Below are 549174 nucleotides of genomic sequence, written 5' to 3'. Positions count from 1 at the left end.
GTGCCAGAGTGGCTCAGTCGGCTAAGCATCCAACTTTGGCTTAGGTCATGATCTCACAGTTCATGAGTTCGCGCCCCGGATAGGGCTCTGTGCTGACAGCACAGAGCCTGGAGCCCGCTTCGGATTCTGTGTCCTGCTCCACCCACCTGCTCCTCCCCCGCTCATACTGTCTGTCTGTCTGTCTGTCTCTCTCAAAAATAAATAAACATCGGGGCACCTGGGTGGCTCAGTCGGTTGGGCGTCCGACTTCGGCTCAGGTCCTGATCTCGCGGTCCGTGAGTTCGAGCCCGCGTCGGGCTCGAGCCTGGGATCTGCTTCGGATTCTGTGTCTCCCTCTCTCTGACCCTCCCCCGCTCATGCTCTATCTCTCTCTCTCTCTCTCAAAAATAAACGTTTAAAATAAATAAATAAATAAATAAACAAACAAACCGAAAGAAAGAAAGAAAGAAAGAAAGAAAGAAAGAAAGAAGGAAAGAAAAGGAAAGCTCCAAACGGGGGTGGTCTTGGGGATGCCCAACACCTTTCCTGTAATCTTCAGATTCCATTCAAGTTTGCCAAATGTCCGGTGTTCTTTGTAGCATGACAATCCAGGCCAAACTCATGCTCAGTGGCTTCTAGCTGTCGTGTCTCTGTGGCCTCCTCCCACCCGGCACCGTCCCTCTGGCTCTTTTGTGCTTCCGTGAGCTTTACAGGCTTGAACCCGGTTTTGCTTGATAGAATGTCCATCAGTTTGGTTTTGTCTGATGTTTCCTTCTCGGTTCAGATGAAGCGTCTTTGGCAAGAAAATCGCAGAAGTGACTTTTGGTCCTCGTCGTGTCCCATCAGGTGGTGCATAGCTTCAATTTGTCTTATTATTGAGTTTTTTGTTTTTAATTTGAGAGAGAGAGAGCGTGCATGAGCAGGGGGAAGGGCGGGGGGGGGGGGAGAGAAAGAGAGAGAGAGAGAGTGAGCCCAAGCAGGTTCCACACTCAGCCCCCAGCACAACAAAGGGCTCGATCCCATGACCTTAGGATTGTGATCTGAGCCAAAATCAAGCTTTGGATGCTCAACTGACTGAGCCACTCAGGTGCCCCTCTTTTCTCTTTCTCCATAGTGTTTTGTGGGTAGCTTTAAAAATGCCCAAGGGTGGGGCACCTGGGTGGCTCAGTCGGTTAAGCGCCGACTCTTGACTTGCGCTAAGGTCACCATCTGTCAATTTGTGAGATCGAGCCCCACCTCGGGCTCTGCGCTGACAGTTCGGAGCCTCCGTGGGATTCTCTCTCTCCCTCTCTCTCTGGCCGTCCCCAGCTCACGCACACTCACGCGCGAGCACACACTCTCTCCCTCTCTCAAAATAGATAAAAAACATTTAACAAAAGATGGAAGGGAACATTTTTTTTAATACACAGGGGGAGCCTCGGTGGCTCAGTCGGTTCAGTGTTGGGTCAGACTCTTACAGTTAGTGAGTTCGAGTCCTACTTGGGGCTCGTTGCTGACAGTGCAGAGCCTGCTTGGGCTTCTCTCTCTCTCTCTCTCTCTCTGCCCCTCCCCTGCTCATTTTCTATCTCTCTCTCTCAACAAACAAACAAAAACAAACAGATAATTAAAAGGCCCATGTGCAACCTTGGCCCTTGGCTGGCATCTGGAATCTTGGAATCTGAATTCATGGGCCCTGAATTGTGTGAACGATATGGTTCATGCTAGTTTCCTTCTGGGATTTTGCTACATGCTAGGAATCAGGTACACGCTATGTTCACTATAAGCCAATTGTTTGCACCGATAGTCTAGCCACAGTAAACCACCCTTAAAGGTTAGGGCATGGTTAGGGCAAAAGCCGAATTTCCAGATGCCAGTCAGGGACCAACCTTGAGCGCGGGACCTTCTAAAGACAGAAGACGCCGGGTGTCTGGGTGGCTCAGTCGGTTAAACGTCCGACTTCAGCTCAGGCCGTGATCTCGCCGTCTGTGGGTTCGAGCCCCGCGTGGGGCTCTGTGCTGACAGCTCGGAGCCTGGAGCCCGCTTCGGATTCTGTGTCTCCCTCTCTCTCTCTGCACCTCCCCCGCTCATACGCTGTCTCTCTTTCTCTTTCTCTCTCAAAAAGAAACATTAAAAAAAATTTTTTTTAATAAATAAATAAAAACCACCCAGTTTCCCTTGGAGCCAAGCGTGGCCACGTGACTAAGTTCCAGCCAACAGGGTATAAAGGAAAGGAATGTGTGGAACTTCTCTGAAATGGGACTTCGAGGTGGAGGGAAGCATGGTCTTTCCATCTCCTCTGCAGTATTCTTTTCCTTTTCTTTAATGTTTATTTTTGTTTGAGAGAGAGAGAGAGAGAGAGAGAGAGAGAGGGTACAAGCAGGAGAGGGACCGAGAGGGAGAGAAACACAGAATCTGAAGCAGGCTCCAAGCTGTCAGCACAGAGCCGGACAGGGGGGGCTCGAACCCACAAACCGTGAGATCATGACCTGAGCCGAAGTCAGATGCTTAACCGACGGAGCCACCCAGGCGCCCCGCCTCTTCAGCATTCCTGCTTCCTGGAAGGTGGATGTGACGTGATGGCTGGCACCACACACCATGGGCCATGAGGACAAGAGCCACATCCTAAGGTCGGCAGAATGAGAAGCCCGAAACAGCCGACCCTCATGCCCCACCTGCCCAGCCTACAACAGAATTTTCCCGAAGAGAGAAATAAACTTCTATCTTGTTTCCATTATTATGATTTTGAGTCTCTATGACACCGGCCACATTTTCAGAGAATCCCAATCTTCACAGAGAATGTCATTTTTTTCATGAACCTTTCGAAGCTTGCCTTTTTTTCACTCAACATTACATTCGGTACACATAGCCGAATCGGTTTACGTATATCTATTTTTTTTTTTTTTTTGGTATAGTTCCCTCAGGGGTCATTGCCAAAACATAGCAAATTTTCCACTGTAACCTTGTTGTTGTTGTTGTTGTTAGTTAGTAATCTCTACACCCAACGTGGGGCTCGAACTTACAGCCTTGAGATCAAGAGTCGCACGCTCCACCGACTGAGCCAGCCAAGCGCCCCTTAACCATTCTTTTTTTTTTTTTAATTTTTTTCAATGTTTTTTATTTATTTTTGGGACAGAGACAGAGCATGAATGGGGGAGGGGCAGAGAGAGAGGGAGACACAGAATCGGAAACAGGCTCCAGGCTCCGAGCCATCAGCCCAGAGCCTGACGCGGGGCTCGAACTCACGGACCGCGAGATCGTGACCTGGCTGAAGTTGGACGCTTAACCGACTGCGCCCCCCAGGCGCCCCCCCCCCCTTAACCATTCTTAAGTGTTAAGATTCAAGGGCATGAACCGCACTTACAACGTGGTAGAACTTCCAGCATCCATTTCCAGAACTTCGTCATCACCCCAAACATTTTAATTAATTAATTAATGAATTAATTAATTAATGTACCCATTAAATACTAACTCTCCATTCCCCCTCCTCCCAGCCCCTCTACTCTACTCTCTGTCTCTATACATTTGCCTACAGGCACCTCGTTTAAGTGGAATCTTACAATAGTTGTCCTTCTGTGTCTGGTCTGATTCATTCACCTTAACTCCTGTATGACATAGTATCTGTCTCCTTGCTGAGGTCACCCCTGTCATCCTTTCATTAAGTCTCATCATTTATTCCCAAATGAGCTCCAACATCTTTTCTTGGCCTTTGGCCCGTGCATCTTACTTTTCTGTTGTATAAGAGAATGGAACCTTTTCTACGAATTACATTCTCTCATCGGTCATTGCTTTTATTTTCCGGGCGCTATTTTTTTTTTTCTTTTTTCTTTTTTTTTTTTTTTTTTTGCCTGTTGATCTTACATCCAGCAGACTTGCTAAAATTTCCTCTTGGTTCTTTACAGGAAATGTCTCTAATTAGCTTGGGTATTTGTCACAGGCAGACTCCTTATATCAGGTTTACGATTCCATTTTATCTCTAGTTGGTCATGAAGGTTTTCTTATAAAAGAGTGTTGAATTCCATCCAATGTTTTTTCGTCTATAATTCGTTGTTGTTTTTAAGTGGGCTCCATGTCCAACATGGGGCTTGAACTCATGACCCTGAGATCAAGAGTTGGATGGTCTACAGACTAAGCCAGCCAGGGACCCCTGTAATTTATTAATATGGTGTATTACATTAAGAAATATTATTTTAAATTCTTTTTAAAATTATTTTTTAAAATGTTTATATATTTATTTTGAGAGAGAGAGTATACAAGTGAGAGCAGGGCAGGAGCAGAGAGGGCAGGGGGGAGAGAATCCCAAGTAGGTTCCATGCTGTCAGCACAGAGCTCGACCCGGGGCTCGATCCCATGAACCGTGAGGTCATGAGCTGAGCCGAAATTGAGAATCGGATGCTTAACTGACTGAGCCACCCAGGCACCCCAATTTTCTTTTGCATTTTTCCTGTAGAATTGTCATAGGTACAAAGGTGGAGTGGAAGCTCTAATATGCGGCTCAGACCCCCCTCTTCAGGGTGGAGGCATTCTTTCTACCGGCTGCCAAGAACGTCGGCGGCTGACAGCTGAGCATCTGGACAGCAAGTGAACCATCTTGCTCAAGCTTATGCTTCTTTCTGAGGGGCAGCTCACATTCTATGTCTGGTCCATAGGAGGTGCAAAAGCCTGCTTCGATGCCTCAGTTAGGGACAACCCAGAAGGCCATCCCAGTTCTAGATTCCCCATAGGCTGGACTGGGGCCCTTGTTGCAAACTTATCAGCTTCTCCCAGCGCCCTGACGCTTCCCTTCCCCACACGGGTGTCCCAGAGAGCGCCCCCCACTAGCCACCTGCTCGTTCTGCAGACCCCCAACTCAGAGTCTGTCTCCTGGGAAACCCTACATGTCAACGACTGTGCGTATGTATGTGTTTACTTTTTTTTTTTATGTTTATTTTTGAGAGAGAGACAGAGTTGGTGGGGGGTGGGGGGTGGGGGCAGAGAGAAAAGGAGACACAGAATCCCCAGCAGGCTGTCAGTCCAGAACCTGGCTGGGGGCTCGAACTCGCTGACCGCAAGATCATGACGCTTCACCGACTGAGCCACCCGGGCGCCCCTGAACTTTTTTTTTTTTTTTGAAGTTTATTTATTTTAGGTAATCTCTACACCCGACGTGGGGCTTGAACTTACAACCCACGACCCCGAGATCAAGAGTTGAGACGTGCTCTCCCAACTGAGCCAGCGAGGCGCCCCTGCTTTTGAACTTTATGGAAATGTAAGGATACAGCACGTATCCTTCTATGACCTGCTTCTTTCATTCGACATTGGTAAGATTCACCCGTTTTGATCCAGATAGCGATTGTTTGTTAATTTCATCCATCAAGTGAAGAAACAACAGTGCGAGCGCCTCTTCCACCCTTAACGGACATGCGCAACATCGCCAGTGTGGGGACAACCACTCGTTGCCACCGTGACCGTTCTCATACACGCCTCGGGGTTCCCAGGTGCGCGTGTCTCTAAGACAGTGTTTCTCAACCTTGGCACTACTGACCTTTATGCCGAGACAATCCTCGGTTTGGGGATCGTAGACGGCTGGGCAGCGTCCCTGGCCTCTAGCCGCTAGCTGCCAGTAGCATTCCTTCCCCTGAGTTGTGACAACCGCAAATGTCTCTAGATACCCCCAAATGTCCCCTGAGGGGCAAAATCACCCCAGTTGAGAACCACTGCCCTAAGCAAAGCACTTAATTTTTTTAAATATGTTTTTTAATGTTTATTTATTTTTGAGAGAAAGAGGGGGTGCAGGGCAGAGAGAGGGAGACACAGAATCTGAAGCGGGCTCCGGGTTCCGAGCTGTCTGCACAGAACCCCACGCGGGGCTCGAACTCACAAGCCGGGAGATCATGAACTGAGCCAAAGCCTGATGCTTAACCGACTGAGCCGCCCAGACACCCCAAAGCACTTGATTTCTCACAGCTTCCTCCTCTGCATAATGGCTCCAATAACAGTATCTACCTGTTAATACTGTATCTACACTGTTTTCTCTATGTACCTATATAACGTATCATATTAAGTTGTGCGTTAACATGTGTGATGTGCTTAGAACAAGGCCCTGCCCAGAGGGACAACCGACAGATTACTGCTATAATATTATTATTGTTCCTAAAGTAGAGGCACGTTCTTAGTGCTAAGAAGCCACCGTAACTCCTCTCGGGCAGCTCCAATCGGCTCCCCTCCCCAAGCCTGTTTCCTCGCGTGCAAAATGTTCCGCCTTCTTGTGCAGCCCTAGAGAATCCCGGAGAAAATGGGGGACGAGGCTGGGCTCTCGATTGGCTTTATGGGGTTCTGGAGCCAGGCCCCTCTGTCCGCCACACGGGTCGTTAAAATATTGCAACACTTTGCACGGGTTGGTGAATATCCACTGCGGAGTGCCCTCCTCTCCTTTGCTCCTCCTCGGCACCACCTCGTCGCCCCGTAATCCACCAAAGGGGCACACGGGGCGCTTCTAAAACCCAGCTGGAGTGCCCAGCCTGGGTCAGTAATGACTGGGCGCTGCCCGACCCTGACATTAGTAAAGATCGCAGATGCTGCCCCTCGCCCCACTGTGGCAGGTGTGTTACTGGCCCACCATCCCCCCTTCCCGGCTAACAACCCTGATCTTTCTGTCAGTAGAGCAACGGGCCAGCCTCAGGAGACGACCTAGTGTCTGCCGGCCACGGCTCACCTGTCCTCCTCGGCTGGATGCTTGCTCTTGCCAAGTCCTGTGCCAAAAAGGTGGCCATGTGACCAGTTCTGAGCGCGGGAGCGCTGCTGGGTGACCTTGACTTCCCACTTCTTCCTGCCTCTGTGTGGTTACGATACGTGCAGCTGAGGCTGTCGTCTTGGAGGATAAAAGCCAATGTGCTAAAGATGATGGAGGGGACAGAGAAACAGCGAGGCTTCTCCATGACATAATTTGGCTGTGGACCGCCCCCCTGGGGCTGGTGGGGACTCATGGCCCATCACAGGGCCGTTCCCGGATGCAGCAGGGATCATACTCCCCCATGTGTCATTTCTACGGTGCCACAGATCCGAGGCATCTTGTGCAGGAGTCGGAGTAAGAAAGGTGCCCGGCCTCCTGCAGCCTACTCACCCCTGCCCCATACCCACACAGCCCTGCTGCCCAGCAGTGCGTGTCCCTGCCACGTGCCCACACTGGCTCAGCGGCCTTGCCCTTGAAATCTTCCCTGAGGGCATCATCGTGCCCAGAGGGATCCTCAGAAGTCTCAGCATCCACTTCCTGCCTCCCCCTGGTCTCCCCAGCCATCCCCACCTCCCCCCTCCAGTCACCCCAGCCTAGGCTCCCTGACTTTTCCAGAGCAGTAATTAGCCCAAGCTAAATCTTAAAGAGGTAAAACCCAGGAGCACCTGGATGGCTCAGCCGGTTAAGTGCCCAACTTCAGATCAGGTCATGATCTCAAGGTTCATGGGACCGAGCCCCACGTTGAGCTCTTGCGCTGACAGGGAGGGGCCTGCTTGAGATTCTTTCTCTCTTCGCTCTCTTTCACTCAAAATAAATAAACTTAAAAAGAAAAAAGACACTGTGCCTTGAAGTTCCTAGCACACGCCCAGAAAAAACTGCTGTTGGGCCCCCGCTCTTCCCCTGTCCCCCACCTCTTCCCCAGGCCACCTTCAGGAAAAGGCCCCTGTGTTCAACAGCCACTCGGATCCAAGACCTTGGCCTTCTCTCTCTCTCTCCTCCTTGGACTTCTCTCTCTCCCCTTCTCCCACACCGCATCCAACTCAAAGGCAGTTTCTTGCCTTCGAGAGGTACGCAGAATCCGCCCTACTTCTGGGGCCGTGGGTTCTGGGTCGGGCAGGATCACCTCTCACCTTGGTTCTGACTCATGTAGCTCCTCCAAGGCAGGACCCAGGCAACTCCCCCCTCCCTCCACTTCCCCACCACAAGGCTGGTCAATTCCAGGCTAGTTGCACCCTCCCGGGGTGCCATTGTGGTGAGAGCTGATTCATCCCGGGGACAATCTCCAGATCCCTGATCTTTCATCCCCAAGGGAACCTCCGGGACCGCCCCGTTCACGACCCCCTCTTCAGCCTGGCCCCGACAGAACCAGACAGAGGAGCGTGAGGGATGCCTTCAACACACTGGAGGTCGTTTAACTGTCTCCAGGCCTCATGGCCAGGCCTGGCGGCGAGCCTGGAGACCGGGGAAAGGACGTGGCAAGGAGCTGGCCGGAGACAGAGCAGCTGACGCCGATCCAGCTGTGAGCAAGCCGGTAGTGCCGGGGACTCACTCGCCGTGATTTCACTTACTGTGAAATGGACATGTATGAGGTCATGGTACACCCTGAGCTGAGATGCAAAACTTTATAGCCCAAGAGCCCCTTTGTTATGGTAACTATTTAAAGAGGGCTCGGTTGTTTGGGGGATGTTTTTCTGTTGCCTTTTTTTTTTTTTTTTCCCCATAACTAGAAAATCAGAGCTCCATTCCAGCCCCAAACCTCTGGCCAAGACTTAACCTCACCTTGCCAATAAAATTTTCCTTACGAGTGTCTTTTAATGCTCAGTTGTAAGCCAGGCTTATAATTAAAAAGAGAAAGCTGGGGCGCCCGGCTGGCTCAGAGGTAGAGCACCTGACTCTTGATCTCAGGGTCCTGAGTTCAAGCCCCAGGTTGGGAGGAGATCCTACTTAAACAATAAATTAATTCATAAAGGGAGAAAGTCACTCGAGCCCACAGAATTAATACTTGTGTGTTACGGTTAAGAATCATCCGGGAGACTTGGCATTTAAAGTATTTGTAATGCTTAAGAGAAGTTGGCATAAGCAAAAACTGTGACAAATTTATCCTGTAGATGTAAGCCTTCCAACATAAAGTGCATAATTGAGTAATCCATTATTTCAGACTTGTAATTTTTCACTGAAACGTGAAAGAGAATTTTTCTAGGTGAGTAAACGGTACTGGAATGTTGAAAAGATCCTGATATTCTTATAATTTATTACGAGAGTTAAGTCCCTGGGAAGGTTTTGTTTCTTAGGCGCTTCTGTTGAGCGTCCAAAGAAAATTGAATGGTTTAAGTTTGTGAAAGCAGAACACTTAAGGGAAATTAATTAAGATTCTAAATGGGATATGAAGCCGTTGAAACTGGAACTGGTTGAACATTAATCAAACACGTCCCCGAAAAGTAACTGTTGAAATTTACTAGATTTCTAAATAGAATAATACTCGGAAGTAATATTCGAATAATATTCGAAGTGTCGAAGGTTAAGGAAGATGATGTTTTTTATTGGTAATTTTAACACGTTGAAGATTAAGTGAAAACAGTTATCAGTCTTTTCCACGGACGAACGTCTCCCCCAATGACACCAGAACGCTCACACGGACGCTGTGTCCTCTGTGGCCGTCTAGAAGCCATCTGCCTCCCCAGGATGAGTTGCTGGGAGACACCCTGAGCCGGGGCACCATGTTCCTGACCACGGAAAATATACGATAGTGTCTGTTGTTTTAAGTCACTAAGTTGGGGGTGGGGGGAGTAGGGTAGTTTGTTACACAGCAGTAGCTAACCAACTAACACAATAGTAACAGACTTTGATTAGGCATAAGACACCCCCCCCCCAAAAAAAAAGAAACCCTACATTTCCCACATTCCTTTGCAGCCAGGCAGGGTCATGTGGAGTGTGGTAGTGATGATCACACAGCAGAGACCAACGCCTAAAAGGAACCGAGGTCCCCGGCTGATTTCACGGAGCAAGGCCATTTTATCAGCGTGGGAAGAAATAGGGAGAGCAAAATAAACTTCTAATTTGGGTCCCTGTGAGAACAGCTAAATCTCAGCTTTTCCGAAACCCAAAAAGATTATGTAATAATCTGTTCATCCATCTCCTAATCAACAACCTCTTTTTTTTTTTTATTTAGCCTCATTCTGATGGATGATAAAACCAAGATCTTATAAATTGGTTTACCTAGTACATACCTTTGGTTCCCCCCCCAAAACATATTATAATTGTTAATAAATATATATATTCTCTCATATAAATCATAGGACACACCATCGCTAGAGCACAGGGGGACCAAGGATCAGAAGCTGGCTCTGTGCTGACAGCACAGAGCCCAATGTGGGGCTGGAACCCACAAACCGTGAGCTCATGACCTGAGCCGAAACCAAGAGTCGGACGCTTCAATGACTGAGCCACCCAGGCACCCCCAGATTCGTACATTTCTTTTCACATTCCCTTCTCCTGGGCCAGCAGGGCCTCTGGCTCCCAGCCTCAACTGGTCACCGTGATGAAAGCTACTGGCTGCCTTTCTTTCTACGCCTGAATCTTCAAAGGAGATCCCGGTTACAGACACTCGATATTTGGCCAGATGGCCTGAGAGAAAACGATGCACGGTGTTCCCCCGGAAGTGTGATTTGCGCAGGCAGGCCCCGAGCCCATGGTGTTCAGGGAGTCCCCGCGGGGCGCAGGCACCAACGGGTCACCCCAGGGTCTTAGTCGTCTGCTTCAGCAGCGCCTCTCTGGCTGGGAAGGCCAACTTCACAAAGTGACGTCGGGGGGAGTTCGTGGAGACTCAACAGCTCCACGAACCGATTTACAGGATTCAACGCATACAAAGTCTCAGGAAACTTCTGTCCTGGGAAGGGGGCACCTGAGGGTGATCGTGGTTCTCCTGCTTCTAGACCGCTCAGCCCAGGATGGCAGGTGCGGGCTCCCGGGTCGGATCCGGCTTCTCCCCTTCTGGAGTTGTCTGGGCCTGTACCTTCAGGACAGCAGGGGAACCTTCCTCAGAGGTTGCTAGGGGCCTTACATGTACCGGGGCGCCTGGGGGGGCTCAGTCGGTTTGCATCCGACTTTTTTTTTTTTAATCTTTATTTATTTTTGAGAGAGACAGAGACAGAATGCGAGTGGGTTAGGGGCAGAGAGAGAGGGAGACACAGAATCGGAAGCAGGCTCCAGGCTCTGAGCTGTCAGCACAGAGCCCAACGCGGGACTCGAACTCACGAGCTGTGAGATCATGACCTGAGCCGAAGTTGGAGGCTCAACCGACTGAGCCACCCAGGCGCCCCTATTTGCATCCGACTCTTGATTTCGGCCTCCGGTTGTGATGTCATGGTTCGTGAGTTCGAGCCCCGCGTTAGGCTCTGTGCTGGCAGCCTGGAGACTCCTTGGGATTCTCTGTCTCCCTCTCTCTCTCTCTCTCTCTCTGCCCCTCCCCCATTCTCTCACTCTCAAAATAAATAAATAAATATTAGAAAAAAGAAGCCACATACATAGGGCTCTTAGCCCAGCAGCTGGCACCTAAGATTTCAGAACCCACGGTTCTGTGTCATAACTGATTGTGTCATAACTATTACAGATGATTGTGTCATAACTATTAGGGCCCAGACTACTCTATAAAGAACCACAGCCTGTGGTAGGCGGAATAATGGGCCCCAAGTCATCCAGGTCCTAATCCCCGGAACTTGTAAATGTTTATTTGCCAAATTACTGAGAAGTCCCTTATATGCCAAAAGGGACTTTACAGGGTCTGGGAGGAGGAGATTCTTCTAGATCATCCAGGCGGGCCCTGAGTGAAATCACGTGTGTCCTTATCAGGGGGTTAGAGGGGGATGAAGGGACCCGAGGCTGGAGCGCTGGGGCCACAAGCCAGGAGTGCCGGCCCACCTCCGAAAGAAGCCGGGAAAGGCAGAGAACAGAAGCTCCCCGAGAGCCTCCGGAAGGAATGCAGGCACAAACACCTGGACTCCAGCCCAGAGAAACAGATTTTGGACTTCTGACCTCCAGAACCATGGGGGAATACATATGGGTCCTTTTAAACCACTAAGTTTGGGGCGCCTGGTCAGCTCAGTCGGTTCAGGGTCTGACTTTGGCTCAGGTCATGGTCTCGAGGTCCGATCCGTGGGTTCCAGCCCCATGTGGGGCTCCGTGCTGACAGCCCCGAGCCTGGAGCCTGCTTCGGATTCTGGGTTTCCCCCTCTCTCTCTCTCTGCGCCCCCCCCCCCCACTCACACTGTGTCTCTGTCTGTCTCAGAAATACCAAACCCAAAACATTAAACCACTAAGTGTGTGGCGATTTGTTATAGCGGCCATAGACGATCCGGTAGAGACCACGCGGGGAGATTTGTGTGGCACCGAGGGAGGGAGGGAGGGAGCACCCCACGCGCTACTCTGCTCCCCCCACGCCCTCCACCCACCGCTGTCTACCCGCGACACTGACCTTAGTGCCAACGCTCCTACCTGGGAAGAAGCGCACCCTGGACGGTGCATGCCCTGGGAATATTTTCTCAGTGCTCACGCCACGTGTATGACGAGGGACAGAGCTGAGGGCAAAACGCAGGCTGGCACCCCCCCCGCCCCCAGCGGGGATCTGTGTGACATTCCTCGGACACTCCTGGCTCCCGAGAGCACAGGAAAGGGGCTTAAGTGCTTGCCACGGTGATGTGGGAAACTAAGGCGAATGAAAAATGACTTCCTTTACTGCCCACAGCCCATTGACAAGTCCTTGAAACTGGCGGAGTGACCTCTAGGAGCTCAGCTGCCCCATGCTGACACTTTGCCGGGGGCGAAAGGGAATCTTGGCTTCAGGGTATCCTGACCCCCCAGGCTCCTCTAAGTTCCTTTAACATAGAAAAATTCCTTTGGAAACTTCCTTTATCTCCACTCCCCCGAGATACATGCTGGCAATCATACTCCAAGCTTATGGCCCCCGCATATACATCTGAAGGGTCCCACGACTGAGGTTCTACTAAATAGTAATATGGCGTTTCCCTAGCAACAGCTAGCCCTTCAAGGTCCCGGCAACCTTGCTCCCCAAATACCTTCGAGACTCACGCTATCCCTGACCCCCTCCCAACCTGAAGGTATGTAATCAGTTACCCGTCTGGACCCCAGTGCAACTCTTCCTGCCCGTCCTTTGTCCCCGTGCTTTGATAGAATCACCTTTTTGCACCTAAGACGTCTTCAAGAATTCTTTCTTGGCCGTCGGCTCCGGACCCCACCGTCACCCCAAAACCCCATCGTGCGTACCTTCAGATCTGTGGGCGCCCCTCCGCCTGTAGCCCGTATCTACTGACTGTCCACACCAGTTCCTATTATAGCTGTATTCTCGTGCCCTCCGTTCCCCGAAATGGGCTTCTCAGGTAGGGGACGAGAGTTTTCCTTGACCCTCTTAGGGTCCCTGGCAGGGTCTGAGATTAAACTGACGAAGACGGATTAACAGAAGGGGACACGCGTTCAGTTTTATGTGCCATGGGAACCCTCATAAGACAAGGAGGCCCCCAAGAAACAGGCTGGTGCCTTTGTACGCTAGATTTGACGAAGGGAGGGCAGTCGTGGAGGGATGTGGTAGGTCAAGGACTCGGAGGTAACTGGTAACCGGGGCAGACTTAGCAAGGCCTGTTGGTTAGGGTTCTTCCTGTCCTCAGAGAAGTGACATAGATGCTCCTTTCTTCTGGGTACAGGGACAGCAGCTGTCACATGTTGTTTTTGTTTTTTGGGGGGGGGAGGCAGAGAAGGCAAGAGAGAGAGAGAAAGAGAGAGAGAGAAGCAGGGCTTATGCTCACCCCAAAGCGGGTCTCGAACTCACGAACCATGAGATCAAGACCTGAGCAGAAGTCAGATGCTTAACTGACCGAGCCACCCAGGCGCCCTCACGTGGGGGTTTTATGAGCTGTTTCGGGCAAAAAGGGCAAAGGGGGAGGACGTCAGAGTGACCTTCCTGCCTGCCATTGTCTCAGACTCCTTCAGCTTAAACCATTCCATCTGCCAAGGTGCCACATTTTGGGGTAGCATGTCCTGAACCCCATCATCTGCCAACTTCCTGTTTCGTTCAGAAGATCTTCCTCTCTCTGAAATGTGTTTACATTGAACTCCCCGCCCCGCAAATCTGCACACTGTCACCTGTGCAGATGTGTTGCTGATTTATTAGCTGGTCCCTTAACTCTGCCATCACTAAGACAAGAGCGGCCAGCTGTTTGTTCGTTTGTTTGTTTTCATTTGAGTCCAAGTTAGTTAACGTATAGTGTAATGATGTTTGCGGGAATAGAATTTAGTGATTCATCACTGACATAGAACACCCAGTGCACATCCCAGCAAGTGTCCTCCTTAGTGTTCCCTCACCTGTTTAGCCCATCCCCCCACCCAACACCCCGCCAGCAGCCATCAGTTTGTTCTCTGTATTTAAGAATCTCGTACGGTTTGTCTTCCTCTCTGTTTTTATATTATTTTTGCTTCCCTTCCCTTATGTTCACACGTAAAGAAGCCGGACCCAGAGGAACAAATATCACATGATGCTACTTACATGAACTGTCTAGAATAGGCAAATTCATAGGGGTTGCCAGGGACCGTGGGGAGGAGGGAATGGGGAATTATCGATTAATGGGTATGGAGTTTTCGTGTGAAGTGATGAAAAATTTAAGAAAATGGAATAGTGATGGTTGGGAGGCATGATGAACACAGCTAATGCCTCTGCGTCCTGCACTTAAAAAAGACTAAACAGGGGCGCCTGGGTGGCGCAGTCGGTTGAGCATCCGACTTCAGCCAGGTCACGATCTCACGGTCTGTGAGTTCGAGCCCCGCGTCGGGCTCTGGGCTGATGGCTCAGAGCCTGGAGCCTGTTTCCGATTCTGTGTCTCCCTCTCTCTCTGCCCCTCCCCTGTTCATGCTCTGTCTCTCTCTGTCCCAAAAATAAATAAACGTTGAAAAAAAAAAATTAAAAAAAAAAAAAAAAAGACTAAACAGGGGCACCTGGGTGGCTCAGTCGGTTGAGCATCCGACTTCGGCTCAGGTCATGATCTTGCAGCTTGTGGGTTTGAGCCCCGCGTCAGGCTCTGTGCTGATGGCTCAGAGCCTGGAGCCTGCTTCGGATTCTGTGTCTCCCTCTCTCTCTGCCCCTAACCCACTCACATTCTGTCTCTGTCTCTCTCAAAAGATAAATAAACATTAAAAAAAAAAAAAAAAAAAGACTAAACAGGGATGCCTGCGTGGCTCAGTAGGTTAAGCGACCCGCTCATGATTTTGGCTCAGGTCACAATCTCATGGTTTCGTGGGTTCAAGCCCCGAGTCGGGCTCTGCACGCTGACCGTGCACAGAACCTGCTTGGGATTCTCTCCCTCTCTCTGTGCCCCTCCCCTGCTCGTGCGCGCACGCGTTCTCTCTTTCTCTCAAAACAAATGAACTTTAAAAACAGGGGGGCTACACTGGCAGAACTTGTGTTATGTATTTTTTACCACAATGAAGAAGTTGGGGGTTTCATTAAGCCACCCGGTGAAAGGCTTTGGGTTTAACTGGATAGAAACAAACAGGTCTTGCTGGGGCGCCTGGGGTGGCTCAGTCGGTTGAGCGTCCGACTTCGGCTCAGGTCATGATCTCTCGCTTCGTGGGTTCGAGCCTGTGCTGACAGCTCAGAGCCTGGAGCCTGCTTGGGATTCTGTGTCTCCTTCTCTCTCTGCCTCTCCCCTGCTCATGCTTCCTCTCTCTCTCTCTCTCTCTCTCTCTCAAAATAAATATTAGAAAGAAAGAAAGAGCAAAGAGCAGAGTAGGCCCACCAGCCTGTGCTATGTGCGAGGTGCTCTCGACACTAAGAGGAGGCATGACCTGGACGGTAAACAAAACCCATCTGCTTGTTCAGAGCCAAACCCGAGGACAGTCCCTGAGCAACGACCACGTTGCTCCCCTCCGCTGCCCCCCGCCCCCCCCCCCCCGCCTCTCCCCTCCTCCCGCCCTATTCTCATCACTGATCCTGAATCACTGGCCACCCACCTGCCCCCAGAACCTCGGCAGCTCTGAGGCAGTAACCCTGCCTCTTCTCCTTGAGTGAATAAAATCGAACTCCCAGAGGAAAGAAGAATACAAATTGGAGCGACAATAACAAAGAAACCAATGTAAACGCGTGGCGTCAGCGCACTCGCGACACGTGTCAGCACAAGAAATTGGTTTCGTAATCGCCGTAAGATCACGCAACCAGTTTGTCTGTTGAGGTCTTTACGACATTTGCAAGCGTCTCCTATTAGATTGGCGAACAGTTTAAGTGATTGCATCGGGAAGGGGTGTTTGGTTAGGGAAATCTGGATGAGAGGAGTAACTGTTGAATGATTTTTTTCCCCCCAAGAGCAAAGATTAGTTAGTATTCGTGTCTGGACACAAGCCCTGCGGATGTTAGAGAATCTAGAAGCACAGAAACACGGGAGGGCCTGGGTGGTTCAGTGGTTAAATGTCCAACTCTTTTTTTTTACATTTTTTTAAATGTTATTTATTTTTGAGAGAGAGAGAAAGAGAGAGCAGGGGAAGAGGCAGAGAGAGAGGGAGACACAGAATCCGAAACAGACTCCAGGCTCCGAGCTGTCGGCACAGAGCTGGACTCCGGGCTCAAACTCACGAACTGTGAGATCATGACCTGAGGCGAAGGCAGAGGCTTAACCAACTGAGCCACCCAGGCGCCGCATAAATGTTCAACCTTTGATCTCGAGCTCAGGTCTTGATCTCAGGGTCAAGAGTTTAGGCCCTGGGCCCAGCATGAAGTCTACTTTAAAAAAAGAACAAAAAATTGGGGCGCCTGGGTGGCTCGGTCGGTTAAGCGTCCGACTTCAGCCGGGGTCACGATCTCACGGTCTGTGAGTTCGAGCCCCGCATCAGGCTCTGGGCTGATGGCTCAGAGCCTGGAGCCTGCTTCCGATTCTGTGTCTCCCTCTCCCTCTGCCCCTCCCCCGTTCATGCTCTTTCTCTGTCTCAAAAATAAACGTTAAAAAAAAAAAAATTAAAAAAAAAAAAGAACAAAAACAAAAAATGGCTGCTCACATGCATTACTGGTCAGGAATGGGTAATTTTGCAGCAGCTAACAATATTTTATGCACATACTGTAAGTATCACTTTTTTTAATTGAGATATAATTCACATAGCAAAAAAAAATGTCATCATCTAAAAGTGTATGACTCAGGGCACTTGGGTGGCTCAGTCAGTTGAGCATCGGACTCTTGATCTCAGCTTGGGTCACAATCCCAGGGTTGTGGGATCAAGCCCCGCGTCAGGCTCTGTGCTGAGTATGGAGCCTGCTTAAAATTCTCTCTCTCTCCCTCTGTCCCTCTACCCTGCTCTCTCTCTCTCTCTCTCTCTCAATAAAAAAAGGAAGAAAGAAAGAAAAAGAATAAAAGGGGATGACCTACTGGTTTCTAGTACCCTGACCACGTTGGGTAATTACCAACACCAGTTCCGGAACATTCTATCACCTCATGCTCGCCAATCCCCCAGCCCCTGGCAACCACTAATCTACTTTCTGTGTCCATGAATTTGCCTCTTCTGGTCATTCCACATAAAAAGAATCGATACAACACGTGGTGTTTTGCGTCTGGCCCCTTTCACTTGCCATGTGCTTTCAAGGTTCATCCATGTTGTAGCATGGATCGGTACTGCCTTCCCTGTTACGGGCGAATAATCCACTCCGATGATTCCACCGTGTGGCTCCCCCACATTATACTTCTTCATTCTGCCAGGACGTTGTGGCAACGTTATGGACGTTATGGACGTGGCGGTTGTTTCCACCTTGGGCCATTATGAACGGAGGTTTTCCACTCTCTTCAGTATATACCTAGGAGGAGAATTGCAGGTCACATGGCAATTCTGCGTTCAACTTTTTGAGGGACTACCAGACTGTTCTTCAAAGCATCCCCACCATTTTACATTCCCACCAGCCTGATTAGCGTATGAGGGTTTCCGTTTCTCCACAACCTCAGCAACTCTGCTATTGGGCCTTTAAAAACGTTTTTTAATGTTTATTTATTTTTGAGAGAGAGAGAGAGAGAGAGAGAGAGTGAGTAGGGGAGGGGCAGAGAGAGGGAGACACAGAATCCAGAGCAGGTCCCAGGCTCCGAGCTATTAGCACAGAGCCCGATGCGGGGATTGAAGTCTCGAACTGGGAGATCATGACCTGAGCCGAAGTCAGACACTTAACTGGCTGAACCACCCAGGCGCCCCTGGAAATGTTCTATTTCTTGACTTGGGTGGTTGGTTACACGGGGCTCGAACTCACGAATCATGAGTCATGACCTGAGCTGAAGTCAGATGCTTAACTGACTGAGCCACCCAGGCCCCCCTATTTGTGCCTTTTAAAAATTATAGCCTTGGGGCACTGAGTGGCTCAGTTGGTTGAGGGTCTGACTTCGGCTCAGGTCATGATCTCACAGCTCGTGTGAGTTCCAGCCCCACATGGGGCTCTCTGCTGTCAGCCCAGAGCCTGCTTCAGATTCTCTGTCTCCCTCTCCTTCTCTCTCTCTGCCCCTCCCCTGCTCTCGAACACACACACACTCTCTCTTTCAAAAATCAAAAAATAAATAAAATAAAATGAATAAGGCCACCCGTGTGGCTTAGTCTGTGAAGCATCCGACCTTGGCTCACATAATGATCTTGCGGTTGGTGAGTTCGAGCCCCGCGTCAGGCTCTGTGCTGACGGCTCAGAGCCTGGAGCCTGTTTGGGATTCTGTGTCTCCCTCTCTCTGTCCCTCCCCCGCTCACGCTCTGTCCCTGTCTCTCTCTCTCTCTCTCAAAATTAAATAAAACATTAAAAAACATTAATAAACAAATAAAATACAAATTATAACCATGCACATACCTCTTGATCTGGCGGTTCTATTTCTAGAAATGTATACTGTTTGATATAGTAGAATTGATCATAAAGATATTGGATGGCACACACTGGGTTTGGTAGCATTGTTTGTAATAATGAAATATTGGAAACGCCCTATATTTCTGTCAATAAGGGACAAGAGAAAAATATCAGGTACATCCATACAATGGAGATCTATGTGGCTGTTACCAAAAACAAAAAAAGGATGCTCTCTACACGGTGATATTGAAAGACCACGAAACTGTTCAATGATAAATGCAAAGTGTCGGAGTATATGGTATGTTGTTGTTTGTTTACAGGGTGTGTATATGAAATTCCTTGCATATGTATAGAAAAAAATCTCTGCATGAGAATCTCAGAATCCAGGGGAAAACTGGGGGTAGCTGAGGGCAGTGGCAGAAGAGAAATTAGCACTGGAAACCTCTTTAATACATTTAAAATTTTATACAACGCAAATATATCATCCTGATCAAAACGAATACAACGAGAAGCTTAAAAACACTGGAGCTGAACGAAACCTACTCGCAGGCCTGATGCCCCCAGAGCTGCCCGTCTGTGACTCCCACCTTGTCCATTTCGACCCTCACCCACAAGGGAACTGACCACACGGTGAGACCACGAAGTGACGCCCTCGGATCACTCAGTAATCAGATGCTTAACACACCCTCATTTGTATAAAGTAAGTGCATAAAAAGGGAAATCAACCGACAATGGCGATGGGCTTGGGCTTGAAAGCTGTATTCATTTCCCGCAGCCTCTGCAAGAAATCGCCAATAGCTTTAGTGGCTTAAAACTAGGAAATTTCTTCTTGTACATTTCCGGGGGTTGGAAGTCCGACACCACTTTCACCGGGCTAAAGTCAAGGCGTTGGCAGGGCTGGTCCCTTCCGGAGGCACTGGGTGGAGAGCCGTGTCCTTGCCTTTTCCAGCTTCTTGAGGCCACCTTCACTCCTGGGCTTTACTCCCAGCCAGGTAACCCAGGGCCACCTCCCCATCTCAGGATCCTCAGCTCAATCACATCTGCAAAATCCCTTGTGCCTGGAAGGTGACGTTCACAAGTCCCAAGGACTAGGGCATGATTAGGTCTTTAGGGGGTCATTATTCGGCCCCACAGACACCATCCACACACGACAGATCCTAACACATTCCTGGTAGGCAGATCAGGTAGAGGCTTGGGGACATGAATGGCGTGAGGAGGTCACTGCATTCAGGAAAGGGCTGCAGGGGAGAGGGAGCCCGGCGCCACCAGGGTAATAGGGAGCAGACGAGAGTGAGAAAACGTAGCTAAGACAGGCTCAGATGACAGTCTGTCCATGCGTTCTGTACCCCGTCTTGCCCCCTTCTACCCGACTACTGACATTCACATGCAGGGAAATCAGAACCAGAGGGCGGTTCCCCAAAGAGGTCCAGCTCTCTGACAGCCCGAGATGCTAACTAGGGGGGGTGCTGGCTTCTGAAAAAAGCCGGTCCTATTCTGGTGCTCGTGGAGGGTGGGAGGGGCAACCAGAAGTGGGGCTCCTGGCCTCTCGCCCCCACACGTGGGGCCCACACGCAGACACAAAGCTTCCATTCATGTTCCAACTCAGGGCAGAGGCCTGGAGGGAAACGGGCCAGCATTTATAGCAGGAAACCCCCCCCCCCCCATCACCTACAGACACGGGCCTTGTCCCTCTTCTGAGATTGACAAGGAACAAGCAAGCCTCACCAGACAGGATCCAGTCAGGGGGCACACACCGTGTTCAGGTGATGTCTCTCTGGTGTCTTTTTTGGTTTGTCATGTTGACTTTTTTGAAACGTACGCACCAGTTACCTGGTATATATTCCCCGTTTTCCATGTCTGGTTGTTTCCTTGTTATTAAACGCAGGGTTAACTTTTTTTTTTTTTTTTCCACAAGAATTCTGCATGGATAATTTTGTGTGCTTTCTTTTTTTTTTCTTTTAAGTTTATTTGTTTATTTTGGGGGGGGGGCGCTCAAACAGGGGAGGGGCAGAGAGAGAGAGAGAGGGAGAGAAAGAATCCCAAGCAGTCTCTGAGCTGTCAGTGCAGTGCCTGACAAAGGCCTGGAACCCACAAACCGTGAGATCATGACCTGAGCCAAAATCAAGAGTGGAAAGCTTAAGTGACTGAGCCCCCCAGGAGCCCCAATTTTGTGTACTTCCTATATGCCACATCAAGAGATACTTGATGTCGGGGCGCCTGGGGGGCTCAGTCGGTTAAGCGTCTGACTTCGGCTCAGGTCATGATCTCGACTTTGGCTCAGGTCGTGATCTAGAGGTTCATGAGTTCGAGCTCCTCGTCGGGCTCTGTGCTGACGGCTCAGAGCCTGGAGCCTGCTTCGGATTCTGTGTCTCCCTCTCTCTCTGCCCCTCCCTGCTCATGCTCTGTCTCTCTCTCTTTCTCAAAAATAAATAAGCATTTAAAAAATGAAAAACCAGGGGCGCCTGGGTGGCACAGTCGGTTAAGCGTCCGACTTCAGCCAGGTCACGATCTCGCGGTCCGTGAGTTCAAGCCCCGCATCGGGCTCTGGGCTGATGGCTCAGAGCCTGGAGCCTGTTTCCGATTCTGTGTCTCCCTCTCTCTCTGCCCCTCCCCCGTTCATGCTCTGTCTCTCTCTGTCCCAAAAATAAATAAATGTTGAAAAAAAAAAAAATTTAAAAAATGAAAACCCAAAAAGAGATACTTGATGTCTTACTGTCCCACTGCTGCAGATTTGTTTGATCATTTGGTTGAGGGTGGGTAGGTACGTTTTCCCCCTTTGTAGTGCATAAGTCATCTGTTGGGTAATAATTCTGGACTGTTCTGCAACATTTTACCAATGATTTTTAGCATCCTTTGATGATCCAATTATTTTACTGGGGACCCTCTGTGTTTTTTCTAATTTATCTGTAATAAACCGCATTCTTTGTTGAAATAAACTGTCCAGTGCCTGTGAACTTGCATAATCTATGTAGTCTGTACCTGGTTCACAGTAGGTGCTTAATAATGGTATCCATGTGAAAACTCACCACCACAATCTCTTATGCACAAACGAACCTTCTTCAGGAATTGGGCCCCCAAACTCTTCAAGCAGGAAGACGTGACTAAACTGACATCAGGTTATTTACAACTTCTATTCCACTTAACGCTTTGAAACAGAAGTATCACGTGATGTGGAGCACCCACCAGTCCCTGCCGGGAATACCGCAGAACACCGGATATGGTATAATCATTAAAAAAAAAAAAAAGTCCGGACTCCAACCATAGCCTAAGCCCTTTAAGTAAGGGACCGTGTGTGGATCGATACTAAAAATGTTTGAGTACAGTAGAAATGCTTGGTGAGGCGGTTGGTACAATAAGAGGTCACATTTATTGAGCGCTACACGCGCAGGATCCGCGCCATCCTCACGATGGCGCTGTGGTGCCTCGCTGAGGCTTCTAGCAGAGGGGCCTGGGGAACCCAAGCTCCAACCCTTGCCTGTTATGTGACCCCCAAACAAGGGACTTGCAACGCGTGCATAGACCACCTAACTCTGGGCCTCAGTTTCTCACGAGGGGCGTCTTTGGGGTCATGCATATAAAGCTTTTAGCACAGTGCTTGCTGTGAGCGAGCTCTGGGGGAACTGGGACCAGCAATGGTTTGCTAGCGGGAGGAAGGCCTGGCGTTCCGAAGTCTGGCTCTAGGATGTCTCAGGTCAGTCATTTGAGGTCCCTTGGGCGATCTAGGGCGATCGGAAGGAAAGTGACCGCCCAGGAGGTCAAGAGAGAAATGGGTCGTGGTCCCATCCTTGCTGCTACTGAACCTCGGATATTTCAGTGGTTTTCAGGGAAGGGGGCAGGTTTCCAAAGTGGGGGCACGCGGGCTGTCGTTGCCGCAGAGAAGTACGCGTGGCAGAGAGGTCCTCCTCAAGCACAAGCCGGGCTTCTGAGACTCTACGCTGGGGACGCAGTGTAAATGCGAGAGAATCCCTGGGGATAGGAACTTGATCCAATGTTTCAAAACCAGGCCCAGGGTCGGAGTCACAGCTAAGCCATTTACAGCACTGGCCAGATGGCGGGAGAGACGTTTTGAATGGCGGAGGCGGCTGTAGGCAAGGAGGCCGGAACGAGGAGGCAACAAGATTTGGGGGGGAGGAAGCAGCTGGAACCATTCCCGCGGCGGAGGCTCTTGGGGAGGTGGACCTCGCTGGGAGGAGGTGGCTGGGGGGGTGGGGGGGGGACCGGGACCCGGTATCAGATCGCCGGGCGCTTGGCAGCAGGGACGCGCGTGGTGTGGGGAGGGGGGGGGGGGGACGGGGAGTGTAAGCTCTCCAAGGGGCGGGCCCCCGGGTCCCCGAGCGCGGGGGCTGCGCGTCCTCCCCGCCCCGCCAGGCGGCAGCTGGGCCCTCCCCCGGCGCCTGCAGCCTCCCGGATCCCGCCCCTGCCTCGCTCCCGCCCGCCGCAGCCGCCCGCCCGCGGATCCCGGAGCCGCCGGCCCCCGCAGAGGACCGACTGCCCAGACTGCGGGTCCCGGGGCTCCCTGGGCGGGGCCGATCCCAGGGAGCCCCCCTGACTGCCTCCCAGAGCAGGGTGGGGAAAGGGATCTTAGCCCGCCGCCGCCTCCGAGCGGGCCGCCAGGTGAGCGTCGGGACAGGTAGGGACGCAGGTCGGGACGGGTGTCCCGTCCCCACTCGCCCCGGGGGCGCCCGGGGAAGGACTAACGCCCCCAGGCCCTCGCGGGAGGGGCGGGTCCCCCCGGAGTCCTTGTTCCCCAGCGCCCCTTCTCCTGCCCTGCCCGGGTCCTAGGCTGTCCCAGCCAGCTTCCGCCCCTTTAAGTCCAGAGTCGCACGGACAAACGTTTGAAAGCCCCAGGTCGTGCGGAAAGGGCTTAAAACGGGTCCTCTGACGCCCACGCCTTCCACCCGGCTGCTCCCGGGCAGAGGCCACGGTGGAAGAAACTCCCCCTCCCCCCAAAACGTACCCGACCAACACGTGTACTCCGCCGCCGGCGAGAGGCCAGACCCCTTTTACCAGCTCTGGTTTCTTCTGTTTCTTCTGGCTGGCAGCCCCTTCGCCAAATCGGTGAATCAGAAGGCTCAGAGCCCCGTTTCTCGATTTAGCAACTTGGGCACAGTTTGTTTTTAGCTGCGGCCGCTCCTCCCGATTTAAATTTTGTTCTTCTAAGTTAACTTTTGCAGCGTTCAGTAATATTTCTTAACGCTCCATATCTTGTTCTTTCAGTCTGGATCCTTCAAGTTTAGAGAGCATCTGTTAACTAGCAATTTTGAAAGGCTGCAATATTAGGCACCTACTTTTAAAGTAAATACTTTTTTAAAGTGCCCCAGTACCACCCAAGAACAAAAGACAAATGAGGCAGACGAAGCTTTGCAGCAAAAACAGCCCCTTAAGCAACAGACCCCGGCCCCACGGCCAGTTAAAATTATTTGTTAATTAATCGCTCATTGCTCGCAGTTTCCCTATTGGCTGCTTTCATAACGTCAAAAAAAGTGTTTTAAACGTCTTTCTTGTTCTATCAAATATTGATAGGATCTGTTTGACTCCCCATTTTGTGAGGCCTGGCTGATGAATCTATTTTAATATATATTTTTTTCTTTTAATTTTAGAGAGAGCGCGAGCAGGGGAGGAGAGGGTCAGAGGGAGAGAGACAGAATCTTAAGCAGCCTCCGGGCTTACATAGGGCCCTGGGATCCTGACCTGAGCCGAAATCAAGAGTCCAGGGTTCAACCACCCAGGCGCTCCTTCTTTAATAATATTTTGTAAGTTTATTTATTTATTTGAGAGAGAGAGAGCGCGCGCGCGCGCGCGCGCACACACACACACAAACGCACGCGCGCAAGTGGGGGAGGGGCAGAGAGAGGGAGAGAGAACCCCAAACAGGCTCTGCACTGTCAGCGCAGAGCCCCATGCAGGGCTCAATTTCACCATCAGTGAAATCATGACCTGAGCCAATACCAAGAGTCCAGTGCTCAACCCACTGAGCCACCCACGCGCCCCAATATTTTTTAATAAAGTTTTTGTATTTATTTAAATACGAATTTTTTTCATCCAATCAAGTTATAGATGTGATTCACAAATCAAATAGAAATGAGTCTGCCTTTTTATTTCCTATATATATAAAAGCAATATCTTTAAGAGCACGGAAAGGGGGAAGCAGTGTTTGATCTTTTTTATTTTATTTGGGGGGGGGCATTTTATCTTTTACTTTTTAAAATATTTTTTAAGTTTATTAATTTATTTTGAGAGAGAGAGCGAGCAGGGGAGGGGCAGAGAGAGAGGGATAGAGAGAATCCCAAGCAGGCTCTGCCCCATTAGCATGGAGCCCAATGTGGGGCTCAAACCCACAAACCACGAGATTGTGACCTGAGCTGAGACCAAGAGTCAGGTTCAAAGCCCGGCTCTGCGGCTTTTGTGTCAGGTGACCTTGGGTCCGTGGCTCCCCTTCTCCAAGGCTCAGTTTTCCCAGCTGAAAAATCGGCACCTCCCTCCTGGAGCTGTTCGTGAGGCTTCTGTGAGATTCGATAAAGCCCTTGCCACGTGCCGAGAGCAGTTACTCTGCGGTTAACCGTAGCTGGTAGTTTATGAAGGCCTTTTCTTTCTTTTTTTATTTTCTTGTTTCTTTTTTTAAATGTTTATTTTTGAGAGAGTGTGAGCAGGGGAGGGGCAGAGAGAGAGAGCTGGGGACAGAGGATACGAAGCAGGCTCAGCTCTATTAGAGCAGAGCCCGATGCGGGGCTGGAACTCACCACCCGTGAGATCGTGACCAATGCGTGACATACTCACGGGGATAGTCAAATCTCACACCAGTGTGACTCAGCCCTGCCACCAAATGGGTCTGGGAAAGACTTCCGGTTTTCCAGGCTTTTGGATTTGGGGACTGGGGAGAGGAGATGGGGACCTGCACGTTTCTCATTTTATGGAGAGGAAAATCCACTCAGAGAGGGAAGCCCGTTCCCCCAAGGTCATGAACAAGAGTTTGGGGTGGGGCTGGCCCAGGAGTGACTGACCATATAGAACCTGCGACACTCACCTTCCCCACAATGCCACTTTCTCTGCGGGCTGTCACCAGCAATTTCCGAAAGCAATGTCCCTTACTAGCCTGGTGATGCCTCCTCGCCCAGAAATATCACTGCTGCCTCCTGGGAATGAGATGATGCACAGAAAGAATTTTCCAGAGTGCCTTACCCAAAGAAAGCACTTGGCAAGTGTGAATTATAATTTGCGCAAAGATGCAGTGAGACTGTTTCCTTCCTGGGTTCAATAACATCAGTGGTGTTTATTGATAGCATTCATATTTTTTAAATGGTGAATTATAACATCCATACAGAGAAGTATATAAAACAGATGAACAGTTTAACAAATAATTGTAAAATATGGAACCAGGGCCCAGGTCAGCAGCAAGAACATCGTCAGCCCCCAGAAGCTTCCCTGTGGGCACCTTGTTAATAGCTCTCTCCCTCCCCACAGGGGAAACCAGCGCCCTGACTTTTACGATACTCACGTTCCTATTTTGCTCTTTTTATTTTTTTTGGTTTTTTTATGTTTATTTTTTTTTATTTTTGAGAGAGAGAGACACACACAGAATCCGAAGCAGGCTCCAGGCTCTGAGCTGTCAGCACACAGCCCGACGCGGGGCTTGAACTCGCGAACCGTGCGATCGTGACCTGAGCCGAAGCCGGACGCTCAACCGGCGGAGCCACCCAGGCGCCCCTATTTTGTTCTTCTTTATATGGTTTTAGTACCCACGTGTGGATATTAACGACACTTTATTAGTTTAGCCTGTTTGCGAACTTTCTAAGAGTAGCACCACGGGTGGGAGTATATAGTTTATCATCCAAGCAGGAAACTTTAGAAGTAGTGGAGGTCTGGAATTACCCGAATTACCCTGGGGACCATATGTGTCGTAGACCAGGGCTGCCCCGCGCAATTCAAGCTGCCCGGGTGTCCCAGGACTCAACGTTCTAGGTGCCTTGCCGCCGTTCTGTGACCACCTTAATTTATTCCTACATCCTCCAGTGGATGGATGGGTCATTTCCAGACCGGAGCTGTTAGAGACAATTGTGTCATGAACATTCTAGTGTGTGTTTCCCGGCTCTGGGGTCAAATGGCTGGGTCCTGGGGCAGGCACACATTTTCAACTTCAGTAAAAAATGCCCATCTAGGGCGCCTAGGTGGCTCAGCCGGTTGAGCGTCCTACTCTTGATTTCGGCTCGGGTCATGATCTCGAGGTTTGTGAGTTCGAACTCCACCATCGGGCTCTGCGCTGACAGTGTGGAGTCTGCTTTAGGGGCACCTTCGAGGTTCAGTTGGTTTTGGCTCAGGTGGGGTTGAGCCCTGTGGCAGGCGGAGCCTGCTTGGGATTCTCTCTTCCTCTCTCTCTGCCCCTCCCCTGCTCTCCCTTGCGCGCTCTCTCTCAAAATAAATAAATATTGAAAAAAAACTCATAAAAAAATAATTGTACTTTTTAAAGATTATTCGCTATTGACCTTTGTAACTTCAAATGTTATGCTTCACTTCTTTTTCTGATTCTGGCAACTTTTGAGTCCCGTGACGTGAAGCAGGTGAGCCAAGCATCTTGGTTTCCCCTCCTCCCGCCTTGGTTTCCCATCTTTTGTTACTTGTACATTTATTTTCACAGTGTCAAGGTTGATAACATCTACAGTCTGTTCTGTTACCATATTTAAGTCTTAGATGCTTTCACTGTAGAGTTTCCAGGGTTTTCCTGACAGCTTCAGTGAGGTGTAATTTACATACCATAAAAGTCAGCCCTCTAAAGTGTGCAGTTCAGTGATTTTGTAGTGAATTTACAGAGTCGTGCAGCTATCACCAGTTTTAGAGCATTTCTGTCACCTCCAAAATATCCCCCGTGCCTATTTGTGGTCACTTCCCCGCTCCCCAGCCCCGCCCCAGGCAACGACTAATCTTTCTGTAACTTTAGATATGTCCTTTGGGGACATTTCATGTAAATATATCATACAGTATGTGGGGTTTGTGTGTGTGTGTGTGTGTGTGTGTGTGTCTGGCTTTTTTCACTTAGCATGCTGTTTGGAGGTTCATTCATATTGTAGTGTGTACCCATTCTTGGTTCTTCGTGCTGCCGATCAGTGTGCCGTTGTGCGGATAGACCACGTTTCGTTTATCCATTAACCAGCGGACGGACGTTCGGATCGTTTCCAAATAGATAATGTTGCTGTGAACGTTTGCAATCAAGCCTGTGCGTGGACACGTGTTTTTATGTCTCGTGGGCAGGTAGCCTCGTGATAGAATTGCTGTGTTTCGTGGAAAGTTTATGCTGAGCTGTTTTTGTTAATGTTCACCTTTCAAAGAAACTGCCTGTTTTCCCAAGTGGCTGTCCCATTTCACGTTCCCATCAGCAACATGCGGGGGTTCCAGTTTCTCCGGGTACTGGCCAATCTTTTGAACAGTAGCCATTCCGGTGGGCCTGACATGGTGTCTCATCGTGATTTTAATTTGGAGTTCCTTAATGACTAATGATGTTGAGCATCTTTTCATGTGCTCGTTAGTCATACACATATCGTCTTTGGTGAAATGTCTCCTCAAATTTTGTGTCTATTTTTAAAGTGGTTTGTTTGTCATACTGTTGAATTTTAAGTGTTCTTTATATATTCTGGATACGAGTCCTTTATCAGATACATGATTTGCAGACATATTCTGCCAATCTATAGCTTGTCTTTTTCATTTTCTCACTGGTGTCTTTTAAGTGCAAAAGTTTTACATTTTGAAGATGTTTAATTCATCCATTTTTTCCTTATACGAATCACACGTTTGGTGTCTTATCTACGAAGTCTTTGCTTGACCCAAGATCATTAGAGTTTTCTCCTATTTTCTTCTAAAAATTTTTGTGGTTGTAACTCTTACATTCAGGTGTATGGTTTATGTTGAGTTGATACTTGTGCGTGGTATGAGGTAAAGGCCTAAACTCATCTTTTTGCATGTAGATTTCCCATCACCGTTTGTTGAGAAGACAGCCTTTATGCTAAGAGACCAGATCTTAAATGTTCTCACCACAAAAAAGAAACGATAATTAAGTGACATGATTGGAGGTGCTAGCTAATGCTAAAGTGGTAATCATCTTGCAATACATAAATGTATCAAATCAACACATACACCTTAAATTTACACAATGTTATATGTGAGGTGTATATATATATTTACATGTATATACTCAGATATATATACATATACATACATGTGTGTACATATATATATATATATTTTTTTTTTTTTTTAAGAAGAATGTCCCTATTTTAGTGAGAATGTCTCTAGCCTCCAGGTCAAATTGATTCTTTTTTCTTGCATATTGTCAAATTGACATAACATGGATACAGTTGGTGTATATATTTGGACCACGATTTTCTTAAGCAGTTTTTTGTTTTTCCTGCAGTTTGTCAGAGCTTTAATTTTTCCCTTTTTTTCTGAGTTGTTTTTTTTTTTAAGTGTATTTACTTATTCTGAGAGAGACAGAGGTAGTGCAAACAAGGGAGGGGCAGACAGAGAGGGAGACAGAAAATCCCAAGCCGACTCTGCACTGCCCGTGCAGGGCCCAATGCAGGGCTCGAACCCATGAAACCACGAGATCGTAACCTGAGCCAAAACCAAGAGTCAGATGCTCAACAGACTGAGCCACCCAGGAGTCTCTAGGATTTTATATTTTTTCCCAACGTTTATTTATTTTTGGGACAGAGAGAGACAGAGCATGAACGGGGGAGGGGCAGAGAGAGAGGGAGACACAGAATCGGAAACAGGCTCCAGGCTCTGAGCCATCAGCCCAGAGCCTGACGCGGGGCTCGAACTCACCGACCGCGAGATCGTGACCTGGCTGAAGTCGGACGCTTAACCGACTGCGCCACCCAGGCGCCCCAGGATTTTATATTTTTAAGTTTTTCTAAGCGATCTCTGCAAAAGAACGTGGAGCTCAAACTCAAAACCATGAGATCAAGTCACATGCTCCACTGACTCAGCCAGCCGGGTGCCCCTTTAATTTTTCCCTTTTGAGAGAGGTATTTTCTGGGTTCTAACTCATCCAATCTACTTTTGGGGAATTTTTTTTCTTCTAGAAAACATTCTTCCTTTTATAATATCCTGTTCTTACTGTGTTTTGAGTATCTTCTCTAATCTAAACGTACCCAGGGCAAATGTACCAATTTGCAGGGCCCAATGCAAAATGCGTGTATGGGCCCCTTGTTTAGAAAGGATTGAGAATTTCGGGGGCGCCTGGGTGGCTCAGTTGGTTAAGCGTCTGACTCCTGGTTTCGGCTCAGGTCATGATCTCGCAGTTCGAGGGTTCGAGTCCCGCACTGGGCTCTGTGCTGACGGCATGGAGTCTGCTTGGGATTCTGTCTCCCTGTCTCTCTGCCCCTCCCCCACTTGCGCTCTGTCTCTCAAAAAGAAATAAACATTAAAAAAAAATTTTTTTTAATCAAAGTAACTGGTATGATGGGGCCGGCTCAGTCGGTAGAGCACATGCCTCTTGATCTCGGGGTCATGAATTCGAGCCCCACGTTGGGTGTAGAGATTACTTAAAAATAAAATCTTAAAAAATAAGTAACTGTTTTGAAATTTGGGGCTGTTATAAATATAGTCCTGCTTTCCCACTGGCTTCTTAGTCTAGTTGAAGGGATGACTGAGAACTGTGTTTGGGGACAGCACTTGGTGTTAGGAGGGAGAAGCCAGTCTTTGCTGGGAGTGAGCTCCCAGAGGCTTCATGCAGTTTCTTTATTTCTTTTTTTAACGTTTATTTATTTTCGAGGGAGAGGGAGAGACAGAGCGTGAGCAGGGGAGGGACACGCAGAGAGAAAGAGAGGGAGACAATCTGAAACAGGCTCCAGGCTCCAAGCTGTCAGCACAGCACCCGATGCGGGGCTCGAACTCACGAGCTGTGAGATCATGACCTGAGCCGAAGTCGGAGGCTTAACCACTCAACCGACTGAGCCACTCAGGCGCCCGGAGAGATCTGTTAAAGTAGAAATGAGCAGTCGCCACTGAGGTCTCTCCAGCACATCCAGTCTGCCAATCGTCACGTATCTGAATAAGGCCTTTCCAGACCATTCCGTCCAACCGAGCTGGCTTAGAACAGAAGAACCACCTTGCTGACATTAGAATGGTGAAAAATAGGAGCGCCTGGGTGGCTCAGTTAAGCGTCCGACTCTTGGTTTTAGCTCAGGTTGTGATTGATGGGGTTTTGGGGGTATGGGTGGTGGTCGTGGGCTCCGGCCAAGAAAGAATTCTTGAAGACGTCTTTGGTGCAAAAAGGTGATTTTATTTATTTTTTTTTTTTAATTTTTTTTTTCAACGTTTATTTTATTATTTTTGGGACAGAGAGAGACAGAGCATCAACCGGGGAGGGGCAGAGAGAGAGGGAGACACAGAATCGGAAACAGGCTCCAGGCTCCGAGCCGTCAGCCCAGAGCCCGACGCGGGGCTCGAACTCGCGGACCGCGAGATCGTGACCTGGCTGAAGTCAGACGCTTAACCGACTGCGCCACCCAGGCGCCCCCAAAAAGGCGATTTTATGAAAGCCCGGGGACAAGATCCGTGGGCGGGAAGAGCTGCCTTCATGCAGTTTCTTTAGAGAACAGTCCTCCAGTATGGTTTTGTTTTTCCCGTGAATGAATGTTGGGCAGCCGGAGGCCTGTGTGGCGAAGCACGTGGGGAGCAGGAGAGCGAGTGGGGAGCCCATAGGCGCAGTCATTGCGAAGATGGGCGACCTCTGTCCTCCCTGTGCTCTCTCACTCTCCACCTGCACACCTACCCCAGCCTGGCCCCCCTCGACCCCTGGCTCTGGGTCCAAAGCCTCTTGAGGTTAGGGTTAGCCTCCTTGAGGCTCCATTGTGCCCACTTTGAGTTTGACCCTGGCCCCTACACTTGGATCTGCTTTCTGTCTTTCTGGAAAATAGTGGCATTCCTTTTTTGTGGACGGGCTTCCTCCTGTTTGCTTTGCGTTTGCATTTCTTTGCCGTCCACAGAGAGGACGCCCTTTGAGAGGGAGATCAGGCTGCCCAGATTCCAACCCCCGGTCCACGTCTGACTGCTGTGTGACCTTTGGGGAGTCATTTTGCCTCTCCGGGCCTCAGTTTCCTCCTGGTGTGATCAACTGGGATAATACAGAAGTCACAAATGGCCACACCCATTCAGTTCCTGGGTCTGCAGATCTGTCTGTTATCTGGCCCATATGGTGCCTTAATTTTTTTCTAATGCATTGCTAACCTTTAAAAATTGGGTGACTTCACATGGAAACTGGGGTTTCCAGTTTCTTTTGAACAAACTGGAAGATGTGGCCAAAGCAGGCCAACCTTCCTATTTGGCGGTGAAGGAGCCAGAGTACAGATTGGCACAGACTTCAGGCTGGCTGTACCTTCTGGTTTGCCAATCCCCACCACTCCCTGTTTCCTCCTACCCAGCGGCCTCGTTTAAGATACTGCCCATCTCAGGGGCGCCTGGGTGGCTCCGTCGGTTGAGCGTCCGGCTTCGGCTCAGGTCATGATCTCACGGTTTGTGAGTTCGAGCCCCGCGTCGGGCTGTGTGCTCACAGCTCGGAGCCTGGAGCCTGTTTCAGATTCTGTGTCTCCCTCTCTCTCTGCTCCTCCCCTGCTCATGCGCGCGCGCTCTCTCTCTCTCTCTCTCTCAAAAATAAGTAAACATTAAAGAAAAATTTTTTAAAAAGGATACTGCCCGTCTGGGAGTTAAGTGTCCTATTCTTGGTTTCAGCTCAGGAAGAGATCTCCCAGTTTGTGAGTTCGAGCCCCACTTTGGCTTTGTGCTCATGGGGCAGAACCTGTTTGGGATTCTCTCTCTCTCCGTCTCCCTTTCTCTCTGCCCCTCCCTCGCTCCCTGTCCCTCAAACTAAATAAACTTTAAAAAAAAGAAAAGGATACTGCCTGTCTGTTGGAGGCATTTGAACTTGGTTTTCCTGGGATACCGTTTCCAGGGCATCGAGCACAGGATCAGGCACAGAGGACTGTTACTGTTAAGAGGCCAGCCAGGGGCAGCAGTGTGGGTGGGGGCCCAAACCCAGCCCTTGCTCTCATTGCCAGGCCAGGCTACCCCAGGGTTGGATTCACCCAGGAGGGATGGCTTTTTTTTAAAGCTTTATTTATTATTATTTTTTTTAGTATTTTTAAAGTTTATTTATTTATTTTGAGAGAGAGAGAGAGCACATGTTGGGGAGGGGCAGAGAGAGAGGAAGAGAGAGAGAATCCCAAGCAGACTCTGCAATATCAGTGCAGAACCCAATGGGGGACTTGAACCCATGAACCTCGAGATCATGACCTGAGCCAAAGTCGGCCACTTGTGAGCCAAGATTTTCTTTTTCTTTTCTTTTCTTTTTTTTTTAAGTTATCCCTTCCAGGGGTGCCTGGGTGGCTTGGTCAGTTGAGCATCTGACTTTGGCTCAGATCATGGTCTTGAGGTTTGTGAGTTCAAGCCCCACATCAGGCTCTGTGCTCACAGCTCAGAGCCTGGAGCCTGCTTCGGATTCTGTGTCTTCCTCTCTCTCTGCTCCTCCCCTGCTCACACTCTGTCTGTCTGTCTCTCTCTCTCTCTCAAAAATAAACAAACATAAAAACATTTTTTTTAAATAAATAAATAAAAATAAAAGGCATTCCTTCGGGGTGCCTGGGTGGCTCAATCAGTTGGGTGTCCAATCGGCTCAGGTCATGATCTCACGGTTTGTGGCTTTGAGCCCCATGTCTGGCTCTGTGCTGACAGCTTGGAGCCTGGAGCCTGCTTCGGATTCTGTGTCTCCTTCTCTCTCTGCCCCTCCCCTGCTCACACTCTATTTCTCTCAAAAATAAATAAGCATTAAAAAAAATGTTTTTTTTTAAATAAAAAGGCATCATTTCTGGACGGCTCAGTTGGTTAAGCATCTGACTTTGGTTCAGGTCATGATCTCACAGTTCGTGGGTTTGAGCCCCACTTCCGGCTCTGTGCTGACAGCTTGGAGCCTGGAGCCTGCTTCAGATTCCGTGTCTCCTTCTCTCTCTGTCCCTCCCCCACTTGCTCTCTCTCTCTCAAAAATAAACACTAAAACAATCTTTTTTTGAAATCAACCCAAAGACTGCTAAAAGCCAGCACAGGCCCTGATTATCAGCAGCTCATCTGACTTCTTGAAAGGGAAGCCACATCAAATCTTTGAACCTGCATGTAATTCTTAAGAGCAAAGAATTCTGATCTCGGCTTATTGAGAAACAACATCAGCGCTATGGTTCAAGAGCAAAGACTTAAAATTAATAAGGGAAGATGTCAGGTAGAGGAAACTCCCCCGAGGGCACGACAAACAAGCCATTCTGTCAAAAATTAAAAAGACAATTGACAACACCTGGTCCTGGCAACTGGAACTGGCCTGAGAACACATCGTTGAAGGGACTGAGAACGGCCCGTTGTTGCCAAGAAAACCTATTGGGTGTTTTCTTGTCAAGTGAAATATACACTTACTGTATGATCCCAGAATGTCCCTCCTAGGTATTTACTCATGAAAAATGAACATGTATGTCCATACAAACACTCGTACCTGAATGTTCATTGCAGCTTTATTCATAACAGCCCCAAACGGGAAAGAGCCCGATGTCCCATCATGGTGAGTGGATAAACAGATTGTGGTTTATCTGCTCCATGGAATACTCCTCAGCGATAAAAAGGATCCAAGTACCGATTGACGCATGCAACAACGTGGGCGGATCACAGAGAAGTTACCCTGAAGGAAAGCAGACACAGGGGAACATACTGTATGTATCAGCCAGAGTCCAATCGGGAGACAGAAACCAGGCAGTAAATTGAAGGGAGAACGTTTAATAGACAGAATTATTAATTATAGCAGGGAAAATAGCTACTAAGAAATGAAGAGAATGCTAAAGAATATAGAAATAGCAGAGATCAGGAGCAGTACCACCTCTGTGATCCAAGACTGAAAGCTTGAGGGCGCCTGGGTGGCGCAGTGGGTTAAGCGTCTGGCTTCTGCTCCGGTCATGGTCTGGCGGTCCACAAGTTGGAGCCCCGCATCAGGCTCTCTGCTGCCAGCACGGAGCCGGCCTCAGATCTTCTCGCTCAGTCCTCCCCCACTTGCACGCTCTCTCTCAAAAATAAACATTAAAAAAAAAAAAAGACTGAGAGCTTGAGAAAGATGACAGTCCCAGACCCTGATCTCATTTGAGAACTCTTGGAGGAGGCTCACAAAGGGCATAGGGGCCGCCCCCCCCCCCCCCCCCCCCCGCCCCGGCCCCGGTTGTGCTGCACCTTGAACTTGATGGAAAGGCCCCGCTCTGGAACTTGCCAGAAGTCTGTCCAGCGGGATGCTGGGGAATGCAGTTCGCAAGGAAGTGGGGCGCTCGAGGCAATTGGAAACCGCCTGAGGGGGGGCGCCAGGGGACGGCGCTGGCCGCGGGGTGCTGGCAGGCACGGGAGAAGCTTGCACGCTGCAGGTGCCTGAGAAGCTGCCCTGGGGCGACGAAGCTGGAAGAAAAAAAAAAAAAAAAAAAAAAAAAAAAAGCCTTCTTCCTGTCGTGTTCCTCTGGCGCCCTCTACTGGGGAAATTCAACCTGTCAGCCGGCACAGAAAAGTTTAAATGGCCAAACTCGAGTTTGGCCAAGGGGAACTATGAGGCAGTATATGCCTCTGTGGATTCGCCTTGGGGAGAGGGTACACAGGGGAGGGGAGTGGGCACATGTGAAGCTCCCTGCCCCCTCTGAGCTCTGCCAACTCCCCACAGCACCCGCGCTGAACGGGTATGTTATATGATTCCATTTGTATGGGATTCTAGGAAAGAATGTTAAGCATCTGATCATAAGGTCATGATCTCATGGTTCGTGGGCTCGAGCCCTGCTTGGGGTGAGCCCCGCTTCTCTCTCTCTCTCTCCTCTCTCTCTCTCTCTCTCTCTCTCTCTCTCTCTCTGCCCCTCAGTCACTAGTGCCCTCTCTCTCCCTCTCACAATAATGCTAAAATGCTAAAATTTTAGCCTGGGTGGCTCATCGGTTGAGCGCCTGACTCTTGACTTCAGCTCGGGTCATGATCTCGCAGTTTGTGGGTTCGAGCCCCAGGTCAGGCTCCAAGCTGGTGATGTGGAACCTGCTTGGGATTCTGTCTCCCTCTCTTTCTGCTCCTCCCCTACTTGCTCTCCATCTCTCTCAAAATAAATAAAAATTGAAAAAATTAAATAATCTTTAAAAATGATGCTAAAATTAATAAAGGTAAAATCAATACAAATTCAGTAATAAAATTAATGAAGGACAAACATCCTATAAAATGAAGACCACTTAATGAATCATGAGCCTTGAAAATGAAATTCTAGGAGCTCCCGGGTGGCTTAGTCAGTTAAATGTCCAACTTCGGCTCAGGTCATGATCTCACAGTTCTTGAGTTCGAGCCCCACATCGGGCTCTGTGTTATCAGCACAGAGCCCCGTTCGGATCCTCTGTCCACCTCCCTCTCTCTGCACCCCCCCCCCTCACCGGTGCGCGCGCTTTCTCTTTCTCTCTCTCTCTCTCTCTCAAAAATAAACATTTAGGAAAAAGAAAGAAAGAAAATGAAATTGTATTATTTGGCCTTTGGCAAAAGTAGGCTCTAGCTGGAGAGACCGTATGGAGATAGACAAGAGCCTGCCAAGCCCCAGCTGTTCGAGTCTCCCCATCCCAGGCGCCAGGCAGGGGACTGAATAAGCCCTCAGATGACCCAGCCGCACCCCTGCCGGATGACAACTGCACTCCAGCCCCCGAGAACTGCCGACCTGCGCCCAGGCAACTCCCAGAGCCAGAAAAAAAAAATCATAAAATAATGGTTATTGTGAGTGGATTCCAGCAAACAAACCATGTCAATGGTGTCATCACTGAGTCATGGAGGAATTTTGGGGCAATATTTTCCAGTCACTATAAAAAGGCCACTGGCCCCACACAATTTGAGGAACTGCTGAGGAGAGAGATAAGCGAGCTTACTCGTTTCCAGGGACGCCTTCGCTTTAAATAGTCCCATATTTTGTTTGGCAAGTCCGGGGAGAGCTTCTCTGACATCTTTTTGTCCCTTTCCGTGGACTACCATCTCGGCTTATTGTTAGTGTTTCTCCTAAACCTTTTACAGAAAGGACTCAAGCTGTACAGCCTGATGAATATTTAACACACACATATAGCCAGGCCTCGGGTCAGGAAACGGAAACAAAATCCTTTCTAAATCCTTTCTAAATGAGTACATCTCTGCCTGGTTAGAATTTCTTTTTAATATATATGTATTTTGGGGGCGCCTGAGTGGCTCAGTCAGTTGAGCGTCTGACTTCGGCTCAGGTCATGATCTCACGGTTCGTGAGTTCGAGCCCCGCGTCGGGCTCTGTGCTGACAGCTCGGAGCCTGGAGTCTGCTTCGGATTCTGTGTCTCATTCTCTCTCTGCCCTTACCCCGCTTGTGCTCTCTCTCTGCGTCTCAAAAAATAAAAAATGTAAAAAAAAAAGAAAAAAGCATATATGTATTTTTAAGTTTATTTATTTATTTTGAGAAAGAACGCACAAGCAGGTGAGGGGCAGAGAGAAGGAGACACAGAATTCTGCGCCATCGGCACAGAGCCCGATGCGGGGCTCGAACTCATGAGCCCTGAGATCAGGACCTGTGCTGACATCAAGAGTCGGATGCTCAACCGACTGAGCCACCCAGGTGCCCCTGCCCAGTTAGAATTTTTAATGCTGCCTGAAATTCTCTTAGCAGAGATTTTTTTTTCTTAAGATTTTATTTTCAGGTAATCTCTACACCCAACGCGGGGCTCAAACTCACAACCTCGGGATCAGGAGTCGCAGGCTCCACCGAAGGAGCCAGCCAGGCACCCCAATGGCAGAGAATTTGTTGTTGCTGTTCAGCACATGTGGTCACCATGAAGTGGGCCATCGTGTCATCGACCGCAATCTCAAGGTGCAAACGACTCCGGATGGTTAAATAAAATGAAATAAAGGTATCACACCAACAAAAATACCTATCGTCAGAATAGCTAAAACGTGGAAGCGGCCCATGTCCAACAGCCGATGAATGGATCAGCAAAATGGAATATTAAGCAGCTTAAAAAGGAAGGGAATTCTGGGACGCCTGGGTGGCTCAGTCGGTTAAGCATCCAACTCTTGATTTTGGCTCAGGTCATGATCTCAGGGTCGTGGGATCAAGCCTCGAGTCGGGCTCCACTCGAGGCATGGAGCCTGCGGGAGACTCTCTCTGCCCCTGCCCCACTCTCTCATCAATTTTTTTTTAAAAAGGAAAGGAATTCTGATTTATGCTACAACACGAGTGAACCTTGAGGATATTACGCTAAGGGAACAGGCCAATCACAAACCGGTGCTGTATGATTATTCCTCTTACGTGAGTTACTTAGAGTGGTCGAAATCATACAGACGAAAAGGACAGTGGTTAGCCGGGGCAAGAGGGAAGGGGGTGGTGGGGAATTACTGTTTTACAAGGTGAAAAGACTTTTCGAGATGGATGGCAGGGATGGTGACACGTTAATATATTTAATATCACTGAATTGTACACTTAAAAAGGGTTATGATGCTAAACTTTATGTTACATGGGTTTTACCACCAAACAGAAAACAATGGAGAAAAAGAATTAGCCCCGTAAACAGGCAACAAATATAAATAAAGTAGGTTTCTGAATTAAAAAATAATAATGCGCTAGTAGTCAGTACTTAAACACAGCATTGTTCAAAAACAAAAAATCAAGGGCGCCTGGGTGGCTCAGCCGGTTAAGGGTCGACTCTTGATTTTGTGAGTTCAAGCCCCGCATTGGGCTCTGCGCTGTCTGCAGGCTGACAGCCTGCTTGGCATTCTCCCCCTCTCTCTGCCCCTTCCCTGCTTGTCCTGCCTCTGTGTCTCCCAGCATAAATCAGTAAACTTAAAACAAAAAATCAAAGAGACCAAAAACACATGCTATTCCCGAATTACGTTTCCTAGGCTCAAAGGAGATAAATACGTTTCATGGGCAAGGAAGTGGGTAGTCGGGATTGGAACCCAGATTGGTCTGTGTCTGCACTCAGGGTGCCCGCTGTTTCTTACCGGGCGGGGGCTCTTTTGGCTTTTGGGGCAGGACAGTTCTTTGTGGAAGGTACCCATCCCACACAGTGCAGGTCACTGAGCCTTGTCCCATTTAGTTAGTGCTGCATAACAGACTACTCAAAACATAGTGACCTAAAACGATAACCTTTATTTCATGGCTCTGGGGGTTGGCTGGGCTCAGCCAAGCTGTTCTTAGAGGCTCACACGCAGTGCCGTCTGACAGTGACTGGGGTTGGGTCACCTGAAGGCTTATTCGCCCCTGTGTCTAGCCCCCGGGACGTGACTCAAACAGCTGGGGCTCCCCAGACTTTTCTCCGCCTGAACTCACGGGGTCTCTCCAGTGCGATGACTTCAGGGCAGCCAGACTTAAGCAATGACTCAGGCAGGGGTGTCCTGGAGCCGGCTTGTGAGAGCAAGACTGTGGGCAGCTCTCCAGCCCCACAGTTCGGGGACTTCATGTTGGTAGCTTGCGATGAGCGGCGGCAGGTGCATTTACCCAGACGTCAGTAAATGCTATGGACCCAGACTCTTTTTCTCCTCCTTGTTAACCATTTAGCCCGCGCACCCACTGGAGTCAGGGCTCCCAAGGCACCTGTCCCAAGAGAGCCAGGCAGTGACCTGTATCTTTTACGACCCCGCCTTGGAAATCCCTTAGCGATGTCACATCTGTGGTGCTCTGAAAGTTGAAGCAGTCACAGAGGTCTGCCCGTGTCAAGGGGAGGGGTGTGGACTCTCAATGGAGGGCAGTCGAGTCCCAGAAAAGCATGTGATGTAGTATATGTTACTATAGCCATCGTGGTCTGCAGAGCGTCTCGGGTTCTGGAAACTGCCTTCCAGTAGCATCCCCTGGTCGCTGTGCCGGCCAGTAAAATAACCACACCCCTCCCCCCCCCAACATACGCAGCCCCAAAGACTGACAGCAGGGCATTGTGCCTTACGTGTCCCAAACTGGCTCAGCCAGTAGTTGGCATTCAGCCGTGTGGACATCATGGCCATAAGGCTCCTTATGGCCCTTTAAGCAATTTGTTTTGTTTTTAAATGTTTATTTATTTAGTTTTGAGAGAGAGAGTGCGCGCGCGCGCGCGCACACACACACGGGGGAGGCACATGGGGGAGGGGCAGAGAGCGAGGGAGTCACAGAATCCAAAGCAGGTTCCAGGCTCTGAGCTGTCAGCACAGAGTTGGGCACAGGGCTCGAACCCACAAACTGTGAGATCATGACCTGAGCCAAAGTCGGACGCTTAACCGACTGAGCCATCCAGGCGCCCCCCACTCCGCCCCCCCCCAGACAAGCATTTTGTATACTCAGGGCTCGTAAGGTACATCACTTGAAGGTCCTTGCTCCTTGGCAAAGTCTGCCTGCACTCATCTTGTGAGGAGGCCACCCCAGCTCCAGAGATCCCTTGTTCGCCAATGTCCAGCACATTCTTTTTTTTTTTTTTTTTTTTTGATCAGCACATTCTTAAGGAGAACCAAGCCAGGAAACCACACTCTGATGAGTTTCACGTCCATGACAGGCAAATTGGTAAGCTTGGTATTAAATTGTTGCTAATTATTAATGCAACTAAGAACCACTTGGGGAAAAGCACACCCTGTCTCTTGAAGCCTGTCTTATAACCCATCACCGAATCAGGGTGAAGGGGGGGGTATCAGGACCCATGTGGGTGGATCACTAGCCCGACGCAGGCTTCTTAACAAAACCTTAATCAACTTATTTAAAAATAATAACAGCTGTCACGAGTTGAGCACCTCCCGACGTTAGACAACATAACAACATAACAAGCATTAGATCATTGGAGCCTGTTAACCCGGGGCAACCTCCTGTGATCGGTTTGCCCATTACACAAGATGATGGGATTCGGTGAGATGACCCAGCTTAAATGCGCGGCACAGTCGCTTAATAAAGGCCCAATAAATGTCACCAGATGAAAAAAATCATAGCTAAATGGCTATTCGTCATTCTTTTATGATGGGTAATAATAATAGCAACTAACATAATTTGGCATTCAATATTAATTTAATGTCACTCATTTCTGAGACACCAGCGGTTTTTAAGTGCTTTACAAACATGAACCCGTTTCGTCTTTACAACAATCCCTTGCAGTAGGTACTGTTACCATCCTCGTTCTCAGAGAAGGAAACGGCACTAAGAGGTTGAGTGATGTGACCTCGGTCACATAACCACCTAGCGGCAGAGCCAGAACTTGAACCCAGGCTGGCCAGGATCCAGCCACAAGGTGTTCATCGCTAGGCAGTTCTGCCCCGATGGAGAAAATGCAATGAGTTTCTCAGTAGGTCTTGAGCCCCATCACTGAGTTCTTGCTAAATAAAGGTGTTTCACCTGGCCATGCCTCAGTTTCCTCATCTGTGGAGTGGGTTTCTGATGTGACGATTCATTTGTTCATTCCATGAACATCTGTTCATTGAACACTTACTATGTGTCAGGCACTGGTGTGGACGGGGTGGTGTGTAATATACAAAAGAAACAATAACTCTTCCCCATGGTGATTATAATGCAGTTAGGGAGACAGGCAATAAGCAAAGTAAAGTAGATTATATATGCTTGTGTGTGTGGTGTGTTAAGAGGTGATAGGAGCTTTAGGACAAAGGAAGGGGGAGTAGGTGGTGGTCAGGAGGCCCTGAAATTGTAAACAAGGCGGCCAAGGATGGTCTCGTGGAGAAGTTGACATTTGAGCAAAGACTTGAAGTCTGGAGGTGAGCCTAGAAATCCTCTGGATCCGGGTGGCAGGAACAGCCCATGCGAAGGGCCTGGGGTGTGGGGGCTGGTGTCGCTGGGCAGAGGGGGTAAGGGGGAGATGAGGGCAAGGAGGTGATGGGGGCAGACTGTGTGGGAGCTTGTGGGCCACAGTGAGGACTCTGCCTTTATTCTGAGCGAGGTGGAGCCCGAGGGGGGGGGGGGGCGGGCCCTGAGCAGGACAGGGACAGGACCTGACTCAGGTGCTCACCCCGACCCGGCTACTAGTGAGGAACAGACACCTGGGGAAAGAAGCAGGGAGACAGTGATGAGCCAGGTGGGAGGTGTACGAATGGGCAAGATCCCCAAGGGAGTGAGTGGTGATGGAGGATACAGGAGGTTCAAATACCAGTCCCTGACGTTGCCAGATCAGAGGGAGGATGGACAGTCAAGGAGACTCAGCAGGAGCCACCAGGCAAACTTGGAGGGGTCCAGAGGTTGTGGGGCTTGGAGCCAAGTGAAGAGGGAATAACCCTCGGTGGCAAGTGCTGCTCAACAGGTCCAGCAAGGTGAGGACTGAACTCTGACTTTGATTTAGCACCGAGGGGGTCAATGGTGACCTTGGCATGTGGCGGGGGGGGGGGGGGGGGGGGGGGTGGGGGGTGGGGGGGGGGGTGAAGCCTGATGAGACAAGATTTAAGAGAGAACAGAAGTAGAAAATATGGAGGCAGAGACTGGAGACAGCTTGTTTGAGAAGTTTTACCATAAAGAGGAGCAAAGAGGGGTGCCTGGGTGATTCAGTCGGTTAAGCATCCTACTTCAGCTCAGGTCATGATCTCACGGTCCGTGGGTTCGAGGCCCACGTCGGGCTTTGTGCTGATGGCTCGGAGCCCGGAGCCTGCTTCGGATTCTGTGTCTCCTTCTCTCTCTCTGCCCCTCCCCTGCTCATGCTCTGTCTCTCTCTCTGTCTCTCAAAAATAAATAAGTGTTAAAAAAAATTTTTTTAAAGAAAAACATTTAAAAATTAAATTTAAAAGAGAGAGAGAGAGAGGAGCAAAGAAATGGGGCCAGAGCTGAAAGGGGAGGTGAAGTGAAGAGAGGGTTTGTTTTCAGACGAGAGGGATGACTGTGTGGACTGCTGAGAATGATCCAGCGCGAAGGGGGAATCCAAGGCGCGGCAGAGAGTGAGGAGAACTTGAGACTGAGGCCTGGAGTGAGCGGGGAGGGGTGGGAGCAGGCCGAGCCGGGGGCTGGGGGCGGGGGCTGACGTTTGCAGGGCAATCAGAGGGGAAAGCACAGAGGCCACGGGGCAGGGAGCTGGTAGATTGGGTGATGGGTACCTGTGAAAGTTCACTTCTCATTGCTTGTATTTTTTCTGCAAAATAAGAAAGCAAGGGGAAAGTGAAGAGGTGGAAGGCAGGGTGTGATAAGCTAGGCTAGCGCTGGGGGAGAAGGTGCGAAATAGTTATGTATAGAGAGGAGGAGCCTGTGGATAAGAGAAATGGCCTCTGCTTGCCGGGCTGGGCTGGGCTGGCCCGTGTGGGTCAAGTTCACAACCTTGAAGTGAGACCAGCCAGTGGAGTTGTGTGTTCTTTGGCGACCTTAAAGTGGGTAGGCAGGGGGCTGATCGAACCAAGGTCACGTGTCGGAGGAAGCCGGAGGCCAGGATGTATGCAAAGAATGTTTTTAAAGAGTATCTGAGCAGTTTAAACTGGATAAGGAAGACACGAGGACTTGAGGGGGTGAGGGGCAGTGAAAAGGAGGTAGACACAAAGGATGAGGGAATCACAGTGGGCTGGAAGGGGCCCTGGAAGGAAAGAGCTGGAGAGAGAAAGGGTGATGGTTGGCAAGGAGATTGAGGTCTTGAAGAATCTGTGGTTATTGAGACAAGGTCTAGGTGTGACCATAGAAGGGAGGGGCTGAGAAGAGAGCAGGTCAGAGAACAGAGAGGCCGGTGGCCCAGGATCCAGGATCATGTACCTGGATGTGGAAATGACCAGGGATGTTGAGAAGAGCAGCGTGAGTGGCAGTGAGCCTGAAGCTAAAGTCATGAAGTGAGGAGTGATCTGGGTCAGCAGATGGTGCACAAGGCGGCCTAATGAACCGCCTATTCTGATGACACAGGAATCATAGCTGGGGAGTTTGAGGGGGGGATAGGAGAATGGTCTGGAAGTAGCACCAAGGAGCAAGATTCACCCATTTGGAAGGGCCACAGGAGAGCTGAGTTTTGGTGAGAGCAAGATGACAAGAATGTTCAGCGAAGAGAGCGGGGAAATGGGTTTTGCTGACGACAGTTCAGAAGTGTCAAAGGCCCAAGGAGTTGGGAGCCGGCTGGGCGATGGGGGTGGAGATGGTTTCCTCCTCGGTGGGTTTGTGTGTGTGTTCGTGGTCATACACGTAAACTGACTAGCCTGACTCGAGTGCACCGGCCAGACATGGAAGCCGTGGTGAGCGGTAGTGGGGGTCATGGTAGACCAGGGGTATTTTGCTTGAGGGGGAAAGGTGGGAAACCGATCGCCCCAGAGCCAATGAACGGTCAGGAAATAGGTACCCGGTTTTCACGGCCCTAGCAGCCCCTGGTCCTCCACCGGAGCTGGTGGGGTCATGGTCAAGCTGCAGGGACCTTGCGTCCTGGGAGAGATGAAGGGAGGCCAAATTGCCCTGACCTGCTGACCCCTCTCAACCCGCAGGATTCCGGCGGCCTGAGATGGGCGCCCGGCCTTCGCGGCGGCGGCTGCCCGCGGACCAGCCCGTAGCCTTGGACGCGCTGCCCCCGGAGCTGCTCGTGCAGGTGCTGAGCCACGTGCCGCCGCGCGCATTAGTGACGCGCTGCCGCGCAGTGTGCCGCGCCTGGCGCGACGTGGTGGACGGGCCCACCGTGTGGCTGCTGCAGCTAGCCCGCGACCGCAGCGCCGAGGGCCGCGCACTCTACGCTGTGGCCCAGCGTTGCCCGCCCAACAACGAGGACGAGGAGTTCCCGCTCTGCGCCCTGGCGCGTTACTGCCTGCGCGCACCCCTCGGCCGCAACCTCATCTTCAACTCCTGCGGAGAGCGTGCGTGCCGGGGGCGGGGCCAGGGGCGGGGCCGGGGAGACAGGAGTGTTGTGTGGGGTGGAGGAGCCGGGCGAGGATTAGTGTAGTGGACGTGGTCAGGATAATGAGGCAGGGCGGGGCCGGGCAGGCAGCCAGGGGGCGTGGCCGAGGGAAGAGGAGACTGGGAAACTGGCCGGGGGCGGGGGAAAGAGATGGACTGGGGCGGGGGGGAGGGGGCAGGTGCTGTGGGCAGTGAAGGGAGACGAACTGGATGGGCGAGAAAGCTGGAGGAGCCAAGAGTCGGGCCCCGGCAGGAATGACACGTGCTCGGACTGTAGATACAGTGGGCGGGGTTAAGGGGGGAGGAGCCGGGGAGGACTCGGGGAAAGCCAATTGGGTGGCTGGCGGGGGCGGAGCTTGCATGGAAATATGAAGCCGCATTGAGAGCCTGTGGGGAGGGGGAACTGAGCGAGTGGGCGGGCCCAAGGCAGGGGGAGCCAGGAGGCTGCTGTAAGAGGGGATGGGACCTTGCTGGCAAGAGCCCGCAGTTAGGGAGAAGCCCAAGTGGGTAAATGAAGTAGATGAAGGGAGACAGAACTGGAGGCGGGGCCGAGTGGGGCTGAGGACGAGTTGAGTGGAAGGGCAGGGCTGAATGTCGCGGTGGTAGGGTGGGAACAGGAATGCCCGCGTCTGGGAGGCGGGGCCAGAGTGGAAGAAACCGGGGGCGGAGCGCAGGAGAGAGGAGTCGATGGGCGGGGCAAGCTGAGCTGTGGCGGGCGGTCGGCTGGGCGAGCGGCAGGTGAATTCCTCGACTTCAAGGTTGTTGTATCCCACAGAGGGCTTCAGAGGCTGGGAGGTGGAGCACGGCGGGAATGGCTGGGCCGTGGAAAAGAACCTAATACTGGTGCCGGGGGCTCCTTCCCAGACCTGCTTCGTGACTTCTTTCCAGTGAGTGGCCCCTGATCCCTGGGGCAAGGGCCTTGAGTTGGGAAGGGGACCCTACCTACATCCTCTCTTTCCCTCATTGATTTACTCAGTCAAATATTTGTTGAGGGCCTGCCAGTACCAGGCCCTGTTTTATATGCCAGAGAGATACCAGGAAAATTCAGAAATGCAGCGGGGGAGACATTAAATACATAAAACAGTGAAATAATAATGACAACAAAACGACAAACATTTACATATAACTCTTTGAATCCTGGCAACAGCCCTGTGACACAGATAGTATGATTATGTCCACTTTATAACAGGCACAAAACGTAGCCAACATCTAGTAAATGGCGGAGCTGAGATCTGGGCCCAGGTGGTCTGGCGCCAGAGCTTCTGATGGTGATAAGTTCTATGAAGACATCAGAACAGTTGACTGGTTGATTCTCTCTATTCTCCTACCTCTTACCCATTTTCCTTGTTCCCTCCCCCCATATTCAACCATTCTCATGTGGCATCATCCAGCTCGCTAGTAGTTGCCAGTATATTGGGCATGAAGTGATGTCTCATTGACGTTTTAATTTGCATGTTTTGATTTACTAATAATTAAGCATCTCTCCAAGTGCTTGTTAGCCTTTTGGAATCCCTCTTTTGGAAATTGCCCATTCATCTTTTCTATTAGGGTTGATGTCTTATTCTTGTTATACGAGAATTCCTCGTATATTTTAGCCCCTTGTCCGTCCTGGCCATCTACTATCTGTATCAACTGTGTCCCTGGTGTTCTTGGTTGTTATTTTCACATATCAAATGCATCGCTTGTTTGCTTTAGAATGTGTTTTTGAAATTTTGGGTAAAAAAAACCAGTCCCTACCCAACAGTATTCTCTCATAGTCTCTTCTAGTAGCCTCATAGCTTTATCTTTCACATTCAGATCTTTAATCCACCTTTGAATACGGCGTGCCGCTTCTATCACTAACGAAGTTGCCAAATATACCTAGGTCTGTCCCCGAGCACTCTGTTCTCTTCCACTACGCTATTTCTATTATGACGGCATGTTCAAATTAGGGGGGGACTGTTTACAGAGGGGTAGGCAGACCACAGGGGAGACTGCGTGAACCTTAGGCTAGTAACAGTGAGGGAAGGGGCATTACCAGCCCTGGGCCTGACAAAGGTAAGGGGAGGACGCAGCTCCTAAAGAGAAGGCTGTGAGGAGAGGGTCCCATGGAGCTGTATCCTTTCATGAAGAGACGTAGCAGTCCCACGGTGATCCATTGGGAGGGAGCCAGGAGGCCACATAACCTGATTTTACTCTCCTCTCTCCCTTCCCTCCTGCTAGACCTTCCCATCTGGGACCCAACAGGAAGGGGAGAGTAAGGGAGACCAGTCCACACAGGCAGTATACCCTCAGACTTGGGCCTCCGCACTTTAGGAGACTCCAGGATTGCCTGCTCAATGTTGAGCATCCATTTGTACTGCTGTCGCAGTCCCCACAAATGTTAGGGACATACAGGTCAGCCTGTATCCGGAGCCTAGAGCCTGGTGGAGAATAGTGGAGGGGATGTGAGAGGCCAACGGGATTGCCCAGCCCATCATATATCTTGTCTAGTAGAGCAAACCCCAAGGGAGGCTTCTTGGAGGAGGTGATTTCTGGGCTGTGACTTTCTGCCTCATCCCTTCACCATCTCCTCTTTCCAGATGGTGCTTCAAGAGGCAGCTTGTGGACTTGGTGATGGAGGGGGTGTGGCAGGAGCTGCTGGACAGCGCCCAGATCGAGATCTGTGTGGCCGACTGGTGAGGAAAGAATGGCAACCTGCCCCAAGCGTCACCCATGGTGGCAGCAGTCGCGCAGAAGGGGTTCACCTGGGCCCCCATCAACCCCCCGGGCTGGCCACTGCTACTGTGCTCCTGGAGTGAGGCTGAGGGGGGGGGAAGTGATGCTCTCACAGTTGCAGAGGCAGGAAGGGGCAGGGTTTTGATGAGCCCAGAACCCCACTTTGCACTCTTCCCTGTCCCCCGTCAGCAGGCCCCAGGGTTGTTGACATGGGGGCCATTGGCTGGTGCCCCATCTCACCCACTCCTCCCTCATCGCCCACACTCAGTATGGACCCGAAGGGCTTGTGGACACCCAAGGCCCCAGGAAGGTTTGGAGCACTGTGCCCTGAGAACTGAGACTCAGGGGGGCAGAGTTGGGATGGAGGCAGTGGTTCCAGAGCACTCGGGCTCTTTCTTCAAGCTCTCACTCCTCCATCAAAGTCTGGTTTCTTCCCTGGGGCTCTGGCTCCTCCCCAGAAATACCCAGGCTTCTCCTCCCCTGGGGGCGGTGGTTCCTCCCAGACACACACACACACACACACACACACACACACACACCACAAAGCCTCTAGAATCCACCCCAGGGGCACCCAGGCTCTTCCCCGCAAATTCCCAGGACTTGATCTCTCCATGTGCAGGGTGGGTGTGTGCGACCCTCACCCAAGTGCAGGGAGGCTTAGTCCTCAGCCTCCCTCTCCCCGCCCCAGAGACCGGGTGGGTGGCAGGGACATCAAGGCTCACCACGACCTGGCAGGTGGGGTGCCCGCGAGAACTGTGGCTGCATCTACCGGCTCCGGGTCCGCCTCCTGGACGTGTACGAACACGAAGTGGTCAAGTTCTCGGCCTCCCCCAACCCGGTCCTTCAGTGGACTGAGAGAGGCTGCCGACAGGTGGGTCCAGACTGCCTTGTGCCAGGCACAAGAGACCACATCTTGTAGGAGTGCAGTTATATGAAATGTCCAGAATAAGCAAATCCCTACAGAGAGAAAGCAGACAGACCAGCGATCGCCAAGGCTAGGGGAAGGGAGGGATTGGAAGTGACAGCTAACGGATATGAGGCTTCTTTCTGGGCTGATGGAAATGTTCCAGAATTAGAGAGTGGTGATAGTTACATAACATTGTGAATATAGGTAAAAGCCACTAAATTGTGCAGTTTAAATGGTGCATTTTGTTAGGTGAATATTATCTCCGTAAAAAAGTTTTGCAAAGGATAAGAAGCGCCAGAAGCCAAAGTTCTTCCGTGGCCCACAAGGCCCCACGTGATCTGCCCCTTACCTCGCTGACCCATCTCCTGTTCTCTCGTTTGCTCCAGATACACTTCTACCCCAGGGCCTTTGCACTGACCGTTCCTCTGTTCCAAACACTCTTTGTCTCTGTCCTAATCCCCGCATGGCTCTCTCCCCTCCTTCGGGTTTCTGCCCTAGTGTTGCCTTAGTGATGCCTTTGCTCACTCACTTTACAACCCCACCCTCCTGCCTACCTTACCCTCTGCCTCTTACCCCCAGCTGTCTTCAGGGTCTGAGTCCCCGACTAGACTGTCAGGTTCACCAGGTTGTTCTTCGCTGCTGTAGCCCCAGCACCTAGAGCAGGGCCTGGTACCTACTTGATCCTTGGGGAGTGCCTGTTGAGGTGGAGGAAGACAGGGCCCCACAGCTCCTCAACCTCCCGCTCTCCTTCCCCATACAGGTGTCTCATGTCTTCACCAACTTTGGCAAGGGCATCCGGTACGTGTCTTTCGAGCAGTATGGGAGGGACACGCGTTCCTGGGTAGGGCACTACGGCGCCCTCGTGACCCACTCCAGTGTGAGGGTCAGGGTCCGCCTGTCCTAGCCGACCAGCCTGAGCCAGCCTTCCAGAGTGTACTGCCGTCTGCCAGACGTCATCAGTCAAAGACAGCTTTGCAGTCGGGAGCCGGATGCCTGTGGACAGTGAGGGTCCCGTGTGGCCCATTCCTGGCACACCTCCAGTGAACCCCACTTGCTGCTGCTTCAGCACGGTATCACACATGCTGTGCAAGAAACCAGGGACCTAGGGCGTCTGGGTGGCTCAGTAGGTTGAGTGTCTGCCTCTCGGTCTCAGCTCAAGACGTGACCTCGTGGTTTGTGAGATCGAGCCCTGTGTCGGGTTCCGCGCGGACAGTGCAGAGCCTGCTTGGGATTCTCTCTCCCTCTCTCTGCCCTCCCCTCGCTCATGCTCTCTCTCTCAAAATAAATGAAGAAACAAAAAGAAACCAGAGATCCAACAAGACTGCTCACAGCTTTCTGGGATAGAGGGTGGGGAGTCAGGGGGTAATCAGAGAGGTTTCCTTTGCAAATTATTTGCGTAGATACGTGGACATCAGTTGGTAGCCGGGGTCAAAAAACAGGCCAAACCAGGATTTCTAATCGTAGGGAAAGCTGCTGACCGTCTGGGGTAAGCCAATCGCTGGCAGGGAGTTGGGAGTCAGGGTGGTCTGTCCTTGAGGTGACCAACAGGGACATCAAAAGGAACCCTTTCTGTAGTTTTGGGAGTGTCTGGGGTTCAGCTGTGGGGCCCTGGGCAACCTCTGTGGGCACCACCCATCGGCACCTGCCCTTTGGACCAGGCTGGTGCCACTCCTTTCAGAATTCCTGTGTCCCTGCGGGTCCCCAAACCACGTGCCCCACCCCGCCTCCTACCTCAGGCGCAGCTCTCCTCCTGCGGGGCAACATACCGCTGGAGCCAGCATGCCACAAGGGAAAGCGCTCCTGCCAGCCTCCCCTCGTGTCTCCTGCCACCTCCCCGGCTGGGCACAGCCAACACACTGGCTCCATAAAATTGGTGCGAAACGTGAAGTGATGGGGGACCGTTGTCTGTAGTCAATGCCCCGTCTGCCCCCAGCCCTGATCCTAAGAGGCCTTGTGGGATATTGCCAGCCGTGAGAACTTCAGGAGGTATGCTAAGTTCCATGCAGGCTCTGTTCTTTTAGTCCAGGAGGAAACAGGCTCAGAGCTTACATGACCTGCCCAAGGTCACCTGGGCAGTAAGCAGGGAAGGCAGGACTTGCGCAGAGCCGTGAGAAGGACGACTCCCAAATCTTAAAGTCGAACACGGTCAAGCGCGTGATCAGGTGAGGTCAGTATCACTCCCGGTGCCATTTCCTGAGGGAGGAAACTGAGGCCCAGCGAGGGAACAGCGGGAAGTCACAGAACAAGGAGGGAGAGGCAGGATTCGGATCCAGGTGGGTGTGGAGTCTGAAAATAACCTAGGAGAGCAGCTCCCGTGTGGGCAGCAGCGCATCCCGACCGATCCTTTCAATGCCCCTTCCACAGATGGGGAAGCTCGAGGGCCGGGCTCTCTTTGCACAGATCCTGGGCCTGCGGGGAAGGGAACAGGGTGGACCCAGCGCTGCCTACCAGCAGCTTAAAGTAGGGGGGCATGTGTTATGCACTTAGAGCATTGAATTTATACCAAGAAGGGGGATATGTGAGTGGAGCTATTTTCTGGAGGAAATCGAGGCCCACGGGGGATGTCACAGGCTAATACCACGCAGAGGGTAAATACCGTGCAGGAGGGTTCACATCACAACCATGGGGGTAGGGGCGTTTATTGCCATTCCTCCCCAGCAGATGGCAGCACAGAGCCAGGGCCTTATCCCAACAGAAGAGGCCCCCCGGAGCCACCGCTCTACAGGGAAGGCAAGGGTGTGGCCAGGGGGTGCCTCTTCCCAATTCACACCCAGAACCCCCACAGGCAAGCAGCGTTCCAGACGGAAGAGGCGAGGCCAGGATTTGAATCACGGACCAGGTGCTTCCAGGGCTGGGATAGCTTCCCAAGGACCCCACAGGCACCGGGAGCGGAAGGTTCTCGTTCTGGGGGAAGCCCCGGCCGCCGGCGGCCCTGGCGGTCACTTCTTCTTCTGCACGTGGCCACAGTCGTACTTGCCGCGCACGATGGTGAGCTTCACGCCGGGCAGGTCCTGGGTGCGGCCGCCCTTCACGAGCACGACGTGGTGCTCCTGCAGGCTGTGGCCCTCTCCGGGGATGAAGCACACGGCCTCTCGGCCGGTGCTGAGCCGCACGCGGCAGCATTTGCGATTGGCCGAGTTGGGTTTCTTGGGCTTCCGGATGAACGTGCGCAGAACCACGCCCTTCAGCTGCGGCCGGCCCTCCGTGGGGCCCGGAGGGGCAGGCGGCCGCTTCGGAAGCCCCCGGCGGTGCATCTGGTTCAGGGTGGCCATGGGGCGGGCGGCCCCGAGCTGCGGGACCAGGGCTAGGCCTGGAGACACACAACCGGGAGGGCGGAGGGAGGTTATCATCCCAATGAAGGCAACGCATAAGACTTCTAGGCCCTGTTGCGAGCACTTTACAAGGACGGATTTGTTTACGTCCAGAGGTGGTTGCTAATATTAGCAATAACGTCTACTGAGCAACCGCCACAGGTCAGGTTCTATCTTAAACGTTTAACGTGAATTAACTCATTTCATTCGCAAGGAAGATACTGACTTTAATGCTGCTTAAAAACAGTAACAAACACAAACAGACTCAGGGGCGCCTGGGTGGCTCAGTCGGTGGGGTGTCCGACTTCAGCTCAGGTCATGATCTCGTGGGTTGATGGGTTGGAGCCCTGAGTCGGGCTCTGGAGCCTGGAGCCTGCTTCGGATTCGGTGTCTCCCTCTCTCTCTCTGCCCTTCCCCTGCTCATGCTCTGTCTCTCTCTCAAAAATAAATGATTAAAAAAAAAAAAAAAAAAAAGCAAACAGATTCACACCATGTCATGTACTGTTCTATGCATCGTACCTATATTAACTTGTGCCCGCCCCACAGCAACCCAATGGGATGTTTCCGGGAGGTGTCCCTCCTCCTCCCTGGCACACTCATTTCACACACAAACTTTATGCTCCCTCCACATCCAGGGAAGGCCCTGGCTCATGTTCTGTGTCTCACATTACAGCAGAATCCTCAGAGGGGCTGAGACGTTCCTAGGAGTCTCTTCCTAGTGGCGTGCCCTTGAGTAAGACTGCCGCTCAGTGGCCTCACTGTATCACAAACACCATGATCGAATCTCCCTCCTGAGTATGGTGTGTAAAGGCTGCCACGAGGGACGCATATCGAGTCAGCTTGGGAGAACGAATATTGCTAAAATGTCGATACTACCCAAAGCAATCTACATATTCGATGCAATCCCTATCGAAATAACACCAGCATTCTTCACAGAGCTAGAACAATCTTAAAATTTTCTTTGTATTATTATTATTTTTTTAATGTTTATTTATTTTTGAGAGAGACACAGTGAGAGCAGGGGAGGGGCAGAGCGAGAGGGAGACACAGAATCCGAAGCAGGCTCCAGGCTCTGAGCTGTCAGCACAGAGCCCCACACGGGACTCGAACTCAGAAGGGGGAGATCATGACCTGAGCCGGTTGGACGCTTAACAGACTGAGCCATCCAGGCACCCCAAACGATCTTAAAATTTGTATGGACCCACAAAAGACCCCGAATAGCCAAAGTAATGTTGAAAAAGAAAACCAAAGCAGGAGGCATCACAGTCCCGGACTTCAAGCTGTATTACAAAGCTGTAATCATCAAGACAGTATGGTACTGGCACAAAAACAGACACTTAGATCAATGGAACAGACTAGAGAACCCAGAAATGGACCCACAAACGGATGGCCAACTAGTCTTTGACAAAGCAGGAAAGAATATCCAATGGAAAAAAGACAGTCTCTTCAGGAAATGGTGCTGGGAAAACTGGACAGCGACATACAGAAGAATGAACCTGGACCACTTTCTTAGACCATACACGAAAATAAATTCAAAATGGGTGAAAGACCTAAACGTATGAAAGGAACCATCAAAATCCTAGAGGAGAAAACAGGCAACAACCTCTTTGACCTTGGTCACAGCAACTTCTTACTTGACATGTCTCCAGTGGTCAGGGACACAAAAGCAAAAATGAACTATTGGGACTTCATCAAGATAAGAAGCTTCTGCACAGCGAAGGAAACAATCAGCAAAACTAAAAGGCAACCGACAGAATGGGAGAAGATATTTGCAAATGACACATCAGATGAAGGGTTAGTATCCAAAATCTATAAAGAACTTATCAAACTCAACACCCAAAAGACAATACAGTGAAGAAATGGGCAAAAATCATGAATAGACACTTCTCCAAAGAAGACATCCGGATGGCCAACAGATACAATGAGAGGATAGATGCTCATCATCAGGGAATGCAAATTGGTGCAGCCACTCTGGAAAACAGTATGGAGGTTCCTCAAAAAATTAAAAATAGAACTACCCTATGACCCAATAATTGCACTACTAGGTGTTTATGCAAAGGATACATAAACGCTGATTCGAAGGGGCATATGCCCCCCAATGTTTATAGCAGCGCTATCGACAATAGCCAAAGTATGGAAAGAGCCCAAATGTCCATCGACGGATGAATGGATAAAGAAGGGGCACCTGAGTGGCTCTGTCGGTTAAGTGTCCAACTTCAGCTCAGGTCATGATCCCTTGGTTTTTGAGTTAGAGCCCCATGTCGGGCTCTGTGCTGACTGACCGCTCAGAATCTGGAGCCTGCTTCAGATTCGGTGTCTCCCCGCCACCGCCACCCCCCCCCCCCCGGTCATGCTCTCTCAAAAATAAACATTAAAGAAAAATTTTTTAAAAAGATGTGGTATATACACATACACACAACGGAATATTACTCAGCGATCAAAAAGAACGGAATCTTGCCATGTGCAACAACATAGATGGAACTAGAGTGTATTATGCTAAGCAAAATAAGTCAGCCACAAAAAGACAAACATCATACGCTGTCACTCATACGTGGAATTTAAGAAACAAAACATACGAAGATAGAGGAAGGGAAGCAAAACTAAGATAAAAACAGAAAGCGAGACAAACTATTAGAGACCCTTAAATACAGAGAACTCAGGACTGCTGGAGGGGGTGTAGGGTGGGGAGGATGGGCTAAATGGGGGCGAGGGGCATTAAGGAGGGCACTTGTTGGGATGAGTACTGGGTGTTATATGTAAGTAATAAAGCACTAAATTTCACTTCTGACATCATTATTACATTATATGTTAACTAACTTGGATTTAAACTTTAAAAAAATTAAAAATCAAGAATTAAAAAAAATACATATCAGCTGAATGAATGAGCCAAGCGCTTTGCTTGGCTGTCCCACCCACGGAATTTAATAAGTACCTGCTGAAGAAATCAGCAACTGACCCAAACTCCTGATGCCCCCTGACGACGCATAGTAGCCCCCAAGGCAACCACTTCCCACCTCTTGCCCCCGCAGCCCGAGCTCTGCTAAAACCCACCGTGTATCCATCCATCCCTAATTTAACCCCTGATTCCCCCGGGGCTGCGGCAGAGGCACACAAGTCCCGGCGGGGATAGCCCTTATCCTGCTGCGTCTCTGCAGCTCAAGCCCCTAACTTACCATAATTTAGGGACGTGTTGAGGCCACGGAGAAGACCGGACCAGGACATCCCACCGCCTGCAGGGTCCCTGTGTGAGGGGATACGAGCATCAGGAAGGAAAAAGTGGCCGTAGCCGGACAAGGGCCCAAATTCTCCCCACCACGCCCTCAGAGCCTTCTGATTAAATCCAAGGAATTTCCTTGACGGTCTAACTGCAACCCCACACGTTGCTGACAGAAATTCCCTCGGTAAATTTAGTTTCGCTCTGAGTGGGCACCCAACAACCTCTCCCGCTCCCCGCACACAGAAGCAGAAGGGAAACTGAGGAGAGGGCCGGGGAAACTGGTAGAATCCAATGATTTCCATCAACTTCACCGACCCTTGCAGGGTCCGCAGGCACGCTGAATCTGCCTCTTGCCCCTTCCGGAGGTCACCCCGGCAGGGATTGGCTGGTTCTGCCTCCCGTGTACGCTGAAGGGGCGGGGCACAGATGACGATTGGTCAACGACAGAGTCAATCACAGTCGATATTTCTCATCGAACTGTATTTGAGGCTCGAGAGGCGCTCACCCCATCCAGGGTCTGATTGGCAGGACGGCTGCTTTGCAATTGGTCTAAACGCGGAGGGGGCGGGACGAAGGGGGCGTGACTCCTTGTCCCCTGTCCAAGATGGCGGCGTCCATGGCGCGGCGCTTGTGGCCTTTGGTGGCTGGTCGGGGTCTTCGTTCCCGGAGAGGCTGCATCGGCAGCCATAGCCCAAAAAGAACTTTTGCCACGGAGAGACGAGACCGGAACCTCCTGTACGAGCACGCGCGCGAGGGCTACAGCGCGCTCCCTCATCTGGACATGGAACCTCTGTGCGCATGCCCGGAAGAGGCCGCGCGCGCCCTGCAGCTCCGCAAGGGGGAGCTGCGGCCCGAAGACCTGCCCGCGATCGTGAGTGCGCTTGCGCCGGCCGTCAGCTGCGGGGCGGAACGGGGCTTGCGAGATGCTGTCCAGCAGGAGGCGAAACTACTGCAGGAATTTCCGTTTCTTCCCAAGTTTAGCCAGTATGTTGTGCTTGGCACCCATAGATGTGCCAGTTATCCACGGAGTGCTAGGGCCCTACTGTGTACCCACCCACCATGCGCCTGTTCCGTAAAGCGTACTGAGTACCTGCTTTGCGCTTAGGAACTTAACTACGTGCCGATGTTCTCTGTGCTCCAGCCTCCTGCCAGGCTTCCTGAAGACCACAAAAGAAAATAGGGGAGGGGGAAGAAATTGAGGGACAGGGATGTGAATTAGACGAGGGTGGAGAGGGGGTTGCCTCTGGAGAGTAAGAACCCTGCACCTGCCCCACAGGTAGCAAGCATTTAAATAATTATTTAATTAATGGTTCTGCCGAACAGCTGCTTAGGGAGCATCTACTATGCCCCAGGCTTTGATAATGAGGTGGTGAATAATATAATACTACGTGCCAGGGAACAAGAAGCAGAGTCACCATTATTACTAGACCTTGGGAGCAACCCAAGTGCCCACCGACGGACGAATAGATAAAATGGCCTACGGTACACACAGTGGGATATGATTCAGCCTTCCAAAGGGAAGGAAATTCTGACACATGCTAGAACATGAATGAACCTTGAGGACATGACGCTAAGTGAACTAAGGCTGTCACAAAAAGACAAAAGCTGGATAATTCCATTCACGCAAGGTACCTAGAGTGGTCAAATGCACAGAGACAGGAAATAGAATGACGGTTGCCAGGGGCTGGGGAGAGGGGAACAGGGGGATAGTGTTTAATGGGTATAGCATTTCAGTTTGTGAAGATAAAGTTCTGGAGATGGATGGTGGGGATGGCCGCACAACAGTGTGAATATACTTAGTGCCATTGAACTGTACTCTTTTTTAAATTTTTTTTTTTCAACGTTTATTTATTTTTGGGACAGAGAGAGACAGAGCATGAACGGGGGAGGGGCAGAGAGAGAGGGAGACACAGAATCAGAAACAGGCTCCAGGCTCTGAGCCATCAGCCCAGAGCCCGACGCGGGGCTCGAACTCACGGACCGCGAGATCGTGACCTGGCTGAAGTCGGACGCTTAACCGACTGCGCCACCCAGGCGCCCCTGAACTGTACTCTTAAAAATGGTTGAAATGCTACACTTTATATATTTTTAAAAAATTTTTTATGTTTAGTTTTGGGAGAGAGACAGAGCATGAGCAGGGGAGGGGCAGAGAGAGCGGGAGGCACAGAATCGGAAGCAGGCTCCAGGCTCTGAGTTGTCAGCACAGAGTTCGTGGGGCTTGAACTCACTAACTGCAAAATCATGTCCTGAGCTGAAGTGGGACGCTCAACCGACTGAGCCACCCCGGCGCCCAACTTTATGTATTTTTTTAAATGTTTACGTATTTATTTTGAGAGAGAGAGAGAGAGTGAGCAGGAGAGAGGCAGAATCCCAAGCTGCCTCCGCCCTGTTAGCACAGAGCCCAGTGTAGAGCTTGAACCCACAAACTATAAGATCATGACCTGAGCTGAAACCAAGAGTCGGACACTTAACCGACTGATTCACCCAGGCGCCCCATAAAATGCTAAACTTTGTATTTTACCACAATTTCTTAAAGTGCTGGTTTAGCAGTCTTGAATTATTTATAACCCGCTAATGGATCACATCCCAAAGCTCGAAAAACACTTCTTTAGTGCATGAAATGTGAAGAGGAAAATGGCATGTGGCTTTATGGGCAATAACAAGGCATGTGAATTGTTCCTAGGGGCACTGGGGGGCTATGGGTGCCTCCAGGCAGGAGAGGGATTGTGTAAGAGCTCTGGCTGGATTGGAGGAGGTGAGCCTGAAGGCTGGGAGGATAGCACAGCGGTCCTCGTGGCAGATGACAGGATCTGGAGCAGAGAGGGGCAGGAGTCAGGGGATGGGAGCAGGACAGACGCGATGGACATTCAGGAGGCAGAAACGTCGGGACATGGAACCTGGCCACAGGGCTGGGGTGGCATCCGGCAGGAGGCTCAGGGTCCTGCGGCCGGGGATGGGAGTTTGTGGGGCTGTCCCTGGAGGAGGAGCACATTCGGGAGGGGGGTGTTTTTCCTAGAGTTACTCTTGCGCATAGTGAGTGTCCAGGGGACATCCGGGGGAGCCACCCAGTGGGCAGCAAACCACCTTATGGCCTGCTCCCCCTCCCAGTTGCCAGCCCCGGGGAGGTAGGACAGTGCTGTTTGCACCATTTTATCACAGGGAAAACTGCAGGCAGAGAGGACAGAGGGGTTTGCCCAGGGCTGCGGGCTCACAGAGGCACCTCACGGCAGTAGGTGTGCCCGTGAACCAGAGCTGAGCCTGCTTTGTTGGAGGGGACGGGTTGAGCACGGCAGCCCCATAGGACAGAGGCTGCCTCTTTCTTCTCTGAGACTCAGAGGTGAGTGCTGGCGGGGCCTCAGCTCTGTGCCCCTCAGCGCCTGGGTCCTTTCACCCTCCTGCTCCGCGTCCCTTAGGATGCTGTCCGGTTTGGCTGTGCTTCAGAGCCTGTCATCCAGTCCAAGGGGAGTGAGAGAAAGCCCAGCATGGGGGCTTGTCTTCAAGGAGGTGACCCAAGAGTCACACTCTCCCCTTCCACTCACGTCCATCGGTTGATCTTGGACACGTGAGCACAAGTAGCTGCAAAGGAGGCTGGGAAATGTGTCTTACGTTCTGGGCAGCCGTGTGCTTTACATCAGGAAGCCTAGTACAGAAGGGAACGAGGAGAGCCTGGCTGCTGGGCTCCAGGTGGCCAGCAGGGGGAGGCTCCAGCGAGAAGGGGCAGGAGACAGTGGCCCCTTCACCCCTTTCCCTCCTGTGTCCTCCCCCAGATCTCAGCATGGCAGGAGCTGAGGCAGCTGCGGGAGCAGATCCAGAGTCTGGAGGAAGAGAAGGGGGCCGTGGCTGAGGCAGTACGGGCCCTGATGGTGAGCGGCAGGGGAAGGGAGGGGGTCCTAGGTGGGTGAGGCTTCGCTATGTTGATTTGACCTCAGTTTCCCTGCTCACAGCCCAAGATGGCCGCGTAGTACCGTGTCTCTTCACATGACTGCCAGAGGCAGAAAACAGGACTTCTGTGGCTTGAGTAGTCTTGGGCTAGACAGCCAAGAGCATCTGCCTCAGGGGGCCTAAAAGAGTAGTCATAAAAATAATAGCAGCTGTTTATATAGCAATCACTGTGTGCCAGGCACTGTTCTAGATGCTTTCCTCCTCTGAACCCTCCCAACTCTGTGAGACAGGAACAATACAAACCCAATTTACAACCAGGCTCCCAAGAGGTTAGCATGTGCCTGAGCGTCGCAGCCGGAAAGTGGGCGAGGCAGGATTCGCACCCAGGCACCCGGGCTGCTTTTCGCCAGTCCGCTCGAAGGCCGACTGCAAAACTAGTTACACCTCCCAGTGACCCTCCTACGTAAGTGCCAGGCCCCAGACTACGTGCATCACGGGCAGGCAGCCAGTGACCACAACAAAATTGGTCACAGTTCGCGTTCCATGAGTGCCAACTCATCTGCTCGGGGAAGCATTTCAACAGCCCTGCTGGGGAGGTCCTGTTATCCCATTTCACAGGTGGGAATACCGAGGCTCGGAGCAGGAGAGAGATTTGCCCAAGGGACACGGAGCGGGTAGGCACCCGACATTCAGACCCCGGTCTGCCTGATTCCGCCTGCCGCTCTGGCTCGAGGAAGGTTCAGGTTCACCAGCTTTACCGCTCCTAGCCTCGATTTTCTTATCTACGAAACGGGAAGCACGCCGATGCCAACTTCACGGAGCAGGTTGTGAAGAGATAGGACCGCGTGAGAGCCGTGTGAGAGCAGGGACGGGCTCAATGAGCAGAGCTGCGGGTGTGGCTACTGTTCCGTGATCTTGCCTCCTCCCGGCTTTACTGAGAAACTGAGGCACGGAGGGGAGGAAGGTCTGTCCAGCCAGGCACCCACAGAGCAAGGAATTCCCCCCACCCCACCCGGCCCTGTTTGACCTTTCACCCCTCCTTTCTTCCCTCCTCCCCGGCCCCAGCTTTACGAACCTGATCACCCCCTCCGTCTCTCTTCTACCAGGTCAACCGGGACAACACTCAAGTGCAGCAGGTACTCCCGAGGGCCGGTGTCCTGCCCCTGGGGGGAGTGGGCAGGTGCCACGGGGGTCGTGATTCCTACCTTGTGACCGAAGACAACAAACAGGATTATTGATCCAAGTGAATCTATTGGTTCCTGAAACCTAAGAGGCTGGCTTATATCTGGTTCTAGTTCCCCCTTGGTCCCAGACCGGCTTTCTGCCCTTAGAGAAAGGGGAGGCGGGGTGGGGCCCGAAGGGGACCGCTTCCCTGATTGCTGCACCCCTGGTCCTGGGGCTCGGATCACGTGCCTGTCTTCGAGCCAATCGCTGTGGCCCAGGCGATAGAATGTTCTGGTAGGCCAGGCCTGAGTCACGGCCCCCTGGACTTGCCATGTGGTGGTGAGATGAGGTGAGGGAATTTCCCAAACAGAAATTCAGGATGTTGGGCCAAAGAGAGAGTGGGTGCCGACCACAGGGGTTGTGCCGGCAAGGCCCAAGGTCAGACTGGTTGAGGGACCCCCCCGCCCTCTCCTGGACTGACCCGGCTTGTCCCCCTGCCCAGGACCCCCAGTATCAGAGTCTGCGGGCCCACGGCCGAGAGATCCGCGAGCAGCTCATGGTCCTGTACCCCAAGGAGACTCAGCTTGAAGAGGAGTTCTACCTGCGGGCGCTGAGGCTGCCCAACCAGACCCACCCGGATGTGGTGAGCGCGGTGCTGGGTGGTGGGGGAGCCCAGGGGCCCGCCCGGGACCACCCTCCCCGTGACTCCCGCTGTGTCCCTGCAGCCCGTCGGGGACGAGAGCCAGGCCCGGGTGCTCCACGTGGTCGGAGACAAGCCAGGTGGGCCAGCCCCCAGGCCCGGAGCCGAGGCTGGGTGGTGTCCCTGGGGTGTGGGACGTGGCCGGTGCTCCCCTCCTCCTGCCTTCTGCCCTGTGTGTGTATGGCAGTCCGTCCCTGGCTCGCTTTGGCTGTTTCCCTTGGGTTTTCCTCCCTGACTCCGGTGTCTCTCTCTCTCTGGCTCTGACTCTCTGTACCCACCCACCTCTTTCTCACCTCCTCCTAACGTTCTCTTCCCTTTCCCTTTTCTCTCCTTTCCCACCTCGGCTCCGCGTCTCTCGCCATCTCTCCCTTTGCCAGTCCCGCCTCTGCCGCCCTCTCCTCTCTCTCTCTCCCTCTCTCTCTTCTCTCTCCCCTCTCCCTTTCCCTCTGTCTCCCTCGCTCCCTCTTACTGCCTCTCCCTCCCGCTGGCTCTCTCATCCTGTCTGTGTCCCTGTTCTGTGTCTCTCTCCCGACTCCTTATTCCACTGCTTCTCATCCGGATCCAGCATTCTCCTTCCAACCCCGGGGCCACCTGGAAATCGCGGAGAAACTTGACATCATCCGGCAGAAGTGAGCTCCGCCCGCTCGCGCCCCCTCCGCCCTCCCCGCCCCAGCAGCTGGCTCAGCACCAGGTGTGGAGCCGCCCGGGCCTCACCCCGCATGAATGTTTGATGCCCGGTCCCCCGCCTGGCACCTGGCCTCTGCCTCAGGGTGCTCGGGTCCCCCTCTTCCCCCACCAGCCCCGGCCCACACACACCCGCCTGTCTGCCCGTCTGTCTCCCAGGCGCCTGTCCCACGTGTCCGGCCACCGCTCCTATTATCTCCGTGGGGCTGGGGCCCTCCTGCAGCACGGCCTGGTCAACTTCACCCTCAACAAGCTCATCCAGCGGGTATGGGTCGGGATGGGAGGGCTGCCTGGAGGGGGTGACGTCGACAGTGACTCAGAGGGCCCAAGACGGGGAGGAGGGTGTTCCCTGTGCTCCAGCCATGATTTCAGAGCTTTGCGTGTATTACCGACGCATTTAATTCTTATAGCAACGTTATGAGGTAGATGCTCTTATCCCCACTTCAGGGATGGAGAAATTAAGGCCCGGAGAGGGCGTAACTAGCCCAAGATCTCACGGCTGCTGCTTGGAGCCGGCCCTAGGGCCTGTGCCTGGGACCTCACCACCTGCCGTAGTGTAAAGGAGGTGTTGCCGGAATGGGAGCGGTTGGCGGGGGCTGAAGGCATGGGCTGTTGACCGTGGCCTCAGGCCATTTCCTGAGGGCACTGGGGAGCCACAGAAAGCTCTAACTACACCACCCGCTACCCTGTGTGAGATGCAGTGAGAGGAAACCGCAAAGCACCGGCAGAGAGGGCCCCGGCGGCAGGGACACCAGGGTCCCGAAGCCAGCTCCAAGCCTACTGGCTCCAAGCCAGTTGAAGCCTCCCTCAATCTCCTCTGAGGCGGAATGGGTTTTGAAGGACAAGAGGGAGTCACTGGCCCACTCTGCAGTGTCCCTGGTCTGGTGGGGGTCCTGGCCGTGCCCTCACCCCGCCCCCTTCCCGTTCACAGGGCTTCACTCCCATGACAGTGCCAGACCTTCTCCGGGGAGCTGTGTTTGTGAGTGCCCCCCGCACCCAGCTGCGTGCCAGGCCCTGTTCCGGGGACCCCAGGGGTGAAGAACAGCCTGTCTCTCCTGCAGAGACGGCCCTGGGACTGGGTTGAGGGTGGGCAACTCCAGGTGCTTCCTGGGGAGGAGCGGGGCTTGTTCCTGCAAAAGGAGGCTGAGGTTATCTGTCCCCTGACCTCTGTGGCTTGGCCTCCTCCCCAGGAAGGCTGTGGGATGACACCAAATGCCAACCCGTCCCAAATTTACAATATCGACCCATCCCGCTTCGAAGACCTCAACCTGGCTGGGACAGCAGAGGTGGGGCTCGCTGGTAAGCACCTGCTTGGGGGCAGCAGCAGGGGTGAGGTTACCTCCAGTGTCCTCAGAGCAGGAGGGATTGTAGGGGGATAACCAGGAGCATCCTGGGGGTGACAGCTGCCTGCCTAGGATGTCTCAGTGACCCCCAGGGCCAGCCTGTACAGTTGTGTAGGTTGTTTACTGCACAACAGTACAGTGAGGATCCAGCCCCATGCCCTGACGGGAGGTCGTGTCTACCAGAGAGGACATCTTTTCTAATTGTCACAGAGATTTCCTGTGGATGGTGGTGACCCATCCTGGCTGACACATTCTGTTCCTCTCTCCTCCCAGGCTACTTCATGGACCACTCTGTGGCCTTCAGGGACCTGCCAATCAGGTGATGTCCAGTTCCTTTATTTATTTATTATTATTATTTTTTAATTATTTTTTAATGTTTATTTATTTTTGAGACAGAGAGAGACAGGGCATGAACGGGGGAGGGTCAGAGAGAGAGAGGGAGACACAGAATCCGAAACAGGCTCCAGGCTCTGAGCGGTCAGCCCAGAGCCCGATGCGGGGCTCGAACTCACGGACCGCGAGATCGTGACCTGAGCTGAAGTCGGCCGCTCAACCGACTGAGCCACCCGGGCGCCCCGATGTCCGGTTCCTTTAGATCTTGTCCCCCACTGTGACATTCCCTCTCCCCTCCCTGACTCTACCTCCCCTGCCCCCTCCCCCCGGCCCAGGATGGTTTGTTCCAGTACCTGCTACCGGGCTGAGACAGACACAGGGAAGGAGCCATGGGGACTGTATCGAGTGCATCATTTCACCAAGGTTGGTGTAGCCACGACCTGGGGAGGAGGGCTCACTCCAGTGGCCGGGGGCCTTCTGACTCCTGTGCCCGCTGCACTGCCCCAGGTGGAGATGTTTGGGGTGACAGGCCCTGGGCTGGAGCAGAGCTCACAGCTGCTGGAGGAGTTCCTGTCCCTGCAGATGGAGATCTTGACGGAGCTGGGCCTGCACTTCCGGTGCGGAGAAGGGTGGGGGTGAGGGAGGAGGGACGGGCTGGCTAGGTGCTCCCCACCTTACACGCCCTCATCACCTCCTCTCCCTCCGCCCCCTTGCCCCTTGTCAGGAATACATGCGGGATACGTATCTGTCAGTCTGTAACCTCCCGTGTGGGACCATAGGACGGTGACGGCAGCCTGAGTGGCACAGGGCGCCCCGGGGATGGGGACCCGGGCCCCTTCCCTCTCGTGGCTCCCATCCCTCGGTGTTGCCTCATCGGCACTTCACCCCAAGGGGCTCCTCACTGCCTGGGCTCGGCGGGGAGGGCGGGGGCGCCCCCTTCCCTTTCAGGCAGGACCTGGTGGGTGGCCCCACGCCCTCCCGTCCTATCCGTCACACCTGGCTTCCAGAGAGGCCGGGCGATGTGGGCTTTTCCTCTCGGTGACCCGTTACAGACCCAGGGTGCCGAGAGTGGCCACATGCCCACTCTCCTCCCCGTCCTCCCCCACCATCCGCTCCCCTTCCGCCTTCTCCACTGCCCCGTGCCTCGCCTCTGTGCCCTCGTCGCCACCAGCTCAGCCTCCTTTTTCACTTCCGTTTTCCTCTTTTTTGGCTATCTTCTCTTCCATCACCCCCCCCCCCATGCCTTCTCCCTCCTCCCCCTCCTCCTCCACCACTGCCGCCACCTCCTCTTGCCTCGCACTGACCTTCGCCACGACTTTCTCTTCCGCCGCAGCGTCCTGGACATGCCCACCCAGGAACTGGGTCTGCCCGCCTACCGCAAGTTCGATATCGAGGCCTGGATGCCGGGCCGCGGCCGCTTTGGCGAGGTGAGCCCCCGCCACGGTGGGGACGCAGTGGGGGACCGGGACCGGACCCCCCACAGGTGATCCTCTCAGCCCACCCCTCCCCGCACCCAGGTCACCAGTGCTTCCAACTGCACGGACTTCCAGAGCCGCCGGCTGCACATCATGTTCCAGAAGGAGGCCGGGGAGCTGCAGTTTGCCCACACAGTAAGCGCCCGCCCCCCCTCGCCTAGCCTCCCGAGAGCCTCCGCTCCCTGAGGCCCACACCCCCTCGGCCTCTCCGGGGCAGGAGAGGTCGTCGCGGACGCGAGCACGCCTCTCCCCCAGGTGAACGCCACAGCCTGTGCCGTCCCTCGCCTGCTCATCGCCCTCCTGGAGAGCAACCAGCGGGAGGTGAGCGGTGGAAAGATCCCACCCAGGGAGGCCGAGGGTGGAGGCCCGGGTCAGTGGCAGCATCCTGAGGCCTGCTCTGTCCCCAGGACGGCTCGGTCCTCGTGCCCCCTGCCCTCCAGCCCTACCTTGGCACCGATCGGATCACGGCCCCCACCCACGTGCCTCTCCAGTACATCGGCCCCAACCAGCCCCAGAAGCCCAGGCTCCCGGGCCGGCCCGCTTCGAGCTGAGAGCTCACCACCATCGGTCAGCAGGGCTGTTGCTGCTTCCTGGAGCTCAGGGGACCCTGGAGACCTGGGACCCGTTTTCCTAAGCCCGTCCTGACATCTGCATTCCTCACACCGGCTCCGTGCCCGGGCCCCTTTCCTACTTCCGCACTTCCTCAGAATCAGCCGGTGACCCTGTTGTCACTGGTGGTCCCAGCCTGCACCGGAAAGCAGGATGCCTGGGGATTTAAAGGTTGTAGGGATGGGGGAAGGAGAGGAAGAGGCCTCCAAGCGTCCTTCCTTCTTCCCTCCCCCAGTACTTAGCAGAAGAGTCCCCAATAAATGGTCAGAACCAAGGCCTTTGTGGATCTGTGAGCAAGGGAGATGACCCTGGCTGACCTGCGGGGGTGCTGGGCAGTTGGTCAGAGGTACTAAACCATCATAGGGTCTGTGGCCACAGGGACCATGGCCAAGAGTGTCCAGCAGCCCCCAGAGCACACGGAGGGCTACTTGGGGGCCACCTCAGGAACTGAGAGGGTGCGAGGCCTCTCCCTTGCTCTAGGACGAGGGGCACCTTGCACTGACCCCAGTTTCAACCTCACTCCCCCATCTCCACTGCAGGGGGTTGGGGGGGGTGGGGTCCAGTAGGCAGCACAAACTCCACGAAGCAGAACTCGTTCTTCCCCTCGCTGTGCCTGTCTTGGTACATGGAACTGCCTTCCCAGTTCTTCGGGCCACAGCCCTTCGGTCACTCTCTGCTCCCCTCGTGCCCACGTAGGTCAGTCCCTGGCGGCTCCTTCTCCAAACCATTACCAGAATCCGCCCTTACTCTCTTCCTCCTCGGTCCTTCCCTGGTCCCTCCCGGTCCTGTCCACTGTTTTCTCCCCATCTGGAGAGTCACGACAGCCCCTCCACCATCTCCTCGCTCCCCCGCCCCCACGCAGCCAGAGCGACCCTGCGGACACCTGTGTCTGGTCACATCCCTCCCCCGCTTGGAGCCCTCGTGTAGCTCCATCTCAGGGGAAAGGACAGAGCTGTCCCCGTGACCCACAGAGCCCCGCGTGGTCTGCCCCCTGCCTTCCGTTTCAACCTACCTCCTCTCTCTCGTGCTCTGATCTTGCTGTCCTAACTGCAGACTCATTTTTTTTTTAATTTTTATTTATTTTTGAGAGAGAGAGAGACAATGTGAGCGTGGGGGAACAGGGAGAGAGAGGGAGACACAGAATCTGAAGCAGGCTCCAGGCTCTGAGCTGTCAGCACAGAGCCCGACGTGAGGCTCAAACTCACAAACCACGAGATCATGACCTGAGCTGAAGTCAGACACTTAACTGACTGAGCCGCCCAGGCGCCCCAGTCTGCAGACTCATTCTTGACTCCGACCTTTGGGCTGGCTAGTCCCTTCTGTGGCCTACTCTTCCCCTCAGTCTTGTGTGATTGCCTCCATTTTATGACTCAGGCCTTAGCCCACATATCACCACCTCAGAGAGGACTTCCCTGGCCAGCCAAAGGAAAAGCCGCTCGCACTGTGTGATGCAGGAGTCTGCGGTCATTTCCTCCTTCCTTATAGGCGCGGAGTTGAGCGTTGTGTCTTCCCCTTCTCAAATGTCGGGTCCAAGAGGACGGGGAAGTTTGCCTGCTTGTTCACTGCTGTCACCCGGGCTTTCTGAGAGGGTGGGGCATACAGTAGGTGCTCAATAAAAGCTACTAGACTGAGGGTGCTGGGACGGGTGTAGTTCCCAGGGCCAGACACTGTCTAAATGACCTTACGCCCCCGTTATGCATTTACCCCTCACCTGTGGGGCAGGTGGCCACCCGCGCTGTCTCACAAAGCATAAAACCAATCCTAGAGAGGTCTGGCAGTTTTCCCAGGCTGCACAGCCGGCCGTGGTGGAGCTGGGATTCAGGCGGAACCCAGCCACCACCTCTGCGGAAGTAGGTTTAGGACCCCCAAATCTCCAGATGAGGAAAAGGCCAAAGAAGGGATGGAGTTGCCTGAGGTCTATCTGTGAATGGCTGCCGCTGGATTCGAACTCAGGTCGCCCTCCCCGTGCAGCCTTAAGCTCAACAGACCGTGTCTCTCGTGTCTCTCTGGGGGAAGCACCCTCCCTCCATGCTGACGCTCCGGGACCATTAGCTGGAAGAGGAGCGGGTGCGGGACGTGGGTCTCCATGAATAATTGAGGGTCTCCGGCGGGTGGCCGCCCGGCAGCTGTCACCCCAGCGCGGGCGGGGAAGGGGCGGTGATGACGTCACTTCCTCCCCCGCGGGGCCACTGGCGCGGGTTATAAGGAGCTGCCGCGCCGTCCCGCGCGGCGCCGAGCACCCTGGTCCCGACGCCCCACCATGCAGAGCCGCGGGCCCGCCTCCGTGCTGCTGTTGCTGCCGCTGCCCCTGCTTCTGGCGCTGCTGCCGGGGGCCGGTGAGTGCCAGGAACTGGAGAGGACACCTCTGCGGCCAGCTCAGGGACCAGGGACTGGGGGTGCGGGGGGCGGGAACGGTGCACCCATTGGGGTTGGACTAGAGACTTCACGGGCTGAGCTTCCAGGTAGGGACGGTGCACCTGGCAGGTAGGCTGGGGAGAGGACCGTGGATCAGCACCGAGGACAGTGCCCGCGGGGTACCGAGGGTACCAGCACCCACCTCCTTCTTCCACAGCCACCGCTGCTCCCTTGGCGCCAAGACCTTCCAAGGAAGAGGTGAGAAGTGCAGACCCCTTGCCCTGCCTCATCTTCCCCAGACCCTGGCCCTCCCTGACCGGCCTCCATGATCATCTCCCTCCCAAACTTCCCACTGCTCTCATTCCTCCCGTCTGCCCTACCCTCAACCTCCCCTCTGACCCTTCACGCCCAGCTGACCCGCTGTCTGGCAGAAGTGGTCACAGAAGTGCTGACGCTGGGCCGGGCCCAGAGAAGCCCCTGCACAGCTCTCCTCCACAAAGGTAAGGAGGGCCCAGGCCCCAGAGCCTCTCGGGGGCCCCCACCCCACCCGGGGTTCCGGCCGGGGCTGCCTGGAGGAAAGGTGGTCTCATCCCAGGGCCCCCTTGCCTGGGCTGGCACGGCACGCCCAGTGTCCCGTCCGGCCTCCAGCCCCACCCTGGGGGGTCCCTGCAGAGGTACGGGATGGGAGCAGAGAACATCCCCCAGACCTGACCCTCCTCTCCCGGTTTTGGGCAGCCCCCCTGTGGGGCCTCGGGCAGGCCCCAGAACTCCTCCAGGTCCGGTTCCCGATTCTGCTGCACAGAGAGCATCCTCTCTCTTTCCACCAGAGATGTGTGAGACAGAGCCCTACGGCTGTGTGTCCACCAAAGAGAAAGGCCTACTGGTTGGGGATTTCAAGAAGCAAGAGGCTGGGAAGATGAGGTCCAGCCAGGAAGCGAGGGATGAGGAAGAGGCAGCCGAGAGGGCCCACAAGTCTGAGGTGCGGGAACAGACCATCCGCGAGCAGCTCCATAGCCGGCTCCACCAGGAGGAGGAGGAGGAGCAGGAGCGGGAGGAGGAGGAGGAGGAGAGGAAGAAGAGGGGGCCCGTGGAACCCTTCGAAGGCCCGTGGAAGCGGCGCCCAGAGGGTGGAGGGGGGCCCCACAAGCGAGTGGCAGAGCAGGCCAGTGACGAGGAGACAGCCCAGTTTGAGGCCGAGGAGAAGGGTGTGCAGGTGCTGGGCACGGGCCACGGCCTGTGGCAGGGGGCCGAGGCGGGTGGAGGAGAAAGGCACGAGGACTCGCCGCATCACCACCGCCTCCGCCAGCCAGAAGCCGGGCCCAAGCAGGAGGAGAAGGAAGAGGCTTCCGAGAGGGAGGTGAGTGGAGGCCACGGGCAAGCGGGGTAGTCCAAACGGCCAGTGGAGTCGACTACCAAATGGGTACCAGTTGGGCCGTAAACGGCCACTGTCCACCACAAATGGACCATGGTGACCGGAACGGACACCAGGACTAGGCAGCGACATCCGAGCAAGGCCCCTGCTTGGCCAAGATGGCTTCCACACCAAGAGTACAGTAACCAAGATGGCCACCAGAATCGCGCGGAAGCGTCCGAGTTAGCCGCCACCGTAGTCAGTAACGCGCCGTCTGGCCACGTGAAAAGTGGCTGCCGTGCTCGGTTCGCTGGACCACAGGTGGACACCACTGCTGGGCCGTGGAAAGAAAGACGTCCCCATGACTGGCAGCAGCAGCCTAACCGGCCAGCACCTCACAAATGGGTCAGGGCCCCTTTACTAGCCCCACCTGCTGTCGTTGGCCGTGGCGGTCCACGCAGACTGCACCGCTGGCCACGTCGGCCAGTCTACTCTTCCACTGCGGTCACCACCGTGGTCCGTCTGGGGACCAGAGGACCGCTGCCGGCTGCCGGCATGTAAACTGACATGGCCCACATTCATGGGTGACTCCTGAGGGGGCCTGCCCTTGAAGGTGGGTGGGCTGATCAACCCGTTTCTGATCCCCCCAGGAGCATGACACGGTGCGGCTGGAGCACGTGCGAGATGAGCTAAAGAAGGCAACGGAGCTTCTCGGGGAGGAGATCAGGAGGGAGGGATGACCCCCGACCTCGCGTCCTCCTTCCTGACACACCCTATGGCTTATGACTGTTGACCCCCAAAGCTCACCTAACACCCCACTCCGTTCCCCAGCCTGAAGGAATGGGGGGACAGGTGTGCCACGCGACCAGGCCCGAGGGGCCGAGTCTGAGCTGGGTAGAGGGGCTGGGCTCCAACCGACTCGGAAACACCCGGCCACCCATGTAACCCACTCCAACCCTGCCGAGTGAATAAAGCACAAAGAAAACCGCTAAGGCTCGTGTGGCACTTGATGTTAGACAGACGGGGACCCGGGAACGGTCTCTGGTTGTCAGAACTGGGATTTTATTAAATTGGAAATCCTATTAACAATGAGGTCAGACGGGGTCATCAGGGAGAGGTTTCGAGGCTGGGGTGGGAGGTAGCCGGTTTTGGCCGCGGCCACTGTGGACCACGATGTCGTCGTATTCATCCTGGGGACAAAGGGGGCAGGCACAGGGGCTCAGGCGGCTGTCACCCCGCCTGCTGTCCAGCTGCTTCCACCCACCCCGACAGCTGGGTCTTGTCTCGAAGCCCCAGCTCGCCCAGTCATCCTTCAACTTCCCTGCTCTTAGTTTTCCACACACCACATTCAAGGTCACCTGTGTTCTCCCACCACCACTGCCTGGGCTCCGGCCCCACTGCTTTGCCAGTACTTAGGCAGCCACAGCCACTGGGGTCTCCCTCCTCCGCCCCCTCCCTCTGCCTCTATCCAGATTCCTCGCCGTCCCCCCAACATCGTCCCTGCCCAGAGTGGGGTCTCTGCCACCTGGGTTCTCCAATGCAACCTCCTCACCGGAGGTCTCTCCCCACTGCCGCCAGGGTTGGAATCAGTGCTTCCCGGAGCCTGAGTTCTCCGACTCCTGCCCTGTGAGATCACTCCCTACGCTGTCAGCCACCATTGCCAACCAGTACCATTATCAGTCACCACGATCGAGGTCTTTTCTGTAACTCTGCCCGAGTTCCACCTCTGCCCTTGCCTTCGGTTCCCCACCACCACTACCCATGTGCTCCCCACCACCCCTGCCCAGGTCTCCCCGCACAGCTGCCCGAGTTCTCGAATCACAGCAGCCCGAGGTCAGTCTCAACGTGCTGCCTAATGTCTCTTCTCCCCCTTCCCGTCTGCCCGTTTACCCTGACCCCCCCGGCTGGGCCGCCCGGTCCCGCCTCCCCACTCACGCCCTCGTCCCCGCTGTCACTGTCGCTACTGCTGCTGCAGGGGCCGGGTCTGTCGTCCTCGTCCTCGGGCTCAGCGGCTCCATGTGCACGGAGAAGGCGGGCGAGGACGGGGTTGGGCCGGAGCGTGGCACTACCCAGTGGGGTGCGGCCACCGTACATGCGGGCGGCGGGGTCGGCCCCTGCCCTCAGGAGAAGCTCCAGCACGTCGGCTGCTTGGGCCTCCACTGCCAAGTGCAGGGGGCTCCGGCCGCACGTGGGCTCCTGCGAGGCGCAACAGAGGGGTCAGGGAGGCCCTGCCCCACTCTGGGGGCCAAGTCTCCCTGCCACATCCTCTCCCCAGGGCAGCTCACCGGTTTGTTGAGGTCAGCTCCAGCCTCCCGGAGCAGCCGGACCATCTCTGCGTCTTTGTGGATGACGGCCACGTGAAGCGGGGTATGGCCTGTGGATAGGGCGACAGGTGTCGGACGATGGGACTGAGGGGCCTGGGCCTCAAATGCCAAGGTCCCAGGGGACGGCTTTGTGGCCTGAGGACACTGAGTTTGGGGTACAGCTCCTGATTTCCTGGGTATGTCAAACAGGCTTCTGCAGCCCAAATGCCTACGTCTCGGTGGTCTGGAACTTACTGGGGGTGCCAATGCCCGGCTTGTGGCATGTCTGGGGCTTATGGATGAAGAGCCTGGGGGCTTTGGACAGGAGGCCTGGATCTTGGGACCAGGAGACCGAGTCTCTGGTCTTTACTTCACAAAGGGCCTGGATCCCAAATTCCTGGGTCCCGAGTAGTTGAAGGGCCTGCGACCTTGGAAGGTGGAGTGGGCCCTAGACACGGGGTCCTGGGTGATCTCAGTCCCTTTGTGGAAGGGGCTTAGGTCCAGGCAGTCAGGCTTAGAGGTGGGGGAGCCGAGACTCAGATGCCTTTTTTCTCATGAGGCCTGGCTGAGGGCTGTCCTTGAACCCAGTGTCAATCTCTGGGAACCTGGGCCTTGAGTTCCCTCGTCCCGGGTGGGCTGAAACCTGTGGCTGGTGAGAGGGTGGGAGCTGTGCCTTCAGGCTGGGCAAGCTGGACCCAACAACTGGATCTTAGTGGCTCCAGGCCTGTGGGTGACAGGTCTGGGTCCCAAGTGGTCCGGGTTCCGAGTTCGACATGACCAAGTCTCAGTAATCTGGGGCTCGAGTGGGGACCCTTCCCAATGCCTGGGCTCCTGAAGCCTCGGTATTATTCCCCAAGGGGCTGGGTCTTGAGTCAGGAGAACCGAGCCCAGAGCCAGGAATTCTCGCTCCGCCTGGGAGCCCAAGCCCTGCCCGGTGCCTGAGAACCCCTCACCCTCATAGTTTTCAGCCTCCAGCTGCAGCTTCCAATCCTCCTCGCTCTCGTCATCTTCCTTCTCCGAGTCGGGGTCGGGGTACGAGGTGACAGGCAGGCGGTCGGCGTCAGAGGTGCGGTCGGGGCCCTGAGCGAGGTAGGTGTTGGGGGCTCCCCTGGCGCACCGGGGACGGGGCTGGAGTAGCACACGGGCGCAGGCGTGTGCCCTCATGCGACAGGCCAGGTGCAGTGCCGTGTGGCCCCCGCGCTCCGCCACACGCAACCCGGCACCCGCCGCGTACAACTTCTCCACTGTGGAGGCCTCCCCCAGGATGGCTGCCAGGTGAAGGGCTGTCTGCGGGAGCAGAGGGCAGGGATCAGGGGGTGCACGGAGAACCCAGTCCCAAGCCCTAAACTGTCCCCCGGGGGGGCTCACCTGGCCCAGGTCATTCTGCAAGTCCAGGTACTCGGTGCCAGCCGCGAAGCCTAGGAGGAAATCCAGGAAGGGCTCATGCTGATGAATCACTGCCAAGTGCAATGCCCTGAAGACAAAAACAGGGAGCAGAGCATAGAAGTCTGGAACCAACTGTCAGGAATCTAGGAGGGTCAGGTCAGTTAAGTCAGCATATTTGTTTAATCAGTGCTTTGGTTTTTAAAAATTTTTTTTAAGTTTATTTATTTACTTAGAGAGAGAGAGAGAAAAAGTGAGAGTGGGGGAAGGGCAGAGAGAGGGAGAGAGAGAGAGAATCCCAAGCAAGCTTCCGCACTGTGGGCGTGGAGCCCGATGCGGGGCTCAAACCCACGAACCGCGAGATCATGACCTGAGCTAAAGTCGGATGCTTAACCAACTGAGCCATCCAGGAGCCCCTCATCGGTGTGTATCAAGTAGGACTTCTACTGCCTCCCAAGACGAAATAACAGGGACCAGATTTCCCTCCCATCTGAATCAACCAAAAAAATCTGACAAACTATGGTATAGGAAGCAACAGTTTTCCAGATACTAGTCCTCATGCAATGAATGACCATGATCCCTAAAGAGGAAACAAAATGAGGTGAGCCCTTCAACTGATTGCCAAGTTTACCATCTTGAGAGTAGACACCGCACAGAGAGGGGCCTCGCAGATTGCATACGAGGCAAGAAGGAGGGGAGGCTGGGGAAGGCAGGCAGCTAGAGTCAGAGGACAGAGAACCCAAGAGGAGAGGGCTGAACAGGGAGAGACCCTGGGGGGTCTACAGAGGGGCCTCTCGAGTATTTGGGAGAGTGCTGATTAATGGACGGGTGTGAAGAAACCATCCAAAAAGATTAGGGAAACATGCCCATCGCTCACAGGAGACCAGGAATAATGCCTGTTCCCACCAATCAGACTAGGAAAAACCCAAGGACCTTGGGTAGAATACTCTGGAAGGCTCTTACCTCAGTTGTGGGGAATAATAAGTCCTAGATGAGGGCTGCTCAGGACCCACCCAACAAATCATGAAAGCAAAACCCCAAAGGATCAATCCGCTTACAAGTAGTTGGTTTTTTTTTTTTTAATGTTTATCTACTTTTGAGAGAGAGAGAGAAAGAGAGAGACAGACAGACAGAAGGCAAGTGAGGAAGGGGGGCAGAGAGAGAGAGGGAGACACAGAATCCCAAGCAGGCTCCAGGTTCTAAGCTATCAGTACCGAGCCCAATGTGGGGCTCAAACTCACTAACCGTGAGATCGTGACCTGAGCAGAAGTCAGACACTCAACCAACTAAGCCACCCAGATAGCCCAAACTGCTTACAAGTAGTTTAACTGCATCCCAAAACAACACTCAACAATATTTATAGGAATCCACAACTTGCTGGCCTAACAAGGTAAAATTCACAATATTTGGCATCTAATCAAAGATTACCAGGGAGGCAAATAAGCAGGAAAGCATGATCCACAATGAGAATGATCAATCCGTTGAAATTGACCCAGAAATGACCCAGATGTTGGAATTAACGAACAAAAACATTAAAAGAGTTCATTATAAGTGAATCTCAAACATTCAAAAAGTTAAGTAGAGACATGGATGATAAAAAAAAAAAAAAAGACTCAAACCAAACTCCTAGGGATAAAAACTATAGCATCTGAAATGAAAAATACACTGGATGGGATTAGTAGCAGATTAAACACGGCAGGAAAAAAAGACTAGCAAACTTGAAGACTTCACCATAAGAGCTATTCTTAATGAAACACAAGAGAACATTTTTTTTAACGTTTATTTATTTTTGAAAGAGAGAGAAAGAGACAGACTGCAAGCAGGTAGGGGCGGAGAGAGACGGAGACACAGAATCCAAAGCCGGCTCCAGGCTCTGAGCTGTTGGCACCGAGCTAGTTGCGGGGCTTGAACTCAGAAACTGCGAGATCGTGACCTGAGCCGAAGTCAGACACTGAATTTAATTTTCCAAATCCACAGATCCAAGAAGCTCAATGACTCCCAAGAACAAGAAATACGGAAAAAAAACAAAAAGACAAAAAAACAAAACAAAACAAAACTATGCAAAGGCCCAACATAAAAGTCCTGTTCAAAACCAATGATGAAAACAAAAATTTCACACGAGCCAGAGGCAAAACTACTTTAAGTACAGAAAAATAAAAATAAGGCAAGGGAACACAATGGAGCACCACTTTCAAGTATTCAAAGACAGTCAACCCAGAATTCTTTAACCCAGCGAAAACGTCTTTCAAACATGAAGACAAAATAATGACGCCGAGAAAACTCATCAGCAGCAGACCCATATCGCCAAAGCAACATTAAAGGAGATCTGTGAGCAAGAGGAAAATGACATCAGACCACAATACGAACTGACTGAGAAGAATAACGAAAACTGAAAATAGTAACTATGTGGGTAAATATGGAAGATTTTTTTTCTCTTGTTACTGTAAGGCTCTTCAGAAGGTAATTTGGAAAAATAGCTGACTGTTTAAACAAAAATACTAACAAAGTATGGGGGAGTTTAGGACACACGTGTAAGTGGAATGTATGGCAACAATAACGTTGAGGCCAGGAGGGGACAGATGGAAATATATTCTCTTCTGAGGTTCTTTCATCTTTTACCCTATGTGAAATGACATATCAGCCAAAAAAAGCAGAAGTCAGCAAACTTTTTCTATAAAGGCCAGTTAAAGATTTTAGGCTTTGTGGATCCTACCGTGTCTCTTTTCACCTACTCAGCTCTGCACTTGTGATACAAAAGCAGCCACTGGCAATATATAAATGACCCCGCATGGCTGTATTCCAACATAACTTTCTTTGTGCAGTCTGAAATGTGAATTTCACGTAACTTTCACTTGCGGCAAACTATTCTTCTTCTCTTCTGATTTTTTTCAACCATTGAAAATGTAAAAAGCATTCTTAGCTCACAGCCTTACGAAAGCAGATGGCTGGCCAGATTTTGCCTGGAGGCCACAGTTGGCCAACCATTTAAATAACAGAACAAAGGGGCGCCTGGGTGGCGCAGTCGGTTAAGCGTCCGACTTCAGCCAGGTCACGATCTCGCGGTCTGCGAGTTCGAGCCCCGCGTCAGGCTCTGGGCTGATGGCTCAGAGCCTGGAGCCTGTTTCCGATTCTGTGTCTCCCTCTCTCTCTGCCCCTCCCCCGTTCATGCTCTGTCTCTCTCTGTCCCAAAAATAAATAAACTTTGAAAAAAAAAATTAAAAAAAAAAAATAACAGAACAAAGAGAAAGTTAGTAAAGCCAGAGGGCCTGGCTGGCTCAGTCAGTAAAGCACGGTTTTGAGTTCTAGGTTGTCAGTTTGAGCCGCACGTTGGGAGTAGAGATTACTTAACAATTTTAGTCGGTTAAGCATCTGACTTCAGCTCAGGTCATGATCTCATGGCTCTTGAGTTCGAGCCCCGCGTCGGGCACTGTGCTGACAGCTCGGAGCCTGGAGCCTGCTTTGGATTCTGTATCTCCCTCTCTCTCTGCTTCTCCCCTGCTGGCACTCTCTCTGTCTCTGTCTCTCTCTCAAAAATAAATAAACATTAAAAAGTTTTTTTAAAAAAATAGAGAACACTGTACCCAACAACAGAATATCCATTCAAGTGCACACATAATGTTCTCCACCATAAAACAATTCTCAATAAGTTTAAGAGGATTCAAGTCACATAAAGTATGTTCTCAATCTACAATGGAATTAAATTGAAAAGCAATTAAAAAAAAAAAAAGAGGGAGGGGCGCCTGGGTGGCTCAGTCGGTTAAACGTCCAACTTCAGCTCAGGTCATGATCTCGTGGTCCATGAGTTCGAGCCCCGCGTCGAGCTCTGTGCTGACAGCTCAGAGCCTGGAGCCTGTTTCGGATTCTGGGTCTCTCTCTCTCTCTCTGACCCTCCCCCATTCATACTCTGTCTCTCTCTGTCTCAAAAATAAACATTAAAAAAAATTATTTAAAAAAAAAAAAAAAAAAAAGAGGGCACCTGGCTGGCTCAGTCAGAAGATCGTGTGACTCCTGATCCTGGGGTCATGAGTTCAAGCCCCGCATGGGGTGTAGAGATTACTTAAATAAATAAAACTTTTTTAAAAAATCAATTTAAAAAGGGACATTTGGAAGACCTTCCAAATACCTTGAAACTAAATAACATACTTCTAAATATTCCACTGGCCAAAGAAGGAATCAAAAGAGAAATTAGAAAGTATATTGAATTAAATGAAAATGAAAACACAGTATATCAGAATTTGTGAGACTGCTAAAGCAGTACTACGGGAAATTTATAGCATGAAACACCTATATTAGAAAAGAAAGGTCTCAAATGGAGAAGCTCAGCTGCCGCCTTAAGAACCAAAAAGAAAGAAAGAAAGAAAAAGAACAAATTAAACCCAAAGTAAGCAAAAGAAGGGCAAGAATGAAAGTCAGAACAGAGATCAATGAAATAGAAAGCAAAAATCCAATAAAGAAAATTAATGAAACCTAAGCTGGCTCTTCAAAAAGATCACTACTTCCTGAGTGCGTATTATGGGTCAAGCACTGTTCGGTCACTGAGGACAGAAGAGTGAACACAATGAACAAAAAACCCAGTACAATCCGTCACAGGGGCCTTTACAACCATTGTCTCTTCTACATGGAGTGCTCCCCCCCCCCCCCAAATAATTCACTGGTCTCATTTTCCTGCTTTATTTTTTCCCAAAGACCTTACTACCTTCAGACATACCGTTTCCCTGCCTTTCTTTTATATTGTTTTTCATTTTTCTGTCTTTCTTCCTTTCCTCTCTCTTTCGCTCATTCTCACTTTGTGTCTTTCTTTCCTTCTCTGACTCTTTCTTTCCTTCTTTCTCCTTTTTTCCCTCGGCGTTTCCTTCCTGTCTTCCTGTCAGTCCATCTGTCCTATCGATATACCCACCCTTGGAACGCAAACTCCACAAGGGTTTAAGCTTTTGTCTGTTTTCTTCACGGCTTTATCACTGCACCTAAAACAGGCCCTGGAACCTGGTAGTGTTCAATAAATATTTCACACGTGAACCCTGCTATAATGGAGCTTACGTTTTCTCTTTGAATGTAAGATTTTAAGATCAGTGCTCAGAAGGCAGAATCTTGGAGTCAAGGCCAAGTATTAATTTTGGAAATCTAAGTCCCAGGCTCATAAAGCAGGAGCTAAGGATCAAAGATCATATTTGGAGGTAGGAGGTCAGGAGGGGGCTGTCTGAACTACAGCTCTAACAAAGGTCTCAGGAATAAGGTCAGGAAGATCAATAGAGTTTTGGGATCAATGGATAGGGATGTGGAGCTCTCTATGAACCAGAGTTCAAGAAAGGAAGATCAGAAATTAAGGCGCTAAGATCAAAGTTGGACAGTAAATTGCTTTTACTGAGGTTAGGGCTTGGCGGTTAGGGATCAGAAAGTCAAGCATCACAAGTTAGATTCAGGAGTGAAAGGTTAGGAAGCCGGGTTCAGAGACTAATAAGGAATCAGACGTCGGATCCTTGGGCCCGGTTTGGCAGCCTAAGGTTCACTCACGTGTCCCCATCCTCAGTGACGTAGCCGAAGACGAGGGGCGCCCACGACAGACCCGGGCCCAGCTCGGCGCCCAGCCCCGGTCCTCCGGGGGCTGCTGCGTCCGGACCCAGAGAGCCCAGTCCACTGTCGCACCATTCGTCGGCCTCCGCAACTTTCCCCAAGCACGCGACCCCCGCCATAGCCCCCGACGCCTCAGGGGTCCCAGCGGCCGCCCGCCTATAACTAAGCTCTGCCTGAGGTCCTGGCGCTTCCGCCCTGCGGGGAATTCCCCAACACTCCCCCTGATTTATCCAATCAGAGTGAGGTAAAGAGTACGCGCCCCGCCCCCTTACCACACCATGACCAATCAGAGTATTCAGATGGACCGCGACTCTCTACCCATTCCCACATTTTCCGGGCGCCCTTTACCAACATGGCTGCCGGCGCGGAGCCCTCTGGGACTCGTAGTCCTCCTGTCCGCAAGTCTTTTTAACCTAAGAGCCGCTCCCCGGACGTTGTGTGAAAGACTGTATGCATCCGCGATGGTTGCCGGGAGTTGTAGTTCTCTGCCTGGTCTCTGCCCCTCCTTTTCCGGTGCCGTCACGGGACAGAGCAGTCGGTGACAGCACCGAGGGCCCCCGCCCCGCGCCCATGGCCGAGCCGGACCGTGAGTCGGGGGCCCCGGTGGGAGGGTCGGGCCGCGCCGGGGCCTGGCTGAGGGCTGCAGGCCCCGGGGCCCGAGAATGGGCATGGTGGGGCTGGAGGTTGGGACTGCATGGCGGAGAGTGGGATTGGGGGTACGGGAGGTCGTTGCCAAGTGATCCATCCTGCTAGATTGTTGGGTTTCTGGGTCGCGAGATTTTGAGGGTCCGTTTGCCACGTCCCCCAAGTTACTAACGATCGCTGTTTCTGGCACCTTGGTTGCTGGGGACCCTCGTTGCTAAGGATTTAGATTGCCGCAGACCCGGTTGCTAAGGGTACCTACCTGGTTGTTAGGGGGAACTGTAGGATGCTAGGGGACCCCTGGCGTCCCTCCCTATCTCTTCCCTCTAGTTCCTGCGTTCCCCCTAAACATACCATCCCCACTGAACCTCCCTTTCTAAATTCGTCTCTAGTCAGAGTATCTCTTCTTATCTCTTGTCTTCCTTTTCAAACTTCCCTCTGTTTGTAAACCTAACCCTCCCTGGATTCGCGCGCGCTCACACACACACACACACACTCACTCACTATTTCCTAACTCACTTCTCCTAAGTCCTCATCCCTGCCCTGTATGCCTTACTTTCTCCTCCCTCTCCTAAACCTTCCTGCCCCAGACTCTTTGTCCCTCACTAACCACCTCTCCTGCCAGTACTGTCCACTGTAATATCTGCTTCCCCCCCTCCGTCCCTTCCCTCCCTCTGCTCCATTTTTGCCACCACCTCCCACCCCAGTATAATTAGGTTGGTGGGTCTTCTTGCCCCGTGCCCTTCTGCTTTGAAGCCCTTCATTCCCCCTTAACTGTGCCCCGCACTGTAACCACGTCTGCTCCCCCTCCTCCCCCAGCCTCTGACCCTCTGGAGACCCAGGCAGGGAAGGTGCAGGAGGCTCAGGTGAGATTTGGGGAAGGGTGGAGGGAAGGAGAGAGATGCACTTGTTCCCGCACCCCACACTGGGGGGGAGGTGGCAGAGGGGGAGACAGTTACCCCAGGGCCCTCAGCTCACTGCCCCAGTCCCTTGCCCCAACTTCCGGTTCAGCCTCCTGGGGAATGGTGGATTCTGGGAATTGTCAGAGAGGGGTGTGCCCCCTTAACTCCAGGCCTGCCCTCCCAAACTTTTCTCTTTCCTTGCCCCCTACCCCTGTCCTTTCTGAACTTCATTTATGCTGGGCATGGAAGAGACAGGTATCCAGTTTGATCACAGAACTCACAGATCTCATGGACAAGTGACTAGAAAATGGCCCTACAGGGTGATTCTGAAAGTAGCTCAAGGAAGAGTAAACTTTGTGGGGCCACAGGGATTCCAGCCAGTCCCTTCCCAGGAGGAATCCACAGGCTGGGCTAGGAGTCAGACTGAGATACAGACACATCACAGTGAGCGAAGCGTGACTTAGAATTTTCTTAGGCAGAGTGACAAATGGCACTCCACGCAGAGGATACAGCTTGTGCAAAGACTGGGGGACACGAAGGGTGTAATGTGGTCAGCAGTCAGGTGGCTGGGAGTGGTTAGCTTGCTATATTCGAGGTTAGCATTTATGGAGTCCTTATTCCAGCCAGGTACTCTGCTCAGTGCTCTGTGTGCATCATCTCATTTCATCTTCCCAGAATCCCCGGGGGGAGCAAGGCCTATTGTGGCCATTTTACAGATGAGGAGTCCGAGGCAGAGCTGTTAAGCGACTTGTCCTCTGTCCCCCAGCTAGAAGAGCAAGGACTGGTTTGCAACCTACATCACCCGGCACGTTGCCTTCCAGACACCTCAGGGAGAGGTAGACAGGACACCTCACAGAGGCTTGAAGGCCCCACCAGCACCTCCGGCTCCCCCTTAGGCCAAGTGGCTCCCACACGCGGGGCAGGGCCCTCAAGTCCTTCCACAGAGCCTCACTGTCCGCTGCTGAAAGAATGCCCGGCCACCCACAGACGCGAGATCACTGTTCAGATGTAGGGCAGCGCCGAAGCTGGAATGCTTAAAGCCCCTGACAGATGTGGGGCAGGGCCACGCTGAGGGGGTAAAAGCCTCCTGCCAGGCCAGGGCTTCTCCCTCGCCTGGCTCCTAGGGCTCAACCACTGTCACAGCAAAAGGTTTAATGCTCAAAAGGGATCCTCAGTCCCAGAAAGAGAGATCCGAGGATGTAAATTGCAGCATTGTCTGTGACAGGCCAAAACTGGAAACAGCCCAAATGGCTGTCAGCAGACGGGTTAAATGAAGTATAGTGCGTCCTTACAATGCAACACTATGTAGCTTTTTTAAAGGAGGAGCTGGATCTATAGTATATTGTTCTGCGGAAACCGCGAGGTGCAGCATCGTACTATGGTAGGACCCATTTCTGGAAAAATAGTGAGTTTTATAGGCAGAGAAAAAAATCTAGAGCGATTGCCATCCTGCTGTTAATAGTGGTTATATTGACCCGGGGCGGGTGAGGGAACTCGAGGCAAGCGCCTCAAGTCGTACATTGTCTAATGGCCAGAGAGTTTTTGCAAAGCTTATGCAATCTTAGAAAGCGATAATAATAAAACAGAAAATGTAAATACGTTTGGAAGGGCAGTTCCTATTCAAAAAGGCTCGGAACCAGAGCAGAGAATGATGGGGGAGGGGCTGGTCGGAGGGGTTTTAAGCAGGAGAATGAGTTGGTCAGAACTGTGGTTTTTGCGAGGTCCATTGCAGGACCCAGCCCTGCGCACAGCAGGTATCCGTTCGTTCAGTGGTGGATGGTTCTGGAGCAACTGCCAGGGGCCAGACCCTGTTGTTGGTTGGTGCTGGGCATCCGGCGGTGAACACGAAAAGTCCCTGCCATCTTGGAGCTAACATCATGGCAGACTCCATACGCGGGGGTGATTGGACGGTTAGACTGGAGAAGCCAGCAAGAGGGGCCCTTGGAGCCGAGGGGGTGGTGGCCTGACACAGCCAGGCCATCACCCCGAGGGCCGTCGAGTAGATCGGAGGTGAAGGCTGAGGCTGGGAGCTCAGGGAGGAGGCCAGGACAGGGACCCCGGAGGGGGAACAGGCTGGACCCAGGTGGAGCCCTGGGCAGGGGGACACATCATGGCAGGAGGGCAGGAGAAGGAAACAAAGACTCGGGGACAGAAGCCACACTGAGCTAGGACCTAGGAGGAAGAGCAGGTTTAGGAGAGATGCTAAGGCCAGTTTGGAACACAGTGGGAAAGAGAGGGCAGGGGTCACTTCGGGGGAGGCATCCAGGAGGCTGCGGGAACCCCATATCTGGGGACAGAGAGGTAGCATCATCAATGCCCGGGCCAAGGCCATGAGGCAGCTAGCCCAGGAAAGGTGGAGAGAGGAAGTAGGGAAGGCCCAGGACAGAGCCTCGGACCCTCCATCTGGGGGTCTGATCGAGGGGAGGAGTATACAATGAGATGGATGTGTCGGAAGGTGGTGTCCGGGGCTTGGAGCAGAAGAGCCCAGGGCCCCAGGGTGAGGACCGAGGCGTTTCCACTGGCATCATTCACAGGAGAAGACTGGAGTGAGGAGGGCTGCAGGGGTGCCGGAACCCCGCCGGCTGCTGCTTGGAGCACCTCTCGTAGGTTAACCACTTCATCTCAGGTGGCCCTCCGAGGCAGTGCCCTCCGAGCTCCATTCCCGAGATACAGAGCGTCAGGCTCAGAACAGCCGAGAACGCACAGGCCGCTGCGCGCTCCTCGGGAGTAGCAGGACCAGGTTTCCAGCCCAGGCAGCCCACCCCAGAGCCCGCACGCCGGCCCCCCACCGCACCTCACTTCCTTGGGCCCACTCCCAGCCGGAGGCTTTTCCCCCAGACCCGGGTGCCACCCTCCCCTCTCCTCCCTCCCTCACCCCACTTCTGGGGCCTGCTCACCCCACCCCCACCCCTTCCAGGACTCAGATTCAGACACTGAGGGAGGAGCGGCTGGCGGAGAGGCCGAGAGTGAGTATCTTCCCGGGAACGGGGTCCCGGGGGAGCCGCCTCGGGCAGGGATCCCATTTCTGCCCCTCGCCGCCACCGAAGGTGACGTTCAAAGTATGTCATAATGGGTGCAGAGCCAGCGCCCGAGGTTCCTGGTTGCGGGAGGATGGGTGGGGGATCCCGGGGCGGGGCCCCTGAGCACCCGGACCGAACGCCCACCCTGCTGTTCTCTCTCTGCTTTTTGGCCAGTGGACTTCCTGCGGCATTTCTTCTCCCAGACGCTGGGCCTGGGCACCCAGAAGGAGCGGCTGCTGGACGAGCTGACCCTGGAAGGGGTGACCCGCTACATGCAGAGCGAGCGCTGTAAGACCCGGGCCTGCTTTGCCCCTGACTTGCTTTTGCCCCGGCCACTTGAGCCATTCGCCATTCACACCTTTTGTTGGCAAGTAACACAAGGAGCCCAACGCACATGGCTTATTACACCGGAAAGAGGGTGCCGCCCCTCTAACTAAAACCCAGCACTGAGGACTGCTGGATTCAGAGGCTTCCATGATGTCAGAAACCTTAATAACCCCGTCCGGGGTTCATGTTGAGGTAGAGGTGGCACCTGGCAGTCCCGAAGGCCAGGACTAGCCCCTCCCACCGAAGAGGGCATCTTTCTTCCAGTGGTTCGAGCAAAATGGTTCAGGCCAAAGAGCAGAGAGTGGCTCCAGTTGGGGCCACGTTGGGTCAGACTCTTATCCCAAAACCCATCTCCGTGTCTCTGATTGGCCAGACCCGGGTCACACATCCATTGCTGATCGGCCGGGCCTGTTTGATAGAATGAAGGTGATGCCAATAAAAATACCTCGTAGGGTCCTTAGGATGCCATAAATTAACAGAGATGGAAATGCCTGGAAGAGGGCCCGGAACAGAGCAAGATCCGCGGACCCTATGACAAGTATTATAGGAAGCGTGTTTCAGGGCTGGTACGTGGGTCCCTCTCTACTAGGTCACCGTGTCAGTGTCATTTATATTTCTCGCAAGTTGAGGTCACCAGAGTCTGGGAAACCGGGCCCTCGGCAGTCCTCAACTAGAACAATCGACCCTTTGAGGGTCCTGAACAGCCTTTTGTTGAGGACGTCTTCTCCCGTTTCCCTGTCCTCGGGCTGCTGCCTGCTCCCTGCTCAGGCGTCCAGGCTTCGTGCCCTGAGCCTCCCTCTCCCGAGGCAGGCCGGCCAGCCGTCTGCAGGGCTCCTCCTGGCCAGGGTGTGCCCCATAGAGAACACAGGCAATGGCCACAAAGCTTTTGTTCCTTCCGTCCTCCTGCACCTGGGTTTTAGGACAGTTGTCTATAAGGCCGCCTATGAGGGGCAACAGTAAAGGACAGCAGTTAACCGAGCCCTCACCATATGCCAGCAACCGAGCGAAGCACTTGATAGGCGTCCTGTCATTTGATCTTCACATTGTACCTGTGAGGTCATCACAAGGGTGATCTGGACAGAGCAGGAAGCAGAGGCCCAGAGAGGCCGTGACTGGCTGCAGGGTCACACAGCTGGCAAGAGGCAGTCAGGACTCGACCCCAGGCCCCCTGAATCCAGACCACGTGCTCCCTCCCGTGTGGCCCCAGCTGGCCCCAGCTGTGCCTGGCCCGAGGGCATCCCGGAGCGGAGGGCCTCGTCACCCTTGCCATCCTCTTTTGCACAGGACACGCCGGAGGTAGCCGGTTCAGGGGCCTCACACTTGTGTCTGTCCATCAGCGATGGGCAGGTGCCAGGGTACCGCGTGGCAGGGCTGTCCGCCGGCCAGCAGCTGACGAGGCGATAGGACTATTTCTGCACAGCCCCGAGTATTTTTGAAATGATTTAACTCCTACCGTGTCTTCCCGTTTTCTTTTCTTTTCTTTTTATAATTTTTTTTTTAGTTTATTTATTTATCTTGAGAGGGGGAGGAGCAGAGAGAGAGAGAGAGAGAGAGAGAGAGAATCCCAAGCAGGCTCCATGCTGTCAGCACAGAGCCCAATGCAGGGCTCGATCTCACGAACAGTGGAGATCATGACCTGAACCGAGATCAAGAGTCAGGCAATCGAGAGTCAGGCGCTCAACTGACTGAGCCGCCCAGGCCCCCCTTCCTATCTTCTTTTCTGAAAGCTGGGGAAAATGGCAGAACAAAGTGCCTACATGTGTACAAATCCTGGGTCTCACGAAGTACAATTGACTCAAAAGAATAACAGAAACACGTATATAGTGTTTGCTCAGTGCCGGGCACTGATCTAAGCTTTACATGAATGAATTCATTCTCTCGACGGCCCCGTGAAGTCAGTACTGTAAGGATGCCCATTTTATAGAGCAGGAAGCTGAAGCCCAGAGGGGAGATCTGAACTAAGACACCTCCCTCCTCACCGGTGAGCAGGAAAGAATGTGTATGATATGCTAGAAATAGATGGTCATCCAAGACTGTGTCCAAACGGTGAGGCGTGGGGGCGCCGGGGTGGCTCAGTTGGTTAAGTGTCCAACTTCGGCTCAGGTCACGATCTCACGGTTCGCGGGTTGGAGCCCCCCATCGGGCTCTGTGCAGACAGCTCAGAGCCTGGAGCCTGCTTCGGATTCTGTGTCTCCCCTGCTCTCTGCCCCTCCCCCGCTTGTGTTTTGTCTTTCTCAAAAACAAACAAACAGTTAAGGGGGAAAAAAGGTGAGGTGTGGCCAGAGGTTTTTTTTACAATAAGCCGTAGCTCTTCGCCAGGACACCTGTGCCCCCCAGCCTTCTCACTAAGATCTCGTGCGCTTTCTCTAGAACTAGTCAGAAGGAGAGACTTCCCTCCGAGTGGCCTTTTCTCGAATCTAAGTTGGCATCATTTCAACCCGTAGATTCCTTGTCCCCATGCTGGCTCTTCCTTCAGTTGACTGTGTGACCCTTGCTCTCCCTGAGCCCTGGTTTCCTCATCTGTATAATGGGCGCGTTAACTCCCCCTGCCTCGAGGTGATTGGGAAGGCCATCCATGCATCTGAAATGTTGGCCCCAGGGCCTGGCACTGAGTAAACAGTCTTGGGGGCTAGGACGTTATCATTGGGGGGCTGAGCACACTGTCACATGATGCATAAACTCCTTTCCTCCAGGTCGCAGGGTCATCTGTTTGGTGGGAGCTGGGATCTCCACGTGTAAGTGCCTCCCTTCCCCCAGTAGCCATTCCCACGTTGGGGGCCCCCCTTTCAGAGGCTGGGGGAGCCACGTCTGGGCCCTTGACAGAGGAGGATGTGGTATAGATGGGGCCGAGGTCCCTGACCCATTGCTCCCTGGCCCTCCTCCCCCAGCCGCGGGCATCCCTGACTTCCGCTCCCCATCCACGGGCCTCTACGCCAACCTGGAGAAATACCGTCTTCCCTACCCGGAGGCCATCTTTGAGATTGGCTACTTCAAGGTGTGTGTTGCCCGGGGAGGAACGTCTGTAATGGTGGGGGGAAGGGATCCCCTGACCGCAGGGCTCAGCTCACCATCAGGATTCCGGTTCTCTCTCCCACAGAAACATCCAGAGCCCTTCTTTGCTCTTGCCAAGGAACTCTACCCTGGACAGTTCAAGGTGAGCTCTCTTTTCCCTGGTGGACAGGAAAGCTTGGGGGAACAGCAAGGCATGGGAAGGCTTCCCCTGGGGCCTCTCAGACAAATGTCGCATGGGCTCTAGGCTGCCTGGGTCCAACTCCTGGTCGCTCACTTCCTGCCCTTGTGACCTTGAGCCTCAGTTTTCTCATCTGTAAAATGAAGCTGATGATAGCCTATGAAACCTCTTGGAAGGCTTACCTGAATTAACAGTACACGTAAGACCCCAGACGGGAGCCAGGCCGATTGTGTACGGATCCCAACCCTGCACCTGTGCGATCTGGCAAACTGTGCCTCAGTTTCCTCGTCTGTGAAATGGGGCTGGTGTCGGTCCGTGCCCCCCCCACCCAACACCCCCCCCCCCAGACCGACGTGTGATGGTTCCATGAGGTAAAACAGCCAGAGCGCCTAGAACAGTTCCTGGCTCATGCCGAACGTGCTGTGTCATTATCACGATGTTCCCGTTGCTCCCCCGCAGCCGACCGTCTGCCACTACTTCATCCGCCTGCTGAAGGAGAAAGGGCTGCTTCTGCGCTGCTACACGCAGGTAGGCGGTCGTGGGCGACCCTGGGAGGAGGGCTGGCCGGGTGGTCCTGGAGCCTCAGTGCCCCGCCCCCTGGCCCGCAGTGCGCCCCTTACCCCCTCTCAGTCTCGGTTTCCCCTTCTGCGAAGCAGAGGCCAGGACACCTTCACCCTTCAGGTCCGTGGTGGCGCGACAGCGAGCTCCTCTGGGAGCCATCCCGTGCGTAGTGAGACAGGACCTCACGTCTGGGGGCTGCCACGGGCACTGTAGATCTCGTGTTTGGTCAGGGGTTTCCGCACCCGGCCACGGAGTGACTCGGTCTAACCGGATCTGTGCATTATGACCGTTTTCCAACTGCTGGACACGGAGCCGTTAGGAAGGGGCACCTTTGAATAATGTGCCCTAAGGCGTTGTACGTGCCACGGGCCATGGCTCACGCGTGTCAGGTGCTTAGCCGAGGCCTCGCCCTGGGGTTCTCTGGCAAGGAAGCCTCACCTTGTTGGCTTCTGGACTAGTCAGCAAGACGTTTTGGGGGTCTCGCACCCCTAACGGTAAAAACTGTGCCTCTACCTTCGTTTTATGAATACGTGTTTTATGAGTGCCTGTGGATACGCATTGAAGTTACTCGATGTGGGGCGCCTGGGTGGCTCAGGCGGGTAAGCATCCGACTTTGGCTTAGGTCATGATCTCCCGGCTCGTGGGGTTGAGCCCTGCGTCCAGCCCTGCGTCGGGCTCGGTGCTGAGGCCTGCTTTAGATTCCGTGTCTCCCTCTCTCTCTGTCCCTCCCCGGTCTGCTTTCCCTCCGTCTCTCTCTTTCAAATATAAAGACATTAAGACAATTATTTTTAATCCATTACGTAATGTAGCAGTGATATCACGCTCTACGTGAGACCTCAGAACCCAAAATCATAAAAGAGAGAGAGAATACGTGAGCGTGAACGGGAGTCCTAATACTTCTCCCCGCACCTGGCTGCGTGGAGCCTGCAGCCCACGAGGCTGCCACCAGGGGGAGGATGAATTTTGAAGTCCAGATTTCTCAGATGGGGTCAGGCGCTCCTGCCTAGCTGCCCAGGGCTGGTGGTGGCAGCCAGGGAAGGGACAGCCGCCTCCTTCCAGGAGGACACCACCCCTCCCCCCCTGGCCCAGCAAAAACCCGACCTCTCTTCCCAGAGTCAGTTTTATCCACGGGACGTGGCTCAGACGTAATACAAAACGCTCACTCGAAGCCCAGTGCCTTCCGGGCACGATTGCCTGAAATCTGCAGCACGGCCCTCGTAGTCCTCTTCCGCCACGAGTGTTTACAGAGCGCAGGCCCCGTGCCAGGCCCTGCTGGCAGCGACATCCCCGCCCCCCCCCCCCCCCCCCCCCCAGAGCTGCTCATCTCATGTGGGGAGAGAGACACTGGGCAAGATGGATAAGGAGGACATCTTGTCAACAGGGTGTCAGGGAAGGCCTCACTGAGAAGGGGCCATTTAGACAAAGACCTGGAGGGGAGAGTGTGTTCCAGCTGAAGGGAACAGCCAGGGCAAAGGTCCCGAGGTGAGACCGTATTCGGCGTGTTCGAGACGCTGGATCTGAATGAGCAGAGAGGACGGCAGTAGAGAATGGAGGAGGCGAGCTCAGTGAGGTGACAGGGACAGACCGCGGGGGATCTGGGGGCCGCAGGAAGGACTTTGTCCTTTACGCCGCTGAGTAGGACGGTGCCGCAGGACAGGGGACGTGACCTGAGCCAGGTGTCCCTCCGGCTGCATATAGGGGACAGACCAGGGAGGAAGCTGCTGCGACGGTCCAAGCAGGAGAATATGGAGGCTGGCCCAGGGTGGGGGCCAAGGAGGGGAGAAGTGTGCGGGTTACCAATCTGTTTTGAAGGTGGAGCCCGCAGGCCGCCCTGAGCGCTCACTGCCCGGCTGTGCCTGAGGCAGAACCCCGTGAGCCCTCCCTGGGAAGCAAGCGGACTGCAGGCTGTGTGCGCGTGGAAACCGGCATAAATCCGTGCCGGGGTCCGGGGGAGGGCGCGGGCGGTTCTCCCCTACTCGCGGTATTTCGTGCACGGATTTAACTGCACCTGCCGCTCCAGAAGGGCCTATTACAGAAAACAGATAAACGTGGAGAACCATGTCCCCTCTCATGTGTCACGAAACCGTTCTTTGCCTTTCTTTCACACTTGTCACCCTCTCCGTCAACCTCAGCCGCTTTTTGAGTCACTGACCCAGTTTTCTGGAACACATTGTCTTCACTTCTTTCTGAATTGCGATGACACAGCGCTTTTGGAGCTCCGCATGACACTATTTTTATCTCAAGATACAAGGATCCGTTCAAACATGAGAACGCTCGCCCTGTTGGCTCAAGCCACTGTGAGCGCCACAGCAAGGCAGCTTCTGGTCCTTTAAATATATACGTGGCACCTACACTCCACACAGGGCTTGTACTTGGCTTTCTTTAGCTTCTTGCGTGGAAGACCCTTCCATAGCCACTTCTTTCTTTTCTCTCTTTCTTTCTCTTTTTCTTTCTTTCTTTCTTTCTTTCTTTCTCTTTCTTCCTTTCTTTTTCTTCCTTCCTTTCTTTTTCTCTGTTTCTTTCTTTCTTTCTTTCTTTCTTTCTTTCTTTCTTGCTCTTTCTTCCTTCCTTTCTTTTTCTCTCTTTCTTTCTTTCTTTCTTTCTTTCTTTCTTGCTCTTTCTTCCTTCCTTTCTTTTTCTCTGTTTCTTTCTTTCTTTCTTTCTATTTTATTTTTAAGTAATCTCTACACCCAGCGTGAGAACTCGAACTCACAACCCCGAGCTCAAGACTTGCACGCTCCACCAGCCGAGCCAGCCAGGCGCCCCAGCTTTTTCAAAGCTGCCATTGCCTTCGTGTCCATCAGGGGGGGACACGGTGTTTTGAAACAAAAAGTGAGCCAAGGTTTAAAAAGCAAGAGATTCCAGATGAAAATCCAGACTTCAGAGGCGCCTGCGTGGCTCAGTCGGTTAAGCGTCCGACTTCGGCTCGGGTCACGATCTCACGGTTCGTGGGTTCGAGCCCCGTGTCGGGCTCTACGCTGGCAGTGTGGAGCCTGCTTGGGATTCTCTCTCTCCCTCTCTCTGCCCCTCCCCTGCTCCCTCTCTCTCTCTCTCTCTCAAAAAAAAAAAAAAAAAGTCCATACGTAGGCAAACAAATAGACACATTCATATATAGTTTTCCCGTAGCCTTTGTTCTTCTGTGCCTTTTAACATCTTGGAGAGATCATTTGAATATCGGAACACACAGGTCAGCCTTGTCGTTTTCTTGTTTGTGGTTTCTCTATCAAAAGTGGCCTGAGAGAATAACGGAGGCATTTAAGTAGTTCTTTTACAGGCCCTTTATTTATTTGCGCGCACACTGCTGGCTCACGAGCGAGCGAGGCAGTAGACTGAGTCAAGTAACAAAGGGAAAACGAATGCAGGGGGAGGGGACAGGCTGCAGAGAGTCTGGGAACAGTGGCTCTTGTCTGTGCATTTGGGGAACAGGCTGATCGCTGGCAGGGAGCAGAGAGAGCGGCTGGGGCCGTCTGCCCTTGAAAGAGAATCCTTTTGGCTGCTCGCGGAGTCTCAGCTGCGGGCCGCACGTGACCGGCCGTCTCTGTGTGGCGTCTGCGGGTGTGCTGTGTCACCACCTGCCTCTACAGCATTCCTCGCGGGCAAACAAAAGCTGCTCCCAAGGGGCTGCGTGCTCGAGGCAAAATGAGAGCACATATGTCTCTGTGGAAGAGAAGAATAGCCTTGCTGGATCTGACACGGAGAATACCTGTGTCTTAAAAGAACGCAAGTTAATATGACATCTCCGAAACAGCCCCCGGCGAGAAAGCCGACTGCTAAGTAGGAAGACGGTGATGGCAAAGAACCAAATAAACCCTCCTGATTCCTTTATGTTGCTGCTTGGCCAGGCCTGCCACATACAGCTGTGCAGGTTGCGCACTGCACAAGGATGCCACATCTGAGGGGGCTCTATTTACAACGGAGGCATTGTAGGTTTGTACGTTACTTTCGACAAATTTCTGACAGGTGGCACTAACGCTGTGCGGCCCTGACGAAACAAATTTCCGGAAAGAGGTTAGGAGAGGTGTCTGAGTGTGCAGAAGAACCCCACGCGGGCTGACGGTGGCCGTGGGCCTGGGCTCACAGACAGAGGAGTTTGGGCCCCACCTTGAGTCATCTGCGACTTCCACACTTTCAGTGGCACTGTCGGGGCGGCCGGAGGAGTTTACGGGCACACCCCGCCCCTTGCGGGCTTCTCCTGGCAACGCCCCGCTCCGCCTGCTGCCCCGGAGGGATGTGTCTCCTTGCTGAGCCTCTTCCCGCTGCCTCCTCTCCCCTGCAGAACATAGACACCCTGGAGCGGGTGGCGGGGCTGGAGCCCGAGGACCTGGTGGAGGCCCACGGCACCTTCTACACGTCACACTGCACCAGCGCCCTCTGCCGACGGGAGTACACGCTAAGCTGGATGAAAGGTGAGGCGCCCCGGGCGCTCCTCGAGGGCAGGCCCCCTGCCCAGCATCCACCCACCGACGGGGCCTCCACGCCCCCCCACCCCCACCCCCGGGCACCCGTTCTGTCCTGCTCTGTGGCTCTTCTTAGCAGACAGTGGCCGCCCCCCAAGATGGGAGGGGGCAGCGGGGTTTCATCGCTCCCAGCGCCAGCTCACAACCAGGCTATAAGGGAAGCGAGCTCCGGACCGAATTCAGCCACCCGCACAGATGCGCGTTGGCACAGAGGCCCCCAGTTGGTCTGTTCTCTGCGGTCATGACACCCTCGCTCTTTGCCCTTTGAGGGGCTCTGATCTGACCGTACACGAGGGGCTCCTGGAGGCAAACGCAGCTACATTCTGCAAAGAGCAGAACCGTCTGATAGAACTTTCTGAGAGTGAGAGGAGGGAAATATTCCCGATCTGCGCTCTCCAGTATGGCAGCCAAGGTGACCACGGAACTGAATTTTTCATCTTTCTTGTCGTCTTTATGAGTTGAGACGTTGAAAGCCAGGGCCGCGACCACCACGTTGGACAGCCCTGTGCTAGAGGCACAGGACCCGATAGCCCGTGAGTCGGATTCGGGCAAGCAGATTCCATGGAGTGTGAGGCTCGGTCAGGGATGAAGGCGGAGGGCTGGCCCTAGAGGCGCAGGCTACGGGACTTGCTAAAGTCCGAGTCCCTGTTCGTGGAAGGGCAGCGTGTCAAAAAAAAAAAGGGGGGGGGGGAGGAGGCGGCAAAAAATTCGGCCAGTCCACATTTCTCGAATGCCAGTGAGAGCCTTTGCCTGACGTCCATTGTGCGGCTGAGAAGTCACGCATTTCACCCAGGGAAAGCCCTTTATGCTGGTTTCACAAAGCCCCTGGTGTCCGTGTGAGACGGGACAGCTGCAGCATTTGTAGCGGGGCCTCCGGAGTGTGGCCTTTCTGCTAAAACGCCAGCTGACCACCCCTGGGGCGACGATTCTTGAATAGCTCCGGCGCGCGTGGGGGGCGGGGGGCGACGCACGCGACCCCGTCCCGTGTCGCTGGCGGCAGCGGCCCACGCGCCGCCCGCACAATCTCCTGCTGTCAGTGCCGACATCCCTCAGAAAATGACAGGCAGTAAAACCGTGCTCTGTCAATACGTGTCGAAGGAAGGAACCAATAGTGGGACAAATCAGCTAGGGCTCTGTGGATTGCCTGTGACAGCGTGTCCCAGCGCGTCCCAGCGTCCTTAATCAATAAGCAGTAAGGAGCGTGGTTGTCATAAGGCTGGTGTGTGTGTGTGTGTGTGTGTGTGTGTGTGTGTGTGTGTGGAGGTGTCTGTCACAGAGCCAGGGGACGGGAAGCAGCTGGGCCTAAGGAAGTGTCCCCACCCCAGGGTCATCTGCATATTCCTGCCTCTCTGGCACCAGGCCTGGGACGCACTAGGCCTCTCACCCAGGAGAAAATAGGGCTCCCCTCCCAGACCCACTGGGACAGCTTTTTCGCCCAGGTGGGGATGGGCGGGCTCCTTTGCCCCTTCTGAGGACAAGTTTCTGCTCGTTCATCTGTTCTTGTGTTGATTCTTAATTCAATAGCTGTAGCCTGGTGCCCGGAGACACCCCGGGAATCCTGGGGTTGGGGGAGGTGGGGCGGCTCTCTAAGAGGGGAGCAGGGCAGACACCCCGGAGCCCCCCCAGGGCCTGGGGCGTGTTTGCTGACCACGAAGGAGGCGGGCAGGCTGCAGCCCCACACCCCGGGGCCCGGAGTGGCTCACGTCGTCCTCTCCCTTCCCCTTCCCCACGCCCAGAGAAGATCTTCTCCGAGGTGACTCCCAAGTGTGAGAAATGTCAGAGCGTGGTGAAGCCTGGTGAGACCGGCCCCCCCCCCCCCGCCCCCGCCACGAGCCCCGTCCACCCCACCCCTGGCCACCCTCTGTCCCTGACCAGTGCCCTGAATCTGCCCCCACGGAGAAGGGGTTCCGTAGCCCCTGCCCCCGCTGCCCTCGGGTCTGCCTCCTGCTCCTGCCTGTTTTCTCTCTCTCTCTGTCTCTCTGTCTCGATGTGCCTGTCTCTGCCTCCCGTTTCACCTTCTCCTTCTGTGTCTGTGTCCGTGTGTCCATCCAACTCTGCCTCAGACATCGTGTTCTTCGGTGAGAACCTCCCGGCGAGGTTCTTCTCCTGCATGCAGTCAGTAAGTGCCCCACCCCCGGCCCGCCCCACGCTCCCCGCTCCCCCGAAGCAGGGGCAGCCGGGGCCGTGCCCGGGGGCAGGTGGCTTCCCCAACTAGCTGCGGGTGGGCAAGCAGGGGGAGGCGGCGCAGCCTCAGTTGGTTGAGCCTCGGGAACCCTCACCGGCCCCCCCCTTCGTAGGACTTCCTGAAGGTGGACCTTCTCCTCATCATGGGCACCTCGCTGCAGGTGCAGCCCTTTGCATCCCTCATCGGCAAGTAGGTTGGGAGTGGGGACCGCGGGGGGACCTGTGGGGGGGGGGGAGCCGGGACAGGTCCTTACCACTCGGCTCGCCACCCCCCAGGGCACCCCTGTCTACCCCACGCCTGCTCATCAACAAGGAGAAGACCGGGCAGGTGAGTTGGCTCTTGTTGGAGCCCCCCCTCTCTCCCCTCCCCCTCCCCACCCGGGTCCCACTTTCCCTTTCGCTGCCTTCCTGGAGACCTGGGACCCCTCAGCTCAGGCCAGGGGTTCCAGAACCCGGAGGGTCAGAGGCCAGGCCACCTCGACTCGGAGATTCTACAGGCCTCGGGTCACTTGGGACTCTTCTGAACCAAGCGACAGATCCCAACTCAGAGCAACCCGAGCCAGAACAGGAGCTCTGTGCCTCCTGCAGGGAAGAGTCAGGGCGAGTTGGTCGGGAGGCGCCCCCTCCCTCTTTTGGCTCTTTTCCTGAGGTGGCCTCCCTCCCTCATCCCTGGGGAGGGCTGCTTCCTCCAACAGGCCAAACATGCCGTGTGCCAGATGCTGTCCTAAGCACTTTCCTTTTTGTATTTATTTTTATCTTTAAAAATTTTATCTTGGGGCGCCTGGGTGGCCCAGTCGGTTATGCGTCCGACTCTGGCTCAGGTCCATGATCTCACGGTTTGTGAGTTCGAGCCCTGCGTCGGGCTCTGTGCTGACAGCTCGGAGCCCGGAGTCTGCTTCGGATTCTGTGTCTCCCTCTCTCTGCCCCTCCCCTACTCACACTCTGTCTTTCTCTGTCTCTCAAAAGTCAACAAATGTAAAAACAACATTTTTTAAAAATTTTTATCTTAAGCCGGCTCCACACCCAACATGGGGCTTGAACTCATGACCCTGAGATTAAGAGTTGTGTGCTCTAGGGGCGCCTGGGTGGCTCAGTCGGTTAAGCGTCCGACTTCAGCTCAGGCCATGATCTCACGGTTCCTGGGTTTGAGCCCCACGTCCGGCTCTATGCTGACAGCTCAGAGCCTGGAGCCTGTTTCGGATTCTGTGTCTCCCTCTCTCCCTGCCGCTCCCCTGCTTGTGCTCTATCTCTCCTTCAAAAATAAATAAACATCAAAAAATAAAAAAATAAAAGACAGCTGTGTGCTCTACCGACTGAGCCAGCCAGACGCCCCTAAGTACTTTCTAAGTATTAACCCGCCGATGGTCCGGGGCTAGGAGTGGTTTGGTAGTTGCCCTACTCTACAGATAAGGAAACTGAGGTTCAGAGAGGCCAAGTCACTTGAACAAAGTCACAGAGCAGGGAACAAACTCAGGCCACCTGGATCCAGGGTCTGTGCTCTGAGCTCCTCCCCCCTCCCCCCCCCCCCCCCCCCAGACTGACCCTTTCCTGGGGATGATGATGGGCCTGGGAGGAGGCATGGACTTCGACTCCAAGAAGGCCTACCGGTGAGTCCTGGGCCTGTGAGGGTCAGGGCCAAGGTGAGAGGGAGGGTGTGAAGATACACGGACCGGGAAGAGCGGGCAGGGGCCTGGGACAAGCCTGGGAGCTCTGACTGTCCCACCCACAGGGACGTGGCCTGGCTGGGTGACTGTGACCAGGGCTGCCTGGCCCTTGCTGACCTCCTTGGATGGAAGGTAAGGAGTTGGGCCACCTCGGCCCACCCTGAGCCCAGTCCCTAGTCCCCTGCCCCGCAGGTTCTCTGACCCCAGGATGCACAGTGACCTCTGACCTCGGTGAACTTTGCCCCCCGCAGAAGGAGCTGGAGGACCTCGTCCGGAAGGAGCATGCCAGCATAGATGCCCAGCAGGCGGGGTCGGGGAGCCCTAACCCCAACCCTTCAACTTCGCCCAGGAAGTCCCCACCTCCTGCCAAGGAGGAGGCCAGAACCTCGGAGGGAGAGAAACCCCAGTGACAGCCACGTCCCCCGGGGAAGGATGCCCAGCAAATCTGGGACAGCAGAGCCCCAGCCAGCCCTGGCCCCCTCTAACTTGCGGCTCTCATCTGGGGAGCTCAGAACCTCGTCCCAGTCTCTTAACCACTTCCTCTCAAAACTGGGTTCCCAGCCCCCTGACCCTGGCAGATCTCTAACACCTCCCAGGGGCCGAGGCCTGGGCAGCCCGGCTGTAACAGCCCATGGTCTCTAACCACCCGCAGGGCCGAGGGTCAACCTCCCCTCATCTCTAACTGCTCCCCGGGCCAGGGCCGCCTCTAAACTCCTAACTATTCCGCCCCGGGCCCCAGGGCTCCCAGGGCTCCCAGGGCTCCCCATGCCCTCCACTGCTCCTCGGGGCCTGTGGCCAAGTAGGGCCAGTCCAACCTACCCTGGGAGGGCCCCTCAAACATCACTCCCACTCAGTGGGGGGAGCTGAGCCTGAAGGCCTCCCTGGTCTGTGCCTCCGACGCCCGAAGCGGGTGCCGGTCCCCTTCCCTTGGGACCCACTTCCCATGCGGGGAGGGGCAGATAATGTTGCTTATTGGAGACAAATTAAAAACGGAAACAACTAACGATCAGCTCTCCAGCCTCCCAGTTCCTTTCTGCGGGCACACGGGGAAGCAGCCGGAGGGCGGGCGGCAGGGAGACTAGAGCACCTGCAGGCTCTTACGAGAAACAGCAGAGGGTGTTGACGGGACTCCGGGGCCTGCGACAGCCCCGTGGCTCTTCCCTGTGGGCCCCCAGACGGCCAAAGTCCCTTCCTCCAAAGCCTAGTCACCTAAGGTCTGAGCCCCCAAAAGAGGGCAAGGTTGGTTTCAGATACCCCCCCCAGCCCCGCCTCTTCCCCCACCCGCTCAGCTTCCTCTCTCTGTGAGGAACACTTTCACTTCCTGCTACTCCAGGCCTCCCCTCGAAGAACAGGTAGGGGTCCCCAGGGACCGAGCAGCTGGCGATGTCACCCCCCACTGCCTCCCTTCGGTATCAGGTTGCTGCCCCCATGCTGCCCTGGCCAGCGCCACCGGCCTCCTCCCCGTCCTCCCCCTCCCCCTCCCCCTCCCCGTCCTCCTCCTCCTCCTCCACGTCTTCTCCTCTGTGGGACCCAGGCGAGCATCTGCCGCCCTGCCCCTACCCCTCCTGCCTGCTCTCCCCTGGACTGAGCACCTGCTCACTGTCTCCACCCTTCCCCAAACCCTGGGTTTCTGGTCAGCAAGCTATTTATTAACCTCCTCCTATACCACCCCAAGCAAGAATGGAAGCCCCTGAGAGCAGGGGCCCGTCCTGGCTATCACCTTCCCCCCGGGGCTGGCACCTCAGTCTGGGCCTGTACTTCTTAAGTGTTTGTTGGGTGCACAGATGAATGGCCGCAGATGTCTCACTCCTGGGACTGCCGCAGGGAAAATAGTCAAAAATGTCCATCTTGAGTCATAACCCACTGTAGCTAGGATTGTGTATTGGCTTTAAGACTTGAGGCCCAGGGGCTCCTGGGTGGCTGTCGGTGGAGCGTCCGACTTCGGCTCAGGTCGTGACCTCACGGTCCGTGAGTTTGAGCCCCGCGTCGGGCTCTGTGCTGACAGCTCAGAGCCTGGAGTCTGCTTCGGAGTCTACGTTTCCCTCTCTCTCTGCCCATTCCCCGTTCATGCTCTGTCTCTCTCTGTCTCAAAAATAAAATAAAACATTTAAAAAAAAAAAAAAAGTTGAGGCCTGATAGGGGCACCTGGCTGGCCCAGCCATAGAGCATATGACTCTTGATCTCAGGGCTGTGAGTTCAAACCCCATGTTGGCATGGAGCCCACTTAAAAAAATCTTTAAAAAAAATTTTTTTTTTTTTAAATTTTTTTTTCAACGTTTATTTATTTTTGGGACAGAGAGAGAGCATGAACGGGCGAGGGGCAGAGAGAGAGGGAGACACAGAATCGGAAACAGGCTCCAGGCTCTGAGCCATCAGCCCAGAGCCCGACGCGGGGCTCGAACTCACGGACCGCGAGATCGTGACCTGGCTGAAGTCGGACGCTTAACCGACTGCGCCACCCAGGCGCCCCAAAAAAATTTTTTTTTAAACATTTATTCATTTTTCAGAGATGGAGAGAGACAGAGCATGAGTGGGGGAGGGGCAGAGATACAGCGAGACACAGAATCCGAAGCAGGCTCCGGGCTCTGAGTTGTCAGCACAGAGCCCCATGCGGGGCTCGAACCCACGGACCATGAGATCATGACCCCAGCCGAAGTTGGACGCTTCACCGACTGAGCCACCCAGGCGCCCAGAAAAAACCTTTTTTAAAAATTAAGAGTTGAGGTCCAGTGGATAGAGGGGACAGATGTGTCACAAAGCAAAAAGCAAACAGCAAAGTGGTTACAATAAAATCTAGGCAGTGAGTATATGGATGTTCCCTGTAAAATTCTCTCCTTTTTTCTGAACGTCTGAAAACTTTCACAGTAGAATGTTGGTGGGGGCGGGAATATCCGAGAGCCCTTCTGTGGTCTGGGAAGGGAGGAAGAGAGGACGGCTGTAATACGATGGCACGTTTACAGAGTGCCTACCATGGGTGGAGCTCTTGTCCAGACACGGGGTTGTTACTCAACTGGTCCGCGTCTGTATTATGGCAGCACCGGTTGTCAAAATCTGAAGTGTTTCTGTATCACTTGGTAAATAGCTGTCGGTTTGGGTCCTCCCCTTGTCCCGTCCCCACCAGGACACACGGGCCTTCCTTCTGGGATCCCCACATCTCCCCACCAGCCAGCTGCTAAAGAACTGACACCTGGCACAGCGAGGGGCCTTGGGCCCATTCTGATCGGTCAGGGTCTCTGCTATATCGTGAATATTACCCCTGGATTGGAGCAGCCTTGAACTTTACCTTCCTCCCTGCCAGAGGCCAGACCATGGCTTGCTGGCCTCCCGCATCCTGAGGATGGCCCAGCCGGAGGACAAGGCCTCTGCAGGCCTCATCGACGGGGAGAGGTGAGAGCTGCGGGGGCTGGGGTCTCCAACTCCTGCCCCCGGATTCAGAAGGCCCTTCCAGCCATCCAATGCCCACATCCCCCATAGGACCCTAAATCTCATCTCGCCCCTGGGCTGCCCCTTGCCCCCTGCACCTTGGACCCCACCTTAGTGTCCAACTGCCCACCTCTAACCTCTGGTCTCCTGGGCCCTGCATGTCCCAGGATGGTTCCACCACAGATGAATGGAGCAGGTGAGACCCCCTTAGGGGTCCTCGGGACCCCAGAGCCACTCCTTCGCCTGCAGAGGACACGGGGGGTGTGGCAGATCCCAGAGCTGGCTACTCAGGATGCGGGAACCCTTCTTGAGCTGTGGCCACCGGGGGTGAGTACTCACAGCCGGGGACCCTCTCTGACCCTCCCCATGACACCGTGGGTCAGTCAGGACTCCGCTGCTTGCTGGTGACAAACAGCACAAACCGGGAAAACCAAAAAAGGCCACTTACTGAAAAGTAAGTGGGCTGAAAACCCCAGAAGAAAGGGAATTTCAGCAATGTCTGGATCCTGAGCATCAGACGACTTATAAAGTTCTCTTCATCCCATGTCTTGGCTTGGCTTAAAAATTTTTTTTTTAATGTTTACTTATTTCTGAGACAGAGAGACAGCATGAGTGGAGGAGGGGCAGAGAGAGCCGTCAGCCCAAAGGCTGACGCGGGGCTCGAACTCACAAACCGTGAGATCGTGACCCAAGCCGAAGTCGGTCGCTCAACCAACTGAGCCACCCAGGCGCCCCTTGGCTTTGCTTTAAACTGTGGGGAAAGCCGGCTGTTTGGGGTTTCGAGGAACAAACACTAGATCCACACAGTAGCTTAGGCAAATAGGCACTGCTCTTTGTCTCAGAAAGGCAGCTGCAGGCTCTAGTTTAGCAGCTCGGGGACATCAAGGCCAGCTTTTGCAATTCTCTTGGACTTCCTCTGTGGTTGCCCAGTGGCTGCCCCGGGTCCAAGCACGTGTGTGAGCTCCAGGCAGGAGGAAGACGAGAAAGGAAGCGCCGGTTAAAAGAAACAGGAAAACCAAAAGCCTTCACAATTGATTCAGAACATATGGAAGGGGGCCCGGGTAGCAATACATTGTTTAAAGCTCCCCTGGGAGTTATAAAACCCGAGGTGAGAAACACCACCTACGTCATTATCCATCTTCTACGGCTGGGCAGATGAGGCCCTCACAACCCTGCAGTTCTGCAAGGGACAGGGAACGGATTAGGATAAGGCAACTAGGGTCTACACAGCTTCCTTCTCGAGGGGGCTCCCTCCTTGTGGTGGCAGAGATGGCTGTCCCCAGCTCAGGGCCACATCTCACAAGCTTAGCAATCCTGGTGTGAAAAAGAGTCCTTGTGTCGAAGAGCTCCAGCAAAAACCTCGTGGAAGATTTCCATTGGCTGGGCCTGATTCACATGCCCATCTCTGAACCAATCACAGTGGTTAGAAAGCACTGTCATCCTATTGGCTAGATCAGGTCACAGACCACCCCTAGGGCTTGGACAGAGTTAGTCCCACCCACGGGCATTAAGGGAGGAAGTGGGTTTCTCTAAAGGAAATTTGGCCAGTGGAACCCAACATAAGGGAAACGGGATGCTGGGCAGGCAAAAGTAACAGACATCTGCACAAATCCTCTCCAAGATGACCTTTGCCTCCACCCCCACCCCCGAACCAGAGTTTCCTGGTCACAGGACACAACTCCAGCCAGGTCCTGGTGTTGAGGACAGGAGCTTCACCAGGAGAAGTCTGCACCTACCAGATCCAGAAGCTTCCTGGAGGTAAGGAGCCTACTCCTGAGTTTCCAGTCCACAGCAAATTTGGTGAGCTTTGCTTCCAAAATAATCTCCCAAATGCTATTTGGTGGCATAAGTGGGATGCAAGCCTAAAGACACAGGAAAAGATGGGGACTTCAAGGGGTAGAAATTTCCCTGTTTTGAAGGGCTGTTGGGGGACTGCAGAACTGAGGAAGAGAGAGTCCCAGGGAAGATGAGGCTGCCACCCTTCAACTTTTCTTCCTTGCCCTTTGTTGCCCCCAACCCTCAGGTGTTTCTCTGGAATACTCTAACCTCTGTATGCCGGACCTGCCCCATCTCCTGGCTTTCCTATCAGCCAGCAGGTACAGGTTACCCGTCAAAAGGGCTAAGGGGGATCCAACTCTAAGGCATCCCACCCACTGCAGCTCCCCATTATCTTTTCTCAGGGATGTTTTGCCCAGGACACTGCTCTTGCCCCCTCCCACTCTAAGGCCAGGAGACCAACAAACAGGTGAGAGGCCACCTTCCAGCCTCCTTGGTCCAGAAGGATGGCACTCCAGGAACCAGACTTCTGTGTTTGAGGGAGGATAGGATGGGGGTCTGAGAGAGCTGTGGGAGGCTCGACTCCTGGGCCTGAATGACAAGGGACCAGGGACGAAGCCTCAGCTCCTTCAGTAATGAGGCTGGGAATTAATTCTCCTGGTACCCTGAAGGAACCAGGGCTGGCGCCTGGGACATCTGGGACACCTCGGTTGTGCTGGCTCCCAGGTCTTGCACAGACTGGCGGCGTCCAACTCAACATCTCGGAGAAGGTGCTCCCCGTGGTGAACAAGCTGTACCTGGAGACCCACGGAGGGTGGGGTTTGGAGCAGATCACCGCAGAGACATCTCCAGGGACTGCAGAAAGACACAGTTCAGGTTAGCTGGGTGGGGCAGGGCCCTGGGCACTTGAAGGATGAGGGAGCTATTGCCGCTGTTCTGCGGGACCCGACCCTCTCCTCACATCCAGCCCCCAGGAACCCTGCCCCTCACCGGGTCTCCTGGGTCGAAGGCCCGCTCAGCCCAGAAGGATACCATCCGGGGCCAGCCCTAGCCAGCCTGGTGGAGGAGAAAGAGAAGGAGGACGAGGACGAGGACGAGGACAGCTACAAAGATGAAGAGAAAGGACCTGACGATGTTCTCACCCATCACATCCAGGCTCTGGCCAGGGCCCGGAGCAACTACGTGGGCAGGCAGTTCCAGGGCCTTCGAGCCCGCCTCACCTCAAATGCTGGAGGGCCCCACAGGCCCGGGGACCCAGCCACAGAGCTGCTTCAGGATGTGCGGCACCTCCTTACCGACCTCCAGGATCACTTGTCAAAGGACCCCGACGTCAGGGCTGTCTTTGGGAGCCGGGGGCCTGGGGTCCCCCAGAAGGAGGAGGATCTTGGTAATAAGGAGGACTGGGAGGGAATTTATGGCCAACGCCCCGACCCACTCGGGTTCTCGTTTGCCATCTCCGGGCCTTACGTGTGTGTTTCACACCCAACGGCTTTCTCTCCATCCGTGTGCACCTGTTTGCTTTTCCACTCACGTGCTTTTCCCTCCCTACGGGAACATCTCTCACATGGGCGACAGCCATACTCCACACCCAGGCTCCCTCTTGCACACGTGTTCCCACCCATGTCTACACTTGTGGGCGGCCAGAAGCCAGGGAGGGCTGGGGGGGGGGGGGGGGAGGCGGAGGGTACGGTCAAGTGGAGCGAGAGGGTGGACGTGGGTCAGCCTGGCGGCCCTTCGCTCACCGACCTCAACCCCTCACAGGCGCCGCGTTGGAGGCCGCCCTGTGCCGGGCGGTGCTGGAGCCCCTGAAGCCCGCCCTGTGGACGCGACTCCGGACGCTGCGAGCCCGGGAGCTGCGGCGACTGCGGCAGCGACAAACAGCCCTGCGGGCGGGGGCGGGGCCTGAGGGGCAGGGCCCCGCCCCCGCCCTGCGGAGCCGCATCCACGCGCGCCTGGAGCACCTCCACGCCGCCTGCGCCCCACGCCGCAAGGTGGCGCTGCTGCTGGAGGTGTGCAGTGAGGTTTACGCGGGCCTGGCTCAGGGCGAGGACCAAGGTAAAGAAGGTTTACCCGCGTCTACCCGGATGTGCGGTGGCTGGAGGATTGGGGAAGCGCGGTGGGAGGCGCCAGTGTGCACGTCGAGGGGAGAGGGTGACCCGCTCTAGCAGGGGGCGCCTACGCGGGCCTGGGGATCCGCCGAGAGGCGTTTGCCGGCCCAGCGAGGTGGAAGGGCAGCCCGCACTCGTGTTCTGGGGATCGGACGGAGGGGTCTGCATGCCCGCCGTCCACCTCGGAGCCCGTCCTGCTCCGCCAGAGCCCCTGGGGGCCGACGCCTTCCTGCCCGCGCTGACGGAAGAACTGATCTGGAGTCCGCACATTGGGGAGACGCAGCTGGACGTGGAGTTTCTTATGGAGCTCTTGGATCCGGACGAGCTGCGGGGAGAAGGTGAGCCCCCACCCCGGAACGCCGGGACCCCACAGGGGGCGCCCTGGGGCCAAACAGCCTGGCCCTGCAGCAAGGGTTAAACTGCAGGGGGACCTCGGGCCACCAAGCGTAGCCCCAGAGCTGCGCTGACCACCCCTTCCTGCCCCTAGCCGGGTACTACCTGACCACGTGGTTTGGGGCGCTGCATCACATTGCTCACTACCAGCCCGATGTGGGCCGCGCACCGCAGGGGCTCAGCTCTGAGGCCCGCGCCTCCCTGCGCCAGTGGCACAGCCGGCGAACGCTGCACAGACAGGACAGACAGGACCGCGGAGCCCAGGTGATCGCCCCTCCGGACTGCGGGTGGAGGGGACCGCTGGACCCACTGCCCTTCTGACCCAGGCTCCTGCCTCTCCCCACAGGTCCAACTGCCCTTTGAGGAGCCATGGGCAAGAGACACTGTGCCCAGAGACGGACTATGATAAGGGGTCCCACATCCTCCTGTTCCTCAGGCAAGATTCGGGAGGCGCCAGGACAGACCGATTTCTGACCCCTGTTGGTTTAGGTGCCAGGAGGCGGCGAGGTTCCCCGGAACAGACCCACCTCTGGGCCTTTGCATTGGCTACTCTATTCTCTAGTATTTATATCGCTCCGTCCCTCCGTTCCTTCAGGTCTTTAGGTGGCTGTCACCTTCTCGGGGAGGCTCTCCCAGACACCCTGTGTAAAATTGCACCTCCTCTGGCTTGACCCTTCCTGCGGCAGGCAGAATAATCCCCCCCCCCCAAGACATCCACCTCCTGATCCCCCAAATCTGTGAATATGTTACCTTACATGGTCAAAGGGACCTGGCATATGTGACCAAATGAATGATCTTGACATGGGGAGATTATTCTGGATCATCCTGGTGGACCGGTAACATCACAGGAGTCCTCTTAGGAGGGAGGCGGGAGGGTCAGAGTCAGAGAAGGAGAGGTGATTTTGTAAGCAGAGGTCAGAGTGATGTGGCCAGGAGCCAAAGACTTGTCTAGAAGCTGAAAAAGACGGGGAATGGATTCCCCCCTGGAACCTCCAGAAAGAATTCGGCCTTTGATTTAGGCCCTACGACCCGTTTTGGACTTCTGACCTTTAGAACTGCAAAATAATACATTTGTGGTTTTTTGAGCCACTACATTTGTGGTAATTTGTTACAGCAGCAACAGGAAGCTGATATACTCTCTTACCCCAATCTTTATTTTTCTTCCATAGAAATGATCACTTCCTAACATACCATAAAATGTACATATTTATTGTGTTAATTGTCCATAGGCTCCCGTCCCTTAGAACAGCACAGCACCATCCAAGAGAAATACAATGCAAGCTAGGTATGCAATTCTAAATATTCTAGTAGCTACATTACAGAAAAGTAAAAACTCAAGTGAAATTAACTTTAATAACCTATTGGATTTAACTCAGTGTATCCCAAAGGTTATCACTCGTAACATGTGATCAATATCCAAAAATTAGGGGCTCCTGGCTGGCTCAGTCAGAGGAGCGTGTGACTCTTGATCTCAGGGTCGTGGGCTCGAGCCCCACGTTAGGTGTAGAGATTACTTAAAAATTAAAATAATATATCGGGATGCCTGGGTGACTCACTCGGTTAAACGTCCAGCTTTGGCTCAGGTCATGATCTCACCGTCCATGAGTTTGAGCCCCGAGTCAGGCTCTGTGCTGACAGCTCAGAGCCTGGAGCCTGCTTCAGATTCCGTGTCTCCCTCTCTCTCTGCCCTTCCCCTGCTCACGCTCTGTCTCTCTCTAAAAAATAAACATTAAAAAAATTTTTTTGAATAAAAAAAATCTTTAAAAAAATATATCCAAAAATTATCGTGCTATTTCACATTCTTTTTGTGTGCGTGCTAAATATTCAAACTTCAGTGTGTACTTTTTTCATGTTTTTCTTTTTTTTCTCTTTTTGGTTTTTGGAGGAGAGAGAGTGTGCAAGCAGAGGGGCAGAGGGAGAGGGAAAGAGTCTCAAGCAGGTTCCACGCCCTCCCACCATAGAGTCTGAGGTGGGGTTCGATCTCACGACCATGAGGTCGTGACCTGAGCCAAAATCAAGAGTCAGATGCTTAAGTGAACCACCCAAGTACCCCTCCAGTGTGTATTTTACATTTCAGCACATCTCCGTTGGGACCAGTCACATTTTTTTATTTTTTTATTTAAAAAAAAATTTTTTTTTTCAACATTTTTATTTATTTTTGGGACAGAGAGAGACAGAGCATGAACGGGGGAGGGGCAGAGAGAGAGGGAGACACAGAATTGGAAACAGGCTCCAGGCTCTGAGCCATCAGCCCAGAGCCTGACACGGGGCTCGAACTCACGGACCTCAAGATCATGACCTGGCTGAAGTCGGACGCTCAACCGACTGCGCCACCCAGGCACCCCAAGGGACCAGTCACATTTCAAGTGCTCAATAGCCACACGGGGCTGAGAGCTACCATTTTGGACAGTGTGGCCTTAGACTGCCTTAGGGAGGCTAGGGATCTCTGTCTTGTTCACAGCTGTATTCTCCGTGCCTAGACAAATGCCTGGCACACAGTAGGTGTGCAGTAAATACAGAGTTTCTGTGGTACACTGAAAATGACTCCTCAAAAGACACCCATGTCCTAACCTCTGGAATCCATGAGTGTTACCTATTTGGAACAGGGTCTTTGCAGATTTTTTAAAAATTATTTTTAATGCTTACTTATTGTCGAGCGAGAAAGAGAGACAGAGCATGAGTGGGAGAGGGGCAGAGAGAGGGAGACACAGAATCCGAAGCAGGCTCCAGGCTCTGAGCTGTCAGCACGGAGCGGAACGCAGGGGCTCGAACTCACAGACGGTGAGATCGTGACCTGAGCCGAAGTCAGACGCTTAACTGAGCCACCCGGGTGCCCCCATGCAGATGTTTTAAGTCAAGGATCTTAAAATGGGAAGGCTATTCTGGATTGTCTGGGGGAGGGCTCCAAATGCAATCCCACGTGTCCCTGTGAAAGGCAGAGGGAGATTTGAAGACGTGGCCTTGAAGGGTGGAGGGTGGGCGGTCACAAGCCCAGGAAAGGCGTCAGCCACAGATGCCGGGAGAGGCGCCCACCTGATTCTCTCTTAGTGCCTCCAGAAGGAGTGAGGCCCTGTCAACACCTTGATTTCAATCTGGGGATACTGATTGCAGACTCCTGGGCTCCGGAATTGTAGGAAAAGAAATTTCTGTTGTCGTCAGCCACCGAGGTTGTAGTCATTTCTTACAGCAGCTGCGGGAAACTTACCAGTGACTCAGCACTTCATATAAAAGAGAAAAATTGGGGTGCCTGAGTGGCTCAGTCCATTAAGCCTCCGACTTCAGCTCAAGTCATGATCTCATGGTTTGTGGGTTCGAGCCCCAACGGTGTAGAGCCTGCTTGGGATTCTCTCTCTCTCCCTCTCTCTCTGCTCCTCCCCGACTCGTGCTTTTTCTCTCTCAAAATAAATAAATAAATTTTTTTTTAAAGAGAGAAAAAAAGGGAGTAGAATGAATATCCAGCCCAGTCCTGTTCTAGCGACAAAGGACATGCGTCTACCGATAACAGGAATTAACTAGAAAAATAGGAAAATCCCTCTCAGTCCATTTCATGAAGAGATGTATTGCCATTAACATTTTACGTGTCACATTTTGCATTTCATAATCAAAATTCTGTCATTTTAGACATCAAGTAAAAAAAAAAAAAAAAAAAAGTGCCAGGGAGGAGTTCTTTGCAATTGTTTTTAAAAGCCAGAAAGCTTAAAATGGCTACACTGGGGAGTGGGGCAGGAAGCAGGGATGGCGGGGGGGGGGGGGGGGGGGGGGGGGGGTGATGAGCTACAGGATGTGGCCTCTGATCTTACGATTCAGACACAACTCAGTGGGGTAGCTGCATCCCAAGAGACCCAAGAGATGTGAGGGGACCATCTCCTTTTTCCAGAACCTCCAGGGCAAGCAGGACACTGAGAATTGTATTGTGTTTATTTATTATGCGCTTATGTACATGTGTATATATTTCTTATCACTGTAGTAAAAATCATACAAGATTTACCCTCTAAAGTGTTTTTAGGTGTGCAGTTCCGTAGCGTTAACTGTATTCACATTGTTGTGTGACCGATTTTTATTTTATTTTATTTTTTTAATTTTTTTTTCAACATTTATTTATTTTGGGGACAGAGAGAGACAGAGCATGAACAGGGGAGGGGCAGAGAGAGAGGGAGACACAGATTCGGAAACAGGCTCTAGACTCCGAGCCATCAGCCCAGAGCCTGACGCGGGGCTCGAACTCACGGACCGCGAGATCGTGACCTGGCTGAAGTCGGACACCCAACCGACTGCGCCACCCAGGCGCCCCACGATTTTTATTTTTGAGAGAGCGAGGGAGCAGGGGAGGGGCAGAGAGAGAGAGAGGGGGGTACAAAGGATCTGAAACAGCCTCTGCACTGACAGCAGACAGCCCGATGTGGGGCTCGAACTCATGAACCGTGAGATCATGACCCGAGCGGAAGGCAGACACTTAACCAACTGAACCATCCAGGAGCCCCAGGATTTCTTTCTAAACACCAAATAATAGCGGTCTTTAAACTGGCTGGCTCAGTCGGTAGGGCACGCATGCAACTCTTGATCTCAGGGTCGAGAGTTCAAGCCCCATGTTGGGCATGGAACCAACTTAAAGAAAAAAATAAAAATAGGAGCACCTGGGTGGCCCAGTCGGTTGAGCTTCTGACTTTTTGGCTCAGGTCATGATCTCGCTGTCGGTGAGTTCGAGCCCCGCGTCGGGCTCTGTGCTGACAGCTCAGAGCCTGGAGCCTGCTTCCGATTCTGTGTCTCCCTCTCTGCCCCCCTGCTCTGTCTCAATAATAAATAAGCATTAAACTAATAATAATAATAACTAATAATAATAATACTGGCGCCTGGGTTGCTCAGTGAATCGTCCTACTTTGGCTCGGGTCATGATGTCACAGTTTGTGAGTTCGAGCCCCGCGTGGGGCTCTGTGCTGACAGCTCGGAGCCTGGAGCCTGCTTCGGATTCGGTGTCTCCCTCTCTCTCTCTCTCTCTCTGCCTCTCCCCTGCTTGTGCACACTCTCTCTTTCTCTCTCTCTCAAAAATAAAATAAAAAACATTAAAAAAAATTTGTAATAATAAAAGTTTCTTGTTCTCTTAAAATAATAATAAATATAAAGACCTAATGATAGTCCATTGTATGTATATACCACGTTTTGCTTTTCCAGTCAGCTTTCTATGGAAAATTGGGTTGTTCCCACCCTCTTGGCTATTGTGAATAATGCTGCAATGAACAAGGGGGTGCAAACATTTTTTCAAGATCCTGCTTTCATTTCTATTGGATAAATACCCAGAAGCGGAATGGCCGGATCCGATGGTAATTTTATGTCTTTTTTTTTTTTAATTATTATTTTTTTTTAACGTTTATTTCTTTTTGGGACTGAGAGACAGAGCATGAACGGGGGAGGGGCAGAGAGAGAGGGAGACACAGAATCGGAAACAGGTTCCAGGCTCCGAGCCATCAGCCCAGAGCCCGACGCGGGGCTCGAACTCACGGACCGCGAGATCGTGACCTGAGCTGAAGTCGGCCGCTTAACCGACTGTGCCACCCAGGCGCCCCATTATTTTTTAAAGGAACCTCTAAACTTTTTTCCATAGGAACCGTGCCATTTTACATTCCCACCAGCAAAGCACAAGAGGGTGGGGTTTTTTTTTTTGTTGGTGTTTTTGTTTTGTTTTGGTTTTGTTTTTTAGTGACAGAGTGCAAGCAGGGGAGAGGGGCAGAGGGAGAGAGAGAGGAGAGAAAATCCCAGGCAGCCTCCGTGCTCAGCATGGAGCCACATGCCGGGCTCGATCCCATAACCCCGGGATGACACCCTGAGCTGAAATCAAGCGTCAGACGCTCAACTGACTGAGCCACCCAGGCGTCCCCAAAACACAAGAGTTCTGATTCCTCCACATGCTTCCCAACATCTACTTTCCATGATCATTTTTGTTTCTTTTGTAGAGTAGCCATCGTAATGAGCACGAAGGGGTGTCTCATTGTAGTTCTGATTTGCATTAGTGATGTTGAGCATCTTTTCATATGTTTGCTGGCCATCCGTACATCGTCTTTGGAGAAATATCTATTCAAACCCTTTGCCTAGTTTTAAATTGGGTTATTTGGGTTTTTGTTGTTGTTGAGCTGTAGAAGTTCTTTGTATTCCGGGTGAGTATGTGTCGTGGGCCATCCCACCTTCTGGATTTGTCTGGTCCTTATTAGATGCCAGTCCCGCAGTTCAGAGAAGCGTACTCTGTGGGGGGACACTGTGTCCCTCTCAGTGCAGCCCGTCAGGGGCCCCCTGATCAGTGATGCTAACTGTGCCCGTGGAGTTAGAATATTGGGGAGTTAGGAGAATATTGGTTTGATCAAGGTGACATAGTAGCAAACCACGGATGGGGTGGTTAAAGATTCTCGAGGCTGGAAGTCCAAGATCAGGGCCTTGGCAGGTTTGGTTTCCTCTGAGGCTTCTCCCTGTGGCTTGTGGATGGCCATTTTCTCCCTTTGTCTTCACATGCACGGCTTTCCCTTTACGTGTGTCTGTGTCCTGATCTCTTCTCCTTTTTAAAACATTTACTTGTTTGTTTATTACATTGAAGTGTAGTTGATACACAATGTTACATTAGTTCCCAGTCTCTTCTTTTTTTTTTTTTTTTAAATTTTTAATGTTTATTTTTGAGAGACAGAGGGAGAGACATGAGTGGGGGGGGGGACGGAGAGAGGGAGACACAGAATCGGAAGCAGGCTCCAGGCTCCGAGCTGTCAGCACAGAGCCCGACGCGGGGCTCGAACTCACAAACTGTGACATCATGACCTGAGCCTAAGTAGGATGATTAACTGACTGAGCAACCCAGACGCCCTGTCCGTGTCTTCTTATAAGGACACCATTCATAGCGCATTACGGCCACCCGTGTGACTTCATTTTAACTTAATTAACTCTGCAGATCCTTGCTCCAAATACAGTCACATTCTGAGGAACTGAGGGTTTAGACTCCAACATATATATAGGAATTTCCTGGGCGCTTTGGTGGCTCCATCAGTTAAGCATCCGATGCTGGATCTCGGCTCAGGTCACGATCTCATGGCTTGTGAGTTGGAGCCCCGCAGCCGGCTCTGTGCTGGCGGTGCAGAGCCTGCTTGGGATTGTCTCTCTCTCTCCCTCTCTCTCTGTCCTTCCCTCACTTGTGCTCTCTCTCTCTCTCTCAAAATAAATAAACTTAAAAAATTAAAAAAAAAATACGAATGGGGGGGGCATAATTCTGCCCACAACAGGAAGTGACTGCCAGATCTCCCCCCCCCTTTGAATGATGTCACCTGTGGGTGATACTTTGAGACCCTGTGACGAACCTATCCCCAGCAGCCCTTCACCCAATGCTTTCGGTACCTCTTTTTGGTCCTTGCTGAGTCACTGGGGTATTTGTGCTGCCATATTCTATTTATGACAGATGATACTGGCTTTGCACCTCCTAGATTTAAATGACATTTCCTGCATTTCCTGCTTATTATTGTATTTTATTTATTTTTCTAAATCTTATTTTTTTTTAATTTTTTTTAACGTTTATTTATTTTTGAGACAGAGTGAGACAGAGCATGAACGGGGGAGGGTCAGAGAGAGGGAGACACAGAATCTGAAATAGGCTCCAGGCTCTGAGCTGTCAGCACGGAGACCGACGCAGGGCTTGAACTCAGAACCGCGAGATCATGATCTGAGCTGAAGTCGGCCGCTTAACTGACTGAGCCACCCAGGCGCCCCATCTAAATCTTATTTTTAAGTAACCTCCATACCCGACGTGGGGCTCAAACTCACAACCCTGAGATCAAGAGTCACGTGTTGTCCCAACTGAGCCCGCCAGGCGCCCCCTGACATTTCCCGTTTAAATAAATGTGTTGAAATCACAACAACAACAAAAAATCTGAGCTGATTTCAAGAAAATTACCCGGTAACGAAGTCCGTGGGTGATGCGTGGATACGTGGCAGCGTTTGCGAACGTGAAACACAAGTGGTGGATGTTTGGGGTACCCCTGCTGGAGGGCTGTGGAGGCACACCCCGCGACTGGTTCATTCTGGAGCTCTGGGCTTTGGGCTGGATGCCTCCTCTTGGGGTTCCACTCCCACGATGTCCCAAACCGGCCACAGCATCTCCCCCAAAACAGCTCCTCCTTCTAGTCCCCATTACAGGGGGCCCTCATGATCCCCCAGTCCCTAGACTAGAGCCCGGATCCTCATCCTGGACACCTCCCTCTCCCCCTCCCGTGCACCCCATCCTCCCCTTCCATGGCCCCCCCCATCCTGGTCTAGCCCAGCCTCCACTGTCTCCGGGCTCCTAGTCCAGAGGATCCCCTCCGATTCCCACCCACATGGCAGCCAGAAGGAAATTTTAAAAATAAATCACAGGTTCACCTCTCAAGCCAAAATTTAGGTTTGTGAGAGACACAGCTTTTTATTTTTTTAATCTTTTTATTTTTTTGATATCTAACTGGAGCCCACGTCTGACCATGGTGGGAGGAAATTTTAACCTGGGAGGAAAACGTAACTCCTTGTAATAGGCCTCCTCGCTGTTCCCCGCACCTGCCAGGCACGCACCCACCCCAGGACCTTTGCGCGGCTATCTTCTCTGCCTGGAACATCTTCCCCAGATGCGAGCCTCTGACTCTCTTGCTTCTGGCAAAGTTTTGTTGAGGGGTCACCCTGTCTGTGACTTCTCAAAAAGTATAACCTCCCTTCCTGTTTTACTTTTAATCTGATACTATATATGCATATCAGCGGTTCTCCGGCAGCAACTTGTTAAAAGCACAAATTCTAAAAATACACCCTTGCATATAAAGTCAAACGATTTTTGACAAGGATGCCCAGCTCATTTGATGGGAAAAGAACAGCCTTTTCCCATGAGAAGGTGTGAAGGAGGCCCCTTAGCTAACACCACAAAAAAAAATGAACCTAAAATGGGGGTGCCTGGGTGGCTCGGTCGGTTAAGCATCTGACTTCGGCTCAGGTCATGATCTCACGGTCTGTGAGTTCGAGTTCAAGCCCCGCATCGGGCTCTGTGCTGACAGCTCAGAGTCTGGAGCCTGTTTCAGATTCTGTGTCTCCCTCTCTCTCTGCCCCTCCCCTGTTCATGCTCTGTCTCTCTCTGTCTCAAAAATAAATAAATGTTAAAAAAAAAAAATTAAAAAAAAAATGAACCTAAAATGAACCAAAGACCTAAATGTAAGAACTCAAGCTAGAAGACCCTGAGAAGAACAAAATAGGGGGAAAGCTTCATGACAAAGGATTTGGCAATGATTTCTTGGATATGACACCAAAAGACCAGGCAACAAAAGAAAAACAAAATTGGACGACAGCAAAGTGAAAAGCGTGGGAGCCTGGCTGGCTCAGTCCGGGGAAGCACGCAGCTCCGGATCCCGGGGTGGTGAGTTCGAACCCCACGCTGGGGGTAGAGATTACTTAAAAGAAATTAAAACAAAACAAAGAATGTAATATTAGAAACATCTGTGCGTCCAAAGAAACAATCAACAGAGTGAAAAGGCAGCCCATTGTATGGGGGAAGATATTTGCAAATCACACGGGGTTAATATCCAGAATATACACAGAATCCCTAAAAGTTGGCAACAGACACTCCATTTAAGAACGGGCAAAGGACTTAAATAGATATTTTTCCAAAGAAGATACCCGAATGGCTAATAGGCACACGAGGAAATGCTGTTTCTCACCAATCTTTCGGGGGAATGCAAATCAAAATCACAATGAGCCACCGCATCACGCCCCGTTGAGGAACATCCTGTGCTCTGCCTATAGATTCTCTGGCTGCCCCAACATGATCGTGGCTAATGCTTCGTGGCTTGCAGGCCTGTTCCAGGATGTCATCAAGAGGACACGACCGCTGGTTGACCCATGATCTGGACTCAGCCAATCAGAGGCTCCTCCCTCCCATCTCCCCCCCCCCCCCCCCCCAGCCACGGAATGTACTTCTGTCCGCTGTTCCCGCAGTGGGAGCTGTTCCAAGGACGTAGCCTTGACAGAGTAAGGTGTTGTTGAGACCATGTGGATGGTATACGTGACTGAGTCCAGTTTAAGATGCTGGGTGGGTGGGTGGGGAGACCCACTCCTCTTGTGGCGCCCAAGACAAGCCTCGTAAGTGAGTTCCCTTGCTTATTAAACCTGCCACCTACCCATCTGGACTGGTCCGCCTCTTTCTTTGGTCTCCCCTTGTCCTCTGTGTACGGGGCCAGTTCGCAAACCAACAATGAACGAGGGGCGCCTGCGTGGCTCAGTCGGTCGAGCGTCCGGCTTCGGCTCAGGTCATGATCTCACGGTTTGTGAGTTTGAGCCCTGCATGGGGCTCTGTGCTGAGAGCTCGGAGCCTGGAGCCCGCTTCGGATTCTGTGTCTCCCTCTCTCTCTGCCCCTTCCCCACTCACACTCTGTGTCTCTCAAAAATAAATAAACATTAAAAAAAAAAAAAAAGACGTCATCAGTGCAGAAAGGTGGTTTTATTAAAGTACGGGGACCTGGGGGCACCTGGGTGGCTCGGTTGGTTGAGTGTTCACCTTTGGCTCTCACAGCTCCTGAGTTCAAGCCCCGGGTCGGGCTCTGTGCTGATAGCTCAGAGCCTGGAGCCTGCTTGGGATTCTATGTCTCTGTCTCTCTCTGCCCCTTCCCCACTCACGATCTCTCTCTCTTTCTCTCTCTCTCTCAAAAATAAACATTAAAAAAAAGTACAGGGACTGGACCCCTGGGCAGGAAGAGCTGCACCGGGTTTGTGACTGGTGACTGATAACATACCTTCGGGTTGGGAGGAGGTTAGGGACAGGGTATGCCTCTAAAGAATTTTGGAAGCGAGGTTTCCAGGACCTTGAGGGGGCTAGCTGTTGTTAGGAAAAGGTCATTTATCACTGTTTAATAAAACCTGAGTCATATGACCCTTCAGATGTATATCAGTGGGCCCTAAGCTTGGGACGGGGTGAGATAAGGGAAGTTTCCAAAGGAATTTTTTTATGTGTTAAAGTAGCTTTGCAGGTTTTGGGGGGGGGGGGGGGGATGGGAGGGGTACTGGGCTAAAATCGCCTTTTGCCCTTAGCAAAGTATCAACTTCATAGAGGCAGCTGAGATCCTAGAAGAAGGTCACCCTGCCTGTCTCAAGGACTTGTCAATGGACTGTAAATTGCAAGGACATTTAATTTCTTTTTCTTTTGCCTTTGTTCCCCACATCACACAGCGCACGGAGCTGCCGCAGTGGACCGGCCGCTACTCTGGGCAGTGCGCACCAGAGGCTGAAGCTTGGGTTAGAAAGTTGGAAGAGCTGAAGTTAGGAAGGCGGTTGTCCATGACTCTGCTGGCTTCGGGGCTCACAGCACGGTAGGAAAACAAAGTAATAATAAGTTGCAGACTTAGAATAAGTAGCGTGCCGCTGGGCAAAGCTAGGAGGGCGCAAGCCGCCCCAGATTAAGATCTGAGCACTTGTGCAAAGCCTGATTAGGACGCTAAGAGGCACAATCCCAGGGCGCCTGGGTGGCTCCGTCAGTTAATTGTCTGACCTCAGCTCAGGTCAGATCTCACAGTGTGCGGGTTCGAGCCCCGCATGGGGCTCTGTGCTGACAGCTCGGAGCCTGGAGCCTGCTTTGGATTCTGTGTCTCCCTCTCTCTCTGCCCTTTCCCCGCTCACGCTCTGGCTCTCTCTTTCTCTCTGTCTCAAAAATGAATAAACATTAAAAAAAAAATTTTAAGAGCTACAATCCCTGGGAAAGTGACGAGAGGAAAGGGGAGGATGTTGTGGCGCCTGACAATGAGATGGACCCCGTGCCCCATACCGTTGGAGCCTTAAAACAAAGGAAAATGGTAAATAGTGATTCCCCTAGACTGCTGATAATAGAGAAATGTGTCCCAAAACTATTAGCAATTCTTTCCCAGTCCCTTGATGATGTAAATCTTATCATGCCTTTGCCATGTAAGCACTGCCCAGAATTGCGTAAGACTGAGGGGAAAAGTGGGGGAAAAGGCTTTTTAAAACACAGTCCGCTGGGGGGTGCCTGGCTGGCTTGGTTGGTGGAGCACACGACTCTTGCTCTCTGGGTTATAGGTTCAAGCCCCACCTTGGGTGTAGAGATGATCTAAAAATAAAATCTTTAAGGGGTACGTGGGTGGCTCAGTCCGTTGAGTGACTTTGGCTCAGGTCATGATCTCATGGTTTGTGAGTTCGAGCCCTGAGTCGGGCTCTGTGCTGACAGTTCAGACCCTGGAGCCTGCTTTGGATTCTGTGTCTCCTCTCTCTGTCCCTCCCCAACTTGTGCTCTGTCTCTCTCTGTCTCTCAAAAATAAATAAATGTAAAAAAAAAATTTTTTAGGGGCGCCTGGGTGGCTCCGTCGGTTAAGTGGCCGACTTCAGCTCAGGTCATGATCTCACAGACTGTGAGTTCGAGCCCCGCGTCGGGCTCTGTGCTGACAGCTCAGAGCCTGGAGCTTGTTTCAGATTCTGTGTCTCCCTCTTTCTGACCCTCCCTCGTTCATGCTCTCTCTCTGTCTCAAAAATAAATAAACATTAAAAAAAAATTTAAAAAAAATTTTAGATAAAAATAAAATCTTGAAAAATAAATAAAATACGGGCTGCCACCGAAGCTCCCTCGCTAGTCCACAGCCTCCAGAAGATTACTCGTCAAGGGCTGAGGTTCTGGAATGGTAGACAGAATGGGGTCTCTGTCTACACTTTTATGCACATCTATAGATGTATGCTATGTAAATGTGGTTTTCCTCCCTCCACGGGTTTCCTTTTGGCCACGGGTGGTGCCAAAATTAATTTGTAAAAGAGCTCTATTTAATTGGCTTAAAGAAAAATAAGCTTCAGTATCAACGGTGTGCTTACGTAAAAGCAAAATGTAATTTTCTCTCTGCTAAAGGGACAGTTTTCTTGGACCAGTGCTCTGTTCTCGCTGGGATTATGAACGTTTTGTTTTGTTTTGTTTTGTTTTTACCTAGGTAATCTGCCTGGAAAACAGATTCCAAGTCTTATCAAAATAATCTCCGGTGCCTCTTGCTGTCTTTTTCAGGTCTTTGATGAGTTAAGAAAGCGGATTCTTCTCTATTGAAAGAACTAAGTGTTTTTACAATTATGTAACTTACTCTCATTGTCAGTCTGGTTAAATGAATAACTAAGGATCGTTTCACAGTGACCTATGATCCTCTTTAATCATGTGTTTTAGAACCTTTTGATATTTTTCACAAACTTCCCCCAAATCATATCTAAATCCAAGGCTGGTTAACCTTCAACTAACTCTGGGATTTTCCAGATGGTCCCTGGACCATCTCAAAAGGTGTGTTCTGTCTCCTTATAAAAGAGAGATATTAAACTAATTAGGATTCTTTTTATGTTTTAAATTACATGGGAGGGGCGCCTGTTTGGCTCAGTCTGTAGGGCATGTGACTCTTGACCTCAGGGTTGTGGGTGTAGAGATTACTTAAAAATAAAATCTTTAAAAAATAAAAATAAATTACATGGGAAACAGTGCAGATAGGAAGTGTTGCTAAACTCTCTTTGTATTTGTATGAAATTCCTAAAACTCTGATAGGTCCTGGTCTAGTGTTATCAGTCATAATTTTAAAATGTATGTCACAGGGTGACAGTCGGGTGGCTCAGCCGGTTAAGCATCTGACTTCGTGGGTTTGAGCCCCAAGTCGGACTCTGTGCCGACAGCTCAGAGCCTGAAGCCTGCTTTTGGCTTCTGTGTCTCCCTCTCTCTCAGCCCCTCCTCTACTCGTGTTCTGTCTCTATCTATCTCTCTCTCTTTCTCAAAAATAAATAAACATTAAAAAAACCCAGCAGATTAAATTACTAACAGGTAAAACCACCCTGGCTGGGTGAACTAAATACTCTCCCCAGGCGTTAATACATTTGAATGACCAACCAGTAGGACTTGTTGCCTCATATGCCAGACTAGACACCCCTGCTGAGACATGCGACACCACAAAGGCATGGAAGTCATGGGAAACAGCCATTGTCCCAATTCTCACTGCAGGTCGACATGCTTGGCTGCTGAGAACACCGAACCCTATCACACCGGAAAGAGGCGTCCTCCGTGTTCTCCACTGGAACTTGCGATGAGACATCCGCCGGGATGGGGAGGTTAGTTCGAATCCCTGAATGAGGGGGGATCCCCTCAATCTCCACTGGGTCCCACCAACCCGCTGCAAGCGGGACCTGTGGAAATGTGTTATCCCCGGAATGGAGCACGCCCCCTTGAGAGAAGGTGGGGGTCCTGGTCTGGCCCACCCAGCCCCCGGTCCATCTGTTCACACCTGACAGTGCTGCCTCTCCTGGCCAAACGCGTAGGGTATGTACAACCAGGTCAAGTTCCTAAAACCGCCAGCCTCCTTCTCCTCAAGGCCAGGTGGTCATGTCTTTCCACTGGTACCATTGTTTGGTGGCCATCTTTGTTCCCTCGGTTGGGCAGGAGGACGTTATTTTGTTTTTATTTTTTTAATGCCTATTTTAATTTTTTTGAGAGAGAGACGGAGCGCTAATAAGAGAGGGGCAGAGAGAGAGGGAGACACAGAATCCGAAACAGGCTCCAAGCTCTGAGCTGTCAGCCCAGAGCCTGATGTGGGGCTCGAACCCATGAGCCACGAGATCATGACCTGAGCCGATGTCGGACGCTCAACCTACTGAATCACCCAGGCGCCCCTGGTCAGGAGGACATTATAGCACACACAGAAGCCCTTACTAAAGTCACCCAGCAAATCCTGAACGATAGCCAACAAAGCCTGTCTTTACTGAACCCTAAAATCTTTCTAATGAGGAAAGCTGTCCGCCAAAACAGAATGGCCTTGGACATGATCACTGCTTGGCAAGGAGACACCTGTGTCATTTTCCAAACAGAACATTGTGTGTTCCCATCCGATAAGGCAGCTAGCACATCGTCTTTATTAAATCACATGGGGACACAGGTGAACACCTTCAGCAATCTGACCCCTGGCCTGGGAGACTTTATAAATCAGTGGGGGGTGGGGGGGTATGTGTAAGATTATAAGAGTCGGTCATGAGGGGTGGAGGATGGGGGGACGTCACACAGGACAGGACTGCTGGTTGACCCATGATCTGGACTCAGCCAATCAGAGGCTCCTCCCTCCCTCCCCCGACCACGGAATGTACCTCTGCTCACTGTTCCCACCGGAGCTGTTCCAAGGACGTAGCCTTGACAGAATAAGGCGTTGAGACCATGTGGATGGTATACGTGACTGAGTCCAGTTAAGGTCTCTGTATAAACCTGAAGATTCTGGGGGTGCCTGGGTGGCTCAGGCAGTTGCGCGGCCGACTTCAGCTCAGGTCATGATCTCGCAGCTCGTGAGTTCGAGCCCCGCGTCGGGCTCCGTGCTGACAGCTCGGAGCCTGGAGTCTGCTTCGGATTCTGTGTCTCCCTCTCTCTCTGCCCCTAACCCACTCGCAGTCTGTCTGTCTGTCTCAAAAGTAAATAAACATTAAAAAAAAAATTTTAAAGCCAACTTTAAGATTCTGGAGGGTGGGTGGGGAGACCCACTCCTCTTGTGGCGCCCAAGACAAGCCTCGTAAGTGAGTTCCCTTGCTTATTAAACCTGCCACCTACCCATCTGGAGTGGTCCGCCTCTTTCTTTGGTGTCCCCTTGTCCTCTGCGTGTAGGGGCCAGTTTGGCGAACCAACAATGCCACAACCTCAGGTGGTGAAGACCGCACGATCCCCATTCCCTTCTTACTCAGAGATAAGAGGCTTTGCCCGAGGCCAACGCAGCTAGGAAATGGCAGAGCCGGGATTCGGACCCAGGTCATCTATCTCCTGAGCACCTGTGTGCTCCGAACCTCTACACCATGTCACCTGTGCTGAGAGAGCATCTAAGTCAACCGTCGTCTCCCCCCCCCCCCTCCCCCCCCGGGGACAGGAACTTTGTGTGCCTTCTGCGCAGCTGAATTCCCAGTGCTTAGGACAGGGCGAGGCACGGAGCAGTACCCGATAGATACCCGTTAAAGGAAGGAATGAACAAATTCAGAAAGAGACTCATTTTCACCGGTTGTTGTTGATGATGGGGGGGGGGGGTGGCGGTGATGAAGAAATAAATGACATGGGGTACAATGACTTGGGGAAAATCGCTCGGCAGCTTCCTAAAAAGTTAGATGCGTAACTCCCATATACGACCCGGGCATCCACTCCTAGGGGTACACGCTGGAGAAATAAATGACAGCCGACGTTCACACAAAGACTTGTACACCAGTGTTCAAAGCACTCCTATTTGTAATGGCCCCAAACTGGAAGCAACCCCAATGTCCAACCAACAGGTGACTCAATAAACCAACTGGGGTGACTTAACCTGTTCCACGCAATGGCCTCTAGTTCCACACGCACGGATCTCAAAACAATGATGCTGGGTGGAAAAAAACAACAACAACAACAGAAAAAGCCAGACGTGGGAATACATACTACATAAATTGCATTCCAGAAGATGCAAACTAACCAATGGTGACAGAAAGCGGATCTGTCTTCGTGCGGGGCGGAGTGTGTGCGGAGGAGGGCTGTGGGTGGAGGGTTTACCGAGAGGCATGAAGACATTCGGGAACGATGGATGTGTTCATTCTCACCATCATGATCTTTTCTTTTTTATTTTTTTTTTAACATTTCATATTATTTTTTAAGAGACAGCGAGCAGGGGAGAGGCAGAGAGAGAGAGAGAGAGAGAGAGAGAACAGGGGAGGGACAGAGAGAGAGAGAGGGAGAGAGAGAGAGAATCCCAAGCAGGCTCCATGCTGTCAGCGCACAGCCAGACAGAGGACTCGATCCCGCCACTGTGAGATCACGACCCGAGCCAAAATCAAGAGATAGATGCTTAAGCAACTGAGCCACCCAGGTGCCCCTCACAGGTTTATATATAACCCAACATTCATCAACTTGTATGCTTTAAATATATGTGCTTGCTTGTGTGTCACTTATAAGTGGTGGTGGGGGGAGGGGAGTGTCACAACTGTTTAATGTAACTGAGAACTTTTCCTCTACTGGGCTGGCTTCACTCATTAGCCCCTGAGGGCACCTGAACTTTCTATCTGAAACCCAACAGACCGTGAAGCTACTTCCGCTCAGAGCCCTGAAGAGGCTTTAAAAAAAAGAAAAGAAAAGAAAAGAAAAGAAAAGAAAAGAAAAGAAAAGAGAGCTGACCTATTTCTGCTCTCGGGCCTGTCACATTTCTCTCTGGAGCCCTGGAGCCCCCAGGGGACCCATTTCTTGAATGGGGGGAAGAGAAAAAGGAGAATATGCACGGGGCGGGGGGAGGGGGGGTCCAGCAGATGGGAATATGGTTGGCTCTGCCCCCGCTCCAGGCACAGAGAAGGTGGAATGGGGGGGGTGAAGATTCAGGAGGGGGGGACGCCGTGGGAAGGTGGCTGTGGTTCTCTCGGGAAGCAAGAAGGAGGTCACTGCTGAGAGCAAGGATGAGAAAGGTCTTGCGGGGTGGAGGAGAAGTCATCTGGGAGAGTCAGGGGAACCGGGACACAGACCAACCTGCTGAGCAGCACTGTGGGTCCGCTCCAAGCGGGTGAGCATGAGTCTAAGGCAAGGCTATGGGGCGCCTGGAAGGCTCGGTCGGTTAAGCATCCGACTTCGGCTCAGGTCGTGATCTCACAGCTTGTGGGTTCGAGCCCCGCCTCGGGCTCTGTGCTGACAGCTCGGAGCCTGGAGTCCGCTTCGGATTTTGTGTCTCCCTCTCTCTCGGCCCCTCCCTCGCTCATGCTGTCTCTCTCAAAAATAAACATTCAAAAAAAAAATATGTTAAGGCAAGGCCAGTTACCACGGTTGTGTATTTTTCTCCACCCACATTCAGCCGCACAGGTGGAGCCTTAGATCTAATAAGGAATGTAGTTTCAACAGATGAATATGGTGAGGCAGAGAGGGGTGCAGAGAGTGTGTGTGAGGGGGTGATCATCATCTGTTGGTCAAGGAATTTGATCTCTGTAAAGATATGAGGGAGCTGAGGGATAGAGAAAAATTGGGAGGGTCAGCGAACTGTTGGAGTTGAGGTTTTGGAGGGAATGAACTAGAAAGACAGGCTATGATGGGCGGTGAGTGAGATGCGTGAAGCTGAAGTTCTCAGAGGCTGCGGTTACAGAGACAAGGTGTAGGGGTGCCCATGGGAGGGAGGGGCTGGGGGGGAGGACAAGGTCCCTGGGGAAGAGGAGGTCTTGGAACCAAGAGGCCAGGATGGTTCGAGGGTCACCTACCTGGGTGCGGAAATCACAGAGAATGATGAGAGGCAGCATGGAAGCCAGTGAACTGGGAGCCGAAGTCATGGAGAATTTGCATTCAACTGATGAATACAAATGTGGTACGTCCCTACAGCGGAATATTATTTGGCCACCAGAAGGGATGATGGACATCCCATAACATGGGTGAGCCTTGAGCGCAACAGGTCACGTATTTTGTGATTCCATTTATACGGCAAATCCATAGAGACAGAAAGTAGGTTCGTGGTTGCTATGGGTTGAAGGCAGGTGATTGCTAAAGGATGTGGAGTTTCTCTGGGGAGTGATCAAAAAAGTTCTGGAATTAGACAGTGGTGATCTTCGCCCAACCTCGTGCATAAAAACCACGAAGTTGTATTCTCTAAAAGAGTGGCTCTATCTCAATAAAAACGCTTTTTTTTTTCAATCTGATCTGGTTTTGTTTTTCATTCTTGATCACAACACTTTCGCTTACAACGTTAAGGTGAATCTGAAGTTTGTAATTTCTGGAAATTCTCACCTGGCTCTCGGAAAGAGTTGGGTCTACACTTTCGGTCTTCGTCAGCAGGAAGGATACCTAATGCTGCAGCTATCCGCTGGAAAGGACCTGGGTACAGAAGGGCCCCAGCACAGCCTCTGAGTCCTGCCCAAAGCACCAGAGAATCCAGAATGACACAGTTGTGCCGAAGAACTCGGCCTGATCACCTGGGATCGGGTCGCCTGGGGAAACCGCACAGGGGCTGGATGTGCACCGCTGCAGGCAGGACAGACCACTGCCTCCAGCCACCTATGCGCCGTGTCCTCTGACCAAGCGGCCACCAATGGGAACTCAAGGCACCAGCCACGTCAGGGTCAACATCAACAGGCCAGCCCCTTGTCACTCTCGTGGTTCTTTTTTCCAGGCCAGCGTCCGCATCCCCACCATGTCCCGCTGGAGGCCACACACCTGTCCCCATCACCTCTCCGAACTCACCTCCTCTCACACGCGCCACCACTGTTCTACCGGGTGACACTTCAGTTCCAACTTCAGGGCTTCTGTGTTTGCGGTTCCCCTCTGCCTGGAACGTGTCTTCCCCCAGCAATTCCGATGGCATGTGAACACGCACGCGCGCGCTCACACACACCCAACAGACTCACTTTCAACAAGATAAAGTAAACGTAGGGGCGCCTGGGTGGCTCAGTCGGTTGAGTGTCCGACTTCAGCTCCGGTCATGATCTTGCAGCTCGTGGGTTCAAACCCCGCGTCGGGCTCTGTGCTGACAGCTCGGAGCTCGGAGCCTGCTTCGGATTCTGTGTCTCCCCCTCTCTCTGCCCCCTCCCCACTCATGCTCTGTCTCTGTCTCTCAAAATTAAAGTTAAAAAAATTTTTTTTTTTGGGGCGCCTGGGTGGCGCAGTCGGTTAAGCGTCCGACTTCAGCCAGGTCACGATCTCGCCGTCCGTGAGTTCGAGCCCCGCGTCGGGCTCTGGGCTGATGGCTCAGAACCTGGAGCCTGTTTCCGATTCTGTCTCCCTCTCTCTCTGCCCCTCCCCCGTTCATGCTCTGTCTCTCTCTGTCCCAAAAATAAATAAACGTTGAAAAAAAAAATTTTTTTTTAATAAAAAAAAAAAATTTTTTTTTTTAAACTGGAGGAGGCTGCTAAGTCAGCATGGAGAGGGAAAGTCACAGCCTTGATGAGGTTTTGGGGTGATGGTGGGGGGGGGGTCCGGAGCCAACGACCAAGAAATAATTCTTAAACGCATCTTTGGTACAAAAACGTGGTTTTATTAAAGGACCCATGGGCCGAACGAGCTGCACTGGGGTTATGAAGAGTGACTGCTTATATACTAAGGAGTTGGGGGAGGTAAAGGCAAAGGGAGGCTTCCAGAAGGACTTTGCTCTGCTAAAGAGGACTCCTAAGATACCTGCAGCCTCGCTATTGTCCAGCTAAGGTTGTTTCCCTCTACTAAGGCATTAACTTTAGGACAGGACGGTACGGGGTCCCTGGAGAAACGTTCTAGTCTGTATTTGCCTCCAGTATTTGTCAATGGGCTACAGGTAATGAGGAAATTTAATTTTACCTGCCATTTCCTCCTTGCCTTCATTCCCCACATCACTATGGAGGGGTGATGCTGGGGCTTGAGGATACTGAGTCTATAGGTTTCTGGAGATTAAGCTATTGATAAGATTGCCTTCTTCTTGTAATTTACCAAGACGTTTGTAAATTGATGTCCTGTAAGACGGTGATCTCTATCAGTTAGTCGAAGGTGATCTCTATCAGTTAGTCATTTGTTTTCTTTCCTTGCCTTTGTCCTGGGACAGCCAAGAGTGCCTGAGGAATATCACACACCTCCCACCTGGGGGGAGAGGGGTGCGCTAGCTTTCCCACTGTCCTCAGCCCGCCCCTCGCTCTCTCATCATCCTCAAATGCTCGTACTGGAAAGGAAGAAAACCTTTGAATTAACGCGTTTTCCCAACAGAAGAAGTGTTGAGAGAGAACAGCAGAAGAAACCCAAAGCAAGAAGGAAATAATGTGATAATGAAGAGTCATCAATACAATACAATGTACATTCTCTCTGAGACCGCACTTCTAGGCATATACCTGAGAGACACTCGCCTCTGTGGAAAGTAACGTTTGCCCCAGGCTGGTCGTTACAGCACCGCTGGTGGTCGCCAGAAGCCTGGGAGCAAATTCAGTGGCTACTCGTTAGACCCAAGGAAAACTACCCAGACGTCAGAAAGAATGAGACCCTCTCCTTTACTGCCAGTGGGAATAGATATCGCCGTTTGGAAAACAATTTGACATTCTCCAATAATGTTGACGTCAGATGAACATGTGAGCCTGCGACACCCCCCCCCCATATGCCCTGGAAACTCTTACCCAGGTGTAGAAGACAATACTAGAAAGTGAAAGCAGCGTTTTCTTGTTCGTTTGTTTGTTTCTTCACAGGACTCCTCGCCCACCATACTTTATTTACCAAACAAATGGCCCCACCATCGAGGAAGACTATCATGCTTACAATAGCAAATACGGAGGTGGGAGTAGGGGTGGAAGGCTAGCTTTAAGACATCTGAAAAAAATCACGGCTTGGGCGAAAATACTACTTCTGGGCACCTCGTCCGTCAGAAAGGTCTCAACGTTGACACCGTCTCTCTACATTTTCTAAGTGTATCCCTGTGTAGTTTTAACAGCGCTAACAGCCCTTAACATCACTGATTTTTAGGGGCGCCTGGGTGGCTCAGTCGGTTAGGCGGCCGACTTCGGCTCAGGTCATGATCTCACGGTCCGTGAGTTCGAGCCCCGCGTCGGGCTCCAACTCACGGTCCGTGAGTTCGAGCCCCACGTCGGGCTCCGTGCTGACAGCTCGGAGCCTGGAGCCTGTTTCCGATTCTGTGTCTCCCTCTCTCTCTGACCCTCCCCCGTTCACGCCCTGTCTCTCCCTGTCTCAAAAATAAATAAACGTTAAAAAAAAATGTATTAAAAAAAGATCACTGATTTTTACCAAGGAGGTGGGTCAAGAAGCTCAGTCAGCCAAAATCAGAAAAGACTTAGGTCTTGGAGGGAGCCAAGTTCTAGGAAAATGTGTCACATTCAATCCTTGTTTTCGGTTCTTTTACTATTTATGTTAAAGCGGAAGAGACAACCAACGCAAGAAAGGGGGATCCATCCTGAATGTCCTCCTAGCGGCTAGATTATGACTTCAAAGTGGGTCGAGTTTGTGAGAAATCAACACAGTGACAAGTCAGAACCAAAAAGAAGGCCCTTCCTGGGCCATCACAGTCCCCCTACCTCATGATGGGTTGAAATTGCTTCTAGGGGAGCAGCGCTGGCTGCCAACGGCAACAGTCCTTCTCAACTTTGGTCATGGCCGACCTCTGTCCCAAATCCCACTCCGCCTTTATCTTGAAGTATCTAGGAGAGACCAAGCCTTTCTTCCCTAGAACCAAATATTGAGGAACCACCCAAACGCCCGCTATCAGTAGAATTGATAAATTGTGGTACATCATACGACGGAACGTTACATAGCACTGAATTAACTAAGACGTATTTGGGGGGTGCCTGGGTGGCTCAGTTGGTTCAGCGTCCAACTCCTGATCTCGGCTCAGGTCGTGATCCCGGGGTTGTGGGATTGAGCCCCGAACCAGGCTCTGCACTGATCGTGGAACCTGCTTAAAATTCTCTCTCTCTCCCTCTTCCCCTCTCCCCAACTCACGCTCTCTCTCTCTCTCTTTCTCTAAAACAAACAAACAAACAAACAAAGACCATCAGAGATGAGTCTCAAAAACATAATACAAACAATATGATTTCATTTTTATTAGGGCTCCAAACTGGGAAAACAAACCATAGACTGTTCCGGAGTACATAAAACCATAAACAAAAGCGAGAACACTATAGAGACAAAATTCAGGATAGCAATTATGTCTGAGTGCAGAGATGGTGGATGTGGTCGAACAGGGACATGGAGAGCACCCCAAGATGCCGCTAATGTTTTATTTGTTAAGCTGAGTGCTCACCATCTGGGTGTTTCGTTACAATTTTTAAGCAAGTCTTTGGTTCCATATAGTGTCTCATAAAACTTCTAGGAGCAAAACCAGAAAACAATGAAGCAACTCTTTATATATATGAATAGTAAATGACCTTCATAAAAAGGTTAAGCATCCGACTTCGGCTCAGGTCACCATCTCGCAGTTGGTGAGTTCGAGCCCCGCGTCGGGCTCTGTGCTGACAGCTCAGAGCCTGGAGCCTGCTTCGGATTCCGTGTCTCCCTCTCTCTCTCTCTCTCTCTCTCTGCCCCTCCCCTGCTGGCACTCTGTCTCTCTCTTTCTCTCAGAAATAAATAAACATTAAAAAATTTTTTAAAAAGGAAATTTTAACATATGAAGGAGTTTTGATTAGGTGACGATCCCTCGACTCAGAATACTTAATGTATTTTGCTCAGGACACCACTAAACAAACATGTTACCACTAAACTATCAACTACACAACATTATGCAATAAAGTGTGCTTTTTGCTGAAGTCACCCAACTTCTTCCACTTACATACCACTATCTTTTTAAAAAATTTTTTAAAAACATTTATTTTTGAGAGGTAGAGAGAGACAGAGCACAAGTGAGGGAGGGGCAGAGAGACAGGAAGCGGGCTCCAGGCTCTGAGCTGTCAGCACGGAGCCGACCCGGGGCCCAAACCCGCGAACCACGAGATCATGACCTGAGCGGAAGTCAGACGCCTACCTGACCGAACCACCCAGGCACCCCAGGTGTGTGTCAATGGTGTTTTGGGCTTGATTTGATTTCTCATTTAAATTATTGGTGAAATAATTGATTACTAGATGTAAAACCAGCATGGACTTTGGTTATACAATAAAGTGGCAATTCATTGGTAATCTCAATTATTTCAGGTATACCTTACTAACAAAAATATTAGTGGACTCAGCATAAAATTTTGTAGTACTGCCCAGCCTGTGAATTTTGTTCTGCATCTTGAGTAAATTTATGATAATGTTCTTGTGAGCTATCGACAAAATACGTGTACTTTTGTGAACTATGAACTTTCTAATTAAACTTTATTTTTTTTAATGTTTATTTATTTTTGAGAGAAACAGAGAGAGAGAGAGAGAGAGAGAGAGAGAGAGAGAGGCAGAGAATCCTAAGCAGGCTCCGAGCCGCTAGCACAGAGCCCGACGTAGGGCTCGAACTCACAACCCATGAGATCATGGCTCGAGTGGAAATCAAGTCAGACGCTTAACTGACTGAGCCACTCAGGTGCCCCCTAATGAAATTTTACATGCGATGTGATATTTACAGGAATGAGACTTTGTGTAAACTATCAAATGTCAGTATTTTATTACAATTTTATTATCAAATGTATATTATCACTAAATGAACTTTGATTTTAAAAATCAAATTAGCTTTAGTTGTATGGGATGTTTTACAAATAGACTTGTATAAAAGCTAAAAAAAAAAAAAGACATTTTGGCGGCTGAGAAAAAAGGTTACAGGCCAGGGGAACCCTCCCCCCCAGCCCCACCGCCAGCCGCAGGTGTTTGAGAGCAGGTACGCGTGTCCCCAACTATCACTGATGTGGACGACGGGTTCTGGGAGGCCATGGGACAGGTCTGCGTCAAAGGGAGAGAAAGGATTCTCTTTCCAAAAGCGGCATCTCACAGTGGAGAGAGCACCAAAAGGAGCTGGGGCCCTTGGCCGTCACTGTGAGCTCTGCAGTGGGGATGATTTAAAAAAAATTTTTTTTTTCAACATTTATTTATTTTTGCGACAGAGAGAGACAGAGCATGAATGGGGGAGGGGCAGAGAGAGAGGGAGACACAGAATCGGAAACAGGCTCCAGGCTCTGAGCCATCAGCCCAGAGCCCGATGCGGGGCTCGAACTCACGGACCGCGAGATCGTGACCTGGCTGAAGTCGGACGCTTAACCGACTGTGCCACCCAGGCGGCCCTGCAGTGGGGATGATTTTGAATCACAGGGAGATGTGACCCCTCAGCCTGTTCTGTGGGCTCTATTTTCAAACCAGATCCACAACTGGCCCACTTCAGCCCCTCCACGGCCCCACCCGGATCCCATCCACCTTCTTCTCCAGACTGTTCCACCGAACCAGCCCCCTCCCTGTCTTCCTGGCTCCTGCCGCACCTCCTGCGGTGTGTTTCCCACGCCCACACCATGCAGCCAGAGGGCTCTTGTGAAGGCCTGAGCCAGGTCAGGGTCCTCCCCTGCTGGGAAGCCTCAAGTGGCCCCACCTGAGAGTAAAAGTCAAAGTCCTCCCCAAGCCCATGGGGCCCCTCAGTCCTCTCTAGGACTGTCCCCTTCTCTCACCTCTCTGGCAACATCGCTTATCATGTCCCCCCCCCCCCCCCCCCCCCCCCGCCCATTCTACTCCAGCCACAAAGCCGATTCCTGGAACACACCAGGCACATTTTCACCTCAGGGCCTTTGCACTGTTCCCTCTGCTCGGAATGCTAATTCCCTGCTTCAGGCCTTTGCCAGAATGTTGCCTTCTTGGTGAGGCTTTCTCTTAATACCCTTTCGAGCAAACTGCCCTCATACACTCCTCATCCTCCTTCCCTGTTTTAATTTCTGAATAATAGTTATCATCATGTGATACAATGTCTTACTTAAGTATTTCACTAGAATGTAACCCCCAGGAGGGGTGCCTGGGTAGCTCAGTCAGTTGAGCCTCTGACTCTTGGTTTTGGCTCAGGTCATGATCTCGGGGAGACAGAGCCCCATGTTGGGCTCCATGTCAGCGCCTGCTTGAGATTCTCCCTCTCTCCTCTGTCTGTCTGTCCCCTTCCCCCATGTGCTCTCTCTCAAAGTAACTGACAAACGTTAAAAAGAAAAAAAAAAGAGGGGTGCCTGGGTGGCTCAGTGGGTTGAGCATCCGACTCTGGATTTCAGCTCAGGTCATGATCTCATGGTTTGTGGGTTTGAGCATCACGGCAAGCTCCACGCTGACAGTGCAGAGCCTGCTTGGGATTCTCTCTCTCCCTCTCTCTCTCTCTGCCCCTTCCTTGCTCACAGGCGCATTCTCTCTCTCAAAATAAATCAACTTAAAAACAAATAAAATTTTAGGGGCGCCTGGGTGGCGCAGTTGGTTAAGCGTCCGACTTCAGCCAGGTCACGATCTCGCGGTCCGGGAGTTCGAGCCCTGCGTCGGGCTCTGGGCTGATGGCTCAGAGCCTGGAGCCTGTTTCCGATTCTGTGTCTCCCTCTCTCTCTCTGCCCCTCCCCCGTTCATGCTCTGTCTCTCTCTGTCCCAAAAATAAATAAACGTTGAAAATAAAAAAAAAATAAAGCAAATAAAATTTTAAAAAGAATGTAATCAACAAAGCCAAACTATATAGTCAACTATAGCCAAATTATGGAAAGAGCCCAAATTTCCATCAACCGATGAACGGATAAAGAAAATGTTACACAGGGCACCTGGGTGGCTCAGTCGGTTGAGCATCTGCCTTTGGCTCAGGTCATGATCTTGCAGTTGACGAGTTTGAGCCCCGCGTTGGGCTCTGTGCTGATGGCCCGGAGCCTGGAGCCTGCCTCGGATTCTGTGTCTCCCTCTCTCTCTGCCCCTCCCCCGCTCATGCTCTGTCTCTCTCTGTCTCAAAAATAAATAAACATTAAAAAAATTAAAAAAATTAAAAAAAGAAGATGTTACACACACACAATGGAATGTTACTCAGTGATCAAAAAGAATGGAAGCTTACCATTTGCAACAACATGGCTGCGACTAGAATGTATTATGCTAAGCGAAATAAGTCAGAGAAAGACAAATATACGATTTCACTCATGTGTGGAATTTAAGAAACAAGACAGATGAACATAGGGGAAGGAAAGGAAAAATAAGAGAAAAACAGAGAGGGAGGCAAACCCGTGAGAGACTGTGAAGTACAAATAACAAACTGAAGGTTGCTGGAGGGGAGCTGGGTGGGGGATGGGCTGATGGGTGATGGGCATTAAGGAGGGCACTTGTGACGAGCACTGGGTGTTATATATAAGTGATGAATCATTAGATTCTACTTCTGAAACCATTATTACACTATACATTAACTAACTTGGATTAAAAAAAAAAAAAAGAACGTAACCCCAGGACAGAGGGAGTTTTCCGTACCTTGTAGAGCATTTTATCCCAGGTGCCCCCCAATAGTGTTGGCTCAATAAACACCCCTGGGATGAATGAATGAATGAATGACCCTAGGGTAGATTCTTAGAATGATTAAAACATACCCACTTCTAGCCCCCATAGAGCCCAGATTTAGTGAAGGGACAGAAATTAAATAACTAGACGTCCTCACATGGCAATAAGAACAAACAGGGAAAGGGGTGCTTGGGCGGCTCAGTGGGTTAAGCATCGCCTTCGGCTCAGGTCATGATCTCACAGTTTCTGAGTTCAAGCCCCGCAACTAGCTCAGTGCTGACAGCTTTGGAGCTTGGAGCCTGGAGCCTCAAGCCTGCCTCCGATTCTGTGTCTCCCTCTCTCTCTGCCCTTCCCCAGCTCACACTCTGTCTCCCAAAAATAAAAAAAAATAAACATTAAAAAAAAAAAAAAGAACAAAGAGGGAGAGATAAATGGGGAGCCATGGTATGGCTGCTAACTATGCTGGATGGTGAGGAAGTGACATTTGAGCTACGAGCTGTCTGATGAGGAGCAAAGATCGGGGAGAATATTCTAGGCAGAGAGAGGAGCCGGTGCAAAGCCAGAAATGAGCTCTGAGCATTTGATGAACAGAAGGAAAGCCACTGTTTGTGCCCCATCAAGAACAGGTGGAAAAGGGTTAGGCACGGATGGGCCTACAAGGGTCAGATTACTTCTTGTGGGTTTGTTAAGGAAGGGAGCGACTAGGTCTCCTTGTGTATGTCAACTGGTCTTTCCCTTCTCTGGGCCTCATTTTGCCTCATCTGTGAAATGGGGGTAGGCCTGAGGCCCCTCTGCCTCCAGACATTCTCACCATCCCTCAAGACCACCCTAGAAGGCAGGCGCTATTACCATTGGATCAGGAAAGAGGCCCCAAAAGGCTAAACCACTTTCCCAAGGCCACAAGAGTTGTAAGAGCAGCCTCCATATTTGGAGCTGGCGGCCCCAGAGCCTTCGCCCTTAAACTCCACTGCCTATTGCAGCCCCCATAACCACAACAGGTTCTGCAGTGCGGTGGTCGTTACTCGTCTTCAGCGGCAGGCAGAGCCCTCTATGGCCACTTACAAGCGGGGGGTCCTGGATTAGTCGCTTGCGTCCCCTGAGCTCATTTCTTCATCTGTACGGGGTGCGCCCCAACATTAACCTCAACTAACACAACACTTGGCTGACCAGGAGGAATGAGGCCTCACTGCCAAACAACGGCGTGACTTTCCGAGATGGAAAGTGTGTGTGGGGGGGTGGGGCGGGTGTTGAGGGGTTTGGGTGTTTGGGGAAAAGGGACCCGGATCCCTAACGTGTAACATGTGAGGGCTCATAAGTCTTTCCGTTCCTTTCTGGCGTTATTCCCTCCATTCAACCGCGGAGCAACTCTCGATCTCTCCCCCCACCCCCACCCCGTATTTTTTTTCCAGGCTGAAAAGAGGTCGTGGTCCCTTTAAGGCCCGCCCCTCCCTCCCCCAAAACTTCCCAGTGTCTGCTCTCTTTTCGATCCCGGACGGCCGGCCAGGCTCGCCGCCGAGCTGGTAGGGGCTGGGGGCGAGGGGTCGGGGAGGGGTGCAGGGGGATGGGTGGGAGGCGCCGCCCGCCGCCCGCCGCCGGAGCGCAAGGGGTGGGGGAGGGGCGGAGGCCGGGAGCGAGGCGGTGCAGATAACGCGGCCGCCGGGTCGCCCGCCGTGGGCGCGGGCCCGCTGGCGAGCGACCCGGAACGTGTGGCGCCGAGAACGGTTCCGCCGCGTCCCGGCCGCGCGCGACGGCGCGAGGGGCGTACGGGCCGGGCGCGGGGGCGGGGAGGGGAGGGGCCCCTCTCCCCCCTCCCCCCACCGCATTCCTCTGACGTCGGGACCTCGCGACCCCGCCCTTCAGTGGGACCCGCCCCGCCTCGCTTCCCTCGCGCGGATCACGTGTTGAAGGAGCTGCGCCGCCCCTCGGTGCGTTCGGTTTGCCTTTTCGGGTCTTCCCAGTGTGACTGGGAACTGATTTAGGTCCTCATCGGCCCGCTCGCAACTTTCTTATCTTCCCAAACCCGCAGACCCACCAGTCCTGTCTCACTCGCTTAGTGCCACTGACCCCATTTCGAACTTAGTTTCCATGAGGACTCCTGTTTCGGGAACCCTCTTTCACCCACTGGGAATGTTCCGAATCATCTTTGGGGCAGTCGCCCGTACTTCCACGACTCGATCCTCTGCAAGCGCAGCGTCTCCCACCTCCAGCAGTCAGCCCCATAACATTAGAGCCCTTAGGCGGGATCCTGGCTCAGCCTCCGGCCCTGCCCCTAAGTTCTGGCTGTTGGGCGTCGTTGGACCCTAGAGACTCTGAGAAAGGGCATTATCTTCGTGATGTCCCTACCCCGTCTCCACGGAAGGAAGACCCGCCCCCGCCAGACGAGTAGAACACCAGGACTCCCCTTTGCAGAGCGCGAAAGCGCTGTGCCGCGTGCGGGACTTGTCTCTCCCTTACCCACGCGGGACTTCCACGCAGTAAACTTCCCCAGTCTGGTTTCCCCAGACTGTGGCAAGCCAGAGAGGTCAGGGCTGTCGCGTGGAAACCACTGGCCTGAGTGGTCAGGAGTTATCACAGGGCAGGCCTGGGGTCAGGACTGGTATGGACTAGGAACGCTTTTCAGAGCGGAGACTGCTGCACGGACTACTCCTCCGGCAGGAGGGACAGTGGGCAAAGTGTTCCACATGGAAGAACCTGCACGGGCAAAGGTCAAGTGGTGCGTGGAAGGTCCTTCCCTGTGTGCAAACTGAAAGGCACTATTGTTGCTGAATTTAGAGGTGGAGCCGTGAAATGACCCCCGGGAACGTGACAGGGTCCTAAGACAATCAGCACTAGCAAATGGTTTTATACCGAAAGGGTTAAGTTTGGGTTATTGAAATTCCTCCGGCATGTAAAGGCCCGAGGTGGAGAGGAATAAGGTATAGTGGTGGGGACAGAGCTGCACTGGCAGCTGCCCCTCTGTCTAGGTCTAGCCTTCGGGCGCAACCCACAGCATGTTAATAAATACTTGGGGTACTGCAGGCCTTCGCCCGTTTAGAGGGTCGCCCCGCCTCCAGAGACGCCTGAAAGCCTGTTCGCGCCTGCGCTCTCGCTTCCGATCCTTTCCTTGACTGCGCCAAAGAGCGCCTCCCGGCCTGGGGAGGGCTTCGCCTTTTCACCCAATCAAAACCCACCGGTGGTCCTACTGTCTAGTGAGGGGACCCTTTCCACTCTTCATTGACTAATCGAGTAGAGACGAAGAAGACGGGCATCTGCAGTAGCCACTGGAGAGTGGCAAAAGGGAGGGGTTTCCTTTTCTCCTCGCCGAGTGGCGCGGGAAGGTAGTCGCTGTGACTGGAAGACTAAGAAGTTTCGGCTTGAGGGATTAGTGAGGAAGCCAATGAAAGTGGAAAGAAGGCGGCGCTGTTCGGGCGAGTGGGGAGCGCCGTTCCTATCAGGTGCTCCAAAGGAGGCCAGGCCGTGCCAGAAACCCGACCTATCAGATTGGAGTTTATTTTAAGGCGGTGGGATTGGCGAAATGACTGGCAGAAAACACTCGCCTATAAGGAGTGTTCCAGACAAACGAGGGCGGGCCGTCCTGCAGAACGGCGTGGGCTGTATCCAATAGGTGCGCAAGGCGTGCGGAGGCTTCCCCTCCCCCCTTGGCGGGACCAGTGGCTCCCCCTATCGGGTGGGGGCGGCGGGTGACAGGCGTGTCCCTCCCCCAATGAGAGGCGGGGGGAGGCGGGTTCTGCGCCGCCATGTCGCGGAGGCTGCTGCCCCGGGCGGAGAAGCGGCGTCGGCGGTTGGAGCAGAGGCAGCAGCCGGACGAGCAGCGGAGGCGGTCGGGAGCGATGGTGAAGATGGCGGCGGCGGGCGGCGGAGGCGGCGGTGGCCGCTACTACGGCGGCGGCAGTGAGGGAGGCCGAGCCCCTAAGCGGCTCAAGACGGACAACGCTGGCGACCAGCACGGAGGCGGTGGCGGCGGCGGTGGAGGAGCCGGGGCGGCGGGCGGCGGCGGCGGGGTGAGGCTAGGGTCTTAGGCTCCAGGGACGGCCGAGAAGGGAGGGAAAATTTTCCACCTTGAGGGTATTCATTTGGTGGGGGGGCCTCTGCGCACGCGCCCAGGCCCTCGCGCTGTGACGGGGTGGGGGAGGGGCAGGCGTTGGGCAAACGGCGGGGTTTGCGCGAGGACAGACGCTTGCGCGTGCGCGCTACTCTGAGCGGGGGTGTGGGAGGCGGAGGAAGTAGCTCGCGCTGCGGGAGGCGCAGTGCGCAGGCGCCGCGGGCTGGGGTGTGGGGGCCAGGCACGCGGCCGGGCCGTTTTTTTTTCCTTTATCGTTTAATTCACGGCCCTCCTGCGCAAGCGCACTTCTTGTCCTCGGGCCTCGTGGGCGGTTGTGAGGGCGGGGGTGGCACCGCGTGAGCGGGGAATGGGTGGGCGGTGGCCTTTTCCGCGCTTGGGTGGGGAATTCTGCCCGATCTCTGTTTAATCCATATAGTGTCATAGTTTGTCTCAATAGAGAAGTTGATCTTATTTGAGGCTGTTCCCCCAGAACGGAATGTGTCCCCATTTTTGTGGGCAGTGAACACCGGAAGGAAGGCTTGTGGAAGGTCTTTTTAGCCGTTTGGGAATTGAACTAACTTTGGAACGGCCACAAGTTTGCTTACAATTTCCGGGAGTTAACTGGATGCAGTTGGTTTGCTGAACTAAAATGTTCCCTGAGGGTGAGAGTGAACGTTTTTGGTCTCCTAGTCGGAAAGGACCACCATTTGTTCCTCCTGGCTCGGAGCCCATTTCCTCCTCATGAAGTCCTCTCCCGTTCAGCCATTTGCAGGGTTTTCCAGGGTTTCGTGGTGATCGGTAGCTGTGATTTACTAGTGGTTTAATCTGTGCCAGGCCCTGTTGCACACTATTAAAAAAATACCCTAACCAGATCTTTAAGAGTTCTTTCTGTGTGAGTACAGGGTGGTATTAACAATTCTGGACTTGTAAAGATGAAGTAAACTTGTTTAGATCTTGTAGCTAGTGAGCGGGGGAGGGGACAGGATTAGAATTTATGGGCAATGGAACTGCAAACCGCTGAGCTGGTAACCATCATCAGGCGGGTGTGCCTCCTGTGGTTTGTGTGGTTCATTCCTGAAATAGGATCCAATTCTGTCCCTGTTCCACGGGCTTCTGCTTGGTGGCTCTCAGACAGGAGGTTGGGCCCAGAGCCCAGCAGACACTAGAAAGTTACTTTTCTCCTGATTTCGGAAGACTGCTTTGTGTGTGTGTGTGTGTGTGTGTGTGTGTGTGTGTGTGTGTGTGGAAAGATGCTTCTTGCAAGGGAATGATCTTGGTTTTTAGCTGCTGTGGGTTCGAGTTTCTTTTCTTTCTGAAGGACCTTTCTTGTCTTTTTCTTCAGGCTGGCCTAGGCAGTATTTTCCAACACAAATTTTGGTGGGTTATTAAAGACTAGAAGCAGTCAAGACTGCCCTGGCTTTCACAGCTTCTGGGTCACAGGCTGTTTTACCATGACTGGACGTGGGGATGAGTGTGGGGAACAGTAATACTTGGCTGACTGATGTTGGCAACTTGTTTCACTGGGGGGGGTGGGGAAAGGGCAAAGAGACTGTTGGATGCAGCAGGAGTGTTCTGATTCAGATTGCAGCAGGGTGCTGTTTGAGCCCTTCTTGCAAACTGCTGTCGCCTCTCCATCCCAGCCTTTCCCAGGGTTTCCTTGATGGGTGGAAAGAGAAAAGTTCTAGGAGGAATGTAAGGTGTGGGACATGCTTTGTTCTCCATTCTGCCTTCCTCAGAAGCTGCTGCAGGAACCATAGGGATAGTAGCCACCCACTCAGGGCCTGTGCTTAGCTGGCCCCAAACCCTTTTAGGCTGATTGGTTTGTATGGCCATCCTTTGTTGTCTGCCCTGTGTGACACTTAAGTGTCTCATCTGATGAGGTCCCCAACAGCACAGAGGGCAGTGGGCCACCATCTTGTACAGCAGGAAATGAAGTGATGTTGTTTTCCTTTCTCAGGAGAACTACGATGACCCACACAAAACCCCTGCCTCCCCAGTTGTCCACATCAGGGGCCTGATCGACGGAGTGGTGGAAGCTGACCTTGTGGAGGCCTTGCAGGAATTTGGACCCATCAGGTACTCCTATCAGAGCCCCGGGGTTGGACATAAAGAAGTCACCTCCTTAGTGTCCTATGCATTCTTAATTTCTGGTTGGAAGTGAGGTGGCCGGTTTGGCCCAGGGTCCTTTGGCTATGTCCTGGGACTCCTCCACTCTTGGTTTTGGCTGTCATACTTGGGATCAGGTTTTAGCAAGTTCCATGTCTTTGTTGTTGCCTTTTTTTTTCTCCTGCCTGTAGTTTCTAGGCAGCAGTCTCGCATTCAGCGAGTAGTCACTAAGTGTATTTGTCACGCTGTAGGTGCTGGAAATAGAGTAGCAGATGAGATCGTCTTGGGCCCCTCCCAGACAGCTGCCTACCCAGAGTGGTCAGCACTGTGATAGGAAAGTCCAGGAGCCTGTAGAAGGCATGTGACTCAGTCAGGGGAGGAGGGTTCCGGAAGGAAGGCTTCTCAGAGGAGGTGGTACCATCTCTTTTGTCTGTTGTGCCACTTAGGTGCAGGGTGTGGAGGTCAGGAAACCATGATGAAGGTGTAGAGGGGTCAAGAGACAGGAGTCAGTTCACGGAAAGTGGAACGTCTTCCTCTTGCCTGTGTTCTGGGAGGACTGAAACCTGTGTTCTCTCTGCCAGCTATGTGGTAGTAATGCCTAAAAAGAGACAAGCGTTGGTGGAGTTTGAAGATGTGCTGGGGGCCTGCAACGCTGTGAACTACGCAGCCGACAACCAAATCTACATTGCTGGCCACCCAGCTTTCGTCAATTACTCTACCAGCCAGAAGATCTCCCGCCCCGGGGACTCGGACGACTCCCGGAGCGTCAACAGCGTGCTTCTCTTTACCATCCTGAACCCGATCTATTCAATTACCACGGTGCGTGCCAGCAAGCCTTGTTTTAGATGCTTCTGTGAGATCTTCCTTCTTCCCTTCCTGTCCCCTCATCTGAGCCAGATTGACCTGCCAGTGCCCTTTCATCTTGCCCGTGTGCTTTTTATAGGATGTTCTTTATACTATCTGCAATCCTTGTGGCCCCGTCCAGAGAATTGTTATTTTCCGGAAGAATGGCGTCCAGGCCATGGTGGAATATCCTTTGTTGGGGGAGGGGTGTTCTTTGAGGTGGGGGGCTCTTACAAGGCTCCGCAGCGTTCTGTCCTTTCAACCAGTGTGGAACTTCCTGAGTGCCTGCCAGATGCCTTCATGGAGTCCCCAGTCTGATGGGAGAGGTCGTTAATAAACAGTCTGCAATACAGTGTGGAAAGCTCAGGGTCAGAAGTGCGGTAGGGGTAGAAATGGGGTGACGGCAGTGACCAAGAAACCTGACAAGGTGGATCTGTTTCTGTGAGGAGGTAGGAGCTGGTGTTCAGGACAGGTACTGGTTTCTGCCAAGGTCCTCAGGTGGGCGGGAGCTTAGCCTTAGGAGGAAGCAAAAGGCCTGCCGCCTGACGGGGTGAGGGTTCACTGCAGGCGCTGGAAGAAGTCAGTAGGGCGTCTTGCGTAGTGCTCTAAAGCATGAGTCAGGGTGCAGTGGGAAGCTGCTGACAGAGCTCCGAGGCAGGAGCATCCTCTGGTTGATGTTTCAGAGGTTGTCCAGCTTTGGTCAAAGCACGTGGCACAAGTAGGAGAGGACTGGGCTAAAGAAGAAAGTGGCTAAGCCTGGGGTGGTGGCAGAGGGGGCCGGCTGCCACTCTGGGCCGGGAGTGCAGATGACAGGAACTCTGGGCAGTGGCTGCCCACCCACGCAGCCCTCCAGCTCACCTCCATGCAGGCGGCTGGTGACTGGGCAGTGAACTGATCCCAGAGCGCATCTGCAGTATGGTCTTCGGATGCTCTCTTGTCCTCCCTTTCTGGGACGACTTAAAGCCCTGCCCAGAGAGCACCCATCCCACGGTTTTCCTTAACTGTACTCACATTTGATTCTGTGCAGAGTGCCCAGCGGGCCAAAGCCTCGCTCAACGGGGCTGACATTTATTCGGGCTGTTGCACTCTGAAGATCGAATATGCAAAGGTAGGTCTGGGAAATGACTGCCCCTAGTCAAGTTCCAGAGGAGCTGGGGCCTGGCTAATTTCAAGCTGTCTCGTTCTGCAGCCTACACGCTTGAATGTGTTCAAGAACGATCAGGATACTTGGGACTACACAAACCCCAATCTCAGTGGACAAGGTAATCCTGACGGCCACTTTGTTCTAAACACACCCGCCTTGCCTTCACTTGACTAGTGCACTTCATAGACCCGGGCTCAGGGTTATGTAATGCCATTGGGCTCCCTGTGGACATGGGAGGGCCTGGGGGGGCGGTCAGTTCTTGGAAAAGACACCCCAGTGGGAGATGGTGAATGAAGGGGCCTCTGTAGCTTCTAGTTGCTGCTGGGGGCCCTTTGATGTGGCGGAGGGTGTAGAGCCAAGGCAGAGGCTCGGACGGGGTGGGGAGCAGGCCCTCACTGAGCACAGGGCATGGCGATGGCTTATAAACCATAGCGGCTCCCAGGTGGATTCTGCTGCTTCCCTTCTAGGACCCTGCTTAGGGTCACTGACTCCATTCTCACCGGGCCAGGAATGGTCCTCTTGCTCTCCACTACTGAGAGGGTCTGCTGGGGGGGGGGGGGGGGGGGAGAGGGGCGGGGAGCAGCCGGGGGAGGCGGTGAGGGCTCCTGGGCCCTCGGAGCAGAGCCTTTGAGCAAGTTGACCTTGTGGAGGTGAGACACCCCGGATTGGAGCAGGGCGGACACGCCTCACCTCACTTGTAGAGGGGACTCAGCATCTCTGCGGGGGGCCCAAATGGACAACCCCCTTCCTAGAATCTGTCAAGAATGGTCTGCCTTGGATAGGAGGGAGAGGTGGAGGATTGCCTTTGAACACCAGCCGCACCCCCTCAGCGGGACCGTCCATCTCTGTCTTGGTCTGCTACGTCGGACTAGGCCGCGGGCTGAGGGAGGAGGCTGGTCGCTGACCTCTCACAGGCTCTGGGAGGCCAGAGGCCCCCGTTCCCAGGCAGGCCCGTCTTGCTCGCCCTTGCAGCTGGGAAGCAGTGGGCAGGGTGGGCTAGACTCTTCCCCAGGACCCTCACAATGGGCGCTGTGGGCATGGCCGCCCCTCCAGAGATCAGAGGCAAATTGGTGACCGAGTGAATGTACCAGAGCGGGCAATGGCATTACATGACCGCTAACAGAAACATGGCAACCAACCATTTCTTCTCCAAGGAACACAAATAGAAGATGTGCAGACCGGCAGGGGCTAGTGGCAGGGGCCGGCTGTGCATTGGTTTCGATGCCTCTCAGCTTTGGCCGCCCCGAGGCTGGGGGTCAAACACAAGAGCTGATGAGGTGACCTGGAGTGAGGCGGTGCTTCGCCACCCCTCGGGGACCGTACTTCAGCGGCTCTGCCTCTGCACATTGCTCACCAACACACAGGGTAGAAACCACTAGCTCTTCCTGGAGAGAACAGAACATGCAGCCTCCACCACGTCCCCAGAAACAGCCGCAGACTTGAGCTCACTACATCAAGAACACCACACCGTGCTCCAAGGAACAGCTACAAGCACAGAGACAGAGGCAGACAGAGACAAAGAGAGAAAGAGACGCAACATGGCAGCAGACACTGCTTTTTTATTAAACATTAAAAAGCCAAAATCCAAGCAAACTTGAACCCGAGAATGTACACAGAAGTAGGAAACACAGAGAACAGAGCTCTCCCAGCCAGCCAGCGGCGCTCTTTTCGGAGAACGTTTCATAGACTGAAGTAGATTCCATGGGCCTCCAAGACAATAGGATCCTCTCTCCATTCCTCGCCATATGGGTTGGTTTTTGGTTTTTGCTTTTGTTTTTAAGTCCTTTGGTTTGGGGAGGGCCTTTTTTTTTTCTTTTCTGTTTTGATATTTTTATTTTTTCCGCAGTCATCGGCTGCCAACATAATCTGCACCAACCGGAGATCAGAAACCAAAAAAAAAAAAAAAAAACTTAAACCACAACAACAACAAAAAAAAAATCAAAAAAAAAAAAAAAAAAAACCAGATCTAAAACCAGACAGCCAAACAGCTCAGAGGTACACAGTTACCTGCTGGCGGGTAACCGGGCGCGCTCCCAAGGCCAAAAGCGCGGGCATAGTGGGGCCACTGGCACACTTCACAACCAGGAGACACGCACACGGAGCGCTACACAGCCAGAAGCACCGCACCACCGCACTGCAGCACACAATGTGAGGAGGTGACAACATGGAGGGACACTACCCACTTCATACACCTTTATTTTCCACTTTTCTGGTATCTTCTGAGGACAGAACATCTGTGAGCCATTTTTGATTTAATCAAAGCATTGACTTTTAAAAAACAATTCTTAAAAAAAAATTGTAGCGGATGTGTACCGTAACTTGTATTTATGACTGTAAAACCATGTGATGCAGGGTCGCAGTGTATGTTTGATGGGACGCCATCTTTCAGAACTGTGCTAACTCACTGTTGAAGCGTCCAATGGTAAGAGAAAATACAGATTTGTTTTTTGTGACAAATGGACATTGTACTCTGTACTTCTGCTGTAAGTAGCCCTTTTCCATCTTTGTAATGACTGATTGTTGAAAACAAAAACTCAGGCTGGGTGGCAGGAAAGGGCAGTTGGTCTCGAGCCGTGGGGTTTGGAGTCTGCCAGACCTGGGTTCAAATCCCGGCTCAGCCGCTAACTTGCTTTGTGACCTTGGGCCAACACGTCTCTTAACTGCTCAGTTGAAAGTTAAGTGCTCAGGTTCCTTATCTGTAAAACGGGGCTGAAATAGTACCTACCTCATAGGGTTGTTGTGAGGAATTTCAGAAGTGGTGATGTCTGTAAAGCACTTAGCACAGTGTCTGGCGCTGAAGCGTTAAATTCATGTAGCGACTATGAATCGCACCTGGGGTCTGGGGTGGATCTGCGCCATCGTCCGGGTCTGAGAATGTCGATGCCTTGTATACGACTGCTCAACTGAACTGGTTCTTATGTTGCCCTGCTCGTCCTTTCCTATGGTCCCTCTCCTTGGGTCTGATGTGACGGGGAGGGATTCGGGTGGGGGGAGGACCAGAGTTGAGGAAGAAGGGGCCCAGAGAGCTGGGTGGGCCTAGAGCCCCTAGAACCTTGGGACTTCCGGGGCCAGATTTGATCTTCTGTCTGTCCGTCCTGCCCTCCCTTGGTTGTCCGCCTGCTCTTCGCTCCTCTCCCTTCACTGGGAGTTACTTTAGAAATCTGTTGTCGGCCTCCGTGACGTGACAGCTTCCGTAGCATTCTGCAGGCTTCCCAGAGGGCCCCAGAGCTGGGCCTCCCATTTGGGCCCGGGCAGGGGAGAGAGCCCACAGGCAGGCCTCATCCTTCTCAGAGAAAGGAAACCAGCTGCTCCGTATGGGCCGAGGAAGGGAAGTCTGGGCTCCAGCCTTGAGGCTCGGGCTTCATGCCCACCCGGGATCAGGCCACAGGAAGGAGGCCCCAGCAGCTCGGGTGAGGAAGGGAGGGTTTGCCTAAGGCCTGCAGGAACCAAAGGACTTTGAGGTTAGCCCCTAGTCAGGAGGGAAGACCCCTTTTTTCCAAGTTAGGCTCTGACTGTCTTTTCTGTCCACAGGTGACCCTGGCAGCAACCCTAACAAACGCCAGAGACAGCCCCCTCTCCTGGGAGATCACCCCGCAGAATATGGTGAGGGCAGGGGGTTCCCCTCCGTGGACTCCCGTGGCTCATGTGCCCCTGCCCGCCGCCCGCCGCGCAAATTCTCACCCGTCCTCCCTCTCTTTCCTTCCCACCCCCCAGGAGGGCCCCACGGTGGGTACCACAGCCATTACCATGATGAGGGCTACGGGCCCCCCCCACCTCACTACGAAGGGAGAAGGATGGGCCCACCAGTGGGGGGTCACCGCCGGGGCCCAAGTCGCTACGGCCCCCAGTATGGGCACCCCCCACCCCCTCCCCCACCACCCGAGTATGGCCCCCACGCCGACAGCCCTGTGCTCATGGTCTATGGCTTGGATCAATCTAAGATGAACTGTGATCGGGTCTTCAATGTCTTCTGCTTGTATGGCAACGTGGAGAAGGTGAGCTCCTGTGCGGTGCGTCGTTTTCCTCCTAGACCTGGCAGGCCCGAGCCTCATGCTCTTCCCGTGGGAGAGGGAGCCTGGCTAGGGGCGAGCTGGTAAAGAGAGGGAAATCACTTAAGCAGGGGACCAGCTGCAGGCATTTTGTTTGGCCCTCACCGTGTGGGTGTTTGGTTATTTCATGCATTGGGGGTGTTAACCAGAACGTTTTAAGACAAAAGCGCTGATACTTAATACTACAAGGATGTGGTTTATACAACTTCATATGGCTAAAGATCGTCGAGTGAGGATTTTCTCCAGAAAACTTAAGATGATCTGGCAACACCGGGCCTTCCTGCCTTGCCTGTGTGACAGGTGGCCGTTCACCTCTGACCAGGTGGCCTCTTTCCTCTCTGTCAGACCCTTCTGAGTCCTGGAGGCGTCTGAGCCTGCGGCCCCTGGCCTAGCCTTAGCGGCCAAGTGCAGGTTGAGCATTCCCTTGTGTGTCTGGCACTATTAAAAGTGCTTGGCATGTAGTAACTTGCATTGCACTAGAATCCTTAATTAGACAAACAGTGGAATGAAGGCACGGAGGGTGATAACTTGCCCAGGTTCACAGGCTTTTATGTGGGAGCGGGACTCCGAGCCAGAGAACTGGGCTTTAGTGCCTCTGTTACCAGTTTTTACTGTCTTTAATGCTATCACCCACAGAGAGACTTTTTTGTTTTTAATGTATTTTTGAGAGAGCAAGCGCACACCTGAGCAGGGGACGGGGAGGGGCAGAGAAGGGGACGGACAGGAGCCAAGAGAGCCGGATGCTTTATTTTCTTGCCATGCCCCCTGGCTTTTGTTGTGCGTGTTAAGTGGTGCACGTTCCCGGGGTCACGGCCTGAGGTTAGAGAAACACGGTTGAGCTGAGCACTCACTGTGGGTCAGACCCGCTTCTCCGTTCTCTTGAAACATCACTCATGAGCGAGGAGGTGGAAGCCTCGCTCCAGAGCCAGGAGTTCTTGCTTCGAACTCGCTCCGAACGGGTGGCGCAGGGTCCCTGGAGGTCGGGCGATGGCGCTGATCACGGGTGCCGTCCTCCAGGTGAAATTCATGAAAAGCAAGCCGGGGGCCGCCATGGTGGAAATGGCTGACGGCTATGCTGTGGACCGAGCCATCACTCACCTCAATAACAACTTCATGTTCGGGCAGAAGCTGAACGTCTGGTAGGTACTTCGTCTCTTCAGGCGTGGGAATGTCGGCGAGGAACTGTGAAAGAAGGGACGTGGGAAGTGGCTGCTCTGGAAAGGGCCTGGCAGAGGAGCACAGCGAGGCTGGCTGCTTGTCCGGGCAGGAGTGGGGTGTGGTGGGAACACTCCCCAGGGTTCAGCTGAAGCAGTGGGAAAAAGTGTGTGGGCCTCGCCTCTGCTGTGGAGCGATGCCCCCTGGGGCACATGGCGTCTGCAGACTGGAACGAGGCCCCGGTGGAGGGCCTGGGGTCTGACAAAGAGCTCCCCTTCCCCGGTACAGTGTCTCCAAGCAACCAGCCATCATGCCCGGGCAGTCATATGGGCTGGAAGACGGGTCCTGCAGTTACAAAGACTTCAGCGAGTCCAGGAACAATCGGTTCTCTACTCCAGAGCAGGCAGCCAAGAACCGCATCCAGCACCCGAGCAACGTGCTACACTTCTTCAATGCCCCTCTGGAGGTGACCGAGGAGAATTTCTTCGAGGTGGGTGCTGTGGAGTTGGTCCTTCACCACAGCCATCTGAATAGGCTGTTTGTTCTAGCCTTCCAGCAAATCTCTGTGGAGCCCCTGCTCTCTGCCAGGCCCTGGGTTGGGTCCTAGGGTTGCAGCAGGGACCAGGATAGACGGGCTGAGACTGACACCAGACTTAGTTTGCATTTCTCACAAGCTAGGATGGGCGGCTTCTTTGCTGGAAAGGATTTCTCCTCCCCTGGTGATACAGAGCGGTGGTCAGAGTCCAGTCTCAAACATCCACGTTGTCAGGCCCTTCGGGGGTTAGATAACATCAGAGGGGAGGTGCCTGTGAAGGCCTAGTTTGAGGAAACCAGGGCAGTGAGGGGCGGAGGGCTGAATGGCACCGATGGACTTCAGACCTTGTTATGGCCTCAGACGTTGCTGTTCAGTTCAGCAACACAGGTGGCTGGAGACGGGAATTTTAAAAAGCAGGTTCTCCGTTGTTGGCAACGTAACAGTAATAGTTACTACTATGACGATGATAGTTAACTTTAGTAAAAACATAGTAAGAGGAGTGTGTCTAAACATGTTTTGGGTCGTGGGGCCACCTTAGAGTATGTTGTGTGATCAAAGCTTAGAAATGCTCCAGGAAAATTGTAAGTGCTCCCGGTCCCGGGCTGCTTGAATCCTGCGACGCGGTACTCCTGTTTCTGAACGTGTTTTCTATCTCTTGCAGATCTGCGATGAGCTGGGAGTGAAACGGCCATCTTCTGTGAAAGTATTCTCAGGCAAAAGTGAGTAAACGGCCCTTGCCTTTGTTCCCCACCCCTTGGTTGCGCATGGGCGGCCCCCTGCCTCCTGCTCAGGTCGGCCTAAGACCTCTGCGTTGTGACCAGGTGAGCGCAGCTCCTCAGGGCTGCTGGAATGGGAATCCAAGAGCGACGCCCTGGAGACTTTGGGCTTCCTGAATCATTACCAGATGAAAAACCCAAGTGAGTATCTGTGTGTCCTGCACCCGTTCCCTTCGTGGCCCGATGGTAGGCTGGCTTCGGGCCAGAGCCGACCTTCGTGCCACCAAGGTAGGGCCCCCAGAGATCTCTTCACCATTCGTGACACGGGCAGGGGGACCTGGTCGCCAGGAGATTAGACCGATGGTCCCCATGGGAGGACCAGGCCGGCTGTTGGCTGCCACCCACTCTGCCAGCCTGAGACTTACTCAGACTTGTCCTCTTGGGACTGGCGTTCTGTGCGTCAGAAGCTGCCAGTAAACACCCAGTAGTGTCTGTCACGGAGGCTGGCTCAGTACCCAGGAAAGGGGCTATTCTGGCCAGCAGGTAAAAGGAGTCCGCTAAGGGGCTGGGACTAGGATTCTCCATGGAATCGAAGGAAGGAGAGAGGAAAGCGCCTTCAGTATTGGGCTTGTTTTTTAAGTCTGATGTTGGGCAGTGACCAGGTAGATTCCCTGCAGTCAGTCTGCAGAAATGGAGAGATGGGCAGAAAGGGGGGGTTCTGGGTGGTTAGAGCCTCTGGAGAGGGGCCCAGACGAATCTTTCTTTTTTCTGTCTCGCAGATGGTCCGTACCCTTACACCCTGAAGTTGTGTTTCTCCACCGCTCAGCACGCCTCCTAATAGGTGCCTAGGAAGAGCCCCATCTGAGCAGGAAAACATTTCTCCTTCCTTTATGCTGTTTGTTTTGGGTTTTTTTGTTGTTTTTTTGGGTTTTTTGTTTTTGTTTTTTGTTTTTTTTTTTGCAAAAGTTCCTGTATTCCTTTTTTTAAATGCTAGGTTAGTAGGCTTAACCATAATGGAAACGCTGGAAGTCTGGAGGGGGAGGGGAAGGGGAACTGATATCTCCCAAGATTAACCTTCACTTTTTAAAAAATTACTGTACATGTGATTTTTTTTTTTTTTTTCCTGTTCATACATTTGTGCTGCCCGTGTACTCTTGGCACATTTCAATAAAATTGTTTGGAAAATACACTGCGTGCTTACTGGCATTCGAGGGTGTTCCGTATCTCTCCCACCTGGTCCTCTGCTGCCCCAGAGAGAAGCTTGGGGGTCCAGGGCCACAGCCCCAGGAGGCTGCTGGGAGGAGGCGGGTCTGTTGAGGAAACTGGGAGGGCCGGAGGTGGTCTTAATGGTCCCTGCCCAGCCCAATCTAGTTGGGAGAGTCACTTTAAAAGTAAATGTTGCTGAAATTTAAAACGTTGAGAGAGCAAACTACAAGCCTTAATCCTGCCGAGTCACCACGTGTTTTTATAAGGTTGGAAATTAAGACCTCAGATGAAGGTGAAAGTCTCCCCAATCCCTTTAACAATTTTTGGTGATTTATTTTTCCCCTTAAAAGTTCTATCTGGATGGGGGTTTTTGTTTTCAGAGCAGGAGTTGGGGAGGGGCAGAGATGGGGCAGAGGATCAGAAGCGGTCTCTGGTAACAGCAAAGAGCCCGGTTCCGGGCTTGCCACTCGAGCCGTGAGATCATGACCTGAGCCCAAGTCAGACCCTTCATGGACTGAGCTGCCCAGGCGCCCTGAGGGTTTCTTTTAACAAAATGTCCCATGCTGAACAGTGGTGTGTGTCATACCTCACAGCTTCCTCCTCTACCCCTTGCACAGTATCTCCTGGGGACAGGCCCTAATTTACCTGATTCTGAAGGTAAAATCTAATCTTTAGCTTCTGTAAGCATTGCAGTGTGAGGGGTGCTCTCCCAATCCTTGTAGAGGAACCTGTGGGGGGTGGGGCCTGGCAGGCGGTAGGGTGGGAGGAGCCTACTTGAAGGACCTTGACTCACGCTGGAGGGAAGTCTTCCTAGAAGAACAAGTGAAAAGCACAGTTAATTGTGCCTTGTCTGGCACGTGCGCTTGAAAAAGAACCCACGGGCGGTGGGCTGGCTCAGTTGGAAGTGCACGCGACCCAGTCTTAGGTTTGTAAGTTTGAGGCCCACGTTTGGTGTAGAAATTATTTAAAAATAAAATCTTAGCGGGGTGCCTGGGTGGCTCAGTCAGTTAAGCGTCCGGCTTCAGCTCAGGTCATGATCTAGCGGTGCGTGAGTTGGAGCCCCGCATCAGGCTCTATGCTGACAGCTTTCAGAACCTGGAGGCTGCTTTGGATTCTGCGTCTCCCTCTCTGTCCCTCCCCCGTTCACATTCTGTCTCTCTGTTTCTCATAAATGAATAAACATTAAACAAAATAATAAAGTCTTAGCTGGGGCACTTGGGTGGTTCATTTGGTTAAGTGTCCAACTCTTGATTTCAGTTCAGGTCATGATCTCCCAGTTTGTGGGATCGAGTCCCATTTTGGGCTCTGCCCTGACAGCACCAGGCCTGCTTGGGATTCTCTCTTCCTCTTTACCCCTGCCTTGCACGTGCGTGCGCACACACGCACGCACTCTCTCTTTCCCAGAGTAAAAAATATCTTAGGAAAAACCAGTTAGGGAGTTTTCTGTGATTTTGTTTTTTAAGTTTCTTTTGAGACCACAAGAGCTGGGATGGGGGGAGGGACAAGGGATGAGGGAGAGAGAATCCCAAGCAGGCTCCATGCTATCAGCATCGGGCTCGATCCCTTGGATCCTGTGCCAAGATCCAAAGTCTGAGGGGCACCAGGGTGGCTCAGTAGGTTGAGCAGCTGGCTTCGGCTCAGGTCATGATCTCGTGGTTTGTGAATTCAAGCCCCACGTTGGGCTCCAAGTTGGATGCTTAACTGACTTGAACTACCTAGGCGCCCCAGGGATTTACTGTGAAGTTTTTGTTTTGTTTTTGAGAGAGAAAGAGGGCACAAGTGAGTGAGGGGCAGAGAAAGAGAAAGAAGCAGGGCTCACTCAAAGCAGAGCTTGTGTTTACTTGAAGCAGGGCTCATGCTCACCTGATGCAGGGCTTGAAGACTTGAACTCACGAACCATGAGATCATGATCTGAGCTGAAGTCAGATACTTAACTGACTGAGCTGCCGAGGCACCTGCCCCCCCCCCCCCCCCCCCCGCCCCGTGAGGTTTTAAAACAGATTAACATCTGAAGTCACATGGCATTTATGGGCTAAATTGCTTCACCAGGGTGTTGCAGACAGCATCTGGAAAGGAGAAACTACAGTCTCCTTGCAGCCATAAACTTTTTTTATTTCTTTTTAATGTTTATTTTAGAGAGAGAGAGAGACAGAGCATGAGCGGGGAAGGGGCAGAGAGAAAGGGAGACACAGAATTCGAAGCAGGGTCCAGGCTCCCAAGCTGCCAGCACACAGCACAACGCTGGGCTCAAACTCACAAACCGGGAGATCATGACCTGAACCAAATTCGGCTGCTCAACCAGTTGAGCTACCTAGACGCCCCGGTTTTATTTTTAAAGAAATTATTTTAAGAACACGAACTTCAAAGCCACATTAATCCCTCTTTACTCCTAAAGCCCAGATAACCTTGAACTAGCGACTTTCCTTCCCCAAGCTCCGGTTTCCTTTGCATACAGTGAAAAATGGTGCGACCTGTTGTTGGTGTGAGAGCTCAAACAGATTACACAGACAGCCCATTGTTGGCTCGTCTGTTGTCTATCTTTTCATTCCCTTATGTGGGTTATACTCAGTACTAGACAATTTTTTTCTTTTCAGTTAACATGGTACAAGGGCATGATTACAAAGTTGCAGCGCTGCAGTTATTCTGCCATTACGTCCTTGAACATTTCAGCTGTTTCCAATTTTTCCATCAGTATAAGTCAGTCCCCTGATGAATTATCCGGCAGCAACAGGCCAGGTTCCTACTGGGGCAAAGGTCTCATTTCTAAGCTGTAATCGGCGAGCTCAGAAAACTATTTCCGGTTGCCCTTAGTAAAGATGGCGGAAATACTGGCGTCACCGCCAGTCAGGCTGCGGCATCAATGCCCTCGCCAAACATGGTGGCCTCGCGCCCGCCCCCTTGACTTCCTTCTGTCTGGTCACTCCCGACTACAACTCAGTTGCGGAGGTGGCAGAGATGGCGGTTTCTCTCAGGTTCCGAGATCTGCTGATACGGCGTGAGTCACCTCAGCCTCTGGGAGTCCCTAGCTCTGTCGTGCTGTCGTAGCCACCGTAGGGTGGGGAAGCCTGTCCCGGGTCACGGTCTGAGCGCTTTCAACACAGGGGTGCACGTGCTTCCAGCCAAAGAGCTCCCTAATTCTGCAGGCCTGTGTCTTACAATAGGGTGACTGACAGCTTGGTATTCCCAGTCTGGGGTCCCTCCTTCCCATGCTAAAGGGCCCGAAGTAGTGCAGGCACTGGGGCCACTGACAAGTGCACTCCTAATCTTCAAGTTGTTTTTGTTTTTTAAGTTTATTTATTTTGAGAGAAACAGAGAGTGAGTGGGGGTGAGGTGGCACAGCGCGGGGGGGGGGGGGGGGGGGGAGGGCAAGGAGAGAAAGAATCCTAAGCAGGCTCTGCGCTGTGAGCGCAGAGCCCAGTTTGGGGCTCAAACTCACGAATAGTGAGATCATGACCTGAGCCAAAACCAAGAGCCCAAGGCTTAGCCGACTGAGCCACCCAGGCGCCCCTGCCTTGAGGTTTCTTAGGGGCCTGTGTTCCCCAATCTGACATCACTGAGAAGTAATATGTGCCGTCTGCCCTTGATGGCTCTGTGACCCCAATCTGGGGTCATCAAAGTCTCTTCTTTCCTTTGTCTCCCCAGGCCTGATGGCTCCCACTCCTCAGGGTCTCAGCCTTAGCCTTCGCCCCATGAGCTCCAACGCACAAGAAGAGGCCCCCAAAGAAGCGCCAGACCACAGCTATGAGTCCCTTCGAGTGACCGCTGCTCAGAAACACATTCTCCACGTGCAGCTCAACCGGCCTGAGAAGAGAAATGCCATCAACAGGGCCTGCTGGAGGTAGGGCCTGCAGATCACCGAGGGAGGCCTGCCTGCAGGAGGAGGCAGGGGCTGACGGAGTGGGCAGGGGTGGGGCATGGGGGTCAGGTGACCTGAGGGCAGGGGATACGCAGCCCTTCCCTCCTTGCCCCTCCACAGAGAGATGGTGGAGTGCTTCAGCAAGATAGCGCAAGACCCTGACTGCCGGGCTGTGGTGATCTCTGGTGCAGGAAAACTGTTCACTTCAGGTACCGGGTGCTCTCCACCCCCACCCCTGCCACTGCTCCTGGAAATGGAACAATGTTTTGTTTTGTTTTTTTTAATGTTTATTTATTTTTGAGAGAGACATGCACAGGACGCAACTGGGGGAAGGGCAGAGAGAGAGGGAGACACAATCCAAAACAGGCTCCAAGCTGTCGGCACGGAGCTCAACACAGGGTTTGAACCCATGACCCGTGAGATCGTGACCTGAGCCGAAGTTGGATGCTTAACTGACTTAGCCACTCGGGTGCCCCAAACAATGCTTCTTAATTAAGGTTTTAACCAGCTTCTAACTTCCACTTTTATCTTTTTTTTTTCTCTTTAATTTAAAGCATTCAAATCTCAAAGTTAGTCCAACAGAATATGGACAGGATGATGGGCTTTGAAGTCTGATCTTGACCAAGGCCCTTAACCTCTCGGTTGTTGTTTTTTTTCATGTCACTGAAGTGTATTATAATAAGATGCTTTCATATAATTATTTAACACACACGAACTGATTTCCAATTACATGTCTGTTCGAAGTTTTATTGTGCCACGGGACTGTTCTTCAGACAGGATCATTTCCCCTGACCACATTCACTGACTCCTTTGTCATCGCTTTCTGCTTGTGAAGCCCATCCAGTGATCTTTTTTTTTTTAATTTCAGATACTGTAGTTTTCGGTTCTCAAATTTCCATTTGGTTCTTTTTTATATTTCGCCATTTCTCTACTGAAGTTGCGTATCTCGTTATTTGCCGCAAGCATGTTTTTCTTTGCACTGTTGATCATAGTTATAACCACTGTTTTAAAACTCTTTAAAGCTTACCCATTTATTTTGAGAAAGCAAGAGCAAAAGAGAACGAACAGGGGAGGGGCAGAGAGAGAGGGGGAGAGAGAGAATCCCAAGTAGGCTCCGCGTTGTCAGCACAGAGCCCGATGCGGGTCCTCGATCTCATAGACCGTGAGATCATGAGCGGAGCCAAAATCAAGGGTTGGCACTTGGCTGAGCCACCCAGGTGCCTGTTTCCCGATTCCAACATCTGGGTGACTTTGGGGTCAATCCCTGTTCATCGTCTTTTCTCTTGAACAACTGGGTCTCATTCTTCTTTTTGTTTGCATTTGGAATAAGTTTGGATTATACCCTGGATATTGGACTATGGAAGGACGTGGGAAGTTGGATGCTATCCTGGACCCGGCAGAGAGGGTGGAGGTTCCTGTGTTAGCGGCCGAGTTGGAATCAGTTTTTAAATCTCTTGCTGGGCTGCATGCATGGTTCATGGGTCAGGAAGAGATTTGGGCAGAGTTTATCCACAGAATTTGGGGCTCCCCTCTCTGGCTCTCTCTTCTTTTCTGGAATTTCCCCCCACACTTTCCAGCAGCTACGGTCACCCTGGACTCTGTTTTCTGGTTCTTCAAGCACCACTTGCAACCTCGCCGCAGTCTAGAAACTTTAACAACCCCCACCTCACTTGGTGCCAGTCCCTTCTTTTAAGTGCTAACTTCCTAGGGCGCCTGGGTGGCCCCGTCGGTTGAGCGTCCTGACTCTTGGTCTTGAACTCAGGGTCATGAGTTCAAGCCCTGCGTTGGGCTCTGCGCTGGGTGTGAAGCCTGCTTTAAAAAAAAAAAAAAAAAAAGAGGGGTGCCTGGGTGGCTCAGTCAGTTGGGCGTCTGACTTCGGCTCAGGTCATGATCTCGCGGTCCATGAGTTCGAGCCCCGCATCGGGCTCTGGGCTGACAGCTCAGAGCCTGGAACCTGTTTCAGATTCTGTGTCTCCCTCTCTCTCTGACCCTCTCCTGCGCATCCTCTGTCTCTCTCTGTCCCAAAAATAAATAAATGCTAAAAAAAAAAAAATTAAAAAAAAAAAAGAAAGAAAGAAATTAAGTGATGACGTCCTCCGTCCTCCAGAATCTGCCCCATGCTGTCGGGCAGTGGTTTATATCTTGTCCACCCACACCACGCGTGCAGTTGTCATAGGTGGGCAGGTCCGTACCATATTACGCATATATAATATATGTATATACACATATACAGGTCCGTACATATATTATATGTATTATAATATGTATATTATTATGTATATTTTTAAGAACTCGAGGGAGTGAGGGGCAGAGAGAAAGGGAGAGAGAGAGCGCGCGGAGCTGACGAAGGGGCCCGATTTCACGAAACTCAAGATCGTGACCTGAGCCAAAGTCAGACGCTTCACCGACGGAGCCACCCAGGCACTCCGAGTAGTTCGTACCTTAGAGGGGGACACCTGATCCCATGGTCTGGGGTCCTTTACTGCGAGGGGTTGGAAAAGCCAGGGTGTGCGCGTCCCGGTGGTGCAGGGAAGCCAGAAAAGCCACTGAAAGGAGGTGTCCCAAGTGCCAAGCTGGGCTTGCTCTGGGAGTCAGCATGGGTTCTGCGGAGTCGCCCAGGCTTCACAGACGTGGGCGCAGAAGCCAGCAGGTGCCGAAATGGTAACTGTGATGCCATTAGTGGGGTGTGAAGGGCCTCTGGGGCTGTCTCTCGCCTTTAATTGTTGCCATCTCTCCATCAGCTCTCAGGAGGGTGTTACCCCCATTTTGTGCAGGAGAAACCCAAGGCCCAGAGGAGGAAGTGGCCTGGCCAAGGCTGGAGGCGGGGGCGTGATCCTGTCTGTCTTCCGTGTATTCAACATGCACCAAGTTAGCCCTACCCCTCAGCCCCCAATTCTCAGGTCTCACTTATTTCAACCAGCTGTGGAGGCAGTGAAGCCCCAGAGGATTGGGGGTGTAGCCAGATGTGGGAATGGTTTTCCTGGTTTGTCAGATAGCATCGTTCAGAGGCAAAGGAACGAGAAGGATGACCCCCAGGAAGAAAAAAGTGAAGGATGATTCTGCTCAGAATCATCTCCTGGCAAGGCCTCCCTCAGAGAAAAAGCCAGAGTTTGCCCCCTGGCCGGTGAGGCCCCATACCCTCTGCCCCATAAAGCTCTCCAACCTTGGCTCTTCCCACTTTCCCCTTCACTCACTACACTACAGCGATGCTGACCGCCCCCGTGCTCCTCATACAGCCCAGGGGCATTCCTACCACAGGACCTTTGCGCTGGCCCTTCCTGACATTTGGAACTCTCTGATCCCAGCTAGCCCCATAGCTCCCTCCCTCTCCTTCCTCAGATCTTCACTCAAAAGTCACTTTGTCAATGAGAGGGTCCACGACCACCCCATTTAATACTGCAACAGCCCTCACTGCGCGCGCACACACACACACACACACACACACACACACATTCCATTCCACTTCCCTGCTGAAGTTTTCTTTTAGCACTGTCACCACCCGACAAAATGTATTTTCTTATTCGTTTGTCTTCCCCCCACTGAGGGGCAGCTCAGTGAGGGCAGGGACTGTTGTCTATACTGTTTGCTTACTGAACACCTCCTATGCCCTGGGCTCAGTTCAGGCACTGGGGATGCGGGAGTGGGCAAAAAGACAAAACTCCTCCGCTCATAGAGCTCACGTCCTGGAAAAGGAGATGGGCCCTCGAAATAAGCACATAATTCTGTGGTCACAAGAAGGCAGTGTAGGAGATGAGACAGAGAAAATGAGATAGAGGATGACGGGGCTGCTGTTTAGCCCGCGTGGCTGAGGTGGGCTTCTCTGAGGAGATGACTTTCGGGCTGTGGCCTGGACAGAATGATGGGGTCAGTCTTCTTCTTCTTCTTCTTCTTCTTTTTTTTTTTTTAAAGTGTATCTATTTATTTAGAGAGATAGAGAGCAGAGGAGGGACAGAGAGAGAGAGGGAGAGAGAGAATCCCAAGCAGGCTCTGCACAGTCAGTGTGGAGCCTGACACGGGGCTCGAATTCAACGAGCCACACGAGATCGTGCCCTGAGCTGAAACCAAGAGTCACATGCTTCACCGACGGAGCCACCCAGGCGGCCCTGGAATGGTTGGAGGCCTCTGTGCCCAAAGGAATGGGCTAGGGACAGTGTTCAGGAGGGCTGGTAAGGTCCCGGCACATACCTTGTATTTTCTTCTAAGTAAGTGGGGTGGGAGGGATGAAAAGGCCCCCCTGACATGCTCACAAGTTCTCTTGGCTGTGTGTGGGAAATGGTCGGGGCAGGGAACAGGGAGCCCAGGAGAAAGTATTTTAGCCAGAGTAGAGGTCATGGAGAAGGATTAGTGGAACAAAGGTTAGACTTGGGATCGTCTTGCAGTTGGAGCCACGAAAACTTGCTCTCTCTCTCGAGTCTTCTCTCTGAGGGACCATTCCCACCACTGACTCCTGCCAAAAGCCTGTCTCCTGTGCCATCTGGCATAATGGTGACAAGCATGACCTCTGGAGCCAGTGCATGGTCCCGGGCTTACAATTCCAGTGCCATTACTCACAAGCCAGTGTGACCTTGGGCAAGTGACTTTAATGTCCGGTGCCTCAGTTTACTCCCAGTAAAACTGGCGATGGTAATAGCCACCTCATAGGGTCGTTGTGAGGATAAAGTGAGTAACGGCCCTATCAATGTCAGCGTTTATGTATTTCACACCCCATATGCGATCCCTGGCAAAGCCATGTGTGAGCGGCTTTCTCGAAACACTGGCGGTGGTTTGGGGGTTCAAATCTGCCAAGTCTGAGTCCTGACCGCTAATTGGGGCAGTGGATGGGGAGGGAGGGTGCCTGGGGGGGGGGGGCGGGGGACTACGTGAGCCTCCTCGTGCCTCCCCACCAGGCATCGACCTCATGGACATAGCTTCGGATATCCTCCAGCCCCAAGGAGATGATGTGGCCCGCATCAGCTGGCAGCTCCGTAACCTCATCAGCAGATGCCAAGAGAGCTTCAATGTCATCGAGAAGGTGCAGGGGCAGGCAGGGCACCACCCCCAGCCCCGTCCACCTCTTCCAGGCCAGCCCTGACCACCACCCCCGTCCGTTCCCTTGCAGTGCCCTAAACCGGTGATCGCCGCCATCCACGGGGCCTGTGTTGGTGCGGGTGAGTACGCAGACACCCGCCATGCATCCGGGCACCCACGCTGGCCGGGCGCCTATTGGCTGCCGCCCTTCCGCCTCGGCCACTGACCGCCAGCCTCAGATCAGTTGCTAGCTCAACTCGGTCCAGGGGTGCGACCCCACCACCTGGGAGGAGGGGTTGGTTCCTGTGGTTGCTTAATGCCCCTGGCCTCCACCTTGCAGGCGTGGACCTCGTCACTGCTTGTGACATCCGGTACTGTGCCCAGGATGCTTTCTTCCAGGTGAAGGTGAGCCATCCTCCCCGAGCTTCTGTGTCCTCGGATCTGGCATAGAGCTGGGCAGTGAGTGGCTGGGTGGGGGCAGAGCAGTGACAGGGGAGGCTAAGGGAGCGGGGGAGAGGGAGGGAGAGAAGGGAGGGCTTCACGGAAGAGTCAAGCAGAATTGCACCTTAAAAAGTAACACTTTGACCATGAAGGAAGTCAAGGGGAGGCCATGCAGTCTACGTGGGGTTAGGAGTGAGTAAAGGTACGGGGGTGGAGATGCGGCTGGGGTTGCTGCTGGGATCAGTCCTGGAGAGGACGCAGACAGGATGGAACCTGCAGAGGCAGGAAGGGGGTCAGATGGGCAGAGTTTGAGGGCTTCCCTCTGGAGATAGACGTGGCCGACCCTAAGAAGTTGGGAGGGCAGAGGAATTGGGAAGTGGGCTGTATTCTAGGCTGAAAGAAGTTACCTGGGTGAAAGCATGTGGATGGCAATGAAATGGGGGGGGGGGGGGGGGTGGCAGTCTCTGAGGTGGGTGTGGAATGTGCCTCTACAGTAAATACGGGATTTCACTGGCACTGAGGTTACACGGTGGGGGGCAGTATCGGGCACAAACCAAGCTCTGATACGATGGCCCGCCCCAGGAGGTGGACATAGGTTTGGCAGCTGATGTGGGAACGCTGCAGCGACTGCCCAAAGTCATCGGAAACCAGAGGTGAGCGGAGCAGCCGAGGGAGGGGACCCCGGGCATCTCCCGGGCCCAGGATGAGGGCCGTCCCCTGATAGGCTTTCCCCGCTTTCTTGCAGCCTGGTCAACGAACTGGCCTTCACTTCCCGCAAGATGATGGCTGATGAGGCCCTGGGCAGTGGTCTGGTCAGGTAGGGGCCGAGGCCTGGGCTGGTTGAAGGCTCGGGCGCAACCTGGGCAGGGCTCTTTGGGTCCCCGTGTATCTTCACAGATTCCACTCTCTGGGTGGTCAGTTCTTTATTCTGGGGTCCAGTGCCCTGCTCTGATTGGTCTCTCTCACTGGGCGGTTTTCCGCTTTCCACTGTGGTTGGCCGATTCTTCATCCGTGGGAACCTTCCCAGAACCCCCACACCCCATTACGGATTCCCTTCATCCGCAGCCGGGTGTTCCCAAACAAGGAGGACATGCTTGAGGCAGCCTTCACCCTGGCGGAAGAGATTTCCACCAAGAGCCCTGTGGCAGTGCAGAGCACCAAAGTCAACCTGATCTACTCCCGCAACCATTCCGTGGCCGAGAGTCTCAACTACATGGTAAGGCTCTCCGTCCAGCCAATCACAGCCCCTCTCCAGTCCCAGAGCGACCAATCAGGGCCCCTGCAAGCAGACTTCTGCAGGCCTTGCCCTCCGATTGGTGCGCTGTCTCTTCCCTGTTTTTCATTGGCCCAACTCCATTCCCTGCCCTTGCCATTATGCTCCACCCTCTTCATCCAGGCCACCTGGAACATGAGCATGCTGCAAACCCAGGACATCGTTAAGTCTGTCCAGGCTACACTGGAGAAGAAGGACCTGAAGAGCGTGAACTTCTCCAAGCTCTGAGAGCCCCCAAGGGCCAGGCCTTGCCCCTTGTCCCACCTCATGCCATTTCCTCATCCACAGAGAAGGAGGATTAGTGAGGATCGTCGCCTCCGTGCCTTCATGCCTGATCTCCCAATTTATAGCTGGGACACTGATTTCCTCATGCCCAGGGCCTTATCTTCACCCAAACAATAAAGCTACCTAAGGAACCCGGTGTCTTTATTGCAAAGAGAGGAGAGGCAGCAAGGAGCCAAGATGCGCCTGCGCCCACGGCCCTCAGCGGTGCTGAATGTTGGGGACAGAGATTTGGCCAATGGGAATGGGAGCCACGCAGGCGATGCCCATTTAGAGCTGGCAGTGGGCAGCCCAGGGCCAATAGAAAGTCTGGCAGGGGCGGGGCAAGCAAAAGTCAGGGTCTTCTGCAGGCCTAAGGGCTACGGCTGGTCTCCCTGCCTGCTCCAGGCTCCAGAGCTCCGTTCACCCTGCCTGGCACCCACTCACTACATAGCCTAATGGGATGCGACGCTAGAGTCTGGCTAGAGTTCTGCTGACACCCAGTCTCGGGCCAACTGCCTCATTTCTTTAAGCCTCAGGTTTTCATGTCCGTAGATAAGCCCAACCTCCTGGGTTTATGTTCAGAACGAGTGCAAGAGGCCAAGGATTAATTTAATGCCTTCTATATGCCAAGTCCTGTTCTGAGCATTTATTCCCAGAGTGACTCCTTTCAAGGCTTCTATGAGGTCGATACTACTAATATCCCCATTGTACAGTTGGGCAAATCGGGAAGTTGAGGTTCAGGCCAAACTAATGCAAGACCAAACAGCCAGGAAGTGGCCAAGGCAAGATCTGAACCCAGCACCCCTGGCTCCAGAAGTCGTGATCTATGCAGTCCAGGGCCCCCCGGGTGGCTCATTCGGTTGGGCAGCCGACTTCAGCTCTCGTGGTTTGTGAGTTCGAGCCCCCGCGCCCGGCTCTGTGCTGACAGCCCGGAGCCTGCCTGGGATCTGTGTCTCCCTTTCTCTGTGCCCCTCCCCCTGCTCGTGCTCTGTCTGTCAAAAATGAGTAAATGCTAAGCAATTTTTTAATTAATTATTTAATTAATTAAAAACGATACAGTGCAGTGCGCATGGGTCCGGCATGCAGTGGGCATGCAAATGCCTTCCGCAGTTCCTAAGAGTGTCCAGGGCGTCCAGCTCCTCCCTGCTTTCACCCACTCCCATTGCCCATCTGTCACAGGTCGCGCCTGCAGCCTTGCCCTGCCCAACCCTCCTGGACTCACCCTCCCTCTGCTAACAAAGGTCTGGGCAGGCTTTTATGGGCTCTGATAAGGCCCTGTCGGGGCTGAAGTTCACTACACTTCCTCTTTGCGGAAGGGCCTGAAGGAGGGGGCTCTGACCTGAGTCAGACCTCCTGACCCAGATAGATGAACTGGGTTCTGACTGGTTACCAGTGAGGCTAGTAAGAAAAGGGACACAAGGGGGTGCCCTAGAAAAAGATGGGAGCCGGGAATGCCCGGAAGAGGGGCCCTGTGGACCCTGCCCTGCCAACCACTCCCTTATCCTCCGGTATAAGAGCCACCCCCCTCCTGCCATCTGCCACCATTCCCCACTCCTGCACCTCTTCTCACCGGACGACGACGAGCCACCAGCCCAGCCTCTCAAGATGGCCTATGTCCCTGCACCCGGCTACCAGCCCACCTACAACCCGGTGAGATAGCGGCCCAGGCCCCAACTGCAGGCCCCGGCTTAGTTTCACCCTGAACCCCACACACCAATTTCCTCTCATCCTGATTCCTCAGAGGTGCCCCCGCCCCCAACCTTGACTCTGATTTACCCGATACTGACCCTGGGGCTTGATTTACTCCCATCCTGACGCCCTGGCTCTTCATGTCCACACCTGACGCTCGGCTCTCTTCACCTTCCCGCGGACCCTTCACCCCTAGTGTCCCAATGAGAGTGCGGGGGGCTTCTCGATGAGGGGTAAAGTCTCACCAGGCCCCTTCCACAGACTCTGCCCTACAACAAGCCCATCCCGGGTGGTCTCTGCATCGGAATGTCTGTTTACATCCAAGGAGTGGCTAGCGAGCACATGAAGAGGTAAGGCACTCCCCTCCGCCAGGCTAGGCTAGGAGGGGCTGCAAACAGGGGCTTCCGCCCTAATGCAGAAGACCTTCTTCCTTCCTGCTTGGGAAGGGGAGCTCTGTGCCCCTGCACCCGATGGCCAAAGATCAGCCCTAGCCCCTGGGACGTCCAGGACTTGGTGACCAGGAGCAGGGAGCCTGGGGGCTGGGAGGCGTCAGGGAGGCTCACGGAGAGAGGCAGCCCGGCCCGGGAGCTGGGATGTTGGACTGGAATTGATGGGTGTGATAGCATGAATTCAGATCACAGGCTCTGAGCTCGGCCTGGCCAGCTCTGTCACTGGCCAACTGTGTGACCGGGGAAAGGCACCACGCCTCTCTGTGCTTTAGATTCCCGGCTGTAGAGTGGGATTGTCCTGAGGGTTCAATGCGTAAAACTGGAAAGTAAGCACGAAAATAAGTCTTAACATTTTTTTAGGGCCTTAAAATGCTGATAAAGATGGAAGCGAGCTGAAGGCATTGTTGTTTCTCGCTCGTTGGTTTTTTGGTCATTTTGTGCCCACTGTGTGCCTGGGCACTGGGGACAGAGCAGTCGACAGGGCCAAGATCTCTGCCCACATGGAGCTGACATCCTAGTAGAGAGGAGAGGTGAAAGACAAAAATCAAATCTGTAATCAAAATCAAAAATCAAAGTGGTGATAAGTGCTAAGCAGACAAACTGGGAAAGGAGTTGGGGAATGGATGTGGGGGGGAGGGACCCTGTGGCATTGTCCCTTAAAAATTTTTTTTTTCAACGTTTTTTATTTTTATTTTTGGGACAGAGAGAGACAGAGCATGAACGGGGGAGGGGCAGAGAGAGAGGGAGACACAGAATCGGAAACAGGCTCCAGGCTCCGAGCCATCAGCCCAGAGCCTGACGCGGGGCTCGAACTCACGGACCGCGAGATCGTGACCTGGCTGAAGTCTTAACCGACCGCGCCACCCAGGCGCCCCAGCATTGTCCCTTTAAATAGGGCAGCGGGGTGGGAACACTTCAAAGACCCATAGAAAAGGAGGGAGGGAGCCTGGGAGTATAGGCCGGTAGAAAGAACAGCCCTTGCAAAGGCCCTGAGGTGGGGGTGTGTGTGCGCAGTTGGAATAACTTCAGGGATGCTGGCCTGAGGGAAGGGGTGGGTCGTGTGGGTTCCTAGGTCCCCCCTGGCTGCTGGTGGGGAAAGGCCTCCAGGTCAGGGAGGGAGCAGAGAGGTTCCTAGGACAGTGCCCGGCCCTTGGAAATGCAGGAGTCCCAGTTGTAGTCTTATTTAAAGTTGGGAGGGGCTGGGGGGGGCTGTGGTCTGGTTAAGGGAAGGGAATGAGCATGGCAGTCCTCCTGGACTCCAGGGCACTACCCCCGCCCCCCTCTCTCGGGTCAGCAGTGCCCAAGTGTGCTGTCCCGTTTTGTCGTTGTCCCCCAACCCCCCTCCCGCCCCGTCCGGGAAGTGAGAACCCGGTAGGTCTGAGCGGGCTTCCAGGAGGGGAGGGTGGGTGAGCAGGCAGGTGGGGCCGGGGGAACAGCCCTTCCTGTCCCACCAGGTTCTCCGTGAACTTCGTGGCGGGGCAGCACTCGGGGTCAGATATCGCCTTCCACTTCAATCCCCGCTTCGATGGCTGGGACAAGGTGGTCTTCAACTCCATGCAAGGTGGCAAATGGGGCAGCGAGGAGAAGAAAAGGAGCATGCCCTTCCGCAAGGGCACCGCCTTTGAGCTGGTGTTCATGGTCCAGGCCGAGCACTACAAGGTCTGAGCTTGGGGGCGGGGCCTCCCTCCTCCCCGCTGCCTCCCTCTCCCTCCCTCTCCACCTTCCTTCCTCCCTCTCTTCCTCTCTTCCAGCTGTACCTCCCCCTGCTCCCCTCTCCTCCCCTTCTCCTACTTGTCCCCCTTCTCCCCCTCCTTCTCCTCCCCTCCCCCCTCTCCCCTCCCCCTTCCCACCTCACTTTTTTCTTTTCCTTCGTACCTGCCTATTAATCATTTTTTCTCTTAAACAATTTTTTTTTTCTCACGTTCCTCATTCCTATTCCTCTACTGTGGGCAGCCTTGTCATGTTTAACGTAGATCGCTTTGTTCCTCTGCATTCTTGCAAAATGCGTATCCTTGCTTTCTTCTGGAGAGCTCTGAACACACACAAGAGGAGGTGCGGGTGCAGTGACCCGCTGGTCCCCTTGGCCAGCTCCAGTGGTCGTGAGCTCCAGGCCCCCGTGTTTGCATCCTTCCCTGATGCTTCCCTCTCATCTGATTTAAAAGCAAATCCCAGACATAATTTCATTCATAAATATTTCAGTGTTTAAGAACATAGTCACGAGGCCGTTACCATAGCTCAAGCACTGACAATTCTTCCTGGGGCCCTCACATCCTGTCAGCCGTCCGGTGACCTTAAAGTGTAAATACCTTAAGGTGTGTTGTTGTTTTAAAGTTTGTTTTGAGAGAGAGAGGGAGCATGAAGGCAAGAGCTCAAGCAGAGGAGGGGCAGAGAAGGAGGGAGCGAGAGAGAATCCTGAGCAGGCTCCGCACTGTCAGCACAGAGCCCAACACAGGCCTCGAACCCACGAACTGTGAGATCATGACCTGAGTCTTGTCTGCACTTTGTTTGACTCCGCCTCCGGATAAGGCCCGCACGCTGTGACTGATTACTATGATGCAAGTATTTTTTTTAAGTTTATTTTATTTTTGAGAGAGAGAAAGAGAGAGAGAGAGAGCACGTGCTCGCCTGCCAGTGGGGGAGGACCAGAGAGAGGGAGACAGAGAATCCGAAGCAGGCTCTGAGCTGTCAGCACAGAGCCAGAGATGGGGCTCGAACCCACGAACCGAACCATGAGATCATGACCCGAGCTGAAGCTGGACGCTTTCACTGACTGAGCCACCCAGGTGCCCCTATGCAAGTATTTTTAATTTTCTTAATTTTTTAATTTTATTAAGCTTTATTTACAACAAATTTTTTATGCCTGTTTATTTTTGAGAGGGAGAGAGAAAGAGGGTGAGCGGGGGAGGGGCAGAGAGAGAGAGAGAGAGAGAGGGAGACACCGAATCCGAAGCAGGCTCCAGTCTCCGAGCTGTCAGCACAGAGTCGGACGCGGGGCTCGAACCCACAAACCGTGAGATCGTGACCTGAGCTGAAGTTGGACGCTTAACCGACGGAGCCACCTGGGTGCATCGCAAGTATTTTTTAAAATGTGTTACTGAGGGGCGCCTGGGTGGCGCAGTCGGTTGAGCGTCCGACTTCAGCCAGGTCACGATCTCACGGTCTGTGAGTTCGAGCCCCGCGTCGGGCTCTGGGCTGATGGCTCAGAGCCTGGAGCCTGTTTCCGATTCTGTGTCTCCCTCTCTCTCTGCCCCTCCCCCGTTCATGCTCTGTCTCTCTCTGTCCCAAAAATAAATAAAACGTCGTAAAATGTGTTACTGAAGTGCACCAAAGAGTGCGAGCCATGTGTACAGAGCTCGCTGGTGTTTCACAAAGACAACACACCCGTGGCACCAGCACCTAAGTCCAGAAATAAGACTCCTCCGGAGCTGGCTGTCAACGCCATGCCCCCTGCCTGGCGCCATAAATAGAACCGTGAGGACATCAAGGATGCTGAGATATGATAACAAGGCTCCACACAGGATTTCAACAACGCCTGTGACATGCCTGGCTGGGTTTTAATGTTCCCATCAATCCCAGGGTGAGCCTCCAAAGGCTCAGAGAGGTGGAATGACTTCCCCGAGGTCACACAGCCAACGCGTCAGAGCTAGACTCGGGCCCATCTCCTTTGGCGCCGAAACCAAAACTCTGACTTGATTATCTCGCGATCGATCGCTCTCCTGACCACATTCTCCATTGTCTCCCAACCACCAGTCTCTGAGCTGCCCCTTGACCCCGGCTTGACCTCCGACCTGCAGACTCCGAGATTCCTGACTCTGTGGCTATCCCAGCTCATCCCCAAGACGCGTCTCCGAGTTAAAAAGATCTCTGTTCCCTGCCTCCTGTTTCTGCTTTCCCAAGGTCATGGGGGCTGACTCTGACCTCACCCCCTGCCCTCCAGGTGGTGGTAAATGGAAATCCCTTCTATGAGTTTGGGCACCGGCTGCCCCTGCAGATGGTCACCCACCTGCAAGTGGATGGGGACCTGGAGCTTCAATCAATCAATTTCATTGGCGGCAACCCCCCGCCAAGCCAGGTGGGTGGCGTCTCCTCACTTATGTGCCTGCTTCCTTCCTTAATTCATTCCCTCACTCCTTTATTTCCCCGAGCACCTGCTCCGTGCCAGGCCCTTCGCTGGCTAAGCCACGGACTCAGAGGCAACTAAGACAATCCACTGGGAAGACATTTCCCCAAGGCAGTGTTGGCTCTAAGCGGTCAAGGCCGGGGTGGGAGACAGGAGGTTTGGGGAGTCCGAGGGGAAGGCTTCCAGGAGGAGGAGGAAGTCCGTCATCTGAGTCAAGGAGCAAAGATAAGGAGGAACAAAAGCCACGGGGAATAGTAGGTGAGTCCATGAGAAGTTGCCCAACATTGCTAGTCACCGGAGAGAAACTCACTTCAAGTCACAACAAGCTACCTCCCCCGCGCCCAACGAGAAGAGCTATCGAGGGAAAGGCACACAATACCGATTGTGGGCGAGGCTGGGGAACTGGCCTGACACTCCCCTGGAAATGACTGGGCAGCGTCTGCGAAAGCTGAGCGGAGACACACGCGATGACCTAGAAACCCCATTCCCACGTCCACAGTGAACAGACAGGCACCAAAACACCCATAGCAGCACTCGGACTCTAGACGCCAGCCATGTCCTTCAGCTGAGGGCTCTCTACTCCCCAGCCTGTACGCCCCCGTCCCCCACCTCCTCGGGGAAACTGCTCTGATGATCATCGGACCCATTTTACAGATGGGGGAACCGAGGCACAGAGACAGGAGGAAGCAGGACCAGGGAGGGCGCAAGAGTAGAATGCACCAGGCTCACCTTAACGGGGTGGAGGGTCACTGTGTCCCGAAGATCCCTAAACGTGGCAATTTCCTCTCCATTAATGAGCCACCTGGGTGCCACTCTTTGACCCCAGAGTTCTCTTGGACCGCGGTCGTGGGGCTGCCCTGGGCAGGCATCCCTGACACCCCCCGCCCCCAGGCCCTAGTTTGGGGTCTCCCTCATTGCCTGCCTTCCCCCACACATTGCCTTTGTGCCCACAGACACCCATGGGCACGCCGGCAAACCCAGTAAGTACCTGTCGATGGGTGATGGAATTCTTGTGGTTGGGGCTTGGTGGCCTGAGGAGGTCTTGGGGCAGCTGAAGGACCCCCAGCCCCCCTCACCATTTCTGCCTTCCATTCATCTGTATAGGGTCCTGGACACACCCAGCAACTGCCAAGTAACCTGCCTGTAAGTGGGAGAATTGGGTGGCCACTTGGGGTGGGGGGGGAGGGGTGGTGAGAAGTGCGAGGGGGGTCAAGGAGGCGGGCCCCCCCCAGTTGTACTAATCCAGCACCCAGAGATACACCTGCACATAGTTGGTGTGCCATAAATATTTGTCAAATATTCTAGAATAACACCTCTCCTTCCTCACCTTACAGACCATGGAGGGACCCCCAATCTTCAACCCGGTAACGTGTCCCGTGGGCGTTTAGGGCTCTGTGGTGGGCAGTTTGTGGGGAAGCCGGAGCCGACGGTGGGCAGAGGGGCTCTGAGAGGGTGGGAAATAGAGTGGGCAGAGGGTGTTGGGGCAGGAGGCGGGGAGAGGGTGGGGTTGGTGGCCAGAGTGGGGAGGGGACGGAAGTTGGGGACATTTCCTAGGAGTGGGCACCCATCTCTGAAAATTTGTCCCTGCCTCTGGCTTCTGGTCACCTGAGAGGTGACAGGACCCCATGTTCTCCTCCCACAGCCCGTGCCATTCAGGAGGATCTTGCAAGGGGGGCTTACAGCCCGAAGAACCATCATAGTCAAGGGTTTTATACCCCCTACAGGCAAGAGGTACCCAGTCTGCACTGAAGCGGGGATCCTCAGCCCGCTTCCTCCTTCAGACCCAGGAGTCTGGGCCCCGGCCCCCTCCTCCCTCGGAGAACCAGGCACTGGCCCCCGTGTGACTCCCACCTCCTTCCCTCTCTGCCTTCAGCTTTGCGATCAACTTCATCGTGGGGTCCACAGGGGACATCGCTCTGCACATTAACTCCCGTCTGACTGAGGATACCGTGGTCCGGAACAGCCACCTGAATGGTTCGTGGGGATCCGAGGAGAAGAAGATCTCCTACAACCCATTTGGTCCTGGGAAATTCTTTGATGTGAGTCGGGGGTCTCTTTCGCCCCCTTCCCTCCAGAGCCTGTGTCCTGGCCCTAGCCTCAAGCCTGCCCTCTCCCTGCAGCTGTCCATTCGCTGTGGCATAGATCGCTTCAAGGTTTACGCCAACGGCCAGCACCTCTTCGACTATTCCCATCGCTTCTCGGCCTTCCAGAACGTGGACGTCCTAGAGATCCAGGGTGATATCAACTTGTCCTATATCCAGATCTGATCTATTCCCAGAGCCATAACTCTTGGGGACACAGAGAGAAAGAGCCCACAGGACTCTCTTCTAAGCCCTTAATAAAATGTCTGAGGGTGTCTCATGCGTGTCCGTAACGTCCGTATCGCTGTTCCTTCCTTCCTTGGTTCGATCATACACTGTCCATTCAGCCACCTCATCACCTGTCCATCGATCTTCCCGTCACAATAAATCTAGGAATATTCCAGACACAGATCTTGGGCTTGAAGTGTATCAACTCATTTGCTCCTCACAAAAACACCAGGAGATAGGAACTATTATTATCGTACCTCTGGAAAAGATGAGGAAACAGGCAAATTAAAATAAAGCAGGGGCGCCCGCGTGGCTCCGTCAGCTGGGCTGAGAGCTCAGAGCCTGGAGCCTGCTTTGGATTCTGTGTCTCTCTCTCTTTCTCTCTGCCCCTCCCCTGCTCACGGTCTCTCTCTTTCTCTCAAAAAAAAAAAAAAAAAAAAAAAGTTAAATAAACATTAAAAGAAATTTTTTTTTTAATTTTTTTTTTCAACGTTTATTTATTTTGGGGACAGAGAGAGACAGAGCATGAACGGGGGAGGGGCAGAGAGAGAGGGAGACACAGAATCGGAAACAGGCTCCAGGCTCCGAGCCATCAGCCCAGAGCCCGACGCGGGGCTCGAACTCACGGACCGCGAGATCGTGACCTGGCTGAAGTCGGACGCTTAACCGACTGCTCCACCCAGGCGCCCCTAAAAGAAATTTTTAAGTAAAGCAAATTGCCCAAGGTCACACGGCACATAAATGTCAGAATGAGGATTCAAATCAATGTGGTCTGGCTACACTCTTGGTCACTATACAACCCATTTTTCCATCCGTCCATGTATCCACCTGTCCATTCATCCATCGCCACATCCATAAATCTCTCCAAACATCCATCCAAGCATATGTTCATCTATCCACCTAAATACACAGTCAAGGACGCCTGGCTGGCTCCGTCGGTGGGGCAGCAACTCTTGACCTCGAGGTTGTGAGTTCGAGCCCCACATCGGATGTAGAGATTACTTTTTTTTTAATTAAAAGAAATTCTTTTTAGAACTTTTATTTATTTACTTAGAGAGAGAGCGAGAGAGAGCAAGAGTTGTGGGGTGGTGGGGGGAGAGCAGAGGGAGGGAGAGAGAGAGAGAGAGAGAGAGAGAGAGAGACTCCCAAGCAGATTCCATGCTCAGTGTGGAGCCTGCCACAGGGCTCCATCCCACAACCCTCGCATCGTGACCCAAGAGGAAATCAAGAGTTGGACGCTCAACTGACTGAACCGCCCAGGCGCCCCAGAGATTACTTAAAAATTTTTTTTTGAAAATCTAAAACAGATAGGGCAAGATGGCGGCTTAGGAGGACGCTGGGCTCACCGCACGTCCTGCTGATCACTTAGATTCCATCTACATCTGCCTAAATAACCCAGAAAACCGCCAGAGGATTAGCAGAACGGAGTCGCCGGAGCCAAACGCAGACGAGAGGCCCACGGAAGAGGGGCCCCTCCTGAAGTGGATCACCTAAGGAGAAGCGATCTAAGCCTGCCCCTCCTGCCCCCGAGCACCTTGCCTACCCACCCCAGCTAATACGCCAGATCCCCAGCATCACAAGCCTGGCACGGTGCAAGTAGCCCAGACGAGCCACACCACCCCACAGTGAATCCCGCCCCTAGGAGAGGGGAAGAGAAGGCACACACCAGTCTGACCGTGGCCCCAGCGGTGGGCTGGGGACAGACATCAGGTCTGACTGCGGCCCCGCCCACCAACTCCAGTTATACACTACAGCACAGGGGAAGTGCCCTGCAGGTCCGCACCACTCCAGGGACTATCCAAAATGACCAAGCGGAAGAACTCCCCTCAGAAGAATCTCCAGGAAATAACAACAGCTAATGAGCTGATCAAAAAGGATTTAAATAATATAACAGAAAGTGAATTTAGAATAATAGTCATAAAATTAATCGCTGGGCTTGAAAACAGTATACAGGACAGCAGAGAATCTCTTGCTACAGAGATCAAGGGACTAAGGAACAGTCACGAGGAGCTGAAAAACGCTTTAAACGAAATGCATAACAAAATGGAAACCACCACAGCTCGGCTTGAAGAGGCAGAGGAGAGAATAGGTGAACTAGAAGATAAAGTTATGGAAAAAGAGGAAGCTGAGAAAAAGAGAGATAAAAAAATCCAGGAGTATGAGGGGAAAATTAGAGAATTAAGTGATACACTAAAAAGAAATAATATACGCATAATTGGTATCCCAGAGGAGGAAGAGAGAGGGAAAGGTGCTGAAGGGGTACTTGAAGAAATAATAGCTGAGAACTTCCCTGAACTGGGGAAGGAAAAAGGCATTGAAATCCAAGAGGCACAGAGAACTCCCTTCAGACGTAACTTGAATCGATCTTCTGCACGACATATCATAGTGAAACTGGCAAAATACAAGGATAAAGAGAAAATTCTGAAAGCAGCAAGGGGTAAACGTGCCCTCACATATAAAGGGAGACCTATAAGACTCGTGACTGATCTCTCTTTTGAAACTTGGCAGGCCAGAAAGAATTGGCACGAGATTTTCAGGGTGCTAGACAGAAAAAATATGCAGCCGAGAATCCTTTATCCAGCAAGTCTGTCATTTAGAATAGAAGGAGAGATAAAGGTCTTCCCAAACAAACAAAAACTGAAGGAATTTGTCACCACTAAACCAGCCCTACAAGAGATCCTAAGGGGGACCCTGTGAGACAAAGTCCCAGAGACATCACTACAAGCATAAAACATACAGACATCACAATGACTCTAAACCCGTATCTTTCTATAATAACACTGAATGTAAATGGATTAAATGCGCCAACCAAAAGACATAGGGTATCAGAATGGATAAAAAAACAAGACCCATCTATTTGCTGTCTACAAGAGACTCATTTTAGACCTGAGGACACCTTTAGATTGAGAGTGAGGGGATGGAGAACTATTTATCATGCGACTGGAAGCCAAAAGAAAGCTGGAGTAGCCATACTTATATCAGACAAACTAGACTTTAAATTAAAGGCTGTAACAAGAGATAAAGAAGGACATTATATAATAGTTACAGGGTCTATCCATCAGGAAGAGCTAACAATTATAAATGTCTATGCACCGAATACCGGAGCCCCCAAATATATAAAACAATTACTCATAAACATAAGCAACCTTATTGATAAGAATGTGGTAATTGCAGGGGACTTTAATACACCACTTACAGAAATGGATAGATCATCTAGACACACGGTCAATAAAGAAACAAGGGCCCTGAATGAGACATTGGATCAGATGGACTTGACAGATATATTTAGAACTCTGCATCCCAAAGCAACAGAATATACTTTCTTCTCGAGTGCACATGGAACATTCTCCAAGATAGATCATATACTGGGTCACAAAACAGCCCTTCATAAGTTTACAAGAATTGAAATTATACCATGCTTACTTTCAGACCACAATGCTATGAAGCTTGAAATCAACCACAGAAAACAGTCTGGAAAACCTCCAAAAGCATGGAGGTTAAAGAACACCCTACTAACGAATGAGTGGGTCAACCAGGCAATTAGAGAAGAAATTAAAAAATATATGGAAACAAACGAAAATGAAAATACAACAATCCAAACGCTTTGGGACGCAGCAAAGGCAGTCCTGAGAGGAAAATACATTGCAATCCAGGCCTATCTCAAGAAACAAGAAAAATCCCAAATACAAAATCTAACAGCACACCTAAAGGAACTAGAAGCAGAACAGCAAAGGCAGCCTAAGCCCAGCAGAAGAAGAGAAATAATAAAGATCAGAGCAGAAATAAACAATATAGAAACTAAAAAAACTGTAGAGCAGATCAACGAAACCAAGAGTTGGTTTTTTGAAAAAATAAACAAAATTGACAAACCTCTAGCCAGGCTTCTCAAAAAGAAAAGGGAGATGACCCAAATAGATAAAATCATGAATGAAAATGGAATTATTACAACCAATCCCTCAGAGATACAAACAATTATCAGGGAATACTATGAAAAATTATATGCCAACAAACTGGACAACCTGGAAGAAATGGACAAATTCCTGAACAACCACACTCTTCCAAAACTCAATCAGGAGGAAATAGAAAGCTTGAACAGACCCATAACCAGCGAAGAAATTGAATCGGTTATCAAAAATCTCCCAACAAATAAGAGTCCAGGACCAGATGGCTTCCCAGGGGAGTTCTACCAGACGTTTAAAGCAGAGATAATACCTATCCTTCTCAAGCTATTCCAAGAAATAGAAAGGGAAGGAAAACTTCCAGACTCATTCTATGAAGCCAGTATTACTTTGATTCCTAAACCAGACAGAGACCCAGTAAAAAAAGAGAACTACAGGCCAATATCCCTGATGAATATGGATGCAAAAATTCTCAATAAGGTACTAGCAAATCGAATTCAACGGCATATAAAAAGAATTATTCACCATGATCAAGTGGGATTCATTCCTGGGATGCACGGCTGGTTCAACATTCGCAAATCAATCAACGTGATACATCACATTAACAAAAAAAAAGAGAAGAACCATATGATCCTGTCAATCGATGCAGAAAAGGCCTTCGACAAAATCCAGCACCCTTTCTTAATAAAAACCCTTGAGAAAGTCGGGATAGAAGGAACATACTTAAAGATCATAAAAGCCATTTATGAAAAGCCCACAGCTAACATCATCCTCAACGGGGAAAAACTGAGAGCTTTTTCCCTGAGATCAGGAACACGACAAGGATGCCCACTCTCACCGCTGCTGTTTAACATAGTGCTGGAAGTTCTAGCATCAGCAATCAGACAACAAAAGGAAATCAAAGGCATCAAAATTGGCAAAGATGAAGTCAAGCTTTCGCTTTTTGCAGATGACATGATATTATACATGGAAAATCCGATAGACTCCACCAAAAGTCTGCTAGAACTGATACATGAATTCAGCAAAGTTGCAGGATACAAAATCAATGTACAGAAATCAGTTGCATTCTTATACACTAACAATGAAGCAACAGAAAGACAAATAAAGAAACTGATCCCATTCACAATTGCACCAAGAAGCATAAAATACCTAGGAATAAATCTAACCAAAGATGTAAAGGATCTGTATGCTGAAAACTATAGAAATCTTCTGAAGGAAATTGAAGAAGATTTAAAGAAATGGAAAGACATTCCCTGCTCATGGATTGGAAAAATAAATATTGTCAAAATGTCAATACTACCCAAAGCTATCTACACATTCAATGCAATCCCAATCAAAATTGCACCAGCATTCTTCTCGAAACTAGAACAAGCAATCCTAAAATTCATATGGAACCACAAAAGGCCCCGAATAGCCAAAGGAATTTTGAAGAAGAAGACCAAAGCAGGAGGCATCACAATCCCAGACTTTAGCCTCTACTACAAAGCTGTCATCATCAAGACAGCATGGTATTGGCACCAAAACAGACACATAGACCAATGGAATAGAATAGAAACCCCAGAACTAGACCCACAAACGTATGGCCAACTCATCTTTGACAAAGCAGGAAAGAACATCCAATGGAAAAAAGACAGCCTCTTTAACAAATGGTGCTGGGAGAACTGGACAGCAACATGCAGAAGGTTGAAACTAGACCACTTTCTCACACCATTCACAAAAATAAACTCAAAATGGATAAAGGACCTAAATGTGAGACAGGAAACCATCAAAACCTTAGAGGAGAAAGCAGGAAAAGACCTCTCTGACCTCAGCCGTAGCAATCTCTTACTCGACACATCCCCAAAGGCAAGGGAATTAAAAGCAAAAGTGAATTACTGGGACCTTATGAAGATAAAAAGCTTCTGCACAGCCAAGGAAACAACCAACAAAACTAAAAGGCAACCAACGGAATGGGAAAAGATATTCGCAAATGACATATCGGACAAAGGGCTAGTATCCAAAATCTATAAAGAGCTCACCAAACTCCACACCCGAAAAACAAATAACCCAGTGAAGAAATGGGCAGAAAACATGAATAGACACTTCTCTAAAGAAGACATCCGGATGGCCAACAGGCACATGAAAAGATGTTCAGCGTCGCTCCTTATCAGGGAAATACAAATCAAAACCACACTCAGGTATCACCTCACGCCAGTCAGAGTGGCCAAAATGAACAAATCCGGAGACTATAGATGCTGGAGAGGATGTGGAGAAACGGGAACCCTCTTGCACTGTTGGTGGGAATGCAAATTGGTGCAGCCGCTCTGGAAAGCAGTGTGGAGGTTCCTCAGAAAATTAAAAATAGACCTACCCTATGACCCAGCAATAGCACTGCTAGGAATTTATCCAAGGGATACAGGAGCGCTGATGCATAGGGCCACGTGTACCCCAATGTTCATAGCAGCACTCTCAACAATAGCCAAATTATGGAAAGAGCCTAAATGTCCATCAACTGATGAATGGATAAAGAAATTGTGGTTTATATACACAATGGAATATTACGTGGCAATGAGAAAAAATGAAATATGGCCTTTCGTAGCAACATGGATGGAACTGGAGAGTGTGATGCTAAGTGAAATAAGCCATACAGAGAAAGACAGATACCATATGGTTTCACTCTTATGTGGATCCTGAGAAACTTCACAGGAACCCATGGGGGAGGGGAAGGAAAAAAAAAAAAAAAGAGGTTAGAATGGGAGAGAGCCAAAGCATAAGAGACTTAAAAACTGAGAACAAACTGAGGGTTGATGGGGGGTGGGAGGGAGGAGAGGGTGGGTGATGGGTATTGAGGAGGGCACATTTTGGGATGAGCACTGGGTGTTGTATGGAAACCAATTTGTCAATAAATTTCATAAAAAAAATAAATAAATAAAAAAAAAAAAAAAAAAAAAAAAAAAAAAGAAAATCTAAAACACAAAAAAACAAATAAACATCCAACCATTTGTCCACTCACCGTCACCTAACTCTCCACCTATCCAGCCGTTTGTACATCCATTCATCACCCAACCCTTCACTCAGCCATCTGACCATCCATCCATTCAAACATCTAACCATTTATTTATTCACTCATCCGTCTGTCTGTCCATTCAGCCATCCTTACATCCAACTTGCATTCACTCATTCATCTGTTCATCCCTCCATTTGTCCGTGCAATTCTCTGCCTTCCATCACATCCATCCATCCATCCATCTATCCATCTCTCCATGCGCCATTGATCCCTCTGACTAGGCATCGATTTCTTCATTCTCTACCTATCATGTCATCCATCCATATCTTTATGATATATTCTCCTATTCATTTCCAACTATTTGTCCATTCATTTACCATTGCCTCTCTCCATCTGTCCACTAACCATCTACCATCCAGCCAATCATCCTCTTACCACCGCACCCTTGCATGGATTTAATCATTTGTTCATTTGTTTACACTTTCACTCACCCATTCATTCATTCCTTTGTCATTTCCTCACTTGTTCACATATCCGTTTATTCAGGCATTTCTCCGTGTCTATTCATTTGTTCGTTCATTCATTCATTCTGTTTATTGTCTCATTTATTCCCTTAATCTAGTTCTCAAATGTGGCTGTACATTGCAATCATCTGGGGAGATTTAATGAAAAAAAATTTTTTTAGAGAGGGGGAAGGGGCAGAGCGGGGGATGCGGGGGGGGAATAGAGGATCCAAAGCGGGCTCCTCGCTGACAGCAGGGAGCCCCATGTGGGGCTCTAACTAACCAACTAAGAGATTATGAAGTTGGATGCTTAGGGCGGCCACTACCCAAGTTGGCATGTCCCAGGGATGGCAGCGGAGGAACAAATCAGTAGCAGAGCCTGGAGGGGCTCAGCAAGAGGGATGGAAGAGCTGGAGAGGTCATGTTTGGTTTTCTATCGCTGCTGCAACATGTTTGAAGAAATATGGCTACAGACTTGCCAAAGTTCACAAAAGCCATTAATCTATAGATCCAAGAAGTTTAATGACTTGCAAATAGGATAAATACAAAGAGATCCACACCTAGACCCATTATTGTCAAACTGCTGTAAAAAACATAAAAGACAGAGAAAACCTTGAAAGCAGGAAGTGAAGAACAGCTCGTCTTGTACAGCGTTAACAGCAGTACAATTAATAGCTACCTTTTTATAGAAACAATGAAGGTCAGGGGCGCCTGGGTGGCTCAATCGGTTATGCATCTGACCTTGGTTTTGGCCCACGTCATGATCTCACAGTTCATGAGTTCGAGCCTTGCATCAGACTCTGTGCTGACAGCGCAGAGCCAGCTTCGGATCCTCCGCCTCCCTCTCTCCCTGCCCCTCCCCTGCTCTCCCTCTCTCTCTCAAAAATAAATAAGCATTAAGAAAAAAACAAAACAAAACAAAAAAAAACGCCAAAAAAAAAAAAAAACCAAAACCCAAGATCTTTGGGATCAAAGAAGATCAGAAAGGAGCTGAGCAGTTTCATGACTCAGTCAAGGCGCCAAAAGAAAAAGAAAACTATCAACAAATACTTCTATCTTCAACAAAACTGTATTTCAAAACCGAAAGCAAAATAAGAACAGTCCCAGATAAACGAAAGCTGACAATTCATTGTTAACAGAGCTGCCCTCTAGGGAATGCTAAAGGAAGTCCTTCACACTGAAAGAAACTGACATCAGACAGAAACTCAAATCCACGGGGAGAAATGGGCCCCAGAAATTAGAAGTATGTAGATAGATATTTTTTTAATGATATAAATATATGTTTTCTGTTTACTTCTTTTGATTTCTTTTAAAATACGATTGTATAAAGTGAAGGTGATAATACTAGGTTGTAGGGTACATAGCACATCTCTCTATGTTATATATATGACAATAATACCACACAAGGCGGGGGGGGGGGGATAGGGATGTACGGAGCAATGCTGCTATATTTTACTGTAATTAAATCAGTTTTGGGGCACCTGGGTGGCTCAGTGAATTAAGTGTCCGACTCTTGATTTCAGCTCAGGTCATGATCTCACGGTTTGTGAGTCTGAGCCCTGCGTGGGGCTCCATGCTGTCAACATGGAGCCAGCTTGGGATTCTCTCTCTCTCCCTCTCTCTGCCTCTTCCCTGCTCACGCTCTCTCTCTTTCTCTCTCTCAAGATAGATAAATAAACTTAAAAAAAAATCTTTAAAAGAAAAATGAAGTTGACCGTCATAAGTAAAGAGGTACATTGTAATCACTAGAGTGACCACTCAAAAACCAGCTTTCAAAAAATACTGCTAAAAAAACCAATAGAGGAATTTAAACGGTCCACTAAGAATTGTTTAACACAAAAGAAGGTAGTGACAGATTAACAGAGAGTAAAAGCAAAGAGCAAAAAAGGCAGCCGTAAAGCCAGTTGTATCAATAATTACACCAAGTGTAAATGAAATAAATACTCCTATCAAAGGGCAGAGACTGCACTAACGAATCAAAAAAGCAGCCATTAGGCAATGTGGACATGCAGGAGCCTGGCTGTGTTCCCATAAAACTTGAGTCACGGGGGCGTCTGGGTGGCTCAGTCAATTGAGACTCCGACTTCAGCTCAGGTCGTGATCTCATGGTTCGTGAGTTCAAGTCCCTCATCAGGCTCACTGCTGTCAGTGCAGAACCCGCTTCAGATCCTCTGTGTCCCTCTCTCTCTGTCCCTCCCCTGTTCATACTCTCTCTCTCAAAGATAAAACATTACAAAAAAAAAAAAAACAACCCAAAACCTTGAGTTATGGGTACTGAGACTTGAATTCCATATAATTTTTAGTGTTTTAGTGTTTTGAAATATCCTTTCTTTTATGTTTTCACCTATTTAAAAATGTAAAACCTATTCTTAGCCTGTGAGCCATACTCGATCAGGCAATGGGTGAGTTTGGCCACAGCAATAGTTTGGAAAGCTTCTTCCCGATGACTGCAACTCCACATATGTTTGAATGTAACTCCATGGAAAATCAGAGCCACACCACCTAAGTAGGCCACTCCTGGATCCTAATTTCAGAAACCGTGTAAGATCATGCAAATGTTATGGTGCTGAGTTACGGAGTAACAGAAGCCTGCTTCTGTTTCTGTGTCTCCCTCTCTCTCTGCCCCTCACCCATTAGCACTCTCTCTCTGCCTTTCAAAAAAAAAATGTTAAAAAAAATTTTTTTTAATAATAAAAAAAAGAAAGCAAGATCCAAGTATATGCTGTCTATAAAAGACACACTTTTGGGGAGCCTGGGTGGCTCAGTGGGTTGGGCGACTGACTTCAGCTCAGGTCATGATCTCTCAGTTTGTGAGTTCAAGCCCCACATTGGGCTCTGTGCTGACAGTTCAGAGCCTGGAGCCTGCTTTGGATTCTGTGTCTCCCTCTCTCCCTGCTCCTCCCCAATTGCATTCTCTCTCTCTCTCTCTCTCTCAAAAATAAACAAACATTAAAAAAGATTAAAAGAAAAGACACACTTTAGATCTAAGACACCAGTAAGTTGAATGTAAATGGATGAGAAAAGATATATCATGATAGAGTAAGAAAGACAGAATTACTCTCAGACACAATAGATGTAAAAGAAATTGTACTAGAGACAAAGAGGGACATTTTGTAGTGATAAAAGGGACAATCCATCAGATACACACACACACACGTACATATATAGTAAATACATCATATATATATATATATATATATGTATATATATATATATATCAAGTAAAAATGTATACTAACAAGAGATCCCAAAATGCATGACAAATAGACTACTGAACAGCTATTAAGTTGTAGTAACCCTCTTTTAGCAATTGATAGAACAACCAGACAGAAATTAGTAAGGATTGAGAATACACAGACACTATCAATCACTTGACCTAACAGCTAACACTCTGCTTACCAAAAGCAGGACACACACACACTATTTTCAAGCACGCTTGGAAATTCTCCAGAGCAGACCATAAAATAAGGCCATAAAGTAAGTCGTAATAAATGTATGCAAATTGAAATCATAGAAAGTATGTTCTCTGACCTTAATGGAATTATGTTGGAAGCCAACCATAAAGAGAAATTTAGGAAATCTCCAAGTATGTAGAAATTAAACACCCTTCTAGGGGCGCCTGGGTGGCTCAGTTGGTTGAGCGTCCGACTTCAGCTCGAGTCGTGATCTCACAGTTCATGAGTTTGAGCCCCCACATCAGACTCTCTGTTGTCAGCACAGAGCCCTATTTGGATCCTCTGTCCGCCTCTCTCTCTGCTCCTCCCTGCTCACTCTCTATCTCACAAAAATAATAAACATTAAATAAAAACACCCTTCCAGATGACCCATGCGTCAAAGAAGAAATCAAGAGCTGGGTCGCCTGGTGGGCTCATTCCAGAGTGTGACTCTTGATCTCGAGGTGATGAGTTTGAACCCCATGTTGGGTGTAGACATGACTTAAAAATAAAATCTTAATGGGGCGCCTGGGTGGCTCAAGTCGGTTGAGTGTCTGACTTCGGCTCAGGTCATGATCTCACCGTTCATGGGTTCAAGTCCTGTGTTGGGGTCTGTGCTGACGGCGCGGGGCCTGGAGCCTGCTTCGGATTCTGTGTCTCCTCTCTCTCTCTCCCTCCCCCACTCTTGCTCTGTCTCTCAAAAATAAATAAATGTTAAAAAATAAAAATAAAAATCTTAAAAAAAAGAAGAAATCAATAGTTAACATTTTTTTGAATCCTTACTATGTGTTAGTCACTGGGCTAACCATTCTTTCAATCCTTAAAACCACCCACTGAGGCAGAGATTTTTATTTATCTTTTTAAAAGTTTATTTATTTATTAAGATTATTTTACTATTTTTTTAATGCTTGCTTATTTTTGAGAAACAGAGACATAGCATGAGCAGGGGAGGAGCAGAGAGAGGGAGACACAGAATCAGAAGCAGGCTCCAGGCTCTGAGCTGTGCCTGACACTGGGCTTGAACTCAAGGACTCTGAGATCATGACCTGAGCCGAAGTTGAACACTCAACCAACCGAGCCACCCAGGTGCCCCAATCCTCCAACTCTTGATCTCAGTTCAGGTCAAGATCTCAGGGTTTGGGAGTTCCCGTCCGCCCCCCCCCCCCCCCCCCCCCCCCCCGCCCCCGGGGCTCCATGCTGACAGCCAGGATCCTGCTTGGGATTCTTCCCCTCTCTCTGCTCCTCCCCCACTCATGCTCTCTCTGTTTCTGTCTCTCTCTGTCTCTCTCAAAATAAATAAATAAACTTAAAAAAAATGGAGTGGACCCTTTTCTGTCTGGCATACAGAATTAAAATAATTTTTTTTCCTACCACCCATTCCAGAGTATGTTGGCAACATGTTTCCTGATCACCTTCAAATACTCTATTGTGTATTTTCCACAAACAAGAACATTCTCCTGATTGTCCACTCTAAGGCAAAGGTGAAAATCAAGAAATTAACAGGGATAGATCACTACCATATAATCCAGGGACCCCGACCACCTTTTTTTTTTTTTTAATGTTTATTTATTTTTGAGAGATAGAGCACGAACCAGGGAGGGCCAGACAGAGAGGGAGACACAGAATGGGAAGCGGGCTGCAAGCTCCAGGCTCTGAGCAGTCAGGACAGAGCTTGAGGGGGGTGGGGAAGAATTGAACTCCCTGAACCGTGAGATCATGACCTGAGCCCAAGTCAGACACTTAACTACCTGAGCCACTGAGACACCCCTCGGACCACCTTTGACAGTTATGCCAAAAACTACAATTTCTCTCCACTGCTATCTGTGGAAATTTACACCCTACCCATGTGTTATCTCTAGAAACACTTTTGTTAATTACAACTACTTGACATTGGCAAATAAAAATGAATGCTAAGTCATTCAACAATGAGCCCTGGGGAACTAGGGGAATTCAGACTTTCTCGGGTCCACCACTGCAAGAGGGGACCCTTCCTTACACCGCCCACCCAGAGAGACAGTCTCAAGGGCTCGGTATGGGGAGGGTGGTTTCCCCGGAAGGATCTCAGGGGCAGAAATGAGTCCTGAAAAGGCTCAGACCCTACGCTCTGCTTCCTGTCAGGTCAGGAACGGTCCTCTGCTTGTGAGGACTGCAAAGCCCACAGCGGCCCAGGGAAAGGGAGGTCTGTCACCTCTGGGGCGGGCTCCAAGCGTGGGACAGCCCGCCTGGGGCGTGGGTGGGGATTGTCCCGGGCTCTGGATCCTAGCCTATCATGCGACGCTGGAGCGCTGCCACCCGGCGGGGCTCCTTCCCACGGCTGAGGGAGACGGGTCCTGCAGGGTGGCGACTCAGAGAGGCCAAGACCAGAAATGCACCGACTGCGGGTGGGGGGTGACTGGGCGACTCCCTGGTTGTCAGTCGGGCAGGGCCAGGGGCACAGGTAGAAAGAAAGGTGGGAAGGGGGCTCGTGAGCGCGCAGAGACCCAGAGGAATGGTCGCGGTGCCCCCTGCCTCGCCACCGCGCCACACACACACACCCCCACTCGTCCCCACGCAGCTCCTCCGGGAGGTGCCGGTTCAGTGCGCGTCTGCCCCGGGGACACGGGCGGGAGCCTGTCCCCACTCCGCCACAGCTGGGAGGCCGGCGACGCCCCATCCGCTGCCCCGCCCACCCCGCCCAGGCCCGCGCCCCGCACCCCAGGCGGGAGAGCCGGGGTAGAGGCGAGACGAGGCGGGTAGCGGCGCGGGGAGCCCGCACAGGCCCAGGCACCGTCCCCACCATTTCGGGGTCTCAGGGACCAGACGTGCGGGGACTCGTTCGCCCGTTTGCAGACGCAGCGGCTCGGAGCTCCGATGTTCCGCAGAGGGGGCACCGAGGGGAGCTTGGGCCCGCTCCAAACCCCCATCAGCTGTCCCCACCGCACGACCGCCGGGCCGGGCCAGGCCGGGCCGCCCGGAAAAGCGGCGCTGGACACCAGCCAACGCCCACCGCCACCCGATCGCGACCCTCCGGAGGCGTCCGGCCACAGACTGCCCTCCCAGGCCGCGGGGCCCCACTCCCGCCCCGGCCGCGGCATCGCTCTGACCCTTCGTCAGCGTCTTCCCCGCTCTGAACCTGCTCTCCGCGTCCAGACGAAGGACACCCGGGCACAGACGGGGCGCACACGCGCGGGCTGAAACTTTATTTGCCCTCCCGCGCCCGGGACCCCGGACCCCGGACCCCCGACCCCCGACCCCGCCGCCCGCCCGGAGGCTCAGAAGATCTTCACCGACTGCAGCTGCAGGTCCCCGCCCACCTCCAGGAGGCGCACGCGCGCCGGCGGGATCCGGTAGCGGAAGTGGTGGTACTCCGAGTCGCCGACCACCGCCTGCGGGGCCGAGGGGGGCGGGGCGTCAGGGCCCGCGGGGCCCCGAGTCCCCGGGGGCGAGATGGGCCCCGATGGCCGTACCTCTTGTCGTGGTCCTCACCTGGGCCACCTGTCTGGCGCGGACGCGCGCTGAAGGCGGTGGCTGTTACGGCCCCGCCGGCGGCGTCCACGGCCTCCCTCCGGCCGCTCGCCCTGAACGTGGGGAAGGGCCTGGGTGCTGGACGCTGTGCAGCGACCACTCCCCGCGGACACGCGCGTCCGGGCCCAGTCGCCCAGCCATCCTGGCCCCTGCTCCGGGACACCAGGGCCCCGCTTCCCGCTAGGGGCCACCCACCCTCTGGGCGCTGGGCTCTTGCCGCCCGGCCCCTGCCACGGCCACACCCCTGCCTTCGGGCACACGTGGGGTTGCGCCAGGGGAAGAAGAAGAGGGACGGACCGAACGTGGGCCCCGCCTTGGCCGGGCCTTTGCTCCCCACCTCCACCAAGAGCCTTCCTGGCTTGCCTGGACTGCAGGCGGGGCGGGGGTCTGGGCGCCCGCGCCTGTGGGTGGCAGGGACTCACCTTGAACCCTTCTTCGGTGGCGATGAGGAGCACGTCGAAGGGCTGCCCATGCTGGAAGGGAATGCCTGAGCCGCGCTCCTCCCGGCCCCAGGTGCCCTGCTCCAGGCTGTTGAAGACCACCGTGGACTCGTCCAGCCGCGGGTTGAAATGGAGGGCAGCCTCCCCGCCCGGCCCCTCGCCGCACAGCAGGTTCACATAGAACCTGGTAGTGGGGGCAGGGAGGAGAGGATAAAGGTCACAGGCCAAGAAGCACCCTACCAAGATCAGGGACCAATGGTCAGGACTCCCCACCGCCAGGCCGTTCCAATTCATAGGCACCGGAGAACGTCCCACGCCACAGGGGGAAGGGTTGTGGGCCGGTGGCCAGGGACCCACCCTCCAGGGCGTCCAAAAGCTCCAGGGGCCCTGGACCCGCATGCACCTAGCGAGGGTCACTATGCTATGGCCCCGGGTGCCCCTCATTTCCAAAGCCTCTAACGTTTGCCGTGGAGTCACGATGCATCGTGGAGTCACGATGCATCGTGGAGTCACGATGGCCAGGGTGCTCTCTGTTCCTAGGGCATCCCCCTTGCCACAGGGCTGGGCACAGCACCACGGGCCCGCACGTGTGCAGGCACCGCAGATTCCCAGGAAGCCTGCCCTTCCCAGACCCGGAAGTCCTACGACCGACCGCTTCGGCCTCCCAGGTGCCCAGGGCACCTCCAGGTCGCGGGACTTCTTTCCAGGGTTCCTGGCATTCAGACTGGGAGCCATAGGACTCTAGATGGGAGCCCTGGGATGGCTCTGGAAGCCCCAGATCCCTAGGGAGACGTAGGGACCCCAGCTACACAGTCACGGGACAAGTAAGCGAAGACTCCAGATTCCAGAAGGTCAGCGATGGCCCGGGGAGTCTAAGACCCTGCGGGCCAAGGTGGCTCTGGTGCCCTCGTGTCTGGGCTGCAAGAAGTCCGAGCCAGCTGAGCCTGGACACCTCCCAGCCTTACCTCTGGGGCCTGGGGTCTCACCTGCCGGCCTTTTCCGGGACGACGCCGCGAATCCTCATCACGGTGCCCACCCGGATGCCCTCGGGCAGCGACATCTTGTGGGGCACGTTCTGCAGGTCAGCGGCGGGGAGTCCCAGGGAACCGGGGGCACGGACGAGAGACACACGTGGGTCGGCCCCAGGCAGAAAGCATCCGGGACCCAGATCGGCAGAATCCGTGAGAAGAAAAGGCCCAGAGACCAAGGAGAGAGAGCCAGAGCCAGACCAAGAGTGGGAGAGCCAACCACGAGGGATCAACGGAGAAAGGGAGAATCCAGAGAGGCAGATGGGAGCGTGGGGATGGGTTGGGTCCACCCGGGAGCCACAGCCCAGACCCTTGGTAGCACACCCCGGCACCCACTTTGTCCTTCCCGGCGGGACACCTCAGCCAGGCCCAGCCCCTCCCCGAGTCCGGTGCCGCCTTGGGTCCAAGCCCCCCGGGCCCCGACGCCCCCGAAGGCACTCACAGAGCTTCCCGCCATGGCTGGGATGCTGGGGCGACAGGCGTGGCGGTGGGTATGGCTGCTGGGACCTTAAGTAGAAGCAGAAGCAGGGCGTGGCGACCCCGCTGACTCACCCCCAGCCATTTCCACACCCGCCGCCCACACCTGGCACAGACCCTGGCCCTGGGGCCACCCGGCGGCCCAGCGCCTTCTTGCTGGGCCCGGGACTTCCCTCCACTCACTGAGGGTTCCCAGTCCACCTCCCGCCCCCTCCGCCCCCTCCGTTGAGCTAAGAATCCTGAAGACAGTTAAGGACGAACCGCCAAGGACAGAGGGCACCCAGGGGGCCACCATCCATCCCGGCCACGTCCCTGCCGCTTGGCACAGGGGAAAGGGTCTTTGCCCATTTTATCTTGGACATCTGGGGCCCCGAGAGGCCCACCCGGGGCTGGAAGCGGGGGCCCCTCTCTCCCAGGCTGGGACCTGCGCCTTGGGCTGAGGACGCGTCCACCGAAATTCCAGCTCACGCTCCCTCGCGTGACGGTGACCCCGGCAAGGACAACACTGTGCCCGCGGGGCTCCGGGGGGCAGGACGTGTGCCCGATGAGCCGCGTCTCCCGGGGCCTAGAGCAGCGGCTGGCACACGGTCTGGGCTCCTCAAGTGAGCCTGAAAGACGAATAAGGAAAGACACCAGCGCCTGGTCTGAGGCCCTGGGCGCCTGGCGCACACAGGACCTCCCCGAGCGCTCACCGCTAGCCGAGCGAGCGGGGAAGGGGATCACTCGCCCCCACTTCACAGACCAGGAAACCGAGGCTCAGACACGGGAGGCCGTTTGCCCGAAGGCGCACGGCCGGGCAATCCCTGGGTGAGTGTCCCCCTGCCCTTCTTCAACTCTGGCGGGTTCCGCCTTGTTTCTTCTGTCCCTGGGAATGCCCTGGTGTCTCTCCCTGGCCCTCTGGCTCGGACTCTCCCTCCCTCCCTCCCGGGTGGCCCTGTCTGCTTCTCTTCCTCAATGCCATGTCTCCTTCCTCCTCCCAGAATGGCTGCCGCTCTCCCAGCCAGGTTCGGGTGAGGGGAGGCAGAGGGGGGCCGTCCTGGGACCCAGCCGCGCCCTGACCCAGGAGCAGCGACGTGGGATCCTCCACTCAGGCCCACAGCCCAAGATTCCATAGTCCAAGATTCCAGAAGAAGAATCCAGGATGGGAAGGGTGGGGTCAGAGGGAGAATGCTGAAAGAAGGTTCTGGAAGGTAGGGAAGAGGCAGGGTGGGGCAGCCACCCTGAGCAGAACCCCCTCCCAGCAGCCCAGCAGGCCTCCTGTCCACCCCCACCACCCCCTCCCAGCCTCCACTCCTGCCCCCCACCCCCCACCCTCCAGGGGGAAGAGGCCTGGGGCAGAGACCAGAATGGAAACTCTGGGTGGAGACAACCAGACTCAGAACCTGATCTGCCACCCGACTGTCCCCCCGGGCCTCCCAGACTCTCTCCATCCCCACACCACGTGAGGCACCCCGGGGGTGGCAGGGGGCGGCGCAGTTTGGGGGCCAGGACCTCACACAGGGAGGCCGGACAGCTGCCAGGCGGGTGGGGGTGGCTGCAAGCACCCCAGTGTTCAGAGGAGAAGAGGGAGGCAGAGAGTGGGGCACCCTCTCAGCCGAGGTCCCACAGCAGGGAAGCAGCCCGGGGCTGGGCCGGGGGGGGGCCCAGGTGGGGGCAGGGCTGGTCACCAGGACTTCCGGTAGAGAGGACAGGGGCCCGAGGCCGGGGCACCCACACCCGGGAGCCGGCGTCCCGAATCGAATCGTGGGCTCCACCTGTCTCGGATCTCTGGTTCGGGGTGTCCCCCTTGGCCGCCTCCCTCTCCACGTGCTCTTGGGGCCTATTGACTCGTCCTTCCCCTGATGTCTTCTGTGGGGCTGGATGTGTCTTCACACACTGCCAACCTGCAAGTCCAAACTCGACTGTGACTTCGCTGTGGGCCCAAGTGTCAGCAGTCGATCTGTTATCAGTTGATGGCGGGCTCGTTTCTCAGAAGCCAGGCACGCGCGCGCACGTGCCGGAGCCCCATTCTCTGGTGTGGATCATCTCTGCATCGGTTCTGGAATAATATTTTCAGGAGCATTGTTTCCATTCCCAGTGAGTCGTGACCGTGCCTGTGTCTCAGTCCTCGGGCTTTTTCCTGAGCGATGCCTCGCATTCCGAAGACGCGCAGGTTGTAACAGAATGAGGGTGGGATTCGAGAAACGTCTGGACCTGAGCAACCCCTACCCCCACCGAGTTTCCCTGAGCCCCAGAGACAGCCAGCCCCCCTCCGCCCGCCCTGCCCGGGACAGCGCTGCCATTCTGGGCGTCCTGTGGCCACCGTGTCATGTGTCCCGGGAGTGGAGAGGGGTGGCCAGCAGGCTGAGTTGGCGGACCTTCGCCCTCCTGCAGGGAACAACTCCGGTGACTGAAAAGTAACCCCGTGTACCCACCGTGCTTGTGGGCATTGAAACCCCCAGGCCCTCTGCCAGGGTCAGCGTGTTGGGGACTTTGGGCCGGTTTTGTACACGGTGAACATTAACCCCGGGGGCCGCTTTGGTTTTGTTTTGTTTTGTGGAAAGATTTTGGTTTTGAAGTGATCTCCACGCCCGGCATGGGGCTGGCACTCCCCACCCAGAGATCCGGGGTCCCAAGCTTCACGGAGCCAGCCAGGCGCCCCGCCGGGCTGCTTTGCTTTTGTAAGTGAACCTTCCAAGGAGGAGAAAGACACTGCTCAAATCTGACTCTTTCTTAAGCCGTGAATCCACTGGAAACTTACACTTCTATTTCTGGATAGAATACATTTCCCCAACCCCATCAGGCGGAGGGAAGCATTTTCTGTCATGCTTGCTTCCATTGATAAACTGAGGTCGTTAAACTCTCTTACGTATTTTCAGCCACATGTGGGATTTACCGTGTTTTTTGTTTTGAATTTTATTTATTTATTTTGAGAGATGGAGAAAGAGAGAGGGAGGCATGGAGAGAAAGAGGAACACAGAGGATCCCAAGCACTGTCCGTGAGGAACTGGGTGTGGGGCTGGAACCCATGAACCTTGAGATGGTGACCTGAGCTGAAATCCAGAGTTGGGTGCTTAATCGACTCAGCCAGCCAGGTGCCCCCCACTATGTATTAAATTTGAAGTGTTTCCCATCGTCCACTCAGTTCTTCCAAGTAATAAGGGATCATTTCCAAGTAATAAGGGGTCCGTTTCCACGCCTGAGGTGGGAGTCCAGTGACCTGTTCTTTCCACCTTTCCTTCTTTCCTCCCCTCCCTCCCTTCACCTCCCCTCCCCTCCCCTCCCTTCCCTTTGCTCTCCTTCCTTGGCTGAGGGATTGGGCCATCAGGTGGGGGGACAGGTGCTGCCTCTGGGGGGGGGGGAGGGAAGGGGCAGGATAGCAGCTGGCCGAGGGGAGGGGACGCTGTTCTGCTGTCATGTCAGAGGGAGTGAGTGAGGAGGGCGCTCAGAAGGGGGTGGTCCTCAGGACCTAGGGTGGGGGTGAGGGGAGAGGGGCAGCTGGACCTTGGGAACCCAGCCCCAGCAGGGGAGTCTGTCTGTGCTGGGGAGGAAAGGGTCCCTGCGGGAGTGACTGCAGGGTGGGTTTCCACCACAGAAGGCGAGTCTCTTCTGTGACATTCAGAGGGAAGAGTTCTAGTGTGGAAAGGGGAAAATGACCATGAATCTGACTGGCGGTATTTCATGAGGGGTTTTGGAGGGTGGGGGGGGTGGGGGGTTTGCGTCTCCTTAAAATCTTTTTTATTATGTTAAAACATAAAATATGGGTGACTCAGTCGGTTGAGCGTCAGACACTTGGTTTCTGCTCAGGTCATATCTAGGGTCATGGGATCGAGCCTCGGTGCTGAGCACGGAGCCCGCTTGAGATGTTCTCTGTCTCTGCCTCTGCCCTCTCCCCTGCTTGTGCGCTCTCTCTAAAGTAAATAAAATAAACTATATACGTGTGGTGTCTAAATGGGTTGTCTCTCGATCAGATGGGGGTCCCCAAACGTGGGTGAGGATCACGTGGAAGCCAGTGGCATGGAGGTGAAAGGATTCACCTGAGGCGGAACAAAGGCGACGGAAGTTTATTGAACAGGCCCCAAGGGAGCAGTGGTCAGGACAGCAGAGGAGAGGCTGTCTGCAAGAAGGCAGTGGGCGGGGGGCGTATTTAAATTTTTTTTTTTCAACGTTTATTTATTTTTGGGACAGAGAGAGACAGAGCATGAACGGGGGAGGGGCAGAGAGAGAGGGAGACACAGAATCGGAAACAGGCTCCAGGCTCTGAGCCATCAGCCCAGAGCCCGACGCGGGGCTCGAACTCCCGGACCGCGAGATCGTGACCTGGCTGAAGTCGGACGCTTAACCGACTGCGCCACCCAGGCGCCCCTGGGGGGCGTATTTAAAGCGAGAAGGTGAGGAGGTGTGGGGAACATGTGAATTTTCCCTTTTCTTAATTAAAAAAATTGTTTTATGTTTATATTTTGAGAGAGAGAGAGAGAGAGAGAGAGAGAACACGCGCGTGCTTGCACATTAGCACGGAGGGGCAGAGAGAGAGGGAGACACAGAATCCCAAGCAGGCTCCAGGCTCTGAGCTGCCAGCACAGAGCCCTATGCAGGGCTCGAACCCACAAACGAACGGTGAGATCATGACCTGAGCCCAAACCAAGAGTCGGGCGCTGAACCCCCTCCCGCCCATGCCGGGCGCCCCACCATGTTAACCATTTTTCCCGTGTCCAGTTCAGTGGCACAAAATACATACACACTGTTGTGTAGCCGTCCCCACCATCCGTCTCCAGACCTCTCTTCATCTTGCAAACCTGTAACTGGACCCGCTAAACACTAACTGCCCGGCTCCCCGGCCCCCGCCCCCACTCCACCCCCCCTCCTACTTTGTGTCTCTATGAATTTGACCAGGGGCCAGGTAGGAATGCAGCCTTTGCCCGTCTGTGACTGGTGAGTATTCTACACCCAAAGCGAAAGAAATACGGATGTAGAAACGTGTTTGTTGAAGGGTGCGAAACGTGCCACCCCAAATATGCCCTTTTTGCATAAGGATTATTTTGAACTAATAGCCCTCGCGAAACAGCGGAAGGAGGGCTTTCTACCCTCCCATTTGCTGCCTGAAAACAGGAGATAAAAACTCTCACGTGACAGATACCTACCCTGTGCCAGTGGGAGAGCGACATTCTCATCCTAAGTTGAGACCCAGAGAATTCGATGCAAACAGGCCCTGTGAAAGTGATTCCAAGCGTCCCGCATAACGGCTGGGTTACTTCTCCACAGTTGCCTCTGTGCTTCAACTTAAAATAAAAGCACGTGCGCTCAGCCATCCCCTCGAGGCTTCATTTCCTGCTGAGGGCTCTAGGGTGACGTAAAACTTAGGTAACCCGTCCGCCTGATACATCAGTTCAAGTCTCGGGCCCAGCCGGAACACCCCTTGGAGGGCAGAGGTCCCGTGTCGCCTCCCCTCCGATGGATAGATACGTGTCTGCGTTCATACATCCCCGACCTTGTCCCCCTGACAAGGCGTGGGAGCGGAGCCCGTGCCCAGATCTTGGTTCCTAAGGACTGCACCTTTCTCTGCGAAAGAAATGTATAGAAAAGGCTGTCTCCAAGGCTCAAATGGGAAGGCATGAGGCGTGCCAGGGATGAAGTTTTGGGGTGACGGGGGGCTCGTGGGGTCCCGAGCCGACAGCCAAGAAAGAATTCTCGGAGAGGTCTTTGGTGCAAAAAGGTGATTTTATTAAACCACAGGGACAGGACCCGTGGGCCGCTGCAGATGTGGGGGGGGGGGGTGACTGTTTTACGGGGTGGGGGGCGGGTAGATAAAGTCAAGAGAGTTTCCAAAGAGGCTTTCACATGCTTACAGTCTTACTGGAGGCCTACCTATTGTCAGTCTAAGGCTGTTTTTCCCTCTAGCAAAGCATTAACATTAAGACAGTAGGAAGTTCAGGGTCCCCTGGGTGGCTCAGTTGGTTAAGCAGCCAGGCTCAAGTCGTGATCTCCGTTCGTGAGTTCAAGCCCTGCGATGGGCTCTATGCTGACAGCTTAGGGCCTGGAGCCTGCTTTGGATTCTGTGTCTTCCTCCCCCATTCCCCCCCGCCTCAAAAATAAACATTAAAAAAACAAAAAAGGACTGTAAGGAGTTCCTGGACTTTAGGCAGGATGGGATTGCCTGTTTCTTATAAACTGGTGGAGACTCTTCCCAGTTTAGCCATTTGTTTGTCCTTTCCTGTTTTTGGGTAGTGGAGAGTGTGCAAGGAATATCACACATATCCCCCCCCCCCCCGGGGTGGGGGGTGCTGTTAACCGGTACCTTGCCCTCAGCTTGCCCCACACCCCCTCATCGCCTGGAACAGCTTCCTGGGTGGGGAAAGGAGGAAGCGTTCACAGCACTGGGGCTCCTTGGACAGCCCCATGAGTCCATGGGCCCATACGGACGTGGTCTTACTCTGTCGGGGCTGCTATAACAAAAATCCCACCCACCGGCGGCTTACAAGCATCAGGAATTTATTTCTCGTGGTTCTGGAGGCTGGGAAGTCCACGATCACGGCGCCAGCATACCGGGTGTCTGGTGTGAACCTGATTCCTGGTTCATAGATGGATCCTTCTTGCTCTGTCCTCACATGGCTGCAGGGACAAAGGAGCTCTCTGGGGTCCCTTTAGAAGAACACCAACCCCTACTCACCAGGGCTCGGCCTTCGTGACCTCATGTTCTCCCAAAGGCCCCATCTCCAAATGCCATTCCCCTGGGGACGCGGTTTCACCAAGGGAATCTGGGGGCCACAAACATTCAGTCTATAGCCGATGCGCGGGAGGAAACGATAGAACTGATCAAAGTTTGCTGAAGAACGTGAGCTTTGCAAAATTTCCAGGCGCCTCCCACAGAACGCTTACTGAAGACAAAGGACAAATGGGTAACTTTACGGTGGGGAGGGGAAGCCGGGGAGGTTCCGCTAGTCACGTGATCCAAGACCACTCACCAGCCATGGGACACTAGAGGGGCCAGGCAGCTGGAGGAGGCAGGCGCTGTCGCTTCTGTGGCTCTTCAGCCAACAGTGCCTAACCTGTAGCTGGCCATGAGGGGACATCCGCCTCCAAGCTTCTCAAGTGTCAAGGTCTTGAAACACAAAGGAAGACTGAGGAGCCATTTCAAACTGAAGGCCAAGGTGGGGCGCCTGGGTGGCGCAGTTGGTTAAGCGTCCGACTTCAGCCAGGTCACGATCTCGCGGTCGGTACGTGAGTTCGAGCCCCGCGTCAGGCTCTGGGCTGATGGCTCGGAGCCTGGAGCCTGTTTCCGATTCTGTGTCTCCCTCTCTCTCTGCCCCTCCCCCGTTCATGCTCTGTCTCTCTCTGTCCCAAAAATAAATAAACGTTGAAAAAAAACTGAAGGCCAAGGAAACCAAGAAAGCCTGACGCCAAATCAAAGCCACATTCTGATTTCTCCTCTCCCACCCACCCCCCACCCTGGTCCTGAGGACCACCCTCTCCAAGCACCCTCCTCACCCATTCCCTCTGACACCATAGTGGAATCGCACCCCCTCATCCCACTAGGGCCACCCAGATCCCCACCCACAAGAAGCAGTGCGGTCCCACCTGAAAGACTCTAACAGCCAATCCTTCAGGTAGGCAAAGGGAGAGGAAGGGAGGCAGGGAAGGGGAAGAGAGGAAGGGAGGGGAGGAGAGGAGAGAGGGGAGGAGAGGAGTGGAGGGAAAGAGAGGGAAAGGGGGAGGAGGGGAAGGGAGGGGAATGGAAATGAGGAGAGTGGCCAGAGGGGATGGAGGGAAGGGAAGGAAAGGGGAGGGGAGGGGAGGAGAGAAAAAGGTAGGGGAGGGAGGGGGGGAGGAGAAGGAAAGTGGGGGAAGAGAGGAGGGGAAGGTAGGGAGAGAAGGAAGGAGGGAGGGAGGGAAGAGGCAAAGGTGGAAGAGGAGGGAGCAAGTCCCTGCACTGCTAAATCCGGTGTGAAGTGAAAAATTACTTATGGCTTAGAAAATTTATGGACAATGGAAAAACTTAAAACGTAACACAAGCTAAAGTCCCACATGCGGCTGAAAATACGTAAGAGACTTTAACGACCTCAGTTTATCAATGGAAGCAAGCATGACAGAAAATGCTTCCCTCCGCCTGATGGGGTTGGGGAATGTATTCTATCCAGAAATAGAAGTGTAAGTTTCCAGTGGATTCACGGCTTAAGAAAGAGTCAGATTTGAGCAGTGTCTTTCTCCTCCTTGGAAGGTTCACTTACAAAAGCAAAGCAGCCCCGCGGGGCGCCTGGCTGGCTCCGTGAAGCTTGGGACCCCGGATCTCTGGGTGGGGAGTGCCAGCCCCACGCCGGGTGCGGAGATCACTTCAAAACCAAAATCTTTCCGCAAACCAAAACGAAACCAAAGCGGCCCCCGGACTGATGTTCACCGTGTACAAAACCGGCCCAAAGTCCCCAACACGCTGACCCTGGCGGAGGGCCTGGGGGTTTCAATGCCCACAAGCACGGTGGGTACACGGGGTTACTTTTCAGTCACCAGAGTTGTTCCCTGCAGGAGGGCGAAGGTCCGCAGACTCAGCCTGCTGGCCACCCCTCTCCACTCCCGGGACACATGACACGGTGGCCACGGGACGCCCAGACTGGCAGCGCTGTCCCGGGCAGGGCGGGCGGAGGGGGGCTGGCTGTCTCTGGGGCTCAGGGAAACTCGGTGGGGGTGGGGGTTGCTCAGGTCCAGACGTTTCTCGAATCCCACCCTCATTCTGTTACAACCTGCGCGTCTTCGGAATGCGAGGCATCGCTCAGGAAAAAGCCCGAGGACTGAGACACAGGCACGGTCACGACTCACTGGGAATGGAAACAATGCTCCTGAAAATATTATTCCAGAACCGATGCAGAGATGATCCACACCAGAGAATGGGGCTCCGGCACGTGCGCGCGCGTGCCTGGCTTCTGAGAAACGAGCCCGCCATCAACTGATAACAGATCGACTGCTGACACTTGGGCCCACAGCGAAGTCACAGTCGAGTTTGGACTTTCAGGTTGGCAGCGTGTGAAGACACATCCAGCCCCAAAGAAGACATCAGGGGAAGGACGAGTCAATAGGCCCCAAGAGCACGTGGAGAGGGAGGCGGCCAAGGGGGACACCCCGAACCTGAGATCCGAGACAGGTGGAGCCCACGATTCGATTCGGGACGCCGGCTCCCGGGTGTGGGTGCCCCGGCCTCGGGCCCCTGTCCTCTCTACCGGAAGTCCTGGTGACCAGCCCTGCCCCCACCTGGGCCCCCCCCGGCCCAGCCCCGGGCTGCTTCCCTGCTGTGGGACCTTGGCTGAGTGGGTGCCCCACTCTCTGCCTCCCTCTTCTCCTCTGAACACTGGGGTGCTTGCAGCCACCCCCACCCGCCTGGCAGCTGCTCGGCTCCCTGTGTGAGGTCCTGGCCCCCAAACTGCGCCGCCCCCTGCCACCCCCGGGGTGCCTCACGTGGTGTGGGGATGGAGAGAGTCTGGGAGGCCCTGGGGGACAGTCGGGTGGCAGATCAGGTTCTGAGTCTGGTTGTCTCCACCCAGAGTTTCCATTCTGGTCTCTGCCCCAGGCCTCTTCCCCCTGGAGGGTGGGGGGTGGGGGGCAGGAGTGGAGGCTGGGAGGGGGTGGTGGGGGTGGACAGGAGGCCTGCTGGGCTGCTGGGAGGGGGTTCTGCTCAGGGTGGCTGCCCCACCCTGCCTCTTCCCTACCTTCCAGAACCTTCTTTCAGCATTCTCCCTCTGACCCCACCCTTCCCATCCTGGATTCTTCTTCTGGAATCTTGGACTATGGAATCTTGGGCTGTGGGCCTGAGTGGAGGATCCCACGTCGCTGCTCCTGGGTCAGGGCGCGGCTGGGTCCCAGGACGGCCCCCCTCTGCCTCCCCTCACCCGAACCTGGCTGGGAGAGCGGCAGCCATTCTGGGAGGAGGAAGGAGACATGGCATTGAGGAAGAGAAGCAGACAGGGCCACCCGGGAGGGAGGGAGGGAGAGTCCGAGCCAGAGGGCCAGGGAGAGACACCAGGGCATTCCCAGGGACAGAAGAAACAAGGCGGAACCCGCCAGAGTTGAAGAAGGGCAGGGGGACACTCACCCAGGGATTGCCCGGCCGTGCGCCTTCGGGCAAACGGCCTCCCGTGTCTGAGCCTCGGTTTCCTGGTCTGTGAAGTGGGGGCGAGTGATCCCCTTCCCCGCTCGCTCGGCTAGCGGTGAGCGCTCGGGGAGGTCCTGTGTGCGCCAGGCGCCCAGGGCCTCAGACCAGGCGCTGGTGTCTTTCCTTATTCGTCTTTCAGGCGCACTTGAGGAGCCCAGACCGTGTGCCAGCCGCTGCTCTAGGCCCCGGGAGACGCGGCTCATCGGGCACACGTCCTGCCCCCCGGAGCCCCGCGGGCACAGTGTTGTCCTTGCCGGGGTCACCGTCACGCGAGGGAGCGTGAGCTGGAATTTCGGTGGACGCGTCCTCAGCCCAAGGCGCAGGTCCCAGCCTGGGAGAGAGGGGCCCCCGCTTCCAGCCCCGGGTGGGCCTCTCGGGGCCCCAGATGTCCAAGATAAAATGGGCAAAGACCCTTTCCCCTGTGCCAAGCGGCAGGGACGTGGCCGGGATGGATGGTGGCCCCCTGGGTGCCCTCTGTCCTTGGCGGTTCGTCCTTAACTGTCTTCAGGATTCTTAGCTCAACGGAGGGGGCGGAGGGGGCGGGAGGTGGACTGGGAACCCTCAGTGAGTGGAGGGAAGTCCCGGGCCCAGCAAGAAGGCGCTGGGCCGCCGGGTGGCCCCAGGGCCAGGGTCTGTGCCAGGTGTGGGCGGCGGGTGTGGAAATGGCTGGGGGTGAGTCAGCGGGGCCGCCACGCCCTGCTTCTGCTTCTACTTAAGGTTCTGCTTCTACTTAAGGTCCCAGCAGCCATACCCACCGCCACGCCTGTCGCCCCAGCATCCCAGCCATGGCGGGAAGCTCTGTGAGTGCCTTCGGGGGCGTCGGGGCCCGGGGGGCTTGGACCCAAGGCGGCACCGGACTCGGGGAGGGGCTGGGCCTGGCTGAGGTGTCCCGCCGGGAAGGACAAAGTGGGTGCCGGGGTGTGCTACCAAGGGTCTGGGCTGTGGCTCCCGGGTGGACCCAACCCATCCCCACGCTCCCATCTGCCTCTCTGGATTCTCCCTTTCTCCGTTGATCCCTCGTGGTTGGCTCTCCCACTCTTGGTCTGGCTCTGGCTCTCTCTCCTTGGTCTCTGGGCCTTTTCTTCTCACGGATTCTGCCGATCTGGGTCCCGGATGCTTTCTGCCTGGGGCCGACCCACGTGTGTCTCTCGTCCGCGCCCCCGGTTCCCTGGGACTCCCCGCCGCTGACCTGCAGAACGTGCCCCACAAGATGTCGCTGCCCGAGGGCATCCGGGTGGGCACCGTGATGAGGATTCGCGGCGTCGTCCCGGAAAAGGCCGGCAGGTGAGACCCCAGGCCCCAGAGGTAAGGCTGGGAGGTGTCCAGGCTCAGCTGGCTCGGACTTCTTGCAGCCCAGACACGAGGGCACCAGAGCCACCTTGGCCCGCAGGGTCTTAGACTCCCCGGGCCATCGCTGACCTTCTGGAATCTGGAGTCTTCGCTTACTTGTCCCGTGACTGTGTAGCTGGGGTCCCTACGTCTCCCTAGGGATCTGGGGCTTCCAGAGCCATCCCAGGGCTCCCATCTAGAGTCCTATGGCTCCCAGTCTGAATGCCAGGAACCCTGGAAAGAAGTCCCGCGACCTGGAGGTGCCCTGGGCACCTGGGAGGCCGAAGCGGTCGGTCGTAGGACTTCCGGGTCTGGGAAGGGCAGGCTTCCTGGGAATCTGCGGTGCCTACACACGTGCGGGCCCGTGGTGCTGTGCCCAGCCCTGTGGCAAGGGGGATGCCCTAGGAACAGAGAGCACCCTGGCCATCGTGACTCCACGATGCATCGTGACTCCACGATGCATCGTGACTCCACGGCAAACGTTAGAGGCTTTGGAAATGAGGGGCACCCGGGGCCATAGCATAGTGACCCTCGCTAGGTGCATGCGGGTCCAGGGCCCCTGGAGCTTTTGGACGCCCTGGAGGGTGGGTCCCTGGCCACCGGCCCACAACCCTTCCCCCTGTGGCGTGGGACGTTCTCCGGTGCCTATGAATTGGAACGGCCTGGCGGTGGGGAGTCCTGACCATTGGTCCCTGATCTTGGTAGGGTGCTTCTTGGCCTGTGACCTTTATCCTCTCCTCCCTGCCCCCACTACCAGGTTCTATGTGAACCTGCTGTGCGGCGAGGGGCCGGGCGGGGAGGCTGCCCTCCATTTCAACCCGCGGCTGGACGAGTCCACGGTGGTCTTCAACAGCCTGGAGCAGGGCACCTGGGGCCGGGAGGAGCGCGGCTCAGGCATTCCCTTCCAGCATGGGCAGCCCTTCGACGTGCTCCTCATCGCCACCGAAGAAGGGTTCAAGGTGAGTCCCTGCCACCCACAGGCGCGGGCGCCCAGACCCCCGCCCCGCCTGCAGTCCAGGCAAGCCAGGAAGGCTCTTGGTGGAGGTGGGGAGCAAAGGCCCGGCCAAGGCGGGGCCCACGTTCGGTCCGTCCCTCTTCTTCTTCCCCTGGCGCAACCCCACGTGTGCCCGAAGGCAGGGGTGTGGCCGTGGCAGGGGCCGGGCGGCAAGAGCCCAGCGCCCAGAGGGTGGGTGGCCCCTAGCGGGAAGCGGGGCCCTGGTGTCCCGGAGCAGGGGCCAGGATGGCTGGGCGACTGGGCCCGGACGCGCGTGTCCGCGGGGAGTGGTCGCTGCACAGCGTCCAGCACCCAGGCCCTTCCCCACGTTCAGGGCGAGCGGCCGGAGGGAGGCCGTGGACGCCGCCGGCGGGGCCGTAACAGCCACCGCCTTCAGCGCGCGTCCGCGCCAGACAGGTGGCCCAGGTGAGGACCACGACAAGAGGTACGGCCATCGGGGCCCATCTCGCCCCCGGGGACTCGGGGCCCCGCGGGCCCTGACGCCCCGCCCCCCTCGGCCCCGCAGGCGGTGGTCGGCGACTCGGAGTACCACCACTTCCGCTACCGGATCCCGCCGGCGCGCGTGCGCCTCCTGGAGGTGGGCGGGGACCTGCAGCTGCAGTCGGTGAAGATCTTCTGAGCCTCCGGGCGGGCGGCGGGGTCGGGGGTCGGGGGTCCGGGGTCCGGGGTCCCGGGCGCGGGAGGGCAAATAAAGTTTCAGCCCGCGCGTGTGCGCCCCGTCTGTGCCCGGGTGTCCTTCGTCTGGACGCGGAGAGCAGGTTCAGAGCGGGGAAGACGCTGACGAAGGGTCAGAGCGATGCCGCGGCCGGGGCGGGAGTGGGGCCCCGCGGCCTGGGAGGGCAGTCTGTGGCCGGACGCCTCCGGAGGGTCGCGATCGGGTGGCGGTGGGCGTTGGCTGGTGTCCAGCGCCGCTTTTCCGGGCGGCCCGGCCTGGCCCGGCCCGGCGGTCGTGCGGTGGGGACAGCTGATGGGGGTTTGGAGCGGGCCCAAGCTTCCCTCGGTGCCCCCTCTGCGGAACATCGGAGCTCCGAGCCGCTGCGTCTGCAAACGGGCGAACGAGTCCCCGCACGTCTGGTCCCTGAGACCCCGAAATGGTGGGGACGGTGCCTGGGCCTGTGCGGGCTCCCCGCGCCGCTACCCGCCTCGTCTCGCCTCTACCCCGGCTCTCCCGCCTGGGGTGCGGGGCGCGGGCCTGGGCGGGGTGGGCGGGGCAGCGGATGGGGCGTCGCCGGCCTCCCAGCTGTGGCGGAGTGGGGACAGGCTCCCGCCCGTGTCCCCGGGGCAGACGCGCACTGAACCGGCACCTCCCGGAGGAGCTGCGTGGGGACGAGTGGGGGGTGTGGCGCGGTGCGGAGGCAGGGGGACACCACAACCAGGCCTCACGAGCCCCACATCCACTCTTCTCCACCTGTGCTCACAGATGGCCCCGGGCCCTGGCCCTGCGGTGTGACAACCAGGGTGTCTGAGTAGTGGGCGCTCACGCAGACGCCCAGTCAACCCCCACTGCCAGGCGATTTTCTAGTCGAAGGTGACTACTCATCACTTAATGGCTATGGGTGGAGGGAAGTCGTGACTCCGCGATGCGACAGTCGCCAGGCTGGGTCCGTTATTATGAGATGGAGACCCGGCGCGCTGGCTGGTCCCCCACTGCGGCTGGGGCTCGGGTCCGGGTCTGGGCAAGTCTGGAGCCACGCCCCTGGAGGGTTTTGCCCGTAGTTTCCGGGCCGGCTTCCTTGCGAGGTACACGTCGCCTCCTTGCGGCCTCTGTCGAAGTTGCCACGCTGGCAGTCGGTGCTGGAGGTAGGATTACCCTGGTTTCGTCTGAGGATGCAAAACTTTGTGGGGCTTCCAAATCTGGGCGAATTCGAGTCCTTTCAGCATCTGAACTTTTTCTGTACTTGAGATCTTCCGCCTGCAGCAGCCCCCCTTCTTTCTGGGCCCTTCTTTGTATATTTTGGGTGGTTCTTCCTCTCCCAGTGGGAGACCTGAGAATATCTACAGCGATTGGTACACCAGGGCTGTCTGTTAAATGAACTAATTTTTATTTTGTCTGTGTCGTGTAATTTTGGAACGTTTAAGAATTTTTTGAGGGAACCTGGGTGGCTCCATCGCTTAAACGAGGGACTTCGGGACTTCGGCTCAGTTCATGATCTCCTGGTTCCTGGGTTAAAGCCCCGCATCATGCTCTATGCTGACAGCTCAGAGCCTGGAGCTGCTTCGGATTCTGTGTCTCCCTCTCTGCCCCTCTCCCGCTCCCGCTCTGTCTCTCTCTCAAAAATAAATAAGGATTAAAATTAAAAAAAAAAACAAACAGAAAGAAAAAAAGGAAATTTGGGTACCAACCTGTATGGGACAAATTTCAAAAAGTATAGTGAAAAAGTAAGACATTGTTGGCACGACTGGTAAACTAGGTTGGATGATGGTGATTCATCCATGTTAATTTCCTGATATTCACTTCTTTTTTTTTAATGTTTATTTTTCAGAGAGAGAGAGAGACAGAAAATGATCAGGGGAGGGGCAGAGAGAAAGAGAGCGGGGGGGAGACAATCTGAAACAGGCTCCAGGCTCTGGGCTGCCAGCACAAAATCTGACACCGGGCTTGAACTTGGGAATGGTGAGATCATGACCTAGGCCGAAGTCCGATGCTCAACCAACTGAGCCACCCAGGGCCCCCCCCCGCCCCCCCGCGGTTTTCATTTCCATCTTACCTTGTGCATAGTGGAGAATGTTCGTGTTTATACAAAGTATCATTACATATTATAGTATTTGGAGGTGAAAACGCAGCATGTTGGCAATCTATTCTCAGGAAAAAATTGAGGTTTGTGCTGTACTTAGAAACTTTTGCCATTTCAGGGGCACCTGGGTGGCTCAGTCAGTTAAGCGTCCGACTTCGGCCAGGTCATGATCTCACGGTTCGTGAGTTCAAGCCCCGCGTCGGGCTCTGTGCTGGCAGCTCAGAGCCTGGAGCCTGTTTTGGATTCTGTATCTCCCTCTCTCTCTCTGCCCCTCCCCAGCTTGTACTCTTTCTCTCTCTCTCAAAAAGAAAAAGAAAAGAAAATAATTTTTTAAAAGTTTGCCAGTTCAAATATGTGTATATATTTAATATATAGACCATTTGATTTAATTTGTGTGTATGTTGTGAAGTAGGGGCCCAACTTCATTCTTCTGCACATGGATTCCCAGTTGAAAAGACTATTCTTTCATCATTGTATTGTCTTTTTTTTTTTTTTTCAACGTTTATTCATTTTTGGGACAGAGAGAGACAGAGCATGAGCGGGGGAGGGGCAGAGAGAGAGGGAGACACAGAATCGGAAACAGGCTCCAGGCTCTGAGCCATCAGCCCAGAGCCCGACGCGGGGCTCGAACTCCCAGACCGCGAGATCGTGACCTGGCCGAAGTCGGACGCTTAACCGACTGCGCCACCCAGGCGCCCCTCATCATTGTATTGTCTTGACGCACTTCTCAATATTTGATCATCGATGTATGTGGTTTTTTTTCTGGAACTTCAAATCTATTCCATTTATCTACACGTCTGTCCTTATCCTAATAATACCATCTTGATTAGTGTGATTTCAGTCCTTTAACTTTGTTCTTTTTCAAACTTGTGTTAATATCGAGTCCCTTGCTTTTCCATACAAACTTTATCTTTTTAACGTTTATTTATTTGTAAGAGAGCACAAGCGAGAGAAGGGAGAGAGAGGGGGAGAGAGGATCTGAAGAGGGATCCACCGCTGACAGCAGCCTGATGTGGGGCTTGAACTCATGAACCGCGAGATCACGACCTGAGCCGATCGATGTCAGACGCTCAACCAGTTGAGCCACCCAGGTGCCCCTCTCCGGATAAACTTCAGAATTTCCTTGTCAGTTTCTGAAAAACAAAATCAGCTGTGATTTTGATAGGTACTGTAGACCAATTTGGGGAGTATTGTCATCTTAACAATATTAAGTCTTTGGATCCATGAACATAGGATATCTTTCCATTTACTGAGGTCTTCTTTAATTTCTTTCAACAATAGTTTGTAAGTTTTAGGATACAACAGTGCCTGAATCCATTTTATTGTTTCTCTGATTCTCTAATTCACTTACATTTACTTTTGTGTTTATTATTTCTTCTACTCACTTTGTTGTATTAAAAACTTCTATATACTTAGTTTACTGTGTCATTCTTTCTTATTATTTTTTTTTATTTTTTTTTCAATGTTTATTTATTTTTGGGACAGAGAGAGACAGAGCATGAGCGGGGGAGGGGCAGAGAGAGAGGGAGACACAGAATCGGAAACAGGCTCCAGGCTCTGAGCCATCAGCCCAGAGCCCGACGCGGGGCTCGAACTCCCGGACCGCGAGATCGTGACCTGGCTGAAGTCGGACGCTTAACTGACTGCGCCACCCAGGCGCCCCATTCTTTCTTATTTAATAACAACATAATTTAATTCTATTAACATAGCTCTGATAATATATTCTATGCATTATAATTATCTGCATTTTTAAAAATGTTTTTCATTTATTTTGAGAGAGAGAGAGAGAGAGAGAGCAAGTGGGGGAGGGGCAGAGAGGGAGGAGACACAGAATTCGAAGCAGGCTCCAGGCTCTGACCTGTCAGCACAGAGCCTGATGCGAGGATCCCACTCACGAACTGTGAGATCATGACCTGAGCTAGGTCATGGACAGAGCTAGGAGGCTGGGGCTTCAGGCTGCTACATGTCTCCGCTGTGTCCCTCACTGGATGTGCCCTCAGTCACAGAGAACGGCCTCACCCAAGGTCATGCCCCTCCCAGGGGCTGATCCCTGCCAGTGACTGGATGGTCCTGGGAGATAAAACGGGTCCTGATCCCATTGCTTCAACGGGGACAAGCAGTAGAGTGGCCACCCCGGCTCCAAGTCTCCTCATAGCATTGTCTGAGGCTTATCTCAACCAAGTCGTCCCTCAGCCCAATCCTGCCCCCCTCACTTCCTTTTGGGGGTATCGCCTCAGGGTCCACAAGAGCCTTTTTGCAGGCAGTTCTTTGTCTCTGGGTCCGCTTCTAAGGAACTCAACCTAAGACACAGGACAATACAAATACATGTGTTATTAAGGTATGCTCTAGGGACCCTCAGGTGACCTAAGCCGAAATCCGCACTTTCAAAATAGCCAGCATGCGGTGAAAAGTCCGATAGACAGTTACTACAAGAGCTTCAACTATTTACCTTTGAGAAACACAAGAGACTCCATTAATTAGCATGACGAATGTTAGACGTGGGTTTTCATTTGTGTATCGAGTGGCTTATTAATGATTACCTTAGTGGGGGTGCCCTGGCTGGCTCAGTCGGTAGAGCAAAGGACCCTTGATCTCAGGGTCATGCGTTCAAGCCCCACGTTGGGCATAGAGTTTACTTAAAAAAAGAAAAATTAATGTAATGTGTGTAAAAATGGGCTGTTATTGGTGAAACTGGTAACATGCAATGTTGGCTCACATATTTCAGATACTCCCCACTCTTGTTTGGACAGCACGTAAGAATCCAGTGAACCTTCAGGGCGCCTGGGTGGCTCAGCTGGGTAAAGCATCCAACTTCAGCTCAGGTCATGATCTCATGGTTCGTGAGTTCAAGCCCCGCATCCTCAGTGAGGAGCCTGCTTGGGATTCTTTCTGCCCTTCCCCTGCTTGTGCTTTCTCTCTCTCAAAATAGAATAAAACTAAAACATTTAAAATAATCAAACAAAAAACAATAACAGAATCTACCGAACCTTCATCATTCACCTTCAGGAATGGTGCCCAAGGCATGAATTCTAAATCATCATCCTGTGATCGCTCGATGGTTCCAGAAGGACCCTAGTTGCCTGGTTAGCTCTATGGCTAACTGAATGGTCCTCAAGGATGTGGTCAGGTGCCCCTGAAATGAACCTTTCATGAAAGGTGAGTTCAGAGCACCTAGAAGGATAGCCTGCGGGGACTTCATCAAAATTACATCAGGGGCGCCTGAGTGGCTCAGTCAGTTAAGGGTCCAGCTCTCGATTTCAGCTCAGGGCATGACCTCATGGGTCGTGGGTTCGAGCCCCACATCAGGCTCTGCGCTGACGGTGCAGAGTCTGCTTGGGAATTCTCTCTCTCACCTTCTCGTTGCCCTTCTTCTGCTCGAATTCCCTCTCCCTCTCTCTCTCAAAAATAAATAGACATTAAAAAAAAAAAAAAAACCTTATAGGACGGGTTGCAAAGCTATTTTTGTTCCTACCTATGAATCATCGCCAGCGACTGCTCTGTCTCTGGCTAGTCCAGACGGGGCAGGTCTCCGCTCTGCTCCCCCGTCGGGGTGGCCTTCGCTCTCCAGCACACTCGCCTCTAGCTGCTAATCGGTGTAAGCCCAGTATTGTGTTCAGATCTCAGTTCTCCCCGGGGAGGGATCAGTAGCTGCCAGGAATTGGAGGTAGGACTTTCCCCTCACACAAGCTCACTACTGGGTAATTTGTTACAAGAAAACCTCTCAGAAGGAATTCTACACATGGGAGAATATTAAACAAACAAAACCAAAAACTAAAAAACAAGCCATGCTCTGGGGCGCCTGGGCGGCTCCGTCGGCTGAGCGTCTTTCAGTTCCTCGTCATCTCACGGTTCATGAGTGTGAGCCCCGCGTCGGGCTCTGTGCTGACAGCTCAGAGTCGGAGTCTGCTTCGGAATCTGTGTCTCCTTCTCTCTCTCTCCCCTGCTTGCTCTCTCTCTCTCTCTCTCAAAGAAATAAACATTTAAAAAATTTAAAAAAAAATAGTAAGCATTTGCCATTTGTTATGTGTGTAACAGATACCTCCTGCACCCGGGAGTGGGGCTTTTCCTTTTCATGATAGTGTGTTATATATATATATATATATATATATATATATATGTCTTAATGGCTCAAGTGCAGCCCTAACTTGGTGAAGCAAGAACACTTTGAGGGTTATGTAAGGGGTAGAAATGGAGGAAACTAGTACCTGATCTCTTACTCCATAGGGAATTAGTGTCCTGGGCATGGTTGCAGAAATCATGCCCGGAAAGTCGGAAAGGTTTCTTTTGGTTTCTAGCGACAAAGAAAAAGACCGTTAAATTGAAATTAAAACTGGGGAAAAGAGGGGGGCAGAATTTCTTGGCTCCTTGAATGTAAAATTCTGGCTTCAAGCACATCCGCATTGAGAGACTATGCTCGGGGGGCGCCTGGGTGGCTCAGTCGGTTAAGCCTCCGACTTCAGCTCAGGTCAGGATCTCACGGTCCGTGGGTTCGAGCCCCGCGTCGGGCTCTGGGCTGATGGCTCGGAGCCTGGAGCCTGCTTCCGATTCTGTGTCTCCCTCTCTCTCTGACCCTCCCCGGTTCATGCTCTGTCTCTCTCTGTCCCAAAAATAAATAAACGTTAAAAAAAAAAAAAAAAAAGAGAGAGAGAGACTACGCTCATGGAATCTTTCTCTCCCTGTCGCCTGGAGGTGCTTTGCTCAGCGCTGTCCTCATTCTCAGGACGGGTCTCAGGACAAAGGTGGCCGAGGTGGAGTCTGGCTGCTCGGGGTTTTCCCTCCCACCAGCTTCGCAGACCCAGAGAAAGAGAAGCCACGTGTCCGGAGTCTCCCAGGAATACCAGGGGGTGTGGCCAGGGCTGCGCTGCTCCGATTGGCTGGTTTGGGTCAAACGCCCCTCCTCGGAGCTAGGGGGAGGGGCCAGCCGTCCTGGAGCCACACGGCTTGAGACTAAAGGACCCTTGGATCCCCAAAACGTATTGGGGGTGCCGATTCCAGAAACAGCGGTGGAGGATACTCGGCTCCCAAAGCAACAGATGTCCAGGACTCTGGCATCAATGCGTTTTTCTTTCGTTGGCGGGGGAAGGCGTATCTGGGACCCTGGACGTAAGGAGGGAGATGGAGAATCAAGCGAACTCTTGTTCGTGGGATGTGATCAGAGCCTTGCACCAGGGCAGGCAGCTGGCAGGGAGCTAGGAAGAGCTGTGGCCAGCGGGGACCTGCGGACGGAGGCCAGGAGGGGCCGGGCAGGTGGCGAACGGTCTGTGATCTGACAGGCAGTCTCCACAGGCAGTTTCCTGCTCACTGCCAGGTGTCAGTCAGGTTTTAGTCAATGCTTCCTCCTACTGTTAGTAGTAGTACTTGGGAGGCAAACAGGGGAAAGGGCTGTGACCTCTCGGTGGGAATGGGGGCCTCAGATGCACTGGGAACAGCTGTCTCCTGAGCATCCACGTGTCAGGTGCTGCTCTGAACATGTCCCGCGGGTTCACTCATTTGCTTCTCACGACAACCCTCTGACGTTGGTCCTATTATTATCGTTCCTGTTGTAGACATGAGGAAACTGAGGCACAGAGAGGTTAAGTGACTTGCCCAAGACACACAGTGGCATGAACTCCAGCCCCTTGGCTCTTAACCCTGGCAGGTGTTCCAAACCACTGTCACCTGCCTCACATGGTGGGGGGGGGGGGGCTTGGCAATTCTACAGGACGGTACCCTGTTTTATGATCCCTTTTTGGTGGCCACACAGCCAGGGGCTCAGACAGTGTCTCTCGGTCCATTCGGAGGGAAGAATGCCTGAGGACTCAGGGACATCTCTTGCCACAGAGGTGACAGTGCAGGGGACCCCCGCTGGGGGTAAAAGTCTGCCAGGACCCAGACTGGTGAGTTTGTGGCCTCTCAGAACCAATTTCCATCACTTCTTCCAAAGGCTCCAGCTTCCTTTTGGGGAAATATCGCTCCACTGGACCCTGAGCGGCGCGTGGGTAGGGTGGGGTGTCACGGTCACGGTCACGGTCACGGTCACGGTCACGGTGGGCCCACCTCCCGACCCGGGGCAGGTAGGTGCAGAGTGGGCCCTCCACAGTCAGCCCTGTGTGGGGCAAACAGGCCGAGGTCCGCCGTGTCGGGGAAGGGGGCGGCAGGGTCCTGGTGGCCCAGGAGGAGTGAGCCAGAGGGGGCCCGGGGTCCACCGTGGGTGACTGGAGAAGCTACAGGGGCAGAGAAAAGGGCGGTGAGGGACGGACTGGGAGGCATGCACCAGACAGAAGGTACAGAGAGAGCGAGACACCCCCAAAGAGATACGGAGAGAGGGATGGAGACAGAGGGAGATACGGACAGAGACGCAGATATAGGGACAGAAACCAAAACAGAGCTAACAACAACAGCGAAAATAAAAGCAGAGGAAGGCAAAAGGAGACAGCAGAGATGGACAGAGACAGAGTCAGTGAGGCCGAGGCAGAGAAGAGAGACACCACGGCAGAGAGAGAAGCCGTCTGATGGAGAGACGAGGAGAGATGCAGACACGCAGGATAAACACGCCGCCCTCCTCACCCCTGCGGCCCCAGCTCCACAGAGGGCGAGGCAGGGACGAGATGGCAGAAACACCCCCCCACACTGACCTCCTTCCAGGACTCTGTCCCTCAGCTCTGCCCGCCTTCCCTCCTGCTGTTGGCCAAGCCCATTAAGTTTCTGGCCCAGCCACAACTGAAGGCCCCACGCCCTGGGGAGGAAACCACAGAAGAGGCGTCCCCGCTGCCTAGCACCCCAAACCATCAATTAGTATTAACAAGGGAAGGCTCCTCACTGCCTAAAGACCCCCATCGGAGCTCTGATGGAGGGGAGGCCCCACCCCCATGACTCAGGAGGTTAAAGGGCCCGGGGGCCAGCCTGGGAGCCCAGAGTGTCCCGATGGCGTGTGGCGGCAGGAGGGTCACTATCCAGCTGGTGGACGAGGAGGCAGGGCCTGGAACCAGGGGCCCGAAGCCCTTTCGGGGCCAGAGATACGAGGCAATCCAAGCAGCCTGCCTGGATGAGGGAATCCTGTTCTGCGATCCTTACTTCCCTGCTGGCCCCGATGCCCTTGGCTACGATGAGCTGGGGCCGGACTCGGAGAAGGCCAAAGGGGTGGAATGGCTGAGGCCCCATGTAATGTGTGGCTGGGGGCTGTGGGGGTTGGGCCGCTGGGTCTGAGGGAGGAGGGGGCTGTGGGGGTGCTGAGCTTCTGGGTCTGAGGGAGGAGGGGGCTGTGGGGGCTGGGCCCCTGGGTCTGAGGGAGGAGGGGATTATAGGGGGACTGGGCCCCTGGGTCTGAGGGAGGAGGAGACTGGGAGTCCCGGATACGAGGAGGAGGGCTGGCTGTTGTGACTCCCGGGTCTGGCGAGGCCCAGGGAAGCCGAATCCCTGTCCACGGGCTTTACAAGCCTCTCCCGGGGTTGGAGGCGCTCATTGCCCTGGAGCAGTGAGGGCAGGAGGGGACCCAGGCATCGGACCTCTCAGTTGCTCCTTCCCTCCCTTTCCTGGCTGAGGCCCGGAATCCCCCAACCCCCCCAGGAGTTTTGCGCCGAGCCCCAGTTCATCTGTGAGGATATGAGCCGAACAGACGTGTGTCAGGGGCGTCTAGGTAAGACCACCGAACACTCTGGGGCCCCCAGAGCTGGCAAGTTGCAGCTGGGACCCTGCCGGCTCGGCCCCTGGGTCTCCCCCTCAGGCTCTCCTCTCCCCACGCCTCAGTCTCCCTCTTTCCAGGCTCCCCCAGTCCTCATCTCTCCCCCCAGGTAACTGCTGGTTTCTTGCGGCCGCTGCCTCCCTCACTCTGTATCCCCGACTCCTGTGCCGGGTGGTGCCCCCTGGACAGGGGTTCCAAGGGGGCTACGCAGGTGTCTTCCACTTCCAGGTAGCGCTCAGGACCTCTGTTCATGCCTCAGTCTCCCCCACGGTGACGTGGATGTCGCCGTTGACACTGTCCCCTTGGGGCTGTAATTCGTGGGCCGGTGCGGCAGGGCTTGGGGTCGGAGGACGGGGTCCTTGGAAACCTGGACCCTGCCCTTCTCGCACCAGCTCTGGCAGTTTGGCCGCTGGGTGGACGTCGTGGTGGACGACAGGCTGCCGGTGCGTGACGGGAAGCTGATGTTCGTGCGCTCGGATCAGCGGAACGAGTTCTGGGCTCCGCTCCTGGAAAAGGCCTACGCCAAGTAAGGACCTGGCACACGTCCCGGCCGGCAGGCCCCACCCCACAAGGGGTCCCCGGAGGCGGACGGCTGGGACACTCTACTCAGCCCGCCAAGGGTCCCAAACCACGTCACGGCTCCCAGGCCCCTGAGGTCACATCGTCCCCTGAGGGCCTCCAAATTATCAATACCTCCCTCTATCCACATGTCACACAAAACGTTCCTAGAGACCCACCAACACTCGCAATTCCTCAGGAGCCTGAAATCTCCCCTCTCGGGCCCTGGAGCCACCAGAGCTAAGATCTCCCTCCTTGGGGGAGCTGAGAATCCAGAAAAAATCTCTCCTACTATACTGGGAAGCCCAAAGCACCTCCCAAATATTGAGTGGAGTCCATGGAACCCTCGATCTTTGCTTTTCTCCACCCTGTGGCTCTGAAATCCCCCACAAGCCCCATAGAGATCACCCCCAACGCAGACATCTCCCGGAGACTCAGAGTTTCAGACACGGCTCCCGGGATGCCCAGAATTCTGGCAGGGCTCTCCTGTGATCTCCCACATCACACAGTCCTGTGGCCCAGGGACCACAGGTCCAATCTCCAAGGGCTTCCAGACTGTGCCACAGTCCCCTACCCACCTTGGGAGTCTGCAGATGTCAGGGTTGGCCCCCTGGACCCGCACACCCCAGGGGACCCCAGGTCCCGGGGCGGGGACGGTGCGTGAGATGCTCATACATGCCCGAGACGTTCCCACCCCGGACCTGCCCCCACAGGCTCCACGGCTCCTATGAGGTGATGCGAGGCGGCCACATGAATGAGGCCTTCGTGGACTTCACAGGCGGCGTGGGCGAGGTACTCTACCTGAGGCGAGACACCCCAGGCCTCTTCTCCGCCCTGCGCCATGCCTTGGCCAAGGAGTCCCTCGTGGGCGCCACTGCCCTGGTGAGAGAGTCAGACCCCCATGGGGACCCCCATCAGGACCAGGGCACAGTCAGGGCTTGAGAGGGGTGGTGGGGGGGGTGGACTCCTGTGCCTTCTTCTCTGTTCTGTTCACTGTTGGCTGGTCTTTCTCACCCATCCAACTCCGGCAAGTCAAAAGGAAATGTATTTGCTCTCATAACCCAATGGGCTTCAGGCACAGCTGAATCCAGGTGCTCATCCAGTGGATGTTGAGAATGTGTTTTTCTATTCCTGGTTCCGGATTAGTTTCATTCCTGGGCGGGCATTCCTCTCATGGGCTCCAAAGGGCTCCCACAACTGCGGGTCCCTCCTACCACCCCAGCGGTTTTTATTATTATTTAAGTGGTTTTTAAAAAAAAAATTTTTTTTAATGTTTATTTATTTTTGAGACAGAGAGAGGCAGAGTATGAACAGAGGAGGGTCAGAGAGAGAGGGAGACACAGAATCTGAAACAGGCTCCAGGCTCTGAGCTGACAGCACAGAGCCCAACGCGGGGCCCGAACTCACGGACCGCGAGATCATGACCTGAGCCGATGACCTCAGCTGAAGTCGGAGGCCTAACCGACTGAGCCACCCAGGCGCCCGCCCCCGCCCCCACTTTTTTTAAGGCAAAGCCTCTTTCTGAGAATTTCAGCGAAAGTCTTAGGATTGACTTTCATGGGCTCAGCTTGAGTCATACGTTCATCTGTGACCCCATCACATAGTCATTCGCTGAATTGGTCTAATTCCTTCACTCATTCGTTTGCTTAATCCTGTGCTCAGTTACGGATTCCCGGTCCTTTGGGTTTCTCTGCCTCTTTCAGTCTCTGGCCTGCATCTTTCTCTCTGTCTACGTCTCTGTCCTCTCCAAGTATTTTTGTCTCATCTTCCTCTTCCTCTCTCGCCTTCACTCCCCCATCCGACGCCCTCTCGGAGCTCTGGTTGACCCCTGCTGTGGGGGCAGGAGAAGGGGGCGGGGGGGGGGCAGAGAGGAGCAGCCACTCTCTTGTCCCCCCACCGTGGCCTCAGCATCCCCTGTCCTCCGCCCAGAGTGATCGGGGCGAGTACCGCACCGAAGACGGGCTGGTGAAGGGACACGCGTATTCAGTCACGGGCACATACAAGGTGAGTATCCCCCGCGAACGGGCTACAGGGGTGCCTCGGCGCCACCGCCCACGGATGATGCCGTCCTCAGGTGTCCCTGGGCTTCACCAAGGTGCGGCTGCTGCGGCTGCGGAACCCATGGGGCCGCGTGGAGTGGACCGGGGCCTGGAGCGACAGGTGGGATGGATCCGGGGTGGGTGGGGGGCTCGGACCCGCCCGCCCTCCCCTCACACCCCAGTCTCCCTAGCTGCCCACGCTGGGACGCGCTCCCCGCCGAGTGCCGAGACGCCCTGCTGGTCAAAAAGGAGGATGGCGAGTTCTGGTGAGGAGCCCAGCCCAGCCCTGCCTCTGGACCAGCGCCAGGCCGACGGGGCTCAGGGAGGGGGCGAAGCCTGCTCGAAGGGACATGGGGCTCGTTCACGGGGACGAGTCTTAACAGCTAGAAACTGTCCATATGGTGGTAACTTCGGGGTTGGGTTCTATCTGGGGGAGTCGAGGAAGAATTCGCAGTAATATTAGGGGAACTGGGAAGAGCAGTAATCTTCGGAGGGCTGAAGGGGGCTGGCTAACATTTAGGGCCATTGTAGGAGGCTTGCTGGTGTCAGAGGCATTTTAAGGGGCTTAAGGATACCAGCTGCTGAGAGCCCGAGGGTCTTGATGTTTGGGGGCTGAAGGCAGTTTGGCAATATCGGGGAGGAGTGTGTGGAGCTCGGTTGTCTGTGGGGCATTGCCGGGGGCTTGGAGAGATCCGGGGGAGCTGGGGGGCTCAGCGATCTGGGGTCCCTTCCGGAGACGCGGTACCATCTGGTGGACTGATGGGTACTTGGCGATGTTTGAGGAATCGGGGAGGGTTGTGGTTGGGGGGGGTCATCCTGGGGTCTTTGGCAGACGGGGGCCCCGGGGAGGTGGCGGCTGGGGAGGACCTGAGCGCTGGCCACCCGGCAGGATGGGGCTGGAGGACTTCGTCCGATGCTTCAACACCGTCCAGGTCTGCTCGCTGAGCCCCGAGGTGCTGGGCCCGAGCCCAGCGGGGGGTGGCTGGCACATCCACACTTTCCAAGGCCGCTGGGTGCGGGGCTTCAACTCTGGCGGGAGCCAGCCTGGCAACGGTGAGGCCTGGAGGGCGCCCCAAGAAGCGAGCAAGGGGTGGGGGGAGGGCCGTGGCAGGCCGGGTGACTCCCTCTCTCTCCCCCCTCCGCTAGAGACCTTCTGGACCAACCCCCAGTTCCGACTGACGCTGCTGGAGCCCGATGAGGAAGAGGACGATGATGAGGAGGGGCCCTGGGGGGGCTGGGGGGCGGCAGGAGCGTGGGGCCCTGCGAGGGGTGGCCACATCCCCAAGTGCACCGTCCTTCTGTCACTCATCCAGCGCAACCGCAGGCGCCTGAGGGCCCAGGGCCTCACTTACCTCACCGTGGGTTTCCACGTGTTCCAGGTGGGACCCCAAGGCTTAGCGGAAGCAGCAGGGGACAGGCGTGGAGGGGCTGGGAAGGCCGAAGGGGTGGAGGTCAGAGACAGGACAGAGCCGAGGGCATGGGGGTGGGGGGTGGGGAACGAGGGGCAGGGAAGGTCGCAGACAGGAGCCGGGTCCAGCGGGGGTCGCAGATGGGCTGGCCAGGGCAGGGACTGAGGGGCAGGGGCCTGATGATGGGGGGAATGGGAAGAAGAGGGAGGTGTGGGGGGCTCTGACTCGCCCCGTTCTTCCTCCTTACAGATCCCCGAGGAGGTGGGTCGCGGCGGGGTCCCCCAGATCCCGGCCCCGGGGGCTCGGGCACCCGGCGCCAGGGCGGCGGGCGGACAGCGTGACCGCGGGCGGCCCGGGTCACGGTCACGATCGCGCCGCATTGGCCCCGCAGCTGCTGGGCCTGTGGGACTCCCCGCGCAGCCGCGCGCTCCTGCCCGGCCTGCTGCGCGCCGACCGCTCGCCCTTCTGCGCCCGCCGCGACGTGAGCCGCCGCTGCCGCCTGCGCCCCGGCCACTACCTGGTGGTGCCCAGCGCCGCCCGCGCCGGCGACGAGGCCGACTTCACGCTGCGCGTCTTCTCCGAGCGCCGCCACACCGCCGTGTGAGCCGGGGCACCCAGACCCGCCCTCGGGAGCCCCAGGGCCCCGCTTCCCGGGACCCCCGCGGGGATCTGCTCGGGCCCGAGACGCGGGGGGGAGCGCGTCCCCTCCCTCACTTCCCTTGTGTCATTTGCAGGGAGATCGATGACGTCATCAGCGCCGACCTGCACGCCCTCCTGGTGAGGGGCTGCAGGGGATGGGCACTGCGGGGCAGGACCGGGTGGGGGTCCTCCGGGCCGGCACTAAACTCCACGCCACCCCCGCCCTGCCCCACAGGTCCCCTACGTTCCCCTGGAGCTGGGGCTGGAGCAGCTATTTCAGGAGCTGGCCGGAGAGGTGAGGATGGGGGGACCGGGCGGAGGGGGTCCACCCCTCCCCTTAGACACCGACACCCCACCCCCCACCATCCTGGGTGTCTCATTTTGCTTTAGTTTCTCCGTCCGTCTGTGCTTAAATCTCCTGATTTTCTGCTCTCACAATGCTCACAGCTCTTCCCTGCCTCAGGGCCTTTGCTCAGTCTGTGTACCTTTGCCTGGATGGCCCTCTCTCCCTTCGCACCCCCTGCCCCGGCTAAAGCCTCATCTTTCTAACATGCCCTTCTCTGGAAGCTCTCCCACACTCTCCCCCCGGGGCTGGTCAACTGCAGGCCTGCTGTGGACTCCAGGGGCCCAGTGCTTCTCCACTGCAGCCCTGTCTGCTCTGGGGACAGGTCTCTAGCTCTCCCTGGACCATGAGCTCTCTGTCACTGCGGTGTCCCCAGCATCACCCAGCATGCTAATTTGTTCAGCCCCCAGCTGTGCTGTGTTGTCGAATGGCCTGAGTGAATGGCCTCACACCTTCTCTCTCCTTGAGCAGGAGGAAGCACTCAGCGCCCCTCAGCTCCAGACCTTATTAAGCATCGCCCTGGAGCCTGGTGAGTTGGGGACCGGGGTGGACGCCACGGACCCCCCATGTGTGTTAATTCATGATGCTGCTGGGAGTCAGGTCACGGGAGCCCTGGACTCAGCCTGACAGCGTCTTCCCACGTGTGGGGCCTGTGGCAGGACTGAGGCCACCCCGCTCAAAAGGACCCCCTTTCTCGAAGGGAGGCAGGGGGCGTAGCTGCCACGAGGGGACTTGGAATCCCCTTGCCTGGGTTCACATGTCGGCTCTGCCAGTTCCCGGCGGTCACTTGGCTCTCTGAGCCTCAGTCGCTGGCATGAGGACAGCGGTGGGGGATAGCGGCAGTCCCCAGCACTCGTGATGACGGCCAGCTCACAGGAAGTACTCGGCTTCGTTTGTTTCCTGCAGCCAGGTCCCATGCCCGGACCCCTCGAGAGATTGGGCTCAGGACCTGTGAGCAGCTGCTGCGGTGTTTTGGGGTATATGAGGGGGGCAGTGCCTGGACAGGGAGGATGGGCATGCTGGGGCCCGTGTCCCCCTTCTGGGGACAATGACTTTAACCAGATGCCCCATCCCCAGAACGGGCAAAGCCTCACCCTGCACCACTTCCAGCAGCTCTGGGGCCATCTCCTGGAGTGGCAGGTAAGGGGGGGGTGTTGGGGGAGCCACCTCCTCCCGGAAGGTAAGGCACTTTTACTAACGAGGACATAGGTGCCCTGTGGGCTCGCGGGGCCCCAGGGGAGGAGAAAGTGGACCACGTCATACCAACGTGGAGGGACGACTTGGAGGGATCTGGCCTTGTCCCACCTGCCCTTCTGTGGTCCCTCCAGGGGCACTAAGTGGCTCAGGGGTGGAAAACACAGGCTCTGGTCCTGGTTTGAAATCCCAGGCTCCCAGGTCGGCCCCCCTCTGGCCTTGCGACCTTAGGCAAGTCACCTCCCCTTGAGGGGCCTTTGTCTACCAGCGGGGGTGTTAATTCCCGCCTGGTCCAGGGCCTCCCTGTGCTGAGCCCTCTCGAAGCCCCTGGTGGGTGGAATCCGTCCGGCTGTTACTAGTATTCCCATTTCACAGACTGGGAAACGGGCTCAAAGTGGTAGAGCTGCCTGCCCAGGGCCCGAAGCCAGGAAGAAAGGGAGCTGGGTGGGAACCCAGGCTGACTGGCCTCCAAGGTCCCCTTTTCAGGGGGCTTGGGGGGCTCGGGGGGTGGGACTGACCCGTGCCTCCCCGCCCAGGCCACATTTGACAAGTTCGATGAGGACGCCTCTGGAACCATGAACTCGTACGAGCTGAGGCTGGCGCTGAATGCGGCAGGTGTGTGCGGGGGTGCCACGGGGACGGGTCTGCTCCCTTTCCTACCCGCTGTACTCTCGCAGGCCTGGCTGCCTGCTCACCTTAGTTTGCTGCCAGCTCTGGGCCGGGACTGGATGCCCCCGGGAGACGGGGCGCGAGGGGCGATGGGCCTGGGAGGCTGCTGGGGGCCTGGAGCAGGGCCTCCCAGAAGGGGAAGAGAGGGGAAGCCTGGGAGCCCGTGTCTGACGGGCACTGGTCCCCAGGGCACTGCGGCAAAATGGCCCATATTGCCCTGAGTTTGGGCTGGAATCCTGCCTGTACTTACTCCCTGGGGGGCCCTGGGCACCTGAGTCCCTCTCCTTGATGGAGTCTCCGTGTAAAATGGCCAGGACACAGGGCAGCTGGGAGGAGCCCGCAGGGCTCAGTGCTGGGGGGAAGCTGCTTCTAGTTACTGCCCCGGCAAAGGTTTAGGAAAGGCTGGCTTCTTCCAGGAGAGGAACAGCCTCATTCCCTCTGTGTAGCATGAAATCCGGCCCGAGGGGGCGGAGCCAGGGAGCAAGGCTTTCCCTGGGCTCTGAAGCAAGTTAGGGATGTGCCTGTGTGCGTGAAGGGGCTGGGACCAGAAGGGAACTCCCTGTCGCCCCCCCTGCCGCCCCCCCCCCCGCCCCCCCCAGGGCTCATCTGCCACAGCGAAGCCCAGGGTGAGACACGGGGGATGGGAGGCAAGCCTGACCGCCTGTGACCCAGTCTGAGAGGCAGGGGGTCCCTGGGGGAGAACCTTTGACGTCCAGAGACATGCAAGAAAAGAGCCCAAGCGGAGGGGAGATGGAGTCAGATAGAAGGCTGGGAGGTGTGGCACAGAGACAGAAATGGCGTCCCGGGCGGACAGAAGCAGAGGCGAGAGCGAGGGGTGATGGAGGGTTTGTGCTGTTCGTATTACTGGGTCTCTCGTCCGTGCCTGGTGTTAATCTAGGCAGAAGACTGATAAAGCGCTCTTGCGGGTGGGGGTTGACGTTCTGGTGCGGCAGACAGGTGACGAACAAGATCATCTGGGTCAGATGGTAACACATGCTATGGCGGGAAAAGAAAGCAGGTGTATGTGTGTGTGTGGGGGGGGGGTGGCCTGGGACACAGCGGTCAGGGAAGGACCAGGGTGCTAAGGGAGACTGAACCTCAGGGACACAGGACCAGGTGTGGTCTAGACAGAAGGGGCAGCCTGTGCAAAGGCCCTGAGATCAGAGCGTGGGCCCTGCTGCAACAGCTTCAAGGGGCCAGGTAATGGACATGGGAGAGGGGGCTGGTGTGGCCAGAGGAGGAGGGTGGGGAAATGGCAGTGGTCAGAGAGGAAAGACCAGTGGGGTGAGAAAGCAAAGCTCTATGAGGCCTCATGAGGACCTAGGCTCTTTGAAAAATCGCTTTTTTAATACGTAGGAGAGGAAGGAGATAAGGCAAGTCCAAGGTCAGGGTATGTGGGGGGCTGGAGCCAAGAGCAAAGGGAAGGTCCCACTGTGTATGGAGGAGGGAGCGCCGGGGAGGAGACCAGCAGGAAGCAAGCTCCAGGGGCCCCTGGAGATGGTGGGCGGTCTCGGGGAGGGAGGTCAGCAAGAGAAGCGACCTGCTGCAGCTCAGCCGCACTCTGCGCGTTCCCCGGATACCTGCTCTGCTCCTGGCCCTGTGCCGGCTGACGCTGGGGGTTTGGTGGTGACCGGAAACCCTTCCCTTACCTCCAGCGGCTTCCAGAGCCACCAAGGACAGGGACAGCCCAGAGGGGTCAGGGTGGGGACGGGGTGGACACAGGGAGCCAAGGAGGTGCTCCACGCTGCAGGCGGGAAGGGCGGGGGGATCGGAGAGGGCTTCCTGAAGGAGGCGGCACAAGGCTTAGGAGCGTTCTGGGCAGAAGGAACATCGCGTACCAGGGAGGCAAGACAAAGCGCAAAGTCCAAGTGCAGGAGGGGTTGGAGGGGTAGATGAGGCGTGGTCTGCGAAGGCCACCGGGCGGTTAAGGACAATGGGGGCCCTGGGGAGGGGTCGCAGGGACCTAGTGAACCACGCGAGGGGTTTCCCAAGCGGCAGGGGATCCCGGGCAGGACCCCACACCAGGCAGCACACGAGAGTGGCCAGAGGAAGCAGTCTGCATGAAAGGTCAGTAGGAATGTGAGGGGGCAGCTGAGGGGTTCTGGCCCCTTCTTGGGCTCTCCCACCTCCTCCGGCCAGGGTCCCCCTGGCTCAGGCCAGATGAAGGCCGGGGGGCTGTGGGAGGTCACACTGCCAGGGTGGGGCTGCAGGCCCCCGACCTCCTCCGGGCCGTTCACAGCACCTCACACAAGGCCCAGCAGGTGATGGCACCAGACAAGCGTCTCTTTGGTGAACGAAGGCACAGAACAGGGGGCAGAGATGGGCTTTAGGAGGCGGCAGAAGCCCATGAAATTGTCCTCAGAACTGCGTTTATGTGGCCACGTGGGGGAAGGGGGAGCCGTCCTGCAGCCCTGGCTCTCGGGGGGTTACCTGACCTGCAACGCGGTCTGTCAAAAGCCTATTGAGATGTGTCATCAGAGGTGATTTTTATCAGGTGATTTCTGAAGTTTAGAAATTGCCTCTGCTAGGAGTATGAAGAGAGGCTGTGTGTGGGACTGACGACGTTTTGCTGCACAGAAACATCCTCCAGGGTCCATTAGCAGAAACTCACCAGAATTTAAAGAACAATAAGACTGACACACAGTCGTTGTGTGCCACCGTTCTGAGCTCTACGTGGGGCATCTTCGCACAGCCTTGCGGGGTCGGGGCCGTCACCGTCCCCGTCTGACAGAGGAGAAAGCCGCGGCACGGAGAAGTGAAGGGAGCTGCCCGCGGCCGCACGGCGGGGACAGGCAGAGCTGGGCTTCGAGGGGCGGGAGCAGCTCAGTGTCTTCCCCGGGGAGAGTCGCGGTGGGGCGCGGCGCTGAGGTGGGGCTCACGGGACGGCCGGGGCTCAGCGGTGGCCTCCCCTAGGCTTCCACCTGAACAACCAGCTGACCCAGGCCCTCACCAGCCGCTACCGGGACAGCCGCCTGCAGGTGGACTTCGAGCGCTTTGTGTCGTGCGTGGCCCAGCTCGCCTGCATCTTCCGTGAGTGCCGCCCGGGCGCGGGTGGGCCAGGGGGAGGAGGTCTCCCACGCGCCACGGCGGGTGCTCAACCCGCCCTCTCCGCACAGGCCACTGCAGCCGGCAGCTGGAGGGAGGCGAGGGCGTCGTCTGCCTGACCCGCAGACAGGTGAGCCTGGGCCGGAGGGAGCGGCTCGGGGCGGCCGGCTGGGCGTCCTCCCCGGGGACCTCTGCCTCGAGCCGGCGGTCCTCTCCCCCCCAGTGGATGGAGGTGGCCACCTTCTCCTAGCAGCGCCTGCAGCCAGAGGCGGAAGAGCCGCCGGGACCCCCTCCGCCTCTGCCCGGCACGCGGGGCCGGTGCTCGGGCGCGAAGCGGCGGTTCGGAGTGTCGCCGCGGGAGCCAGCCTGCCTGGAGCGGCTTCTGGCTCCAGTGCCCACCAGCCGGGCGATGCTGGCCACGCGGCTCCCTGCACTTCTCTGCGCTTTGCTCTCCCCATCCGGACGCGGGGATGGCGACGGCACTCTTCTCGCGCAGGCGACACGACTTAGCGCTCGGAGCCTGGCAAGAGCGGGTCCCCGGTAGCACCCATTTTTACAGTCACGGGGACGGGGATCTCCCAGGCCCAGCCTTGCTCTGGGAAGAGGTTCTCCCGTGGCTCTGCTAAGCAGAGAACGGAGACGGGAGACAGAAAAAGAGAGAACACCGTAGGAATCCTTCTGAAAAATATTACATGTTTTATTATCCTGTCCCCAAGAAGGGTGGTTTATCCAGAAACCGAGAAAAAAAAAAAAAAATCAAATCAATCAGAATAAACTCAAAAATGGGGAGGGGGGAGGAGGGGGAGGGAGCAAAACCCATCAACTAACAGGCGGCCAGGCCAGCAGCCCACCCTCCACCTCGGGAGGGTCCCCAGAGACCCATGCCCAATGACAGACGGCAGAGAGGAAAAGCGGGAAGGGGCTGGGGGAGGGCGGCAGATCAGCTATGTCTTCATCATGAGAGCAGAAGGCGGCAAGGATGTGTTGCTAGGTGAATATATATTTATATAATAAATCCGTAAGTTAATAAAGTAAATAGTAATTCTCTGAAAGTTTTTAATTCCTTTTTTATAGGTTTTTCTTGTGTGTGCATTTTTTGTTTTTGTTGTTTTGTGTTTTTTCTTTTTTTTGTTTTTTTTTTTTTGTTTTTTTGTTTTTTTGTTTTTGCTTTTTGGTCCTTAGAAAAATCTGAGAGATATACATGTCTGGACGAAGCAAGGCGGGGGCTGGCTGGGGGTGGGGGTGAGAGGCTGGTCTGCCCAACCCTACTCCTCCATTGCAGAAAAGGAGGGTGCTGAGTTGCACCCCCTCATCTCCTGGCAATCGCAGGTGAGGGGAGAGGGAAGAAGGGAGCAAGGCGGGGTCCTCTTTCCTGTAGGGCAGCTGTGTCGCCCTCTGCTGGGCCCACCGCAGGGCCCACGGCAGGCCAGGGCGGTTCCTGGACAAGGCACGTAGGGCTTTGGCCTGGATGTGGGAGGCCTTGAAGGGACCTCGTGGTGGTGGTGGTGGTGGTGGTGGTGGTGGTGGGTGGGGGTAGGCAAGGGGAAGGGACAAAGTGTGGGGGGCATTCCTAGGGCCTGGAGGGGACCTGTTTTGCTGTGGGAATCCACGGTCCCCTCCACATAGTTAAAAAACAAAACAACACATCATATATATTTACCAGACCAGAAGCGCTGACCCCGAAAGTCTCCCTCACCTCTACGCAGGGGGAGGGGGCCAACAGACAAAGAGAGAGGAGAGAGCCTGCCCCAGCCCCTCCCTGCCCACCCCACCCCCCACCCCCACCCCCACCCCCCGGAAAGAACTGACAGAGTGCGTTGCATAGATACAGAGTCAGAGGAACAGGACCTGGGAGGCCCCCACAGCGGGGAGAAGGGCCAAGGGCTCCCCCAGCCCCTCCTGGAGGCTGTGAGGAGGGGGCGTTCGGTTGGGGTTTCTCCAGTGGGGGCCTCACAGGTCACTCTCTCCGTACAGGGCTGTGGAGAAGGACTTATAGTCGAGGGCGCCAGGCACAGCATCAGGGCCCTGGTACGGCGCCATGCGAGCGATGCAGTACTCGGCCTGGTCGGGGGGCAGTTCTCTCCGCAGCTCCTCGGCCGTGATGAAGTTCTAGGGGTGGGAGGGTGGGACTGTGAGCCACCCCCCACCCCCACCGGCTCTGCCCAGCCCCCCTCTCCCAGTCCTGGCTGCAAGGGCCCCTCCATGCCGGGAGCCCAGGTGCCCCCGGGGTTTCCTTTCCTGCTTACCTTGTCCCCTGCCAGGACCTTGAAGGAGGCAATGACTTGGTCGGCCGTGTCTGTGTCGGTGGTCTCCCTTGACATGAAGTCAATGAAGGCTTGGAAGGTCACGAGGCCGCTGTGGTTGGGGTCAACCACACTCATGATGCGGTTGAACTCAGCGTCACCCTGCAAGGGGGAGTGGGGTGGGGGACAGGCTGCATTGGAGCGGGGCAGGGCCCGGCCTAGTGGAACGGAGCCAGGAGAGCAGGGCCACCTGCCGTCAGCCCGTGCCATCAGCCCGCCTCCACGGGTTCTGGCTCCCCAGGCCAAGGGCCCACTCGCCCAGACTGGGGATACGCTCCCTCTGTCCTCCCCACCCACGTTTTTGGGAAGTGGGAGTTGGGGAACGGATCAAACAAGTCTACTGCTCCTCAGCCCGAGGCTCACGACTTAGCTCTGGAGGGTAGGGAAGAAAGAAAGAAAGAAAGAGAAAGAAAAAGGGGAGAGAGCCAGAGGCCTGACCTCCTCTCTCCGGAGACTTCCAGAAAAGGAGGTGGGCAGCTCAGGGAGTCATCGGAGAGACCCCAGCCCAGCAGAGGCAGCAGAGGAGGAGGCGGTGAGGCCGCGCTGCTCTGGTGGGGGAGTGTCCCCGAGGACACGGAAACTCTGGAGGCGGTGAGGAGGAGGGGGGAGGCTGCGCAGAGAAGAGGGGGCAGAGGAGTGGGGGAGGAGAGGCACAGCAGCGAGGGGGAGGCAGAGGCTGCATACCAGGCTGTATCCTGTGGAGATAAGCAGAGCCCTGAAGTCATCGGAGTCCATGCTGCCTGTCTGCTTCTGCTCGAGGACGCAGGGACAGCAGAGGAGGCCAGGCCCAGAGTAGGCAAGAGGGGCCGCCCCATGTGCACAGCAGGGAAACAGGACAGTGGCGGGAGCCGGGGAGACAGAGGTGGCCCCGAGAGACCAGGTAAGGGGGAAGGTGTCCAGAGAGACACAGGGCAGGGAGGAGGCAAGAGAGCCGGTGAAATGGCACACACATGGCAAGGGGTGGAGTGGCGAGAGGGAGGGGGGAGACAGAGAGAAGGAGAGAGAGAGAGAAGAGCAGTTAATGCCACAGTCCGCTGGGGCCCCGGGGGGCGCGTACCTGCCGGTCATTTTCCACGTCGTAGCCCAGGCTGATGAGGCAGGCCTTGAACTCCTCCGGCCCCAGCGCCCCGCCGTGGTCCTGCCGGGCGTCCGAAGGCGGGTGTGTGCGAGGGGCGGTGTGGAGACCAGGCCGGCAAGGAGACGCGGGGAGAGGGGCCAGGGTCACATGCAGAGGGCGGGGGGAGGGGGAACACATCGGGGGGGGAAACACAGAGTTAGAGGTGAGTGACATGGACAAGGTGATGGCCAGGGACGGTGGAGCGGGGGGAGGGCGATCAGAGGCCTCTGCCCAAGGCCTCGGCCAGAGCAGGGGTGGGAGCTGAGTGGTACAGAACTGAACACTGAGTCCTGGGGCTCCTGGGGGTGGGGAACAGGGTGCTCTCCTGGCCTCCGGGATTTGGGGTGGGAGAAAAAGATTACACTCCATCCTGCTTGGGACACCAGGTCCCCGCCAGACAGTGCAGAGCTGAGCGTGCACCTTGTGATGCGCGGGGCCCAGCAGGGCGGGTGGGGACTGCAGCCAACTCAGGCTCTCAGGGCCTTCCTAGCGGGCCTGCCAGACCAGACCTGAATTTTCAGAATGCTCTGTGTGTGCGGGGGCCAGGTGCACGGTCAGGTCTCAGATCTCGGGTGTGCCGGGACCGAGTCCATCCCAGGGTCTCATTCGGCAGGTTGGCGAGGACGCACGGCCCCGGGGCCAGGACTTGGGACCCCCCCTTCCTCATCCTGAGGAACCCTACCTAGGCTGTGGGTCAAGGTGACGCACCCCTGCACCCCCTCTGCCGGCCAGGGCCCTGCCAGCCCGCTGAGTGGTGACTGGTACTCAGCACTGTGAGGTGAACGGACAGATGCAGAGACGGTGGGGGCAGGATGGGACGACGACAGCAGGGAGGGAAGACGCCAGGGGCAGAGGAAACCGCTCACCTTGTCGAAGTGGTTGAAGGACGCCCGGAACTCCTGCATCTGCTCCTGGCTGATGCCCTTGGCATCGCGGGTGAGGATCTGGTTCTCCACCTCGTTGATGGTGCGGGCGATGGTGGTGAGCAGCTGCTCCCAGCCCACGCGGATGTGCTGGGGGTGGGGCGAGGGGATGACCACGGCTCAGGCCGGGGCGGCCTCCAAGTCTACCGCAGCCGCGGCCGCCAGGGGCTTGGAACCCGGCCCTCCTCACACAGGGCGTGCGGCCCGGAGGTGGGCCGGCCCTGGCTCTCCCAAACGCCCCCAGCCCCAGGTTCTCCTGCGCACCGCGTGTGCACATGGGGATACCGGCCCGGCACCGCCCCGTGCCCCTGCCAAGCGCTGGGGTCCTCCTGTGACGGAAGCAGTGAGGGCCAGGGCCCGGCACCTGTGCGGCATCCACGTGGAAGCCGCAGAGGTATGGTGGGCAGCGTTTAACCAGCTTTCTGGGGAAACACCGGGTTTCTCTGATCTGTGCGTCTTCACGGTGTAAAGTGTCACCGTGGACAAGCTCGGGCTACCAAGAGGCTGACGCTTCAACCCGGGCACGGCAAGCGGGTGCACGCGCCGACTGGATAGAACAAAACTGCTGAGCTCACAGTGGGGCAGGTGCTCCCCTCCCGGCTCTTCCAGGGGGCGTCCTGAGGCCGTGTTGTCACGGTGACGGAAGAATTGTGGGAAACTGAATTTTTAAAAATGTGTACACACTTGATCTAGTGTTTTCGGTCAGAGAAAAAGGAGAGAGAAAAAGTGGCAGACGTCTTTTCTACTGAGCGAAACCGTCTGGAATAAAGGCCTGGGCCGCGCGGCCGGCGGGCCTACCTCCATGGTGTAGTTGGTGTGCTTGTTGTCGAAGATGAGCGCCTCCTGGATGAGCTGGTGCTGTTGCTCGAGCAGGTCCAGATTCGGCTTGTAGTCCACGATGCTGCGCTCGTAGCGCTTCAGGTGGTTCAGCTGGTCCTCCAGGGTCCCGTTCATCTCGATGGAGATGCGCCCGATCTCCTGCATGGGACGGGGTGCTGCTGGGTCGGGGAGGCTCCCGGACGCTCGGCCACGACCGGCCCCGGGGGCGGTTTCTGGACCAAGGCTCGCCATGCCCAACCTCCGCACTCCCTCCACTCCCCGTGAGGCCCAAAGATGGCAACTGTTCACAGTGAGAGGCAGGGGCAGGATCTGGACCCGGGCCCGGCCGGCTTCAGAATCTGTGCTTCTGAGCACGAGTACCCGAAGCGTGAGTTCCCACGGTGGCCACGCAGCCCCCTCCCAGCATGGTGCCTGGCGTGCGGTGAGCACTCGGAAGGCACACCAGGCACACCCAGAGCTGCCGTCAGCATCATTACAGGCTCCCTGGGCCGGGACCCAAGGGTCACTGGTGAGCCCGCCATAGAGGTCTGTGCTCGGACCGCCCAGCCCGAGACACCAGTGCTCGTAACGGGGCCACCACGGAGCAGCGCCCTAAGCATCTGCTGAGGCAGTGCCAGGGCTGTTTCCACCCCCTTTCGGAGATGAGAACACCAAGGAAAAGTTACATTGTACCTGACCTCCTGGTCGGCGGGCAGGGCAGGGCCGAGGCTCAAACCCTCCTCCACCTGCCTCCTCCACCAAGATTCCCTCTGGCTGGTGCTGCCACTTCCAGCAACGAAATCACTGACTCTCCCAATCGTGAGGCTGCTGTCGCTCCCGGAGCGGGAGCCCCGGCAGACCCACCAGGGAGCCCCGGGGACCTGCGGCGAGGGGCGCCGGCTCCTCACCTCCATCTTGGTCTGGATCCAGGGCCCCACGACGTTGGCCTGGCTGGCGAACTGGCGGCGGAGGTGCTCGTTGGACTGCTGCTTGCTCTGCTCCTCTAGGAGGGCGTGGTCCCGCTTGGGCACCAGCTGTTGCACCTGGGGGAGGGCGGGGGGTGTGAGCACCAGCAGTCGGCAGGGGGCGGGGGGGGGGCCCTCACCCGGCCAGCCCTGCCCTGGTCCCACCAGCGAGCCTGCCCACCTTCTCCCACTTGGAGTTGATGATCTGCGGGGTGACGGTGGTATAGGGGTTACTGCCCGACAGTTTGATGTGGTTGCTCTCGGCGATCCTCTGGGCCTCCTTGTGGATGGCCAGGATGGCCTCCCGCTCCCTGTCGGCATCTGGCAGTGTCGACTTGAACTGGTCGTGGGCGGAGATCAGGCCCTGGAAGGAGAAGGAGGAGTGAGGGGCAGCCCGGGCCCTTGGAAGTCCCACAAGAAGCGCGGGTGGGAGCGGACCTCGATCTCCTCGATGGTGTGGACAATGAACATGTCCTGCAGGTCCTCCATGGCACTCTCCATCCAGTTGTTGAAGGGGGCTGCCCGCTTGGCATACTCCAGATGCAGCTGGTCAATGGTCTCCAGCTGCTTCTCTGTTTTCTGGTATACGGGGCAGGGAAGGGACAGAGGTGAGCGGGTGGATGGTGGTCGAGGGCCCCAAAGGGTCAGAGGATATTCCCTCAGGGAGCATCAGGGGAAGCTCAAGAGTCCGGGCATTGCCCACACCCTCCCCCAGTCCTGAGAGTCTCGGGGCACGTCGCCCCTCCTCACCTCCAGGGCTTCCCTGCGGCTGTGGGTCAGAGAGCCAAGGGCGTCCCACTGGTCGCAGATCTTCTGGCACCGGGTGTTGACATTGTGGGAGTCGTAGTAGTCCAACTCACTGCGGGGGTGGGGGTGGGGGGTGGGGGGTGGGAAGCATGGGTGATGATGACACCCAGCAGGGGGCAGTCAAGGCCGTGCTGGGTCCGGCCCTCCCCCTGGCGCCGGGGGACACGAACATTTAAGGTGATCAGCCTTCAATGACCCCGCTAGCCCATGCCCCTCCCCCGGGTAGGAGGAACATAGGAGGGGGTAACAGAGGGGCAGCAGGGGTGGGGGTGGAGGGCTCACTACACACTAATGCAGAGGCCCCCAAAGTGTGGCCCCCAACGAAGCTTGTATCTAATTGCTTTGTTTGCTTAAAAAAGTCTAGCAGAGCACGCTGGTTAAAGGATGGGTACCAAATTCCCTCGGTTTGAATCCTGGCTCTTTGATTTTCTACTTGCGTGACCGCGGATGCGTGAATTCCCTATTCCAGATACCTCAGTTTTCCCATCTGTGAAACAGGCGTGGGGATACCGTGGAGATCCAGTTACCTAGTGCACATAAAGTGCTGAGAGCAGTCCCTGGTACCCAGTAGGTAAATGTAGCAACAGCGATGTGAAAGGGGTTTATTCATTTAAAAAAATCTTTTTGGTTATTTATTTTGAGAGAGAGAGAAAGACCTGGGGAGGGACAGAGAGAGAGAAATCCCAAGCAGGCTCTGTACTGTCAGTGCTGCTGAAATCCTAAGCTGAAACCAAGAGTCAGATGCTTAACCAACTGAACCACCCAGGCTCCCCTAAAGGGATTTATTTTATTTTAATGGGCACTAAGAAAAAATGGATAATGAGCCTGCGATGTCATTCTAAGCAACGAGTAACATACGTAAGAAAAACGTGGACTGTCACAATAGTCCTTGGCCCCTCAGCCACCAGCATGGCCTCCTGCCCCTCCCATCAGGGCTCCAGAACCGGATCCTCTTAGTGGGAGGTTCCCAGGGAGTCGGGGTACAGGCAAAACCTTGGGGGCTTGATGAGGGGTGGGCAGCAGGGAACGACTTTGGGAGGAATGGGACATGGGATGGGGCTGGGGACCGTCTGGTGACTCTGACAGGCAGATGGGACACAGGGGCCAGAAGGGGCTAGGAGGGGCAACAAGGCTGTGCTCCACAGAGGGGTAGGCAGCCTGAGCTCTGGTCCTGTCTCAACTACTCCCCAGCAGTGTGACCCTGGGCAAGTCTCTCGGCCTCTCTGTGCCTCAGTTCCCCTTCCATAACATGGGGCTGCTGAAGGATTACACGAGCTGGTGCGTGTAGAGCGCCGAGTGCTCTGAGTTTTTGTTGCTGTTATTAACCAACGCTCAGCCAGGCTGTCTGTCTGTCCAGGCTCACCCTGGCCAGCACTTGGCTCTCTGACTCATCTTCGGGGGGGAACAGACAGCACCCCAAACAGTCCAGGGCCACCACGGTCCAGAAAAGCTGTCTCAGTGACCACCTGCTCCCCGGCTCTGGCTCTGGGTAACAGGTCCCACACAGCGTTCTCGGTGCCCACGGACTTACTCCAAGACTATTTTCCACCAGCTTCCAGGAGCTCGCCTGTCAGTGGTGGAACACGCCCACCTCCCGTGACCCCTATGAACATCTCGCATGTGACCTCACTCTCCTCGACCTGGGTGTGCCAGGGACAGAGGCTCAACCCTAGAAGAGGCTTCAAGACCCCTAGGGGTGCCCCTAATAGTGACCAATAGAGACTGTGTCTTCCCAGTACGGTGAAGGCCTCACGAGTGAGCAAATGGGGAACCCTCAAAGCAACTGGGCAGTGCTGAGGGCGCGAGTCAGGGAGGAAACAGGCCCTGCCTGGCGAGGGGCTCCACCAGGCACCACTGCTGGCCTCACAGCAGCAAGCAGAACTTTAGGGATGACCGGCAGGGTGGGGGTGTCTGCGGAAAGGGCAGCTCCAGCCAAGCATCCTATTTTTGAGCAGACGGCTATTTTGGGAGCCTTGCCGCCCCTCCAGGGCCTGCAGATTTTCCATGAAGTAATGGCCTCGGCCTCCCGCTCCCTGGGCCGTCCCTGCCGTTGGCCGCTGTGCTGGTGGAATAAGGCTCCATTCACCGGCTCTGGAGGTTCAGTGTACTAATTGTGTGCACAAGTTTATCTGACTGGGGCGGGGAACGGAGGGCAAAGAACCCGGCTGCCTGGACGCTCGCACAATAAGTGTATTCTGAGCGAGAGAGGAAAGGGGCCGGGCAGAACAATGGGCTCTCTGTGCAGACCAGTCCCCTTAGGGAGGAGTGGGTGGCAACAGCGGGGGCTAGGCCGCCCACCACATCAGGGGGTGGGGGTGGGGGTGGGGGTCCTGGTTGGTGTGGCAGGCAAAAGGTAGAGTCTCAGGGACTACTACAGCCTAAGCAATCAGGAGAGGGCTCAGAGACCTTCTGCCTGATAATACAGGTCCCACTATCCTCATCTGGGGTTAAGACAAGGTGGGCATCATCCCTTAAGGCCCTTCCCTGACATCTGAAACGAGACGGTGGGGGTGGAGAGGGCTGGACCTCGGGACGCTGCCCCCACAGTGGGGCAGGGACACGACGGGCCACACATACTTGAGCTCTTGGGCAATTGCTGCGATCTGCTCCACGCGGTCCTGGTGTGCGGCCAGGTCGCTCTCGAAGGCCTCGTGCTTTCGGATGAGGGCTTTGATGTCTGACAGGGTGGCCGTCTCGTAGTCCCGATGCTTCAGCATGGCCTCCTTTCCTGGGGTGGGGCAGACAGCAGGAGGTGTTCGGACAACAGGGCAGTGGGAGTCCAGAGGGTCGTCTGACCACAGGGAAGGAAACGGGGTACGGACCTTACATCCTGCCTCACTGGGGATGGTGCTGTGAAGGCTAGAAACTTCCAGAACCTTTTTCCTTGCCTTTTCAAGGGATCTCTAAGCCCAAGTATATCCTGGACGGAGCTAGGAGACACTGTGGGGTCAGTGGGTCTGAGACAGATATCCCAATCCAACCTGCGTGCTCCGAACTTAGGGCCCTTTATTGGTGGACCAGAACTGGACAGTGTTCCCACGGCTGGCAAGGTGGACCCATCTGTGGAGGGCCGACATCTAGAGAGGCGGCAGGGGTGCAGCCCAGGCCTCAGCAGAGCGAGGGAAGGGCAAGTGTGAGAGTGTCAGAGTTCTCCAGGGGCCCCACCCCTTGTGCCTGCCCCCTGGCACTTAGAGGCCAGGCTCCCTCGGGGTGGGGTCCTATCACACACCTACGTGTCCTACGCCATCCCACGGGCCTTCTGTGTGCAGTGAGGTGGGGCCCATTGTCAGGCCCTTTGAAGGAAGAGAGGAACACTGTTATTAGTCCTGGAGCCTGGCTAATTACATACCCCAGGACAGAAGCTCAAGTAAGTAAGCCCTGCAAGCGCGGTGCGGTGCGGTATCGCAGACGTGGGGGGGAGCGGAATGCCAGCCTGGGAAGGTGACTGGGACCCCCGGCTCCTCAAGGTGTTCTGCTTCAGGCAAGCCACCTCGGGGTACCCCTGGAGTGGCAGCTCAGAGCGGAGGGATGGCACGTGGCCTTTCCCCACCTGTCCCCTCATCTGTAAAATGGGGCCGACGGCGGTGTCCAGTCTCAAGTCTCAGTGAGGTGACGTTTGGGAAGGGCGGGCGCCGAACCAGCACCATCGCATCTCCTCCACCCCGAGGACAGGGCCTGGTGCTGGGGCAGGAGGCTTAGCCACAAAGGCAAGCTTGCAATTCCCTTCCCCAAACTGCTGTCTCCCAAGGGTGGGAACCACAAATAGTAGGTTACCGCTTCTCTGCCTCAGCAGAGTTTCTGCAACAGAGCTGGCAAGGGGTGCACGGGCGGGGCGGTGGGGGGGATCTGGGAGGAATGGCCCGGGGCCATGGATGCCTTGGATTCAGGCCACGGGGAAGCCACAGTAGGGACCCAGGGGCTCATTTTTATCTTTTCCCCCAGAGAATCCAAAACCCTCTGCAAAGCATCCACCTGGACCCTTGCCCCGGCAGGCTGTGGAGGGTGGTGAGGGAGGCACAGAATGATGGTGGCTCAACCCGCTCTCTGGGCCCATCCCTCCGGGGAAAGAAGGCCGCTACCGCTGGATCCCAGGAGTACAGAGGGGCCAGGAGGTCAGTCTGTCCTCCCGTGTTGCACAATCGAGTGGTTCAGGGGACAGAAGCTTCAGGTCTTGGGAACGAGAGTGGGCAAGCCCGCCTGGGGGCCTCAGGCTGACGCGAGGCGGAAGGCCAGATGCCAAAGCGCCTGCGGGGAGGCAGGGGTGCGACAGGGGTGTTGTGTGGAGGCCGCTGAACCAGTTGGGCCCTGGCTAGGGGCTGAGCCAACTTCTCCTTTGAGTGAAGGCCAGTCCCAGTCGTTCCCAGGAAAGGAACTCTGGCGGGCCATCACACCCACACCCCTTGGCCTCAGGAAACCATCTTCCCAGAGCCTCCTGCGGCTCCAGGTGAGGGATTGAAGAGCTGATAACATGGGCCAAGGGAGGTCCATGGAGAAGCCACCTAGCGCCGGTGGGAAGACAATGGAGATGCAGGACATGGATAATGACAGGAGGAGAGAGCGGAGTCCAGCTGGGGAACACGGATGCTGTAAAACCCACTTGTGTGCCCAAGGGCCCCCTGACTAAAGAAATGCCAGGGTCGGCTGGCTCGTCAGTTCCCTGGGCAGGGACCTCACCCACCTGGGAAGCCGCTGTGCTCAAGGAAGAGGCGAATAAATGAATAAATGAGCGGATGAACCAAAGGACAACACCCCCCTCATCGTGGACACCGCCTCTGCAAGGCAGAAGGAGGCAATGCCCGCATCCCTGGCCTGAGCTGGCTCTTCATTGCCTCCTCCACATTCTTTCCCCAGCAGAGGCTGGATTAGGGTATTGCTCTGGATCTGGCAGCTGCTGCTGGAAAACGGAGGCCTGCACTGGTGTGAGGAGGGCATTAGTTGAACTGCAGCCAGGGACACGGGGGACGTAGGCCCAGGTCTACGGATCCCGCAGAGTTGCATGCTCGAAGGCCGGCGGGGGCAGGGTGGGCTCCGAATGGGTGCTTCTAGCAAGATCTCAGCATCTGGCCAGTGCCGGGGCCGCCTGCCCCACAGCTGGGTAGATGGGGGCTGGAGGAGCCCCCAGAGGCTCAGTGAGGGCCTCGTGGGGGACGGTGGGGGTGGAAGGATGAAACATCACACCGAGCAACACAAGAAGTGTGACATCAGCCAGGAAGAGCGGTGTGGTAGGGCACAGTCGGGAGGGAGGCGGCCAGAGTGGGAGGGCATGAGTCCCGGCTCTTGGCTTTCCCAGGCACTGGCCATTTTCCAAAGGCTTTCAGACCTCTGGGATTCGGGATCTCAACCACGGTGCAGGTCCTGACCGAGGGCCGGGGACGTGATGGGATCCCACACCCGGAGCCGGGGAACAGGTGGCTGCGGGGGAGGAGGAGCTCCCAGGGGGGGCGCAGGTGGTCAGCAAGCTCCATCTGCAGCTCAGGCAACAGAACTGAGAGGCGGCTCCCTGGCCTTGCCCTTAAGGACCAAGCTCAGGCACATAGGCCCAACCAGCACGGGCTCTTCAGTGTGAAGTCCACAGTCACAAAGGAGTAGGAGAGGGAAGGTGGGCGGAACATCTGAACACAGGTTTCCAGGGATGGGAGAGCCCACTCCCTTGCCCCGGCACGGCCACCATCCTCGGGAAGGACACGGCAGAGTGGACAGGGATAGGGTCACTTCTCGATGGAGTCGCATAAAATTCGGCCGCATTCCTAGATGACAGCCTCCAATCATCCAGGAAGGGGCCCACCTGGAAGTAATCTCTGAGGCCAGAGCAGGGTGGGCGGCAAGGAGGACCTGGCTCCAAAGTGTCGCTTGCTGCCTGGGGCCGGGTGAACCCAGAAATGGCATTTCTGACAGGCTCGTCCCCAAGCAGCAGGAAAAGGGGGTCTGACAAACAGACCCAACAACACAGGAGGCGCTGTGGGTGCACACGCGTGCGTGTGCCTGAGGGAGCTGGGGGACCGTACCGTCGGTCCAGGCCTCGTGGATGGAGGCCTTCTGCCGGAACTTCTCTGCCAGGTGGTCGAGCCGCTCCAGCCTGCGGATCTCATTCAGCAGCCACTCCTCGTAGCCTTTCTCTGCCTGCTCCAGGTGCTGCCAGCCATTATTGATATCCTACGAGGACACGAGAGGACAGGGCTCACAAAGGGGCCAGGGATGCTGAGGGGAAGGCGGGCAGCAGCAAGGGGCTGGGGTCACCTCTATCCCCTGCTTTGCTGTATCCAGATGCCTAGACAGGCGCCGGCACACAGCAGGTGCGATCCAGTTTTTGCATTAAATGAGTAAGTGACAATGAATGAATGCCATGGATGGCGCTACGAGAGCCCGGTGACTGTCCCCTGAATACCATCCCTCTCCTGAAAAGGGGCCTTGAGCACATGGTGGTCTGGAATCATGGCCAACTGGGGGTCCAAAGTGAAATAATGCCACACAAAATAAGGTGTGGGTTTGGGGGTGGGTTTAAAATTCTAAGGAGTGATGGGGGAGGTGGACCGCAGTGAAGGGTCAAGCAGGCCCCCTACCACACCCCTGCACCCCATAGGCTGTGCCTCTTAGTTAAGAAAGCCAGCGCTGGCCCCGCGATAAGCCTGGGGTGGTACAGAGCCGCCCCTCTGCAGTTCTGCAGGCCACAGGCTGGCCTGGGAGTTGGGCTGTGCCTCCCGGGCCCCGGTGTCCCCCCCCCCCCCCCCGGGCGCTCACCGAGACCATCCTGCCCTCGGAGGGCATGAAGGCAGGCCGGTTGCTGAGGCGCAGCTTGGTCTGCAGTGTGTTGAAGTTGATCTCCAGCTGGCACTTCTCCTGCACCTTGGGCGGCTTGTGGACGCGCCGGTAGTCCCGGAAGTCCTCCAGCTTCTGCTGCATCTCCTGCATGGTCTTCTGCGGCACGCGGTCCTCCAGCCAGGGGATGGTACGTCGGATCCACTCCAGGAGCTGTGGGCCCGCGACAAGCCTCAGGGTGCCGGGAAGGGCCTCGCCCCGCGCACGGGTGCAAGGGATATGGGTCTTCAGGGGCCCCGTCTCGGGGATCACCCCCGCTCCCCAGCCTGGCTTCCCCATGATCCCCACTGGGATCCTACGGCCGGAAGTACGGGGATGCACGCCCCCTGTGAGCCGCCGTGCTGTTCTCTGCTTACTTCCTGTTCATGCCGTTGTTCCCGGTCTTCCTTCTTCTCGGATCTAAGGGGGCCTCAACTCCAGCATCCCTCCCATCACCTCCCACCACATGACCTCACTAGCGCCATTTCAGTGAGCTCAGCATCGTCTGAGAGAGACGTCTCACTGCCTCCTCGTTCGTGGGCCGTAAGCACATCAAGGGAAGAGCCCACCGCATGCCAGGCTTCCTCTAAGGAGGCCAGGGCGCCATGCACGGCCTTTCAATTTGAAAGCAAAATTGAAAAAAAAAAAAAAAAAAAGTGACGTGTGTTTTGATGAGCCGCTTGTATCTGTCATATAGAGTGAGTCCCGGGTATAAACAAGCAAACAAACCGGGCATTCTAGAAGAGTAAAACCAGCTATTGTCTACCGTAGATACACTTAAAAGAAGTGGTTCCCAAATGCCAAGTTCTGGCAAAAAGAAAAAAGCAAGGAAAAAGGTATCTATGTGTCTTTATATCTTGATGCAAGGAGCCAAATGCCCTTTCTTAGGAAGGGATGGGATCCCAAGATATAACCTTTTAACTTTTTCTTGGTGGTAGAAAGGATGGTGGTAACAAATAGTAGCTTTTTCTTTTTCTTTTTTTTAAGTAATCTGCATACCCAACGTGGAGCTCGAATCACAACCCCAAGATCAAGAGTTGCACACTCCACCAAGTGAGCCAATCAGGCACCTTGGTTAGCCTTTTCTTTTAAAAATATCCTTAACTTGGCAAAACAAAAAGCTGGTCACTATAGTTTGGCTGTCAAATACTTTTCCAAATATTCCTGATCCATGAAACTTCAAAGTCTGGGAACCACTAGTCTGGAAGAGCAGTCAAACCATGGCTCTCGGGGAGCTTCAATGTTTTTGTTTTTTTAATATGGAAATTTTCAACACACAGGAGGGAATCCAGAAGACAATTACTAAACACCCACATTCCCAGCTGACTTTCTGGGTTCAGCTCTGGAGTGGGACTGCCTGGGTTCAAACCCCGGCTCTCTACTGCACCAGCCGCATGCCTGGTGCTTGAGCCTCTCTGGGTCTGTTTCTCCGCTTGGAGAAGGGGGTAACAGGAGTTCCCTCCTCCCAGGGCGGTTGTGGAGAGCACAGGGCCCGCCACGACAAGCCCCAGCCCTGTCACCGTGTCTGGTGGGGTGTTCAAGAACTCTCCTTGAGTACCTCTGTAAGAACCCAAGCTCAAGACGGAGGGAGCCAGGGAGCAAGGTGACACACCAGCCTGACCCTTAAGGCCTTGTGAAACTAGCCTGGAAGGTCACATACCGGCTTCATCTAGAAAGTGTCACTGCCATACCTGCTCGCCCCTCTGCAAGCTTCACATGACCTGCGGCCAAGGGTAACGAAAGGCGACCCAATCCTCCTGCTCTAGTGGGGCCACCAGGGGCGGGATGAGTGGCACTTACGTCGCTGGCCAGCCTCTCATAGTCTTCCATGAGGTGCTCATTCTCCTGGTTCACGGCCAGCACCTTGCAGATCCGGTTGGCAGCAGTCTCCGCCTGGGGCAGAGGAAGACCACAGTCAGGGCCGCCTGAGGGCTGGTGACCCTCCCTCCTGATGGGCTCATCCCCTGGAAGCTGGCTCATCCACAGCCCACACAGCACTCCCCAAGGAAGGAAGGAGAGAAGCACAGCTCCAGCAAGACAGCACCCTGAGCAGCCATGTCCTGAAGGGCTCCGCCGGAGTCCCCATACCCTACTGCTAAGGCACCACCCCCTCCCTGGATAGCTGGGCCCCTCAGCCTGGACCCCGGAGGTGCTGAGGGCCGGAAAGCCCTCCCACTACGGGGAAGTGGATAAACAGGTCCTCAGGGAGGAAGGCTGGGTAAGGCTTGTGTGTCAGAGGGGACCTTAGCTAGGCCTGGCCCTGGAGTCTCGCCCTGGGTGGGAAGGTCCATGGCAGAAAGGCCAAGCACTGGATAGCTGCACGGTGCCCTCCAGAGAAGTCCGTGGTCAGTGCACAGGCAAAGCACACGTGTCCCTTTCCTAATTCCCCCCTCGGAGGTGGGTGTTGATGGCTCATTGGGCAGAAGTCACAATCCTGGGGGCAGAAGGCAGCCACGCTCCAGAGGGCAGGGAGTGGTGGAGACTGACCAGTCTCTGCTCAGAACTACAGGACAACGTCCTCCCTCATCCTGCTTTGGGGGGAGGGGAGAGGGAATGCAAGGAGTGGAGAAGAAGGAGAGCAAGGGGGGCGCCACACGGGGAGAGGAGAGACCAGGTACCTTTCAAGAAGCACAGAAAGGGTCCAAGAGGAGAAGTTGAAACGGCAACAGAACAGGAACAGAAATAGTGAGGAGGGTCTACAGAGTGGCGGGGAAGGAAAACAGAGAGGCTTGGGGATGGCTCCAGACCCGCGAGCGGCAGGCACCGACGCCCAGCCTCTCCCATCCACACACTGCTTCTGGGACCGGCGGGGAGGTGAGTGGGGGCCAGCGGAGATTGGTGTGTGCGCACACGGGCACACACCGTGAGTCACGCCGCAGGACACACAGCAGCAGCCCCAGGCAGTGCTCCTCAGAGATGAGGTGCACAGGGGCCTCGGCCGATGAACATCCAGCCCCGGTGAGTGCAGGAAGCAGAGCTAAGGTCACAGCTTGTGGGGGGAGTCCCAGAGGTCAGTCCCTGACCGCTGGCTCGGAGACACAACGGGCACCCCGTGTTCAGACCCACCGTGCCGGGCAGACCCACGAAGGCAGGAGCTGCTAGTCAGCGGTGCTCTGCTTCACAGATGAATTCCCGGCACCCAGCTCAGGGCTTGGTATGTTTTAGGTGCTCAGAGTTGATGAATGAGTGAGTGAACAAAGGAATAAGGAGTAAATGCTTAGTGACTAGATATAAACTATCAGGAGGGAACAGTCATGCTTGGTGCCAGGCCTGGGGTTCACCTTGTATTTATAAAACAAAACAAATGCCAGAGAGCACTCTTATTTTAAGAGACAGGATGGAGTCCCCGAGAACAAGAAGCAATAATAAAAGCATCACAAGGCTGTCTTGAGACGTAAACACAGGCCGGAGGAAGCCAGACTCGGCGCTGGAGAAGCCTGGGGGCGGCACGTCCCTTGGTGAATGGGCAGCTCCCAACAGCTTCTCGCATAAGAGGGGCCCAGCTGCCTCAAAAACGCCCAATGCTCTGGCCTGAGCTTTCCTGCCAGTGTCCACTCCCACAAATCCCTCAAGGCTGCCCAGCCCCAACCACAGCGGAGCTCGGCTCTGAGCACAGGAGGGCGGTCCGGGCAGAAGGGGGGGATGTGGTGGGCCGAGGCTGGCTTGGGCCTGCAGAGCGGCGAGTCCAGTGGCAAACGTGCTGTCAGTCAGGGTCTGAGTCCCGGAATCTTCCGTGGCTGCCCGCCCCCACCCCCCTCCTCTGCCCTCCAGCAGAACACGCCAAACAGGAGCTGCGAGAGGCTATGAGAAGCTGTTTCTGGCCACGGGGCTGGAAGGACCACGGTGGGCACGGGCGGGCCCTGCAAGGCTGTTCCAGCCACCCGATGATTTACTGAGCACTTACGGGGCTCAGCGCTGTTTTAACTCACCCCGTGCCTACATGCACTCGTCTCACCCTCCTACGGATGGGGAAACTGAGGAAGTGACCCATCCAAGGTCACACTGCCAAGAGGTGGCAGAGCAGGGTCCACAGGCAATAGCAGGTGCAGCCCCTGCCCTGTGACCTCACTGAACTTCAGTCTCCTCCCCTTTTAAGTGAAGATACTGGCACCCACGCCCCGGGGGTGTGTGCAGGACTGTCCCAGAACCTGTAGGTGCAGAGTCCTTGGAGGACTGCCAGCACGTAGTACGTGTTCAAGAAACAAGAGCTAATTTCTCCTCTTCCCTGCCCATTTCTAATCGGTGACACAAAATCAAGTCACTGGGAGGATACTACTGCCCAAGACCAGAGACCAGGAGGCAAGGGGAGGGCACACAGGTGCACAGGCCTCCAAGCAGGCCTCTCTCCCATGGAAGCGGACAGCCACTGCTGGGAACAGACACTTCTGATGCTCCGCTCCTGTCAGCGGGGCCGCCAGGGACAGGGGCCTGGCAAACTGGGTGGGCAGGTACAGGCTGAGAGGAGAGTCTAACCTGCTCATGCCAAGCCTTTCCTGGGGCATTTGGGAGGGAAGGAGCCCCAGTGAGATGCCAGTGCGGTGGGCAAGCGGCTGGGTGTGGATCACGGAGAGGGCAGGGCAACCGAGTGCCGCACCACAGCTCTGCTGGGATTCGACCGCCCAGAGCCGCTGGGACGCCACCACCCTCCTGGCGGGGGAGGGGGGGGGAATGTATTCACGGAGAGAATATCGGTGCCGTGTCCGCACTGGACTGCAGGCTCAATGGTGGAACCAGAGGCCCACAGTCACGAGAACCCGACCCAGGTCAGTCCCCATGCTGGGGCTCCAACCACAAGTGGGTGGTGGGGACATGGGGGGACAGTGAGGGCAAGTCTGCAGGCACAGCAGCAAGGGGTGCTCCCGCCCCAGCTCACCTTTTGAGCCCCCGAGAAAGCGTGGTAGAAGCAGGACACGTAAGTCATGATGGCTTTCTCATCTGGCCTCAGAGTGCCTACAATATCTGCGCAGAGAGAGAGAGAAAGAGAGAGAGAGGCAGGAGAGAGTGAAAGATGCAGGGAGGGCGGCCGGGGCCGGACCCTAGGCTCATGCGGGAGGAATAGCGCTTGCTCTGGACTGGAAGCCAAACCCCGGCTCCGGCTGTGTGGACACGTATCGCTGAGGTTTTGTAGAGGGAAAGAGGGAAGTCTGAACAGGTGGAGTCCTTTTCTAACCAGACCTGGGTTTGTGACACGAGCTACTGGCAAAGGAAGGGGCGTCTGGGTAGCTCAATCGGTTAAGCATCCGACTCTTGATTTCGGCTCAGGTCATGATCTTATGGTTCGTGGGTTCGAGCCCCGCCTTGGGCTCTGCACACCGACAGTGCAGAGCCTGTTTGGGACTCTCCCTCTCCCTCTCTGCCGCTCCCCCATTTGCTTGTTCTCTTTCTCTCTAGTAAAGAAATGAATTAAAAAAAAAAAAAAAAGGAAGACTGGTTTAGGGCTAGAAGGGTCAAAAGCTAACTGATCTTTCTGGAAACATCAGTAAGATCACGTCTTACATTAACTACCTACTACCCCAGAACAGACCACCGGTCTCCTAGGGCCCTTAGAATGGAACTCCGGATCTCAGACTATGGTGATTCTACACACCATGGCACTGTTATTATCTCCAACCTCATTTTTTCCCTCTCCACTCTTCCCTGAATAAGCCAAGCTCATTTCTGCCTCAGGGCCTTTGCACTAGCTCTACCCTCTGCTTGGAATGCTTTTCCTGCTGATCTTCATCCGACAGCACCTGCTCATCACTCCAAGTGGCTGCCCATGTCATCCAGCAGAAGCCTCCTGTCAGGGCCCCCAGCTGAAGCAGCCCCACAGACATCCCTATCCCACCATCCTGCCCTCCGTGCTCTACTGTGCTTATCACCATGTGAAACGGCTTTTTATCTGTGGACATGTCTGTTGTCGGTCATGCCCACTGGAATGTAAGCTCCATGAGAGCAGGGATCCTGCCTGACTCAGTCACTACTGTATCCTCAGTGCCTGGAATAGCCTGGCGCAGGTCAGGCACTCAAAAGATACCGTGAGCAAAGACTAAACGGGCAGTGACGCCTGGAGTCGGGGGGGATGGCTTCCAGTCGGAGAGAGGCCACTGCCGTCTGCAAGAGAAATGAGGTGAGCGTGGGAGGCGAGAGGCAGCGGCGGCATTGGGCAGTGGCGGCGAGGTGGGCCTGCCTGGCCCTGCCCGGTACCTTCTGCGCTCCCGAAAAGGCATGGTAGAAGCTGGACACATAGGTCATTATGGCCTTCTCGTCGGGCCGGGCCGTGTTCACGATGTCTGTAAGTGAACGACAAGGGTTAAACTGCCCAAGTAGGGGCGGGCGGGGGGCGGGGGAGAGGTGGTCACTCACTGGGATCCAAAGTCTCCTAAGGCCACAGGCAACCCAGGAGAAGGACCCTCAGAATGGATTCAGTGACCCCCAGTGACTCCAGGAGACTTGTCCATACCCTCAGCCCTTCCATTCCCTGTGGTCTCTAGAAAGGCCAAGGCTGTGGGAACTGGATTAAAATGAGGCCACTTCCTCTCTTTGAGAATGGCCTCAAGGGGCTGCTGGACAGTCAACCCCCGGGGCCACCAGAGGCCAGAGACATGGGTCCTGGCTGGGGGTGGTGCACGGCTGGGAAACGGAGCAAAGCCGGAAAGGAAAAACAAACACTCCGCTTTGATGGACTCCAGACTCCACGCCGGGGGCAAGCAGGGAAGACAGCGGCCTTGGATGTCTGCAGGAGCCAGCCCCTCCCTGGCCACCTGGCTTGCCCATCCCACGAGAGGGGCAGGACTCCGACAGGGCTCCAGCAGGACACGCGGGTCCTGTTCTGAGACGTGGCCCCCACAACCAGTCATCTTCCGGCTCCTCCTTCCCCTGCTTCCCCATCCCTGAGCCTGGCTGGTCTGCTCAGACTGCTCTCTCTCTGGCTCCCAGGCAGCACCACTGTCCCCGGTTCACCCAGATTCATCCAGCCCTTCTCACTGGCACCGCCAGCTCCTTGAAGTTACCGCAACACATGCCCGCAGAACAGGGTGGTGACTGAACAAAAGGGATGTACTTACCCTCTGCATCCAACATCTTGGGGATGTCTAGATATTTCTCGGCCACTTCAAAGGCATTGTTCAGGTTGGTGACAGGGTCATCCTGGGAGGAGGGAGGTGAAGGAGGGAGGAAGGACTTTGTCAGGGGCAGGGTGCAGGAGCACAGAACGAGGCAGGCCTGGAAGGGAGGCATCCTGGAAAGGGGCAGGACTAGAAAGGCTTCTTTAGGCACTTCTCGGCCCCCTGTGCTGCTATGGGGATTGGGGAGGAGGGCACCCACATACAGTCAATCCTCAAAGGAATGCATCTGGGAATCTTTGTGGGAAAAAGCGTGGACCTTTCCCCCAGAGAAAATGCAGGTGTGCTCTTTTCTCACAACTTCCAGCCCTCCGGCCCCCAGATTGAGACCTTTGTCCTGAAACCCAGAAAGTGTGGTCCAGACCTGAGAGAACACTGGGGGGGGCGACAGGTCAGGGGTAAGCCGAGAGCTCCCATGGTCCAGCCTTCACACGGTCTCCCCACTGTTCCTAGGATTAAAGACCCTCGCTCATGTGCCTTAGTTGATGTTCAGCTAGAGCCCAATTCGATTCCTCAGAGGGGCTTGAACAGGTCAAGTGCAGGCTCGTGCTTCCCCCACTGGGAATGCCCTCCCCTTGGCTCTAGGCTGCCTCCTCCTCCAGAGGCCCTTCCTGGACCATGCCAGCTCACCATGGCCTCCTTCCTCTGCAGTACCTCTCTGGCCCTACCCACTTCCCACCCTCACTCAGCCTGAGCACATGTGCATGGCCTCATGGGGCTGGTTTGCTCTGGACACACTATCCCACCTTCTCCACTGGCTGGGAGCTCCTGGAGGGCAGGACCTTGGTCTTACAGGCTCACAAGCTTTGTAAAGGCAAATGAGAATGGGAACCTGCATGGGAAACACCTGCTGGTAGTGATGGCTTGGAATTCTTCAGCCCTTTTCTCCACTAGGCAGAGAGGAAATGCTTCTAGAGTCTAAAAGGTTAAGGAAGGGGACCCAGAAGGCACGGCCGGTCAGGCCCCAAAATAACCGTGGGCAGTCGCAATGCCCATAAGGGGAGAAGGGGATAGTCCCCAAGGGGAGCAAGGGAGGTAAGAATCAGCCACCAAGCCTGGGGTCTGGTGACAGCTGGCACAAGGCTCTCCTAGCCTGCCCATGTGAGCACAGACTCCACCTTCGGATGCCAGCAATAGACGGGCGTGGAAGAGGTGACCCAGAGTCAGGGTCAGACTCTGTGGCTCTCTGGGTCACTGAGGGATGTGCAAGAGGCAAACCTTTCTCAGCTTGTCATACTCGATCAGCTCGGGTCTGTGTCGGTGGATCAGTGCATTGAAGGCAAGGCCATCCTTCCAGCTGGGGATGGAAAGACAAAGGTTAAAAGGAGGGCCCTCTCCCCATGACTAAGTGTTGACAGCCTGGGGCACCCATAGGAACAATTAATTCCCATTTACTGAGGTAGTGCGTGCACCGGGCACTGCAAGGAGACTGTCTGGCAGAGTGGCCGTGAGCATGACTGCTAGAGCCAGCTGGTCTGGGGTGAGATCCCACCTCTGGCACTTACCGTCAGTGTGACCTTGGGCAAGTCCCATAATCTCCTACTCCCTCAGTTTCCACGTCTGTAAGACGGGGTAGTAAGAGTAGCTACACTTCGCTGGGTTGTTACGAGGACCGAATGAGTGAATACACGTAAACGCTTAGCCGGCGCCCGACCCGTGGCTAGTACTTTATGAGTGAGTGCTGGCCTCCGGGATGGCCATGACCTGCTGAGCCCCGTACGTGCAAGACCCCGCCGAATGGCATGGGCCTACAGTGGAGGGCCACAGCCCACCGTGGGAGACCAGTGCGTGCGCCCCGACCCATGGGACAGAACCAGGGAAAGGGAAAGAGGGCCAAATGGGAGGATGGGACTCCATCCCGGGGCGAGATGAGGGAAGGCGGTGGGCTGGAGTGCTCTGGCCGGGCACTCACCTGATGTGGAAGTTCTGCACGTTGACGTTCTTGTATGGGGCCGTCTTCCTCTGGCACCAGAGAAGCAGCCCTTCCTTGGCGGAGGTCTCTGCAGAACGCACAAGGACGGTGAGTGCGGGCTCAAAACCCCATCCCCACGACCCGGCCCCGTCGAACGAGACTTTCAGCCCAGGCACAGGAGTCAGACGGAAGAGCAGCAGGGCCAGCAGGAAGAGGCCCTCCTGTTCCAGACACCCGGCAGACCTCTGCTGATCCCAACCACTGGCCTGCACACCGAGCCCTGAGAAGTCACTTGCCCGGGGTCACCCCAGGAAGTGGTAGTGACAGGCCAGGCCAGGGCCGGACACCGCGCCACGTCTCTGCCCACAAAGCCTGTCCCTTTACCCTCCAGAACACACTGCCAAACAAGCCCCTGATGCTGGCCTTGGACTCTTCTGAACGGTGAAGAACCAGCCAAGGGGCCTGAGCGCCGGGCCTTGCACGCCCGGGGTCTCCCGGATGTGGCGGCGGCTTCAGGGAAGTGGTGAGGGAGGGGCCCAGGGCATCTGTCTGCTCCCCGTGGGCGGCTCCGGGAGCGCGGAGTTCAGGGTCACCGCTGCAGCCTTTGCGGGAACCCGCTCCCCAAGCTGGCCGGGATGACTGTGCTCACACCATGGCACACACACGTGCTTGGAGGGACTGGCCCCAGGTTCACGGAGGCAAAGGTCTGAGGGTGGGGGTGTCAAACGGAAACATGTAGGCGCTAACGCAAAAAAACCAGGCCAGGCCTGACTCTGCCACTGGTCTGCTCTGCGACTCAGATTCCTTGACTGGAAAATGGGGACATTCATGCCCACTCGACAAGGGTCGTGTGAGGGTCCGCTGAGATGGAGACCATGGGAGCCAGAGGGCTCTGGGGGGATGCCAGAGCTGGGCGGCTGGCTGGGAACCTTTTACCCGCAGCCTGGGCCAGATCTCACTAACCACTCTTGCACGGGGCCAGGCCCCGGGAGTGATGCCTCAAGCATGAAGACAAAACCCCCAAATCACCATCTAACGCACCCCAACCTGGACAGGACCAGGACAGGGAGAAGAGGCTGTTCTTTGCCAGGCCTTAGGCTCTCACCTTCCACAGAGATGTCCTGGATGGCGAACCTGAGGATGATGGTCCAGATCATTCCCAGGGTCATCTTTGCGTTGCCGTCCACAATCTCTGCATGCACGGAAGGGGGCAGAGGGTGAGAAGGTTGCTGAAACCAGAGGGGCCTCCTTCTGGCTCTACGTAGAGATTAGCTCCGATGGTCCAACGGGAGCCGTCCAGGCCTGTCCGCCACCCTCCCTGGGAGATGCTACACGGACGCTGGGAAGCACCGTCCCCCAAGCCTTCTGCTGCTCAGCACCTGCGGGCCCCCGTGCACGTGCTGTCCGCCACGCAGGCCTGTTCTCACCCGGCCAGCCCGTCGTCTCGCCCAGCTCAAAAGAGCGCTCCTCCCTGACATGTGTCCCAGGCGCTGGGCCCACACTCCCAGCCCTCTGTGTGCACCTCCCTCGTGCCGTCAAGGGTGCGTCTCCCCATGGCGGGTGCGTGCTGCACTACTGTTGAGAATCTGCCCACTTCCTTCCAACCTCACTGCTGCCACCGTTGTCCAGGCCACTGTGGTCTCCCCTCGAGAGCTCGACACACAACCTCCCCCTCCGTGCCCCGTGCAGTCCACCTCCACACAACAGCCAGGGTGCCCACTTTAAAAGGTGCATCAGATTTGTGCCACTCACCTGCCCGAAGCCCGACTACATCTAAAATGAAGCCCATGTTCTCAAATCCCACTTACAAATCCTGCCCTGGGTGACCCTGCCCCTTGATGCCCGGCACACCCCGGCCGTGTCCTTTCGGCAAGCCAGGCTTTCTTGCTAGAAGGACCTCATGCCTTTTGTCCACCCACGAAGTGCACCCCTTGCCCCTTTCCTCGGGTGGCTGTCCTTCCCATCCCCTAAGCCTCTGCTGTCACCTCTCCGAAATAACCCCCACCAACCACCAATCTGAAGGTGCCCGCCCAGTGCCCCTCTCTCGCCGGCACCCTGCTCTGCCCCTCACATGCTAACCATCATTTGTAACCACGTATGTGCTGATTTACTTGTTCACTGCCTGCCTTTGAGATCGCCCCTCAGTACCTGGCCTCGGCCCTTGTGAAAGACAGGATGCTGCAGGACAGGGAGAGCGGCCCCCAGGCCCGGCCGGGAAGGTACATGCTTTCTTCACTAACCGAACAACTACTCTCAAACTTCTGGCAGTTGCCTCAAAGGTCTGTACCACATGGTCTTCAGCTTCGGTAGCTTACAGAAAAATCATCTTGGCGACACTCAGGGCGCCATGTGTCTACTGCTGGGCAAGAGAAGTGCAAGTGGCCTCATCCCTGAGTCTGCCAGCCAGATGTGCCTCTGCAGCCCTCTAAATGCCTTCCCCCCCCAACGTCTCAGCACGGCAGGTGCAGGAAGAGAGACCTTGCTCACAGACCCTCGAGAACAGAAAACTCCAGGGTGGGCTTGATTTGGAAAGGAGGTAGAGTGATCACCCAGGGGACAGGGCCAGGCCTTCCCCAAGGACACACTCGAGAGGAAAGGGTGGGGCCCATCAGCCACAACGGAGGAGAACCTCCCTCCGCCCCCTAGAAGCCACAGGTTGATGGCAGAGGGTGGTTTTCGTCTTGAGAGTGTCAGGATAAGAAAATAAGCACAGTCCACTGCCCAGAGGCAGGGGAAGGAGGGAAGGACACAATGTCTGCCGGGCCCTTTCCCAGGGCTAAGAACCCCATACAAGGAAACCAGGCAGAGTCTCTCCAGCCTGGGGCAAGGGCAGATATCCAGTCAGGAAACCTATACTGCGTTCCTCCCAAGTGCCAGGCACTCCACAGCAGGGGAACGTACGCAGTCTGGACAGGCGGCTGGAGCTCCCACACCCAGCCGGCTGCACAAGGAAGCTGATCATGGAGGGCTCAGAGAGCTCCCATGAGGAGGAAGACGGATTCTCTCATGACACATGCACCAGATGCTTCCCGGACCCAGAGCTGTGCCCCCACAAGACAGTCATGTTTTGGCTACGGCCCAGACCATGCGGAGGGTAGGGCGATGGGAGGCAGGGCAGGGGCTGGGGCTCTCAGGTATTCTGAAGCCCTCGGGGCACCTCTAGTAGCTGCTTTCCAGCTTTCTCCCGGGGCCCAGCGGTCACAGGGACTGGGAGTGAACCAATCCGGGCACGAACGCAGAACATTTTTAGATGGAGTTTTTCTCCAAATGAAGACTGATGCATGCCACCCGGTCTCTCCTCTAACCCCTTCTGTATTTACAGGCTAGCATTTGAGCAAAATAAGTGCAGCTGTGGAAGCAGGAGGCTGGAGTGGAGCCAGGAGGAAAGATCCATGCAAGGACAGAAAATCTGAAGGCCGACTGATTTTGGGGGTTTTGCTGTTTTTTAAACAAACACCAACCACCTCAACTGTGGCATGTGACGCTTGGCACCCCTCCCCGAGAGGTCCCAGCCGGGGCAGAGCCCTGGAACTCAGTACGCACACTCTGGCCTCAAGTCTTGGCCAACCTCTCAGAGCCCTGTCATTAACAGCAATTAGTTTTCTTTGTTTTTCTAGAAGCTGGGACAACATGGATGTCAGGGTGTAGGAAATCCTGCTCTAATGAGCTGAACTGTGAGTGCAAGCTGACAGGGAGCTTCTGGGCTCCATCAGGCCTCGCCTCGTCTCCAAAAGCGCCTGTGAGCTCGAGACGAGCTGGCTGCTGGAGGACAGCGTGTTGTTGCTCTAGTGGAAAGGTCTAGAATGAAGAATCGCAGTATTGGGTGTCCCCATGGGGCACAGAGGGTCCTGGGTATCCAGTCAGGGGCCAAACTCCCTCAGGTCCTGCAGCCAGAAAAGTCTGGTTACTGACCTTCGGACCTGCACTCCCCACCCCAGAGCCCTGACACCGGGCCTCGAAAGTCCTTCTCCCCTGAGATCTCCAGATACCAGGCAGGGCCAAAGGGCAAAGGTGCTCCAGGCACAGGGACGCCAGGTGATGTGACTGTCAGTGTTTCTGAGGCCCAGCACAAGGGCCAATGAGGGTGTCCAGGGTCCAGGACAAAGTCATTCCTGCCCTGTAGAAGAGGCCTGCCCTACATAACTGGGGGCACTGGATTCCCGAGTGTTAGATTATTCTGTGGGTGGAAGGGAGGAGGAGCTTGGGGACCCAATGATCACATCGAGGGCAGTCACTGTGGTCACTGCTGGGGTATATACTGGGGCTTTACACCCCACCAAGTGCTCTCTCTGCCACCCACACAACTCCTGCTTGGAGTACAGAGGTTGAGGCTCTGAGCCTGCAAGTCAGGGACCAAGCTGTCCCATCCCCGCTCACCTTCTGCTCCGATGGAGACCAGCTTGACTCCTTTGCTGGCGATGAAGTCCAGGGCTTTGTTCACATTGTTGATTTTGTGCACTCTCATCTTGCCCCGCTCCGGCTTAGGTAACCGCTCACCTGAGAGCCACGCCCCGAGAAAGAGGGGGAGAAAGGGAAACTTTCATGTCCCTACTGCCCTCCATGGCACTCTGGCCCGTCCTCCCCCCACAGGCCAGCGCCTGGATGCGCTGTAGTGCAGTCGTTCAAAGCCTCAGTCTCTTCCCAGCAGCTTAGGGACAGCTGGGGTGGGCCGAGTCCCCGGGACGTGGGACAGGGCACCTGTTCCAGGTGTGGGGTGTGCTGCGTTGCACAGGAGACTCACCTGAAATGACCTCCAGAAGGAGCATGAGCTTGAGCCCGTCTCGAAAGTCCTCGTCGATGTTCTCAATCTGTGTGCCAGCCTTCCTCAGGTGGGAGTTGCACCAGGCTGTGAACGTCTGGGGAAGCATGAGAGAGAGGCCTGGAGGGTCAGTGTGACTGTTGGGGCCTTCTAACAAAAGGGCTGGGCCACCACCCTGACCCTGGGACAACAGTGGCCACCACGGGGCCTTCCTATACACTGTTTCTGATCCTTAAGCAACCCAGGCAAGTCAATCTGAGGAAACCGAGGCTCAGGGTAGTTAGCAGACCCACCGCACGATTGTCTGGATGATACGTGGCACAGCGTGGACTAGAACCCAGTCATGCAAATGTGACTCAGCGCCAGACCCCGGGTATGGAAATGAGACACAGGGTCCCCGCTCTTACATTCTTTGGGACAGACACACAGAGCCCTTCACCACCTCCCCCGACCCGAGCAGGCAGATGAGACCACAGGTCCTAGCCGGTGCTGGCTTCCTTCCCTCTCAGGTAGGAGCCATTGCCGGCACAGAGATGACCTGAGACAGGAAAGCAGATGGGGAAAAAAAAGCCTGCTGTAAATGTAAGGTTTCCTTCAAGTCAGTCTCTCTTGGAGTTTTGGACGGCCTGGCAGCAAGCGCCTCTCCTAAAAGGCCGGGAGCACAGAGCCTCTGAGCCCTGCGCAAGCCTCTATTCCTTGGAGGACATTCCACATCCCACCCTTCCAAACCTTAGGGGAGCTTAAGGAGGCTGGAAGGCAAGTGGAGGTAGGCACCCCCCCACCAGAGTTAGACAGCCATATCTGAGGAAGTGTCTGAAACACAGGGCACGCAGATGCCGGGACATGAAAGGATGCATTCGGGTACAGAGGGCCACAAACAACAACCCAAATCCCAAATCCCAACTCCAGAACACCCAGCACAGGGCACCAGCCACTCAGGCCCCGCTGGCCGGGCATGTCACCGGACATCAGCCCCCAGGAAGCGCGTCACATCAGTTAAAGGTGGACGCGTCTAGACACCTTCTGGGGAAACCGGCCCAATTAGCCTCCCACAGCAGGGTCTGGGAAAAATGCCATGCTTCTGTTTCTCACAGAACCCCCGTAACCCGCACCCCGCCCTGCCACCTCCATCTGCAGTGGCCAGCATGGATGTGGGCGGAGGGCCAGGAGCGTACAAGCACACGCTCCGTGCCCAGGAGCAGGCAGAGGCCACGTGGGGGGCGAGGGGCTTCCAAGGAGCCTCTGGCGGAGCACCATGTGTTTTGACAACTGTCACCACTCCTGCTCATTCAGACGCAACACTAGGCCCCTCCCAGACAAAGGAGCCGCCTAATCAACACGCCGTGCAGCGAGGATGGGCATGAGGTTTCCTTCCAAACCCAAACGGTGGATGTGAAGAGTTCCTCTGCACGGGGGACACAGACCCCATCCTGTGTGGAGCTGTCCCCTCAATAAGGGTGCCTGTACCCTGCCTCCGCCTCTCCTAAACTGGCACCTGCTGATCCCTCAAGATCAGCCTGAAGCGCAGCTCCTCTGAGACGTCCACACCGACTGGCTCACCCCGACCCGATTCTGACTCGGATGCTCCCTCCTCTGCACAAGTATCATAGCACCTTTCTCTCGGGCTCTTACAGTTGGGTGTTGTCCTCTGCCTCCGCACATGCCTGAACTCTGGCCACCAAGCAGGTGCTCACACTGAGGAAGCAGGAATGTGCCTTCTCTGCCTCATTCCCCAACCCCCTCTATACAGCTCTGAATTCAGACAAACCAGAGCCAGACTGCTGGTTACACTACTCATATGGAAACATCACCCGACCTTCCTTAACATCTGCCTCCCCGTCTGTAACGTGGTGGTGAGGACAGCACCCAAGTCACGGTCAGCGTGAGGATTCGTGATGGCGGAGCCCGCAGAGCACATGACGGCCCCGGTCGTCGCTGTGCCTCCCCAGATCTCCTCCTTTCCTGAAATCCTGCCACTGCTTCCAGAGTATCCTCTCCTTCCCCTGTCTGCCCTGGCCACCACGCAGTCCCTGGCAGCTCTCAAAAGCATTCTCTAGTCATTCCGTGTGTTACTAGAGGTTGCCTGCACGTGTGCAAGCTCCAAAGGGGCAGGACTTCCGTCCCACATCTCACATGCCCTTGTAATGTCTGAGGCACAGCCAGCTGCGGTGCTGGGCAGCGAGATGCGACTCAGCCGTCCTACAAACCAGTGGGCGGCAGCAGGCCGGGCTGGGGCAGGAAGTGGCCAGGAAAGCCGGCCACTGCCCGTGCGCGTACCTGAAAGATACCTGTGAGTGGCAAAGCGACCGATCGTACCCCAAGGCTGAGGACGGAAGAGGGCGATTCCCAGAGGGCAAGCTCCCCAGTGCTCCAGTGCTGCTGGGGCCAAGATGTAGGCCCCTGGTCTGCACGCAGGGCCAGAAACGTGTCTAAATGGCAGCCCTCATCACCTCAGCCTGTCTGGGTTATGCCCACATGCTCTCAAAGGGCACAGGTCTGGGTCTCAATGCCAACTCCCGGACCTACTTACACCTCAGTTTCCTTCTGTCGGATGGACTCACCAGAATCTACCTCCCATAGCTGCTGCAAGGATTAAGTGGGGGAGAGGCTTTAAAGCACCCGACACAGTACCTGGCATAAAGTTAATGCCAGATGAATTGTCTGCATGCACAGTGGCTGCTTCCCTCTCTGCAAAGGCCCTTACCCCACCTCCATGGTTTGGAGAGGAAATGAAATTGCAGGAAACCCTCTTTCTGTGGAGGCTAGGAACAAAACTCGCCTCGTGGGGTTCAGGCTATCTGTTCTCACAAACGTGTACCCCATCCTTTGCTCATCTTCTCTGGGGAGCACGTAAGAGCTCTGGGGCTTGGGGCTCACACGGACCTGGGTTCAAATCTGACCTCTGCCGGTGAGGCAACCTGCCCGAAGGGTAGCCCTGGATAAGCAATGAGCCTCACGTTATCCGATGATGAAGTGGGAACAGTTAACTTCTCTTAAATGAAGATCGAACAACATAATGCAAGTTAATCACTTCAGACTGTGCCTGGCACAGATTCTGTCAGCACTCAGGATTACACGTATGTCCAAAAAAAGACCTGTTTTCAAGTCAACGGTCACTATGCCCTGTACTTCTGTGTCCCTAGCTGGAAGCAGGCAGAGTCCTCAGCAGAATACCGAGCAGGTGCTTAGGAAGCGTATCCGCTTGCCTGGCCTGGGCGGCGAGAAGGAAGAACTCTCCTGAGCCGGCCACAGACAGAATGGAAACCCCACCGACAGGCCTCCCACCCCTATGCCCCGCGTGGCTGTTTTCTCCTTCTGGAAGATGACGGGCACGTGCTGACACTCGAGGCTCACAGACGAGGAGAACGGGCCCTCACAAGGCCATCTTCAGGGAACGAATCAACCCCAGACCACCACTTCTTTACGCAGTGACTGGGCAGGAGGAGCTGGGATTTGAACGGGACATTAAACATTCGGTTGTTCCTAGTTGGCCACAAGAATGACTCTCTACTCGACACTTCCTCTCCCTACTGGTTTAGGCTAAGATGCGTGGGGTAGACAGTGTGGAGGGGTGGTTTCAATAGACAGAGGCCTCGTGTGCCCACCACACCACCCACCGCTGTGCAAAATTCTCAGAGCGTTGAGCTACAGAGCCAACAGCTGAGCCAACGGCTGACAGGTTCCACTGCTCCGCATGCCCCAGGCTTCCGTGGGGTTGGAACACGTCCATTCCCTTGACAAGCATTTGCTGGGGGTCGACCCCAGGCCAGGTCCTGTGTCGAGGACACAGGAGTGAGCAAAAGCGGACACAGCCTGCACTCTCACGGAGCACCCAGTCTGAACAGGGAAAGGATGTCAGTAATCAAGCGACTGCTCAGCTACAGAAATAACAGCCGCAGGAAAAGTAATAGTAATGACCGGAGCAGCCACCTCTATAGAGCTCACTACGTGCCGGGCACTGTTCTAGGCACTTTGTCACGTATTAATTTCTCCCAGCTGCGTAACTATCTTGTGGGGTAGGAGCCACTACGGGCTCATTTTACAGATGAGGAAACCGAGGGTCGGACAGGTGTTGTGACTTGACCACAGGGAGTCACGCACCTGCAAAGTTACAGAGCCGGACTTAAAGCCAGGTCCTCTGAGCCCCAGAGGCCCCACTCCAAGGTGTCATGCATTTGCCCTCTTCCCCGCTGCCCCCAGAAAGGGAGCTAAAGACCATTCAGCATGCAAGCTCCTGATCTAGGTAGGGGCAGACACGGGGTAGTTTCCGAGGTAATTCTCCCACTCTGATAGGACTGAGAATGAGTGAAGACAAAAAATAAGGGAGACTGTGCAGATAACAAGAACAGCATGTGCAAAGGCCCTCCAGGAGGCTGGAGAGAGAAAAAGAGGGAACAAGGTAGAGCAAGCTGTGCCAGGAGGCTGGTGGGGCCTACCTCACAGGGCCTTCCAAAGGTCACACTGGCTGCTGCTGGCTGAGGACAGAGCTGAAGGGGGCAAGGGTCAATGCGTGAGGACCAGGAAAAAAGAGAGTAAAAAGCCTCCAAGAGAAACTCGGCAGTGGGAGAAAGACAGAGGAGCCATGCTGGAGACACTAACTGTCGTGACTGAGAAAGACAAGCTCAGCGTTTCTATTTTATTGGGGGGGGGGGGGGGGGGCTGTCCAGAGCTACTGGCACCCTGTGGGAGGAGGAAAAGACAAAGAGCATCGAGCTCAGCTAGGCTTTACTGTTAAGGCCATTTTCATGGTAAGCACGGACTCGGAACAGTGGCCCTGTCCTCAGGTGCTCAATGAATTTACTTGGTTGATTCCCAACTTGGAACCCCTACTAGACACTGGGCATGGGAAGAAGCGAAACAGATGCAGAATTTACATTCGGGGGGGGGGGGCATGCTAAAGGTAATTATGCAATCATCGCTAATTACTGCTTCCTACCATTTCTACATAGGGACTCTTTAAAACCTCCAACCTCTTCTGTGTCTCCCTCTCTCTGACCCTCCCCCATTCATGCTTTGTCTCCCTCTGTCTCAAAAATAAATAAACGTTAAAAAAAAATTAAAAAAAAAAAAAAGGGGGGGGGCTCCTGGGTGGCTCAGTCGGTTAAGCGGCCGACTTCAGCCCAGGTCATGATCTCGCGGTCCGTGAGTTCAAGCCCCACGTCGGGCTCTGTGCTGACAGCTCAGAGCCTGGAGCCTGTTTCAGATTCTGTGTCTCCCTCTCTCTGACCCTCCCCCATTCATGCTTTGTCTCTCTCTGTCTCAAAAATAAATAAACGTTAAAAAAAAATTTTTTTTTAATTAAAAAAAAAAAATAAAACCTCCAACCTCATGATTGTGTAAATTATCATCTCCATTTTACAGATGAGGAAACTGAGGTGAGGAGGGGTAAGTGACTTGCCCAAGGTCACAGAGCTCATCAACAGTTTCAAACATGGGGCGGCCGCTCATCCACAAGGCCTGAGTGGGACGCTAAGTACGCCTGGCAAAGCAGAGCCAGCAGAGCAGAGTTAGGAAGGCCCCAGCCCCACCTCAGCCCCCAAGCTGGAGGGGAGCTCACAGAGTGAGGTGGGCAGGCAGAGCTATGCCTCCGAAAGCTCCCCTACTTCTTCAAGGGTGGCCTGGACCCACTGTGAGGCAGCGAAAACAAAGCCAGTGGTGGCCCTGTTGCTCCCAGCCTGTCCTTGCCATTGTGAGAAGGGAGCCTGAGCCCAGCCCTCGGCCTATCTGGGGAGGAAGGAAGGATGTGGACTTGTCTGTCTTTGAGAACACACGTGAAAAAAAAAAACCACAGAGAAAAGGCTTTAGAACTTGCCTCTGCACACTGGCAGCCTGTTCAAGATTCTTCTCTGGTTGCTAAAATAGCACAGGGTGTGAGTGGGGGAGAGGGAGGGCCAGCAGAAGAGAAAGAGGAGCTTGTTGGCTCCTTTGGGACCCAGTCACCACTCCCAGTGCGGTGGTGCACCGGGGACGGCAAGCTTCAGAGGGGCCCCTGGGCGGTTTCTGCTTTGTCACTCTGTATGTGGGGGGAGGGAGAGGAGGCCATCACTGGCCATAAAGTCCTTCCTGTGTCACAAGGACCCCTCCCAGTGGCCAGGATGTGGGGCGGCTGGGTGAATGAATGATGGATATTGTTCTGGAGGTGACCTAAGCAGCCGGGAATGTGGCAGCAGGGGGCTTTAATGAGCCATTCATCAATGACTCCTTCCTCCAACCCAAAGAGGTAAACCCTGTCTACTCTGGGGCAGTACTGAATCCGAAGCAAACATCTTAAGACAGAGCAACCAAGTGGCTTTCCAGTGGGCACAGTGATGGTGAGTGCGAGAGGAAAGGGTCCTGGTGGGATGAGGCTGCCCAGCTGAAAAAACTTTCCTTCCCTCTTCTTCTCAACGACTTCCTGTTACAAAACACGTTCCCTGTTACAAAACACGGTCATAGTACTGAAGGGGGTGGTGTGGAGGGAAATGTCTGTTGGGAGCTGGGATTCCACTGAACCCAGAATAAAGGGAGTCTCTTGCAAAGTCAGTCTGGGTCTGGAAGCAGGCTCAACCCAGTCCCTTGGCAGGGGCGAGCATACTGGCTTCAAGGATCGGCCCCGGCAAAGAGGGCTCCCGGACCAGGGTCGAAGGCTGCACTATTTCTACTCACGCGGCAGATGCTCACATGTGGATTCCATTGACTCCACGCTTCACACGATTTTAGGAAAAACTCTTTGCTGCCTCACACCGCATCCCCCGCCTTCCACCGTGTACGCTGCCCACCCCCTTCGCGGGACAGCCCGGGCCGACAGCCTGACCCACAAGGCCCAGGACTGACTGCAATTGGTCACGGCAAACTCCCCCAGGGTACACGGAGGCAAGACAGGGCTCCCTACGGTGCCGGGAGTTTTCAGACCCCGTCTCTGCAATACCGTGTCGGGTTTGCCGCTCCGCTGGGGCATCAGCTGCCTTGAGGGGGAGGGCGCCGTCCCACTTCCTGAACTCCCACCTTGCCTGCTGTGGCCTCTGATGCTGCCCATGGTTCCTGCTTCCACGGGTCCTCAGGAAGGGTGTCTGGGGCTTGGACACAAGGGAGGGACGGCTATTTATTCCTAGGACAGGCATCCAGCCTTCTTATCGCCCATCTGCCTGGCCACTGCCAGGCTTCAGACAAGGCCTAGCCCCAGCGGGGCATCTTTTCAGTTCCTGAAAGCAGAAACTGCTCCCACCATAAAGGCCCTTTCAGGGCCCGACAGCTCAGCCGAAGGGAATCTGGGTTGCCAGTGGCTCAGGCAAAAAGGCGATCACCCTGGCAACATCCACACGGACCGTCCAGGGAGCGAGGGGATCTGTGAGCCTCTGGACGGTTCTGAGATCGTATGTGTGAGTACTATTTTTGAAGACCCACTGCCTTTACCAGATCTGAAGGGGACAGAAACCAGGGAGCAGGCTGAGAACAGATAACGGACTGGTCATGATAACGTGGCCACAACGTAGATGGATGCAGCCCCGCCAGCACGGGAAACTGAGGCTGGTGGTTTCGCAGCACGGGGGACACAGTGAGCTGCCCGCCCAGGACTCAATCCATAGCCAGCCAGGGGCAGAGCAGGCATGCTGTGTGTGCCTGCCCCATGACGACATCACCTAATTCGAAAGCAATTACAGGGAAATATGGAATGTTGCTTATGTCCTGGCCCGACGCTGCCTTATTCGGACTTTTCTCAGCCTACACAAAAAAGCTCTGACTTCCCAGTCGGAGGAGAGGTATAAATACCGCAGAGTGGAGTAGTGAGCATTCCAAAGGTCCTGCGTGTCCATCCAGAAACCAGCTTTCCCCCACACCCCCTCCCCGGCAGCCAACGTTCCTGCCTCGGCCAGTCACCCTGTAAAGCACCAGAAAGCGAGCACGCTGTCGCTCCAACAGACTGACTTGCGTGTAGTTCCTACCTCGCGATAAGCGCTCATCAAAAACTTTCCTGTAGGTCTTTACAGGGCCAGTTATTTCTCATCACTCAGGACTTCCCTCAGATGACATCACCCCAGGTCTTCCTTGCCCTTGACATCTGCACCATGCAATCACTTTACTCCGGTAGGTCATATTCATTGTACTCATTACTCTCAGAAATTATGTCCTTTGTCCAGAACCAGTCTTCCTCCCAAGCCTACCAGAATCTCTATGAGAGCCGAGTCCTGTTTGCCGCAGGACCCCACTGCCTTGCACAGTTGGTCCTTAGTAAATCCTACAATGAATGGAATGTGTTTGGGGCCTCTCATGTCTAGTCATTTATGACTTCATGGTTTCTAATCCCATTTTGTACTGGTGAGAGTCCCAAGATTTAGGGCTAAGACTGCTTGCTTTCAAAAGTTCACAAAAATAAATCCTGGGGCTACAGATATTCCACACGCAAGCCACAGAAGATGCTGCTCGCGGCTTGCCACTCCAACAGAAGGACAGGAGCGAGCCCTCAGGAGCCTCATTCACTCAGGCATCAAGGCCACTGGACTTGCAGAGACCCTGGCTCAAGGGCGGGACCTAGGCGGTGGGTAGCGGTGGGCAGGCTACGAGGCAGGCTGAGGAGAGGACAGAGTGGCACAGTGCTCCAGAGCAAGGGCTCTCGAATCTCAAACATGGGTTCAAATCCTCGCCTCGCCACGCCACTTACTGTGCGAGGCCTTAGAAAACAGAGGTCATCTCCCTCAGCTTCAGTTTCCTCCTTTGTAAAATGAAGGTAATAGGCACGGTGTGAGCATTCAATAGGGCAATACGCACAGCCTGCGGAGAGTAAGTGATCAGTAGACGTTCCATTCGTTACTGTGTAGTTCCTGTTCCAAAGGGGCGAAGCCACACACCCCCAGTATTGCTGGCTACACTCTGGCGGCCGACACAAAGTGGTCTTCCCCCAAACCTCCCTTCCCTTAGCCTGGCCACGCGACTACCAAACCAAAGGAATATAATGATCAGACCTGGTTTTTCACACTTTCCGAGATCCTTGAAGTCCAGAGGTCCTCGACCCTGGCTGTACCTTAGAATTACCTGTGAGCTCTTCTGGTTTTTGTTATTTTCTCTCTCTCTGTTTTTAAGACAATGAATATTGTTTTCAGCCACCAGGCTTTGAGGCAATTTGCTACCCAGCAGTAGATAACTAACGCAATATGGAAGCAGAGTTGCTGTATCATAGGTATGCGTGGATTCTTTTTAATCAAGTGCACAGTTTGGAGAGCCAATTTTTTAAAACTGAGTTGTAATTCACATACCATAAAACCCACCCTTTTAAAGTATAAAAATCAGTGAGCTTTAACTTATTCATGAGGCTGTACAATTATCACCACTATCTAATCCCAGACCATTTTTATCACCCCAAAACTGTGAGCACTCCCTATCTCCCCTTCCCCGCTAGCTCCTGGCAACTGCTAATCTACTTTCTGTCTCTATGCATTTGCCTCTTATGAACATTTCATATAAATGGAACTATACAGTATGTAACCTTTGTGTCTGGCTTCTTTCATTGTGCTTTCCAGGTTAACCCACGTTGTAGCCTGTATCAGTGAGTGTTTCATCACTTCTTGTCTGAGTAATACTCTATTTTATGGATGTCTCATATTTTGTTTATCCATTCATTCTCAAGTTGATGGACATTTGGGTCACTCCTACTTATGCTATTATGAATAATGCTGCTACGAACATTCATGTGTAAGCTTTTGCGCCAACGTGTTTCCAATTCCCCTGGGTATATACCTAGGTGTCTAACTGCTGGATCATATGGCAACTCTACGTTCAATCGTTTGAGGAACTACCAAGCTGTTTTCCAAAGAGGCTTCATCATTTTACATTCCCATCAGCAACATATGAGCATTCCAATTTCTCCACATCCTTGCCAACACTTGTTATTATCTGACTTTTTGATTATAGTCTTCCTAGTGGGTGTGAGGTGGTGTCTCATTTGCATTTCCCTAATAATTAATGATGTTGAGCATCTGATTAACCTCTTTGGAAAATCTGTCTTCTAGTCCATCTTTTAACTGGTTATTTGTCTTTTCATTGATATGTTGCAGGCATTCTTTATATATTCTGGACACTAGACTCTTACCAGATATATGATTTGTAAATATTCTCTCCCATCCTGAAGATTGTCTTTTTACTTTTACTTTCTGAGTGTCCTTTGAAGCAAAAAAAGTTTTTAATTGTCACTAAGTCTAATATAACTATTTTTCTTTGGTTGCTTGTGTTTTTGGTGTCCTATCTAATAAACACTGCCTAATCCAAGATCACACAGATTTTTAAAAATTAGATTATTATTATTATTTCTGATAGAGCACACGCATGTATGCGCAAGCAGGGGAAGGACAGGGGGAGAGAATCTTAAGCAGGCTCTATACTCAGCACGGAGCCTGATGCAGGACTCAATCTCACAACTGTAAGATCATGACCTGAGCCAAAATCAAGAGTTGGACACTTAACCGACTGAGCCACCCAAGTGCCCCCACGGTCACAAAGATTTATGCTTACGTTTTCTTCTAAGTTTTATGGTTTTAGTTCTTATATTTAGATATTTGATCCAGTTGGAGTTATTTTGTATATGGTGTGAGGTAGGGGTCCAACTCCATCCATTATTTGCGTGTGGATATCCAGTTGTCTTGGCACTGTTTATTGAAAAGACTACTCTTTCCCCATTGAATATGTCTTTTACTCTTGCTGGAAATCAATTGACAATAAATATATGGACCTCAGAGTTTCATAATAATGCCAAAACTTCACCCCAGGCCTAATGAAGGACCTGAAGGTGGGTCTTGAGCAACAGAATTCAGGAAGCTTACCAAGTGAGCCTAAAACGTTGCCAGGGTTGAGAACCACCACTCTAATTTATTAAACTCTCGCATTCTCTAAGTGAGGAAGGAATACGAGGCCCAGTTAGAACTACGCAACCCTTGGATTTGTTAGACTGGACTGGACCTTGGAGCTAAAAGAAATCTCAGAGAAGCAGGGGGTAGGCAGCCCAAGGTAGGGAGGTGCCCTATTCTCAAACAGACCTTTTCAGGAGCTATCCCACACATGGAAAACCAACCAACCAACCAACCAACCAACCCAAAGCTACTCAGATTACACTCCAAAGAACTGGGTCCTCCCCACAGGGGAAGAGCCTGCCCTCCCCACAGAGAATACACAGGGAGATAAGGGTCTGAACTAAAGGCAGGTGGGGGCCACAGGATGGAGGTGGAAGGCAGCACTCAGCTCTCAAAAGAAAGCTTTTTAGCAGGAAGAAGAGATGGGTGAGGCCTACCTGAAATAGCTACCTTTAAAAGAGAAAGAAAACTTCCACCTCCCAAAAGGCAGTTTTTAAATTAGGGCAGCAGCAGACTGGGGACATGCCCTCCGCCTCCTCTGGCCCAATGTGGCATTTTGCTGTGAAACGATCAGGCACAGGGGCCCTTCACCTGGAGAACAGGGAGTCTGAGCTACAAAAACCCCATTTACTTTCAATGGCTTACAGTTGAGCTCAGGTTTCGGGGTAGGAAGGGAGATTAAAGATCGTCTGGTTTAAACTTTGATCCTTCAAAAAGATAGCCAAGTGAGCCAATTCTGGCCCCGAGACTGTGTGTCTTGGAATCCGAACAGGTGCCTAAGAAAACCAGTCTTTAGAATCAACGTTTTATCATGGACAAATCCGCCTATGAACTTGCTTATCTAGATAACAGGCATTTGGCATGTGGGGAGAAAAGGTCAGAGGGGGCGCTGAGGGGACGCAAGTGTCATTCAGGCAAGTGCTTCTTCCGTCCTGAGCCGAGGCCCACCCCAGTGACTCCCCAACAGAACTGAGAAGTGAGAAGAGTGTGCAGGCAGGGGCATATGGGCAAACACCACCATTTCTCCCTCTGTTCACCTTCTAGCAAGACAGCCTGCTTCCGGCTGGAACTTACATGATCCACAAACTGGGCCTTGGTGGCGGAAGGGCAATCATGCTGGGCCTACAAGTGATTTCTAACAGTGGTGCAGGTTTCGCTTTTGACCACGAAACTCCTTGGTGATCCTTTTTCCTTTTTCTTGTCTTGGAACATTCTGACTTAATGGTCCACCGTTCAGGTCAGAAACCTCCTCCAGTGAAGGCAGGGAGGGGTGTCTGGAGTGAGTGACATGGCTAGGGCAGAACTGGATTGGTCTGAAAATCTGTGCTCTTGACACGGTGGGGGAAACCGGAGCTTGGGGCGGCGCTCACGGACATGCACTTGTTTCATGGGCGCTCTGTCCCACTGGCTTCCCACTCTCAGGCCTGGGAGTAAGACGATCCCTTTGAGAAGCAGGCCGCGAGAATATAGGGCATTTATCTGCGTGATCAATTCCTCTCATCTCTGAGTGGAGGAGCCCTGGCAGGCGGCCCATGGAGGTGTTGGGTACTCATCAGCCTGCCCACCCTCTCCTGAGGCTCAGTGCAACTCCTCTTTGGGGCTGGCACTGAACATGGGCTCAGTGAGTACTGGCTGAGAGAGTGAATGAATCCATCGTCAATCTGGGAGGTGCCTCAGACCAGAAATTCCTGGCTTAGATTTTGGAGTTTGCCAAGAGGTAATTGGTGGTGTTCAGAGTTATCCACTCTAGACCTTAGCCTCATGTGAGCAGGCTCTAGCTCTACTTCCTGGCCCTGTGACGGTGGGGGATGGGGGGCACAATTTCTGTGGGTTAAGAAATCATTCTCGATTTGGGGGGGGGTCTCTTTTTTCCTTTACCATATTCACTCCATCTTAGTCCCCCTGAATATACAAGACAGACAATATCAACCAATGTCTCAGGAGGATTTTTTTTTTAAAAAAGAAAAACGAAAAGAAGGTTCTATAGCCAAAGGGTAATTACAGGACTGGGAGGAACCAGTAAAGAGAGACTGAAACCTCTGACTCATAATTGCTCCATTAAAAATGGTGAAACCGTTTACCCTGGCACAGTGACAGGGCTAGACTCTCACTCTGGCTCGCCCCACCTACAGGCCGTCCTGGGGCTGGCACTGAGGCCCCGCCAAACCGCAGTAAGGGGCGACTGTCTCCAGGAGCAGTGTGATGTCAGAGGACAGGGAGGTCCCTGCCACTCTCAGGGGCAGATCTGACTCCCGGCCCCATCACAACAGGAGTGCCTTTGTGTGCACGTGTGCGTTGGGAAGAGGGGAGGTAATGGAGCACCACTGTGAAGATGTGGGTTCGGCTTTCCAGGGAGGACTCAGCCTACCAGTCCACCTGCCCCATCAGCGCTGCTAAGGAGCCGAACCATCGACGAAGACAGCAAGAGGTGTTTTTATGACTGGGTCGGGTATAAGGCCCACCCTAATCTAACTGTACAAGTGACTCACATTTATTGAACACTTACTGCTTACCAGAATTTGTTCTCAATGCTCGACATTTTACAGATAAGGCTAAAAGCTGAAGCAATCTGCCACAGTCACACAGCTGGGAGGCGTCAGGGTCAGGATCCACACGTCTCCTAACCAACCTCAAGTCTGGCTGAGACTGCTTTCTGTTTCTGGTTGTTGCCGTGTCGGGCCCCACGTGAGGTACCTCACATATTTTCTCTCATCCGATCCACTCTAACGAAGACACAAAACCAAATGCAGTCCCGGAGGCCCTTGGCCAATGCCATCTTCCGCCAGCACCAGAGGCCCAGCGCTGGGCCGCAGGGTGAGTCATGGGAGAGGGAGGGCTAGTCAGGTGATCCAACGAGAATCAGAGCTATGCTGAGGTGGCCTGGTTACCTTGACATTCCTGTGATTCTGCCAAGGTAAAAAGTAACCCGAGGAGTTTGCCTTATATGGGCACAATGACAGATTTCGACACAATGTGTTAACTGACCCTGCATCAAATCCCGGATTGCATAGGAGAGGCCTGATAAAGCTCTGAAAGTATAGGAAATAACAATTTATGACAGGCTATCACTGGTGACTCATAAAACAAAGGTGCAGCCCAACTGCCATTGTGTGCCTTTTAGAGAAGTGGGGGGAGGTTGGTGGCTCCCAGGCCAAGTGGCTCTATCACTCTCCTCACACGTGGCAGGAGAGGCCTGGGTTAGACCCCTCCCTCTGTTCACAGGGCCTGGTTCAAGGCAGGGCCTGGAGGAAATCAATTTCAGGCTGGAGCAGAACAGCCAGTCCTCTATGGGTTCAGAGAGCCCCAACCACCTGCTTTCTCCCAGAGGAGTCCAAAAAGGAGAGAGGGGAGCTGCGCTGCCAGGCACAGGCTTTCTGCCCAGCAGGGAACAAGATGGTCAGGTCTCAGTGCCTTGACATTGCGTGAGAACCAAAGAAGGTGGCTGGGCCTCCCAGGATTCTAGAGTCATCCCAGCTTGGGCCCAAAATGCTGGCATCAAACACCCTTCCCAGGCAGCCCCCGGCCCACAGAAGGAGGAGACACTTCTCTGAGTCCTTCCCAAACTCTCAAGCATTTATTCTAATCTTAAAATGTATTCGGTGTTGGGGCACCTGGGAGGCTCAGTTGGTTAAGTGTCTGACTTCAGCTCAGGTCATGATCTCAAGGTTCATGAGTTCGAGCCCGTGTCAGATCCCTGTCCCCCTCTCTCTGCCCCTCCCCCCCACTCTCTCTTGCATGTTCTCTCTCTCAAAAACAAAAAATGTATCGGGTGTCTACACATGCCACCTACTATTCTGAGCACTGAGATTAAAACGGACAAACTTCCCGGCCCTCACGAAGTTTCCGCTCTAGTGGAGGAGGTAAGAAACAGAAAAGAAGATATTGGACTGTGGTGGTGCAATTAAACAGGGCAATGTGGCAAGAGCAACTGGAGGAGGGGGCAGCTGAGGCGAAAATCAAGTTCAGCCAATCAAGGAAGACCTCTCTGTGGAGGTGACTAACGAGCCTAAACAAACAAGAAGAGCCAACTGACTGAGTAGGAGCATGGCTGGAACAGAGGGAGGACAAGCAGAAGGGGCTGGTTCACAGGGTGTCCTACAGGCCATGGGGGCGGGGGTGGGGGCGGGGGTGGGGTGGGGTGGGGAGGTCTGGTCTCATTCTAAGACCAACAGGAAGTCTCTGGAGGATCTCACAGGGGGAGCAGCATGATGCAGGAAGACCCCCCCCCCTGGTGGCCGTGTGGATGGCAGGGTTACAGCAGTGAAGATGGAGAGGACCCCGAAGGCAGAGCCACTATCATGTGCTGCCCTCTGTCAAAACCTTGCTCTCTACACGACCAGGAAGCCAGGGCTACGAGGTGACCATCACCCGCGCACCACCCTTGGCTACCTTCTTTAGAAACACAGAGGCAGGGGCGCCTGGGTGGCGCAGTCGGTTAAGCGACCGACTTCAGCCAGGTCACGATCTCGCGGTCCGGGAGTTCGAGCCCCGCGTCAGGCTCTGGGCTGATGGCTCAGAGCCTGGAGCCTGTTTCCGATTCTGTGTCTCCCCCTCTCTCTGCCCCTCCCCCGTTCATGCTCTGTCTCTCTCTGTCCCAAAAATAAATAAAAAAAAGAAAAAAAAAAGAAACACAGAGGCTTGAGGGCGAACCACGATGGGCTTCACAAAGGGACACTCCATGGCCAACAAGAGTGGAGAATTGAAAGTCATACCAAGAGGCGATTTTCAAACAGCATCCCCCAAAGAGCTCTGCCTTCAGGGGTGCCGGGGGTGAGGGCAGGTGCCCCCTCCTCAAATTTAACCTCAGCAGCTCCTTTTATCTATTTTATAATATGGCAGAGACGTGTGAGATTCAACTTGAAAAACAGTTGTGCTGCTGAAAAATGTCATTGCCTTAAATCTTAAATCCTCCGTGCAAAATCTATTCCAAATGGTTGCGGCCCTTCCACGGTAGTCCCTACATCCCTCCGGATCAAGTGGAAGACCCGGCTCTGTCCGTGGGGCTCCGGAAGGGGAAAGAGGAGTTCTGGCACCACTGGCGTGAAAGCCCTTCCCACCCCTCCCCTGCTAAAGCCTTTGATCCTCTCTGCTCCGTGGGTGGCAGGCGGCTGGAGGAAGGCACACACCACATGTGCTGCCATTCCTGACGGTGGAGGCCTGCTCCCTTCTGGAAGGTGGAGCGACAAACAAAGGGAAGATAAGAAGGCCTGTATCCCAAAGTTCGCCCAGGGTCTGGCCTGGTGCCCACAGATGGAACCTGATGGGGAGAACCACAGAAAGGCAGCCTGAATTCACAGCAGGGTTGCCAAAGTAGGCGGCCATTCTCTCCGGTGGGAGCAGACCCTTGACATGAGTTCTAACTTCCATAGCACCCTCTCCTCTGGGCCAAGAAAACAAAAAAGAAAGAGCTACAGGCGGAGACCATGAAAAATACTGTTTATTTAACTAAACATCTACTAAGGTGACACTGGCCTTCAGGTAGCTTTCCCACTTCCTGGGGGAGCGGAGATTCAGGTAAAGAGAATCACAGCCAAGGGTCTGGGGAGACCTGCAGAACCTGACAGTTCCACCCTGGAGGTGTGCACAGTCCTGCTGGAGAGGGCCACTGGAAAGCCAGTCGCTGCAGGGCGGGCGGTATGGTCCGAGGACAGCGGAGGGCAGGTGACACCTGATCTGGGCTGTGAAAGAGGAGCGCTATTCTGATAGGGTGATGACCTGGGAAGGAGGTCGGTCCACGTAGTGGGAACATCGAGAGCGAAAAACACAAACATGCAGATGTTTGGGGACCCCTCAGAAGTGGCAGGGGATGGTGTCAGTTGGGGTCAGAAGGCAGACAGGGGCTGAAGAACTCAGAAGTTGCTCTCTGGCCAGTGGGGCAGGCTTCTCAGTGACCCGATTAGATGTGAGTCTCAGAAAGATAATGTTCACGGCACTAACAAGATGAACCAGGGGCCTGGAGTGAGGCCAGCTGGGAGGCCGCGGCAGGAGGCCTGGGCAAGGACGGTACAACAGGGATGATGCTGGGAGCGGATGTCAGAGCACTTCCTGGGTAACAGACGTGGAGCAAAGGGCACACCAGTGTTAACTCACTGAGGTCCGACCACAGCCCATGGAGGCAGGCACTATCCTCACAGAGCAGTTAAGGCACTTCCCCGAAGTCACACAGCTCAAGGCAGCGAATGGTGGCATGGCAAGTCATGCCAAGCCTGACTACAATCTGCACTTTTAAGTGTGTGGTCTTGAGTCAGGACAGCAGCGGTGGCAAAGGAAAGGAGGAAGCATAGGATTCAGAGAAAGAAATCAGTTAAAACCTGGCTGCTGCTACAGCGTGAGAAGTCAAAAGATGATTCCCAGGCTTCTGACCTGGATGACCTACGGACGGGGCAATGTCAAAGCCAGGTACGAAAGACCCGAGGCAGGCTCTGGAAAACAAGTTTGGTTTGGGATATGCCACAGGCATTCACTCACTCGGTCACCCATTCAAACATCTCCTGAGCTTCTCCCGTGGTTGGGCGTGGTGCTGGTGCGAGGCGTTCAGGGAGGAGATAGACCAGGTTCTCCCACAAAGGACGTCAGGGTCTAACAGGGGACAGTGATGTGTGAGCAAATAATTGCATGGGAGAGCGACAGGTGTGTCGGGACTAGAGACATGGGAGTCATGCACTGAGAGGTGAGACCAGACGCCAGGGAGGAGGGTGGATAAAATCCTCCGGGGGAAAAAGGACACTGTGAAATGCCCACATTTAAGAGGCAGGGAAAGGGAAAGGAGCCAGAGATAGGGGAGGGAAGGAAGAGTCGGGAAAGTAGAAAGAAGGTGATGTCAAGAAAGGCAAAGGAGAGGAGTTTCTGGGTTTTTCCTTAAGACATGGTCAGAAGCATCAAGTGTAACAGGGCGTGGTTATATAACATACATATATCCATATCAGACCAACACTGGAGCATTTATAAGTGATGTCTGGAGTGGCCTTTAAAATAATCTGAAGTGGGGAATGTGCTGGGAGATGATGAAAACAAGTTTGGCAAAATGTTGACAACTGCTGCTGTGCTGGGTGATGGGTACCTACGATTCTCCCTACTTCTACACGTGTTCATGTGGGTGTGTGTGAGGGTTTTGAGAAGATCACGCACTGCACAGAGATTGAGAAAGGAGGGCAGGCGCCACCACCTGAATCCCCAGCGCCTAGCACAATGCCTGGCACACGGGAAGGGACAAACCCGTCCTGACCAGGCAGTGCCGCACACACCCCTCGGGGGTGGAAGCCAGCCAGTCTCTAGAGATGGCGGAGAGCAGACTGCAGGAGCCGTGCGGGCTGAGAAGTATACGGGAAGTGAGGAGCAAAGGCTTACAGATTTTTTAAATGCCCCAAGGCCAACATCCAAGGACATTTCTTTTTCCCAGGACAGAACCTCCCTTGTGGGCCATCGGCACCATTCTGTTTTCCTACAAAGACGCAGACTCCACTGCTCCAAGGTAGAAGCTGAACTCGCCCTCCCCTCCGGCTTCAGTTTCCCACTGAGTTCCCTGGGCCCCCCTCCTCTCATTACCCGTTAAAGGCCGCTGGGGCAAAGAGGCCCTTTTCAAAGGGGTATCAGACCACACCTCACTATCGTCAAATGAACAAGCACTCTCTTTCTTGCCTTTCTCCTCTCCTGCAGAACAAAGTTGCATTTAAAAGGAAAAACAGTCTCAGGTTTTGTGTCCCGAACAGAGAGAAGGTCCCAGGGGCGCGGACTCGGGAACACAGAGTGGCCGATTCCCCAGGATGGCTCTCGCCAACAGTGACGAGGTGTGGAGGGACGAGGCAGACAAAGCTCAAGGCCAAGCCTGACAGCTGGCACAGGGTGGCCTGTCGTTCTGGGTCCCATGGAGAGCCTGGAGAGCCACGGGCAGCTATCGAATTCTGCTCAACCACATCGTGTAGCCTATCTTTCTCTAGATTTTCCGTGGTACGGACTTCTCTGCCAATGCTCTAGAAATAACGATGACCACCAAACATAGCCCAGACTGCGCTTCCTTTCCTGGTATTGCACGTCTGTCTCCAGGCTCAGCTCAGGACACGGAGACAAGTGGGCTACCTCAGAACACGGTACAATAGTGAGCTGGGTTTCAGGAAGGTCACTAGTCTGCTAAACCACAGGGCTATGTTTTGATGTTTTTAGCTATCCCTAGAAACAAAACACTTCACTGTCTCTTACTATATAAGTTAATTTGACTTACAGGTAGCAATTTCTGTCTAAAAAGAAAAAGTTTAAAAAAAGAAAAAAAGACAGGTCTCCCTGCATTTAGCCACCCGTACCATTTTGAGAGCAGGGGCCTTCTTGTCACGATCACCGTTGTGTCCCTGCTGCCTAGACCCGTGCCTGGCACACAATGTGTGGACATCTAGCTTGTTAAATATTTGCACAGAATAGGATTCTGTTCTAACGATGATTTCCCCCCTTTCCCCACTCAAAAAGCATCCTATTTGTGCTTCATCACTACAGGCATTGATGCTCAACTCCGTGAGGACAGCTGGCTACTGTGGCTGGAAGTGACCCAGGGGAGGACTTCTTAGGACCTTCCAGAGCACACAGCTTACAACAGGGCCAGCTTTTAGATGGGATTCAACTGGCCTGCAGAGACGGCCTGGTCTTGGGGAGTGACAGTACCTTCCTTCTCAGAGGATGGCTTGTGGGCAATCAATCTCTACCCCTAACACCAAGCAGAGGCACTGTCCCACAAGAGACATTAAAACAAGTGATGGGTGGAGAGGTGGCTGATGGGCTGGCTATTTGTTCATTCAATAGATATTTATTTACTGAGCACCTGTATCTGGCAGACCCTGTCCCATGATACAGCAGTGGACAAAACAGATCCAGCCTCTGTTCTCAAGGCCCTCACAGTCTCACGGTGAGCAGAGAGAGCAAAGGTTGGTTCAACCTAGAAGGATAAGTAGAGGTAATAGACATGCCCCTAAGAGAGGGACCGAACCTTAGGCTGGAGGGGTCAGGTACGACTTCCCAACAAAGAGGAGTATAAACTTAGATCTAAAGAATAAAAAAAGGGGCACCTGGATGCTCGGTTGGTTAAGCGTCCCGACTTGATATCGACTCAGGTCATGATCTCATGGTTTGGTTCCTGAGTTCAGGCCCTGTGTCTGGCTCTACACTGACAGTGGTGAGCCTGCTTGGGATTTTCTCTCTCTCTCTCTCTCTCTCTCTCTCTCTCTCTCTCTCTCTGCCCCTCCCCCGAACGTGTGTGCTCTCTTTCTCTCAAAATAAACATTAAAAAAAAAAAGAATAAAAAAAAAGAATGAGCAAGAGCTGGGATTATTGGGGATTTGGAGAGGGAAGGCAGGAAAGTGGGAAAGAGCATGGAGTAGAGAGAGGCAGCTGGTGTGCCTGGAGCATAGTGGTCGGACGGGAAGGGCAGAGGAGGTCCTACGGGGCCGAGGGGACTTCCAGATTTGGTCCCAAGGCAAGGGATACCGATCGAGATTTCAAGCAGGATGTTATCTGGCTCCCAAGTAGAGAGTGGACAGGAGGGCCCGGGGTTGTTACTCAAACTGCATCATCAGCACCTGGCCACGCTGGCACCCAGACGCTGGAGCACCTGAGGGCTTCCTGAGATGAAAAGCTGCAGCTTGCGCCTTTGGGGCCTTTTCTGGGCCTGTCTGCAGTGTAGAGCAGAAGGGCTGGCTGCCTGTTTACCTTCCACATCCGGCCACAGACGCCCTGCGGGAGGGCGGGAGGGGGGGGTAGGGGGTGGGGGGGGCTTCCCAGAGGGAAGGACACATGCGGTGCTCAGCAGGGACACAGAATACCTCACTAGCTTCCTCCTCAGAGGCCCTGAGGGGCCCACCGCCTCTCTCAGCGAGGTCTGCAGCCCACTCGCAGGCCACTGCCGTACAAGGCGCATGTTCTCCCCGCCTTGGCTTTCTCAGCCAGCAATACGGAGTCTGCCCCTAAGCCACAGGGGCTCCATCCACCGCCCTGCGTCTGACATAATCAGGATGAGTAATAGATTGCTGCCTCTTTCTAGGAAACTCACTTCCAGGACCCCTTCAATGCTTAATGCAGACATACCTAGCAGCTGAACTTGCTAGAACTCAAGGCCAATCTTCAAAGAGCAGCTGGCTTCAAATTTACACCTAAGACAGCACTCTTCCTTTAGATCTTTGGCTGCAGTTTCCTAGTTGAAAAATAGTCCCTGACCCCACCCTACTCTTATCGGGACTCTACATCCTACAGGATGAAACCTCAGAAAGACTCCATCCCAACCTCCATCCTAGTAGACAGACGAGTAATTAAAACAGCCATCATGTACTGATCTCTACAACATGCCAGACGAGCCCCACACCATCACCTCGCTGGATCCTGACAAGCCTTAGGAAGACACATCACTGGCCCCATTTTGTAGGTGAGGAAATCGAGGCTTCCTTGCCCAAGGTGCCTCGGGCAGTAAGTACAGGGCCAGGATCAGCATTAGGGCCTATGTTCATGCCTACAGCCTCCGAGGCCAGAGAGAGCCTGAGAACACAGCAGGTCCCAACTTCGGGCCTCCGCTTGGCCCCACAGTGCACCGCAGGAGCCCCCGTGTCCAGGCCCTGCTCTTGCTCTGCTACGAGGCCTCCTAGCTGGGTGATGAAGAGTTGGGTCCACCTAGCTGACCTTTCATCAGAAAACCCCATGGTGGCAGCTGAAACCTCTGCCCAGCACCTCACGAGCTGCAGTGCACACGACAGCAAAATGGGAGTTGAGCCCTAGCTAGCCGGGGGCCTCTACTGTCAGCCATAAGGAACATGGCTTAAGATGTTCACAAAAATCCTTCCTCTTGAGACATATTTCTAGGCTTATTAAATAAGCGACAAAGTCGAGGAAGCAACAACCAAGTCAGGTTAGCTGTACTCTCACCATATGCTTTTCAGACCAGAATTAATTCTTTGGCTGGTTTTAGGCCTTCAATCTCAAAAATATCTAGTTTGTGCTTGTCTGCAAAGGAATGTAGCTGGGCACCTCCCACCAGCAACACAGAGAACAACTCCTACTGCCATCACCTAGTCTGGCCAGAGAGTCAACTCTCCAGCACCACACCACTGTTTAGACAGGCTCCCCTGGACGAGCTGCTCAGCCAAATGCTTGTATCCAATCTAAGACACAGAAGTGAAGGTGAAATGCCCATGGACTGGCATGACTCTCAGCTACTGAAGCAGGGGCATCACCAACTCTGTCCTCTTGCCATACCCCATACTCCAGGACCCAGATCGTAGGTGCTCTGGTGCCAATACATGCCTGACGTCCGTGGAGGACTGCCATGAGCTCTGCTCTAAGTCCTACTACCAGGGACATGAAGTCAGAGAGACGCAAACCAACCACTCGGCCCCGGCATGGGAGAAATACCCAGAAAGACAAACAAGAGCACGGTATGATTCTTGGTTCTCCTGTTTACTGACTGAGTGCCCTTGGGCAAGTCACATAACCTCTCTGAATCTTTTGCCTCATTTGTAAGGTGGAAATAAAAACACAAGGCTGAAACCCTATGTTTACTGTGGCGTTATCTACAACTGCCAACATATGGAAGCAAAGCAAGTATTCATCGATAGATGGATGAATAAAGATATGGTGTATTCTCTCTCGCACTCTCTCTCTCTCTCTCTCTCACACACACACACACACACACACACACACACACACACACACTGGAATATTACTCAGTCATAAAAAAGAAATGGGATCTTGTCATCTGCAATAATGTGGATGGACCTAACGTGGATGACTTATGCTAAGTCAAGTCAGACTGAGCAAGACAAATACGCACTTATTATGTGGAATCTAAAAAACAACAACAACAACAAATGAATAAATTGCAGAAACAGACCCACAAATACAGAGGACAAACCGATGGTTGCCAGAGGGGAGGAGGAAGGAGGATGAGCAAAATGGCTGAAGGGGAGTGGGAGGTACAGGCTTCCAGTTATGGAATGAGTAAGTCATGGGGATAAAAAGTACAGCATAGGGAACATAGTAAGTGGTCCTGTGATAGTGTTCTATGGTGGCCGGTGGCAGCTATACCCGTGGTGAGCACAGCAAAACATACAGAGTTGTCAATCACTACTGCCATATGCCTGAAACTAATGGAACATTGTGCATCAGCCACACTTCAACTGAAAAACACAATCGGGGCGCCTGGGAGGCTCAGTCAATTAGGTGTCTGACTCTTGAATTCAGCTCAGGATCTCACGGGTTCGTGAGATTAAGCCCCACCAAGGCTCTAAGCTGCCAGCACAGAGCCTGCTTGGAATTCCCTCCCTCCCTCTCTCTCTGCCCCTCCCCTGCTTGCACTTGTGTGCTCTCTCCCAAAAATAAATATATAAACAGAAAGAAAGAAAGAAAGAAAGAAAGAAAGAAAGAAAGAAAGAAAGAAAGAAAGACAGACAGACAGACATGCTTCCATGGTGTTCCACTTGACTGGGAGCCCCATGAAGGCAAGGGCTGGTGTTGCTGGTTTTCTTCACAGCTATGTACTCAGAGCCCCAAACAGTGACTGGCACGAAATCAGTATTTATGGCATCAACGCTTTCTCAACTGCATTTAGAACAAAACCCTTGGGGCGCCTGGGTGGCTCAGTCGGTTGAGCATCTGACTTCGGCTCAGGTCATGATCTCACAGTTCGTGGGTTGGAGCCCCGCATCAGGCTCTGTGCTGACCGCTTGTTCAGAGCCTGGAGCCTGCTTCAGATTCTGTGTCTCCTTCTCTCTCTGCCCCTCCCCCACTCACACTTTGTCTCACTCTGTTTCTCAAAAATAAATAAATGTAAAATAAAAAAAAAAATTTTAGAATAAAACCCTAGATCCTGACTGGAGGCACGTTCTGGCTACCGTCACCTTTCCGACCTCATCTCCCATTACCCTCCCCACTCGGCCCAGCCACCCTGGTCCCATTCTCCCTCTCTTCCCACGCTCCTCAGGTCCTCCTGCCTGTGACATTCTTCTCCCCAACTGGCCGCTGCTCACCCTCCAGGTCTCATTAACCAGTCACCATCCCCTAATGGCTCTTACTCAAACTACAGCAAACTGCCCCACTGTACCCTCTTAAAGGGCTCTGCTCTTTTTCTTCATAAAAGTGATCACATCTTGCAAGACCCTAAATATTTGGGATTTTTGCTGTTGTTGCTATTTAAGGGCCAATCTTCCCCACTGGGCTACAAGCTCCATGAGGACAGAAAGGCATATTTGATTTTACCCAGTAACCTGTTTATGACAGACACATACTGGATAAATGCTCAGTAAATAATGAATGGATGGGGGCACGTGGGTGGCTCAGGTCATGATCTCAACAGTTCATGAGTTCAAGCCCTGTGTTGGGCTCTGAATTGACAGTGCAGGTCTGCTTCAGATTCTCTATTTCCCCCCCCCTTCTGCCCCTCCCCCATGTGCGCTCTTCTCCCTCTCTCTCAAAAATAAATATTAAGAAAAAAAAATGCAGAGCTCTTAACACACACACACACACACACACACACACACACACACACACAAACACACAATTAGTGGATGGACCACCCCATCTTCTCCATCAATCATGCTGGGATCAATTACTTAAAACTGGTGAGAAGAAAAAATAAAAAATAAAATAAATTAAAACTAGTGAGAAGGCTTCACCCTCTGCTCCTTATTGATGTGTTTCTTTACCTCTCCCTTCTCCATAATTTACTCCCTTCCTCCTCCGTTCATTCCAAATCCACCAAAAGGACACAGATCAAAACATACACAACCTTGTCCCGCCCTGTATGGTCCATGTGAGTGGCAGCAAAGCCCACGCAGGAGAACTTCTACTGCTTTGAGCCCTATCCTAAGGAACCTTGGCCTGACAGTCTGTGGACAGCTAGAAGCTTTCTCATCCTCCTCACCGGGGTATATAGTGAAGGCTCCAGCACCCAGCGGGTTTTCTGGGTGGGAAGCGCTTTCCCTTGCAGAGAGAGTTTCCATCCGAGGAGAGTCTGTGAGCAACATGAAATGTGAAGCATTACAACCATTTTTCCTCCAGCTATTTCTAGGCACACAAATAACATCTAAGGACTCAAGGCCAGCTTGAGAAAACAATTGAGCCAGGAAATACTCAAGCCAGTGCGGAGGCAACAGAGCCCAAAAAAGTTAAAGTTGAGAGCCATGCCTTTATGGAGAGTTTCCTGGCTTTTCCCAGACAGACGAATCCAAATGCAAAGTTCAACAAGGATCCTTTTCTGTGGGACCATTCGTACAATTGACAAGGGCCTCAATTAGAGCTTAGAAAAAAAAAAATATATGAATTTTTCAGGGGTAAGTGTCAAATTTTTTAAATCTACAAATTTACTGCACACTTAGTATATCCTATTTTTCAGAAATCCGTCAACCCTCATCAGTAGTTAGTGTCACATTGTGGCCTGTCTACAAAGATCTCAGAATTGGGTCTCTTTCACAAAACCTAGATTGCCAGTATCTTCCAGAAGTCAAATTTAAGTGATCCATCCTAAGTATTTCTGTACACCTGCTGCTTAGGTGCAAACTTTGAACTGGCTGCTTATTTTGAACGTTGGCATTGTTCACCGGGTCATTGTGTGTGCAGAACAGCCACCTTTGTATCCAAGTGCTGTATGGGGCCTTCTAAAGCAAAAACAACAACAAAAAAACACTTTCTGCTATTTTTGTTCACAGAAACATGGAGCCAGGTCCTAAAAACAAGCACACGGTGACAGGAATTTTGAAGAGCCTACTAATAATTAATTATCTATGGTAAGGGGGGCGGGGTGGAGGGGAAGGAAATGGAAGGGTCCAAAGATGGAAAATCACAGATAAGGCAACTCGTTTTCACTGCCATTCATTTCAACCACCTTTTATCAGAGCTGTCAACAAGGAGCAAAAGAAAATGGATTTTCGCCTTCTCAATAAGAGGATTAAGCAACAGAAATCTAGTCAAGAGGAAAGAAGGAACTTTGGAAGGAGAGGCAGACAGGATCAAGAGCATGCAAATGTCCAAGGTCAGAGGTCACAAATGGGTAACTCTTGGGGCCCAAAAGGCTCCATTTTGTATGGTTTGCAGGTTTTTTTCTTTTAAGTTGAACTAATTGCCTCATAAAACTATGTTCCAAATTCTTGGGAAATGAAGTCCCAGGCCTTCATTCCCACCTGGCCACAATCAGACGGAGTTGAATTGTGGCTGCCCCACCCCTACCCAGGCTGCTTCACTGGTTTTTGTCACCTGCCCTATGATAATCCAGGACAGCAGTCCCTCAGCTCCAGAGGAAAACCAGGAGCACTCACATCCATTCCTCTCACAATGGCTCAAATGACAGGACCACCCACCCAGAATGACAAGCTACAGGCCAGGACAAAGCGCACCCCCCTCCCCGCAACTTCCAGCTTCCTGTGGCCTCCACCCTACCATGCTGTGCTCCCAAAGACCCAGAGACAACCTGAAATCCCAGGTGGGAGTGAGTGGAGGGTGTTACGTGGCTCCCAACTCCCTAGAGTACAAACACTAAATTCCTTGGGAGACCTAGGAGCCATTCTTTCCAAATAGTGGGGCTGGGAGGCTGAGATGGGGCAAAGGTATGGTCAGGAAAATGTTAGACACACAGGATATACTGGCTCCGTGGGGCCCAAGAGGAATGACCCCCCTTTGGCTGCCAACACTTTCCAACTGGTGCTAAGAGTGAACAGCTATTTCCACTAAAGATCAGAAAAGCACTAAAGTTTCCATACATTGAAGACCGAGCCTTGAGATTTTTGGCTGGGCAGCAATTGCCTCTCCCTCCTTCCCTCAACTCTTGCTTCTACCTCATCAGCAAGCGAGCTAGCATTCCAAGAGATGATTTCCAGAGTGCTCCCAAAGAACAGAATCCCAGGACTACAAGCATGACCTGTTAGCCCTGGGAGTGTTACCAGCCCATCAAAAAGCGGTGCTAACCTCACCAACTTCCTGAGGCCATGCGGGGCTCAGTTCCTGCCAGTTACCATAAATCCACGGCTCCAGATGCCCAGAGCAGCTCCAGAATCAAGCAGTGGCCCGAGCAAATCCAAGGGCAACAATCTTCCCAGGCAATGGCTGTGGTTTTTGCCACCACCCCATCATGATCTCCACCAGCTCCCCCTCACCTGCCTCACGTACACACACAATCTAAGTAAAAACAGCAGGCCTACAGCTTCGAGACTCTTCTATCCGCCCACTCAAGACCAGACTGAGCCACCAAGGCTTTTCCCCCACACAAAGTCTAAATGCCACTGGAAGGGGACACCGGCGTACTCTGGCTTCCTTGACCAGGAGAAGCATCTTTCTTGCCTACATGTTATTTCTTTCCAGCAACATGTCTCAAACCAGGATAGTTCCAGGAAAGGCTGGATCCCAAGGTGACTCTTCAGCCTTGGGGAGCTTATGAAACCACACACCAGGAACCAAACACTCAGGACTCACCTGGAGGTCAATGTCGAAGAGAACAGTAAACCAAAGGCCACATTCACATGCACATGTCACCCTAATATCCAGTTCATTTTCACTATTGATTTCATTGCCCATCTTCCCCTCTAGAATGTAACTTCTATGAGGACAGGAGCTACGCTGGTTTTCTTTCTTGCTATATCTCTAACCTAACAGTTGAGTGGAGGGGGGAAGAAAGAATACTAACAGATCACAGGATGAGAACCCCAGGAAACTTACATGGATTTCCTACTGAATCCCCAAACTTCCCTCTAAAGCTGTTAGGATGTTGTTTAAGGAGAGGTCCGTGTGGGGGGCACTCTAAACTGCACCCTGCTCCTGTATTAGCACTGCAGAGGTTTATCAAGAAACTGGACCATGCAAAGATGAAATGAGACACCGTATTATAACCTCATCTGTGTAAATCACCCGTAGTTTATTTGGAATTCTACGGAAAAGACACCTCAAAAGACGTAACTCGCCTTAACCAGGCCTGGATCTTCTTATGACTGTCTTCTGCCGCATAACTAGTAAGCCAGCTTGCATATTTTGCATTAATGTCTTCATGCAGGGCTGGTTTGAGTTTATTTTTGTTGCTTTCATTTTAAGACTGTGTTTATGCCTCTCTGTTAGACTTCCAGCCAGAAGAAAAATGACAAGATGCTAAGTTTGTCCTTTTTTCAGAGATGCTCCAGACGGTTCCTGGAGGCACATGGGAAGATTAACAACTTATAGATGCCAACTCACTGGCATTGGGTAGTTTTCCAGAATGGTTTTTGCGGAAGAAACAGATACACTAAACTAGTCCTGTGTCTCGGCTTCCACGCTCCACGATGGGGCCTCTTGTTCTCAGAAAAGCAGCAGCGTTTACCTAGTGCCGAACTCAGCGCCCTGCCTTGTGGGCCACAAATCCAACTATAAAGGAAAGCACTAAATGTGGAACAGCTCAGAAAAGGCTGTCTCTTAAAAAAGGCAGCAGCGTTTTGAGGAGCAAAAATAGTAAAAGAGAATTTTTTAAACTTGGAAAAGTTGAATACAGCTAAGAATATTTCAAAGACCCCCCACTTGTGATTTCCCTCCTGCCCTGCTTTTCAATGGACTTGCCTCTTGTACAGACAGCTAAACACACACACACACACACACACACACACACACACACACACACACACACACTCTCTCTCTCTCTCTCTCTCTCTCACTCCTTTTTTAATCCCACCAACCCTCCTCCCCCAAAGCCAGGCTCACAGTGACAGCTTCAAACAATGACATCACCCCAGGTTTGCCTCTTTGGCAGGGTCAAGAATATTGTTTTCAGTGAATTTCCTGTAAAGGTTCTTAAGGCAGGAAACTAGTCCTGTGCCTTGAGTCCTCCGCCTGTTTTGAGCCATCCTGTCAAGTCGAAACAAAGGCTTTTTGTGTTTTTTCCTTTAAAAAAAACAAAACTTCCCTGCGCTTTTAATGAGCGCCTTAATTACAGCTAAAGAATTAGATATATTTACGGATGACCTCATGCCTGCTGATAATTAGCAATTTGAAAGACCTGGCACATCTTTAGCGCTGGTTCCTTCTCCTTCACCCCCCTCCCAGAAGCGTTCAGGTTAATTACTAAGCTTGACCTTCCAAAACAAAGTAGGTCTGGCCCAGCCAGCCACCCCACCCCAGGCTCCCAGGCAGAGAGGGGCTTGTTCCTCCTCCTGAGTGGAGAATGGAAACTGCGTCAGAGAAGGTCAATTTGCCCAGGATAATGATGTAGGAGGGGTGACAGGTTTCTGGGGGGGCCCCCACTCTAAGTGTCGACATGTTTTAATTAACGCTCAGGCTAAATTAACCCTGGCACAGTCAAGGGGAAGAAAACTGCTCATCTCAGAGGGAGAAAGTGTTTGGATTTGCAGAGTCCCAGTCGTGACCGAGGGGTGCCTCTCCGAGGGGGTTCCCACTGAGGACTCTTCATGTCGGTGCCTTCGGTTCTCTGGTTCTCCTCCTTGCGAGAATCCCGACAGGAGGTGCAGCTGACTCGGCTGTTACTTTCGGTACACTTTACCGTGTGGGGGGTGTGCACGGCCGGATTTGGAAGGCGCAAACCGGGTGGCCCTCCGGCAGGGTCCCGCCTGCACGCCCAGCCCTCCCACCAGTCAGTTGCCCCCTCCATTGTAACATTTTCCAATTTCCAAATTTGCTGCGGCCCTGCGCCCTGTTAGGGGAGAGGCTGGGAGGCGGACATTCTCCTCATTCTTTTGCCTTATTAGGTTATGGATTTGATTGCTTTTGGGGGGGATAGGGGCTAAGTTGAGGAATGGCATCAGGAAGTGACCTCGGGAAGGGGGGGCAGGAGGAAGGCGGTAAAGAGGATGGAGCGGCAGGCGTGAGAAGCACCGGGGAAGGAGCCTGAAAGGGGCATGGCTCCGCTAAGCCCTCTAGAGAAGGTCCCACGTTCCGGGTCAGCAACTGGGCGCAGGCTCCCGCACGCCTCTATGCCGTTTGATAGCATTTCTGGATCATTATTTTGGGGGTTAGTAGCGAAAGGCTCCTCCTCTTTCTACATCTTCCCAGTTGAGAGAAAGCAGGCTGACCCAAAGCTGGAGGTTGTTTCTAATTTGACTGGATAAAGATTTTTTTTTTTTTTTTTTGCTTTGCAGGAAAGGGGACAGGGAAAGAAGCGGACCCAGGGAAAGAGCCCCTGGGCTTATCCCAAACTTAATAACAAGCTGTGTGTTACTCATGAAAAAGCCTTGCCAGCACTGCCTATGGCTCATCCAGACACGAAACCGTTCAGGACTCGCAACTCAGAAACAAGAGGCTACCTCCTAGGCAATGAGGCACAGATGGCCTCAGAAGCTGGGGAGAGGTTGTGTCACTTACGGCTCAAGTGCGGGTTGTCACTTGACAGAGGATTCGTCTTTGAAGGTACTGGCTAGGTTTTAGGGTTCAGAGCTCCCTGGGGGGGCACCTTAGGAATGCGGGCACATGTTGTGGCTTTCCACTGAACTGCACGTCTCAGCAGGTCCCTTTAACTCCTTTAAAGAGAAGATGCGAGCAGCAGGGCCCACCTGCACGCAGGATGGTGAGCCGCTGTAATCATTAAGAAGCTACACTTATTGAGCACAATGTGTCGGGCACTGGGCCAGGTGTTTTACATATACTATCTCATTTAATTCTAGAGTCAGCCTGTTGAGGTAGGATGATGATCCTGTTCAAAGGAGGACACTGAGGTTTAACCTCTATCACCTGCCCAGCGTCACACAGCCAGTAGGTGGAGGGCATGGGTGCAGAACCCAGGTCTGTCTCCCTCTAAAGGCTGTGCTCTGACCCTCCTCCCACCGCACACCTTTCACTTCCTCTGGTCCCGTCACCAGAACCAAGTATGGAGATGGAAGCGCAGGAACCCCCTCCCACAGGAGCTCAGCACCCTCAACGCCCCCTCCCAGGCTGCAGCTACTTGGGCCAAGAGACAGCCTGAATCCCAGTGACATCTGAGCCGCCTCCTCTAGTCTGGTGGGTAGGCTGGGTGCTATCGGTTAACCCACTAGCTAAGCAGGCAGCTCTTCCCAGAGCCCGGGTTCGCGCATGAAACTTGGTGACCCTATAAATTCTGCAACTCCTCCCCCAGAAAGCTCTCCCAAAAGGTGGGCAGAGCAAGCGTTCTCCAACGACAACTAATGAGCCCCAGGTTCTCTCCTCAAAGGAAGTCCACTTCCATTGCAGCCTTTCAGAAGTGGGGAAAAGTCCCCCCCCCCCAAGGATGGTCAGGCGGACCCCGCCTTGCAGCCATAATAAGTTGGATAAACAAACACACCGGCTCTGCTAATATTCTGCAGCTCTCTCTCCATAACGGCACAAAGAGTTAGGTGCCAAGCTACAAAGACTGGCTCATTCTGGGGAACACCTGCCCCCCTCACCATTGCCACCAAATCCTTCCACAGCAAACCTACTGGTCCCAGGCAGTCTAAAGGAGGAGGCCAGGTTCTACTGGATGATTTCAGCCACTACTTCACCTGCATGAGCCGAGCTGTGTCACAGCTCTCAAGCATCATGACTGAAGGGAGAAAAACCCAACCCGGAACCACACAAAGAATGAGGCATGGGGCAGCCACCGGACCTTATCTTGCAGTGGGGCCACAGACTGCAACTCAAGTATGTCAATCTTGGAAAAGCATATCAAGGGCACTGCACTAGTTGAATCACACAGTTGGCCACGAGCACCTGAATGAATGGTGTTTTTTTTTTTTTTTTTTAAACACACTGGAGTATTTCCTGGGATGGGAAGTCTAAGTTCCACAAGCCAGCTCTAAGGCGTTTATTTAAAGAAAAAAATAGCACCTGTAAGCCGAGCTTGGCAGGCAAGAATAAACTTTCAAGGCAGAACACTTTCAGGCCACCCTCATTCCAGGGACAGCATGTTAACTGTGGCACACCAACCAACCAGGCTGTCGGGGACCAACCCTACTCATTTCTGTGATCTCAGTACAGAACTGAGTGGTCGTCTGGACTAGGAGGCAGTGGTGACATCACACACCCGTATGGGCCACGAGGCGCAAGGCTTGGAGAGACTCCTGGACCGAAGAAGCGAGTCTCTCTCCCTTCCTTTTTCTCAGGCCTGTGCTTATTGTGAAGGGACCATCAGCAAGCTGAAGACAAATGCCCTGGAAAGGCTTAGTCAGGGCAGACTCCCACATGGGACGTCTGGCCTGCCCACGACAGCCGTGAAAGTGACAGGCCCTGTGAACGGATATGGATTCGGACCCTGGGATCTGGCTGTTCAGAGGTTTCAAGGCATGGCCAAGATATACCGAGCATGGTGCCTCAAACGTGAAACTCCCCAAAGACAATGCTCATCAGCGGAAGGAAGTGGTAGGACTGCTCGTAAGACACATCTAAGGGCTACTGTTCAGTCGCACAAGAGACCCCCTAATACTTCCCCCAGAAACCTGTGCACAGCTGGGGCAAAGGCCGACCCCTCCTGAACACTCACCTCCTTTATGAAAGTTTCCATGACTGACCCCACCTGCCCTTATTCACCCCTTTGCTCTCCTGGGACACAGCTAGAGTGCTGCGGGCTCGTCGGCGTGCCGCTTAGTGTCCTTCTGAAGTCTCATGCGGCTTTGCTCTCTCCCCATCTACACCGTGAGCTCCTTGAGAGCATGGGCTAGGTCTCCGGTTTCTCTCATACCCCTGAAGGCACAGTGTGGAGCTCCGCTCTGCAGAGGGGCCCAGCGAGGGTTGCTGTCTGGCCCTGGCGGTCATGTTTCTACCTGAGTGCTGGACTCCACAGCCCATGAAGCCCCAACTCATGTTACACAACACGCTGGCTGGCTATAAAATGCAGACCCACTTTGCTCTGCGGCCCCCAATTCTGCTACCTAAGTGACAAGTGCTAAAGTCTTTCAAAAGACCTTCTGAGTCTTTACAGTGTGATGGAAAGAGACAGCTCTTTCACCCCCACCCCCCCCCCCCCACCCCCAAGCCTTTCCTTTTCTATCTGCAGGAACAGCCTGGAGCAGGTTCAGCTCAGCATAAATGCATAATAAGCCACCCACCGTGGAAACTTACAGCTGTATCCCAAACGTGGGGTAGGACTCCATATAATTGGCCACGTTTTCCATTTGCCATTACACTTTCTTCCCACTCTGAACTGGTTTTATAAAGGGGAGGTTTTATTTTTGTATTTAAGGCGATAAGGATAAAAACACATGCACTTATCTCCCCTCCTATACAGCTACTTAAAAGATTTAACAAGTTCACATGGGTATTCTGCCAGGAGAGTGGAAACCTCGCCATCTTCTTTCCAGCCCAAGAAGCTGGCTGGCCATGCCATCACAGGGCGGTTTCATATTCATTCACTCCTTTCTAGTCTGTCAACAGGGATGATTTTTGCTGCCGAATTGCACAAAGGGCAGGGCAAAGGGAATCCCAGCCCACGTTCAAGGTGGACGCTTTACGGTCTGTGAACTCAGCTTCTTGCTGGGTGCTGTGTGTACACAGTGTCCACCGACAGCCCAGAGCTGTGTCGCTGTTCCTCCCACCCTGAGTGAAAGCCACATAACTAGTCTGACAGGCGTGCCTTCAGATGGGGAGCCATGGGCAAAATGAAATCCACGGTGTTACTGGACTGGCTTCCAGTGGGGTACGGAAAGCTGAACGTCTCAGAACCAATCAGCCTGCATGTACGTCTCCCGGAACTAGGACCACGCTAGCTACGGCTGCACCTGACCAAAAGAAACAAGGCGGAAATACTGAGTAAATGGAAGAGGGATTTACAGAGAAAGGGAAGTCCCAGGAGAAGAGCCAGTTAAAAAAATCAGGCTCCCTGGCTTCCCACTTCAAAGAGGCAACCACAACATTTTACCAGAGATGCTTTATAAATCAAGCGGCCTCTTGATGGGACTGAAGGGGACTGGAATTTGTTCAGAGGGTAAGAGTTAAGTTCTCTACGAGAGACAGTACAAGGCCACATGAGTCCACGGTGCTGTAAAATGCCAGATTCAAAAGTTACCGACGCTTTAATCAAACACAGGTGTCTACTGCAGCAATGAGCACAGAGATAATTGAAGCTTTTGTTTAGTTTAATGCTCCACAGTCCCAGGATTCCCACTTCAGAAGTCAGTTCTGGTTTGGCCGGTCCAGGGGCCCCGAGAGGAAAGGGGTGCAGGGCCAGAATCCTGGAAGCATGGGGTTCCTGGACTAACGGAATCTAAGAGGCACTGAATTTGTAGACTCTAGGCCTCATCGCCATTTCCAACAAAAAAGCTCTGAGAGAGCTGTGACTGTCTTTTCTACATGCCCTGCTCTGGCCACTCTGCCCTTCTTTCTGTTCCTCATGGGCTCCACACATTCGGCCCCCTGCTTGGAACAGCCTACCCATAATGCTTTCTTGGCTCCCTCCCTCATCCCTTAGGGAATAGCTAAACTATCATGTCTTCCAAGATCTTCCTCTTGATCGAAAGTGCCTGCGCTGTGCCCTAGTCCCCTCACCCGCCTCTCCCCAAGCCATTCCCAATCACCAGACTGTAGTATATGTAGATACAGGAGCACAGGCTTGAAAACCAGACCTTCCAGGTTCAAATCCTGGCACTGTCACTCGAGTAAGTGACTTAAACTCCCATTTCCGCACCTGTCCGGTTAGGGTAACAATACCTACCTCACAGTCCAGGTAGAGCGCTTAGGGTAGAGTCGAGCACAGGGTAACATGCTAGCAATTATTATTATTTAATTGACACCCCCATCACGCCATCTTGTCTGAAATTGCCTACTTTGCTTATATGCCTGCTCTCTGTCTCCCCCATCAGCCTATAAATAGATCAAGAATATACAGAAATGAGATGGAAGATGGTTTGCATTTGATCATCTGATTTCCTTGGTGGCCACTGGCCAATCCCAAAATGGGGAGCTGGCTCCCCAAACTGCCCACATTCTGATATAAGTGAACCCACAAAGCCTGAACTACTACTCAGAAGTCTCATGTTTAAACAATGCTTGGAATGTTTGATAGGAACACGCATTTATTTTTAGGCAAGAAAGTTGTCTCCTAAGCTAACCCTGTAGCCCTGGAGCAGGCCGTATTTGGCAAGCATTGCTTTGTGGTTGTTTATTAAAGAGGCCCAGAACTTTCTCAAGTCTAAGGTAGCTGCAAAAAGAGAACTCAATGAGCAGTGAGTCTTCTATTTTTATGGTGAAATCTTGTTCCCTTTGAATCTCTAGGGTGTTTCTGGGCAGCAGGTAAGAGCCGGGCCCGGTTCCTTGACATTACGCAGCTTGGGGCCAACCGTCCCTAGAATGGATCGACGGACTGGATTCTTTTCTGCAGACTGCCTTTGTGTCAGTGAGTTAAAGAAAGTTACAAAAGGAAGGGGAAAATCGGTTTCCCAAAATGGTCAAGAACGCACTCCCCAAATCAGGCTAGGTATTTCCTCTCACTCTACCAGCAGACATAGCACTGGGTGACTTCAGGCCTGACATCTCTGAAAAAGACATCTTGATACAGACCTTTCTGTTTTACAGAAAGTCAAACCCTCCCAGACTTGGCAGCATAGCTCAAATGACCAAAAAAAAAAAAAAAAAAAGAAAAAAAAAAAGAAAAAAAAACCTGCCTCACAATCCTGGTGATGTTTACCGTCTGGAGACCTTCCAGGACTGGTTAGCAGACAGCCTGTAAGAAGGGTTGATTCATCAGACCGCCCTTGAACCAGCCTGGAAAACCAGCTGCTTCCAGACATTTTGAATTCTGAAACTGAGTTTATATCATAAGGCAGAACTGGAAGACCATACAAGCCTACAAAATTAAAAAAACAAAACAAAACAAAACAGAAAACCTGACTCTTCCAAACACAATCCATGCCAGCAAGAGCCAAATAAGTACTTTGTAAAAGCATGTAAATATTTTCATCAGATTCAGAGTTTAATGTAAAGGTATTCAATCCCTTAAAGGAAAGAGGGGGAAGTAACAGGGAGAAAAAAGTTTATTTACTGTCAGAGCTGGGGTAGGAAGGATGTAGATTTTTTTGTTTTTAATGTTATCATGGAATGAACTGCACTTGGGATTTGCTGGAAACTTCAGAGTTCTTTTTAATTTGTCAGTGTTTGTGAAAGCAGGCAAAAGATGCAGGCACATTCTGCCCTGCTATTAAGAAGTCACATAGCTGAGATTCCAACTCTAAATGCCTGGAGAAAAAGCACACATCCCAGCCACAAAGCCAACAGTGGCTTTCATGGTTGACTCTTTTTCTTCTCCCGCTCTCATGCGCAAACGCACGCCCTTCAGGGATAAAATGGCCCGGCCCGATTCCTGCACCAGGAAACAAGCTTCTCATCCACCCACCCAGCACGGCCACGGTGCCTGTGGAGACTTTCCTGGGAGACCGGCTGGTGGCAGATTTCTGCCCAACAGCCCAACATTCCACCATTAGTGCTGCCTCTGGGATGGAGGCGCTCCCCAAAACAATAAGTGACTCAGTTTCCATGGTGACATCAACTAAACACCTTTTACTCATACCCAGATTTTGATCAAAGACTTACATGTTGACTATTACACATGCACAGACGGAGGCAATGACACTGACTGAGGCAGACTTCCAACACCACCCTCGGCGTTTGGTAAAAGCCTGTCGTTTCAATAACACAGGTTGAAGACCCACAAACTCTCCTAGAGTGACACCCCCTCAGCCTCCCAGCATGGCTGGTGGTTGAATCACTTTCAAGCTTCCTCCCGTGATGGTTCTTCTAATCTCAACTTGGCCTTCTCTGCCATCGAAATGAAATATACATAATTTTTTAAAAAAGAGAAAAAATATATATCCATTTTACTTCCTGCTATGCCCCCCTCCTGGATGGCTGCTAATTAAGATATTTGTAAATCAGAGTCACTACTCAGGAGGTAGGATATGAAAACCCTCTATCTTAGGCTTTTTTGGAGATTAAAAAACCAAATGTGTTCTCCATTTGTGGAGAACGAGGAGCAAGGCCTACTGCCTGCCCCTGGCACGGCCTCCCATCCACCTAGAATGTGGCTTCCACCCACTCTCAACAGCCATCAAGGAGGGGGAAAGATGAAAAGAAAAACCCACTAGAAAGCCAGTGACAGACATCACTCAGACCCACACCTTCGGGGGGGGGGGGGGGACTTTAAAAAGCATAAAACAAACCACAATGTCTTCTTTATTCCTGCCCGAAGCTGAAGACACAAATGCTATTGTGTGGCTGGTGTTCTAGCATCCCATTCAATCATTTCAACACCGTCAACGATATTTCCCAAGATGACTTCATTGTGTTCCCCAAGTAGTAACGGCCACTTCCAACTACTTCTGCCCTGTGTCCATAGTTCCACTGGAAAACAAAGAATCTGTTCTGCTCTGCTATTTGGAAGAAAAACATTTAAATAAGCCTTTCTTAACTCGGCAGGAGGGCACTGCTTTCCTTTTAGAATCTAAGATTCAGATACCCAAACAGGAGGGCAGTGCAGTTTATTCCTGGGGGCAGCCAAACTTTCAGTGTGTATGTGTAAGAAAGCCAGAGCCTTAAAAAGAAAGCTGTGTGAGGAGCAAGCGATAAGCCCACAATTCTTGTATTTACAAAGTGGCTCTGCTTTCTTCAAAAACAAACAAAAACGCCTAACATTTGAAAGCAGAGATAAATCCAGAGTCTTGTGATCTTGAGTGATGTGTTCAAGTACAGCAAGGTGGGGTGTGTGTTCCTGGGTAAGTCACTCTGCCCGGAATGTTTCCAGGGTTGAATGAGATCTTTTTTTCCAAGTGTGGCATGCACACTTGGGAGATTTTAAGGATTATTCACATCCTACGTTAACCCTTGAATCACCATGAGCTTATTCCTTTGATATTCTTTTTTTTTTTTTTTTTTAACATTTATTTATTTTTGGGACAGAGAGAGACAGAGCATGAACGGGGGAGGGGCAGAGAGAGAGGGAGACACAGAATCGGAAACAGGCTCCAGGCTCCGAGCCATCAGCCCAGAGCCCGACGCGGGGCTCGAACTCACGGACCGCGAGATCGTGACCTGGCCGAAGTCAGACGCTTAACCGACTGCGCCACCCAGGCGCCCCTCCTTTGATATTCTTGTAAACCTTCTGATTACTTCAAAGGGAAAGTCTCTGCTTGGTTCTATGGTCTTTAGCACCTCACTGACACTTGCCAATCTCTCTTTTTAACAAAGAGAGCAGGCCTCAGGCCCAGAGCCTTCAGCGGGAATAAAACCTAGCTAGAATTTAAGGACATTGTTTGGTTCTCAGCATGTTTATTTTTGCAGTTTCCTTCTATTTATGGCCAGGGAGGCTGAGTTTTTCATGTATCATACTTATATAACTTTTCCTTTTAAAACTAAGGCAAATTGACTTAAAGAAAGTTTTAGGTGTATTAAAAATTTTAAATGGTATGAAAAAATCACAAATGACTACAGTTTAGGAAACAGGGAGACAAGGGCAGGTGCAAGGAGGCAGGGGCGGCAGCTGCTCTGGCTGGGGGAACCACGTCTCTTCTGGAAACGCAGGATGGTTCCTCACTCTTGGGGGGATGGGGCTCATCCCAGAAATGCAGATGCCAGCACAGAAATAGGTGGCAAATAGCAAATCCCAAATAAGCTCAATCCATTGGCTTCCCAGTCACTTCAATAAATTACACCTAAGAAAAAGGCCACTGGCTTCTTCCAGAGTCACTGCTGCTCAGACTAAAGAGAAGGCAACCAAGTTACACCAACCAGCTTTTCAAGACTTTCCCTGGACATTCCAAGTTAATGCATCGATTGTTTACAGAGGAAGGGGAGGGGGAAGGACGTGAAAGAACACAACCAAAAAAGGCACAACACCAAGACAAATGTCTCAGATTTTTATAATCCCAGGGAGACTGCTACTTGGATAAAACTTCCCACCAGCACGGATGTAAAGACACCCTTGCCAGTTAAATTCACATGAAGATTTCACTTTCTGGATGGAGGGAGGCAAGATCCTTCTCCTCCCAGCCAGCTGGTTAATTTTCCACCCAATAAGATGACTCTTTACGGAGTCCGGAATTTAAAACGATTGTTTCTCTTGATCCACTAACCCTAACACTCCTTGATACCTGAGATAGTGACTAAAATGTAACTCATAAACCTTCCTGAAGAAAAGCACATGTTACGGTGCCACTTTCAGACACTTTATAACAAATTCTGGCCATTGGCGTCTAGACTGCCAACACTGTAAAACTAAGTTTCCTTATAACTGTGCTTTGATGTTTTAACCTTTAAACTCCTCCTAAACGAGGACTAATATTGGACTCTCAAACCACCCGTGCTATAAAGACTTCTTTCAAACCTCCATGGATGACAGAATTTGAAATCTGCTCAAGCAGAAACTTCCGCCTGCCTACCTACCTGTGTTTCAGCCACCACTGCCATTGAATGACCACCTTGCTATCACTTGCCTCTTATTTCCATGGAAAAAGAAAAGGGGTGAAGAGGAGCTTAAACAAGGTAACATGAGTATTTCGTTATTCCATAAAATAAATACATAAATAAAAGCAGTGGGAGTGAACTGAGGGAAGGGACTTGAACGTGACTGATGAGACTATGGACATCACTAAGGGAAGGAAATAGGGATAAACTGGGGGGAAACACTGGTCTAGAATATACTAGGGCTGCCTGGGTGGCTCAGTCAGTTAAGTGTCTGACGCTTGATTTTGGCTCAGGTCATGATCTTACAGTTTGTGAGTTCAAACCCGGCATCAGGCTCTGAGCTGACGGTGCAGAGCCTTCTCGGGATTCTCTCTCTGCTCCTCCCCTGCTCGCGTGCACACTCTGTCTCTCTCTCACACACAATAAATAAGTTAAGATATACAAAATGCCAGGGAAGAGCTAAACATGTTGCTACTTAGCTATTCAGAAAACTTGAAGGAGCAATTGATACTAGTGCAAACTGCTGCTCGCTTATTATTTTTGCCCTTCCCCCCCCCCCCCCCCCCCAGTGGAGGCAGTAAGGGAATCCTTGTTTTAAGAACCCTAAGATTTGGTCAAAGGCTTGTACAAATCCCAGCACACTGTCAACCAATCCAGCAAAAGCCAAACGTATTCATCTCCACGGTCTCAGAAACTCCTTGCGCCTTCTCAAATCGATTCTCTTTTGATTCCACTCGCTTTACTGTCCTCTGCTACTCTTGCTACTCACTCAGGTAGCTGGAAAACAGTGCCGTCTGGCCAAAGTCTGCCATGGCTGGAGTATGGGTTTAAATTTTAAATGACAGAGGTCCCCACCCCAGAGGCTTAAGACCAGAATGCAGACTGGTCCCTGCTCCCCTGAAATCTGATTAAGAAGACGTTTTGAGAGTGCGCTCGCACCTCTTAAATGACCTCCCTGACTGCATCTCGGGAGTTTAACGGCACCAGCAACACCGATATTAAAACATCACCCTCATTTCCAGGGCTGTTTTCCTCCAACATGTCACCAAACACTTTCCCCACAAGGAAGTCTGCTTGAGGCCAGGCAATTGGCTGCCCTTAAATAAAACCATTTAGCCCCAGTCCCAACCCAGAGGGTGAGTCAGCTCCCTGCTGCCAGGGTAGCCTCTTTGTTGGTCTTGGAAGCCGGAACCAGGGAGGGTGTTTCAAAAGGCAGAGGGCAACCCTGGGTTGCCACCCTGGACCGCCTAGGATTAGATGTATCAGCAGGCACCGCTCCCACTTCACAGACCAGCTCTCGACTGAGTGAGCGTGAGTGGCTACCAGGGGCGCTGTTACTCCCGGGGCCGTTCCCCCAACACCTCCCCTCTTTGGCAGTCATCAGAAAAGCTGTGTTCCGAAACACAGTGTCAGGGGATGGGGAGGGAATAGAGTGCTAGTGGCTCAGTGGCTTCCCCCACCCATCTCCCAAGAGTGCAGAGCATAGCTGTCCCCCTCCCATATTTGCAGTCTCATTTCTAGATGATAGTTAAGTTCGTTTAAGTTTTTATCATCGATTTATGTATGTATTTATTTATTTTTTGTAGGTATGTTATTTAATTTTAAAAGCTGCTAAGGACCTGTCAGTCTTAGCCAGATCCCAAGAGGGAAGCAATTAAAGTAATGGAACAAAATAACAGATGGCTACTTTGGGGCGTCTATTGTTAGCCTTAAAAAAAAAAAAAAAAAAAAACCCTGTCGGAGAAAAACAAAACACCATCAGAACGTTCAAATAATTAACTCACCCTTAATACAGCCGGAGCCAAAGGTCAGGGGTCTAAACAGTGAGGCCCTGCCCTGTGAGCAGTGATGTTTCAATGAACATGCAAGCCCAGCAAAGGAGGCATTTCTTCTTGATCTACTGAAGAGGTTCTGGACGAGCTGTCAAGAGACCTCTCCTATCCTGGAGAGCAGGGGTAGTAGCAAGGCTACCCAGGCCCCTTTTGGCAACTAGGAGAAAGAACTGTGGCCGAGAACTGTAACTGCTGGAGAATCTGCTCAAAAACCAGATCAGTCCTTTGCCCATCCCCAGGAGAAAAGCTAGGACCTTCCACGTCAGAAATGTTGCATAACCTACTTATCAGGTAATGCCTTGGTTACAGGGGTCTCAGAAGTCAGGGCAAATGGCTTCACCGGAAGCCACACACACCCTGACTCGAACCAACCCTTGCCTAATCCCTAGAAGAATTCAATTCCACACACTTGAAGGGACTACAGCTATCCTGGACACAGATTTTCAGAGTATGTGAATATATGCACAAGTGCCAGGGGCTCAGCCTTGGAGAGGCAAGAAGGGCAACCTGTTATTCACTAAAGCGACACTGTAATGTCGAAAAACTCAGCCAGACTGTTTGGAGGGAGCAGGGGGCGGGGAGGGGGAGAGTCCTCTTAGAAGGGAAAGGACAGTCCAAACTTATGTATATATTCTTTTCCATTACCCCCTCCCCCCCCTTCATAAAGGATCCCTGATCCATAACAGGAGAGTGCACAGCAGCGAAGCAATATTTTTCTGCAAAGAACAGTTACATGTAAATATCTGCTGCAGTAGGTATAAAGCTGGACATACTAGAATCTGGTCCTCACCGAGTTAGAGGACGCTGTGAGCGACCCTTTCCCTCAACCTTGCCCAGTCCTTAAGGAAAGGAAGAGGGAAAATAACACAGAGCAGCGAGGCCTTGGGGTTCCATTGAGTCCTCGTTCCCACCCAGGCAGACATGAATGGCGCCCCGGCCTCACCCAGTGTGCAAGGGAGACTATAACCACGAAGGAGCACACACCCTAACTCCCAGAAGGGAGTGGAAGTGAGCTAGCAAAAGGAGTCATTTGGGGAAGGGTAGAAGACAGGAAGGGAAGGAAAAGGAAGGTTCCCTCACCTCCAGTACCTGAGAGAAAAGAGGGATTCACCTTCCCAGGCACTCGGAGCTGGAGAAGACAGATCCCAGAAATTCTCAAAAATAATCCTGTGGCCCCCTGTCCCCCTCCCGACTTTCCAAGTCTCCTGGCAACTCTTAACCTTTTCCAACCCAGCACTGCCTCAGGCAATAAATTATTGTTTGTGGCTGCTGGCTAGACCTCACCCTACCCTCAAAAAGCATTTGTAGTTCAGATTATCTCAAACTGCCCACCCTGAGGTAGGTGGCTCAATGGATAAGACCACCACCACCCCCACTACCGATGAGGAAATTCAAGCAGAGGCTGGGAATTTACTCAAGGTTATGCCAGGCCCCACCCCAGGCTGCCTTGGAACAGCTGCTCCTTTCACCCTCTCCCTCCATGCTGGGGGGGGGGGGGGGTGCTGCAAAGACACCCTGAGTGCCAATTCACACCCTCAGGAGGCTTCCAGTCACACTCTCCACTCTCGTCCCTCAGCTCACCGCTCAAACACCTTGAGTCTGCCCGCCACGTTCCTGAAAAACCCCACCAAGCCCACCCTCCCAAGTCCCAATACCAGACACATCCATCTCTGCAGCATCACAGAAGGGCCTCCTTCGACCCCTCCTCATTTTCCACATGACAGAACGGTACTACGAGAGCAAGGGTCTTGCCCAGGACCCCAAAACTGATTAGTAACAAACCTGGGAAGGAAACCCCGATCTCCAGAACATATTAAAAGCCTCTAACTTTGAGTACCTGCTACTCTCTCCACACACACGTTACACAACCCCTCCCAACACACACACCCACTCAACAGACTCCTTTCTTTGGCTCTTCCTGCACACACTCAAACCCTCTCTTCTATCATGAGAGCTCCCCTCCTCAACCACCTTGAATTATCCCGCCCCCCGCCCCAATACCTCCTCTGGGCCTTCCACTCCTTTTGATCTCCCTTTCACTACTGTGGTCCCCCCTAAGTTGCTTCCACACCCCAACATGCCACCTGAAAACAGACGCTGCTTTAGGGTCCCTTCACCCCTTCCCCCCCAAAGACGCAATTCTTCCTGGACACTCGCTGCTTCCTCCCTTATTCTCCCTCCCCCCACCACCCCACTTTGCAGTCCCGGGACTGCGCCTCTAAAAGCCCTCCCCCCTCCAAATTCCTTCCTCTTCCTCGGTCCATCTCACACACTGTGTTCCTAATGAGACTTTCATTTTCCTAAACTAACCTCCCTCCCATTACCCGCCATTCCGTCGCTCACATTCTCTCCACCATGCTCACCTTTTCCACACTACCTTTTCCTTAGGCTCCATCCAACCCCCTACCTAGCTTTTCAACCTTGAATCAGTTCTTCAGAATCCCCTCTTCAAACACTCCAGGGACCATCCCCTTCACCCTGTTCATCAATTCCTCACTCCTCCTGCTTCCCAATCTTCTCCTCTTCCCTTTAGAACAGGGCCCTCCAAATAATCCTCAACCCTTCAAGCACTTCTTACAGCTCCCTTCTTCTGTTCGCACCCCTGCCCATCCTCACACCCCATGCCACAGTCTCACACCCACTTCTTTCCTCTGCCCCTCTCATCTTCCAAGTCTCCCAGGTCTCCCCCCCCCCCCACTACTCTTCAGACTCCACATTCCTTTCTTAGCACCCCTACTCCATCTTCAGACTTCCAGAATCTCCATCCCCTTTAGAACTCCCCCCAACCCCAACCTTCGGACCTTTCTGCACTCCAAATAACCCCCTCCATCTTCGAGCTCCTGTTCAGGCTCCCCGACATTAATTCCATCCTGGCCCACGAATTCCAGACTCCCCCGTTTCTCTCCGCACCCCCAACCATCCCCTGAACCTTCCACCCCGCCTTAGACCCCAATTCCATTTTAGAGGCTACAAGCTTCTCTCGATTTCCCCCAATATCCCGCCCAGACCGTCCAATTCCTTCATCGGGCTCTCTGATTCGTTTTTTCAGACTTCCATATTCCCTACTAGGCCGCCAATGATTTCTTCAGACTCTCAATTCCTTGCCCAAGTTCTACAATTCCTTCTCAGGACTCCAAACCCCTTCCCAATCCCGCCAATTCCTTCTCAACACCCCCGATTCCCATCACAGACCCTCCAATTGTCTCTCAAGACCCTCCAACCCCCTTTCCGGCCCCTTCCAGCCCGTCCGGCCCGCGGGCCGCGCACCTTGCGCTGCTGCTTCTCCCAGGCCGGGTCCAGCAGCAGGTCCCGGTCCCAGTCGTCTTCCTGGGCCATGTAGTCGCCCATGCTGCCTCCGCCGCCGGCGCCATTGCCCCCGCTGCTGGGGCCGTACTGGTACGACTGGTTCGCCGCGTGGTAGTCCACCATTCCGCCGCCTCTTGCTCGCCCACCAGCCCGTCCGCTCCCGCCGCAGCTCCCGCCCCTCTGCCCGAGCCGCCGCCGCCGCCGCCGCCGCCGCTTCAGCTGCTTCAGCCCGCCCTCCCCCAGCGCCTGCGCACTGCCTGCCGCGCCTGCGCACCGCGCCGCCGCCGCCGCCCTCCCGCGCGCGCGCGCGCCTCCTAACCAGGAAAGGGCTGAGACCCGCCTCGGGGAGCTCGGCGCCTGCGCAGAGTCCACTTCCCGGACCACCCTTTCGGCCCAAGTACGAGCCGCGTCCCCTCTCCCGCGTGAGCGCGCGTTCTCCGCCTGTGGGCGGGGCCGTATCATGAATGATTCATAAGGCGGGTCCCGCCATCAAGCCTTAACCTGCTGGGGCCTGTATTCTCATTCGACAACACAAATTCAACAAATATTTATTAAACGCCTCCTGTGTGCCAGATCATGTTTTACGCGTTGGCACTGAACAAGAGAGACAAAAATCCTTGCCCTTGTGGAACTACCTTGTAGTGAAGGAAGATAACAAACAAAATTTTAGGAAGGATATCCCAAGGTGATAAGTGTTACGGAGAAAAATTAAGCATGAATGGAATATTTTTAAAAAGTACTCAGGGTAGGCTTTTCAGAAAAGGAGGACACTTGAACACAGACGTGAAGGATTCATGAAATAGACATGAGAATTAGGTGGGTTGGAATAGATACTGGCTGACTGGGAAGGTAAAGGAGTTTGGAGACTTGTCTATTCTTCATTCATTCCACAAACATTCATTTGAGCACCTACAGTGTGCCAGGCATTGCTCTTGGGCATTGGCAATGGAGTGCTAAGCATGACAAACATGATTAGTTCTCAAGTGGCTCAAAAGGGGGAGAGCAACAATATATAAGCAAATAAATACAGATAAATGACATTGCCACATTAATAGCCCTCTCGAAAAATTTTTTATTTGTTTTGAAAGAGAGAAAGCATGTGGACGGGGTAAGGGGAGAGAGGGAGAGAGGGAGAGAATCCCAAGCAGGTTCCATGCTGTCAGCACAGAACCAGTCGCCAGGCTAAATCTCAACCATGAGATCGTGACCTGAAGTGAAATCAAGAGCTGGCCACTAAACTGACTGAGCCACCCAAGCGCCCCGCCTTCTCAAATTTAAATATACAAAGCTAAGCTTCTGATCTTCCCAAACCTGATCACCCCACAGTCATCCCCATCCATCACAGTTAATGGCACCTGCAGTCTTCCAGCTCTGCAGGCCACAAACCTTGCATTCATCCTTGCCTCCTCTTTGTCTTCACACCCTACATCCAGTTCAGGAAATTCTGTCAGTTCTATCTTAAAAGTATATACAGGGGCACCTGGGTGGCTCAGTTGGTTGAGCAACCGACTTCAGCTCAGGTCATGATGTCGCAGTTGGTGAGTTCAAGCCCCGGGTCGGGCTCTGTGCTGACAGCTCAGAGCCTAGAGCCTGCTTCCGATTCTGTGTCTCCCCCTCTCCCCACCCCTCCCCTGCTCACGTTGTCTGTCTCTCAATAATAAATAAACGTTAAAAAAAATTTTTTTTAAGTATATACAAAATCCACCCATTCTCCCCCCCCCCCCCCCCGCCATGGCCCCACCCTAGTCCTGTCCACCCTTGCCTTGTCTTTCCTTGGACCACTGCACCGGCCTCTCACCCGCTTCCTGCTCCCCTTCCTGGTCCCCCAACCCCACTCTCTTTCCCGCAGGAAGCCCAAGGGAGCCAGTAAACACCTGAGTCAAATCAAGTCTCTCCCTCCTCTGCTCAGAACCCCTCCTTGGTGCAACACTGAGTACAAGTCAAAGTCAAGGAAAGGAGGAAAGGCTGAAGAAGAAGTCTTCCCTGCCCTGGCCCAGCCCAGCCCCGCTTTTGAAACAAGAGACCCCTGGAGCTTCACAAGGTCTTCCCCATCTTGTCGGCATTTCCTCTCCCAGCTCACCTCCTTCTCTCCCTCTCAATCTCTGAGCTTCTGCCACACTGCTGACCTCCTTGGTGTTCCTCAAACATACCAGGCACGTTGAGCCTCAGGCCTTTGTGCTGGATGATACCTTGTTACCACTGCCTGGAACACTGTTCCCAGTTACTGGATCCCTGGGGCTTACACAGCCTCCTCTCCTACAGGTCTGCAGAAATATCACCTCCTCAGTGAGACCTTCCCTGACCACCTTAGTAAAATAGCATCCTACACCTTCCCTCCTTTGCTTTTCTTCCGGAGTACTGATCACCATTCAACATACCATTTAGCTTATTTACCGTGTTTATCTGTCTCCTTCCCAAGAACGTCAGCCCATGAGAGTGAGGATCTTTGGTCACTGCTGTATCCCTAGTCTCTGAAGCAGCGTCTAGCACAAGACAGAAGCTTAATAAATCTTACGTGAATGAATGGATGGACTTAAAACCATGGTTAGGAGTTCAAATTTTATTGGAAATGCAATGGGAAGTTAAGGGAGGACCCTAAGCAGGGGATGGCTGGGATCCGCTACTGTTTACAGGATCCAGCAGCCACAGGAGGGGAACAGACTGTAGGTGGAGTAAACACAGGGAGACCAGCCAGGAGGCTGCCACAAAGGTCCAGGTGAGCGGGGACAGGGCCAGGGTCCTGGAGGAGGAGGGAGCTATGCAGGTGGGGCAGTGGAAGGATGTGGGAAAGTGGAGCTGACAGGGCTTACTGTCCTGAATTGGATGGTGGCAGGGGTGGCCATCAGAATGAGGGAAGAATCCAGACTCAAGATGGTTCCCAAGGTTTGGACGTGAGGGACAGGGGAGTGTGAACTTGATTGGATTCAGGGAAGGTAAGAAGGTAAGCATTCAAGTTTGACTAGAGCAGGAACTGGCCCACAGTGTGAAAGGTCACAGTCAGCTACCGGGAATGGGGATGAGAAAACATGGCTCCTCCAGGTATGGGAGCCCACAGACTTCTCCCCACCTCTCTCAAAGTCACTGGAAGGCATCCAACGGCACGCAAAGGAAGCGGACAAGGCCCGGGCAGCAGCCCATGTTCCCAAGGGATGCCAGGATCTGGCCAAAGATCCAGGGGTGTTGGCTGTGACCTGGAGAACAAATCCAGAACTTTTATGCTGGGCCTAGTTGGCAGGGAGAGCCACTGGGGCTATGGGCCATCTGCCCCACCCTGCCTGCTTCCGACAGACACAGAAAAATCTTCCACACGAAGGGCTCAGAGTTGAAGAGTTTGGCCCGCCGTCAGTGAGGCTTAAAGGCTCCTTTTATTTATTGATAAATGTTATTTGTGACAACATTTTATGTTTTTAGGTAAGCTCTATGCTCAACATGGGGCTTGAACTCACGAGCCCAAGATCAAGAGTCGCGGGCTATGCCGACGGAGCCAGTCAGGCGCCCCTGATGTATTCCATCGTTAATTCTAGTTAGTGAGACAAGACGAAAAAGAGCTATGTCCTCTTAAGAGTGAGAGCATGCACAGATACTGGTGTGCCTAGAGGGGACTATGGAAGCAAATGAAATAACGCCCCTAAGCCCAAGTGAGCATGACAGGTGTCAAGTGTATCATCTCTTAACTATATGCCAAACTGTTCTAAACTCCTCTAAAGCATTAACTCACAGCAACGACTTCAGTGGGTACTCTCCTTGGTTGTAAAACTGAAGCACGGGGAGGTTAACCAATATGCCCAAAAGGCGCTAGGCTGGGGCTTGAACCCAGGCAGTCTTTCTCTAGATCAAGTTCTTAGTTGCTCAAAGGATCCTCCTAGGGCAAAAGTAGGTAGACTAAGCAGGAAGGGATGTGGTTTCAAAAGAGGTACAGGTCATTTCCTCTTCCTTGCGGAGCAGCCACGGTCAGTTGTGCAGGTTGTATTTTACACAAAGGCACCTGTCAAGTGGGTTGAGTGGGAGCCATACTCATCCAGCCGGGGCGCCTTTTGCTAAGTCAAATAGCAGCCACTATGAGCTGCCACCTCGTAGAGCTGGCTCTCAAGTCACTAGTTACAGAAGCACTCTTTGTCCCCAGGATTCGGGCACACCCTAGTTCCTGGCTCCTGCTCAGGTCTGGAACCCAGGGCAAAGGGTGTCCCGCCCTACCCCGGCTCCCCAAGTCAGTGTCCTCAAAAGAATGATGGGTGTGCACGCAAGCAGAGGAGGGAGGGCTGAGAAGGGTGACAGCTGGGGCAGAGCCACTGCCCTCCCCATAGGCAAAGTTCATGCCTCATGGCTTACAAGAATGAAGCTGCCAGTCTACACCAGGGACTCGACATCTTAGGGCATTTCCTTTCCTCCACTTTCCCCCAAAGGCGGTCACTATAGTCTCCACCCCCTCTTCCTGCAGACAGCAGGCTCAGAGGGGAAGACACTTTCCCGAGGTCACTCTGCCAAGACTCTGAAATATTTCCTATGTAAAATAGGAATCATCAGCGCAGGTACACATCAAATAACATTGGCTAGGCCTCCTGGCTGGTGTAGGCTGGGACTGGGGGATGGGGTGGTAGGGCAGGGGGAGAATGGCCTAGCCGAAAATCCCAATTCTTGTAATGTCTCTCTAAGAATGGTGAGGACTAGTTTGCAGCCTTGGAGACAAACTTTTTTAATGTTATTTTTTAGAGACAGAGACAGAATGCAAATGAAGGAGGGAGGGAGGGAGAGAGGAAGAGAGGGAGAGAGAGAGAGAGAGAGAGAGAGAGAGAGAGAGAACCTGAAGCAGGTTCCAGGCTTTGAGCTGTCAGCAGAGCCCGACGTGGGGCTCGTACTCATGAACCATGAGATCATGCCCTGAGCCAAGTCGGACATTTAACCGAGCCACCCAGGTGCCCCCAAACTCTTGATCTGAAATTAGCAATGACTCCTGTTTTCTAAGAGCCAAGAACAAGTTAGGCCCCGAGAGAACGTTACTGGCAAGAGCTGATGGAACTCCCCAACTTGACACAAATGGATGTCACTCTTCCCCGTTTCCAGATGAGGAAACCGAGGAAGAGGGAGAGTCACCAAGCCAAGGACACACAACGGTCTGAGCAGTAGCCGGGATAGGAGGCCGACTGGATCCTCCTCCATTCAATCCTCCAGCCACTGAGGAGCTTCTGGCGCCTACACGTGAGACCAAAGGGCAAAGGTGGAGCCTCCCTTCACCGGGAAGCCGCTCCTGCTCACCTGGGTTTTCGAGAGGGTGGAAGAGCCCCACACCCAGCTACAAGGCTGGACTCCTACATCCTCCTCACCTCCTCCTCCTCCTGGCTGACTCAGGGTCGCCTGCTCACTACTTGTGACCTGACAGATCAGGAAGGTGGGGGTGGAAAGTCGATTGCCGGGGTGGGGCAGGGAAGGAAACCTGAAGAGGGAAGAGAGGAGCCCGAAGTCCCCAGGCCACTGGACAGGAGCCAGGGCGGAGGGGGCACCTGCACAGGGAGGGCAGAGGCCTGCTCCTGGGCTCCCTCTGGGGGGCAAGGGGCAGAGGCAGGAAGCCAAAGAGCGGGAGACAACAGGAATAAGAAGTCAATAAATCTTTATTAAGCGCCTGCCGAGTTACTGTGAGGAGGCCATGATGCTGGACACACCTGTTGAGGAGAGAAGGGGCAGCAGGTCAACGGGAAGAACGGGAGACCAACCTCCAGCCAGCAGCCATGACACCCACAATTCTGCAGGGGTGGCAGATCGCAAACCCCTTCTGGGCCCGGTCACCTTCACAACGCAGTTTGGTTTTTGTTTGTTTGTCTAAAGTAGTCTCTATGCCCAGCATGGGGCTTGAACTCATGACCCCGAGAGCTCATGCTCTACCTACTGGGCCAGCCAGGTGCCCCACAAAGGCAGTCGGGGCAGTAGTTAAAAATCGGGACCAAAGCAAGGAGACCTAAGCCCTCATCACAACTCTGCCTCATACCAGATGGGTGACCTCAGGCGAGTTAATTAAAACCAGTTTCCCCAACTGCATAAAGCACCCCCCCACATACACACGCACAATCAGAGGGTTAAATGACGTGCTTAGAGCAACGCCTGGTACAAGCTGTTTGCTATTCTCACCACTCTCACAGTGACACTGACTATATACTACGTGCAAGACGCCGGAAACACCGGACTTCCAGCTCCTCACTGCAGAGCCCCTCATTCCAGTGACTTCCCACCTGAGCCCTAACACAAGGGGCACCTCTCATTTAGAGTGAGGGGCCACAGTCCCTAAGCGCAGAGCTGACTTTCCACTCGATCATGCTCCTAAGTTAGTACCAAATTAGCTGGTTTGTACTGAGAAGGCATGCTGTACCAGGACATACCTTTAAAAACACCAGGTTCGTACCGAGGGATGGGGAGGAGACCCAAGGTGTAAGGGAGCAGCCCATCCCCGGCCCCAGGTTCTCGCTCAGACACATGTACTGAGCAGGTGAGAGCACTAACCTCACAGCTATTTCACTCTGTTCTCAGCTGAGGGATCTGTGGGGCCTGTGCCAGTTCAGCGTGTGTGTGACAGCGGCAGAGCTTTGCGAAGTGTTCACTTTGCCCTCACACCTCCGTGAGGTAGGTTATTATGATATTGTTCGGTACTTTACAGTAACAGCCCCTACCATTCAGGGTTCACGTGAGGACCGTATGACTTAGAAGTGTAAGGAACTACGTAGTATCTGTCATAATGACTGGTGCTCTGATCCCCACTTTTTAGATGAGAAAACTAAGGCACAGAGAGGTAAAATCACTTGCCCAAAGGCGCACAGCTAAGAAACAGAGAACCAAGATCTCCACCCAGCTACCCAACTCCAGAACTGGCACTACCCCCAAGGACAGAGGGCCAACAGAACAGAGCCCCCGCGACCAGTAAAGGTGTGGAGACACCCTGCAAGGCCCGTCCAAGCCCTGGGGTGTCCCAAGGAAGGACACCCCCCCATCCCTCCCTCAGCAGGGAGGCCTGGAAAGCAGGTCCATGGAGTCTGGCAGATGCAAATCTCCTGGGCCCGGACTGGAACGTAACCACCCAAGTCGCTGGGGGGCCTAGCCTTGGTCTATTGAAGGGCATCTCCTTAGCCCCACAGCCCGAGGCCTTGAGGCACCACTCACTGTCAAAGTCGATCTTCTCCACGATGTTCTTGGGCTTGATGCTCTCCTCCTGGCTACAGATAAAGATCTGGCCCGACTCATCAGCGCTCCAGCCATATTTGCTCATCCACACCTTTAGCTGGCTGTCTGCAGGTGACACAGGCGGTGCAGGGGCTCAGTCACCCTAAGCCCACAGTACCAGGCAGCCGAAGGCCAGGGCACCCTCCCTGACCAACGCCCGGCCGCCAGTGTCTCCTGCGTTTCTATGGTTCATTCTCCAAACGGCAGCCAGAGGGAGCCTTTTAGCTTTCCAACCCTCACCTTACAGAGCTTCTGGCTAAACTTCCTTTATTTTCTATTTCGCTTTTCTCTCCCCAGGGCAAATCCTCGTGTCTAACAACAGTAGCGAGCTTCCTTCTCTGCTTTTCCACGCAACTTTGAAATGGTTCCAAAATTATGTCATCGCTGTCACTAACAATAAGCCCAGATCATCAGTTGGGAATTTCTTTGCAGTCCGGTTTTTGCCCTTAAAAAATATGCCAGTAAGGACGTTCAGCTAGAAGGTCCAGCTCCTTGAAGTCACTCTTTTGTGTGACTATTAGCGATTTGATACGGATTGATCTGCCTTTCTTTAGATTCAAGTCTGAAAGCAGTTTCATCCCTTTTTGACTTTTATCTTTTTAAGAGAGAGGAAGAGTGCACTCACGAGCAGAAGAGGGACAGTCTTTTTTTTTTTTTTTTTTTTGAGAGAGAGAGACAGCCTGCAAGTACGGGGGAGGGGCAGAGAGGGAATCCCAAGCGGTCTCCACCCTGTCAGTGCAGAGCCCAACACGGGGCTCTAACCCATGAACCATGAGATCATGGCCCGAGCTCAAATCAAGAGTCAGACATTCAACCGACTAAGCCACCCAAAGTGGCTAAGAGAGAGTGAATTTTAAGCAGGCTCCATGAAGGGCTGGATCTCACCACCGTGAAATCATGGCCTGAGCCGAAATCAAGAGTCAGATGCTCTACTGACTGAGCCACCCAGATGCCCCTAATTTCACTTTTAAATATGTAAATATTGGGGCACCTGAGTGGCTCAGTCAGTTCAGTGGCCTACTTCAGCTCAGGTCATGATCTCATGGTTCATGGGTTTGAGCCCCACGTCGGGCTCTGTGCTGACAGCTCAGAGCCTGGAGTCTGCTTCAGATTCTGTGTCTCCCTCTCTCTCTGCCTCTCAAAGATGAATAAACTTTAAAAATAAATAAGTAAACAAATAAAATATCTGATGTAAAGCACTTAGTACAGTGCCTGAAACAGTGTCCAACAAAAGTCAGTTTCTGCTAAAAAAACTAAAATCACACACGTACACCTACCCGGATCAAAGAGCAGAACTACCCAATAAGGTACCAGACAAATCTCACCCCTGACCCTCCAAGGAATAACCACTTTTCTTCATTTTATTTTTCTTCCTGTGTTACTTCTTGTAGAAATAAGCAAACACATAAACACAGTTTTCTTTCTTTCTTTCTTTTGGAAGGATTTTTTTAAAAACCCAATCTAATCATGTCCCTCCTTGCTCAGAACCCTCCTGGGGCTCCAGATCACTCAGGACGAAGGACTAAGTCCTCAGGAGGCCCCATGGCATCTGAGGCTCTCCCTCCCGCCACCACCTCTCTGCTCCTCGCTCACCGTGCTTCTGCCAGGCACCCTGGCCGCTCTGTGAATGAGACTCGCGCGTCCCTGCCTCAGCAGCCTCGTCTGCTTGGCCTTCAGGCTCCTGGCCTAACTCCACTGAGGGACCTAGCCACCTCACCCCCACGAGCTGACACGAAACACACACATCTCATCTTGTTATTTGTTTCTGAGGAGAGCAAACCCGAACCATTCTGTTTCGCTACTGCTGTATCCCCAAGGCCTAGAACAGTGCCTGGTACAGAGAAGGCATTCAGAGAACTTAGGCAGAATAAATGAATGCCACAGGATCTCCACGGAAGAGTACGTTTCACGCCAGCTCCTCACTCCCTCAGTAATGAGCTGGGCTGTGCCTTCGAATGACTTGCTGACGCAAGGGTGGGTCCAGCCAACGAACTGGTGGAGGCCCACTGCCCCTGACCACCCCCAGCCTCCTAGACTGGCACCAGGGACCCAGAGAGGCCTTACCGGTCAGATCCCCGAGCATCTCGGCCAGTAGCCAGCGATCAATGTGCTGGTAAGTGATGCCCACAACATGGCAGATAACTGTAGAGATCAGGGACAAAGATGGTGAAGGGCCACCCCCAGGACCCTGCTGCCACTCCCTGCCCCTTCCCCCTGGGGAGCCCAGACACAGAGAGGAACTTACATTTTCGGACGGAGTCTTCAAAGCCAGTTATACCCTCCAGGAGGTCCATATTTTCATCCAGGGCTTGCTGGGAAAGCAAAGATAATGCTCACGACAATGTTAATAACACCAAGAATATTAAGATTAGTGAAATTAACAATAGAAGTTAACACTCGAGCATTCACCCCACATGCCAACTTTTCTTCTGCGTGCAATCCTATGATGGAAGTTACTACTTTATGCCCATTTTAGAGATAAAAAACCAAAGCTCAGGGAAGCAAAGTGATTTGCCCCAAATCACAGAGCCAGGGTTTGAATCAGAAGGCAGAAACCACAGACCCAAAGAGGGAACAGAGACAGATTCGCTAACTGTGTTCACCCACCTCCCCTTGCTGTCTCACTCGGATCTGAAAAGGTCAAGTGTCCCACCCATGGCCCACAAGGCCCCACAGGACCTGCCTATCACCTCCTCCCACTCGGCCCCTTTCTCCAGCCACAGGGGCCTCCTCCCTGCTCCTCAGACATACCACGTACCCGCCCACCTCCAGGCCTTTGTGCGGGCTGGTGTTGGGTCTGGAGCTCTCCTTCCCATGGCCAGCACCCCCACTTCCTTCAGGTTTCTGTTCAAACCCAGCAAGGGCTCCCGCCCACGTTAGTGAGGAAAATGAGGAACCCACACGGACAATGAAAAGGAGCAGCCAGTGAGGCAGGATACATAGAAGCCAAATGATAGAAGGGCCCGGGGGAGCAGAGCGTGACCACCCCATCAGAGGCGGCTGACGGGGCAGACAGTGTGGGCTCCACACTGTGTGTGCTGGGGCCCGGGGGGGGGGGGGGGGGGGGGGGCAGAAGGCTGGTCACGAGAGCCTGAATGGAATGAGCGCGGTGGGGTCACGTGAGCAGGGAGGGAAGGCGAGACGGAGCGCCAGCAGCCTGCCCCTGGAGCAGGGTAGCTGACGGGACCGCTCTGCTGGACACCGAGGGGTTTCCTGGGACGGGAGCCTTTCTGCTCCGAGGGGAACAGAGGAAAGGGGCAAGAGGCAGAGGTAGTAGGGAGGGCGAAGGTCCAGGGAGAGTTCTCTTTTGTAGGCTAGGAACGAACTACACGGTGGACGTGTTCTCTGGTGACAAGAACAATCTGGGAAGGCCCCGTTTGCTGTTACAAGAGAGCAGGGAGCCGCCGGTGTGGTGGCCCTGAGTGGGCGAGAGGGAAGGGGAATGGCGCCCGAGGAGAGGGAGGGGTGGCCGGAGATGGGAGCAGGGACAATTCACCCACTGAAACAGAAAAGTGCTCGGTCAGCCGCCAGCACACGTGGAGGCTGAGGACAATACTGTGTGGGAGACTTCTGCTTTGGCGGCTTTGACTTTCCCACAAAATGAGGTGGAAGGTCACCTCACTGACCTTGAGATGAGACGGGATGGGGAAGAGGGGACGAGAAGGTGCAAAGAGCCGGGAGGGGAGCGAGGAGCAAGGCCCTAGGCTGGGAGGGGATGAGGGTCGAGGGTTGTGGGGCTGGGCTGTCACGTGCTCCCTGGGGCCCTCCTCCAGCCTCTGTCTCTGGTCTCAGATACAGATGCACAATTTACACTAAAGGAAAAAGCAGAACAGAGGACTAGAAATGATGGCCAGGCCCAAGAACTGCCAGGCTGGAGACCTCGCAGGGGCGAGCTGGGAAGCTAGGAGGAAGTGGTCAGAGGGTAGAAACGTCTGCCATTCGTAGGCAGAGAAGGGAGCAATTACTGAAGACAAGTACCGGGCAGTGGCTCCCAACCTTCGCCAGGCATCCGGATCATCTGGGATAACTGCTTAAAACCCAAAGCCTACACCACACTCACACCAGTCACATCAGGCTCTGATGGCTGAAGCTAAGTACCAGTACTTTTTTTTTTTTTTTTTTAACTCCTTAGGGGTCCAACACGCTGAGAGCTGATCTAGGGCATGACAGGGAGACAGGGGCCGAGGCCACATGGAAGACAGGAGCTGGAAAAACCCGAAGGTCGAGGTGGTGGAAGGATCACTGCTCTGGCTTTTCAAGCATCGAAGAATGACAGGAGTGGGGCAGTGCACAGCTCTGTCCTTCACGAGAGGAGGAGCCGTTGTCAGGGGGCCGAAACCAACAAGGCGGGGCAGGAAGTGCCGACACCTGAGCTTCAGGACTGAGCGTGTGCAAGGGGAGACGGGATCTGGGAATGATGGCTCCCGGCCATCCCGCTGGGCCACTGCAGAAGTGGAGGGTGGGGCCCCAGTTAGAGCAAGAAAGGGAGGGAGCACTCAGAGGGTGGAGGATTTCGGCAGGAAGGACAGATGTGAGGGCACGCACGGGTGCCCTGCCCTGGGTGCTGGGGGCACAAGGGACGACGTGGGAGTCCGGACTCTGCGAGGGTGACAAATCCACGCGGTCACACTCACAGAGCCCTGGGCACAGGAGCCACCGCCCACCGCTGTGTAGGCGGACAATAAATGTACAGGGTCATCCCATTCAGCAGGCTGCCGTGCCGGGCCCAGCAGCCCACCCTGCCCCCCGCCCCGGGAGCCAAGTTACCCAGAAGGCCTGGAAGTGGCAGGTCTCCAGCAGGTCCCCGAGGTATAAGATCTGTCGGATTGGTCGTTCTTCTTGCTGAGACAGTAAAGTGTTAAGGGAAAACAGACCTGAGCCTCGGGAGGCCGCGGCCGAGCCATCTCCCCGTGCCCACCTTCTGTCCGCCGAAGCACAACTGTGAAGGCAAACGGTGAGCCAAGGACGGGAGACAATTAAGTCAGCGACTGGCCTGTCCACATACCGGGATCGAGTCAACTCTCTGAGAACCAACGCAGAGGCGCGACAAGACACGCTGGGATACGAAAGCAAGATGCGTACCAGCACGCATGAGCGCCACCGTGGGGGTGGGGAGCATATGGACATGAACGCACACAACTGTACTTGTGCGTCCCCAGGGGATCCCTGGCAGGGTGGGTACCCAAGAACTGCAAACAACTGTTGTCTCCTGGCGGTGAGGAGTGGGGTGGCTGCGGGACAGGGGAGGGAGGAAGCCTCTGTCTTTTTCCACCATACACTCTTTCCGTACTTGCAACGCCATACCATATGCCTATTTTTTTGGACGTTTATTTATTTTTGAGAGACAGAGAGAGAGCACGAGCAGGGGAGGAGCAGAAAGAGGGAGACGCAGAATCTGAAGCCGGCTCCAGGCTCTGAGCCGTCAGCACAGAGCCCGACGTGGGGCTTGAACTCACGAACCGTGAGATCATGACCCGAGGCGAAGTCAGACGCTTAACCAACCGACTGAGCCACCCAGGCACCCCAACCTATTTTTTTTAAGCCACCAGAGCAGACCTCTGGAGAAGGTGGACAGTTTCTCAGAAGGTAGACCCCCCCACGGACACAGCTGGCAGCGCAGGTTCAAGGCGTAAGCCACCACTTCTCAGCTCGGCTGCGTGCAGCAGCCCTGGGGACCGGGAGTGCCGGCAGCAAGGGGCACGGTGTGGATGGGGTGGCTCTGCCAAGTGTGTCCAGTGATCGCCGGGCAGAGGGAGGCCCACCCGGCCAAGTGCTGGACCAGCCACAAAAAAGGTCAGAGCAAGATGGGGGGGGGGGGGGGGGGGGGGGGGCGCGGGAAGCCAGTTCATTTTCACTCAACACCGTCACTAAAGGCCAGCAGTGTGCCACATACAGCTGTCAATGCAGCTCTTCATGACTCCTGCCTGGTGCTCAGGCCCCACTTCCTCCTCCTTAATCAGCTAGAACCCTCATGGGAATCCTTCTAAGGCAGAAACCTACCCATAATACTCTGCGGTTTTAAAACCTTCTATAGTTTCCTAGTGCTCTTTTGAGTCTGACCAAAATGCATCTTGAAATCTGTGGTAAGGCCGCGCTGAACTTCCTCTACTGCCTCTGAAAGAGCACCAAGCTCTTTTTCTCCAGGCCTCCTTACGTACTGTTCCCTCTGCTTGATCACCCTTCCTTAATATTTCATTTCGCTCATCTTTCGGATGTCTCCTCCTCCAAGAAGTCTTCCCTAACATCCAGGCAGGGGCAGGTGCCTCCTCTCCTCTGGCCCCTCTAAACCCCAACCCCTGACTTCTCCAGGCTGTCATTGATAGAGGACCTGTCTCCCCCACTGGACTGTGAGCTCTGTGAGGGCAGGGGCCAGACCTGTTTCAGCCACCAAAATGTCCCACCCAGCACTGCAAGCCCAGAGCAGGCACCCAAGTGTTTGCGGCTGAACTCACAGACCCCTTCCCTGTGAATTCACCTACCTTGCCCTCCCCCCTCGCCCACACGCCTGGCCTGGAAATTAGGAGGATACATGTGCCTGATCGATCATGCACTTGCACAGTGTGAAGTCGGTGTGGGGCAGGTTGGTGAGGGCCTTTAGCAGTATCTGGGCGGTCACTGTGGTTTGAAAGAAGGCTGGGTTGAACTGGTACCTGAGAAGGGGAACAAGAGACACATCAATTGTGGCATCTGCCGGTCCCTGGGCCTCATCAGATGCCCAGCGCTTTGGCCCAGAGCTTGGGAGCTGGACGTGCCTGGGCTCCATTCCCAATCACAGCATTCTGGCTCTGTGACCTTAACCTCCCTGACCTACATCCCTGTTCTGCAGACAGGGGACAGTTAATCCTCCCAACCACCCAGTAAGGCGGATGCTGTTAAGTGGTTCACAAATGACAATGTAAGTATTAGTCTGGAATAGCGGTTGAGGCTCTGGAACCAGACTGCTTGGATTTTTTTTTTTTTTACTTTTGAGAGAGAGATAAAGTACAAGTGAGCACACGAGCAGAGGCAGAGAGAAAGCATCCCAAGCAGGCTCCGCATTGTCGATGCAGAGCCTGACATGGGGCTCAAACTCACTAACCGCAAGATCATGACCTGAGTAGAAACCAAGAGTCAGATGCTTAACGGACTGAGCCACCCAGCCCCCCTCACCCCCTTAAAAATTCAAGTTAGTTGGGGCACCTGGGTGGCTCAGTTGGTTAGGCATCTGACTTCAGCTCAGGTCATGATCTTGTGGTTCATGAGTTTGAGCCCCACGTCGAGCTCTGTGCTGACAGATCAGAGCCTGGAGCCTACTTTGGATTCTGTGTCTCCCTCTCTCTCTGCCCCTTCCTGCTCATGCTCTCTGCCTCTCTCTCAAAAATAAACAAACATTAAAATAATAGTAATAATAACAAAAATCCAAGTTCGTCATCAGTGTAGTCTTGGCTTCAGGAGCAGAACCCAGTGATTCATCTCTTACATACGACATCTACCGCTCATCCCAAAAAATGCCCTTGTTAATGCCCGTCACCTTGTTACCCACCCCCCTCCCCTGCAGCAGCTCTCGGTCCAGACTGCTTGGATTTAAACTTCCCTGCTAAGGGACCCTGGACTGCCTATTTTAAATTCTCTGTGCATCAGTTTCCTCCCTTGAAAAAAGGGACAAGAACGACCCTATCTTCTTCACAAGGGCAGTATACCATCCGAGTTAAAACACACAAAAGCTGACAGCACGGTAGCTACCGCATGAGAAGCACCCACTAAGCAGCAGTTATCATGAGAAACAATGGACAACCCCATCAGTACAAGTGTTGTTATATCTCCATTTCCCAGACGTCAGAATCGAGACAATACATACAAATTACACAACTGACAGTATGTTGAGAAAGCACCGCGAGGAAGGAACTCAACTATCCGTCAACAAGCGAATGGGCAATTAAGACAGTCACACAGCGGAGCACTAAACAGCAAAACCAAAAACCTGCAGCCGCAGACAAAATGGATGGATCTCACAAACCCAGCGAGACGAGGAAGATGCCGAGTCTAGAAAAGCTCGCGCCATCTGACTACATTTGCGTCACGTTCAAAGCAAACAAAAGTAAGCTAAGCTAATCGGTATGCATGCGAGTGTGGTAAACTCACATGAAGCCAGACCACGAGAGCCTAAAGTGGTCACCAGGGTGGGGGTGAGGTGGTGGCACAAAGCATACAAGGCAAAGGGCCTGGGGCCCTGGGCAACACTCACCTCTATGCTATGGGTGGTGATCACATGGGGTTTCACTTATACTCACTTAGCTATTCATTTGTGTTTGTACTAACCTATATGTGCACCCTGTAATTACTTTTTTAAAAACCATCTTTCCTCCTGCCCCAACTCCCTTGGCTTCCTAGTTTTGCACACCAAGAAAAGCCACATCCCAAAGGCTACCCCCAACTTCAGCCTCATCCAATGTTGCCAGTGGTACCCTGCTGGTCGCTGGCCTGGAGGCGGGGATGGAGGCAGACACTCACAGCTTCAGGACGGCCAGGTTGGCTTCCAGATCATAGGCATTCTCCTTGGCCTGTGTCTCCACATACCGCTCCAGCGTGGCCAGATTCTCAGGATTGTACCTACAGAAGAATCAAGATGGGTGAGCAGTGAGGAGACGGGGGCTGAGACCAGTCACTTTGGGGGGGGGGGGGCACTGCAATCTGTTCCTCCTTCCCTCTAAATCTGGCACTAACCACTTACTCTACTAAAGTCTTGAATCAGCCGTATAATCTCTAATAACACTTGCCAACTTTCCAGACCTAAGCCTAAGCTCTGAACCCCATCAGAGCCCTGGGTCCTTTCTAGGATGCACCCCTAACCTCTCAGCCAATCAGTCATTGTAACCCGTATACCTGGTCTCCTGGACATCTTTGCCACTCACCCCCTTCTCCCCCTCCGCGCCCAGACTCCTTTTAGCTTCTCCCACTCCAGCCCTGACCACTATCACTGCCTACTGTCCGGTTTGTCTGGACTCTGAACTGAGAACTGCACGAAAAGCATGGCCTGCAGCTGTCTTGGTCACCTCTGGTCCCCAGCACTACCCAGCCTGACAGAGTAGATTCCAGTGACGTGTGCTGAATAAATGGCATGAAAGGAGAAAGGAAAAAGAAAGAACGACATGAAGAGGCACTGACACGCAGTGAGAGGTTGAGGAACACAGTCACGGGAATCTCGAGGCTATGAGAGGGAAAGCTGAGAAGCAGAGAGACCTTAAAGCAATTAAAATGGGGGGGGGGGTGCAGTAAGAGGTAGGCAAGGCTGTATCTCCTGTCCGTAGGTCCAAGCAGCGCCGTTTCCTTAAACATCTCCGCCGGGAAGAGTGGGAAAGCCTACTGCCGAGCAAGTCCAGGATCCCGACCACCCCTTGCTGTCTCTAGAAAATCCTCTCCACCACGCCGCCTGGCCAGAAACGCTCCCTCCGACCGGGCTCAGACCTGTCGATACCCTTGAGCAACTTGCCAACGTTCGCTCTCATCTGCTCAAACATCGCCATGACTACGGTCGCCTCCCACGCCGGGGCCCGGGGCCGAGAACCCAACCGAAGCGGTGTCCGCCAGGACCGGAAAAGGAAGAAGGGGCGGAAACGGAAACTACGTTACCGTCTCCTCTCTGAGGCGCTTACGACCGCTGTCACGTGACTCTTCCCGGCAGGCGCAGGGTGGCGCGTGCGCATACGCTGTACCCGAGATGGCCCTACAGCGAGAGAAAAGGCTTCATCTAGCTCAGTACGCAGGCGCCCTCTCGGGGCGAGGAGGCGGGGCTAACGTTTTTCCCGGGCCTCGCGTACCGCGTTGTAGCCCCTAGAACGTGCGCGCGAACTCCCGAGGAGGAAGACGGCTGTCTAGCTGCGCGCCCGCGCGTTGTGTTGCGCGCGATCGTGAAGTCACAAAACTGCCGGGGTGCACGTAGCAGTCCTTAATTTGGGCCACAGCCAAAGTTCCCAGGGAGGTGCTCTCTGAGGTCCCCTTTGCCCCAGGCAGCATCCTGAGCTTTGGAATTTCAAGCCTTGAACTTGGTCTTCACGCCCCGCCCCAACTCCCGGGGTAGGGACCCGCAAAGCTGGTGTCCTGCTCCACAGCGGCTGGAGTGAGGGCTCCTGGACCCTGCCGGATGGCGCTCGATCCCCTTTTGGCTCCAGTCTTGCCGGTGAAGGCTAGTGCCCCATGCGTTCTGTCTTGAGTTATATGCGTACAGATTGCTCACTGTAGGCGTGAATGCACAAGCATGTGTCATATGCATAGGGGTATGTGCTCTGAGTACATCCACATGTGTTCACACAGGTATCCAGGCATGGGTACTGGTCTACGTACCGTGGGTGCTAAGCGCGTACCACTAAGTATATGTATGCACGCCAGGGAGCAGGCACCACTGCCTGACCGCTCCTGTGCGGGCCTGCCATCTCAATCTCCTCAAGCACTCAGCAGTTTCAACTGTGGTTTTTAGCCACCGCCCAGAACGGGGGAGGGGGTGCTAGGGCACCCCCCCCCCCCAGATCATAAGATAGTTTGCATCTGGTTTACATTCAGCCCAGGGCCCTTGAGTTCGAGGGGGGGGGTCCCCTGGGTCCCAAAGCAAGTTGCCCCTCACCGACAGGCTCTCAGGGCCCAGGGGACAGGGGGTGGAGCCGGCTGCACAGCGTTGTGCAGGGCACAGCCCTGTGCTGGGGCAGGAAGCGAGAGTGGGGAGGGGGGAGGCCACAGCCGGTGGAGGCAAAGCAAGGCGGGTGCAGGACGCAGGACTTGTGGGGTGGGAGGGAGGTGCCACACTCGAGCCCTGAGGCCCTGCTGGCCCCTGGGCGCGGGCCCAGCTCCAGCCCCCAGGGATGGACCTCGTGGACCCCGACATCTTTAATAGGGATCCCCGGGACCACTACGACCTGCTGCAGCGGCTCGGTGGCGGCACCTATGGAGAAGTCTTCAAGGTGAGGACACCCCTCCTTCTCCATCACCCCCAAACCAGTGAGACTTTGGGATGAGGCCCAAGAAGGGAAGGGGATGAGAGAGGGTCCCAGTCCTTGGCTTTGGTCAGGGATGCTGAGAAGGAACTCGGGCGAATGGAGCCTGCCTGACTGCCAACTTCCCCTTTACAAGGCTCGAGACAAGGTGACGGGGGACCTGGTGGCAGTGAAGATGGTGAAGATGGAGCCTGGTGAGAAGAGGAGACGGCAGCTCCTTCCCCACACCCCTTCCCCTCCTCTTGGGACACGGTATTGCCTCCCCCATATTCCTCCCCTGCAGCGGCCTTTTCTTTCCTGTCCCTCCTCACAGACGATGATGTTTCCACACTTCAGAAGGAAATCCTCATCTTGAAAACTTGCCGGCATGCCAACATCGTGGCCTACCATGGGAGTTATCTCTGGTGATGAGCCTCAAACCTGCCCTGGGACCCCCCTCCCCGGCCCCTAGCCTGGAATCCCCATTCCTGACCTCCGATCCTGGACCCCTGTTTTTAAACTGCCCCCCCCCAACTTGATCCCCAGTCTGAAGTCCCACTTTTCTGACCAGAGCATTCTCCAATGTGCTCTGCAATTCAGGCCGCCCATTTCTGAGCGGGGATCCCCGACAGTGGTCCCTTCATAGTAACCAAACTTGAAAACAAGGCCCCTTAAAACTAAGCTTTCATCATCCTGCCTTCCAGGTCCCCTGGTTCCACTCTCTGCTCCTTTAATTCCCTAAATCCCCTGACCCCTAAATTAATATCCCTGATGTCCTAGTGATGACCTCTGTCCTCCAGACCTGACACCCTGGGCCCCTCTATCCCCCCCCTTAACCTGCGCAACCTGGGAGATACCTGCCCTGTCTCCTGGGTTAGCATGGGACGGCAGAGTTAGGAGTCCTCCGGGGTTAGGAGTCCAAAGATGTGGGTTTGAGTCCTGTTGACCCTGAACATACATTTTCTCTCAGAGCCTCAACTTGCCCACCTGTAAAATGGAAGTGGAATGATCTCACTCTGGTGGGCGAGGTGGATGACAGCTGTTACGTTAAAGTTTTTGTTGAATTGGAACAAAACAGACAGTGAGCCGGGCTGTCCTACGATAATGACCTATTACTGCCTTTATTATTACTCCTGAATTGTCGTAGGCTGCAGAAGTTCTGGATATGCATGGAATTCTGTGGGGCCGGTTCTCTCCAGGACATCTACCAAGGTGAGAGGAAGGGCAAGGGGGTTCATCCCCCCCCGCCCCGCCCCGTCCATCCCTCCTGTGTCTCTGGGGTTGTGCCTCCTGGGACTGTCTTTCTGGTCCACATTTCCCGCACTGAGCCCCACTCTGGGCCTGGGGCCTGGCCTGGTTGGTGCTAGGGATGCTGTAGTGACCAAGTGGGCCCTGGGCCCTGTCCTCCAGGACTTGACAGTCCAGCCCCAGTCCTTCTGCATGCAGTGATCCCCTCTGCTTTCCCCTCCCATCTTCCCCCGTCTGCATTTTCTCACCGATGTGTCTGTGGCGGTGTTTGAACATTTCTGCCTTTTTGGCCCATCGTATGGTCCACGCTTTCGTTGGCTGAGTGACTGAATTCCTGATTCTCTCTCTCAACCTGCATTTCACTCTTTTGGAAAACTTGAGGGTAGCAGGGGGCGTGGGTCTCTGATCGCCTCTCAATTTCTGATGGCCACCACTGTCTTTGGTCATCTTTCTGTCTCCTTTGAACCCAAGATCTTAAATGTTAGCAAAGGAAGAAATCCATTAAGAAGTCATCAAGGAGGGGGGAAACTGAGACCCTCAGAGAGGAAGTGGCCCACACAGCCAGTCCGCTGAACCTGGTCTCCGACCACTTCTCTCTGTCTGTTGTCTCCCTGTTGTCCCCTCTGTGTTTCTGTGTTTCTCAGAACGTCTTTCTTCATGTTTTTCGATCTCAGTTTGGATCTGTTCCTGTTTCTCTGTCTTTCTGTTTCTCTGTCTCATTCTGTGTGTGTGTGTGTGTGTGTGTGTGTGTGTGTGTGTCCCTCTGCCTTTCCTCATTTTGCAAAGTCACATCACCCCCTGCTCAGAGCCCCCCCTGGGCTTTCATTTCCCTCCAAAGAGAAGCCCAAGCTCCCCCGTGTGACCCCCACCTGCACCCAAGCTGCCAGACTTCGCCTCCTACCACTTCTCTCCCTCCCCCGCTCTGCTCCACCCACTTGCTGCTTTCCAAACCCACCAGGCATTCTCCCACCTCTACGCCTTTGCACCTGCTCTCCTGTTCCCCTCCAAGCTGGACTGATCACGTCTCCACCCCGTCACCTTCTCAGAGTAGAGTAGACTTCACCGACCACCCTGTAAAATGTCATACCCCTTCCCACACATATTTCCTGTTGTTCTTTCTTGCTTTATTTTTTTTTTCTTACGATTTATTAGCATCTCATGTGCTATGCTTTACTCATCTTGTTTGTTTGTTGTCTCCCCGGAATGTTCTCACCACAAGGGCAGGGATGTCTGTCTCTTGTCCACAGCTGTCTCCCCAGTGCCCCAACACAGTGCCTGGTACCCAGTAGACACAGTAAATATCTGTTAAATGAATCTGTCTCCCTCTTCAGCCTCATGTTCCCTGCGTTGCCCGGGGACGTCCCTCCGTCTCCCCCTCCCACTTATCCTACACGCTTTCCCTCCCCACGTGGCATCATCTCAGCCAGTGTGGGTGGGGGCCAGGGGCTCCCAGGTGTCCTGGTTCCCGCCCAACGCCACGGGTGTGATGTTTGCAGTGACAGGCCCCCTGTCAGAGCTCCAGATTAGCTATGTCTGCCGGGAAGTGCTCCAGGTGAGGAGAAGTCTGGTGGGCCTGGGTCGGGTTGGGCCCTGTTCCAGCCCCCGGACTCTCACAGCCCCCATGTCCACTCTCTTCCCCAGGGACTTGCCTATCTGCACTCCCAGAAGAAGATACACCGGGACATCAAGGTAGTCTAGGGGCAGAAAAGTGGCCTTGGTGGGTGGGGGGCCCAGGAGACGGAAGTGGTGTTTGGCGGGCTCAGGGTGGTGTTGAGCTGGGCAGTTGGGAAGGGCCAGGGGATGGAGGCAGTGTGGGTTGGGGGGGGGGTGTCTCCGACAGCCTCTAATTTCCCTCCTCCCCCCCCCCCCCCGCCAGGGAGCCAACATCCTCATCAATGATGCTGGGGAGGTCAGACTGGGTGAGTGTGATTGGTGGGGGTTGGGGGGAGTCTGGCTGGGGACCAAGGGGATAGGGGACCCCAGGTCACCATGTCTCTCTCTGCCTCCAGCTGACTTTGGTATCTCGGCCCAGATTGGGGCAACACTGGCCCGACGCCTCTCTTTCATTGGGACGCCCTACTGGTGAGGGACGCCTGGCGGGTAGCTGGGGATGGAGTGGGGGCAGTGGTTCTCCTCACCTGGATCACTGGGAATCTCCTTCCCGGCCCCTTTCCCTGCCTCTGCCTTTTTCTGTCGAACATTCTGTTTTCTTGTTGGCTCTCTCTCGAGTTTTACGTTTACTTAGGCCTCTTGGTATTAATTTTTAAAAATGTTTTTATTTACTTTTGAGAGAGGGAGAAAGAGAGAAAGCATGAGCAGGGGAGGGGCAGAGAGAGAGGGAGACACAGGATCGGAAGCAGGCTCCAGGCTCTGAGCTGTCAGCGCAGAGCCAGACGCGGGGCTCGAACCCAGACCCGTGAACCATGAGATCGTGACCTGAGCTGAAGTCAGTCGCTTAGCCGACTGAGCCACCCAGGCGCCCCTCTTTGTATTGGTTTTTATTCTGATCCTTCTGTCTTGACTTTTTTGTGTCTCTATTTCTGTTTGTCTCTTCACCTTGATGTTTCTTTCTGCATCTGGTTCTCTCCATGCCCCATTCTCCTTCTCTGTCTCTCTCCCGCACCCACCCCCATACCAAGGAGTATTCCCCTTCCCCGCCTTGTGTCACTGCTGGCTTTCTGAGGGTCTCTGCCCCCAGGATGGCTCCAGAAGTGGCAGCCGTGGCCCTGAAGGGGGGATATAACGAGCTGTGTGACGTCTGGTCCCTGGGCATCACTGCCATTGAACTAGCCGAGCTACAGCCACCGCTCTTTGACGTGCACCCTCTCAGGTAGGCAAGTCCCCCTGGGCCCAGAGGCCCCGCCCCGCCCCGCCCTGACCCTGAGTGCCATCCCCCAGCCTGCTGCCCCACACCAAGGCCCCCTACAGGGGACACCCCTTCCTCCGAGCTCCATCTCAGACCCCCAAGGAGCCTCTCAACCCAGAAAGCCTTTCCTTCAACCCTCCACACCGGGAGGGCTCCACCCCCTTCAGCCCTCCTCCCCCGCGGCAGGGATTCCCCGAGCCTCTCTTCATAACTGCGGTAGTTCTGTCCTGTGATCAGCAGAGTCCCCTGGAAGGGACATCCCAGTGCACTGTAAAACCTAAACCTTGTTCTTGTTCTGTCCCTTGCTTTGCTCCCTGGTGACCTCCGTGCTTTGGGGGACCCCTCGAGTCATTGAGAGTCTGAACACCGTGTCCTCTCCTTACTCTTCCAGAGTTCTCTTCCTCATGTCGAAGAGTGGTTACCAGCCCCCCAGGCTAAAAGAAAAAGGCAAATGGTAGGAGAGGGGAGAGGGTGAGGGAGGGCCAGGGAGGGCAGAGCCAGAAACCACGGTCTGATGGGAGAGTCTCTGGTCTCCTCAGCCCAGAACTTCTTCCTCCTAAGGTCGGCTGCCTTCCACAACTTTGTCAAAGTCACTCTCACTAAGAACCCCAAGAAACGACCCGGTGCCACCAAGATGCTCAGTGTAAACTTCCCCTCCCTTCCCTGAAAAGCCCTTCCCAAACTCACCCCCAGAATTCCCCAGGACCTCTCCAAAACTCTCCAAGATGTACCCTAGACCTTTTGCCAAGATACCCTGAGTTGCTAAAACTCACAGATTCCCAAGGGCCTCCAGACCCAGTCCTGGGTATACTCTGGAATTCAAGGGGGAGCCCTTTCCCCCCGCTAAGGTACCTGTGGGATTCTCCAAGGGCCCCTGCTGGGAACCCTAGACTCTTCTAATCCTTTCCCACCCCTCAAAATCCCCCAGCCTCGGTTTCCCAGAGTTCTCTGCCTTCTTCCTCAGTTGCCCCCCCCCCCCAGATTACCTTAGGTTCTTGAGCCCGTGTCCCAGCCTCTCCCCAATACCAGCCTTCTGTCTGCTGACACCGTCCTCCCCCTCTCCAGCATCAACTGGTGTCCCAGCCCAGGCTAAACAGAAGCCTGATCCTAGATCTTCTTGACAAACTGAGGAATCCAGGGAAGGGGACCCCAGTTGTCGAGATCGAAGATGAGGAGCCTGAGGTGAGGGCGCCCCAGCTGACAAAAGCCTTGGAACCTCCCAGCCTTTGCTTAGGCTGGGCCCCGAGCCTGGAGTGCTTTCCTGAGGCCTCTCTTAGAAGGAAAAGGGGGAGGAGGGATGGGGAGCTGGGCACAGGGCTGGGGGCACAGAGGGCTATGGGAGAGCCAGAGGCTCCTGGCTGGGCCCGCAGGGTGGTAGGGGTGTCTGGGGGAGGGCCACGGTCCTGATGCAGCTGCCACTCTGCCCAGGTGCCCCCTGCCGTCCCCCGGAGGATCAGGTCCACTCACCGATCCAGCTCTCTAGGGATCCCAGATGCTGATTGCTGTCGTAAGTAGAGACGCCTTAAGCTTGGGGTTACTTGACCCGATAACGGATCCAAGAGAACCATTCTACCCTCTGTGATCCTGCCAGAGACCCTCATCGCCACCATCTGATCTCATGATAGACCCCGGAGACCCTCGTCATTTCCACACAGACCCTCAGAGACCCTTATCGCTCTCTGAACCCGCAAGAGACTCCAGAAAACCTCATCACCAGCTGAGCTACAAAATGACTGTAGAGACTCCATGAGACTTCTCATAACACAAGGACCCCCCCCCGCCCAAGAGCCCTCAGAAATCTCTGTCCGATCCCCACGACCCAAGTGGAAGCTGAAAGCCAGCACTGGATAACTTTGAGCCCCATCTCTCTGGTCCCAAACCCTGGCCCCCAGATGAGATCCCGTAAACCAAGATTTTGCCCACCCGACCAAGGGACAGCGCCAGTCCTAAGATCCTGACCCCAACCCCCCAAATTCTACCCTTTTCTCAGATCCATCTCCTCAGCTCACTGCGTCACCCTCCTCCCTTCCAGGGCGGCACATGCAGTTCCGGACGCTCAGAGGAATGGAGTCCAGACCCACGGCCCACACGGTGAGGTGCCTCCCCCCGCTCACCTCAGATGCCCTCCCCTTCCGCCAGGCACTGCTGACCCTTTACTATCCCACAGGCCCACTTACAGCCCCCCGGAGACTTCAGGAGCAGCAGCCCTAGGTCAGGGACCCTCGGTGTGGAGGGGAGGGGGCTGGGACATGTGAGGGAGCCGCCTGAGGGTCACGCCTGTCACTCCTCAGGAGGCAGCCGTCAGAGTCAGACGATGACTACGACGACGTGGACATGTAAGAGAGGCGTGGCCCCCAGCCCCACTGGCCCTCACCCACCCTCACCTTCCTACAGCCACCATGTCCCTTCCATCCGGACCCCAGCCTCCGCCCCCACTCTCCTTCCTCCTCCAGCCGCACCCGCGCTGCGCCCCGGGCCTCCAGCCCTCAGCTCCCAGATGTTGCTCTGGCCCCAGACTTTCCGCCACAGCCCTAACCCTCAAAGCCCAGCCTTCACCCGCATCTTCCCCCCTGGAAATTTCCCTGAACTCCAGACCCCAACCTCAGTGCCTGCAGTCAGCCCAGCCCCCAGGCCTGGGTCCGCCTCTCGCCCACCCATCCGTTCTATGCATCTCCTCTGCAGTGGGCTCATGGGCAGAGCCCAGCACCAAGTGAGAACCTGGCCCCCAGGAGCTCATATGATCTGCATCACGAGGTGGCTGTGAAGATTCAGGCTTGACGCGTTGTCCCCACTTGATAGCCGGTGTTGCGGTTGCCAGTATCCTCACGGCTATGCTAACAGCCATAATAGTCAGCTCCAGCCCAGACCGAGTCACCCCCACCCTCTTGTCCTCAGACCTCCGGCCCCAAACCACTCCCATCTGCCCCCAGTCCTTGTTACCGACACCTGTGCCTGCTTCCCCAATCTTTGTGTTCCAGCCCCACCCCTGCAGATGACATACCTCCTCCACTGCCTCCCAAGGTAAGGCCTTGGGCCAACGGAGCTGGGGGCCGGGGGCGGGGGGGCTGAGGCTGGAGGCTGGGGACCAGGAGGCCAGGGTCCCTAGAGGCTGGGATACTGGGCACTCTAAGGCTGGAGTCTGGGGCACTAGGTCCCTTGAAGTCTGGGAGACCAGGATGATGAACACACTGTAGTCGAGAAGGAGCATCCTTGAACCTCAGGATGGGAATTCAAAGTATTTAGCCAGAGGGACACTGGTCCCAGGACTAAGCTATCTGGCATTAGCCCTTTAGTTGTGGGTTTTTTTTTTTTTAATGTTTATTCATTTTTTTTTTCAACGTTTATTTATTTTTGGGACAGAGAGAGACAGAGCATGAACAGGGGAGGGGCAGAGAGAGAGGGAGACACAGAATCGGAAACAGGCTCCAGGCTCTGAGCCATCAGCCCAGAGCCCGACGCGGGGCTCGAACTCCCGGACCGCGAGATCGTGACCTGGCTGAAGTCGGACGCTTAACCGACTGCGCCACCCAGGCGCCCCTAATGTTTATTCATTTTTGAGAGAGAGAGAGAGAGAGTACGCGAGCAAGCGGGGGAGGGGCAGATAGAGAGGGAGACACAGAATCCAAAGCAGGCTCTGAATTGTCAGCCCAGAGTCCAATGTAAGGCTCAAACTGATGGGACCTGGAGACTATGACCTGGGACCTGGAGATCATGACCTGAGCCAAAGTGGGAAGCTTAACTGATGAGCCACCCAGCACCCCTGGCATTAACTCTTTAGTTGATGGAGTGTGTTGTGGGCGTCAGGGTTGATGCCTGGAATGATAGTGGGACATTGAGGGCTCAGAGCCATGAACAATGTCAGTTCTGGCAGAGGCAGGGTTGGGATCTAATGTATTTCCCCACACGTCTTCTCCATCTCCATAGCCCAAGTTCCGTTCTTCATCAGATGAGGGTCCCGGGGGCACTGGGGATGATGGGCAACTGAGCCCCGGGGTGCTGGTCCGGTGTGCCAGTGGGCCTCCCCCACGCACCCCCCATCTCGGGCCTCCCCCAGCCACCCGAAGCCCCCACCTAACTGCCCATTCAGGTAACGGGGCAGGCTGGGGCAGGAGGTGGGCAGGGGGTATGGGTTGGGCAGGGGAGGCGGTTGCTTTGGGGACTGATTTTCCCCCACCCTGTCTCAGAACCCTCACTCTGGAACCCAACCCCCCGGGACCCTGGTCAACCCCCATTGTTGCCCCCCAAGAAGGAAAAGATGAAGAGAAAGGTGAGACCAGCTGTGTTGAGGACTCACGCCTCTAGATGCCTGGGGGTGCCTAGGGGTGGGATGGTGTGTGGGGACAGGAAGAGTAACAATGACGCTAGGTGACATTTGTTGAGCGGTGTTAATCAGTGCCAGACCCCGATCTCATGTGTACACGTGGTGTAAACCTTCACAGATAGAGCTTGGTATCACAGGCAGTGACATCATCTCACATGTCACAGATGGGGAGACGGAGGCAGAGAGGGATACATAGCTTGCCAAGGTCATAAACCTTTGAGGAGGCAGAGGCAGGATTTGAATGCTGGTGCTCTTGCGTCAGAGTCTTAACCCCTGCACATTCGTGTCCCCTCCTTCCTTTTGTTGGATCTGCTGCTCTGCCCCCCGTGGCCCGCCTAGGGATGTGCCCTTCTCGTGAAGTTGTTCAATGGCTGCCCCCTCCGGATCCACAGCACGGCTGCCTGGATACACCCCTCCACCAAGGGTGGGCACTCAGGAGCGTCACGGAAAGGAAGGGGGATGGGGAGGGCCCTTAATGGAGGCACAGAGGCAGGGGTGGGGGAGGGTCTTTTTTTTTAATATTTATTTTTGAGAGATAGAGCGCGCACATGCAAGAATGGGGGAAGAGCAGAGAGAGAAAGAGAGAGAGAGAGAGAGAGAGTGAGACAGAGGTTCTGAAGGGGGCCCTGTGCTGACAGCAGAGAGCCCGATTCAGGGCCCAAAGTCACAAACTGTGAGATCACGACCTGAGCTGAAATCAAGAGTCAGAAGCTTAACTGACTGAGCCACCCAGGCGCCCCCTGGGGAGGGTCTTAATAGGATGGGGAGGGGCAGAACCGAGGCAGGACCAGAGCCCAGGGTTACAGTTGGGGTTTGGGGATCAAATACGGGTAGAGTGAACATGAATTTGTGGGTGAAAATTAGGAAAGTAAGAGTTTAGGGTCCAGGAAGATCATAACAGAACGGTCAGAGTTTGGGGTGTAAGTTGGACCCTTTAACCTCAGCTGGAGGTTAACGGTACAGAGGCTGGGGTCTGCATTTTGGAGTCGGAAGTTTGGGGGGTGGGAATATAGGCAGAAAGGGAAAGGATTTGGGAATGAGAGATGTGGAGACAAGGTCAGCGAGGGGTAAATGTTAAAGACCCAGCATTAGGGGCATCTGGCTGGCTCAGTCGGGGGAGTGGGCAACCACAACCCTTGATCTCAGGATTGTAAGGTCAAACCCCATGTTAGGTGTAGAGGTTACTTAAAATCTTTTTTAAAAAATGACTAAAACTTATTTAAAAAAAGAAAACAGAGTTAGAGTTTGAGGGGGACACACTGGACAGAAAAAGCCACATTTCAGGGGGCCCGAGTTTGAGGATCAGCGTCGAGACAAGATTAGCATTTGGGGGTCAGGACTGGGGAAGGGAAGGATGGAACTTGGAAGGCTATGTGGGGAAGCATGACTCATGTTGGGGTCAAAGTTGAGGGGACAGGGGTCAGGGTCTGCAGGTCCAGCCTCGAGGGGTAGATAAGAATGAGACCAGCTTGAGCTGGCACTGGGTCGGGGTTTGAGTTCAGATTTGGGGAGACAGAGGCTGGGAGTAAGAGAGAATCGAGCGTCGGGGCTGGAGGACAGACTAGCAGTGTTTGGGGTCAGGTCAGGGTCTGGGAGGCCCCTCCCCAGGATGAGGCAGGTTCCAGCGTCCTTGTGTCTGTCCCCACAGACCAGCACCTGCTCCTGGGGGCAGAGGAAGGCATTTTCATCTTGAACCGGAATGATCAGGAGGCCACACTGGAGATGGTGAGGACAGCAGCTGGGGGACCGAGGGCAGGGGCTGGAGTTGGGGGTTGCTGGGGTCTTATGGGAGCCATCTGCCTCGTTCTCTGCAGCTCTTTCCTAGCCGGACTACCTGGGTGTACTCCATCAACAATGTCCTCATGTCCCTCTCAGGTCTGGCTGTGGGTCAGGTGGGGGGAGTGGGGTCAGAAGTTAAGGGGTCGAGAAGGGGTTGGGAGGTAGATGGGCACGGCTGAAAACAAAATAAACAAACAAAAACATAGGCTCCCCCTTCACAGAGCCCGCAGTTAAAAATCTCAGCCACTTTTTCACTGTGGGACTTGCTCCCTGGGCCTCAGTTTCCCTACCCATAAAATGGGGTTCACAGTAGTCCCACCTCAAGTCAGTTTTGAGGTAAGGTCTACAGTAAGTCTTTACATTTCTTTGACGTTTAGATGAGAGTTGGAACTTATCCCACACTTTTGTGAAATAGAGTGAGGGAGTAGATAGAGGTTACAATTTTGTGTTACTGTTTTATAAACACTTTGCGTAAAAGAACTTCTAATTGACGGGGAAACACCAAGCCAAATAGGCCTCGTGAGTTAGTTAATATCACGTCTGTGATGACAGACTTCAAGAGAATTTCTAGATCGGTTTCTTCTTAAATTTAGTAGCGTGTGCACCTTCACCTGGCTGGCTAAGTGCCCATAGTTTCTCCTGCGGCTACCAGCACGGGAGGCTAGGGAACACACTCATTTTCCTCACCACCGTTCACCAGAGCCAAGCACAGGACCTGGCCTAAGGTGGACATTTACAATATGTTGAGTGGAAAGTGAAGAAATAAAAGTGTTTGAGACTTGAAGCCTTGGGAGTTTCAAAGGGATAGGGCCAAGAGGAGGGACAGAGAAAGGTGGCTGTGGCTGGTGTCCGTTAACCGCCTGCCTCCCCTTACACACACATACGCTGTAGGAAAGACCCCCCACCTGTATTCTCATAGCATCCTGGGCCTGCTGGAGCGCAAGGAGACCAGAGCGGGAAGCCCCATCGCTCACATGAGCCCCCACCGGCTACTGGCAAGGTACCAGCCCCCAGTGGCGCCACAGGCCCCCCGCAATCCCCCCTTCCTGCCGTCCCTCCGCATTTACACCTGCTTTCTCCTGCAGGAAGAATATGGTCTCCACCAAGATCCAGGACACCAAAGGGTGCCGGGCTTGCTGCGTGGGTGAGAGAGAATCCTGACGGGGTGGGGTGGGGGGAACGTGAGGAAAGGGGGCGTGGGGGGGGGACTGCATCTATCCAAGGGGGTTACATTGTTGAGGCAGGCTGTCAACAGCCCGGGGAAGTTGTGTGCCCTTGGGGGGGGGGGTGGAGGGGAGAGAAGATTGACCCTAACCCATCCTTACCCATCTCCCACAGCGGAGGGTGCGAACTCGGGGGGCCCGTTCCTGTGCGGCGCACTGGAGACGTCCGTGGTCCTGCTTCAGTGGTACCAGCCCATGAACAAGTTCCTGCTGGTCCGGGTAGGGGGGCTGTCGAGGCTGGGGACTCTGTGAGGTTGCATGCTAGGGCCTTCCACTTGTTACGCTTCTGCTGAGAGTTTCTTGAAGTCCGGCTTCTACCCGAGGCCCCGCCCACTTGTGGTCGGCGCCAGAGGGTCCCCCTTCTGAGAGCTTCTGGATCCTTAAGCTCCGCCTCTCACTCCAGCCTAATTATCCTTCAGGCCGTATGCCCCATTCCTCTGGTCTCTAAGGGGACCCCACTCAGATCCTTTGACTCTAAGGAGACTTTGCCGCCTGTGAGGTCACGCCCCTCCGGGGACCCCGCCTCGCTGTCATTAAGGCGGCACGCTCCAAACAAGGCACGCCAACTTTGAGCCACATCCACCCATTTCTAAGGAGGCATCACCTCACGCCTCTGGGGCCTTACCCCCTGAAGTTTCTAGGTGCCATCCCCCAAAACCGAGGGCCCAGGAAATATACTTGGGAAGCTCCCTGCAGGCTCTCCTCCCAGGCCCCTCCCCTCTCAGGCCCCGCCCCACGACTCTGAGCCCGCCCCTCCCTGTGCGGCCTGCAGCAGGTGCTGTTCCCGCTACCGACGCCCCTTCCAGTGTTCGCGCTACTGACCGGGCCGGGCTCCGAGCTGCCCGCCGTCTGCATCGGCGTGAGCCCGGGGCGGCCGGCGAACTCGGTGCTCTTCCACACCGTGCGCTTCGGCGCGCTCTCCTGCTGGCTGGGCGAGATGAGCACAGGTGGGTGGGGCAGGCTCGCTGGGGGCGGGGCTGCTGGGAGGCGGTGGGCTGGGCGGCTGGGCTGTGCTTAGCCTGCGATGTAACTGGGGTAACTGGGAAAGGGATTGCAGCTGGGGCGAGGGGAGAGAGGTGGATACGTACAGCCGGTGAGATTGAGGACCCGTCGGGACCGCTGTGATGGGCGGGGTTTAGCTTGGGAATGGAGAGGGTGCCTAGCGGAGGAAGGCAGAAGCAGGTGGAATTGGTCTTTGAACCTCTGCCTGTCAAACAGAGCACAGGGGACCGGTGCAGGTGACCCAGGTAGAGGAAGACAAGGTGATGGTGTTGATGGACGGTAAGGACCCTCCTCCCAGTCTTTTCTCCGCTGTTCCTGGATCTCGGCTTCGCAGACCCTGTGCTTCTCAGAAATGCTGAGCCCCTCCGGGCCTTGCCCTTGTCCTGCTTTGCTTCTCAGTGAATTTATTGTACAGTCTCTCAGCATCCTTCTGAGCCTCACTCTGATAGCCCTCTCTCTACCCTCTTCTAGGGTCTCTGAAGCTGGTGACTCCGGAGGGGGACCCAGTCCGGGGACTTCGAACTCCAGAGATCCCTATGACTGAAGCAGTAGAGGCCGTGGGTACGTGCAGGGGTGGGAGGGCCCCCGGTCCAGAATGGAGGCTCAGTGATACCCAAGCGTAACAGGCACCGCTTGTCTCCCAGCTATGGTCGGGGGCCGGCTCCAGGCCTTTTGGAAGCATGGAGTGCAGGTGTGGGCTCCAGGCTCAGACCAGGTAAGCTTCATCCCAATGCCCACAACTCCGCTCCTTCCCCATCAGGCATCCAGTTCATCAGATGGATCAGGAGAATTGAGTCAGGGTGGGAAGCCCTGACTAGAAGCTTCCTCCAGTCTCAGTTCAGCCAGGTCCCCTTCTATACCCCAGGGCCTCTTGGGTCTAGAGCTCATTCCAGGCCACTGGGGGATCTTGTGCGAGAGAGTCTACTCTCTCTGAACCTCAGTCTCCAGCTATAAAATGGGGGTCACTAGAAAGAGATGTGGGTGGTTAAGAACATGAACAGACGGGCTGGGTTGGAACCAGCTGATTGGCCTCAAGCAAATGACTTAACATTCCCGTGCATTACTTTCCCCATCTGGAAAATGGAGTGAAAAATGGTCCTTAGCTCATAGATGTGTCAGATGCTGCCCATACGTGTTTGTATTTAATCTTCACCATCACATATGAGGAAGGTCCTGTGACTTCACAGGTTAGTAATCTGAGGCACAGAGAGGAAAAGTAACTTGCTTGGTGGGTCACACAGCTGGTGAATGGTGTTGACTAGAATTATTTCTGGATCTAAGACTAAAAGTTTAGAGACCTCTCCCCCACCCCCGTTCCCTTTAAGGGAAAGGGGAAGAGTCTTCTAGATATTGAAACACACACTTTTCCCCCAGCTGTTGCAGGAGCTGAGAGACCCCACCCTCACCTTCCGTCTTCTTGGCTCCCCCAGGTATGGACTTAAGGAAGGGGAACACGGAACTGGGGAGGGGGGCTTCCAATTTGGAGAGGTGTCTTGAGGTCTCTAGCCACCTGTATCTTTGGCCTGGACATTCTCTCTCTTGGTCTCCCTGCTTCTATCTCTGTGCCTTATTCCCCACACAGCGGCCAAGGGGACATTTTTATTTTTTTAATTTTTTCACTTTTTAGTTTGACATAATTTTAGACTCACAGAGAAGTTGCAAAAAGAAATTTAAAAATTCTTGCATCCCCTTCATTCATCCAGTTCCTCGGATGTTAACTTTTTGGTTGGTTTTTGTTTTTGTTTTTCTTTGTGTGTGTGTGTGTGTGCTTTGTTTTTATCACGTATATTTTATCCTCTTTTGTATATGTGTCATTTTTTTTTCTATTTGGGTGTGAACTGTTTCCTAAGTCCAAGCAAAGACATATTCTTACAGACCACAGTGCAGCTGTCAAAATCAAGAAAATAACCACAAGACATCACTACCTTCTAACCCACATACCCGGTCTCACTGGTTAGCCCAATGATACTCTTTATAACCAAAAAATAGTACTTTTTTTTTTTTTTCTGGTCCTGGAGACAATTCAAAATGATGGGTTGCATTTAAGAGTGGTGTTTCTTTAGTCTTTAGCCTGGAACAGTTCTTCAGGTTTTCTTTGTTTTTCGTGACCTTGATACTTTTGAAGAGTACAGGAAGGTTGTTTTCCAGAATGTCCCTCAGTTGGGTTGGAGGTTTCCAGGTTAAGCATTGCGGGGGCAGGGGTACCACAGAAGTGACGGCGGGTCATCAGTCCATCGTATCATGTCAGTTTGTCCCAGTATTGGTCATGCCATCTTTGAACATTTGGGGAAGGTGGGGTGAGTCCGGTTTCTCCACTAGAAGTTACTTTCGTGCTAAAAAAAAAAGTATCTTTTGCGGTGATTTGCTGAGACTGTGTAATTATACTGTTTCTATCAGACTTTTACTCACAGCTTTTAGTATCTATTATTGATTTTTGCCTGAATGTATTTTTAGGATAGTTACCCAGTGGTGATTTCCTATTTCTGCACTCATTAGTTGGCATGCTACTGTGGGGGAAACGGTCCTTTCTCTACCACGTATGTATGTATGTGTGTGTGTATTTCGGCACAGTCTCCTGGATTTCCATTTTATTCTGTGGGTTACAATCTATATGAGTATCATGATTAATTTCGAGGCACGAGAACTCCCAGATTTAGCCAGGGAGAGCCCCTTCAAGGATCTCTTGCAGCCTTTTGACATGCCAGAGCGGTCTTCTAAAATCTAAATCCGATTGTGTCACTCTCCCCATTTAAACTCTCCCGTTAAATACCAAATCCTGGCCACAAGAGAAATACAAGATAAATACCCCGTCCCGGCCACAGCGCACGAGACTTTGACTTCTGCAGCCAAGCCCCAAGCTCTCCCCCACCTCAAAGCCTTTGCATAGGCTGTTCTCTCTGTCCAGAACACCTTTCCTTGACTTTTCACCAAGTTCCCTCCCTCCTGAGCCTCTTTCAGGCTCCACCCGCTATTCTTCGGGGCACGCTGGCCAGCCCTTTGGGATAGGTTTCCATGCAATGTGTTCCGTTACATGAGTGGTTTGCAGTCATGTTAGTCACTGATTCATGCTGGTCTTCGTTTTGGCCTCCTCAAGGGCAGAGACTGCCTCTGCACATCACTGCAAGAGTCCAGAACTGTGCTGGCACAGCCTCTGTTAACTCCTTTGTGAATGAATGAATGAATGAATGAACTGACTTCTCTCCTCCTTCCCCAGGCCTGTGGTGGTGGAGACACGCCCAGCAGATGATCCTACTGCCCCCAGCAACCTCTACATCCAGGAATGAGTCTCTAGGGGGAGGGGGGGTGTTAGGAACCAGTCCCTGCACCCCCCTCCCCAACGGACATACATTAGTGATCATGACATGCACTTGTCTCCCAATAAACATGGCTCCAGCCTCTGCTGTCATCTTGTTCTTCAAGGGGGGGAAGGGGAGGGCAGAATTCCCGGATGCCCACCCATACCTCAAATGTCAACGATCCAGCACAACGATGTCAGGAGTGTAGCACAGACTTTATTTCTCCAGTACATGGTCACCTGTCCCCCAGCTGCCGTTGGGGGCGGGGTTTGGGACTAAGGGACTTGCTGTGAGTTTAAGGCACTTGAGGTGGGGGTGAAGGGCCAGCTGGGGGTGTCTCAGCTAAGCTGGTCCTCGTACTGCTTGCGGAAACAGTCGCCAGCTGGGAAGAAATCCCAGCATCTCTCTTGGTACATCTTCCAGACGTAAGACTCCTAGGATTGGGGCATGGGGAAGAATTGGTCACATCTTCAAAAGCTCATGTTGACACGAGCTTTTTACCGCCACCTGCTGCTTGACCTTATATTAAAATTCTCCATGTCCCTGCCCACTGTTCTCCCATTAACACCCCCTTACCTGGCCCGTGTGTTCTGTCTCATCCTTATTTATCAGATACATCAGGAAAAACCTGGGGATGGAAGGGCAGTGGTGAGGACTACCCTAACTTTCTCCTGACTGGCTCGGAATCCACCCACTTGGATGCCACACCTAACTGGCCAATGCCCATCCCCCCCCCCCACCTTGCTGTCGGCCACACCCCCATCCCTCGAATGGTCAATGGACCTATGCTCACATGTAATTGGCCAGGTTGTGCTCCTCTAGAGTGTGGGTCTCAAACCCGTGTGGTGTCGTATCGAAGTAATCGCTGCCGATGCCGCAGATGAAGCACTTGGTCTGTGGGTGGTGGGAGACATCAGAATCCGGGCCCATTCGTCCCCCAGCCTCCCATAATCCCTCTGGGTCACCCCCAGCCTTGACCTACCTCCATATCTTCCTTCACTTGCTCTTGTTGGTCTCGGAGCTCACCAAAAGCGTCAATGATCAGACCTGCGGTGGCAGGCGCAGGTCAACGCCCAACCTCTGACCCAACTCAGGCTCCTCCCTCTTCTGGCTACCTACCTCGGAGCCTTGCCCCCCCCCCCCCCCCGTCCTCCTTCTCCCTAATCTCACCCTGCTTCCTGAAGATAATAATAGCCAGCATTTATTGAGCACTTATTATGGGTAAAACACCTAGGAATTGACTTAATTTTCATCATAACCCTGCCAGGTTAGTATCATTAATAGCCCCACTTTACATATGGAGAAACTGAGGCCCAGAGAGGCGACTTGCCGAAAGTCTCACAGCAGGAAGAGGCAGAGGCAGAGCCAGGATGTGAATCCGGGCAGACTGGATCCTGGGCCCGCACTCTCAAAGGAGCCAGTCTGCCTCTGGGCACTGAGCCCCCACTCGCACAACCACGACCAGCACTGACCCTGGATGATGGCCAGCAGGATGACGATGACAAAGAAGAAGAAGGTGATGTCGAAGACCACCCGGTACAGCTCGTATTCGTCGCCTGCCGGGTCCTCGATCTCGTCCCCGATGCCCCCACCAGCTCGGACACCCACGTACATGTGAAAGAGGTAGCACTGTGGGGGAAGGGAGAGAAGCCTACCGGTCATGCGCTCCCTCATTCGACATCCGCCAAGTACCTCCAAGGCCCTGGGCTGAGGGGGCAGGAGACGTAGCAGTGGCTGAGACGGTTCTGGGCCCTGGCCTCACAGGGCTCACAAACATGTCATCAGATAGTGACAGCCCAGAAGTGATCATGGCTGCGATAGGGACAGCACAGGCAGAAAGGGCAGAGCCAGGGCGGGGAAGCACAGGAAGCTTTGAAGTTTTGAAAGGCTGACTCAGCCAGGGTGATCAGGCGAGACTTCCCTAGAAGAGGGGACATGTGTGAGCTGGGACTCGAAGGAGGTGTTAGGTGGGAGAAAGTGTTCCAGGCAGAGAAAACCACACGTGTTTTGACACCGCTGGGGAGCAAAGAATACATTTTGTCCCTGGGAGGAACTGAAAGAGGTTCGGTGAGGTTAGAAAATAGAGAGCTCCTGTGAGAAAGAGCAGGGAGACAAATGAGGCCCAGCCAATGGTCAGGGAGGGCTTCCTGTAGGAGGCAGCACTTAAGTTGAAAGGTGACGTGTCAAGCGAAAGAGGGGCGTGTCCGTGGGGCCCGTGGCGGAGGATGGAGAGCATGTCAGATGCAAAGGGCTTGGGTGGGAGGAAACACATGGTCTTAGGGGAACTGAAAGAAAACAGGCAGCCAGGCAGCCAAAAGCAAGAAAGACTGTGGTGAGACTCGGGCAAAGCTAGCTCTTCCCTGGCTTCGGACGCCATGGTGAAGGATTCAATTTTATCCCATGGCATTGGGGAGCTACGAGAAGGCTCTGAACAGGTAGGAGGGCTCGGTCTGCGTGGCACTTGGGAAAGAAAGACTTTACGCCTGTTCTTTCTGTGTCCCCAAGAAGTGAGAGCTCCCAGCTGTCTTGGTTAAGAGCCGAGGCCAGTGACTGGTGAGAAGAGGGCTATGGGTGTCAAGACTAGGTCTGGTGGGGCCTCAAATGTCAGGCTGAAGAGCCGGACTAGGCCCTGAGAACGTGGTGCAAGATTATAGGACATCTTGTGAGATGAAGCCTTGGGACAATTCTTCCAACCGTGGCCTGTGCCTCTAGTAAGGTCAGCTCCACCTGGGTTATGACCACCGTTCTCAGAATAGAAGAGAAAGTATAAACAAGCATATAGCATGCTGGTACTTGGGGTGAAATTTATATGTGTGTATTTTTAAATTTTTTAAAGTTTCTTTATTTTCAGAGAGAAAGATTGAAAGAGAGGCGGGGGGGGGGGGCAGAAAGAGAGAGAGAGAGAGAGAGAAATCCCAAGCAGGCTCCATGATGCAGCACAGAGCCCAGTGTGGGGCTTGAACTCGCAGACTATGAGATCATGACCTGAGCTGAGATCGAGACCGACGCTTAACCTACTGAGCCACCCAGGCGCCCCCATGTTTCTTTCTTTTTTTTTTTTTAAGTAATCTCTACGCCCGACGTGGGGCTTGAACTTACAACCCTGAGATTAAGAGTCGCATACTTGGGTGAGACTTTTATAGACAACGATGAGAGTAGCTAACACCTATGGAACCCTTAATACACACCAGGCACCGTTGCAAGACTTTTAAGGGAGCTGCCCTGGGTCCTAAAACCAGCCCTAGGCTGTAGGCACTGTTGCCACACACCCGTTTTACAGGGGAGGAACACCAGAGCGTGAGTAGGTTGACTAGCCTGCCCCAAATCACATGCTTTGTAAGCGACAGGGGCACCGTGTCTGAGCACCTTGCCGATAACAACAGCTTTAAAGGCTCAAATAACATGCCGACGGGGGCTGACGCTCACTGAGCACCGATCACGTGCCCGGCACTGTTCAAAGTACCTCACGGAACCCTCACAGTAGGTCTACGAGGTGGGAACTACCATCAGCCCCCCTTACAGACGGGAACACTAAGGGTCAGATGGTCAGTGACCAGGCCAAGAGTGCCGGGGGAGGGGCTCACCGTCATCATGTCGTCGCACTTCATGTCGGGCTCGTCCTCATCCTCACTCTTGTTGTAGAACTTGCGGAAGAAGTTGAAGGCCACCACGGTGTACAGGTAGACCACCACCGCCAGGAGGCCCACGGTCATCACCAGCTGGGGGTGCGCAGGGGGCTGGTCAGCTCCACGCTCGGCCGCCCCCCCCCCCCGTCCTCACCCCCAGTCGGTCAATGTGGTCCTCCCTCCGGGGTCTCACCACCCACACCCACCCTGGCTCAGCCCGCCCAGCCTTGCCCTTCCCCACCGGAGCCGCCCGACCCTCACCCCTCCACCCCTACTCAGGCTGCCAGCTCATCCCTGCCTGGCTCACACCCCCCAGGCAGGCCCCCCGCCACACCTGCTTCCCATTATGGGTGACGGAGGACAGGATGGTGCGCAGCGTCTTGACCCCCATGGCAATGTCCAGGAGGTGGGCCGCAAAGAAGAAGTTGTTGTAGTGTCCCAGGAGGGACATCACCATGTACCAGCCCAGGTATAGGAAAGACTGTGGGCACACAGGGTCAGGGGTCAGGGAGCGTGCGGGATTCCTGGGGAACACTCCTGAGGGGAGTGTTCAGGAAGGCCAAGGAGCACTTGGAGGGGTAGGGAGCACTCCGGGAACAGGGGGTCCAGGAACATTTGAGTGGCATGGGAGTGCTCTGGGAGTCACGATACCATCTCTGCCTAGGGAGCGTCTGGAGGATTGGGAGCACTCTGCAGTAATGGAGCACTCTGGGTGAGAAGCCATCCTAAGGGTACCTGGGGAGCCCTCTGCTGAAGGACACAGACTGAGAATTCAAGAGCACCTGAGGGACAAGGGGCTTCGGGGGGCCAGGGGGTATCATAGGACCAGAGGTGCATGGGGGCTCAGGAGTCGGTCCCTGGTCAGGGATACCTGGGGGTGGAGCCCCCGGCCCTCCCAAGGCCCTCCTCCCGCAGCCCACCCCCCACCTATGAGCCCCTCCTCACATTGTCTGTGAAGATGACCCCAAACTTCCAGATCTGGTACTTGACGTCAATGGACATGAGCCTATGTGGGGTGGGAGGAAGAAGGACGGGCGGATGCCTGAGAGGCTCAGTCCCCGGCCACCTTCCCTGATGGCCCCAGGCCTGTACAGGATGGCCCCTGGCTTACCAGGTGAGCAGCCCCGGTGGTGGTTCAGGCTTACGCTCGTTGTGGGCTGTGATCTCCAGCGTGGCCAGATCCATGCCCAGCAGCTCGGCGATCCGCTCCCGCCCATAGATGTCCCCATGCTTGTCCAGGACCTGTACCAGGGATTGTGGGGACATGTGGACGTGGCTGGGGTGGGGGAGGGCATAGCCTGCATGGGGCATTCTGGGGACACTCTGAACATTGTGTGAGAAATTGGGCTTGCATTTTTCTAGGGACACGGTTCAGAGCTTTCTTCAGATCCTCAGGGGGAGGGTCCAAAAGTGATAAAGTTTCAGCTGATTCATTAACCAAATTAATAGGGATAATTTATTATTATTAAGGTGGTAGCGAAGGAACCCTATATAATTGGGTCTCTGCCATCAGTGAATTCTTCTCCCACTCACCCCCCTCATTCACTCTGCTTCAGCCACACAGACCTCTTCGCAGTTCCTCAAATATACCAGACACATTCCTGCCTCAGGGCCTTTGCACTGGCTATTCCTCTTGCCTAGGACACTCTTCCCCCAGATTTCTACTTGACTCACTCCTTTACCTCATTAACTAGTGTGCCCTTTCCTGCCCACCGGACATGAGAGGGCAACCTCTCCTGGCCAGCGCGCGCACACACAGACACACACACACACACACACACACACACACACACCCTCCCCACCCCCCGTCACTGCTTTTTTCTTGTACAGCGCTTATCACCACCTAAACCCTATATATGTGCTCATCATCTGTGTTGCCAGCTCGAGTGTCAGAATCACTGTTGTGTTTACTGTTGGATTCCTGGCACATGGCAGGTGCTTGATAAATGTCTGTTGAGTGAATGAACGATGGTAACAGGCGACGTTCGTCTACTTTCCCTATGTGCCAGATGCTGCTCGTGTCGTAGGCCGCAGAATCTTTACAACCACCCTGTGGGGTCAGTCCTGTTACTACCTCACTTTGAATCTTAGGGAAACCGAGGCACAGAAAGGCTGACACAGGAGTAGAAAAGCAGGCAATCCAGCTCCAGAGTCTGTGTGCTTCAAATAATATGCCTCACCTCTTCTCTCTTAACTAGTACTTAACTGAGTACTCATCCTGAGCCAGATACTGTGCTCTGCTCATAACACCTATTATGTCATTACAGAGGGAGGGGGGGATTGTCATGCTCATTTCCAGACGGGCAAACTGAGGTACTCCTCAGGGAGCCAAAGCCCCTTGCCCAAGGTCGCACACAAAGCAAGTGCTTCACAGGACTGGGATGGCCAGGTGGCAGCCAGAGAGACCCAGCTTGGGAGACCCTTCCACCTCCCCATCCACATCCTCACCTTCCGCTTGACGAACTTGTCCCAGTAGTTGCTGGGGAAAGACCTGCCGAGAGAGACAGAGAGACCCCGAGGTGTGAGGGCCAGAAGGACCCGGAGGCACCAGCCGGGCCAGGGTGGTCAGAAGTTCCAACGCTTTTCTCACAGGGGACCCCGCACGGTAGGGTTGCGTCTCACTGGGAGTCAGGCTCCGCAGACCTCATGCCAGGCGAAGCTTTTCCCCGGGTCAACCACTACCCCCACTGCCATCTTGGTGGGGCCCACGGGGGGCAGCGGGCTTGCACCGGGGGCCAGGCAGCTCTGGTGCGTGAAGGGCAGGGCAGAGTCCGAGCCAGCAGCCTGGCCCTGCTCCGGCGGCCAAGGGAGTGATGTGCTCTCTCATCCTGTTTAGGCTTATTGGATGAGTCTGACCCTTTTGTTCCCACTTTTCTTTTTTTTTTAATATATTTTTCACATTTTTATGTATTTTTGAGAGAGAGAAAGAGAGAGCGAGTGAGAGTGAGCAGGGGAGAAGCAGAGAGAGAGAGAGGGGGGCAGAGGATCCCAAGCAGGCTCCGTGCTGACAGCACAGAGCCCGACGCGGGGCCCGAACGCACGAATTGTGAGATCGTGACCTGAGCCAAAGCTGGGCGCTCAAACGACTGAACCGCCCAGCTGCCCCTCGTTCCCAGTTTTCTGATTGACAAGTTGATGCCCTAAAATCCTGCAGAGGTGGGCTTGCTGGGAGTTTTGTTGGGTTTGGAGTGGAGACTTATGAATCCAGGGGTTCACGCCTATTTGATGTGCTTCGATTCTTGGCACTTCCTGTCCTTACTGATGCTCAAATTGTCCCTGAATCGTCCAGCGGGAGCCCCTTCCCCTGGCAGCACGTTTTCTGCGGAGCACATCTTTGCTTTCTGACCCAAGGTAATCCAGGCTGATTGCACTTCCCCGCCCCAGGCCTGAAATCTGCCGCTTCTCCAAGGAGCCTGGTTCCTTTTTTGTGGGAAACGGTATTTAGACGTGGAGGTCCTGGGCAGACCCGGCTTTAAACAGATGTCTCTCCCTCTCTCTCTCCGTTAAGCACGTGTGCTTGAATGCGTAGAAGTTCAATGTGCCTTCGATGGTGACGATGAGAGCACAGGATGTCCTTGGTGTGGTTTCTCTCCCTCCTCTCACCGCTTCTCCTGGGCAGGACCCCACAATAGAAGAACTTCCAACACTTATCCAGGGCTCACTGCGCCCCGGAAACCACGTGAGTTCGTCTCGTTTCATCGTTACGAGACCCTCGGTGCTACTGTTTGTCCTCTTTTTACAGATTAGGAAACTGAGGCACAGAGAGGCTAAATGACTTGGCCAAGAATTCCTAGCTAGCATGTGGTCAACCCAGGCTGCCTGACCTTGCGTTCTTATTCTGGAGATGATGAGCCCCTGCTGCATGAACACACGAAACTGGACTTGATCGGGGGTGGGAGAGAGGGGGAGCGGAGTGGGCTGGGAGGGCGCGGAGGGGGTCCAGAGTCCCACCACACTGCTCTCACACACCCTCACTCCCTCTCTGGGGTCAATTTAAAAGCAGAATGATTTCCTATTTCCCACTTGTGGCAGCGGGGTAAGAATCACACGTGGGGGCAGGGTTTCAATGCAGGTTCCTGGGCCCCACCCCAGACTCACTGAACCAGAATCTCCAGGGTCTGGGCCCCAGGGATCCCCATGTGTTACCAGTGCCCCCACAGGTGCTTTAACACACGGGAGATTTGTCTAAATTATGGACAGGAGGACTAAGGCTCGGGGAGACTGAGTCAGGACTGGCAGCGACTGGTCTTTTGAGACCGAGGCCCGGCCTGGGGAGGAAACCCAGCTCTGTTCCCACCCCCCACCCCCAGAGGGGAACCAGGGCTTACGGCGTGTTGAGCACCAGTCGGTCCCACTGCCCCTTCACGTCATCGTCCTCAGGCTGTTCCGTGATGTAGAGGCCATCAAACTCCAGCTTCCGGGCCAGCTCCTTCTCCCGTTTAAAGATCACCAGGGGCACCTACATTGTGCAGGCAGGCAAAGGGGTGGGCGTCAGGCTCCCTAGGAGACCACAGCCTCAGCGGGAGCCAGGAGATCTTGCTGGAGCAGGTGTGAGACCCCACATCAGGGGAGCTTCTCCAGAGCAATCAGGGCAGTAATTGGGGAAAGGTGGGCAGACGGGTCAGGGCTGTGGTGGGAAAAAATCAGGAAAGCCCAGAAGTGGTGCCTGAATCCACGTGCCCCTGTTAGCATCCACGTTATGTCTGAGGCCCCACAGACCCCGCCGGGCCCCACTAAATGCACCAACTGACCAGTATGCAGGAAGTAATATTCCCAGTGAGAAGTTCTGCCTCTTGATCCAGAAATTAACACAGACACAGGACCTGCTCCTCAGCTGTGACCCACATTAGTTCCCTGAATATTAAATATCGTCCTTGCGGAGGCCCCAATCCTGTACCCAGGCCCCCCTTGTCCCAACCACCGAAGGAGATCCCCCCAGCCCCTGCCCTAGACCCTGTCAGCTAGTGGCCCAGCACCTCTCCCTGCTTCACAAGACCATGAACCCCAGAACCACGGCCACGACCCACCTTAAGGCAGTTGTAGCCAATGATGCAGAGAAAGGCCACCAACGTATGGAGTAGGCTCAAGCAACGCAAGGCAGGCTCCATGTAGCCCGTGCTCTCCTCCAGGAAGTAGTACACCATGTTCTCGTCCTCGTCACCCTCCGCCTCCTCGCCGGCCCCCGAGCCCCAGCCAGAGCCGCCGCCAGACCCTGCACCTGACAGGTCCCCAGCTGCTGAGCCCTCCATGTCGTCCTCCCCTGGTGGAGAGTCTGAGACCTGAAGCGGGGGAGAGGTCGGTCAGGGCGGGGACCCTGGTGTCCTGACACCTGCTCTGGCCCACCCAGAACCCACTGACCAGACGAACAGCCCCCATGGCTGAGGTTAGTCGTTGGGGGGTGGGAGGGCCCTGTCGGAGACAATCTCGTTAGGGCTGTCAATCAAGATGGAGGGTGGGTCCAGAACCCTGGCTAGTAAATCAGAGTCCGTCTCCCATTTTACAGAGGAGGATATCGAAGCACAGCGAGGTTAAGCACCTTGCCTCACGTGATGCCACCAGTGAGTGCTAGAGCCAGGATTGTATCCCACAGAAGCCACTCTACAAGACTGCTTCTCTGTCCTGTTATCTAGATCCCTGGCAAGACCCCAAAGGGTCCTTTTGTCCTTTAGGAGGCCTGGTTCTTAGCCCTTTCCTTCCATTCCCTGAGCTGCCCATTTCCTCCTTCCCGCAAATTTCCCTTTAACTTACGAGAAAGCAAAAAAGCTTAACTGAATCAGTGCATGTTGCTGAGAGGCGAAGGTGTGTGCCCAGGGGCACAAGACTGGCAAGTGGCAGAACGGAGCATGGAACTCCAAACCGGTTCCCTGCTCTAACTGCCATACGCAGTCAGGCGTCTGTCCCAGATGCGCCCAGATACCCACACACACTCCCATGCGGGTCCCAAGATCCAGATGTCCAGGCAGAACCCACCTCGGAACCCCCAATCCCACACCTTGTCCCTTCACTGCGGGGGCCCTGGGAACCTGGTAGGGGCAGAGTCACCCCCCTCCCCCAGCCCAGGTAAGCGTCTGATTCTCCCGACCCCTCGTGACGAGCACCTTATAAAACAGCAAGATGAAGTTGATGGCGAATGCCAAGAAGAGGGCAAGGAATCGCAGGGTGTAGAAGTTCCGGGAGAGGTAGTTCTAAGATGAGGAGAGAAAGAGAAAGAGCTCACGCTCCACCTTATTCCCTGGAGAATTCACCCCATCATCCACCCACAATCCGAAATCTGCTCTCACAACCTCCTAGTCATTGAGTGCTTACTGTATACCAAGACCTGTGCTAAGAGCTTTATACGCATGAAACTTGTGTAGCTCTTACCACACCCCTAACGGAGTGAGCACAGCAGATATACCCATTTCACAGATGAGAACACCGGGACTCAGGGAGGCAAGATGTCTTGCTCAAGAGCACACAGCCAAGAAGCAGCAGACCTGGGGTTTGAGGCCAGGCACTCAAGCTCCAGAGTCCACACTCCCAACTTCTCTGCTATGCCGCTTCCTGTGTGAGGCCGCCCTGTCTTTACCCCAGGCAGAGGGCAGCTACTTCTCTCTCTCCCTCCCTCTTTTTCTCTCCATCGTTCTTCCTGTTCCTCGTTCTTCCCATGCATCCTCACTGGACCACCTTCCTTCCAACATGTTTCCTTCAGCCCCTCAGGTCAGGTTGGGCCTGGAGAGGAGGCGGGACAGGCAGAGCCCTGAGCCCTGTCCTCCCAAACTCCCTCTCTTCTTCCTGGCCTGGATGAGGAGATGAGTTCTACCCCCCCCCCCCCCCCCGAACAGGAGTGGCTGGGACTGGTGTGGTGGCTCTGACCCGAAGGCCAAGGGCCAAGAAACAGGTCATGGTGGGAGGAACGGAACCATGGCCTTGGCTGGATTTAGCTCTGGATGGCAGATGGGGGTGGGAAGCCTAGGCAGGGGGCCCCAGATGAGCAAAGTGTGGAGGTTGGAATAAAGATCTTGAACAGAGAGAGGCCGCCTGAAATGCTGTCCCGTCACCAGGTCCTGACTCTGTCTGGGGACATCTCTGCCCTCAAGCCAGCCTGGCTGCTTCTGAGAGATGAGCCTGGCACGGGTGAGGGTGGGGACGGGAGGTGAGGGGGGGGGGAGTGTCAGCAAACCCCTGCCGGGTCCTCACCAAGAACTTCACCCTCTGCACTTCCAGTTCTCCCCAGAATTCCAAACCCCCGCCTCCAGCCTCCTCCTTCTTTGGAGGGGGCAGAGAAGGTGCTGTCTTCTTGGGGGGCTCTGGTGGGGGTTCGGGGACTTCTTCCTTCTCCCCATTCTCAGCACTGCAGGGCAGGACACAGAGAGAGTGAGGAGGTGCCTGGGAAATTCATTCATTCGTTCAAAGCCATGCACTGGGGACACAGTGATGGGTCACTGCCCTTCCATGGGGCTCAGTCCAATGGGGGTACAGACTGGTCACCAGGCAGCGGTGGCCCAGATGGTCAGGGCCAGGATGGGGGAGGCTCGGGGTTTTGTGGGGGCCCAGAAACACCTCTTTGACTTGATGGTGGGGGATGTGTGTCAAGGCAAGCTTCCTGGAGGAGACACGCGAGCCAAAATGGAAAAGAGGAGGAAAGCAGCTGAACATGGGAGAAAGTGTTCCAGGCCGAGGGAACAGCCCACATGAAGTCTTGGGGGCAAGACAGGAATGCTTGTTTCCCCGCTCCCTTTCAGAGGCGCTCCTCTGGCCCTGGCCTGGGCTGGGTGATGCTGAGGACACGGTGCGACCTCAGGAGACTCCTGATCCAGGAGGGAAGCGGTGCTAGAGGGTGGGCCCCTTGGACTCCAAGGCCACTCACTCGGCTTTCTCAGGCTCCGGCTCCGGCTCCGGCTCGGGCTCTGGTTCTGGAGGCAGCTCCTCTTCCTCTCCATCCACCTGGCGGCGGGGCAAGCATCAGGGTGGAGCCCCCACCCCAAGTGCCTCTCAGAGCTGATCTGCCTGTTCCTGCCTGTGTCCCTTCCCGGTCATGTCCCCTAGACAATCTACGTTTTACTCTCCTCCCATCAGAAGAGGGATTGAGTCTCATTTTCCAGAGGGGACACTGAGGCTTAGAGAAGTGGACCGCTTTGTCAAAGCACTGTGCAGAGTCGGCCTGACTCCGAGTGGAGCTCTGGTTCCCCAGGGCTTCCCATCCCCCTGACACTGCACCCCCATGGCGCTCCTGGCGGGAGGGCCTGAGGATGTAAGCCCTCACAACCGTCTGTCTCTGTCTGAGGGGCTTTCCCAGTGTCCCTGACCCTGTGCCGGGTTGTTCTAGTTCCTGGTCCCCGTTCCCCTCTAATTTGGCTTCTGGGTCTCTGCTCTCTCTAACTCCAGATATCTTTCTCTCTCCCAGAAATACTACCTGTTTCCCTGCGAGCCTTTCTCCAAGTCTCCATCTGAGTCCACGTCTCCGTGTGTCTCTCTATCCCTTGTCTCTGCGTGCCTGTCTCTCAGGTTCTCTCTCCTCCCTCTGTCTCTGAGTCTCCCTCCCGGGCTCGTCCTCCCTCTCAGCCCCGATGTCTCCAAACCACCCCCGCTCCCCCGCCCCCCCCCCCCCCCCCGGGACCCCGCCGGCCTTCTCACCCCCAGCTTCCTCTTGATGATGGGGGAGCCCTCGGGCGTGGGAGGCTCCGCCGGCGTCGTGTCGCCCATGTCCCCGAGGCCGCCCGCCCCTTCGGGCCGGAAGGGGCCCCCCTCGGCCACGGCCACGGCCCCGTCGGCGCCTCCCGGGACCGCCTCGTGCGCCGCCGCCTCCTCGTCGCCCGCGCCCTCCGCCTCGTCGCCCGCGCCCTCGCCCGCGCCCTCGCCGTCCGCCTCGCCACCGGGCCCGGCTGGCTGCTCGCCGTGCACCTCGTCGCCCGTGGGGTCGGGCATGCCCGCCAGGAGCTCGGTCACCGTCACCTTCTTGGCGCCCTCCACGAGGCCGCCGCCGAAGAGCGAGCCCCAGAGCAGGCGCAGCGCGCCCGCCGCCGCCCCCGCGCCCGCGCCCGCCGCGCGCGCCGCCGCCGCCCAGAGCAGCGCGCCCACCGCCGCCGCCGCCTCGCGCGCCGTGAGCCGCCGCAGCCGCCGCACGCGCCGCCGCAGGCTGCGGTAGCTGAGGCCGCGCAGCGCACGCGCAGCCGCCGCCGCCGCGCGCGCCGTCACGCCCGCCGCCGCCGGCCCCGCCGCGCCCTCGGGCCCCGCCGCGCCCTCCTCCGCGCCGTCCGCCGCCGCCGCCGCCTCGGCCGCGCCGTCGTCCTGGTCCTCCTCGGGCTCGCCCTCGGGCTCGGAGATCTGCGCGGCGATCTGCATCTCGAAGATGGTGTCCTCGCAGAAGCTCACGAAGAGCTCCATCTTCTCGGACTCGCCGCCCTCGTTGACCACGTCGAAGATGAACTGGCGCTTGGACTCCTTCACCTGCGCGCGGGACGGGGCGCCGCGGGGTGAGCGCGGTGGGGGAGGGGGGGCGCAGCGAGCATTCCCCGCAGGTGAACTCGTTGCATCCTCGCACACACTCCCGGACAGAGGGGCTCTTAGCCGCATTTCGCAGATGAGGAGACGGGGGCCTAGCGAGCCGCGTCCTGGGGGTGCCGCAGCCGAGAGGTGGCAGGCGACTCGAGTTCCCCCACAGGCTGGCTCCAGAATCAGTGTTACCCGCCCCTTCGAGGGACGGAGCGTAGTGGTTGAGGGCCAGAGTTCCGCAGCCCGCCAGCCTGTCTGGGTTCCAATCCTGATTCTGCCACCGAGTAGCTGGGCGATTTGGACGGAACTCTCTGGGCCTCAGTTTCCCTCTCTGTAATGGGGGGGGGGATCATCGTAGGACCTCAGGTACAGGGTTGGGGTGAGGATTCAATGAGTTCATAGATGCGGAAGGATTAGAACAGCGCCCGGTGCCTAATAAATGTCACATAGTGCTTCGTGTTATTATATGGCTGCAGAGCACTGGAGGTCCGCGGCCGCGGGCATGGACTCTTGACCGGAAGGAGAAAGTGGGAATGGGAGGGGGTGAGCAGGCAGAAGTGGGTGTTTGGAGGAGTAACGCTAAGAGAAAGAGTGTGCACGTGGGCAGCACGTGAGAGGCAGGAGGTGGGGGCGGGGGGGGGGGGGGAGGTAGGAGGAGCTCCCCACAGCGTGTACAGGAGTGCGAAGGGCCCGCGGTGAGTCGGGGCTTCCTGCGGACGCGGGGATGCGGCAGACATCCTGGGGCAAGGATGGTGCAACCACCTTCGTGCCAGATCGGAGGTGGTGGGGAGTATACAGTCGTGTCCCAAGGGACACAGGCGACTGTGCAAAATGTCCAAGCGTCCTGTGGAGTACGCGAGGGGGCACCAGGGGTTAAGGGAGGAATCGCGTGGCAGTACGGCAGGCTGTGGGGAAGCATGCGACCACCTGGGGCTCCAGTGTGCACGTGGACGTGGGCACACAGGCCAGCCACGCAAGGGCCCGGGGCCCAAACCGGAGGGTAGTGCCATTGTGGGAAGTATCAGTGCCCGTGAGGCAGGCATGAGTGTGCAGGGGGGACCGGAGAGTCGGTGCAGTAAGGCCTGGAATATGAGGACGGGGTTCAGCGTGGAACATGAGCCCAAGTGGGCTCCAGCCGGGTGTCAGACAGGAGGGGCCCAGTTTATGAGGAGGTGATGGGCGTGCAAGCCTCATGGGCTACAAGGAGGAGGTGGGAAGGGGTGTGCAAGAGCATGTGGGAGGAACATGCAGGTGAGGAGCAAACGGGAAGTGTGAGTGTAAGGGAAGTGCAGTGTGTGTGAGCAGGAGGGCCACCAGGGCAACAGAGGCAGGGCTGGAGGCTGAGGGTGTGTGAGGACACGTGGGAATGGGGGAGAGAGGGAGAGAGAGAAAGGGAATGGGAGCTACATGCAAGCTAAGTGGGAGGTGGGCTGGAGGCCTGCCAGGGCCACACGAGTGTACTCTTGGGGCAAGTGAGTGTGTAAGCCACATTCAGACAGTTGTAGGTGGGCACATGAGAGGCTGAGATGGGGCACATCAGGCCAAGGAGTAAGCCTGCCATCGGGGACACTCAGGGGCTCTTGTGGGTGAGCCGGAGGGTGGTCGGCGTGTGCATGTGTGATCGTGGGCACGCCAGGGCCACAGAGAGGGCAGGCGGGGGTGAATATGTGAGGGGTGGGCAAGCATATGGTGTGCCAGGACTTATCCTGGGGGCGAGCGTACAAGAGATGTGCACCCACATGTGGACTCCAAATAAATGGACATCGTGTGACAGGACCTCAGAGAGCACATGGGGTGACTGGTGAGGGGCAGACCAGCATGACAGGGCATCCCAGAGCCCCCAGGGTGAGTGTGCAAAAGAGTGGGCCCGGGTAGGCCAGGGCCGAGAGAAGGCACACCGGGGGCTGGTGGCAAGGTGAGCAAAGGGTGTATAACCACGGATAACCAAAGTGTTCCAGTATGCGACAGTGCGGGTGTGGTTGCAACAGAACTGTAAGGACAAGCTAGAACTCCTGGGGTGAGCGTGCAGGTGGCAGGCACGGCGTTCAAGCCTGCGAGGGCACAGCGACGCTGCTGCCTGTAGGAGGGGCGTACATCCGTGTGTGGGCGAAATCTACAAGAGGTGGGCAGGGGAGACCCGGGGACGTGCAAGGGCACAGCAGGGCCCGTGAAGTGTGTACAAAAGGGTGGGCATGGGCTTGCGTGAGCAGAGCAAGGGCCCTCAGGACCTGCACAGCGGATGTACAAAGCGGGTACACCCTTGTGGGGTCCCGGCGTGCGAGGAGCATGCGCCGAAGCCCGAGGAGGCAAGCATGCACGTGCGCGGGCCTGCCCACCTGAGGCATCTCCCACTGGGTGCGGTTGGTTTCCGAGATCTCGAAGTAGATACGCTCGATGCGGCGCGAGGCGCCCATGATCTCGATGCGGCCCAGGTAGGGCCGGAAGTACTCCAAGATGCTCTCCGCCAGCTCCAGGAAGTTGCGCAGGCGCGGGTCGTGGGGCACGTGCTCGGACAGGTTGGTCAGCAGCACCGCCACGTTGAAGCCGATGTCTCGGGCTGGCTCCTGGAAGCGGTTGGCGAACTCCTCACAGTTGATCATCTCGTTCTCATCCGCTTCGGAGCAGGAAAGCAGGAACTGGATTTCGGGGCCCGTGAACTGCTTCTGGCTGTCCATAGCCTGGGAGTGGGCAGGGGTGAGCCGGGGGGTAGGTCAGAGGGGTGCCCTGGGGAGCCACAATGTGGACTTTTCGTAAAGACAGAAGATTCCAGAATCACAACCAGCACCCAAGGCTGAAACCCGGCAGTTTGGTACAGACCGGGCGGAACCAGCCATTCAAATACCGAAATCCTGCATTTCCGCAAAGCTGAGCCCCCATCCACTCCTTTTTCAGAGATGGTAAGGTGTGAATTGGCGAAACTCAGCTCTTGTGTCGTAATTGGTAAAGAAACGGTGCCCCAGGCTCTCCATGTGGCATCCTGGTTTGGCCTGCTGTCTACCCTCCCCACTTGATGGCACCTGTGGGCTACACCGGAGGCTCTCTGGGACACTGTGGCTGCAGCTAGGTCTGTCCACTTGGGGTCAGGGAGCAGGAAAAGAATGGAGCTGCAGCATTTCCCTCCCTGGTTTCCTCCCTGTGCTGGCCGTGTGCCTCCTTCAAAAGTGAGCAGCCCTTGTAGGTAACTACTCTCTCCTCCAGGCCAGCCCCTTGAGGCTAGGGCCCGGCTAATACATGCCACCCCCACCCCACACCTTCCCCAAGGCCCTTTTGTGCTGTCCCCACCCCTTTCCAGCAACTACAGGATGGATGGATGACACCGTGGAGGGCTCTGAATTTCAAATGGGAACAGTCATGTGCCCGTCACCCCAGAAGTAACAATTGGTCAGGCTGACACATTCTTCAAATTCTACATACTTAAGAGCTAAAACATTGCAGGTATGATTGGAGCCTTCCGTGCAATTTTGTTCCATTCCCCTCCCCCCACCCCAGCCCCGCCTTCTCCCAAAGTAACCCCTATCCTGGAGTTGATGGATCCTTGCAAACATGTGTCAATACTTCTACTATCTATATCCTGGCATTCTGTCACAAAAATACATAGTATCCAAGGGGCGTCTGGGTGGCTCAGTGGGTTAAGCGCCAACTTCCGCTCAGGTCACGATCTCACGGTTAGCGGGTTGGAGCCCCGCATCATGCTCTGTGCGGACAGCTCAGAGCCTGGAGCCTGCTTCAGATTCTGTCTCCCTCTCTCTCTGCCCAACCACTTGTGTTCTGTTTCTGTCTGTCTCTCAAAAATAAATAAAATGTTACCAAAAATAAAAAAAAATACATAGTATCCTGTGCACTTTTTTAATTTAAAAAATTGCTATTATAATCCTGTAATTTGAAACTTGCTTTTTTCACTCAACTGTATATTTTCAGGATATATGCATGTTGATACATGGATCAAACAAATACATTTTTACTGCTGTGTGGTATTTTTTTTAAATAAATGTAACACTATATATTCTCCTGATGGTGGACATTTAGGCTGTTTCCAGATTTTTACTTTACAGACCCCACTTTCATTGAACATTCTTGTGCTTTGATCTCTTATGTCCTTTTTACAAGAGGTTCTCTGGGGCACTTTTTCAAATGTTTTGACTGCACCCACAGTAAGGATGCATTTTGCAGTGTGGCTCAAAAAAAAAGGGGGTTCATGACACAATTCTGACTTTCGCTATGCAACACTGCAGTGTTCTGTTTTATTTTTAAAGATGCTGGTCACGACTTAACTAAATGAATTTCATGCCCCACAGATGAATTGCAGCATGCAGTTTGAGAAATTCTGCTCTGGGGTATGAACAGAAGCGAAATTTTCTGGCTCTAAAAAGTGCTTTGTAGCCAAGAACTTTTGCAAAATGCTTTCTAAATGAGTAACACGCTTTGCAAATGATGAAGGGTTCTAGAAACCACAGAGCCTGGAGACATAATCACACAGGAACTCCTCACCACGTACCTTCGCCCCCCCCCCCCCACCTGCCTCCTCCCCTTATGATGCGGAGTGACACTGTCCCTCTTAAAACGCCCCCTCCCTGGGGGGGGGGGTCTGGAATTTCATCCCCTCCATTCGGTCTTGGACTCTGCTCCTGTGATCTGTGGCTCTCTTTGTCCTCATCCATTTGAACGCTCCCCTTCTTTCAAAATACCTCTTTTCTCTGATTGTTATCAGTTTCCTATGCCGGAGTCCCCCTTTCTTCCAGACTTCTAAAGGTTGGGGGGCACCAGGCCTGGAATCTGCACCCCTTTCGTGAGATGTACACTCCCCACGGAGATATTATTGAGGCCCAGGGCTCTAAACACTATCCCGCACCAATAACTGCCCAGTTTCCGTCTCAGCCCTAACTTCTCCCCAGAATCCAGACACTTACAGCTGAAGCCCTACCTGACATCTTTTTGTGGATCTCTACCCTAACCTGGAAATGGCCCAAACTGAACTCTTGATTTCAAAACCTCTCCCCCACTGTCTTAGCCATTTCAGGAATAGCATCGCTACCCACCCAGCTGCTTAAGCTTAAAATCTTTGAGTCACCCTTCATTCCTCCTTTTTATCTCACCACCCACACCCGATGCATCAGCAAATCTGTCAGCTCTGCTTTCACAGATCTAGAGCCCACACACACTTGCCCCCTCCCTGTCCCCGCACTGGTTCTGTCCCCCATTGTCTCCCACTGGCCTCTCACAGCAACCTCTTCCCTGACCTCCCCGTTCCCCGTCAAGCCACTGTCTGTCCCCACACACAGCCAGGGGAAGCGGATAAACATCTAAGGACACGCTCCTCCCCGCTCAAAGCTGTCCCTTGACTCCATCTCATTCACGTTAAAAGTCTGAGTCTCCCCTGCAGCCAACCAGGCCTTGCGTGGCTTGCTGCCTCCCACCCCTTCCCTGTTCCCCAGCAACAGCCCTCTCCGGTCACGCTGGCCTCCTCGCCACCCCTCTGGTTCCCACCATACAGCATTTACACTCCCTGTCCCTTTATCTAGATGTCACAACCTCCCCCACCTCCACATGGTACATTTCAGCTCTCAGCTTCAATGCTTTTTTTCTGGAAAGGCCTCCCCCTGATCACCCCGTTTACAGGGTTTACTCCACCCATGCTCTCCCACATGCCACCCCGCTCATTTCCTTCAGGCTTCAGATTATAACCCGGAATTATTTTGTTTATTTAGTTATTTTCATCTGCCCCTTCCCACTGGGCCATCTGCTCTGAGGGTGGGATCTCTGTCTGTTTTGCTTGTTGTTACACAGAGTAGATGCTCAGTACATATTTGTCAAGTGACCTTAGCATCCTGGAAACAGAGAAGAGTTTTTACCTTTTATAATTTTTGAAAATTCCAAAGTCCTTTTAAAAATCCTGAACTTGCTTATTATTATTTTTAATGTTTATTCACTTTTGAGAGAGAGAGAGAGAGAGAGAGAGAGCGTGAGCAGGGGAGGGGCAGAGAGAGAGGGAGACACAGAATCCAAAGCAGGCTCCAGGCTCTGAGCTGTCAGCACAGAACCTGACGTGGGGCTTGAACTCATGAACAGCGAGATCATGACCTGAGCTGGAGTCGGACACTTAACTGACTGAGCCACCTGGGCGCCCCTATTATTATTATTTTCTTTAATTTTTTAAATATTTATTTATTTTATTTATATATATGGAGCGTGAGCAGGGAAGGGGCAGAGAGGGAGAAAGACACAGAATCGGAAACAGGCTCCAGGCTCTGAGCTGTCAGCACAGAGCCCGATGCGGGGCTTGAACTCATAGATCGTGAGATCATGACCCGAGCTGAAGTCAGACGCTTAACCAACTGAACCACCCAGGCGCTCCACCCCTATTATTTTTTAAATGTTAATTTATTTATCGTGAGAGAGACTGAGAGAGCTCAACCAGGAAGGGGAGGGGCAGGAAATTCCAAGCAGGTTCTGTGCGAGGTCAGGACAGAGCCCCATGTGGGGCTCGAACTCATGAAACTGTGAGATCACGACTTGAAAAGTCAAGGGCTGGACACTCAACCGACTGAGCCACCCAGGTGCCCCTAAACCACAAAGAAACTGAAAAACATGTGAAATACAGAGGTTTGTAAAGTGCTTGGGAATCACATGATGCTTTGTGTGTAGGAAACATATTTCCTAAAATCTAAATGGTCAAACTCTTAGAGATGAGAATATTGTCATTTTGCAATCTCGCAAGCACTAATGTGTCTGCGTGTTGAACATCAGGAGCTGCTGACCTCACCGAAGGAGAGATACCAGGAGAGGATGTGCCTCCTGAAAAGCGAATGGTGCCCCACAGAGGATGCGCTGGCAAAGCAAACAAATATACCCAAACGTGAGTGTGATGGGCTTCTTGACCCGTCTCAGTTTACAGGAAACACAGGGGAAGGAGGAACATGTTACATGACACTACAAGGTTGCTTCAGCCAGATCAAAACTGTGGGAAACTCTACAAACGGGACAGGCACTTTGTAATGATAGCCAAGGGCCGCGTGCATCTGCTGAGCCCTTGGATCACGGCCGGTGCAAACTGAGATGTGCCGAAAGCATAAAATACATACTAGACCTCAAAGACTCAGCATGAGAAAAGAGTATAAAATACTGGATAACTTTTTCTATTGACTACATGTTGAAATAATGTTTTGGATATACTAGGTTAAATAAAATATATTGTGGGGGCGTCTGGGTGGCTTCAGCTCAGGTCATGGTCTCACAGTTTGTGGGTTCGAGCCCCGTGTCAGGTTCTGTGCTGACGGCTCAGAGCCTGGCGCCTGCTTCGGATTCTGTGTCCCCCTTCCTCTCTCTCTGCTCCTCCCCCACTCACACTCTGTCTCTCTCTCTCTCTCTCAAAAATAATAAACATTAAAATTAAAAAATATAGGGGCGCCTGGGTGGCGTAGTCGGTTAAGCGTCCGACTTCAGCCAGGTCACGATCTCGCGGTCCGTGAGTTCGAGCCCCGCGTCAGGCTCTGGGCTGATGGCTCAGAGCCTGGAGCCTGTTTCCGTTTCTGTGTCTCCCTCTCTCTCTGCCCCTCGCCCGTTCATGCTCTGTCTCTCTCTGTCCCCAAAAAAATAAATAAACGTTGAAAAAAAAATTAAAATTAAAAAATATATATATTGTTGAAAATGACCTTATGAGTGTCTTTTTACTTTTTTAAAGCATGGGTACTCGAAAAATTTTAAATATGCATGTTGCTCACATTGCGTTTCTATTGTAGGTGCTCCTCTAAAGGACCAAGAACCTGGGTCTCCAGCAGATCAACTACAAGGCAAAGGAAAAGTGCTGGAGAGCAGTAGATAAAAGGGGGTTTAAAGAAAGATCAGCCACTGGGGTGCCTGGGTGGTGCAGTCGGTTAAGCGTCCGACTTCAGCCAGGTCACGATCTCACGGTCCGTGGGTTCGAGCCCGGCGTCGGGCTCTGGGCTGATGGCTCAGAGCCTGGAGCCTGCTTCCGATTCTGTGTCTCCCTCTCTCTCTGCCCCTCCCCCGTTCATGCTCTGTCTCTCTCTGTCCCAAAAATAAATTAAAAAAAAAAAAGTTGAAAAAAAAAAAAAGAAAAAAAGAAAGATCAGCCAGGAGCAATGGGCGGGTCTCTTTTGGATCTTGGTTCAGAAAATTTTTTAAATTGTATGTGATATTTATGAGATTGGGAAATGTGAACGTGGACTAGATATTTGATCATTTAAAAAAGAGTTGTGGATATTTTTTCTTTCTGTTTTCATTGTTTCCTTTTTGGTTCGGAGTTATAATGACATTGTGGTTTGTTATTGTAAAAGGAAAAGGAATTTTCCTTATGAGAGAAAAGCGTTTTAAGCCCACATATTGTACAATTACATTTATATGAAGTGTCCTGAAGAGGCAAATCCATAGAGACAGGAAGTAGATTAGCAGTGGCCAGGCCCCTGGGTGGGGGAAATGGGAAGTGACCTAAAGGGTACAGGGTTTCTTGTTCGGGGTGATTAAAATGCTCTAAACTTAGATCGTAGCTATGGTTTGCACAATTCTGTGAGTATGCTAAAAAAAAAAAGAAAGAAAAAGCCCATTGAATTGTACATTTTCAATGGATGAACTTAGGAGACACATACAAAAATATTTTCAGACTAAAAAAAAAAAAAAAGAAGGAAAGGAAAACCTCAAAACAGTCCTGACCACGAATAAATGAATAGCCTGAAATGTGTCTTCAGTCACCAGAGGGGGCTTCCTAAACTAGGAGATGCTTTGGAATCTGCAAAGTACTTCTCAACGAAGACACGCTTTGCCAACCGCGCTCCATCAACCACAAAGAACTTGGGAAACCAGAAAACGATGCTATATTTTAGACGACGGTGGCAGGCTTTGGAAAGGTGGGATGAGAACAGGATTGGGGGTGGGGGGCCAAAGGTGACCTCAACCACAGTGGTATGTGCTTGTATTATCTATTTCATGAACAATTAATAAAACATTTCAGATGATTTTCTACACGCAAAGCAAAAGCGTTCTGCACGGCCAAAACAATAATAATAACACCACGAGCAAAGGCCAAAGACAAATGACGAGCTGGGAGAAACAGGTGCAACTCCGGCCGCTCACAAAGTTATAATCAGCCTGATAAGAGTTCTTAGAAATCAAGAAGAAAAACACCAACCTCCCGATAGAAAAATAAGCCAAGGACATGGTCCGTTCGCCGAACAAGCGACACAAAAGAAATAACAAAAAGATGCTTAATTGCACCCATAACTGGAGGAATGTGAATTAAGACTGCACAGCAATATTGTTTTTCACCTATCAGATTGGCAAAAATCCAGGTGTTTGACGATGCGGTCTGGTGGCGAGCCTGTGGGGCAACAGGCACGCTCACATGCTGCTATTGAGAGGGAAAAATGGAGGGCAAAAGTTCTCCAAATGACAAATGCATTTACTCTTTAACCCAGAAATCTTTGGAATATTCTTAGATACAACTGGACATAAAAAATGATGTATGTACAAGGGCAATTGCAGCCAGCATTGCTAGTGGTCCAAATGGAGCCTTCCTCGGCGCACTTACTCCCATCTGCTGGTTATCTGCAGTGCAAATTTACAATATCTGGGCTATAAACTGTACCTTTGTACAGTGTACAACTCGCACAACTATCCACGGCAGCCCTGACTACAGCATGAGTTGTAAAAGCAAAAGACTAGGAACAAAGCAAGTGTCTGTCAACAAAGAATAATCAAATAAACTATAATATATACCGAAAGTGGAATACTTAGCACCTGTGAAAAGAGAATGAGGTCACTCTCTGATCTCCAGAATACATTAAGTGATATGGACCAATCAATGCATGTAGTTCACTGACTGTTACGCAAGAGAAGAGGAGAATAACAAAATTGGAAAAGAACCACGCAAGGATGCAGAGGAAACTAATGCTACTCACGGCAGTGGGGAGGTGGGGGGAAGTGGGCCGAGAAAGCAGTGGGAGTGAGACGTCCCACTCCATACCTTGTTCCATTTTGCTTTTTAAGTCCTGTGAACGTATTATTTATTCCAAAAAAAACCAACGCACGTTTAAAGTTACAGATTATAACTCTGTGAAACAGAGAGGATACCGAGCGGGAAGATGTGTACATCACATCAAATCTTGTTAACGTGGAAACCTCTGAACAGTCAAGAGGGATCTTTACCCGGTTCATCTTTTAAATTCACCTTATAACTCAACGTTTGTACCCATTTACCAACCTCTCCCTGTTTCCTCCGCTCCCAAGCCCTTCACACCACTCCCTTTTCAAGCCTCTGCTTCTACGAATTCAATTCTTAAAAAAAGATTCCACGCGTGAGTGATACCACGCACTTAGCATCATGCCCTCACAGTTCATCCGTGTTGTTGCAAATGATAGGCTTTCCTTCTTTTTAAAGGCAGAATAATACATAATAGCCACTGCAACAGTCACGTGCACAGGAAATTTCCATACCTTGGCTATTGTGAACGATGCTGTAACAAATGTGGGAGCACAGAAAGCTCTTCGAGATAATGGTTTTATTGCCTTGGGATATACACCCAGTGGCGCTGCTGGATCCTATGGTGGTTCTATTTTTATTTCCTCAGGATCCTCCACACTGTCTTCCTCAGTGACTGCACCAATTTACATCCTCACCAGTGGTGCACGAGGGTTCCTTTTTCTCTAGATCTTTGTCCACACTTGCTCTCTCCTGTCTTTTTGGGACTGGTTCCTCTCACAGGGGTAGCTCACTATATGCGTGATTTGCACTTCCCTGATGATGAGTGACATCGAGCACTTCTTCACGTACCTGTTGGCCATTTGTATGTCTTCTTTTTTTTTGTAAGTTTTATTTTTAGTTATTTTTAAATTAAAAAATTTATTTTAGAGAGTGAGAGTAGGAGAGAGGGGCAGAGAGAGAGAGAGAGGGAGAGAGAGAGAATCTGAAGCAGGCTCTATGTGCTCAGTGCAGAGCCCAATGTAGGGCTTGATCCCACGACCCCGGGATCGTGATCTGAACCCAAAATCAAGAGTCAGAGGCTCAAACGACTGAGCCACCCAGGTGCCCCTGTATGTCTTCTGAAAAATGTCTCTTCAGGTCTTTTGCCCATTTTAAAATTAGGTTAAAATTGGTGACTTCAGCTCAGGTCGGGATCTCATGGTTCATGAGCTCGAGCCCCTCCCTTGGGCTCACTGCTGTCAGTACAGATCCCACCTCAGATCCTCTGCCCCCTCCCTCCCCCTCCACCGCTCATGCTTGCTCTTTCTCAAAACGAAAAATAAAAACATTAAAATCAGTTTCTTCGTTTTGTTCTGTTTGCTATTGAGTTGTGTAAGTTCCTTGCCTGTTCTGGATATTAACCCCTCATCATATATGTGTTTGCAAATATTTTCTCTCTGTCCATAAATTGCCCTTTCGTTTTGTTGACGGTTTCCTTTTCTGAGAAGAATCATTACACGATTACGAATGATGTGTATTTGGCTCCCGCATGTGCTTCTTGGTTTTCTCACTGACTGGGACTCTCTCCCTGGACCTGCGTCCTGAGAGTAGGGCTGGGACTTGCAGCCACGAGCTGGAACCCAGGTCACGTTCACTATTTGTTGGACTAGCTTAAGGGATGAATCTGTGCTCTGGAGACAGACTGCCCGAGTCCTAACCCCACTTTTTTTCCGTCATGAGCTGTGTGACCCTGAGAACACTCACTTCAGCTCCCTGTGCCTCAGTTTCCACTTCTGTAAATGAGGATAAAACAAGACCAAACTAAACAGTCCTTACCACTTAGGGTCGCTGTAAGGACCGCATGAACCAACTCATTGGTACACATGACCCGGCCTAGAGTGAGAACGTGATAACTATCGGCTCCTCTTCTGGAAGGTGGAGGGCTCAGGAATAGCAACGATTAAGAGGCCGCAAGAGGTTGGCAGGGAGGGAGGGGGTCCCACGAGGGTGCGGAACGGATGCCCAGGGAAGCGGGCATCGCCGAGGGAAGGAAATGGCCAACCATGGCAGATGCCCAAAGATGACAGGGGGTGAAGAGGTCACTGGCCATCTCGGTCAGGGTAGTTTCCGCAGAGTGACGGGGACCGCAGCTGGCAAGCCCTGAGTTGGGGAAGGGGTGGGAGGTGACGAAGGAGGGAGCGAAGGTAAGCGGCTCTTGGAAGGCCTGGCTGAGAAGGAGGAGAGACACGGGAGGCTCTCCGAGGGCACTGGGGGACGGGGACACTTTATTTGTAACTTGGGAGACCCTGGACTTATTTAAATGCTTGTTGCATGGGCAGCAACTGTTGCAGCCTCCGGGTTAAAATAAGAAGCAGGAGTCTACACTGATATAAAAAATAAATAAATGGGGGTGTCTGGGTGACTCAGTCGGTTAAACGTCCGACTCTTGGTTGCAGCTCGGGTCATGATCTCATGATTTGTGAGATCGAGCCCCTCATCAGGCTCCACGCTGACAATGCAGAACTTGCTTGAGATTCTTTCTCTCCCTCTCTCTCTGCCCCTCCCCTGCTCTCTCTCTCTCTTTCAAAATAAATAAACTTAAAAAAAGAAATAAATGAACAAGGACAGAAAAATGGTACCTAATAAAGGTAAAGGGTGCGGTGAAATTAGAAAACAGGGCGCCTGGGTGGCTCAGTCGGTTAAGTGTCCGACTTCAGCTCAGGTCATGATCTCGTGGCTCCTGGGTTCGAGCCCTGCATCAGGCTCTGTGCCGATAGCTCAGATCCTGGAGCCTGCTTCGGATTCTGTGTCTCCCTCTCTCTCTGCCCCTTCCCTGCTCTCTCTCTCTCTCTCTCAAAAATAAATAAACATTAAAAAAAGAAAGAAAAGAAAGAAAGAAAGAAAGAAAGAAAGAAAGAAAGAAAGAAAGAAAGAAAAAGAAACCCAGCATCCATCAGCTTGAGGCAGAATCACCAATGGATGCTGACCCAGGAGGGTGAGCAGGATATTTGCATTGTCCCGAGGCACATCCTCAGCAGATACTAAAGGGAAGGACGGTACATTTGCAGGTAAACACCACCTGGACCAAGCGAGCCAAGCTACAGCCAAAAGCGATAGGAAGAACCAACGTCACACGCCTCCCGATATGATGCACGGAGGACACATGACTTCTATGATATTCCTGCCAAGATGTATAACCTGAATCGAGTCACGGCGAAAACCCAGACAAACCCACATTATAAAGCATTCTCTAAAACACTGGTCTCTGTTCTTCAAAAATATCAAGGTCATGAAAGACAGACACACATCAAGGAAGGGTTCTGGATTGAAGGAGGTTAAAGAGACAGGATGTCTAAATGCAGTCCCGGATCGGGTCCTTAGCAGGGAGAATAATTTCTTCACCAAGTGAAAACTGAACTAAGGTGTGTAGATAGCAGCATCATATCGATGCTAATTTCCTTGTTTTAATGTTTACTTATTTATTTTGAGAGAGAGAGAGTGGGGAAGGGCAGAGAGAGAGAGAGAGAGAGAGAGAGAGAGAGAGAATTCCAAGCAGGCTCCTCCCTGTCAGTGCAGAGCCCAATGCAGGGCCCAAACTCACAAACTGTGAGATCATGACCTGAGCCGAAATCAAGAGTCGGATACTTAACCAAATGAGTCACCCAGGTGCCCCTCGATGCTAATTTCTTGATTTGCCTAATTGTTCTGTGGTTATGTAAGAGAATGCACTTGCTCTCAGGAGATACACACTCAAGTATTTAGAAGAAAAGGGGAATCATGAGAGAGCAAATGTGGTAACAAGTGAGCGTTTGGGTAATCTGGGTGAAAAGGTAATCAGAAATTCTATGTAGTGTTCCTGCGGCTTTTCTATAGGCCAGAAGTTATTTCAGAAGAAAAAAACTTAACACGATGGTGAGGGAAGAGATCGGGCAGGAGTAACGGTAGGTAACACGTCTTCAGGGCTCCCGTGTTCCAGGCACTGTCCACACACCGTCCGCCTCACAGCAGTCCTGTGAGATGTGTTGTGATCCTAGTCCCATTTCACAGAGGAGGAAACTGAGGCTCAGAGCAGACGAGTAACTTACCTGGGGTTCCGTAGGGAGAGAAGGCAGCGCTGGGTTGGGAGGACTGACAGGGCAGGTGAGTGGGCTCCTGGATGAAGCTGGTTCCTGCACTTCCCTCCTAAGAGCCTCATTACCTGACCTGTAATGGTCATTGGTGACTGCCTCCCCCATTAGACTACAAGCCCCGTGAAGGCAGGGCTGTGTCTGTCTCGGCCCCGGAAGAGGGCCCGGCATGCAGGAGAAATGCAGCAAGCGTTTCTCAACTGAATAACTGTTACCTATGATGATTATGATATGATGACTGTTAATGATAACAGAAATAAAGGTTCTCATTTGTGTTAATGCATTTCATCTTCAAAACAACCCGAAAGACGGTGTTATCCCCGCTTGACAGCTAAAGAAACTGAGGCTCACAGAGAAGTCTCTTGCCCGAGGCAGGCAGCCAGGCGGGGCATGGCTGCCACTTGGTGCCCCCACCCACCTGCCTTCCAGCACCCACCTTCTGGAAGTCCTTCTTGGAGATGAGGCCACGGGGATCGGTGACGTAGTCCTGGAAGGCCTCAGAGCCCACGATGTCCTTGAGTTTCAGGAACATGTCGAAGAACTTGAGGATCATCTCCACGTTGGATGAGGATTCCACAAGCATGTCCACCATCTGCCGGGCAATCATGCCATTCACCACGTTCCCTGTGGGCAGGCCCTGGTCAGTGTGGCTGGTGGGACCTCCTCTCTGGAGCCCCCCTGGGCTGCGCTCCTTCTCCAGCTCAGGAGCCACCAGGATCCCCTGTGCTGGTGGAAGCGTCCCTGGCCAGCTCCCAAGCCTCGCCTCAGAGGGCACAGCTCATTTCCTGATCTGCATCAGCATCATGTGTGAACCTGGCTGGTCCCCTCCCTGATAGGTGGGGGAGTCCTCAATAAAACTAACCGTGGCATAAGCTAACTGCAGGTCCCAGATGCCACGCCAAGTGCAGGGGAAGTGTGTTACTATCCGTGTTTCCAGATGAGGAAATAGACCCAGAGAAAGTCACACGCCCAGGGTTACATCGCCAACGAGGGGGTGAGGAGGACTTGAACCCAGAGCTGCATGACCTCAGAGCTCACACGCCTAAGCCTTCCACTTGTCCTCTGAGGTCAAGCAGGTCCGTAGATGAGCAAGGTAGGCCAAAGTTAAGAGGGCAGGGAGAAGTGGAGACTCTGGTAAACGGATCCCACCCCTGTCTAAAGCAAACTGGCTTCAGCTTCTTTTTGTTCTTTTCCATTTTATTTATTTATTTAGATTTAAAAATTTTTATTTTTAAGTAATCTCTACACCCGGCCTGGGGCTCGAACTCACAACCCAGAGGTCAGCGTTGCATGCTCCATGGATGGAGCCAGCCAGGCGCCCCTGTGCCTTTCAATTTTAACATGGCTTCCAATTACATGAAAGTTGCAAGAGTGCAAGGGGACCCTCCTATTCCAGATTCACTGACTGTTTACATTTTGCCACATTTGCTTCCTAATTCCTGTCTCGCTCTCTCCCTTCTCTTCCCCTTCCCCTACTCCCTCTCTATTTTTCCCCTGGGGCCATTCCAGAGTAAGCTGCAGACATGGTGTTTTTATCCTGAACATTTCAGTGTATATGCCTTAAAAGACAAGAACACTCTAATATAATCATAGCGCAGTCATCAAAATTAGATTTGACATTGATATACTTTACTAATTTAAGCCGGTGCAGCTGATTTTTTGCCATGCGAGAATGTGGACGGGGTGGGTGGGGGGAAGGGTCACCAAATCTTTCCAATTTTCATGAAAAGCTGGGAATCTGATGTTTAAAGGGAACCTTCTGATTCTTATTTATTTGTAAACATTTATTTGTTTATTTATTTAATCTCTACACCCAACATGGGGCTTGAACTCATGACTCCAAGATCAAGAGTCGCATGCTCTTTCCACTGAGCCAGCCAGGCACTCCTTCCCTGCTTTTTTCTTTTCTTTTTTTTTTTTAAAGGACCCTTCTGATTTTTAAAAAATGCTTATTTGGGATCGCAAGCTGGTGCAGCCACTCTGGAAAACAGTATGGAGGTTCCTTGGAGCCTGTTTCCGATTCTGTGTCTCCCTCTCTCTCTGCCCCTCCCCCGTTCATGCTCTGTCTCTCTCTGTCCCAAAAATAAATAAACGTTGGAAAAATTAAAAAAAAAAAAAAAAAGAGAAGAAAAGAAAACAGTATGGAGGTTCCTCAAAAAACTAAAAATAGAACTACCCCACGACCCAGCAATTGCACTACTAGGCATTTATCCACGGGATACAGGTGTGCTGTTTCGAAGGGACACATGCACCCCCATGTTTATAGCAGCACTATCGACAGTAGCCAAAGTATGGAAAGAGCCCAAATGTCCATTGATGGATGAGTGGATAAAGATGTGGTATGTATATACAATGGAATAATACTCAGCAATCAAAAAGAATGAAATCTTGCCATTTGCAACTACATGGATGGAATTGGAGGGTATAACGCTAAGTGAAATTAGAGAAAGATAAAAAATCATATGACTTCACTCATATGAGGACTTTAAGAGACAAAACAGAGGAACATAAGGGAAGGGAAACAAAACTAATATAAAAACAGGGAGGGGGACAAAACAGAAGAGACTCATAAATATGGAGAACAAACTGAGGGTTGCTGGAGGGGGTGTGGGAGGGGGGATGGGCTAAATGGGTAAGGGACAATAAGGAATCTACTTCTGAAATCATTGCTGCACTATATGCTAACTAATTTGGATGTAAATTTTAAAAAATAAAAAATAAAATTAAAAAAATGCTTATTTACGTTTGACTTCAGCTCAGGTCATGAGCTCAGGTTTGTGAGTTCAAGCCCACATGGGGTTCTGTGCTGACATCTCGGAGCCTGGAGCCTGCTTTGGATTCTGTGTCTCCCTCTCTCTCTCTACCCCTCCCCCACTCATGCTCTGTCTCTCTCTGTCTCAAAAATAAATAAACATTAAAATTTTTTTTAAAAAATGCTTATTTATATTTGACAGAGAGAGAGAGAGAGAGAGAGAGAGCAGGGGAGGGGAGCAGAGAGAGCTGGAAACAGAATCGGAAGCAGGTTCCAGGCTCTGAGTTGTCAGCACAGGGCTCAATGCGGGGCTCGAACCCACAAGCCATGAGATCATGACCTGAGCCGAAGTCGGATGCTTAACCGACTGAGCCACCCAGGCACCCCAGGAACCTTCTAATTTTTAAAAGCTAATGACTACACATCAAAAACATTGAAAGATTATAGGAGGATTATCCATTGCAACATTTTTTTGTAATAGCAAAACATTTTTTTAATTTGAATGTCCGTTGACTGGGGTGTGGCTAAATGAATCACGTTCACTCACATAATGGAGTATTATGCAACCATGGAAAGGAATGAGGACACTGAATCTCTGTAGAAAAGTCTTTGTCTACTAGTTAAAATGTCTTATTCATTAGCAGTAAATAATGGTTGTTTTAAGTCACTAAGTTTTGAGGACATTCCTGAGGCAGCAAAAGCTAAGTGACACATTTAACAAATGAACATAGATAACTATTAGGTCCATACATTTTTTTTAAATGTTTATTTATTTTTGAGACAGAGAGAGACAGAGCATGAACAGGGGAGGTGCAGAGAGAGAGAGGGAGACACAGAATCGGAAGCAGGCTCCAGGCTCTGAGCCGTCAGCCCAGAGCCCGACGCGGGGCTCGAACTCACGGACCGTGAGATCGTGACCTGAGCTGAAGTCGGACGCTCCACCGACTGAGCCACCCAGGCGCCCCAGGTACATACGTTTTAAAGAGTGTCCAGGCCACCCACCTTATTAAGATTTCCCCGGGGAATTCACAAAACTAACGTGTGTACAGTTGGCATATAATAAGTGCTCGGTAAGGGTTTACTGAGTTTGGTACTGCGACTCCTTCATCAACCCACTGACCCTGACACGATGTGGGATGAAGTTGAAGGTTAGGGTCTCCTGGGTCTCCGAGGGCCATTCCCTGCTTGTCTGTACCTCTGTACCCTCCCCTTACCCACACCCGCTGGGCACTTACCTTCTAGTAGTGACAGCAACATCACCACCATGTCCTTCTGTAGGTCCAGCAGCTCCTTCAGCAGCTCGATCTGGCTCGAGTCCTAGAGACCCCACACCCCAACCATGGGATAACTGGTCTCTGCAGAGACGCCTCCCCACCTCCAGCTGCTTCCGCCCCTCCTGACCCACCCCACGGGGCCCAAGACCCCTTTTTCTCCCCCTCTTACCTCCGAGGGGACCCGACTCCACACATGTTCCTCGGAAGCAGGGGAAGGGGCAGAGAGACAAGATTGTGGGGGTGGGGTGGGCACTTTGGGGGGTAAGCAGGCCCAACGGGTGCTACGTGGGGGCGAGAGCTGGCGGACAAGGAGGGCTGGGAGAGAAGCTTGGAGCTGAGAGAGACAGAGAGGGGCACGTACTGGGTAGGGAGACACAGCTGGGAAGGGGTGAGAGCTCAGCACTGTGCCTGGTTTATGGCGGCCGCTTGCTCCATGTTTGTTGAGTGACTATGTGATGGAAAAAGCGAGACTCTGGGTTCAGGAAAAAGGCTGGAGGACTCAGCCACAGGCCTTTCGGTGAACAATTTGGGAAGAATGTGGGGGCACACTGCCTCCCCAGTCACATTGCCTCATGTAGTGCCTACAGAAACTTCCTACATGGTCAGAGTTCTGCCTCATAGTCCCCACAGGTATTCCGTTGAGCTACATAAAACTGCTAATATGTGAGCATTTTTGACCCACCAAGTGGTCATTTCATCTGGTTCTACCTCATACAATGGAGAAGGGGGAAGGATGCTGGATAAAAGGGACGTAAGGCTCCTCTACCCGAATGCTCCTTCTAGAGTTCTAATTCTAACACAGTTCCAAAGCTCGGCATTCTGACTCTGACCTCCCAACGTTCCGGAATCTCAAAATCCAACTCTGTGGGTGCCCGTGGTGTGCGCCTGCCGGTGATGCACGAGGCAGCGCCCTGCTTCCGGTAACAATCCCAGTCTCAGAGCAAGTGGGGCTAACCCCACTTTGCTGGTTTCACAGGTGGGTATGTGACCAGATCTGGCCAATCAGAGCCCTCCCCTGGCCACGGTGATTGGTTCTGGGATGAGCATGTGACCCCATGGTCCAAACAGAGAATCCCGAGTGGGAGCTCCGACAAAAGAGGGATTATCTTCCCTCTGGAGCTGTTGGGGGGAGGGGGGTGCATAGAAGTCTGGGGCACCATTTTTTTCAGTCCGGGGAAGAGCCTGCTTGAGAATGAAGCCAGAGAAGGCAGATAGTTCAGCTGACATCACTCTAGGCCCTGGATCTCTGGTGTGAACTGATAAATCCCTCCCACACCCCCACCCCGATTAGGCCATCACTTTGCATTGGATTCCCAGCCCATGCAACCTAGCCCTAGTCCTTGGCTAATGCATCAGCACTGCAGGATGTGGAATTCTAGACTAAAATACCAGTACTCGCTAGACTTTGAAGATGACACCAATAACACAACTTCGACCGCACTGAAACTAAGGAATTGCATTCTAAGTTCAGCTCCTTTCAAAAAGCCAGGTGACAGCAGACAGGGTTTCTGCCAGCCCCTGTGGCACCTTTGAGTAACTAGAAAAAGGCTCCCCTTCCTCAAGACGCTTCCTGCGGGGAAATTATAATACGGCGTACAGAGTACTGCCATCTGCTGGAACACTGTCACATTTATGCCGTTCAGGATGCGGATGGTACAGCCTCGAATGTGTTTACCAGACAGAAGCAGAGCATGAGGCACTGACCAGACTGCAAAGGGGCAGGGGTGATAGGGGAAGGGTACACAGGATTCTAGAAATGGGAGAAGGACTCGACAGGGACCTTACATCATGGGTGCCCGAGATGGGCGTCATCTGCCGCAGGCAGAATAAAGAAGCAAAACACTCCTTCAGCCCCAGTCCCTGTTCTAGAAAGACACCCCCTTTCTATCCCCAGGGAGGTCGGAGTCTGAGAGGACCTCACCCCAGAGAAAAGAACACCAACCAATCATAGAGGAACTCCGGGCCCAGGGGGGCGGGGCCCAAACGTCAAACCAATGGAAGTGTGCATGGGAAACCAGCCGATTGGTGGTGGCAGAGGAGGAGGCGGGGTCATGCAGAGAGCCAATCCAGAAGGAAGATGGATTTGGCCACCCCTAGGGAACTCTTCTGGAACATGCCAGGGGGACTTGGGTGAGAAACTGACTTGGAAGTGAGCCGCTTCGGGGATGCCCGAGAACAGCTGCAGGAAGAACAACAGAGGGTCTCGAACCTGAGCGAGCTTCATCATCATGTGGGCAAACACGTGCAGGAATCCCACCACGGCGTCCCAGAGGCGGCTGTGCGCCAGGCTCTGCTGGTTCCCGGTGCAGGGGCCCTGGGGGCAGAGGGCTGCAGTGAGCGCCAAGCAGGGCGCAGGGTGCGGGGATAGGGGGTGGGGGTGCCTCGCTCCGCCCCAGAGGGCGGGTCCTACCTGGATGTACTCGGTGAGGCTGTTGAACACCTGTTTAGCGACCGACATGGCCTTGGAAAAGTTCCTCTTGCCCTGCTCCTCAATGACATCCTTGCCGGAGTAGTACCAGTAGAAGTCGCTGATGGACTCCTGGGGGGACCGACGGGGTGTGAAGGGGTGCTGGGGCCAACCGGGGCCCCACAACCCCCCACCCAGGTCACACCTGGACGGCCTCACAGCCTCACCTGCAGCCGCAGGAGGTAGTCCACCGTGCAGATGATGATGTTAATGGTTGTCGTGTTCCCTGTCTGTGTCCGTAGGTAATTTTGGAAATCTGGGGAGATGAAAAGCCATTCGTTCATTGAGAGTCTGCCGTGTGCTAGGGGAGGGGGACAGTGGGTCGTTTATTCATTTATGCAATAGGATTATTGAGTGCCTCTTGTATGCCAGAGGCATATAATTGTTCTCGTTAATTTAATAAATCTTTATCAAGTACCTACTGTGTGTCAGAGGAAGATGAAGATCATTTATTCATTTATGTAAATAACTATTGAGGGCCAACTACATGCCAGATATGGTGGAGGGTCAGTCATTTATTCATTCATCCCCCCCCCCCCCGGCCCCGCAAACACCTTTCTTGTGCACCCACAGTATAGCAGGGGAAAATGGAGATTCAGTCTTCCGTTTGTTTCCAAAAATGTTTATCGAACACCTACTATGTGATGGGGGAGATGGAAGATTGGTTATTTATTCATTCATTTATCCAACAAATATTTACTGAGCACCTAGCCAAAGCCAGAAGAGATAAATATCTGCCATTTCTTTTGTATATTTGTTCAATATCTATTTATTTATTTTTAACGTTTATTTATTTTTGACACAGAGAGAGAGAGAGACAGAGCATGAGGATGGGAGGGGCAGAGAGAGGGAGACACAGAATCCGAAGCAGGCTCCAGGCTCTGAGCTGTCAGCACAGAGCCCGATGCGGGGCTCCAACTCACGGACCACGAGATCATGACCTGAGCCAAAGTCGGATGCTCAACCGACTGAGCCACCCAGGCTCCCCTCAATATCTATTTATTGAGCACATACTATCTGCTAATGTGAGATGGAGATTGGCCACTTATTCTTCGGTACTACAAGTTTATCGAGCATTTATGATGTGCCAGGCACTGTTCTGGGCCCTGGGAATACAGCAGTAAAAGAAAAAGTCCCTGCCCTTGTGAAGTTTATATTCTTGTGTAGTAATTTTTCAATCTTTTCTGACTGCAACTTACAGTAGGGGAACCATTTTACATTAAAACCCAGTACATGTGTTTAAACTGAAATTATATCCACATATACCCAAAACAGAAGTTTCACATACTCACACATGTGCTATGTATTCTGGTATTTTCTGTCCTGTGCTAGTCTAGTTACCTACAAAAGAATTCTGATCTCGAGAAGGAGAAAAAATAGTTTCAAACAGAGAGGGAGGCAAACCATAAGAGACTCTTAAATACAGAGAACAAACTGAAGGTTGATGGTGGAGGGTGAGGGAGAAGAGAAAATGGGTGATGGGCATTGAGGAGGGTACTTCCTGGGATGAGCACAGGGTGTTGTATGTAAGCGATGAATCACGGGAATCTACCCCCCCCCCCTCCAAACCAAGAGCACACTGTATACACTGTATGTTAGCCAACTTGCCAATAAATTATATTTTAAAAAATTAACTCACTACATTCGTAGTCCTCAATCTTTCAACCTTGGCTGCATGTTAGAATCACCTGGAGGCTTTTCAAAGTCCTCCTGCTCAAGCCCCAATCCTAGACCAATTAAATTACAATCTCTGAGGGTGAATGAACACTGGGCTTTAGTGTATTTTAAAAATATGCTCCCCAGGCATATCAGCGTGGAATTCAGATGAGAGCCTCTGAAATACACGGATTCACAACCCTCTGGTACATTGGTTCCCACTGTTTGAAAAACATTCTTCTATGGCAAAAAGCTGATAACTGCTACAGCTGAGTGATGGGTACCATTTATTAGACCATTCTCTCTATTTTGGTTGCGGTTGAGAAGTTAGTAATAATAATAATTATAAACATGGGTTCATGGGTCGTAGGGGTGGTGGTGGTGGGGAATACCGAGCAGAATGATCAGGGTTGTGAGGTGGGAAACCTAGGCGGCTGCAGTCGCCCAGAGGAGATGCCTAACTCAGCTGACGACAACGTAATCAAGGAAGGCTCCCTGGGGGAAGGGACCTCAACCAAGGCAGGAAAGGTAAGTAGGAGTGGGCTGTATGAATTCCCAGCTGTATGACCTCAGGCAAGTTATTGAATCCCTATGTGTGGCACAGACTGTGCCTCAGTTCCCCCATATGTAACATGGTGGTTACAGCACACCCTACTTTATGGAGCTCTTGTGAATTTTTAATGCTTTGGCGTACATAAAAAACTTAGGACAGTGGTGCCCGGGTGGCTCGGTCAATTAAGCGTCTGACTCTTGATTTTGGCTCAGGTCATGATCTCACCGTTTGTGAGATGGAGTCCCGCATCAGGTTTTGTGCTGACAGCGTGGAGCCTGCTTGGGATTCTCTCTCTCTCTCTCTCTCTCTCTCTCTCTCTCCCCCACTTACACTGCTCTCTCTCTCTCTCTCTCTCTCTCTTTTAAAAAATTTTAATGTTTTATTTATTCTTGAAAGAGAAAGAGAGAGAAAGAGCAGGAGCGGGGTTGGGGCAGAGCGAGAGAGGGACACAGAATCGGAAGCAGGTTCCAGGCTCTGAGTTGTCAGCACAGAGCCCGACATGGGGCTGGAACTCACAAACCGCGAGATGATGACCTGAGCTGAAGTTGGACGCTTTACCGAATGAGCCACACAGGCACCCCTCTCTCTCTTTCAAAATAAATAAATAAATGCTTTTTCCAAATTAAAAAAAAAAAATTAGGATAGCCATCTGGTACGAGTGCTCGATAAACATTAGCTGTTCTTAAAGAGCCTTAAAGAGTGCTGAGGTTAACGGCTGCACTTTGGAGCAGTGATTCTCAAAGTGTGGGTCCCAGACCGGGAGCCTCAGCATCTCCTGGGAACTTGTCAGAGACAAGAATTACTGGACTCCATCCCAGAACTACTAAATCAGAGAATCTGGGGCGGAGCCCTCAAATCTGTATTTTAACAAGGCCTCGAGGTGATTCTGAGGCCCTCTTAAGTTGGAGAACCACCTCTGTAGACCCATTTGCCAAATGATCAATTCATCAAATTGTGAAGGCAATGAAAACAAACTTCAGCTAAGTCCTTTTGCACGTTCATGGCAATGTCATGTTGCACAGGATGGCTTTACCAGCCCTTGAAAGGTTTCCCCCCCCCCAAAGTTTTACTGTCCATCTGACATCTATTTCATAATTGCTGGATCATAATCACTTCTATTTCATAAACCATTTTGCCTGGTTTCACACTGTAGATGAAGATTATGCTCAAATATTCAATATTTTAGAAGCAAATGTATATGTTTTCTAACTCCTTTGTGTTAATTTCAACTGGGCTATATGCCTAAATGTTTACATATACAGCTCCCCTCTCCCGTAAAAAGCTGTCAACCAAGAACATAGTCTCAGACATGTACAAGAGAAGAACCTGTTGTCTACTTTGAATGGCACCAAACACTCAAGACATGCGAGGCACCTGAGATTTGAAAGATATTTCAAATGTTTATTTGATTGGGCTGGTTAATGGATCCACGAATTTATGCAGAGGACTGGCTTGTAAATTTGGTAGAAGAGAGGAATTCCCCCCTTTAGCACCTTCTCGTTTCCAAATAATCATAGATCCAGGGAATAACATTCATTTAAAACCCCAAAGACTGATTCCACCTTAGTTACAATTAAAGAAAGTCCTCGTCACATGGCACAAAGGTATTTCATGAACCTTGAATAAAAACTGGCTGTGGACATAAGAGCTTTTGAGAAGGCAGAGCAATGGATCCTGCTTTATCCTTTGTTTGAACAGAGAAGAGTGTGGGATTAAAGAAATTTACATATGAGTTACCTTCACGAACATTAGCAAATGGGATGCAGGTTCTATGGAAGTTAGATTTATGATTACTTCCATTCTTGTCATGAAGCTTAGCTTCTGGGCAGTCTGTGGTTTCACAATTACCTGCTAAGTATCACAACCACAACCCTGAGACTTGCATATTTGTTATAGGAAATGGCATTGGGTAGAAAGTTTGCTGTACAGAAGTTTGATGGTCCCTTTAAGGCTGTGAGCTATGTATGTTTCACTAGCTTGCTGTGTCAGCCTTGATCTGGTTAAACCGCCTGAACCAGAAAAAAAGTTGGGGAAACTCTAGTTTAAGTTAGGAAAGGATCTGTAAGGCCTTCCACCTGGCAGAGTATTTTAGAAGTGAAATTAAGAAGTGATTCTAATAAACTCATTTTTAAATGCCATGTGATTTTACCCCCCTCTACAAAACCAAAGTATGGAAATCTACTGCATCTACTTAACTCTGGCAGCTGCTGCAAAATGCCTGTGGAAAAATGCCATGTGGCTAATCGCTCATTTGGGCAAACTGATCTGGGAGCAGGTAGGTTTGGGGGCAGATTTCTTTTGGGGAATTTGGACTGGCTAGAAGAGGTGAAAGTGTAGCAAAGGGGCTAGATTCCAGAAATTCAAGAGCGATTTAGGAAGGTGGGTGGGCAGGGCTTGATAATGGATGAAAATAAAGGATGGAGGACAATCGGGGCCAGGGCGAGTGGTGAGGCCACCTCTGATAAGGAGGGAGGGGCCTGGAGTTTAACTCAGGCAACCCTTCTAGACTGACCCCAAACCCTGGCCTCCTCTTCATCCACTCTCCCACCCGCCCCTCCTCCTCACCATTATTGTGCCCCTCGCAGAGCAATTGCAGAAAACGGAACAGATCTTGGGTGAACTCATCGTCTGCCATGACCTTCTCTCCTGGGTGGAAGGGGGGGGGGGGGCAGGGCCCAGAAAGTGTCAGATGTGTCAGGGGAGAGCGCACACATGCACACGGCCCTTGCACACTGCACACGCATGCACAAAGCACGGGTGCGCAGGGAGGAGCAGCCGCCACTTCAAAGACACTGTGAGGGCCACGGGCATCCATGACACCAGGGGGTCCCGATTTCAGAGGCATCAGCAAATGAAGACCTGAAGGGTCCTGAGTCATGAAGCTGGGGCCTCAAGTGTCTTTCTAAAGATCTGTGTTCCTCTGACGTCACCACTTGTGTGCCGTCTGGGAATGTCTGCCTACCCAGCAGAAGTTCAGGCAGCTGGTATCTCCCTCAGCCCCCATCCAGGGCCACGGAGGGCGGAGTTAATGGATTAAGGGGATTGGAGTCGATTTCACGCAAAGGCTCTGAGCAGGAGGGGATTGGGCAGGGAGTGGGATCCAAAGCCAGCCAATTGGCTCAGATGCCTTGAAATCAGCCAATCCAGGAGATGCGGGGGAGGGAGGGGGAAGCGTGTAAACATGGGCCAATCAGAATGGGCATCTGAAAGAAGCCAGTCACCGTGGGCTCTAGAGGAGGGAAGAGAGAAAGGGAGGCTAGACAGGAATGGGCCAACCAGAGCAGGCGCAGAGGAGGCACGCACACCAATCAGAGTGGATGCTGGGGGCAACCAATCCGGTTGGCGTATGGGAACCGCAGATTTGACCAATCTGGGGTCGCGGGCGCAGAGAGCGGGGTAGGTGGGAGTGGGGATTACCCCACCCCGGGACTGCGAATCTGGGTCTGGAAGTCTGAGAACATCCAGCTGGAAAGGGATCTTTGCCATCTTCTCTTAGCTTCTATTTTACACATGGGGAAACTGAGGCTTATAGAAGGGAAGAGACTTGTTCTTAGTCTCGGGTATTGTTAGTGGCTAATCTGGGACCCGAATCTTGGTCTCTGGACCCCTGATCTCAAGACTTTCTGCCGGCGGGATGCGTCGCTGAAGGGTTCCTCCCTCCCTGGATGTCCCAGATCCTCAGCCCCCAGGTGGAGGGGGGTGGTTGGGGGTTAGAAGGGAGGGGTGCAGCAGCACAGCAAGGGGAATGGGCTGGGGGAATTACCGTTCTGGCGGTTGATGACTGGGGCAGCCAACAGGATGGGAGGAGGAAGCAGGAAAAAAGAGGGAAAAAAAGAGACAGGAAGGAGACAGAGACAAACACAGAAAAACAGTGACACAGTCAGAGATGAAGAAGACATCGACACGAAGAGAGGAACAACCACAGAGAATCAGACCGATAAGGAGACAGATGGAACCAAGGAAGAGTAGGAAATGAGGGTAAAAGCGGAGGGAGAGAAAGAAGAGGGAAGAGAAAAACAGGTGTACAAGTAGAGGTGGAGGGGCAGGAGGCGAGGATCAGGGCAGAAAAGTTAGACACGTCACAACACGGCAAAGAGGAGACTCGATTAACCCGGATTAGGGACATTAATGAGAACAGCAACCAGGGTGGGAGACTTGGGGCACGTGGAGGGCGGGGGTCGGTGTGGTGATGGGTGAGAGAACACAGGACAGAAGGACAGCCGAGGGTGGGGACCCCGAGGAGGGAGACCCGGGAGGAATGTGGGGGCAGGACTGGGGACCACTGCACAGGAGGTGGGGGTGGGGGTGGGGGGTGGAGCTTGGGGATGGTTGTGGAGCGGAGGAGTCTTGGAGGAAGGGAGCTTTGGGCAATGTGGGCGAGGGGGCGATCCCGAAGGAAGAGGATGTCCCAGGAGAGGGAAGCCCAAGAGAGGGCCTCACCGGTTCCATCCTCGTTCACCATGCCCAGCCCCTCTGCCTTGTTCTGTCTCTCGAAGGCGTTGAGATCCAGGACGCTGTGCGAGGGGCGGGGGAGGTGGAAGGAAAGATGGGGAAGATGGGCTGAGGCCTCCGCCCTCTTTCAGAGCCCTGCAACGCCCCCACCCCCACCCCACCCTGCCGTGAGCGAGTGGAGGGCCACAGTAAACCAGGAATGAGCTGAAATCATCGAGAGGAAGCAGAAACAGAACTGGAAGAAGCCATGTGGCCGCAGTTCACAAGTAAGGTGGGGCCAGGATGAAATATGCACAAGTTGAAATCGGGAGGAAACAGAAACCCTCAATTAGCAAAGCTGGTGGGGGAGGGGAGGAGTCAGTTGCCAGAAGAGAACAAAGGCAGAGGTAGTAGTCAAGTTAATAGGGGTCATCAGTGAGAGCCCCAGTTCCCTGCTGCTTCAGTGCCCCTTGAATTCTCCACAAGCTTTGGGCTTCAGCTGTTCGTTCATTTTTTTTTTTTTTTTGAAGTTTACTTATTTATTTTGAGAGAGAGACACAGCATGAGGAGGGGAGAGGCAGAGAGAGAGAGGGAGAGAAAGAATCCCCAGCAGGCTCTGCACTGTCAACCCGATGCGGGCCTCGAACCTAGCAACCGTGAGATCATGACTTGAGCTGAAACCAAGAGTCATGAAACCAAGATCATGACCTGCGCTGAAGTTGGATGCTTAACCGACTGAGCCACCCAGGAGCCCCTCCAACTGTTCATTCTTAAAGCCTCTCTCTATTGTTATGATAATCAGCTCCCTGGTATTTGAGCTAGTTTGAGTGGGCCTCTGTTCCTGGCGGTGGTACCGAGTGGGGGCACAGCAACCGCAAACCCTAGACCCTACCTGCATGTTTGCATCAGCGCCTGGATACTCTGGAAGAAGCCAACTTCCTTCTTGTCCTTCAGATAATCCAGCATTTTCTACAGAAGGGGTGGGCGGGGAGGAGGAGCTGGGAGTCGCACAGGAACCTCCCACCCCTCTTAGCCCTCTTCCCAAGTCCCTTCTCCTGTTACCTGTTGCACATCAGCATTGCCTCCATTTAGGATGGAGATGCCCAGCTTCAGGGTGGAGGACACCATGGCGCCCGTCTCTCCTGCGGGGGGGACGGAGGGTCGCATAAGAGGGTCTGCTCAGTTTGAGAGCACTGTTCTCCACCCACCAGAAAACAGCCATCCCAGGGTACGTGGGAGAAGTGGGGAGGGGGGAGCAGCATGCCAGGGTGAGGGACGGGTGAGACATCGCGAGGCAAGTGGAATGTGTGAGGGCTGGCGTGCAAAGCACAGGCATGCGGGGTGGGCGAGGGTGCCCCGGGGTCCCCGGGGAGTGGGGACAGGATGCGTGTGCTCGGGAGGAGGGCCTGCACGAGGGCACCTTTGCAGGCACTGATCATCTGGAGCACCATCTCCGCGGCTCCCCGGTTGTGCAGCCGCGCCTGCTGGTACAGGAGCCTCTGCTTCTCCATCTCTTTCTCCTGCGGCAGAGCCAGGCCCGCGGCGCCTAGTGAGTCCAGGCTCGCCAGCCAGCCTTCTCCCCTCACAGCCTCACTCTGACCCTCCCTGCTCCAACCACACCTAATTTCTTTTTTTTTTATTTTTATTTTTAAAACGTTTATTAAAATGTGAGAGAGAGCGCATGCGCAAGCTGGGGAACGGCAGAGAGAGGGAGACAGAGGATCTGGAGCAGGCTCCAAGCTGCCAGCAGAGAGCCCGAGGTGGGGGCTCGAACTCACAGAACCGCGAGATCATGACCTGAGCCAAAGTCGGACACTTAACCGACTGAGCCACCCAGGCGTCCCACACCTCATTCCTTTAATTGTGAACTCCCTCTATCCCCTGGGACTGAAGTCCACGATTTGTCTCTTGTGCTCGGTACGGGGCCAGACACCGAGCAATCTTAACCTGGACCCACACGTGGACCCCCAAGGGGGCCCTGAACAGGGGAAAAATTATATTTTTGTGTTTACCGCCCTCTGACTGAAACGGAGCATTTCCTTCCATTATAAATCATAGCAATATTAGAACCCATGGTTGTGTCACCAAGAAGAACCACAGATGTTTCCATGCCGCGTTATTTTTGCAGCCATCTTAAAACACTGCTTATGTTCATTACTCATCAGTTACTGTAGCTACTGGCCCCACTGTGAAATCGTGTCATTTGAAGGATGCCTAACCCTAACCCTAAAGGCAGTTATGACTGTCTTAAAATTTTTTAAACAATATTTGGTGGTTCTTTCAATATGCTTGTTTCCTCTGCTATGAATTCATTTTATACATTTAAAAACATACTTCTAAGAGAGGCTTCACCAGATGCCAAAAGGGACCCTGGCAGAAAAACGGTTAAGAAACTCGGGGCAATGCTTACTGACTGCCTTAATGATGAATGGATGGGTCAGCTGCGTGGTTACCAGCTCTTTCTCACTGCCTGGCCTTTGCACATGCTGTTCCCCCGATCTGAAACACCTTTCTCCTTTTCTTCATCTGGCACACTCCTTTTATCCTCCTGCTCAGACATCCTCTCCTCCGAGAAGCCCTCCCTGACACCCTTCCCCCACAGGGTGGGTCAGGCACCTTGCTTGGGCTTCCACAGTCCCCTAAATTTCCCCCCGCCTCCATGTCTCCCTGAGCTTCTTTGGATTCCCCGACCCTGACCCCTCTGCCTGGAGCTTTCCTCATCACCACCATGAATATTGTTGCTGTCTGCTCGATGTATCTGTCTTGCCAGTAAACTGAGTCATTGCCGTGTCCCCAACATCACCTAGCACAGGGCTGGGCCCAGAGCACTACTCTGTGAACACAGGCTGAATGAATGAGGAATGACCGAAGTCAGGGTCCCTTATCCCTTTTCTCAGGGACCTCCTGATCCCACCTACCTCAAAGGAAACCTCAACTTCCTCTTCTTCGGCTTCGCTGTTCTCCCCTCCCTCCTCCAAGTGGCAGCTCTGGGGATGGGGCATCAGTTAGGGATGGCGGTGAACAGGGCAGACACCCCAGTTCACCCCCAGCCCTGTCAGTGGACAGGTACTGCAGCTGGGGAGAAGGGAGCCTGGCCTGGGGGATGGGGGCAGGGCCTCACCTTTGCCATGATGTCGGCATACGCCATATACAGGTAATCCTCGTCCAGTTTGCTGAGGAAGTAAGGGAGGAGAGAGTCAGGACCTGGTGGAGAGGACCCCCATCTCATAACAGCTTCCGGTTTTCCTTTGGAGAGCCACGCTCAGACTGTGTGGTTTGGGTGGGAGAGACTGTCCACGGCCAGAGTGGGCATGTGACTGAGGATGAGCCAGTTGGCATTTTCGATCTGCTTGGCCACCGTAATAAATAGATACGAGATGGTTATGGGATTCATGCTGGTCCACTGGAACTCGTTCTGGGAGTCTTGCTGGAACTATTGGTAGATGTGCTCCCTTTCCACTGGGGTTGCCAAAATGATGTGATGGACACCTGGAGCTTCTAGGGCCATTTTGCCACCTGTTGGTTCATTTGACCACTATGACCTTCTTGGGTCTCCTCAGCAAAAATAATAATAATAATAGTAGTAGTAACGGCCAACACCCATTGAATATTTACTCTAAGTTAGTCCCTGTTCTAAGTGCTTTATATATGTATTAACAAATTAATCCTCACAATAATCCTATTAGGTAGATACTACTAGCCTCATTTTACAGATGCACAAAGATCCTTCTTGGCCAAGCCACACAGCTTGTACCGCGATTCAACCCTGGATAATATAACTCCAGAGTCATGGCTTTCCCAAGGATGGAAAACAGGACGCTCAGTGTCCCAGTGTCCCGTGTAGCTGGTGGTGGCCTGATGTCAGAATTCTGGCAGATGAGAGATGTACAGAAGCCCACCAAGGAGAGCGCCTTTTCTTGGATAAAAAAAGGTCTTGATTTTGCTCAGAGGGAAAAAAAGGCCTTCTCTTTCTTTCTGCCTGGCATGTGGTTGTGTCTGGAAGTTCAGCGATCCATCTTCTGACCACAAGACAAAAGGTCAGAATGGCAGGGCGGAAAGCCCGAGCAGAGCCCGGGTCCCCATCTGCCATCGTGCCGCTGCCCAGCCCTGGACTTTCTCCCTCCTGACTTCGTGGATGTGTGAAACATAAATCCCTATGCCTCTATTTCCTTATCCACAAAAAGGAGCTGACGGTGGTATCCGTCTCGTAGTGCAAAGATTGAGAGAGTAGATACGTCAGGGGCCCAGCACGGGGCCGGACACATGATAAGCACTTGATAAATGTTGCCTGTTACTACTGTTCCCAGCAGCACCCTTGTTTTAGTCCCAAGACTGTCATTAGCCTGTACAAAGCTTTTGTGTGCATCAGAAAAAAGCCCTCTTCTCCTTTCTTCCATCTATGGGAAATTTGTTATGACGTGCTGATTTCTTTCTCGTAACTTACTGATTTTGTCTGAGCAAGACACTTTCATCCAGACAAGCCTACACCGATATTGCCTAGGATGTGAACGCTTCAGAAGCGATGCCCTCGTGAAGTGGTCAGCCTGCAAAATGGTCCACGGTGGCCCTGCCTGTCCTCGTAAAGTGACATTGAAGGATGGGCTGTGGGGCTCTCCTAGGACACAGAGGGTCTGCCTCGAGGAGCAGGGCAGTTGCTAGGGGCGGGGAGGAAGCAGATTCCTTCCCCAGGACCGAGCGGGGGGGCGGTCCTCACCTCTTTTCAGTCAGGGCAGTGCGGCTGAAGTGCAGGACCAGCTGGTGCAGGGGGTCAGGCTTCTTCTCTTCCACCTCCTCCTCCTCCTCCTCCTGCTCCCCAGCTTTCTAGGGGAGGGGTGGGGCTTGGGAAAGGGGGTTCTAGAGTCCCCACTCGTTTCCCCCCCACCACACACACACAGCCCCGCCGTGGCTGGATTTTCTCTCTTTCCCCACATGCTGCACCCAAGCCAGGGGCCGCCACTCCCCACCCCCCTCAAGGTGAAGGGCGACCCCCGGAAATGTGCAGCCAGCAGCCTTGACCCCCAGCCCTATCCAGCCCTGCCCCTATACTCCCAGGCAGGCCCCAGCTCACTGAAAGGTCATCTATCATGCGGTCTTCAAAACTGTGGTCTTCGGTCAGGATCCATGCGGCCTTGTAGCTCTCCAGGAACATGTTACATGCACGGTGCCTGGGGGGGGGGGCGGGAGGAGGTGTGTGGCATCACTGAGACCATCCCCGCTCCACGCCTCCTCTGTCCTTCCACACATCTACCTTCCCAACCATTCCCCAACGCCCCATCGAGTCGGCATTTTGTCCTCCCGCCTCCTCAGCCAGCCCTTCTCCACCGCCCTTCAAGCTTCCTTCTACCCTGGGGGTCTTACGTGGGCAGGTTGTACAGGGGGGTCATGCGGAAACAGGCAACGACCGCCCTCCGGCGCTGCTTGGACAAGAGCTTGTGCCACACGGCCTTCTTGGATTTGTAAGGGTGCTCGATCTGGGGGGGCGGGGGGGGGGGGGGGACGCGGGCGGCAATCTGTCATGTCCCCGCCTCTACCCCGATCTGATTCCTACCCCAGACCCCCTGGGTGAAACTGCTCATCTATGCCCAGGCCCAAATTCAGGCCCAACTCACAGGGCTGTAGGAACTCCCCGGCCGTACCAAGAGAGTCAAGGTTCGAACCTGGGCTTTGCTTCCAGACCGAAATGTCTGTCCTAGGCCCGCCCACAGGCCCAGGGTCACTACCCAGGCCCGTCACCATCCAGAGACCCACCCACGGTCCTGCCCAGAGTCAAGGCGTCTTCACCAGGCCCCACTCTAGACCCCAAATTCTGACCCTGACCCCGCCCCCAGGCCCGAGATCTAAGCACCAGGTCCTTCCCCTGGGGTTCCCAAATTCCCTTCTAAAGCCTCGCGTTTAACTCCAGGCTCCACCCAGAGACCCAAGGTTCACCCTCAGACCCCGCCCACAGATTCAAGGCCCGCCCCTTGCCCCTCCCAGAGACCCCAGCTCCCCGCCCCCTCCCAAGACCCTTCCAGCCCAGCCACCTGCTCCAGATGGTAGAGCACCGCAGACACCTCCTGGACCCTGCGCACGATCTTCTCGGGGTCGTCGGCGTCCTCCTCACGGCCCGGGAGGCCCCGGTACAGGGCCATCTGCCAGCGCAAAGAAGGGGAGCCTTCCACCTGACGGGAGGGAAGAACGGCGGCCGGCGTGAGGGTCCCTCCCCCTGCTGGCTCCCGTTCCCCAGCCGGGCTCGTCTGAGGGCCCCTCCGCTCGCTCGAGGTGGGCTTCTCTGGCTGCCCCGCCCCCCTTTCGGTGCCGTGACCATTCATTCTGACCATTCATTCGGTGGGTCAGTACACGTTAAGGTCCTTCTCACCCTGCCTGGTACAGAGTAAGTATACTTGGCTATTATTGTTGCTACTGTCCTAACGCGCCCCTTTTGGTTGCAGATTAAGGCGGGTACCTTTCCCTGAAGGTGAAGGTTGTTCTGCAGATATTCCCGGACCTCCTCATCTGTGTCTTTCTGGGGAGACATGGCCAGACTGGGTCACTCTGATGGCCCAGCATCCTCCTTAACCCACATCCCTTTCCCTTCCAGGCCCATCATCCCAGCAGCTGGCAAGAGGCTTGTGGGGAGGGGGGCATCTGGGAGAAACTGAAAGGGTCCGATGGTCAGGAATTGTCAGAAGGGAGTCCTAGAGGCCACAGATGCACCTTGAAGAGACAGTAAGGATTAGAAGGGCCTTGTGGGGATGTGAGTGGAGGTAGGGAGTGATGGGAGAATGCCCTCAAAGGTCAAATGAGGCCACCGAGGGATTATTGGAGGTCAGAGGAGGGTCAAAGTGGGGCTGCGAGATGGGCAGGGAGTTTTTGAAGATCAAAGGAGGTGGGGGGGGGGGAGTATAAGGGAGACAACAAGATCAGCAGAGGTCATGAGGGATCAGGCAGATCAACCAAGTCACCAGTAGGGTTTTCATGGAGGCCAAAAAAGGGTCAGCGGGGGTGGGGGGGGGGGGATTCCCAGAAGAGAGGGGCCCTCAAAGACCAAGTTGAGGGGTCAGAGGGGCCCTGGAGGGCTCCGTGGGTTCTTGGCAAGACTCAGCAGGTCCTAGGAGGAGATTGAGGTCCTGAAGGGAGGAGACTTTAGGGCTCCAGGAAAGAGGGTGTTTGTGATACCAGGGAAGTCAGGGGTCTTCGAGGCCCCAGAGGAGTTAATAGGTTGTCATGGAGGGTGTTCAGGAGGGTCCTTGAAGGCTCAATATGGTCCTTGGATCCCAAGGGTCTTAATGATATTCCTGGGTTTCGATGGGGTTCCAATTAGGATCCTTAGGTCCCAGGGCTTTGCCCAATATCCTAAGATATCTTAGGATATTGGGCAGAGCCCTGGATTCTCAGCAACCTAGGGGAAGGTTCAGGGCATTCCAGGGGATCCCATGAGTCCTCAGTGTCCTGGAGAAAGATTCATTAGGGTCCCAAGAGAGGACTCCCAGTGGGATCCTGGGGGTTCAGTAGGGTCCTGGGGGCTTGGTGGGGTGCTGAGCAGGGTGCTGGCAGGTTCCCGTAACGGGGCTGTGCAGGCACCAGAGCGTAGCGGTTCTTGGCCTGCACGATGAGCTCCTGGTCAGTGGGCGCACACATGTTCAGGCCGATGGGCAGCATCTTCTTGAGCGTGGCCACAATCAGTGATGTCTGCACAGAGTACCGGTCCCCTCGGCGCTTCTTCTTCGTGCGTTCCTGGTCCGAGCCACCTGACTGTGGGGACATGGGGCTCAGCACCAGCCCGACTCGCAGCCCGGCCCCAGGCCCCAGGCCCCAGCCCCAACCTGTGCCATTGTCCACGGCCTGGGCTCCAGCCCGCAGCCTGGGTGCCTGGCATCCCCTCCCCCATCTGAGAGCCCGCATCCATTTCCACCCCAGACCTTGCTGATCTTTCACTTCAGGCCCCCAGCCCTCACCCCAGACCCTCCCAGACCGAGCCTCTGTCCCCAGTTCCCAACCTCTATCCCAAATTCCAGATTTCCCCAAATTCTGGGCCTTTCCCAACCTCTGGCAGTCTTCTCCCAGAATCCCCTAACAACTTTCAGTACGGCACCTCCCCTCCCCCACAACATGCGCAACCCTACACTTGATATCCCAAGAGTGAGGTCCCCAGAATGAAATAAAGATGCAGAACCGTAAAGAGTCTCAAGAGACAAAAGAAGTTGGGAGAAAAAGAGACACACTGAGAGACTCAGGCAGACAAGGAGACAGGAAGACAGAAGATGTAAGAGAGATCCAGAGAGGTCTGGAAGCAGAAACACGGGGCACAGAGTCCCACAGCCGTGTTCTGGAGCCTTGGGTGTGGACCCAGGGCCAGGGCCACCCCAGTCATGCCAACGAGAAGCCCCAGTGACAAGCTTCGGCCGGAGCCACATTCACTCCGGCTCGCAATACGGAGCACGGCCTGTGTGTGAGGCAGACACTGCTGAGATCACATGCAGAGCCCCGGGGCCCCGGGGGCCACCGGCCAGATGCCGTCCGAGGCTCAGAAAATAAGACACTTGACTAAGGTCGCACAGCCAACTGCCAAGGGTCAGGATTTGAACCCAAGTCTGCCTGGTTCCGGAGCCCAAGCCTTAAGCCCAACCATGCGCGTGCCTTTCCCACCCCATTCCCATTCCCTGTGACCTCAGACCATAATGCTTCGCTGCTTTGAGGAAAGCTGAGAGATTTTTTTTTTTTAACAAAAGTTAAAAAAAAAAGTTAAATTGGCAAAAGCTGAGCATTGGGAAGGGAATGGGTGGTTGGGAGTGGGGATGGGGGAGAGAAGAAGGATGGGGGCTGAGAGCCAAGGGCGAGGGGCGGGGAACAGGGGCAGGAATTTTCTGGAGGGGATGCAGAAGCCAGGGTGTGGGGGAGAAGAGGGAATTAAGCCAAGAGGCATGCGGAAGGTCCCAGACGTGGGGCTGACCTGTACATCTCCCGCCTGCTTCGTCAGGGTGCAGACAAAGACAAGAAGGGTTACCCCGGCCCTTCAGAGAACCCTAGGCCCAACTTCAAGTGGGCCCCACCCAGCCCCCTTGCCCCAGCCCGACACACAGCCCCTAGCTGGGCATTTCTGGACCCCGAGTGGAAATGGGCAGGTGGGTTTGGTCTTTAGGCCCCTGAAGAGGGCAGTGCTGAGAAGTTAAGGGTAGAGGAGAGGGGGCATGTGGGATAATGAGGAGGTGGGAGAGGAAGATATTGGGGTGAGGGAAGGAATGGAGGAGGGGAAAGTGGGAGGAGAGGGGAGGAAGGAGGAGAGAAAGGATGAGGTGGGGAGGAGGCAGAGGAGGGAGATGGAGAGGAAGGAGGAGAGGGGAGAGAGAGTGGGGAGGGTGATGGGGAGGGAGAGGAAGGGCATGGGGAAGAGGGAGAGGGAAGGGATGGGGAGGAGGGAAAGGAGATATAGGGAGGAGTGGGATGGGAGGAGGGGGATGGGGAGGGAGAGGAAGGGCATGGGGAAGAGGGAGAGGGAAGGGATGGGGAGGAGGGAAAGGAGAGATAGGGAGGAGGGGGATGGGAGGAGGGGGATGTGGAGGGAGAGGAAGGGCATGGGGAAGAGGGAGAGGGAAGGGATGGGGAGGAGGGAGGAGATGGAGGAAGAAGAGAGAAATGGGGGGAAGGGAAAAGACAGAGGAGGAGTGAGGAGATGAGGCAGGGGAGATGGGGTGCTGTGGTGGCTGCGGGAACGTGGCCAGGGCAGGGAAGGCTAGCTGGTGAAGAGGTCAGGTGGGAAGGCCTGGAGGGTGCTCCTGCCCTCCCTGCTACGTGCTCTCAGAGCAAAGCACCCACCTTGGCCATTTTGCTCTTGTTGTCAGCGGTCAGAAATGACATGTTGTTGATCTCATTCTGGACCACAAAGTTCTGCTCCTCACGCTTAAAGTTCTGGTGGGGGAGGCAGTGTCAGGATCAGACGGGGCAGTGAGGGTCGTGGGAAGGAGGGCCAGGGCAGATGGGGACTCACGTGGGACTTGGACCAGTAGATGAAGATCTCGCCCACCATCCTGAACAGCTCCTCGGCGCTGGGGTTGGGCTCCGTCAGCCAGTGCGCCCTGGGTGGGCAGGGAAGGGGCCGGTGAGGGATGGGGGCAGGGACCCCCAGGAGAGGATGCCACACAGAGAGCTCTCAGGAGAGGGGATGGGGGGGGGACCTGGAGATTCCAACGGGAGGGATGGGATGGAGTTTTCTAGGGTAAGCTGGCCATTCAGATGATCTAAACATCTTACCCATTCCTTTAAAAAAAGGAAGTCCTTTTTTCTATCTCTAACCTTTTTAATGAAGTATAACATAAAGTGTCAGCTTGATGGTTATCACAAAGCGAACACACTGTTGTAACCACCACCCAAGTCAAAAAATAGGGGCGCCTGGGTGGCTCAGTCAGTTAAGCGTCCGACTTCAGCTGGGGTCATGATCTTGCAGTTTGTGAGATCGAGCTCCAAGTCGGGCTCTGTGCTGACAGCTCGGAGCCTGGAGCCTGCTTCGGATTCTGTGTCTCCCTCTCTCTCTCTCTGCCCCTCCCCTGCTTGTGCTCTCTCTCAAAAATAATAAACATTAAAAAAAATATATGGGAATGCAAGCTGGTACAGCTACTCTGGAAAACAGTATGGAGTTTCCTCAAAAAACTAAAAAGAGAACTACCCTTGACCCCACAATGGCACTACTAGGCATTTATCCACGGGATACAAGTGTGCTGTTTCGAAGGGACACATGCACCCCCATGTTTATAGCAGCACTATCAACAATAGCCAAAGTATGGAAAGAGCCCAAATGTCCACTGATGGATGAATGGATATATATATATATATATATATATATATGTACAATGGAGTATTACCCGGCAATCAAAAAGAATGAAATCTTGCCATTTGCAACAACGTGGATGGACCTGGAGGGTATTACGCTAAGTGAAATTAGTCAGAGAAAGACAAAAATCATATGACTTCACTCATATGGGGACTTTAAGAGACAAAACAGATGAACATAAGGGAAGGGAAACAAAAATAACATGAAAACAGGGAGGGGGACAAAGCATAAGAGACTCATAAATATGGAGAACAGAGGGTTGCTGGAGGGGGTGTGGGAGGGGGGATGGGCTAAATGGGTAAGAGGCACTAAGGAGTCCTAAAATCATTGTTGCACTATATGCTAACTAATGTGGATGTAAATTAAAAAAAAAAAAAAGAAATAGAACATTTCCAGAATCCAGAAGTATCTTCACGCCCCTCCCAGCCACTCCTTTCTCCCTCATTTGGATGACCCTTATGCTGACCATGGATTATTTTTGTCTGCTCTTGAACGTTACATGAATAGATGTAATAGGTACTCTATTTTTATTTTTCCTGGCTTCCTTCGACCTGACATTTGCGACATTCATCCACATCGTTGTATGCTGCAATAATTTGTTCATTTTCATTGCTGTGTAGTATTCCACGGTGGGAATGCACCACAATTTATTTGTTCAAACTCTCCGATGCGGTGCACGGACTCCTGGGAACCTACACTACAGCAATACGCCCCGTCGTGAGTATGAAGAGGGGTGTGCATGGGTGTATACAGCATTCCTACCAATGCTTCCCATTTCTGCTCCCGTGACAGGCACAGCTAATCAATCAGAGCCCCTTTCTTACAAAGCCCTGATGCAACCCGAAAATCTTTTCAACCAGGATGGAACTAGGAGTTGAAACGTATTCACTATCCCTGGATTAGGCTGCCCCTAGGAGTTAATAATTCTCCGAACCGTGCTTCTGATTTTAGGGAGATGTTAGCAATTGGTTGATACCTGTTCTTGCTTTTGACTTAAAAAAATTTTACTTTTATTTTTGAGAGAGAGAGCGAGCATGAGCGGGGCAGGGGGGGTGCACAGAAAGAGGGGAACAGAGGATCAGAAGCAGGCTCCAGGCTCCGTGCTGTCAGCACAGAGCCTGACACGGGACTCGAACTCATGAACCGTGAGATCATGACCTGAGCCAAAGTCGGACACTTTTAACTGACTGAGCCACCCGGGGGCCCCTGCTATTGACTTAAAAAAAATTTTTTTTTAATTTTCGAGAGAGAGAGAGCATGAGTGGGGGTGGGGGGCAGAGAGAGAGGGGGACAGAGGATCCGAAGCGGGCTCTGCACTGACAGCAGCGAACCGGATGCAGGGCTTGAACCCACAAACTGCAAGATCACGACCTGAGCTGAAGTTGGACGCTCAATGGGCTGAACCACCCAGGTGCTGCACCTGCTCTTGCTTCTCTTAAAGGCCTGTTTCTGAGGAAAGTCCGGCTAGCCAGATCTGGACCATCTTCGTTTCCCCTCAGTGACGGAGGAAGGCCTGACCATTGGGCCTAACTGCGCGAATCAGCCCCATCCACCCAAGCCCGGTGGCAGCCTCGCGGGGGCTCGGTCTCAGGAGGCGTGAAGGAGAAGAAGGGGAGCAGATACCCACGGGCTGGATTTTGTGGGGCCAGAGGCAATGGGGGGGGTGGTCAGAAGGTTGGGGGGGGGTGGGTGACAGCTGGAAAAAGTTTATAGTAACTCAGAAGGTGACGGGTCAGATGGGGCTCCGGGAAGCCCGAGGTCAGGCTGAATGTGCACGGGGACGGCAGGGACTTGCTGACCTGTTGTTGTCCACGTAGCGGATGAGCAGCGGGTAGAGGGCGTACAGGTCCCGGCAGAGCACAGAGAACTCATCCCGCACCAGGAGCTCGCCCTCCTGGGCCTCCGCCTTGGCCTCCAGGCGTAGCTGCTCCTCCTCGGCCACCACCTTCCCCGCCCGCTTGCGCAGCCGCCCGATGGTGGGGATGAAGTGTGAATGCAGCAGCTCCGGCCGGGCCCGGCTCACGATGGGCTGGGCGAACACTGCGGGGGGTGAGGCGGACGGAGGGTCAGGTGCTGCCGGCCAGCCTCTAACTCCAGCACCTGACCTACGACCTTGGATCCCACGCCTGAGCTCGGGCCCTGACCTCTGACACAGCCCCTGACGCCTGGTCCCAATCACAGCCCTTGACCTGAAACTGTGACGCCAGCCACCTCTGACCCCCCGTGACCGACTCATAACCTGATAGCTTACCTTGGGCTACGACCTCTCACCCTAATCTTTGACCTGTGACCTAGCCCCTACCCAAACTCTTACCTCACTGTGTGATTTCTGACTATGACCCCTGGTTTCTTACCCCAGCCTCTGACCTCTGACCCCGGCCTCTGAGCCCAGCCCCCAAGCTGTAGCTTGGCCCGGTTTCTGACAGAGAACTTCTGAACCAGGAATCCCATCCCTTTAAAGACTCATTTCTTGACCTCTGACCTACAAACCCCTCTGTATCAGGGCCCCTGATGCGTGATCTGGTTCTCTGACCCTCTGTCTAAGGAACCCAGGCCTCTGACCCAATTCCTAACCCTCTCCAAGGCTCTAGCAATTCAGAATCCGGCCTGGAGGACTTCCAGGACCCATCCATCCACCCCAGGCCCTCAGAGCCCGAGATTCTGACCACTTGTGATGACTCCTCGCCTTCTGAGCCTGAGAAAACCTGGACTCTGACTCCTGCCAACTCCCAGGAAAACACAGACCCCGGGGATCTCCCTCTCAGACCATGAGATCAAAGGGCCCAAGCCCCAGGACACTTCGGCCCCAGTCCTCAGTAGCCTGGTGCCCCCCCAGACCCACCGGCGAGCCGCTTCATCCACGACGCCTCGTCAATGCCCAGGTTGTTGACGATGATTCGCAGGATATTCCCCAGCAGGGAGTTGAGGTGGTCAGAGGTGACAGCTGTGCAGGGCGGGGGCGCCCCCGCGGGCAGGGCGGGCGGGGGGGCCTCGGGCCCGCGCTCCCACCAGCGCGGCAGGTAGCTGCACAGCATGGGCAGCGTGATCTCGATGACGTGTGGCATCTCTGTATAGCGGGCCCCCGACTCGGCCAGCCCCCCGATGTCCGCCATGAGCCGCTCCAGCACCGGGATGTCAGGACACATCTCCTCCACGCTGTTGGGGAGCCCCAGGACTGGGGTGCACAGAGGGGTCAGGGCATTCCAACCCATCACTCCCAGACCTCGGCGTCCCCACCACAAACCCGGGCCCCGACGGGCTCCAGAATCCTCCAGTCTGGAGTGCCCCCAACCTGGGGAATCCTCAGCCCTCGGAGCCCCCCCAAAGCGGGCCCTCCCCCGGGCCCGGGCTGGGTAGGACGTTTCCTCACACCCGCCCCAGCCCCACACCACTTACTGGCCCGCTCCCGGGGAGACTTGGTGGTGTACACGGAGCAGGCGTTATACTCGTTCAGCTGAGGCTCCAGGAACGCCACCGGCATGGCCGCTGCCAGGCGGGCCAGGCACTCCCCGAGGGCCGGCCGCAGCCTGGAAGAGGGGGCTGCTTAGCTCTGACACGCCCCCCGCCCGGTGCTGCGTCCCAGCCTCCGTCTCCACAGGAGTGCGTCTTCCCAGAACTCTCTGGAGCCCAGCCGTCCACCCAAAGCACGAACGTGGCCTTTTCCCTGGGTTCTCATGTGCCCTTTCGCTCTAACTGGTGATCCCAGCTCAGGAGAGCCCACCCACACGGGCACTGCCAACGCCCCTCCTCGGTGCCCCCAGCGTGCTGTGACTCCTGTGTACCACCCTCCCTTCTGTGTGCCTCCTGCCGGGGCAAGCTTGCACCCCGGCAGGGAGCCACCTGCCATCCTGGCCAGCAGGCGCCTGGGGCCGATCGGGCTTCCTTCACTGGCCTTCCCCCGAGTGCCCTCAAGTGGCCGCCTCGGTGAACTGCAGCTGCCGCCGAGCATGTCCGTCGTGGAAGACTGCTCATTTCTGCTTTTCGCTCACCCCCATCTTCTCCTGCTCCTTCCTTCCCCCATCCCCCCAGCACCCACCCCAGCCCCAAACTATGGCTCTCTCTCCTTACTTTTCCACGTAAGGGTTCCTGGTGGTTCCCAGAGAGTAGATACTGCACAGCGTTCGGTAGCAAGAGACCTGGACGTCATCCACTGAGGGAGAGAGGGAGGGTGAGGGTGGGGGAAAGCACCCACCATCCCCGTCCTCCCCCGCCCTCCTCCCTCACCTCCAAATACTGGGTAAGAGCTGGGCAGTCGAGAGCCAGCCTGCCATTTACCAGTTTTGTGACTTGAGCAAAGTGCCAACACTCTCTTGGCCTCAGTTTCCCTATCTGTAAAATGGGGAGACCTATAGTATCTTCCTCATGGGGTGGTTGTAAGGATCAAAAGATCAATGCTTGGAAACCATTTGGAACAGGGCACACAACGGGCATTCCGTAAAGGCTGCTCTTTCCTTGGAGGGGAGTCACGGATCTCTTTGATGACAGCGATGGACACTCTCCAGAAAAATGCAAATATCCCACCCTGACGATAATTTTAGGTCATCCCCCTGCCGACCCCCGGAAGACCAGGTTAGGAACCTCAGCAACTTTACAAATGTCTCGAGATAAAAAGAGGGCAAGGGGGCAGTTCTAGATTGAAGAGACACGTGGACATAACAACCAAAGGCAAGGAGAAAAGCCTGACTGGACTCTGAATTTTTTTTTTTTTTTTAAATCAAAGCCATTTTGAGAGTAATGAGGGAAATTCAAGCACAGTCAGGTTAGGTGGTGATAATGATATTGTGATTACATGACAGACAGAAGGTTCTCGTTCCAGGAGGTGCAGACTCAGTATTTAGGGATGAGGTGTCACGGTCTGTGGAGCTCACGTTCTAAAGTTCAACAAAAAGGTCTGCAAATACTTTTGCTCATAAAGTGAAAGGTTCAGCAAACGGGGCAAATTGTGAACAATTCTCTTCTGGACACTCTAAAATTCTCTAAACAGGGGCGCCTGGGTGGCTCAGCCGGTTGGGCGTCCGACTTCGGCTCAGGTCATGATCTCGCGGTCCGTGAGTTCAAGCCCCGCGTCGGGCTCTGTGCCGACGGCTCGGAGCCTGGAGCCTGTTTCGGATTCTGTGTCTCCCTCTCTCTGTGCCCTACCCCACTCACTCTCTGTCTGTCTCTCCCTCTCAAAAATAAATAAACATTAAAAAAATTTTTAATTCTCTGAACAAAACGTGAGGGTGGGGGAAGAGCCCCAACCACGTTCAACTTTTCTTACTTTTAGCAAAAGGTTCTAATTTCAAAGAAACGGTGAACTGAGACATGGCTCAGCATCCGCCAATCCCCACGGCCCGTGGCCTGCTGGCCCGTCCTGGACACCTTCCCAGGGTGTTCCCTGGGCCCCTTGGCCCAATTGACCTTGGCATCTCCCCCAGACTCGTTACTGCTCCCAGTCCCTGTGTCCTGGAGGCCCCACTATCCGAGTGTCGCAGGCCGGGGCCTTGGGCTTCACTCTGGATACCTCCCCTCCACCGCCCATCTCCTCGGCCTCCTGAACATCTCTCCCACCAGCCCCCCCGCCGTCCTTCCCCCGCCCCCCACAGTCCAGACCACATCTCATAAGGCTCTTTGTTTGAGGACCTGACACTCCACTGGGTGTTGCATCTTGCCTGTGTCTCACTAACACACTGTGCACATTGTGTTCCCAGATCCCAGGCTGGGTCACACAACAGGTGTGCCATTCGGTAGCAGACGCTGCTAATAGACTCCCAATATCTGCTCTTAACTTTTCTCTGCTCTTTAGGAACAGACCTCCAATGTTTAGCTGGACACGTGACCTCCCAGAATAAAGGCTACTTTCCCAGCCCCCCTTGCGGTGACATGTGGCCGCATGCTGAATTCTGGCCAACGAGATGGATGTAAGCAGGACTGACACAGACCACATCTAGGTCGTTCTTGTAAAAGAATTGCAGCGCCCTTCTCTTTGCTTCCTCTCTCCTCTTACAGACTAGAATGGGGATGTAATGAACGCCGTGCCATCCGGGACCCTGCGGATAAAGGCAGTATTTCCAAGATGGCAGGGTAACAAGACGGAGAGAGCCTGGGCTTCTGACATGGTGATGCACTCACAAGTAGGCTCTTACATGAGAAAGAAATACACCCCTTTCTTGTTTAAGCTACAGTGACTTAGGGTCTTTTGTTAGAAGCTGCTGAACTCAGGGGTCTCTGGGTGGCTCGGCTGGTTAAGCGTCTGACTTCAGATCAGGTCATGATCTCACGGTTCATGGGTTCGAGCTCTGCGTCGGGCTCTGTGCTGACAGCTCAGAGCCTGAAGCCTGCTTCGGATTCTGTGTCTCCCTCTGTCTCTCCCCTCCCTTGCTCATATTCTGTTTCTGTCTCTCAAAATAAATAAACGTTAAAAAAAAAAAAGCTGCCGAACTTATATCCTCATTAACTCATTCTGTCTCATTAACTCATTCTGTTACCTACCAATTCACTGAATGCACACTCAGACACCTGGGGATTCTGCCGGGCACACGGGGATGGCTGGTGTCAGCAGAATTGCACCCCACCCCCGTCCCTAGTCCTGCCCTTGGGGTCAGGGGTCCTTACGGATAACATCGTCTCCGAACTGGTGCTGGGCGATGTGCTGGAAAAGCGTGGTGAGGACCGGCAGCAGGGCCACCGTGGTGTAGGTGAGGTTCTGGCCCACACCCTTCACCTGCGTGCGTGCTTGGGACACCTTGCCCAGACGAAGGTTCTCCACCATCTTCTCGATGTCCTCTGAGGCGCTCTCAAAGAAGGAGCGGAGGCCGGCCTTCACGATCTCGGGGCCTGACTTCATCACCGTCCTAGGAGGGAAGCCGGGGCGCGCCAGTTCTAGAATCTGAGATCCGGGATTTCAGGAGGTCAAGGAGAACAGGGGTTTGGGGCGGGGTGGCCACCAGGCCCCATACCTGGCATCCAGGGAGCGTGCCAGGATGTGAAGACAGTTGACCACAGCTGGGGCATCCGTCCCTGGGAAAGGGAGACGGGAGAGGGTGAAGGAAGGGATACAAGGGCAGTGCCTTCCCCTACATCCACCTCCCCCCCGCCCCACCTCCACCTGGACGCCCACAGGACCTGGTCCTTCCCCAAACCCGCTCTGCCTGCACCTCCCCCATCCCAGCCCTGACCTTCGGGCCATCACTGTCTGAGGATGAGTCTGTGTCCCCACCGGCCTGGGGGCTCCACGAGGGCAGGGCCCAGCGCTGTCCCAGGCACAGCCCTGTCCCTAGGACTACCCAGTCCACGTCTGGGTCCAGAGGAACAACACGGTGGAGGTTGTTCAAATCGAGGCCTGAACCGGGAGCTGTTTCTTCAGGGTGGGGTTGGAGATTGCAGGGAGAGAGGGAAGGTTAGAGGGAAGAACTGGGGGCGGGGAGCTACTTACCAAAGAGAGAAACTCGGTGCCGTACAAGAGCCGCAAGCTTGCAGAAGAGGCTGAAGAAAGAAAGGGACATAAGGACGGGGGAAACAGACAGTGAGGACACCACGGGACAAGGACAGCAGCGGCACAGTTAGGGACAGGGACAGAGGGACAGAAGACACAGCCAGGAGGACATAGGATGGTGGAGAAGAGAACAGAGGTGACAGGAAGGGTGGGGAAGGGGCAGAGAGATGAGCAAGCTTGAGAGTAACGGGCAGACACGGGGGTGCTGGGGGGTGGGGAGGCTGGTCTGCCTTTCTGACAGGGCGACCAATTCGTCCCATTTGCCTGAAAGTCCTACATCCTGGGAGACCCCTCGGTCCTGGGCACAAGAGGACAGGGAGTCACCCTCACCCTTCAGTCACCTCTGTAGGTAGAGTGGTCAGTGCCCAACACCCAGGACAGAGCCCAGACAGTCCCAGGTTGAGAGGACAGGGTCCAGGATTGCAATCCTGTGAGGTCAGGAGACGGGGTCAGGGGTCACAGGGTAGCCCACCTGGTGATCATTTCCTTCTCCTTGTTGGAGGCGTGGCCACCACTGCCCAGCACTTTGGCCGGTGTGGACAGGAAATAGAGGCAGTGGTTGGTGAAGTACTGGTTTATCAAAGGGAGCAGGATCTGGGGGTGGGGTGGGGAAGAGACGAGGCGGGCTGGGTGAAGGGGGACTGGGTGAAGGGGCCCACCAGTCCCCAGCCCCCTCCAGCTTCTCAGTCCACCTCTCACCTTGGCAAAGAATTTAATCTCCTGTTCGTGGGGGGACTTTTCCACTCGTCCACTGCTGACCACAGCCTCTGGTGGCGGAGGGAAAAGAGAGGTGATGGTGGGTTCAAGGCTGGGGAACTCAGAAGGTGCCTCGGGAGGGAGGGGACTCGAGGGTTCAGGGAGGAAAAGATGGGAGATTAATGCTTGGTATAAAGCCACCTCTGTTGACTTTGAGGTAAACCTCTCTCTCCTGTCTTTCCTGTGTTTCCCCCTAACTCCTTGATCAAGCCCTTCCTGCAGCTGAAAATGGGGAAGAGGATAAACTAGGATGGAGTAAGGTCATGGAACATCCGCTTCCTCACCAGCCCTCTTCTTCCTGAACTTCAGTACTTGGCACTGAGTCAATGTGGAATGAATGAATGAATGAACAAAACAAGAAGTCAATGTTGACAGACTAGAATTAATTTTAAAGCAGAAGTCAATTTCAGGTAATAATAACAGTGAGAGTAATAATTAATGATAATAATAATGCTAATAATGTCCCTGGCCCTCGCACGATCTCCTCCCAACTTGGAGGTCTGTACAGTTGGTCCCCCTCCTTCATTTTACAGATGAGGGAACTGAGATGAAATAACTCAGCCCAGGTCACCCAGCAAGAACAGGACAGAACTGTGACTGGTTATGGTGGACAGATGGGGAAACCGAGGCACAGAGAGGAGAGGGAGTTGCCGAGAGGCGCTCAGCATGGAGGATCAGCATGTGGGATTCGAGGCGAGGTGTGTGAGTGCGTCCTGCTGTGCCACTCATCTGAGGGGGTCTGGGGGTCCTGGGTGGCTCTCAGGGGGAATGTTGGGATCTCTGGGGGAAGCTGGGAGGGATCCTAGGGGCCAGCTGTGATTCTTAGTGGGGTGTAAGAGGCACGTATGGGGCACACCAACAGCCTCCATCCCCAAAAGAGACCCAGAATCTGCCCAATCCTCACCCTCTTTGGTCCTTACACCCACAATCTGTCCCTAATGCAGCCAAGGGGAGTCTGTGAACACCTGAAGCAGGTCAGGGCTCTCTCCTGCTCAGAACCCTCCCGTGGTGCTATTCCACTTGGGGTAAAAAGCCACAGTCCTCCCTATGCCTGCAAAGCCCTACGTGATCTGCCCCGTCTCCTCCCGCTGTCCACACTCAGTCACTCTGCTTCAGCCAGTTGGGCCTCCTGTTTCCCCAGGGACTTCTCAGAACCTTCGCACTGGCTGTTCCTCTGCCTGGAATACTCTCCTCGGATGTATGGCCAGCCCCCTCCCACCTCCTTCAAGGTCTTCCCAATTACTCTATTTAAAATTTAAAGGGCTCCACTCCCCCAACCCCCCCCCCCCCGCACAACTTGTCCCAGTCTTTCTTAGATGGTTCTAGTGTATTCTTCTTCCCCAAACACTAACTGCCTTCTAAAAACTTAAGGTATCTGATGTTAATCGTCTGAAGGCACCACAGGGATGTAAACACTGGAGGACAAGGATCTTTGTCTCGTTCACTGCTGTGTTTTCAACACCCGTAAGGAACAGTGTCAGGCACAATAATGAGGTGAGGGGAGGGAAGGAGAAATGCATGCGCCGGGTCCTTGGGTGAACCTGGAGGTATGGCAGGCATGGGGAGGGACTCCCCGTACCCAGGTGGGCGATAAACTCCTGGGAAATGTCCATCCAGCGCAGCAACTGCTGCAGGAAGCCAAAGGCGAACCGTTTCTCGATGGAAGATGTGTCCAGCTCCATGTCCTTAAGGCCTCTGCGTGGACAGGCAGAGAGGGGTCAGCCCTGTTCCCCGCTCCTCTCCAGTTCCCCTCTGCTTTCCTACGGCCGGCCGCTGCAGGCTTCTGCCCCACGCCAGGTCCCCCTCGAGGTCCTAGCAGTTCCCTGGCCCCGCCTCTCCTCCTCAGGCCCCGCCTCCCCTCAGGCCCCGCCCTCCTAGCCTCCTGTCATCCCCAGCCCTGCCTCTCCTCCCAGGCCTAGCCCCTCCCCTCTCTGGCCCCAAACAGTCCCCCAAGCCCCACCCTCTTAGCCTCCTCCCCTCCCAGGTCCTAACTCTTCTCCCGAGGCCCCACCCTCCCGGCCCCCCACTCTCTGACCTTGCTCCCCGCTCTGAGGAGTTCCCCCCATCTTGGCTTCCTCTCCCCTGGCCCCTCCCCCACTCTCCAGGGCCCACCCTCGTAGCCACCTCCTCTCTCTGGCCCCACCTCTGCTCTCCGGGCCCCACCCCTCTCAGCCACCTCCCTTCCCTGGCTCCGCCGCTTTACCCCAGCCCAGCTTTCCCCAGTTTTGGCCTGGCTCGTTCCTCTCACATTCCCCGCCCCTCCCTGGCCGGGCTTGCAGCCCACGTGCCTGGTGACAGCATAGCCGTTCATCTGCAGGAACTTTAGCAGTTCCTGGGCCTTCTCTCGGTCTCGTGCCTTCTCCTTGGCTGTCAGTGTGTCGTAGGGAACCAGCAGGGGGTGGGTCCCACCACCTGGAGCCGCAAAGACCAGAAATCAGAGGACTGGGGAGACCCAGGCCACTCTCACTGAAGTGGTTCTTGCTGCTGAGAGCACGCATAATTAGAGTAATAAAAACAGAGGTAAGAGAACCGAATCATCGGTTTCAGAGGATCGTCATATGCTCACCACAGCCCTATGGTAGTAGATGTTGTTATTATCGGGGGTGGCGATGGTTCAAAGTCACACAACTCTAACTTAAGCCCTTGGGACTCTGGAGTTAGGGGACTTCGGTGAAGAGGGGCCTGTGCGGGGATGGGACGGACGCTCTCACCCTTGGCCTCCAGCTCCTGCTTCTTCTTCCGCCCCCACGTGTTGTGGTAATTTTCGGCCAGTTGTTCTGCCATGGCCTGGAATGGACGCAAGAGTCAAGGCCCGGACTCGGAGGATGTCCTTCTCAACCCCAACAAACACCTCCATGCCTCTAGATAAAGGATCAGGGGTTTCACCTGCAGCTCCCGAGACAGGGTAACTCCGCTGAGGTCCGGGGGCTGGGGGTTGTAGCCTTCTCGCGGATCATAAGTCTGGGAGGACGAGGGAGAAATGGGGGTGCTTGATGGACTAGCAGGAAGTCCGGGCCCCAACACAGTTTACCTCCTCCACTGGCCCTAGACCCCTGCTCTTCGCCCCTCCCCCCCATAAGGCCCTGTCGCTAAGTCACGCCCTCCTCTCCTCTGCCCTTCGCAGTTCTTCAGACCCACGCCCACTCCCTTCCCAGATCTCTCAGCCTTGGCGGGCATCTGGCTCCGGGCCCCCAAGATTTCCCTGACCCCCGCCCCCCCTCCCCCCACGTCCTTTCCTTGGCCCTTCTCCCTTCTCAACCCCACCTCCCGCCTGGCCCCACACTCTCCTGCCCCCGCCCCCGCCGCTCACCACCTCCCATGACCCGCCCCCTGCCCCGGCCCCGCCCCCACCTGGGCACTTTGGGATATCTTCCGCGTTTTCTTCTTTTCTGTCTTCTCCTCTTCTCCCTCCCTGGCCTTCTCTATCGTCCATTCCCAAGCAATCATGGCCTTCAAGGACTCCTTGATGGGCCAACGGTAAATCTCTTTGTCCTGGGGTGGACAGGAAGGCGTGGAGGTGGTGAGATGGCATGGGAGGGAGGTAGAGGGAGGAGTCCCTGCCTCAGCCTTACTGGCCTCCAGTGTCCTAAGAAGTGGAAAGCCTCGACTACGTGGCTAGGAGGAAGTGGTCCAGCTCGGATTCGAACTCCGGTCTCTTACCTGCTCTGTAACAGAGTCTCCCAAACAAAACTCTCATGATCTCATTTTACTCTGGAGACTGCGAGAAGTTAAATGGCACAGTCAAGGAATCAAATCCAGTCTGACTCTTTCTAAGAGAAGGAACACTAGAAGTCCGGGGTCTGGGGAGGCAGCCACGTTTGAGGGAAGGCAAAGTCCATGCATGCGGAGCCCTAACCCGCAGCCCCAGCTAGATCCAAGCTGATGAAGCTGCCTCACTCCTCTCTGAACGCTCGAATTTGGAGGTTTCATTTTGGACCCTCAGCATTGGGCCCTGAGATTTGCTCACCTTCTCTGAAAAGGTCTTATAGGGCCTCAGCATGGGGTGGGTCTTCAGTTCCTCATCTATGTTCTCCCCATAGGACCAGTTGTTCTGGATCTGGAGGTGGAGAGGGGACAGGTCGCACCACCATGGAGGGGGGGGGCGGGGGGCAGGATGAGGAGGAGAGAGCAGCCTGGGAGACGCAGAGGGGAAACCCTGGAGGGGCAGAGGGCTCTGGAAGAGGCTTTAGGGTCTCAGAAGAGTTTGGGGTCCCAGGGAAATCTGGGGCCTCAGGGAAGACCTGGGTCTGGGGTGGGAGGGCACGTGGGGTCTTGAGAAAGGCTGGCAGGAACGGGGGCTGCTGGGGGGTGAGGGAAGACCCTGACGCCAACCTTGTCAAAGGCCCACTTCTCATGTGTGTACTCCGCAAACTTGTTGATGAAGGAGTCCAGCTTCTCCGGGATGATCACACTATTAGGGGGGATAGGGTGGGCAGACGTTAGCGCTGGCCCATCCTTCCATGTCCGAATCCTTCTCCCTCTCCGTGTCCCCAGTCCCCACCCCGCTCCTGCCCCCAGGCCTCCTCACTTGAGGGTCTCCACGGGCCGAGGGTCAAAGTTGCCTTCAGCATCCACCGTGGCCTTTTTCTCGGCCTTGGATGAATATGAGGCGTCCACGTAGTCGGGGGGCAGGGCCCCTGCGATGGCGCACAGACAGGGCATGGCCATGCGGTATAGCTCTGGATCATACTTCTGGGGATGCCGGGGTGGGGGGGTCACTGCAGGCCTGGCTGAGCCTTCAAATCCTGGAGCCCTAGGGCCTCAAACTCACCCCTCTACTAATCAACCCCTCTTCCCTGAGCCCCCAGACATCAGTTATGGTCTCTCTCCCTGAAACCCAAACCCTCCAAACCACCCCGGCATCACCCCTCTCCAAGCCCCCAGACTAGCGCCCATTGCCTCTTCTGTAACAGCCAAACCAGAGACCCAATCCTAGATTCTCCTGGATCCAAACCTGCAGAACTAGCTCCCTCCCTGAACCCCCGAATTTGGTAATTTCATTCTGGACCCCCCCCACTTTGGCCCCCAAGCCCTCCAAGCAGGCTCCTTTCGGCGCCCCCCCCCCCCCCACGTGCCCGGACCTTGTGGGCCAGTGAGTCAAAGATGCCCCAGAAGAGTTTACGGGTGAGGTGCAGCTCTTCCTCTGAGGTGACCCCGAAGCTAGCCCAGCCTGTGGGGAGGCAGTAATACTTCCAGCAGCGCTCATAGTGGTTGGTGAGGAGCTGGGTGGGAGCAAGAGGGCGACACACAAATGAGGGGCGTGTAGTAGGTGGCCGGCAAAAGCAAAGCCAAGGAGGCCGGGGGCTTTTAGATTATGAAGGGGACGTGGGTCATGCAGGTACTAAGGGAAAGTGCTTATTGGGGAGTGGTCTGAGGCCGTTTATGATGCAAATTCAGCGCTCTGGAGTGGACGTGGAGTCAGGATAGGCATTGGGCCAGGGCCGGATTTGTCTGGTGTCGTTTTACGCAAGTATGTTAAGATTAATCCATGGGTAGGGTTGTGTGCAAATGGACGTAGGGACAGAGTGATCTGCGCTTCTGTGAATTACCATGGCGGGCAAATACACGCAGAGCCCCATGCAAATATATGGTAATTGGGAAGAGGACCTCCACATCCAATAGGCAGGTTGGGGGTTGATTTAGATGTATTATGTAAATGTATTATGTAAATCAGTCCAGACAAGGGGTGTCTCCTTATGCAAACCAGCATGCAAACGAAAAAACTAACAGGAAAGACTGCGAATATTCAGAATAGCTGTGGTGCTATGTATTCAGATGAATGCACTCGTTGGAAAAGCGTAAGGCTGGTGGTCTGGGCGTGCGAGTAAGCGCGCTGATTAGGAAAAACGGTGTGCTCATGCAAAGACGTGCTAATCTAGGCGAGCGCTGGCTCACTGTTAGGCAAATTAAACGCTAACTAGGGAGCGTTAGGGGCCCCGACGACGCCAAGCGACCGTCCTGGAAATCCTAGTACGGCAATGAGAACGCCTCAGAGGTTTCCGTGGGGACGCCGCCCCCGCTTGGCGGGTTAACGGGGCCGGGCGGTGCGTCACAGAAGAGCCCCGAGGCGGCCCGAGGGCGGCGCACGCCGGAGAGGGCTCAACCCTCACCTTGAGCGGCATCTTGGCGAACTCGTTAAGGATGGGCACGTCGAACACCAGGCGCCTTAGCAGGTGCTGCAGCATGGACGGGCGGATGTACCTGCGGAGACAGGCGCGGGGCGGTGGGGGTCTCGCCCCCAGGCCGGCCCCCCCCCCCGCGGCCCCGACCCCGCCCCCCGACCCCGCCCCACCTGCAGAGCGACATGAGACATTCCTCGATGACGTCGCGCTGCGCCTTGGTGAGCGAGCGGCCGCGGGACAGGCGGTACACCGTGTGAAGCATGGAGTCCACCATGATGGCGCGGTGCTCGGTCCCCGCGAAGAGCGGCGCACACTTGGTGATGAGCGGCAGCACCGCCAGGCACAGGTAGCGGTTCAGCGCCAGCGCCATCTCCGTGGTGCTGAAAGTGGCCTGGAGAGCAGAGCGGGGGGGGGGGGGGGGGGGGGGGTGTCTCAGGCCCGCTTCGCGCTCGTGGGGTCGCCCTGGCTTCGGATCTTCCCCCCACACCTGCTCCTCCCAGTCTCTGTGATCTCTTCGAACCATGCAAATTTTCAAACCCACCGCAGCCGAGGCGCCAAGTAGTGAGCCCTCGTTACCCAGAGTAGACAGCCCTGCAGACGAAGTTCTGCATGCTTATGTCCTCTCCCTCACCCTTTTTCCTGTGATACCTTTATACAACTCCAGCCATTTACCACTCCACCCATAGATATTCAGCTTTGTGTCTCCATTCAGACACCTGCTTCCGTTTCACACCCCACGCTGCCGTTTTCGCACCTAACAGAATTAACAGTCGCGTAAAGTCCTTCATCAACTTTCTCCAAGTGTCTCACTTGTAGCCGGGATTGTTTGGATCAGGGCACCAGGAAGGCCCCCCTACTGCATTTGGCTGCTGGGTCTCAGGTCTTTTCATCTGTAACGGTCTCCTTTCCTCCTCTTTTCAAGGCTATTCATTTGCTAGAAAAACTGGATTATCTATCCGCGGAGTTACCCACACTTTTATTTGGGCTGGTCACGTCCACTCACTGTCTCCAATACCTCACCTGCCAGACCCTCGTAAACCCTCGCCAGTAAGGCTTTTACCCCACCGCCTCACTGAACGTGCTCATCGAGGTCACCAGTGACCTCCATTTGGCCACACCAGTGGTCAGTTCTCAGTCTTCATCTTACTCGGCTTTGTCCCCTACTATTCTCTAACTATATAACTATTAAATATCTATATAACTATTATTGTTGCTGTTGAGCGCAGGTCTTTGTCTCCTTGGTGCTGAGCCATCGCCGAGAATGATCATTTCTCGAATAAGAAAGATGAGATGTTGAAGATCTCCACCCACCCTCGCCCAGAACTCAGAGTTCATCTTGGTTTCGTTTTCTATCTTGACGGGGGGTGGGGAGGGAGGATTATGATATGTACACATGCCCAGAACAAACAGAAGCGCTGCCGCTGTGCCCTTGACCATCCTGCTCCCTCACGGGCGGCGGGGAGGGTGGCTCGGCAGGGGCGGGGCTGCTCACCGTGTCCAGCGAGGCGGCCGCCCGCATGTCGGGCAGGAACCCCACGTCCAGCACGTGCAGCAGGAAGTCCTGGTTCTCGATGCCATACACCCGGTCCAGGAAGAGCACCATGGACGCCTTGTGGTCCGGCACGAAAGATGCCGACATCTTTGGCTGTACCAGAGCCCCGTCTGCGGGCCACGAGGGCAGGGGGTCAGGGTTGCCCTTCGGCCCCACCCGCTCCCTCCCCAGCCTCCCTCCCTTGCCGAGTCCTGCCCCCTCTGCACCTTTGCCCAGCGTGGGGATCTGCAGCGGGAGGCTGATGATGCCCACAAGGTCATCCAGGGGCACGAGGGAGCGCAGGATGGCGCGGATCCGCAGGGCCTCGCCCTTGCCGGCTTGGATTAGCTGGAAGATGGAAGGGGGCACGTCATCCAGCACGCTCTGCCCCATTTGGTCGTTAGTCCACCCATCCCTTCCTGACCCACCGGCAGGCAGAGCAGGACTCCTCGTGGGGCGAGCTCTCGAACTCCCAGCCCTGACTCCTCTGCTCCTAGTGCTCCTCTACTGAAACCCCAACTGTCCCCGGCTCTCAGTGCTTGGTCGCCCCCCCCCTCCCACCCCCCCCCCCCCCGGTGGACTGGGAGTTCTGTGAGAGCCAGGCCTAGGGCAGTCTTGGTCACTGGTGTGTCCCCAGGATTGACTAGCCTAAGACCATCCACATCACGAGAGCTCCGTCAGTGTCATCAAGTGCCCGACTGAAGAGGTTCGAGGTCGCCCAGGCCTGCCCCTCCCTGTCCCTGGACCTCCAGCTCTCACATGCATCTCCGGCGCACAGCGTCCCAGCAGGTCGATCAAGGCAGCGTAGAAGGACATGATGGCGTGTCCCAGGTGCACCCGGCTCTCCTCGGGGGGCTCCTCCCCAAAGCTGCAGAAGGAGGGGGGTGGTGTGTGGGGGAGGCAGCAAGGGGCACGGGGAAGTTGGGCTCTGCCGCTGAGAAGGGGGTGGGAGACTCACTGCTCACGCCGCCGGTCCCTGCGGACGCCCGGGCCATCCCGCGCCGGGTCCTCAGAGATGCGAATGGCCTCTTCGATGGCGGCCAGCAGCCCCGAGCCGCCCTCACCCCTCAGAGCAGGCCCGAAGCACTCGGGCTTGCGGATGAGCAGCCGCACCACCACGTTGGCGTTCTCCTCCACACTCTCACCTGGCGGCTCCGGCGGGTCCGGAGGCCTCATGAGCCGCTGCCCCGGGGACCCTGCCCCGGCAGCCCAGGACCCAGCACCTCAAGGGTTAACCCCGGGCCCCCACTGGCCTCTGGACCCTGCCCCAGCCCGCCTGGAGGAATCCCTGCCGAGCCAGGACGGGGACCACACCCTGAGGGAGGCTGGCTGGGTCGGGGACCCCGGCCTCCTGTCCCGCCACCGCCAACTCCTGACTCACCGTTGACGAAGACGGCGAAGCGCAAAAAGTCCAGGTAGCGCTCACCGCCAATAGGGTTCCAGCCGATGTCTGGGTACCCTTTGGCCAAGAGCATGGGGCAGCTTTGAAGGCCACAACCCGCCAGGTAGGACACGACCTGGGAGTGGAGACGGGCTCAGACCGAGGCCAGACCCGCACCACCTCCTCCCCAAGGCTCCCTTCCCTGCCCGTCGCTGGAGCTCTGTGACCTCATTCACGTCTGGATCTCTCGGTGAACGATAATCCTCACCCTGAGCCCTCACCTCCCACCTGGACCGTCACGTGGTCTCCTTCCTGGGTTCCCTGCTCCCCCAGTCTATCCCACGCACAGAAGGACCCTGCAAACAGCCTGAGTCAGGCCACGTCCCTTCCCTGCTTAGAGCCCTCCTGTGGTGCCATCTCACTCCAGGTAAAATGCAGAGGCCCCACAAGACCCTCTGCACAATCTTCCCTGTCACCTCCCTGCCCTCACTTCCCACCCCTAACCCCTCACTCCCCCTGCTCTAACCAACTGGTCTCAAACTCATGAAGCTCACTTCTGCCTCGGGGTCTTTGCACTGGCGGTTCCCCTGCTGGAATGCTCTTCCCCTGATGTCCGCATGGCCCCTCTCCTCCTTCAGAGCTTTACTTGAAAGTCACTCTCTCAGTGAGGCATTCTCTGATCACACTTGTCTAAACTTGGACACCCTTCTGACACTTGATGTTTCTTTCCCCTGCTCACATTTTCATCCTTAACACTCGTCACTAGCTAATACACTATATGTTTTACTTATTTATCTTGTTTATTATTCATCTTCCCAACTAGAACGCCAGCTTCATGAGGACAAGAATTTTTGATTGTCTCAATCACTGTAGTACCCCTGCTGCCTTGGTCAGGTCTGGCACGTAGTAGGTGCTCAGTAAATGTGTGTTGAACGAGTAATACTATACGAGCAGATAACTCTTGTTGAGTGCTTACTGTTTTATCAATGGTTGCATGGACTAACCCATTCTGTGCTCAGAATAACCCTATTGGATTATTATATTCATTCTACAGATGAGGAGACAGGGGCCTGGAGAATTTAAGTCACTTGTCCAAGGCCACACAGCAAGGGAGCAAGGGGAGTTATTGTAAGGTGCTGAACTCTAGAGCCCCTGCCCTTCGTTGCTACACACAGTAGTGGTGGGGAGGGAGTACGGGGTAGGGGGCAAGGAATGTGCCAAGGTCATGCAGCTGCGGGAGGGTGAAGCGTGGATTTGCACTCGGCCCTGTGATGAGTGACTGGGCCCTTGCTCTTTCCCTGCAAATTATTCCCCCTCTGATTCAATCCCGGACCATCCCACAGACTGACTCCCAAATTAGCAGGTGCCCCAAGGGGCCAGGTGGAGGCCAGGCCTCCTCCTTCCACACCTTCTCCAGGTCCTGCTCCTGCAATGCCAAGGCCAGCTCATTGTTGTCGATGACAGAGGCAGCTGCCACGTCCAGAGGCGTGGAGCCCTGCATGCCTGTGAGGGCGAGAGGCAGAGAGAGTGCTCTTCAGAGGTATGTAGTTGACAGTCTCACTCCTGCTTGTCTCACCTCCTCTTGGAAGCCCTCCTTGACCATCCCTTTTACAGCCTGGGTCAGGTGCCTCCACTGGCCCGTGCTTCCCCATCCCAGGGCTGAGCACCCTGGGCTGTCACCGTGTGTCCTCCACGCTGCACTGTGAGCCCTGTGAGGGCCAGGGCCACGGCTGTCTGGGTGGACCCTCAGCACCGCTCATTAAGGGCTACCTCCAGGGCGGGTTGAGAGTGAGTGTTTGTTGAATGACCGAACGAGTGAGCGAGCCAGCAGAGATGGATGCCTGGATAGACTGCTGAGCGTGGGCCCCGGGGGACAGCTCTCCCTCCACCCCGGGCTCGGGTGTTCTCACCCAGGCCAATGCCACTGTTCTCCAGCAGATAGCTCAGGTGGTCGAACATGGAGCGCTGGTTCTGCCGGCTGATGCGACAGAAGTAGCAGAGGAAGCGGCAGCAGCTTGTGACCATCTTGGGGAAGCGGATCTCCTGGGGCGGGCAGAGCGGGCCGCTGGTCAGTGCCTCCCCCCGTGGCCCCCTGCCCTGAGCTCCTCGGCCCACACAGGCCCCTTACCTTGGATTCGCCACCACCGAGGACATTCACCATGACCTCCATGACTGTCTCGTGCATGCCCAGTGCCCGCATCAGGTTCGGGTGTTGGTAGAAGACTTTGTTGTTCATGATGTTCCTGTGAATAGGTAGAGTACGGTGGCGTTTCCGGGGGCCGGGTGCGACCCAAGTCCAGGGAGAGCCCGCAGAGCCTTCACCGTCCCCCTTCACAGATCCCAACCCGTTCAATCTTTACGTCTACTCTGGATGGCAGGAATTAAATTACCCCGATTGTACAGATAAGGAAACTGAGGCATGGATCCAAGGTGGGCTCCCCTAGAGCAGAGACCCTCGCCATGTTGCCTGTCGTATCCCCAGATGCCTAGAAAGGGCCTGGCACAAAGTAGGTGCTCAATAAACGCTTGCTGAGTGAATGAATGAGGCACATTCGACACCGAGTGAGTGCTCAATGCTGTCATTCGTATCATCATTACCACCCCTACGCGCAGGAGCTCACTAGGCCTCACTGTGACTCCACAAGGGAGGCACGGCTCTTCCCCAGCCCAGAGATAAAGATGAAGCTCAGAGAAGGTCAATCTTGTGCCAAGAGTCACAGGTGAGTAAGAGCTGTCACCCCAGAGGTCGGATGGAGAGGTAAGGGGAGGAGACCTTAGCCAGGGAGATGGGCCAGCTACTGGGAGAAGTACTCCGCCGCAAGGACGGGCCCGAAGCGGAGGAAGGAGACATCATTGCATCGGGGGACACGAGCCGGGGGGACGTGCTGGAGCTGGGAGGGCTCCCCTCCTTCCCAGGCGAAGTGCAAAGTCAGGGGAAGGGGCAGAGCCTCAGAGCCTCACCCAATGCTCTGGATCATGAGGTTTTCCTCCTGGGGACCCATCTGCACGATGAGCAGCGATCGGATCTGGCCCAGGCACTCGAGCAAGCTCATGGTGTCCTCCATGGACGATGGTGAGATGGTGTATGCCCGGGGCAGGGCACGCAGCAGCTCCCCGAGCCCGTCGTACTGCCGGTGCAGGAGGCTGAACATGGCCCGGACGAGCTCAGGGCTCTGCACAAAGTCCTCTTGAGCCCAGCGCACCACCGTGTGGGACACCAGCTCCTGCAGCGACTCTGGGAAGGGAACACAAGGGTCAGAACGCACTGCCGGGTTGCGGCCTTGAGCCGAACAACGCAGGAAGGGCCCCTCTTTCCAGCGGGCTTCGCAGTTGCTAACCGCCCCTACCGTCACCTGCCAGGAGGGGGCAGATTCTGGCAGATCTTTTTTTTTTTTTTTTTTTTATTGCTTTAAGACCCTCCCTGTTCTCTTTACCCTAATACCCAGACAGTAAGGGCCCCCTAAAGGTTTCAAGAGGAAAAAAAAAAAGGAATCATTCAAAATACCAGGGCACCATTATAAGCACCTTTGAAATAAATAATGCACCTTTGAAAGCACAAGTCGCAATTCTACTTGTTCTGTGAAAATACTGCTGATTTTTGGGGGCACGTGGGTGGCTCAGCCAGTTAAGCGTCCGACTTCGGCTAGGTCATGATCTCACGGTTCATGAGTTCAAGCCCTGAATCAGGCTCTGTGCTGGACAGCTCAGAGCCTGGAGCCTGCTTCAGGTTCAGTGTCTCCCTCTCTCTGTCCGTCATCCACTCACACTCTGTCTCTCTCTCAAAAATAAATACACATTAAAAAAACAAAAATAAATAAAAGTAGTGCTGATTTTTCCTCCAGAGAGACAACAGACACAAAGGAAAACTTAGACTTTGGTGTCATTTGAAAATGATGTCAAGATTAACGGGTTTATTTTCCCAGTCCCTCCTTGAGACTCATCATCCTGACATCCAGCACCCATTTCTCTCTTTGCCTCTCTCTCCCAACCCTTTTCCTTTCCAGGATTTGGGGGGAGAAAAGACAGAGGTCTCATGTGTCTCAGGCTTAGGAGAAACCTCCACGCACTGACACTGAATGATGGTGTCATATCAATTCACGACCTTCCAGAAATGCTACACAATCTGGCCCTGGCACTTCTTCTTCTTCTTTTTTTTTTTTTAAGTTTATTTGTTTATTTTAAGATAGAGAGCAAGAGTTGGGGGTGGGGGGTGGGGGCAGGAGGCAGAGAGAGAGAATGCTGCACTCTCAGCACAGAGCCCAATGCAGGGCTCGAACTCACGAACCATGAGATCATGACCTGAGTCAAAATCAAGAGTTGGATGTTCAACCGACTGAATCACCCAGCACCTCCCCCCACCCTTTTTTTTTTTAAAGTTTGGGCCTTGCACTGGTGACCTCATCTCCTGCCCCTCGCCTCCTGCTCACTCCCACACTGGCCTCTAAACATACCAAGCATGTTCCTGCCTCAGGGCCTTCGCACTGGCTGTTCCCTTTGTACCAATCATCTTCCCAGATCTTTGCATACCTCACTCCTCCACTCTGACCCCTCCATCTATCCCACTCTCTCCTATCACTCAACTTTATTTTTCTCCTTAGCACCCATGGCCACCTGACATTATGGTATATGTATATGTGTATCTGTTATAATATTCTAAACTCCTGAAGAACAGAGACTGTGACTTTTTCCCCCTACAATATCCCTCAGCCAAGCCAACAGTGCCTTGACTGTTGTAGAATTAAACCCTGTACCAACATCAGGGATTCTGTCCTTGTTGGATAGAGCTGATGTATAGTTTGTACAATGACCCACTGGCCCAACACTTATCATAACAGTGCTTCTAATCCCTCGTCATAGTAATTGTTTCACCAAAAAAAAAAAAAAAAAAAAAAAAACACACCAAAAAACAAAAAAAAAACAAAGAGAAAAACAAAGAAAATCCATGAGAACACAGAAGCCATGCTGGTATAGGAGCTTCCACCATCCCGACGTGGGATGCATGTCTCTGCTCTGGCAGGCCACATGGCACACCGGTCCAACACACATACCCCCACATTTCGGCCACACTTCCAGCATGCCTCTTCTCTCACCCTACCTCCCACTCCTCCTCTCTCATTAATCCACCCCTCCCTTTTCCCAATTCCTCATGGCCTGTCTTGGACCCAGAGGCTCCCCGAACACAAGGCTGTCTGCCCCATCCCTGTCCCTCCCTAAGGCCCCAGTCCTCACGGGGTTTGGCCTCCTCAGCAGGTGGTTCCTCCTCAGGTTTCTCCTCCTTCTTCTTCACCAGCCTCACTTTCTCCAGCAGGCTCATCAGGCGGCTGCCCAGGGTGGCCTCTTCCTCTGGCTCCTCCTCCTCTCCCTCCAGCTGAATTCCTGGAGTTGGTCAAGAAGACAGAGGGTGTCCTTCATCTGTTTGTTTATTCATCTACTCAGTCATTCATTTCTTGGTTCATTCATTCATTTCTCACTCATGTATCCCTTCTTGGGTTTTTCATTTATGTCTCTATATGTTCATATGTTTGTTCATTTATTCATTCTTTGAAACATTTTAAATATTTTTTAAACCAGCTATTGTAAATAGGTTAGAGAACTAAAGGAAACCATGTCTAAAGTATTAAAGAGAAGTATGATGACAGTGATGCCTCAAATAGAGAATATTAATAAAGAGGCAGGTCATATAAAAAAATAACCATATAGAAGTTTTGGGGGCTGAAAAGTACAATAACTGAAATTTTAAAATCACTAGAGGAATACAATAGCATATTTGATCTGGTAGGAGAAAGAATCAGTGAACTTAAAGTTAGGACAATAGAGGTTATCCAGTCTGAAGAATAAAAAAGAATGAAGAAAAACTAACAGAGCCTTAGAGCCTGTGGACCAGAACATCACAAAATATATCAATATATGCATAATGGGAATCCCAGAAACAGAAATGAAAAATGGCCACAAAAATGTGCAGAAATAATAGCCCCAAAGTCCCTCAAATCTGATGAAAAATATTAATCTATACATCCAAGAACCTTAACAAATTCCAAGTAGGATAAAATCAAAGAGCTCTACACTTAGACACATCATACCCACCTGTTTCAAAACAAAGGCAAACAGAAAACTTGAAAGTCAGCCAGAGAAAAACAACTCATCATATATAAAAGAATCTCAGTAAGATTATTAACTAAGTTATCAGAAACAATGGAAATTATCCATTCATCCCACCAGACACCCACCATCTCTCCATTCAATTTTTAATCATTCATCTATCCATCCATCCATCATCCTTCTCTTTATCCATAAGTCCACTCAGTCATCTCTTCACCCATTTCTTTACTCATTTATCTCTTTACCCACCCATTTACACACTCATCACTCACTTGCTGATAGCCATCCATCCATATATAATCTGCTCAAACACCCATATAAGCTTATCCTTCCACTCATCCTCTATCTGTTCACTAATATATCTGTTCATTCATTCGTTCAACCAAAAGTTACATTGCACCAAAACTGTAAATATTTAAGATCAGGAAATCTTAGGGAAACTTCAGGAAAGGTCACAAGAGAAAGTCTGGGAGAAGGGTTCTCTGATCTCTTACCACAGTGTGCCAGCAAGTCTTGATGAAATTCAAGCAAATCCTGGCGGACCTCTTCAGGGAGAGGACAATCTTCGTCATCCTCACCATCTTTGAAGTGCAATAGCATGTTTATCTAGGGGAAGGTCATAAGTTAGAATGAGGGTCAGAAGCTCAAGAGCAGAAATTCTGAGATCAAGGATTAAAGATCCAATTGTGAGTCCCTGTCTAAGGCCATGAGTTAATGAAGACTATCTGAGAAATTAGAGGTTTGAAAGGAGTCAGGGTCAGTCTGAGGTCCTACTAAGAGGTCCTATTGGTTCAGAGAGACATAGAAGAGTGAGAGATAAATATATCAACAGGGTCAGGGGTCAGGCCTGAGCTTGGAGGTTTAGTACCATCAGCGATCAGAGTGGGGGGAGGGGTTGATGTTGGGATTTAAAAATAATGCCAGCTGGGATCAGGGGTCAGAAGACCTGCTCCTGGGGTGGGGAGCGGAACTCGCGAGTACGTCGGGCAGTCTCAGCTGCGGACATGGTGAAGGCTTTCATGAGGAGGCCATAGCGGTCCCGCTGGTTGGCCTGGAGTTTGTCCACGTAGCGCTCCGCAAAGGCTGCTAGGGATTCCACACGGTGCTGCAGCTCTTGGTCACAGAAATACTCCAGCAGGTGGCACATCTGTGGGAGGACAGCCATGCAGTAGGGATGACGGCGGTGAGACCATCAGGACTTCCTTAAAAACTTTTCTTGCTTCCTCTCCCCTCTCCATGGCCCTGCCCCATCTGCCGCCGTCATTTCCTGCCTGGATCCTTAAGCCAGACTTCTCCGTGGTCTCATCCCTCCAATTCACTTGCCACATGGCAACCAGAGAGGCCATTTGAAGCCAGAAGCATGCCAACCACCTGTGGCACTTCCACAGCTCCCCACTGCCTCAGGGCAAGGACCAGACTCACCCCCCACCAGATCCTGTGTTTTCCAGCCCAGATGAGTGGAGGCTGGAGAACAGGAAGAACCAGCCTACCTGTAACTTCACAGACTCTGGCAACTTCATCTGGAGCAGCCCTTCCTCCAGGCCTTCTTCTTTTTCCCCTTCGGCTGTCTCCTCTTCCTCTTTTTCCTCATCTTCCTTCTCCTGTGCCTCTTCCTCCTCATCCTCTTCCTTCTCCTCTTCATCTTCTTCTTCCTCTTCCTCCTCTTCCTCTTCCTCTTCTTCTTCAGTGAATACTTCAGGCTCAATCATCTTCAAGATCTGTTTCACATCCTCATCATCAAAGATGCCCATCACCTATAGGACAAAGCCTGGATCCTTCACTGTGGCCCACAAGACCTCAAATTAAGTCCCAGCCTCACTCCCCAACCTACTTCTCCTGAATATGCCAAATTCATTCCTGCATGGGCTAGATGTGATTCCTCCGACACAGAGAAGTGTCACCCCCTGCCCTGCTCTCCAGCCTCCTTAAGATCCCCCCAGATCCACACCCTGTGTCCCACCTAAGCACATAGCCAACCAGACCACAGAGCCAAACATGAGCGCCTCTCCCTTCACTAGCAAATGTTCTTTCTCCTAAACTTGAGCATATGTGACTCTGAAACAGACCATACCCTACCCTGATGGATGCCTTCATAGCTCCTAGCATATGCTAGCACTCAGTAAACATAATGAAAATGCTAACAGATGGAGGGAGAGAAGGTAGATGAAAGGGAAAAACAGTGGGGAGAAGAGAGATGGGTAAGTGGGGGAGGGGGGACTGGGTGGCTGACTTAACAGATGGGATATCAGAGGTCTGAAGGGAGAGAAATTGATGGGAAGATATGGATGGGAAGATGAAAGTAAAGGTGGAGGAAGAGACGGGCGGATAGATGACAGGATATGTAGTGTATGGGTGGGTGGGTAGGTGGATGGATGATGTGACAGGTGCATGAGTATGTAAATGAGTGGATGGGTAAACAGATACATGGGTAAATAGCCAGGGGATGGGATGAAATGGGATGCGTGGATGATGGATGGGTGAATAGTTTGGGCACGAAAATTTGGATGGATGTATATATTCATGAGTTATCATATGGGTATGTGAATGAAAGGGCCCATGAAATAGAGGATGAAGAACGGGTGGATGGGAGGTGGATGAATGGGTGTAGATGGTTGGGCGGATTTGTGGGTAGGTGGATGGGTGCACATACATATGGATTGAGAGATGCATCGGTGAACAGACAGGTAGGTGGAAGATGAAGGAATGGATGAATCTGTAGATGGGTGGATGGATGGAGGCACAGGGGGAAAGCGGATGATAGCTGGATGCATGAAAGGAAAGACAGATTAATAAATAAGTGGGTAGGTGGATAAATGAACAGACGGAATAGTGGGTGTACTAATGTATGAGTAAATGGAAGGATGAATGGAAACTAGATTGAAAACTGGATGGATGGTACATGAATGGATGGATGGATACGTGGGCAGAAAATAGAAGAATAAGTGGATGGTCTTGTGGATGGGAAGATGGGAGTTTGAATAACTGGGTGGATGGAAAGGTAGGTGGAGGATGAATGGATTGATGGATGAATGATGGTTGTTTGGATGGACGAATGGAAAGAAGGGGGAAAACAACGATAAGCAGATTAACAGATGACAGATGAACGGATGGGAGGAAAAGTGAACAAAGGATGGAGAGATAAACGGGCGGTTGGAGGCACAAATGAGAGGGAGGTTGACGTACGGATGGGTGGATTGTTTGGAATGTGGAAGAAGAACGGGACAGAAGGAAGCAGGAGGAAACCATTACCAGCAGGGTGGACACAAGCTTGAGCACGGGCACAAACTGGAACTCCACAGAGCCCCCGACAGGATCACGTGCGTGCTGCCCACCATCGCGCACGGCCTCCCCCAGCATTCTCAGTGCTTTATCCCGCAGGGCCTCGAGAGGGATGCTGGGGCTGAGACGGGCCGGGGCTTCTGCCGCCCCGGCAGCCGGCAGGGCAGCCACGAAACAGGGCGGTGAAAAATGGTGTGGAGGTCGCAGCGAGGTGGTGACGCCAACGCCAGGCAGGCGGTGGCGGCGGGGGCCGTTTTCGGCACTCTTTCCTGGCGGGAAGAGAGTGATGGCGCGGGTCTCCTCCGTGAGGGGCACGATGTACTCAGAGAGCATGGAGCGGCGGCTGCGGCAGGCACTTTCCAGATGGATGCTGATGAGCAGGTCGTAGTAGCCCGCCCGCAGCGGGCCCGGCAGGTGCGCGTCCTCCAGGGCGTGTAACAGCTGCGCCTGGTCCACGTGGCTGCACAGAGCATGCGCCACGCGGTTGTTGCCCAGGGCGCACACGGCGCGGTAGAGGCGGAGGGTGTGGGAGTGGAACCGCTGCAGGTGCAGGCGCTCCGACAGCTCCAGGATGTCTATGCATCTGCGGCGGAGACGGGCCAGAGCCAGCAGAGGAGGTGGGAGGCAGGGGCACAGAGAGGCAGAGACGGGTACCGGTGAGAGTGGCGGCCACCCCAGCAGGGGTTCCCGGGGGCCCGCTGGGTCAGTGTTCTGTGAGGCGTGTGGAGCTGGGTCTTTCCATGGTTCTAGAAGTCCCTAAGTGGTCTGGGGTGCTCCTTGGGATATATCTGGGATCCCTGGGATAGTCTGGTACTCAGTATCTGAGAATCTCCGGAGGAGATCTGGTGACCCTAAGATATGTCTGGGATCCCCAAATGGAAACTGAACCTCCCTCTGGCAGGGCTGAGTAACTTGGCGATGTTTGAGTGCAACGAGAATGTAAACCCCACCAGGGCAGGACCTGTCTGCCTTTTGGGGTTTTGTTTGTTTGTTTTTGTTTTTGTTTTCTGCTGTATTCCCAGAACCTAAACAGGACTTAGCACATAGTGAGTGTTCAATAAATGCTTGTTAGACAGATAGGTAGATAGATAGATGGGTGGATGATGGATAGATAGAGTGAGTGAGTGAGCGAGCGAATCTGGGACTCCCGGAGGTGGGCCTGAGCCCCGTTGGGCAAGTCTGAGCCCCAGAGTTATACGTGAGCATTGCTGGAGTGTCTGTTCACAAGAGCTTGGTGTCTCCAGCCCAGAATGCTGCTGGCCACGTAGGGAAAGCTCAGAGCCGTTTGTTGAATGAATGAATAAAAGGAAGATGACACACGTGACAGCCTCCTGGAGTGAATCTGGGACTGGACTGTGTGTTCAGAGTAACTAAGAGCATTCCTGCCATACATGTGAACACATCTGTACCCCGAGTGTGTCTGGGTCCCCTGGACTGGGTTTGAGATCCCCACGGGACACATCCGAAGTCTCCGTGGGCGTGTCTCCCAGGACAACCGGGGGCGCGTGCAGGACCCTCTGAGTAACGTCCGTGACCCTCCGAGGTGCACTTGAGGCTCCTGGAGTGTTGTGTGGCTCCTCAGTGTGGACCTGGGCCCCCTGACATAGGCTTGGGGCCCTGTGGGGAAGGTCTGGGGTCCCTGGAGGTGAGTCGTTGGTCCACTAATATGGGCCTAAAGCCCTCTGAGGTGGGTCTGGAGTCCCCTGGAGTCTTATCTGGGGATGCCCGCGCTGAGTCAGGGTTCCCTGAGGTAGCTCTGGGGCCTCCTGGGGTGTCGTCTGGAGTCCTGGGGTACGGGTGGAGGGGTGCACCGAGGGGGATCTGGACCCCAGAGGGCTTGCAACACCCGTCCCACCCCTGCGGGTCTGGGCCGGCCCTGACCGGTTCTCCTCGGGGATGTGCAACGCCATCATGGTCAGTGGCTCCTGGCACTGCACGGCCCAGCCCAGCCGCTCGCCGGCTCTCCGCGTCTCCACCTGCAGGAAGTGGTTGGGCATCCGGCTCCACGAGACGGGCATCAGCATCTGCACCTCGAGCCGAGGCGGGCACTGCGGGGCCGGGTTCTTGCGCTCACTCAGAAACATGGCGGCTGACAGCGGCATGATGTTCTGGAGGCACAGAGGTGGGCACCGGTCACAATTCCCAGCCCTCTCTGTCCTGCCACTCTGCTTCCAGGGAGACCTCCCGGATTGCCCCACTTTTCAGCCACTCTGCCAGCCTGACCTCCCGCACCTACTGCCTCAGCCTGCCCCATCACCGCACCCTCACCTTCTGCTTCCCCAGCTCAAACTGGATGACATTCTGGTGGGTGGGCAGGACAAAGACGGCAGGGAACAGCTTCGTGTTGGGCTCCACCTGGCAAGACAGAAGAGGGCAGGATGAGGAAGCGGGTGACCTGGAGGTGATGTTCAGTGTGGATTCTGAACCCTGGGGTCGATTGCCCCAGCTTGATCCTGCTGGTGTCTACGGATCCAAACTCAGGCACTGAAAGCGCCCCAATGACCCCGAGGCTGCTCACGGGCTGTCCCCACTCTGATCCGGCCAGGCCAACCTCCAGCTCCCCCAGGATCACTGTGCATATCATGCCCGCCACCATTCCCACTTCTCTCCCAAGACTCATGCTTCAAAACCCAGAAAGTTCTTCTGACTGCGCTTTCCCTCCAGCCCCTCTGATCTCCGCAGCGGAACCCCCCCGAGCCTTCATCACCACAAACACCATCGTCTGTGAAGTCGTCTTGCCCAACCTGAATCTGACCGCACCTCTGGACCCGACTCCTAGCTCCCAGGAAATACAGGGGACGGAGGAAAATGTTAAAACAACACCAGGGGGATGCGACAGCCAGATGTAGACTGAGAAGCTAGGCCGGCACTCCCGATGGTGGTAGACACACGAATCTCCCAGGATTAAGTTTGGCATTCTCATTGGGCAGGTCTGGGGGGAAGCCTGAGATTCTGCATTTTTAAAAAAAATTTTTAAGTTTTATTATTTATTTTGAGGGGGGAGGGGCAGAGACAGAGAGACAGAGAGACAGAGAGAGAGAGAGAAAGAATCCCAAGCAGGCTCTGCATTGCCAGTGCAGAGCCCGATGCGGGGCCTGAACTCACGAAACCGTGAGATCATGACCTGGGCTGAAACCAAGGGCCAGCCGCTTAACCGACTGACCCACCCAAGGTGCCCTGAGAGTCTGCATCTCTAATGAGCCCCCAGGTGAGGCAGACCCTGCCGGTCCAGGGACCATACTTTGAGAAGCAAAGCTTTACAGGACAGACAGCCTGGTTTCTTCAGCAAACACATTTCGAAGAGAGAGAGAGCTGGAAGGGAAATCTACACAGGAGACTCGAGGGGTCTAGCAACCAATTAAAATAGAAGACCTTATTTGGATTCCAGTTCAAATGAACAAATGGGAAAAAGACAGTTTTGAGACAACCGGGGAAATGGGAACATGGACTGGATATTTGGTTAATTAATTAGGAATTATTGGATTTGTTTGTGTTTGTTTTTTAATTTTTTTTTTCAACGTTTTTATTTTTATTTTTGGGACAGAGAGAGACAGAGCATGAACGGGGGAGGGGCAGAGAGAGAGGGAGACACAGAATCGGAAACAGGCTCCAGGCTCCGAGCCATCAGCCCAGAGCCCGACGCGGGGCTCGAACTCACGGACCGCGAGATCGTGACCTGGCTGAAGTCGGACGCTTAACCGACTGCGCCACCCATGCGCCCCATGTGTTTGTTTTTTAGATCCAACTGGTATTGTGGTCATGCTTTTTAAAAGAATCCTTATTTTTTTAGAGATACATACTGAAAAGAGATGAAAGATATCTGGGGACTCCTTCAAAACCATCCAGAGTGTATGGCAGTGAGGGGGGTGTGGAGGCCAAAGACGACACGAGATTGGCTGTGAGTGCGTACTCGTTGAAGCTGGCTAGTGGGGACATGGAGGTTCAGTACGCTATTCTATTTTTGCATGTTTTTGAAAATCCTCCATTTGAAATAAAGTTTTAGGGGCGCCTGGGTGGCTCAGTCGGTTACGCATCCGATTCTTGATTTCGGCTGGGGTCGTGATCTCACACGGTTTGTGAGATTGAACCCCGCATTGGGCTCTGGGCTGACGTCATGGAACCTGCTTGGGATTCTCTCCCTCTCTCTCTGCCCCTCCCCTGCTTGCTCGATCTCTCAAAACAAGTAAAGTTTCAAGAATAAAAATAAAATAAAGTTTTACAGAATCCAAGTTAGATGGATTACTGGGTGGATAGGTGGATAAATATGTCATAAAGCCAGTGTAGGTGGTAGAATCTTGGTAGTGGGTATGTGGGTGTTCAAAGTACGATTCCTTTCATTTTGTTGTACGTTTGAGATCTTTCATCATAAAATGTTGAAAAGGAAAAGGCTACCTTAGGATTCATCCTAGGGTGTTCCTTGATTGGTGAAAGGTTGGCAATTGATGTCACCTGGCCTAAGAGGGACTATGGACCACTCTCCGGGGTCAAGGCTGTCTCCTCCGTTCTGGGTGTCAGTTCAATGCAAGGTTAACTAGGTGGTCCCCCCGCAACTACCCAGGTCTGGCCTGTCCTGAGGGCAGACTAGGAGCTGTTTTTGTCCTGTCTCTCTGGGATCTGTCCTCAGAGGAGGTCTGGAAGGGTCATCCCAGTGTAGTGGGACATGAGAACACTGTTGCTAAGTTGCTGAGGGCCGGGCTCACCTGGAAAAAGGTGTTGCTTTCTTTGCCATTGGCAGTAAATGTCATCAGGCCAGTGGCCAAGTCCACGAGGCAGCCAATGACAAGGTCCGTGTGGCTGATCCGGCCCTGCTGCCCCGAGCTCACGAAGTCCCCGCCCCACACCATGTAGCAGTTGCTGCACTTGAGGCTGGAGGAAACAGGAGTGGTCAGTGCATGGACTCTGGACACTTCCTTCCCCAGACTCCCAGGACACCATGACCTCAGAGCTCCATACCTAAACCCCCACCACCTGCAGACCTGATGCCGAAACCCTGAGCCCCTCAGAGTGAAGGTTCTTAGAAGTTGGCTGGGGGTTCTGGGAGGAAGAGAGGGAAGGAGAGCAGGAAGAGAGAACAGAGAAAGGAGGAAATGTAGAAAGGGGAGGGTGAGATGAAGAAGGAAGAGAAAATGGAAAAGAACAAATGGAAAAAGAAGAGGAGAAAAAACCAAGAGCAGGAGCCATTGTTGGAAAGTCAACAGGAAGAGAAGAGGAGAAGAAGAGGGGGAGGGTAGCTGCCGAGCCAGGTGCCCAGCACTGGCCTCTCACTTCCCACTGTCCCCACCCCCTCCTGGGCACCTGCTGTGGACGTTGCCTTGTTCGTCCCCCATGGTCACCGTCACTGCCCGGACCTTGCTGAGGTCGAAGTTCATGTCGTGTTGATGGTAGTCGGGGGTGACCCAGCCCACCCACACACAGCTGGGCTCCTGGCCAGCGAAGACCCTCACGGAGTAATAGTACTAGAGAGGCAAAGGGGGATCAATGGTCAGTCTGGAAGGCGGGTGACACAGGGCTTCCCTGGGACTCTAAGTTGGCCTCTCTGGATTTGCAGTGTCCTCTGGGAGTTCAACAATAAATTACTGGATTTGAGACCCCCTGGGTCTATGTCCCTATTTCTGTGTCTACTGATATATTTTTAGACTCGGGAATCCTCTGGGACTATTTGTGATACCCCCAAATTTGGGTCCCCCTCCAAATCGCAAAGTTACTGATAAATAATAGTTAACAAACACTTCACAAGTTAATTTACTTAACTTTTATAATCACCATCAAGTGGGTACAACTTTTATCCTCATTTTACTGATGGGAGGACCATAAAGCTTCCATAAAGGAGAAGGCATAGAGAACAGTTGAGGTGACTTACCCACTTGGCACCCAGGTAGCCCATAATCCTAACCACGAAGCTACCTGTCTCAGAAAACATTCCAGATTTGGGAAATCCCTAAACTATATTGAGATAATTGTCAATTTTGCTTCCCAGGAATATACTAGAGTAGCTATTACATTTGGGGGTATCGAGTTTATATGGTTGAACCCAAATATTGAGGTCCCAAGTCTACATTGCTATATACTCTGGATTCTGGGATCCCTGGGAGTTTTATCAGTGTGCCTTATAGCTTCATGGTGTTCCCTGCAATTTTTAGACCCCTAGCTATACGGATTCAGGGGTTCAAGGGATTAACTCAGTGTGTGCTCTATTTCGTGGACTTCAGTATATATCAGGGTGTCCCCAGGAAGGGAAATTACTAGAGATGGCAGGGTGAAATTTGGAAATCTGAGGGGTCTCGGAGTTAAGGGCCCCGGGTTCACACCGTGGTGGTATTGAGGATGATCTCGGGGTCATCACGGTTGTCGGCAGGCACCACCTCTCGAGGGAGTCGAGGCAGAGTGGGAGTGGCTGGTGGTTGGGTCATCATGGCGGCCTTCTTGGCCTTGAATAAGAACCTGGTGATGAGGAAAGGCTACCGTGAGAGCCAGCTTTCAAGCCCAGTCCCCCCGGGCCTCTTCACCACAACATTCATGGCCCCCACGTCCATCCGAAACACATCCCATTTCTAATGCCCAAGACCTCGCCTCTTGAAGGACAAAACTCCCAACTGTGTCAGCATAATCCATTCTGGAGATGCTGTGCTCTGTGCTTGCTGATACCCAGTCACCCAAATTTAAAAGTGCCTCTGGGAACATGGAGGTTCCCTTTGGGGCATACAGTGGTTCCCCAAGTCCGCATTTCTCATATGGGGGCTAAAGGCATTTGGGAAAGGACAATTCTTCATTGTGTGGTACTGTCTTATACACTGAAGGCATGCAGGATTCCTGGAGCAGTACCACCACCTCAACGAACCGTGATGACCAAAATCGTCCATCACGTCCAAACACCCGCCAAGAGACACAGAACTACATCCCATTGAAAACCACTGCCTAGTAGAAGAAAACACATTTGCTTCAAATCAGGTTCAGCGCCTTTTGAGAGTCTCCTTTGAAGTTAGCTTTTTGGGGGCACATTTGAGACAGAGAAGTGACCCCAATCTAGAAGACCAGTGGTGTTCACTGGGATACCCTGGGGTACCATCAACTCTCCCATGATATTTTAGTGTCTGTCCACTACAGTGTCCATGGATAATGAAGTCCATTGGGTGAAACGCTTTGAGGCCCATTAGGTACCCCCAAGGATAGTGGAGTTCTCCATAGATAGAGTGGGGTACTCTGATTTTACATTCTCAAGGAAATGAGGGCATCCCAGGAAAATAATGGGGTTCACTTGAGGCATGATAGTCTCCCTCAGTGTTCTGACTCCTCTTAACATATATGGGGCCACTCTGGGATACATTGGGGTTCCTCAAGTTATCGAGGTTACCTAATTGCGGGTCCCAAACCCCACCCCGGCCCCACCCTTGACTCACCCTCTCTTCTTGTTCTTCTCTGTGGTAGCATCCTTCTCGTTCTCCACCCTGGCGGGCGGGGCCTCTGCCCCAGCCTGGGCGTTGCCCCCGGGTGCCCCCTCCTTGGCAGTTCCTTCTTTGGCCCCCTCAGCCTCGCCCCAGCGCCCCGCTGAGCGGCGCAGGTTTTCATAGTCCGGGTCGGGTTCTGCCGCTCTGACCTCATCCTCGGCGGGGGGCTGCAGGCCTGGGGGCGCCAGGGGCGTGGCCCCAGCCGTGCAGCGGAAGTGCTGGTGGAACTGGACCGGAAGGCTGAGCCGGAGAAAGAGCATCTCCACGAGACTGTTCTGGGAGCCCCAGGTGCGGTGGCTCAGGCGCAGGCAGGGCGGTGTATCCACAGTGCCATCCACGCGGGCCACCTGAAGGGAAGCAGGAAGACTGAGCCAGGCAGGCAGGCTAGGCCATGGGTCCAAAACCTGGTACTCACAGAGCCACCGTTAGGCCTTAGAGCACCTGTGTGAGAATCAGCCAGACTCGCTCCTCTGGGTGGATGCGCTCCCTGTGGGACACACAGCTTGGCTGCGGGGTGCGTTCAGCCCTCTGCCAATCTCTGTCTAGGCACCTGTACAGTGGCAGCCCTGGTCAGACACTGGAATCCACTGGAATCACTTGGGGAGTTTCCAGGACCTACCTGTGCCTCTCACTCCAGACTAAGTCATCCACCCATCCATCCATTCCACAAATACTTACTGAGAGCCTACTGTGTGCCAGGCACTGTTCCAAGTGCCAGGAACACATCAGCGAACAGGACAAAGGCCCTGCCCTCCTGGTCTCTTGGGGAGAGTCTCAGGGAGAGCAGGCCAGAAGGGGCAGAGTTTTGTAAAGGCTCCCCAGATGAACTTTTGCTAAACTTTCTGTATATGGAGACACAACATTAAGGAAAGGGGGCGTGTCATAATGCACAACATGACGAGGTTATAGAGTGGCCCCACCTGTGTGCCCAGCACCCAGATGGAGAAACAAAATTGACCAAGTCCCTCAGGAGCCCTCTTCGTGCCCACTTAGACACCACTCTCTCAAAGGCAGTGAGGGATTCTGATGAGAGAGAGGTACCAGCCTGGCTTAAACAAGAGGCAGGAGCTGACAGAGAGCAGGTGCCTGGCCTCTACGTTCCAAAGACAGGCTCTCCAAGGTTTTCTGGAGACTCCATAAACAACTGGAGTGGTTCCCACTCTTTGATGTCTCTCTTCAAAGACCAAATACCAAGACCTCTGTGCTCCCTTTCTGCCAGCCAACAAATTTTACCCAGAAACTGTGGCCAAGATTTGCTGTTCTCAGAATGTCTGCAGGGTCTTTTTCTCTACTCTCTCCCATCTCTTATAGACCCTGTTTTGCTCTTGGGCAAGAGTCTACTGACCACCTCCCTCCTGTGATTTGTGTGCAAAGTAACTAAACTTCGGAGGTATTCTTTCACGGTAACATCCTCCTGATTTAGCACACCATAAATTAGCTCTGCCTGCTCTTGAACTTTCTACGAATGGGATCCCACAAGATGTGTTTTGTGTCTGGCTCCTTTCCTTTTTAAATTTTTTAAAATGTTTATTTATTTAGTGCTGAGATGGGGGAGAGGGATGCAGGCAGAGAGAGAAGGAGAGAGAGAGAATCCCAAGCAGGCTCTGCCCTGTCAGCTCAGATGCAGGGCCCAATCACTCGAACCATGAGATCATGGCCTGAGCCTAAATCAAGTGTCCTGACGCTTAACTGACTGAGCCACCCAGGCACCCTGTGCCTGGCCTCTTTCTCTCGGGATTATGTCTGTGAGATTCACCCGGATGGTTGTGTGTAGGTTAGTCTATTCATTCTCATGGCTGTCTAGCATTCTTGTTCTTTGGGTTGAGAACACATCTGGCAGTAGCAGGAATTAGGAGGTCCACATCTGTTCCACCAGCCTCTCCCTCCTCTGGCTCTGGTCTTTCTGCCTCTGCTATTGTCCCCTACAATCCATTCTCAATGGAGACCTTTCCAAAAGTCACATCCAAACTGGACATTCCCCTGCTTTAAACCCATCCATTCTCACCTAGTTGCAAAATGCCTCCCCACAAATTACTGATTAATTACAAAGAGAAAAAAGTAATTTATGGTGGAGAAATCTGAGAGACTCCGCCTAAATCAAACAGTCAAAATTAATGTAATGGGTAATAAGACATAATGACATTATGTGCCTCCTGATATTCTCCATCAGGCAGGACACAATGTCTTGGTATTTCTGCCAAATAGGTGTAACTTGTACCTAATCAGGTGGCGACATTCAGCAAACCAAAATGAGAGCTATTCTGCAAAATAACTGGTGTGTACTCTCCAAAAATGTTAATGTCATGAAAGACAAAGACAGACTCAGGAACGTTCTACATTGAAGAATAAAGAGGAGAGCGTGGGTAGCTCAGTTGGTTGAGCATCCAACTCTTGATTTTAGCTCAGGTCATGATCTCACAATTGGTCATGAAATCGGGTCCTGCATCTGGCTCCATGCCCAGCATGGAGCCTGCTTAAGATTCTCTCTCTCCCTCTCCCTCTGCCCTCCCCCTGCTCATGTTCATGCTTTCTCTCTCCCCCCACTCAAAAAAATTTTTAAAAATAATTATTAAAAGAATAAAGAGACATAACAACTCAATGCAACATGTAATCCTGGATTTGATTCTGTACCAAAAAAATTTTTTTAATCACCACAATTACTAAAATTTGAATACAGATTATGAATTAAGTAATAGTACGTGTTGGTGTTAAATTTCCTGATTTTCATGACCTGACTTCTGTAATTGCAGTTTTGTAAGAGCATAGCCTGTTCTGAAGAAATGCATATTGAAATCTTTAGGGACAAAGAACCATCGTGGGGGCGACTGGCTGGCTCTGTTGGTAGAGTGGGCAACTCTTGAGCTTAGGGTCCTGAGTTCAAGCCCCACGCTGGGCATAGAGTTTACATTAAAAAAAAAAAAAAAAAGAGGCATGATGTCTCCAATGTATTTAAATGATTCAGAAGGGGGGGGTGAAGGGATTAATCCAGCTCTTCTTTTTTCCCCTCCCCCTATTTTATAGGCAAGGCCCCTGGAGCTCAGACAGGTTGTAGTTTGCTGAGGTTATACCTGACAAGGTAGCCCTGGGAGCTCAACTGTCCCAACATGCCCTTCTATGTGGTTTGTGGGCTAACATGGAAGAAAAGGAGACACTTGGGGAAGAGAATTGTGGGAAGAATGAGGTTTGGAGGCAGATCAGAGGGTATTGAGTGGGGTCAGTCCTCACCTCATAGTGGGGGTGCTCAAGGGGTACAGCCTCAAATTGGGGAAGGCTTTTGCTGAACCAGGTGGTGACCGGGCGCTGCATGTTGATGGCGAATGGCTCAAAGCCTTCCTGGAGGCCACAGATCGCAAAGAACCGCAGGGAGCTCACATCCTGGCCCAGGTTCAGGTGACCCACCTGACCAGGTCCCAAGCTGCAGACAGGCAGGAAGCCTGGTGGGAGGGGATGGATGGGCAGGGGTGAGGATAGGTGGGCAGGGTGGGAGCAGGAGGGGAGGAGGTACTGTGGAAGGAAAGGATGGAAAGGGGGAGACTAGGAATGCAGTATAGGGTCAGATGAGAGAAAACCAGAAAGGGGCCACGAGGCCAGCCCTTACCATCCCCAACCTCAATTTCCCGGAAGGCCGTTTCAGAGCCTGAATCGGACATGAGGACCTCGCCATTGAGGGTGAAGATAATGGTGTTCTCTGTGAGGTCGATCATGCAGCCCACGACATCGCCTGACTGCCAGGGACGCCCAAACGGTTCACTGCCCAAGTGCCAGCGCTGGCCCTGTGAGGAGGTGAGGGGAAGATGTGGGGTGAGAGAGACACCGAGAAATGGAGACATGCACAAGCAAGGAGAGACATGTAAAGATACACATGCAAGGCACTGGGTTCAAGACATGTGGGACAGACAAGGGGTCACCCCCACAGGGTTCCCATCTTTTCCCATATTTGCATCCATGATCTTTGGAATGTAAAGGATAGGTTTTCATGCTTTCCCTTCCCACTGATCTCTGTATCCCATCCCTTCTGCCTGCGTTCTTTACTCTTTCCATGGCTGGTGCTAGGGTTATGCAGACCACCAAAGTGGTAGTCGGGGGTTCAGGGCCGTGGTAAGTTAGAGGGATGGAAGGGAAAAGTGAACTTACCAATGTCCCCTCTACAGACTCACATATACCTATATGCCCCCAGAATAGGTAAATGGATAACGAGATGGATGGATGGGAAGTAGGGTGCACGGCCAGATGGAAGAATGGAATGGAAGCTTACTCTACATTGGTTGATACAAGGAAGGAAGAAATTACAGACAGATGGATGAGTGGGTGGGGAGATGGATGGATAGGTGGACAGGTGGATAAATGGATGAGTGGATGGATGCATGCATCAAATGATTTGATCGATAAGTGAAATCACAAATTGCTTAAATAAGTGAACGGCTAAACTAACAAAAAAAAAGAATAAACGGATGGAAATGTGGATGGGTAAGTGGTTATTTGGGCAGATGAGTAGATGGGTGGATAGTCGGATTTGTGGATAGGTGGATGGATGAATAGACAGATGGATGGTTGGATGGAAAGATGGATGATGGATAGATATGTGCATGGACAGCGAGGGATGGATGAACAGATGGACGAGTGGTAAGGCAGATCAGGGATGAGTGGACAGTGGGACACAGACAGAGGCAGGGCTGGAGTGTATGAGTTGTGCGGAGGGACCACAGGGCCTGGCAGAAGGGAGCCCAGGGAATACCCACGCGGTGCCCATTGAAGACATAGGCCAGCTCGTCAGCTCCCAGCTCCACGTCAGGCCGCAGCTCAGGCCTCGCCCAGCCCACTCGCATCTCACCGGTGGTGACTGCCTCGAACTCAAAGTACCAGCGGCCACTCTGCACCGCGTAGGATTTCTCTGCCCGGAAGATGCGCACCCGGTCCCAACGAGACTGGCTCTCCACCTGACCTACAGAGTCAGGGGCCAAGCAAGGTCAGAGACTGGGTGGGGAGTGGATCCCAAGGCACTGACAGGCTGGTGGGAGACACCAGAGAAGGTAAGGGCCTCGGGGAGCTGGGGAAAGAGGGACGATTTCTTGGTGTTATAGGAGAAGAACTGGTGAATCTCAGACTAGCCAGAGGTGGAAAGGACCTACTCAGTGAGACTCCTCCCCCACCCCCTCTCCTTAGCAGTCAGAGCCCTGAGAGAAGAGATGCTGACAGAGACAGAAAGTCAGGTCTGTCACTGTCATGGTCTAGGGTTAAGGGTCAAGATTAGGGTCGATGTTTAGATTTAAGCATCTAGAGCCAGATCAGGGAGAGAGTGTCAGAGTCAGGCTCTAGGAGGGGAGAGAAATTGGAGTTGGGGACCACAGCCAGGATGGGTGGTTGAGGTTGGGATTGGGATAGGTCAGGGGTCAGGGTAAGGGTAGGGGTTAGAAGCTCTCTGAGCTCTTGGCTGGGTCATGTTGAAGCTGGGTCATGTTGAAGCTATGGTCCAGAGGTTAGAGGTTAGGAGTCAGTGTTGGGGGTCAGGAATTGGAGTCAGGGATTAGGGATAGTGCTCACTGGGCTCCTGACCTGGCAGCTCAGTGTTATAGCCATAGCCCAGGGCTTGTGTATGATGAAGGTCAGTGGTCAAGATTGGGTTCAGGGTCGGGGTCAGAGTAAGGGTCACGGCTATGGAGTGCAGAAAGGCTCAATGTGGTAGATGTAGCCCATTCAGGGGCTGAGTCAGGTCAGAAATCAAGGGTCAAGGGACGAGGTCCGCATCACGGTAGGAGTCAGGGTCAGGGACCTGAGGTCTGCACTCACTGGGCTCCTGGTCAGGCGGCTCAATGTTGTAGCCATAGCCCAGCAGGGTGCGCACGGCCTGGCAGAGGCTGTCCCGGTTGCTGCGCTTGGTGGCCTCGTCCAGCAGCCGATAGGGCACGAGGCGAGGGTTTCGGCGCGCTGGGATGTCCTGCACAGCGCTGTAGCTCCAGCCCTGGGCCACACGGTCTCGTGCCCACACGTTGTGCCCATTCTCTGCCAGCCGGTCCACCAGCGTCATCTGCGCCGGTGTCAGCCGCACGTGGCTCAGGTCTAGTGGCGCCGGCTTGTACCCATTGCTCATCATGTACCTGTGGGTGTGGCAGGGCTTGGTGAGATGAGACCCTCACCTCCACCCCTGGGCTCTGCTCAGTGGGATCTCTGACTTCTGACCCTTGCTCCAGGATTCCATGATCCTGAGCTCTGAGTTTTGGAATTGCTGACCTTTGATCTCTGACATCAGGCTTCTACGACTCTGTTGAATAAGCTTTGAGATACTTGGCTTCTTTACCCAGGATCCTGTGAGCCTAGCAGGGGCTTTCATGTCACTGACCTCTGGCCTCTCTGACCCCTGCATTGTGATTTTGGCAGCCTCCTCTTCAACCCTGGAACTCTGACCTCTCACTTCTAACTTTGAGGTTTCTTACCGCTGACCTCAGAACTCTATCGCTTCAAATTCCTGGCTTTGGAGTCCTTGACCTCTGAACCCTGACCTCTATCCCCAAGGACCTCTCACCTATAATTTTAGGGTCCCTCACTTATGACTCCAACAGCTTCTCACCTCTTTCTATTGACTCCTTGACTCTGACTTGGAGAAATTACCTCTGTTCTCTCATTATCCCTGATTCCATGGCAGACCTTGACCTTGGGTCCTGACTCACACCCACTGTCCCTCTGGGACTCCTGCCTCCATAATCCTGACACCTCCTCAGGACACTCACCACTGACTCCGGGCCCTGACCCCTTGTCCTATGACCTTCACCTTAACCTGTGACCCTTTGTCTCTGACCTCAGCCTCATACAAGACCCCTCAACTGCCCAGCCTTTATCACGTCATCCCCAGCCCCCCCCCAACTCTGTTCCCCAGAGGGACCCGGGCCCCCACACTCACGTCTTGGGGAGTTTGGTCTTCTTGAGGTTGTCCTCCGCCTTCTCATCCGCCATGCCCACGTGGCAGCCCAGTGCCAGCAGAGTCCTGGGGCGGGGTGGGAGGGCAGTGTCACCTCACACAGCCTTCCTGCCCCTGGCCTCCCCTCCCCCAGCCCGGCTTCCCTCCTCCCCCGCCCTTGTCGGTTTCTCACATCTCTTGCTCTGACTTTCTGGGTGTCTGTCCCCATCCCTCTGTCTCAGTCTCTGTCTCTCTGACTCCTGTCTGGCGTTGCTTCTTTGTCTCTGTATCTCTTTGACAGTGCCCATCTTTTCCTGTCCACTTACTTCTTTCCCTGATTCCACGTCTCTCTCTCTCTCTCTTACTGACTAGCTCTCTAGTCTCTCTAGCTGTCTGTCTCTGCTTCACAATCCCTGTCTCTCCTTGCCCTCCTCCTCACCAGCAGTCGGTCTCAGGCCCCTGCTCCCTGCGCCCCCCCCCTCACTTGAGCGTCTCCCCCGACATCTGCAGGTTGTAATTCCTCTCGGGCTCTGGTAGGCTGTGGAAGTCCACAAGACACGGGTGCAGCCTCTTATTGTCATCCCGAACCTGGAGAAACCCCAGTGTCAACTTTCAGGGTCCCTTCCCTCCCCCCAACACTCCCAGACTGTGGCCCCTGACCTCCTGCCCTTGGTTCTGCCACAAGAACCCCAAGGACGCCCTGGTGCCCTAAAGTCCCTTCCCCCAACCACTGGCCCCCTCCCTGCTCACTCCCCCAACAGCAAGTCTAGCCTGAGTCCCTCATGCTGCAGGCGGCCCCTCACCGGGCCATAGGTCCAGCCCTGCTCGATGCGAGTCAGCGCCCAGAGTTCATGGATGTTCTCTGCCAGCTTCTCCCGAATGCGTTCCAGATGGGGAGGCAGGACAATCTGGGGGCAGGGAACGTTCATGAGATCCCTGTGTTCCTTTCAGGCTGCACCATGACCCCTCTCCCCAAGGACACATATGAGCCCTGGACGGTTCCCCCAGATTTTCCCTGCTATTCTGAGCCCTGCTCCTCATCACCATCACCTGACTCCAGGGTTGACACCCAGCTGAGTAAGGACTTCGAATCATGGAATTAAGGAATTATCTAGGAACTGGGACTCTCTCCCCCTTTGGACTGGTTGTTCCATGAGGACAGGGCCTGGGGCTGCCTCAGTTTCCACCACTTCCCCAGCCCATCCCACAGCCAGGCTCAGAGGAGATGCTTGGAAAGTGGTTGCTGAATGAACGGGTGAGTCTCTTTCCTTCTTTGTACGATGAGGATCAGAACAATACTTACCTCATAAGGATTCAGTGATATAATCCAGATACCTACTCAATCTTACGTAGTTTATGTAAGTGCCTGGCGCACAGTGGGTGCATAATAAATATTTATGTTGTTAGTGTTCTACGGACAAGAGATAATGATGGTTCGGACCAGGGCAGGCATGGGGGGAAGCAGAGGGGGTGGGAGGGATGTCCAGGAGGCCAGGTGGACAGCCCATGAGGCTGAGAAGCTGGGGGAGCAGGAGGGAGACATCCAGAAGGGGGCCCAGGCTCTGTCCTGGCTACAGGGGATGGCTAGTTCACCATGAAATAATATCACTATTGCTACTGATAACACTAACTGTATTGAGTCCTTCCTATTTACTCAGGACCGTGCTGAGCGCGTCACAGATATTAATTCATCTGACCTCCACAACTGTGAGACAAGGTAGGTTCTGTTGTTATCCCCTTTCCTCACAGATGAGGAAACTGAGGCACAGAGAAGTAAAGCCACATACGTACGGTAACACACAGAAAATCAGACCCTCGTGGTCAGGCTCTTGAACACAACTTATGTGGCTTCTGATAGGGACATGTTTGGGGGGGTGTGGGGAGTTCAAGTTGGGACAGGAGGAGTGGGAAGGCCCAGATGGAAGGGATGCCAACAGACTAGTGGAAAAGATCTCAAACTTTGGAATCCGCACATGGGTTCAAATCGGCTGTGTGGCTTATATAGGTTGCTTAACTCCTCTGGGTCTCACTTTCCTTATCTATAAATCAGGGGCAATAATAGTCTTTTCTTGGGGCGCCTGGTTGGCTCAGGCGGGTGAGCATCCAACTCTTGATTTCAGCTCAGGCCATGGTTCTCACGGTTTGTGAGATTGAACCCCACATGGGGCTCTGTGCTGTGGGCACAGAGCCTGCTCAGGACTCTCTCTGACCCTCCCTGGTGTGTGTGCACATGCTCTCATGCTCTCTCTCTCAAAAAAAAAAAAAAAAAAAAACCCAAAAACTTTAATAATTGTCCTTTCTTTAGGGGGCTATAGTGAGGACCCCCAGAAAGTGGGATTCTGTCTTCCGAGAGTTCTTTGCCTCCACTCTGCCTCAGCTTCCCAATCTGTTAAACAACAAGATTCCCAGCTTCCAAATCAGCTCCCCACCTCCCTGACTCCTAAGGGAGTTTGTCTCACCAGGAAACCCTTGCAGGGCAGGCAGTACCTGGACAGTGTCCACAGGGCAGGGCACAAAGTCAGTGTGTGAGAGGCAGCGGCTGGGGCCCACCAGGTGGGGCCCTCGAGGCCCCTCCCGCCGATACTCCTTGATGGGCTCCAGATGAAGTCGCTCTCGAGGGAGCACAGCTTCATGGCATGGGGCATAGCCAGGTGGAGGGAGGAACTTGAATTCGCCATGGCGGCCACCAAGAAGGAACCGTACCCTGAGTGGGAGAGTGGGGTCACTGGTGAGGCAGATTACAAGGAGAATCTGTGCTCAGTGGGGGTAAGGGAGCAATCCTGGGATCTGTGGAAAGTTCTGGGAAAGATCACTGGGCAGCCGTGGAGTCATGGAGGTCATTTAAGGTCAAAGAGAATGTCTGAGGTCAACGAGAATCAGTGGAAAATCAAAAAAGGAGGGGGCACCTGGGTGGCTCAGTCGGTTGAACGTCCAATTTCAGCTTGGGTCATGATCTCACGGCTTGTGAGTTCGAGCCCTGCGTCAGGCTCTGTGCTGACAGCTCAGAACCTGGAGCCTGCTTTGGACTCTGTCTCTGTCTCTGTCTGTCTCTCTCTCTCTCTCTCTCTATGCCCCTCCCCACTTGTGCTCTCTCTCTCAAAAATAAATAAACATTAAAAAAAAAAAAGGAAAGTGTGGGTTCATTGAGAGTTAATGCAAGGTCATAGAAAGATCCACTGGAAGAGACCTTGGCTCAATAGAATGTTTGGGGATACTGGAAGGTTTCTGGGAGACCAAGAAGGTCATCCAGAAATCACGGGAAATCTGGTGTAACTATGAGATAACCCTAATCACCACTGAATGGACACTGGGAAGCTCTTTACAGAGCTTGGGATCATTGGGAAAAGACTGAGTTACTGAGAGACCTTTGAAATAACTGGGGATATTGAGGAATTATGGTCACTGGGGGATCATGGAGTAATTAGAAGATCACTGGGAGATGCTGGGATCACTGAAAAGCGGTTAAAAGCATGGAATCATTGGGAGAATCCAAGATAATTTGGGGGGTCATTGGGAGGGTCTGGGTCATTGGAAGAGAGCTGTCAGATTCTGGAGTCATTTGGAGGTCACTGGAATGACATAGAGTCATTGGGAGAGTCTAACATCATTTGGGAATTAACTGGAAGAGTTATTAGAAGGTCATTGTGCAATTTGGAGGACACGTGAAAGTCGCTGGAAGGATATGGGGTTGGGAAGAAGCTGAGGTCTTTGGGAGGGTCTGGATCAATGGGAGGACACTAAAGTGTTTGGGACCATGTAGAGATCACTGGGACCTTCTTGTAGGGATCTGACCAGTCAGTCCTGAGGGTAGGCTGCCCAGTGAGGGTAGGCTCCTGGCCTTATGGTAGGCCATGTTGTAACTAGGGAAGGTGTCTTGGGACAGTCCCAGGTCTGGGGCCTGGCAAGGGGCAAAGGCAAGTCCTCACTTGACACCAGCCGAGAAACTGACAACAGGGAAGAAGAGTCCATCCAGGTTGAAGGCCTCAAAGACGCCCTGCACAGGACAGCCATTGATTCGGAAGGAGATGGATGGCACGCTGAGGTCCAGGCAGCAGCTGACGACATCCTCAGGGGCCAGGAGGTGCTGCCCTGGGGAAGTCACTGGGCGTGCCACGTGTCCTGCACCAGGGTCACAGGGAAGAGTCAAAAGTCAGGGGTCTCAAGACCTCACTGGTCAGAGTCTAATAGTCTCAAGAGGCAAGAGGCAGATATTAGAGAATCTTATGGGATCTGGATCCTGGAAACCCTAAGGTCAAGTGTTCCCAAGGAGGGTCCTGGATCTCTGAGATAAGGGAGGAGGTCAAGGTTCCCCTGAAGTTAGGGTCTTGAGAGCTGTGGAGTCAGAGATTACAGTCACCCTGGAGTTAGAATTCTGGAACCCTTGGGGGCTGGAAGTCAAAGGTCAGAAGTCATAATGATCTGGGCAGTTTTCAAGGCTCTCTTGGGTCAGAGATCATACATCTCTTGGGGTCAGAGTTCTGGAGAGTATGAGGAAGCAGGTTAGGGGCAAGATTCTGGAAGCATTAGGGTTGGGGTCTTGGAAAATTAGGAATCAGAGGTCAAAATTTGGCCTCTTGTGGGGATCAAGATCCCAAGAAGCCTAAGGTGTATGGTGAGAGTCTGAGAAGCTCTGGGGCCAATGATCGGGGATGAGGGCCCCCGGAAGGGTCAGGTACCTGTCCAGAGGTGCAGCCCATCAAATCCGTAGGAATAGAGGTCATCACCGACCCCGTTGCCGCCCCAGCCCTCGCCGCCACCGGGGTAAGGGCTGTAGCCCTCAGTGAGGGCCCAGCCCACCCGCAGGTGGGTGGCCTGAGCTGTCAGGAATGGAGCCACCTCGTCCACCATCACCTCAAAGTACCATTTGCCGTACTGTGTGGAGCCCTCTGCTCGGCCCACAAAGATGTTGGGGCGGATGCTGCAGGGAAGATGGGACAGGAGAGGGGGTGAGGGAGAGGTGGGGAGCAAAGCCAGGTTGTTGCAGGGGTGGGGGGGGGGAGGGAGAAGAGAAGGAGAGATACACACAGGAAAAACAGAAGGCAGAGACATGGAGACAGAGAGAGAGAAAGCAGAGACAGAGACCTCAAAAAACAGAGACAGATGGGTGAGAGACAGAGAAAACGAAATGGAGGAGAAATAGAGACAGATACAGAGGGAGATAGATAGCAAAAGGAGCAAATGCAGAAAAAGACAGAGAAAGAGGGAGGAACAGACAGAGGCAGAAATGGAAGAGGGAGAGAGGACAAGAGGAGGGGGGGCCGGGGGTGAGCTGGGGCAAGAGAGGACATCTGTGAGGACCAGGTGTTAAGTCTTGGGGTGGGAGACTGAGAAAGGGACATCCACCTGAGTGTGGAGTCTCTGATCTGGGAAAGGGTTAAGAGGTCTGGGGTCAGGATGAGGTCAGGCTGGGGTCAGGGGTTACGGGCCAGACCTGGTGACATAGTTGATGAGGCTTGTCTGCAGCAGAAGCTCACGGCCAGGGAGCAAGTTCTCGGTAATGAGATCTTGGTTGGAGCGCACGGCCACGCCATTGCACACACAGAGGGAACACAGCACATCGAGCACCTGGAGGTCAAGGTCAGAGGTCAGGTTGTGAGAGCACCAGGGCAGGGAATCCGGGGTGGAAAGTTAGAAGTTAAGGATAATGTGCCAGGACAAGAGGTGGAGATTTTGATGGGCAAGGAGGTTGTGGAAGTGCAAGGTCAGGGCTCACAGAGGAAGGTCAAGGGTCAAAGAGAAAGGTCAGGCCGGGGGCCGCAGGATCTGGGGTAAGACGTCAGCAGTGTTAAGGAAGGAGGGACTGGAGTAGGAGGTGAGGAGTCAGAGGGAAGAGGGAAAAGGTTGGTTAGTGAGAGGAGGAGGGTCAGGAGGAGATTTTAGATCAGCAGGGGCTGCACACATGTGTCTTCGGGTGCCAGGTGGATAATGTACATATGTGAGGTGGTTAGAAATTGTTCAGTGGGGCGGGGTGCCTGGGTGGCTCAGTCGGTTGAGTGTCCGACTTCGGCTCAAGTCATGATCTCGCAGTCTGTGAGTTCGAGCCCCGCGTCGGGCTCTGGGTTGACAGCTTGGAGCCTGGAGCCTGCTTCGATCCTGTGTCTGCGTCTCCCTCTCTCTCTCTGCCCCGCCCCCACTCACACTGTCTCTCTGTCTCTCTCAGAAACAGGTAGGACCTGTGGCGAGCTGGAGGGCGTATATGCAGCCCACCTAAAGACTACAAAATCAGAAATTAAAAAATAAAAATGTTGCAGAGATCTAATGAAGCACATCTGTGGCCCAGAATCCATTTAAGAACTGTAAGCTTAAGACCCTTGTGTTGAGATGGAAGCATGTGGGAGTGGAGTCCAGGTAAGAGACAAGATGGGGAGGAGAAAGGGAGTGAGGGAGGTGGGGAATTCTGGGGCCCTGGGAAAAGGTCAGGGTTCAGAGTTCAGGGGATGAGAGGTCAGGGCAAGGGGCCAACCTTGTGGTTCCTCCCGTGCTTGTCCAGGAGGGAGATGATGGACTTGATGTGGTTCTCCTGGATGATATTCAGGACCTCAGGACTCTCGATCAGGACACAGTACAGCACCTCCAGGATCCCTGTGCAGGTGGCATAATGGTAGGCAAGTGACTGCGCCCCTCCCCTGTGCCAGCCCCTGTCCCCTCCCCCTGGGTTCTCCTACCAGAGGAGGCCTCCAGCCGATCGAGCTTGCTGACCAGCCAGTCCAGGTTGGTGGAGAAGAGGGCACAGTTGGTACGATTGCCACGGATCAGAGAGGCTGAGGGTAGAAAAGAGGCGTCAGACCCCATGGCACTGAGGAGCTGGGGTGCTCTAGGGGAAGCCAGAACCGGGCCCCTTACCCAGGAGTTCATAGAGCAGGTTCACAATCTCTTTCCAGGACTCGGCTGCCTCCTCCCCTGCAAATTCGGCAAAGTGGGCAGCCGTGGTGTAGACATTTAGGCGGTCAATGCAGTTCAGGACCAGGGAGAGCATCCCCTAGGGTGGGGAAAATGGGCGGGTCACCATGGGAGTCCCAGGCCCTCTCTTCCTTGCCCTTCTTGGATTTGCTAATTCATTTAACTTCAACAACCAGCAAGTATGTTCCCAGATCCAACAACATTAGCTCCACGTTCCCGTTCACTCCCATCACCCTCCTCTCCTCCTCAGCTCCCCACATCCGTCCTTGTCCTCTCTGCCTCCGTTCCCAACATAATACGTCTTATTAACGTCAGGACTGAGGCCCCTGGGTGGCTCAGTCAATTAGGCGTCCAACTTTGGTTCAGGTCATGATCCCATGGTTCATGGGTTCAAGCCCCGCGTCCGACTCTGTGCTGACAGCTCAGAGCCTGGAGCCTACTTCGGATTCTGTGTCTCCCTCTCTCTCTGCCCCTCCCTTGCTTGTGCTCTCTCTCTCAAAATTAAAATAAACATTAAAAAAAAAAAATCAGGACTGATTGTGCTTTTCCTTCCCGAAGTTTTCTTTCCATCCTATCCACTTCCAAGCATCCCACTCTGGGTCCTAACTGGCTCAGTTTACTCTCCGCACCAACCACCCGAGAGATTTTTTTTTTTTTTTTTGCATTTTACATTTTAAACTTTGTCTTCTCTTATTGTGAATTATAACAGGCATACAGAAAAGCGCATACAATAATACATACAGTCAGTTCTTGTTATTCGCGGTAGTTAGGTTCTATAAAGTCACCATGAACACGGAGTAGCAAATCCTGAACCACTCACCTCTCCCGGGGAAAACACAGGGAGTTGCTCTGAGTCACGTTTTCGTCAATCAATACGTAATCTTGGCACATATGTGTGTCCGTTTAAAGACACTGATTTAATATATATTGTTGATGCATTAACATTAAATTCACGGCCAACAGCACTCTAACTCCTCCTAAATGAAGCATATCCCCCCCCTTATTTTCTCCATAAGGCCCACCACAGCCTCTTGCCCTCGAGAGCACTAGACAGCACGTTAGCGCTACACTCGGGGGCCACTTTAAACAGCGAACTCAACCAAAAAACACCAGCGTGTGGAAAATGTGGCACTAAACATACCATGAAAAGGACACCTGTTTACAGGCCAAGTGCTGAAGCAAGAAGGCGCAGCATCACCCTGTTCAGCCTCAGCCGGGAACACGAGGGCCACCGACACAAATTTTTTGCCACTCTGCACATGTTCACGAATGACCACAAAGATGCTGCAAGTATTGATGTGAGGGTCACAAACAGATTTTAGCAAGCAGGCAAATTTGCAAAGGCAGATCTGTGCACACCAAAGATCAAACGTGTATGGCTCAACAGATAACAAAGAACACCTGTGTGACCGTGACCCAAGCCCGGAAAGAGAACACCGCCAGCCACGCAGAGGTCGCCTGGATGCCCCTCCTGACCACACAAACCTCTCTGCTAGGAATAACCGCTGTCCTGGCTTTTGTAGAAATCCTCTCCTTGCTTTTCTATTTTTACCGCCTATGTATGCGTCAGTAAACAGTCTAATTGAGTTTTGCCTGTTTTTGAACTTGGCATACACAATAAGTATTCTTCTGGACATGGAGTCTCTTGCTGGGTGTTATGTTTTAAGTTCAAGAACACCGTTTCACGTGGCTGTAGTGAAACAGAGTCTCTCTCCCTTCTTTTTTTTTTTATTTTTTTTAACGTTTATTTATTTTTGAGACAGAGAGAGACAGAGCATGAATGGGGGAGGGTCAGAGAAAGAGGGAGACACAGAATCTAAAGCAGTCTCCAGGCTCTGAGCTGTCAGCACAGAGCCCGACGTGGGGCTCGAACTCACGGACCGTGAGATCGTGACCTGAGCTGAAGCCAGTGCTCAACCGACTGAGCCACCCAGGCACCCCTGTAGTCCCTTCATTTTCGTTGTGGAGTAGTACCCATATCCACTGTGTGTGTGAACACGCGACATTTGCGGATCCATGCTGGTGGTGGACATTTGGGCTGTTTCTAGCTTTTGGCCATTATGTATAGCGCTACTGTGACAATCACTGTGTCTCTATGCTGGGGGCCCCTATCACTAGTAAGAGAGGCAGCACACGGGGGTAGAGGGCGGTTGGAGTCACACAGAGTGGCTGCGTCACTAACTAGTTGTGATTTTAGGGAACCTATCCCTCTTGTGGCTCCCAAAGTGAAAGTCCTCACCCAGAGCCTGGCCTTCGTCACCTCTCTGCCCTCATCTCCTCCCACTCTGCCCCTAGCTCACCCTGTCCCAGTCACCCTGGCCTCCTCATGGTTCTAGAACCTGCCAAGCACACTCCCTATGCACTTGCTCTCCCCTTTGTCTCCTCTCTGTCCCTCCCCCAGGTGTACATGTGGCTGCCTCTCTTCACTCAGGTCCCCTCCCTGACCAGTCTATTTTATTTATTTTTTTTTAAGTTTATTTATTCTGAGAGAGACAGTGACAGCGCAAGTGGGGGAGAGACAGAGAGAAAGAGACAGAGAATCCCAAGCAGGCTCTGCCCTGGCAGTGAAGAGCTGGACGCAGGACTCAAACCCACGAAATCGTGAGATCGTGACCTGAACTGAAACCAAGAGTCAGGCGCTCAACCCACTGAGCCATCCAGGTGCCCCTGTTTTATTTTTCTTTTAAGTTTATTTATTTATTTTGAGAGAGCACGCGTGAGCAGGGGAGGGGCAGAGAAAGAAGGAGAGCGAGAATCCCAAGCAGACTCCACGCTTGGTGCTCAGTGCTAGGCTCAATCCCACGATCCTGAGATCGTGACCTGAGCGGAAATCAAGAGTTTGGACGCTCAACTGACTGAGCCACCCAGGCGCCCACTGCTCACTCTGTTTTAAGGATTTAAAAAAATTTTTTAAGTTTATTTATTTTTGACAGCGGGACAGAGAGAGCGAGCAAGGGAGGGCAGAGAGAGAAGGAGAGAGAGAATCTCAAGCAGGCTCTGCACTGTCAGCACAGAGTCTGAGGTGGGGCTCAAACCCACAAACTGTGAGATCATGACCTGAGCCGAGACGAATAGTTGGATGCTTAACCAACTGAGCCACCCAGGCGCCCCAAGACCACTCTATTTTAAATTGCAACAACCCCAGCACTCCCTGCTACTTCCCTCCTTTATTTTTTTCTCAGTACTTCTCATCTTATATACCATGTAATTTTCTTATTTTATTGATCATCATCTATCCTCCCCACACGTCAGTTCCAGAAAGACAGATTTTTGTCTGTTTTGTTGACAGCTGTACCCCTTGGCATATTTGTTGGGGAGATAGATGGCTGTTATTTAATCTCTCTGAGCTTCTGTGATCCATCTGTAATATGGGAATTACAACCCCCAGGGGGTTATCAGGAGGATGTCATGTATATAGCACCCTTAGCACACAATAAAGGCCAAATTCAAAGTAATAATAACCACTAACACCTATATATCATCTGCTACGTGCTGGCACGGTTCTAAACGTTTGGCCTATACTAATTCCACTCCACAAATAAGTTTCGTTATTGTTACTATTATCACTTTTGGATCAGATTGGGGAGTCCCTGGAGAGGAGGAGGGTCAGTTGTTAGCCTTTAAACGAACATGCTCCCCTATCACCCGGTGGGGACATCAGACCTCCGGGCCTTTGTCCAGTCCCCTCCTCCCACCCCGTGCGGTCCCCCTCACTCTGACCCCCTGTTGGGCGGAGCCCGCTCCACATCTCTTCCCTTCTTGCTCTCAGAACACACGGACCCCCCAGCTCCTGACTCCAGCAGAGGACCCTCCCTGACGCCCCAATACCCACCTCTGGCCCTGCCCCTCCTCCCATGCCCCACTCTGGTTCAGTCGTCCCAACTGCGGGCCGAGCCCCCACAGACACCATTCCCCCCACCCCCACCCCCCACTCCCGAGTCCCGCAGCCTCATCCTCAGACTTCTTCCCAGGCCTGGCCGCTTCTACAGGCTTCGCCTCGGCACAGACCTGCGCTTAGGCCCCGCCCCACTCCGGGGTAAGGGAACAGGCCTGCCCCACCCGCGTCGCTCCGGTCGCAACTCGCTCCCACCCGCACCGCCCCTGCTCTGACAAACGCCATGCCTTTCTCTCAAGGCCCCGCCCACCACCCCAAATTCTCCTCAAGGCCCGCCCCCTCACTTGTTCCCCGAAGGCCTGCGGCCCCGCCCCGTTTATACAGGCCCCACGGGCTCTGAAACCACTACAGACGCCTTCAGGTCCCTCAGGCTCCGCCCCGCCCCGCGCCGCGGCCCCGCCCCGCCCCAACCTCGCTGCGGCCCCACCCCTCCCTCAGGCTCCGCCCCCGCGTCCACAGGCCCCGCCCCGCCCTCGCCACGGCCCCACCTCCTCCTGGAAGAGGCTCTGGCGGTTGCGCAGGCTGCGCAGCTTGCTCTGCTTCTCCTCGTGCTGCAGCTCCTCGGAGGGCGGCTCGAAGTAGCCGATGAGGTCCTGCAGGCTCAGGATGACACCCTCGATGGGCAGCGCTGTGCCAGCTGGCGGCCCCGAGCCCCGCGGCTTCCCGCTGAAGCTGTCCAGGCCCCTGTGGGGACGGAGCACCTGTCAGCCAGGAGCCCCGAGCGCTGACTATCATTGAGGCGCTCGCGAGTCCTACCCCCTGCCCCCAAAGGACTCTTACAGACACACCTATTCTACAGAGGGGGAGACTGAGACTCGGAGACAGACAGACATTGGCCTGAGGCCACACAGTGGCCAGCGACAGAGCTAGGACTGGGACTCACTCCTGTGTAAGCACGGGGGGGTGGGGTGGGGGGGGTGGGGGTGGGGGGGGTGGAAGCAGGTGTCAGGGCTGGGGAGGTCCAGGATCAAGGATCTGGGTATCAGGGGTGATCAGGGATGTGAAGTCAAAATCATGGTTGTCAAGGTCAGATTAGGGGTCAAGTGTACAGAAGTCAGAGGTTTAGAGGTTAGGGATCCTGTGTATGTTAGGGGTGTGGAAGTCAGAGGTGGGATTAGAGGGGTCAGGTGTATGACCACGGGAAGCCTGGGGGTCAAGGCGTGGCCCTGCAGGGGGCGGGGGGGGGCAGAGTGGGCAGGTGGCTCACTTGACGAACTGGTTGTACAGGCCAGCGGTGCTGTAAATCATGCGGGCAGCCTGGGACTCCTCCTGCTGGCAGCGAGTCAGTGACAAGGCGTCGTCCATATGGCCTTCCTGGTGCAGCATGGCCTGGCAGTGGGGGGGGGGGGGGGCAGAGAGGTCATGAGTGGGCCCAGCACCAAGGACGGATCATCTGCCCCCAGATCTCCATCCAGATTCTAGCCCCAAAGCCGCCCCCATCCTCCACTGAATCTCTCTGCCAGACACCCCCTTCTATCCCTCTTCATCTGACTCTTATTCTCTGCCCCCCCCCGCCCCCGCCCCGCCGCCTCCCCTCTGCCTCTGGCTCCATCTCCCTGCCCCTCTTTGTTTCTGTCTTTGTCTCTCTCCCTACGTCTCACATCACTACCCCATGCTTTGTCTCTTTCTCCCTGTCTTTCCCACTCTGTCTGTATCTCCATCTCTCTCTGCCTTCTGTCTCTATCCGCCTTTGATTCTGTTTGTGTCTCCCTCTCTGACTGTCCTGTCTATCTGTCTGTCTCCAGGCCAGACCCTTTCCACCTGTATCTACTGCTGACTTAACACCCTCCCACCAGAAAGGTGTAATGACACCCTCACTTAACATGTCCCAGGCTGAATGCCTGAAACCTTCTCTGTAAGATGAGACCATCTTCCAGCTTTCTCCTGAGCTGACCTCCCAGCGCCTCGTCCAGTCCTGTGGCTGTAAATACCACCCACCGCTGACGGCTCCCACTACCCCCCTCGGACCAGGCCCACTTCTATATCCTCTGCTCAGGTATCCAACTACAAGCTTTGTTTTTTTGAAACGAGCATCTCCCTAATCTTCCCAGTCATTCACTCTTTATCGAGGGGCTCTGTTCTACACATTGGATCCCTGTCATCCTGAGCTGCTGACACTTGACTGTCCCCGACTCAGTTAATGGCATTTCCATCCTTCCAGTGGCTCAGGGCAAAAATCACGGTATCATCCTCGACCCCTGCCCCTCTCACCTCAAGATCCAGTCTGTCAGGAAATCCTGTTGGCTCCGCCCTCAAGCTACAAACATAATCTGCCACCTTCCCCACCCTGGTCCTGTCCACTGTTTTCTCCCACCTGACCATGGCAGCAGTCGCCTCCCTGGGCTCCCTACTGCAACTCTGGGCCTCACCCCAAACTCATCTATTCCCACGAGCAGCTAAGGAACCTGAGTCAGGTCACCTCCCTGGCCTGCTCAAAACTCTACTGGGGTTCCATCTCACTAGGAGTAAAAGATGGGACCCTCCCCATGGCCCACAAGGCCCCACATGATCTGCTCCCATCTCCTCTCTGTCCTTATCTTCCAAGACTTGTCCCTCAATCACTGCGCTCCAGCCAAACTGGATCTTCTTTCTGTTATTGCAACAAATCAACCTTATTCCAACCTCAGGGCCTTTGCACATGCCATGCCCTCTGCCCAGAGTAGCTTTTCCATTCTTCAGCTGGAAAGCTATGTACTTCATTACAGGTGGTTTATTTACCATGTCTGAGTCTGGGAGGGCAGGACACAGGTCTGTATATCTCATCTATTTTTCCACACGCACATCTAGAACAACTGGGGTGCTCCATAATTTGCCGAATGTTATTCTTGGTCCGTTTGTCACAGTCTTTGTCTCTTTTTGTCTTTTCCGTCTCTGCTTCTCTGTCTCTATCTTCCTCTGTTTTTCCGTCTCCATGTCTTTTTGTCTCTGCTTTTCTCTGTCTCTATGTTTCTCTCTCCCTCTCTCTCTTTCCCTGTCCTTCTCCCTTTCTCCCTCTCCCTCTCTCTCCTTCTCCCTCACTCTATTCATTCTTTCCACCCCATTTCTCCTCTCCCTCCCTCTCTCCCCCCTGTATATCTATCCCTCTTTCTTTTTCCTCTCTCAATCTCAGTTTGTCTTTGAGTCCCCATCTTTCTCTCAGTCCTACCCTCAAAATCCTGAAGGCTCAAGCATGATCACCCCTCGGTCTCCTTCCTGCCCCTGCCGGCACCCCCGCCCCTTCCCCTCGCCAGGCACCCACCTTCTTCTTGAGCACGCCAAGCCTCAGGGCCTTGGGGTCCGGGGCTGCATAGGTGAGCCACAGGCCTGAGGCCACGTGCTGCACGAAGCACAGTGACTCCCCATACTTGATCTCAGGGGGACCCATGCCGTCCACATCCCGCTTGGGGGCCGTATCCAGCTTCTCCTGCAGGGGCAGGGGACAGAGGTCAGCCTCCTCTGCCTGTGCCTTTAATCGGGGAGAGACTGCAGAATGGAGGCTGGGGCCGGATTTGGGGCCCCAAGTGAGGGAGGGCACCCTGACCCCACTGACCTTGGAGATGCGGAAGCAGAAGGAGGTGGCCTTGGTGTGGGCCTTGCTGGCATCGACCACCATCAGGCCCTGGTCCTCGGTGAGCGCCAGGTACCGCCCAGTGGTAACATGCCGGATACGAAGAGGCTGGCCCCAGCGGAGGTGGCTCCCACTCCAGCTGCAAAGGGTGTGGGGGCCGGGGGGTCAGAGGATCCCCCAGTCCTCCCATGGACACCACAGTCTTGGTCCAAACCTCACCAAGCCTCCAGCCTTCTTCCAAGGGGACCCAAACCTTCCTTGCGGCCCTCAAATCTTTCTTAGGACCCCCTAGCCCTCCTTTGGGAACCCCAGTCCTATCTCAGGCCCTCACAACTTCCTCAGGGCTCCCCCGTGCTCCCAGTTTCCCCAGACCCACCACTTTCTCTCCCTCTACTCCCACACTTTTACTCGGGATCCCCAATCTCTCCTCAGGAACGCCCACCCTCCCCTAGGTCCTTTTCCTCCAGGACTCTGGGACCCTGAAGACCTTCATCACCTTCTGGGGCCCCCCAGATTTCCCCTCAAAATCCTCCAGTTTCTTTCTCAGATCTTCCTTCAAGACCCTCTCTCCCCTCCCAGGCCCCCCAGGAGCTCTTAGCCCCACCCCAGCCCCTCCCACCTGATTCTCAGTGGCTCCAGTCTCCAGAGGGAGCGGGCGTGGGTGCACACAGATCCCCCCTCGTAGTGGACGAGTCTGGGGACACGGGAGAGAGTGAGGTCAGGGGTTCAGTCGCCCTCCTCCCAGAATGTGATCCCCAACCCCACCCATAGGGTCCGGGCGCCCTGAGCCTGCTTTTACCCTTCCCCTCCTGCCCCAACACCCCAGGGCCTCTTGTCTCCAACCCAGACCTGCGCTGGTCCTCGCTGTCAGCGGGGGAAATGGTAAGACACTCATCCATGTGTCCGTGAAAGAGGCGAAGGACGTGGCCTCCGGTCACATAGCCTGGAAAGGAGCAAGGGAAAGTGATCATTGTAGGGCTGGAGCCCTGGAGAGGCCTGGGAGCCAAAGTGGAGTTCAGGGGTCCTGCTTCTCCCCTGTGGGAGGTTGGGGATCTGAGTTTTAGGATCTAAAGTGGCAGTCTGAGATTTGGGCTAAGTTTGAGGCCTGAAGCAGGGGTATGAGATTTGGGGTCCAAGGTAGGGAATCTAAGTTTGGGGGTCTGGGTATACAGGGCTGAGATTGGGGGGGGGAATATGGGTCTGAGTTTGGATTTCTGAGGTTGGGGGTCAGAGGTTTAAGTCTAACATTTCTGGATATTGGGCTCTGAGTGTCAGGTCTTGATTTGGGGTCTGGGTTTAGAGGTTTGATGGTTGGGTCTGAGGTTGGGGTCTGAACTTTGAAGGTTGATTTTGGAGTTCTGAGGTTCGGGGTCTGAGGTTATCGTCAACAGTTTCAAAGTCTGAGTTGGAGAAGCTTCAGAGTTAGAAGTTGGTGGGTTTGACATTAAGGCCTGAGTTTCAGGATCTGTGGTTGGAGTCTCAGCTTGGGTGTGGGGTTTGGGTGTTAAGAGCTGGGGTCAAAGTTTTGGGGTCATGCTTTGGGATCTTAGCACGGGAAGAATTTGGAAGATGACTTTAGATGTCTGAAGTTAAAGTTTGGAGATCTGAGGTCAGTTGGCTGAGATTTGGGGTCAGAATTAGAGGTCTTGGCTGGGATATCTGAGTTTGAATGTGGGGGTCTGGGTGTGGGGAGCTGAAGTCTCCGTCTAAGGCTTGCGGATCTGAGGGCTAAGTTCCAAATGCGGTGCTCTAAGCTTTGGATCTGAGTTTAAGGGTCTGCCCTCCAGGACCTTGAGTGGGGCATGTGAGTTTTGGAGTCTAGATTTGGGTGTCTGATACTGAGTGTGGGGTTTAGAGTCTGAACTCCAGGGTTCTGGATTTGGGGTCAGTATGGACATGTTTGAGGGGCAAGGTGGGAGGTCTGTTCTGGGGGTCTCCGTTTAGGGACAGGCGGTCTGGGACCCTCACCCTCTTCGCAGCCGGAGCAGATGGGGTTCATGTTCCACAGTGTCTGCATGAAGGAGGCGTCCACCTGGAGCTCCCCACTGGCCGTTGACAGGTGCTGGGGGCGACCGGGAGGTGGCGGTCAGAGATGGTGGGTGAGAATAGTCCGGTGTCAGAGGCCGGAAACCAAAGGCGGAAGCCGGCAGACAGGGGACAGAAAATCAGAGATCACAGATCGGAAAACCAAGATCAAACTGGGCAGCGGGGCCCGGAAGACGAGAAATGGATGTCAGAGGTCGGGAAACCAGGAATCAGGCGTCCGACCACTGGGGCCAGAGAGCTGGCAAATCAGTGACCGGGAGACGGGGGACCCCGTGCGCCCCCAGCCCTGGGCAGTAGTAGCTATGCCGGGGGGGGCGGGATTGCTCACCAGGTAGCGCTCTGAGGAGACGCTGACGAGGATGAGGTCGTCCCCAACGCGGACCTTCTCTCCTTCCGACCTCTGCTTGGAGGCCGGGTGCGCCGTCCACCAACAGGCCTCCCCTAGGGAGGGGGCAGGGCTGTCAGGATGAGGACCACCCAGAATGCCCTTCCCCGAGGGGTCCCCAGCCCTCGGCCCCCAATTCTCTTATCACGACCACCCCCTCTCTGCCTCCCGCCCTCACACTCTCTGCCTCGGGTCCCCCCACGCTGGTCCGAGTCTCCCTCGCCGCCCCCGTCCCTGCCCCCGCCGGGCCTGCACCTTCCCCACCTCGGCCCCTGGCCGCAGCGCCCCCGTCGCCGCCCTCCCCGCTCCAGCCCCACACCTGTGGCATCTTCCTGGAGTCCCACGTCGAAGGCCAGCTTGTCAGTCATGGAGCGCGAGGTGGTAAGACAGCTCAGGTACTAGGATCGCAGAGGGGAGTCAGCCTCCTCCCGGCCCTCGCCCCGCCCCTGCCCTCGCCCCCTCGCTCTCACACTCACCATGCCGCTGTGCGTGTGACGGAGCAGGATGGCATGGCCGTACAGGAGTGTCCTGTGTCCCCCACCCTGGGACGACTGCAGGGGGGAGGGGGTGGAGAGAGGGCACAGAGTGAGACCAGACCCCCCCCCCCCCACCGCCCCAGGCATCCGGCCTATCCTATATGGCAATACGCTCCCCATAAAATACCATGCTCGCCCGGACACGAGAAAGCCTTAGCTCAGACCCTCAACAGATTCTTGGCCTCGGTTTCCCCATTCATGGAAGTAGGGGCTGTGTCTCTGAGAAGCCTGTGGGTAGGGTGTTTTCTAGTTCCCAAAGCCCACTCTGTCCTCCCTGCCTCCTTCATCCTGTTGAGCAGGCCCCAGAGTCCCTCAGGGAGGCCGAACCGCTCTTCCGGTTGGTCTCCTGAGAGTCCCCCCTAACTCGTATTCCGTGGACCTCGGCCCCTTTCTCCCTAACCTGTCATAAGACAGCTGAGTGGCAGCCCATCTGCACCTGGGTAGTCCTACCAGGTGTTAAATATTTGAACATCCCCATAGGGACCCCGCCCTGCGCCGCCACACACGCCGAAGCACAAGGAGCCCGGGCCCCTCCCGGGGTGGGTACATGGGATATACACCCAGTCACTCGATGGCGTCATGCCTCCCATCCTGGCTCTCACATGCCCATGCTCTGAGGGCGCCATGTGATGGGGCCACCTGATCACATGGCAGACCCACTCCTGGAGCGGAGGGGACCCACACTTGGGGCAGGGGGGGAGTGAGAGGAGAGGTCCCATGCAGAGAAGAGCTGGGATCAGGGACGGAGGGAAGGATGGGAAAGAGGACAAAGGAGCAGGTGGGGGAACGGGTCGGGGGGGCTCAGAAGCCCGCACCCCCTTCCTTCCTTCCTGGCTGGCCTGTCTGGGCTCCACAGCCCCTGACAGCTGGGGTGGGGGAGACCCCCAGCCCCTGTGTGCAGGACGTGGGCCCAAGAGCAGGGCCTGGGGCCAGGAGAGGTGGAAGAGACAGGTGACACCCAAGGCCAGACCTACCCACTTATCCAAATTGAGGGCCTGTGAGGGGCGGGGCAGAGAGAGGAAGAAGAGCAGGCGGTGAGCGACCCCCCGTGGCTTCCCACCCAGCCCTGCCACCGCGCCCCGCCAGGCCAGGAGCCTCACCTCCACGCCAGCCTCCACCGTGTTGGCCAGCATCTCCTGCAGGGCCCGGACCGACAGAGACTGCTCCAGGACGAAGCAACAGATGGCCAGATCGGGGGGCACGTTCTGCAGTGGGGGAGGATGTGAGTGGGGGGCGCAAAGGCCCCTGAGCGCCGGTCTGAATACCCACACCCCTTGGAGACCCAGACCTGGCCCCGGTCCCCGGAGGAGCCCCTGCACCCTGCCACCCCCACGGACACCGGCAACACAGAAGACATGCCTCCTTCCCTCAAACACCTAAACCCTAGCCGAGCCTCACGGAAGCTTCCCACCCCGCACCTAATCCCAAAGCGAGCCTCAGCCCTCTCTCAGACACGCTGCACCTGTTCCAACGCCACGGGACATGCCTCCCCCCTGCAGATAACCCGAATTTCTGCAATCCCAAAGGAGCTCCCCCCCCCCCGCCCGTCTCCTGCTGTCACCAGCAGACGCTCCCAACTCCTGCCTTCTCCCTCACACGCCCGTGAACCCTGCTTCCAAATCACATCCAACCTTTCTCCTCCCTCCCCAGTCTCCCACCCAATCCCCTGACTCCCAGACACCCTCCCCCTTGAACCCAAGACTCTCTAACCCGCTCAGACCCTTGGCCTCCTCTGAGGCCAAGACGTGATCTGACTCCACGTCCCTTCCCTCTCCCAGTCCCTGCCCTCACCCCCCAGGTCACCTCTTCTCTCAGACCCTGAGTCCACCTCGCCCTCAGACCCAGGCTCCCTCCAGTCTCAGCCTCTAACACCCTTCCCACTCGGCCCCCCAGTCCCCTGCTAGTGTCCCCCAGCCCTCCAGGGCCTTTGGCTTTGGATCCAAGGCCCTCTGCCCCCTTAGACACCTGCCTCCTGAGACTCTCGAGCCCCTGATTCTCCACCCCTACCTGCCTCAGACCTCTGGCCCTCTTTCCTTTTCACCCCCCTCCCCATTTTCTCTCTCATCAGCAGCCACCTTCAGATCCCTTGTTCCTTGAACTCAGGGCCCTCCATGCCCCCGGCCACCCTCCCTCTTCCCTCAGGTCCCCTGCTCTCCCTCCTCAGACCTCCCCTCCCGCCTGCCTGGAACCTTCAGCCCCTTTTCCCTCCCAGCCCCTCTCTGTTTTCTCTCCTAGCAGCACCCTCTCTTCAGACCCACACCCCTCTTCTTTGGACCCTGGCCTCTGCCCCCACAGACCCCCACACTCCCACACACACCTGGGCATTGCTGGTGGGCTCCAGGAAGCAGAGGCGGTTGCCAAAGCCCTCGGCCGCCAGGCAGAGCTTGAGCTGTTCCTTGAGCACCGTGGCGCTGCATTGCAGGACCACTTCATCGTCCTGCGGGCAGAGCTCGGGGTCAGGGCCCCGCGGACACCGAGCCATCACCCCGCCCCTCTCCTCACGGGACAGGTGGCGACTGATAACACCCACCTCACAAATCATCACACAGGAGCCTGTGTCCAGGGCTCCACACACTTCTCACGCCCCACAAGACAGGCACGAGTGTCATCCCTATTTTAAAATGGGGAAACTGAGGCTCAAGGAGGGGGCACAGCTTTCCAAGGCCACATGGCTGATAAGGGGACGGGCTGGGATTTGAACCCCAGTCCAGCTGGCTCCAGTAGGGCCCCCAAGGTGAGCCACTGGGGGTGGAAACTATAAGCACCCCAAGTTCAATGGCTTTTAAGCTCAGCCTTCTCTAATTTCTCTTTGTGTATTGTTTCAGTAATGGCTATCATTTAAGGAGTGCTTTCTTGTCTTTCCCTTTTTTAAATTTTATTTTAGAGAGAGCAGAGAGAGAGAGAGAGAGAGAGAGAGAGAGAATCCCGAGCAGGCTCCAAGCTCAGTGCGGAGCCCCACACGGGGCTCGATCCTACGACCCTGGGATCACGCCCTGGGCCGCCATCAAGAGTTGGGCGTCAACTGACTGAGCCACCGAGGCGCCCCCGAGGAGTTCTTCCTAAGGGTATGTGAATGCAGCTCCAGAGCCCAGACTGGATCCAGGGTGGGCAGGGACATGCCGCAATGGACCCAATGTCATCTCCGGTAAACGCCGAGGTAGGACGGCGACAGATAATGGCATCAGAGCGATGCTACACTTCCTGACGTTGATAACCATGCTGCGGTTTTGTACGACTGCCCTTGCTTCTTCAGAAACAGACACTGAAGTACTTTAGGAGTGAAGGGTGCCGCGTCCGCAACTTATCCCCAAAGAGTTGAGGGGGGAAGTGAAGTGTAGACCGAGAGAGGGAGGGGGAGAGATAAATCAAGGGTGCCAAATCTTAACCTGTGGGGGAAATGACTTCAGGCCACGTGGGGGTTCTTTGAAGTAACCTTGCAGCTTTTCTCGAAGTTTGAGGTGCTTTCGAGATTATGAGCTGAAGTTGTAAGTAAAATAAAGCGTTTTCGATGGGCTGGGTCCCCTTCCAAGAACTTAACACATACGAACTCATTGCGGGATCCCCACGGCGACCCTCGGAGGTGACCAGAACGGAAACCTGTGAAAACTGGGACCCAGAGGTCACACTGCTGTCACACAGCATAGCTGGGATTTGATCCCAGCTCTCTGTGTCACACTCTTAGAACACTAGGCCACCTCTTCACGTGTTAGTAAAGTTGCCCGTATCTACACTTAGCACTGATATCAATGTACGCGGAGGAGTGGCCGACGCTTTTCCGACAGTCGAGAATGATAGAGACTCCGGCTCTTCACCGCTGAGTCAGGCAGCGGTTGTTTCCTTTTACAGCCGAGGAAACGGGTTCCAGGGCGTTAGGCGTCCCGCCCGAGGCCACACGGCCTCCAGCCCTTCCATCCGGCATCTCACACAAACGTGCCCCAGTCCTGGGCTTCGAAGCACACGCACAGCCCTCCGTCTGCCCTCAGCCGGGAAGGGAGGAGACGTTTGATGTGTCGGCAGGAGGCCCCAGAACTGCTCTGCCCTTTAGTCTCCAACCCCCACATCCTGGCACGCGCTGGGCGCTCGCGTGTGCACAGGGACATGGAGCTTGCGCTTATTAAACGCTTACTGTCTGCGAGGCCTTACGCTCTGACCTTTTACATTCCTTTGACAGACGTTCATTAAACGTCCGCTCTTGCCAGGCACTGATCTAGACTGGACACAGAGCAGCGAGTGAAGCAGACAAAGTCCCTGTCCTCACAGAGCTGACATCCTTGTGGGGGAGAGGCAATAAACAAGTGAATAATGTGAATGTCAGTGATAAGTGTTATGGGAAAGAAATTACCCAGGGTGATGTAGGAGAGTGGCTTTGGGGGTAGGGGTGTGTGACATCAGTGAGGGGGTGAAGTGACAGCCTCTCCAAGGAGGCGACATTTGAGCTGAGCCTGGTCCAAATAACAAGAAGAAATCAGGCCTGCTCATCTCTGGGGGAAGAACGTTCCAGGAAGAGGGGGCAGCCTGTGCAAAAGGCCCGTGGCTGGAGGGCGCTGAGGGCGCTGAGGAATAGAAAGGAAAGACTGGAAGCCTAGTCAGTACACCAAGATTCTCTAACTTTCTCCTGCAGCAGAATGAAGGAAGGTGGCCTGGTTACAAATGCAGCTTCCTTCCTGCCTTAGTTTCCCGCCCGACACTAAGAGCATGATTCTGTGGATCTGGGGTGGACGGGGAACCGGGACCATTACCAGCCCTCAGCAGGCTCTGACGTGGGCCGTGCTTTGAGACACCCCAGCCTCGCACGGCTAGAGGTCGCCACCCACGAAGGGGAAATGAAATCATTTTGGGGGCCGTGCCCCCGTGCTCCAAAGGTGAAATAAAGCGGAGCAAGAACAGCACACAGCAACATGCCCCCTCGGTTCCAAGGGCTACCTACATTTTAGGAAACTCGTCCCAGTTAAAAATAGGTGTGTGTGAGTGCACCCAATTTGTCCCTAATAGCACGAATTAGAGGCAACCCAAACGTCCGTCGGCAGGTAAACCGATAGACAAATTGTGGCATAGCCACACAGTGCGATGCCACTCCGCAACAAAGAGAAATGAGCTCTCGATGTGCGCCACATGGATAAATGTCAAAAATGCGCTGGGCAAAAGCAGCAGAGGCAAAGGAGCATATATTGTATATGAAAGCCTAGAAGTGACTAATGGAAAAGAGGGAACTTTCCGGGGTGAAGGAAAGGTTCTATGTCTCGATTATGACGGTGGTTACATGGGTGTGTAAAGTTTGTCGAAACTCACTGAATTGGGACGCCTAAAATGGGCACAATTTTATTGGTATCGATTATACCTCGGTGAAGTTGGATTTTTAAAATATGTGTGCATCTGCACGTAGTAGGTGACAATATAAAATGTATTTCTGACTGGTGGGATGTGGTCCAAAGTGTTTGAGGGAAAAGCCACGTGATCTCAGTAAAGTTCACGAAAACGGACCCAGTCTGGGGACAAGAGATGCCGGGGCCAGACCCCCAGAACCCAGCACAGGCTAACCTGGCAAGTCTGAGCTCGGTTCTCTTCTTGGGAAAGCAGGAAGGCGGGCTCCCAGAGGCACCCAGAGATGACACTTCCTGGCCTTGACCTTGGGCAAGTGATTCTACCACTCAGGCCTTGGTTTCCCTCAAATCTCCCAGCGAGATAAAGATAGGGCCCTACCTCAGAAGATAGGGCAGCCGAGGATATAATTAGATATCTCAGGAGGCCGAGGCCCTGGGCATGGGACCTGACGCAGAGTGGCTGCTTAAGGGCTCATGGCCATGGCCATGGTCTTATTAGGACCAGGGAGGAGGGGCGAGCCCAACCCATGGTGTCTGCTAAGGGGCTGGAGCTGGGGCAAGAGTCTAGGGTGAAGCTAGGCCTCCTCCCGTGGCCGAATGTCCAGCTGTCCCTATCCTTCACTACCAGCCCCAGCTGTCCGGTCCTCCCTCCCAGGAAACCGGACCCAGCTCATCAGGGTCCTATTCTGGGGCCTGGAATGCTGTGTCAGCATTTCCCAGGGCCTGGGAGGAGGAGGAGAGGGGCTAGTGCAGGGTCAGCAGACCTGGCCCAGAAGAGAGAACATCATCCCCCCCCACCATACTCACAGCCCCACACCCAGCTGAGCCACCGGGAGGGAGAAGTGGAAAGGACTCTGAGATAGACAGGCCCTCCCCCCTATCCTCTCCCTGTCCCCTGCCCAGTCCCCAGAAAAGCCAGCTATTCTGGGAGGGACACCTGTTGTTCCAATTCCCATCCCTGCCCCCCAGCCGGGGATCAGAGATGCCAGGAGAGACAGAGCTAGAGAGGCAGAATGAAATGCAGAGAGCCTAAAGCTAAAGAACAAAGAGACAGAGACAGAGACAGAGAGAGACAGGGAGGCAGAGATGGAGAGACGGAGACACAGAGACAACCCAAAGAGATGAATAGGGAGAGACACTACCCAGAGACCATTAGCAGCCATACTTGGCCCTCCTACCAAAAGGGAGGAGGGAAGAAAGACCTGGAACCCAAGGGAACCCCAGGAGACCCTCAAGGGCTGGGAGTTCAAAGGAATTAGATGCCCCAGCCCACCCCAGCCCCCTTCCCAAGAATTTAAATTAGGTCAGAGTCTACAGCAAGAAGAGAATTAGGCCTAGATGGGGGGGGGGGGGGGGGGCAGGGCAGGGGAACAGCTAAATTAAGCTCAGGAATTAGAACCACCTTCCCCAAGTGCTGGCTTCCAGGGTGGTGGGGGGGGGGGGGTGTTGTCTCAGCGGCCCCTCTTCTCTGGGACAAATAGCTAATGTCAGAAGAGAGGATGGCCGAAGATCCTCCTCCCCATTCTGCAGTCCCAAATTCTTCTAATTCTCTATGGTGAGAAAGGTGAGCGAGACTGAGGGACAAAAAAAGGAGAAAGACAGAGTGACAGTCACCCAAGGGACAGAGGAATAGATCGCGAGACTCAGAGACTACAAGCAATCAGGACAGAGACACCCGGAGACAAAGAGACACTCAGAGGGACCGGAGAGATGACCCCAGAGACCCCTAGCACAGAGATACTCACCGTCCGCAGAAACTGGACCTCATCCTCGCCCTCTCCTCCGTCACCCATGATGTCGAGGCCCGAGGGGCGCGGGCTGAGATCGGGGAATAGGAAGAGGGAGCCGCAGGCTGGGCGGGTGGGCTGGGGGTGGGCTGGGGTCGGAGACCTCCGGGGCACCCGCGAGGTAGATGGAACTGCGAGGAGGATTCGCGTGCTGGACAGAGCTGGGAGGAGGTCCCCGCCCCCTCCCGGTTCCCATTGGGCCAGGACGTCCAAGGCCACGCCCCCTCACCGGAGCCCCACCCGCAGACCCCAAACCTCGGCCGGAGGTACGCGTGGGTGGGGTGGGGGGTTGCAGCGGGAGAGTCTGGAAGGTAGCTGCCCTCTCTCCACCTCCCTGGTAAGGAAGATGCCGTCGTTCTCCCATTTCACAGAGAGAAAACTGAGGCTCTGAGCCGGGAAGCCGCTGCTATATGTCCTACAGCGGAGCCGGTATGCACACCAGGTCTCCCGACTTTAAAAAGCACCATGCTTAAAAAAGCGCTGAGCTAGACAGTCTGGATCCGAATCCCAGTCTCGCCACTCCCTTATGTGTCCTTGGACAAATCACATCGCTGCTCGGCGCCTCGGTTTCCCCAACTGGTAAGGAGAATATTAATAATACGGACCTCACAGGGCTTTTGTAAGGATTAAATGAGATAATGTGTTTACAGCACTTAGTACCAGTGCACAGTAAATGTTATGGAAGTGTTGCCGACATCATCATCATCGTGATAAAATCTTTTGAGGCAGGAATAATTGCCATAGGAGGTGTCTTTCGTGGGCCTGTTGTATTTCAGACCCCAAACTAAGATATTTTCACTGCGTCTCGTTTGGTTCTCACACCAATCCTGCTGTTGTTCCCATCATTTAGAGGAGGAAGTCAACATGCATGGTCCTCACCATGAATAATTTTAAGGACACGACTGGAATGAATGATGTAGCTCGCACAACAATCTTGTGAAGTCAGTAACTTGTGGTGCCCATTTTACAGATGAGACAAGCTGAGCGCGGAGAGGTGGAGCGACTTGCCCAAGGTCGCACAGAGGCCGAGCAAAGGGTCTGAACCCAGAGCTAGGGTTCTTAACCGTCCCACTTTGTTGTCTTGATAGTTGCATAAAATCTCCTGATTATAACAAAAACCCAAATCCCCAGGGTGGGGCCCAGCACCCCCAACCCACGCCACTCCCAAGTTCTAACCTCCCTCCCCAGGGGCAGCCTGAGCCGCTGAGGGCCACTAGCTGGGCCATCCCTTCATGCAGCTGAGCTCCCTGGGCTTTGTAAATAGGGGAGACTTGGGGTAACCAGCTTTTTCTTGCTTCTGGCCCACCAGCGCCTGGAGGGGCACTGGCTCCTCCCGGTCCCCACAGGCTCCGGGGAGCTCGGGCGGAGGGGCTCTGCAGCTCCCTAAAACAGGCAGCTGTGGGGCCTGGAGCCCCAGTGCAGGACATCATACCCACCTGGGCCTCCTGTCAGTCACGCACCTTTGTGGCGCTGGGCTTCAGTTTCCTCATCTGTCACTTGGGCGAATTTGGAATAGTTCCCACAACCGGGGGTCATGGGGAAGATCCCATGAGGAAACCTTTAGGAAAAAAAAAGGGGGGGGGGAACCTTTTAGAGCCTATGACATAGTAACTTACTGATACAGGTAACTTATCGATAATACTAAAATTATTGTTAACATGTAATGGTATCTATTAAGTTCTACAAAACAATACCTTGGGGGCGCCTGGGTGGCTCAGTCAGTTGAGCGTCCGACTTTAGCTCAGGTCATGATTTCGTGGTTTGTGAGTTCGAGCCCCGCGTCGGGCTCTGTGCTGACAGCTCAGAGCCTGAAGCCTGCTTCGGATTCTGTGTCTCCCTCTCTCTCTGCCCCTCCCCAGCTCACATTCTATCTCTGTCTCTCTCTCTCTCTCTCTCTCAAAAATAAATAAATATTTCAAAAAACACCTTACAGCTCAAATTACACATAAAATGTTAATGTGTATATGTTGTTATGTGTTAAATAGTTAAATATTGAAATGTTAATACCATCATCATATATAGCACATAAGTTTGTACCATATTCTTGAATTACATGATGCATAATTACATAATTATATATTTGGGCTAATGTAATTACACAATCTGATATAATTATATGCTTATTATACATACATGGTATGTTAAATATTAAGCTTTTCCTTAGAATTGTATGTATAACAAAATTATTCTGTGTCATTGTGCATTATATCATAAGATATTAATAGTGTTTCTTTTTTTTTTTGTCAGTCATCATGCTGTGTTTTAAGACCTACCCATGCAGCTCTACGGACACCTGTTCTGTGGCTGTGGGGGCTTTGCAGAGCTCCCTGGAGACTGTCCTCAACTTCCAATCTTGCCAGACCAATAGGGTGACTCACCATTGTTTTAATTTGCACTTCCTTGGTCAGTTACCAAGAATTTCTAGCATCTTCTCAGGTGCTTGTCAGAGTTGGGTTTGCTCACACTTGCTCACACTCTTGGCCCATTTTTCTATCAGAGCCTCTGTCTCTCTTGCTGATTTGCAGCTGCAACTTTCACATTCTAAAGATTAATTTCCCATTGATTTTTTTTATTTCTTTAATGTTTATTTATATTTGAAATTTTTTTTTTTTAGTGTTTGTTTATTTTTGAGAGAGAGACAGAGATAGAGTGCGAGCAGGGGAGGGGCTGAGAGACAGGGAGACACAGAATCAGAAGCAGGCTCCAGGCTGCGAGCTGTCAGCACAGAGCCCAGTGAGGGGCTGGATGTGGGGCTTGAAACCCAGGAACTGTGAGATCGTGACCTGAGCCCGAAGTCAGTCACTTAACCGACTGAGCCTCCCAGGCGCCCCAATGTTTATTTATATTTAAGACAGAGAGAGAGAACACATGCACGTGAGTGAGGTAGGGGCAGAGACAGAGAGAGAGACAGAGGATCTGAAGCAGGCTCTGAGCTGTCAGTAAAGAGCCTGACACACGGCTTGAACTCACAAACTGTGAAATCATGACCCAAGCCGACATCAGACACCTAACCCACTGAGCCACCCAGGTGCTCCTCCCCTTGATTTTAGACATTCTAAAAACGTTGTCCCACTCTGCCATCTTATCAGATATTTGTCCCATGGTGCCTTCATTAAGAGAAATAGTTATTTGGATGTTATCAAATGCATCCTTTTTCTGCCTTATGAGTTTTTGTGGTTTGCTTTAGAAGTCTTTTCCTTTGTGGTTGATGGTGTTATTGTTGGTTTTAACCATCCCTGCAGGTCTTGAGAGTTGCGCTACTGCGGTGGGGGGGGGGGGGGGGGGGAGGGAGGGGCTTTACTGATCTCCCTCCCTGAGACTTCTGGGCGAGGGGGAGGGGTGTGGAGACACCACAAGCTAGACTCCACCAACAGCGTTACATCACCTCACAGATACTAGGGAGACGGGCTGACAGACAGACAGAACATCATGGACAGCACTGCTTGAGACTGGGGGGAGGGGCGGGGGGTGGTAAAGAGGTAGGGAGAGGAAGAGAGAGAGGGGGCCTGAGAGCATACGGTATATCACGTAATAGAAAAGCTAAACAGAATGAGCTCTGTGCTTGTCTAAATGTTCTGGCATGAAAAAAAAGTCCATGGTGACTTCTTTTAGTGAAAAAAAGAAAGGAGTAAAAATATACTTCTAAGAGAACTTTGGTTGAATTGACTAACATCCTAGGTTTGGCAGAGGCATATTAATTACTCTGACCCATTTATTCCACTCCTGGGTATCTACCTACAGAACTGCACCCTTTAACGTTCAGCAAAAGACGGGTGCTAGAATGTTCACAGTAGCCTGAGTCACAATAGCCCCAAGCCAGAAGCCTCTCAACTGTCCATTACGGGGAAATTGATCAATACATCATGGAAGGATGACTAAAGGAAGACTATGACACAAAGGAAGACTATACTGTAACAAAAAGGAATAAACTACAACCAGGTATAACATGAAAGCATCACGAAAACAGGACTAAATAAAAGAAGTCAGACACAATAAATCATTCCATTTATCAACAGCTTGAAACTAGGCAAAACTACCCTGCTAGAAATTAGGCTACTGGTAAGTTTCAGGAGGTAGGCGCTGGGTTGGGGTTTATGCAGGGGGCTCGTGCAGGATGGGAATGTTCTGTTTCTTGACTTCGTGACTGTCACGTAGACACATTCAGCTTATCACAATTCATCACCCTACACACGTATGATCTGCGCTTTTTTTTTGTACGTCAACTTAAAAATATGTCAAGCATGACACACTTAGGTAAAAGAAAAAAAACACATACTCGAAAGAAGAGTCTGTTTCTAGGAGCGCGTATTTATGTACCTCAACAAATGCATAGCTCACAGAGCAGATGTACCCCAGCAGTATGTGCTACGGGTCCCCTGCCTAAGAGGGACAGTGAGACGGGGAAGGGGCTCCCCAGAGGGTTTACCTCCATCTATAATGTTTTTCACAATAAAATAACAGTCTTTAAGTTTCTGTCGTGATTAAATTAGTTGATTTTTTTAAAGCCCCTGTAACATTGTGTGGTATACAGTAGGCGCTGCCTCAGGGTTTGTCACAATAAAGGTAATAAAGTAAAAATGTTTTCTGGGACACAAAGGTCTCATTAAAACTAAAATCAGGAATAAAAGAAACATAAGAAATATACGAAGTACCGTGTCTTGTGACTTTCCACTCACACCTTTGTGTATTACATACGTGAACATGTCCTTGTAGAAATACAGACTTCTGAGTACGTGTTTTCGCATAAATGTGTCATATCAGGCGTACTTAAAGAAAAAACAAAAGAACTGTTCTCATTGAAGTACGACAGCGACAGAACAGACCAGTGAGGGAACAGAGGATCTCGGGTCTCGAGACAGAAAAGATGGGGGAGATAGCCCGCTGGGCGCCTGGGGGTGGGGGCTGGCAGCACCGGAAACCTCAGCCTGAAGGGATCCCCGTGTGGGGGGAGGGGGGACCTTTGGTCTCTCCCCAGCCTCTTCCTTCCCCCTGGCCTGGGGCTGGGTGGGGAGGGGAAGTTCCTCTTTCCTTCCCAAGCACCAGAGGAGGCCCCAGCTCCCAAGGGGCTAAGAAGCTGGAGCACTGGGGAGGAGGAAGAACTGAGCCAGACTTTGGCAAGACCCCCTCCCCCCACCAGGAAGCATGAACAGGAAAGACAGCAAGAGGTGAGAGGACCCTCCCCAGGAAGACTGGGAGCACCCTAAGCGCGCCTCGGGCTGCGTGGGAAGGCTGGGGAGTACTAAGGCGGCTGGTAGGGTGTTGGGCTCCTTCAGCGACAGGAGCAGGGGCAGGGGCCACCAGGCGAAAGATGCTGCAGGGAGTCCAGAGCCGCTGGCTGGGCCAGGACTGTTTGTATGAGCCCTTGGGTCTTGTCCTCGCTGTCTCTGGAGTTTGAGCTGCTCTGTATCCTCTGCTACCCCGCCCCCACTCATCCCTGCTCCCTAGATTGGCTGTCTCTGTCCTCCCTGGGGTCCTCCTCGCTCCCCATCACAGTCGCTCCCTCGCTGCCCCCTGCCCCTGGACTGGAAACTCCAGGCTCCCGCAGGGCCCTGCCCCGGGGGAGGGGAGTGTGACGCAGGACATGGCGGCTCCCCTGCTTCTTAAACCACTCCTGGCTGCTCCAGACACTCCAGAGAGCAGCCGGTCCACAGGTAAGGGCCTAGCAGCTTCTGGAATGGGCTTCCTGTCACCTGGGCAAGCTTGCTCTCCTGTCCTCACAGGCGTGATGGTGGCTGGGTCCCTAGCCTGGGTAGCTCCTCCGGCCTCCTCTGGCATGGCTCTGATGGGTAAAGGGGTCCCCTCCCTATAATAGCCAGCAGTTTACTGGTGGAGACCTGGCTACCTCATTTTCTGGCTGTGTGACCTTATATAAGTCACTTAACTGCTCTGTGCCCTGGTGTCTTCCTCCCAGAAGTCCTCAGTGAGACAGACTGACTAGTGGTTCTCAAGCCCGAGTGTGCATCAGAACCCCCTGGAGGGCTTGTAAAACACATTGCTGGGCACCTGGCTGACACAGTCGGTGGATTATGTGACTCTTGATATCGGGATTGCGAATTCACGCCTCATGTTGGGTATAGATATTACTTAAAAATAAAAAAATCATTAAAAAAATTTTGTGTGTGTGAGAGAGACAGAGAGAGCTCACAGAGCATGAGCGGGGGAGGGGCAGAGAAGGAGACAGAATCTGAAGCAGGCTCCGGGCTCTGAGCTGTCAGCACAGAGCCCGACATGGGGCTCGAACTCACTGACCCGTGAGATCATGACCTGAGCCCAAGTCGGACACTTAACCGGCTGAGCCACCCAGGCACCCCCAAAAGAAAAAGAAAAAGAAAAAGAAAAAAATAAAATAAAATAAATAAAAAATAAAAAGTATTCAGAACTCAGTCGATACCAGCTAACCACAGTCAATACTGATTCCCTGAACCCTTATGATGCCCCTGGGACACGGCAGTGCCTTCGTTACGAGAGTCTCTGATTTCACCCCACGCCCCAGGCCTGGCTTCTGGTTTGCCCCATCACTTTCTCTCTATCTCAAGTTCAACTTTCCCATCTCTGGCCACTTAACAGCCTGAGTGAACTAAGTCCTTTATTTAGCACTTCTGAAGAGCAAGGCATTGAATGTTCATAATAAATTCCTTGGGAAGGTCTCAGGACGACTCTCCTTTTTCATATGGGGAAACCGAAGCCCAGAGAAATGAAGTGACCAGCACAAAGTCACACAGCCAACATAAGTGTCTCTAATCCCATTTTGTGAGAGCCAAGGCCGTGCCACCCTCAATTCTGCTGCCTCCTTCCTCCACCACCCCTGACTCTCCATTACCCTCTTTCCCCAACTGGAACACGAGCCTCAGGGAGGCACAAGGCAGAGCGAGGGTTATTTTTAAACTTTCCTTGAAGCTGCCTCAGCCCCAGGGACCCTGCCCAGCTCTGAAGAGCCCTGGTGAGGCCACTTTGCCCCTGTATCTTCTCTCCGAATCCAGGGACCCGGGCTGGTGGCTAAGACTCAGGTCCCACCAAAGTACTGTCTTGGGGTGGGGTGTGTCACCTCAGTGGGGGCTCCAGCTGGGAGAGGGATGACAGATGGGATCTCAGGGTCTGCTGCTTTCCTGAGGGCTGGGGGAGGGAGCGGGCCGTGCTTTAGAGCAAAGGGCAATTGGCAAGAGTCTCCCTGAAGGCAGAACCTGGGGAGGACAGGAATGATTCTGGGGGGGTCTTTTCCCATGATTCTCTGGGAGGTCAAGAGTCGTCCCAGGGGTCGGCCAACAGGAAGTCTCTCCAAAATGCCTTGGGACTGTATAGTTAAGGGGAATTGGAGCCAATGCCTGGAGGAAGGAGTTCTTATGATTCCCTGTAGGGTCTGTAGTAATCCTGGGGGTCTTCTCCCATGATTTCCTGGGGGTTCAGGGTGGTCTTGAGAGTCTTTTCTCCCGATTCCCTGAGGGGGGCAGGAGTAATCCTTTCAGTTTACCTATAAGAGAAGGCTCCCATTATCTGGAATACTGCAGGGGTTTTCTCCCATGAGTCCATGGTAGGTCAGGAGGCTTCGTCTGGGGCTTTGCCTTTGGGAAGCTTCTGCCATAATGCCTCGGGTCTTAGGGGTCAAGAAGAATTCTGAGGGTCAGCCCAAAGGAAGGGGTTCCCATGATTCCCTGGGGGGTGTGCCCACAGGAAGTCCCACCAGGAATGCCCAGCAAAGACAGGGGGGCGGGGCCGGCCCCGACAGGCCCGGCGCCACAAGACGTGCCCCAGCCCCCGGGAAATCAGCAAGGTCATGGCTTCCATGGCTCTGGGCATGCTGAATGAGGGCGGCTGCAGCGAAGATGAGCTGCTGGAGAAATGTATTCAGTCCTTCGGTGAGTGTCCCCTTCCCTGGCCAGCCTCCCTGGCCCTCAGGTGGTAAAGCACCCACCTCTCTGTAGGCCTCAGTTTGGGGGGGGCGGGGGTATAAAATGGGAGCAAGGGTGTGCGGAGTGAATCTCAAGCACTACATTAGGGATGAGAGAAACACGTGCGTTTCTTTTTCCCGAGATGTGGAGGAGGAGGAGGTCTGATGCTATTTCCATCCACACCATGGCTTGCCAGGTACTGTGCTGGTCTACACACAGCGCAGACCAGGAAACTGAGACACCCTAAGGAGGCTAAGTGGCTTGCCCTAGTTCATGCAGGGAGTCACCGGTAGAGCCGGAGTCGGAACCAGCTAGTCCAACTGGCTGCGGAGATTCTGCAGTCTTTGGCCCAGGAGCCATTCTGACACAGAGTCCCCTCCTCCCGCCCCCAGACTCAGCTGGCAGCCTGCGCCGTGGGGACCACGTTCTCAACATGGTGCTGGCCACGCACAGCTGGGTGCTGCCTTCCGCCCACCTCGCTGCCCGCCTGCTGACCTTATATCCTCCCAGGGCCATGAGCAGCGGGTGGAGGGCGGAGGGCAGAGACGGGCGGGTCTGGAAGATGGGGGCAGGGTGAGCAGGCAGGTTGGCAGAGCCTTGACCGGAACTCAAGTACCAGGAAGCCACAGGGGACACACAGGAGCTGAGACGGCTGCAGATCTGCCACCTGGTCAGGTAGGGTGGGGTCAAGAACGCTACTCCCATGACCTGGGGTCCCCACCGGCCTCCTTCCCCCCAAAAACACACCTCCCAGGGATTCTCCAGCCCAATCCCCCACAGATCCAAACCCTGCTCCCCCAAATACCGCTTCTGAGACAGCCCCGCTTTGGTTCCTAAGACCCTCCCAGTTCTGCCCCTTAGAACCCTCACCTCTTAGAGACCCTCTCCCACCTGATGCCCAGAGACCTCTAGCTCTGATGCCCCAAACCCCCACCTCTCGCATACCCCGGCCTAGCTTTTAAGACCCCCTCACCTTGTTCTCCCCAAATTTCACTCCTCAGAGGCCCCCGGCTTAGTTCCTGAGACCCCTCCACTATCCTGCTTCCTAGCAATTCCACCTCCAAGAGATCCCCCCAACTTATCTTCCACTGATCCCCCAGCCTGTGTTAAGAGGCCCCCTGTCCCCCTTCTAGAGACAGCCCTAGGCTGGGGCCTCTCCAAACCCTGACCTTCCAGAGACCCCTGGCCCGAGATTCCTCAGCCCAAGGGACCTCCTTTAGAGACCTTGCCCACCCCCACCCCTGTCTCTAAACCACCCGCAGGTACTGGCTGACCCAACACCCGGAGACAGTGCATCAAGAGCCTCAGCTAGAAGAGGTTATCGGGCGCTTCTGGGCCACTGTGGAGCAGGAGGGCAACTCTGCCCAGAGGAGCCTGGGAGACTCCTCCACCCTGTGAGTCAGCCCTCCCCACCCCCGTTCGGCCGCCTCTCTCCTCACCCTCACGTCCTCCACCCCGCACCCATCCAGTACCCTGCCCCTCTTTGCCCCCAGCCTGAGCCCCGGGGGCCCTGGCCCCCCGCCCCCTCTGAGCAGCCCAGGCCTCGGCAAAAAGCGCAAAGTGTCCTTGCTCTTCGACCACCTGGAGACGGAGGAGCTGGCTCAGCATCTCACTTACCTGGAGTTTCGCTCCTTCCAGGCTATCACGGTGAGGACGCCCTCCCCGAGCTGGGGAGGGCTAGGAGTGGGGGAGCCTCCAAGAGTCAGAGGGCCCGGGCATGGGCTTTGGGCAGGGATCTCAGACTCTCAAGATGGGTGCCAGAAGGTTCAGTAAAAGGAGTTAAGCTGACTGAGGACAGAACCCCTGGGTTCAAATCCAGCAGCCCCTCCTTATCTGTGTAACCTTGAATTCATTTCTCAGCCTCTCTGGGACTCACGTGTCTCATTTGTAAGATGGCGGTCCCCATACCTCAGTAGATGGTCAGGAGAATTCAATTAAAATGTCCGCTTAAAAATGCTTGTCACACTACCTGGCACAGTAGTAAGTGAGTGCTCAGAATATTTTATTAATTATTAATTTATTCGGGAGGCATTGAAGTTCACTGTGCTTCAGTTCCATGATCTATAAAAAGGGGGATTTCACAGTTCCTGCCTCGTAGGATCAGTGCCCGGTCCAGAGTGAATGCTATCTGGTAGAACCATTTGAAATTGTCGTATTTTGCCATGTTTTGCCTACCCAAATGATCATTTCATATGCTTCAACCTCTATATAAGTATACTTATGGTATATGTAAGTGCGTGTGTGTGTGTGTGTGTAAGTATTAGCTATTGCCATGGCCACCTCAAGGGAAGGTCACCACCAGTTCCTTCATCTGGAAATATCCTGATTGTTCACACACACACATGTGCAGTACATGTGGGCATGGAATGTTGACCCCTTGAGCAGAACAAATAGAAATCGCTTTTGTGTCTCTGCCATTCTTCCTTTTGCTGACTGCATACCAGGCAGGTATACAGGTAGGGGCAATAGACTGGGTTCCCACCAGGACTCTCGCCTGTGTGACCCTGGGCAAGTTATCTTCTCTGTGCCTCGACAGTCTCATCTCTAAAATGTGAATAACATATTCATGATATTCACTTCGTAGAGTTGATGTGAGGATTAAATTAGTTAATATAACAAAGGACTGAGAACAGTGCCTGACTTTATTTAAATATTTCTCTTCAGAGGGAGAGGGCCACGGTGACGTCAAGGACATGTGACAGCCAGACTAGGGCCTCAGAGGTCACGACTGCTAGGGGGATGGGCGTGTGAGGGCAAGGCCGCGGCACCCCTGCCCACCCTGATGCCCACCTCACCCCCAGCCCCAGGATCTGCGGGGCTACGTTTTGCAGGGCTCCGTGCGGGGCTGCCCGGCCCTGGAGGGATCCGTAGGCCTCAGCAACAGCGTGTCCCGCTGGGTGCAGGTCATGGTGCTGAGCCGTCCCGGGCCGGCACAGCGCGCGCAGGTGCTGGACAAGTTCATCCACGTGGCACAGGTGAGGCCCGCCCCCAGGGACTGAGGGAACCGCCACCCGCAGGTCTCAGACCCCACCCCCAACCCCCCTCGCCTTCCTGCTGCCCTGCCCTCGGCCACAGCTGACCCGCGCGAGTGGTGACGTCATCCACATCCTGGCCCCGCCCCCTCGCATCACGCCTACCCTGACTCCGCCCCCGAGGCCCCAGTCCCGAGGTTCTAAACCCGGACTGTGCGCTTCTTTCTTGGCCTGGATAGCGCCACGTCGAACCCGCCCCGGCACTCCCTTCCTTGGTCCTAGACGTAGCTGTTGACGATGCTCCCCCCCTTGCCCAAGCCCCATGCCCGAATATTCTGCCTACGGGGCAGTGAAAGCGGCTCTTCCATGCCCCCACGTTTGCGTCACCCTCACCTCGGTCTCTAGGCCCCAGCCGTCCCTTCGGCTGCATACTTCCCTCCCCATCACGTCAGGTCTGTCCTTGGCCCAGCCCCACTGTGTCACAACCCCTCTCTTCCCCTTCCCTAAATAGATACCTTCTCTCCTTTCTGGAGAAAAGGGAAGCCTCCTGCCCCCACCGTGGCCACGCCCCTTTGCGTACTTCCTCGCAGACCACGCCCTTCCTCTTGCGTCTTCCAACGCACCGCTTCGCCTGTCTGCCTGACCGCCTGTCCGGCCCCTAAGACCTGGAGGTTCTAGTGTCTGCCCCTGGCCTCCTCCGGCTGAGTGTCTTCCACTCCTCCCTGGCTCTCCCCCCCCACCCCCCTCCTCACAGCGACCTCTGCCCTGCAAACTTGAAAAAGAGGAGGATGAGACAGTTGCCCCTGATGCCCGGCTGACCCCACACTTGTCTCTCATGTCCTTCTGACCCTTCCATTTCACTCTGGCCCCATTCACCTCTGCCCGGTTCCTAACTCCTGCCCAGAGCCCAGGCCGTCTTGTCTCCCTGTCTGACCCCCAGGTGCCCAGCACCCTGAATCCCCCACACCTGTCTAGTACCCAAACCTGTCCAACTCCTCACACTCGCCTGACTACCCCCTTTCCACCACACTGTTCTCTGAACTCACATCAGTCTATCACCTGCTCGACCCGCCCCCTCCCCCCCCCCCCCCCCCGTTAATGCCCATATACCTGCTTGCGGCCCACCCCTGCCTGACACATCTAACCTGATGCCCACACTGGTCCATACCCACACACGCCTGACACCCCAGCTCAACCTGGATGCTGTCACGTGAAACCCCATTTTGCCTATCCTCCATGTGATACCCACCATCTCAGCATCACCCTTCCTTCCTAGAGGCTCCACCAGCTACAGAATTTCAACACACTGATGGCGGTCACGGGGGGCCTGTGTCACAGTGCCATCTCCAGACTCAAGGACTCCCATGCTCATCTGAGCCCTGACAGCACCAAGGTGAACCCCCACTCTTCTCCCAGGGTTCCAGCGGTCAATTATCCTGAACCACCCCGCACTTTCTCCCAATCCCCTCCATCCACCTAGGGGCCCTGGAGCCACCTGGAGACCTTGCTCCTCCAAATCCGACAGAGCCCCAGACTCTGTCCTCTGCCTGTCTTCCTCCCTCCTCAACCATGCATGCATCATGCTGACCCCTCTCTACTCCGTGTTTCCGGTCCTGAGCAGGACTGGAGGGAGACACGTAAGAGAGATGGTAGCAGAGAACTTGCAGTCCAGGCGGGGAGTGAAATGATGCCCCTAAGGACACCAAATTTAGGCCACCCATGGGAGGAGCGTGGGTTAGGCGTGTCCTGGGAAGTGCACGGGGAGAGTGAGGTACTCATGAGTCCAGTGTATGGCTGAAGTCAGGATCTGGCAGGAAATTAGACTGGAGATGCCCAGGGTGGGGGATCCTGTTGAGACCTGCGAGCTGAACTAAGGTGTCTGGGCTTTATCCAGATAGCAATGGGGAGTTGGGAAGGTTTGGTAATGACGACAGCATGCACGATCAGATTTTGGTTTCGGAAAAAAATCACTAGCCTGGGGAATGGGGGATACGGAGCTTTCTGAAATGGGGACCCAAAAGGAAAAGCAGTTTGGGGGAGGAGGTTGCTGAGGCCAATGGGGGACAGGAGGGGGCTCGGGGAGCTGTCCAAAATGCCATTGGACCCCTGGGAGTCCGGAACTCACGCGGGTGGCTAAGGGAGCAGAAATGGCCTCCCCCCATAACGTCCCCACCCCCGACACGCCCCTCCCCCACAGGCCCTGCTAGAACTGTCTGAGCTCCTCGCTGCCCACAACAACTACGCCCGTTACCGCCGCACCTGGGCTGACTGCACGGGCTTCCGGCTGCCGGTACTGGGCGTGCACCTCAAAGACCTGGTGTCCCTGCATGAGGCACAGCCCGACAGGTTGCCAGACGGCCGCCTGCACCTCCCCAAACTCAACAACCTCTACCTGCGGCTGCAGGAGCTGGCAGCCCTCCAGAGGCAGCACCCGCCCTGCAGTGCCAATGAGGACCTGCTGCATCTTCTCACGGTGAGCTGCCCCGCCCCACCCCTGCCCAGGCTGGGCGCCCCTAGACTGCACCTGGAGGGTGCAGGGGTTTACAGTCCTGGGCGCGACAGCGTCTGCACCCTTGTGGCGCCCATTCTGCAGATTGGGAAACTGAGGTCCACAAGGTGAAGTCACTTGCCTACTGTCCCACAGCAGTAAAACCTGCATTTGAACCCAAGCAGCTCAGCCTCAGAACCCGTGTGTTAACGTGTTAACCACCATACTACATCCTGAGATTGAGGGTGTGCAATTCTAGCTACATTCTATTTATATAACATAAATAACAACATATATATCCTCCCTCCCTCCTTGCCAAGGAGCTACAAATTGAGTGAGACTGGGATTCTGAAGGCCATGAGGTCTAAGACTGATTTGCAGACCTAAGACAGGACCACCAGCTACATAATGTGCAGGGCCGGCGCAAAATGAAAATGTGGGGCTCCTTGTTCAAAATTCTTAAGAATTTCAAGACGATGACAGCAGGGCATTAAATGAAATGGGGGCCCTTCAAAGTATGGGGCCTGCCTGTGAAGCTGGCTTTGCCCTGAGATGAGTGGGGCCCAAGGCCCTATGCTTTATTGATTCTAGAAGGCTATCAAGCCCAAATATTTATTGAGCACCTGCTGTGAGCCAGACACTACTTTAGGCACTTAGACTCACAGCAGTGAGCACGTCAGAAAAAACAAAACAAAACGAAAAGAACAACAACAACAACAAAAACCTCCTGCTGTTCTTGTGGGGCTGACTTCCCGGTAGTGGAGAGACAGCCAATAAAACAAAGTGAGTAAATCATATGGTCTTTCGGAGGATAAGTGCCATAGAGAAGGCCAAAGTAGGAACCAGCAAGGAAAGTGACAGGGGTTTACAATTTTAAAAAGGACCAAAAAAGGCCTCAGTGAGAAGATGGCATTTCTGGACTAGGGAACAGGGGTGTGGAGACTGAATGGTGGCTCGGTGGGAGAGAGGACCCTAGGAGTCCCCAGAGAAGAGGGGCTTGGGAGGAGGATGAGAGTGGGGATCCGGGCAGGGTGCAGGCCGAGGGCAGAGGCTGGAGAGGAGGGTCTGTAATGCCCTGCTCACCCGCAGCTTTCCCTGGATCTCTTCTACACGGAGGACGAGATCTATGAGCTTTCTTACGCCCGGGAGCCCCGCTGCCCCAAGAGTCTGGTGAGAACTGACCCCTGACCCCTGGCCCCGGCCCCAGCCCATGCACTGACTAACTGTGCCCCTCTGTCCCTGCCCCAGCCACCCTCCCCCTTCAAAGCGCCCCTGGTGGTGGAGTGGGCCCCTGGCGTGACACCCAAGCCTGACAGGGTCACCCTGGGTCAGCACGTGGAGCAGCTGGTGGAGGTGAGGAGGGGCCGGGAGGGAAGGTATCTGTACAGTCCCGACGCAGAGGACGAGATCTAAGACTGAGGATCATGATTTGGCCTTACTCTGCCCTCCCCATGCTCCTCTGAAGTCTGTGTTCAAGAATTATGACCCTGAAGGCCGAGGAACCATCTCTCAGGAGGACTTTGAGCGATTCTCAGGCAACTTCCCCTTCGCCTGCCATGGGCTTCACCCACCGCCCCGCCCGGGGTAAGCACTCCCGACCTCTGGGTCCCCCAGAGATGAGGATGCTGGGGTTGCCGGGACTCCCGAGTCTGGGAGAAAGGGGGACAGTCATGCTGAGGTGGTCTGTGCCCCTAGGAATGGCTCCTTCACCCGAGAAGAGCTGACGGCGTACCTGCTCCGGGCCAGCGCCATCTGCTCCAAGCTGGGCCTGGCCTTCCTGCACACCTTCCATGAAGTCACCTTCCGCAAGCCCACCTTCTGTGACAGCTGCAGTGGCTTCGTGAGCACCCTGCCCCTCTATCATCACCCCTAGTGCCCATCCCCCCTGAAGTGTCCCAAGTCCTAACTCCTTATGGCCTGGACTCAAAAGGCCAGCCCTGCCCTGGAGGGCTCACAGTCCCCAAGTCCCAGATGATCCCCAAGTTCCAGAAAAGCCCCCAGGCTCGAATAATCCCCACATCCCGTGTAAACCCTAAACACTGGATATACCCAAAGTTTGGATAATGCCCAAATCCCAGATGATCTCCATCCTGGATCACTGCCAAACCATGGGTATCTAAAACTGTAGATTATCTCCAAACAGAATCAATTTCCAAGTCTTTAGGATCCAGATTAATTCAAACCCTGGATAACTTTCAAATTGAAGGTATCCTCAAATTCTGGATAATGGACAGATCTCTCAATCTCCAAACCAAAACGAATTCACATACCTTGGATTACTTTTCCAAACCTATTTTTCATTCACTAAATATTTAGTGAGTACCTCCTGTGTGTCAATCAGTTCTAGACTTGAGGGCTGGGGAGAGGGGCTCAAGCAGGCAACAGGAAACCCAGTCCCTGCCCATAGAATGTACATTTCATTCATTCCACATTTTACTTAATTCTAATATCCTAGATGACTCCCCAGACTTGCAGTAACCTCCAAATCCCTTTAATCCCCAGATCCCCCCTTAAGCCCCTAGCCTGGAGAATTTCCCAAACCACATGGTCTCCATGCTTCCAGAGACCAACCCCACCCCCATCCACAGCCCTCTCCCCTCGCCTAGGTAACCAATTCTGCTTTCTCTTACCAGCTCTGGGGCGTCACCAAGCAAGGCTACCGCTGTCGGGGTGAGTGAGGCATCAGTGGTGGGGAGGGGATCCAGCACCTACAGGCTGGGCGACTGGGGGGCCCAGGCGGGGCCTCTGGCCGCTAACTGCTGACCTTGCCTCAGACTGTGGGCTGTGTTGCCACAAACACTGCAGAGACCGTGTGAAGGTAGAGTGTAAGAAAAGGCCAGGGGCCAAGGGCGATGTGAGCCCCCCTGGAGCCCCTGGCCCACCCACACCAGCCCCCCACGCCAGCTGTGGTAAGACCCAGGGTGTGGCAGTCCTGGGAAGGGGGCCTGCTGGATGGGGATTAACTTCAAGGTCACAAGGCCCTTCCGGTCGTAACCACGCCACCCACGCCCATCACCCCACAAACAGGCACAGAGGACAATCTCTCCTACACACTATCCCTGGAGCCGGAGACGGGGCACCATCTTCGCCATGCCTGGACTCAGACAGAGCCCCCGCACCCTTCCTGGGAACCACAGACGGTGAGGAGGGACTGCCCCCCTACCGCCAGCTGGATACAGGGGAGACCAGGCCATTTGCTTGGGGGAACCAAGGCAGATTTGGAAAAGCATAGCAAAGCAAAAAGGTGAAAGAGTCCTCAACTGCTTGGGTAGGAGAGTATAGACACTGGTTAATTTCTAATGTTGAGGGAAAAATAAAAATTTCAGTCTGGTGGGGTGGGAAGAGGGGCTAGCCACTAGTAGAACAGAAGAAGAATTCTGAGGGGGCACCTGGGTGGCTCAGTCGGTTAAGCATCCGACTTCAGCTCAGGGTCGTGATCTCACAGCCTGTGAGTTCGAGTCCCACGTCAGGCTCTGTGCTAACAGCTTAGAGCCTGGAGTCTGCTTCGGATTCTGTGTCTCCCTCTCTCTCTCTGCCCCTCTCCGCTCATGTTCTGTCTCTGTCTCCAAAATAAATAAACATTTAAAAAAAAAGAAAAAAAAAAGAATTTTGAGGAGAAAAAAGAAAAGGACAAAGATAAGGCCAAATTCACCAGGAGCTATAATTTATGTCAGTGGAATAAATTTTACTCTTCAAAGGTACAGACCTTCAGATTGAGTTAAAAAAAAAAAAAAAAAAGCGAGAACATCCCTGGGGATGTTCATCCGTCCACTAAACAGAAGTCTGGGTAAGGCTCCGCCCCTCGCAGTTTCTCCTAGATACCAAACACTCCCCACATCACCCAATGTCTTCCTCCTTCCAGGTGCCCCTCGAACGACGGCCCTGCCCACCCAGCCCTCCACGCTGAATTCCTAGACCCTGCTTGGGTCTGACCTCTCTCACCTCCCCCACAGTCAGTCCCAAGTCCTATTCTTCGGCCTCCAGCAGGACCCCCAAAGGCGTCACCTCCTTCACATCCACACTGCCTTCAGCGAAGAGTTTGTCATTTCTTACTCCGAAAGTTTCTTCTTTTGCATCAGAGTGCCTACAACCTGTATTCTGTTTTCCTGCACTTAGCATCTGTGTGGTTTCATGGTGGATATGTTTAGACCTAAGTGTCATCTCACCGTGTCCTTACATCTCCATTTTACAGATAAGGAAACTGAGGCCCAGGGAGGTTAAGCTGCTCTCTAAGGTGGCAGAGCTCCTAAGTGTTGGAGGCAGGACTCAAACCCTGGTGGTCTGTCTGCCTCTAAAACGGAAGCTCCTTACCAATATGCTACACTGACAGCATGGGTCAGGATGGGAGGGGATAGGCTGGGCAGAGTTCCTAACTCTGGGGCTCCAGAGACAGGAGAGAAGGCTGGAGTAGAGATGGAACAGGGAGCCTGTGAACACCTGAGTCCCTCCTCTGCTCAGAGCCCTTCCACGCCTCAGTCTCACTCAGGGAAAGCCAGAGTCCTCACTGTGGCCCACCTCCCACAATCTATTTGTCACCTCTCTGACCTTACCTACCACCACCCACCCCCTTACTCATCCTGCTTCAACTACACTGAACCCTATGGTCCCTGAACGTGCCAAAAATACTCCTACCTCAGGGCCTTTGCACTGGCAGTTCCCTCTGCCTGGAGTGCTCTTCCAGAGGCCTCCATGGCTCCCTCTTTGGGACTTAGCTCAAATGTCACCTTCTCAGTGAGGCCCTTCTGACCATACTCGAAGTTGCAATCCACCCCCAGTCCTGCTTCTGTTTTCCTGCTTTTTTTTCCCCCCAAAGTCCTTTACCCATCTGACAAACAATACTCTTTTACCTATTTATCTTATTGAATGTCTGCTCCTCGTCACCAGAAATGTCAGCTCCAGGACAGCAGGGGTTTTTATAATCTATACTTTTCGCTACTGTATTCCTGGTGCCTAGAACGGGGCTGGCACATGGTGGGCACCTGAGAACTGTTCGTCCAATGCCAGCATGTCTCCCTCCCTATGCCCACAGGAAGGGAAAGATGTGTTGCTAAAGAGCAAAGGACTATGAGGGTCAGAGCAACAGGGGCCTGTTGAAACCCAGTGGACATAGACACCCCTACCCCTTCTCAAACCTGAGCACCCCTGGCCTGACCCCACAGAGACAGGTCCTACAGCTGTCATAAATTAAATTTATTTTCTAGAGAACGTGGTCCTTGCTGTTGAGTGGTGGATGGGGGAAAGACATCTGGGACCTTAGGAACAGAGGATGTGGGGCCTGGGAGCCAGATGCCAAGATAAACTCTCAAAATGACTCCGCGAGGATTGGCAGAGAGGATCCCCCCCCCACTCGACCACCAGTTCCCCTTTATTTCTTCTTCTTCTTGCGACCCCAGCTCTGGCGGCCTGCCTTCCGCCCACCTCCGTCCTCTCTTCTGCTTTGCCAGCTGGGCATGGGAGCCTCCAGCTCATTTGGACGGCCCCCTCGGTCTGGCACGTTGCCCATAAGCACCTGAGAGTTGATCAGATTTGAGGTTCAGGGAAGAAAAATGAACACGGAGACCCGAGAGCCAAGTGTGAAGGCCAAGGATGCTGGGGCCCTTCCCTACTCCCAGGTGCCCACCTTGTTGATGGCACAGCAGGTCCCTCGGCGGGCAGCCTTGCTGGTGGCTGGGACAAGACGAGACAGGTCCGCTCGGGCAGCCAGGACATGTGCGATGGAGACATCTGATTCTGGGCTCAGAGCCTCTCGAATTGGGATCAGCACTACCTTCATGGCTTCTCCTTGGGCCTGGGGAGGGGGGCATGGAAAAGGTGCCCAAGAGCCCTCCCCAGGTGGCATCTGCCATCTTGGAAGCATCTCTGTCTCCACTTAGGGTCTCACCCCCCACATCTCTAAACAAGAGTTATGTATAGTTCCAAAGACACTCCCAGCTAAAAGCTGGGAATTCCAGAATGTCCTGGGCCTCTAGATTTTAGAATGCCCTGGAGGCCCTACCATTCTAGAGCCCCAAACCTTACAAGAATCTAAAAACCTGGTATAAGGAAATATTCCTGGCCTTCGTTCCTCCTCCCAGTACTGGTAGCCCACACAACTGGTCCTCCCTGCTCCTGCCAAGGTCCTCTATGCCCACACCTCTGCCCGATCGCTCCAGTGGAATGCAGATGTTGTGAGGTCCAGGCGCTTGAGGAGAAGGCAGCGGCGACAGCAGTACTGATCTCTCAGCCTTTGGCACAGAGACTCCAATGCCTCCTGGGAAAAAGGCCTCAGTCATGCCAGGGGTCCCCCTGACTCTCATCTCTGGGTGAGGACGCTGTTGGCATACAGCCACACACAGTCTTACCCATCTGGGTGCGTCCAGCGGGTTGCTGAGGAGGGGCTGCAGGAATCCTGGGGGCAGGGAAGGCAGCAGCTCAGAGATCTGACGGGAGAAGGAGGAGTCTGAGGTTGACGAGGCAGAAACCAGATGTACTTTCCGTGGATTCCAGTTCCCCATGGTCCTGAAGACCCAGGCGTCGGAATCAAGAATGGTGGTCACTGCTCTAGAAAAATATCCCCGTGGCTGGGGCACTCCTGCCAGAACCGCTTTTGGAGAAAGGACTCCCCCTACCACAAGGAAAGTGGGGTGGCCCCCGGTGCGGAAGGGACTCCAGCTCTCTACCTTGTCATGCAACTCCCACAGCAGCCGGCTGGCAGCGGTCCCAGGCGTAGGTCTGGGCAGCCCTAGAGCTTGGAAGGTAAGGACCAGTTCCTGAACCACGTCATCTCCCTCCTCTGCCCCTTCCCCACAGGGCGGTGCGGGGCTGGAATCCAGCCGCGGGTACAGACGGAGGAGGCGGGCAGCCTGGAGTTCTGAACAGAGAAAGCCTAAAAGAAGGAAAAAGGAGCGGTGCAATCAAGGAGGGCTGCCACCCGACCCACCGACCCACCGGGGTCAGAAAGTTCCATCTGCTTCGAGCCTTCTAGTTCCGCCCCCCTAGAACCCCGACTCTACTTCCAGGATAAGCTCCACCCACTTCGAGACCCTGTCCCCCGCTCGCACTTCGAACCCGGCCCACATCGGAAACACCTGGCCCGCAACAGCAAACCCAACCCACTCAAACATCAGGACTTTCTCGTCAAAATTCTAACCCCACCACCTCCAACCCTCCGGTTCCGCCTCAATTCTGACTGCGCCCCCTTAGGGGAACCCTGGCTCCACCCCAAGGTGCTGAGCCCGCCCCTCTAGAGGCTGTAGCCTCGCCCACTTCCGCATCCTGGGCCAGCCCCCGGCTCACGCAGCAGGCGCAGGCACGCGCCGCGCTCCCGCAGCGCGGCCGCGCAGTCTCCGCCGCAGAGCGCGCGGTCCGGGCAATGCAACTCCCGCAGCAGGTCGGCCAACTGTCGCAGGAATTCCTCCTCTGCGCCGGGGCCTGCAGGAGGCGAGACACGTCAGGGCGCGGCGGCGACCTCCGCGGCCCCACCCCTCCGGGCCGCCCGCTCCACACGTACCGTCGCCGGCCCTCAGCACCTCCGCGCTCTCCTCCCGCTCCCGCTCCAGGGCGCCCAGAGTGGCCAGCTCCGCCGCCAGCCGCGCGCACAGCGCCCTGAAGTCTGGACACGAGGTGCCCAGCGACGTCGCCCCCGAGAAACCCTCATACCTGTGGCGGGGCCGAGGCAGCGGGAGGGGGCTGGAGAGGTCAGTAGGAATTTCTGAGGGCAAACCTGTCCCTTCCTGTGCCCCTAGCCACCACCTCCCCCCCGTTCCCCTTACCCTAAGGCTTGCAGGTCCCGGGCCACAGCGACCCACTCCCGCGCTTCCGCCTCCGCCCCCTCCATGAAAGCTTGCCTGTTCTCCAGGCGCGCGCCCCCTGCCGGCCGGAGGGAGGCCCCGCCCCAGGAGCGGCGTGCGCGCCCGGCGCCCCGCTGCGGCTCCGTCCAATCGGCCCCTAAGGGCCTTCGGCGTTCCGATTGGTGCAGGAGGCAGTAGGACCCGCCCCCAGACCTGCCGGCGCGGAGACCTAGAGCGCCGCCCTTCGGGTGACTCAGTCAGGACCGTGGAATCCCCCGAGCTCTGTGAATCCCGCGCGTGCGTTCAGGATCCCAGCTGTCGCGACAGGCCAGCGGGTGTCGCTATTGCTGCAGCTTAGAAACTTCGGTTTCCTTTTTCTCATCCTCCCTCAGATGCCCTCTGCTCTTGAAGCACCCTAGACCAAGTGTTGTCCTCCCAGCTCCGCTCCAAATGCAGGACCTTGTTTCCACCATTCCAACTGAGGGTTGGAATTCTGTCAGGGACTCAGGAAACCCGGCTCACCCCCTCACACACGCACCCCCAACAGAGCGAGGCCCTCCTTCTCATCTATCACAATGCGGGAGTTGGGCCCTCACCCCTCTGGCTCCCTAGGCCTTGGAAAGGGAGCAGGTGCAATATCCCGTCGTGATTAAGAGATTGCACCCTGGGTTAGGATTAGGGTTTGCGTCCACCACTCACCACCTGTGTCTCCGTGCCAACTTGCTTCCTAGCTGTACAAGAATAAAACTAGTCGTGAGAATGAGTCCTGTACGTACATGTTTAGTAGACATCCCGGGGTACTCAGTAACTAACAACATATATTGAATATTTTGTGTGTGCTACTAAAGCATCTCAGATCCATTTTAGGGAGGAGAAACATGAGGTTCAGAGAGGATACAGCCGAGAGTATGTGTGGTGGTGCCAGGACTCAAACTCAGACCTGATCCTGAAGTCCTTGCTTTTAATCACTTAACCTAGTACTGCTGTTAGGACCGCTTCTGTTTTTGTTGCTGTTGTTAAAATCATGACCTAATCCTGCATGCTCCTGCCTACCCCAAGGCTGGGTACTTGGGACCATTTGTTGACTTTAACAAGACATTAAAGATTGCTCAAGTTGGAACCTTGGAATCACAGCCTTGATTCCTTTCCTTTTTTTTGGTAAACTCTTTAAGTTGGTGGATTCTGTCTTCAAAATAGATCCGTTATCTTGCCCACTTCTCCCTGCCTCCACTGTTCTCACGCAGATCTTGGTGCTGGTCTCCTCCTGGGCCATCACAGCAGCCGCCTCTCCATCTCCCTCCCACCCACTCCCTGTGTCTTCCCCGCAGGCAGCCAGGGGGAACGTGTAAACACCTGAGTCAGGTCACATCCCTCCCATGCTTGGAGCCTTCCTGTATCTCCATCACACTCAGGGTGAACACCAAAGTCCATGCGATGGCTTGCAAGGACCCGCACAGGTCTGCCCTCATCCCTGAAGTATCTTCCTCCTTGCTTCCTCCCCCCCCAGAAACTCACTCCCCGCTGTCCCTCAGACTTACCAGACATGCTCCTCCCCCAGGGCTTTGCAGGGAACAGTTCCCCTTTACCTAGAATGTCCCTGCAGACGTCCGCAGGACTCCCTCACCTTCGAGGCTTTGTCCAGATGTCAGCTCCTCAGTGAGGCATCCCTGACCACCCTGGCTAAAAATGACTGTACCCCCCTCTCCACTTTATTCTTCTCTATAGTACACATCATTTCGAACATGTCATTTACTGTCTCCTCCACGATAAAGTTCAGAAGTTTCTCGTGGGAAAGGGGTTTTGTCTGTTCTGTTCACTGCTTCATCCTCAGTGCCTAGGACAGGGCCTGGCATATAATGGGTGTACAGTAAATGTACCTGAGTGACTGAATGTGTGCAACTCAGCCGGAGGGCCTGCCTGGGACTAAAGGAAGTGGAGAAAGGATGAATTGGGTAGGAGACTGGCTTGGTGTTCAGGAAGGTAATGGATGGGGTGTATCAATGCAAATAAATGACACAGGCTGAGACTTTGTCAGAGACGTTTCTTGGAGCGAATATTTCATGCCCCCTCCCCAATGACAAGGCTGGGTCTTTGGCCCCCATCCTCCCCCACCACTGCAGCCTGCACTGATAACAATATTGAGGTCACAGACTGGCTTGGAATCGAGATCAGGAAGATTAATGTCGGGGTGCCTCCCCCAAATCTGGGGGCCAAGCATCCAATCTGAGGGGCAGGCAGCTGGGAAATTGGGCCTGGGGGCTCCAGGGTCTGAGGTCTTCCTGGCTCCCAGGGTCAGCCCTCCACGCACCCCTGATTTGGGGGTGATGAAGAGGAATCATGGATCAGAGGTGGGTATCAGCAGGGAACAGGACCGGGAGACCTGGGAGAGGCGGTGCTGGAAGGTGGGGGCCGGGGGAACCTTCCCCGGCTCCCACCGCTTCATCCGCAGATCCCACAGCACCTTACAGCACTCTGGTCCCCGTCCCACCCCTCCCCAAAACGAGGTAGGTTAAGAATGGAGCTTCCCCCCGCCCACCACGGAAGGGAGGAGACCGAGGCACAGAGAGGGGGATGGGGACCCAGGCTGCCCCAGCCCCCGGTCCCTCCGCCCTCAGCTCTGGTGGGTCTGACAGTGATGAGAGCTGGGCAGAGTGGGGATGGGAGGGACATCCCCCTATTCTCTCACCCATCCCAGGGTCTGGTTGGGAGAGCTGAATCTCACAGGTTCCGGATGTAATAAATAGTTAATAATTTAAAGGAAGTGACAGAAGGATCTAGCCCTCTGACCCCCTTGACCTATCCCTTGAACTCCTACAAGGTCATCCAAGTCTGGGTAATGAAGAAAGGTAAGTGCACATTTCCAGATGCTTGGGACCACATGCAGGTCCCAAGCCCACAGAGCATTGAGATTGTCTTGCTCCAAGGCCTTGATCCTCCCATTCAGGCCATCAGATCTGAGGTACCCTGGAAGTCCCATCCCACTCTGGAGAGAGACTGTGACATCCCCCCTTGCCCAGAAGAGGGATCACAGAGGGCCACGAAATAGGCTGTCAAACTTCGCAAAGCAATCCCCAACTCTGAGATGGAAGGGAAGGGGTTAACAGGGCAGAACGGAAGAAGTTTGGACTAGGACTTGGGCTCAAGGTCGGGCTTGGGGCTGAGTGCAAGGGGTGTGCATGTGTGTCTGTGTGTGTGTGTGTGTAGATCCATAGCTAGCCTAAAAAGTGACTTCGTGCACAGTGTAGCCAGCAGAGTGCAGTGTGAATTCCAGCCACACCCCCACCTTGACTGTGTGGCTTTGATTAGTGAACAGCTTGCACAATCATCTACGGCAATGCTAGGTCCTAAAGATGGGAGTGGGGGAGCTCTGGGGTAGTTCTGGAATTCAGAAACATGAGCTCAAAATGTTTGTTTTTTACCCTAGTAAAAGGGTAGTTCTGTGAGATGCTGGGGGCTTGGGCTGGGATCCTTAGGACTTGAATTCAGAGGTCTGGGACCTTGGGGTTTCAGGGGCTTATAGACATCAGGATTCAAGGGCAGCAGGTCTTGGGGAATATCAGGCTTAAGAGGCTTGAGTCCAAAGAAATCTGGGATCTGAAGGTGCTATGGCCCTGGGGCACTTCAGTTCTGTCTCTGGTATGGAGGGACCAAGGTCTTGAGCAGGGACAATCCCAATGTTGTGTAGGCTTGAGCCCTGAATTTGGGGTATCAATGGCACCTTGGGGTCTTGGGACCAGTGCTCCCAAAGCACCTTGGGGTCGCTCAGGGGCTGGGGGCCAAGGGGTCAGAGGTCTGGGTTGCCATGAACATCCCATCTTCTGGGAGCTGGGCTTCCAGCCTTTAGGGAATTGAGGATCTGTGGATACAAAGCAGCCAAAGATTCCAGACTATTATGGGGCTTGAAATCCAAGTCTAATGGGTTTTGAAAAAGGGTTATCTGGGGACTTGGGACCAGTGTCTTGGGCCCCAAGGTGTTGGTGCCCTTCAGTACTACATAGGGGAGTACGAGGCACATCAGAGTCCCATATAGGAGATCCAAAGCTCCTTGGAACACTGCCTTGGGGTGGGTGGGTCTACAGACGTCTTTGGTCCTTGGCTCCCAGAGCATCTTGGAGTCTGACATCTGGATCTTGGTTGGGGGGAATGGGAGAGACTCTGAGATGGGTCTCCCAAGTCATCTTGGTCAGAGAACATCTGTTTGGGCATATCGAACAACTCAGGGCATTGTAAGAGAGTTTGGTATCTCAGGGGTCCTGGAGGCTACAAGAACATCTCAGATATGGGTGCCCCAAGTTTTAGGTGAGCATTCGGTGACCATCTGGGGTGAATCTGGGTTCTATGGTCTCAAGATCTGGGAGGAATCGTATACAGGCAGGGTCGGGTACTAGTAACTCCTGACTAACTCCGGGGCTGTAATCTGAGGGTTCATGGTGTCAGGCATGATAGGGTCTGGGTTGGTTATTTGAACAGGGAGTTGGGGTTCAGGGCCCTGCATCTCTCAGGGATACAGATGCTCCCCAGCCTGCCCGAGGTGTAGAGTCTGGGGGATGCCTGGAGTCTCCTCAGTCTAGGTCAGGGAGGGGATGGCGGCAGGATGGGGACACCAGAACTCAGGATGCCTGGGACCTCTTGGACAGACATCCCAATGAAGCTGGGTCTGGGGTCTCTCAGTCCTAGATTTGGGGTCCAGGTTCCAGGTCTGGGGTCTCTCAATCCAAACTCAAGCTCCAAGTTCCGGGTGTGCCTAGGTTTGGGTTTGGGGTCCGAACAGAGTCCAGGGTCCTGGACCCTCAATCTTGGGTCCTCGGTGCAGCTACTGGACCCACCAGGCCGTCCTCACCGCGCCGCCTCCTCGTGGCGACCCCCGCAGCCAGCGCAGCCACATCGTGCCGCGACCCAGTGGCATGCGCGCAGGGGCGCATAGCAGCAGAGGCAGGGCACCGCCAGGGAGAGGGCGGCCAGCGCGGCCCAGCGCGCGGCGGGACGCGGGTGGCCCGGCTCGCAGGCGCACGGGTCCGAGAAGTCGCCCTCGGCGTCTGACAGGCAGTGGTAGAGCAAGCTCTCGGCGCACCACAGGCAACTGAGCCGGCGCACCAGCAGGCGACCCGGGTCCGGGGCCTCCGCGCAGCGGCCACCACGCCCGTCAGCTCGGCGGCGGAAGAGCGCACGGCAGTGCACGCAGCGCGCCGCCTCCTCTGCCTCCGGGGAGGCCTTGGCCGGCGCAGGGGCAGGGCCGGGGCCGGGTGGTGGGCGAGCCGGCGGCGCTGGGGGCGCCGCCTCGGCGAGAGGGGCGGGTAGCGCGGTGGGAGGCCCCAGGGCTGCACCCCTCAACGCGCCGGTCTTGGCGAAGCGCACGACGCAGGTGGACAGGGCGAGGGGTGCGGGCGGCCCAGCACGCCGATAATCCTCATAGCCACGGCCGCCCCAGCCCGGGCCCCCTACCCCGGCCAGGGGCTCTGAGGGCTCCGGAATTCCCGTGAACGGTAGGAGCGGAGGGTAGCTCTGCGGGACGAAGGGACAGGAGAACAGGTTAGCAGGGTCTGTGACCCCCACACTCCACCACAATCCATCCCAGTCGCAGAAGACTTGAGAATCCAGACCCCCGCCTCAGGCCTCATTCATCCTAGGAGGCTGTCCTGGGATCCTGAGTGTGTGGGTCCGGCACTCAGACTTCCAAGCCCTCAGCCCACTCCTCTCACAGGGGACAGAGGATATCAAAGAACAGACCAAAGGCACCAAGCCCGCACCTTAAGGACCCAGTGGTCCAGGCTCCCAGGCCTGTCCTTTCTCAAGACTCAGGAAGTCCCAGCTCCCAGATCTGGGAGCTCTGGACCCCCAGCCATCTCTTCCTTCAGGACGCAGGAATCTGGTCCCCAGGGAGCTTTAACCTCCTTGGATACCATGGCCCTCCTAACAAATTAAGCAGTCTAAAGAACTCCTTCCATGAGTACAAAAAACTCCCTCATACACTCGAAGAATTGTCCCAGCCGTCCCCCAAACCCTTGAGTTCAGAACTCAGAACTTTCCAAAATCTTCAAGAGCGCAGGAGACACGGGAAGCCCTCACCCAACCCTCGGAAGGACCGAAGTCTCCAAGCACCCTCCCACCACGACTGCCATCAATTCAAGTCAGCCGGCCCCCAGGATCTGTTTGTGGCTTTCTTGCCCTTCTGGGGGTCTCAGCTCCCGCCTACCTCGGGGCCCAGCACCCTACCCCACTTCACCCGGAGCCCCAGACTTCTGCTGGAGGTCAGAGGTCGCACCTGAGCGGAGGAGCGCCGGCGCTGGGGGGACGTGGCCGGCCCGAAGCCAGAAGCTGACTCCACAGTGATGATAGTGGCCGCCGCGGCGGTGGGAGGCGTCTCCTGGTGGCTGTGACTGGAGGAGGACTCGCTGTCCACATGGGACTGGAGGAGATCGGCGGCCTCAGAGCCGAACCCCCGGCACAGCCGATGCCCTCACATAGACCCCCTCCCGTGGCGAGCGAGGGCTCTGCGGCCAGACAGGCCTCGGTTCAAGCCCCGGCTCTGCCACTGACTGGTTGTGTGACCTCCGGCAAGTGAGCTCATCTCTTTGAGCCTCAGTTTCCTTCTCTGCAAAATGGGGATCATAATAGTGTCTATTCATAAGGATGTGGTTAGGGCCCACTGTAAAGGGCATGAGGATGCCTGAAGTATGGGGAGACTGGAAACGGTTACTGTTATTTGACCCCCTCTTCTTATCTGCTCAGCTCACCAACCTACAGAACATCAAAATATCCTCCCTTCCCAGAACCCCTCTCCCTTGGCCAGCCAGCCACCTTCCTGCCTCATTCCCACCACCACACCTTTACGGGGGCAGCTTCACCCACCAGGAATATTCTCCTTCCTCACCCAAACCAACCGTCCCTTACAAACGGAAACGTCACTTCTCAGACCTCGGACTCTTTTCTGTCGCTTGGGGATCATTCTGACTTCATCCATTACTAGCTTCAGTAAACATTCATTGAGCACCCATGACATGCCAGGCTCACAAAGGCCACTGTGAGGACGTAAGACGGAGCGTGGAAAGTACAGCGTAACTCTCAGAGAGCGGAAAGTACAGTGAGCACTCAGTACGTGGGAACTGTCTGCGTGATTTGGGTAGCCCCACCCACATCTTCCCCTGACCCTGGGACTCCGGCTTTTCTGCCCCGGGAACCAGTTTTGTTCTCCTAAGTCTCAGCAACTCCCACTGTTCCCAGCAAATGCCAAATCGCGTCTGACATTATGTGCATTTATTCATTCAATAAATTTATTCGACACATATTTACTGAACACTTACTGTATACCAGGCACTGTTTTAGGCATTGGAGATGCAGCAAGAAAGCAACAAAAGATCTTTGCCTCCTGGAGCTGGCATTCTAGCACAGGAGACAGGCAATACGCTAACAGGTAAGAAAATTGTCTATTTAGAAAGGAAATAGGGGAAATATCTAGAAGATGGGGAAAAAATTAGAACAGGATAAGGAGCATTGGAAGACGCGATTTTTAAACAGCTTACTCAGGAAAGGCGATATGTGTATAAAACCCTGAAGGAAATAAGGGGACGAGCCATGTGGAAATTTGGGGAAGAGTATTCCAAGACAGAAGGAACAGCGGTGCAAAGACCCCGAGACAGGAACGTGTCTGCTCTGTAGGAGTAACAGTGAGGAGGCCAGTGTGGCTGGAACAGAGTGAGCCAAACGGAGGATAGGAGGCCGGACGCTATGGGATCTTATATGCTTTGTCCTTTACCCTGAGTGAGATGGAGCCCTGGAAGGGGTCTGAGTAGAGGAATGGCCATGATCTGACTCAGATATCAATAGCGTCTCTCTGGCCGTGTGGGGGGAACTTCCAGGCAGTAGGGAAGAGGAGGGGGGCAGTTGGCAATAGGAAGCTGGTGGGAATGCTGCAGCTGGAGGGTGAGCCTGGACATTCAAATTCTAATCATTTTGAAAGGGAGGCCAATATTTGATGACAGATTGGATGAGGGGCATAAAAAAGGAGAAAAGTCAGGGATGAGTTCAAGGATTATACCCTGAATAACTAGAAGGCTGGACTTGTCATTAATTTGTTCACTGTAAAAGATAGTTTATCTTAAAAAAAAAAAAAAAGTTTCTGCCTTGGGGCGCCTGGGTGTCTCAGTCGGTGGAGCATTTGACTTTTTATTTCGGTTCGGGACATGATCCCAGGGTCATGAGATTGAGTCCCGCGTGGGGCTCTGCACTGAGTGTGGGGCCTGCTTAAGATTCTCTCTCTTTCTCCCTCTGCCCCTCTCCCCCGCTCACGCGTGTACGCTCTCTCTCTCTCTCTCTCTCTCACTCGCTCTAAAGTAAAATTTTTAAAAAAAATTTCTGCCTTTCCACAGTAGAATAGAAGCTCCATGAGGAAAGGGACTTTGTTTTGTTCACTGATGTATCCCCAGTGCCTAAAACACTACTTACTGAAGGTGCTCAATAAATACCCTTGAATGAATGTGTGACCCATGACAGAATGGGAAAACAAGGATAGCTGGCATTGAGTTGACACTAACAGTCCGGGCCCAGATTTGTGTCCCCCGCATGTGGCATGGTGCCTGATATACAGAGATGCTCAAGAATGTTTGTAGGATAGAGACAGCCCCCCGGCACCCCCAGCAGAGCCGTGTCCTGGAGGAGACTCACCGTCAGAGGGCAGGGAGTCTCTGCGGTGTCCTGGGAAGGGGAGGAGGAAGAGGAGGAGGAAGAGGGGGTGAGCGAGCCTGGGGCAAGGAGAGAGGCAGACAGTGAGCTCCCCAGGCCAGGCTCCAGATTCTCCCACCCCTCCACCCCATCCTCCAGTACCACGGCCTGCACCGCTCACCTCGCCCCAGTGCAGCCAGTGCAGCCAGCAGGCTCTTCTGGAACTCGTCCGCTTCTGCGGGACTCTGAAACGTCAGCCCAAACTTGCAGTCGCCCAGGCTCCAGTGATGGAAGATGGGGTTCACCTTGTTGTAAACCAAGCCTGGCCTCAGGGTACACTCCAAGGTGGTCTGAGGGGGCAGGGAGGGGGCAGGTCAGACACCCCCTTCCAGACATGCCTGTGTCTTCCTCTTAACCCTCAGTCTATCTGCATACCTAAGCATCCCACAAACTTCGTTTCTCAACCCTAGGTGTACCCTTGAACCCTGATCGACACCCCAACACCACTCCCCAATTTTATTGAGCACACCTCTGATGCTCCAATATTTCTCCTAAGCCCTTGGTCTCCACATTTTCCTTTTCCTAGTAGCCCCTTCTGATAACCCAACATCGCTCCTTCTGACTCAATAACACCCCCCCAAACATGGCTGAACATCTCAAGGTATTACTATTAATCTCCTTCTGATGCCCCAATAATCTCCCAAGACACTACCCCCAAATTCTTATCAAACTCCCATAGATTTCCCCCTCAGATGCTGGTCAACGCCCTAGATGTTTCCTCATATCCTGGCCCAACGTCACTGTATTCCTTCACACCATTTCAAATCCCCCTACGTTGTTCCTTCTGACCTCGGCTCTGAGATGCAACCCATCCCCCAAGCCTTTCCAAACAATCCACGTCTTTCTGCCACATCCCCAGCTGAAACTTTGACAGTGTCCTTCCAGCTCATGCCAGACAGCCCAGGATACTCCTGCTGAACCCACATATAGGACTGGAAACCCTATTTGACGCTTCCAGATGGTTCCCCACCAAATGCCTCCATATACTTAGAGCAGACAGGGGCCAGTGGTGTAGGGCCTCCTGGCAAGGATCTCTGAGCAAGATGGAGCCACAGGAGGGTTCTGAGTCAGGGGTCAGCAGGGCCCCTGTGGAACAGACTGCGGTTGAGGGAGAGAGCAGGAGCAGGGCAAGGCCAGTGAGGAGGCTGCTGTGATAGCCCTCCAGGCAACGGCAGTGGACAGGACCTGCCGAATACCCCAGATATTCCCCAAACTCCCAGTTCTTATCCAAAGACAGGTATTCACTTCCAAACCACATCCCACACCCCAGGTTGATTCTGGGCTGGGAGACGACCTCACCTCACCTCTGCACTCCCAGCCCCATCCCCTTACTTCCCCATGCCCCCACCCTACCCCCACGCCCCGGGGTGGCTCACTTTCTGGTCCCGAAGGCGCTCCCCGTGGATGACGTAGTGCCCCTGGCGGGCCCCCCCCTCGGGCCTGGCCCCTCGGACCCGACAAACGCTCACCTGGCTGAGGCCCCCGCCCCCCACAGGCAGCCAGCCCCCACTGGAGTCATCTCGGGCCATCACCACGGCTCGGACCTGAACCATGTACCTGCAGGAGGTGGGGAGACAGGGACAAAGTCAGTGAGCTCCGATCCTGCTCTGCCATTCAGCGTTCGCCCCAAGCCTCATCTCCCTCTTCTTCCCTCACATCTGGATCCACTGCACCGTCGGGCCCCGATTCTCACCTTCCCTTACATACCTGCCTCTCCCCCCACCCCCCATGCCCACCTTCTTCCAGCATGGCTTCTTTCTTGTCATGCCACCTCTTTTCTCCCATGCTTACCTTCTCCGTATCCACCTTTTCTCTCCGCACCCACCTTCGTCCCTTTCCCCATCGTTCCCATCCTGACCCCCACAGCCCCAGTTTTCCACTTCCCTTCCCCCTCCCTGCTCTTCCCCTATCAACCCAGTCTCCTTCTCATCCCTCAGCACATTCCCACAGCCCCACCCATCATTCCCCCTCACAGCTGGGTGCCTGCGCATATGTATTTTCTTAGAGCCCATCAACTCAGCTCCAGATCCCCCTACACTGCCTCCACACTCGGCCGCCCAGGCCACTGGCTGGGTGAGAAACCCAGGCTCTCTTCCCCCCACCCCTTCCCGGATTTATGAATGAGACCGGATGCAAAGCTCACTGAGTCACCCAGCAACGGGAGATGGGCAGGGAGCAGGGAGAGAACCAGAAATGGCCAGAGAGAGGCCGAAAGGGAGATGGAGGCAGAGGAAGCCAGAAACGGACGACCGAGACACAACCAGAGTGCATTTCATTCACAAAAATCAAGCCTGCTCCCTCAGGTCCCAGCCCATGGAAGGCAAGGGAGAGAGACTGAGGGGAGGTGGAGAATTGATCCCTCCTCCTCCCCCTCCCCGCCCCAGCATCCTTCAGAACCATCTTACCCCGCCCCCCAGCTCAGGGGACGTAGCCCTCCGCCCAGTAATCGTGATCAGCGTCCAGCCCCTCACTACCACCTAGCGCAGGGACCCTGGCGTCTGAACCTTAGGGACCCAGGCAGCGAGCTCTAGCCCCTTCCCCCACCTGCAGGCTGCCGGTTTTCCCCAGCCCTTCGGGAGGGTAAGGGGCGGTCGCAGCGCCCCCAGCCCCCTTTTCTCAATGGGATGGGATTTTGTGAATGAGCAGTCACGTGATGCTGCTTCCTTTGTCCGCCCGCCTCCCCCGACAACAGGTGAAGCAGAGAAAGAGGGCAGGGGTCCCCCAGGGCCTAGCTGGGATGGGACGCGGGGATTTCTGAATGCCCTACGCTCCCCACACATCTGTTTCCCTGGGGGAGTGGTCCCCAGAGTTCCTCAATGGTAGGGGTCCAGTTCGGAATTTTATGAATGGGGCGTCTTCGGAGAAGTCCAGGCCCCCAAATGGAGACTGATACCCCAAATGGCTGCCGCGCAGTTTAGGGGCCCCCAACCCCTTGTCCTTCCAGCCTCGGTCTGGGGGGCGCCCCGGTGGGCAGGAGGAGCAGCGCGGTCCTGGCCGCCCCCTCACCGGGACAGGCAGTCTGTCAGCCCCCGCCCCCTCGCCCCCCTTGGCACCTGCCTGGGAGGCTCCGGCCGGGCTCCGAGCGGCGGCGACTTGGCCTCCTCCTCCTCCTCCTCCTCCTGTTCGCTCCGGCTCCCTCGCTGGCTCCGGCGGCGCTAGAGACGGGCACCGGGAGCCGGGGCGACGGGGGAGGGAGGGGGAACCTGGAAGATGGGTGAGGGGGAGGGGGCGGCTTGGGGGAGGGGTAAGCGCGAGGCGGGCGTACTTGCCCGCTGGGTCCTAGAGCCCGCCACTGGCTCCAGCGAACAGCCCCCCAGCCCCCATTTTCTCGGGATCCAGAGAAGATCACCCCACTTTCCCACTCATCCGCGCCATTGATCCCTGAGGATGGGGGGAAGGGTCCGGGACATGGCCTGTTCTCAGGGTTCTAAAAAGGTGAGGGTCTGCTCTTTGGGTTCTAAATGGGAGGGGCTGACTACCTGGTAGGGATCGAAAAGGGGTGGGGCGAGAAGGGAGCCTTCGCAAGGGGGCGGGGCTAGAGGGCCTTGGGAAGGAGAGTCGTTGAGGACGCCGAGGGCGCGGACAAGCACTTGCGTCATGGAAGGGGCGGGTCCACGGTGGTTGAGCCTCTAGGCAGGCCTGAGGGAGGAGAGGGTCTTGGGAAGAGATGCAAGGGGGTCCGTAAAGGGCGGAGTTTAGAAGTAAATTGCCTTATGGGCGGAGCACATGAGAGCCTAAAAGGAGGAGCTACGTAGCGGTGTCCGTAACGGGCGGGGCTTCGAGGGAGGGAATAACGAAGAGGGGCGGAGCATTTATAAAGGGGAGGAGCTAAGGACAACGTTCTAAAGGGGTGGGGCCTAGGGCCACAAGGTCTGGGGGCGGGGAGGAAGACAGCGGAATATTTCAAAGGGAGATCCAGGTTCGTCAGGGGCCGGCCCCTTGCTGGCTCACAGGGGGGCGGGGCCTCGAGCCCGGGGGCGGGGCCTAGATCTCGGGGTCCGCCCCCGCCGTCTCGCCCACTTGCCATCACCCGCTTCACCCCCGTTCTTTTCGGTTATTTTCTGCTACGGCCGTTCCCCACCCTGCCCTGGGCCCAGGGGGCCGCGGTCTGAACTTTGGTCGGCTGGAGGAGTCGGTGAGTGGGAACCTCTGGGCGAAGACGGGGCCAGGGCGGAGCTTGGGGGAAGGGGTGGGGCCTGAGTGTTGAAGGAGGCGGGTAGACCAGGAGCCGTAAAAGTTTAAGAGTGAGACCCAAAGATCTGCCGCTGCCTGGGAAGAGGGAGAGACTCACATGATCGTCACAGAGAGAGGGATCGGAGGGTTAGAGGTGAGGACTGAAGGGTTAGTAAGACAAGAATACCGCGGAGGCGAGGCCAGGCCGGGGCGGGGTTGATGAGGCCCGATACACAATCGGGGGCGGGACCAGAGAGCATGGGCGGGGCTTGGGTCTCCAGAGCCAGGTTTGAAGGCCTGGAGAGAAGCTTGAACTCCTTGCAGGCTTTGTAGGCTACTGAGCACCATCATCATCACTGATGTGGCCTGACAGACTGACAGAAAAGCGGGCAAGACCTGTGTCTTGGAGCCTGGAGACCGGGGACATGGCCAAAGTGTAGGGATGTGACCTGAGGGACAAGCCGGGGTGAGGGTTGGGTGGGGGGAACAGGGACCGAATCTGAGTACACTAAGAGGATGGAGCCTAAGTGTCTGAATAGCAGCTGAATGGGGCCATGAGGGAGAAGGCCTGACAGCAGCTGAATGGGCGATGGGGAAGAAGGCTTGAGCCTCGAGAGTCAGAGAACAGGAATGCAGCGAGAGACTAGTGACAGACGAGTGCCTGAACGGATCTCGGAGCACAGGGGAGGGTCTGGCGCGGACGTGTACGACCAAATACAGTCAGCCTCGTAGAGTCCCCACAGTTTGGGCGGACTGACTGGCGGAAGTTTTTCCGATCACAGTCGCCGACCTCCTTCAGAAATGGGGAACGTGCAGTCGGAGCCTTCCGCGGGCGGAGGCTCCCGAAAAGAGCAGGCCTCGGACCGCTCCTCTGACTCCCGCCGTACGTCCCCGGTGGAGCCCGAGGTGACCCCCTCCTCCCCGGCCATGCGCCTGGCTCGAGGGCTGGGCGTCTGGTTCCCTGGCAGCTCCGCGCCCCCGGGAATCCTGGTACCCCCGGAGCCCCAGGTCTCACCCTCGCCCCTGCCCCTGACCTTAGAACTGCCCTCGCCAGTGACGCCCCTTTCAGAGGAGGCGGCTGCGGCCGCGGTCTCCACACCACCCCCGCCCCCCGTGGGGACCCTGCTGCCCGCGCCGTCTAAGTGGCGAAAACCCACGGGCACTCCGGCGCCGGTGCCCCGGATCCGCGGTCTGCTGGAGGCGAGCCATCGCGGCCAGGGCGATCCTCCGAGCCTTCGTCCACTGCCGCCGCCGCCCCGGCAACGAACTGGAGAGGACCCCGACTCTCTCCCGAGGGCCCCATCCCCTACTCCGCCCTTCTTGGCGCCGCGGAAGCCGCCGCCGCCGCCACCGCCACCGCCACCGCCATCTTCCGACCGGCAGCCCCCGGGCCACAGAATCACTCCTGCTCGGGCCACACCCGCCACAACCCCCACAGAAAGCCAGGTGGGGTACGGCAGCGAGGGCCAGACGGCCAGGGGAGCCCGCAGAGGGGCACCTCCCCAAGCAGGAGAGGGCGAAATGGCCCGGCCCGCGGTCTCCGAGTCTGGCCTGAGCCTGCTGTGTAAAGTCACCTTCAAGTCGGGGCCCCCTTTGGCCCCTGCGGCAGCGTCGAGTTCCTCAGCTGCCAAAGCCTCGCTCGGGGGCGGAGGCGGAGGCGGAGGCGGAGGCGGAGGAGGACTCTTCTCCGCTGCCTCGGGTTCCATCTCTTACGCCGAAGGCCTGAAGCAGGGGTCCCTGGCTCCTGGGCCCTCTCGACCCTCGGGAGAGGTCCCTCGGGAGTCTCAAGAAGCAGAAGGCGGTGATGGAGACGGCGAGGGGTGTTCTGGACCCCCCTCGGCGCCTGTGTCCCATGCCAGGGCCCTTCCGCCGCCACCCTACACCACCTTTCCAAGCTCGAAGCCCAAATTCGACTGGGCGAGCCCTCCCGATGGCCCTGAACGCCACTTCTGCTTCAACGGAGCCGGCGGCAGTGTCGGGGCGCCCCGACGGCGCGCGGCCACGCTCTCAGGGCCCTGGGGCTCCCCACCGCCTCCACCAGGGCAGACGCACCCGGGTCCGGGGTCCCGGAGGCCTGCACCAGCCCTGCTGGCGCCGCCTATGTTCATCTTCCCGGCGCCCACCAACGGCGAGCCTGTGAGCCCCGGGCCAACAGGCCCACAGGAGTTGCTGCCGCCGCCGCCGCCGCCCACGCCACCACCCGCGCCTCCTCCCGCGCCACCGCCCACACCGCAGCCGCCGGTGCTCCAGCCAACGCCGCCGCCCGTGGCCCGCCCTCCCACCCCAGTCCCGGGCCACTTGGAGTCGACCCTGGCTCCCGCCCCGGCTCCCATTCTGCCCCTCGCCTTGGCTGCCGACCAGGCCCCGGCCCTGGCCCCATCCCCGGCTCCAGCTCCCACCACAGCGGAGCCAACGCTGCCTGCGCCCGCGCCCATCAAGGCCCGCACGCGCAGGAACAAGGGTCCCCGTGCAGCCCGGGGTGCGACCCGCGCGGCGGGCGCCCCTGGAGATGGTCCTCGGGAACGTACTGCAGCCACCGTGACTGACAGCGGAGGTGGAGGGGGTGGTGGTGGCGGGGCTCCTCCAGCAGGGATGGCTAACACGGGCACCACTCGCCACTGGCCGCCCTTCCAGGTGCTTAACTCTTGTCCCTGCAAGTGTTACTGCCGCCACCAGCTGCGTCATCGCCGTCTACCACGCAACGTATCTGCCTGGTGAGGGAAGGTCGTCGGGGTGTAGGGAGGGGAGGGAATACCTCTTAAAAGTTCTGAACCCGACTTTTCCTGGATGGAGACCCATTCGGCTTTGGTGTCCCGACTCCAGCTGAACCATTACCCTTCCCTTGGCTGTATCTCAAACCCAACTGAGTTCCAATCCCCCGGGGAGCTAGAAGAAACTTGACACCATCCTGACCCATGACAAGGGAGAGGGAACACCTAGGCCCAACCTCTTGGTATCCAGATCTCCAAGCTGACCCTTGCCCCTGTGACCTTCTGGAGCCATCAGGGAGGGAAGCTGGTGCCAGCTGGCCTGATCCTATTCAAGGCCTTGACCCTGTCCTGAGGGCACCAAGAAGGACCATGTCCCAAGCTTTTCAGGGAGAGGGGCAGAGGGGAGGAATGCATGCCTTCAGAAAAGTCCTGGCCTAGCCCCTGGCACTCCTGACCCCTCCAGCCTCTTCTCCTGAGGCAAGGCTTTGGCAGCCAGAGGGCACTGATGCCCCAGTCCTTGTGCTGCAGAGGCTACACCTGAGTCCTTAGATCCAGAGTGCATCCTTCAGTTACACCTCTTCCACCCCCCCTCCACACACACACACACACACACACTGAATCTCAGGATCTGGTCATCAGGGTCCATCTGACCTTGGTTCCTGAGACTCTGAATCACTGGCAGACCCTCTGCTCTGGATCCCTTGGGGTTCAGTGGAGGCAGGACAGGTTGAGGGGATGCTCAGAACACAGAATCAGCAACCCTTAGCCCCCCTTTTAAATTTGAACGGATACAGCCTTGCCCTAGACTGTTTTGATGCTCAAACATGGCCCCTCATACAGATGGGGAAAGTGAAACCTATAAAAGGGTTAAGGGCCTGGCCACATGGCAATGCCCTGCTGATTCTACCCTCCCCCTAGGCTGAGCACGCCCACCAACCACCTGAGCGAGCCGCCTTGGGTTGCCACCATCAAGCTGGCTGGCTCCCTGGTGGCCGGGCTGGAGCACTACGATCTGCAGGCCACCCATTCCAACTGAGTGCAGTCTGCTCAATGCCCTCTGCCTCCCCCTCCTTGACAATAAAATAACCATCTAGATATCTAGCTACCTGTCAGTCACTTGCTTAGGGTCAAAGGGATGGGATCGGGAGGGCAGAGGTCTCCATGAAAGCAGCACATCCTGGAAACAGGGAGACTGGACCCAGAACAGCAGAACGGAGGTTCCATTGATCCAGCATCCGGACTGATGGACCCAGAGGTGAGACATTTGCATTACCCTTAACCCCATGAGCTCCATTTGAGCTGATCGGTGCCAAGTTCAGATGTTCAGCACAAATCACTCTAGAAAGCAGGGGTGATCATTCCGTTTTTACAGCAGGGAAAATGGACTCTGGAAGACTTTGTTGAAAATCCCACATCCCACAAATGGCTCAGCCAGATTTGGACTCTGCCTTAAAATACCTTCTCGAGAACTTCAAGGCAGGAGATACAGGCTGGGGGCGGTACAGGAGGTCGTAAGTCACAGCACTGGCTCAGGAAGGGTGGGAACCAGGGCAATCCCAGGCCAGGGCCCACACCAATGGTTCCACAGAGGTCTCAAACTGGTAGCCCACAGACGGGTTCCATTTCATAGGTCATTTAACAAACTGGTTTAATTAGTTGCAAACATTTTTAAAATTGTGATGCTTCACCCCCTTCGCTGAAAAACTCGAGCCTTAGCTTGGCCTCCCTGTATGTCCACAGCTGGCTACTACAGTCCCTCTGCCTGGGACCGGGGCTCCTTCTGCAACTGGGCCCCTGCAGTGGGCAGCTGTTTTGAAACCCTGAGCAATGGCCACTGGACAGAGGCTGACCCAACAGAGGGTTATCTCAGACCCCAGTGGGCCCCCAAACTTCTAAATTCTTCAGAGATGAGGAACTTGTCTCTCCATCATTCCGCCCGGGGAGACAAGGGCCTGGAAGAGACAATGTCAATCCACCTTTATTGGGGGGGAACCCTGCACTGCAACTGCTTTAAATAACGTAAGCCCTGCCCCACCCCAGCCCCTGATGGCTCAGACGATCATCTCCAGCTGCCGGGCATACTCGATGACCTGTTTGGCCAGTTCCGTGGAGGGGATGGTGGTATCTTCTGGCTTCTGCTGCTGGCTGGCAAAACTGTAGTAGTTGTTGAGGCCCAGAACCCACCCTCGCTGCAGAAAGGGAAGGATGACAGATGGGTGGGGTGATCACACAGGCTCCCTCCCCACCCCATAGAGCCAGCACGAACCGACATGGGCCTGCTGGTACTCTACCCTACTCTGCTCTACTCTACCAACCTACTCCACCCGCACAACTCTAGACAGGTAACTTCACCTCTCTGTGCCTCCGTTTCTCCATGTTTGAGAGACGGACTCTGATCACACACCTCCCCGGGTCTGCTATGAGGATTCAGTGAATCAACACCTCTAAAGCACGGAGAAGTGTCTGGCCCAGAGTAAACGATCACTAAAGATCAGTTGTCACCATTGTTCGAGTTCATTTCCACCTCTTCCGCTCTGCTCTTGACCCTGCTCAGTGACCGGGGTCAGTACACCACATGCATAAACCATCTCCAGGGGCACTGCTCCTGCATAAATACCCCAGGCCAAGTGAGGCAAAGTCTAGTGGAGAAAAGCTGCAACCTCCAAGGAATTCTGTTAAGGACAACAGCTCAACAGGTATCATGTGTCCACCTCCACCTCATGCCAAGTGCTGTGCTCATCCCACATGCTAAATTCTAGCTCCACTCTACAGATCAGGAAACTGAAGCTCAGGGAAGTTCAGCAACCGGCCTGAGGTCACACAGATGGATTTCGACCTCAGCAATCCTGCTCCAGTGTCCCTCTAGGCCATCCCACCCTGCTGTGAGCACACCCCTGACCCCACGGCCCCTTGCCCTATACCCCAGCCACCTTCTTGGCGTAGTCCGTCATCTTTTTGGGTGTGTTGAAGAAGAGGATCCGGGTGGCCTCAGTGAAAAGGATTTTCTCATAGGCCTTCTCGATGCACCCAGCAATCTCATCCCTGGGGAAAGATGAGACTCTCATTACTGGGCACAGACAACTCTCCAGGCCTTGTCCTCCCCGGCCTGACACGTGTGAGCTCTGACCCTTCAGTTCAGCACTGATGGCTGGAACGTGCTACCTGCCCCGTTTAATCAAGGCTTGGAGAGGGGGAGTAGCTTGACCAGAATTGCAAAGCCAGGGCCACAATAGGGTCCAGAGCTCTCAGACTCCTGGGCCCACACTCTGAATCCCACTCTCAGCCATGAGGACTTCAGACTGTCTGAAACCCAGCCTGGGATTCACGTGAGAGGATCTCTTTACAGAACGCCCCCCCACCCCCACCCCACCCAACACACACACACAAGGGTGCTGTACCCCATTTCTAGATCTGATCCTGAGAGGGTTCCCTGCTACCACTGTTAAGAGGTACCAAGATCAACACTGAAGTAGAAAAACAGCCAAGGATCAAATCACTGAAGTGAAAGGAGGGGTCAGCGCCGGGGCAAAAACAGTGACAGGGAGCGTATGCATCCATTTCCGAGGCATTTTATCTCCCAGACCAAGTGGCAGGTAAGCAGACACTCATTATGTCACTCCCTGTTCATTCTGGAGAGCCAAAATATTAATTGCAAACAGCTTAAACTCATTAAATCCCCTCTTCACTCCCACCACATCTCTGGGCTTGGTTTTGCCATCCAAGAAATGGAAACCCAGCTCAGTCTGGCACTTTGCCTCCATGAACTAGCTCCACCACCACCTGGACCCTTTTATTCCTCAAGGCACATGGAAATGTCGGCCCACCCGCCCGTGTGATGTGTCTCGTGCACGCAGCAACCCCTGAGGGGCTAGTGGGACTTCATGGCCCCTTTCCGAGGAAGAGGAAACCGAGGGTTCCACGGTTTAGGTGATCTGAGGTGAGGTCACATGCCTCGCGGGCTGGAGCACTTCTACGACAGGCTTGCTTCTCGTCTGCCGAGCGCTGGCCGGGTGCCAAGCCCCCCCCCCGGGATCTGACACATATGGGCACGTGGATTAACGGCCCAGAGTAAAACGAGGGCTGTTTTCCACAATCTCACGACAAGTTCCCGTTCACAGAAAAGGAGAACCGATATGCCCAGCTTCCCCAGGTCACAAATGGCCAGAATGGGATTCAACCTGGGGCCTTCTGACTCGAGTCCGAGCTCTTTCTGAACCTCACAGGACCCTGGCCCCTCACGCACCTGATAGTGTCAAGCAGGATGTCAATGAAGAAAGTGTAGCTCTCAGCAGGGATGTTGCCTTTGGCCAGGAACACCTTGTTATAGCTGCCCTCCATCAGGTACTGTAGAGGTGGGGGTGGGCAGGAAAAGAGGATGAGGAAGAGGTAGCACAGAGGGCTACCAGCTGAGGCCCCACCATATCCCCAGTGCCTTCCTAATCCCCTCTGCCAGAACACCCTTTGCCATACAGTCATGCATTCCCCAGGCAGACTGGACGCGTCCTCTTCCAGGAAGCCTTCCCTGGTTTGTACATGTACACACACGTACACACACGTACACACACGTACACACACACACATTCCTTCTCCAACCTGCCTTGGACTGGTAGCTAATTATCTTATCTATCCTCCAATCACAGGAGAGACAGAGCTGGATCCACCCCAAGCTCATTCCTCCACTCCTTTGCTCTGGCTGTGCTGCCGGCCATAACTGCTCTCTCTCCCATCCTCCCCACCAACCCCAACAAAATCCTCCCATGAGACCTCAGCTCTAGGAACTCCTTCCTAACCTCAGGTACTAAGACTCTCCCCTGACCATGCTCAGCTTGTTCTAGAAATACTGTCCTCTGCTTTCCCTCAGTCATGCCAGGCATGTTTCTGCCTTTGGACCTTGGACTGGCTGCTCCCTCTACCAAGACCACTTTCCCCCCAGATGTCCGTATGATTGGGTTCTTCACCCCTTTCAAGTCTTCCTCGAATGTCACCTTTTCAGCAAGGCCTTCCCTGACCACCTTATTAAAAAATTCACCCATGCTCCGACTCACCACCCTCCTTGCTACTTTTTCTTCATAGCACTTAACACCTGACCACATAAATTAATCTTTTTAAAAAAATATTTTTATGTACTGTCTGCTTCCTCATCTGAATGTCATGCCCACCAGATCATGGATTTCAGCCTGTTCTGCTTGCAGTGGTCTGAAAACCAACCCAGCACATGGCTGGGGCTCAGCAGCTGTGGACAAATGAGCAAATGAGCCAACAACAGGTGAACCCTGCCCATTCCTCCAGGAAGTCTTCCCTAATGTCTGTGCCTGCACCACCACCTTCACACCTGCCCCTCCCATTGCCCCCTCACCTGCTCCAGGGACACAGGATGCTTGATGTACACATTGGTTTGGATGTCCTTGGCAGGCAGCCTCTCCAACTCCGTGTGGAACTCAGCCACCCGGTTCTGGGACAGCAGGAAGAGGAGGTTGAGGCCCAAGAGCTGGTGCATGTAGGCTGACTCGGGGAGCTGCTCCCTGTGGACCAGGGTGGGGGAAACAAGGTAAGGAAGGCTTAAGTGCCTCGGAGCCCCGCCTACTCTAGGCTCCAGGGACCCTGATGATGGCCCTGTGCTGTCTCCTTGGAGAAGCATCAGGGCCTTGGTAGATGAAACTGAAGCCCAGAGAGGCATGAAGTCACAAGCCATATGGGCCCAAGCAAGTGACTTTACTTCAGTAAAGTGACTTGGCCTCAGTTTCCCTAACCGTAAAATGAGTACTACCACAGCATCCATCTCATAGAAGGTGGGTCAAACGAATAAGGGTTAAGTGGATTAAAAGACTTAATCCAAGTAAAATATTCAGAACAGTACTTGGCTACAAGTAAAATGATCAGAACAGTACTTGGCTAAAATAAATATTGTGTGAGTGTCAGCTACGATTATGATATTAAGAATTATCATTCTTCCTTTGGGGGGAAAATGAGCCTTAGGAAGGTGAAGTCATTTGCACAAGACCACATAATCAGGAAGTGGTAAAATGACTTTCAAACTCAGGTTTGCCTGACTTCTGATGTCAAATTCTTTTTTTTTTTTATTACTTTTTTTAAGTTCATTTATTTTTGAGAGAGAGGCAGAGCGCAAGCAGGGGAGGGACAGAGAGAGAGGGAGACACAGAATCCAAAGCAGGCTCCAGGCTCTGAGCAAGCGATCAGCACAGAGCCCGACGCCGGGCTCGAACCCATGAAATGCGAGATCATGACCTGAGCTGAAGTTGGACACCCAACCAACTGAGCCACCCAGGTGCCCCTCCCTTTTAAGTTTATTTATTTATTTTGAGAGAGAGTGCAAGCAGGGGAGGGGCGGAGAGAGAGAGGGGGAGAGAGAGAGAGAGAATCCCAAGCACGCTCTGAGCTGTCAGCGCAGAACCCAACGCGGAGCTTGATCCCACGAACAGCGAGATCATGACCTGAGCTGAGATCAAGAGTCAGACACTTCACTGACTGAGCCATCCAGGCACCCCTGATATCAAATTCTTCATCATTAATCCACTCAGGCACCATTGAGTTAAAAATCATTTAAGTTTTATATTCAACACATATCCAGCAAATCCCTGCTCTACGCCCAGCCTCATGCTAGGCAGTACTGGAACATAGCAGTGACCAAAATCCCTCTGCTTTTAGGAGTCCAGTGGGAGAGACAGGTGCAGGATGTGGGGGCGGGGGGTGGGGGGGGAGAGCAAAGTCAGAGGGGTCAGGGCTGATACAGCATCGGAGGCCACAGGAAAGAGTTTAGTCTGGAGCCTGAGGGCTATGGAAAGCCATCACAGGTTCCAAGTAGGGGACTGACACTGGTCAAAATTTAGTATCACAAAGATCCTACTGGCTGCCATGAGGGATGAATCCAAGGGGGCAAGGCTGGAGCCAGGGCAGGTGAAAGATGACAGGAGCGGGCAGTGGAAATGTAGTGTGGGAATGTGGAGAAGGGAACAGATTGGAGGCCAACAGAGACTGGAAGGTACAATCCCAGGATAAGGACCTCCAGGGCAACCACCTGACCCTGCAGCCTCTGGAGACACAGCTAGGCAAACAGGGAGTTCCCGGGTGAAGGAAGATGACCTGAGTGGCTGGACCAGCAGCGATTTAAAAAAGCACCTGCATGGCTCAGTCAGTAGAGCATGCACGACTCCTGATCTTGGAGGTTGTGAATTCAAGCTCCACAAGGGGTGCAGAAATTACTTAAAATTAAAAAAAAAAAAAAAAAGCAGCCTACCATATAACTCCCTGCCCCCACCCAACGAGGGGCAGGACCCATCCTCACTTGTAATCAAAGTAGTAGCATTTGAGCTGGGCCATGTAGCGTTCGAAGGAAGGGATGTCCTTGCGCAGGATGCTCCACTGGGCCCCAATCTCCAGAATGTCACCTGTGGGGAGACAGAGCAGGCTCTCAGGGGGTGACAGAGTCCCTCTCCTGACCACCATTCCTCCCATCAGCACCACTCCCCCCCCCCCCCCCCCCCACCAACCCCAGTTGACACTCACGGGCCAGAATGAGCTGCTGTTTGGTCAGTTTGGTCCCTGTGGTTGGCAAGAAGTTGAGCTCCAGCAGAACCAGCTGACAAGGAGAGCAGGGAAAGAAAACGATGGGACTGCAAGAACAGGTTACTTACATTTTCTAAGCCTTAGTTTTCCCACCTAGGAAATGGAGCTAATCATCATCCCTGACTCATAAGGTTGTTGTGAGTTTTAAAGGAGGAGTCAGTCCTCAGAACGCACTCAGAACAGGGCCTGGGCACACGGAGTGCCCATTTAGGAGGACCTCATGTTACAATTATGAATAGCTCCACTAGGTAAACAGGAGACATACTCCATGCCCGACTCAATGGAATCAAGGGGGTGGGGGGACACTAGCACCTTCAGTTCTTGTTAGACCTTTCCCACATCCTATCAACTCCCATCCACCCTCAGATCCACACCAGGGAGGGAGGGGAGCCAACATCCCCCCCATAGTCCAGCCCACATCATTTCTTATCCGACACACCTCCCTCAGGGACTTGGTCCAGCCCACAATACTTGTACTCTTTCACAAACACGGTTGGTCTGAAGCACCCTGGGCACCATTCTGGTCCTCTTCTTTAAGAATCTTTTTTCTAGGTTCAGTCCTGTCTTCAAAACTCAGCTGCTCCCTCCCATCCCCACAGATGCGTCCCTAACCTCCAGATCTCTGATCCTGACTTGGTCTGGTCTAACCATACACCCCTCATCTCAGGCTTCCTTCATCACCCTGTCCGGTCCTCATTCCCCACTTGCTTTCGTCAAGAACCCACCCGCCCCCGCCATGAGAAAAACCCCGGTACTCTCAGCTAGGCCTCCAAACACCAAAACATTAACCTTTCACTCGCTTGTACCAAAACATTTCCATCACACCTCCCCCCCCCCTCCCCCCCCACTGTGGGGCCGTATTTGATCCGTTCCAAGCCTCTCTCACTTCTTCACCCCTGTAAGCCCGCACTTTGGCAGTTCCGAATCCTTCACCCTACTGGATCCCCCTGCCCGCCCTGGTCTCGCTCACGGCCGGGAACTCGGCTGGGTCTACACCCCTCGTAGAGGCCCACGCCGAACCCTACCTTGAGACGGCCCAGCTCTTCACCGCACTTGCTAAGATTGGGGCTTTTGCGGTTCCACTCGCCCTTAAGTTGCTCGTACATGCCGGCCGCGACCTGCAGGACTGCGCCCGAGGCCGCCGCAGGCCCTGAGCCCGAGGCGCCGGGCGACCCGTTCACCGCCGCGGCCGCCATCTTCCGTGATGCGGCAAACCTCCTCCGCGACTTACGGCAGCGACGCCTAAAGCCTCTCGCCCGGCGGAAGTGGGGCCGAAAGGTGGAGCCCAGAGCCGGGGGCGGGGCTACGGCTGCCGGCCCCGCCACGCCGCGGTTAGCGTTCAGTCGCTCTCGGGGCGGTGCCCTTGGAGCCCGGCCCTTAATGAACATGTCAGTCAGAGCTCCGCCTCTGCTGTCATTCAAGATGGTGACCGGAAGTTCGCTCCTGCCCTAACTGACAATGGCCGCGGTCGCAACGACGCCCCCACAGGCCGTAACCAATATGGCTGCACTGGCTTCAGCCCGGGCGTTCCGGACCCTGCTTTTCGGTCTTCAAGGTTCCACCTTCACAGAAGCTCCTCTGAGCCAGGAGGGGGCGATGGTGGAGCTCTGTGCCATCATTTCCATTTTATAGATGGTAGCATCACTGCTGCTAGACCTTGTAGCTTCTTTTTCCTGCCAGTTTGCTAAGGGATAAGCACTAGATTTTGTTGCTTTAGTTTGTATTAACATACTAATGAAGTTGAGCATCCTTCCTGTTTATTGAACATTTGGATTTCCTCTTTGAAATTTTTTTAAACACTTCTTTTTTTAAGTTTATTTATTTTTGAGAGAGAGAGAGCACAAGCACAAGTGGGGAGGGGCGTGGGGGGGTGGGGGAGAGACTCTGTCAGTGCGGAGCCAGATGCAGGGCTTGAAATCCTGAACTCCGAGATCATAACCTGAGCAGAAGTCGGTAACTTAATGGACTGAGCCACCTAGGAGCTCCTCCTTTTTGAAATTTTTGGTGTGGTCCTTTTCCTATAAGTTTTTAAGTACTTCTGTATATTGCAGATAAAACCTTTTGTCTGTTGCGACTATTTTTTGGTCTATTGTTTATTTTCTGAATATACATTTTTTACTTATCTTTTGCTATGCAATTTTTTAACTTTATTTTTGAGAGAAGAGAGAGTGTACCAGTAGGGGAGGGGCGGAGGGGGGGGGAGGTAGAGAGAATCTGAAGTGGGCTCTGTGCTGATAGCCCAGAGCCCAACATGGGGCTCAAACCCACCAACTGTGAGATCATGACCTGAGCTGAAGTTGGGGTGCTTAATTGACTGAGTCACCCAGGTGCTGCGCTATGAAAAATTTTTATTTGTCCTTTTACTTATTTTTTTATAAATATTTTATTTCTAAGTAATCTCTATACCCAATGTGGGGCTCGAACTCAGAACCCTGAAATCAAGTGTCACATGTTCTACCACCTGAACCAGCCAGGTACCCCTTAATTTTTTTTTAAGTTTATTTTATTTTATTTTTTTTTATTTTATTTTTGGGACAGAGAGACACAGAGCATGAACGGGGGAGGGGCAGAGAGAGAGGGAGACACAGAATCGGAAACAGGCTCCAGGCTCCGAGCCATCAGCCCAGAGCCCGACGCGGGGCTCGAACTCATGGACCGCGAGATCGTGACCTGGCTGAAGTCGGACGCTTAACCGACTGCGCCACCCAGGCGCCCCTATTTTTTATTTTTGAGAGAGAGCACAAGCAGGGGAAGTGCAGAGAGAGAGAGGGGAACAGAGGATCCGAAGCGGGCTCTGTGCTAACAGCAGAGAGCCGGATATGGGGCTGGAACTCACAAACTGTGAGATCATGACCTAAACCAAAGTCAGGTCACTCAACCAACTGAACCACCCAGGCGCCCCATTAATTTGTATTTTTATATAGTCAATTTATGTAACTATTCCTTTGTGACTTTTGTATTTTCTATCTTGCTTAGGAGTTCTTCCCATGCCAATGTAAAACAAATATTCTCTAATTTTTCTTTTACTAAAATAATTGTGTTTTTCCACATGTAATTTTGATTAATCTTGAATTCACTTTTGCTAATGGTGTGAAGTAGGGATTTAAATTTGATTTCATCTTCATAGTCAATTTTTCTAGAACTGTTTGTTAAATAAACCATTGCTTTCCCACCAAAATGAAAGACATTTGTGTCATATTAAAAGCTCTTCAATAATCTCTTAAATCATCAATATTTTAAGTCATCTGTTATATTCTATTGCTCTATATTTATCCTTGGTAAATACCATTATATATATATATATATATATATATATATATATATATAATTGAAGTGAAAATCACATAAATAAAATTAGCCCTTTTAAAGTGAACAGTTCAGTGCCATTTAGTACATTCACCACGTTGTGCAAATACCACCTCTATCTCCAAAATATTTTTGTCACCGCAAAAGGAAACACCATGTCTCTTAAGCAATTTCTTCCAATTCCCTACTTTTTCCTTGCCCCTGGTAACCACCAATCTGAGTTCTGTCTCTGTGTATTCACCTGTTCCAAGTAGTTTCTATAAATGGAGCCATTTGATGTGTGGCCTTATGTATATGGCTATTTTCACTTAGCCTTTTTTTTCATGTTCATAGATGTTGTAGTATGTATCTGTATTTCATCCTTTTTATGGCTGAATAATATTCCATTGTATGGGTATACCACTATTTGTTTATCTATCCTTCCATTGATGAATATTTGAGCTGTTTTCACTTTCTGGCTTGTGAAAAGTGCTGATGTGAACAAACATGTACATGTACTTGTTTGACAGCGTGTTTTCAATTCTTTTGGGTGATAAACCTAGGAACGGAACTGCTGGATGATATAGTAATTCTATGTTTAACTTTTTGAGGAACCACCAAACTGTTTTCCACAGCAGCTGAACCATTTTACTTTCCTACTACCACTGTACAAGTGTTCCAATTTCTCCATGTCCTTGCCAACCCCTGTTGTACCTGTTATTTAAATTATTATAGACATTTGGGACACCTGGGTGGCTCAGTCGGTTGGGTGTCCGATTTTGGCTCAGGTCATGATCTCACTGCTCATGGGTTCAAGCCCCATGTTGGGCTCTGTGCTGATGGCTCAGAGCCTGGAGTCTGCTTCAGATTCTGTGTCTCCCCCTCTCTCTGCCCCTCCCATGCTCGTGCTCTGTCTCTCTCTGTCTCTCAATAATGAATAAATGTTTAAAAAATTAAATTATTATAAACATCCTAATGGGTATGATGAGATATCTCACTATGGTTTTTTTTAAGATTTTATTTTTAAATAGGCTCCACACCCAACGTGAGGCTCAAACTCACGACCCTGAGATCAAGTGTCACATGCTCTAAGGACACTTGGGTGACTCAGTCGATTAAGTGTCCAACTTCAGCTCAGGTCATGATCTCGAAGGTCACGAGTTTGAGCCCCACATCAGGCTCTGTGCTGACAGCTGAGAACCTGGAGCCTGCTTCGGATTCTGTCTCCCTCTCTCTTGCCCCTCCCCCACTCACACTCTGTCTCTGTCTCTCTCTCTCTCGAATTAAAAAAAAAAAAAGAACAAAGTTGGAGGACTTATACTTCCTAATTCAAAGCTGCAAAGCTAGAGTAATCAAAACAGCATGCTGGTGGAGCCTGATGCAGGGCTCAGTCCTATGACCCTGAGATCATGATGTGAGCCAAAAACAAGAGTCAGATGCTCAACTGACTGAGCCACTCAGGCACCCCCAACTGTGTTCCTCTATTTCAAGATACTTTGGTCTATTTAGGGCCCTTGGAAATTCCATATCAGTTTAGGATGGGTTTCTCTATGTATGCAAAATTGCCAATGGAATTTTGATAGAGATTGCATTGAATCTGTGTATCACTTTGGGTCTTCTTATGGGCTTATATCCCCTCAAAATGTATACCTAGTACCTCAGAGTGTGGGTGTATTTAGCTATAGGGCCTTTAGAGAGGTGATTAAGTTAAAATGAGGCCAATTAGGGTGGGCCATAATACAGTTTTACAAGAGTCTTTATTAAGAAGAGGAAATTTGTACACACAGAGAGACACTAGGGATGTGACCACATAGAGAAAGACTATGTGAACACAGCTACTGGCAAGTCAAGGAGACAGGCCTCGGAAACCAAACCTGCTGACAATTTGATCTTAAACTTCTAAGCCCCAGAATTGTGGGAAAATAAATCTCTGTTGTTTAAGTTACCCAATCTGTGGTATTTTGTTATGGCAGTGCTTGCAAACGAATACAGGTAGTACCATCATCTTAACAATATTAAGTTTTCCAATTCATGAACATGGGATGTCTTTCCATTTGTTTAAGTGTTCTTCAATGTCTTTCAGCCAAGTTTTGTAGTTTTCAATATTCAGGTCTTTTACCTCTTTGTACAAACTTATGTTTAAATATTTTATTCTTTTTTGATGTTGTGAATAGAATTGGGGTTTATTTTGAAACTTCCTTTTCAGATTGTTCATTGATAGTGTGTAGAAATGCAATTGGTTTTTGTGTGTTGACTTTGCATACTGCAAGTTTGCTGAATTCACTTATTAGCTCTAACAGTTTGTGTGTGTGGGGGGGTGTGTATTCTACATATAAGATTCTGTTGTCTGCAGAGATAACTTTAGTTCTTCCTTTCCAACTGGGAAAGGAATCAAATTCTTGATTAATTCTTCTGGCTAGAACTTCCCCTACGACATTAAGTAGAAGTGGGTATCCTTGATTGTTCCTGATCTCAAGGGAAGGCTTTCAATCTTTCACTACTGAGTATGATGTCAGCTATGGGACTGGTATATATTGCTTTTATCATATTAAGGAAAGTTCCTATCTAATCCTAGTTTATTGAGTATTTTTATCATAAAAGAGTGTTTTATCAAATGTTTTTTCTGCATCAATTGAGATAATAATAATTTTATTTCCTTCATTCTATTAATGCGATGTGTTACACTGATTGCTTTTTGTATTTTGAACTCTTACATTGCAGGGATAAATCCCACTTGCTCATAGTATGTAATCCTCTTAATGTGCTGCTGAACTTGGTTTGGTAGTATATTGTTGAGAATTCTCATGTTTATATTCATGAAGGATATTGGCCTTTAATATTCTTATCTTGTAATGTCTTTGGCTTTGTTATAAAGGTGTGAGGGTAAGAATAAGTTAGGAAATGTTCTCTCCTCTGTAATTTTTCAGAGGAGTTTGATAAGCATTAGTGGTCATTTGTCATTAAAAGTTTGGTAGAATTCAACAGTAAGGACATCTGGTCCTAGGCTTTTCTTTGTTGGAACATTAAAAAAAATGTTTTATTTTTAAATAATCTCTACACCCAACATGGAGCTCAAACTTATAAACCTGAGATCAGCCTGCACTGATCAAACCTGACTGAGCCAGCCAGGAGCCCCCTGTTGGAACATTTTTAGAATTACAGAATCAATCTCCTTACCTCTTCTCAATATACTCAGATTTTCTATTTCTTCTTGAGTCAGTTTTAGCAGTTTTTATGTTTTATGTTTTTTAGTAGTTTTTATGTTTTTAGATTTTTAGAAAATTTTCCATTTCATCTAAGTTATCTTATTTGTTGGTGTACAGTTGTTCATAATATTCTCTTATAATCATTTTTATTTCCATAAAGGTGGATCATTGTTTTTATTTATTTTCTAAAGATTTTATTTTTTATTTATGTATTTTTTAACTTTTTATGTTTATTTATTGTTGAGAGACAGAGCATGAGCAGGGGAGGGGAAGTGAGAGGGAGACACAGAATCCGAAGCAGGCTCCAGGCTCTGATCTGTCAGCACAGAGCTTGACATGGGGCTCGAACTCACAAACCACGGGATCATGACCTGAGCTGAAGTTGGATGTTCAATTGACTGAGCCACCCAGGCACCCCTAAAGATTTTATTTTTTAAAATACTTTTTAAAGTTTATTTATTCTGGGGATGGGGGCGAGAGGGGGGGGGCGGAGAGAGAGAGAATCCCAAGCAGGCTTCTTGATGTCAGCGCAGAGCCCAACAACGCTGGGCTCAATCCCTTGAACCGTGAGATCATGAGCTGAGCTGGAATCAAGAGTCTGTGCTCAACTGACTGAGCCACCCAGGCGCCCCTAGAGATTTTATTTTTAAGTAATCTCCACACCCAACATGGAGCTTGAACTCACAACCCTGAGATCAAGAGTCGCATGCTCTACTGACTCAACCAGCCAGGTGCCCCTGGATCATTGTTTTTAAATTCAATCTTCCAGTCTCTGCCTTTTAATAGGACACTTTAACCCAGTATTTTTAGTTTTATTAAGATATGTTTTATGACCTAACATATCCTCTATCCTGAAGAATGTTCCATGTGCCCTTGAGGAGAAAGTATATTTTGCTGAAGAAAAGAGATCTGCCATGGAGTGAATGTGTCCCTGCCTCCAATTCACATGTTGACATCTAACCCCCAATGTAATGGTATTTGGAGGTGGAGCCTTTAGGAGCCCCCATAATTGAATTAATGCCCTTATTAAAGAGACGTCAGAGACCTCCTTTACCTCTTCCACCAGGTGAGGACACAGCAAAATGATGGCCATCTATGAACCAGAAAGCAAGCTCTCACCCAACACTGAAACTGCCAGCACCTTGATCTTAGACTTCCAGCCCCCAGAACAGTGAAAAACAAATTTCTGTTGTTTGTAAGCTGATCAGTTTGTGATATTCTGATATAGTGGCCTGAGTGGACTAAGACAGCACAAAACAGGATATTACACTTTCCCTCATTGCATCAATGCAATTCATTTTGTTGACAGATGAGTCTTTAACTGCTATTGTGCTATACTGCTTGACCATCCCTGACCTCCCTCTTGAGCCCCAGACCTGAAATTCCTGCAGCCTTTTGGATGGTGTCCTCCAGAAGTCTCTCAGCCCTTCCATACTGGCCATGACCCCAAAGGCCTCAGTCTGTCCCCCAAATCACCTCCTTCTCCCTGGTCTCCATCTCAGGGACAGACTTTTTATCCCTAGTCCTGAGGGCAGAGCCCTGGACCTTTTCTTAAATGCCTCCTTTGCTCCCACTTCCTTCGTGGCCCTCTAGCCCAATGGCCTGCTCACTGGCTCACTGGGGTTTCTGGGCATCTCTCCCACCTGCCACCTCCTCACCACCCTACACCAGGCTTTGGTCTGGCCCCATCCTCTTCTGCCCAGGTCTCTGGACTACTGCCTCCCTGGGATCTCTGCTCCAGTCTGAGCTGTCCTCTACAGGAGTATCTTTCTACATCTAACCATATCCTTTGGCCTTTCAGCTCTGAGTACTCCCCTGATAATTTCCAAGCTCCAAAACATGACCTCAGTGGCCTTGCCTGCTCTGGAGCTATGCTGTCTCATCACGGACAAGCTGGTCCAGCTGTCTGCCCTAATGCCCCTCAGAGTATGCGTCCCCTGGGCCTCTACTCCCAGACAGGGGAGTAGAGGGGTATGGTCAGAGAGCCTCCATAGTCACTTCACCCAAGATCTCTGGGGAAGCTGACATTGAGCTTGTTAGGTGGACAGGGGGTAGAGTACAAGGTGCACGTTGTTTTCTTGGGTTTTTTGGCTTTTGGTGTTTTGCCTTTTGGTCTTTTCCCTTCTTGATAGCGCATTTTCCTTACAAGGACTGTCCTTCCTCACACTTAATCAAGAGGTTAGGGTGGGACTGCCCTCAGCTCCAGGGGTGGGCTCCAATTGGCTTAAACCTCTGGCAGCCTGAGTAGTAAAGTGGTAAGCTCAGGACCCACCCCCATCCAATCTGAGTGACTGACTGGGACTTGCCTAGGAATGTTGGGCTCCACCCCCTTCTTCCTCTGGACAATAAAATATGCAGATGTGCAGCCTCAGACTGTGAGGGGGGCGAGCCTGAGGTTAGAGACCATACTCAGAGAAGGGAAGGTCAGGGAAAGCTACAGAGAAATGGAACCAGAGTCCTATAGACGTTGAACTGACATCAAACTGACCTGAAGCCTATATTATTAGAACCCATAAATTACCATTTCTATGTAGGCCATCTGAGTGAAATTTTTGCTACTTGCAACTAAATCAAAAATCCTAACCTCTCCAGAGTGCCCTCCTTAAGCTAGACACTAAATAGAGATTGGAATTCAAAAGATTTAATGATCAGCACTAAACCTGGGCACTGAACAATCAGAACATATGCAAGCCATAGCAACACGCCTGGGTCACAGAAGACCTTGCTGGAGAGTAGGGAGGTTGCGGGCCTCCCGAGGAGGGGCGGAGTCGACAGGCACACACAGAAGCCGCTATTTACCAGGTGGCCCAGAAGGATTTTGACTTTAATGACCTATATGGCTGTGTGGTACAAACTAACTGAACGTGAGTCCTTACAAGGGCCCACGGCTAATCCTGAAACGAGGATTTAGGTCTGAAGAAGTGAAAGTTGACGCAAAACAAAAAAGGGCCTGGGATGGGTGATAGATGCATTTCCAAGGTGGCCCAGGAAGTGAGGGAAGAGCACGGGTGGAGATGGGGGCAGGCAAGCGGCTCAGGTAACCAACGGCTTCTTCTTCCAGGTTTGCTCAGGTGCACGCTGGTTCGCCTCTGCCACTTTGGAACTGTCACTGGAGCCGACTCTGGAGCTGACCGTGGATCTGGTCTCAGATGTCCCACTGCAATTTCTAGAAGGGGAAGTGTAGGTGTAGTAGGACTCTGACATGATGATGTTGTTGATCTTCCAGCGGAGGCTGTTCCAGGCCTTCACCATAACAGGCAACAGGAGGCAGAAGATGATGTAGAGGGTCACCAGACCGATGAACACACTGGATGACACCTGCAGACGCCGCACGACAGGCTTGGCTGGGCGGCCTCAGAGCCCCATTCCCCCAGCAGGGCAGCTCCTCGCAGCCACTCACCACGAGGATGAAGAAGGCCCGCTTGGCACTGAGTGGCAGACCGTGGATGTGCAGCAGGAAGATGAGCTGGTAGTCACAGTATGTGCTCTTGTCCACGCCTCTGCGGGGGCATGGGGTTCAGGCCTGGGGGAGGACTCGGGCACCCCATAGGAAGCCCCCAAGTCTCGCTGGGACACATGCCTGGCTCACCTGTTGCTCACCAGCACCTTGAAGAAGAACTCAGGGGCGAAGATGGTATGGGGAATGGTGTCATAGCATGGGGAGTTCTCCAGACACAGCCACCTGGGGACCCGAGTTCAGGCAACATGCGACACAAATCATGCTTAGCACAGGCCAACCTCTGATTCCTCCCTCCAGCCCACAAACTCTGGGTGAGCACCAGAGAGGTGCGACCTCATTCCTTCTTCCTTGATTCGCTCCTTCATTCGTTCATCCAAGAAGACTGACTCCGTGCCTACCACGTGACAGGCTGTTGACTCGCTCATTTCCTCCTGTCTTAACGTCTCCATCTGTGATTCCTCCATTAGTGTATGGATGGCGTATCTATCATGTGCCAAGGCCTCGTTTATTCCTTGCTGCTCTCATTCCTTCATCCCACAAATATACCTTGAGTGCCTACTGGGCACAAAGTCACATCTCCGTTCATTTATTCTTTCCTTTATTCATTTATTCGATAAATGCAAGTTGAATACTGACTAGGGGAAAGTTGTGGCTCCACTCATTCATTCGCTTCCCTCATTTGCTCATGGCACCATTTTCTTCCTTTCACTGAATCAAAAATCGTTGTTGAGTCCCTATCTACTAATCTGTCCCTCCATTGTTTTCCTCATTCATCATGACCGCCATTCAAATCCCAATACATGCCCACCATGACTGAATGAATGAATTTGCTCATTGTCTCATTCAACAAATACTGTTTAGTCTTATCAGGACCTGGACCTATGAGGGAGACAGACCACCCCAGAGACAGTGACAGCCGAGAGGGGTCAGGTTCAGATGGGGCAGGCACAAGCAGAGACGTGAGGGTGAGAAGGGGGAAATACAGGAGGACGTGGGAGCCAACACCCCCTTCAGAATGGTCAGAAAAGCCCCCCACCTCCCATGAAGGGACATCTGAACTAAGGCCTGAAGAAAGAGTAAGAGGGCCCAGCACTGCAGACAGTCAGCCCCATTTGAGGAACACGAAGACGGTCAGCCGGGCTTGAGGCTCAAAAGATCTCCCAGAGGCAGAAGGGATGCACAGCCCAGGCAGATTCTGGGCAGGTGGGGGATAAAGGGACCAGCAGCCAGGCCGTGGACTCACTCGATGCCCAAGCTCTGATGGGACATGATGTTAAAGGCCGAGTCCTTGGTGGTCGTTGTGTTCTTGGTGGTCCAGATGAGGCTGTGAGTCCTGTGCAGGACCGTGTAACCTTAGTTGGGGAGGGGGGCGGGGAGAGGGGAGCCCCGTCTCCCCGCAGGTGCAGAGAGAGGCTGGCTCTGTCAGCGGTGGAGGGAAGGGGTAGGGGGAGCCTCAGGGGGCGGGGCCTCACGAAGTGGGGTGGGCGGGGCAAGCATAGGAGCCTGCTCCTGGGGCAGGGCCCCAGACACCGAGGTAGGTGGTGCTCGCAGCAAGGGTGAGGTCTGTGGCTGGGAAGCAAGAGAGGTCTGCAGGAGGAGGGCGGTTATGGGCCCCGGCCCACAGGAATTACTTGTCCAAGGGGCTGTTGAAGCGGTAAATCTCCTCCTCGCTGTATTCCCTGATGGTGTCCAGGGTGGGCCCGCCGCCTACCACCTTCAGCACATAGCTGCCAGGTCAAGAGGTGCGGGGACTGGCTTCGGTGTCCGGAGTCCTGCGTCACCTCTACCATCCAGCCAGCACTCTGTCCCCCTACCCACTCCCACCCCCACCCCAACCCCCCCACCCCCCCGCAACGCCCGTCAGTCGCTGGCTTGGCTATGTCTTTACCTGCCCTGAAAACTGCCCGAATCTCCCGTCACCAAGTCTTGGATCAAGAAGAAAGGGTAGAAGACTGTGGGGTCGGAGGGAGACCAGGAGGCGAAGAAATTAGCTTTTGGCCGGAGAAGTGCAGGATGGAGGGGAGGAAGGAGAGAGGAGAGGACCAAGGGGAGGAGCGGAGGAGGAGTGAGGAGGTGAGCAAGCAGTGAGGGAAGGCGGCCGAGTGCTGGGGACAGAGGACAGTGAACAAATGAGGCGAGGGGACTGGACACGCACCATCACGAAAGAGGAAGCAGGGCATCTCGGGGTCCACCCTCACGCAGTCAAAGTAGTGTTTGTTCTGCAGACGATTGTACTGCAGGGTGTAGGTGATGTCGAAGGCCAGGCGCTTGCCCGGAGGGCAGCCGATAAGCACTGGGACCATCAAGTTGCCCTAAGTGGGAGCAGAACGGCCCTGGGGAGGGGGGACCGGTGGGGGGGGGGCAGCTGGACGGGGAGGACACCCTCCCCCCCCCCCCACAGGACCACTGCCTGCCAGGCTCACCCTCACCATTGCCATTTGATCGTTATTATTATTAAAACAATACTCTAATAACTGCAAAAGTTTATGTAGTTCTTACTGTGTACAAGGCACCGGGTGATGTTCCCAGCACTTCGAACTCAAATTCAACCCTCAAAACAAGCCTGGCATGGTGGAGTATTAATATCTCCATTTCAGAGATGGCAAAAGTGAGGCACAGAGAGGTCAAGCCATTTATTCCTCACCCAAAGCTAGGCCTGTGATGGTAGAGATGGAATGGGAACTGAGACAGGTTGGTTCCGGCTGCCTCCAGCAAAAGACGCGCAAAACCACTAACACCCATACCTGTGGAGCGGCCAACCCCTAGGCGGACTGCACCGGGCTCAGGCTGGGCCTGAATTCTCATAAAAGAGAACGGGGAGGAGCCTGGGATATATGAGGGAAGCGGAGCCCAAGATGGGGGTCAGGGGTCAGGGAATTCCTATGACGTTGTCTTCAGAATGAACAGCCTCTGGCCCATTTCGGGGGTAGGGTCCAAGGGTTCTATCCAAGCGCCAAAGGGACATGGGCATCCAAAGACTGTGGCCTGGGCTTGACAGTGACTGGAGAGGGGTTGGTGGCCATAGAGGAAGCAGCACTTCCCATGCTAGGCCTGGGCCCAAGATTTTACCGCTCTCAGCCACTCACTCACTGGGAGGTCTAATGGGCATCTCAGATTCAGTTTATCCACAACCCATCTTTGTTAATGGTACCTCATCCCTCCATGTTCAGGCTAAAATCTTGTCCTAGAAACCTCTCTCTCTCTCTCTCTCTTACCCTTATACCATCCAGACGTCCAAAATGCTAATCTCCCCCATGCTCCCTGCCTGCTTGTTTCCCCCTAACCATTCGTCACTTCTGACACACAATATCTTTTGTTTCTCTTCCTTATTGTCTGGCTTTCTGCTGTGGGTTGAACTGTGTGTCCCAAAAAGATATGTTGAACTCCTGATCTGGTGCTTGCCGGGGGGACCTAATTTGGGATAGGGTCTTTACAGGTGTAATCAAGTTAAGATGAGGTTACATCAGATTAGGCTGGGCCCTAATCCAAAGATCAGCATCCTTATAAGAAGAGGGAAATTTAGGGGCGCCTGGGTGGCTCAGTCAGTTGAGCCTCCAACTCTTGATCTCAGCTCAAGTCATGATCTCTCGGTTTGTGAGCTCGAGCTCCACGTTGGACTCTGCCCTGACAGTGGGGAAGCTGCTTGGGGTTCTCTCTCTCCCTCGACTTTTGCCCCTCCCACACACATGCACACGCGCGCGCACACACACACACACACACACACACACACACGCACAAACACACACACACACATACTCTCTCTCTCTCTCTCTCTCTCTCTCAAAAAGAGAGAATAAACTTTTTCAAAAAGTTAAAAAAAAAAGAAGCAGAAGAAGAAGGAAATTTGGATGCAGGCACACAAGGAAAATGCCTTGTGAAGACAGAGGCAGAGAGGGAAGTGATGTATCTAGAAGCCAAGGATTGCCAACAGCCACCAGAAGCCAGGAGAGAGGCCATGCAAACAGAGACTCCCTTGGAACCTCCAGAGGAAACCAACCCTCATTTCACACTTCTGGCCTCCAGAACTGGGACAGAATAAGCACTCCAACTTGTGGTAATTTGTTACGGCAGCCCCAGGAAACAAATACACTTTCCCTCGCCAGAACACGAGCTTCACAACGCCGGGAATTCTGTTTTGTTCACGGCTCTAATTCCAGCACCTAAAACAATGCTGGCATGTGGTGGGCACTCAGCCAGCACCAGTGGAAGGAATGCATAAGCTCTGTGTGCACCAAGTGAAATCTATTCCCAGTCTACCCCCTTGACGCCAGCCTGTTCCCCCATGGAGGGAGGCCCGTCTCTGGGGCCTGCTGAGAGATGCTCCCAGCCTTTATTCATCCAGCCAAATTTGATTGAGCACCTAGTTTTTTATGTTTATTTATTTTTGAGAGAGAGACAGAGCACGAGTGGGGGAGGGGCAGACAGAGAGGGAGACACAGAACCCGAAGCAGGCTCCGGGCTCTGAGCCGTCAGCACAGAGCCCAACGTGGGGCTCGAACTCATGAGCCGTGAGATCATGACCTGAGATCATGACCTGAGCCAAAGTCGGATGCTTAACCGACTGAGCCACCCAGGCGCCCCAATTGAGCACCTATTATGTGCAAATTAATTTGTTCTTTCCTTCATCCAACATATTTACAGGTCAGGGAGCCACAGTTCATCAATTAGCTTCCTTCAGTCTCCATTTTTTTCCCCAGCATTGGGAGCCAGAGAGAGGCTCCAAGACTTCCAAATACACACCCTGTGGAGGGCCTGGCTGGCTCAGTAGGTTGAAAGCGGCTGACTCTTGGTTTTGGCTCAGCTCATAACCTCACGATTAATGAGTTCGAGCCCCTCATTGGGCTCCATGCTGATAGTGCAGAGCCTGCTTGGGATTCTCTCTCTCTCCCTCTCTCTCTCTCTCAAAATAAATAATATTCTGTTAAAAAAAGTACTGATAGGTTTTCTTTAAACTTTAATTTTTAGATGGGTAACATGGTCACATGGACACACACACACACACAGTGAAAAGTTTCACTTCCATTCCTGTTCCCCAACTGTCCTCCCTCTCCTCCATCCCCAGGGGAGCAAACCACTATAAGGACTTTCTCATTTATTTTCCCACTTTCTTCATGCAAATAAAAGCCAGTGTGAATATATGCTCTCAGTCAACCTCCTCCAGTTTATACAAACTGTTCTGTACCCTGCTTTTTTCTCTTAAGACTAAAAACACCTTGGGGTGGCTGGGTGGCTCAGTTGGTTGAGCATCGGACTTCAGTTCAGGTCACGATCTCATGGTTGTGTGAGTTCCAGCCCCGCATCCAGCTCACTGCTGTTAGCAAAGAACCCTTCGGATCCTCTGTCCCCCCACTCTCTGCCCCTCCCCTGCTTGTGCTCGCTGTCTCTCTCTCTCTCAAAAATAAATAAAACATAAAAAAAAGAATAAAATATGTTTTGGAGACTATGCCGTATCAGTATATGGAGATCTTTGTTCCCCCGCCCCCCAACTTTTTTTTTTTTACAGCTGCATAGTTTTCCATTGCATGAATGAACGCTGATTTATTTAACCACTTCCCTATTAGTGGACATTTAGGTTGTTTCCAACCTTTTGCTGTAACAGTATGTTACAGATTAGATTCCCAGAAGGAATCTGTTGGGTCAAAAATAAGGACCTTAACTTTGACCTTCTGGGGTTATGATAAAGAGGAAAATAATGCATATCACTCAGGATATCAGGAAACACTTATTGGATGCTGAGGTCAGCCACTCCTCCCTGCTCTCCTCCCTCCCTGCAAAGGAGTTGGGGGCTATTACAACCTTTTTTTCATTATTAAAATTTTTAAAGTTTATTTCTTTATTTTGAGAGAGAGAGAGCATGAGCAGGGCAGGGGCAGAGAGAGAAGGAAAGAGAGAATCCCAAGTAAGCTCTGAGCTGTCAGCACGGACCCTGAGGTGGGGCTCAAACTCACAAACCGTGAGTCCTGACCTGAGCGGCAATCAAGAGCTGGATGCTCAGGTCATGATCTCGCGGTCTGTGGGTTCGAGCCCCACGTCGGGCTCTGTGCTGACAGCTCAGAGCCTGGAGCCTGCTTCGGATTCTGCGTCTCCCGCTATCTCTGACCCTCCCCTACTCATGCTCTGTCTCTCTCAAATAATAAACATTAAAAAAATTAAAATAAAAAAGAGTTGGATGCGTAACTGGCTGGGCCACCCAGGCACCCCTACAACCCCCATTTCCTGTCCTGGGCCATACCAAGCCAGGAGGGAGGAGCAGCAAGTCTGTCTGCTGGTGAGTGGGCAAGGAAGTGGGTGAGAAGAAGCATCTGGGTGAGGTCCCTCCTTTACCACTTACTAGCTCCTTGGGTTACTCTGAGCAGATGTTTGCACATCTCTGAGCCTCAGTGTCTGTCTCTGTGCAAAAGGGACACTGCATGTGTGAGCAAGCGAGGAACTAAGGACCCCATGGAGTGAAGAACGTACACGTGAGTGGGGAAATGAAGAGTCACATGTGAAAGAAGGGCCAAGCTGGCTCACATGACTCCTTTGTGCCATTTGGGAACAAAAGTCCTGTGTCGCAGATGCTTTATTGCCCCCTGCAGAAAAATATTAGAAGGAACATACAAGCCTGGGTGCAATCTATACAACCACAAAGGCAGCCCTTTCTGCAAACATGAGTGGATGAAAAGAGTGAGTGGATGTGTGGGTGGCTGAATGAACGAAAAGGAAGAAATTATGAATGCATCAGTGGGACTTCCCAGGGGAGACTCAGAATCAGTCCTGTTGGGTCTCGACCCAATCCCTTCCCTCCTAGCACAGGACCCAGTACTCCCAAAGTCCAATACTTGCATGCGGGGTCCCTGGTGTGTGTTCTGGAAGCAATGTCCGACCGCGCCCGCCACCTGTGGGTAAGAGCCGGTGATGATGGTGGGCCCCGCGGGCTCGGTCTTTTCCCTCCTCCCGTATCCCTCCCCTCCAGACTTGGACCGAACCTTGAGCAACATGGAGGTCTCCAAGAGGTGATGTCCACTAAGGCCCTGGTCAAAGCAAGACCTTTTATCACTGAGCGTAACCTGGGGTTGGGGGCAGAAATGAAGGCGTCAACAACCCTGCCCGAGGACCCGGGGACGGTTCGAAAGGTGCCCGGCGCCGGTCGCTCCGCCCCCACCTCGGCACGCCCTCCCCGCGTAGTCTCACCCGGAAAAGCACCGAGTTGCGGTTAATGAGGAACTTCTGTCTCACCACCGCCTCAATGCAGCCCGGGTCGGCCAGCACCACGCCCAGATCCACCGTGCTCTTCAGCTCTTCCGAGGTGAGCACTGCAAGCACCGGGAGGGGTTAGGGCCTCGCCCCGCCCCCAGACCCCGCCCCCTGGGCTCGCAGACCCCGCCCCTCGAGCTCCACTCCGGCCTCCGCCACAGACCGCGCTCGGGTGTGAACTCCAGCGACTGCTCCCCGACTCTCAGGAAGACGGAGAAGACGTAGCTGGTGCCCTTGTCCAGGAAGATGCGCTCGGGCAGCTCGTAGTCGGCCTTGAGGTCGTAGATCTTCTCGTAGCTGGCCATGTCAATGTACACGTTCCCCGGGCTCTGCGAGTTGCTCGCCAGATAGAAGTAGTAATCCTGGAGGACCGGATGTGGGGCAAAATCAGACCCGGACGGCGGACACCGCCCCCACCCCCGACTCCCAGCCCTCTCCACGCACCTGGTCCTGTTTCTTGTTCGACCAGCGCCAGGTGGAGTCGTGCACCGGGTCGGCGTACGGCTGCGGGGACGACCGGCACCGTGAGCGGGGGCAGCGGTCCCCAGGCAGGCGGCACGCCGGCCGCTAACCCAAAGCCGAAGCTCACAGCCCCTGGCCTGCCCCCGAGCCCTACGTCCAACGCCGCAGCCACACTCCTAAAGCCACCTCTCCGAGGCCCTGCTCGCCCGCTCCCCCTGCCCCCTTAGCCTCAGACTCCCCCAGGCGGTTCCAGCCTCCACAGCCGTTCTCGAGCCACGCAGCCCTTGCTTTCTAAGCCTCCTCACCCCGCCTCGGACCAGACCCGGCCCCCGCCAGGCGTCCACCTTGTGGTACTCGGAGTGCAGACAAAGCAGGTAATAGACGAGCCCCTGGTAGACTGCGAGCGAGTTCTCGCTGTGGAAGCCGGAGGGCTCCACGACGCGCGGCGGACGCGCCCGGTAGCGCTCCTGGCGCGAGTAGACTTGCGGGTTGGGCAGGTCCCGCAGGCGCATCACCGAGAACGGACAGAAGTTGGTGAAGGAGAGCGTCAGGTGGCTCCTGGGTGGCGGGGGGGGGGGGGGGGACGGGGGGGAGGGGGCGGCTGACTTTTCCGCGAGCCCCCCAGGTCCGCCTCCCATCTCTGCGCTGCCATCCGGGTCTAATCCAGCCCTGACCCTCCTGCTCAGCCTCAGCCTTAACCCCCCGGTGCCCCTGGACAAATTCTCCGGGACGTCCCTGGGTCCCTCAGGCGGGCGTTCTGGACCTTCTCCTAGACCTCCTCCCCATTCCCAACTCAAGCCTTCTTCCACCTCCTTTCTCCCTGACCCCTTTCCCAGCTGCCTCCCCGGCTCCTCTCAGGTGACCAGATAGATCATTATTGAATGCAGTTGCATCTGGCCATGCAGTCCCTCCTTTTAGTCCCATCATGGTTCCCCAGGACCCTCCCTGTGACCACCAGGCTCACCTTGTCCACCCTGCCACCAGCACCGCACTCTGCACTGTACTTTCTCTCCGTCTTCAACGCCCAGCCTCCTTTCCTCCTCAGGGCCTTTGCACATGTGGCCCCTCCTGCCTGGAACCCCTTCTCCATCGTGTCCCCTGGCTAACTCTTCCTCACCCTCTAGCTCACAGCTCCTGTACCTCTTCCTCCTTGAAGCTCTCCCTGATGCTCCCACCGCCCTCAGTCTCAGTCAGGCCCCTCCTTGGAGCCTCCAGCGACCCTAAGCTCCCCCATCACCGCCCTGGGGGTGGCTCCCTCTCTCTCCTGGAATAGGGGCTTTGTGTGGGCCGCACCCAGCTCTGTGGTCCAATATCTTCTCACCCTTGCCGCTCAAAGAAGTAGTGATTACTGAGCTGCTGGTACATCAAGAGCTGCTCCACGGGCACATGCCTCTTGACAAGCTGGCCCTGCTGGTTTTTCATCAGATACACTAGCTGCAGCAGGAAGGCAGGGCCGGGTAAGCTGGTGTCAGCCAGCCGCCCTGAGGCTCCCCATGTTCCCACGTGACCCCCCACCTGGCACCTGGTACAGCTTGGTGTCTTCGTAGAAGAGGGTGACCATGGTCTCATTGGGGGTGTAGACGGAGGACTGGTGCATCACCTGTAGGTTGATGTGCACCTCCCAGCCCCTGGATGGGAACAGCTTGTACATCCGGTAGCTGCCTTCCAGGAGGTACCAGATCTGGGGTGCGACAGCCAGGTGGGTATGTGTGAGGGCCGCGGGGACCTCTGGCCCCACCTCTCCGCCCAGCGTGGTGGCCCCATTCTCTGGGGGTGAGGCCAGGTAAGCTCGCATACCTTCTCTCTATAATGCCATCTCGACTTCCCACAACCCAGCCACCCCTGCTTCCAGCCCCCGCTCGCCATAACTGTCTCCAGCGTTTCGTTGGCTGGAGTGGCTCTGACTTGAAACTGAAGCGTTCCTAATGTATACACCCCTGCAGGCCAGGGTTCCTAGGGGCAAGCCCTATTTTCTCCTCATTCTGCACCCTCCAGGGACCCACCATCCCCTTGGCCTCAGTTTCCCATCTCCGCACTGATACCCACACCCCCAACACATTTGACTCTAGACCTCATCCCCTTCTGAGACTCAGCCTGGAGGAGTCCGTCCAACATTAAGGATGTCCCTCCTCCACGCAGCCTCCTCTTTGAAGCCCTCCTAGGTACACACACACACACACACACACACACACACACACAGATTGAATTGGAAGCTGGGCCCCACCCCCTTTCTGAACATCTGTCCTGAGATACTATCTTCCCCACTGCAGCCCTGCCTCCCCTGAATCGTTACTTTCTGGGAAACACTCTGTCTTCCCAGTTGGCCTGTGACCCTTGAGGGCAAGTCCACGGCTGACCCAGTCACCACTGTATCCTTGGCGCTGGGTCAGGCATACAGTGAGCACTCAATATTTATGAGATGAACCACATGATGGAATGAAAGAGGGCCCTCTGTGGAAATCAGATCAGGACTCCGAGTCTTTAACTCTGCTGAAAGACTTTGGAAGAAAACACCACTTCTCTTTGAGTTCCAGGGTCCTCAGCTGCCCTTCTGTGGGATCCCTGAGGACACTTCCTCCCCTGAACCCTTTTCCCCTGACAGAGGGAGAAGGGAGACCGCTGGGGTTTGGGGAGAGGAGCAGGGTACCCCACCTCCTCAGTCTCTGTGACAATAGCCATGTCCCCATGGAACGAGTTGACCAGGTACTTAATGGACTGCTCCTTGGGGAAGTCCGCCAGGTAGATGAAGTTTTCATAGTTATAGCTGTGGGGGCAGAGACGGGAGCGAGGGACACCCAGGCGAGGCCCCTGGAGGATATCTGCTTCCCCCAACTCCAGGCCTAACATGACCCGAGAACTGTCTACTCAGCTCTCTGCCAGCCTCAGGAGAACACGCAAGGAAGTCTGGGATTCCAGGTCCTGCTCCCAAGCCTCTGGTGACCCGCCCATCTGGAGACAGGAGCATTTGGCCCATCCAGCGGTTTGCCAACAGCCCCTAAGTTCCTGAGGGGTGCAACGTGTCCGAACCTTCCCCCCAGACAGTGCCTTTCACACAGCGTGGGTCCTTAACATCAGGTTTCATTTAAGAAAGGCCTCTCAGGTCTTTAAAATATCAGCTTCCCCATCCTAGCCCTAACCACCCCCGCAGCCCGTGTTTCCCCCATCCCAATCCCGGTAACTTCTGAATTTAGGCATGCTCTGACATCTTGATGGCTTCAGAAAGGACCCCCGCCCTAACGGGGCTGAGAAGGCAGAATACGTCCGGCCTCGTACCTCTGCAGGAGGAAGTTGCCCCAGATATACAGCAGGTTGCTATACTGGTTGTAGAACATGCCCTTGGGTACCATCAGGAAGGTGGTATGAGACTCTGTCCCTAGGAGCATCAGAAACTCCAGGCCCCTAGCTGGCCGGGGAGAGGCAGAGTGGACACAGCAGTGAGGGGAGGGCCATCCGGGTCCCTCCCGGCCCTCATCCACTTTTCAGGCCCCCCCTGCCTTCCCCCCTCCTACCGTCAGGGATGAATTCCGGGATGGTGTAGAGGATGGCCAGGTGATTACCGACTACAACCGGGGGAGAACACGGCAAAACCTCCTGAGGCTCTGAGCTTTCAAAACCTGAAACTGGGCAAGTCACCAGCCTCCCACCCCCTCCCAAAAGCCCTCCAGTGGCTTCTCATCTGGGCCTGCTAGCCCTTAGGGCTTCTTTAAATGCCTATGTCAGGGCACAGGACTTGCCTCCTCTGACTTCTTGGCTGGAAAGTACAGTGTGCAGCCTGCACAACTGTACCTGGCAGCCCTATTCTCTGTTCAGGTAAAATAAAATTACATCTCCTTATTGTGAAGCCACTGGGCCCTTTCAGATTTGACTTCTGCTCCCGTCTCCAATCTCCCGCCCTCCCTAGTCTCCCTCTGTTCCAGTCACATTGGTTTCCTCTGTTTCTCCATCCCCCCAGGTCTGTTCTCCACCACTACCCCTTACCCAGGCCCCGCTGTCTGCCTTAGCACGGATCCCACAGACCGGCAGGAGGTTCACAATCTGGGCTTCTGCCCCTTCCCACTCAGCCCCCCAACAGCATCCCAATTACCCAGGTCGTAGCTGACCACCTGGAAATACTTCTTGGTGGTGGGGTCTTCCATCTGCACCAGCAGCAGTAGATTGTAGTCTCCAGCAATGAACACGGCCCAAATTATGGAGCAGTTCATAACTGGGTAGGAGGGGGCCGGCTCAGAGCAGCCCTGGACCCGCCCCTCTCCCTGGTCTCCCTAACCCTCACCCCCTCCCTGTGACTCTCCACCCCTCCCAAGACACCGTTCTTCACACGGACCTCTCCCCCCCTTCCCTGCTCTGCCACACCCTCGATCCCCACACCCGCCCGCCGCAGAGGTCTCTGGGAGCTAGGTACCTTGTAACCCTTCGCACACAGACCGCTGCCGGGGCAGCAACTCGAAGGACACGCGGCCATCTGCGGAGCAGGGCAGGGCGGTGCTCAGGCCCTTCCCAGCCCATCCGGCATCCCACCACGCCAGGTCTCCAACCGTCCAGGGTGGCCTGGTGCCGGTGCCTCCGCCCCCTTTAGTCCTTGGGATTTCAGGGGGGCGGGTCTCACCCTGACCTGTCCCTCACTCACACCTGACCTACCAGAGTAGGTCTGTCTCTGGCCACAGTAACTGGCTCAGGTCCGGGCACGCACCCAGAACGGGCCAATCAGAGTGCACCCTGGATTCCTGCTAGAGCTAATGGAAGAGGCTGCTTTCATTCTTCTGGGGTGACTCCACCTGCGGGGACGTGTGAGCCCCAAGCTCCTGGGACCATCTTTAGCCCCCAGGAGAGGGGTAGCTACCTGAGAATGAGGCCAAATCTCAGGGTTCATAATAATAAACCCTTTTAGAGCAGCCACCATGTCCCTAACACTGTTCTCAGACCTTTACACACGCCAACTTATTTAATCTTTACATCAACCCAACGAGGCAGGTGCCAATATACTCCTTAGGCCCATTTTGCAGATGAGGAAAACGAGACCAAAAAGAGAGGTTAAGTCACCTGTCCAAAGCCACAGGTGACTTGGGTCGGGTGTGTTCAAGCGATCTCTCCCCAGACTTGTGCTGTAATCGCTGTGCTATGCTACCTTGCCAAGAGATAGAATCCTGATGACATACCCTGGGGGCCCCTGGATCTAGCCACGCCGGAAGTTGGACTCTAGTCTTTTCACTTAAGTCTACAAATTCTTTATGCCTAGACGATTTTTGGCTTGGGCTTCTGTCCTTTGAAGCCACACACGTCATGAAAGATACGTAACACACCCAAGTCCCACCCCTATAAATGCATGAACCCATTCCCACTCACAGGGACGACCTCCAGCCTGGGACCCCTCCTGAAGGCGCCTGGTGAGGGATGAGCGCTAGAGGTTGGAATTCTCACAGATGCCAGGGTATGGACTGGTCTCTCGGGCCGCCAGAGGCCCCAGCCCTTACCTGTGATGGTCCCAAAGTGGACGTAGCCTTCCCGCTTGCCAGTGGTGAGGGCCATGACGTACTCTGAGCCATTGCTATGGGCATGTACAGGGCACAGCTTCTTGATGCACTCGTTGGCCAACACACGAACCCAGCTCCCTGTGTGGGGCCAGCACGGAACCTCAGACCCATGTCTATAGACCTGGGACCTGACCCTCATCCATATTTCCACGGCCTTAATGGCTATTCCGTGCGGTGTCTGAGGGGCCCCTGGCATAGGGCCCAGTACCTTTGAGTAAATCCCTCTTGCTCATACTCTGTCCACGATGTATAGATTAGTCTAACCCCGCCCTCGTATTCCCCTGGCCAGAGCAGTGGGTTCAACTGAGCATGTGACCATGCCGGACAAATCAGAGACAGTCCTGGCTCGCAACAACTAACAAAGAGATGCTCTTTCCTGGAGCCCCTGAAAGGATAGAAGGCCACAGTTGTTAGGTGGAGGGGGGCAATCACCAAGGCTATCACAAGGAGGCTCCTGTTTAAGCTACAGTGAGCACCTAGATCCAATTGTACCTGAAATCAAGTGCACCTATCAAAGCCAAAAACACCCTCTTCTTCCTTCCTTCCTTCCTTCCTTCCTTCCTTCCTTCTTTCCTTCCTTCCTTTTCTTTCTTTCTTTCTTTCTTTCTTTCTTTCTTTCTTTCTTTCTTTCTTCTTTCAGTAGGCTTCATGCCCACCAGGGAGCACAACACAGGGCTTGAACTCACAACTGTGAGATCAAGACCTGAGCTGAGATCAAGTCAGACATATAATGGACTGAGCCACCCAGCAGCCCCAGCACCCCTTTCTTTGACTTAAGTCCATTTTAATTTGGTTCGTCCTACTGTCAATGTCCTAAGTGAGAGAGGGAGAAAAACGAAGCTGTTGGGAACGGGCCTTAACTAATGAAATGCAGGTTATAATACGAGTTTCTGTAACCCTATAAAGTGACATCCCTCACTTGGGGGGGAAAGCTGAGAAGAACTAGAAGGGTTTGGGTATCATTTAAAAGATAAGGCTGTGCTCGGATTCTGTGTCCCCCCCTCTCTCTGCCCCTCCCCCGCTCGCACTCTGTCTCTCTTCTCTCTCTCAAAAATAAATCAACGTTAAAAATAAATAAATAAAAGATAAGGCTGAATCAAAAGTCTCTCTTTTTCCTCGTGATCAGTCTCCTTCAGGCTTTTCCTCTGCAATTGCCTGTCCTACCTTCTCTCTGCCTTTCTGACCCTCCCGGCCTCTCTCCCATCCCCCAAATTTCTTTTAACCTTTTAAGTGTATTTATTTATTTTGAGAGAGAGACAAAGAGCACAAGCGGGGTAAGGGCAGAGAGAGAGGGAGACAGAGGACCTCAAGTGGACCCTGTGCTGACAGCAGAGAGCCCAACGAGGGGCTCGAACTCATGAACCGTGAGATAATGACCTGAGCTGAAGTGAGACATTTAATTGAGCCACCCAGGCACCTCCCCAACTTCTCTTTTGCTATGCATCTCTCTTGGCATGTCTTTCTCTGCCTTTCTGACACTCTGTGTGTGTGTGTGTGTGTGTGTGTGTGTGTGAGTGTGTGTGCACGCACATGTCTCTCTCTCTCTCTCTCTCTCTCTGCTCCCTTCTGTCCCTCTCACACCTCCCTCTACCCTCTGCTCGCTCACAGGTCCAGAGGAAAGCCTCACACCAGCATATAGAGGGTAGGAAAAAGCCATATAGGGTGGGTGGTGACCATTAAGGACCTTGGAAAGTCCTTCCAACGCCCCCCTCCCCACCCACGGCAATTCCAGTCCTGGGGGCATCCAGTGGATGGGTTCCCTGAGGCGCCCCCCCCGGGACTCCCACAGGCAGGACCCCTTTCCTGAGATGCCAGGGACCCCCTCACCACTGCCTTGGTTGCTCTCGTGGAGGGTGACATAGGTGCCCGTAAAGTAGTAGACGAGCTGGTTCTGCCGAATGAAGAGAGTGCTCTCGGTGGCGATGGCGTCATAGATGGTGGCAGTGAAACTGGCCTGAGGGCAGTAGAAGGAGCCTACCCAGCAACTGTCAATGTTCAACTGTGGGGGAGCGGAGTCAGAGTCAGCGGTGAGCAGGCCTGCCTCGGCTCCCCCCACCCCCATGGCCTGCCTTCAGGGGACACAGCTGCTCTGCAAACTGCCTGGGATGGACAGACACCTGCCCCCAGGGCTCCCTCCCTGCTCACCGTCAAGTAGTACCTTGTGGCTGCGCTTCCCTGACAAGGGTCGTGACCTGACAAGCAGGTGACCCAGGTCAGAGCCAACTGGGGCTCTGTGTTCTCCCCAGAGTTTGGCAGTGCACAACATACTCAACGGTGCAAAACAACCTCAGTCCCCCAGGTCACGGTCGGGGTTGCACCTATGTGGATCCCAAAGATCGCATGCTTGGCTCGGGGCACATGTGAAACAACCCTATTTTACCTTGAACACGGCTGGCTGTCGGGCTGACGCTATCTGAGCTCACTGACCAATCGCTAGCACTGGCGATGCTCACTAACGGTGGGAAAGCACCACCAGTGGAGCGTTGTTGCCTAAAAGGCTGAACTAGGGCGCCTGGGTGGCGCAGTCGGTTAAGCGTCCGACTTCAGCCAGGTCACGATCTCGCGGTCCGTGAGTTCGAGCCCCGCGTCGGGCTCTGGGCTGATGGCTCGGAGCCCGGAGCCTGTTTCCGATTCTGTGTCTCCCTCTCCCTCTGCCCCTCCCCCGTTCATGCGCTGTCTCTCTCTGTCCCAAAAATAAATAAACGTTCAAAAAAAGAAAATTAAAAAATAAAAAAATAAAAGGCTGAACTAAAATCCATCACGCTTCTAGAGCCCCACACCAGTTTCCGGGCAGAAACTATACGGGGCGTTAGGGACCGAATTGCGTCCCCACTCCCAATGTCTAACCCCGCCATGAAGGAGATAGTTAAGGTTCCCTGAGGTCACGAGGGTGGGCTCCTAATCCTCTGGGACTGGTCTCCCCTTGAGAAGAGGGAGAGACACCAGAGATCTCTCTGGTTGCTCTCGTGCGCACAGAGAGAAGGCCATATAAGCACTTGCTGCCAGCCGGGGAGAGGCCTCTCCTGGCACCTTGATCTTGGACTTCCAAGCCTCGGAAACGGTGAGAATATAAGTTCTTGTTTAAGCCCCATGGTCCGCGGTGTTGTTGTTTACGGCAGCCTGAGCCACACAGGGGCCAGAGGAGCAAGTGCATCCACTCCATGAAGAAGCCAGCGGCCAGATCCCATAGGATGAAAGCCCTGGGGCTTTCACTGCTTGAAAAGAAGGCGGTCGATGAGGGGAAGCGGGTGGAGCGGGATGCAGGCGTACAGGTGAGAAGAGGACAAGAGCCTTAACCAAATGCAGTGTGTTGGTTCAAACACTTGCTTCAAACAAACCAACAACACACCAACAACAAACCGACTCTCAAAAGACGTTTTTAGACGACACACAATGGCCAGACACAGGAGAAGGTGCTCGCCATCGCTCGCCATCGGGAAAATGCCAACCCAAACCACAAGGGTGCGGCCACTGTGGAAGACAGGACGGAGGGCCCCCCAAAAATGAAAAATAGAACTAGCCTATGATCCAGCAATTTGCCTACTGTTTACCCAGAGAAAATGAAACCACTAACTTGAAAAAATATACGCACCCTATGTTTTATTGTAGCATTATTTACTATAGCCAAGATATGGAAGAAGTCTGGGTCCGTTCCTAGATGAACAGATAAGGAAGACGTGGTACACACACACACACACACACACACACACAGGCATATGTGCGTGAAATATCACGCAGCCATAAAAAGATGAGACCTTGCCACTTGTGACAACATGGATGGACGTAGAGGGCATGATGCTTGGGTACGTGAGATCACTTGGCCCAGCGTCACACAGCCAGCGGGGAGCCGAGCCAGGATCTGGAGAGCCAGAGGGTCTGGCGGCAGAGGCTTGTGTCTTCCCTTCACGCTCTCTGCCTCTCGTGGGAGCTGCTATGGCTTCAGGGACTCTTTCCACAGCTCCGGGGCCCACTCTGGAAGGGCTGAGGCCCAGCACCTTCAAGAAGCCCCAGCCCAGCGCCTTCCCTGCACCACTCACCTCCACGAGAAAGAAGTCCGTGAAGCTGGTGTCAGTCAGCAGGACGGACTTCTCATCGGGAATGCCACCCAGGATGAGCACGGGTGTCTGGTCCACGGTGTGCCACAGGGGCCTCGACGGGACATTGATGAAGTACCGGGGTATCAGATTGAAGATCTGCCGGGGGAGGGGGGCGGGGGGCGGGAGGGCTGCTCAACACTCCGCCTACCCTCCATGGCTCCATCTCATTTAGGGTAAAAGCCAAAGTCCTCACCTGACCCATGAGGCCCCACACGAGTTGTCCCTGTCACCTCCCTGACGCCATCCACCACCGCTCTCCCCCTGGCTCGCTCTCTCCCAGCCACGTGGGCCTCCTCACTGCTTCTCAGGCTCACCGGGCACATGCTCACCTCCGAGCCTTTGCACTGGCTGCTCCCCGTATATGAAATGCTCTCCCCCAACTATCTACGTGCTTCCTTCCTCTCTTCCTCCGAGACTTTACTCAAATGTCCACCTTCTCAGTTGTGCCTTTCTTGACCATTCCATTAACCGTGCGATCCTTTCCTGCACAGACCTAATCCCCTTGCCTCTGAACGCTCTCCAGAGCACTTACCACCTTCTCATCTACTCTGGAATTTACTTGATTGCGTGTTTGCTATATGGTGTCTGTCTCTCCCCCTAGAATTTCAGCTCTATCTGGGTCTGTGTGTTCACCGAATGAACTGCTGAATGAATGAATGGATGGATGCACCATGATCAAGACTCTGGATGCAGGAGGGGCGCCTGGGTAGTTCAGTTGGTTAAGAGTCAGACTTCTGCTCAGGTCATGATCTCCCAGCGTGTGAGTTCAAGCCGCGCATCCAACTCGCTGCTGACAGCTCAGAGCCTGGAGCCTGCTTCAGATTCTGTGTCTCCCTCTCTCTCTGCTCCCCCCCCCCCCCCCATTCACACTCTGTCACTCTCAAAAATAAACGTTAAAAAAAAAAAAAATAAAAAGACTATGGGTGCAGGAGACAGGCAGACACAGTTTCAAGTCTCCTTCCATGTGCTGACAGACGTGGGCAAATGGTTCCATCCCTTTGGGTACTCAGTTTTCTCCTCTTCAAAATGGGTTTGTGAGAGTACCTTCCCTCCCGGAGTCATTGCGAAGACCGAAGGTGATTGCGTATTTAGTGGAGCACTCCACCTGGGGCCGGGCATAGAGTGAGCACTCTGTAAGTGGGGTCTCCCGCTTGTGTGGGAAGTAATTGGGGCCCCAGACTACTGTCTTTAACCCACGTTTTCTACCACGTTTCTCTACCACCTGGGCCCCTCACCTCGTTTCCCACAGTGAATTGGAGCGTGTTATCTTGCTGTTTCTGCAAGAAGCCGTTGATGTTCACATGAAACCTGGCAGCAGGGGTGGGGCAGGGCACAGGTGAGGGTTCCAGTTTCAGGGGCTCCTGCCATAGCTCACAACCACCTCCCTACCCTGCTCCCTCCCTTTGGTCTCCTCCTGGCTTCTTCGGGGATCTGGAGATTAGGAGGACCCTCCCAGAGTCTACCCGCTGCCCTGGACTCAGGAAAGGGCACCTTTTATTTTGAATGAAGGGCCCCAGGCCATTGCTGCTGACATCCACGTACATGACCACACTGCCGTTCTTGATGGGCATGGGCGTGTACCAGCTCATGGCACACACTTCCTCTGCGTTGCACCGCTCTGCTGGTAGGAAGTGGGCACTGAGGCTGCCGGGCCTCCCAGTGGCCCCCCACCAAGGCCGCAGACCACTGGGATCTCCCTGTAACTCCTCGTGTCCCTGCTCCAGGTCACAGACTCCACCGCGGCCCCCTAAAACCTCCATGCTCCCGCCAGGCCACGGGCCCCTCTGATGACATCAGCCTCCCTCTGACGCCCCCAGCAAGCTCCCCACACCCTTGCCAGGCCACGGCCCCTCCGGGTGCCCTCCAGGCTCACCTTTGCTGCGGAAGGGGGCTCCCTCCATCTGGATCTGTAGCTGCTCTATCTTCCAGCGATGGAAGTTGACTGGGGACTGGAAGGTCACCAGCACCAAGGGCTTCAGCCCTGTCAGGTGGCCTTTGCGGACCTGGGCCTCGGAGGACTGAGGGCAAGGTGGCCCCGCAAATGTGTCTTTAAGAGACGTTCTGGGTACCCCTGCCTTGAGCCCACCTTTAGCAGCCCATCTTCTCGGACTGGGTGGGAGAACAGTCTCCACCATGGGAAGGTCGGAGAACAAGGTGTAGGCCGTGTGCTGGGGAGGTGACAGACCAGGCTAGGAGACAGGCAGAGGGGCCAGGGGCCGTGAAGGGAGTCAGTAGGTGTTCCTGGAGGAGGTGAGGCCAGGGCCATCATCCTCAGACAGGACATGGATGTAGGAAACACTCAGAGAGTGGCGGCATGGGATGTGCACAAATGAGAAAGTGGGAATGAGCCTCCCTCACTCCAGGGGTCCCAGTCCCACCCTTGAGGCTTTAGCCCCCCTGCAGAAATCTGACTCTGCCATCCCCACCAGTCAGAGGATAGCCAGGTTTGGCGGCCGGGGCCTGTGGGTGAGGGGGGATGGGGCAGTTACACAGAAAGGAATGGGGGGGGGGGGTAGGAGGGGAAGGAGACAGTCAGGGCCAGCTCTTGGAAATGCCAGGACCCTCGCTGGGTGGAGAAAGGCAGTCAGGGCTTAGGGTGCAGAAGAAAGGACAGAAGGAGAAGGGTGTGCCAGGTGTGTGGACCAGCATGAACAAAGGCTTGGAGGCAGCCCCAAGAAAAAGGTGCATTCAAGACGCTGTGGGCGGGGGGTGGCCTATGAGACCAGGGAGAGAGACTTAATGGGTCCAGCCGCCTTTGCACAGCCCTTTATCCCGAGGAATGCCTCGGCCAGGGCCCTGTCAACCCTGCCAACGGTACCTGTCCCGGCCCTATCTCCGAGTTTTTCAACCACAGGGTAGCAGGTGCTGGTGAGGCAGGGATCTCCTGTCGGCAGTGACCCTGGTCCTGTCCACCCTCAACTCCTGCCTAGACCCTGAGTCAGCCTCCTCACTGTCTCCCTGCCCCTGCCCTGCCCACCCACCCCCACATAGCAGGAGGGAGCCTGGGAACGCTGGAGTCCCATCGGGCCCTCCTTTGCTCAGAACCTCCTCACGGGCTCCATCTCACTCAGAGTGGAAGCCGAGCCCTCCCTGTGATTCACGAGGCCCTCATCACCTCCTTGCCCCACCTTCTCCCACTGTCCCCTCACTCATGACTCCTCACACACAGCAACCTCTGTCCTTCTTCGGGGCCATCGCACTAGCCATTCCCCTGACCTGGGATATTTCCCCCAAGTCTCCGCATGGTCATCCTTTTCATCACTCAGGTCTCTGTTCAAGCCTCTTCAGAGACCTTCTCCAACCACCCCGTAACACCCTCCTTTCTAACATAGGACATTTTATTTTCTTCTTCACCCTGATGACTCTCCAGAAATTATCTTATGTATTTATTTGCCGATCGCTTCCCTGGTAGCCTGAATCCATAAGGAAAATCTAGCCATGTTGTTAATCATTATATCCCCCATGTTGTTTAAAAAAAAAAAAAAAAGAATCTGACTCATTGAAGGTGTTGAATGGCCAGATAAAAGTATTATTATCACACTTTTACAGATAAGGAGAGAAGATTCGTGGAGTAAAACTGCCCAGGGTCACACTCTACAAACTTGTTGCTAGCATTCACGGAGCCCTTTCTATGAACATAGCACTGCGCTCAGTGGCTGTCACATATTTAATCATTTTGTCGAGTGGGTATGATCATTATTGCATCCTTGTTAAGGACGAGGAAACTTTGGTACAGAGAAGTAAGTAATTTGCCAGAGATCACACAGTTATTAGGTCACAGAGCTGGGATTTGAACACGGGCAGCCCAGCTCTGGAGCCCACAGTATTAACTATCATGCTACACTTCCTCCAAGGAAATATTAAGTCAATGGCAGATTCAAACCCTGGCCTGCTGCCACCAAAACTTCGCTTCTAGGCCACAACCCTCCACTGTCCACAAAAAGCTTACTTGGGCCAAAACAATCTTGGAAAAGAACAACAAAGTTGGAGGACTCAAACCGCCTGATCTGAAAACTTACTACAAACCTACAGTAATCAAGACTATGTGATACTGGTATATGGACAGGCATACAGAGCAATGGAACAGAATTACACCCAGAAGTAAACCTTTACAGTTATGGTCAAGTGACTTCTGACAAGGGTGCCAAGACAATTCATTTATACATATGGTAGTGGGATAACTGGACATTCATGCAAAAGTTGGAACCCCTACCTCACACCATACACAAAAAGTAACACAAAATGGGTCAGAGACTTAAATGTAAGAGCTAAAACTCTTAGAACACGCGAGTAAATCTTCATGACCTAGGCATAGCCTTAGACAGCACCAAAAGCACAAACAACAAAAGAAAATACTGATAAATGGGACTTCATCAAGGTTAAAAACTTTGGTGCCATCTTATGGTATGTGAATTCTATCTCAATAAACATAAAACCTTTGTCCTTTAAAGGACACCATCAAGAAAGTAAAAAGGCAACCCACACAATGTGACAAAATGTTTACAAATCATACATCTGATAAGGAACTAGTATCCATAATACATAGAGAAAGTTTACGATGCGACAATAAAAAGACAAATAACCCAGGTTGGCACCGAATTTGAATAGATATTTCTCCAAAGAAGATAGAGAAGTGGCCAGTGAGCATAGGAAAAGATGTTCAACATCACTAGTTATGAGGGAAATGCAAATCAAAACCGCAATGAGATACCCCCTCACACCCACATCTTTTGGCTATAACCAAAAGATGAACAAGTGTTGGTGAAGATTTAGAGAGACTGGAACCCTCATACGTTGCTGATGGGAATGTAAAATGGTGCAGGGGCTTTGGAAAACAATCAGGCAGTTCCTCAGAAGTGAAACAGTTAACATTTGACCCAGCAAGAGAACTGAAAACATATGTCCACACAAAAACTTGTACCACACATCTTTATAACAGCATTATTCATAATTGCCAAAAAGATAGATAACTCAGATATCTATTGATTAATGGATAAACAAAATGTAGCACATCCTTACAATGAAATATTACTCGGCCATAGAAAGGAAATACTGATATATGCTACAGCATGGATGAGACTTGAAAACATGCGAGTGAAAGAAGCCAGATACAAAAGGCTGCCTATTGTACAACTCCGTTGACATTTAATGTCCAGAATAAGTAAATTCATAGGAACAGGAAGGAGATTAGTGGTCTCCAGAAGCTGGAGGAAAGGGGTACAGGGTTTCTTTTTAGGGTGATGAATGTGTTCTGGAATTAGATAATGGTAATGGTTGCACAACTTTGTTAATATGCTAAAAACTACTAAATTGCACACTTTAACTGTTGAATTTATGTGAGTTACATCTCGATTTTTTTAATGGCAAAAAAAACCCACCAAGCTTACTTGAGCACCTACTATGTGTCTGGTGGGATACTGGGAATCTTCTTGAATCCTTAGGGTCCCCAGGGTCTGGTGTGCCACCACTATTAAAATGTTACAGATTGGGGAAACTGAGCCCACACAGAATGAGTTCACCTCTGCTGCACTCACCTCTCCACCGCAGGAGTAGTTGATCTTTAGGTAGTATGGGAAGCCCAGGTATTTCTGCAAGAAGAGGTTGGGCAAATGTCCAGAGCCCAGTGGGGTGCGGATCCATGACCTCTCCCATTCACCTGACCCCAGTCCCCTCACCTCGTTCTGGTCGGTGGGTGCATCCACCAGCAGGCTGAACACACTGTCCAGCGTCTCCAGGGGCTCTAGATCAAAAAAGCGGTCGCTCCTGCCTTCCTCGCCTACCGCCTCGAACTTGATCAGAACAACGTGCCAGATACACTCCTGGATATCCTCCTTCGCCCACAGCCTCCCCGGTGCCAATAGCACCGCCAGTAGTGCCCACATGGCCCGCAGGACTCGGAGTTTCGGCCACGCGGGGCCAGCAGGGTACATCGCGGGGCAGCGCGCAACGTGGCTCGAACCTGGAGAATGGGGGGGTCAACACCCGCCAGCAAGACTGCGCCGGAAAGCCGTCTTCTGAGATGCTACCACGCTCCTGAGCTTCCCCTGGCGCTTGCTCCTGGCCCCACCTCTGCTCAGACTTCTGGCCCCACCCCTGCTCTTTCTCCTGGTCCCACCCCTGCTCTTTCTCCTGGTCCCACCCCTGCTCTTGCTCCTGGCCCCTCCCCTGCTCTTGCTTCTGGCCCCGCCCCTGCACTTGCTTCCTGCTCCGCTTCTATTCCAGACTTCGCCCCTGACCAAGGTGCTGTATCTGCTCCTATTCTGGATCCCACCTCTACTATTAGTCCAGGTCCCTCCTCTACTGTTGCTCCTGGACACGCCCCTGCTCCTGGTTTCGCCTCGCCTCCTCGCTTCACCCCTTAACCTCGCCCTGTGGTTGTTCTTTGCTCCGCCTCCGCTCTGCATCTGGCCCCTACTCTTCACCGGGTCTCGGTTACTGTTTCTGACTTTGTCTGTGCCCCACCTACTTTCTCCAGTCCTGCTGCTCCCTCTGGTCGTGCACCTGCACTTGCACTTGCACCTGGTTTCGCCCCCACTTTTTGCCCCGCCCCCCCACATCTCTTCGCATCTCCCCTTTCTCCTGGCCCGGGCCCTACCCTGGTACCGAGTCCTGTATCTAGCCTCTCCCTTCTCCGGATCCTCGGCCCAGACCTTCCCCACGCCCCGCCCCTTTCCCTGTCCCCGCCCCTTTTTCTCTCCTGGAGTTTGCTCCTCCCTCTGCTTCCCCGCCTTGTTGCGCCCCTGTTCCTCGACCCATCCTAGCTCTTCGACCCGTTCCTTATCGACCCGCCCTTTCCCCTGGTCCTTGGAGAGCTGTTCTTCTCGATCCTGCCCCTCGCCCCGCCCCCTCCTAAAGCCACGCCCACCCCCCTTAGAGACCCTCTCTTTGCCTTGGGATCTCTTCTCGCCACTGGCCTTCCCTTCGCCCCGCGCCTTCTCCTCGCCCTGCACCTTTTTCTCCTTCCACCCCGGCGCTACCTTGTCGGTCAGCACTTTCTCTATCCTCACCTTCCCCCCGAGACGCGACACCTTTTCACCCCACTCTCTCTTTTCACGACACTTTTCCATGCCCTGGACAGCGACCGGCTCTACGCCCCGCCTCTTGCAGCTTCGCCCCTACTCATCTCTCCGCTTCTGGGCTTAGCCTTTCCCTGCTCGTCGCCCCGCCCTTTCTCCGCCCCTCCCCTCCCCTCCGATGCTCGGTCCCAGGACTCCCCTCCCCTCGCTTTGCCTCTCCCCTTCTCGCCTCCCCCCTCCCTCCCCTTCTCTCCGCCCCCCGCCCCCCGCATCCCTCCCTGGGTTGGCCCCAGGCACCTCCCTCTTCTCCCCGCCCCGCGGTACCAGTCACTTAGTTAAAACCGGTCAACCGTCACTTGGCCGCTCCAGTCCCGCCCCTCTTGCCCGGTTTCAAAATGGCCGCCCACACTTCCACAACCTACTTCCGCCTTTCGGGAGACCTGCCGGCCCCACGCGCCTGTCTCCACGGTAACGCTTGTCCCAACCGGCGCCTACGATTTGGTGGCGCGGTGAGAGCTGGGCTCAATACCCTGGTGCACGGGGCCTGGGGGGCTGAGGATGCTAGAGACAAGAGTCTGTGATAGGTCCTCAGGGAGCTCCCGCTGGTTGTTCTGGTAGCCCTTACTCGTCCTCTGCGCAATCGGGCTTTTGTATAAAAAATTCTCTTAAAAACACGTTTGATTTCCTTGTGGGAATGAATCCGACTGCGATTTAGCACCCTCCTCCTCTACAAAACACGGACGCAAGCAACCATCTCATGGAGTTGTGGGCAGTCTGGAGAGTGTCTGGCAGATAAATTCAGTAGATTAACAATTTTCACTTGTATTCTGATGCCTAACAGTTAAGGACTCAGACCATGACTTTTTGATGAACTGCAAGGCTGACTTTACCCTAAATCTATGATTTGCAAACTTTAGTGTGCATTAGACTCGCTGGAAGAGCTTGTTAAAACATGTTGTTGGGGGGCGCCTGGATGGCTCAGTCGGTTAAGCGTTCGGCTCAGGTCATGATCTCGCGGTCCGTGAGTTCGAGTCCCGCGTAGGGCTCTGTGCTGACAGCTCGGAGCCTGGAGCCTGTTTCAGATTCTGTATCTCCCTCTCTCTCACCCTCCCCCATTCATGCTCTGTCTCTCTCTGTCTCAAAAATAAAGGTTAAAAAAAATAAAAACAAAAAACATGTTGGGAAAAACAAACACACACACACACAACAGGTTGTTGGGCTTCACCCCCTCAGAGTTTGATTCAGTAGGTCTCAGATGAGGCTCGAGAAACCAATTCTGGCAAGTTTTCAGGTGACGCTGATACTGATGGTCTGAGGACCACACCTTGAGAAATAGTTCTCTAAGCCTTCCGCGTCTCCCCAGGACCTCAGGGAAATAATCCAGTTGGTTTCCAGAGCGCTGCATAATCTCATCCCTTTTCTTCTTCCCATCCAGCTCATCTCTGTTCTCCCTATAGACCTGTGCCCTCTACCGCCAGTCTTACAGAGGGACTTGAATATCCTTAATCAGCCTGTTCTCTCTCCTCCAGGCTGTGTTCCCCGCAGTAGCACCCTCTGGAACACTACTCCATACTTTGTCACTGGCTGACCACTTCCCTTCTCTGGCGTCTTGTCTGTAATATATGACCAGTCCCCATCCCTCCCCTGACCACACTAGGCCATGACTGCTTCCCAAGGAATCACAGGTTCCGTGAGGGCAAGACCTAGGGTTCTCTCCATCACTGTTGTTCCCAACTCTGTCCAACACAGCACAGAACAGATGTTCTATGTAAAGGACAGCTGATGGAAGTCTATCCCCACTGCCCCAGCCCCACAGGCCACAGAGGAGTGAATTCATCTGAGGGAAGAAACTCACAAGCTATGTACCTGAGCCCTTCTCCCCTCATGAACAGAGTCACAGAGGCTTCGGTGCAGGGGGCACCCCTCCCCACACCCCACTCAGGAATGCAGCCCTACCAGGGGGAGGTTCCTCTGTTAGATCAGCATCATTTATGTCAGCAAAAGATTGGCAAACACCCACATGTCCACTAGTGAGACGTTAAGGTAATTTATGGGATGTGTGTCCTAGAGGAGGCACTGCAGACATAGAAAAAGGATGTGAGACCTACTCGTATGTCTCAGGAATGATCTCCTAATTTTACTGGGTTGGTGATAAAAGCAAGGTGCAGAAATGAGACTAGTGCTAGAAAAAGTATATAAGGGTGCCTGGGTGACTCAGTTGGATAAGCGTCCAACTTCGGCTCAGGTCAAGATCTCCCAGTTCATGAGTTCGAGCCCCACATCAGGCTCTCTGCTGTCAGCACAGAGCCTGCTTTGGATCCTCTGTCCCCCTTTCTCTCTGCCCCTCCTCGGCTCACTCTCTCTCAAAATAAATAAACTTTAAAAAGTATATAAAAGATATAGATAGATATAGATAGATATGACTTATATAATGTAAAAAATTAAGGTGCAGAGATGAAGACAGTAATCATTAGCCAACAATTTATTGAGCACCAGACACTAGTCTGAGAGATTTACAGATATTAAGTTGCTTAACTCTCTAAGAAGTCCATGAGGTAGGTGCTGATATCATCTCATTTTACAGATTAGCAAACGCAGGCACAAGGAGGTGAAATCACTTGCCCAAAGTCACAGAGCTTGAGAGTGACAGAGTTAAGGCTTCTACCCAGGGACTCTGCCTGTAAAGTCTGCAATTATAACCACCTTATCATACTAGGTACCACCTGAATAGAGTGAAGGAAAAAATAAATGACACACACATGCACACACATGGATACTGCTGCTATTTGCCCAGAAGGCCTGAGAAATCGGTCAACACAGCCTGGGTGTAGGAGAAAGACTGACTTTCCACTGTACAGTCTTTTGTACCTTTTGAATTTTTAGCCTATGCTTCCTCCCTCCCCCCCCCCTCCCCCCGTGTGTTGGATTGAACAGGGCCTGGTTTCTTGTTCTAGAGGAATCTGGAAGGAGAAGCACTGAGGAGCAGAAGCAGATCACACAGGCACCTCCTGCAAGGTGAGAAGTGACTGCCTTCCCCAGCCAGCTGCTGACTTTAGCAGCAAGGTGGACCACGAAGAGCCAGGAAGCAGGCAAAGAGCTAGACAGCAGATGTCTTCTGAGCTCCTGGGGGACAAGGTGACCAACCAAAACTTTGCTCAGATCCCAGTCTTGCACTTCCTGTGTGACCTTGGGCAGGCTATTTAACCTCTCTGGGCCTCCTTTCCTCCACTGTCACATGTAGAAAATGTACCTAATAGAGTTGCTGAGAAGGTTAAATAAATTATGTATCAAGAGCTTGGAACAGCACCCTGCACATAGTAAGTCCTATGGGTTTTCTATCACTGTTAGTAAAACAATCTTGTGTAACTTTTTAGCATAATTGAACAATGGTGAATTCTCTTTAAATTTCTCTCATCTCTTATGGATTCTCCCTACTCTCCTGGTTTTCCTACTCCTCTATGGGTCTCCTTTTTCTGTCTCCTTTGTAAGCTCCTCTCTCTTGTGTGAGGACACCAGTTGAAAGGTCACTGCTGGGGCGCCTGGTTGGCTCAGTCGGTTGAGCATCTGACTTCAGCTCAGGTCATGATCTCTCGAGCCCCTTATTGGGCTCTCTGCTGTCAGCGCAGAGCCTGCGCTGTCCCCGCCCCCCCTCCCTCCCCCACCCCGCGCCCCAGATCCTCTGTCCCCCCTCTCTCTGCCCCTCCCCCACTCATGCCCTCTCTTTCAAAAATAAACAAACATTAAGGGAAAAAAGGGTCACTGCTTGCCATATGGGGCCTTCATGTTAACTAGAAAAAGAAGCCCCTTTCGGTCATCTTCAGCCTTGAACTTCAGCCCCTGTTTGTTTCCCCTCTGCCATCCGGACATCCCTTATGTCGTTCCCAACCTGCCCAATTGTACACGATGACCCTGACTGCCAGTTAATCAACATCTGCCCATTCTCCCCCTTCTGCCTTTCTAATAGAAGCCCAGTGCGGGGCGCCTGGGTGGCTCAGTGGGTTAAGCGTCCGACTTTGGCTCAAGTCATGATCTCACAATTTGTGAATTTGAGCCCTGGGTTGGGCTCTGTGCTGACAGCTCGGAGCCTAGAGCCTGGAGCCTGCTTCAGATTCTGTGTCCCCCTCTCTCTGCCCCCCATCCCCGCTCATGTTCTGCTCTCTCTCTCTCTCTCTCAAAAATAAATAAACAACAAAAAAGAAGAAGTGTTGTTCCCAGTGTTGTCCCCACATTCACCAGCCTCCAGACCGAAATCTCAGCCCCAGCCTCAGTTTCAGGTGGCAGGGGAATCCTGAGGCATCCGAGTTAATCATGGCGGTTCCATCACTCTGGCCAATGATTGGTTCAGAATGGGCATGTGAACTAATTTTAACCAATGAGATAGAGGAGGAAGTCTTTGGGGAGATGCACTTGGAAAAAGATTTCCTTGCTTCCAAAGGGACAATATGGGAGAGATGCCCCCCTCTTCTTGCACTAAAAGTTACTGTGTCTGGTTGTGATGCCCAGGCCTGTGGCGGTCACTTTGGGGCCATGAGAAGAGCCCAAGTGGAGCCAAGTCTTCAGCTGAGGGCTGCTGAACAAGGAGATTGGGAACCTAGGGCCCCAAGACCCTCCTGGAGCAGTGGATTGTCTCTTGCCCAGAGCTCTCCCCAACTCTGGTGATGGGCAATAGAAATCATCTCATTGTTTCAGCCAGTGCTGGTCAGGATCTTGTTCCTGCGGCCCAAAGTTCTCACTTTTTTTTTTTTAATGTTTCAAGTTTTTATTTAAATTCTAGTTAGTTAACATATAGTGTAATTTAGTTTCAGGAGTAGAATTTCGTGATGCATCGCTTCCATATAATGCCCAGTGCTCATCCGAAGTGTTTCCTTACTGACGTGAATATATAAATACCCAAAGGCTGACTTCTCAAGCTGGGTCTTCTCTCTTCCTCCCGCCCATGGCTGCCACACCCACACTCGGGGCCTCGGTTCCCGCATCTGTCTCCAGCCTCAACTACACCCCGAGGCTCTGCCCAGAGGTTCCTGTGACCTTCTGATGCCTTCCTCTGGATGTCCCTTTAGCCCCTCACACCCACCATGTTCTAAACAAGCCTCAGTGTCTCCCCTCAAACCTGTTGTCTTCTCCCAGGTTCCCATCTCACGGGCAGGTAACCATCCTGGGGCCTTTGCCTGGCCTTGTCCCTCCCAAGTCTGTAAGGCCTACACAAGGCCTGTCCACTTGACCTCCCGAGCATGACCTCCACTGCCCGTCTCCCCCTTTCCTCAGCCCTGCCCAGCCCCATCATCTCCCGCTCCGTTCCTGTCCCAGCCTCCCCTGTGCACCCGGCCCCAGTCTTCCCCTTCTGGTCCACCTCCACATAGCAGCTAAAGCCCAAACCTAACCATAGCCCTCTCCTGCTCAAGATCCTTCCATGGCTCTCTAGTAGCCTCGAGAAAGACGCCAAGTTCCCAAGCTGGTCATTTAAGGACACTTAAGATGCACGCAGGTCCACCGCTCCTCCTCTCCTTCCCCCGTTCACCCCATAGTCCAGTTGGAGTAAACCACTTGCCGGAAGCTGATATCTGACATGCTTTCCTCCCTGTAGACACACATGATTCCTTCTGCCTGGAATGCCTCCAAGTGTCCTCTCTTCCTGAATGCTATCGAGGTCCAGCTCAAACGCCCTATCCCCTCTGTAAGCTCCACGGGGCTTGGTAGGGGTAACAGTTGAGTAGAAGGGCCTGTGGCGCCAAGAACTATGACTGATGTACCATCTTGGAAGGAGGCAAATCTGGGGGCAGTATACAGAAAATCAGTCCCCTCTCAGCTCTGTGTCTAAGACAAGGGACCTCCACGCCCAGTGCCTCAGTGTCCTTATCTGTGGAAAAGGATGATGACATCATCTTCCTCGTGTGTAAAGAACCCTGAACGGAACCTGGCCAAAGAAAGCGTCCCAGCACAACACGGCAGCCTCTGTGAAGTCATCTTCGGAGTAACTACTGCGATCATTGCCATTTTACAGATGAGGAAAACTGAGAATCACAGAGGGGAAGTGACTGCCCGAGGACAGCGGCACGACACAGCTGAGTTGGGGTCTGAGCCCAAGCAGGCTGGCTCCAGAGCCCAGGGTACTCACGCAGTCGGTGCCCGGGAAACGGGAACAGCTGTTCCGGGGGCGTCCGTGCCATTCGGATCCTGTCTCAGCTTCCTGCCTGCCAGGCTGCTGAGGAGGGCTCTATGGCGCAGGCCCAACCCCCGCGCTCGCCACATGGGTCTTGCTCGCCAGGGACACTTGAGATAAAACAAGGTCCACCTTCTTCCCCTGACTACTCCTCAGATTTCAGGGCCGAGTTGTTAACCCTTCTTCTAGAAAGATCTCCCTGACCCTGCGGGCTGGATCGGCCAGAGTCCCCGTGCTTCCTCCATCCACCTCAGCCCTGCCCGCTCTGCCCGGGCCTTCTCGAACGCGCTGCCGGCCACCCTGCCCCCCCCTACCGCAGTCCTGCCTATTCTGGGTCGTCACTGTGTGGGGACAGGTCTGTCTACCTCGCTGGACTAGGAACCCGTGAGAGGAGGGCCCGGGGCCATCTCAACCACTGCAGTGTCCCTAGCACCGCTCAGCCTGGGGCCTGCTCACGGGAGGGGGTTGGGGATGAGTGGACGTATCGTTTCCATTTGACTAGACGAGGACATCCGCGCTCAGACAAGGGCAGCCGCTTGCCCACAGTGTAGTGACCAGTCGAGTGCCCGAAATGAGGTCTGAGCCCAGAGCCCGCTAGGAGGGGCAGGTGATGAGCGGCTGAGGGAGAGGCAGGTGGAGTCAGTAAGAGAATGAGACACAAGGAGAGTGAGAGGGAAGCCAGAGAGCCCAGGGGGTGGGGAGTGAGAGATGGGGCGGGGGGAAGAACGAGGCGGTGGCGGTGGAACCTGGGACAGGGACACGTCAAACAAAGGACGGCCGGCCGGTGGCAGTGCCTCGAGAGCTCAGGCACGCGCTCGCGGACGGTCCAGGACGGCAGCACCAGTCACGTGGCCCCCTCGGCCGCGGGCCAGGTCCTCCCGGCCTCGGCTACCTGGGGATGGAGGCGTAGTCGGCGTGGGAGCCGGCGGCCAGCTGCTGCTGCGACTCCGGCTGCGGGTCCACGATGTCCACCCGATCGTCGTCATCCTCGCCGGGGCTGGCGGGACAAGGACTGGGCAACAGGACGAGCTCCGTGAAGCCGTGAAGGTCGGACACGTAGCGGAATGTCTGCAGCACTAGCATCATGGCGACCAGGCCCAGGAAGAGGTAGGCTGCGGAGACGGCGGAGGGGCGGCGGGGGAACTCAGACCCCCGGGACAGGGCCGGGCCCCCCCGGGACAGGGCCGGGCCCCCCCGAGACCCTCCGGGACAAGGCCGTGCCCCACCCTCGGTCCCCGGCCGGCCGCTCTACTCACCTGTGACCAGCACCTTGTAAAGGGCCCGGTGGGGCTGGCCGGGGGCCTCTCCGGGCACGTAGTCACCCAGGCCGATGGTGGACAGAGAGATGAAGCAGAAGTAGAAGGCGTCCAGGAAGCTCCAGCCCTCCTCGAGGCGCGCGAAGATGGCAGCCGGCACCAGGAAGCAGGTGGTCACTACGACTCCCAGCAGGACCACCAGGTGCCAGCAGGCCACCTGCCGGAGGTCCCAGCCCCAACGCGTGGTCAGCCGGAGGAGGGGTGCGTGGGTCAGAAGCAGCGACAGGCGCTGGGCCGAGGACGTCAGCAGCAGCATGGTGGCCGGCACGCCCAGGAGCGCAAAGGCGATGGAAAAGGCCTTGCCCGCATCGGTCAGCGGCGTTGTGTACCCGTAGCCTGCGGGAGCAAGGGGAAAGCCTTCTGTCCGCCTGGCACCTCCGTTTGGGAGTCCGCGGCCACCCTAAAGCGACGCTTAATCTCACCCTGGAAACTGCCCCTCCCACAGTCTCTCATCTCAAGTGATGGTGATGAGGGAACACAGGGCAGGCCGAGGGCCGAGTACAAGCTAGCCTACCTGCCCTCCCCCCCCTGCCGCTAGGGGGGTATGTGTGATATTCCTTGGACGCTCCAGGCTACCCCGAAACAGGAAAGGACAAAAATCAAATGGTTAAACTGGGAAGAGTCTCCAACAGTTTATAAGAAAGAGGCAATCCCATCAATGGCCTAAAGTTCAGGAACTCCCTACTGTCTTAATGTTAATGCTTTGCTGGAGGGAAAAACAACCTTGGCTTGACAATAGCTAGGCCTCCAGTAAGCGGTGAGTCTTCCTTAGCATATGAAAGTCTCTTTGGAAACTTCCCTTTTGACTTTACCTCCCCCAAGTCCATGGTATATAACCAGTTAGCCTAACTGCCCATGGGTCCTGTCCCTGTACTTTAATGAAATCACCTTTTTGTACCAAAGATGTCTTCAAGAATTCTTTTTTGGCCATCAGCTCCAACCCCCTCTCCCATCACCCTAAAACTTCATCAACGGCACATCCAACCCTCCACTGCTCAGGCCGTGAGCCTCGTGTCCTTGACGCTCTCACTCACATCCATATTCCACCTGTCAGTGAGTCCTGTTGTCTTAAACTTCATATAGATCTTGAACCCACTCGCTTTACCGCACCTCAGTCCCATGGCCCCACCTTGGGCCTGTCTAATCAGCAGCCTTCTCCCTGGTCTCCCTTCTCCCCAGACCTTTGCCAGGAGTCTGTTCCCCACACACAGCCAGAGGGACCCGATGAACACCTGAGTGAGGTCATGATCCTCCCACACTTAGAGCCCCCCTTTGGCTCCATCCCACTCAAGTAAAAGGACATCATGACCCACAAGACCCTGCACACGATCTAACGAGGCAGCACAGCTCCCACCTCAGGGCCTTTGCACTGACTGTTCCTTCCCCCGTGGAAAGCTCTTCCCCCAGGGCTGGTTCCCTCTCCTTCCTTCAGGTCTTTGCTCAAATGTCAGCTTTTTCAGTGAGGCCTCCCCTCCCTCACCACCTTACCTGAACTGTTATACCTTCTTCCCTAACAGTTGTTATTTTTGGTTTGTGTTCATAGCACTTCAACCTTCTGACATACTATGTGGTTTCCTTATTTGCTTAGTGTCTCCCCACTAGGGTGCAGCTCCAGGAGGGCAGGGGCTTCTGCCTGTTTTGTTCCCCGCCATAGCCCTGGTACCTGGCACATAGTGGGCACTTGATCAATAGTCAAAATAATGAATGAAGGGTGCAGGCTCTGGTTTGGCTCAGAGCCTTAGTATCTCTTTCTCTAAAATGTGTGTGCCAAGTCCCACTGGGTTACCGGAGGACTGCGGGAACACAGGAAGGTTAGCGTGGGTGTGAGTGCTGCAAACAGAAAGATGGGGACACCTGGGTGGCTCAGTGAGTTGAGCCTCCGACTTCCACACAGGTCATGATCTGACAGTTCGAGAGTTCAAATCCCACATCAGGCCCAGTGCTGACAGCGTGGAGCCTGCTTCAGATCCTGTGTCCCCATCTCTCTCTGCCCCTCCCCAACTTCTTCTCTCTCTCTCTCAAAAATAAAAAAACATTTTAAAAAATTATAAAAAAAAAAACACAAAAAAAACCCCCAGAAAGATGATAAAGGGGAATTCAGGTGTTGGAGATACCGGCTTACTCTGGCAATGTATAATTTAAAATCTCTTTTTATTTGGGGCGTCTGGGTAGCTCAGTTGGTTAAACGTCTGACTTCGGCTCAGGTCATGATCTCGTGGTCTGTGAGTTTGAGCCCCACGCCCAGCTTCACGCTGACGGCTCGGAGCCTGGAGCCTGCTTCCGATTCTGTGTCTGCCTCTCTCTGCCCCTCCCCTGTTCATGCTCTCCCTGTCTCTCAAAAATAAATAAATGTTAAAAAAATTTTTTTTTCAAATAAAATCTCTTTTCATTTTACAAAAAAATCAAACCAAAGGGTCAGAAGTGTGACTGGGGTGGTAAGGGCCCTGGTTTACGGTGACAGTAAAACGTCTCGCCCCAAAGACCACAGATTCAACCCTGTGATTAATGAAAATGTGGAAACACCCCACACAGGAGCAGACATTCATCTGCGCCTGTCTTCCATACAAAAAGGTCCCTGGTTTTGATATACTCAAAAGAACTGAGGGGTGCCTGGGTGGCTCAGTGGGTTAAGCATCTGAGTCTTGGTTTCGGCTCGGGTCTTGATCTCACATTTCATGGGTTCCAGCCCTGCATTGGGCTCTGCACTGACAGTGTAGAGTTCTGTGTCCCCCTTTCTCTCTGCCCCTTGCCCCGCCCATGCGCACGCAAGCTCTCTCTCAAAAATAAATAAACATTTGGGGCGCCTGGGTGGCGCAGTCGGTTAAGCGGCCGGCTTCAGCCAGGTCACGATCTCGCGGTCCGTGAGTTCGAGCCCCGCGTCAGGCTCTGGGCTGATGGCTCGGAGCCTGGAGCCTGTTTCCGATTCTGTGTCTCCCTCTCTCTCTGCCCCTCCTCCGTTCATGCTCTGTCTCTCTCTGTCCCAAAAATAAATAAATGTTGAAAAAAAATTAAAAAAAAAATTTTTTTTTAATAAAAAAAAATAAATAAACATTTAAGAAAACTTTTTTAAGTAAGCACATTCTGACACATACTACAACACGAATGAACCTTGAGGACATTATAAGTTAAACAAGCTAATCACAAAGAGACAAATACTATAGGGTTCCACTTGTCAGAGGTGCTTAAAGTAGGCAAATTCATAGAAACAGAAAGATTAGAATGGTGGTTGCCAGAGGCTGGGGAGAGCAGGAAATGGGGAGATAATTGTTTGACTGGTATCGTTTCAGTATGTGTGTGTGTGTGGTTTTTTTTGAGTAAGCCCAACGTGGGGCTTGACCTCATGACCCCAAGAACCAGAGTCCCATGCTCTACGGACTGAGCCAGCCAGGTGCCCTGTAAGTTTCAGATCTGCAAGATGAAAAGGCTTCTGGAGATGAATAGTGGTGACGGTTGTATGACAATATGAATGTACTGAATACCACCGAACTGTCCACGTAAAAACGGCTAAGACGGTACATTTTGTTATGTATGTTTTACCACCATTTTAAAAAATTGGGGTAAAAAAGAATCCTCTGGGTCTTGCTGGACACATGGGCACCTAGGATAAAGACATCCCCCCTGTGCAGCTCGACATGACTCTGTAATAATTTCTGGTCGATGAGTTATACATGAGAGAAGCAAGCAACTTCTAGGAAGTGTCCTCAAGCGCCTGGGTGGCTCAATCGGTTAAGCGTCTGACTCTTAATTCCGGCTCAGGTCGTGATCTTGTGGTCGGTGAGTTCGAGCCCTATGTCGGGCACTTCACTGACAGTGCAGAGCCTGCTTGGGATTCTCTCTCTCCTTCTCTCTTTACCCCTCCTTTCTCTCTCTCTCTCTCGCTCAAAATAAATAAACTTAAAAACAAGTGTCCTTTAAAAGCGGAGAATGCCTATCCCCTTTCTTTCCTCCCTCCTCCTGTTGGCTGGGACATAGACATGAAGGCTGGGGTTGAGCAGCCATCTTGGACCATGAGGTGACCTTGTGAATGGAAACTACACAGAGGAGCACAAGGGTCTCTAATGATGCAGCACCGTTCCAGTCTTGGACCGACAACCTTGAATATGAGCCAGAAACAAACATTCATCTTTTTAAGCAACTGTTATGTGAGGTTTATCACCTCACATATGGCTCCAACCTTCATTAATTACAAGGATTTGCATGGAGAAACTCCAGTGGCCCAGCTGAAATGACAGGTTTGCTAATGACACAAAAACCTTATAAACAGAGACATCATGGAGTTAGCATAGAATGGAGGCTGTGAGCCTCAAACTGACTACCTCACAGAGCAGAGTCCAACTCAGCGCTTTGCCATTTATTCCCTGTGTGACCTTGGCCAAGGAGTTTCTTCCCTCAGAGCTTCAGTTTGCTCCGAGTACCGCAAAATGGGCTCAAAACAATCCCTTTCCTCAAGCACAGTTGCAATAATCCTTCCAGGCTGGAACTGGGCATAGCACTTAGCAAGGGCACGGAAAGAGTTAGCATGACTGTAACGCTCACTTCCTCTCTCCCGTTCCCAGTTCCCAGTTCCGGGTGGGCTGACTCTTCCACCCCGGCCTGGCCTCAACCGCAGCAAGCCTGCCTGGATGGATTCCAGGCCCCAGGTCTTCCTCCAAAGACGCTGGCCTAAGGCAAAACCAGAGACGCTGTGGTTTTTACCTCTCTAGATAAATCCAGGCCTCCTGGCTTCACCAACAATGACAATGATAGCCAAGGCTCAGTAAACCTCAGGTATTACCAGCACCGCAAGGACTCCCTCCTTGACCAAACGGCAGCCAGGTTCCTCTGAGCTCTCTTCTTGACTGGGCCCGGTTTTAGCAGAGATCCTAAGCCAGTTTACTAAGAATCCCCCTCCCCTTGTGTCGCCTCTTGGTAACTTTTCTATCCACTGACCCCTCACTCCACTCTTGGCTCTAAATCTCCAGCTGTCTCTGCTATATTCAGAATTGAGGTCAGTCTCACTCCCCTATTGCAAAAACTTACCATTTTTTAAAAATGTTTGTTTATTTTTGAGAGACAGCAAGTGGGGGAGGGGCAGAGAGAGAGGGGGAGACAGGGAATCCCAAGCAAGTTCTGCTCAGTGTGGAGCCCGACGTGGGGCTTGATCTCACAAACCGTGAGATCATGACCTGAGCTGTGATCATGACCTGAGACGAAATCAAGAGTTGGACACTTAACCGACCGAGCCATCCAGGGGCCCCAGTAACTTACCATTTTTAACAAGTATCAGAATAAACTTTTGGGGACACCTGGGAGGCTCAGTCAATTAAGGTTAAGCATCTGCCTTCGGCTCAGGTCATGATCTCATGGTTCCTGAGTTCAAGCCCCACACGGGGCTCTCTGCTGTCAGCACGGAGCCTGCTTCTGATCCTCTGACCCCTCTCTCTCTGCCCCTCCACCACTCGTGCTCTCTCAAAATAAATAAATAAATAAACTTAAAAAAAAAAAAGAATAAACTTTTCTTTCACAATACACAGGAATATCAGCCTTCTTCACGCAAGCCTACGAAACCTAGCATGGTGTACTGGTTAAAAGCATGGGGCTCTGAGGCCTCATGGCCTCAGTTCACATCTCTCTACGCCTTCCTAGCTGTGTGGTCTTGGGCAAATCATCCAACCTCTCTGGGCTTCAGTTTCTACTGCTGAAAAAGTTTCTACTGCAGTTTCTACTGCCGCAAATGGCACCTGCCCCACAAGGCTGCTGCACTGACCTAGTTAAAGCCCGTGTGTGCTAAGTATTCTATGGATTTCACTACTACTGTGAGGTGGGGAGTGTGGTCGATGATCTCCATTCAAGAGATGAGGGGGGACACTGAGGCCCAGAGGAGCAGCAGCTGAGTGGGAACCGAAGCCAGCATGTGCCTGCCTTGAGTTTGGCTTCTGCACCTGTCCTGCCTGGGGCGACTTGTCAGAAGCCAGGATCTGGGAGGAGGCAAAGGGAGACACTGATGTGACCAGTGAAGCCCAGAAGCAGGTCGGGCCGGCCCGGCCAGCTTGGTAGAAGAGAGTCTGGGAGAAGCATCCTGGCTCTGCTGTCTGTGGTCCTGGCTTGCTGGTCCACACAATGGGCACCACACAATGGGTGGCACCAAAGGTTAGGCCACCTGCTACTTCCAGCAGGAAGGGGAGTTAAGAGTCTGGGCCTGTCGCAGTCTCCTCCCCCAGTCCAAATCCCCTGCAGAGACAAAGAGGAAGTTTGGGGGCTAGGTAAGGGCAGGGGGGAGGACCCGCAGAACCTGACAATAAAGGAATTTCCCAGGTCTGGGCAGGAAGCAAGAAGGGACTTTCAGGGTAGGGCTGGGGGGGAGGAGGTCGGTTCCATCTGGTGGAGGCAGGGGGGACGGTGGTGTTCTGAGAAGGGGATCTGGGGAGCCCCAGTGCCCTGGTTTGAAATGGATCCTGTTTTGGGCTGGCATCCTGAGTTCAGAGGAAGGAGGGGACAGGCACCAGTGGGGACATCTTGTGAATCACAAATGGGACCAGGACAGGAGTCGTCAGGCAAGGGGGCTTCTGAGCCCAAGGATGCTTGAGGGGACCTGATGCAGGTTGACAGTGCTAAAGGGATGATGGGAGGGGACGGGTGTCCCAGGTCCTGGCAGAGAGTGTGAAGGGTGGAAAGCAGTAATGGTCATGAGTGGATATTGGGGAGGGTTCCAGGGTGCTGAGGTCCTGGAGCATCCTTGATAGAAGGGAGAATTTCAGGCCCAAAGCAGGCTGGGGCAGTGTTGGGGTGGAGATGGAGGTCCCATTTGTGGGTCTGGAGAAGACTGGAGGGGTGTCAGATCTCCAGAAGATTCCCATTCTTAGGCAATCCAGGGTGGGCAGGGGAGTCTCAGGACAGGGGTAGCAGGTATGGAGAGCACAGTCCCTCAGCTGGCCTCCTGTGGAGGGGCGTGTGTGAAGCAGGATGCGGCTCTCAAAGACAGTGTGGGCAGAGGGCGCTGGGGTCCTTGGGAGAAGGTCCAGGTGGCTCTGGGGCTCTTACTGAGGGGTACAAGGGTCCAGAGAGTGGTGAGAGTCTCATCTAGGGGTTCTGGTGTTCAAAGAGGCTCCTATGGAGAGTCTCTAGTTTGGAAAGTGCTAGAAGTTTTGCTGGAGCTGGTTTTGGGACTGGAGAGGTGGAAGTCCTGGCTGACCAGCTTCTGGTTGGAAGGTCACTGGCCCTTCCTGGAGGTGCTCTAGCTCCCACCATGACGGGTCCCTCTCATACATCCACAGTTGGGAGCTGCTGAATTGGAAGTCCCAGGTACAGAGGGAATGGGGGTGGCCCTTCTGGGAGGAAAACCCTGCCTTGGAGGCTCCCAGTACAGGGGAGATGTCAAGATGGAGGGGTCCTGTGTCTGCAGTCAGGGCTGCCTGCTAGGGAGTATGGATAATATGAGGATGAGGGTGGTCCTTGGTCTGGAGGAGGATGGGGGCCCTTGCTGGGGACTGGTCCAGGTCCAGAGGGGTTGGAAATCACCGACCCGGGGCCCTGGTCCTTGTTGAGGGGTCTGTTCTGGAAGTAAAGTCTGTAGTGATGGTGCCCTGAGAGGGTGTGGAGATTCAGGGTCTTCGCTGGGGCACCAGGGTCAGGAGGGGGCTGGGGTAAGATTTCCCAAGGGGCATCCCCGAAGGACCTATCTGGAGAATCAGGAGATAGTGTTGGAGGGAATGGCGGTCTGAGCCCAGAGAGAAGGGCAGAGGTCCTTGTGTGGTTGAGGTCCGGGTCCAGAGGGGGAGAGGGTCTCAGGTGGACGGTCTTGGGTCTTCGCTAGAGGTCTCTGAAAGTAGTGCTAGGCCCAGAGGGGACTGGACGGATGGAGCTCCAAGGGGTTTCGGGCAGAGGAATGGGGTCCCAGATGCTCCCTGGAAGGTACTCACTCTGAGGGCAGCCCTAGTCCAGGAGGGAACTGGGACGGGGGAGGTTTCCTGTTGGGAGGAAGGGCTTGGATGGGGGCTTCCCAAGGGAGGCAGATCCCACCGGTGTGGGTCCTGGATCCTCGTTGGGGGGGGGGGGGGCCGATTTCCAGGGGATTCTAGTTCCAGAGCGGACTGCGAGTGATCCGCTGGGGTAAGAGTATTTCGTGATGACTCCCGGGTCCCCAGGTGGGGCGGCGCTCACGTACCCACGGTGGTGACCAGCGTGCTGGCGAAGAAGAGAGCGGAGGCAAAGTCCCAAGCGGGGTCGGAGTTGTTGGCGGGCCCCGAAGCGTTGGCGAGAGCGGCGCGTCCCAGCCGTCCGGCCGCCAGCACCCTCTCCACGAAGGCGTCCAGGGCGGGAGCGGCCACACACGGGCTGCGCCGCAGCAGCTCCGCGCGCAGCGTCTCCAGCTCGGCCCGGAGGCGAGCTTCGTGCGGCCGCTCCAGCCACGACACCAGCAGCGCGCCCAGCACTAGGTACACGGCGTAGGCCGCCAGGGCTCCGGCCAGGAGTGCGCCCCGCCGCATGGCGCCCGCCGCGACCGGCGCTCGCACGGCCCCCGCCGCCCCGCTGACGTGGCCCCCTCCTCCGGGCCGCCAGGAGCCCAGCTTCAGTTCCGGCAGTGCTCGAGGCGCGGCTGCTAGCGCCCCGAAGAGGAAGAGGGAAAAGGAGGGGGGCGGGGGTGGAGGAACGCCCCGCCTCCGGTAAACTGAGGCACGCCCCAGCGCCAGGTGTGAGGGCGGAGCCGCGCGTTCCCGGACCCAGGAGTCCAACGGGACGGGAAGGGCGGAGGAGGCGGGGGGGTTCCTCCATTCCCTCCATTCCTTCCCTCTCTTCCGCCCAGGAGTCGCGGCTCCCTATGTTAGAGAAAAGCCTAACTTTTTTCCTCTCGCAGACCGAGAAGTTGCTCCCCAACTCCTCAGGGCCATCGCGCCGGGCGGCAAAGATCGCGCACTGCATCCAGGCTCGTGGTTGAGGGGACAAGAGGACAAACTGAAATCCAGTCCTTGCTCCATTCGCCACGTCGTGCTCTGGTTGCGTCCACCCGGAGGGGACGCTTGTATAATGAGGGACACCACAGAGGCAGGCGTCGTCTGTGCCCCCATGGACGGAGTGGGGTGCCTTAGCTCAAATCTTTGCTCAGCGCCTACTTTGTGCCTGACCCTTTGGTGAGTGATGCTGGGAATACAGCAGCGACCAAGACAGTTCTAGTCCTTGTCCTCAAGTTCTAGACGTTGCCCTCAGGGGGCTCTCAGCTCTCGGCCCCTGTTGCTGCTTCAACAGAGCCACAGCCCAGAGGGTCAGGTGTGTGATCAGGGAAGCACAGGAGAGTAACTGGAGCTGGGATGGGGGAAGCCTAAAGGACTGTGGAGCCCACAGGAACCCAAAGAGGTAACCTGATCCAGTTTGGGGAGGTCAAGAAAACTACCGGAGGAAGGGGATATCTGAGCTGAGACATTAAAGGTAATTTGGTTAAAAAAAAAAAAAAGTTAGGGGCACCTGGGTGGCTCATTCAATTGGGTATCCAACTCTTGATGTCAGTTCAGGTCTTGATCTCAGGGTTGTGTGTCTCAGAGCCCGTGTTGGGCTCTGTGCTGGGTGTGGAGCCTATTTAAAAAAAAAAAAAAAAGGTGAATATGAGTGAGCGGGGGTCTCTGGCAGAACCAGAATCACACCTCTGTTTAAGGGGAAAATTTTCCTTCCCCGTTCCCTGTTTGTTCCTCACATCCCCCTCCAGCTGTAACTCAGCACTCTCCCTTCAGGCCTTTGGAGGGCAGCCAGGATCCCCACCACATCAGAATGGCAGAGGAGTGGGGCTTAGCGCCCAGCTCAGACACACCCTAGCTGGTTCTATTTATGAAACTGTGGCAGTTCTAGGGGCAGAGCCCAACTTGAGGCTGACAACCCACAGGAAGAGACACTTGATAATAAAACCAGTAACTGTAGCTGCCAGTGATCAAAGACTTACAATATGCCGGGTCCTGTGTACACAGTGGGCTTGTACTGAATCCTCATCCTCTCCTATATTATGCCCATTAAACAGATGAGAATATTTAGGCTTAAAAATGGACTAATCCCAAAACTGGTAAGGGGTAAATATGAGGCCAACGGGAAGCCAAAACACTTGCTTTATTAATAAAATGCTGTGAACATTACAAAATAGTCACGGAAGAACTTAGAAGGGAGAACTGAAGGTGAAGAAATGGTAGTGGAGCCAGAGGGATAGATGCTACGCCACAGGTGCAGAAGGGGAATGGGGGAGCCTCACTCATGTAAAAGGACCGCGAATGAGCCAGGACTCATAACTGAGAAACCAGAAACAGTCCTCAAGTTTCCTAGAAAAGACAAGATCTCAGAGGAGGAAAGGGAAAGCCACAGTAACAGGGACGCTTGCTGACATCCTTCTGGAGTGCTACCACTGCCCAGAAGTCACTTCTACCATTATTTTTGCCTGAGATAAGTGGAGGAGACCGAGGGACAGAAAAGGGGGAGACTGAGGGACAGAGAGAAGACTGAGGAAACCTAACTTTTAAGGCTCCTCACTGGCGGGTGTGTGTGATGTGTTGCTGGAGGTTGCAGAGTGGTTTTGGCAGACAGGGGAAGCCAGGTCACAACTCAAGAGCATTTTTATGAATCTCTGGGTAAATGTCTAAAGATGCCTCCAAAGAAAGACCCCTGGTTCTTCCTACCTGACTTATTGGGTGTCCTCTTCTCACTCTATGTATTCACTTTAATACAAAATTAAAATTGTAATTTTAATTGTACAAGCGTAAGAGTCTGCATAACTCCTCTTAGGCCCTCGAGAACACAAATGGATCTCTCCTCTCCTACTCCACACCCTTTTCTGGCTCTCCAGTGCTCTCTGTGATCCAAATTGAGCGTCCGTCTATATAGAGAACTCCATTTCCCAGAAGTCTCCTCTCCCGATACCTACATTTCTCGTCATGCGCGAGACCGCCTACTCCTGGATTGTCCTCGGCTCCGCCCACCTACCCGTCTTAGTGCTGACTCTCGCCTTACACCACGGGTCTCCGCTCCCCGCCTCTTGCCCGCTGCCAACTGGTCCAGGCCTCCGCGAGGGGCGTGGCCTCTATGCGATCGTTATGCCTATTGGCTGTCGCGCCGTCGCTGGGGCGTGGCTACGGGAGCCGGGCGGGCACATTTCGAACAGCGGCTGGGGCGGTGGCGGCGGCGGCAGCGGCTGCGGCGGTGAAGGATGCACCCGGCGGGCTTGGCGGCGGCGGGGACGCCCCGGCAGCGTAAGTGGCGTACGTGGCCGGTTGAGGAGATCGGGCGGGCTGGCGGGGGGCGTGGCGGGGCTGCCGCGGCAGTTGGCGAGGTCGCTGCAGGTCGGAGGTCACGGGGTCAGGGATCTAGAGCTTCAGGGTGTGCACAGCGCTAAGATGCCAGGTCCGGGTAGGGGGCGCGTTGGGGTCGATTCTTCTTTTCTTTAGGAAATTCCTTTGGAAGAAAACTTTGGGCGGGATAATGTGTGGTGTGCAGGAAAAGACGACTTTCATTCATTTGCAGTTAGCGAGCTGCCTTCTCCCCACCCTTCCGTGGCCTCCGGCTGTCGCCCACGCTCCGTAGGACAGCGTTCAAGCCCTTCGTGAGCTCAGAGGGCCATGTTTACTTCTCACATAAGATTTGAACCTATATATCTCAGACTGTTCACCCCCTCTTCCCGTTTTTCTCAATTTGTATCTCTCTTTAAGTTCTTCTTCATCTCCGTGACTGTGCGTACATCTCATTTATTCTTTCAGCATGTCCTGCCTCAGCTCCCCTTGTGCCAGGCCCTTTGCTGGAATTTGGGTACCTGGTAGTAACTAGCATAGCACTAGTCCTTGTTAACTTACAACTCAGAGTTTAGTGGTGAGGCAGACACTAAACTCGGAACAAGCAAGTCAGCAAGAAAATCTGGGGAGTACTTAGGGCTGTGAAGGGAATAATCCAGGATGTGATGGGGGTTCAGAGGCACCATGTGCTCATTCCTGTCTTCAACCATAATGATAAGGTGCCTGGCTGGCTCTGTGGTGGGTGTTGCCGGGGCCACGGCAGTGCCCAGACAGCCTTGGTTCCTGTCCTCATGCACTACCAGTAGAAAGCAGAAGACAGCGGCAGTTTAGAGTGATGGTAACCTGATGGGGGAAGCACAGGCAGAGGGGTCAGGGCCGGGATGGAGGGATTGTGGTAGTCCGCGTAAGGTGTGTGACCCAGGCTGGGCGTGTCAGTGATGCCTCCTGAAAGAGGTATGTCTTGTGAGGAATTCGACCGGAGAAGGGGGTTTGTGGTGGGAAGGAAAAGCGTTGGAAGCTTGCACCCAGTAAACAAGTGGACAAATGTATATATAGTTAGCAGATGTGGTAAATGCTCAGAAGGGAAAAAAGAACGCTGGATATTATGAGAACAAGGTGAGGCTGGTGCTTTCTACTGAGGAGTGAGGAAGGTCTCTGCAAAGGAAACACTTGAGCTGAGGCCTGAGTGCTCTTTTGACAGGTGTTAATCGTGGGCAGATGTTCCAAAGGGATAGCCGTGCATGTTCAAAAGTCTGTGTGGGCCAGGAGCTTGGCAGAGTCAGGGCCCGAGAGGCCAGAGCGACCGGGCACTGTGAGCCCCAGGAGAGGTAGCAAACCAGGGTGGTTGGCGTAGCTGGGTCATGCGTGTGGCTTTTATTCTCAGCACAGTGGGGACTGATCTTCGGCAGCGGACATGAAATACTCTTTCGCGTTTAAAATCTGGCTGCTGACGGAGAGAAGGTTGGTGGGGCAAGAATAGGCAGGGGGACCTGGTAGGAGGACATCTAAGTCAGGCTCAAGATGACAAGGTCTGAAAAGGGAGGATAAGCACCGAGCCACAGTGGGCGAGAACCAGCAACTCGTCGGTTGCATGTCAGAAAGAAGGGGAGTCAGGGGCTTGGACACTGACATGAGCCCCCAGGGGCAGCCAGAGGGCATGGTCAGGAACTGGCCACACATGGAAGTGGAGCCAGGAGAGAAGTGGCAACTGGAGACAGAGCCCAGGGCCCAAGGCACACGTGGGTGGGTGGGGTTCCTCTAGGTGAGAGGCAAAGCCAGAAGGGTGGAAAACGTGGCCGCATGTTTCAGAGAGCTGAAAATAAGCCGAGGCTGGAGAGGGACCCATCCCGAGACCGTCAGCTCCGCAAATGCAGGAGTTTTTGTCGTTTTGATTAATTTTTTAAGTTTATTTATTTTGAGAGACAGAGTGCGGGAGGGGCAGAGAGAGAAAGAATCCCTAGCAGGCTCTGCGCTGTCAGCACAGAGTCCAGAGTGGGGCCCAAACCCGTGAACTGTGAGATCATGACCTGAGCCAAAACCAAGAGTCAGACGCTTATCCGGCTGCGCTACCCAGGTGCCCCAGGAGTTTTTGTCTTTTTGATCATTGCTATATCCACCATGCCTGCAGCAGAGCCTAAGACATAGGGGTGCTCAGGAGGTGTTTGTGGGGCTCAGGAAAGAGAAGGAGTTAGGTACAGTGTCTCAGAAACCAAGGGAGCAGAGAGTTGGAGATTGGCATTTGGGATAGTGGCATCGAATGCTTCCGAGGGCCTGGGTCGGATGACAGTGGCTAACAGTCTTGGCCCGGCAGTGCAGAGGGGTGTTTAGGAGGCTAGTGGGGCCAGAACCCCAAACATCAAGGGCTTGGGGAGTGATGGGGAGGGAAGAAGGGCTTGCACCAAAACTTTCAGAAGTGGGAGAGGGGAAAGGAGAGTGGGCCTTGGGGATGAGGGGCCAGGCCAGTGCTGCTTGCTGTGGGATTGAGCACACCTGGGTCTGTTTTCAGGCTGCAGATAACTGAGAGGAAGAGTTGAGGGACTAGTAATCCATAACAGGTGACAGGAACTGACACTTTTTATGTGCCAGGCCAGGAGCTGAGGAGTCTATAAGTGTCCCTTGGCCTTGGGCCATTGACTCTGTTCTACAGAAGAGAGAACTGAGGTGCAAAGCCAGGACACAGATTATTGGATTTCTCTCCCCCAGTAACCCTCTTACCCTTTCCCTGTGCCCACAAGGGCACCCGGCACATAGGGGGAGCTCCGTAAGTATCTGCTGTTGGTGGCATTGCTTGCGGTTGAGGAACTGGGGCCCCAGAGCCAGAGTGCTGGGTTCAAATCCGCCCTCTCCATATTCCCCTTCTCTTCCCTCTTCTTTACCCTACCCTAACTAAGCCCACCTCCAGCAGGCCCCATCCCTACCCCCTCCAGAATCTGGCCAGAAGCAGCCCATCCCCCTCCCCATCACTGTCCCACCCCTCCATCCCGATTCCCATCCTGCTCCCATACCTCTCCCTCCTCCCCTCTTCCTGCCTCCCACCCCAGTCTGTTCCCCACAGGAAGCCAGAGGGACTTTTTCCAGACCTGACACCCGGCTCTGCTTCATACCGTCTGAGTGACTTTGGGCAAGGGCCTGAACTTCTCTGGGGCTCGCTTTTCCTGTCTGTCAAATGGGGACAGTGATAGTACTGGCACAAAGTGGGGCTGCCGTGAGGACTGAATGAATTCATCCGCAGTGCTGAGCACACAGCCTGGTATGTGCTGAGTGCTGGTGCGTGGTTCAGTTACTTTCCTAGCTATCAGGCCCGCCTGGGCTAGACTCTTGCTCTGTCACTCACTCAGTGTGGCCCTTTGCACAAGTCACTTCCCCTGGCTGAGCCTCGGTTACCACATCTGTGATGTGGAGATAGCCTCTTACTTCGCGGGGTTTTGTCAGGCACCTCCCTAGCCCCGTGTTAGGGGCGAGGGGTTCATGCATGAACAAGACGAAGCTCCGCCCCTTGGAGGCACACATTTTAGTGGGGAGACAGTGAACAAAATAAAACAGCTAATATGTCAGCCGGCGCTGAGTTCTCGATGTAAGTGAAGCAGGGAAGGGGGTGGGCGGCAGGGGATGTCCCTGCTGCCAAGGGACATGCGGTTGTAGACAGGATGGTCGGGTGGGAAGGCACCACAGAGCCAAGACCTGGCGGAGGGGAGGGGGGAAGCATCCAGGCAGAGGAATGGCCGGAGCAGAGGCCGTGAGGTGGGAGCGGGCCTGGCGTTTCCGGTGAACATTGAAGCCCGTGTGGCTGGAGCGAACAAGTGAAGGAGGGCATGAAGGGAGACACAGAGACCTTGTTGGTAAGAGGCTTGGTACAGGATTCTGTACACAGTAGGCCAAGTACATAGTAGCCATCAACGTATCGTCACTGTTATTTGGATGGACACATGACGGGCAGACAGAGCCTGCCTGCACTTGACTGGGTGGCCCATCTGACACCAAAACCAGCGCCTCACTGCCGCGAGAGGAGAACACCTGCAGAATGAGTGAGGCTCCCCACTCTTCCCCTGCAGCGTCAAAGCGGAGGATCCCGGTGTCCCAGCCGGGCATGGCTGACCCCCACCAGCTTTTCGATGACACAAGTTCAGCCCAGAGCCGGGGCTATGGGGCCCAGCGGGCACCTGGAGGCCTGGGCTACGTGCCAGCCTCTGCATCGCCCCAGGAGGCCTTCCTGGCCGATCCTGTGTCCAACATGGCCATGGCCTACGGGAGCAGCCTGGCCGCACAGGGCAAGGAGCTGGTGGATAAGAACGTGAGTTCTGGGCTGGTGGGCGTCGGGGGAAGGCGGGGGCCATGAGGCCGGGGCTTCAGGCTTGGGCTCTCCCTCCCCCCAGATTGACCGCTTCATCCCCGTCACCAAGCTCAAGTATTACTTTGCCGTGGACACCATGTACGTGGGCAAGAAGCTAGGCCTGCTCTTCTTCCCCTACCTGCACCAGGTCAGCACTGCCTCCACCGAGGGGAACACGGCCTGAGGAGGGAGGGCCTCCAGGTGGGGGTGGAGGGTAGAGGGTGAGTCAGAGGCCGGCCGGTGTGAGGGAGGGGCAGGCTGAGTGGGTTTGCCTCAAGGGAGGGTCTGGAGGCCGTGCGGCAGGAGCCCAGCTCTGGGGGTCCTGCTGCTCCCCCCACTCTCCCCACAGGACTGGGAAGTACAGTACCAGCAGGACACACCAGTCGCCCCCCGCTTTGACGTCAATGCTCCTGACCTCTACATTCCAGGTTTCACCCTCCCCGTCACCGCCCGGCACCCTCCTCCCTCTGGGTGGGCACGTCTAGGGCAGAGGTTTAGGTGCCTAGTGGCCCAGGATGGTCCGTCTTCCTCTGACCCGTGTCTGTGTGTCTGCCTCCCACAGCTATGGCTTTCATCACCTATGTCTTGGTGGCTGGCCTGGCGCTGGGGACCCAGGATAGGTAAGGGAGGCCTGGAGTAGGCAGAGCGGGGTGAGGGCTGGGGGGCTGAGGGGCAGTCAGGAAGGTGTCTTGGATCTCCTCTCTCAGGGCAGCCCCACCGTGCTCCCCGTCAGCCTGGCACAGGGCCCTTGGTGTCGCCCTCAGAGTCAGCCTGCCCTCCTCCCTCGCTTTCCACCCATGTGTAGCCTATCACCACACCTGTAGTGGGCGACTCTAACTCCATCCTCCTCCTTAGCCTCCATCACCAGATCACGCTTGTCCTCACTGCCTCCTAACCAGCTTGCCCTGCCCACATCCCCTCGGCAACGGCTAAAGGTGTTGTTGGGATGCGGGCCTGGCCAAGTCCCACCCTGCTCAGAAGCTCTCCCCTCCCCAGATCAAGCCCTGGCCCCTTAGTCTGGCACTCCACGGCCTCCACACAGCCTCGCTCTGCCCCTCCTCGTTCTGCTGTGCCACTCTGGGCCTCTTTCCATCCTCCAGAGGGCCTGGTGCTGCCTCTCCGGGGCCTTTACTCAGGAGTATGTTACTTCCCTGCGTCACCTGCTCAGCACCTGCTCACTTGCTACGTCTCCACTCTGATGGCACTTACTCGGGGAAGACTTTCCATCCCCCAGCCTGGGCCAAGCCCCCACCTCTTGCTCATAGGCCCCAGTTCATTTCTTTTGTGGCATCAAAAACAATTGTCATTAGAATCCATTAATTGTTGAGGCACTGGGGATATGGCAGAGACCATGGCCCTTCTTCCCCAGTCAGCTGCTTATTCCTTCAGGCCTCAGCTCAGGTATCCTCTCCTCTGGGAAGCCTTCTCTGATACTTTCTCCCACCTGGGTCCAGCAACTCCCCTGCCCTGTGCTTCCCTCATCCCAGCCCTCGCTCCTCTGGGCTGTCACTGAGGACAGGTCAGCCTTCCCTGGAATGACATTTCCATGCGGGCAGGGTCCAGATCCATCTTGGTCACTGTTGAGTCTCTAGACCCACCCAACACAGGCTGTCTGCAGGTGGATCCTCTGGGAGGGTGGGAGCCGGTCAGCCAAGTGACAGAGCTTGGTGCCGGCAGGTTCTCCCCAGACCTCCTGGGGCTGCAGGCGAGCTCTGCGCTGGCCTGGCTGACATTGGAGGTGCTAGCCATCCTGCTCAGTCTCTACCTGGTCACTGTCAACACCGACCTCACCACTATCGATCTGGTGGCCTTCTTGGGCTACAAATATGTTGGGTAAGTACCCCTCCCCCTTCCCCCTTGCCAGCCCCAGCCCTGAGCCCTCTCCCTCAGACCAGCCTTCCCCTCTCCTCCCAGGATGATTGGCGGGGTCCTTATGGGCCTGCTCTTTGGGAAGATTGGCTACTACCTGGTGCTGGGCTGGTGCTGCGTGTCTATCTTTGTGTTCATGGTGAGCTGGGGTTCAGGGGAGGATGAGGCTTGAGGGCACAAGCCCTCAGAGTTGGGATCCCCTGGAGGCATCCAAGCAGAGGATGTCAGGTTGGGAATTGATACAAGAGGCACATTGCTGCACTGAGCAGCCTTGGAGTGGCTACCCGAGCCTGGGAGTCAGGAGAGCTTCCTGGAAGAGGGGGTGTCCAAGCTGGGCCTGAAGGAAGAGAAGGAGCCCCGCTGGGCTGTTAAAGTGGGCTCTTGCCCTCACTCCACACTCCTTACATGGTGGGCTTTCCTGCCACAATGTCTGTTTGGATGAAAAAAGTTTCAGTACCCCTGGCAGTAGCTTCTCTGGGTCCCAGGCAAATCACTTCCCCTCTTTAACCTTGTTTCCCCTTTTGCAAAAAGGGGAATAATTGCATCTCAGGGTACTGGGAGGATGCAGTGTGAGCATATGTGAGGAGCAGAGGGCAAAAACTGACCAAGTCTGACCCTCAGATAAACTTTGACTTAGATGTCATTATTTAAAAGTTTAAAAAAAAAAAAAAAAAAAAGCATCCTGGCTTGTGTTGAAAAATTGTCCTCGGGCCAACATAAGCCGGTGGCAGCAGCCGTGGCTGAGCCCAGCCACCTCTTCAGGCAGGGTGTGCCCCACGAAGTCCCCATCGCACTCAGGGGACTCTCCTGCCGTTGGAGTTTGGAACCCTCACGTTTTCTCACAAGGTTTGGGTAGGAGGAAGTCCTCGCCATCTGTTTGGAGGTTTGGGGGGAACCCGGGCTCCCCACGAGCAGAAACTTGAGCCCAGCCACCCCCGTGGAGGAAGAGAGGCAGGGCTTGGAAGTACACCCAGGCGCCCCGCCCTGGCCGACGACTCAGGGTGAACCCCCTCCCGCCCCAGATCCGGACGCTGCGGCTGAAGATCCTGGCGGAGGCAGCGGCCGAGGGGGTCCCGGTGCGCGGCGCCAGGAACCAGCTGCGCATGTACCTGACCATGGCCGTGGCGGCGGCGCAGCCCCTGCTCATGTACTGGCTCACCTTCCACCTGGTGCGGTGAGGGCGACCCGGCCCCCGCCTCCAGCTGCTGCTCCGGGCGGCCGCGCCCGCCTCCCCTCTGCCCGTCGCCCCCGGGGGCCCCGCCCCCGCCCTGGCACCGGCGCTGCCCCTCTCCCGAGACCCCGCCCCCTCCCCTCGCCGAGGTGCTGAGATCTCCAGCTGCACAGGCCGCCCCGCAGTGCGGCCGCTGTTCAGGAAACAATAAACCGTGATGGGCACGGCGTGGGCGGCCTCTCCTTGGCGGCGCGCGCGGCTGCCCGGCAGGGGGCAGGCCAGGCCGGGGCAGGGGGACGGGCGGGCGGGGCGGGGCCGGCACACCACAGCACCTCGAGACCGGAAGGCGGCCGTGCGGCCGAGAGAAGGTTTAATGAGACCCCCGCCCAGGTGGGTCAGTGAGGAGCCTCTTTCTTCGCCTTTTCTTTCTTCTGCTTTTTCACCTTGGGCTTCTTGACCTTGCCGGCTGTGCTTTTGTGCTTGTCGGACGCGGCAGCGTGAGGCTGTGGGGCCGAGGGCGGTGGGGATGGGAGAGGAGAGAGACGGTTCCACCGGTGGAACGATCGCCCGGCATGTGGGCCGGGACTCTGCCCTCACCTGGAATGCCGGTGGGAGCGGGGAAAGCCTCTTACCTTTGCTTCCACGTCCGAGTCGCCGGAGCTGCTGCTGCTGCTGGAGTCTGAGGAGCTGCGGTGACCGTGGCCATGCTAGTTGGAGGCAGGACAGTGAGGCCAGGACCCCTTACCCCGCCCCCAGGTTGGAAGCCCCAAGGCTCGCGGGACCCTGGGTTCAAAGGCAACACCCCACCTTCACACCGGGAGGCGCGTGCCTGGTCCTGAGGTGACTTACCTTCGGTTTGTCTGCCGCCCCGGCCTCTGACGGGCCCTGAACTTTGGGGGTGCTGTGTTTGTGGTCTCCCACCTGGGCTGTCCCCTGTGGCTTCTTGGAGGTGGAGTCCAGGGCTGTGGAGAGAGAAGTCGGGTGGGCTGGGCCAGGCGAAGGAGATGCGCCCTTGGAGGAGGTTTCTGGGTTTCCATCTGGCCCCCTGCCCCTCAAACTCCCCACCTCCCAGGAGCGCACCTGCAGCCAGGTCGAACTCCATGGTGAGAGAAGGTATGTGGGGAGCGCCAGGAGGGCCTTTGTAGTGCCAGGAGGGCAGAGGGAGGGGTGTGGGGAGGAGCATGGGAGCTGCCTGCCCAAGGACTTCTGCGGAGCCCCACCCAGCCTTGTTCAGAGTCCTTAGCCTTGACTCACAGCCCCTCCCCAGGACCACTCAACTTTTTCTCTGTGGGAAATGGGGATTTCCTCAGTTAATTGTTGAATTTCCACCCCACCTGGTGGACTTGGCAAGTGAGGGGGGACCGTGTGGATTGGTTTGGGAGGGCAGTGTATGAGCAGCTAGCTGTAGACTTCTGGGGAGGGGGCTAGAACTGTCATCTGCTTCCCTCAAAAGGGAAGCCTTTTTTTCAAAAGCAGATGCCTGCTTTTGAAGGAACGAGAGGGAGGGTGCCTCCCCGTGCCCTATGTCCCGTCATAATGCTAACACTCCCTGTGTACTTACCACATGCCAGGCACTGTTCCAAAGGTTTCACACTCATGAAGTCACTTTCAACAACCCCTGGATGGATGGCTCTGTGAGCAGCAGTGTCCAAAGGGGTGAAGAGCATGAACTTGGAATAAACCTGCTGGATTCGAAGCCCCACTGTACCACTTAGTAGTGGTGTGAGCTCAGGAAAGTTGCTTTGCCTCCCTGTGCCTCGGTTTCCTCATCTGTAAATGGCAGCTACCATATGGGGTTATAGTAAGGATCAGAAAGATTAGTTTCCTATGACTGTGCCTGGCACAGAGTAAGTGCTTGTAAAATAATGTTTGGGTTTGTTCAGTTAAAAGGTGGGTATTGTTATTATCCCTGTTTTACAGATGAGAAAACCGAGGGACCAAACATAGAAGTAAGATGATGAACGGCAATGTAGTACGAATGGGCTAGAAGTGGGATTCACACCCAGACAGTGTGGCTCACCTGGTGAACGCTCAGGGGAAGGGACAGCCCCTGAATCCAGTCTGCCCTCCTCGCGCCGGGCCTGGCCAGTCGGTCCGAGGGCGAAGCTGGGAGACCTGAGCCATCTGCTCCCATTGCTGTGAGGCTGTGTCCTTGCGGGTCCCCCCCTGGCCCAGCCCTGCCACCAGGAGCTGGGCTGCCATACCTGCAGGAGCGGGCAGTCAGGGCTGGCATCCAGGTGGCAGTGATGACTGAGGCCCGGGGATGATGATGAACGGGGGGTGATCAGCCTTGTGCACTGCGGCCTCTGCTCCGGAGTGGGTTCCTCAGAGGGGCCTGCTCTCACTGCCGGCTCCACGTTGCCCGTCTCTTTAACCTCTTTCCCCTGCTTGATGGTCAGCATAGTCCTTGCTTACTTCTATCTGGAGTTATCTTTATTCTCAGTTCCTTCATTGTGTATCTGTTGAGTACCTACTATAGTAGGTACTTGGCGCAGTCCAAGTGCTGGGGATACAGAGGTAACAAAACCAAAAATTCCAGCCTCATGGAATTGACATTCCAGTGGGGGAAACAAAGTAAAATGTACAGAATGTTGATTTTTTTTTTTTAATGTTTGAGAGAGAGAACAGCGTGAGCAGGGGAGGGACAGAGAGAGGGAGACACAGAATCGGAAGCAGGCTCCAGGCCCCGAGCTGTCAGCACAGAGCCTGACACGAGGCTCGAACTCGCAAGCAGTGAGATCATAACCTGAGCCGAAGTCAGACGCCCAACCGACTGAGCCACCCAGGCGCCCCGTAAAATGTACAGAATGTTAGAAACAAATGGAAACTAAGATGTCCCATCAGCTGGTAAATGGACATAAAATGTATTTATACTGGGATGTTACTCAGCCATAAAAAGGAATGAACTGACATATACCGCATCACACGTGAAGCTCAAAAACATGTGAGGTGAGAGGTGCCAGACACAAGAGACTACATATTGTAGGATGTCACTCATGGGAGGTGTTCCGAGAAGGGCTATTGAGACGGCAGGTTAGCCATTGCTGGGAGCTAGCTGCGTGGAGAACGGGGACTGACTTTGTAACTGAGCATGAGAGATCTTATTGGGGTGGGGATGAAAACACGTTCTAAAACTGACTGATGGTGATAATTGCACCACTTGGTAAAATTATTTAAAACCACTGAGGTGCACATTTGAAATGGGTGAGTTTTATGTAACTCACACCTCAATAAAGCTACGTTTTAAAAAGTAATATGTGCTAAGAAGAAAAATGCTGCTAAAAAGGGGGCTAGGTAATAACTATATGGTCTGTTGGGAAGAGGCTGGATTTCAGATAAGAGTTAACAGGGAAAGCTTTGAGTAAAGATCTGGATGAGGAGGTAAGCAAATGCAAGCACATTAAGTGTTGTAGGCAGCAGGAATGGTAAGTGCAAAGGTCCTGAGGCAGGAATGTACCTGTGTGATGAAGAGCTGCAAGGAGTTCAGAATGGCAGTGAGAATGGAGGGGGAAATGTAGGTCAGGAGGGATGGACAGTGGGGGGACTCGTACATCAAAGATCTTTGATCTTTGAGTGAGAAGAGGTGGTGAATCATGATTGTGGCTTTGCCCACAATTAGATGCAGGATATGAGAAAAAATGTTTCTCCAGGCAAAACGTAAATTCCACGTGGGTTGGAGACCTTGTCTGCTTTGCTCAGCACCCAGAAAGGGTGCGTGCTGTCATTTGGTGAATTAGCGAGGTTACCTGATGCCAGGCACTCCACTAATGCGATGGCAGGTTAATGAAGCAGGCAGAGTGGCTATGAGCATGGGTTGTGGAGGTCAGTCTGCTCACAGGTGAGTCCTCACTCTCTCTTCTTGCTCTGTGGACAATTAAGTCAACCACTCTGCCTGTTCTGCCCTCTGTATGGTGGAAGACTTCCCTCGGAAAGTGATGGTTTTGCCTGGCACAAGGTAAGTAGATGCTCAATAAACGGTAGTTTGTATTATTCACAAACACAATCTCCTAAGATTACTCATTAAACTGGCAGTAGGATCCCATGTTCTATATGAGGCAGTTGAACCTCAAAAAGATGGTTTTACACCCAACGACACTGAGCTAGTAGGTTGCAGAGCAGTAGTGGGAGGCCTTCCAGACACAAGATGAAGTGGCTGGCTTTTTACTACTTTGCTAAGATTGTGGGGAGGGTGAGTGGCTCTGGGGAAGGGCACGGGCCTGATCCTCCAAGTTCCCCTCTGTTCACTCCTGACTGTATTGTACTAACTGTATTGTAGTTAGGGTGTGGAAAAGAGCAGAAAGCGTTAACGAGATAGCTTCACTTTTCTCTCCCACAGAATCACTCAGGGACCTGGGCTCCTTCCTCTGTCCTGTATCCTTCCAGGGATGCCCTTGGACATACAGGGAAGCTGGCTTCCATCACTGGGTTGTTGGGAAGGGGAAGGGCAAATGGAGGGCACACCAACTCCTTTAAGGACCTCACTCGGAAATAGCACATGTCCCTCTTGCCAGGTCAGACACATGGTCACGTCTAGCTGCAGGGGAGACTATGATGATCTCCCAGCTCCTAGCTGGGTAGCCATGTACCGAGGTAAAACCTGGGGACTTTCCTGGAAGAAAGAGAGGGAAAACAGACGCGGGATCCTGTCACTACTCCCTACTGGTGGCAGTGAATATACACTTACTCCCTTGCTTTAACCCAGAAGATCGACAAATGGACACCAGATTAAAGCCTGGAAGGTGAACACAAATGCCTGATGAGAAACAGGTGAGGGCTAAAGATTGTCCTGCTTCTGAGAAAATAATCCCTCCATTCAGTATTTGTGTACCATGCTAACAGGTGCGGGGACAGTAGCTTATGTCTCCCCTGGCCCTGCCTGCCCCTGATCTCTTAACAGCTCTGCCCTCCTGTGTTTCCACATTACTTCTGCCTAAAATGACTTGGTTCTGAGGGTGCAAGCAACCCCTTCTTTGTAGGAAAAAGGGACTTGTGTCCCCAACTGTCCTGCAATATGGTCATTCACTACTAAATCAAGCTTACCCTTCCTCTAACATTTCTCCAGCTGACATTCTTTGGAGAGTCACGGAGGCCCTAAAGCTTTTATTTAATCACTGCAATTTATGAAGAGGTTGCTGGATGCCAACTTTAGTGGCCAGGGAAGCCAAGGGGGAGTGGGCTGCTGGGATACAGTCCTCCGTGGGGGTCCTGTGCTCCTCATCTGAGGACTGACCTTGCTCATTGGAAAAGTAACTGCTGTGCAAGGTCTGCTTTCATCTCTTCCCTGAAGCTGACATGAACAGAGTGTCCTGGTGCTATAAACATCATAATCCCTGTTCTGGAATATTTTCTTTGAACTTAACCACATCCCAGGACATGGAGGACTTTAAGCACACAGTATGTAGAGACTGTTTACTTTCCCACAGAAGTGCTGCACTGGCCCTGTACATTCTGGAAAACTAATGATCAGAACATCTTGATGGGCCACCCTTTGGGATGTGCCAAGGGGCTGACCGCCCGGCCAGGGAAAGCCAGGCTTGGCCACCACTCAGCTGACTGTTGTGTCTGGGATTTGATTTCACTCTATTTGCAAGCTAGTAAGTCAGCCTGTAACTGTTTCCAAAATGCTGGCAGAAGCCTTGAGATTCCTGGGTCAGTGACAAAAGGCTTTATTACCGCAAGCAGCTTAAAGCATCAGCTTGTGTCGGGTCCTTTGCCCGATGTGGGCAATGAGTTGCATTACAAGAGCAGAGCTTGGGGAACCTTCTGCTTCACAGGAAGCAGCAAGCAAGCCTGCTCTTTGTCCTAGAGGGAGCCATTACCTCATCCCGAAAGGCACTCCCTGCAAACCCAACCCTGAGAAGTGGCCCAGGTAACCAGCTGGCAGGGTCACATATTCTTGGCACGCCCAGGAAGCCTTGTAGCTGCGTGAGACACACCTCTCCTGACAAGCCACCCCTCCTGGCTCCTGGTGAATTTTCGCACGAGTATGCCACCCTGATTAATCATCTAACAGAACCCAAGATCGAATCACTGTTTGTCTCACGCAGCATTTAAAGCAATCTCAACAAGACTCCAAGCAGCGGTGAGTCCTGTTGATAGGAGGCCGGCCTGTCGTTGAGCCTCCAGCTGTGAATCAGCAGGGCCTACGTCAGGATGGAGTCCAACACTCATCTTATCATCCATTAGGATCCACCCGAGGGACTTCAGACTGACCTCGGTTCTTTGGCGTCATTACCAATTACAAGGCCCAAAAGCAACCCTTGTGCCCAATGGGGAGACATTATGGCTCGTTCTTTCCCACATGTCAACACACGGATTACTGGAGCACAGGGCACGGATTCTGGTTCAGGATTGGTTAAACCTGATTTGGACACCAGCACATGGGCAGTGCCACGGAGTACTGTAGCCTCAATCACTATGTACGGCATAAGCCACGGCTCCCTGGGCATCTGAAGTGTGTGATTTTGTTATCAGCCAGAGTGTAACGAGTCTGTGCAGGTCCGTGTGTTTGTAAACGTGCAGGGTGGGGATCACATTCAGGAGCTGCTGCTGATGGCACCGGGCACAGCAGAATCGCCCAGGACAGGCCACACTGCCAGGTGCAGGGTTCAGCAGGCCAGGTGACAGGCAGGCTGTGGTGTTGGACCTCCAGGACGGAGCACTGGTTGCAGCTCCTACCATCTGGGTCTAAGGTGTTCTGTCCCTGAGGGTTTCCTGTCCAGTAGGTATAAATTTGCTTCTTAATGTTTATTTTTGTGAAAGAGAGACAGAGACAGAGCACGAGCTGAGGAGGAGCAGAGGGAGGAGACACAGAATCAGAAGCAGGCTCCCGGCTCTGAGCTGTCATCGCAGAGCCTGACACAGGGACTGAAGTCATGAGCTGAGATCGTGACCTGAGCTGAAGACGGACGCTTAACTGACTGAGCCCCCCAGGCACCCCATGTCCCAGTAGGGATAGCGTCACCTTTTCTTCTTTTTTTTTTTTTTTTATTTTTTTCAACGTTTATTTATTTTTGGGACAGAGAGAGACAGAGCATGAACAGGGGAGGGGCAGAGAGAGAGGGAGACACAGAATCGGAAACAGCCTCCAGGCTCTGAGCCATCAGCCCAGAGCCTGACGCGGGGCTCGAACTCACGGACCGCGAGATCGTAACCTGGCTGAAGTCGGACGCTTAACCGACTGCGCCACCCAGGCGCCCCAGCGTCACCTCTTCTATCACCTACTCACACCTTAGACCTTTTGTTTGTAAAGGTCACATGAGAATGAACTAGTAGCATGTTTACAAAGTTACAGCAACGACATGGACCACTGCAGGAGATTTGGCATGCAGGGCACTCAATGACCAAGTAAGTGGTCCCAGTCTTCATGATGCAGGACCAGTCATCCCAGGGAGAATCCAAGCAGACTCTTCAAAATTAACTCCAATCTCTGAGGGCCCTTGTGGTCAGCCTGCCCACCCCCCCTCCCCCCCCAGAGGATGCACCAATCAGGAGGGCTTGACATTAGGGGGGAAAGACGCACCATATGCAGCAGTGAGGAGGAAAGAATCCCAAATTTTCAAAACAGTTTATGTAGCTCCCAGCCCCTTTGACTTGGTCTTTACCCAGGAGATGGCCTAGAAATAATTGTCCCATTCTAGGGACAGCTACAGTCAGTGAACAAATGGCCTTACTAAAGTGTATACACCAGGAGGAGACAGTGACAGGTCTTTGTTGAGTTGATTTTTTAAAAATCCATTCCACCTCTTAGTGATACCAGGAGCCCAAGGATGACAAAGACTGTGAAATGACCACTGAATGCCTTGGCTACTGGCCCACTGCTGGGCAGCCTTTCCAACAAACATTGTTAGCCAATACTGTTAGCCTGTAGATGGTCCAGAGAGTCGAAAACAGGCACAGTTTAGTTTCAAGGGCCACAGTGGCCCGGCAGGAGTTGACTGACCACACGGGAACAGTGCGATAGTGAGACACCACAGGCAGACCAAGAGGGGTCCAGAGGTCCAATGTAGTCAATCAGCCGGGAGCAAGTGGGGCCGTGGGGGCCTCCCAAACCACGAGACGCATGGGACACATTTCCGCACAAGTGAGTCAGAGTGACAACTTCTGTGTCAGAAACATAAAGAGTACACTGTATGAAAAACCTACAAAAGCTCAACTGGTCTTGATGGTGTTAAAGAGAATTCACTTGATGATCTTCCTACTGCGGAAGAATTACTTTAAAGTGACTCCCAACAGTTTCTTTTAAAATCCAAAAACAACTCTTTTCTTTCACGTGACTCAGTTATGAAGGAGAGACAACTCTTGCTTATGTAGGTGGAAAGGTCCCCTGCTCAGCCAGAGGCATCATTGGACTCAAGGTCCCACACAGGAAGCCATGAATGGGTTTGAGGGTGGCGCATGGGGTGGCAGGGGGTGTAGGGGAGAGCTGCTGGCTACTGAGGAGGCAGAGGTGGACACCAGCCCCCTGAAGGAGGCGCCCCTGCTGAGCACTTACTTTGGGCAACCTAATACCTGTGATCTCATGTGGCCTCACACCCACCCACGGCACAGGTGAGGAAGCTGGAGGTTCAGAGGAGTTGAGTGGCCTGCTCGCTGCTGCACACCTGGAACAGTGGGCAGAGAGTCTCTTCCCAGTTTCAAGGTCCTCTTTGCCTGGACCACAGGCTCTCCCAGAGCTGGATCCCAATTTAGCTGGGACATGGCAGGCAGGTTTCAGCTGCTCACCATCATCTCCAAGGCTAGACTGCCAAGCTGCCTAGAATGCTTGGCAGGGAGAGGCCAGAACAAGCAAGGTCTTCCACAAATGAGGAAGGCTTTTGCCCAACTTGTCTCTAAATACATTTCTAAGCCCAACGGGATGCAAGTCCCCTAATGCACAGAATATGAACTTTTTAGCCTGAGGGGATTTTTAGGAAGGGTGAAGGGAAGGGGACCAAAGCAACTTCCAAAACTGTCACCTCTATCCAGTCCCAGACTGAGGCCCACCTTACCTCCTTGAGTCACCTCCACAGGGTAGAGGCCCCAGACTGCCTGCCTGACCCCATGGATCGCCCTGATGCTGCTCCATGCT

General features: G+C 53.8%; 26 protein-coding genes and 6 long non-coding RNA genes across 90 annotated transcripts; 19 read left to right on the top strand and 13 right to left on the bottom strand.

The window, feature by feature from the left end:
* The first annotated feature begins 22148 nt into the window (after nt 1-22148).
* On the top strand, nt 22149-49204 carry FBXO17 (F-box protein 17). 3 transcript variants are annotated; one of them, XM_047834173.1, is made up of 7 exons: nt 22895-23129; nt 39995-40064; nt 43925-44287; nt 45103-45214; nt 46889-46984; nt 47760-47895; nt 48692-49204. In XM_047834173.1, exons 3-7 carry the CDS (start codon nt 43942-43944, stop codon nt 48833-48835), a joined length of 834 nt encoding a protein of 277 aa, XP_047690129.1. In that variant the 5' UTR covers nt 22895-23129; nt 39995-40064; nt 43925-43941; the 3' UTR covers nt 48836-49204. The 3 variants fall into 3 exon arrangements, with proteins under 3 accessions (XP_047690130.1, XP_047690129.1, XP_047690128.1); XM_047834174.1 differs by lacking the exons at nt 22895-23129; nt 39995-40064 and adding an exon at nt 22149-22206; XM_047834172.1 differs by lacking the exon at nt 39995-40064.
* Nucleotides 49205-50552: 1348 nt separating this feature from the next.
* Nucleotides 50553-54852, bottom strand: MRPS12 (mitochondrial ribosomal protein S12). The gene is made up of 3 exons (XM_047834404.1): nt 54775-54852; nt 54416-54483; nt 50553-51241 (listed from the first exon to the last, which is right to left on the bottom strand). The coding sequence occupies exons 2-3, from the start codon at nt 54462-54464 to the stop codon at nt 50871-50873; spliced, it is 420 nt and encodes a 139-aa protein (XP_047690360.1). The 5' UTR covers nt 54465-54483; nt 54775-54852; the 3' UTR covers nt 50553-50870.
* Nucleotides 54853-55030: 178 nt separating this feature from the next.
* On the top strand, nt 55031-64923 carry SARS2 (seryl-tRNA synthetase 2, mitochondrial). Its single transcript, XM_047834540.1, has 16 exons — nt 55031-55330; nt 58227-58322; nt 59448-59477; nt 60008-60148; nt 60231-60285; nt 60771-60834; nt 61049-61154; nt 61821-61868; nt 62080-62188; nt 62506-62551; nt 62901-62988; nt 63073-63182; nt 63899-63992; nt 64083-64175; nt 64296-64361; nt 64448-64923. Exons 1-16 carry the CDS (start codon nt 55064-55066, stop codon nt 64589-64591), a joined length of 1557 nt encoding a protein of 518 aa, XP_047690496.1. The 5' UTR covers nt 55031-55063; the 3' UTR covers nt 64592-64923.
* An 880-nt stretch (nt 64924-65803) lies between these two features.
* CCER2 (coiled-coil glutamate rich protein 2) lies at nt 65804-69372 on the top strand. Of its 3 annotated transcripts, XM_047834547.1 has the most exons (5): nt 65804-66985; nt 67222-67262; nt 67417-67504; nt 67832-68361; nt 69006-69372. In XM_047834547.1, the coding sequence occupies exons 1-5, from the start codon at nt 66910-66912 to the stop codon at nt 69093-69095; spliced, it is 825 nt and encodes a 274-aa protein (XP_047690503.1). In that variant the 5' UTR covers nt 65804-66909; the 3' UTR covers nt 69096-69372. The 3 variants fall into 3 exon arrangements, with proteins under 3 accessions (XP_047690503.1, XP_047690505.1, XP_047690502.1); XM_047834549.1 differs by having other exon boundaries at nt 67417-67983; XM_047834546.1 differs by having other exon boundaries at nt 67417-68361.
* A 23-nt stretch (nt 69373-69395) lies between these two features.
* NFKBIB (NFKB inhibitor beta) lies at nt 69396-77828 on the bottom strand. Of its 2 annotated transcripts, none has more exons than XM_047834551.1 (6): nt 77553-77828; nt 72027-72132; nt 71612-71738; nt 70641-70729; nt 70291-70551; nt 69396-69545 (listed from the first exon to the last, which is right to left on the bottom strand). In XM_047834551.1, exons 1-6 carry the CDS (start codon nt 77729-77731, stop codon nt 69450-69452), a joined length of 858 nt encoding a protein of 285 aa, XP_047690507.1. In that variant the 5' UTR covers nt 77732-77828; the 3' UTR covers nt 69396-69449. The 2 variants fall into 2 exon arrangements, with proteins under 2 accessions (XP_047690507.1, XP_047690506.1); XM_047834550.1 differs by having other exon boundaries at nt 71612-71945; nt 77553-77827.
* A 161-nt stretch (nt 77829-77989) lies between these two features.
* Nucleotides 77990-95563, top strand: SIRT2 (sirtuin 2). Of its 6 annotated transcripts, none has more exons than XR_007147233.1 (17): nt 77990-78198; nt 79074-79120; nt 81691-81759; nt 82074-82122; nt 82351-82464; nt 85197-85238; nt 85392-85498; nt 85601-85657; nt 86153-86221; nt 90531-90660; nt 92448-92507; nt 92775-92830; nt 93009-93081; nt 93172-93223; nt 94432-94502; nt 94625-94691; nt 94811-94885. XR_007147233.1 is itself a non-coding variant. In XM_047834541.1 (17 exons), the coding sequence occupies exons 1-17, from the start codon at nt 78063-78065 to the stop codon at nt 94967-94969; spliced, it is 1362 nt and encodes a 453-aa protein (XP_047690497.1). In that variant the 5' UTR covers nt 78004-78062; the 3' UTR covers nt 94970-95563. The 6 variants fall into 6 exon arrangements, 5 of the variants coding, with proteins under 5 accessions (XP_047690498.1, XP_047690497.1, XP_047690499.1 ...); XM_047834541.1 differs by having other exon boundaries at nt 78004-78198; nt 93009-93085; nt 94811-95563; XM_047834542.1 differs by lacking the exon at nt 92775-92830 and having other exon boundaries at nt 77998-78198; nt 94811-95563.
* A 284-nt stretch (nt 95564-95847) lies between these two features.
* RINL (Ras and Rab interactor like) lies at nt 95848-123659 on the top strand. 7 transcript variants are annotated; one of them, XM_047834535.1, is made up of 12 exons: nt 95848-95911; nt 97681-97946; nt 98150-98309; nt 99638-99740; nt 100006-100078; nt 100163-100227; nt 100485-100634; nt 100726-101145; nt 101520-101813; nt 102073-102204; nt 102354-102523; nt 102606-103780. In XM_047834535.1, exons 2-12 carry the CDS (start codon nt 97897-97899, stop codon nt 102663-102665), a joined length of 1677 nt encoding a protein of 558 aa, XP_047690491.1. In that variant the 5' UTR covers nt 95848-95911; nt 97681-97896; the 3' UTR covers nt 102666-103780. The 7 variants fall into 7 exon arrangements, 4 of the variants coding, with proteins under 4 accessions (XP_047690491.1, XP_047690493.1, XP_047690494.1 ...); XM_047834537.1 differs by having other exon boundaries at nt 95875-95911; nt 97858-97946; XR_007147232.1 differs by lacking the exons at nt 95848-95911; nt 102354-102523; nt 102606-103780 and adding exons at nt 113456-113595; nt 116247-116353; nt 122764-123659 and having other exon boundaries at nt 97169-97946.
* Nucleotides 98980-100596, bottom strand: LOC125152518 (uncharacterized). Its single transcript, XR_007147234.1, has 3 exons — nt 100464-100596; nt 99719-99844; nt 98980-99162 (listed from the first exon to the last, which is right to left on the bottom strand). It is a non-coding gene; the product is annotated as an uncharacterized LOC125152518 (long non-coding RNA).
* A 6880-nt stretch (nt 123660-130539) lies between the features above and the next one.
* Nucleotides 130540-144866, top strand: HNRNPL (heterogeneous nuclear ribonucleoprotein L). 5 transcript variants are annotated; one of them, XM_047835783.1, is made up of 13 exons: nt 130540-130609; nt 135089-135207; nt 135819-136056; nt 136181-136266; nt 137092-137188; nt 137270-137342; nt 140756-140827; nt 140939-141219; nt 142291-142412; nt 142717-142918; nt 143625-143682; nt 143785-143880; nt 144459-144866. In XM_047835783.1, exons 3-13 carry the CDS (start codon nt 135832-135834, stop codon nt 144515-144517), a joined length of 1371 nt encoding a protein of 456 aa, XP_047691739.1. In that variant the 5' UTR covers nt 130540-130609; nt 135089-135207; nt 135819-135831; the 3' UTR covers nt 144518-144866. The 5 variants fall into 5 exon arrangements, with proteins under 5 accessions (XP_047691739.1, XP_047691736.1, XP_047691737.1 ...); XM_047835781.1 differs by lacking the exon at nt 130540-130609 and adding an exon at nt 132810-133090; XM_047835782.1 differs by lacking the exon at nt 130540-130609 and adding an exon at nt 132812-132922.
* A 2897-nt stretch (nt 144867-147763) lies between these two features.
* ECH1 (enoyl-CoA hydratase 1) lies at nt 147764-155878 on the top strand. Its single transcript, XM_047836659.1, has 10 exons — nt 147764-147880; nt 148528-148723; nt 148862-148950; nt 153628-153752; nt 153840-153888; nt 154089-154153; nt 154772-154842; nt 154935-155006; nt 155255-155405; nt 155586-155878. The coding sequence occupies exons 1-10, from the start codon at nt 147841-147843 to the stop codon at nt 155688-155690; spliced, it is 963 nt and encodes a 320-aa protein (XP_047692615.1). The 5' UTR covers nt 147764-147840; the 3' UTR covers nt 155691-155878.
* Nucleotides 155879-157176: 1298 nt separating this feature from the next.
* On the top strand, nt 157177-164358 carry LGALS4 (galectin 4). 2 transcript variants are annotated; one of them, XM_047836729.1, is made up of 10 exons: nt 157177-157376; nt 157677-157765; nt 159319-159523; nt 161802-161936; nt 162938-162964; nt 163089-163127; nt 163319-163348; nt 163627-163715; nt 163858-164023; nt 164105-164358. In XM_047836729.1, exons 1-10 carry the CDS (start codon nt 157332-157334, stop codon nt 164249-164251), a joined length of 972 nt encoding a protein of 323 aa, XP_047692685.1. In that variant the 5' UTR covers nt 157177-157331; the 3' UTR covers nt 164252-164358. The 2 variants fall into 2 exon arrangements, with proteins under 2 accessions (XP_047692685.1, XP_047692686.1); XM_047836730.1 differs by lacking the exon at nt 162938-162964 and having other exon boundaries at nt 157180-157376.
* A 13989-nt stretch (nt 164359-178347) lies between these two features.
* On the bottom strand, nt 178348-181124 carry LGALS7B (galectin 7B). 4 transcript variants are annotated; one of them, XM_047836580.1, is made up of 5 exons: nt 180989-181124; nt 180530-180594; nt 180046-180134; nt 179042-179243; nt 178348-178480 (listed from the first exon to the last, which is right to left on the bottom strand). In XM_047836580.1, exons 2-5 carry the CDS (start codon nt 180542-180544, stop codon nt 178367-178369), a joined length of 420 nt encoding a protein of 139 aa, XP_047692536.1. In that variant the 5' UTR covers nt 180545-180594; nt 180989-181124; the 3' UTR covers nt 178348-178366. The 4 variants fall into 4 exon arrangements, with proteins under 4 accessions (XP_047692536.1, XP_047692535.1, XP_047692534.1 ...); XM_047836578.1 differs by having other exon boundaries at nt 178359-178480; nt 178581-179243; XM_047836579.1 differs by lacking the exons at nt 180046-180134; nt 180530-180594; nt 180989-181124 and having other exon boundaries at nt 179042-179458.
* A 108-nt stretch (nt 181125-181232) lies between these two features.
* On the top strand, nt 181233-181880 carry LOC125153427 (uncharacterized). Its single transcript, XR_007147480.1, has 2 exons — nt 181233-181371; nt 181545-181880. It is a non-coding gene; the product is annotated as an uncharacterized LOC125153427 (long non-coding RNA).
* A 9537-nt stretch (nt 181881-191417) lies between these two features.
* On the top strand, nt 191418-193660 carry LOC125153317 (galectin-7-like). Its single transcript, XM_047836381.1, has 4 exons — nt 191418-191478; nt 191874-191962; nt 192765-192966; nt 193528-193660. Exons 1-4 carry the CDS (start codon nt 191464-191466, stop codon nt 193639-193641), a joined length of 420 nt encoding a protein of 139 aa, XP_047692337.1. The 5' UTR covers nt 191418-191463; the 3' UTR covers nt 193642-193660.
* Nucleotides 193661-202172: 8512 nt separating this feature from the next.
* CAPN12 (calpain 12) lies at nt 202173-213920 on the top strand. The gene is made up of 21 exons (XM_047836009.1): nt 202173-202897; nt 203303-203372; nt 203527-203645; nt 203810-203943; nt 204689-204857; nt 205905-205979; nt 206050-206135; nt 206206-206280; nt 206904-207067; nt 207161-207393; nt 207673-207684; nt 207815-208023; nt 208158-208200; nt 208298-208357; nt 208877-208934; nt 209312-209382; nt 209483-209545; nt 210136-210214; nt 213182-213298; nt 213385-213443; nt 213537-213920. Exons 1-21 carry the CDS (start codon nt 202661-202663, stop codon nt 213561-213563), a joined length of 2160 nt encoding a protein of 719 aa, XP_047691965.1. The 5' UTR covers nt 202173-202660; the 3' UTR covers nt 213564-213920.
* A 66-nt stretch (nt 213921-213986) lies between these two features.
* On the bottom strand, nt 213987-285268 carry ACTN4 (actinin alpha 4). 2 transcript variants are annotated; one of them, XM_047835997.1, is made up of 21 exons: nt 285035-285268; nt 240799-240913; nt 240435-240554; nt 237163-237249; nt 236058-236145; nt 235364-235442; nt 234089-234170; nt 233229-233314; nt 228843-228935; nt 226986-227216; nt 226253-226400; nt 222825-222975; nt 220191-220299; nt 219879-220019; nt 219622-219804; nt 219384-219518; nt 218455-218634; nt 217600-217746; nt 216674-216754; nt 215560-215718; nt 213987-215422 (listed from the first exon to the last, which is right to left on the bottom strand). In XM_047835997.1, the coding sequence occupies exons 1-21, from the start codon at nt 285194-285196 to the stop codon at nt 215264-215266; spliced, it is 2736 nt and encodes a 911-aa protein (XP_047691953.1). In that variant the 5' UTR covers nt 285197-285268; the 3' UTR covers nt 213987-215263. The 2 variants fall into 2 exon arrangements, with proteins under 2 accessions (XP_047691953.1, XP_047691954.1); XM_047835998.1 differs by lacking the exon at nt 285035-285268 and adding an exon at nt 247801-247806.
* A 5393-nt stretch (nt 285269-290661) lies between these two features.
* EIF3K (eukaryotic translation initiation factor 3 subunit K) lies at nt 290662-301873 on the bottom strand. Its single transcript, XM_047836008.1, has 8 exons — nt 301721-301873; nt 300767-300865; nt 298806-298926; nt 297044-297118; nt 294522-294588; nt 294341-294418; nt 292217-292342; nt 290662-290730 (listed from the first exon to the last, which is right to left on the bottom strand). Exons 1-8 carry the CDS (start codon nt 301777-301779, stop codon nt 290699-290701), a joined length of 657 nt encoding a protein of 218 aa, XP_047691964.1. The 5' UTR covers nt 301780-301873; the 3' UTR covers nt 290662-290698.
* A 1113-nt stretch (nt 301874-302986) lies between these two features.
* On the top strand, nt 302987-319057 carry MAP4K1 (mitogen-activated protein kinase kinase kinase kinase 1). Of its 2 annotated transcripts, none has more exons than XM_047835999.1 (31): nt 302987-303207; nt 303377-303434; nt 303554-303644; nt 304367-304431; nt 305964-306019; nt 306109-306156; nt 306344-306386; nt 306477-306549; nt 307166-307297; nt 307725-307787; nt 307895-307976; nt 308399-308515; nt 308762-308840; nt 309324-309424; nt 309501-309544; nt 309625-309669; nt 310312-310354; nt 311258-311420; nt 311518-311600; nt 311994-312078; nt 313303-313379; nt 313469-313529; nt 314325-314433; nt 314519-314577; nt 314772-314875; nt 315429-315603; nt 315875-315937; nt 316130-316219; nt 316303-316373; nt 317033-317088; nt 318873-319057. In XM_047835999.1, the coding sequence occupies exons 1-31, from the start codon at nt 303109-303111 to the stop codon at nt 318940-318942; spliced, it is 2505 nt and encodes an 834-aa protein (XP_047691955.1). In that variant the 5' UTR covers nt 302987-303108; the 3' UTR covers nt 318943-319057. The 2 variants fall into 2 exon arrangements, with proteins under 2 accessions (XP_047691955.1, XP_047691956.1); XM_047836000.1 differs by having other exon boundaries at nt 302988-303207; nt 309366-309424.
* Nucleotides 319058-319150: 93 nt separating this feature from the next.
* RYR1 (ryanodine receptor 1) lies at nt 319151-451556 on the bottom strand. 8 transcript variants are annotated; one of them, XM_047835988.1, is made up of 108 exons: nt 451407-451556; nt 443812-443983; nt 442899-443021; nt 436891-436988; nt 435389-435561; nt 430640-430759; nt 429423-429527; nt 428263-428337; nt 428106-428184; nt 427730-427842; nt 427324-427417; nt 426205-426298; nt 425975-426049; nt 425338-425494; nt 425047-425211; nt 423016-423137; nt 422297-422492; nt 417857-417992; nt 417679-417774; nt 417477-417595; nt 416445-416578; nt 415690-415931; nt 414940-415132; nt 413501-413717; nt 411817-411921; nt 411498-411601; nt 411017-411100; nt 409909-410216; nt 408861-409063; nt 407720-407894; nt 407347-407555; nt 404074-404468; nt 402985-403117; nt 401972-402132; nt 401377-401542; nt 398945-399031; nt 398558-398784; nt 396647-397259; nt 394888-395151; nt 394344-394544; nt 393892-394003; nt 392528-392674; nt 390260-390533; nt 389427-389541; nt 389209-389341; nt 388707-388801; nt 387299-387434; nt 386876-387062; nt 386677-386785; nt 386145-386265; nt 385879-386048; nt 384557-384777; nt 384375-384465; nt 383346-383486; nt 382793-382956; nt 382597-382675; nt 382232-382321; nt 381616-381756; nt 381151-381225; nt 380976-381051; nt 380553-380676; nt 379844-379959; nt 378208-378275; nt 377981-378102; nt 377449-377498; nt 376973-377033; nt 376629-376867; nt 374103-374184; nt 373431-373561; nt 372877-373209; nt 371834-372074; nt 369195-369282; nt 369023-369115; nt 366791-366961; nt 365673-365732; nt 365251-365388; nt 364586-364698; nt 364296-364392; nt 363942-364048; nt 362349-362400; nt 362146-362214; nt 360648-360747; nt 360290-360369; nt 360120-360196; nt 359237-359310; nt 357362-357442; nt 352755-352843; nt 352531-352659; nt 352330-352434; nt 350082-350163; nt 346531-346718; nt 334391-334732; nt 331197-332009; nt 330430-330506; nt 329760-329913; nt 328679-328765; nt 327608-327859; nt 326909-327039; nt 325029-325071; nt 323692-323822; nt 323526-323586; nt 322915-323061; nt 322539-322673; nt 320427-320583; nt 319937-320001; nt 319748-319848; nt 319531-319582; nt 319151-319388 (listed from the first exon to the last, which is right to left on the bottom strand). In XM_047835988.1, the coding sequence occupies exons 3-108, from the start codon at nt 442955-442957 to the stop codon at nt 319293-319295; spliced, it is 15378 nt and encodes a 5125-aa protein (XP_047691944.1). In that variant the 5' UTR covers nt 442958-443021; nt 443812-443983; nt 451407-451556; the 3' UTR covers nt 319151-319292. The 8 variants fall into 8 exon arrangements, with proteins under 8 accessions (XP_047691944.1, XP_047691945.1, XP_047691950.1 ...); XM_047835989.1 differs by lacking the exon at nt 451407-451556 and adding an exon at nt 446682-448468; XM_047835994.1 differs by lacking the exon at nt 442899-443021 and having other exon boundaries at nt 436867-436988.
* LOC125153097 (uncharacterized) lies at nt 321138-326462 on the top strand. Its single transcript, XR_007147403.1, has 5 exons — nt 321138-321389; nt 322597-322634; nt 322897-323049; nt 323245-323292; nt 326089-326462. It is a non-coding gene; the product is annotated as an uncharacterized LOC125153097 (long non-coding RNA).
* On the top strand, nt 384648-385861 carry LOC125153098 (uncharacterized). Of its 2 annotated transcripts, XR_007147405.1 has the most exons (3): nt 384648-384732; nt 385309-385509; nt 385613-385861. It is a non-coding gene; the product is annotated as an uncharacterized LOC125153098 (long non-coding RNA). The 2 variants fall into 2 exon arrangements; XR_007147404.1 differs by lacking the exon at nt 385613-385861 and having other exon boundaries at nt 385309-385593.
* LOC125153099 (uncharacterized) lies at nt 388725-389854 on the top strand. Of its 2 annotated transcripts, none has more exons than XR_007147407.1 (3): nt 388725-388838; nt 389237-389551; nt 389636-389854. It is a non-coding gene; the product is annotated as an uncharacterized LOC125153099 (long non-coding RNA). The 2 variants fall into 2 exon arrangements; XR_007147406.1 differs by having other exon boundaries at nt 388730-388838; nt 389234-389551.
* Nucleotides 422486-438099, top strand: LOC125153096 (uncharacterized). Its single transcript, XR_007147402.1, has 5 exons — nt 422486-422697; nt 427300-429544; nt 431207-431387; nt 435802-436009; nt 437678-438099. It is a non-coding gene; the product is annotated as an uncharacterized LOC125153096 (long non-coding RNA).
* RASGRP4 (RAS guanyl releasing protein 4) lies at nt 440450-453981 on the top strand. 6 transcript variants are annotated; one of them, XM_047836006.1, is made up of 17 exons: nt 440450-440595; nt 443099-443283; nt 443709-443814; nt 443929-443991; nt 444579-444710; nt 444810-444963; nt 446118-446291; nt 447565-447681; nt 448486-448761; nt 449866-449946; nt 450025-450129; nt 450242-450360; nt 450472-450616; nt 451410-451446; nt 451551-451685; nt 451804-451916; nt 452639-453981. In XM_047836006.1, the coding sequence occupies exons 1-17, from the start codon at nt 440573-440575 to the stop codon at nt 452681-452683; spliced, it is 2010 nt and encodes a 669-aa protein (XP_047691962.1). In that variant the 5' UTR covers nt 440450-440572; the 3' UTR covers nt 452684-453981. The 6 variants fall into 6 exon arrangements, with proteins under 6 accessions (XP_047691962.1, XP_047691958.1, XP_047691961.1 ...); XM_047836002.1 differs by having other exon boundaries at nt 451551-451916; XM_047836005.1 differs by lacking the exon at nt 452639-453981 and having other exon boundaries at nt 444852-444963; nt 451804-452258.
* FAM98C (family with sequence similarity 98 member C) lies at nt 453952-456635 on the bottom strand. The gene is made up of 8 exons (XM_047836007.1): nt 456528-456635; nt 456266-456414; nt 456052-456186; nt 455436-455641; nt 455118-455195; nt 454910-455026; nt 454397-454564; nt 453952-454285 (listed from the first exon to the last, which is right to left on the bottom strand). Exons 1-8 carry the CDS (start codon nt 456590-456592, stop codon nt 454142-454144), a joined length of 1062 nt encoding a protein of 353 aa, XP_047691963.1. The 5' UTR covers nt 456593-456635; the 3' UTR covers nt 453952-454141.
* Nucleotides 456636-458566: 1931 nt separating this feature from the next.
* Nucleotides 458567-469193, bottom strand: SPRED3 (sprouty related EVH1 domain containing 3). 4 transcript variants are annotated; one of them, XM_047836443.1, is made up of 6 exons: nt 468321-469193; nt 466640-466820; nt 465385-465553; nt 465207-465283; nt 462808-462951; nt 458567-462047 (listed from the first exon to the last, which is right to left on the bottom strand). In XM_047836443.1, exons 2-6 carry the CDS (start codon nt 466814-466816, stop codon nt 461382-461384), a joined length of 1233 nt encoding a protein of 410 aa, XP_047692399.1. In that variant the 5' UTR covers nt 466817-466820; nt 468321-469193; the 3' UTR covers nt 458567-461381. The 4 variants fall into 4 exon arrangements, with proteins under 4 accessions (XP_047692399.1, XP_047692401.1, XP_047692400.1 ...); XM_047836445.1 differs by having other exon boundaries at nt 466733-466820; XM_047836444.1 differs by lacking the exon at nt 468321-469193 and having other exon boundaries at nt 466640-467023.
* A 74-nt stretch (nt 469194-469267) lies between these two features.
* On the top strand, nt 469268-473248 carry GGN (gametogenetin). The gene is made up of 3 exons (XM_047836442.1): nt 469268-469398; nt 470219-472150; nt 473066-473248. Exons 2-3 carry the CDS (start codon nt 470238-470240, stop codon nt 473181-473183), a joined length of 2031 nt encoding a protein of 676 aa, XP_047692398.1. The 5' UTR covers nt 469268-469398; nt 470219-470237; the 3' UTR covers nt 473184-473248.
* A 530-nt stretch (nt 473249-473778) lies between these two features.
* Nucleotides 473779-481134, bottom strand: PSMD8 (proteasome 26S subunit, non-ATPase 8). The gene is made up of 7 exons (XM_047837107.1): nt 480757-481134; nt 479672-479744; nt 479451-479553; nt 477504-477669; nt 476391-476491; nt 475078-475189; nt 473779-474336 (listed from the first exon to the last, which is right to left on the bottom strand). The coding sequence occupies exons 1-7, from the start codon at nt 481117-481119 to the stop codon at nt 474199-474201; spliced, it is 1056 nt and encodes a 351-aa protein (XP_047693063.1). The 5' UTR covers nt 481120-481134; the 3' UTR covers nt 473779-474198.
* Nucleotides 481135-489016: 7882 nt separating this feature from the next.
* Nucleotides 489017-514137, bottom strand: CATSPERG (cation channel sperm associated auxiliary subunit gamma). 8 transcript variants are annotated; one of them, XM_047835602.1, is made up of 29 exons: nt 514016-514137; nt 512684-512967; nt 512543-512596; nt 508882-509197; nt 508500-508626; nt 508244-508316; nt 506949-507104; nt 504739-504910; nt 502852-502989; nt 501783-501842; nt 501465-501584; nt 500890-500940; nt 500654-500783; nt 500033-500144; nt 498903-499061; nt 498702-498814; nt 497725-497938; nt 497363-497422; nt 497082-497280; nt 496856-496977; nt 496651-496731; nt 496504-496560; nt 491838-491994; nt 491571-491634; nt 491314-491409; nt 490926-491015; nt 489812-489904; nt 489623-489722; nt 489017-489540 (listed from the first exon to the last, which is right to left on the bottom strand). In XM_047835602.1, the coding sequence occupies exons 2-29, from the start codon at nt 512936-512938 to the stop codon at nt 489256-489258; spliced, it is 3654 nt and encodes a 1217-aa protein (XP_047691558.1). In that variant the 5' UTR covers nt 512939-512967; nt 514016-514137; the 3' UTR covers nt 489017-489255. The 8 variants fall into 8 exon arrangements, 5 of the variants coding, with proteins under 5 accessions (XP_047691558.1, XP_047691555.1, XP_047691556.1 ...); XM_047835599.1 differs by having other exon boundaries at nt 508882-509026; nt 513604-514075; XM_047835600.1 differs by having other exon boundaries at nt 496901-496977; nt 508882-509026; nt 513604-514075.
* Nucleotides 514138-517717: 3580 nt separating this feature from the next.
* On the bottom strand, nt 517718-530452 carry KCNK6 (potassium two pore domain channel subfamily K member 6). Of its 2 annotated transcripts, none has more exons than XM_047837116.1 (3): nt 529644-530452; nt 521441-521836; nt 517718-521196 (listed from the first exon to the last, which is right to left on the bottom strand). In XM_047837116.1, exons 1-3 carry the CDS (start codon nt 529963-529965, stop codon nt 520988-520990), a joined length of 927 nt encoding a protein of 308 aa, XP_047693072.1. In that variant the 5' UTR covers nt 529966-530452; the 3' UTR covers nt 517718-520987. The 2 variants fall into 2 exon arrangements, with proteins under 2 accessions (XP_047693072.1, XP_047693071.1); XM_047837115.1 differs by having other exon boundaries at nt 517718-521296; nt 529644-530396.
* A 2115-nt stretch (nt 530453-532567) lies between these two features.
* Nucleotides 532568-540333, top strand: YIF1B (Yip1 interacting factor homolog B, membrane trafficking protein). Of its 8 annotated transcripts, XM_047837111.1 has the most exons (9): nt 532812-532849; nt 535790-535984; nt 536787-537025; nt 537108-537212; nt 537414-537492; nt 537627-537684; nt 538742-538897; nt 538979-539072; nt 539956-540333. In XM_047837111.1, exons 2-9 carry the CDS (start codon nt 535951-535953, stop codon nt 540109-540111), a joined length of 921 nt encoding a protein of 306 aa, XP_047693067.1. In that variant the 5' UTR covers nt 532812-532849; nt 535790-535950; the 3' UTR covers nt 540112-540333. The 8 variants fall into 8 exon arrangements, 7 of the variants coding, with proteins under 7 accessions (XP_047693065.1, XP_047693069.1, XP_047693066.1 ...); XM_047837109.1 differs by lacking the exons at nt 532812-532849; nt 535790-535984 and adding an exon at nt 532568-532707; XM_047837110.1 differs by lacking the exons at nt 532812-532849; nt 535790-535984 and adding an exon at nt 532592-532698.
* A 110-nt stretch (nt 540334-540443) lies between these two features.
* On the bottom strand, nt 540444-541338 carry CE2H19orf33 (chromosome E2 C19orf33 homolog). The gene is made up of 4 exons (XM_047837118.1): nt 541185-541338; nt 540954-541066; nt 540737-540811; nt 540444-540607 (listed from the first exon to the last, which is right to left on the bottom strand). Exons 1-4 carry the CDS (start codon nt 541285-541287, stop codon nt 540500-540502), a joined length of 399 nt encoding a protein of 132 aa, XP_047693074.1. The 5' UTR covers nt 541288-541338; the 3' UTR covers nt 540444-540499.
* Between the last annotated feature and the right edge of the window lie 7836 nt (nt 541339-549174).

Source organism: Prionailurus viverrinus, chromosome E2 (assembly GCF_022837055.1).
Source record: "Prionailurus viverrinus isolate Anna chromosome E2, UM_Priviv_1.0, whole genome shotgun sequence".
Lineage (NCBI taxonomy): Eukaryota > Metazoa > Chordata > Mammalia > Carnivora > Felidae > Prionailurus > Prionailurus viverrinus.
Note: the sequence above shows the minus strand (reverse complement) of the source record. Positions and strands in the feature narration are given on the sequence as shown.

Bases quoted from the DNA above. Each gene is read 5' to 3' on its own strand.
- RYR1 (XM_047835988.1), bottom strand. From the start codon at position 442,957: ATGGACTCATGGGAGAAAACCCCTGCAGTATTCCAGATAATGGGAGCC. The intron at 386,266-386,676 runs GTGAGAGCTGGA...TCCATCTTCCAG, and splicing joins GCTGTGCGCCGGAGATGCAT to CTAATCCAAGCCGGCAAGGG. The intron at 332,010-334,390 runs GTGGGCAGGCCC...TCCCGCGCGCAG, and splicing joins CCCAGTGGGAGATGCCTCAG to GTGAAGGAGTCCAAGCGCCA.
- SPRED3 (XM_047836443.1), bottom strand. From the start codon at position 466,816: ATGGTTCAGGTCCGAGCCGTGGTGATGGCCCGAGATGACTCCAGTGGG. The intron at 465,284-465,384 runs GTGAGCGGTGCA...TCCTTGCCCCAG, and splicing joins ACTGGCTGCACTGGGGCGAG to GCTCGCTCACCCCCTCTTCC. The intron at 462,048-462,807 runs GTGCGACCTCTG...TTCGTCCCGCAG, and splicing joins GCCGGCGCTCCTCCGCTCAG to AGCTACCCTCCGCTCCTACC.
- YIF1B (XM_047837108.1), top strand. From the start codon at position 536,203: ATGCATGAACAAGACGAAGCTCCGCCCCTTGGAGGCACACATTTTAGT. The intron at 537,026-537,107 runs GTGAGTTCTGGG...CCCTCCCCCCAG, and splicing joins AGGAGCTGGTGGATAAGAAC to ATTGACCGCTTCATCCCCGT. The intron at 537,493-537,626 runs GTTTCACCCTCC...TGCCTCCCACAG, and splicing joins TCCTGACCTCTACATTCCAG to CTATGGCTTTCATCACCTAT.
- FBXO17 (XM_047834174.1), top strand. From the start codon at position 43,942: ATGGGCGCCCGGCCTTCGCGGCGGCGGCTGCCCGCGGACCAGCCCGTA. The intron at 44,288-45,102 runs GTGCGTGCCGGG...TGTATCCCACAG, and splicing joins CTTCAACTCCTGCGGAGAGC to AGGGCTTCAGAGGCTGGGAG. The intron at 45,215-46,888 runs GTGAGTGGCCCC...TCCTCTTTCCAG, and splicing joins TGCTTCGTGACTTCTTTCCA to ATGGTGCTTCAAGAGGCAGC.
- SIRT2 (XM_047834541.1), top strand. From the start codon at position 78,063: ATGCATCCGCGATGGTTGCCGGGAGTTGTAGTTCTCTGCCTGGTCTCT. The intron at 79,121-81,690 runs GTGAGATTTGGG...CATCATTCACAG, and splicing joins GGAAGGTGCAGGAGGCTCAG to GAGAAGACTGGAGTGAGGAG. The intron at 85,239-85,391 runs GTAAGTGCCTCC...CTCCTCCCCCAG, and splicing joins GGGAGCTGGGATCTCCACGT to CCGCGGGCATCCCTGACTTC.
- SARS2 (XM_047834540.1), top strand. From the start codon at position 55,064: ATGGCGGCGTCCATGGCGCGGCGCTTGTGGCCTTTGGTGGCTGGTCGG. The intron at 62,989-63,072 runs GTTGGTGTAGCC...GCACTGCCCCAG, and splicing joins GAGTGCATCATTTCACCAAG to GTGGAGATGTTTGGGGTGAC. The intron at 63,183-63,898 runs GTGCGGAGAAGG...CTTCCGCCGCAG, and splicing joins GAGCTGGGCCTGCACTTCCG to CGTCCTGGACATGCCCACCC.
- ECH1 (XM_047836659.1), top strand. From the start codon at position 147,841: ATGGCGGTTTCTCTCAGGTTCCGAGATCTGCTGATACGGC. The intron at 155,007-155,254 runs GTAGGGGCCGAG...CTTCATCCGCAG, and splicing joins CTGGGCAGTGGTCTGGTCAG to CCGGGTGTTCCCAAACAAGG. The intron at 155,406-155,585 runs GTAAGGCTCTCC...CTCTTCATCCAG, and splicing joins CCGAGAGTCTCAACTACATG to GCCACCTGGAACATGAGCAT.
- LGALS4 (XM_047836729.1), top strand. From the start codon at position 157,332: ATGGCCTATGTCCCTGCACCCGGCTACCAGCCCACCTACAACCCG. The intron at 157,766-159,318 runs GTAAGGCACTCC...CTGTCCCACCAG, and splicing joins GCTAGCGAGCACATGAAGAG to GTTCTCCGTGAACTTCGTGG. The intron at 159,524-161,801 runs GTCTGAGCTTGG...CCTGCCCTCCAG, and splicing joins TCCAGGCCGAGCACTACAAG to GTGGTGGTAAATGGAAATCC.
- PSMD8 (XM_047837107.1), bottom strand. From the start codon at position 481,119: ATGTTCATTAAGGGCCGGGCTCCAAGGGCACCGCCCCGAGAGCGACTG. The intron at 479,554-479,671 runs GTGAGTGTCAAC...GTCTCCCCACAG, and splicing joins ACAGCAGCTCATTCTGGCCC to GTGACATTCTGGAGATTGGG. The intron at 476,492-477,503 runs GTGAGGGGGCAA...CCACCTCTACAG, and splicing joins ATCCTGTGTCCCTGGAGCAG to TACCTGATGGAGGGCAGCTA.
- LGALS7B (XM_047836577.1), bottom strand. From the start codon at position 179,458: ATGCGGGTCCAGGGCCCCTGGAGCTTTTGGACGCCCTGGAGGGTGGGT. The intron at 178,481-178,580 runs GTGAGGACCACG...TCGGCCCCGCAG, and splicing joins GCGCCAGACAGGTGGCCCAG to GCGGTGGTCGGCGACTCGGA.
- CATSPERG (XM_047835599.1), bottom strand. From the start codon at position 514,075: ATGGAAAAGTGTCGTGAAAAGAGAGAGTGGGGTGAAAAGGTGTCGCGT. The intron at 501,585-501,782 runs GTACCTAGCTCC...CCTCCTACCCAG, and splicing joins TGTGTGCGAAGGGTTACAAG to TTATGAACTGCTCCATAATT. The intron at 496,561-496,650 runs GTTCGGTCCAAG...TCTTACCCACAG, and splicing joins AGACCTCCATGTTGCTCAAG to GTGGCGGGCGCGGTCGGACA.
- HNRNPL (XM_047835780.1), top strand. From the start codon at position 132,827: ATGTCGCGGAGGCTGCTGCCCCGGGCGGAGAAGCGGCGTCGGCGGTTG. The intron at 137,189-137,269 runs GTAGGTCTGGGA...CTCGTTCTGCAG, and splicing joins TGAAGATCGAATATGCAAAG to CCTACACGCTTGAATGTGTT. The intron at 143,683-143,784 runs GTGAGTAAACGG...CGTTGTGACCAG, and splicing joins GAAAGTATTCTCAGGCAAAA to GTGAGCGCAGCTCCTCAGGG.
- RASGRP4 (XM_047836001.1), top strand. From the start codon at position 440,573: ATGAACAGGAAAGACAGCAAGAG. The intron at 443,992-444,578 runs GTAGGGTGGGGT...AACCACCCGCAG, and splicing joins CAGATCTGCCACCTGGTCAG to GTACTGGCTGACCCAACACC. The intron at 450,130-450,241 runs GTGAGGAGGGGC...GCTCCTCTGAAG, and splicing joins ACGTGGAGCAGCTGGTGGAG to TCTGTGTTCAAGAATTATGA.
- CE2H19orf33 (XM_047837118.1), bottom strand. From the start codon at position 541,287: ATGCTCCTCCCCACACCCCTCCCTCTGCCCTCCTGGCACTACAAAGGC. The intron at 541,067-541,184 runs GTGCGCTCCTGG...CTCTCTCCACAG, and splicing joins GGAGTTCGACCTGGCTGCAG to CCCTGGACTCCACCTCCAAG. The intron at 540,608-540,736 runs GTAAGAGGCTTT...TCGGCCCCACAG, and splicing joins ACTCGGACGTGGAAGCAAAG to CCTCACGCTGCCGCGTCCGA.
- GGN (XM_047836442.1), top strand. From the start codon at position 470,238: ATGGGGAACGTGCAGTCGGAGCCTTCCGCGGGCGGAGGCTCCCGAAAA. The intron at 472,151-473,065 runs GTGAGGGAAGGT...CCCTCCCCCTAG, and splicing joins CCACGCAACGTATCTGCCTG to GCTGAGCACGCCCACCAACC.
- CCER2 (XM_047834546.1), top strand. From the start codon at position 66,910: ATGCAGAGCCGCGGGCCCGCCTCCGTGCTGCTGTTGCTGCCGCTGCCC. The intron at 67,263-67,416 runs GTGAGAAGTGCA...CTTCACGCCCAG, and splicing joins CAAGACCTTCCAAGGAAGAG to CTGACCCGCTGTCTGGCAGA. The intron at 68,362-69,005 runs GTGAGTGGAGGC...TGATCCCCCCAG, and splicing joins AAGAGGCTTCCGAGAGGGAG to GAGCATGACACGGTGCGGCT.
- ACTN4 (XM_047835997.1), bottom strand. From the start codon at position 285,196: ATGGTGGACTACCACGCGGCGAACCAGTCGTACCAGTACGGCCCCAGC. The intron at 228,936-233,228 runs GTACCGGGCAGG...CCTCTGCCCCAG, and splicing joins CCTTTTCGGGAGCGCAGAAG to GCGGAGACTGCTGCCAACCG. The intron at 219,805-219,878 runs GTCCGCTCCCAC...TTCTCCTTCCAG, and splicing joins ACACCATCGAGGAGATCGAG to GGCCTGATCTCCGCCCACGA.
- CAPN12 (XM_047836009.1), top strand. From the start codon at position 202,661: ATGGCGTGTGGCGGCAGGAGGGTCACTATCCAGCTGGTGGACGAGGAG. The intron at 208,201-208,297 runs GTGAGGGGCTGC...CCTGCCCCACAG, and splicing joins CCGACCTGCACGCCCTCCTG to GTCCCCTACGTTCCCCTGGA. The intron at 210,215-213,181 runs GTGTGTGCGGGG...GGCCTCCCCTAG, and splicing joins GCTGGCGCTGAATGCGGCAG to GCTTCCACCTGAACAACCAG.
- MRPS12 (XM_047834404.1), bottom strand. From the start codon at position 54,464: ATGTCCTGGTCCGGTCTTCTCCGTGGCCTCAACACGTCCCTAAATTAT. The intron at 51,242-54,415 runs GTAAGTTAGGGG...GTGTGTCTCCAG, and splicing joins CAACACGTCCCTAAATTATG to GCCTAGCCCTGGTCCCGCAG.
- LOC125153317 (XM_047836381.1), top strand. The intron at 191,963-192,764 runs GTGAGACCCCAG...CCCCACTACCAG, and splicing joins GTCCCGGAAAAGGCCGGCAG to GTTCTATGTGAACCTGCTGT. The intron at 192,967-193,527 runs GTGAGTCCCTGC...TCGGCCCCGCAG, and splicing joins CCACCGAAGAAGGGTTCAAG to GCGGTGGTCGGCGACTCGGA.
- FAM98C (XM_047836007.1), bottom strand. From the start codon at position 456,592: ATGGAGGGGGCGGAGGCGGAAGCGCGGGAGTGGGTCGCTGTGGCCCGG. The intron at 456,187-456,265 runs GTACGTGTGGAG...CGCCTCCTGCAG, and splicing joins GGTGCTGAGGGCCGGCGACG to GCCCCGGCGCAGAGGAGGAA. The intron at 454,286-454,396 runs GTGGGCACCTGG...ATCAACTCTCAG, and splicing joins CCTGCTGTGCCATCAACAAG to GTGCTTATGGGCAACGTGCC.
- MAP4K1 (XM_047835999.1), top strand. From the start codon at position 303,109: ATGGACCTCGTGGACCCCGACATCTTTAATAGGGATCCCCGGGACCAC. The intron at 306,387-306,476 runs GTGAGTGTGATT...CTCTGCCTCCAG, and splicing joins TGCTGGGGAGGTCAGACTGG to CTGACTTTGGTATCTCGGCC. The intron at 309,670-310,311 runs GTAAGAGAGGCG...TTTGTGTTCCAG, and splicing joins GACTACGACGACGTGGACAT to CCCCACCCCTGCAGATGACA.
- EIF3K (XM_047836008.1), bottom strand. From the start codon at position 301,779: ATGGCGATGTTTGAGCAGATGAGAGCGAACGTTGGCAAGTTGCTCAAG. The intron at 294,419-294,521 runs GTAAGTTCCTCT...TGATCTCTACAG, and splicing joins TGAAGACTCCGTCCGAAAAT to TTATCTGCCATGTTGTGGGC. The intron at 292,343-294,340 runs GTAAGGCCTCTC...TGTCACCTGCAG, and splicing joins GATGCTCGGGGATCTGACCG to ACAGCCAGCTAAAGGTGTGG.
- NFKBIB (XM_047834550.1), bottom strand. From the start codon at position 77,731: ATGGCGGGGGTCGCGTGCTTGGGGAAAGTTGCGGAGGCCGACGAATGG. The intron at 72,133-77,552 runs GTGAGTGAACCT...TTTTGTCTTCAG, and splicing joins GTCACTGAGGATGGGGACAC to GGCATTGCACTTGGCAGTGA. The intron at 69,546-70,290 runs GTGAGTGGGGAG...CTTTGTCCCCAG, and splicing joins GTGACAGCGGGGACGAGGGC to GATGAATACGACGACATCGT.
- KCNK6 (XM_047837115.1), bottom strand. From the start codon at position 529,965: ATGCGGCGGGGCGCACTCCTGGCCGGAGCCCTGGCGGCCTACGCCGTG. The intron at 521,837-529,643 runs GTACGTGAGCGC...TTGCTCCCGCAG, and splicing joins CACGCTGGTCACCACCGTGG to GCTACGGGTACACAACGCCG. The intron at 521,297-521,440 runs GTGAGTAGAGCG...CCGTCTCCGCAG, and splicing joins TTACAAGGTGCTGGTCACAG to CCTACCTCTTCCTGGGCCTG.
- RINL (XM_047834535.1), top strand. From the start codon at position 97,897: ATGGCCCAGCCGGAGGACAAGGCCTCTGCAGGCCTCATCGACGGGGAG. The intron at 97,947-98,149 runs GTGAGAGCTGCG...TGCATGTCCCAG, and splicing joins GGCCTCATCGACGGGGAGAG to GATGGTTCCACCACAGATGA. The intron at 100,635-100,725 runs GTTAGCTGGGTG...CCTCACATCCAG, and splicing joins TGCAGAAAGACACAGTTCAG to CCCCCAGGAACCCTGCCCCT.